The sequence below is a fragment of the Mauremys reevesii genome, linkage group 3 (assembly GCF_016161935.1).
Source record: "Mauremys reevesii isolate NIE-2019 linkage group 3, ASM1616193v1, whole genome shotgun sequence".
Classification (NCBI taxonomy): Eukaryota; Metazoa; Chordata; order Testudines; family Geoemydidae; genus Mauremys; species Mauremys reevesii.
Window position 1 is genome coordinate 124745966 of NC_052625.1, and position 540106 is coordinate 125286071.

The 540106-nt window shown below is 42.0% G+C and overlaps 4 protein-coding genes and 2 long non-coding RNA genes across 18 annotated transcripts; 2 read left to right on the forward strand and 4 right to left on the reverse strand.

Annotated features, from left to right (window-relative positions):
• Positions 1 to 17553: 17553 nt before the first annotated feature.
• Positions 17554 to 19788, reverse strand: LOC120401154 (golgin subfamily A member 3-like). The gene has a single exon (XM_039530816.1). The coding sequence runs from the start codon at positions 19786 to 19788 to the stop codon at positions 17554 to 17556; it is 2235 nt and encodes a 744-aa protein (XP_039386750.1).
• A 230134-nt stretch (positions 19789 to 249922) lies between these two features.
• Positions 249923 to 310004, reverse strand: LOC120401668. Of its 3 annotated transcripts, XR_005596629.1 has the most exons (5): positions 296544 to 296600; positions 271065 to 271286; positions 269285 to 269381; positions 260959 to 261178; positions 249923 to 249974 (listed from the first exon to the last, which is right to left on the reverse strand). It is a non-coding gene; the product is annotated as an uncharacterized LOC120401668 (long non-coding RNA). The 3 variants fall into 3 exon arrangements; XR_005596630.1 differs by lacking the exons at positions 249923 to 249974; positions 296544 to 296600 and adding an exon at positions 309924 to 310004 and having other exon boundaries at positions 260635 to 261178; XR_005596628.1 differs by lacking the exon at positions 249923 to 249974 and having other exon boundaries at positions 260635 to 261178.
• On the forward strand, positions 282113 to 439386 carry LAMA4 (laminin subunit alpha 4). Of its 7 annotated transcripts, none has more exons than XM_039531827.1 (40): positions 288036 to 288187; positions 299760 to 299952; positions 302611 to 302694; positions 336393 to 336494; positions 347988 to 348112; positions 355935 to 356015; positions 361358 to 361572; positions 367254 to 367340; positions 368923 to 369074; positions 369273 to 369383; positions 376649 to 376760; positions 383376 to 383543; positions 385165 to 385358; positions 388378 to 388494; positions 389944 to 390092; positions 392403 to 392544; positions 394394 to 394490; positions 395353 to 395469; positions 396908 to 397093; positions 398584 to 398723; positions 400615 to 400788; positions 401984 to 402126; positions 405619 to 405781; positions 407828 to 407961; positions 409390 to 409561; positions 412174 to 412305; positions 413304 to 413446; positions 418167 to 418305; positions 420444 to 420581; positions 422003 to 422136; positions 423960 to 424124; positions 425399 to 425552; positions 426783 to 426973; positions 429432 to 429621; positions 430455 to 430610; positions 432326 to 432485; positions 433659 to 433789; positions 436185 to 436278; positions 436640 to 436759; positions 438901 to 439386. In XM_039531827.1, the coding sequence occupies exons 2-40, from the start codon at positions 299824 to 299826 to the stop codon at positions 439044 to 439046; spliced, it is 5487 nt and encodes a 1828-aa protein (XP_039387761.1). In that variant the 5' UTR covers positions 288036 to 288187; positions 299760 to 299823; the 3' UTR covers positions 439047 to 439386. The 7 variants fall into 7 exon arrangements, with proteins under 7 accessions (XP_039387765.1, XP_039387761.1, XP_039387759.1 ...); XM_039531825.1 differs by lacking the exon at positions 288036 to 288187 and adding an exon at positions 297787 to 297919; XM_039531831.1 differs by lacking the exons at positions 288036 to 288187; positions 299760 to 299952 and adding an exon at positions 282113 to 282201.
• Positions 415856 to 425667, reverse strand: LOC120401669. Its single transcript, XR_005596631.1, has 4 exons — positions 425595 to 425667; positions 422424 to 422484; positions 416544 to 416690; positions 415856 to 416065 (listed from the first exon to the last, which is right to left on the reverse strand). It is a non-coding gene; the product is annotated as an uncharacterized LOC120401669 (long non-coding RNA).
• Positions 439387 to 447175: 7789 nt separating the features above from the next.
• TUBE1 (tubulin epsilon 1) lies at positions 447176 to 472667 on the forward strand. Its single transcript, XM_039530407.1, has 12 exons — positions 447176 to 447308; positions 447391 to 447464; positions 450201 to 450253; positions 454737 to 454794; positions 455443 to 455558; positions 456154 to 456275; positions 458308 to 458495; positions 460531 to 460706; positions 463253 to 463393; positions 465266 to 465406; positions 468802 to 468976; positions 471652 to 472667. The coding sequence occupies exons 1-12, from the start codon at positions 447284 to 447286 to the stop codon at positions 471808 to 471810; spliced, it is 1428 nt and encodes a 475-aa protein (XP_039386341.1). The 5' UTR covers positions 447176 to 447283; the 3' UTR covers positions 471811 to 472667.
• Positions 472668 to 472846: 179 nt separating this feature from the next.
• CCN6 (cellular communication network factor 6) lies at positions 472847 to 483256 on the reverse strand. 5 transcript variants are annotated; one of them, XR_005596217.1, is made up of 6 exons: positions 482968 to 483118; positions 479295 to 479589; positions 478588 to 478830; positions 475451 to 475514; positions 474602 to 474795; positions 474123 to 474263 (listed from the first exon to the last, which is right to left on the reverse strand). XR_005596217.1 is itself a non-coding variant. In XM_039530408.1 (5 exons), exons 1-5 carry the CDS (start codon positions 483016 to 483018, stop codon positions 473982 to 473984), a joined length of 1065 nt encoding a protein of 354 aa, XP_039386342.1. In that variant the 5' UTR covers positions 483019 to 483118; the 3' UTR covers positions 472847 to 473981. The 5 variants fall into 5 exon arrangements, 4 of the variants coding, with proteins under 4 accessions (XP_039386342.1, XP_039386345.1, XP_039386343.1 ...); XM_039530408.1 differs by lacking the exon at positions 475451 to 475514 and having other exon boundaries at positions 472847 to 474263; XM_039530411.1 differs by lacking the exon at positions 475451 to 475514 and having other exon boundaries at positions 472847 to 474263; positions 479318 to 479578; positions 482968 to 483104.
• Between the last annotated feature and the right edge of the window lie 56850 nt (positions 483257 to 540106).

Genomic DNA, 540106 nt, shown 5'->3' on the forward strand with positions numbered 1-540106 from the left:
AAAACTTGAGGTACACCACCTCATAAATTTAATAACTAAACAGTGAAATAATTTCCCCATAACCCTTAAAAAGTAAAAGCCATTAAAACCTGGCCTGCCTATAGAAAAAAACAAACAGGAAAATATGGGGGTAATTCCTCTGTTTTGCCTGCAATCAGCAAGGGTATTTGTAAAAGAAAGGAATCTTTTAAGAGACAATCAATGCCACCCTGAAAGGGGTAGAAAAATGTTATTATTGTCTTTCAGCAAATCAGAAAAAGCTAATACCAGCTACAGAACAACCTATTACAAAAACAAATGAAAGTTAAAAAAAAAATACCACAATAGCTATAAAATGTACTAAAATGCAGATATTTAGAACATAAGATGTTTTGGGTAATATAAAAAAAATTAAGGTTTTAATACATCTGTTAAAGCAAAAAAAAAGATAATTGTTTAATACTGCATCCAGTTATATTAATAGGTATGTCTCCAGTACAGTAAGACAAAATTTGTTAAGTGAAAAAATTGTTGTTAAAATTGCACACCAACAGGCTCTGCAAGCAAATATATAAAAAGTTAGCCCACTCCACAGATTGCAGCTGGAATCCTTCTGGCTACCTCAGACCTCAAGCCAGTGGGCTGGGAAGAAAGGAAAACTATTGGACACTAGAGGTTGTACCAAGTGGACTCCTCAAAAGTGGGTATGCTTATCCATTCCTGTTGCTCCAAAGCCCTGTAGTAAAAACATCTCACTAGGATCCCGTATATGGAATAAAATTAATAATAAAGCCAAAGTATTGTATAACGGGCAATGTGTGTGTTAATTATTAAAAAAGTGTTTTAAAAGAATAAAAGTGTTAGCAACCCACCAGTAAACAAATGTATATGTAATGTAAGTACTGTGTTTACCAACAATCACATTTACTATTTGCCACAACCAAAAAAGTCTCAGCTTACTATAAGCACTGATTTAGCTGAGTTCTCTATCAGTCTTGGCATTAAATGGCAAACAGTTACCAATTATCTGTGTAAAAAGGTAACATAGTTCCTAAAAACAAAAACAAACAAAACAAAACAATGTGGAAAACAGAACCATTAATATTATACATGCAAATGGGGACATGTTAAAAATTGCCACTGCAAAAAGACATAACAGCTTACCATTGGTATAACATTTTCTGGATAGTCTCCCACAACTACTGGCATATTGTTACTACCCCTAATTGTTTTTGGTTTTAAATTGTGTGTGTTTAATTCAAATGTTTAAAATGTGCTGGTAAATAAAACAAATGTATGCAAAGCTAAAGCCACAGGCCCAAATCACCTCCCAGTATTTTCTATTATGTGGACTAAATAAAAAGTGACACTGGCGATTAATAATCTTAGTGTCAAAAGGGGGATATGTAGGAGCAGGATTTTATAATGTCCCATAAGAATTAAAGTATAATTTGATTTCATCCTGCTAGCCACCCTTTTTGAATAGCAGAAAAAAATGACCCTCTGGGACTATAAGATTCTGTTTTCCCATATGCATTACAAATTGAGCCCTCTCTAACTCTTTGTTTTAAGATTTAGGTAGTAAAAGACAGGATTCTCTATTGTGTCTATGTTAAGTAAATTAAAGAAACATTGAAGGCCTGGGTCTCAATGTAAATTGTCTTGGTTATTAATTGTAAAACTTAGCAAGGTTTAATTTGCAATGCCTTTTTTGCTCGATATAAAATACTGCTGTTTGTATTCTCAATCTGTTTGTGTAAATGAGAAATAAATGCATCAGGAAAAGATAAGGTGTAAAGGTCATTGTTATAGCCAGAGTCAAGAAAAGAAGCAAAAAGACTTAAAGAGCATCAAAAAAACATCAGGCACTGCTTACTACCCAGACGGCTGTTAAACTTTCTGGCATCCGCAGCATGAATACATGCTTTGCCGTGTAAGAATGCACCACCCCCAGCAAACCAATCATCACCTCAGGACCACGCAGAGTCAGTTTTGACTCCAGAAAATAACGTAAAGGAACAGCCTGCAATACCTTACAATCTACGTTCTCGTAAGGGTTGCCAGAAGCAGACAACTACCTAAAGCAAGGCCCAAGAAAAAGCAGTAGTAAGCCTAGCGCCTGCTGCCTGGTGGACATAAAACTGTAACTACAGTTCCCTCAGTTGAGGTTGTCAGAACCAGAAGGGCCCTGCCTCCAACATGCGCCTCTGGTGGTGCCTGTTCCTCGGCTGTTGGTGTCTGAAGGTCTGGGGAGTCCACAATGACAATTCTTTTATCCAGCAGCAAGTGTGGATAGCTCAGACCCTTAATATTTCTAAATGCTGGGTCTGCAGCCACATCCCAGCCCACTCTCAAACTAATGTTCCTGTCCTGGCTATCCCACTCAATTCCCCAGACCTCACTGGAGGACCTTGTCCGTTTAATACAATATGAAACAGTAATAACACCTGGGAAAAGACTATTGCCAGTTCCTTTAACCCACTTGGGGAAGTAATACACCAGGCAAAAAAAAAAAGGCTCCTAAGGTTAAAAAAAGTAGTTAAAATAATGGCAAATAAAACTAAAAAAAGTTTAAAAGCCCTGGCCAAAAAAACAGGGGCAATGCGACAGGAGGCCCTCCAAAACCGTCAGGCATTGTACGTAGGTGCTGGTGGCCAAAGGAGGAACCTGTGCTCTCATTGAAAAACTATGTTGTGTGTTTATACCTAACAATACCAATAAGGTAATAAATCACACTAGCCACTTAGAACAAATCGCATATCTTCCCCATAAAAAACCGAGTTCTTTATGAAAGTGGCTAAGTAACCTGTTCAATTTCTCTGGCATAGAAAACTGGTTATTTCAGGAAGCCCTGACTATCTTGTTTGGAATCCTAATAATTTTTGTATGTTTTCAGTTAGTCTCCTGTTGTACCCAAAATTGCGTAAGGCATGCCACTCAGGTAACTGCCCCAGAACAGAGTGCTAATATAATAATTTTAAATATTGCTAATAAACAAAAAATAAAGAACGGTTAATATGTGAAACCCAGTAAAATTTTGGTCATGGCGTAAGCTTGACCAAAAGGAGGGATTGTAAAAGTAGAATAAATTATATTGTAAAAACAAAAATGGGTTAAAGAAATGTATGTACCTTTAAGCAAAAATAAAAAAATGTTAAAATACAGGTGCCAGGAAAAGAAACATTAGGCATAAACCATGGTGCTAATGGCAAAACATTAACAGAAGATGGGTAATAGTTAGTAAGAAAATAAAATATGCATACCTAGCCCAGGTAAACTTATCTAATTCTGCTTCCTTTGTTATCTTGTTAAGTTCTCACCCTTTTATCTGTATAAATAAAATAGTTTGTGTCTTGCATGGTGCTCACATTATCTGGGTGTCATTAGCAAAGCGCTGTGCTAATAAAACAGAGTGGTCTAACAAACTGTAAGTCCTGAGTCTAACTTTGACAGAACCATACTCAAGAGTTGCATTTAAATTACCTATCTTTGGGTTTGGTGCTGTACTTTGAGTGCATTCCAGGTAAATTAACAAAGTTCCCAGCTGGACTTCATGAATCTCTAATTCTTCTCCTTTTCAAGTTACTCAAATTCTGTGTGAGGTAGAGTTGTGGGGTTTGTTTTGTGGGGGAAGGAGGGAGGAGTGGGCTGTGTGGTGATATGATGGGGAAAACTTTTTCAGCTAGCAAGGTTATGCAACATTTTCTAAAGATAGTCAGACTCTAGTTTCATCTATTTCCATTGGAGATTCATTCTTAACTTACATGATCCACCTGTAGGATGTGTTGTCTGCAACTCTCAAACACTTTCTACTGGGTTGTATGTCTTGGAGGACTGCAACTTTTTTGCTGTTTCATAGATGAAAATATGGGCTCTAATGGGACCTGATCCAGTAAATGCTTTGAAGATTAGGACCAAGGCCTTAAACAGGCAATTCAAGATGAATGGGAGCCAGTGGAAGGATGAAGGGACAGGAGCACAGGGAGATGTGCTCACAACAGCCTACACTATGGAGGAGACAGGTAGTCACATGTTGCACCACCTGGAGCCTTTGCATGGTTTTCACATTCATCTTCAGATACAGTGAATTACAGTAATTCAGTCAGGAGCTGACAACTTCATACATGACTATGGTCAGGTCCTCATCCAGGAGGAAGGGCCACAGAGTCCTAACAAACTGAAAGAGAGTGGAATTTTTGGTCACTATGTATTGGTCATTCAAGTTCACTGATGAATCAGCCTGGACCCAGATTTGTTACACCAGTTTGACAAATTGGGGCTATATGCCTTCAGTGGAAGGAGAAGTATGGCAGTCTAGTTCTTTCGTTTTGACAGCGGTGAGTTTGAGCCATCAGGAGCTGATCTCATATTCTATTTTGATATCTCAGTGTTGGTGGTTTCCATCAGTGGAGAATGAGATAAACAGTTGGTCATCAGTGGGGCATTGTTGGCCATGGAGCCCAGGGCATCTCTCTCCCTATTCACCTCTCACCCCAGTGGTCTCGTATTTTATTTTTTTTAAATTGAGAAAAAGTGGATATAAACAAATATAAGAATTGCAATGCAGGGTCAGAACTATAGTCCATCTAGCCCAATACCCTGTCTCTGATAGTGGCCAGTGCCAAATGCTTCAGAGGGAAGGAATAATAACAGGGCAACTATTTAATGATCCATCCCATTATCCAGTACCAGGTTCTGGCAGTTGGAGGGTTAGGGGCACCCAGAACATGGGTTTGCATCTCTGACCGTCTTAGCTAATAGCTAGCCATCATGAATTTATCTAATTTTCTTTTGAAACTAGTTATATTTTTGGCCTTCACAACATCCCATGGCAACAAGTACCACTGATTGACTGTGCATTGTGTGAAGAAGTACCTCCTTTTGTTTTTTTTAAACCTGCTGTCTATTAATTTCATTGCGTGATCCCCAGTTCTTATGTTATATGAAGGGGTCAGTAACACCTCCCTATTCACTTTCTCCACCCCATTCATGATTTTATAGACCTCTAGTATATGCCTCCTGTGTCATCTCTTTTCCAAGCTGAACAGTCCCAGTCTTAAATTTCTCCTTATAAGTTCCATACCACTAATAATTTTTGTTGCACTTCTCTGCACCTTTTCTATTTCTAACATATTTATTTTTAGAGTATTCAAGGTGTGGGCATACCATGGATGTATATAGTGGCATTGTGATATTCTCTGTCTTATTATCTATCCTTTTCTAGCAACAAAGAATCCTGTGGCACCTTATAGACTAACAGACGTTCTGCAGCATGAGCTTTCGTGGGTGAATACCCACTTCTTCAGATGCAAAAGTGAATGCACTTGCATCTGAAGAAGTGGGTATTCACCCACGAAAGCTCATGCTGCAGAACGTCTGTTAGTCTATAAGGTGCCACAGGATTCTTTGTTGCTTTTACAGATCCAGACTAACACGGCTACCCCTCTGATACTATCCTTTTCTAATGGTTTCTAACAGTCTGTTAGGGGTTTTTGTTTGTTTGTTTTTGTTTTATTTTTTTATTGCCTCTGCACATTGAGCACTTGTTTTCAGGGAACTGAAGGAAGTCATTAACAAAGGAAGTCATTGACTCTGATTCTTATGTGGATTCATCCATGAGAAGCTTGTACTATCAAAGCTTAGCTAACAAGTTAGAAAGGTCAAAGACTGCTATTGGTATTCTTAAATGCTTTGAAGAGTATCTTCATTCATATCTGTTTCTTGGAGTGGGCATCCTCCATATTATTCTTTGAGAAGTCTGTGTGTGTCTTCACATGTACACACATCCCTAGAGAGGTACTTTCTTTCCTATAATGAAACTTACACAGCACTTTGTCATTCCAGGGACCCCTCCAGCACAGGTGTCTGATTCTATTAGCTTCAATTCACATTGAAGTCTTCACACAAGTCTCAGGCTTGTCCAAATTTGTTTTTTCTAGCCTTCCTTGTTGCCTTTATAGGCCAAGTCTACACTGCGCATCACTCGTGGCAGCATGTGGGGTTTTGTGTAGCTACATGCAGCAGTGAAAAGTGTCTCCACTCTGCCAGTGTGTAGCTACATGTCAGTTAAAGGCTCTGGCAGGAGGAGGCAGTGGGAAAAGGCTCCAGTAGCATGGAACTGCCGGAGGCTTTCCCTGCTGATTCTCTGCTGCCAGAGCCTTTCCCCACTGCTAGAGCCTGTCCCAGCAGTGGGGAAAGACTCCAGCAGCAGGAAGGTAGGAGGACACTACACAACCAAAAATAGCAGTGTAGACAGAGGAGGCTCTGCTTGGATGAATAGAGAGCTATGTGTGGTATATATGCACAGGGCTCTAATGTGTCTTTACTCATCTAAGAAGTGTCTCACAGTCTACATTGATATTTATACCCCTGGTAGGAGGATATGTAACATATGTACTCTGCATGCTGTTGAAAGGAGTGTGTAGTGTAGACATACTGAAACTAGTGGCTTCTTTCTTTAGTGAAGGCAGCTAATTACATGGTGAGAAGAATACAAATAAAATGAAATAACTCCTCAGATAGGCAAACTGAATAGTCACATACCCTGCTGAGTCTCTCCTTAGAAAACCGTATCTGCCCTGTCCTTAAGCAGCCTTCACACATGCACACAGACAAATAGTTGCAAAGAAGCTGGTGCTAGTCACAGGTTGGGAAAATACATAGATCAAAGAAAATTGCCACTGGCATTCAATTCATCCACCCACTGAGCTCTATGAGCAGCAGTGCTTCTTAGAAGTTCAGCTTTCCCCTACACAATCTAATGAGTTATTTGTAAAAGTGAAACTTTCATTTATTTTAGTAATGAAACTAAATATTTTACAATCAGCCCCGCAGGATTTTATGTGTAGAAAAACTGTAATATGAAGAGGTTCTGCGAGGAAACTGGTCTTAACTTTTAGGCCTGAGTCACCTGGTACGGATCAGGATTACTTTGATGCTGGCAGACCAAGTGCCAACTCATGCCAAGGTCCCCATGTCTCAATGAACCCTGACAAATATAGAACTGGAATTAGTGTTATAAGAATGTTTAGTGTTTAGACTTTATTGAATGCTTGTGAGAAGCTGCTAGTATTAATCTTACTTAGAACATCCATATCCCACTTTGTAAGGTAATATTTGAGTGACATAGTCACAGAGGATTACAATACAACCAATCACTAGACAGGAAAGAGATGTTAACTAGTGTGAAGGGATGATCTGCAACAGAAGGTTACATCCTGCCCAACAAGAAAGGTCCATTGACACCAGATGGACTATTGTGAGACAATAAAGATGACAAAAGATGTTTGTTGTTTTGCCATCCCCCAAAATATCTCCATGCAAGTGGATTCCGTCCATCAGTTGAGCTTACAGCTCAGAGCACAAGGGAGGAAGGGGATAAAAAACCTCTAACAAGAAAGAATTATATATCTATGCTGCTTGGACTTTGGGGAGCAAGGTTTACTAGGCATAAGCAAGAGATCTCCCATGGTTGGCAGGGGTTAGCGCTAAACAACATATAGAACTTGCTTACTACAAAAGCTTCTATTTTTTTAAACTTAAGATCATAACTCTTTTATGTATATACACTTGTATCTGCTTTAACCTTGTAAATAATTCTTGTTTCTTACTTAATACATTTTTAGATAGTTTATTATAGGATTGGCTTCAAGCGTTGTCTCTGGTATAAGATTTAAGGTGCAATTGACCTAGGCTCAGTGACTGATCCTTTTGGGACTGGGAGTAACCTGACTATTGCAATGATCTTTGGAGGAAGGAACCATCCATCACAAAAGTATGGTCACCTGAGGGGCGAGATAAATCAGAGCACCCGAAGGGAGTGTCTGTGACTCCCTGTTTTGACTGTTACAGTGCCGGAAGAGTTTACACTTAATAACTGGTTGGGAAATGAAAATATAGAACTCACAACCAATCTGGAGTTTGTGCCCTGAGGTTGGTACTCACGCTCTTGGGTCACTGCAGGCAGCTTTACAGTTACAAAAGATTAATAGCCTATTAATAGGCTACTGTGATATCTCCCCTTTTGGAAATCAAATCCAATGGAAACATACCACCAACCAAATACAGCAATTAATATTAATTCCTCACAGATGGAGGCATCTAGGATGGAAGTCAGGGTGGCCGACCCACGTGTTGTGCTTCTGATGTTTTTCATTGACATGCTTATAACATGCTTTCCCAACAATCTAGTAGCACTCTGAATCCCCGCAAGAAACAAAGACCCAGTGTCTTCCTTGTTTTTGTTTTAGAATTTTTACATTCCTCTTTTAGGAATAACTCAGGTGGTTGTGATTGAAGTTGGGGGAAAATGATTTTTTTTTGTTAAAAATGAAATGTTCATTAAAATAATTTTTTTCATGAGGAGGAAAAAATATTTGTCAATTGTTTGTTTATGTTTTGAAAAATCTCAAATAAATATTGACCAAAAAGAAAAACTTTACACTTTTTGAATTTTATTGTTTTGAAAATAGGAGGGAAAACACATTCTCTGTTTTTTACATTTTTCCGCTACTCATAGGGAGAGGCATTAAAAAGTGAGAGAAAGTGGAGAAAAGCTGACTTTGAAAAATTTTAATGATTGTCATCTAGCATGTTTTTGATCCTTAGATCAATCACAGACCAGGATAAAATTTGTGTTCTAACTACCCTTCATTCAGGCTAAATAGAAGAAGCAATTAAGTTCCTTTATGGAATAAAAAAGCTTGAGACAATGGAAGCCACACCCATGGCTCTAAGCTTTTATAATAGAAGTTTACAAGGCCAATCAGAAGCTAAGCCATGTGGACTGAGGTGTTTCCCTGGAGTTGATTGCAAAAGTAGGGGCTAGGGATTTGACTGTGGTGGGGGCAGTGTCAGAGGCAGAAAGGGAACAGAAAGAAAAGCCAGAAGAAAGCCACAGAAGCAGTGGTGAGCTGGGAGGAGGCTAGGAGTCAGAGGTTCTTTTGGGCACAGGACTCAGAAAGGCAGACTAGGATTTCTGGATAAAGAAACTGTCAACAATTGTTTATTGCTACTGTTTTTAGGAAAGCAGGACTTTGTGTACATACTTTGTAAATAAACAGGTTTGCACCAAAGAAATATTTGCACTGAAGAAATAATTTCTCTTCCTAATGGAAACAACCTGGCAAGGCCCCAAACTTTGGCTAACAGCTCAGGCCAAAGGGACAATGTTGTTTTTTTTTTATTACGTTTTCTACCCTCTTTCTGTTGGTAAAGGGGGTGTAACGAGTCAGGACTCACCCCTACGGCACCTCCTGCTGGTGCTTCTGGGAATTAGCTCAGTCCAGTGTTCGGCGCACCCTCTGCAGGCTGGTGATCCACCTGTCTTCAGGCCCCCGTGTCCCTCCCTGGACCTGGTGCCCTTTTACATGGGGTACTGCCCCCTAGCAGTAACCCCTTTCTCCTCCTCCTCAGGGAACCCTCACCCTCTATCCCCACCTTGCCTCAGTATTGGCTACTACCAGTCATTGTCTAGCCCCACACTCTGGGGCAGACTGCAGTATCAGCCTACTCATCACAGGCAAAGGGGTTTGGACCTGCTGCCTTGGCCTACCCTCTGCAACCCCCAGTACCAGTTGGCCCTTTGCCAGGCTGCAGCCTGGGGCTTTCTAGGCTGGAGCTCCCCAGCCTTTCCCCAGCCCTACTTCACCCTAGGTACCTTGCCTATAGCCCCTGCAGCAAGACCCTTCTTCCTTTTCAGGCAAAGGAAGACTATCTGGGCTTCTGGCTTCCCTGGCCTTTTTTATAAGGCCTGTGGCTCAGTTTGGGGCGTGGCCCCAGCTGCAACCACTTCCTCAATCAGCCCAGCCTTGAGAGCAGCCGCTCTCAAGCCCTGCCAGGCCACTTTTACACCCCTCACAGTAGGAGCAGGGTCCACCCTGCTACAGGGGGAAAATTTACAAGTGTTTTTTTTTTTTTGCCATTAAGATAAAATTAAAAAAAAATTAATCAAAAATACATACAATGTTAGAGGAAAAGAGAGAGATGTTGTGTCTATGAGAAACACTTTGTATTTTTTTAATAGTTTGGTTATGATGTCATTTTGGTGAGGATGGTATAGATGCTATCATGGCATTGCTGGCCATTTTTCTGTTTGGAATCTAACATTCTCTTCTTTTAGCAATCACAATATAATTGTAGTATTTCTTCTGTTCCAATGTCCTGCTGTATTTTGTGTATAATTCAAGATTAATTGTCTTTGACTCAAGTAGCTTGTTAGATGTCAGCAATAAGGCTTTTTCCCCTTTTACCCACAAATGTCTCAGCTGGTACATTTGCTTACATGATCAAACTATATGTGGTGGCTTTCTATGTGGTGGCTCTCCCATATACCTGCTTCTCACTGCTGTTGAGGAGTATTTTAGCCTTTAGGAAGTGATTGTAATTTACCTATCTCACCGGATGAGTATTGTATAGAGACATTCAACAGATCTTCAATATCTGAAGTCCATAGAGGTGCACTGTTAAAGTCTATTTTATCAAACCTGTGAGAGAGATATGTATATATGTCACACAAAGTGTTATCATCCAGACTGATCATATAGTTCCCAATTCAGCAAAGGACTTAAGGATGTGCCTAACTTTAACCTTAAAAGTTAGACTAATGCTTAAATACCTTAATGAACTGGGGCTATAATGAAAGAACTTTTATAATAGAAGTTTACAATAAGGTCTTAACTCTGAATTTCCTGATATTTAGACAACTAAAGCTGACCCTTAACCTTTCACTAACAGGAATGGATCATTTAATACTCTCTGGGGGTAAGAGACAGATATGCCTGTGATAAGAAAAGATGTACAAATGCTTTGTGAATTGACAGCTTCTACCCTGGAATGTGGCTGACAGAAAAATGCTTCCATATGTTGAAGAAAGGCTTCATATCTGCTTTTATTTCTTTTAATAGGTTCCAGACAACAAAACACAAGCCATGCCTCCTACCAGTGTGGCAATTAAAGTAGACATGCAACCTCTTGATATTTTTTGGACATGGTGCAGTGCCACCTCCTACCCATTACTCTAACACAACCACCACCAAGCAGGAAATGTGAGCCCTATTACCCTTTCCTGCTGATTTTATTATTACGATTCACCACATGTGAATTTACTCAGTTCTACTATTCATTTCCAGTCCTGCCATGAACTTCAATTAGCCTCAAGCATCCACACAACATAGAAAATCTCTGCTGGTAGAAACACACACAGGTTCAAACGAATAAGGCTATTTAAAGCTTCAGAGTGGATGGAGTGTATACCATTCACAATTAAATATATGCTAAACTTCAGAAGTTCAATGTTTAAAAATTAAATATAACATTACATTCAGTTAAGCAAAGTTAGATAATCTTTAAAACATACTTGAAGATTTATACATTAGGATAATGGTACATTATGTTTTTTCAACAACAAACTTTGTAAGAGTATAGGCATAGTATTATTCAGAAAGAAAAACAGACTTTATTACATTGGGTTCAGTTAACACCACGACTGAAGTATATTGACAGAATAATTATACATATGAAACATTTGTCCCTCAAGCAGAGCTCAGTTGAAGTGATGGGAACATTCCCCATTTCCACCAGCAAAGAGAAAATGAAAAATGTTTTTCTGAGATCTGACAACTGAGTAGAAAACATTGTGACTAATAAATATATGAAGGCCCACATGTGACGGGTGTTTTAGGGGGTTAATGTGAACATACTCATATTTCATCCAGAAACACCAAGGGCCTGATTCTCCTCTCAGTTACACTTGTGTAACTCCATTGACTTCAATGTCATCACTCTTCATTTTGGAGAAAGGATGGGCTTGTAGTTAAAACACCAGATTGTGACTCTCGAGATCTGGGTTCCAGGTGCCAAGCTCTGCTCTAGCCTTCTTATGTGACTTTGAGCAGGTTACTTAATTTAGCTGTGCCTCCATTTCCCCATTGGTAAAATGGGGATATTACTTCCCTGACTCACAAGTGTTTTGTTTAAAAAAGAAATAATAATAATGATTCATAATGTGAAGTGTACACGGTAGGGGCCCAGTTCTGCTATTTCATAGCTAAACATGAGCATACCTGAGTTCTGCTGAAAAGTGTTGAGTGGGTCAAGACTTGTTTAGTTGTTTGTTATTTTCCCTACTGGAGTAATAAGATATGTAATGGTTTAAGTCTGTGTTAGATGGGTGTAGCTTATGGCACATCTTTAAAGCCAAATGATAGCCATGAGGCCCATATACTGCTTTCATATTATTGTTATTCAAGGAAGTATCTGCATATTTATACTTTTTGGACCCATGTGCTGGCACCTTGAGTTCCAGGAACTTTCTAGATACTGTTCCCATTTGGTTAAAGATGGAAGAAACCTATAGGTGATCATTTAGTGTATCTACCTATCACAATAGAGGCTGTTATGTACAATACCACACATTCACTAGTGCTCTGTCCATACTGATCAGTCTACTGGTAAATGACACAACCAATGAGTATTATTATTTATTATTTTTATTTCAGTGGTTTCTAGAGACCCCAATAAGAGATCAAGGTCCCAATATACTAGATGTGGTATACACATGTAATAATAGACTGTCCCTGTCTCCAAGAGTTTACAGCTGAAGCATATGAAGGGAGAGACAATAGGTGGATATGACCAAAAAAGGGAGGAGAAGTGAAAAGGACAAGATATCTGTGAAAAGGAGAATGGTGCCTCCACCATTCTCACAGTGCAGTCCCCTTCCAGGATAATAAAGTTCCGAAACAAACAAGATTTTTTTCCACCCACTTGGGCCCCTCTTCAGCCCAGTCTCCAGGCTCAGTTCCCTGTCCCTTCAGAGTTTCTCTAATCTCTCTTCTGAGATAGAGCACTGCTTCCCTGCACTCCTTCCTCAGGAACACAGCTTGCGCTTGCCTGTCAATCCTCTATTAAACTGTGTCCCTTAGAAAGTTTATCCTGATTGTTTTGGTTTTGGGTTTGCATCTTCAATTTTTCTTTACTTAAATTAATTCCAGTGCTCCCACTTAGGACACAAGACTCCAAGACAGCCGCCATGAAAAGGGAAGGGGTTTTGGCAAGGATGGGGAAGTCAACCATGGGTGAGGTAGACAGAGAGAGAAAAAGCAATCAAGTTCTGCTGGGGGAGGAAAGAGGTCAGGATACAGGGGATTCTGCACATCCTGGGTACTATGCTGTTGTGTTCCACTAGACTCCAGCCATAACAGTGAAAAGTCTTATTTTGGGTTGATATGGCTACAAGTTCAGTGATGGGAAGACAACTAGGGCCTATATACTAATTGAGAAATAAATGGTGCCTGTGAACCCCAAACACTCTCTTGTGATTTTTAGCCTGTCACATTCTTAGAGCAAAAATACTGATCTGACATTTTTTTCCAATTTTATATATTTTGATAAATTAATTCTCAAATAAAAAATATAAAAAGGTCACTACAAAAATGACTCCTAAATTAATTATACAAATTAAACAAAGATAAGATATGTTAATATCAAATTAACCTAATTAGCAGGTTAAAATCAAATGGATTAATACTAAAAACAACACATTTTATTTAACAGTTTGGGAAGGCAGCAATCTGTTCAGCCATATAATAGGGCATGATCAGTGCCAATTGAACCTATATGTATGTATCAGCCAAAAGTCTTAACAAAAAGGGAACTAGTAAATTGCAGGCTAAAGCCAGTTGTACATTACAGTAGTTGCCCAAATGGTAGAGGCTGCTGGTCCAGATTTTTGTGATTAAATAACTATTATTCCTCCTTTTCTAATATACACAGTTGCATGAGATGTTAAAATAATAAATGTAATTTAAAAATACTCCCATCTTGTTACATTTAAATAGCAAAGATCTTCAGGTGAAATTATTTTGAGGAACCTGGCATAAGTCTGGGTTTCACTGAGATATTGTCAGACCATCTTACAGGAAAATTCAATTTTAAAACTAAATTCAAAATTGAGAAAAAATTGGAATAGGTTTAATCCATATTCCAGACACTCCACCCTGTCAGGCAAACACAACTGTTCAGAATTTACTTCCAGATTAAACAGATGTTGTTTCTTATAAATAGTCTAAATGTCACTTTATTTCCCATTTAGACAGTATTTTGTTTCTGTTGTTTCTGTTGGTATCAAACAACATTTTAACTACAAAGGTTTTTATCTTGAAAAAATCTGGTGTCTTGATACAATGTAAACCTTTCCAGTACCCCATACCATGATACTGGAATGCTGCATCCAGTTCTCGTGTGCCCATTTTAAAAAAGATGTTGAAAAACTTAAGAGGTACACAGAAGAGCCACAAAAATGATTATGGAAATGGAAACGGAAATGTTTTACAGTGATATACTAATGGAGTTTGATTTGATCAGTTTATCAAAAAGAAGATCAAGAGGTGACTTAATTAGGGAGTATAAGTATTTGCATGAGAAGCAAAGACCAGCCGCTAAAGTGCTCTTATTTTAATGGAAAAAGGTATAACAAGAACAAATGGCTTGAAGCCAGACAAAGTAGAATTATAATTAAAGTGCAAACTATTAACCATGAGCTATAGCCAAACACAAGTTATTGGGCACAAAAGAGGTAACTGGATGAAATTCTATGGTCTGTCATATACAGAAGGTCATACTAGATAATCTAATGGTCCCGTCTGGCCTTAAAAATCTATCAATCTATGAACCAATAGAACAGTCTTATAGTGACTATACATATCCTCTGGTCAACACTCCCATATCCCAAACATGGGCAAATAGGATACCATAGCTAATGGTTCTATTGCTACTGCATAATTTGGATGAGTTTGAACATTTCACCTGAGATCTTAACCTTTAGTGATTCTCCCATTACTACTAACATTGTGCTGAACTCATCAAACGTTTGGAAAGTTAGGGAAAAAATAAAGGAAGGGATCATAATTACCATCTCCTTTGCAGGAATCCAGACAACTATGTCATTAACATAACAAGAACTATATTATTGCTATTCATAAAGGCAGCTCCAAGCTGTGATGATAATATGTTCAGTATTTAGTGACACACAGATAAGCTCAAAAAAACCTTTCAGTTCTATTCTAATTTGACTGAATTAAATTATGATATTTTAATGTGAAATGTCATAAAGAATTTATCAGGTATTATTATCTCTATTAGAGATATTTTGCATTTTGTTCACAATTACAAGTAATTTTGTCTGCATAAATTTCACACCTATTTCAATAAGATATTTGGGAGTGATTATTACCCTGGCTGTTAATAACTACAACACCAATGCTAAGTGGTGATCATAACCCCCATAAATAGGGGCTGTTGGATTTAAAACAAAATGAGTCTGGACTATATATTGTAGGATTCTTTGCTGAAGCTTCTCGTGCAAGTAGATCAGTTTCTGTCAATTCTATGAACAGCTTTTATGTCGACAAGAGGAAAGCCAACATTTCTCAGGCTAAAAAGCAAACCTTAACACATTTTGAAATAAATCAGTCTTGTCAGTTTTGGGTTGGATGATAGCAGAAAAAGTTTTCTGAGTTCAGCCCTTTTTACATTCATTAAGAAAAGTCCTCCATTTTATATGATTAAATGCACTGTGTGATTAGTTCATAAGGAGATTGATTTACTTTTAGAATTAATAGATGAAATTTAGATTTGGTGTATGATTTAATCCAAGCAGGAAGTTAGCCAAACATCTATTTAACTTACTGATATTGTTGGGTTTAATTAAGACACAACAGCCAACATGAACTGAATGGGTAGACTCTTCCCCCTTAATTACTATTTATTATTATTTGTATTACCCTAGCGCACAGGATCACTAGTCATGGCCCTGGACCCCACTGTGCTAGGTGCTGTAAAGACACAAAACAAAGCCTGTCATTAGCTAGCATTCAGTGCTTCTGCACAGCAATGTTTTAACTTATACACGGTGCGAGGCTGCAGCATAATGCTACACAACGATGCAGCGGTAGAGTTTGATGAGGCTATAGCTGAATGAAGAAGAAATATTTTGTGTTTTCTGTTTTGTAAGAGAGTCAGTTCTGTAGGTGGGTAAATGTATAATTAATTTTCTTTTTGTAATTTATGTCTATAGTTCTAGAGAGTAGTGTTTTGGTAATTGTAGAAACATATAGAAATAAATACATTTCAGGACTACAGGCTTTTGGGTATGGGTCTGGGGCCTGCTCAAATGCCTATTGTAGACAATATTATTATTCCCATTAACTACGCTGGACTTTGGCCAAGCACTAACTACATTCTTTTGGTTCAAAGATTACAATTAGTTTTAAGACTGTAATACAAATTGTACATACAGACAACACTTAAAAATACAAACACTGTGTAATGCTCCCATATAGCCTCTATCCCAGCTTTGAAGAGTTGCTCCTCTCAGTTTAAAACAGTTTCTGTATCAGCTCTTCCTATTCCTCCTGTTATAGCTTTTGCCAAAAGAAACCATTTGACTTTGGGGCTATTTAAATCTTTTGTTCCAAAATAAATAAAGTATCAGGGGGTGGCCATGTTAGTCTGTATCCACAAAAACAAGGAGTCCAGTGGCACCTGAAAGATACCACAGTGTTGCATCACATCGGGATCATCATTTGTTGCATCACAGGAGCAGGAACGAAGTCTGACAACCAAACTTGATCACAAGCAGAGAACTCCTTTATTCCCCTCCAGCAGGCTCTTATATACAATTATATTAGCAACGACTAACAGGTTAATTAGCTCTACACAAGCACAGCTGTGACCTCATAGGATAATTATCATCCTACACACCTGTCTAACTTTCCCAGCACAATCAGCTCGTCCCAGAAGCCCAAACATCTCACATTCCTTTTCCCACATCTCCCCCCTATATTCAAAATCAAAAGGAAAGGGGAAAGGAAAGAAAAAAGGAAAAGAGAAGAATAAAGGTATTAACAAAACATTTCCAACTCATAACAGCATAACACTATAATCTATCACAAACCAAAATTAAAACTTTATAAAACCAACCTATGACCATGCAATCCTTAACATATCACAGATTAAGTAACTACAAATTATAACATTTATCACAAAAGACGCAACTTCCAAAACCTTTCTTAAATCCTTGACATACTTTGCTTTAGAACAATCTCCTCACTTCATTCCTTTAAAAAAGGATTTAATTTTCATATTAACAAAGGTAGCTTAAACCCCCAAAACACCAAACAAACAAAAACAAGACACAACAAACAAATGATGTAAATTCTGCAGGATTCCCCCCTCTCTGTTGCACACCAGCTTGTGCTATTAAGTATCCCTCAGATGTCAGGCAATCAAACTGACACTGAGGGTGGGGGGAGGTCCTAGACACATCAAACCACATAACAACACAACAACAATTCTGGCCAGAAAACAGACAACACGAAACATAACAAAAACACAAGACATATATACAGCCAACACAAAATTTCTTTCAGGCACAGCAAAAATCATTTCAAACAAGTAACTCATTCACGGAGGATCAAACAGGAAAAGTCCTGACAGAGCTAACAAACAGTTTTCCTCCGGGGGCTCTGGTTCCGCGGCGCCTGGGCGCGTCTCGTGAGGCTCCTCCGCATCTGCCTACCGTCGCTCCGGAAGACGCAGCCAAGGCCAGACCCACTTCGCCGGTATCCACCTGGGACCTGCATCAGTGGCAACACACGCATAACCCCTGCCCCACGTTAGCAAGTCAGCTGGTCCTTTCCATATTTGCTGCTGATAATCAAACCATTTGACCGAGGGTCGGGGGGCCGCACCCTGCTCTTCCCCAGTCATCCCGCTGACATGTTTAATCGCGGGGGGCACCTGGCTGTTTTTACCAAGATGTAACCAATTAAGCACATAAAGAGCTTTCAGCAACCGAGCGGCAGGCGTCTTATCCAAGGCGTCTGCCCGCTCACTGCAAATCCCCCCTTTCTGTCTTAAGAGGAGCGCCTTCAGAGAGGCGTGAGCACGTTCAATAATAGCTTGTAGTTTGTCTGCTTCAGCCTGAAGGGCTTGGACAAGCAGTTCTTTGGCTTGTAGCTCTTTCTTAATTTCACTTAGCTCAAGAACAGCAGCTCTATAATGACGACGGTCATGCGCTGCACCCACCCTGGCTGCTGCAACCTGCTCCCCAAGGTTATTAACTTTTGACTTTTCTCTTTCTAAGGCAGTCTGTAAGGCTTGAATAAGTTGCCTCATTTGCTGATCCTCCTCCTCTTTACGCTTTAGGACTGCTTGAACCCGAAAATTCAGCTGCACCAGGTCTGCCTCTCTCTCTGCTAGTACTGTTTCGGGGATGTTGCTGTGCTCTCGCAAAGCAGTGTTAGACTGACCAAGACCAGTGAGCTTCCCCCGTTCATGTTCCAGTTCGAGGACCAACTTCTTGTTTATTTCTTCTAAACGTTTTATCTTCCTCCTGAAACCTCTAGATTCCTGAAGCTCATCCTCAAGGTCAATCACTTTTTCCCTGTACTCCTCAAGCTCCTGGCTGGTGAGTGAAATTACTTCTTGCAGCTCTTTCTCCAACATCATCTTACTGTGGCTAACAGCCTGCAGCTCTATCTCCAAAGCTTGAATCCTTTCATGGAAAGCCTGGTTATTTCTTCCATCAGCGATTTGTGCTTTTAGGTTGCTCAGCTCCAGTTCAGAAGTTTCCTTTGCAATGAGGGCTTCCTGCAGCCGGCGTCTAAGGATGCCAACTGCGTTCTCATAGGCTTTATGTTTTGTCTTCATTTCTTTCTGTGCACTGATCAGATCTAACCCCAGACGCTTCATTTTTTGTTTCTGTTCAGTGATGGCCTTTTTGGCTTCCTCTTGCATGTGTTCTACCTGTAGTTTTAATACCTCATTCACCTCAGCAAGAGATGTTATTTGTTCTTTATCAATCTGCAAAGACTGTAGCTGTATCTCCATGTCATCCCGTTCTTTTTGCACTGACTGGAGGTGGCTTTCTAACTCCACCATCTGCTGGTGAACCTGGGACACTTCCTTCTGAAGTCTTGAGCATTCAACATCAATGGACTGCTTTTCACCTTGAAGTTTCAGTAGCTCCCGTTTTAATTCTTTCACTTCCAAATCCAGCCACTTCTTTGTAGATTTCAATTCACTAATCAGCTGGTCCTGTGAACTTGCATCTCTTCGATAAGCTTCCACCATTACCTTTTGCTGTAGGAACTGCTCCTTTACTTTTTGGGTCTGTTTCTTCAGGCTGGCAGTTTCCTGTTGCAGATTTTCCACCTGGCTCAATTGTGCCAAGATTTCTGATGCTGCCTCAGTACTTTCACCTAAGAAGTTTGCTCCTTCATCAAGTTCTTCTTTGCTTGCTTTTGCTGCCTGCAGAGCTACCTCTAGGACAATCTTCTCATTCTGCAAATATTGGATCGTGTCATCCTTGGAAATAACATCACCCTGGAATTCCTCTAACCTGGCCACCAGCTCATCATATTGAGTCTGTAGGTCATTTAGGGACTGCTCTTTGGTGTGCAATGATTCTTGGGTTAAAGTGAGCTGCTTCATGAACACTAGATGCTCTTGCTGTAAAGATTCAAACTGCAGATCTCGCTGATGCAGAATCAATTTAACCTGTTCCAGTTCTTGTTCCAGTGTTACTGCAAAATCAGCCATTTTCTGCAGTTGTTCTCTCTCATCCTCAAACTCCTCCAGTCTTCTCTGCGCGGTGAGCCAAACTGGACTCAGGGAGAGAGCCTCCTTATCGCCCTGAGCCACCGATTTCCAAAACTCACAGCCCAGCCGCTCCCAAACAGTTTTATCAAATATTATAATCAGATATTCATGCACCATCTTCTCCTCTGCTGACGCAACGGTTCCCATATTCGCTGACTATGGCCCGCAGCTTCTCCACCATTTGTTGCATCGCAGAAGAGCAGGAACAAAGTTCAGCATATAATGTGATCCCAAGCAGAGAACTCCTTTATTCCCCTCCAGCAGGCTCTTATATACAATTATATTAGCAACGACTAACAGGTTAATTAGCTCTACACAAGCACAGCTGTGACCTCATAGGATAATTATCATCCTACACACCTGTCTAACTTTCCCAGCACAATCAGCTCGTCCCAGAAGCCCAAACATCTCACATTCCTTTTCCCACACCACAGGACTCTTTGTTGTTGTTGTTTTTAAATAAATAAATAAAATGGATCAAACGTGCAGACCTGGAAAGTTTCTGGCTTTCATAAGTGTTTTATTCAATATTAAGCATGTATTATCCTTAATGTGCAATTTGTGCTAATGGTAAAATCCTGCCCTCTGCAGCACTGGAGTACAAGTAGGGCCAGGGTGGAGAAGATGGAGCAGGGAACAACTTTCTTCCACCACAAACAAATGGGGAGGGAAGGCAGAATGTCTAATCTGTGCTCAAAAGAGCCCTAGGAGATGGGCACTCTTATTATGACATTTGGCAGCCTGAAAAACATTTCCTCAAGGTCTAGTTATGAGTCTGAAAGAAAACCTGTGATGCAAATCTGGACTCTGTGTTCGCACTTGTACCTGTGTTTATAATACCCCCAACTTTGGAAAAGTTCAGATTCAGATGGGAATTTTAACCCGTCACCTGTGGGTATGTTTGGATCGTGGAGTCTGCATTACTTCCATCATGGGTGCACATTTGTATCTGGAGTTTGTTTGGAATGGCGTGTTTGGAATGGGGGGTTTAGGGGCATGTGTAGGACTCCTGCTGGCTAATGCACATGCTGTCAGCAGCAGCTTGCACCAGGCAACAATAGCAGCATTAGGCAAATTAACAAATTATAGAGGTAATAAATAATGCCCAGTAGCACATTGTGGTGTCCCACTTTGAGCCAGCTTGAGCTACAATGGCAGATGTGTGGCGTCCTACTAGCTTCACCCCCTGCATAGCTGTCACAGATAAAGGCAGAATTTTGTTCTTTGAGGGCCAATTAGTGCCATCAGTTAAACCTGTGCAACCCCACAGAAGCCAATCAGGTTGCATGAGTTCAACTGATAGCAAAATCAAGCCTGCTATGTATGCGCAGTAATGCTTTCTAATATGGCTGTAGGACAACTGAGAAAACAAACAACACAAACAAACCAATTATAATTTTTTTAGCATGGCTTAAGAGTTAATGTTGTATAACAGGTTGTTCTGGCCCCTAAGACAGTCCTTTTGCTGGTCTCTGCCAAGGATGAATTCCGAGAGTTGAGGTCTCATGGGCTACTGGGAGGAGTAGGTCTTACAGCAATGTTTACAGGAAAAGGGGGCAGGGATAGATGATCTCCATTTTGTTCAGTGCAAGGAAGGCTAGAATAGAAGCAAGACCTCTTGGGGCTTGAAAATCAAAGAAACTAGTAGATGCTCTGGGTATCTCCTGGTTGGGGGTCTGGAAAGCCTATGAAGAGGTATAAAAAAGACAGCCAGATAGCTGGGTAAGATACTTTGAGGATGAGGTGTTATACTGGCTAAGAGAGTCAAATGGAGCAAAATCCCAGGAGAGAAATTCAGGGACTGTGGCAGAGCACATGGGAGAGAAGAAGCGCAGCAGGAAGGCTTCGTGGTTGGACTTGATGTCATTTCATTGTCTAGGCTCCCAAAGGGAGGGTGCAAAATCCCAGAACAGTGAATGCACTAGTACTGCAATAACTAGCACAACAACTTAAAGGCTATTTTATGTGGTTTTAAGTCAAAGTCTTCAACCTAGTCACTTATGATTAAACTTTCAAGCTACTAAAGACATCAGCAGATGTCCACCTACAACATTTGTTTTTCTGACAAAATGGGAATTATGACAGCCTTAAATAGCCTTATTGGTTTAAACCTGGGTGTGGTTTTGCCAGTAGAGATTTTCTATGCTGTGTGGATGCTGGAGGCTAACTGAAGTTCATGGCAGGACTGGAAATGAATACTAGAACCGAGTAAATTCACATGTAGTGAATTGTAACAATAAAATCAGCAGGGAAGGGTAATAGGGCTCACATTTCTTCCTTGCTGGGAGTTGTGTTAGGGTAATGGGCAGAAGGAAACACTACAGTATGGCCAAAAAATATCAGAGGTTGCATAGCTACTTAAACTTCCACTCTGGTAGGAGGCATGGCTTGTGTTTCCCAACAGTTAACTTACTACAGCTAATATGATCTCTTGTGATAGACACTGGAATTAAATTACACTTCAGTTATTAAAAAAAGGAATTTGTCTCTGGTCGAACAAATTTGTCAGTGATTCAGGAGGATATGAAAATTATGGGCCTAATGCTGGCATCAGATTCTCATATGCTAATCTTCAAAATAATGGCCACCATTCACCATTAATTCCTTTGATAATTCTATTACAGGCATGTTTTGGTGTTGTTAGGCCCTCTCCACATCGTGCACTGACACAACACATTTCCATGCAACAGCCTGACAAATGAAGTCTGCTCTCAGGGGGGATAATGTATGAACGTTCCCTTCCACTGATAAACGTTTGTATCTCTGTGTGTTCTTTGATCTAGTATCTCCACTTGAGCACATACCAACACCTGGTCCTGGCAGGGGACTGGAGCAGAAATGATCAAAGCAGCCATGTATGATCAGTACTGAGAGCAAACAGCTTGATGATGGATACACTCTCTTATTTTCCCCTCTCAGGCTCAGAGAGTGAACTGCAGAAGACAGGATAAATCATCCAAGCCACAACAGAGGCAGGAAAGAAAAAGGACCTTAAGATGACAAATCTTTTCTCGCTCTCTCTAATTTTGCACAGGAAAAGTATAAATAGGGAGCAGATATATGAGGCTGTCACTCCATCGTGCTCATCGGTTCTTATTTAATAGATATTGGACAGAGGTGACTATAATGGTAAATATAATTTAGCCTCAATTTAATGAAAAATATACTCACACTGTTCTCAGAGGATGTCAGAATCTCTTTCAATGAGAAAGAGGCCCTCTAAGGCACAATGCTTTGGTTTACTCTTTACCCAGGTCTTGACCCTAGACTATTCAATTGTTCGTATGGATGCTATTGCTCACTATCGCACAAGTACACTTCTTCCAAAACTTCTCCTATGTTTTTCTGCCCACGGACCTCCAGTTGATTTAGTTACCAGGCCTAGGTGTGCATGTCTTCCCACTTGTATGTCCCTGTAGGGTATTTTTGAATGATTAATTGCTTTTTTATCTTTCATTTTTGTCCCTAAACTCTTAAAGTCTACACCCTACCTTGATGCAATGAAGATGCTTCTTACTGCTAATTCATTTCCATATGGATGGGCAGCAAATGGAAATTGAGTTTGTAGTGAATGTTTCATTGAGGCCACTGTGCAAGTTATAAAATAAGTGCTATACACTCTCCTCACTCCAAGCACAAAATTCCTATTGCCCATCAAACGGAAATGGTTAGGCTCAGCTACAACTGGAAGACAATGTAATAACACATTGAAACCTTGTGAGGGTTGCCCCACTTAATTGTCTTATACACTTTAGGTAAAAAAACACAAAACAACCATGTGTCCTTTATATACAAGGTAAGGGCACACTAAATGTTGTTCTTTTTTGTAAGCCTTTAGCCGGTTCTTCAAATGTGTCCTGACACTGAGGTAAACTTTCATCATATATGGATGGACGTAGGGGCAGAACTCCCATTAATAATGATTTAAGTTCCTTAATTCCCCTGCAAGCTGTGCTGAAAATGAACCCTATTGTGTCATTCCACATCAGTTATGATGATACAGTGTGTGACCTGAAGCAATATAGGTCTAATGCAAGAACTCAGTGTGAGGCTGTTTCACATTGCAAAACACTGAGGGATCGGAAAATGATTTTTAAAGCAGTTTTATTTAATGGGACACCTTCACATTTCCTTCTTAAAATTTTATATCTGCTATTCTTAAAGGTAACTCTTAGGGTTATTATAATGGAACTATTTAAGGAAACTATATTTCTATTATGTTTCCCTGTGTTTACTTTTTGCATTTGATACTGCTTTGTGCCTCATTAGTTTTGCCATTGTGTTGTTTGTACCCAGCCTTTCTGAAGCTTTTCAAGAGGGAGGATGTCTGTCAGACACAGCAACAAAGCGGAAACTGAAACTGAAAAGGCAGAAGGCAGGAGGGTGCAAAACAAGAGGGGAGGATTGGGTCTGTTCCTGTTTGGTTTGGTTGCTATCATAGCCACAAAAGCCCCTTATAGGAACAAAAAATGCCAAACAAACAAAAGAGATTTAACACACACTGTTTGAAGGATACAGAAAACTGATTTTAAAAAAAAAGTTGTTTGTTTCAAGACACTTCAGGTTGACAGTATCACTATAACTTTTTTTTAAAGAACTTGCAGCCCACCCCTCCCTCCCTTCCAGCCATAGCCACTACATTTTTCCACACACAAAATGCCATGGCCACAATATAGCTCTTGATTTCCAAAAAGTCTAGGTACTTCCTTCTGTTCCCTCTGCTTCCTCATAAGAGTGTATTTCACGTGTTCTTTTAACAAGACAGGAGAAAACCAAAATTTCACACTCAGCTTTATCCTCAGATTTGGCTTTTCTTCCATCCCAAGAAAGGTCAAAAGATGGAAGTATTTGATGGATCCAATTTTGTTTCCACGATAAAGAAACTAAAGTAAAATAGTTTTGACTGCATTGTCGATTTTCCACATGATATGCTTAGGGAAGATTATTTCTGTGGATCTGTATCAAAGCACCTTTTCCAACTGTTGGATAACTACCAAATTAAAGGACTGCACAGTTTTGCCCAATAATTTGGCATTATACTAGCATTAATATGAAGTGATGATAAAGACAGAAGCAACTAGTGCCACAGGCTTTCAGATGGAACTTTGTATTAGCATAATATACTCCCCTGCAGGAAACCTACTAATGAGAAACATTAATATTCTAATCTGGCACAGACAATTGAAATCTTAAAGGTTTTATTATACAGGTCATTTTTATTAATCTGAAGATGCATGTGAATGATCCTTCTATTAGCTTTTCATACTTGTTTATACTAGAGTCCAGCCCAAATCCACACATTTCAGGGAAGTTTGATTCTGGATCACACCCTTCTTTGTTTTATATCGGCCTCTTCTACCTGCTATCTGATTGATCAAGTTTCATTATATCTGCATATTTAAATGAGGGCAACTAATGCTTCCAGGAAATCTTGTTTGTTATGAAAATGGCACACTATAAGCAGCAGATTAAATTTTTTGTCTCAATTCTTGGATGGCAAGAAATAGTAGTTGAAAATTAACAAATCCAGGCCATCAAAGACCTTGTAACCAAAACGTCAAATCATTCTTTTTAAGGCAACTAGGTGAGATGAGGAATGCAGAATAGACCATGGAATAAACTAAGTCCACTGAGAAAAAAGAAAAGCACAGCAAGGCAAACTAACTACTCTAAACAGACCAAATGGTCATACATTAACCTGAGAGGTTGCAAATCAACCCAAAGTAAATGCCATCAAGTAATAAGAAAACAGGCAAAACATGAAAATATTATTGGCTTCTTTCCATTCCCTCTTTGCCTATCTAATAATGGCCAATGATATTAGGTATCCTGCTTCACTGATTTTAATATCACTGGTTAGTGGAACTCCTTTAGTATTCAGGTAGATGTGTTGTAGATTTCCAGAAGTGTTGTGCTGTAATTTATGAAATCTTTAATGGTCACTGGGAATAAAGTACTGCCTATCAGCTTCTGACTGACACATGCCATATCATAGCAAAAATGCTGGTGGGAGGATATTTTGATAATCATGTTCCTATTCACATGACAGTAAAGAACAGGAATGCAAGAAACAAATCAAAGCCCAAATCTTCTAAATCAGACACTAATACTACCCCATGAAAGCAGCAAAACATTGTGGAGGCTAATTGTAAAGACTGAGATTATTGTAATTGTTGAATTTGTGGGTTTTTTAAAAAGCTCGGGATTTTAAATGATCTTTGAACAATATAAATCTGATCTGAATCCACAAGATGGAAAATTCAGAGTAAACAACTAAAGCCCCAGTCCTACAAACACAACATGTTTTTAACTTTACCCATGTGAGCGATTTCAGTGACTTCAATGGGGCTGCTCGCATGTATAAAGTTAAGTATCTGCATAAATATTTGTAGGAGCGTGGTCAAAAACTCCATTTACTGACACTATCTGATTCTGTCCGGATATAGCAACACATGGCCTGCGAGGGCATGACCTTGCTCCCACTGAAGTCAGTGGTTTCCAGGAGTGCAGGATATGGCCCAAAAATCCTCTAATACTTGAGTAAAACTATCTGAGAAACTAAAGTGATTAGATCATCTGAATTGTGTCTGGTGGTTAATAAAAGAGGAAAGATGGACGGGTGGCTAAATTACTGGCTGAGGATTTAAGAGATGTATGTCTAATTCCAATGTCTTCCACAGAATTATGGTGTGGACTTCGGCAATTGCTCTGTGCATCATTTTCTCATTTGTAAAATTAGGATAATAATAATTCCTTTGTCTATTTGGACTGTAAACTCTTTGGGGGCAAGAGCTGCCCCTTTCTACATGTACAGCACCGCGGGACCCTGATCTCAATTGTGGTTTCTTGGCTAGACTAAAAATAATAACAAAACCCTCCTCAAAAGAAGCCAGCCTTTCTCCATCTACTAATTCTTGTAATAAAAATATACAGCCAGGTACATAACTGATTAGTTAGTGTAGGCTGCAATCTAACAATCAGAATTAGTAGAGCTGGTCAAAACATTTCAACCGAAACACTTTCCAACTGGAAAATGGAGTTTAATCTAAACTGAAATTTTCTATAGGTCAGGTTGATGTTAAAATCTCTGCCTGAGCCATTATGTTGCCATGTGGGAGTTGTAGTTCTGGGTCCCTCATGTCCCCATTCTCCCCCATGGTCCCTGCTCCCTGGCAAGACTATAGCTCCTATGATGCAATACAGTTTCTCCCTGTGGGTAAGCTTCTGAGATGGAAGAAGAAGGAGGAAGAAAGGTCTCCATGGCAGAGGAAGATTACTGATGACTAAAAGAACAGGAAATTTCAGCAATCTGATGAATAGCTCAAGAATATACGAGTCTTGAATACAAAACTACAGCTCATCTGCAAGTTGGTCTGGCCCTGCCTACTTTTCTGTGTATGGCAACTAGCTCTGGATGCCCCCAGGGCAGCCTCGGCTTATTAGGTTTCGGATTTCTTGTGGTTTCCAACTAGTAAACATCATTTGATGGGTTTGATTATTGTAATGGTAAAGAAAACCTATCATTTGGTCATTGTGCATTTTTAAAACACTATTGAAACAGCAGAATCAGAATTAGTGAGGCAGATGACAAAAGAAATAAGAAATATATATATTGCAAAAGAAGCAATTATAACTTTCCCTAATATGGAACTTGTCTCTGCAAAGAAAATCACTATAACATAAGGAACTGTCTCATCTGCTGTGCCATTTTAATGCTATCAAAACAAACAATGGTTTTACCTGGGGTCCCACTCACTCAGGAAATTCAGATGTTCATAATTGCAAGAGGAGTGAATGCTGTTGTGTATTGTATTGATCCCACCTAAAAGATCCCCCTTTTTAAATTTAAACTTTTCATACCTGGGAATCTCTCTTTACAGACCCACTGTGTTGTACATTGACTGAAAAAGAATCTGACTAATAAAATTCATGAGTATTGAATAAAGCCAAATTATTTCAATTGCAGATGCTCTGTCTACCGCAGTGGTTCTCAACCTGCAGACCATGGGCCGCTTGCGTGCCAGTCAGCACACAGCTGTGGCCCATGTGACATCCTCACGGCCATACAGGTAGTATATCTATTGTGCAGATGCGGCCCACATAACACATAGGGAGCTGCATATGCAGCCCACAATGGTAAATAGGTTGACAACCACTGGGCTACAGTAATGAAAAATAAAGATTTAATTATAAAACTAGGAGACAAGGGATAGCAATAGATATTCCGTGTTATGAGTAAAATAAAAATGGAAGCCTCTGAGAGTGCTTGCAATATTTTTTTTAACCACTTGATTGTTGTTAAGTATCAGAGGGGTAGCCTCTGTTAGTCTGGATCTGTAAAAAGTGACACACTTATAGACTAACAGATGTATTGGAGTATAAGCTTTCGTGGGTGAATACCTACTTCGTCAGACTGGTGGAAATTTCCAGAGGTAGGTATACATATGCCGGCAAGAATCAGTCTGGAGATAATGAGGTTAGTTCAATCAGGGAGGATGAGGCCCTCTTCTAGCAGTTGAGGTATGAACAGCAAGGGAGGAGAAACTGCTTTTGTAGTTGGCAAGCCATTCACAGTCTTTGTTTAATCCTGAGCTGATGGTGTCAAATTTGCAAATGAACTAAAGTTCAGCAGTTTCTCTTTGGAGTCTGGCCCTAAAGTTTTTTTGCTGTAGGATGGCTACCTTTAAATCTGCTATTGTGTGTACAGGGAGGTTGAAGTGTTCTCCTACAGGTTTTTGTATATTGCCATTCCTAATATCTGACTTGTGTCCATTTATCCTTTTCCGTAGGGACTGTCCAGTTTGGCCGATGTACATAGCAGAGGGGCATTGCTGGCACATAATGGCATTGTTATGAATGGGTGGAACCATTTCCAGAAAGTTCTTCTGCTTCCATGTAGTGTGGGTATCCTCTACTCTGTTAACTTGAAGATACTTTAGGTCAAATATTGCTGTTGTGCTTTAGCTGCTGTGTCCTCATGCCACTCAGGTGTTTTTTAAGAGGTCCCCATAAAGTTTCTTAATTTAGCACCATGTTGTCCAAAAGTAGCTCTGAAATCATCCTTTTTAAGTAAATAAGGTTCTTGAACTGTGCTCTATGGACTGCACAATTTTTCTTGGTGGTTCTCATAATGAAACAGCTAATAGTTTTGTGGCATTGACAGGGAAGGTGGTCCAAGAGAGGATACTTTCTTACACAGTAATTCAGAGAATTAAAAAATTGAAGAACACCTAACTGAAAACCATTCATACCTGGAAATAATGTTAGTCACAGCCTAGAGTTCCACTGTGTTATACACTGCCTGGGCAAGAAATCCACTCATTACTGTCTCATAAACTTTCTGTATCCTAATGCCACTGGTATCCTTGTTACCTGTGAGATAAGCAAAATTGTTCCCATTGAAACAATTCTGGAAGGAAATCTTATAGCTATATCAAACTTTAGGGAAAGTAGAAATACACTGTTTAAAATATTAAAGAACCAGATTTTTTTAAAATAAGGTTTTACTGAGAGGGGAAAGTTAGGTTCTACAGTGGGTGCATTTAAAAAGTTAATTATGGTTTGAAATGTAGTAAAGGTTTCAGAAAGATTCCTGTACTTAACCTGGAAAACACTTATAGCACAAGTAATATTTCTAGAATTATAATTAACTTTTTAAATGCACCAACTGTACATGGAGAAAGTCTGACTATAGTGAGGCAGGCTATCTGTCTAGAAAGAAGGAAAAACAAATTTAAAAGATTAAAGTATTTAACATATTTCAATTTATAATTTACTAGATTTTCTCTCCAAACCACTTTTTTTTTTGAGACTTCTGGACTTGATTGAGGTTTTTCTGGTTATGGCTGTAGTTCATCGTTGTGTGTGTGGAATGGGAGGATGCATAAGAGCCGAGCAGCAATCATAAAGTACAGTTTGTGCAATCACTGGGTAGTGGGTATGGATTTTTTATTTCATACATCATTCACAAATTGCTGCTCACATCCCACAAAGAAAGAACATGAAATACGTCCTTTATGCTATCATCATTGTTTTGAAAGAAATACATTGGAAACAGCTGCAATCATTTACATTTTCCTCCCATAACCTCACCAGCCTCATTGATAGCAAAACTGCATATTTACAAAGTAAAAAATAAAGAAGAAATCATATTACTTCAGTAACAAGCTACACAACCATATTATTTTCATTGATTTGACCTCTATTTAATGTTTGTTTTGTTTTGTTCTGCAGCATATATCTGTGGTATTTAATCTTTGACCATAAACTACTAGTCACAAATCTAGGTCTCCATCTCAAACAATATGAGAGAGAGAAATTTGTTGAAGAGAAAGTCTCACTCTGACTGGAACTTCATGTTCTTCTGGTTCATCAAGCAAACAAATAACTGGAGCATACTACCACCTCAGCTGCTACCATGCTAGGGTTCTATATGTTAAAAGGTCATCCCCTCCCAAAATGGCTGCCAACCTAAGGTAAAGTCAAATATCAAATCATATTATTTCAAAATATGAAGGATTTCATTTTACAGAGCTTTCTTTTCCCTCCACAGAACAAATGTCCTGAATCTGCAATTATATTCCCATGGGTAAACCTGTGCCCACAGACAGAGCCCTGACTTCAAGCATACCCCTTCAAGTCAATCGGGCTCCACACAGTTGCAAGGGTCCTCTGGCACAGGTCTGATTGCAAGAATGGAGCCATAGGGCATGATTCTCATTTACATTAAGACCACTTTCCACAACTCTGGTACTGTAAGAGCCATCAAATAGGCATAAACTATATTCACACTCACTTAAAGGCCACTTTACATCTCTAGAATAGCATAAAATGGTTGTAGTGTTAATTACAATCAGGCTCATAGGGCAGGTCCATACTCACCGCGCGGGTCGACGCGGTGAGTTCAACTTCTCGGAGTTCGAACTATCGCGTCTAATCAAGACGCGATAGTTCTAACTCTCCGTGCGCTCCGGTCGACTCCGGAACTCCACCATCGCGAACGGTGGTGGCGGAGTCGACCTTGGAGCCGCGGAGTTCGACCCCGCCGCGTCTGGATGGGTAAGTAAGTCGAACTAGGGTACTTCGAGTTCAGCTACGCTATTCGCGTAGCTGAACTTGCGTACCCTAGTTCGACCCCCGCCCTTAGTGTAGACCAGGCCATAGTTACTATAGAGTACAATAGATTGGTGACTATAATCAGATACCATAACTGTACACTTCTAAACTAAGGTGGAGGAAAGGATGTATTATCAATGATGTATTTTCTTTCTCAGTCTTACAGTCTTATTTCATACGTACAAATTGTGACTGAGAAATGTATGTACTACTTTTACTGTGCAGTTTAACTGCACATTATAGCTTTGTAGTCTTGTGTAGGGCTTTAAAAACTCAGAAAAGGTTTTGTACTGCTCTTATGTGTCAGACCATGAGGTAAATCATTTTGGTAGCAGTTCTTACAATGTAGTGTACAAGTGACAGAGCAAAGGAGTATGTGTGTCTGTGCCTTAAGAAAGGCTCCATGGTTGAGAGGTCCTGAAGGTCCTTCATGATCTAATTTATTGTTTAATTTAAAATTGTAAGGCCATCTCTGAACTGGGAAAGTTTTTAAATTCAGAGCATGGATAACAAAGTCCTCCACAAAATAGAAAGTGATGCAACTGTGGAAGCTTTGACACGCTGCTGTACCAGTACATAGTACCTCTCTTCTGGAGAGATCACTTCTCAGAAGGCAGAGACTAGTTCATTCTCCATATCCATTCAATCATAACCTCCAGTGTTGAGCTTGTCAATAAATATCTAATTAATATTGTCTGTTGTGATGATACCACTGATAGGGAGCACATTTACTGGACCACCTATTCATTTCACATAGGCCACTGAAGAACCATTGAACAGTCACAACTTTCAGTTATTGATAACCTGCTTCTGAGTCAAAACAAGTGACCAAAGGTCAAAAGACTCTGTAGCTCATGACCAATTCCCCCTAAATATCCAGTCCCTAAAATTGCATCGATTTAAGCACTGGCCTATTGTCAAGTCTTATTTATTCAAGATTTAGATAGAAAACTGAAGGTGAATGACATACCCAGCACCATGAAATGTAAAGACTGGCCCCTTATTTTAATGTTCCCACTTTGTTGAACTTCCTCATGTAGAACAGATTCAGCACTACATTTATACCTTTTGGAAGGCCTGGGAAAAGGCAGGGTTAAATCAAAATGGACTCAGCCACCCATAGTAAAACCAGCTGGGAGTTTTATATTCCAACATCTACTACAGAAAAGAAAGTTGTAAGATTGTAGTTGTTGGATTTCTTGCCTGCTACTCCACGTATAGGAGCAGTTTGCAAATAATGTAGATAAGGTACATCTCCAGTTAAAGCATGAGATCCTGGTCAATGTCAATGTTACTTCTTATGTTCCATGTCAGATGGATAGATATAATCCTTAAAGGGCAGAATGCAAAATCTTTGAATTAAAGTAACCCATGACAGGAAGTGACAATTGCTTCTTTATCCCCTACAGCAGTGCAAAAAAGACAGTGTATGTCAGTGTCACCTAATAATTCTATTTATTAAAATTACCAAGATAACTCTACCATATTTCATGTTGCATCAAATCGCAACATTGCATTTTGCCTTTTGCACAACCTAGTCTATAAATAAAATGTAAAGATATTTATACTGATTTGTTTCCATAGTGATGTAAAAGCCTCTCTTGGGTTTCCAAGGCAATGTGCAGCAGAGTAGCAAATCAGGAAAGTACAGGAGATGTTGAGCAAGTAATAGGTTTAGGAAACACCACTGTTATCCAAACAGAAATATACTGTTTATATACAGCAATCTGAAATATAGCAGGCTGTAAATTAAAATAATAATTCTCCCCTGAGTTGTAATTCCCTTTGCCATTAAATATATTTATGAAGAATAGCATCAGAAATATATTTTTCTTCATTACACTGAATCAACAATTCTCAGTTTAGTGGAACAGCAGGGGGGATGTTCAATTTTAGATTTTAAAAAATGTGGCAACTGCTTAGCATGGCTTGTACGGGCCTGATGCAAAGCCCATTGAAGTCACTTGGATTCAAGGGGCTTCCGATCAAGCCCTCAGGCTATCAGAGAATGACAACCATTATTTTGTGATCTGATATTTTTTGTCACCATACAAGAACACATGGAGTGATTTTGAAAAACCAGCCAGAACTTTTGTCCATGCCTGACCATACCTTTTTTGGAGTATTTTGTGGTTTCTACCTACCTTGTGGCGAGACCTAAAATGAGGGAACACCCTCCCACCACATATGTAGGCAAGGAAAGAGAATGTGATCATTGCACCTTGCTTCCTATTTTTGGGCTGATGGCAACCCTTCCTCAGGTCTTCTGAAGTGAAATAAGTGGCAGAGAAGATGACCACCAAATCCCTATAGCACTGTTCCCTGCTTAGTCTGGGTAACCAGAGATTAATAATAGCCCAGATCCTGGGCTGCACTGGGCAGAGCCCTGAGTGGGGAAAAGATCTGAATGGTAGAGCTGGCCAAGAATTGCTCCAGTGTCTGGCATAATCATGCACCCTTTGTAGATAACACAAACTTGGAACTAAGCCTCAGTTTGGTCCTCGTGAACCTCAAACATTTGGATGCAACCTTATCTGCATCGATTTGTTGTCAATATTCAGCTGGAAATCTCACCAGAACAGATTTACTTCAAAGATTTCAGATTTTGGTGGGGCCAAAAATACTACAGTAAGAACCTCTATGTTGTGGAACGTTAGCACTTGCAAGGAAGAAACCAGCCAGGGAGGTAAGTATTTTATTTTTAGAGGTAAATGGATGATTTTTTTTTCAGTCTAAAAAAGATTTGGTTCACCTTGGAATTTGCTTGAACCTGATAAATCAGAAGCCTCACATGGATTGCTCCACTGCTACAGCCTTTCTGCCTCTGTGCTGGGAAAGCAGCTGCTGCCTCTGGCTTCAGGTAAGCCATCATTTATTTATAAATATCTACAGGAGAGAACCAGTGCACACTCCTAGGAATTAGATATTCAGGGTTATGTTCACTTTCCTGTCTTCTGCCTTCACTTTCATGCAATCTCTACTTAGGTTAGATGTTTGCAAGTCTTCCTCCTTTGAAGTATGCAGGTTACAGTATGAGTTAGAGTATATGATGCTTCTCATCTGTACGCAGGTACTCCAGAACCCACCGTTTGAAAAAAAATGTGCTGTTGAATTACTTGATCAAATTCTTATCCATTTCATTTGCAATTTCTAAGCAAAAGCATTTCAACATATATCTAATTTTTTTGTATGAAGTATGTGTGTAAAGAAATGACAAATTTTTGAGTGCAAAAGAACATCACATTTCAGTGACCTTGGATGTCTGTCTCATTATTTTGAAAATGTGCATTCTTTACTTATACACAAAATGTGTTTGTAATTTAACAAATAAACAAGAAAAATAATCTGTCATCTTGGGAACATATATACCTATTTATATTAATTAATGAAACCAGTGGATTCTAGTGGATCTCCACTATAAACTGATAGAGAATCAGCTCAAAGTTACAGCAGGACTGAAAGAGTTTGTCAATGAATATGTATATGTTTTTCAAACAGTTGAGGATCATAAGTTAGTACAGGAGATGCTGGAAACTGCTAATTATCATAGGCAGAAACCTTGATTTATGTATGTTCAGGAGCAAAGGCTTCTGATTTTTCTCCAGGGTAGATTGGCAGTGGCCCTGGAGGTTTTTCGCCTTCCTCCGAAGCATGGGGCAGGGGTCGCTTGCTTAAGGAGTGGGTGGATTGGCTTATGTGGCCTGCATCTTGCAGGAGGTCAGACTAGATGATCATAATGGTCCCTTCTGATCTTGAATTCTATGATTCTATGATTCTATTATTATAATCCTATCAAATCCCAGTAGAAAACTATGTAATAATCTAGTTCTTATAGATGTATAGGTTTCAGAGTAGCAACCGTGTTAGTCTGTATCCGCTAAAAGAACAGGAGTACTTGTGGCACCTTAGAGACTAACAAATTTATTTGAGCATAAGCTTTCGTGGGCTACAGGCCACTTCTTTGGATGCATAGAATGGAACATATATTGAGGAGATATATATACACATACAGAGAGCATGAAAAGGTGGGAGTTGTCTTACCAACTCTGAGAGGCCAATTAAGTAAGAGAAAAAAACTTTTGAAGTGATAATCAAGATAGCCCAGTACAAGACAGTTTGATAAGAAGTGTGAGAATACTTACAAGGAGAGATAGATTCAATGTTTGTAATGGCTCAGCCATTCCCAGTCCCTATTCAAGCCTAAGTTGATTGTATCTAGTTTGCATATCAATTCCAGCTCAGCAGTTTCTCGTTGGAGTCTGTTTTGGAAGCTTTTCTGTTGCAAAATTGCCATCCGCAGGTCTGTCATTGAATGACCTCTGTATGTGTATATATATCTCCTCAATATATGTTCCATTCTATGCATCCGAAGAAGTGGGCTGTAGCCCACGAAAGCTTATGCTCAAATAAATTTGTTAGTCTCTACGGTGCCACAAGTACTCCTGTTCTTTTTATAGATGTATAGGTTGTGTACAACCACATTTTCATTCAATTCTATATAAATATATTGCAAGAAAAATAGGAGGGAAGGTTTCCATAAATGCCAATTATTAGATGGAGTCCTGTTAGCTTCTGATGTAAGTGTGTATCAAGATCAATCTATTTTCCGTTTTGGTAGAGATTGGGAATGTTCTACAGAAGCTAAACTCAATCCTGAACAGAATTCATGCAACCCTACTGAAGTCAAGGTGGAACCTTCCAGTGGGATTACTTGGCTATAACTCAGAGCAGAGTATGGTCTCTTTTTAATGTCCAGTTAGGTCAAGGTTTTTTTATTTTTTCCCCTTATTGTCTATTCACTAATTCCCTGTTTTATTTGGGAATACTTTCAGTTCTTCTGATTACCACTGCAACACTTGTCTCTACCTACCACATGTATAAGAAGCCTTATTGAGTGATATACAGTTATATTCTGTCATCAGTTTGATTTTTTTCCACAATAAAACCGTTTCTTTATGACAGTATTTCATTTAAGATTAAAGGCTCCATTGTGGCTTTTAATTACTGGTGCACGCTGTCCCATGGAACACTCCAGAAGGGATAGTGTCTTAGGATCAGGGACGGCTCCAGGCACCAGCACGCCAAGCGCGTGCTTGGGGCGGCAAGCCACTGGGGATGCTCGGCTGGTCGCTGCGAGGGCAGCAGGCAGGCTGCCTTCAGCGTCTTGCCTGCGGAGCGTCCGCTGGTCCCGCGGCTTCGGCAGACTCCTGCAGGAGGTCCTCTGAAGCCGCGGGACCAGCAGACCCTCCGCAGGCATGCCGCCAAAGGCAGCCTGCCTGCCATGCTTGGGGTGGCAAAATGCCTAGAGCCGCCCCTGCTTAGGATGGTGCTGCATGCTTCTTCCCCATGCAGGATTGACCGGTTCAAAGGTGGGTTGGGACTATGGCCCTAGCTCCTCTGTATCTCTTTTTGGGTGGCTTAAACCTGCAGCTGCTTGGTCATTGCATAAGGGATGCAAAGGAGGATGTCGTCTTCTTCCTTACCACCTCCACCTGTCTAGGGGCTTGTACACACTAGCGCTTACTTTGGCATAACTCAAGTCATTCAGGGGTGTGGAAAAGCTCCCTCCCCCAAGTGATGTAAGTTCTACCAACCTACCAACCTAAGCACCAGTGTGAACAGTGCTGTGTCAGTGGGAAAAGCTCCCCTACTGACCCACTGGGGGAGGTGGAGTAATCACGCCAATGGTGGAGCTCTCTCCCCTCAGCATAGAGTGTCTGCACTAGCAGCACTACAGAGGCACAGCTACCTCAGTACAGCTGCGCTGCTGTAGCGATTCTAGTATAGATTAGCCCTAAGAAACCAAGAGCCTTTGGTCCCAGTTCAGCAAAGTACTTAAGTACATGCTTAACTTCAAGTATAAGATTAAGTCCCACTGATATCAATGGGACTGCTCAGGTGCCTAAAGTAATTGCTTAAATGCTTTGCTGAATCTAGCTGGTGTTAAACAGATGCTCAGAGCTACACATATGCTGAGTGTTTTGTTGGCTTGGGGCTTTAAAATAGTTAAAATAGTAATGGCAAACAGCTGGAATCCTTCATGGAACAATAGCTGACCAACACACAAGACAAGTAGGTTTGTCTCCATGGCTAACATTGAGCACTGAAACTGGAAGCTTTTACACTTGGGAGGCATATGCCTGGATTGACCAGCTTTTTGGCTTTTGTGAATCAAGTCTGTTTCAAACTAATGAAAATATTCCATGTTTACAAAGGAGGTTTTGCTCTGAATGATCCTTTCCATCTAGTCACAATATCCTTCAACCTACATTTATTTTTATTTCAGTAATCAGGGTAACTAAAAGGAACTTTGAAGATAACCATTCACAGAATGAAACAAGATAAGACTCAGGTAATTATAATCTCTAAAACATTGAGAATAAATTCTAACGGATCAGCATCCTTTTAAAAATGGATTCAATATTTTACTTATTGGAGAAAAAAACTGGGAAGTGCTGAAGAAAATCGCATTTTCTTATTATATAAACTTGATGCAATGAAATAGGCCATTTCCATTTCAAACTGGTCAAGTGGCAAGGCACTGGAGTAAGAGTCAGAAGACCTGTGTTCTAATTGCAGTTCTTTCACTCAACAGCTGTTGACATTAGGCAACCCCTTAGCCCTTGTTTCGCCTCTCACCCCTTGTTTGTTTTGTCTATGTAGATTGTAAATTCTTTGGGCAGGGACTGTTTATTCACCATGTGTCCATACAGTGCCTAGCACTATGGGCTCTCATCTTGGCTGAAGCCTCAAAGTGCAACTGTCATACAAATAAATTTTCTCCCAATACGGGCTTTAACCTCTTGATCGACATGCACAGGCACATTAAAGCCAAATGTTGTCATGTGCTGTCTGCTCATGGTGATGTGGTTTCTTTGGCATATTTGGACTTACTGTATGATCATCCAGAGGTTCCTAGAAGTGTCGCTTTCTCTGAATAAAGACTGATCAGCTGTAGTGTCATGGAAATGATCACACTGATATAAAACTTTATGGCCCTTCTCTCCCATGAAAAGCTGAAGGAGCAGCTAAAACTGAGTCTCTTCTGTTTAATAGGATGGAACATTTCTTCCAAAACAAAACTTCAGAGCCACCAATTGGCATGTTAGCTCCAGTGTCTGCAACTGGTCTGTATAAACATAAGAACCTGGAAAGCAGTTGTCAAATCACCTGCACATAAGGCTCTGTTAAATTCATTGCATTCCCTTTAAAAGGATAATACACATAAGAATTGGATGATTTAGGATAGCCAGTAGATATGGAATATAGTCAATAGATACCTTTATGGTAAACATATACATTTTTCGCCAATATATTGGAAACTGTCCAGAAGTATTCTGTAATTTAGTGATATATGCATACATACAGCAAAATACCCAGACACGTTGAATTGTTCCAAAAGTACATCACATAGTTATCTGTTTCAAGATCTTTTCAAGTCAGAAAATGCCTTGTCTGAGCTCTATAAAAATATAGAACTTTCTTCAATCTAATACCTGGGGGGGTGGGGGGAAAGAGATATTCCAGAATCCTTTTAAATCCATAGATGGTAAAACCTAGCTAAACTGCAGTTCACTCATTCACATGCATTTTGGACACAACAAAATGTTAGTCTCTTCCTTTCTCAGTAAAGATTTACAAGCAGAGTTCTGTACAGAGGCATCATTGCTTCTACAAATTGGTGTATTTTACATTTACTGGTATGCTTTGCAATGTTCTAATAAACTATTCCAGTCAAAACAAATGAACCAAGTATATTTTGTGACATATTATCCTTGTTTTTGTAATTGTTTGTTTTCTTACTAATTTGCAAAATTCAATAATGTGCAGTGAATGCCTGAGGCATTAGTGCTAATTAGCAATGCATTAGTACTACTGTTTCAGCAGATATGGCTACTGGAAAATATATGAACAAAGCGTTTTTTTAATTCCCCAGTATATTAATTTTATATCAATATTTGGATATACTTCAAAAACATTTGGACTGTTACCAAGATAAGGCAGAATAAAGCTATCCATTGATCTTTGGTTCATCACCCTAATGGGGCCCTATAATAACTTTAATGCATGGAAAAATGTATTTTGGTCTGTGTAACTGCATGTATATTGGCCCTTTAAAGGTATCCGCATGCCAGGCATGAATCCAAACCCAGTGCGGCACAGAACAAAGGTATTCTAGGAGATGTAGTCTAGAGAGATAGATGGGTGATATAATGCAGGGAACATGTTGTGACTGAGATCTGATGATTGCAGAACTATATAATGCAAGTGCTTTCATCTGTTTGGGAGAGACAAAGGACACAGTAAAACCTGATCTGGGTAAACATGGGCAGTTAGGGAGTGCAATGAAATGGAAGGGAAAAGTGTCCTTTAAGACACCTGGCAGGAGGCATAGAGACAGGCAGAAGAGGAGAGAGAAGAACTCTTGGGAGGGCTAAAGCACATGAAGGCCTGGGGCAACACAGTAATGGTATATACATATATTGTTTGGTCAAGATTTTTCTCAATTCTTTTGCTGTTTAAAGGAGATATTAATATATTTGGGTATGTCTACACTACCCGCCGGATCGGCGGGTAGTGATCGGTTTATCAGGGATCGATATATCGCGTCTCATCTAGACGCGATACATTGGTCCCTGAACGCACTCCTGTCGACTCCGGAACTCCACCAGAGTGAGCGGCGGTAGCGGAGTCGACGGGGGAGCCGTGGCCATCGATCCCACACCTTGAGGATGGGAGGTAAGTCGAAATAAGATACTTCAACTTCAGCTACGCTATTCACATAGCTGAAGTTGCGTATCTCACATCGACCCCGCCCTCTAGTGTAGACCAGGCCTTTCTCTGCCTCTCTTGACTACAGTCTGAAAGGTCTTCTGTAAAGAAGTTACATTTCCCAGTCACCTTACATGTATTTTCTCATATTTTTGTTTTGGGATTGTATTATTCTCAGCTGAATCAGGATGGCCACCCTAGTGAATGCAATTTATTACATGAAACAAATCTCAAATCTAGTAAACTGTATTCTTAAAATGAAAGCAACAACTGAATAGGGTTAGTGTGACATAATTAATTTGTTCATATTTCTGAACCAGCTACTGTTAAAGCGTTTTCTCTGTTGGCAACAGTACTGCAGAACAATTTACATTCGTTTTCTTTTTTTTTCAAATGAAATGTTAAATTTAATTTACTCAGATAATTGGATGATGGAATCCCTTCTATGGACTAAAATTTAAATTGGTATTTCTGACAAGTTAAAACATTGAATTTGCAGAACCCTTGACAGCAAGAAAACTATTTAATGGGAACATTAGCACAAGTATTATAAAAGCAGGTCCATTTTCATTCTTTCCCCACAATCTCTCCCCAAATAAGTAGATCACTAATGAGATTCAATTAGCACTTGTACTGGTGCTAAGGGCATAATAATTTTAATCAGCTGTTAATTAAAGGCCTGCCTTATTGCTCTGTAACCCCAAATAACCCAGTTTTGTTCCCACACAGAAATATAATTATTTTTAAGTTTCCAAAAGGCTCCCAGGCCCATGGAGAATATTCTCACTAGTTACCCTAAGAATCACATACTGTATATTGCTGTGTATAAAAGAACAGCCAAAGAAATAAATAAGCAAATCATGAATCAGAAGGAGTTTCAGCAGGTTAGCAGCATAAAATATTGAGAAAAGTCAGTGGACCATGTTCCCCATCTAACCCTGGCCCAATCACAGGTCTATAATGTCCAGTGTTAAAAATAGCACTCACAATGATTGTGGAATATACAACAGTGACGCTTTAGTAAAGGGTAAAGATGCCTTAGTAATCCAACCCCCTGCATTTGTCCAGGGGTTGTACAAAGATGTAAGGATAGTGGCTGGTGAAGAATCCTACCCCCACATCCCACACCAGGGAGTGACTCCACAGTCACTCAGCAGAAGCTGTGGTAGCCCAATGGCTGGAGCAGCCAACTAACTCTGTACCTGAGTCTTCATTTTGTTGCACACAATTTGCTTCTTGTACACTGTGATCCATAAAGCCTGCATTAGGTGCCTTGGCTCCCGATAGAATGAATGGAGAGAATGAAATTCACACAACCAACATGCTAGACAAGGAGCTGCCTAAGCTAGGCAATGGGAAATGCTGAGAAGAGGGGTCTGTCTGAAGCCCTGCCCCCTCCTGGAGATAGGTGTTGAAGTGTGGGCTGCAGGGAAGCACCTATTTCTGCTTAACGCTCAACAACTGAGAATCCATCTCCAGGAGTCAGCCAGCTTAAGAGCCTAAACAGTTTCTTGCTGGAATGAGGTAGGAACCTGCATTGCTAAACACAAAATGGGAGGAGAAGGAGGCGCTGACTAATTTGAAACTTGAAGCCCAGAGGTTCCCATTCTCCCCACTGCCAGAGGGGAAGAAAGGATTTGAATGCTGGTCTCCCACCTGTGATTGAATGCCCTCCCTGTATTTACACCCTATACACCATTCTAATAAGCTTTGTACAAAACAGGCCTTGTGAGGCATCATTTAAAAACTAATAACTCACTGGTCAATAATTATCAAGGAAGACAAAAAGCCAGCCCTTTGAACCTGAGGGCAGACCCTGACATGAGAGTTTGGTCAGCTATATTACTGGGAACATGTGGTAAGGATTTTACCTTGATCCAAGTTTAGTTTGTTAGGGTTTAGTTACTAGAAAGTGTTGTATCTTTATTTCTCTTCTAATCATTTCTGACTTCAGGGCTTTATACTTGTACTCACTTAAAATCTCTCTCTCTCTTTGTAGTTAAATAAGCTTGTTTTATTCTTTAATCAAAACTAATCCAATGTTGTGTTTAAACTGAATTGTTTGGTAACTCCAATTAAAGTAGCAAACTGTTGTACATTGACCCCTTAGGTGGGCACAGGACCTCTAATATCCGAACTGTCCAGCAGAGGGCTGGATGGCACAGAACACAGGTTTACGGAAAATTTGGGACTGGGAGTGTGTTGGGAAGCAGGATCAAGGCTGCTGGAAGCCAGCGTATGGCTGGTGTATATCTGGCAGGCTGAAGCCAAGGTGTGACCTGCCTGCTGTCTGTGAGTGGCCCAGGTTGGGACCTACACCAGTGAAGTATTGTGAGGCACCCATGATTGCAGGACAGGTGGTGACTGTGAAGGGTTGTCACCCTTGGAGTAAAGCCTGGAAGCTGTTGGAACCACTGTGCCCTCTGGCTATTCAGCTAGGTTAGCCTCCCACACTAAGGGTGACCTGATGTCCTGTTTTTAAAGGAACAGTACCATATTTAATCCCTCCTGCGAGTATCCCAACTTTTTCTTAAAAATGGGCAAATTATCCCATATTTTCTGTCTCTCTCCCCCATCAGTACTGGCAGTCCTGCTGCTGGATGGATCCCTGCTTGTCAGATGCCCGCCGAGCAGCGGTGAATGGTCGAGTCCAGTGGCCAATGATGGGGTGGGTGTATAAGGCCAGTGGTGGGGCGAAGATGCAGCATGCAGGGTCAGCTGTTCCCCTGGGTGGTCTATCAGCGCAGCCCCCACTGCATGCCAGCTCTTGGCCAGCAGGGCCGTGCCCCCAGTCCTGTTTCTGGCCAGCGCTGCCTGCGTGCTGCGAGCTATGGTGGCTGGTGAGTGCGGGCAGGCCCCAGGCAGTGGCCAGTTACGTGTCACCTCTGCTGCCCACCCATCGGCCCTTTACATGCTCCCCCTCTCACTGTCCTCTCCCTGCTTTGCGCCTTCCCCCTCAGCTCCGCTGCTCCTCCATATCCCCCCTGGCAGGGCGTGTCCCACGCCCAGCGCTGTGAGGAGAATTAGCCCTGGTCGGAGCACTCAGCTCACCAACAGCCTAGCCGGCAGGCTCCTTCCTTCCCCCACTGCCTCTGGCTGGGCCGGCATCCTGGGGCAGCCCAAGACCCTCTGGGCAGGGGCGCTGCCCAGGAGGAGCCAAGCCCTGCATGTGCCAAAGCCCCACACAGCACTGCCACGGGGAAGCTTCTCCGCCTCTCAGCTAAGCTCTGGAGTGGCAGGAGGTGAGGGGGCAAATTCTTTCCAGCCTGTTCATGCACAAACCTACAGACTCCACAGCAGCCCCCTGGGAAGGGGCTTAGCACCATCTTCACCCCCCACCCCACCCTGGGTCCTTCTCCCAGGGAGCACATGGCTGCTCTGTCCCCTAGGCACCCTCCCCTGCTGAGCCATCTCTCTGGCCAGGTTTGCTGAAGCCCCTGCAATCAGGTTCCCTGGGCCCTGGTGCACAATGCATCCTTAGGGATTAACCCCTTCCTGCCCACGCTGTAGCCAGGGGACAGGAGGTGACTGGGTTATGTCAGTGGCCAGCAGCAGCCTGGAAGTGTTAGCTGCCTTTCAACACTGTGCAGGCAGGAAGGGACAAGCTGCTTCCAGCCACACAGGATGGGATGTGGGGAGAAGAGATGAGCTCTGTAAAGACACAGGCCAGGTCATCCCTGCCCCCACTTCTCCTCCCCTGCAGCTGGAAGCAGCCCCCATTCCTTCCCTCATGCACCGTACCGAAAGGCTGCTGCTGGCCACATTCTGGTGTGAGCCTCGGGCAGATGCGGCACCAGCTACTAGGAGAGGTAGGTTCATCTTGGGGGACCAGTCAGGCAGATAAGTGCTTTGTAGGCCTCTCTCATTGTAGGACACCCCTACACACAGCCCAGAACTGAGGCAAGACATTGTACTTCCCAGTTTTTACAGGAAAAACATTTCATTTTGAGGATAATCTGTTTCAAGGCCATACTAGACCTAGGGAGTGAGAGAAGCCAACTCCAGAGGGATGGAAACTAGAGAACCTGGAAAAATAAGAGAGTTCAACTGACAAACAGAAGAAGGATAAAAAAAAAATGGAAACTGTTGTTCGCCGCTGCCCCTTCCTGTCACGGGTATCCCAGGCTTTTCTGCAGAAGGCTGGCAAGTCACTGCTCTTTTATGCTCAGAGCTGCCCTAAAATGATGGAAGTTGGGACCAAGCCTGCTTCCCGTGCCCTGGGTACTTCAGTTGTTCACTGCCAACAAGCTGAAGAAACAACCTCATCCAATGACAAGGCCAAAAATTCCAAAGATGTGTCCCAGGAGAACATCAGTGGATCCCAGCTGCCTATTAGCCATCCACCTGCTGTTACGAGCCAGAGCACTAGTCCGAGCTCTGCCACTAAATGCCCTTTCCTGGCAGCTCAGATGAACCCTAGGAACAGTAATGTTTTCTGCAAAGCCAGCCTAGAACTCCAAGAGGATGTTCAGGAAATAAAGGCTGTAAGGAAAGAGTTTACTAAACCACCAGTGAATCCCACTGTGATAAACACCAAGACTTCTGGAGAAGAGCAGAATGGCTTGCTGAAGAAGTTCCAGGATATTATGTTAAAGCAAAAACCAGAAAGAGTGTCTCATCTGCTTCAGGATAACTTGCCAAAATCTGTTTCTACTTTCCAGTATGACCAGTTCTTTGAGAAAAAAATTGATGAGAAAAAAAAGGATCACACATATCGTGTATTCAAAACTGTGAACCGAAGGGCACAGGTCTTTCCCATGGCAGATGACTACTCTGATTCCCTTGTCAGCAAAAAAGAGGTGTCTGTATGGTGCAGCAATGATTACCTAGGGATGAGGTAGTCAGGCATGGAGGGCGGAGCACACCAGGCAGGGAGGGTTGGGTCAGTTGGTCAGTCACACACACACCCTGGTGTGAGAGAGGTGTACAAGAATGTATGTCACCTCTCCCCGTGTGTGATTGGGGGAGCTAGGGGTGTGTGTCACCTCTCCCCTTGTGAACGCTAAAGTCTTAAAGATAAGGAGGTAAATAAAAAGAATCCAACTATGCAGTATTTCTTTTTAACAGGGGCTCAGTCAACATGATGTTAATTTGAACGCTTGTACTGCATAGTTCTGATTGATTGCCATTGAACTTGCTTGAATGTGAATAATTTTACCAGGTGTCCCATATTCAGCATAGGGAAATATAGTCACCCTACCTACACTGCTCTGCTGGTGACACACAACCAGCCTCTCTGGGCCCTGTTATCACCCAACATGACAGCAAGTGGTGCCACACACCCAACAGAGTCGCCTGACTGCTGTACCTAAGCCACTCATGGACCACCAATAAAGGCACCAGTCAATTTCCCAGCTCCCCAGCCTTGCACCCCTACTGGAGTATAAACCCATAATTAAACCGTCTTGCACTGCATAGGAGTCTGTACGGTGCAAGCTCATTAAATAGTCTGCTGCTACCTCGATGCTGGCGGGGATATGTACAAGCCTTTGTTAACTGAGCTGAGATTTTCCAAACACTTCACTCAAAACCACACTGGTTAAGATAAAACATAAAACGAGTTTGTTAACTACAAAAGATAGATTTTAAGTGATAGCAAACAGATCAAAGCAGATTACCTAGCAAATAAATAAAAATGTAATCTAAGCCTAATATACTAGAGAGGATTTGAATCAGCAATATCTCACCCTGAGAAGAACATAAGAACGTCCGTACCGGGTCAGACCAAATGTCTATCTAGCCCAGTATCCTGTCTACCAACAGTGGCCAATGCCAGGTGCCCCAGAGGGAGTGGATCAGGCAATGATCAAGTGATCTCTTTCCTGCCATCTATCTCCATACTCTGACAAACAGAGGCTAGGGTCACCATTCGTTACCCATCCTGGCTAATAGCCATTAATGGACTTAACCACCATGAGTTTATCCAGTTCTCTTTTAAACTCAGGTAAGGAGTTCCACAAGTTGACTGTGCGCTGCGCGAAGAAGAACTTCCTTGTATTTGTTTTAAACCTGCTGCCTATTAATTTCATTTGGTGACCTCTAGTTCTTGTATGATACAAGCAGTCCAGCAAGCCTCCATACACAGGCTAGAAATCCCTTTAACCTGGGACCAGCACTTCCTCCAGTTCAGTCTTTGTTCCTCAGGTGTTTCCAGGTGTCGTATTGTGTGGGGAGGGAGTCCAATAGATGATGTTACTTCCCATCTTATATAGTTTCTCCACATGGTGGAAACCCCTTTATTTTAAGCCAGGTTCTCAACCCAGTTTGTGGAAAAATACAGGTACCATAATGGAGTTTTGTAGTATGTGGTTTGATCACATGCCCTTGCATGTTCCTGATGAGTCATGGCAGCCATTGTCCTTTGGCAGTCTGAAGCATCCATAGGTGAGTATAAACTCTTCCATGGTCCATTGTCTTTGCTGATGGGCCATTAGCACTGATTAGTTTCTTCATTGTTGTATCTGAAAGGTTTAGTTGTGCATGTTTCCAGCTTCACAACATCTTTCAGTAACATACACATAGCAAAACTTTATAACATCACATACAATGACAGCACATACAATCCAATAAGATATTAATGTTTAGCAGATCAAGACTTTTAGAATGATACAAGGCATACTTTGTGTCACAGAGTGTGGGGGAGTCAGGGCTCTGCACCACCCACTTCCTGTGATTCACCGTGATTCTCAGCCAGCCAGTAAAACAGAAGGCTTATTAGACGACAAGAACAAAGTCCAAAACAGAGCTTGTAGGTACAAACAACAGGACCCCTCAGTCAAGTCCATCTTGCGGGGCAGGGAGCTTAGACCCCAGCCCTTGGGCTCCCTCCGTTTCCCCAGCCAGCTCCAAACTGAAACTCTTCAGCCCTTTCTCTGGCCTTTGTCTCTTTCCCGGGCCAGGAGACCACCTGATCTCTTTGTTCTCCAACACCTTCAGTTGGCACCTTTGCCCAGGCCATCAGTTGCCAGGAGACAGGGCGTCGGCCATTTTCTGTGCAGACAGCATCACACTGGCCCTCTAAGGCTCTGCAACAATCACACACCCTTATCCTACCATGTAGATGCTTAAGAAATGCATAGGGGAAACTGAAGAACCCACACTGTATTCAGAGAAAACATTAAGAACATTCTCACTTCATCATACTTTGTACAAAACATACCATAATTATATGATAGTGGTGAATAAGGGGGTGCCAGGGTGTCACAGTGACACAATTCCTGACTGGTCTGGATTGCACCCTGGAATGTGATAATGGCATAGTCAAAACAAGATTTATACATAGCTTGCTATTTTAACTGAGATTTATACTTTAAACACTGGTGTAACAGTTTTAAGTGAGCCTCAAGTGTGATGGCTGGGAACAGTCAAAGAAAGGTTACACTTTGTTGTTTTATGTTTGTTTATTTGGAGCAAGGGAAATAGAAATAGCAAAGCATAGATATATGCACTAGTGAAGCATCTATGAAACTGGAGCTGGCCATGCTGGAGAAAGAACAGACAGACAAAGCATGAATGCCAAAAATGGCAAGCAGACATGAGAAACAAGGAGACAGAGGCAGAAGGGCAGCATCAAGAACTCGCACACCAGCTGAAAGACAAAGAAGCCCTAGAAAAGGAGAAGGAGAGACAGTATAATCAGGACATGATGACAAAACATGAACAGTTCCCACAGTCCACAGTCACTCTCTTCATACAAGAAACAGTCAGCTGGGATAAGTTGTGCCCGGCATACAAGGAAACAAACTGTTCTGAAGAATATGCTCCCACTTTTGAAATGCTGCGTGGGATTCAGAAGGTTCCAGAGGACAAGTCCCCAAACTGATTGCAAAACTCTCTGGTAAAGCTTTGCATGTATCTCTGGAATTGCCGACTGATGAGGCTTTGAACTATCCTGAATTTTTAAAAACTGTCGTGCAAAGGCTTAAAATTATCCCTGAAGTGCAGAGGTTGAAATGTAGAAATCTCAGGGAAAGTGCCAGCAAGGGTCATAGTGATTCATAGTGCCTATAAAATGTGTGAGCTAATGAGAAAATGGGCAAAGGGGAAGTGGAAGGGGGCTGAAAAGTATAACCAATTGTTTGATCTCTTTGCTCAAGAACATTTCCTAAGCATCTGTTCTGAGGAAGTCAGAGACACAATATGGGATAAATCTTTAAACTCTGTACAGGAAATTGGCTGATTCTTTTGTGCAAGCCTGAATGTCTAATGAGGGGCACAAACTGAGTGGAAAGTGGGGACTCTATTTTATCCCCAGGAAGGAGGAGGGCAGTTGGGAGCCCAGGCACTCACCTCCCCAAAATCATTTCCCTCCTAGAAATCCCCATCACAGACCTCCTGTGCAGGAAAATGGTCCAAGAATGTACTCCACTGATCGGTTCCCTAAACTAAAAGAAATTAAGCCTACAGCCCATCAATCCCTGATTAATGCAGCTCTCCTTAACACAAAACCCCAAGAGGTACCTGCAGCATCTCTGATTAATTTTATGAGGAATTTATTGAAGTCACCAAGGTGAATGGCAAAGAATGCAAAGAGTGGAAGACACTGGTGCCCAAATCTCACTGATCAGGGAAGGCATGGCCCAGAAGACTGACATGTTGCCTGGCCAGGAGGTAGAGCTTGTGGCACCAGGGGAACACAAAATTCTTGGGTCTTTGGCTAAGGTTCATTTGGAATAGGAGGGTTGAGAGAGTGATTTAACAGTGCAGATGCTGAATAGTATCCCTGTAGAAATGCTCATGGGGAATGATATTTTGCATATGACTACTGTTGTTAATGTTTTAACCTGTAGTAAAAAGAGATATTGTGCTGGGATTCCAGAGGGAAATGGTAAAGACCCAGAAACTGCTATGGGGTAGGGGAAGATCCCTCCCGCTCCACTACAGTAGAAGAAATCAGTGTGTTTCCAGGTGCAGGCCAAGACCAGCTCTTGTATGTTAAAGGAAAGAAGCCTTTGGAACTAAAGGGGAAGGAATTAACCCCTGTTACTGAAGAAGCTGTCCCAGTTGTCAACTGCCAGCATTTTGCAGATGAAGAAAGGGAAGACCCCACTCTAGAGTGCATAAGAGAATATGTCTAATGGGGATCCCTAGTCAAAGAAAATGAGGAGAGGTTTTTTTGAAGAGGCAAAGCCAGTAACTTAATATGTACAAAGGTACAGAAAAGAGTGAAAAGACCCGAGTATGGTTCAGATTAACTTCAGGGACAGTCCGTCCAAACAAAAGGCTTGGTGTTACCAACTCACTTCTGTGGCATTTCTATTCCACCCCTATTGTGACCTTCCACACTTGTGCAAAGACCTTTCATGGAGCAGGTGGGGAGTCTGACAATGTGATACACAGACTGGTTTAGTTAGTTAATATTTTTCACCTGCTGTAGTCAAAAATGAGAAAATTCTGGGCTTTTTGAAATCTGAAATAGACATTAGCAACATATTAAAAGTGGGAATATCTCTGACTCATGTCAAATTGAGATCCTTTGACCTGGGAAATGATTGCACAGAAAGTGGCCCAAGAGCTTTAAGTAATTTTGAGCCAGCACCAGGAATATCTGCTGTACTCAGTCCCGAGCTTTAGTACCTGTGCTGCTGTTTCGTATGAAAATCACTGGAACACTCTACCTCCTGGCCAGATTATTTTGAAGGACACACATTGTGAGTAGGGCAGCACCGGAGGGGTGGTCTGTTGGGCATAATTAGTACAGACAGTGGATTTGGTTGGTTAGTACTGGATAAGTATGACAGCGTAGCAGATGTTTCATTGCCTCACTTCCATGGTGCCAGAAGAGAGATCATGTGTATGCCTCCCGTATATGTCTTTCCTACTCCTCACCCTGGCTTCCCCTTTTCCAACCCTCTACCTTATCCCAGAGTCCAGACTACATGGACTGGCCTTCAGAGGGCCCATGAGGACAATGCTACAGAAGCAGCTGAGCTCCCCTCCACACAGAAAGGGAAGATCCAGTTGTGTAGTTGAGGGCAAACATGGGTAAATGGAGTTTGCCCACTTCTCATTTGGGGAATATAGAGTTAAGTTTAGGTGTGTTTACCTACTCCACTTCCTTTTTTACCACTAGGGAGAGCAGCATGCAGAGAAGGTTCCCTCCATGCCTGGATGTAGGTCACACAGTCTGATCATTTAGTGCTCTCTTCACAAGATTACAGACATGTTGGTAGTCCCCGCTGCATTCATTCTGAGTAGCAAGATACATTATCACAAGCAATTGGCTGAAACTGGCACATTTGGAAAATTAAATTTCTCCGTTAACTAGGACCTTTTCTAATCTAAAATAAACTCTTTTGGAGTAAACGGGACTACTGGCATCAGCATAGATGAAACATTGTAGTTGTGTTAATCAGAATCAGCTAGTAATCTCCTGTTTAGCTACAGTATTTCAGTTACTAACGAGACAATGGTATAATGTAGTCTAAAGGGTATTCTTTGCACAATATAAAAAACTCACACAATACAGTTTCTTAGAGAAAGAATGTGGGATGTTGATTTAAAGAACACGCACACACACACACAGCAGAATCTACTGGTAAGAATTTTTTTGTATATATGATATGGAAATAGAACTAATTCTTATGAAGGGAAACTCTTACTAGTATTAAGATTATAAAAGGATAGTCTGCAACTCTCAATAGGAATTGTGGGGGGCAAACAACTTAATTAGTTCTAAGAGAGAAAGGGACACATTTATGTGTGATTATATGATGGGGATGCTTGTGATGGTAGGGAGCAGGGCTCAGCAACCTTCAGGCTTACATCCAGTGTCTTATATTCATACTTCAGGATTTCAGCCAGTCCCCTGAAGAGGTCCCTCCCCAATGTATTCTGGGGTTTTTGTTTGTTTGTTTGTTTGGTGTGTTTTTTTCTCCTTTCTTTGCCGCATCCGGGATGGCCATGGCTGTAGATGGACATTATATGGTCGCGGAGGGCAGGGCTGTGAGGTGGCTCAAAGCATTCTCTCAGGTTCTTGGCTGGTTAGTTCTTGCTCAGGGTCTAACTGATCACCATACATGGGGAGGGGAAGGAATTTCCCCGCAGGTCAGAATGGCAGTGATCTTGGGGAGGTTTCACCTTCCTCTGCAGCATGTTGGTGCAGGTCACTTGCCAGGATTATCTGGGGTATGTCTCACTTAATCATTTGTCTGCCTTTGCAGTGGCTTCAGGCACTGGTGCCCCTTGGTCCCGCCTATTTTCTGCCTGTGGCACACAATAGTTGAGTCTCCTGTGAGCTGTAATTCTTTGGTCTAATTTCAGTTGTTGGGTTTAGTGTGTGGGTGCTGGGTGGTGTAGGTGGCCTGTGTAACACAAGTCAGACCAGATGATCTGGTGGTCCATTCTGCCCTTAGACTCTATGAAAGTAGATTCTGCAGGTTTTTTAACATTCATTGATTTTGCCTTTTATTTAAAGGTTTTCCCTGTTATGACTCTTCAGATTATTTATTCCTTTGTATATTCTTGAACGAATCAAAAGTAGAGGTGAGCAGCGGGTGACATACCGGCTGTTTATAGCATAAACAAGTGTTCAGAACTATCTGGTATCCAAAAACAACCACGGTATGGACTGGGATTTTGTCATTCACCCTAATATTAACCTAAAATCTACTAATTATACTGGAGATAGAGAGCTTATAACTCCCAATGCTTTCATGTGAGAGATGGGACCAGATTAAAACCCTGTTTATCTCTAAAATGCACAAACCCAAACCTTCTATCTGAACACTTCTGAATACAGCAGTTCAAAATCTGAATGCAAACATTAAAGTTTTGGTTGTTCATATTCAGCCCTATGAATTATATATAGAGAAATGAGTTGTGTAACCCACACACCTCCTGGGTGTGGTGTTCTGTCCCATCTAGTGGCACCGAGACCACTTAGAGAGAGTTAAATGAGTCTGCTCTACAGCCTTAGCTAACAGTCAGGTGGCTTTTAGCTCATGCGGTAGAGGCTCATGCACTAAGATCCCGAGGTCCCCAGTTCAATCTTGTCTGCTGATGACAGGGTCTGTCAGCATTACAGTTGCACACTAAATACAAACCAAGAGTCAGGGTTCTGGTCAGAGTTTAGCTCTAATTAATGTTTTTCCTGCAATACTTAGTCTTTGGATTCTGTTTCATGAAAATGTTGCCATCTCATGTAGCCTAATAATTAGTCCCCTTATTAATTTAACTGTATTAGTTTAAACAGGAGCCACAGTAATGAACTGTGGAGTATAAAATTAATAGAGTCTAGGAATGTATTATTATCATGTGAAAATGTAAAGGGGTGCAGAAATTCTGATGTATTATCACAGATAATATCACAGGTTCTTCTGAATGGTAACAATATATCTTCTAAACAATGAGATGGGCATGGGTCTCAAAAGACACGAGAAAATTAATCATGCAGCCTGAAAGTGTATCTGGAACACACATCCCAAACATCTCTGGCATGGAAGCATGCATTATGTTAGGAAAAAAAATGACAGTGTGAAGGATATATCTAAGATGTTTAACAAAAATGAAATGAGTCTTAATTAGTAAACCTTATTGTAAGTGTAGGACATAACGGTTACCAATCTTTTTATATCTCTGTGGCATGTTTGCACTGTATAGTGCTCGTTTTGATACAGTATTGTTTGTAAGGCCAAACTAATTAATCAATCAAATAAATTAGTCAAAATATTGCTAGAAAGAAAAACATCTTTAGCAAGGAAAACACTGTGAGTTCAACAGTTTTCCACCTTCATTATTTCTTAAACAAATACAAAACTACTGCACCACATCTGAAGACATATGTACTTGAAAGTCATGGATTTGTCAATGAATTCATCACAATTACAGAATGTCCTATACTACATAAGTGCCAATCAGCAATAAAAATCGGCACTCGGTAGTTCTTAAAAATTCCTTTGTCTTTCTGTGTGATGAGATTATTCACATTAAAGCCACATCAGGCTTCAATGCAAAGAAAAAATGAAAGAACATAGTTCAAGCTTGGCAGACTTCTTTAAGGATGTCTGTGCTTAGTGTTTGTCAGGGTGCATTTCCTCCCTAGTCCACAGCATAAGATTCACCCCTCAGATGGCCCCTTTGTTATGCTGTGGTGTCATAAAATGACCAATAAAGCCCAAAGCTGGCCAGTGGCTGGTGCAGGCTTTGTGCAAGGCAGTTCATGATGCACTACTAGGCCCCTGCTACAATCTCAGTTTTGGGGGCCTTTCAAGGTGAGTCCGGAGGTGGTGGTGGGAGGATCCTGTCAGAGGTAAAAGAGAGTAAGGCTGCAAAGCATAGCACTGTGGAGATTCTAGATAGTGCTGCTACCATCAGGAATCTGGGACTGGTGCTGTAACTTTGATGTCTGAGTTATGCCAGGAATCTCACTGGTCCATACAGCAGCCCATAATCAGTATGGTGCAAAGATATTGTTCTATATATAAAGTCTATGTATGGGTATATGCATGCAGGTGAGACACTAAGAGATTTTCAAAGAAGGTGCCTGCAATTTCATACATATATTTGTAAACAGTTAATTTACACACAAGTGAGGGGAGTTAAGGGTGGGGGCACAAATTTATGTTTACAAAAGACCACACCTGTGTAGCTGTTTTTAAATCAAAATGCCTGCCCTCCCTCCCCCGGGTCTGATGACAAAGCCTAAGACAAAGAAAGGGAAAGCCTTGTGTTAAAGTACACAGCGGGTTTCTTCTCCCCTGATGTTCCTGCTGGGCATCCAGATACTCCCCAGACATTTGCCGGCCAAAGTTCAAAACAAACAAGGTGGAGTTTCCCTTTGCCTAGGAGAGGCTACCAGTAGCTACAGCTCACTCCACAGTTTCTCTTGTTATGAGGGAGAGAGCTGCTTATATTCTACCCACCTACATAGCATATTTTGAGGCCAATGGAGGCCTAGGAACCACAGCAATCCTCTTGCTGCACATTCTATTTTCTTCTGGCTGAGAGAGAAGGGGAGCTTTGACTGGCCCACATATCAAGGCTCCAGACCTGGGCCCTAGCCAATTGGCAGAGGGTTCTCTCCAAAACCACAGGCTGCCATTTGCCCTCTTCCTCAGTAGTGGTTTCCTTTGTCCCACAGGTCTGTCTGCTTAAGACATAGTGGGAAGTCCATGGGTCCATACAACCTCATTCCAAGGTTTTATTAAAAGTGTGAATAACTTATCCATGTGCACATGTGTGTGACCAGTTGTTCAAAGCTGAAATTGAAAATTCAGCCCTAAAAACCGATAAACTTTTCACTACTAATTAATTGCTAGTTAATTACATTATGTCCTTTTTTAAGGATGCATTCAGTTAAGTTAGTTAATAGGTAGCAGGAATTGATAACTGAGATCTCTTGGAGAGGAAAAAATAGTGAACGTATAACTTATTTTTCAGATAAGATGACAAATGTTGTGTAATGTAAGTAGACAGGAATCACTCAACTTCTTTTCTGATACTGAAATTGTAGGATTTGATCTCAATGTACCTTTCCATAAAGTTGGTTGTTTTGTCCAACCATTAAGTTCATTACTTAAAATGTGATCTACATGGGAAATGGTTGCCTTCTTTTAAGTAATTTAATTCAGTAAATGATTTGTCTTGGAGAAATGCTCAGCAAGACAAAGAATCTTTAAATCCCAGAAAAGCGTACCTCATTGAATGTAAGCCAAGCCACTGCTTGCTTTGTTGATTTATTTAATCTGGAATGCATGATTCATGAGTAATATGCCTCTATTCAACATAAAGCCTAAATTAGTGCATCAGCTATAACTTCACTAGATAGCAAAAAAACAAGTCGTCATAAAATATTTAATGAAAAATTAAAGTGGGCTGTCATTGTGAGTCTGTGAGGACAAGCTAACTCCCTGCACTTAGAACTGGCTGTAAATTCAGAGAGCTTGCAGCAATGCTGTTCTGAACCTGAGGATCAATACTTTCATATCAGGACTATCAACCAAATCTTAGTCACATATGTCACATTATATCTCAAATTCAGCTGAGAAGTGGCAGTCGGCATATAACCCATAAGAATTCTTTTCTGCTGACAACAGCAAAAAGCTTCTACACCTAGCACTGCCCTCCACCTCCCCCACAAAAAGATTTCCCTTTTCTTTTCACAGTATTTTAAGAAAATCAAGCAACTGTTGAATAAATAATTTATCCTTTATTGAGAGAAACTGAAATCATGAAGATATATTTTCCATCCATCATGCCAATTGCACAGCGTTCCATCACTTCTTTTCAAACTATATTGTTGTCCCTTTTTGACCCAAGCAGCTAGGCAAGGTTCAGCAGTCTAAGGATGTTCTAAGCTGGGAGCAGACATTGGTGGAGTCTGGTCTTTTCTTTGATGCAATCTTGTTTATTTACTGGGAATCTATAAAGTCCTGCTTCTCTGAACGCAGGAGGAGCCAAGAACAAAAGGAGCAGTTTCTTAGCTTACAGTTCCAAACCAATTTAGCCAACAGCCCCAAAAGTTCTTGTTCTAGCTTTTTAAACTGTGCTCACTGGCTACTGCTTAGTTTTCTTGCTTTTTTTGCCTCTCTCTCTCTCTGTTCTTGTCTATTCTTAGTTTCTGTACGTTCTGCCTTCCCCGCTCCACCACACATATATATGCACAAATAAAATACAAACAATAATCAACCAACTCCCTTCAGTGACTCAGCCCAAACTCCTGACCTCGTTCAAATCTCCCTTTTGTCTTAGGTCAAAGGGGGTGGAGGGAGGCTTCCGAATAACATCCTGACAGTTATGTTAATTGAAGGGTACATTCACACCCAATCTCAAAGAGGTTGGTGATCGATGCAGTCACCAGTACCTCTCAGAATAACAGTATTTCATATAGACTTCAGTGAAAGTTGTTCCTGTATAAATCCTGTAGGAATGCAGTCCTAAGTGTGTGTTGTGTTTAAATGCCACACAGCAGGTTACTCTAATACACCTACCTCTGAAGAGATGCAGGAAGTCAGTTTCCCATCCTAATACATCTCCAAAAGCAGCACAATCTGAACTAAATATAGGTATAATAAAGAAGCGAGAAGAAAATGTAGTTTTTTTTATATATGTTTGATTAATTATATTGATGTTTCTTTTTACGGATTTTTTTTTTCAATTTTAATCTGTTTAAACTTTTACACTGCACAAAATTATGGGTTTCAAATATTTTTTCCATTTTTTTATTTGTTTTCAATTGTGGGAAATTATAGGGATCACACATAGGTGGGGGGAAGGCAGACAGTAATTATTGAATGACAGTAGACACCTAGATTCAAAAAGTTAAAGCTTCATAACCTTTAACACACAAATTGTCAACAGTGAATGTCAAAATATATGAAGTAAATATCCTCAGATCAAACGCTAATAAGTTTTCAAACAGCATTTTTCTTACTGTGCCTATCTGTAAATGTCTGTTGTTATTGATGGAAATATTTTTAAATCAGTTTGTGTGTGTACAGTGAAATCAACTCTGCTGACATTTACTGATCAAAATCTAAACCTTCCAAACCTATCTATGGTGATGTTTTGTTTCTATGACTATGATTATTTTGGGTGGACTGTAGTTTTATTTTGAAAGATGATATATAGTAATAACATTATTGATGTATAGTTATTAATTTATTTGCATTGGAATACTGCCTGTAAACCCTAGTCGTGGATCAGGGCCCCACTGAACTGGGCACTGTATAAACACCTAACAAAAAGCCATTCCCTGCCCCAAAGAGCTTACAGTATACTAGCAATGTATTACATGGCTTGGGGAATAAATCCATAGAGTCTGCTTTGTGCACAGAAAGACAAGAGTCAGTCCTCAGGACAGGGCCAAAATTAGTGGAATAAAACAAGGAAGAAAGGTTTCAGAGAAGGAAAAAGGGGAGACCAAGGGTCAGGTTGTTCCAAGGGTTGGGGGAGAAGATGGGAGGAAAGGACCTTGAGATCCTGCATGTGCCAGGCACACTATCAGTTCTTACTCTCAGGGAGGGCCAGGACTTGTCCAGGCTAGTGACTATAGTGGTGATAGCTTTCTCAAAGGTGTAAGGGAAGGACTGGAACCCAGTTGGTGCACCCTTTCAAAGAATGATACAGAAATATAATCTGGAGTACCAGAGACACTATGACTGCCTCTGATCCAGTGCATTCACTATATCTGCCCACTTCCTGCTTTCCACTACCCACTACTGGGTACTAAAGTTGAACTCATACTGATGGCCCAAAAGTGAAATCCTGGCCCCATTCAAGTCAATATCAAAATTTCCATTGACTTCAGTTCAAAGGGGCTAGGATTTCACTCCAAGTGATTAGAAATGTTTGAAACACCCACTCAGTATTTGCATGCTGTATTTGTGTGGCTGAGTGCAGTTCTTAACGTATTTGCATAGCCAAAGTTTACTGAACAAAGTGCTGACATGTTTTAAAGTGTATTTCTATTTTTAATATTGTTATATGTTGTGGCAGAGCTCTGACCTAGCTCCTGTGGGTCCTGCGCTTCTAGGCGGTTTATGCTAGCCTCAGTGGCTCACTGTGACCCTCCACGTAGCCCTTCTCTCTCTAGGGCCAGGGTTACGGTCTACTGAGCCCTTTTTATCATAGGCTGCAAGGAGGTTGGTGAGAGAACTCCCACAGTCTCTGTTCAGCCTCCTGTCCTGACAGGGACCTGACTTCCCCTTCCAGGAGCTGTTCCTGTAGTGGTGGGTTGGGGGGAACCCGGGCCCGCCCTCTACTCCGGGTTCCAGCCCAGGGACCCTAATGGTAGCAGTTGTTGGCAGCCGACCTTTCACTGCCAGAGTTGCTACATTTCCCTGGGCCACTTCCCCACAGCTCTCCTGCTTCTCCCTTCTTCACCCTTACCTTAGGGCTCCTTTAACGATGGTTTGAGGGTGTCTTCAGTAACCAGCCCTTCAGCCGCACTTCCTCTCCTCTGGCTCCCTGGCTCTCCTCTGACTGACTGGAGTGAGCCCTTTTTATAGCAGGGCCTTAATTAGAGTCAGGTGGTCACATTAACTGAATGGCCTCACCTGACTCTTTACAGGTTAATTAGAGTCAGGTGTTTCTCATTAGCCTGGAGCAGCCCTGCTCTGGTCAGTCAGGGAACAGAAAACTGTTAATCCAGTGGCCAGTATATCTGCCTTCTGCTATTCTGCTGTACCCAACTGGCCTGGGTCTATCACAATAGACACACACTTTTTTAAAAGTAGAGGAAGTCCGGCATTTCCAATTTCCTTTTCTTTCAAGTGCCAATCCTTGAATCATCAGCTGGTGGTTAGTCGTACTGGTCTGCTAACAAAATGAAAATTCTTCTTACCGGAAAATTATTCTTCTACAGCTTTAGTATTTTTAATGCTGGCAAAACAATTCTATCAACAAAGCATTTGAGCCAAGATTTTTTGTAACACTCGATGAAAAAGTGCTACAGTTTATATATTACCACTGGATACATTGTTGCCATTATTTAGAAGAAAAATTAATGCAAAAATATATTTATAAAAATGATTTATTGTTGTATTTATTTTTACTGATTGGAATCGGACATAATGTTACTCTAAGAAGAAATCAACACAAAAAATCTGCACTAGCATTACTTACAAAAACTAAACACAAGACTTTTATATTTACAGAACATTGTAATGAATGAAGATAAAATCTGCCTGCTCTGCTAACTGTGAGTGAGCAGATGGATGGCAAGCTTGGCTGAGTTATTTGATGGCCTTCTTGCATTCATTTTGGAATGCTGACTGGTGATTATACTGCCGAAAATTATGTAGGTCCAGACTGTGTTTTGTCACATAAAAACTACATAAGGACATATATCATAAATACACTATGCAGACATATCTATATGAGTTTTATAAAAAAGGTGATGAATGACATGTTATCTTCATTTTTATTGTGAGATAACATAACCACATCTGTTCTTAGTAATGTGGTCACATCTGGTCAAATTGCCACATAAGCAAAATCATATGCAATATCACACCAGCTGAGAAAACAATGCAATGTATCAGTGGACTATATTATTTTGCCCAAATACCTCTGCAGTCATACTGCCTGTAACTGCTCTTGGTGTCACAATGTTAAATTTCACAATGGTAACACACTGTGATTCTTTTATTTATGTATTTTAACCAACCATTAATTTTAGCTACTTTTCTCATTTACCTATTACAATAAAAAAAATGAGTAGGGTAGGTGTTCTGAGTGTTGTGCTAGCTACAGCTCAGAGCTATCGTTCTCTCTGTACCATCTGTTATCATCATTATCCTGGTTTTCTTCGCTGATCTTGTTTCCAGCTCATACAAAGTCATAGTAAGAGAGTGAACAGCAGCGATAACCCATTCAGTTACCAACCAGAAAAATCACTGACGTTGAACATTTCTGAAAGGTTACATGTAGCGATGCAAAATGCCTGCTCCAAAGAGATCAACTGGAAGCAATGACTAAGCTGCTACAGTCAATTGGCATCTAGAACACCTTTGACAGCATGAACCGATTTTTCCTGTTACTCATTATACTGTCATTATCACACACTCTTTTGTTGCATATTAAATGCTCATGTCAGCAACATTTATGATGAGGCATATTAGCTCTGTTCCATTTACTATTTTACATTCAGCTGTGTCCATGCAGGAGGAGTAGCCTCAAGAACTATTTAGGCAACAAATAAACTACAAAATCTCAGCCCCATGACTTGTGATAGCTACTAAACCCTCAACAATGGTGAGACAGGTGATGTGCTCTGACTGCTAGTTATCTCATGAATCCTAATCATTTGACTGTTACCTGGAGCTCCCATCGCTGTTAGTTGTAGCCACCAACATATGGTCTCTCCTTGTATATCCAGATTGTAGGCTCTTTGGGGAAGGGACTATCCGTCTATTGTAGGTTTGTACTATCTTTAGCACAATGGTTGTTGAGAGGCTTGAGAAGTTGCCACAATCCAAACAGTAATAACAACAACTAAAGATGATTAAAAAATGTTCTAGGAGATTTTTAAAAAATCTTTTCTACTGTTATTTCCAATTTGAAAATTCATCTGAATTTTTTATTGTCAAAATATTTCGACCAGTTGTATAGCTGGTCAAAACCCCCACAAAAATGTCAACAATTTGAGGAGATGGCAAGGTAGAGCTAAGCACCACCACTGCCTCACTAGCTTTCTGAGCACTCTCCTGTGTACATTAAAGAGGGAGGATGGAAAGCTAATATTCAACCTTACAGCCCTTATGTCTGAGGTGGTTTTAGAGGTGTTTCCTCAGTAATGTTATATCACACTAACTACAGTTACTTCTGCTTAGATTTAGAAGGGGGACTTAGGCTGAGTGCTGCTGTGCCAACTTCTGGGTGCCCTGCCACCAAGGGGAATTCATGACTCCATGTCAGGAAAAGATAGGCGCCTAAAAGAGGGATTCACAGATGCCAGCACACTGAGCAAGGAGCCACCTAACCTAGCCATAAGGAAATGCCGAGGAGAGGGATGTAGCCTAAGCCCTGTCCCACAAAGGGAATTAGGTGCCTAACTCTGGGCAGGATTCTTAGCCATGAATCCTATCCTGGACTTGGGCATCAAAGCCAGGTCAGTGTTTTTCCTTGAAAAACCAAGGAAGTGGTGGCCTCCTTATATCCAACAGCCCAGAGGTTAGGGCACTCATCCAACATGTGGGAGACCCAAATTCAAATCCCTCTTTTGCCAGATGTGGAATAGTAACTCAGGTCTCCCACAGGAGTTCCCTAACCTCTGGCTTATGGGAAAGTCTGTGTGGGGCTCTCTGTCTCTCCTGTTGAAGCTGTTCCACTTTGTATAACATATGTAGTCAGTGGAGCAGGGACTTTAATTTGGGTCTCCCACATTGTTCTATAGAGTCAGTCTCTAGCTTCCTGGTGCAGCAAATATTTATTTATGTGGAACTGGACCACATTTGAGCAAGTGATGCCGCCACTGAATCCAAAGTTGCTGTAGTGGACAGGGCTGCAGAGAGTATGGCAAACACCCAGGAAACCACTCACTGATTGCTTCCCTGACTCCATGCATGCCATGGGGTCTAACCAGGAGGAGATTTCCCAGGGCAGCCAAGAACTGTATAATGAGGCAGGGGTGGACAACACAGAAGAACCCTGTGCAAACGGTTATACAGAAAATGCTGTAGAAGAGAGCACAGCCAGCACCCTGGCTGAAACTGCTTCGAAGGGGAGTGGTGCCTGTAAGTATTATGTTCTGTATTACAGCACAACTGCATAGGGTGATTTAAACTACTTTCCCCTCCTAAAACAGGTTGTCCAGTAACATGTGGAGCCTAGCAATCTCTCTCCACCTGCTCAGCATTTAACTGTGCCTCCCATGCAGCATGCTGCATGTGGCATCTGGGCCGGAGACTTCCAGCATTATATTTTTATATCTCTGCAGTATTAAATCCCACAACCACCTGCTACTCTTTCTGCATCTGAACACCTCTCCATATCGAGCTGCTTTCTGCTTGCTCTCCCTCCCACTATGAACCACAATGAAATTTCCCCACCCTCCACACTCTTTCTTCAGGCTGTCAGCACTGGGATGTCAGGATGTCCTTTAAAAATGAAATGCATCACATGTAAGTCACCTTTGTTGTAGTCGCTGAAATAGAAAGATTACAAAATCATTGGAAATGGTACTTGGCTCACAGTTTCATTAGCACACTCAGGTTTTACAGGAGTTTAGTGTTCATGAGGTAAATGACCCAACTCAGGCAACAGAGACATTTCAAAATACCTATATATTTTAGAGCACTATAATGTATTTGGATACAGAATTCTATTAATGTTACAGTGCACTTTATGCTGACCTGTAGAACTCATAAAAGAGAACTGAAAGCAAAGATACTGCTCAATTTAGACACAAAGATTGAATGGCAAAGCAGCTCTCTCAGTGCTCTCCATATAACAAGTGTTTGCCTTTCACTTGTTCACCAGCTGAGGTAATGGCATGTATATCTCCCCAGTTTGCCAATTGCCTTTTTGAACAGGACCCTTCTCTGTCCTCTAGTGATTTGCCTAAGATTTTATCCTTCAATTCTAGGACAGCTTGCAGAAGTACACACACAATTATTAACCTGTCCCCAGCTCTTCCCCCTCCATCCCAGCCAGCCACCCTAAAAAGAAAAGAGACTTGAACCTCTCACTCTACAGCTCCCAAACTACATTTACAAAAATGTCAAGCATACATAAAGCTACAGAGGCCCTATAATATGGAGAATTAAGTTATAAAATGTGTTACCATGTTGAAGGGATGTGTTACCTTCAGAGTGGGAAGAGATGAGAATGACACTCCACAATTGTGGGAGAAGATACATTTTATCATTGTTGGCATGGAGACTGGGAGGAGTGGAATAATAAGTACTTGTGTTTTTTTCTGATTTCCCTTAGAACCTGTAACTGTGCAAAGTGGGGAGTTATCGCCACACGGAGGCTTTCAAATCTCAGGTGGGGGGGGGGGGAAGCTAGAGAAGATCTGTTCCCTGAAGTGTTTAATTTATCATAACAGAGGGCCTTGAAGGTGAAGTTGTGGATAAGGACTCTTTCCTGGAGCATTCTGAAAAGATCAAAATGGAGTGCATGCCCCTTGGGAGGGAGTTGTAGTAACTAAGGACCCAAGTTATGAGTTTTTACTATTAAAGAATTGTTCAACCTTTTACAAAATAGGCCTAAGAAATACAAAACCTATGATCTAACAGCTATATTTCTTCTATAATCTGCAGATGCTCAGAGTTGCTGCAGGTGCAGCTTTTTTCCCCTGTCTGTGAATAAGTAAATGAATTAAAATGAATATTAAATTAAATATTAATATTAAATTAATATCAAGCATTGATATTATATGATGTGCCAGATACAGCAGTAAAATGGGGGACTTAATGGAACCTAAAATTATAATTAAAATGTATATAAAAGGGAAGTCAACTTTAAGCAATACAGCTTTGGTCAAAATATTTTAAACTTTAATGACAAGGCTTACCTCATAGGCAATCCTGTTAGGAAAGAAAGGGATTGAGTTTCTATTGATTTCTTTTAGTTCAGTGATAAAGTAAGACTAATGTTTGGAATCAAGAATGTTTATGCTATCAAGTTAATGAAATACACCTGTGCTGAAAGAGGCAGCAGATAAAACAAATTGAAATCTCATTGTGTGTTTATAAGGCCACTCAACCACAGTGTGGAATAATCAGCAATGTAACTGTTTGATTAATAATGCACAGACTCAGCTCAGCCATACATACCAAGGTCCTGACATTGTTGTTAAAACAAGGAGAACAGAAATGGTAGATTTATGCAGCTGTTTCAGCTTGCTTGAGAACAATAGTTCTTGAAGTGACTTTGCAATGTAAGGTGGACTGTTAAAATTAGTTTAAAGAGCATCAAGGAATATGGAGGCCCTTTGTATAAATTATATGAACTTTCAACTAGACATTTCAGCAGCTAGCAGAGCATTGATGGAGAAACTGAAATATGAACATGCATAACTGCAAAGACAGCTAAGAAGTGCACTGCAAAGGGACCCACGGAAAGCAACTTGTGACAGTAAGTTGCTAACCAGAGCAAACCAACCATTGTCCAAGGTATGCCTCAAGATGGTTGTACCAACAGCTTTGACCTAACTTGTCTTACACAAGTTGGTATGAGAAGATGTGTTGCACGAAGACATTGGTAAATTCTAGTCCCAGTTTCAAGAACTCAAAAGCTGATGTCTCATTCCCTGATTGGATGGTGAGAGAGGATGACCTCCTTTTGGTAGAACTTTTTGACTCTTCAGAAGAAGTATGGGTCACCATCTGATTGAGCCGTGCCAGTACCTCAAAAAAGAAGCAAAAGTTTGACCACCTAGCAGAAAAGGGATAAAATGGCCTATTTCCTTCAATACATCACTTCATTAAAGCTGAAGACACCCAGAGGGCAGAAGACTGATGTCCTGAGCCAGCCATCTGGGAGTCCTACCAGTGATATTAAGTACCTACCTCAGAAGGCACCTTTCACTGTTTCTTTCTATTGTGCAGCAATTTGGGTTGCCTGCTAGCCCACCAGGGGAAAAAATTATAGTCATGATCATCCTTTGTGCCACCTGTGTTTGCAGTATCAGCTCCTGCTGTCAACAATAACTGACCTGAAAGTTGACAGCTGAGCAAAGATCTGGTGATAAGTAACACAGAGATTTTCTCTTGGGCGATGCCCCAAATCAATCAATTGACCACTTCCTGAAACTGGGGACCTAATTAGTAAGGAAGTGGACATGCTTGTGTATGTGTTTTAAAGATGGTCAGAGTTAGTGTGTGTGTCTTGGTTTTGTAACAGGTTTCAATCAAGATTGTTGTAAAATAGCCTTAAAACTAAACAAGTGACTGTTATTAACTAGGATTACAGAACACTGTGCCTATCATAGTTAATGGTTTTACAATGCCTTTCAAGTTGTAGGTGTATATGGGCACAAAATGAGATTGTGTGCAAGATTTTTGTTCTACACTCAAGATATACAGTCTGTCATAAATGTAGGAGTTTATTTTAGGTAGTTAGAAATGTCAGTCAGACCTTGTGGCTAATATAATTCATTGGGAATTGGATCAAAGGGGTTGACTACTATAGATGCAGACACCTTCCAGAGTTGATAACCAATTGGCACAAATTAAGCCATATTCTAAGAGATTCTTAGTCAAAAAACTAAACAAAGTCACCTTCCCAAGATAGTATTTGAGTACAAGGGTTTTCTCTATTATGATTGTGTGATTTGATTCTGAAAACTGAATGGTTATACCAACCAATTGTCTAGCATGGAGGCTACCCCTCTGATACTTGACACCATGCGAGGCACTGAATTTAGCCGCATGAAGTGGAAATCCATCAACCTAATCAAAACATTTGCACAGATACAGACAGACATCATCTTCCTCTCCAAGTGCAAACAGCTGGACATCATACCAAATGGACTGAAGGTAAAAAATCCATTGCAATCGACATATTACACTGACTATTATGAGAGATTGTGCCACACTCTCTCAAAGAAACTGAGGAACCACCTGATCAGCATCCTGTACAGCAGACAGGAGAAGATCAAGAATGAGCTCTCAAAACTGGAGACTCTCATACAAAACCAACCTTCCACACAAAATTCCACGTGGCTGGCCTTTACAAAAACGAGAAGCCATTTACAATGCACACTTTACTTCTCTACAGAGGAAAAAGGACAGTAAACTATCCGCCTCCATGCATCTGAAGAAGTGGGGTTTTTTACCCATGAAAGCTTATGCCCAAATAAATCTGTTAGTCTTTAAGGTGCCACTGGACTCCTTGTTGTTTTTGTGGATGCAGACTAACACGGCTACCCCTCTGATATTTATCTAGTTTGTGTTAGCCAAATCATAGTCCAATACCATTTTCTGCCTTCTTTTATCCTATACTATTAGTTGCTGTTGTTAAGGATAGTTAATCAAACTTTATAAAACTCAACTGAGAAATAACCTTCCTGTTGATAAAAGCATTTGGTCTGGTGGGGGGAGCAAAGAATAGGCACATATATCCCATCAATAGCCCTTAGTACAGTTTGCTAACGTGATCCGTTTCAAAGCAGTCAATAACCTCTGGCACATTGCCAAGCTTTATGACCCTGTCTTTGCCTTAAGTTCTCTTTTATGAACAGAAAGTGCACTGCAGCTTCAGGATGATCTTTGCACAGATTTGTAGGGAAATAGCCTTTGTCATTCTGAAGTTCTGCTGCTAGTGCTGGTCATCCCAATTCTGCATCACTACCCTGTCCTACTGGTTGCTAGTAGTTGGCAGAGCCCCGCAGCAATGCTCCACAGAGTAAAGCTGCTTCAGATAAATGCTCCGCATTCATCTTCCTGCTCCACCATTAGCTTAATTGCCAGAGCAGCATGAGCTGCATGAAACTGCAGAGCCAAATCCACCTGCTTGTGCAACTCAAAATGCATAATCCTCATCCTGTTCAGATTAGTGATTGTCATGATTATCACTGGGTCCTCCAAGATTCCTGACACCAGTTTGAAAATAGTGCTGACAAAATGAATAAATGCCAGATGAGGAATCATGGGAGTTTGTTATTTTGACTCCAAGTCCCAAAATTCCTCTAGTTTCTGGTATTCATCCCAGAATGTACCACATGAAAAAACATAAAGCACACAATGGAGCAGCAGAACAGTACACCATGGGATATGGGCCCAGAATGCTGAGTGATTAATTCAGACTAATGTTGAGGTGTGCAGTGATTAACAATGAAAGTGCCATAACAAAGTGGTATTGACACATTTCAGTTCACTACAGTTAAATTGCTGTATTTAGAGCGAACAAACTATATTGATATAACATGACTGTGTAGACATGGCCTCCCCTCAGAACTCACTGTATTCTGTCTGATGGGAATGACTGGATCCAGAATATACAAGTTTTTCTTTGAGAAAACTATGTAGGCACATCATTAGGCTTGGAAGTATTAGAATTTTACTGGTAAATGTCAGTAAACATCCATTTCACCCTATACGCACAAATATTATTTCCCTCAATAATAATCAGAATGTACAGATAGAGTAAGGAAATTGCTGCTTAAGAATTTAGAGTTTGATTTAAGGATATTTACTTTGTATATTATGACATGTGATTCTGACAATTAGTGTCAATTTGTGTTTTAATGGTTGTAAAGCTAAAACTTTTTGAATTTCAGAATCTACTATCATTAAGTAATTATTGTATTGTAATTATTGAATGATCCGACCCCCATAATTGCCCACAACTATGAAAATTTAAATATATAAAAATATATAAAATGCTTAAAAATAAACATTTATAATGATGATGGATAATATCAAATATAAAAATCAAATTTTGCCAGGCCTACAGATGATATAGGATGGTTTTAAGATATGAAGTTTACATTCTTTTTAACTGAGACAGGCCTGTCTAAGCCATGATTTTTAATTAATGGATTTATTATTTATAGATTACACATTGTTTCATACATTCTTGCATTTGATTCTCTACTTTGAAAACCTATGGAATCAAGTTTGCCATTAACTGGCACATTAATGTCCATGCAGATTTATATTAAAAACTACTTCAGTAAATGATTCTGCCGGTTAAGTTAACCTATGCAATTTAGGGCTGCCATTGGGAAGAGCCATTGCAGAAGCTCCTTCCTTTGTAACAGAGACAGAGGAATACTGAGAAAAGTATTTGCAAACATTCCTTAAAATAAAAGCCCGGCATTTGCTTTGACAGTGTTCATGATCTCTTCTGCTCACTTTCCATGTCCACTTTTCAAGTCCAAGAGTTAGTGTTCACAAGAATACTTGGGCCTAAAACAAAGTGTTTGAAATACTTGTACAAATAAATACTTACATGAGTATTTGCAAAGGAAGTATTTGCATGGCCATCTTGATAGCTCTTAGTGGCTTTGGGAGTCATCCCATTTGAGAGCAGATCAACAGCATGTGATTTAAGTGGCCAAACTCATTATACAACTAGCAAATTCTCAAAGTACCATAGACCAAATTTTCAAGCCTGGCTATCCAAAAATAGCTGCATCCTAAATCTACATCTACATTTCTAAATAAAAGTGACCTGACTTCAAAAGTGTTGAGCAACCACATTTTCATTCGGATTTGTGTGTGCTTCATATAGCTTATATAGCTTTTCCTGGAGTATTTTATACGTTTAGTCCCAGTTCACTCTTTCATTTCTCCTAATCATTTTTGTCATTTTTCCATGGACTCCTATTTTCTTAATATTTTTAATTTAGTAATGACATGCATGGAACCAAGCATAATATTATAAGTGTTATTTCTGCAGTCAAATGATATTCATGACATAAATACTCTGATATGATACAAAACTGAATTGTCTTTTTGCTGTCATGTTGTATTTCAAACTCATATCTAGTTAGTAGTCTACTATCTACCCATGGTCCATTTAGGCATTATTGCTTATTTCCATATATCTTCTTTCCTTTGAATCGCTGTACTTTATCCTTATTGTTTTGCATGGGCCATTGTGTCTTTTATGCACTGACAAAATGAATACCAAATTTTCATGAAAGGTTTTGAAAAATAGTGTTCCTAGAAATTTGCAGATTGTTGTTTAAGAAAGAATGGGGGTCTATATTTTTTTTTACTTTTCCTGGGTCTTGCTCTGATTTTCCAAAAAAATTACCTGTGGGCTGAGGCCAAGCAGAAAAATGTCAAGCCTAAAGTTGCACTTTTGAGAAAGTTGTAAGAACATCTGATGAGCAATTCCTAATCAAACATTCAGCAATGACTTCACATCTTCTTTCATTTGGGAATTGTCCACAAAGCAATAATGATTTTCTTAAACATACTTATTTTTCTTAATCTTTTGCTGAATAGATTTTGCAAATAATTCTTTGCCTGTAGCTTCTTTGTAAGCAATTAATTGTAACTATTTAAAATTTTGTATTAAAACCCATTGGAAGGGTACATAGGCCATGTTGTATGCTTGTTTCCTGTCGATCTTAACTCTTAAAATCACATCTGGTCTGAATATTTGAATTTGGAATTCAAAATTTTCTTTCCATGAATGTTCTTTAACATTTAGTTTAAAAATCACCATTTCAATTAATGTTTCTGCTAGTGAACTTGTTTGCTAGAACATTATTGGAAAGAAAATACGAATGGGTTGTGAGAAGAGTCAAAGTGAATTCATTTAAAAATCAGAACAAATAATAGCAGAACTCATTTTGTAGGTTTCCTCAATTATAGCTATGCATGTCTGAAAGCAGGAGATTATTATGGAAGTTCCATGGTTATCATAACTCTCCTATTCACTACTCTGTTATTGCGATGATACCATTATTTATGTGAATAACTGGACTGATAAATACTAAACTATCTTAATTGAATTCACATGAGCTTCGCAAAAGCTCACTGGAGTAAAGCAATGTCTTTAAGCATCCGACAGTGAGGGCCAGTCAACTCAGTACTGACTTAGTTATATTTTTATAGTAATAATAAATTCCAGCAGATGTTTTAATCTATTAGATAGAAGCAAATTAAACTAGTCATAAAGTATTTAATGATGGTCTGTGGTGAAGATGATTGAAAATATATCTACCTTTGGGGTACCTGTCTTAATTCAAATATGTTTGAGCCAAGTAATACTGAACACTTACTATTTCTGTTCTCTTCAAGTGAAATTTAACAGGAAGAATGAAAAAAAGGATGATACACAGCTTGAGGCTGGGTTCTTCAAGGACACATATTCCATTCATACAGTACATAGAAAGCAATGTCCATTATTCTAATAGGATGGGGATCACAAGCAGCCATGCCTTTATGTATAGTAAGGTGGCTTTAAAGAAGGAACACTGTGGACTGAAACACATGAAAGTGACTATACATAGAGCTTCAAGCTTTTGATTAAGGACTGTAGAATCAGATACAGCAGAGGGTGGTGAAATACAGAGCCATCTAAAGTGTACAAAATTTGTTTTTCACTTGTTTTGAATGATAAATATAGATGAACTATTGGATGTAAATGGAGTCATTCATACAACGATGACATTTCAAACTACTGTAGTACATAATAGGGATTACTGATACATTACAAAGACAAGGTTCTTTGTTCCTTGCCCAAGAACTGAGATTTAGGATTTTTTTCCGTTGGATTACTTATAAATTGGATATAATTGTATTATTGCAGACTTGATTAGGAGGCCCCGTTAGTTCTTTCAGAGTCCCCAAAGAAGATTCGACATTTCTGTCTGCGATTAAATACAATTCTAGCAGCAATAGGTAGCACAATTAAATTTTCTTCAAATGAAAATTTTTCTTACAACCTTTGGAAAGACTTAGGAAAATTAAATTAATGACATATTCACCTCCTAAAATTTGTTACACTGTATTATGCCACTTTACAATTCTACATAACCTCTGTATCTTAAATGTTCACTGTTATTCAAAGAAATCCCTGATGGGTGAAGCCCAGGAGGATTACTTTGACTAAACTGACAAAAGTTGGGATTTTGAGAGACAACGTGAGTGAGGTAATATCTTTTATTGGACCAACTTGTCTCTCTAATATCCTGGGACCAACACGGCTACAAGAATACATATGAAAGTTCTTAGTTCTCCTTCCCCCATTTTGTATACTGGGCCTGATCCAAGGCCCACTTGGAGTCTGTCCACTGATTTCAAAGGGGTTTGAATCAGGCCATCTCAGTAATTTCCTTCTTATTTTTCCAGCCAAGGCAACCTGATCCTTCCCCGGCCCCAGTGCAGCCTTTGTCTCTCCTAAATTATTCTTGACTCTACTGTCCTGCCACCATCATATGGATCTGGCAATAAATGTTTTCCCATATGGTACTCTTCTCTTCTCCACTGACTTGCTACTCTTGGCAAAGCTACTGTGTGGGCCTCTGCTGGACCAGATGATGCATTAAACTTGTGCCTTGGAGAGGCTGCCCTGGTCTGAAGCCCTCCAGTAGACATTTCAAACTTCTGGCTGCACTGGAAGCCTGATCCAGTTCCCATAAACGTCAGCTAAAAGACTCCCAAGGAGTTTAAGGGGAGCTGGATTGGCCCTCATTTGTAAAAGATAGGCCAGCTGCTGTTTCCATATCTGGGAGAAGGAAGTGGGAGATCAACTGAAACTGTAATGGAGTGTGCAAAATATTGCCAGAAGTAGAGGGGCTGTGTGGCGAAAGGAAGGGAAAGAGGTACTGATCCCAGTTTCAAATCATTTTGAAAGCTGGATCTCATTTCTTTTGACCTGGTTCACCCAATCCTAATTAGAATGAAAGTTATACATTTTACAGGGAAGAGAGCTTTGGAAAATGAGCATTTTAAATGATGTGCAATTGGTATTCTGTCAGAGCTAGAGTAATTTCTTTTGACAGCTACTAATTAAATTATAGGGCAAATAACCCATTGTGATACCTGTGAGAGAAGTAGGCTGGTTGGTTGCAATGAAAGACTCTGACAAAGCGGTATTATTTCAAAAAATACAAACCATAAATTTTATTCTCAGCTTGAAAAAAAGACACAAAGCTGCAATTATAATTCAGCAAAATTAGAGGTAGCGCAAATAAAAAAACCTTAATTAAAACACTCCTGGATTTTGGTTTGGATTGGAATCCAAACCTGAACTTTGTGGCTGCTTCTGATGTCTATACCAGAGTGAACCAAACTCCATTTTCTTACACCACCAATTTTATTTAATATTAGATAGGGTTGAAAAAATGGGGGTGGGTGGAAGGATGGGGGGAGGGAATGAATGAGATTGTGAAATGTTTATTTGCCAAAATCATAACCAATTCAAAAGCTGGTCTAATAATTGGGAGATGGAGGGAACTGTGAAAATATAATCAGTGTCTTGCTTGCTTGCTTTCTAGAAATTTTAATCAAACCTCTCTCTTTAATATCTAACTGTATGAACTAATGCTGCATATGCCAAACTAGGCACCAGGAATTCGTGAGCTCTGACCCTAATTCTCTCCATGGGCCTGATCCTCAGAGATCCTGAGCACCCCCATTCCTTCTGAAGTTAGTGGAACCTGTGGGTGCTCAGTATTTCTCAGGATCAGTTCCTCTGGCCCAAGGAAAACCACTTATCACCATTACCTCAGCTTTGGTTTTACTTAATTAAAAAACTGAAGATAATAATATCTACCATACCAAAATCCAGGAGTGTTTGAATTCAGGTTTTTGATGTTCTAAGAAATAATTAATGAGTTAATGTTTGTAAAGTGCTTTGAAAATGAAATGTTTCCATGCTAAATATTATATTTATCCTATTCTCTAGGGAAAATGGAAACTCGGGTAGTGATACATGCATAAAACCAGGTTGCTGCTAAACGACTGCACAGAGTGTGGCAGGTTGCTGTTTTCTCTGTGATTTCTAAGGGAGGGAATGATTATGTATGAGCTGAGGTGTGCAAATCAACATGAGTGGTTTGATTTCTACATGGACTGTTGGTGGGCATATGTCTTAAAGTTGAATAGGCAATTGTGGAAAAATCAAATAGAGGCCTGGACAAAAATGTTATTTGCCTACTACAGATAGGATTTCAGGAATAACTACTGGCATTTATAGATTAATAGATTCTAGGGCTGGAAGGGACCTCAAGAGGTCATCGAGTCCAGTCCCCTGCCCTCATGATAGGACCAAATACTGACTAGATCATCCCTGATAGACATTTATCTAACCTACTGTAGCAGGGTGGTTACCCTGCTCCTGCCCTGAAGGGGTTAAAGCCAGCCCTGGGAGAGGGCTGAGGCTGGGAAGGAAAGCCTAGGCTGAGTGAGGAAACAGTTGCAGCTGTGGCCAGGCCCCAAACAGACTCAGCTGGCCTGTATAAAGAGGCTGTGAGCCAGGAGCTCAGAACTCTGTCACCCTCTGCCTGTAGAGGGAGAAGGGCCTGGCTGCAAGGAGCTAGAGACAGAGTACCTAAGTGGAGCAGGGCTGGGAAAGGCTGAGGAGCTCAGGAGCTCCAGCCTGGAAAGCCCCAGGCTGTGGCCTAGCAGAAGGCCAAGGAGTACTAGGGGTTGCAGAGGGCAGCCTAAGGGGTAGGAAAAGGCAACAGGTCCAAACCCCTTTGCTGATGATGAGTGGCTGATACTGCAGTCTGCCCCAGTGAACCGGGGGGGGGGGACTAGATGGAGACTGGGCAGTAGCCAAAATTGAGGGAAAGTGGGGATAGTGGGTTGGGGATTCCCCAAGAGGGGAGACCCAGATTGTTGGGGTACTGCCAGGGAGCAGCACCCCAGTTAAAATAGGCACCGGGGTCCAAGGAGGGACACGGGGCCAGAGGACAGGTGGATCACCGGCCTGCAGAGGGTGCTCCTGGCTGGAAAAACAGCTAATTCCTAGGAGTCACCAGCAGGAGGCGCCACAGGGGTGAGTCCGCTCCTCTACACCTACTCTTAAATATCTCCAGAGATGGAGATTCCACAACCTCCCTAGGCAGTTTATTCCAGCGTTTAACCACCCTGACAGTTTCCTAATGTCCAACCTAAATCTCCCTTGCTGCAGTTTAAGCCCATTGCTTCTTGTTCTATCCTTAGAGGCTAAGGTGAACAAGTTTTATCCCTCCTCCTTATGACACCCTTTTAGATGCCTGAAAATTGCTATCATGTTCCCTCTCAGTCTTCTCTTTTCCAAACTAAACACACCCAATTCTTTCAGCCTTCCTTCATAGGTCATGTTCTCTAGACCTTTAATCATTCCTGTTGCTCTTCTCTGGACCCTTTCCAATTTCTCCACTTCTTTCTTGAAATGTGGTGCCCATAACTGGACACAATATTCCAGTTGAGGCCTAACCAGCGCAGAGTAGAGTGGAAGAATGACTTCTCATGTCTTGCCCACAACACAGCTGTTAATGCATCCCAGAATCACGTTTGCTTTTTTTGCAACAGCATCACACTGTTGACTCATATTTAGCTTGTGGTCCACTATAACCCCTAGATCCCTTTCTGCCATACTCCTTCCTAAACAGTCTCTTCCCATTCTGTATGTGTGAAACTGATTGTTCCTTCATAAGTGGAGCACTTTGCATTTGTCTTTATTAAACTTCATCCTGTTTACCTCAGACCATTTCTCTAATTTGTCCAGATTATTTGAGTTATGACCCTATCCTCCAAAGCAGTTGGAATCCTTCCCAGTTTGGTATCATCTGCAAACTTAATAAGTGTACTTTCTATGCCAATATCTAAGTCATTGATGAAGATATTGAACAGAGCCGGTCCCAAAACAGACCCCTGCGGAACCCCACTTGTTATACCTTTCCAGCAGGATTGGGCACCATTAATAACTACTCTCTGAGTATGGTTATCCAGCCAGTTATGCACCCACCTAATAGTAGCTCCATCTAAGTTGTATTTGCCTAGTTTATTGATAAGAATATCATGCAAAACCATATCAAATGCCTTACTAAAGTCTAGGTATACCACATTCACCACTTCTCCCTTATCCACAAGACTCATTATCCTATCAAAGAAAGCTATCAGATTGGTTTGACATGGTCTGTTCTGTTATGGAAGTTATGGAACTTTTCATTTAAAAAAATACATGTGACTCTGAGAGGTGGGAGTCATTCAGTTACTAATGGGCCAGTTCTGCAAACCTTTACTCATATGCATAGTCCCTTTCACTCCACTGGCACTACGAATGGAAGCACTACCTCTGTGAGTAAAGATTTGCAGGCAGGCATCTCTGTTTCTTGAGACCTTAACCAACAGTGTAACACTGTTGCAAAAAAAAGCAAACATCATTCTGGGATGTATTAGTAGGAGTGTTGTAAACAAGACACAAGAAGTAATTCTGCTCTACTCCACACTGATTAGGCCTCAACTGGAGTATTGTGTCCAGTTTTGGGTGCCACATTTCAGGAAAGATGTGGGCAAATTGTGAAAGTCCAGAGAAGAGCAACAAAAATGATTAAAGGTCTAGAAAACATGACCTATGAGGGAAGATTGAAAAAATTGGTTTGTTTAGTCTGGAGAAGAGAAGACTGAGAGGAGACATAACAGTTTTCAAGTACCTAAAAAGCTGTTACAAGGAGGAGGGAGAAAAAATGGTTGTTCTTAACCTCTGAGGATAGGACAAGAAGCAATGTGCTTAAATTGCAGCAGGGTGGTTTAGGTTGGACATTAGGAAAAACTTACTGTCAGGGTGATTAAGCACTGGAACAAATTGCCTAGGGATGTTATGGAATCTCCATCACTGGAGATTTTTAAGAGCAGTTTTGACAAATGCTTGTCAGGGTTGGTCTAGATAATACTTAGTGCTGCCATGAGTGCAGGGAACTGGACTAGATGACCGCTCGAGGTCCCTTCCAATCTTATGATTCTATGATTGTATGAATAGTTCCTGTTGTACTATGGCACACCAGCTTTGTTTTCCATAAGGAGTTTGGCTGCCACAATCAGCTTTATGCACTTAGAACCCTATGGTACGTTCACATTGATAGCCCCACTATTGATAATATTTCATATGACAGTTTGCTGAACTCCAAGTCTCCTTGGAGTTCTTGTGTGGAGAAGTGAAGGGGTGCCAGGAAAAGGTTGGGGTTGCTTACTTCCCACATGGAGCAAAGGGGAAATCAGGACCCTCCCTCAGAGTTATGTCTACAATGTAATCATGGGGTCTGATTACAGCTCAGGTAGATATACCCCAGCTAGCTGAACCTAGCTAGTTCGGGTATCGAAAGCAATGAAGCCATGGCAGCATGGGCTTCAGCACAAGTTATACAAGCCCATTGAGAACCCAGGGTAATTACAGCATGCAGAAGCCCGGGCTGCCACCGATTTACTATGTGGTACCTTAGCTAGATAGATTAAAGCTATCTAGGGTATGTCTAGATGAGCTGCAATCACACTCTGTGGTAACAATCAAAATTAAGTCCTTGCTTTAGCACAACTGCATGCTGCCCTTTACCCAGAACACACTGCAGAATTATATTCAAGTTCTAGCCACAATCAAATATTGATGACTCCAGTAGCCTTTACTCAAATGAGTAAGAGCTGCAGGTTCCTGGCATTGGTTTTTGATGAACACAGGATATAATTATTTTTTTAAGTTGATTTAGAAATTGTTGAACATGTGAATGCCATGTGCTATAATTCTCTCATGATCTGACCTACCATTAACCCAATCCAATATTAATGTGACTAATGGAACATAGGCTTGCTAGCAGAATTCAGGAGAAAAAAGTCATCGTGATGATGTTTATTTTGTGCTTACTGGGGATTTTTGAGTTCAGGTAAGGATTGCTGGGATTATTTTTCAGTTATCTTTGTGATATAATAAAAATTCACTGCTGGCAGGGAGGGTTGCAAATTATTACTAATTTACTTGCCTGTTCAGAAAGTTAATGATTTTTTCATGATTTTGCAAACTGGGTTGTACATAAGAATTTTAGAAAACCAGTAGTTCCAGTTGAGTATTTATTTTAATGATGCTACCCTGGCAATCAAAAAAAGTAGCTCCCAGTTGCTCAGAGAGTCATTGTCATTCAGATTACATATTCCTTAACATTGCTTTTCAGAACTGTTTTATACCAAAGGCTATATTGTATTTTATTGCTAATTAATAGAGACTCAGGGTTACTAACATATTAAGCATTTGTTTTATGTGGTAACAAGCCCATGTCAAAATGTGCAAAGCAAAATTATTATTGCAAAGGAATCTCACTGCTTTATCTCTAGCATCTATGAAGTGGTTTATAATTATATTTCTCAACTATAAAGTTATTTTTTACTATAAGCCTTAGAACATGGAATGCTGAGTGCTCACAAGATGTTGTATGCCAGCTGCCAGCTCATGTATCAAATTTCCAAGGCAGAAGAGAAGCCAGTGTGATAATCTGTACAGAAAAGCCAAAGCCCAGGATGGATTTAACACTGAACTGACAGTTTTGCTGTTTCCTCCAGGTTATCTTTGCAGTTAAATTTAAAAATTAAATGTTAGAACTCCCTACTCAACATCACACCACTCCACAGGGCTACGCACGGAGATTCTGTTTCTATGGTAACTGCTGGAGACTTCTTCACAACCTGATGTCGCCCACATACCCAATTTAATTACAATACATGTGAACCATCAAACCATTTATTTTTTCATGATATTAGCAGCAATTATAATGCAAAGAACTAATTGGAGTTGCTAGTTACTTTACCAGCCTGTTTTTCTATTTATCTAAAACAATAGAAAGAAAATCTCAAAGCCTATTAAAACACAATAGAGGGTGGAAGGAGAACACACTTTCTGGCTTTCACCAGTGGCAGATGATTAATTCTATTTTGGAGTCCTCTTCTCTATCCCTTCACTAGGCATGTACCAAACTCTTCTAGTGGTTCAGAAAGTACTTGGGCAGCTTGGGGTATGCCCAGCCACAACAGCCTGGTGTTTGCCTGCTATGAACATAGGGGCAAATGCTGCCATCTCCTCATGTGCAATGCTCTAATGCAGGGGTAGGCAACCTATGGCACACATGCCAAAGGTGGCACGTGAGCTGATTTTCAGTGGCACTCACACTGCCCAGTCTGGGGGGCTCTGCATTTTAATTTAATTTTAAATGAAGCTTCTTAAACATTTTAAAAACCTTATTTACTTTACATACAACAATAGTTTAGTTATATATTATAGACTTATAGAAAGACCCCTTCTAAAAACGTTAAAATGTATTACTGGCACGTGACACCTTAAATTAGAGTGAATAAATGAAGACTCAGCACACCTCTTCTGAAAGGTTGCCAGGGGCTCCTATGCACCACTGAGGTGGAAGGGTCGGTTGGGTCTGGAGCCAGTGGATCCATGACTATGCTTATGTCCACCTGCCATTCCTCATCACAATGTAGGAGGAGTGCAAGTGGGCAGACACTAATGTGTCCTTAGGCTGTAGCAGCAACTGCAGAGCCATACTGTCGCCACTCCTCAGCCTGTGTGAAGGTTACTGTGGGGAATTTTAAGCACTGCTTGGATTTAGTACAGGGAGCAGGACTTGCCCCTAAACAATCATTAGAACAACTTTATCGTATCACACTCACCCACACACAGTTTTTAGGAACACAAAGTGTGCACTATTAGAAACACACTGTAAAAGAAAAAAAGGAAAGAAGGGGAGTTGTCCACCATAAAAGGCAAGTTTATGCAGTAGTTAATATAGGCTCTAGCTCTCGTCTCTTTCCTTAGTATTCTCTAGAAATAGAGTTGATTGGAGCAATGTGCATTTCAGCAGCCATCACTCCCCCTGGTTGGATAATGGACCTCAGGCTAGCTCAGTGGTTTGAGCATTGGCCTGCTAAATCCAGGGCTGTGAGCTCAATCCGTGAGGGGGCCATTTAGGGATCTGGGGCAAAAATCTATCTGGGGATTGGTCCTGCTTTGAGCAGGGGGTTGGACTAGATGACCTCCTGAGGTCCTTTCCAACCCTAAGATTCTGTGACCACCCCCCATTTTACAAACACGTGTGGGCAGATACATGCATGGTGGATTATCCAATTCAGACCACAGAGAAATCATGTCCTGCCTAGAGAGGAGGATTTGTCAACTAAACTATCAATGGAACCTATAAAAAATAAGACTTTTTCAAAAATCAGCCTTTAGACATTAACTGTGGCTTCTTTGACTCCCCTCTATAATTTTATGGAAACTAATATGTAAATGTTGGAAGATTTGGATACTGCAAGAATGTTTCCATTTTCTAAAATGAATGTAAAATGTAAAATTATTTTCGCATCTTTTCCCTGCTTTAACTACTGGTATTTCTTTGCTGAACTCCTTTAGCATTGCTGAACAGACAAAAGGCATAGGTATGTAGCAACTGGCCTGGAATTTGGAGGGAGGAGCACAGTTGAAGGAGGGAAGAATTTGGAGGAGACACCAGGAAGTTAATCTATATGGTCATGGCTAGAGTGGTAGCTGCATTTGCAGCACTTCTGTAAACAGTTCTTTTAATCAGAGGATGCTCAAGACAATATGCTGCCCCAGGCAAAACTTCAGTGGCTCCCTTCCACCACCCAGAAAAGAGGTTCTCAGCCAGCGGAGGGGAGTACCCTGGACTTTTGGGTGGTGGGGCAGGGCACACCGTGTGCTTTCTGATAGCTCTGTGGTCATGGTAGAAAGGGGGAAGCAAGCAACAGATCAGAGAGCCATTCATTCAGGATTGGGCCAGCTGCCCTCCATCAAGATGGAGAGGTGGTCAGGCCAAATTTGAATGAGTGGCATTGCAACATGCTGTACAGTATTACAGTACCATTCAGGTTTGGCCCAGCCACCCCTGCTGCCCTAGGCAGCTGCCTCATGTGCCCAAAGCTAGAGCTGTGCCTATTCTTAATAAAGAGCGGGTTTAGTTCCAGAAATATAGTCTTATCACACTATTACCCAGCACATTATACTTGAAACAATATATATATAGTAGGCAGTTGTGCGAATAAGAAAAGAAGATTTCTCTAAGAACACAGCATTATGAATGAAAGCTGGTTACAATTATGCTGAAGTAAATCTGGAGTAACGGCACAGAAGTCATTGAAGTTACTCCTAATTTACAGTGGTTTTACAGAGTTCATGATGGGTGAAAATTGACTCTGATGTACAGTAGAACTTCAGAGTTATGAACACCAGAGTTAGGAACTGACCGCTCAACCACATACCTAATTTGGAACTGGAACTACGCAATCAGGCAGCAGTAGAGACAAAAAAAAGCGAATATACTACAGTACTGTGTTAAACATAAACTACTACAAAATAAAGGGTATACTTATAAAAAAGATTTGACAGGTTAAGGAAACGTTCTGTGCTTGTTTCATTTAAATTAAGATGGTTTAAAGCAGCATTTTTCTTCTGCATAATAAAGTTTCAAAGATGTATTAAGTGAATGTTCAGTTGTAAACTTTTGAAAAAACAAACATAACGTTTTGTTCAGAGTTAAGAACATTTCAGAGTTATGAACAACCTCCATTCCTGAGGTGTTCGTAATTCTGAGATTCTACTGTAAATCAGTTTTTGCTCTCATCATTTCTACCAGAAGAGAATCTGGCCCAGAGCTCTTAGAATGAATGTTTTCTTCACAAAAGAACTGCATTGCAAGTATAGATTCACCCTCACCAGTTGGTACAGTGCACTTCACTGACACAATCTGAAACTTTCATTATACTTCATATAACAGTGGGGTAAATTTAACACTCATATCAATGGAGTTACGTGAGTGTAACTGAGATCAGATGTTGGCCTTCCAGGTAACTTACACCAATATTTACAAGATACCAGAATCTGGACAAATTACATTATAACTGAATTGCAGCAGGATGAAAGTGATACCCTTCTGGTACGTAGACCCCCGGAAAGACTGATTCTCGTTTCATTTGCACTGGTTTTCTACTGACACAACTCCAGTAGCTTAAATAGTCACCAATGTACTGTAAGTGAGAGGGGAATCAAACCAATTGTGCTCACATCCACACAGATCAAAAGTATGTGGGACTGGAAGAAATTCAGGTTGTTCCTTGCAAATTGCAATGCTAATTTGTTTAACGTTAGCATCAGTCTTTTTTCTTAGGTTTATTTCTTTCATGTAGTCTAGCATCAGACTAAGGGTACATCCAGACTACCCGCTGATGCGGTGGGTAGCAATCGATTTATCGGAGATCGATATATCGCGTCTCATCTAGACGCGATATATCGATCCCCGAACGCGCTCCCTGTTGACTCCGGAACTCCACCGGAGCGAGCAGCGGTAGCGGAGTCGGCGGGGAAGCCGCGGACATCAATCCCACGTGGTGAGGACGGGAGGTAAGTCAGAATAAGATACTTCGACTTCAACTACAGTATTCCCATAGCTGAAGTTGTGTATCTTACATCAACACCCTCCCTAGTGTAGACCAGGCCTAAGATTTTGGCAGACCCTGAAAACATTTCCTTCACTGTCCAGCAGATGTACTTTTCTCCACTGATGATAAACCTGTGTTAATGGATCCATTTTTAAACAAGATTTAAATATGGTTTCACCAAGCATAGCATTGTCGACCAAGTTCTGAGGAAGATCAAATGAGTTCCATGAAGGTCTCTATATAGATCCTTTGGATGAGATCTTAAAAGCCATTGTCCAGTTTGCTCTGTGCAGCCATCACTGTTCAAAAGAGTCGGGATTTGTGCCGACCAAGCATAGCATTTTAAATTGTTTAAAATCCATGTATAGGACTGGATCACAAGGGAATATTCTTAGCTTTCACTATTCTTTAGGAGATTTCCCTTTCCTTCAGGATTGCAGCTGAAATAAGGTTTCTGCTATTGTTTCTGGAGACTCTTTGGATTTATTCTGCCATTGGAAGAGCTATGAGATCATTGCTAATTAGCAATGTGAGACCTTCAAAAGGTTCAGTGGTTTGGACAAGCATCCAAAAGTCTGGATGTTTATCAAAGTTATTCTAACCTTAGCGAGACCAAGATTTTGTGTAAGATTTCTAAAATTTCCTGGTGTCCGGTAAGCTGGAAGTATGGAAAGAACAACTTTGATGATAGCTAAAGAAGTATTTTCAAAGGATGTAAGTGCTAGAAATTGGGGAACATTTCAACAATGAGTCTTTTTATTTTTTTCAGTTAAGTTATTGGGGAAATACAGCAGTGCTGCTACCTTGCTCTGATATAGCTATCTAGCTAGCTATCGTCAGGGGTGAAAGTAACTTACAGGACTTACCGGTACTGCTGGAGTCCTGAGGAGGGGCGTGGCCTCATCCGGAAGAGGTGTGGCCTCTCAAGATTTAAAGGCCCTGGGGCACATGCTGTGGCTGGGAGCCCCAGGGCCTTTAAATCAACCAGGGGCTCCCAGCTGAAGAGGTGGCTGGGAGTGCCCCGGGGCTCAGGGGCAAGTTAAAGGGCCCGGGGCTCCAGCCGCCACGGGGAACCCCGAGCTTTGCCGGGCTGGGGCCGGGATTTAAAGGGCCCGGAGCTCCTGCCACTCCGGGGAGCCCCAAGCCCTTTAAATCCCGGCCCCAGCCCAGCCACCAGAGCCGCGGCCAGGATTTAAAGGCCTCTGGGCTGCTTGCAGCGGCAGGGAGCTCTGAGCCCTTTAAATCCCGGCCCCAGCCCAGCCACCGGAGCCACAGCTGGGATTTAGAGCCCTTTAAATCCCTGCCGCGGAAGCCGGTGAGGTCCAGCACGGCATACTGGCTCTTGCCGGTACGCCGTACTGGACCATACCGGCTTACTTTCACCTCTGGCTATCGTACCCATTACCATAGTGTCTGACCACAATTCTGTTTTCTTTTTTTACTTTATTTGTCCTGGCTTTTAGATTTATCCTCTATTTTTAAATTCAAGAACAATAGTCAAATTGTGTCCTCTGGAGCTACTGAGAGCAAAATTTGGCCCAATGAGACTAGGGGGGGAAAGTTTTAATGAACATTCCATGATACTGTCCCTTTTCTCTTTGCTGTTTGCAATAATAATCTGAGTATGGTTTTCTTCACACAAATGTTGTAGAATGGGTGCTCTTTAAACATTTGTCCATAATCACAAATGAAGAAGGCTATTCATTATTTTGTTGTTTGTTTGTTTTGTTTACTGTTTGCTACTCATCATTTTGTAACCTTTTAAAAACATGTCAGCCATCCAATCAGGAAGCAGAAACAATTCCATGTGACTTAAGTGGCAAATCACACAGCATAAATAACAAAGAAAAAAATGTCAGTGTGAAATTCAATCTGGTCACATAGACCCCGAGTATTTGGATTCTTTGCAAGTGGAATGTGGAGTAGTAAATATATCAGATAATTTATTCAATAATACTCAGCAGCTGAGACAACCATTTATAAGAAATGGAAACTAAAAAGTTAAGTTACTTTTTTCAAGATATGTCTTTTTTGTCTATTAACTTTTCATTGAACGTAAACTAGTTCAAGAATTAAACAATGAGAACTTTCATTCTCACAAACCAAAAATCAAGTAAGAAAAGGTTGTGAGATTCTCCTTAACTGGTCCAATGTTTCAAAATAACCTTTAGACACGTTGGTCCCATCCTATTGTAACTCTTCTTTTTAGTTTACTAAAATACAGAATCCAAAATTAGCCTATGAGCTATAATAATATTCAAACAGTGGTTTTAGATTATTGTTGTTGTTCTTGTTGTTATTACCAGAAATAACCAACTCTTCTTTTCAGGGGAGGCAGATCTTTGCATTTACATTTTCTTTTCTCATTCCTTCATGGTCAAAGTGAGATGATTTCATGGAATAAGGATAGAACTCTGGAGTTTTGACAGGCTGATTTCTGTGTTTATTCACAGTTGGTACTTAGGGCCAAAGTCTGCTCTTCGTTACATTCTTCAGTGGAGTTCCATGAGAAGAACTGATGGCAGATAGACAGAACTTTGTACAGATTGAAACCGAGATCTTAAGTATTGTGATGGGGGAAGGAATTGTAAAGGGTGATGGAAGGGGATATAAGTAGGACAAACGACATGAAATTAAGCAGAAGTTTTATGCTGGATTGAATAGAAATCCCGATTAGCTTCATTGTAGGGATTGAAGTCTGATACACACAGTTGAGGCTGAGGGCCAGACTGCAGCTGAACCCTCCACAAGCACATATGGGTAGCAAGGCACAAAGAGTGCAGGCTTTGTGAGCCTTACAGGGGCTAGCTACTATTACAATGTTTATAATCCCCTGAGTGCCAGGTCTGCACCTGGCTAGCTGTGCTAGCCACTCCTGTGGTATTGGGGACTGTGCCTTTAAGGGCTGAGCTTCCCGGACAGAATGTGGGCAGAGGCTGTGAAGCTGTTACTGACATTTGGAACCAGACACAGAATAAAGTAGGGTCTTCCAAGCACCTCAAGCACTGAAAGATTGTAGAATGCCATAACCCCAAGAGGGGCAGGCAGGCAGTAGGACCATACTTACCCCTGCACTAGCCAGCAGAGCTGGTCAGCCAGCAATGAGAGGAGCACATGCTGCACTCCCTCAAGGCTGAGAAATTTCCCTGTGTTCCTGGCAGCTCCAGGAGATATTCAGGGACCTTATTAAGACACAATGATATGAGCTGCTGATGGAAGAGTGAGGGTCTATCCCAGCCCTATGTAAACTCAGGAGTATAAGGCACACTTGATTACTTAATAAATGCTAGCAATATCTTAAAATCAATATTTATACTGAAAATACATGTAGATTTACAGATCTACTTTGACTTTTTATGGTTTTATTTCAGTTTTCTGTGCACATTGTTTAGAGAAAGGTAATAGCAGAGCAAGTTAAAAAAGAAGGATGGTGAGTGCTGTATACGGGTATGCCATGTACAGTGACTCTATATCTATTCTAGTGATCAAAAGAATGAAGACGTATATGAAACAGAGGACTTACACATATTGCATGAGACACTGTCTGGAGCCAGATTTGAATGTCAGGAAAATTCTGTATCAAAGCAAGGATTTTTTTTCTAAATCCAGTTCATTTCATATCACTAACTGAGCTGCATTTAGCCACAAATTCTATTTTTAGGGAAATGCTTTTATAATTGAAACTCACATCATTCCCTGTAATTTTTTGTCAAATGACTGCGTCTGTTGCAGTGAATGAGACATAATGGTATGTGTTCAGTTTTTATAGTGTGATAATGGTAGATTTCATTAATAGAAGAATTATGTTATTGGAAATAACTTCTGCAGTTAAAATGAAAAGGCGGGTAATGAGATGCTGAAAGATTTAAATCATCAACTATGTAACAGTTGCTGCCATTTATTAGGAGAGCCCTGAGGAGATGGGGAGGTAGCTGCACAGACAGCCAATACATGGAAAGAATCTTTCACACACACGTTAACCATTTCACTGCTGTTTAGGCATAATTAAGGATTGTCTATAGGGTTCAGCAAAATGCTCTAGAGAGGTGATTTGTAGAGCGCTCTAATGTGTTGGGCTTTAACTATCCTGTGTAGACCTGCTAGTATGAACGGAAAGATACCTAGTTTGCATCACACTCTAAAAGGTAACTAGTTTGTGTTAACATAGTGGACTATATTAATGTGAAATAGGTATCTTTAGAATGCGCCAGCAGGGTCTGCAAAGGGCAGTTAGAGTGCAGCAGTTAAAGCACTTTACAAATCACATCTCTGTACAACACTTTGCTGCGCCATGTAGACAAGCCCAGAATTGATTTTCCACTCACCACACACAGTATGGTGCGATCACCCTTTCTGCCCCAGCTTGGAGACACGGCTGTCCCAGGAGCAAATGGACTTGACTAAAAAGGAGTGGCACTTCATGATCCAGGGGGGCTCACGGAGCTCTGTAAAGCACCTCCTGCCTATGCTCACAAAGAGTTATCTGTTTGTGTGAGAAGTCCAGGAGTGCTGGCTGCAACTGTGCCTTTGATCAGCTGATAGGATGCCTCCTTCCACTGTCCAAGAATGTCTGCAAGTATTCACACCACTGGAGACTAGCAATGTGATTACAAAGGGTGACACCACCCCTTAGCCATAACATTAGTTTATTTCAAAACTCAGGGTGGCTGTGGCTGTTAGAGATCTGTACTAAGTACTGAGCCATAACAAATAATAATATAGAAAAGTATTTTATTAGTAATCTACTGGATTGAGCTCGGGTCTCAGAGTTGAGATAGCAAATAAAGACACAGTCCTTCTCCTTCTCCTAAGAATCGAATGAATTTAGATCATCATGCTGCTCATGAAAGCGATGGAATAGAAACAATGGAGAGAGCCTGAGTTTTCTATAGACAAACACTGTATAAGTGTTCCCAGACAGCAATGCAATTGAATTTCAGTGCTGTCCTGAAATACCCTTGTATTTCTAGTCCTGGGCCTCACTTATGCAAAAGCCACCTTTTACAACATGTATGCATCTCAGAGGTTACAATCAGCATATGTGCCATGTGATGTCCCTCCCAGCAATCTGGGATAACTGCTCATTTTTTCACCATCAGACTCATGATAAAATAAGACTATTTTGTTGGGATATAATTTGATGCTATTCCAAAGGCAGCTTTAATTTACCCCACCTCATTTCATTACCATTTTTGTATATGGTTTTCCTTGGTGAATGCACATATATTACACCTGAGGGATTATGTATGGATTTATGTAACATGGATTATACAATAGATTCTGTTTGCACTCCCAGTGCAGGTCTGAGGCTTTTAGTACATGGCTGAATGCTTGATCAAGGTGAAGGGGGTTAAGGTACTACTCAGTCTGAGTACAATTACCCTCTTCCACTCCAAAAAAATTGTGCTTCCTGGTATGCAAATAAAAGAGGCTACACTGTATTGTGCATGAGCTAAAGTTAATACAGTCTTCTACCCCCTACCTCCCTGAACCAACCATAACCCTCCCCACCGCACACACACACACACACACTTTAAACTCATACTTTTCTACTGGATTAAGAAAAAATGGGGCCATTGATTTCCATGGTGATCATCAAAGAACTGGATGGGTTTGAATGACTGAGGTTTCAGATATTCAGTGTAATGAAGCCACAAGACATGAGCCTGTTCTAGATAAAGTCTGAGATAAATGAGGTTCAGAATATGAGTATAGTGCTATACTAGATTCTCTGAACCTGATCCTGTAAGATGCTTAGTGCATCTCCTAAGGCACCAAATACCCACAAGTTCTACAGACTTCAGTGGCAGATGATGATGGTCAGCACTCCCAAGAGGTGCTCATCATCTTCCAGATCTCAAGAGCTCTGCCAATATTGCCAAACTCAGGTATTCAAAAATCATGAGGCAAGTCACCAAAAAACCAGGAGATTTTACAAAAATAGCACATGCTGAGCTCTCTTTATTTGCTCTCTGCTGTTGGAGCCTTTAGGGTTTACATTCTGAAGCTTTTCTTCACAATGATGAGGGCTAGAATCTTACTTTTTTTAAAACACAGGAAACCCGAAAGCTGAGATGCTCACGTAATCACAACACTTCAGGAGCCAGGGCTTTAAGAAAAACAACAAATATTACAAAACTCACAGAAAAGTCACAAAAGTTGGCAATGCTGCATTTATATCTCTAGAACAACCAACAACAGAGATGGCCTGACCCAGAATGTCAAATCTGAACTGCATCATACTTTAGGGAAGCTCAAATCTGCTTCGAGATCTGGCTCTGAATCTGAATTTCAGAGGTAAGGCCTATTTCTGATCATTCACGCAAATGGATTTTTGTTCACACAAATGTCTGGGGAATGGCTACCTTCACTCCTGTGCAGACAGCCTGTATATGACTTATCTATCACTTAAGCACTACTTAATAATGTTCCCTTTTTTCCATTTTCCCACTTTAGGCGTGGACTTATAATGCATAGCTGAGCTCATGTGCAGTTTTCTACCCAGGAATGAATTTCCCTCTGTGTTTTTTACTATTATTTTTCCACCATCCCATCAGTAGTAAGCAGAAATAGTACCATGTGACTTACATGACAAATCATACAACATGATTAATAAATAGCAAAACAGCCAAAGTGAAGAGATCATGAAAACCACTAGGCTGAAATATTTTCATAAAAATTATTTGATGAGCACTTGGAAATAAGAAATATATTTATAAGAATGAGGCTTGGTATGTGAATGCTGCACCAACGGAAAGAAATATCCTCGGAAAATTTATTTGCAATGAGTAGTTCAGACAGCTCTACTTTTTTGGTAGATATTATTTAATAGGCACCAGCATTCATAATTCTCTCTGTGTGTGTATTCCAGAGCACTGTCAACATTTGGTGTTTAAGATTAACTTTCGCAAATGCATTTTCTTCCTTTCGTCTCTCATTACTCTCTAGGTTCTTCCCCAGGATACATTCTTTTAGTTTTAACTCAGATTTAGATTCTGGAATACATCTGCCACTTTGATGATCTCTCAAACATAGTTAACAATCTCATCCAATGAATCTCTCTAATGTCATGTAAGATGATGCTTCAGGCCAAATTTTAAAAGGTATTTAGGCCCCCAGAGAGATTTTCAAAAGTGCCTAGGCACCTAATTTCTTTTGATTTCAATCTAATTTCTATTGAAAACTCCACTAGGAAATGACTTGCATCTTTAGGCACCTAAATTTGGCCCTTCATTCAAGCCTCCAACCTGGATAAGCAGCATGTGACGTTATTGACATGAACTGTGACCGTATAGATCATTGTTGCAACCGAGGTCCCGTAGTGGCACCATATCTTGGACAAAGGAGGTCAAGAAGGTGTCTATGAAAAGGTTGTAATTAGCTGGTTATGATTATGCTGTCTGTATGTGTGTATCAATTTTGTATTTGAAGTTATGAATATTGGCTATGTACTTGTATCTCAATGTGTTTGATTCTAAATAGCACCAGTGAAGCATTTGGCCAGCTTATTGAGAAGGGACTCTTCAGATTAAGTGCCCAATCAAGAAACACTTAACTGACAATGGACCTTGGGAGACTCCAACCCACATATGAAGAGCCTCCCTGGGGAAGTTCAAGGTAGCATGTGAGCAATGGCTGCTCTACCTGTAAAGAACTGAGTCATGCATGGGCATGTGACTTGCCCATGTGACTCTGAACTCCACCTTGTTGCTGTGATTGTCCACAGTAAGAACAAAGAGTCCTTCCACACCGCAGAGAATATAAAAGGTCCTGGAAACCCCTCCATTTCGTCTTCAGTCCTGCTTCTTACTTCTGGAGGAATGTTGCTACAAACTGAAGCTCTGAACAAAGGACTGAATGACCCATCCAAGCTGTGGATGTACTTCAGAGACTTGATTTGAACCTGCAGTTTATTCCATCACTGCTACAAGCCTGAACCAAGAACTTTGCCATTACTGTATGTAATTGATTCAATTTAACCAGTTTTAACTCTCATCTATATTTCTTTCTTTTTATAAATAAACCTTTAGATTTTAGATTCTAAAAGATTGGCAACAGCGTGATTTGTGGGTAAGATCTAACTGGTATATTGACCTGGGTCTGGGGCTTGGTCCTTTGGGTTCAAGAGAACCTTTTTCTTTTACTGGGATATTGGTTTTCATAACCATTCATCCCCATAAGGAGTGGCGCTGGTGGTGATACAAGGGAACTGGAGTATCTGAGGGAATTGCTTGTATGACTCCTGGTTAGCCAGTGGGGTAAAACTGAAGTCCTCTCTGTTTGGCTGGTTTGGTGTGCCTTAAATGTAAAGGACCCCCAGCCTTGGGCTGTGACTGCCCTGCTCTAAGCAATTTGTCCTGAATTGATACTCTCAGTTGTGTCCTGCCAGAGGTCGCTTTGTTACACAGCAGTCTGTACTTTTACAGGGTGGACTTCTTCAACATAACTCCAGTAGCAAAGAAAGCCATCCAAATTAATGCTTCCTTGCAATGAATGAGCTGAAAGGTCAAGAGAAGGAGAAGAAGAGAGACTCAAACACACCTCATTATGTCATCATTAAGGACAATAGACCTGCATTCATCCAGACCCCCAATTTTGAAGTCCATCCAAAATCGGCAAAGCATTTATGCACATGCTTAATTTAAGTAATATGTTGATTTCAATGGGACTTAGAGTAAAGTTAAGCATGTGCTTAAATACATTGCTGATTAGGGATGGACTTCAGTATGTTCTTAAATGTGTTGCTGAATTGGGACCTCCCTGTTTCTTCCCATATATTTCAGTTACTCTTCACACAGAGACTATTTGCATAGTTCCCATATCCATACCAACCTATAGTTTTGTCTCTAGACAGATACTTTTGTGTTTAATAATTATTTGTGATAAATCATGACTAAACATGTCGTTAATCTGTTCATTTTCCATACAGGGCTTAGTTGTGACTTTGACCAAATGGCTGTTCAGAGGAATAAAGGGGTAAGTGGACACTGTCATGGCCATAAGAGCAGATGGGTAGATAGTGGCAGAAAATGGGCAGAACCTTGGCTCTGCTCTCAGTGTGTCACCTATAGCAGCTGAGCCATTACAAAGGGTACTAATAATGTGCTGCTGATACGAGACAGTAGAGAATTATTACCTCTTGGACTAAGGGGGGGAATAGGGACATTTTTTTCTGAGATGCTCCTGGGGGTGTAGTGTACACCAGTGCATCATCCCTTACTATGGGCGTGATCTTATCCATTCTAGACCCTTAATTGCCACATGCATTTTAAATTATATAATTTCACTTGTTTTCAACAAAGGGGTGAAGTTCACCCTCCACCCCGCCCTTGCCCATTCAGTGGTCCTGTCTTGTGATATGAAAGCCACAAAGCCCGAACACAGACTGCATTTATTTACCATTTGTCTTGTGCACATATTCAATACAGAAATGCCATTCTGTCACAAACTGTTTTTTAAAACTATCGCCTGCGTGCAGTGATGTTGCAAGTCATCCCCTATGAGAAGAGAACACTGACATAATTAGCTGCAACATATTTGGCTACTTTGCACAGAACTTTGAAAGCAAACTTCAAAGGGTGACATTTGGGAATGCTCAGTGTTTATGAGATGCTTTTTACTGGGCGTGTTTCTGTTCTCTCAGATGTGTGGACACCAATTATTGTAATAATAAAGAAGATTCATTGGCTGGCATTGAACAATTTTTTTTCTTATTAAACCTCTGGTGTCACCTCAACTGGCTTCAATTTTACCATTAGCATGTGTCATAATGTTTGTCCTTTTCCTTTCAACACTGCTGCCCTTATTTACATGATTAATCTCAATGTTTAAAGTATTTAATTACTTTGGGAAATTACATTCTCTCACACATTAATTTCCTTTGTTACTTTACTTTTTAAGGCAAGACAATGAAGGCATTAGGTCTAGACTACCAGTGCAGTTACCAGGTACATTCAGGGCCCCCCTACTACATATACCAAATCTTCCAGTCAATAAGAACACTGGTGCAACTACAGGGCATGGAATACCCAGTCATCTGTGAGTAGGGAAATAGAAGAAACTCCACAAAACCTAATGAAGGCCCTCAAAGAAGACAGAGAGAGTTTTAACTGCTTTGTTTTTTCACACCGTTACTAACTCTTGCAATATTGTCATGACTAGTGTGATATTTGGTATTTTTTTAAAGCCTCAGTTCCTGGAAACATGTGATTACATGAGAATCTCCACTTTCTTTTTTTCTTTTTTTTTAAAATGAGTTTCTAGCCCTCTTGTTTTCAGATAAAAGTTTTAGATCAAAAACTCTCAAAGGTTCAAAAACCAGAAGGCAAATACAAAAACCTCCAAATGTATTGTTTTTAAAACCCCATGATTTTGAACCCAATCTCATGATTTTTTGGACCTGACTAATGATTTTTTTTCACAATATTGTGATAATGTAATTGTGATTCCCTCAGTTGCCTTCTTAGTAGAGATGGGTGAACCGTTTTAAATCATTTAAGAACCAAACTGAACCTCAGCCCAAAATTTGAACCGAACCCTAACTCAAACATTTTTCCTAGTTCTAAAATGTTGATATGACTTTTCTTTGCAGAACCTTCCATTTTGGTATTTGTTGATGAGATATATAAGCCCCACCTTGGTTAATGATGGGTTAATAGGAGCCTGAAGCCAGTTAGGCCACTGGGTGACCCCTGGCAGCATGTTAGTCATAACTGGTAATCAAACCCAGCTGGCAAGGAGCTGAGTCTTCATAAAGAAATAAGCACAGAACAGTGGGGGAAAAAAGCCAGGGAGGAGACCCAGGAGACATTTGTCTCCTCAATAGCTAGGAGTTTCTTCTCGTGGGCTAAAGGAGAAGAGATGCCTTGGAGACCAGAAGACAGAACCAGAGAGTCCTGAGCCAGGAGGAAGCAAAGCCCAAGAGGTAGTGATGGCAAAGCCTTAAGCAGTGCTTGGACTGAAGTTTGAGGAGCTGCAGGGATAGAGGGAAGAACCCTAGAGTTGTTCTCTTGGTAGTAAAAAGTGGAGAGACCTGTGAGGAAAAGGAAGATTCCTGTAGGGTGAGGAGGAAGTCAACAGGGAGAGGATACCTGGAAGACACAGTATGGGCATAAGGTCCAGTGACTGACACTGACACAAGGGCAGGACCTGGACCTCTGGGAATGGGGAGAAATCCTAGGAGGCACTGATCATTTTAAAAGGGTGCAGGAAGGGGCTGGGGAAAAGGCCTGAAGAAAGGCTAATGATACAAGTCCAGGGAGGCAGCCTCAAAGGCTACTCATGCTAGGGTCTGTGGATTAGAACCCAGTGTAGAGGCTGGTCCTAGATTGTCCTACCAGTGTGAAGCCCCCTGATGTTAAGATATATGGATGATTTAAAACCCTGAGAGAAGGATGTGAGGACCATGGGACTGCGAGGTTAGGCCAAAGACCAGAGGTAAGGATTGGGACTATTATTATTATTTCTGTTACCCCAGAAGGGTGGAACTAATATGTAACCTGGGTGGAGGGCCATATTGTGAGAATAGGCAGACCACAACAGGACTGGAGCTACTGTCGGAAGGAAGAGCTAGAGAGGAAAGAACTGCTATGCCTCACCCAGCCAGCGGTGAGTCCACTCTTCTCCAGCATCTTTTGCATTTCTGAGTCTGACAGCAGACAGAAACAATAGCTATCTGAGGGCTGAACTTCTCCATTCATCTTAAGTGCGTATTTAATTTTGAAACCACATGACAGTTTTAGGTTGATATGGTTAATTGTTTTACTGCTTATTGTAGCAGAAATATTGTTCTAATATGGTTGAATCAAAGAGGTTAGTTTCACATGGGAGCAAATATCACAGGCATAAGGCAGCAGATTTTAAATATTGTTATGCAGAATACATAGGGATAATAGAGAGTCAGAGCTACCTAAGCCCTAGCCTTCACTGATGCTACTATCATTGGAACTGAAACTGTGCAGATACTGAGAGTTTGGCTAAGTAAAAAGTGAATAATAATAATTTGGCTCCAACTTATTAGTGCTTTAATATGTGTTTGAGTGAACTTTTAAAAATCCTTCAAATTTTCCAAACATTTCTGCAGAAATCAGGGTGGAAGAGGAAGCATTTGGTAAGATTTCCTGCAGATTTCTAGTGGCCTTTCTTATATTAATCAGATAGCAATATTTATAACAAGAAGTGACAAATCACAGCTACAACAAAGATATGGGGTTGCATGCCATCGCACGATAGACCTTTTTCATGTTTAGTATTTAATTTGCATAAAGAAAAAATTATTTAGTGCATGAGTCTGTGCTTCTTACAGGATGGTTTTTGATGCCCTCCCATAATTGAAAAAATGCCCTATCTAAAACCCAGGGTCAGATCCTATCAAGCCATGTTGGTGGTTGTAATCCATAGTCATTCAAGTATAGTAGTTCCTCTAACAGGAGAAATTTCAAACTTTTCACATTTCAAACTAGGGGTGTGTGATTCCCATCTTGGGGAGACATACTCGCGTTAGTTCTCATTGAACTAGTGCCCTAAAAACAGACCATAGCTGCGGCAGCATAAGGTGCGGGATGGGATAGTTTCCACCAGCACATGCATAGGGTCTCTGAGATACATACTTGGGGTGGCTAGTCTACAGCATAGCTCACGTTGCCATAGCTACATTCTATTTTTAGCATGCTAGAATATCGCCTGGGTCTGGGAATTGCTCTCCCAGCTCTAAGAGTAGACATACGCGAAGACTTTGCAGGATCTGACCCTGAAGTATTATGTAGTCTTCCGAAGGTATATACACACTCCACACTGAGTAACCATGGATTAAGGAACTGCTCTGGGTTCAGCCAGCCCCGCCCTGCTACACCTGTAGGAAATGTTCCATCTGGAGGAAGAGTTAAAAGGCAGGGGAGCAGCACACTTGGTGGCAGAGCAGGGAAGAGAGCAGACCTGCGACCTGCAGCTCCAGCAAAAGAGAGCTGAGAAAAAGGCAGAATCTCTCCCCACAACAGCTTACCACTGGTCCCTCCCAGAGGGAAAGGAAGACCTGCCGCAGAAACAGTCTGAGAGGGAAGCATTCTCCTCTCCCTCTCCTATGAACTCCAAGTTTTGTTAATTCCCCTTTTCTTTGATTGGACTACCCCATCAGGGGAAAGTCCTAGGAGGGTGGCCCATACCACAGTAGGCAGTAATTGCCACCCGAGGGAGAAAGAGAACTACCATGCTACACAAAGTCACCAGGTGCCTTGTGATCTGCAGACACCCTTCACACTGCCTCGGCCAGATAGCAAGCTTGGGACAATCTCAGGGAGTGATAGGCAGTGGCCCAGGAAGGGCAGTGTTAAGCAACCCTTGACTGTCTGATAACTAGTAGCCCTTGAAGGGGCCTGGGTCAGAGCCTGGTGGCCCTATCAACAAGCCCTCTGTATTTCCTGGGCCTAAGACTACCTTACCAACCAACCACCAACCAAGGACCATCACAGGCCTAAATAAACAACAATCAGTGTGTATAATAACGATACTTGCCTTGAGACTCAGGTGACATGTGAGTCTTCATATGTGCCTCCCTTCTCAGGTTTGACTAAGACACTGCACAACAGCCAGATAACAATTGCCATGTAGAGGGGGGAAAGTAATTTAATATCATAACCAAGACATAGGCTACAGAGACATATATCCAGTGGGTGCCATTAATGACATCCACCACCCCATATACCTATAGCAAATCGCAATACCTATCTGTATTTAGAGTAGGAGACACTGCACCATCAGTAGTTGTGGTAGCATAAGACATGCAGAGTTCTGAATGACACTGATTCTACACACACAGGCACATTGGAGAAGCAGTGTTATTGATGTAACTCGACCTCTTGAAAACTGGTGATAGATGGAAAATATCAGCTCTTTCATTGAGCATTAAATAATAGTGCTCAGAGTGTAAACTTTAGTTGTTATGATGAATGTAGTCTGTTAATTGCTAAGAAATACTCATTCTAACTATTCATAATTGTTTATGACTCTGTAAGCCACTGTTTGATAATGAAGTGGCTCTTCAAGTATTAGAGTACAACTAGGTGTGCGGATAAATAGATGTTTCTCTCTCTAATAACATGCAGTATTCTACAATAATCTTGTTAACTAACAAATATCTCAATGTGTACATTATCTATACAGGTCAAGATAAGACATATTATTTTTCCTTTTGTTTCTTTGGCTTCAAACAAGCAAAGCAATGAGAGGCCTCCAAGGAGTGTTCAGCACTACTCAGGATGAAGGGTTCAAAGCCACCTTTGCACTCCCCTGAACCTGGGTGCCAGTTAAGTCCTCAAGGCAAACTAGAACAGTCTAAGGGTTGCTCTAATTTGTGCCAGCTCACTATGCTACTCACCCCTGTGACTGTTACAACAGTCGGGGATTGCTGGAGCACAGGTATTCCTCAGGAGCAGCTCCATGCCACCTAAGGATCCCTTTTGCTGGGGAGTCCTCCAGTGGCCAGCTGAGCCAACTTTAAGGCTGTGTGGCATCCCTTAGAGCATTATATTCAGCCTTACATGAACAGGTGAACCAGGTCCCAGAAATGAGTTGACAAAATAACAAAATATCTGCTACCAAAAAGAATAAAAAGGACTTGAATCCATATTGTAAAGTTTGACATTTGAGGATACAGAAATCAGAACCTAGGGATCTCTCTAGAGGCCAAATATCTGTCTGATGCCCAGAGGAAATGACTTTGAGCAGTGGATTGATTTAAAACACTTACAGATAATGTGTGCTTTGTGGCTAGCAACTTTGTATTTGTTAATGACATTCATAATTAATCTGTAATGTGAAGATCACAGATTATGTTAGTCGCAAGCTAAGTCTGGGGTACTGTTTCCAGTTTTCTATAGATTTCCTCATTGTAGAGCTGAGCTGCAGTGACCACAATCAAACAGCCACAGGCTCTTTTTGTTGATGTTGAATAATGACCAAATATTCAATATGTATCAAGAATATTATGTCTGCACAGGGTCGTCCCCTCCTTATAGTAAAACTCACAAGAGGGGCTTGAGGGGCAGGAAAATTCTGAGGATTGTCTTTTAGAGTATCCCCTACGTCACTGCATCAGGAAGATGCAATGAGAGACAGGAAACCCATGTTCCAATCCCTTCTCATCATCAAGCAGAGAGGGGAATTTCTCCAGAGTCTCCTAGCTCTCAGGAACATCTTACCACTGGGCTATAGATCACAAGGAAGGCATCCTCCCATGCCCGCCAGGCCATTTTGCATAACGTTAGGCATGCACTGCCACTGTTCTGTCAAGAAACAGACTAGGCATCTGACTCCACCAGAGGGCTCTCGATGTGGATCACAAGCAGAGATAAGTGCCTCCTTCCAACCCAGACTTAAGCATCAACTCTTTCAGAGAGGCAGGGCTTAAGATACATCCCTCTAATCAGTATCTGCTAGAGCAGTGGTTCCCAAACTTTAACCAGCTCTGAACCCCTTTCACTAAAATGACAAGTCTCATGAACCCCCTCCTAAAAATGAATATTTCCAGGGATTTTCTCCTTTACCTGAGTATAAATTATAAAAGCAGTGATCTTGGAAATATAAAATTTGTTTTTATGACATGCTTATTACACACTATTTATTATTATTTATTATTTATCATTACAGTATTTTTATTACATTATGAAAACGGCATCACTGTTCCAAGATCTCACTTTCGTAGCTTGTATCACTTTGAATAAGCCTGTTATAAGACAAGGCTTCTATGTTTCATCAAGGAGTATCAGCTGTGAAACAGCCAGGGCTGGCTCCAGGCACCAGCCCAGCAAGCAGCTGCTTGGGGCGGCCACGGGGAAGGGGCGACACGTCTGGCTCTTCGGTGGCAATTTGGCAGTGGGTCTCTCGGTCCCTCTCAGAGCGAAGGACCCGCCGCCGAATTGTCACCGAAGACTAAAGCAGCGGCAGTAGAGCTATCGCAATTGCGGCTTTTTTATTTTCTGATTGGGGTGGCAAAAACCCTGGAGCCGGCCCTGGAAACAGCATAAACATATTTAAGCCAACTCAAAGAGTTCTTCCTACACAAGCATTCAGGTCTTGAACAGTCCAGGCAAACAACGCATGTTACAACAAAGCTTAAACATGTTCTTTGTAATAATTTAAAAACAATACTAGCTGCCTATTTAATTTTAAAAACAGGAAAAATTATCCACCTCCCTTTCCATTTCTTATAAGGAGTCTTGAAGTTTAAATCTCTTCAGTGTGATAGATATGCTGGCTTTGATCTGCTTAGCTCTTGGAAGTCCAGAGGCTCCAGGTTGCTTGCCCCATGTTGCCTGGGGTCCCTAGGGACAGCTCTGTCCGCCATTAGGGAACTTTTCCCTGAGAACCCCCTGTACCATTTCGTGAACTCCCAGGGGTTCACAAACCCCAGTTTGGGAACCACTGTGCTAGAGGTTAGTGTAGGCTGCATCACAGCTAGCATGCTGACTTTTGTGGGTCCCATTCTCAGGCACCTAGCTCTCCCCATACATTGTACAGGGAGCCTTCATGCCTAATCTAGGGTTTGTAGATTGCACTGGGTGGCTGGGTGTTGCCATGCCTAAATCCTTTTGTGAATCTGGGCCTTCAGAAAATGTCTACTCATCCATTGTGTGCCCAATCCCAACCTATATAGAGCTGTCTGTGAGGTTCCGGGATGGAGGTAATGATGCTGCAAAGGTGGCTGATCTATTTTCCACAACTGTAATCTAAACCACATATGGAGGTTGGGGACATAAATCTGTCCCTCTCTTATCAAAACATACAATAGTATCAGGCATTTTGCTATGGTTACCTGACTAATCTCAGCACACAAAGGCTGGAAAAGAAGGAACTGGGCAAAAGAAGGTTGGTGCCTTGGTTATTTTGAGGAGTGGGGGCTAGTATGACTGCACCTGCTATTAGGAAATGATATCAATACAGAGGTTAATCATGAAACCATGATTAAAAGAAGAACTTTAGTAAAGAAAGATCACTAGTGAGTGGTACTGTTTGGTTCTAGATAGGCAAGAAAGGATACGAGTAACAGGGGCCATGTATGTAAAGTTAACAGAGAACACCTCTCAATTTTCATATAGGACAAGTCAGAACCATTTCAGAAATGAGTTATAATCTGGCAGTCATGCTCAGCTACACTGAAAGCTATTCAAATCTCACATGCACTGGAACCCATGGGCACATTGTGCTTCCTGAAATAAAACAGCTGGGTAAGTTGCAGGACAGTGAAATACCAAATACGTGGTGACATCCTTATCTGTGATTGGTATGATTCTATGCTAGCAAAAGAAAGCTACAGACAACTTGGATTTGACCATTGCATCAACAGGATCTGCTATGACAATAACAAATCAGATCAAGCTGTAGAGCTGTGAAGGAACCAGGATTTCAATTCTGCAGCAAATTCCATGATTTTGAAATGTGTCATTCATGATGCCTGTAGCAGGCCGGTGTGGCTCCCCTCCTCCCCGGGGGGGGTTGAGCCCCGGACACCGGAAGGGGCGGGGCTACAGAGCGATGAGCCCGCCCCTCAGAGGGTCAGGCGGCGACCCAGAAGTATAAAAGCCGGCCCTCCCAGCTCAGTCAGGGCCCAGCCACCGCGGGGAGCAGACCTGCCTGAGGGAGCTCCTGACAGGGGAGCCGTTGGAGTCCAGGGCAGTTGCCCGGACTGGCCGGAGATCCCTCTTGCTCGCTACTGGGAAGACCTGCCGGAGCTTCCCCGCGCCACATACGAAGAGGAGCCACCAGGAACTTCCCCGCTACCGTGCTGTTACCCCGAGGAACCTCCGGAGCAGAACTGGCCGGACTTCCCCAAGGAACTACTGGATCTACCCCCCAGCCCGGGCTGTGAGGAACCCAGGCAGTGGGACTTCCCAGGACCGGACGCCGTGGAACAGGTAGGCCCCGAGGGGGATATTGGAAGTGGCCCGGGGGCAGTCGACCTTAGTCAGGCTGCTGACCAGACAATACCCATGTCAGTGTGTTGCGGTCAGGATCCCCACTGACCGTCAGCGGTAACGACCGCTGCCTAGGGCCCCGGGCTGGGACACAGTGGAGTGGGTGGGCCTGTGTCCCCCCTGCCACCCCACTCACAGGTGGCAGTTATCCCCCTCACCTCACTGCTCAGCCCTGCTACAAGAGGCCTGAGCTCCCTTGTACTGTTTATTGCTCAGCCCTGCTACAAGAGGCCTGAGCTCCTTTGTACTGTTCACTGCTCAGCCCTGCTACAGGAGGCCTGAGCTCCCCTGTACTGTTTGTTGCTCAGCCCTACTACAAGAGGCCTAAGTTCCCCTTGTATGGTTTACTGCTCAGCCCTGCTGCAATAGGCCTGAGCTCCCCGGTACTGCTTCCTGCTCCGCCTTGCAGCCAAAGGCCAGAGCCCCAGTAGACTCTGACTCTGTTGTCTAGCCTTAAAGAGACAGGGCAGAGCCCACGTGAGATCAGCGGGCCGGTGTGGCTCCCCTCCTCCCCTCGGAGGGTTGAGCCCCAGACGCACCTGTTACAAGTGGCACCTGACCAGGGACGGTGATCCCTTGCTCCTGTGAGAAGGGGCCGGTAAGAGGGTGGCAGTTCGCCCCCTCTTAGCTAGGAAAATGGATATGGACCGGCTGTTCCAGCTGCTGGTGGAAAGCCAGGAGCGGCAACAAGCAGCTCAGCTCCTGCAACAGCAGCAGCAGCATGCCGCCCAGCTGGAACAGCAGCAGCAGCGAGATGCGGCCGAGCTCCAGCAGCAGCAGCAGGCAGCTCAGCTGGAGCAGCAACAGCAGCTAATACAGCAGCTGGGGAACCAGCTGCAGCACCTTTTGGGGCCCGCACCCCGCCCCGCCGACTGGCCAGCGGGGGAGGGCGCTGGGGGGTGGGCCCACGTTCGGCGGCCCCCCCTGCGCCTGACCAAGATGGGCCCAGATGACGACCCCGAGGCCTTCTTGGTCACTTTTGAACGGGTGGCCCTCGTCGCGGGGTGGGCGAGAGACCAATGGGCCACTCTGTTGGCCCCCTATTTGACCGGGACGGCCCAAGCAGCCTACCGCGGGCTGGCGACCGAAGAGGCCAGAGAATATGACCGCGTGAAAGCTGCAGTCCTGGACGTTTTGGACGTCAGCCCAGAGACGTTTAGACAGCGATTCAGGCAGCACACCTACCCTGCGGACGCCCGTCCCCAGATGGTGGCCCAGACCTTGAAGGAGGCCTGCCGCTGGTGGCTGCAGCCAGAAGTCAGGACGGCGGAGGAGGTCACCGAGCAGGTGGTCTTAGAGCAACTCGTTCATACCCTGCCGGCCAGGGGAAGGGCCTGGGTACTCCGCCACGGGCCGACGACCTTAGCTGACGCCGTCGCACTCATGGAGGGCTTCCTGGCCGCTGAAGCCTCTATAGGGCCCACCTTCCAGCCACCTATCTCAGGGCCCGAACGGCCCCGTGATGAGAGGAAGACGTCAAACCTGCCCAGCCCATGAGGCCCGGGCCACGGGCCAGACTCCCAACCGGGATCCCAGACTCCGCGCTTGGAGGGAGCTCCCCGGCTGACCACCCCGGCCTTCAACCAGGGAGCTCCCAAGGCCTGTCGAAGTCCCCCCCGAAGTACCAGAGCAGGCCTCCCTCGGAGTGGGCGCCCTGAGCTCGGTCCCTGCTTTAGATGCGGGAAAGCGGGACATATACAACGAGACTGCCCTGAAATGGACTGCAGTTTCGGGCAGGTCTACGTGGGGGACGGCTGGGCCCGACTGCCAGAAGCACCCAAGCTCACAATCCCGGTGATGGTTGAGAACCAAGCCACACGGGCCCTGATCGACTCTGGGTGTGGCCAGACACTGGTTCGCCAGACTTTGGGACCCCCGGCCGACCCCCATCTGAAGCCAATCCATTTGCAGTGCATCCACGGAGACGTCCAACCCTACCCGAGCGCCTGGGCCCGGCTAACGGTGGATGGCATCACCCGGCAGGTAGTAGTCGGCTTGGCGCCCTGCCTGCCGTATCCCGTGATTCTGGGACGAGATTGGCCCAACTTCGAGGAGGTCCTCCAGTCGACGCCGGGTTTGGCAGCCGAACCCCAGGCACCTCCGCCAGAGGCGGAGCAGGCTGGTGAGGAGGACGAAGGAGGAGACCAAGAAGCCAGTGGGCCGCTGGGAGAAACCCTCTCTGCACCCCGCTTCGACACCGACTTTTGCCACGACCAGCGCGCGGACCCTACGCTTAGCCGGGCCTACGAGCAACTCGTGGCCATTGACGGGTCCGTGGTGGATCCTCACCGGGCCACTCAGTGGCCCCATTTTGAACTACGCCGGGATCGGCTCTACTGGGTCGACCCGAGACCCTCACACCCGAGACCCACACACACAGTTGCTGGTACCCCGCTGCCATCGAAGGGCAGTGATGCAGTTGGCCCACGACGTGCCCGCCGCTGGGCATCTAGGGCATGAAAAGACCCTCGCCCGAATCCTGGGGCGGTTCTTTTGGCCCGGCATCCACCAAGATGTGAAGCGGTACTGCAACTCTTGCCCGGAGTGTCAACTGGCCGCTCCGTCCTGGGTACCCAAGGCGCCCTTGATCCCTATGCCTGCGGTCGAAACCCCCTTCGAACGGGTCGCCATGGACCTGATAGGCCCACTCCCCAGGAGCGCGGCCGGCTTCCAATATGTCCTCGTCCTCGTGGACTACGCCTCCCGCTTCTCAGAGGCTGTCCCTTTGCGAAGCATCACCACCCGGATGATTGCGGGAGAACTGGTAAAGATTTTTGCCCGAGTAGGGCTGCCCAAGGAAATCCTAATGGACCAGGGCACTAATTTTACGTCCCGGCTGCTCCAACAGGTCTGCAAGCTCCTGGGGGTGAAACAGCTCCACACGTCTGTGTACCATCTGCAAACCGATGGATTGGTGGAGCGGTTTAACTGCACCCTTAAGGACATGCTGAAAAAGTTCCCCCCGGGTGAACTGCGGCACTGGGACCAGTTCCTACCACCCCTGTTGCTGGCCATCCGGGAGGTTCCCCAAGCATCAACCAAGTTCTCCCCATTCGAACTATTGTATGGGCGAAGACCCCGCGGCCTTCTGGACTTAATGCGGGAAACGTGGGAAGAGTCGGCCTCCCCAACCCAGGGCCTCCTCCAGTATGTCCTCCAGTTACGGGAGTACCTAACTCAAGCCGGGACCTGGCCCGGGAGAATCTGAGGGCGGCTCAGGCGAGGCAGGGACAAAACTATAACCGAGAGGTGCAGGCCCGGGAATTTGCTCCCGGTGACCGGGTCCTACTGCTCCTACCTTCCAGCGAGTCAAAGCTGTTGGCCCACTGGCAGGGGCCTTATGAGGTAGTTCGGAAAGTGGGGCCGGTGACCTATGAGATTCACCAGCCCAACCGACGGAAAAAGACCCAGTTATACCATGTCAACCTGCTAAAGCCATGGTGCGACAGGGAGGGCCTGCTAATCGACCCTTGCCCGCCTGAGCCAGAACTGGGCCCGGATGCGACCCAGACGGGGGGCTTGGAAGAACCCCCGTTGGGCAACTCGCTCACAGAGGAGCAGCGTAAGCAGGCTAGGTGTCTCCTGCAGGCCTTCCGGAAAACCTTCATGGCGGTACTGGGGTACATGACCCTGGCCTGTCACACGATCCAAACTGAGCCAGGGAAAACGATACGAGAGACCACCTGGCTCTTACCGTACCGTATGCGTCAGGAGGTAGAAGAGGAGGTCCGAGCCATGTTGGCCTTGGGGGTCATCGAGCCGTCCCGCAGCGAATGGCGCAGTCCAGTGGTCCTGGTACCCAAACCGGACGGCACCCACCAATTTTGTATAGACTTCCGGCAGGTAAACGCCATCTCTCATTTTGACGCCTATCCAATGCCCAGGGTGGACAAACTCCTGGGACGCCTTGGAGAAGTGCAATTTATCACCACCCTGGATCTTAGCAAAGGATATTGGCAGATCCTGCTCGACGAGGAGGCGGTTTTCTCACCAAGGCGTCCCAGGAGTTTTCTCTTTGGACTCCCAAAGGCCTCCATGGTGCTCCAGCGACCTTCCAGCGGCTGATGGACCACCTCCTGCAGCTGCACCAGGAGTATGCAGCCGCCTACCTGGACGATGTGGTGATTTATAGCCGCCGCTGGGAGGATCACCTCAACCGGGTCGCCACGGTCCTATGAACCTTGTGGGGGGCAGGGTTGACCGCCAACCCTAAGAAATGCAGGATAGGTGGTCTCCTGCCAGGCTATCTCAGTTACACCGTGGGCGGAGGACGAATAAAACCCCTTGTGGGCAAGGTACAAGCCCTCGCGGGCTGTCCCACGCCAACGACAAAACGCCAAGTGCGGCAATTCCTGGGTCTCGCAGGGTATTATCGGCGGTTTATCCCGCAGTTCGCATCGATTGCAGCACCCCTAACTGAGCTGCTCACCAAAAATAGCCCCCGACAAGTGAGGTGGACGGCCGAGTGCAAAGCTGCCTTCAGGACACTTAAGGACCGCCTGTGCCAGGAACCGGTCTTGTATAGCCCGGACTTCAACAAGCCGTTTATCCTCCAAACGGACGCATCGGAGACAGGCATAGGGGCGGTCCTGTCCCAAGAAGTAGACGGGGGGGACCACCCGGTAATATACCTAAGCCGGAAACTATTCGCCCGCGAGCGGAATTATGCCGTGATCGAGAAGGAAGCCCTAGCGGTGAAGTGGGCCTGTGACGCCCTCCGGTTTTTTCTCCTGGGTGCCCCGTTCACCCTCGTTACGGACCATACGCCCCTCCAATGGCTAATGCGGATGAAGAGTAATAACCCCCGTATCATGCGTTGGTACCTAGCCTTGCAACCGTATGCCTTTGCCATCCAGCATCGGGCAGGTAAGGACCACGCAAATGCTGACTTTCTATCCCGCCTTGGGGAAATGGAAGGGTCTGGCCCCAAGAAGTGGGGGCCGGACTTGAGGGGGGGGGAGTGTAGCGGGCCGATGTGGCTCCCCTCCTCCCCGGGGAGGGTTGAGCCCCGGACACCGGAAGACGCGGGGCTACAGAGCGGTGAGCCCGCCCCTCAGAGGGTCAGGTGGCAACCCGGAAGTATAAAAGCCGGCCCTTCCAGCTCAGTCGGGGCCCAGCCATCGCGGGGAGCAGACCTGCCTGAGGGAGCTCCTGACGGGGGAGCCGTTGGAGTCCAGGGCACTTGCCCGGACTGGCCGGAGATACCCCTCGCTCGCTACTGGGAAGACCTGCCGGAGCTTCCCCACGCCACATACGAAGAGGAGCCACCAGGAACTTCCCCGCTACCGTGCTGTTACCCCGAGGAACCTCCGGAGCAGAATTGGCCGGACTTCCCCGAGGAACTACCGGATCTACCCCCCAGCCCGGGCTGTGAGGAACCCATGCAGTGGGACTTCCCGGGACCGGACGCCGTGGAACAGGTAGGCCCCGAGGGGGATATTGGAAGTGGCCCGGGGGCAGCCGACCTTAGTCAGGCTGCTGACCAGACAATACCCATGTCAGTGTGTTGCGGTCAGGATCCCCACTGACCGTCAGCGGTAACGACTGCTGCCTACGGCCCCGGGCCGGGACACAGTGGAGTGGGTGGGCCTGTGTCCCCCCTGCCACCCCACTTATGGGTGGCAGTTATCCCCCTCACCTTATTGCTCAGCCCTGCTACAAGAGGCCTGAGCTCCCTTGTACTGTTTACTGCTCAGCCCTGCTACAAGAGGCCTGAGCTCCCTTGTACTGTTTATTGCTCAGCCTGCTACAAGAGGCCTGAGCTCCTTTGTACTGTTCACTGCTCAGCCCTGCTACAGGAGGCCTGAGCTCCCCTGTACTGTTTGTTGCTCAGCCCTGCTACAAGAGGCCTAAGCTCCCCTTGTATGGTTTACTGCTCAGCCCTGCTGCAAGAGGCCTGAGCTCCCCGGTACTGCTTCCTGCTCCACCTTGCAGCCAAAGGCCGGAGCCCCAGTAGACTCTGACTCTGTTGTCTAGCCTTAAAGAGACAGGGCAGAGCCCACGTGAGACCAGCGGGCCGGTGTGGCTCCCCTCCTTCCCTCGGAGGGTTGAGCCCCGGACGCACCTGTTACATGCCCATGAATAGACATTGAGCCAGGAAAAGCATGTGAGAAAAGTTGTCTAGGCACTCACCTAGGATGTGAGAGACTAAAGTTCAAGTCCTTGATCTAATGATTCTTTGTTTATGCACAGTGGGACTGCTTCAACGGGGGTGGGGGGAGACATACATGGCACATATCCCAGTGGCTAGGTCACTCTCCTACAAAGTGGGAAACCCACATTCAAATCCATTTTCGACATGAGATTGGAGGGGGGTGAGGAAGAGCGTGAACTTGATGTCAGGATGAGCAGCTCATTGCTCAGGTACTGCCTAGTAATTTGAACTATTGTAATGGCATCCAGAGCATAGGATGGACATTTGTTCAACTGTGGCCCTCTTTTATAAATCTATAGAAATAAAATAAATCAATCTCACTTTCACAACCCTTTTTACTTTCCAGCTCAACTTGAAGATAAGGTAAAGGTGTTTTCATCACTGTGCAATCTCTCTGTGACCTTTGGTTATTTCATCAGAAATGATAGCAATGCAGAGGTTAAAGACAACCCAAACAAACTCCTTTGACTAATATAAGCACTATCGGCAGCCTGAAGAATTCCTGCATAAATTTTCCAAATGGTCTGTACAGCAACAGGGTCAAGAAATCGATCCCTAATGATCAAACATGTATAATCCTCTCAAAATGGCTTTGTCTTACAATGCAACTCCCTCAAACATCTGCTACTCTGGACTGGTAGAACATTCAAATCAGAACTAGAACAAGCTGGTTCAGAATGGTCCAGCAGTTTCATCCACCCATGCCTAGGTGTTCATGTGGGACATGTTCCTTGAAAACCATGGAGCATATGAATCCTAGTAGAGTCACAGAGCTGGCATTTCACAAATGACACCTAAGGTGAAAGAGAAGCAAATGCTCTTCAGTGCAGTCAACCAGGATAATTTCAAGGGGGGCCCTAAGAAACTAAAACAACACCTTCTCACACATGATATTTGAACCCTCCCCCTTGGTTTACCCACCAATCAGTTGCTCATCCTGGTTAGGGTGTTAAAAGCTCTTCTCACTCCTGCAGAGAGCCCATTATATCGTGCATTGAACATACCACCTCCACGGTGAAAGCTCAGTGCTAGACTACACTGGCAATACTTATCTTTCTTCATGCCTGGTCTAAGGGAACAGAACCCCTTCTCCAAACTTGATTGCAAAAGTCACAGACACCCCTTAATCACAATATCAATGGACCCTACTAAAATGATAGGAACTTCCCTCCATGAACAATGGGCATCCTGGAGAAAGATGTGACACTTGGGTAGCTGAACACAATGCTGAAGAAATTATCCAAATATTCTTTGTTAGAATTAGTAGGAAACTGAGGCTATCACTGGACTATCATGTTTTGGATACCAGAAAATACAAAAGAAACAAAAGCAATAAAATGGGGTTGACCAAGAGGAATGAGAATTCTAATAGCTGTATAATGGATTATAATGGCCAGAAAAATAAAGATTTCATTCACTGGAGAAAATATAGTCAAGAATGAACATGACTGAAATTTTCTAAAAGCTAAAATGGATATTAAGAGTAGGTTTAGATGAGCTATTTCAACTAATGTCAAACCCTAGCACTTGGGGATAGCATAAGAATAGGGGCTGTAGACAGAACACTTTCATGCAGAATATAAGCCTTGTTGTATGAATTAGCAATGACAGTAGCAGTAGCAACTGACACAGTCACACTTAAGTACTTTCTTAACAGCTGAGACTTTTATGAGTTATTAGTGGGTAAAATGGCTAATTAGGTAACTGGGCCAGATAAAATTATTCCCAACCCTCCTTCTGCTTTATAATGTTCATATGCTGGTCCTTTTCAGTTCTCCTTACAAAGACTCTATAAAGCAAAACAGATGTGCACTCAATCTTTAATGAGCAGTTAAAAACTTACTTTCTAGCTGTTCTTGTCTTCTGTTCAGCATTCTACAGTGACAACATTCACTTCCAGTGATGTGGGTTATTGATACTCATACTAATACATTGATTTATTAAGACACTTCAGTAATGAATATATATTTGTATTCCTGCTGGCTGTCGTACCATTTTTCCTAGGGTTGCCACCTTCTTGAAAATGTAATGCAGGAGGGTTAGGTATAATTGGCCACCAACTACTGTAATGTATGCCAAGACTATATAAAGACAAAGTTAGTTACTGGAGAAAGGAGTAACTAAAGCATTTGTACATGTGCAGGTGAAAAGGTTGTAGAAAACATTGGATGCTATAGATGATGTTTGATTTGGTGAAATTAATTTTCATATGGGCAATTGCTCTGACAACAAAATGATGCAACTGTCCCTGGAGAACATGAAACTAATTAGTGTACCTGCTTGTTCTCTTTCTTTCTGGCAAAATGATAGAGTTCAAAACAATAACTGCTGTGAAAAATATGTATGCAAATATAATGACCCTTCAAGCAAGGATGAAGGATGTGAAACTACCACATATCACATCATGGACTTGGATGAGTACAAATGCCAAAGGATTTCTCAGAAGTCAGTATCAAAAATCAGAGTACAAATTATTATTTTACCATTGTTAAACTATACTTCTGTAGCTCCTAAAGGGCCCATTGAGCAAGGGGCTATACAAACACATGAGACACCCCCTCTTCCATACAATGTAACTGGAGACAATTCACAAATATGTGAGAGAAACAAAAGGAGTGGAAGGAGAAGGAAGACAAGTTTGGTATTGCACAAGTTCATGCAATCCCTCCAAATCTTCTTAATGTTATTGTTTTATAAATAAAAATCGTGTGATGTCATGGTCTATCACAGAGTGTGGGGGCTCATATGTGAAAGGGTTAAATAGATTAGTTGGTTTAAATCTTGTGAGTCAGGTTGAAGGGGTGGGTTGGCAAGAACCTATTAGAGGTGGAGACCAGGAGCTGTAAGGCCCACGCTTTTCTCAGGAATTATTCAGTTTGGGAATTCAGCCTAGGAGAAGCCTGAAATTTGAATGTAGCTTATAGTGGATTGCTAAAAGACCAGTTAGAATTTTTATTATGATAAGCAATAAAAGCTGTAAGTGCTCAACTTTTATTTAAATACCTAAAAATGGATGTAGATGCCTGGCTTTAAGTACCCATTTGAAAATGTCAGACTATTTTGCTAAGTGAGACAACTTCCCAGCAGTGGCTATTTTTCTTCAATTATTACATCTCATTACTTTCCATATTGATTGTTGTTGTAGTTTAATACTGGGATCTAAATTGTTTTCCATGGTGTCTTAGCTACTGATAAACAAACACTCAATAGTGGTCGTTGTTACTGTGATGTAGTAATGCAGATAATAGATTTTCTCTGCATGCATTTTGAAACTTTACATTTTACTTCTTAATTACTGTCTGAATATAAGCACTACAGTAGACATTTTATTATACAAGTTCTATTAGGTACAAGTGTTATCTGCATTTGATGGTTTATACAGGTCTTTAAAATGGAGAATAATATAATGTTGCCCGAACAAATTGTGCTTTATCAAATATTTCACTTAATGCTGCAGTCACGTCTCTTGTTAGGGCTATTTCAACAATACCCCTCTTTTTAGATTGGAGTGGGAATTGTTTACTTAGTCAATTTTTATCCTGCTAGTTAATTCTGTAAATCATAGAATAGTACTTCTCTTCCCTGACTGGATGATTCTTCTATTACTTATTTAATATGTGTATTCCAATACCACTGAGATTGGGGCCTTACTGTGCTTGGCACTATACAGACATATAGTGTGAGTCAGTCCCTGCCTCAGAGTTTACAACTGATATAAATAAATCAGGCAAAGGCGGGGGAAACAGGTTTAGGGAAATGAAGTGACTTGCCTGAGGTCACTCAGCAGGTCAGTGGCAGAATCCAGGTTGCCTGATTCCCTGTCTAGCACCTGCTAGACTACACTGTCACATGACTTTCATAACTAAACAAAGTACATACTGTGAAGACACAATCTGATATTTGCTTTCAGAAAATACTCAGACTGGTTTTCGCAAGTATTCACACTAGTAAAACTTGCAAGCATGATTATTAGTTGGCAATGCAATGAAAGTGTTGACAAATTGAAATACACTTGAATTTGAATGAATATTCACAATTTTTTGTTACTGTGATTATTTACTATCCACCTGGAGATATTATCCTAGCACATCTGAGGATTACAGAAGGGGATATAGGCAGACTGCCATAGTTCAATGAGTGCAGGCCAGAACAGCATAAGCTTCTCTTGTCTGTCTGTCTCATACTCTTACAAATCTTCCCACTGTTCTAGCTGTCATTGAAACTTTACTTGTTATGTGCTTCAACAAGGTGGAACATTCTATTTCATGCAATTAGGTTTCTTCATCACCATATTTTCACTACAGGTTAGTGCTTTGAGTGTGACTGGAATTGGGTTGTGTGTTACTCTGTGCATGGGTGGAGGAGGGAAATAGGATGGTTTGTTTTTTTTTCCTGCTGTGGGGCAAAGTCCTAAAATCCTTTTTCAGATGTACTTACTTGGATTTTTCTTACTGTATGGTAATACTCATTGAATGCTCTTTTAAAAATACACTGATAAACAAATCCACCAATTATTCTAGATTAAATCAAATTTAACGATGTACTTATCCCATGCTGGCTAGTGGTCAGATGATGGAACTGTGAGTAGAAGATCTGAGATCAATATCCCTAAAAAACAGCAACTATTACTTCCTCAGATTAAGTTGAAGGTGTATACCAGGGGTCGGCAATCTTTCAATGGTGTGCCGAGTCTTCAATCATTCACTCTAATTTAAGATTTTGCGTGCCAGTAATACATTTTAACATTCTTAGAAGGTATTTTTCTATAAGTATAATATATAAATAAACTATTGTTGTATGTAAAGTAAATAAGGCTTTTAAAATGTTTAAGAAGCTTCATTTAAAATTAAATAAAATGCAGAGCCCCCCGGACCAGTGGCCAGGACCCAGTCAGTGTGAGTGCCACTGAAATTCAGCTCATGTGCCGCCTTTGGCACCCATGCCATAGGTTGCCTACCCCTGGTGTATACATACACCTGTTATGGTGTATGGATACCTATGCACCTAAGCAATAAGGAAAGGGCTAAATGCAGGCACCAGGAGGCAGAATGTTACCATTATAAAGGCTTTTCCTTTAGAAGGGTGAGGACTGGCAGGCTGGCTGCGGGGGGGCACAGTGTAAGGGCTTAGATCTAGGGAGCCAATGGTATCTCTGGCAGCTGTTCAGAACCCTCTCTGAGTGCTCAGAGTTCCTGGACAATAAACAGACCTGACAAGCCGGCCCTACAACCCTATTACCATTGAAGTTGCACTACGTTGTTTGTTATAAGGCTTTAGTTTAGATTTGGTTTTTTGCCTACATGTAACTGTTGGGGAAGTTCAGACTTAGCCTCTCAAAGGGATGTTAGTATCTCGGTAACAACCACCACAGCTGGAAGTTCCACAGTCCAAATCAAGTAGCCCCCTGATTCACTGTATCTCAAGTAGATTTAGCTAATATTTTATAGTCATAATACATATTTATTCCCAAGTCATTTTAACAATGTATATGCATTCACTACATTTGAGCTCCAGTAACCTTTGTGTTGGAGGGGAACAGGCACCTGGCATCAAAATAATTTAGGCATCCAGCTAACGCTTCTAAATAGGACTGGTCTCATTTCCGCAGGTGCTGGGCACCCACAGCTACAATTCTGGCTCTAGAATCTATTAATCTAAATATGGATTTGGGAGCTTTGCTTTGATTGCCTGGTTGCAGGCCAGCAGACCCTATTAAAGGCTATTTAAGCCCATAGGTGACAAAGCAAAGCAGTGTGAAAGAAGGCTGTCAGAGCGAGAACTTGGAGCGATTGCATATGTCCATTATACTGTAGGTGTGTGCACATCCCATGCAGCAGAGCCAGAATTTTTAGTGGTACCAATAAGGATGGCCACACATGTGCCCTGACTCCTTGTGCTCCAAGTCAAGTGTATAAAGAGTGGAGCCACCCGGTCCATCCTTTATTTCCTTCTTACCATCTGTGGTCAGTGCTTCTGCACTTTAGAGTGATGTTCTTCTGTGAACAAAAGAGTTGATAGTTAATTTAACTAATGGTACTTGTCGTTACATCCTTTGGTTGTTTTTCCTTTCTCTTTATTGATTTAATTTTTTGTCATATTTTCTTTTCTTTCAGATCTGGCAGGCCTGTCTGGCCTTCACGTAGTACCAGGGGAACCTATGACAATGTCCTCTGTCTTATGCCAATGCCCGTTAGTGACCCACACTATTGCGGTTTGAAGTGCTTTGGTGAGGGTCACGTTAGAGACAGATGTCCAGTCTGTCAGGGCTTCAAATCCAGAATGAGGATGCAAAGAGAAAAGCAGTTTAGATGTATTCTCAGAATCTGCTTGGTCAGCTTATGGGAGCTCATCAACCACTACGAGTGCTCCCCCAGCCTTGCCAGACAGAGAGACCAAGGAAGATCCCCGTCACTGAGGCCATCCTCTAGGAAGCTTAAGAGCTCAGACAACTCTTGTCATCCAAAGCCTAAGAATCTGACCAGAGATGAAGGCCACTCTGGTATCAAGGGGAGAGTGTGCCAATTGGTTTGCCATGCCAGTGTATCAGCTCACAGTGGCTCTCCCCACCCTTGACTCTGGTGCCCACACTGGGACCATGGAGAATGGCTACCTCATCAGTTATGACAGTAGATAGAATGACAGAATCATAGGACTGGAAGGGACTTCGAGAGGTCCTCTAGTCCAGTCCTCTGCACTCATGGCAGGACTAAGTATTATCTAGACCATCTCTGACAAGTGTTTGGAGATTTTTAAGAGCAGGTTAGACAATGACCGAAATAATGGTCTCTTCTGTCAGCAGAGAAAGGAATAACATGATCCAATCACTGGAAGGTGAACCTAGATGGGAAATAAGACATACATTTTAAACTGCAGAACCAGTGAGAGGTCATTCTCTTACAGCAAACCAGCTTTCTAAATGCATTACCAGCTGCATTGTTACCCTTGGCAGCAGAGCATGTAACATGCTTTTTGAAAAGCTGTCAGTGCATTCAACTAGACTGCATTCCCTGGCACTTGTGGGAAATGTCCCTATTGTGGACATGTGCATGGCAGCAATGTTGTCCTTGGTCTATGTGTTGGCCAAACACTATGCAATCACTACCGCTTCAAGGGAATATGTGAATGTAGGGAAAGCAGTCCTGCAGTCTTTCTTCCTTTGAGACTCCTAGTCCTATCTCCAATTGTAAACAGCCATCTACAATGTGATGGATACATGCGATCGCTGGAAGAAAGCACTTACCCATCTTCTTGTAACTGTTTTTTGAGATGAGTTGCACATGTCCATTTCTGGATTGCAATTTGAAGAAACTGAAGGAAGAGCTGGGTGGCTCCACGTTTTATACCCTCAGCTTGGAGCACAAGGAACCCAGGTTGCTTACAGGGCACTTGGGAAAACTGTAATAATAATAGGAGATATACCTACCTCCTAGAACTGGAAGGGACCTTGAAAAGTCATTGAGTCCAGCCCCCTGCCTTCACTAGCAGGACTTAAGTACTGATTTTTGCCCCAGATCTTTAAGTGGCCCCATCAAGGATTGAGCTTACAACCCTGGGTTTAGCAGGCCAGTGCTCAAACCAGTGGGCTATCCCTCCCTCATCTGCCCCATAGAATGCATAGACCTACAGTAAAATGGAGATATGCAACACATCTCAAAGAACAACAGTTATGAGAAGGTGAATAACTGGTTTTTTGTTTTGTTTTCCTGGGTGAGACTTGACTTCATTTGAGAAAAGGAATGTGAGAGTTGTTGGCCAGTGCAGCAGCCCATTTGGGATTGCATAATTTAGAGCAGTCATTACACTGCTCTAATTTATTTTGGGGGCTGTTTTGGCCCCAAGAGGCCCAGAATCAGGGCAGTGAAAAGGAGGCTTACAGCCACCTTCCTATAATCATCCCCTGCCCCACCCCTTATCCATGCACACTGTACTCTAAGGCATGTCTACACTTGCCATTTAAAGCAGGAAAAGTCCCTTTTTTGCACAAAAAACATGGGAGTGTCTACACTTGCCAATGACTTTTTGAAGTGAAACTCAAAAGTTTCACTGCAAAAAGAAAACCACCTCCACGAGAGGGTACAGCTCTTACTGGTGATGCTTTTGTGGTTATGTACAAGTGAAGACACATTCTTCCTGTTTATACAGCTTTTAGCCTCCGGAGGATATCCCACAGTGCATAGGTGACCACTCTGGCCATCAGCTCAGCTGCTCTGATGCCAAGTAAACAGACATTCACCCCTCCCCCTGCAAAGCCCTGGGACCTTTGAAACTCCCCTTCCTGTTTTCTTGGTAAGTGCTCACTTATCATCTGGCCAGGTGACAATGCCTGCTCCACAGAGCAAACAATCCCCTGCTTGGATGAATGCTGAGCTCCTGGAGCTTATCAGTGTTTGGGGAGAGGAGGCTGTGCAAGGACCCAGGATGCCCCACTAATTGCCCTCCCCCCTCCCCCTTCCTCCCACAAGACCCATCATCAAACTGGAGAGAGCTGCACTGTAGAATAGCTGCCCGAGAGCGCTGCTCTCATGGGGGATGGAAGTGCTACTAATGTAAACACTCTCTGATGCCTGAGGAATTGAGTACACAAACCAGCGCTTTACTTTCACTGGTTCCCTATCACTGGTGAAACTTACAGTGCAAAAACTCTGCAAGTGTAGACATACCCTAATGCATTGGGTGTAAATGCAGCACAGCTGAAAATCTGACCCAATATCTTCACATGAGAATTCATTTGTTCCTTCTGCCCCACTAGTTGCTAAAACGATACTCTGTAGAACAAGCATCTAAAGAAATTCTCAAATATGGTTATTTCAATAATCTTACAAAACAGCATATATTTTGGATGTTCAGGAGCCCATGTCATAACCACTATTAAACAGCTATCCGTTTACACTGCAACAGAGTTCCAATGTCATTCTGTGCACCCAGCACAAAGTCAAGGATACAGTGACATCCATAGTCTTCCCACACCCACATCGGATACATTTTCTCTACACGAGGGTTGTGATGTTCATTAAAGTACAATGAATACTTATAGAGTGCTCCTTGTGTTGTAATGAATATCTGGAAAGAGTCTGGGAGAGACCTGCATTCTTGCTGCACAGGGGCAGAAAGGGTGGAAGATTACACTTCTAAATTGTTGGCACTGCATCCTGTTGATAGTATATCTACTAGGAACATTGTTATAACAACACATTTTTCTCTACTCCTTTTAATTTTTTGTGGTTCAAGAGAACTGGCAGCAAAATCGGGGAGTTCCACCGCTCATATATTTGAAGCCAGTAAGAGATATGTAGTTTCCTAATGACCTTTTGTAGTTCATTAGGACAAATTAGCTTTGTATCTCACTCCTGAGACTTTTTTAAAAATCAGTGTATCTGTAGTACTATTGATTTTCAAGGCAGCTCCTTCCCAATGTAGTTACTTTAAAACTAATTCCCAGCCATTTTATTTTAGCAGTTCTCTGCAGTAACACATGAAGCTCATACATAAAGGAATTAATATGTGATTGTATTGATTGTCTCATCATTAATTACAAGATAGGGAGGAGGCAGCTGTATAATGTAGCCAGTATAAAAAGCAACAAAGAACAGTTTTTATACAACAGGAAATGCTGCTTCAAATGAAATCAGATGAAAATATCTGACACCCAATAGAAGATGGTGACAGGTTCTCAGGTACTTAATTACCCACTTCTAAAGAAAGAGTTTAGCTTATTTCAGGTTTCCAGAGGACAAACACTTGCTGGATGTAGTGAAGTTCTCTCTACTGTAGCCCAATACCGGGGAAAATGCACACACATTTTTAAAAATAGCTTATTTTCTCATATACCGTGTGTGTTTATATAAATGTGTGTGTGTGTGTGTATATATATGTTTATATATACAGCATTCATTTTTACATCTTTATCATCAATTTTTGGAAATATTACATTAAGTACATAGTTATTTATTTCAATAACAAATTTAAAACTAAGTAAGAGTGACAGTATATACAGCAAATGTATACAAAGCCATAGAGTAGTGGTAAGCCTAGATTATTATTTAATTGTGTTTATAGTGCATGGACTCAATTAATATCAGGGCCCCATCATATTAGGTGCTTTACAAACATACAGTAAGAGAATATCTAAACTGGCAAAATAGAAAAAGATGGAAGCTAATCTAGCTCTGTGTTGTATCAGATACTAGCAGAATGACTATCAGCATTTTAACAGCCAGCTCCGTACTTGTTGGCTGGCAGTTTGAGATCTTTAGAAGCTAGTATTCCAAGGAGAGTATATATTCACCATTAAGCACAGTCTTCACCTAACACAAGTACTGGAGGCCCAAAAGTGTGAAAAGCCTGCTACTATTCTGTCTTGCAGAGGATATTAAAAGTGTCTCATTGCACCCATTTGTATTCCCAAGCTTTTCAGTTTGTTCCCAGAGCTGTATCTCTCACCTGCTCTGATATGACTGTGAGCTGGAAAAGCATTCTTGGTATTTACATGTAAAGAGCGCATCTAGCATGGTAAAACACAAAACTCCTTGCAGGTATTTGTGGGCTAACTCCACAACAGGATTATATGTGGTTGGGAAACTTCCATCACCTTCTTACGACAAACAGAAGTGCTCCATCTCAGAAACTCACCTTTAACTTAAGCAGCAATATGTTTTGATGCTTAGTCATCACACTATGAAATCAGGGTATAAAAACATGATTCCATTACGTATTTTTAAAAATACTTGCAATTTCAGATATGCTATTGGATTTGCATTGGTTTTAACAAGTGCAAGTCAGACTTTGTTAAAGCAATGTGAGGAATACTTAGGACTGAAATTAAATGACTATATAGGGTCCAATTCATCCTTGATGTAAGTTCCATGACTTGAGTGAAGTTATACCAGGGATGAATATGGCCTTTGAATATTATTAGAGATGCATATTATATTTGTAATTTTAGCAACTAGGTGACTGTATCCTCCCCAAACCAAAAAGAGAAATGGGGCAGATGTGTGAAATCCAATTTCACATGGTGATTTTGATATTTTTAGTAGTTTGCTGGCTAGAAAAGCACACTAAAATTGCTGAAATACTCTGCTAGTGATACAAAACACTGGACAAGGAGTATATCTAATTGTACTTCTAGACATTTTATTTTCTTGGCTAATCTGCTCCCTGTTCAGGAAGTTAGCCATACCTACTTAGACTCCTAGCAACTGATCCCTGCTCCTATAGTCTCATTCAGCAAATACCAATGCAAGAGAAAGCGTGGAAACTTTGGCAGTTAGGTTGGCTTAAGTATTTCAATAATCCATAATACAATTATTCCCTGAGAACTGTATTTCCACATATCAGAGTGTGGTTGTGGGACGCGTTGCTCCTGTTCCTTTGCCATTTTTACTTTATTTCAGATTCATATTTTCCTGTTTTTATTCAGATTAATATAAATACTGTGTCAAAGGGATTATGTTGGTACTGTACACAGTGTATCTGCATTAACTGAAGGCTCTGCCTATGGTAAAGGTTGCCTTATGCTTTCCATTATAGGACACTAGTTTCAGTTGCTTGTGACTTGCCAAACTTCAACCATTTAGGCTAAAATTTTCCAAGCTGGTTGTCTGCCACAAGCTGACTTTATTTGGAAATTTTCAATAAAAATGGTTCAGTGACTTCTGAGAAGGAGTTTAGGGGAAAATAAATCGTTTTACACATTTAAAAAAAACTACAACCTTTTCAGTGAGAAGCTCTAGCATGGAGAAGCCCCACGCTTTGGAGCAGGGACTTGAAATTTGGCAGCGGAGTGACCTTTGTCATCCATGTGAAAAACCACCGTAATTTGGTCCAGTTATAAGCAGATGATAATGCAGATCTGGTTATTCGGAAACATTTCCAAACTTGTGTTGACTTTGCTGAATTGTCTGGATATTTTTTACTTTTATTATTTTAATTTTAGTGGAATTGCCAGTAAATCCAAAAATCCACTATTTGCTCAGCTCTCTTTTCTGTACTTAATTGTCCTATGGTTTTAATGTCTGATATCTCAGGATGAACCCTTCTCCTAGATCTAGAAGTATGAGCTGTGTATCACTTTGGAAGGTATCTACCATTTTGATAGTATAAATCTCCCATTTTCTGCACTTTTGCCTCACAAGACAGCAAACCTAAAACCTAGATGTGCATTCCTCTTCTTGTCCTCAGGCCAGTGCACTTTTGGGAGGGAAAATCACACACATATGGGAAAAGAAGAAAATATTTCTGACTTGTTTAAAAAAAAATAAGTAGCTGTTTGAAACTGCTCAGAGGTTTGACACATTACTAGTCCCAGCACATTTCGAAGGCAATAGCACGGAGAAGATTTTGTAGATAACACAATTGTTACAAACTCAAAGACATAATTAACTGATAAGACTAGAATTTTTTTGGCAATTTCTTGCTGCTATGGATGGCTGACATTTTTAGTTGTTACTCACAATTCAATTTTTTGATTGTTTTTAGGAGGAAAAATATCAGTGACTACAAGCTCAATCCTGCAAAGATTTATGCACATGCTTAATTTTATGTGCTGTGAATTGTAGTGCCAGTGGGACTATCATAGTATGCAGAGTTTAGTATGTGTGTAAAACTTTGCAGGATGTGCACTGGGAGATCTATCCCTGCCTGCAGCCCCTCTGCAGTTAGGGAAGTGAGAGTATGAAATGGTTCTGGGAAGAGGGAGTTTTTTAAATGTCTTTTGAGATGCCATTTGCTTTTTGTTGACATCTATGAGAACATTTATGTTTCTGGAAGAGGATGTAGATTTGCAAATAAATCACTACAGTTCAAATTCCACAATATAATAGTTAGTTATCTTGATCTGTAAAATGTATCTGTTCAAAGGACTCTATAGATTTGTTTAAAAAGAAACAAAACCAGAAATACTTTACAATCCCCCCAACTGCTCTTTACATATACACTTTCCTAAGTATCAATTTCATCCAAGCATGGTAAAACTGCTGCAGGATTGCCAGTCTCAAGTATTCAAAAATGATCATAATCGGGCCCCAAATCATGACTTTGGCTTCAAAATCATGAGATTTCAAAATGTTGGCTTCTTGCCATTGGGCTTTTGGGTTTTCAGCCTTTAGCATTAGCAGGGGGAGGGATAGCTCAGTGGTTTGAGTATTGGCCTGCTAAAGCCAGCATTGTGAGCCCAATCCTTAGGAGGCTATTTAGGAAGCTGGGGTAAAAAAAATAGTTGGGGATTGGTCCTGCTTTGAGCAGCAGGTTGGACTAGATGACCTGAGGTCCCTTCCAATCCTGAGATTCTATGATATTTTTTAACGATGAAGATTATAAAATTACTGAGTTAACATCACATGAGCCAGGCCTTGAAGCATGTGCTAATGGAATAAATACAGTCTGACCCTGTCACACTAAGGGAAGAAGTCTGTTTCAGAGCCAAGGGCCTATAACTGAGAACAGCCCTTAAGCAGCACTGGTAAACCAGGGAACTGTAAGTCTGAGCATATCAGCTGATCCTCACCACTGCAGTATCATATGGGGAGAGAGGCGGTTTTTCAGAAATTACTTAGTAACCACTAGAATTAGGATATTTTCCTTATAACAAGAAGATAAATCTCAAGTTCACTGCAGAAAGAGGTCTTCAGGATCTCTAAAGAGTTTTTTGCAATATGTGTTCATTTCAGTGTATTTTACATATTAGTTATTTCTGTCACAGATTAGGGTTGTCAACTCTGACTGAAGCTATTCCAGGAGATTTTTTTTTCCCAACATGACATAATGTCATTTTCTTAAAATATCCTATTAAAATATCCCGAATTGCTTTCAATAGTCCCCAGGAGATCAATGCCGATTCTAGGAAACTCCAGGTCAATCCTGGAGGGTTGGCAACCCTAATCACAGTAGCACCTAGAAGCCCCTTTCAGGATCATAGTACATCATTGTACATAATGAATGTAATGAAAAGACAATTCCCACCCCCAAAGATCTTACAATCCTATATGCCATATGTGTTTGCTGAAATAGTCCTCCATATTGCATTTTAATGTAAGATCAGTGGGATTCTAACACTAGCTTCCTTTTTAGTTAGATTTCTGTCTTAAGCTCTTTATTTAGGAATGTGCCACTCAGTGTGGCAGATGTTCTCTTGTCACAATGTATTTTGAGTCACAAATGCAAGAAAACTTTCCAACCTAGTCTCTCATGCTTTAGCAAACCAATCAAAATATATTTTTCTCTTTGGAACATATGATTCAATTAATTGTACATTGCAGTAGTTCCCCTCTTTCTTATCTTTTCCACCTCAAACTTATATAGAAAACCAGGTATGGGACATTTGAGTTTTGTGCTCATAAAAAAACCTCCAAATGAATCTGTAGTCTGAAGGAGCCAGAAATTTTTCAGGAAACATCACTTAGTTGGCTTATGCACCAGCATGTAAATGAGGCCTCTTTTCTAGTCCCTGATACTAGTAGAGTTTAAACATTCAGCTTCTTCATATGGTTTATTCCTTTTTTCAGTTGTCATGGTAACCTGAGTGCCATTCAGCCTGCAGAAGAAGTTGCCATTGCAGGTGGTTTGCAGAACCTGGATTCACACACACACACACACACACACACACACACACACTTACTTTCTTCAGAGATGGCAATAAAAATGCATAATTGTACATGTATGGTACGGGCTTCTGTAATTTGATTACTTAGACTTCAGAGAGCCCAGTTTACTATCTGAGGGCATGGCTACACTTGCGAGTTAGAGGTCATTAAAGCAGCCCAGTGTGCTCTAACTCATGACACATCCACACTGGCAAGGCACGTAGAAAGCTCTGACTCCGCAGCTAGAGCGCTCCTGGTACTCCATCTCGGCGAGCGGAATAACGTTTGATGTGCTCCCACTGGAGTGCCGCGGTGCCAGTGTGGACACCCTGGTCTGTTAATGTGATCGGACTCCAGAAGTGTCCCATAAGGCCTGTTCTAGCCACTCTGGTCATCAGTTTGAAATCTACTGCCTTGCCCTCAGGTGACCAACCCTCCCTTTAAATTCTCTGAGAATTTTGAAAATCCATTTCCTGCTTGCTCAGCCAGGTGTGGAGCACTCTCAGCACATCTTTCCAGGTGGCCATGCCTCCACACACCAGGCAATCCCCAGTATGGAGCAATGGCAAGGTGCTGGACCTCATCAGTGTTTGCGGGGAGGAAGCTGTCCAGTCCCAGCTGTGCTCCAGCTGTAGGAATTACGATACCTTTGGGCAGATATCAAGGGACATGATGGACAGGGGCCATGACTGGGACGCACTGTAGTGCAGGGTTAAAGTGAAGGAGCTGAGGAATGCCTACAACAAAGCCCGTGAGGCAAACAGCTGCTCTGCTCTGGTGCTGTCCCCGCAACCTGCCGTTTCTACAAAGAGCTGGACACGATACTTGGGGGCGACCTCACCTCCACTCTGAGTATCACTATGGACACTTCACAGCCCAGTTCAACAAGGCACGAGGAGGAGCAAAGCAGGAGCGAGGGTGCTGAGGTGGAGGGAGACACCTCGGAATCCCTAGATGCATGCAGCCAGTAGCTGTTCTCAAGCCAGGAGGAAGGTAGCGAGTTGCAGTGGCCAGTACTTGAAGAAGGACAAACACCAGAGGAGGTTCCCTGTAAGTGGCTTTTATTTTGGGAGGGAAGTTATTTGGTGCGGGCTCTTGGGGAGAGGAGGGTTAGGGCTGCATGCATGCCTAGATGCGGAATAGTGCATTGATGTGCTCTCTCACATCGCGGTAATGTGGGAGGTTTCTTGGGAGGTTGCGCAGGTTTCTTGGGAGACCCACTGTGGTCCTTGTCCCAGTCAGGCTAACATGTCCACGCCATTGTGCCATGAGGGGCGGGGGGACCATTGCTGCACACAGGCAAGCTGCATATGGGCCAGAGCAGAAGCCGCCTTGTAGGAGAAGACCCTCCATCACTTCCCAGGTCACCCTCAGCAGCGAGATATCTTCCAGGACGAACTCCTGTGGAAAATGAGGGGACAGTGTTCAGTATAGGGGCCCCCTGCAGGCTCTCTCCAAGGCACAGAAACAATCAGTCCCCTTTGCCCCTGTGCTTATTTACCATTTTGGGGCTCCCGTGGGTTATGTGCACTCGTTTTGGGATGGGCAAATTATACTATTCTGTACACTGTGCTTGCCCTCCTTAAGTACAGGGGGAATCATTGCTCTGTCTGGTGTGAACAATGCTGCCTCTGTTAAGTGTTGCATTTTGCCTTTACATATGCAATCTTGAGATCTCAGCCATCCATGTTATCACCAGCCAAGAGACTGCAAAGAATCAGGAAGAGGCCATGTAGAAGCAAAGACGACATGCTGCATGAAGTAATGCAGCAGTCACTTAACGAGAATCTAAAAGCGCAGGAGTGGAGGGACAGTGACAGGAGGATCCGCCAGCAGAATGCGGATCGCTGGCACAAAAGTGTGGTGCTCCAGCAGCAAAGCACGGATCAGCTGATAAGCATCATGGAGCACCAAGCAGACTTGATCCAGGCTCTCGTAGCTATGCAGGTGGAGCACTACTACACCCCACAACAGCCCCCCCATCCCTTGTCCCAAAAGTCTTTCCCTTGTGCCCCCATGTCACCTCTACCCCACTTTCCCCAACATCTGGGTTCTTATCACCACCAGCTGCCTCCAACACCTGTAGCTTCACCACCCAGCCCTGAAAACTACGACCCTGCACTCAACCCCCATCACCATGCAGTATAGCCATCCTGAAGTGCAGCACTCATTGGACAGCACTCCAGACAGGAAGGCTGAGTATGATAACAGGACATACGCAAATCTGTGATTGTACTGTTCCCCATCCCACTCCCTTGACCTTTCTGTTTCCCAAGCAGTTGTGTTTCTTTTCCATAAATGAATTTTCTTTTAAATACACGGACTTTTTGGCTTTGAAAACACGCTTTATTATTGCAAAAAGTAAAAGATACCTTAGCCCAGGAAAGCAACAGGCACTGCAAGTCAGCGTAGCAACCACAGATTCCTACTAACTTTGGAACCACTGCACTTCACTCCCGTGCAGGGCACCAGACATTACCGGTGGCTTTCAGCCTCAAATTACTCCCTCAAGGCATCGCTAATCCTTGCAGCCCCACGCTGGGCCCCTCTAATAGCTCTCTGGCTGTGCAAATTCAGCCTCCAGGTGTTGAACCTCGGAGGTCTATGCCTGAGTGAAGCTTTTACCCTTCCCTTCACAAATGTTATGGAGGTATATCAGCATGCAGATATAACCATGGGGATGCTGTCATCGGCCAGGTCCAGCTTCCCATACAGAGAGCGCCAGCGGCCCTTTAAACGGCCAAAAGCACATTCCACAGTCATTCTGCACCGGCTCAACCTGTTGTTGAACTGCTCCTTGCTGCTGTCCAGGCTCCCTGTGTAGGGTTTCATGAGCCACGGCATTAAAGGGTAAGCGGGGTCTCCACGGATCACAATGGGCATGTTGACTTCACCTGCAGTGATCTTCTGGTCCGGGGAAAAAAGTCCTTGCTTGCAGCTTCCTGAACAGGCCAGTGTTCCAAAAGATGCGTGTGTCATGCACCTTTCCAGGCCAGTCTGCATTAATGTCAATGACACGCCCATGGTAATCCACAAGCACCTGGAGAACCATAGAGAAATACCCCTTCTGATTAATGTACTCGGAGGCTAGGTGGGCTGGTGCCAGAATTGGAATATGCATCCCATCTATCTCCCCTCCACAGTTAGGGAACCCATTGTGCAAAGCCAGTCACAATGTCATGCACATTACCCAGAGTCACAGTTCTTCTGAACAGGATGCAATTAATGGCCCTGCAAACTTGCATCAACACAATTCCAACGGTAGACTTTCCCACTCCAAACTGATTAGCAACCAATTGGTAGCTGTCTGGAGTTGCCAACTTCCAGATTGCAATAGTCACCTGCTTCTCCACCATCAGGGCAGTTCTCAATCTTGTGTCCTTGCGCCGCAGGGTGGGGGAGAGCTCATCACACAGTCCCATGAAAGTCGCTTTTCTCATCTGAAAGTTCTGCAGCCACCACTTGTCATCCCAGACTTGCAGGACGATGTGATCCCACCACTCAGTGCTTGTTTCCAGAGGCCAAAAGTGGCATTCCACGGTAGTAAGCATGTCCGTGAATACCACAAGCAATCTCAGGTCGTATGCATTACTCGAGTCGATATCATCGTTGGAGTCCTCGCTGTCAGTTTGGATCTTAAGGAGTAACTCAACTGCCAAATGTGATATGCTGGTGAGAGTCATCAGCATATTCCTCAGCAGTTCAGGCTCCATTCCCACAGACTGAAAGGGAAGACAGAGCACACAGCACAAAAAATGTTGAAAGATGGCGCCAAATGTGGATGGAAGCAGAGGGATTGCTGGGATGCGAATCAATGCATCACGGGGCATTGGGCAGGACCCACAAGCCACAGCGCCAGAATAGGAAGAGGTGCTCCATGGGATAGCTGCCCATAATGCACTGCTCCCAATGCTGCTGCAAGAGCTGCAAATGTGGCCACGCCAGTGCACTTGCAGGTGTCAGTGTGGGCAGACTGCAGCGCTTTCCCTACTGTGCTCTCCGAAGGCTGGTTTAACTCAAAGCACTCTACATCTGCAAGTGTAGCCATGCCCTTAGAAAATAAGCATGGCTTTATTCTCATCCCCAGCAAGCCTTTTGTTTCTCTCTAACAATCAATTAAATATGGTATCAACATGAATGACAGGGCTGAAATGAATGAATCCTGATGACTGTGTACAGTGTATCATGTAGGGTGATATTCCCAGTTTGGCTGCTATTTGTACAAGGATTCTGCTGTACAATTAATAGATTTCAATCAATCTTGATCCAAGAAATTAGATTAATAAGAATATTAGCAATCAAAGATAATTTAATTTTTTTCAGTGTATTCCTCCAATTCTATACAAATCAAACATACAAGTATATATTTCTAAAAGTTCACCTCCCCAGAATCTACATTCTTATGAGATGCAAAGAAATAAAAGTGTTTCCCAGGCTCACAGTTGTCCTACTAACCCACTTTAAAAAAGGGGGTCTTAGTGTAGCGAGAACTCTGCATCTTTATCGTAGCCTAAGGCATTTATAAATACAACTTAATAAAAGGTATTCAGGTTTTTTTGGTGGTGGGTGTGGTGCAAAATATCCCCCTGCTCCAGCAGTGACATTCCTCCAATTGTGGTTCCGAGAATCCCACTGGACAATTGTGTAGGTGTGAAGGGCAGTAAGGGCAGTGCAATGGATGGGGTGTCCTTTTATAAAGAAAAGTGTAGATAAGTAAGTGAAGGATTCTCTCCATATACGGACCTGGAGTGAGTGGAATGATCTGCCCCTTAGAGTTCCCCTGGTGTTTGACGGTTTCCTTGAAGCAGAGTTGACAAACACAGATTATTCATGCTAGCTAGCACTTCTCAAATCATTAATGGATTTTATCTTCCCAACAACCTTGTGAGAGAGAGAACAATTGTTCTTATTTTACAGCTGGAGAACAGAGACAAAAGTTGGATTAAGTGATTTGCCCAGGTCTGTGGCTGAGCCAGAAACTGAAACTAGCTCTTGAGTCTCAGGGCAGTACTCTATACACTAGGTCATCCTTCCAGCCCCTTGAGTAATAGATAGTTCCTGCCCTAGAGAACTGGGTCTAAATACACAAATCAAGCAAAGGATGGGTGGGAAAACAGAGGCACAATGAGTAGTGAAGTGACAAGGTCATCAGCAGAACCAGGATAAACTCTTAATCCAGTGGCCTGGCCACTTGACAGTGCTGCCAATCAACCATGTCTTTGCATATAACATTAGTAAAGAAAGTACACTAAGGGAGTCTTCTTCCTATTCAGTTATAACCCAAAATGCTATTTCTTCTACAAAATATCCATTTTAAAACAACTAAAGTAGATGGACATTAAGCTATTCCCCAGTTAAAAAAATAAATAAACCTTACAGAAGACATTAGTTAAAAACTGCCCATGGAGGTATAGCACACTTCTCTTATTCCATATGGAAGTGAATTATGTCTGTTGTACTGTATGCTGGTAGAGCCTGAAAGAAAACTGTCCTTCAGCAAAACTTAGAAAGATGAGTAACACCATCATTATGCCTTCCTTCACTTCTGCAGATATTAAACAGAAGCTGCAACCTCTTTGTCATTTACCCTAATGGGAAGAACTGTGGAAATTGCTGCTTTTTTGTTGTTTTTTATTATTTGTATTTCAGCAGTAGAGGCTGTAGCCCCCTAGGAGTGTGATGCATGCCCTGAAGAGTTTACAATCCAAGGCTCAAATCCTGCCAAGATTTATGCACTTGTAGTCAAGTTAAGCCCATTTAGGAGTCTTTGTAGGATTGGGCCATAAGTAACAAAAGGTAACAATGAGACAATGTTGCCTAATTCAGCAAAGGGGGAGCAGGTCATCAGCTCACACAGAATTTAGTGGTACTCAGGAGCTTGCAAGATCAGGTCCATTAAATATGTGAAACACTTATCCGGAACAGCCTTCATCATTATGATTAGTCATCTTTTGTCAGCCAACAGAAGAATTTATGAAATCATAGCATACAATTTTTATGAATGGGAAATGAATACAAACCTCTATCATATGTCTCAGTCACCTCTTGGAACCACTTGTACCTCCTGTACTCACAGAAGTGCCCTTGAATTCTACCTCCCCAAGCTTGGGGCGGGGGAGAAAAAGGGGGAAGATAAAGAAAAATCCTCCTCCCTGCTGGGTTCTGCACCTAACTGTTTTGAAACCACAATGCCAGTATAAACAACTCAAATCACAGTAGCCAGAAAACGCTATCAGCCATATTGAAATGGTCACTTTTATCATTTCACCAGCGCTGGGAGAAAACTCTCCCAGCCTGTCCATACTCCACCTCCCTCTGGGTTCCAAGTAAGATAAAATAACGGACAGCGCTGGGGCTTTGACGACACTGGCGCTTTGTAGCGCCGCAATTTGCAGCACTGCAGAGGGTGTGTTTTCACACCCTGCTGCAGCGCTGCAAATTTGTAAGTGTAGCCAAGCCCTTAGGCTGTGTTATTTTCTCTTTTCATACAAAATTAACCTAAACATTAAATCCAGGCAACCTGAATTTTCGTTTGATTTGGAGCTGGATTCAGATTTTGTGGCTCTGGCCCATTTGTACTTTAGGTTATGTAAAGCCTCCGCTCAAATGCGATTGTAAGATCTGTAACTTATATCAAGTTCTGCAACCTTTTGCAGACTTTGTAAATTCAGTTATTGTTAGCATAGCCTTTAAAGTTTTGTAACATTTGCAAGCTCTGTGGCCTTTTCAAGTTACCACTTGTATGAACTTCCAAGCTTTGTAATATCCCATCCCTCAGAGAGAGCGTGAATGAGGGAGTGTGAACAAGGGAGTGTATGTGGGACTGGGCGGAGAGGAACTGCAAGGAGAGAGGAGCCCGGAGACAAGAGACAGGAGACAGGTGTGTCTGATATAATCTGCCCTGAGAAGGCAGTCATGAAGTGCTGAAAAGAAAAAAAGAACCTGGTATGCATGAAAGGAACTGGTCTGGGAATGCTTCTCTGTGATGGACACAGAAAGGAAACTCAGTGTACGTGACAGGAGCCGCCCAGATCCAAAAATAAGAGGAAGAAGGCATGCACACAAGCCCCTGTTTCTTGACCCTCTCAGCAGCCTGGGTTCGTGACCACAGACAGACACACCAGATCTACCATGCTTTGGCTTCTCGGCCTCCATGCTGTCTCCGGTAACTCTCTGCCTGTGTAAGCGTGTGGGTGCATGAGGGTATGAATGCCGTGAATGTGTGCATGTATGAATAAGCTCCATCTCTTTTCTATCTGACCTAACAGCGGCATTGTAATAAAACTAATACAAGTGTGACCCTGGGTTGTTTTTTAGGGAAACAGAGGTAATACTTTACTTATATGCTAAACTGGCATATAACTACTACAAAATAAATAAATAACTCCTACAAAAATATCAGTCTGATCTTGCAGCCCTTATTGATATCAACATGAATTTTGCCTAAATGAAGACTCCAGGGCTAGGCCCAAAATGGAATGGAATTAGGGTTCTTAATTATCTATTGTATTTTCTGGAATATTTTTACTGTGTAGCACCTCCTACGGGGGAAAAAAAAACTGAGTGAATCCAATTGTAAAAATATACAACACGATTCTTATTTACTTGTATGATTGCAAGATGACGATTGTATATTATGAAAATATAGAGTTATGGGCACTATAATGTTATATTGGCTCATGTAACGTGTTGCTGAGATAAAGCAAGAGCTCTTAGAGAAAAATGCTGATAGTGTATAGCAATCCCATAATGTGTTCAATGGTTCTGGTTTTAAGGCCCTTAGATTAGAGCTCTGGGAACATGATGGTCTTGAGCTACCTCTTCCCTTAAGTATCCAGGGGGGATTTTGCCTTATTGTATTATTGCACAGAGAACCCTTCCAGGCATACCCTTGTAATTATTTACAGTCCAAATTAATCCTTGGGAAGCTTCAGGGAAGATAGGGACAGAACAAACAATCAAGGGAAAATTATCTGAGATAGAGAAGATTCCACTTAGGACTGAGATAGGTTGGTAGTGGTCATTTTAGGGTTTTGTTCCTGCTTACCTCTGTTTCCCCGCATGCCATGAAGTCTAAGAAATGCAGCTCCAGCGGAAAGCTACATTTGGGTCAGATCTAGAGTAAGAAGACAGTTGAACCATGGATGTAAAGTCTAACTACAGCAGGAGCCTGAAAATTCTGATTCTTATGCCCTTGGTTTGGCATGCTAGAAACTGAAATGATGTCTTGGGATCTTCATTAATAGGATCTTAGCTTTTTGAATTGTAGACTGGATCAGGAAAAGCCATGAAGAATATTGGTCTTCCCATTTAGATCTGGGTGTTGTAGTGCAGCTCAGTACAGCTGTGGTATATTTCAGTTTATGTTCAGTGTTATCAGGTTGAACTTTGTTTTTACATTTTGATTAATCTTTCATTAGGTCATTGTGTGCACATAACATTTCCATTTTCCTCTCCTGTTTTGGTAATGTAAACAAACACCCTGGGCTAAATTCATCTCATGTCTAAATCCACTGATGTCAGGAAAGTAATTCATGCTTGAAATTTGACCCCATCACTCTAGTTTATTCTACCTGGGCTATTTTTATTACTACAATAGTATTTTATTATTACATGTGTTCCAGACAGGACTAGATGCTTTCCAACATAGCTGAAGACACAAGGTGTGATTCATTTTTCCAGAAGCACCCAAGTGACTTAGGAGCACAAGTTCCATTGAAAGTCAATAAATAGCTTTTCAAGTTGAAATAGATGGCACCTCCTCCACTAGTTAAATGTTGAGCTCAAGCACTGAATCTCATTTAACAGGCAACACAGACTGATGAGGATCACAGCAGTGTTTGAGCTACTCATAGTCAAGTAGCATATTCAGCAACAAGGTGAGTCTGATATTTTAATTCAAGACAATATTCAGTTATTAAAGCCTAATGTTTTCTGCAAACAGGCACAGGAAGGTGGTAGCAGAGCAAAAATGAACACAAATAATCTCATTTGCTGTCCCTGAGCAACCTACTTTTACAGCCAACCATGCAATGTGTTTCCAGTGCCCTAATTACACCATTTCACTTGTTTTATGCTTTTTAATAAAAAGAATAATAAAAAAATATTACATGACTCCAATATTTCCTTGACAACATATAGTGCTCCTTACCGTGTCTGAGCACTGGTGGTGGCTGATATATTATAAGTTACATAGGCCCTGATCCAAAGGCAATTGATATCAATGCTCGCTGCACCACTGTGACGTTACCCTGGTGTTATCTGGACTGGTGATCTGCTAGGTCACTCAAATCCTTGATTCTGGGAGCCAGCCTTACCCTCATCTGCTGTGAGAACCCCCACGCCTGGGCTGTTCACACACAGCTCTGGCATGTAAGCTGCTTGAATTGTGCAACCAAATGATACTAGCCAATATCTCTGGTCCCAGACACAACCCTAGGAACCTCCCTCTTGCAGTATCCAGTTATGCCCGCTGGACGCTGCAAGCTTATATGAGTTTGTCAATTTAACAAAGAAATTGATATGCACCAGGCTTGTTATCCCAAGGGGAGTCTGAAACACTTCAAGCCAAACACTCTGCTTCAGGTAGAATAAACAAACAAAGTTATTAACTACAAAAGATAGATTTGAAGTGATTATAAGTCAAAGCACAAGAAGTCAGATTTGGTCAAGTGAAATAAAAGCAGAACGCATTCTAAGCTTATCTTAACACTTTCAGTGCCCTTACAAACGTGGATGCTTCTCACCACAGGCTGGCTGGTTGCCCTTCAGCCATGCTCTCCCCTTTGATCAACATTTCAGTCGCTTGCTGGTGATGTCTGTAGATGGAGGTGGAAGGGAGAGGAAGAGCATGGCAAATGTCTCTCCCTTTTATCATGTTCTTTCTTCCCTCTTGGCTTTACTCCCCCCCCCCCCCCCCCGTTCAGAGTCAAGTGAGCATTACCTCATCGCAGTCCCAAACTGACCAAAGGAAGTGGGGTGACTTACTCAAGAGTCTAAAAGATCCTTTGATGCTGCCTAGACCAGGGTCCTTTGTTCCTGTGAGGTTGGGGTGGGGTTGTCCCATACATGCCCTGATGAGGTGTGAACTGGCCCTCTGCTCTTGGAGAGTTTTGTCTGGGCCTGTTTCATGGCATGAGGACACATTTTCAGCCTCATAACTATATACATGAAATTACAACCTATAACATTACTATAACAACAACAATTACTATAACAATAATGCTCAGTGCATCATGAGCCTTCCGAAGACACCTGACATGGCAAACTTTGCATCGATACCACACAATCATATTATAAGGATGAACATGGGGGTTCAGAGTGTTCCCCCAGGGCACAGAACATCACACTATTATTTTCAGTGAGCTTTGTATAAGATCTCTAATAAGAAAAACCTTTATACAACAAAGCACTAACAAGTACAAGATTTGCTGTCTGTAATTCAAGCACTCTCTGTACAAAACATGTTACAAACTGAAACCAGGAGGTTGTTTTGAGTCCCTAACTTTCAATAAAAGTAAGGGGGAGCACAGGATTCCCTCTTCTGCTTTCTCAGGGCTTGGAGATCCATGTGAGGAAGAGCATTTGAAGCTACACCCAGGGAATTCTGGTTATCCGGAGTAAAGGAAGTAAGTATGCAGCTCAGCTATCAGAGGGGTAGCCGTGTTAGTCTGGATCTGTAAAAGCAGCAAAGAGTCCTGTGGCACCTTATAAACTAACAGACGTATTGGAGCATGAGCTTTCGTGGGTGAATACCCACATGCATCTGACAAAGTGGGTATTCACCCACGAAAGCTCATGCTCCGATACGTCTGTTAGTTTATAAGGTGCCACAGGACTCTTTGCAGCTCAGCTATTGTGATTATTCTTATTTATAAATATATTATAGTGAGGCAGCAGATAATCCAACATGTTTTCTGTGACAATTTCATAGACATTACTGAAAAGTGTATAACCTGTACACTTTACACAAATAGTGAGAGGGGAGGGATGGGTAACAAAGTAATTAGTTCAGGCACAGATAGCAGCAGCAGAGTTAGACAAACCCTGAAGCCTGGTCCACAGCAAGGATGCTTTCTTAACATAGTAAATGTGTAGCCAAAGCCTTACTAAACCTGGCCTATAGTCATGGACAGCGAATCTACTGCACTGAATGTAGTGTATGAGCATATGCAAAGGCAATGGGCAGCTGGAATACTCCAAACAGCCACTTATGTTTGTAGTGCCAAAAAAAATTCTTAATTCATTTTTTAATTGAAAACTGGAATAATCATCTCCTTTTCCCTTTAAATAATAGCAAAACTAGCTGAAAAGGCACATCAAATCAGCATCACTCCAAAAGAGAACTGCACATAAATATAGTGATGGGCAAACCTTGAAAGATTATGCACCAACAGGGCAATCATCCTCTCAAAACCCCTGACTTCCATGGCAATTACATATATCCAGTCATGGCTGAGGGAGAATTCTGCTCCTGGATGATGTTTTAAGTGTAGCTGTGGTAGCACAAGCAGGTCTCCCAGAGACTCAATGCAGCAGGGGCAGCACAAAGACATTCCCTTCTGTTGCCATTAACTGACAAGGTTGTAGAGCAAACACGTGTCCCATAATTCCATGTGCACAGGCCCAGCTGCTAGGAAATTCCAGGGCACTCAGCTGAGGTGGGCTTGTTTCTTTTCTGATTGTCTTGGAGAAAGCACACACTATGCAGCCACTCCCACAGAGAAAATGAGTCAAAATAGCTTCTGCAATCCTGCCCCCACGCTACTCCAGCCACAGGGATTATGTTCAGCCAACCAGGGATCAATAAGAAAGAACATACATCTTATGCTAACACAAAGCTCCTATAAGACCCAATCCTGCAAGCACTGAGGCCCAGATTTAGACATCTAGCTTCCATTGTTAAATCTCTTTGAAGATCTGGACCTGACTACCTTTACCTCCCATTGCCCAGATCCTGCAAGCATTAATTTTGTGCGTAAATCTTTGCAGGATCAAGGTCATTTTCTTTAATGGGAGGCAAAGATGTTCAGCACCTCATAGGATAACCCATAAGAGTATAAGAAAGGCCATGCTGGGTCAGACCAAAGGTCCATCTAGCCCAGTATTCTGTCTTCCGACAGTGGCCAATGCGAGGTGACTCATAGGGAATGAACAAAACAGGTAATCATCAAGTGATCCATCTCCTGTCACCCATTCCCAGTTTCCGGCAAACAGAGGCTAGGGACACCATCCCTGCCCATCCTGGCTAACAGCCATTGATGGCCCTATCCTCCATGGACTTATCTAGTTCTTTTCTGAACCCTGTTTTTAGTCCTGGCCTTCACAACATCCTCTGGCAAGGAGTTCCACAGGTTGACTGTGCATTGTGTGAAAAAAATACTTCCTTTTGTTTGTTTTAAACCTGCTGCCTATTCATTTAGTTTGTTGACCCCTAGTTCTTGTGTTATGAGAAGGAGTAAATAACACTTCCTGTAACGATGTCAAAGGGCGGTACTCACTGCTGTGGCGCCTCCTGGTGGTCATCCAGGGAATTAGTGTTTTCAGCCTCTGGAGTGCCCTCTGCAAGTCACTGTCCTGCTGGGCCCAAGTCCTTCCTGACCCCGGTGCTCCTTTCAGCCGGGGGGCTGCCCCCTGGCAGTACGCTCACAGATCTGGGTCTCTCCTCCCTCAGGGAACCTCACTCTCTATCCTCACCTCACCTCAGATTATGGCTACTACCAGTCTCAATCTAGCCCCCGTTCACTGGGGCAGACTGCAGTGAAAATGCCACTCATCACCGGCAAGGGGGTTTGGACCTGCTGCCTCTGCCTACCCTTGGGCTGCCCCTCTGCAACCCAGTACCCTTTCCGGCCTTTAACAAGGCCTGCTGCCTGGGGGTTTCCAGGCTGGAGCTCCCCCAGCTCCTCTAGCCTTCTCCAAGCCTTGCTCCACTTTAGGTACTCTGTTCAGCTCCCCAGCAGCCAGGCCCTTCTCCCTCCGCAAGCTAGAGAAAGACTCCTCTCAGCTCCTGGCTTCACTGGCTTTTACAGGGCCAGCTGCAGTCTGATTGCGGCATGGCCCAGCTGCGACTGCTTCGCCAATCAGCGATCCTTTAGCTCGCAGTGCCAGCCCTCTTCCAGGGCTGGCTTCAAGCCCTTTCAGGGCACGAGTGGGTGACCACCCCTCTACACTTCCTTTTTTACTTTCTCAACACCAGTCATGATTTTATAAACCTCTATCATATCTACCATCTGTAATTGTCTCTTTTCCAAGCTGAAAAGTCGAGCACTTTTACAGCTTTACAGCTACAGTTTTGCAGCGCAGCGCTGGCATGTGGCAGCGCTGGCAGTCCAGCTGTGGTGTGGCCACAGCACCAGTGGCAGTGTGTGGCGCTGGTGTGTACATTTGCAGTGCATTTGGGAGTGCTGCATGGGTGCTTGGCATCAGGGGCAGCATTCAGCATGCTCAGCAGCTTTTCAAAGAGGAGGTGGGAGGGGGTGGGGGAGGGGAGAAGAGAGGAGAGAAGAGAGAGAGGAGAGTGTGTTTGTGCCAACACTGTGTGTGAAAAAAACTGGATGAAAAACACAAAATGTCTTTATCTTCTTTCTCTTAACTTAACCATACAGCCAAACAGCCTCTCTCCAACACCTCACTCTGGTGTACTGTGTGTGGTGTGGTGGTGACAGGAGAGGAGAGAGAGAGAGAGAGTGGAGTTTGGAGAGATTTTTACAAAAAAAAAAAAAACAAAATGTCTACGAAAACTTAAACCTTAATTGCAAAAAGCCTGTCTCCTCTGCCTTCTGCTCTGCAAACATTCACTCTTCACTCTCATCCTCCTTTCAGCCAGCCACACACATAGGCTCCGTTGGCCTCCTGTTTGCTGTGATTTTTTTTTGTTTTAGAGTCAACGGAGCTCCGGAGTTCCCATCGGAGTTTACAACAAAACAAAGAGAGAAAAAAACAAAACAAAGAGAGTAATTTAAAAAGCTTTCTGGGATATCTCCCTATTCCAATAAGGGCAAATAAGTGCGCTGGTGTCCTGACTTGATGAGCAGCGATGGATCACACCAGCTGCAATCCACACCCCAACTGGCCAGGGGCCAGCCCAGCGCAGGGAGTTGCAGCGCTGGATGTGCCTTGCAGGTGTGGACGGTTACTAATTGCAGTGCTGGAAAGCCTCTACCAGCGCTGCAACTTGCAAGTGTAGCAAAGCCCCCAGTCTTATTAATCTCTCCTCATTTGGCAGCCATTCCATATCCCTAATCATTTTTGTTGCCGTTTTCTGAACCTTTTCAGAACCTTTTCCAATTCTAATATATCTTTTTTGAGATGGGATGACCATATCTGCAGGCAGTATTCAACATGTGGGCGTACCTTGGATTTATATAGAGGCAATATATTATCTTATTATCTATCCCTTTCTTAATGATTCTGTTCACTTTTTTGACTGCCGCTGCATATTGAGTGAATGTTTTCAGAGAACTATCCATAATGACTCCAAGATCTCTTTCTTGAGTGGCAACAGCTAATTTAGACCCAATCATTTTATATGTATAGTTGGGATTATGTTGTCCAATGTGCATTACTTTGCATTTATCAAGATTGAATTTCATCTGCCATTTTGTTACCCAGGCATCCAGTTTTATGAGATCTTTTTGTAGTTCTTTGCCGTCTGCTTGGGACTTAACTATCTTGAGTAGTTTTGTATCATCTGCAAATTTTGCAACCTCACTGTTTACCCCTTTTTCCAGATTATTTATGAATATGCTGAATAGGACTTGCCCTAGTACAGACCCCTGGGGGACACCACTATTTACCTCTCTCCATTGTGAAAACTGACCATTTATTCCTACCCTGTTTCCTATCTTTTAACCAGTTACCAATCCATGAGAGGACCTTCCCTCTTATCCCATGACAGCTTACTTTGCTTAAGAGCCTTTGGTGAGGAACCTTGTCAAAGGCTTTCTGAAAATCCAAGTACACTATATCTACTGGATCTCCCTTGTCCACATGCTTATTGACACCCTTAAAGAATTCTAGTAGATTGGTGAGGCATGATTTCCCTTTACAAAACCATGTTGACTCTTCCCCAATAAATTATGTTCATCTATGTGTCTGACAATTTTGTTCTTTACTATAGTTTCAATTAGTTTGCTTGGTACTGAAGTCAGGATTATCAGTCTGTACTTGCCAGGATCACCTCTGGAGCCCTTTTTAAAAATTGGCATCACATTAGCTATCCAGTCATTTGGTACAGAAGTTGATTTAAATGATAGGTTACAGACTACAGTTAGTAGTTCTGCAATTTCACATTTGAGTTCCTTCAGAACTCTTGGGTGAATACCATCTGGTCCTGGTAACTTATTACTGTTTAGGTTATCAATGTGTTCCAAAACCCCCTCTAATGACACCTCAATCAGGGACAGTTCCTCAGATTTGTCACCTAAAAAGAATGGCTCAGGTTTGGGAATCTCCCTCACATCCTCAGCCATAAAGACCAATGCAAAGAATTCATTTAGTTTCTCCGCACTGGCCTTATCATCCTTGAGTGCTCCTTTAGCATCTCGATCATCCATTGGCCCTACTGGTTGTTTATCAGGCTTCCTGCTTCTCATGTACTTTAAAAAAAATTGCTATTACTTTTTATGCTCCTTTCTATTTTCCTCACTAGAATTTAACTTCCACTTTTTAAAGGATGCTTTTGTCTCTCACTGCTTCTTCTATTTCGTTGTTTAGCCATGGTGGCACTTTTTTGATTCTCTTACTATGTTTTTTTTTTATTTGGGGTATACATTTAAGTTGAGCCTCTATTATGGTGTATTTTAAAAGTTTCCATGCAGCTTTTCCATTTCACTTTTGGCGCTTTTAATTTCTGTTTAACTAACTTCCTCATTTTTGTGTAGTTCCCCTTTCTGAAATTAAATGCTACAGTGTTGGCACACTGTGGTGTTTTCCTCGCCACAGGAATGTTAAATTTAATTATATTATGGTCACTGTTACCAAGCAGTCCAGCTATATTCACCTCTTGGACCAGATCTTGTGCTCCACTTAGGACTTAATCAAGAATTGTTTCTCCTCTTGTGGGTTCCAGGACTAGCTATGCCAAGAAGCAGTCATTTAAGGTGTCAAGAAACTTTATCCCTGCATCCTGTCCTTAGGTGACATGTTCCCAGTCAATATGGGGATAGTTGAAATCACCCACTATTACTGATTTTTTTAAAAAAAAAATTAGCTTCTATAATCTCCCTGAGCATTTCACAGTCACTATCACCATCCTGGTCCAGTGGTCAGTAATATATCCCTACTGCTATATTCTTATTATTAGAGCATGGAATTACTATCCAGAGAGATTCTATGGTACAGTTTGGTTCATTTAAGATTTTTATTTCATTTGATTCATTTTGTTTCTCACTTATGTGAAAGATTTGTTTTTCTTCATTTAATCTCCTTCAAGTGAAATCACCACCTTTTCTAATGACAGGAAATAGAATTGCTGTTATGGCAGGCATCAGCAGGTGGTGCTATACTATATAGTTTTTCAAATTCTTTTTCTTGGCATGTGAGCAAGATTTGACTTCTGGGATGATATACTGTGTTGTTGTTAGTTTTGGATTATGCAAGTTTTGTGTAGCTTTAGCAAAGCAGCAGGAGAGTCTGACCTCTGCCTTAGGCTCTGATTTATCAACTCTTAAGGCAGAATTGCTCCCTAGGAGTGGCGCACTGGTAATGGGCTGAGATTCCTGAGATTGCCTGCTGTTGGGCCATCCCATCTCAGGAGTGGTGTATAGTAAGCAAGTTACAGTTAGAATTTATCCAGATAGCACATCACTGATTTCTTCTCCCTTTGGAAACTGACCTGCATGACTCTCGACATCTGTGACAGCTCAGCAGAAGGGCGAGGCTGGTGTCAGAATGGGATATTGGTGTCAGAAGGAGAGGCAACATTATTTATTTAATATTTATACTGCAGCAGCACATTAAGGGTTTAGTCTCCTCACGTTGAAATATAAGTACACACCTAAGGTAATCAGTTAGTGCATTGACACTGCCTTTTCCAGATAGTTTTCAATAGACGTTTGTGTAGAAAGAAAATATAAATGTTATTCTACTCTATTCAAATTCTTATACAGTCCTCATCACTACAGTAGCTGAACAACGTGACTAGAATGTGTCCTATGTGGTTCTTTCATTTTCTCCTCCTCTCTCAGGGGGAATATATTCAGTCATGTGTGAGCTGCCCCATAGACCTACATAGATGTATATGTATCAGAGGGGTAGCTCTGTTAGTCTCGATCTGTAAAAGCAGCAAAGAGTCATAGGGACTGGTGAGAATATGCTTCAGGTTGGCGGGTTGTCTGTGGGTGAGGACTGGCCTGCCACCCAAGGCCTGTGAAAGTGAGGGATCATTGTCCAGGATGGGTTGCAGATCCCTGATGATGCGTTGGAGAGGTTTTAGCTGGGGACTGTATGTGATGGCCAGTGGAGTTCTGTTGGTTTCTTTCTTGGGCTTGTTCTACAGTAGGATGGGTACACATCTGGCTCTGTTGGTCTGTTTCCTTATTTCCTCGTGTGGGTATCCTAGTTTTGAGAATGCTTGGTGAAGATTTTGTAGGTGTTGGTCTCTGTCTGAGGGGTTGGAGCAGATGCGGTTGTACCTCAGTGCTTGGCTGTAGACAATGGATCATGTGGTGTGTCCGAGATGGAAGCTGGAGGCATGAAGGTAGGCATAGCGGTCAGTGGTTTTTCGGTATAGGGTGGTGTTAACGTGACCGTCATCAGGAATCTACAACCCATCCTGGACAATGATCCCTCACTTTCACAGGGCTTGTGTGGCAGACCAGTCCTCGCCCACAGACAACCCACCAACCTGAAGCATATTCTCACCAGTAACTACACACCGCACCATAGTAACTCTCACTCAGGAACCAATCCATGCAACAAACCTTGATGCCAACTCTGCCCACATATCTACACCAGCGACACCATCACAGGACCTAACCAGATCAGCCACACCATCACCGGTTCATTCACCTGCACATTCACCAATGTAATATACGCCATCATATGCCAGCAATGCCCCTCCGCTATGTACATCGGCCAAACTGGATAGTCCCTACGGAAAAGGATAAATGGACACAAATCAGATATTAGGAATGGCAATATACAAAAACCTGTAGGAGAACACTTCAATCTCCCTGGACACACAATAGCAGATTTAAAGGTAGCCATCCTGCAGCAAAAAAAACTTCAGGACCAGACTTCAAAGAGAAACTGCTGAACTTCAGTTCATCTGCAAATTTGACACCATCAGCTCAGGATTAAACAAAGACTGTGAATGGCTAGCCAAGTACAAAAACAGTTTCTCCTCCCTTGGTGTTCACACCTCAGCTGCTAGAAGAGGGCCTCATCCTCCCTGATTGAACTAACCTCATTATCTCTAGCCTGATTCTTGCCTGCATATTTATACCTGCGTCTGGAAATTTCCACTACATGCATCCGACGAAGTGGGTATTCACCCACGAAAGCTCATGCTCCAATACATCTGTTAGTCTATAAGGTGCCACAGGACTCTTTGCTGCTTTTATAGATGTATATGGAAACCATATGATAGGGAGAGTAGTACATAATCCTGCAATTCGAAAGTAACTACGTACGGGGGCAGAGTAGTGGAGATTGGAGGTGAATTATAAAGGACATTCCTTAAAGTGTCTTTAATGTTTTATTTATTTAAATGTGGTTTCCTCTCAAGGAACACTTTTCTCATTATTGTAGGATTTTCATGAAAATTTCAGCTGCCCTAACTTGTTCACTCTACTGCCTGGTTTTGCCCAGATGATTTTGCAAAGCAAAAACTGAAAGTTGCATTGCCCACCATTTCATTCTGAGGCCCACCTTCCCCACATCTCAGTGCTGTTTCTCTGCCAACAGCTTCTGCCATGTGGAGAAGATGAGCACTTCAAGGCCAGGACTTTGGACCAAATTCTGCTCTCACTTACACTGCTGTAAACATGGGGTAACTTCACCGATGTCTTTATATTGGCCTGTAAAACACCTTAGTATAAGAATTAAGAATAATGGCAATAATTCCTCCAGCTGGGATATGGGGCACTGAGTCATCTTTTTTATATATTTTTACACATTCACTGCAATGCCATCCGAAAGGCTAATAGACTATATTTAATTGAGCTTCACATTCAGTGCAACTCTTCCTGAATCTGAATAAGTGTTAGTGTGTGTTGATGGACTTTTCATATGCTGCATTTGGAACATGCATGCCAAAAACTTAAACCAGCAGAAGAATTACTTTTTACGTGGAAAAAGATCACCATTAAATTTACAGTTGTAATGAAAAAATGTCAAGAGGTCAGAGGGATGCAGAAGTTCAACTAAAGCACAATACGTAAGCAATGCAGGGTCAGACCGTTAGCTAAAGGAACTTTCACATATTTTTGTTTGTAGAACAATAGATCTTTCAGAACCAAGAATCTGATGACCTCCTTTGGGGTCATTGAGAACCATAGGCCAACTGTAACAGTTAGTCCTTTTCCCTAACAGCATTTCCATATAGATCTCATGGAGACACTCAGTCTCTAGTAAATGTAGTCTAGGGAAACACAGACCTGGAACTGTCTACCACTTCATTATTAATACATCTGAATGATCTGGACCTATGACCTATCCACTGAATCTTTTTTTCCCTTCTTTTTTTTTTTACAGGCTTTGTGTGTGTGTTTGCTCTGCATGATTCCTCCTGTATTTTGTGTGCATAAAACCACCACTACAATATTTTACCTCAATGTCTTCTTTTGTTATCGGTGTCTCGGTGCCTCTTGCACCTTGTGAGAGAGCAGCAGGTGTAAATGAAAACAGCTTGTGTGTGCTCAGCATATAAATGCCTCCCACTAATGGAAAGGATGCAGTTTCATCCTGCAGAGCATAGTGAACACATCTTGTTAAACAGAAAATGAAGGTAGGAAATATCACTGTGCAGATGCAGTGGGGGGGAAAAGCACAAGTGTGTTTTCTGTATTTATAGAGACCAAGCAACAGACTAGTAGATTCAAATGCTGTACATAATTGTGTAACAAGGCAAGTGCAGGGAACAATGCATTTGAAGGACAAGGACTTCCAGAAACAGATTCACATCTACAGCACTACCAATAGAGGAAAACTAGGGAATCATTCTGTTGTCATTACAGGGTAGCCATAATGCTTAGGATTGCATATATTTGGGAGATAAATCTTTCAGTAGCACCACTGACATTGGGGTATGTCAATAATTCAATGTATTAGTTGGAGGCAAATACTGCACAATAAGGTATGGAAAAAAACTGTAATTGGGAATGCCAGAGCAAATGGGGCTCTATCTTTTGACTGAGCCTATTGTTGAACTCCAGGCGAACCTCCGACCCTTTACTTTGGAGGCACACAATAGGCTTTGATATGAGATGGTGGGAAACGGACTTAGAGACTCATTTCACATTCAGCAGCAATTCAGCAGCTTGGCTGGGACTTCTAGCAGCTTTAATGACTGCTGCAATTGATGGTTAAATCAATTTGTGATGGTGACAGCATGGCTGGCCTCTAGACTGTAACAATCCAGGATTACAACAGGCAGAAAGGGCCCAGTTATTCAGATGTGCGTGGTTTCTGCTCAGCTCTGAGTGGGAACAACAGTGGGGCAAAATCTCACAAAACGAGGCCTGGCGAGTGTACACATTCACTCCAGTTGACTACACAATGCTGCTGCTTCTTTGTAAAGTGATGAAGCGGGTTAAAAAAAAAGCATTGTTACAAATAAAAATATACAGTAGAGAACAAAAGGTCCTGATATTTAACTATATCCTTAGGGAAAGCGGCAACACAGAAAGAATTTCACCTTTGTTCCACCAGTACCAAGTGGGTGGTCCCTGGCCCCCTTCAGTCCTCCCAATCAAAAAACTCAGCAGTGACTGGATTATGATAAAGCAGGTTTGAATTTGGAAAGAGTGGCAAAGAAAGTGGGAAAATGAAAAACAGTCTGACTGCCACAATGAGAATGAAGAACTGCTCCCTCTTCTGTTTCCTAAGAAAATATGAATTTGAAATGCACACTGTGGTTCATTTTTCATTTTGTATGATTGTTATAATTTGTTTATCTGAATGGCTAGAGCAGTGGTAACAGTAACATCAGCACAACAGGGTGGTGCCTCACAATTATTTTACATATGATTTTTTTTCGTGTAAGGGATTGCATGGCAAGTGTTGACTCTTCAGTAAGATGAAAATGTACATTTGAATCACATTAATCCTTTCTGTTCCATGTATTGTATATATCTCTATATGAGATATTTGCAGCCAAAGGAGATAGGTTGTTTTAGAAGTGGAGGGAGAACGGAGAGCACATGAATATGATTACACCCCCTACATTTCTACATTTATGAATGAACAAATGGTGCAATCAGTGACCAAGAAGAATGTGATATGCTATATCTGTATTGTACTGTACACATGCCCTAGAGGTATTTGAGTACTTTGTTTTGGTCCCCGGATATTAAAAATATATTAGATGGTTTAGTGATAAATTATATTCTCCATATCTTGTTTGAAATAAATTACTCACCTCAGATAGAATTTAACAAATACATCTATAAAAATAAATGTGTGTGGATTCATTAAAAAAATCAATATACTATGGAGTCAGAGTCAAAATACTGAAACATTTATGGGTGGAAGTTGTTAATCTGAGCACTACAAATGATTTTAATCAGTAACTTGCAAATTATACAGCAATTAATTAAATTTTTCTGTTTGTAATTATCCACAATCAAAGCCATTTCTATGAATATCAAGGCAATGTTTTAAAAAGGAAGACTAAAGAAATAAAAATGCAGAGCCACAGCCCATTAAACCTAACACCTTAATTCACAATATTATTTGAAGCCTATGATTAATAAGTACTGGCATAGCCTCTGTTAAATGTCGCAGACTAAATGCTGCACAAAGAAGAATTGTTTGGCTCCTTTAAGTGCATGAATCAATTGGTTGTCATTAGTACCTGAAAAAATAGTAGCCTGTAATAAAATACTGTATCTTGAAAATGTAAACAGCGGGGTTAAAGCCTTTTAAAAAAGATCTGTCTAAATATTGAAAGAATATTACTACTTGCAGGAAAGCAGTCTGGCACTAGGTCCAAACCCTGCCAGGGGAAGGCGAGGGAAAATCGGTTGGTTTCTATGGTAACAGTGCTGGTAGGAATAGTTGTGCGAGCATACTGAACATGCATAAAGCCTTCCCAAGGGAGATCAGAAGGTTTGAAGAGAAAAAAAGATGGCAGCTTCTGGAGAAAACACAGAGGTTTTTTTGCTGAATAAGTGTGTTCACATTTGTTTGTGATGTAACCCATGACAAAGAGCTAGTTAAAAATAGCCAGACATATTTGAAAATCTATCTTTAACTAAATAGCATGTGTATATATGTATTGCCTATTTATAATACATATATATTATACATATTTATATACACACTCATCTATGCATACATCACATATATATACTTGTTTGTGGGTATTTATACATATATATCAACACACATGCCAGTATTTTGTGTATGTACAAAGCTTAACTTGAAATGCATTAAATACATGTGCGTACACAGAATATAAAATACAATGCAACACACAAACATGCCACACACACACACACGCACACACTTTTGATGTGCCCATCAAAATAGAATGAATAGCTAATAAGGAGTAGATCTGAAGCACTGTAAGTTGCAGGTGAGTTTTCTAATATGGCCAATTACAGCACTTTTATTAATGATGATAAAGGAGAGAAGAGCCAGAGCCGCCCAGAGGATTCAGGGGGTCTGGGGCAAAGCAATTTCGGGGGCCCCTTCCATAAGAAAAAGTTGCAATACTATAGAATACTATATTCTCGTGGGGGCCCCTGCAGGGCCTGGGGCAAATTGCCCCACTTGCCTCCCTCTCTGGGCGGCCCTGAGAAGAGCTGGACATTGCCTATGGTACAATCAGCAAGGTGTATACAGGCTAACGAGCGCCTGTGGGATGGAGTCTAAGCTATCAAGGTCAGTTGTCTTGAGATTGGGATTCTTCAGCAGCCTTTTATCTACATCTGTTCCAGGACACTCGGTGCATTGTTGTTTGCTATAAACTTGTCTACAAGGGGTTGGACTGGCATATTGTTACAACCTGATGGAAGATTCTGCACAGAGCAGAAAAGTCATTCTAACAAGTAAAATCCAAGGTCCAAAAAGTAAAAAATAAATAAACTCTTTAGTAAAACTCAGACTTTAAAAGGTGACTAATGGGTGGGCAAATGGTTTATGTGCAATGCATATTTGGAAAAACATGCTTCATTTTCAAAGGTTTTAGCAGACACATAAGGGGCTAAAATTTCAAAAGCTTGCTGGGGCCATGTTTTGGGCCATAATGAGACAGCGGATTTCTATTCAAAGGGGTGGCTGCTGTAGGTGGAAGTGATGTATATTCAGCCCTGCATTTAGTGTATTAGCTACTGGGCCATCCACTACAAATTAAAAGAAGCAAGATATGGATGTCTGAGAATAACGGTTGTGAGAACAGAAATGATACACAATCTCCCACATTAGAAGAGGCCCTGGGAGTAGAATGCAGATCACCTGTATTTTGGACACTTAGGTTTCATCCCTCTTTTGCTGTTACTAATAATTATTACCACTTATTTGTTCAGTACTGACAACTTGCTTGGTGTGGTACATGTATATAACAAGGCAAGGTTCCTGCCTGAAAGAACTCATAGTCTAATTTGGATGCAAACAATACACAGTACACATATAAGACACTGGATGATAATGCTAGTAGAGACTGGGTAACTTTTTTTTTAAAGCACCTAAGTATTTTAAGAGTCTAAGGACAGAATTTTCTGAAGTGCTTAAGTGAGTTAGACAGGCAGCTAGGTCTCACTGATTTTCAATTTTCAAAAGCTTCTAGATGATTTAGGAGTCTAAGTCTCTGACTTTCAATGTAACCTAGGTACCTAAATCACATAGGGTGTGATTTTCAAAAGCACCTAAGTCTCATTGAAAGTCATTGAGACTTCGGCTCCTAAATCATTTAGATGCTTTTGAAAATTCTATCCATCATCACTGAAGGCTTCCCTGAAAAAGTGTGTTTGAAGGAGGGAAATTTTAAGAACCGTCATGTAAGGATAGCCCTGCCAAGGGTCAGAAAGGAGGGAAAATTGAATCATACTAGCCCAGATCCACAAAGTTATCCAGCCTTAGGTTCCTACATCCTATTTTTAGACTCCATTGTGATTCACAAAACTCTCTATCAGCTTGCTGCCTAACCCTGTAGGAGCTTAAACTCACTCAGTGCCTACATTTTCATTGTTAAAATTTCCTATGTGCCTGAGGCCTGGTCTCACACAGTTAGGTTGACATAAGATAGCTTATGTCAACTTAATAATGTCTGTGTCTACACTACCATGTCCAGCCCACCAGAGTAACTCTCCTACCATGATAGCTTAATTACTCTACCTCCTCAAGAGGCACAGCAGTTAAATCAATGTTGTTAGGTCAATGAACAGGCAGTGTAGACAGTACATTGCTTATATTGACTTTACTGGCCTCCAGGAGGTGTCCCACAATGCTCTGCTGTGACCACTCTTGTGAACATTTTCAACTCCACTGCTCAGCAGCAAGATACACAGGAAACAGCCCCTCCACTGTTGAAGCACCAGGAGCTTTTGAATTCCCATTTCCTGTTTGTTCAGCATGGAGAGCTTGCCAGCACAGCTGATCAAGGCAACTCAACATCACAAATGCATTCCAGCTTGGAGTACACAGGAAGTGGTCAATCTCATTGGTCTGTGGGGAGAAGAGTCGGTGCAGGCACAACTCCGATCCAGCCATAGAAACATAGACATTTACGAAAAAATCACATGGGGCATACGGGACCAGGGCTACACCAAGGACATGCCCTAGTGCTGCATGAAAATAAAAGAGTTTTGACAGGCATACCAGAAGACAAGGGAAGTGAACAGTCATTCTGGTTCTGCACCACAGACACGCCACTTCTATAATGAGCTGAAGGCAAATCTCAGCAGCAACCCCACAACAACCTCCAAGAACAGCGTGGATATCTCTGAGGAGTCAGAGTCCCAGGCTACCTCGGGCAACACTGAGGACTAGGTCTTGCATGAGGATGAGGAAGATGAGAATGGGAGACAGGCGAGTGGGAGATCCATTCTCCCAAAGAGCCAGGAGCTATTTGAGACCCCAGAGCAGTCCAGCCAGTTGCAGAACAGCTTTGGGGCCGAGCATGATACCAAAGAAGGCACCTCTGGTGAGCATGCAATTCCAATTAATAGTATTGGGGTCACATGTATTTACACTCCACGTTTAATTTTTTTTTAAAGGATGAGGTACAGTGGTTGCTTCCCAGTGGCCGCACCAGCTTGGAAGAGGGATGTTTATGTACAGTTTATGTTTATGTACAGAGGGATGTACAAGGAATCCTCTATAGAGATCTCCAGGAAACTTCCCTGGAGGTAATCTGCAATCCATTGCAAAAGGTTTCTGGGGAGGGCTACCTCATTTCTTCCAGCAAGCCACCTTCCCAAGCCACTCCAGTGTTAATTCTTCTGGCATCATCGCAGCACAGAGCACAGCAACGTCAGGACCTAGTCTGTACCCAGACACTTGCAGTATCTGTTCCCTGGTCTCCTCGTTACCCTCAGGAGGGTGATATCAGTTAGGGACATCTAGAGGAGATGGTGGCAGTTTTCATTTCGATTGCTCAGACTGCAAACAATAGTGCATGTGATCCCACCCTCATTGTGCTTTACCGCTCCTTCACAGTTTCCCAGACATGCCGGTGGTTTGGATGGCAGGGGTCAGCGTTGGGCTTAGAAGCTGCAAGCCTTGGGCTATGGCTAGCAGCAGTGGAACAAGGGAAGGATGGGTTGGGGGAAGGGAAATTTGGTTGTACATTCTTGCCGCCACAAGCCACCCCCGTGCCACCTCTGCAAAGGCTTACAGTTTTGAAGGGTCAACAGTGGCCCTTGATCACCACACAATGTCCATGTTACAAGGGCAGGTGTCAGAGGCCCCCTGTCCACCTGTGCTCCCACCAAGAGTTGCCCACCCAATGCTGCAGACAGTCCAGTGCCTATGTCCCTGGGCCATACTCACCACACCTGGTACAGCAAAGAAGTTTAATTAATACCTTGTGTAAATGAAAATGTTCTGCCTTGTACTTCAGTGGAAAGAGGGGAGTGATTCTTATATACCAACTGTGCACTAGACCCTGGGTATGCAATGGCAATGATTGCTTTGTGCTTTCCATGTCTTACAGCTCATCCTCCACACCAGCAGAGAGGCAGTCCCAGATTAGAAGAAGGTGAAAGAGAACATGTCATGACAAGTTTAATGAGATTATGAATGTCTCTGGGGCAACAGACATCGAGCAGAGAGCATGGAGGACTTCTCTGCTGAAAAACTGGATATGGACATTGTGAGCAGAAGAGCAGCCCAGGAACATGAGCGTGGCAGGCAGCAGGAGATGCTGGGGATTCTGAAGGAACAAACAAACATATTGAGGTGTCTGGTTGACCTTCAGGAGAAACACCTTGAGGCTTGACTCCCTCTGTAGCCCCTGCAGAATGGCATTCCAACATCACTGTATTCTCCCTCCCCTTCACCCATATGTTCTAGGAGGCAGGGGAGGAGCTATATCCCTTCCACTCAACCCCAGGGGAAGATACTAGCAATAAAAGGTGCACATACGATGATCTTTGACAAGCAAGGCCACTGTATTTAGAAGACAAGATTGCTGTGTTTTCCCCCTCCAGATTTTATTCTAATGACTGTACAAGGTTACATTATTTTCCTGATCCTTCACTTCCAATATGTTTGTGCAATAAAAATCCAGGTCCTGAGAATGAAATAATCTTTATTATTTCACACCATGTGGGACGGAGAGGTACAGGGAAAGTGAGGTGATTGGCTGGAGACAGAAACCCAGCAGGTACAGTAAGGTTCAGAGTATGGGGAGGCACAAATCAAGAAGCAGAGCACACTACTGTGGGTCATTACTAAATTGGGTTTTCAAACCCTCTCTGAGAGACAGTGCTCCATGCTGAGCTCTTCTAATAGCGTTTGTATTTGGCTTCTCAAAATTAGCAGATACAGTAACTCCTCACTTAAAGTCGCCCCGGTTAACGTTGTTTCATTGTCACGTTGCGTATCAGTTAGGGAACACGCTCGTTTAAAGTTGTGCAATGCTCCCTTCTAATATCATTTGGCAGCTGCCTGCTTTGTCCACTGCTTGCAGGAAGAGCAGCCCGTTGCAGGTAGCTGGTTGGGGCTTGGAACCAGGGTGGATCGGCAGCCTCCCATCAGCTCCCCACTCCCTTAAGTTCCCTGTGCAGCAGCCGCCCAGCAGTCTATCAATTGCCAGCAGTTCAGCTGTCCCCACCACCACTGCCACGTGCTGGTCCTGCCCTCTGCCTTGGAGCTGCTCCTGGGAACCTCCTGCTTGCTGTGCAGGGAAGGTAGGAAGAGAAGGGCTAATGTCAGGGTGTCTCCCTCCCCCTACTCCTGCCCCCCAATTACCCCTTCTCCATAGAAAGCAGGGTGGGGACAGGACAGGGCTCAGGACGTAGAGAGCTCGCTGGCCGCAACTGCTGTCTCAACTTCCTGATTTTTTTAAAGGCAATATACTTAGAGTGGGGTCAGCGTACTTAAAGAGGCAATGCGCATCTCTCTCTCTCCCACACAGAGGGTGTGTGTCTCTGTCTGCCATGCTGTCTCCCCTCCCTCTATTCACACTGCCTTGTAGAGTGTGAGGCTACATTAACAATGTGTTAACCCTTAAGGGCTCAGCCCAGTGCTAGTTTATCATTTAGCAGCAAGGCATTCCCTGGGAAATATCCCACCCTCTTCTACCCTCTGACTTCACCACCTCAACCAAGCTTCACAAGCATCATTGTTGTGTACAGTATTAATTTGTTTGTTTAAAACTGTGTGTATATATACATAATATAGTTTTTTGCCTGGTGAAAAAAATTTCCCTGGAACCTAACCCGCCCATTTACATTAATTCTTAGGGGGGAATTGGATTCGCTTAACATCGTTTCTCTTAAAGTCGTATTTTTCAGGAACATAACTACAATGTTAAGCGGGGAGTTACTGTAGTCTATCCACCTCCATGCTCCACCCCTTTGGAAACATCTCACTTTTTCCCTCACAGACATCATGGATCACACAGCAGGCAGCAATAACAGTGGGGATATTGCTTTCACTGAGGTCTAAACTAGTGAGCAAATTGCACCAGCAACACTTTAAACAACCAAAGGCACATTTAACTACCATTCTACACTTGCTGATCATACTGTTGAACCATTCCTTGCTGTTGTCCTGGTGTCCAGTGTACAGCTTCATGAGCCATGGGAAGAAGGGGTAGCCCGGGTCTCCCAGGATCACTATTGGCATTTCAGCATTGCCAATGGTTATTTTGTATTCTGGAAAAAAAGTCCCTGCTTGCAGCTTTCTGAACAGACCTGTGTTCTTAAAGATTCAGGCATCATGCACCTTCCTAATCATCCCACGCTGATGTTGGTAAAGTGCCCCCAGGGAGCCACCAGTGCTTGCAACACCATTGAAAAGTATCCCTTTCTGTTTCTGTACTCTTTGGCAAGGTGGTCTGGTGCCAAAATAGGAATGTGCATGCCATCTATCAACCCGCTGCAGTTAGGGAACCCCACTCTGGGAAAACCATCCAGTACATCCTGCACATTGCCCCGAGTGACAGCCCTTCTTAGCAAAAGGCAACTAATGGCCCTGCATACTTGGATCACAGCAGCCCCTATGGTGGATTTACCAGCTCCAAATTGATTCCCCACTGACTGGTAGAAGCCTGGCACTGCAAGCTTCCACACAGCGATCACCACTCGCTTCTCCACTTTCAGAGAAGGTCTCATTTTAGTGTCATTGTGCTGCAGGGCTGGGGAGAGCTCCGCACAGTGCTTGGAAAGTGGCCTTGTGCATTCTAAAGTTCTGCAACCACTGATCGTCATCCCATAACTGCATTAGGATGCAATCCCACCAGTCAGTGCTTGTTTCTTGGGACCAGAAATGGTGCTCCACCGTGTTCAGCCTCTGCACAACTATCAGCAGCAATCAGGAATTGTTTTGTTCTATGGCTTCCAGCAGGGCTGCTTGAAGGACACTGACATGTTCCACACTGCAGCTCCACTCACACTCTGGAAATACTGCAGGATAAGGCACATGGTGTTTGTAATGCTCACAACAATAGTGCACAGCTGAGCGGGGTCCATGCTTCTCAGGAGATGGTGTACTTGCAGCTATGCCAGTCTTTTGAAAAAAGGCATGAAACATTATGGATTGCAGTTAAGATCAGGGGAGGTGAGAAAACTGCATCATGGGTCATTGAAGCCATGTTCCCAGTCCCCCCTGTGAAAATGTTTTGATTCCACGAGGCACTGCAAGTCCTTCCATAAATCCCCTTCAACAAGTTGCACTGTGGGATGGCTTTGCACAGTGCACTGCTCTCCACATTAACACAAGCACTGCTAGTGAGGAGTTGCTCCACTGACACAAGGAGTGTGGTGTGGACACACACTACTGACTTAATTACAATGGTGGCTGGATGTCAACTTACTTTAAGTCAACTTAAGTTTGTAGTGTAGACATGCCCTAGGTTTCTGCCTCTGGGCATGAGTACTGTTGTCTCACTCTAGCATCTGGACATTTATCTCTCTACTAAGCCCAACAGCAATCCACAAATAGGGGGGAGATAGGTATTCGTCTGCCTCTCTTTCCTGTGGAGCCTGATCCAACAGGCACGCTCAGAAGCCACCTCCCATATCAGGTCCCATTTAAAATCTTTCCGGGGGTGGTGCCCATCTTATAACTATTAGCCCAGTGGTTAGCCCACTCACCTCAGACGTGGGAGACCCAGGTTCGATTATCCTCTCAGCCTGAGGGGAGAGGATCTGAACAGGGGTCTCTGACACTTCTCAAGACAGTGCTCTAAGCACTGAGCTGTGGGATATTCTGATGTGAGTCTCTCCTGCTGAAGCTGTATCATGGTGGATAAATACTTAGGCCTGGTCTACACTGTGGGGGGGAGAGGGGAGGGGGATTGATCTAAGTTACGCAATGTCAGCTACGTGAATAACTCGTCTCCCCCGTCAACTTTGCCCGCGCCTCTTGCCGAGCTGGAGTACACGAGTCAACGGGAGAGAGCTCAGGGGTCGATTTATCATGTCTAGACTAGATTCGATAAATCGACCCCCGTTGGATCGATTTCTGCCTGCTGATCAGAATGTCCCATAGCTCTGTGGTTCGAGCACTCTCTTGAGAGGTGAGAGAATCCTTTTCTAATCTGTTCCCATGCCTTGGCAGAGCGGGGAATTGAACCTCTCTCTCCCGCATCTCAGGTGAATGCACTAGTCTCTGGGCTAAAAGTTGTAACATGGACGCCGCCACTGGCCCAGATTTTGAATGGGGTCTGATCTGGTAGGCAGTTTCTGAGTACATCTAATGGCTCAAGCCCCATAGACAAACATCTATCTTCTCCCAGTTTATCTTGTCTGAAGGGCCCAATTCAGTAAGAGTGCATTCTTAGTGACTAATTCAGTAAGAGTGCATTCTTCTTCCTATTCATGGGCGTCAAGGTGCCCCACTCAGGTTTAGCTGTTCCAGTGATTTTCTAGATGCCTAAAAGTTAGGCATTATGACACTAAGCAAGGCAATGCTTAAGTCCCTTTGTGTATCTGGGCTTCTATAATTATGTTCTACCCACAATCTTAAATTCCTTCTATTGTCCCAGAACAGATGGATGTTTTTGCTAAGATGATCACAGGTGAAATAGTTCATCACCATTAGATCTTAGTGGGAACATTCTGTTGAGATGGATGATGGCAGGTCACGCTTCTCAGATGTACTGTTTCTATCCATCTTTCTGAAAACTCACTCAAGCAGCACTGCACTGGGTCATATTGAGAATGTTTTCTCAGCAGGTCTAAACCTAGAAAACACAGTAATTTTTAAAATGAAAGTCTTATTCTGCCAAAATTGACAGTGCCAACTGCAAAGTGCAAGAATCCAATCTAGCCCTGGGTACTGCATTACTGGGATCTCCAGGCACCAATAAGGTGTAAAACTATTAAATTGCAACACTGAAAACTCTGCTAATCTTGGTAATAACTCAGAAATCTTACTAACTTGGTGGGACAGAGTGTTGTATTTCAGAACACATACATACTTACATGCTCTCAAGCCTGATCTAACTGAACCCTAATCTAAAAAACAATCATGATTCTTGTTGCTATTCTCCCTAACAAGTTCATGCCATCACAGTCCTGAAATCGAGTGAGTCATTGGTATATTCTGCATTTTACTTGTCCCAGTTTCTTATCTGATCTGCTCTTCAATCCCGAATCCCCAATGCTCCTGAGTTCATTTTGTGTATTCTCTCATGACTCCTGGATCCAGTTATCTAAAAACATGCCTCATATGCCACCTAGAATTGGAAAGTCACTGATCCATATTTTTCAAATCTGCATTGGCTTCAACCACAGCTGCTAGAGCCTAGCTTACATTCTTGAACATATATTCCCTAAGGCAAACCTGTCCTCTTAGTGGCATCCTATTAGTATATTAATTTGTGTTGCTGTGAACCTCAGCAGAAAAAAAATCTGCTCTTCAACCTTCACATCACTACACCCGCTAATGGCAGGTCCCATCCTGTGCTAAGGAAAGTTGTATGATGTAGTGTGTGGTATGCTTTGACAGTATACAATAAGCGGAAGATTTTAGAAAGCTAATGTTGTGCCAATATATCAAAAGGGTAAACAGGATGACCTGAGTAATTATAGGCCTGTCAGTCTGACATTGATTACGGGCAAGATAATGGAGTGGCTGATATGGAACCTGATTAATAAAGAATTTAAAGAGTGCAATATAATTAATGCCTATCAACATGGGTTTACAGAAAATAGATCCTGTCACACTAACTTGATACCTTTTTTGACGAGATTACAAGTTTGGTTGATAAAGGTAATATTGCTGATGAAATACATTTAGACTTCTGTAAGGCATTTGACATTTTGATTGAAAGACGAGAATGATATAAAATTAACATGGCACACATTATGGATTAAAACATTAAAAGCTAACTGATAGGTCAAAAAATTTAACTGTAAATGGGGAATCATCATCAAATGGGTGTGTTTCTAGAGGGGTTCCACAGAGATCGGGTCTTGGCCCTATGCTATTCAACATTTTATTAGTGACCTGGAAAAAAACATAAAACCTTCACTGATAAAGAATGCAGATGACACTGAAATTGGGGGAATGATAAATAATAAAGAGGACAAATCACTGATACAGAGCAATCTGGATCACTTAGTAAACTTGGCTCAAGGAAACAATATACATTTTAATACAGCTAAATCTAAGGTATATATATAGAAACAAAGAATGTAGGCTATACTTTCAGGATGAGGGGATTCTATCCTCTGAAGCAGTGACTCTGGAAAAGATTTGAGGGTGGGGAGGATAATCAGCTGAACATGAGCTCCCAGTGTGACGCTGTGGTCAAATGGGCTAATGCAAACCATAGATATATAAACAGGAGACTCTCTCAAGTAGGAGCAAAGAAGTTATTTTACCTCTGTATTTGGCACTGGTGTGACCGCTGCTGGAATACCGTGTCCAGTTCTGGTGTCCACAATTCAAGAAGATGTTGATAAATTGGACAGGGTTGAGAGAAGAGCCATGAGAATGATGAAAGGATTAGAAAACATGCTTTACAGTGATAGCCTCAAGCAGGTGCCAGGGCTCAAGCAATTAGGTGCCGGGGCTCAAGCAATTTTTTTTACCTTTATAACGGACGTGGCAAGCCCTGAGGTGCTGGGGCTATGAACGGCCAAGCTTAGAGGAGGTAGGGCTCAGCCCTGGCAAGCCCTGGCACAAATTAAGCACTGGACTCAATGATCTGAATCTATTTAGCTTAACAAAGAGAAGGTTAAGGTGACCTGATCCAAGGCTATAAGCACCTACATGGGGAACATATATTTAATAATGGGCTCTTCAGTCTAACACAGAAAGGTATGACATGATGCAATGGCTGGAAGTTGAAGCTAGACAAATTCAGACTGGAAATAAGGCATAGACTTTTATTAGAACTATTTAACCCTTGGAACAATTTATCCAGGGTGATGTTGGATTCTCCATCACTGACAATTTTAAAGTCAAGATTGGATTTTTTTTTCTAGGAATTATTTGGGCGAAGTTTTATGGCCCGTGTTACACAAGCGGTCAGATAAGGTGATCACAATGGTCTCTTCTGGCCTTGGAATCTATGAATCAAGTAGATATCACTCAAAATACATCCTTTGTATCAAGTGTGCTTGAAATCTCGTATGTAACATCTTTGCTCCTTCATTCAGCCAGTTATGTGAATAGACTGAATGACACAACTAGCTAAACAATTTAACATTTCAGCTGTACCTCTAAATTCTGTTCATTGTGTTCCCCAACCTTAGGAATACAGTTCTTGTGGCTATTGATGAGCATCACGGCAATCATCTTAGTTGGAGGAACTAGGTTTATTATAATACTTCTTTTCAGTTATGCCCCGATTCTCATTAACACTAAGGCCACTTTAAAACATTCCCACAGTATCCACATTAAGGCGGTTGGACTGACAAAATTGTCTCCAGTGACTTTCGTGTAAATGAGATTCAGGCCAACTCAGATCTGAGCTTTTTGAATGGAATCTATCTTTGAACATAGAGTGATTTAAAGTATGGCAGCAACCATCTGAAATAGTTTTATTTTATGACTCATTTTTAAATGTCATTAGTTTTAAGCATGCTTAAAGTACAAACTTCAATTGAAAGATTTTATTATCTACTACTTACATTGAGTAGCACTTACTCATGCAAGTTGTCCTATTGGTTTCAGTTAACAAATGTTACTCAATGTGAGGAAGAGTTGCAGAACCAGGCTGTGAACAGACAACAACAGAACACACAATAAATCCAGAAGGTGGAACAAATTATGTCATTACTTTTAGGTAGATTTTTAGGATTTTGTTGTTGATGATGCTCAGTTTTGTTTTGATAATGTGCTGCTAAGTAGGGCTGGGTGGGAGAGTTTTCCTGTCCTGCAAGAATTTTCAAGATTTGAAATAATTTTTTTGTCCCAAATCTGAACAAAAAGATGAAATCTCAAGAAGGTTTTGCAAACTGACCAGTCACAAAAGAAAATTGATTTGAGTCAATTGAACAGTTTTGTTTTGATAATTCTGACGTTTCATTTCAATTTCAACCTTTTTTTCTTTTTTAAACCTTTGTTTGTCTAAATTTACTAAAATTTCAGCACAAAGTCATTTCCTATCAAATCCCCACCACTTTTTCATTTTGACAATGTTGAAACAAGGATATTTTCAAAAAAATATTGTGATGGGAGATTCCTCAAAACTGAGGCTGTTTCACAAACAGTTTCATTTCAATCAATCAGACTTTTGAGCCAAAAAAAACAGTCAAAGAAATACCACCCAGCTGTACTGCTAACAGCATTTTTAGTAGCATTGTTTTTTGTGATCCTTCTAGGCTGTGTATTTCTTGTGTACCTGTAATTCATTGTACTTTCACTTTGTCTCATTCCAAAAACACTTCATATCACTCTATGGAAAGCCACCATATTCTTTCTTGCTGCCCTGTTTTTTTGGTTTTTTTTTTTAATATGACCCAATCTTAGTGCCCTTCGTTAAGTTCACTACGTGCCTCTCATAACATTCGGCATGTAGACTTTATGACCCCAGGCCAAGCCCAACAATCTAACTTTTCTTTGTCCATCAAACAAATTACATATAATTTGCCATGGCTGGCCACCTCTTTTGTTGTAGCTGATGAAGCACCAATTCACTTAGGATGCCGTTCCTCTGCATAAAGCTAGTTCTTTACACAATATCTGCAGTGTTCTGCTGTAAAGCTACAGTAAATGTTACATAGTGCCAACTTGTCAGTCAACTGAGATAATAAATATAGCTGTTGTTGTCTGAGTGCCATTAAAGACTGTGGCTCAATTATAAATGAAAGGACCACTATATACGAATGCATAGGATTTCTTGTCTGACTAATGGCATGCGAGGGCCCCCCAATCTCCCACTGAATAATGCTGTATGTTGGTATGAGGTCATAGGAGGCAAAGGTGTCTGGTCATTTTTATTGTATTTCTTCACGAATCTGTAACTGACTCCTGGGCTAGAATGGAAGCATCACAGGCCAACAGAATGTTTTGTTAAAACTGGTTAAAATGAACAAAAATTGTAGTTGAGGTCAAATAGTTTTTTTAGGCCTGTATGCAAAAAAGATTCCAAAACCATGGAGTCTCCGTGGCAAGTAATAATAAGGAGACTGGTTCCAAATTATCTATGTTGTAAGGAGAAAGTTAGCTAAGAATTTTTATTCAAGAAAAGGAGGCAAGAGGGATGATGATCTGTTCTGTATTAAATGTCAAACCAAAACCACATTTTCCTTAACACAGTCAAAGGTGAGTATTGGAATTGACCCTTGTCTAAAGTCAGTGTTACAAGGGGTAGATCCAAGTGAGCAAAGACATTGTGAACTGGCTGTGTTGAATCAGCTATTGTTCAAAAAAATAATTAATTGATCACTGCACAGAAATAACATCAGGAACATAGTTTCATTTCCACAGACTGAACACCTCCTGTTTTTCTAGTTTGGCCAGTTCTTTAAACCAAAATATAATGCATGAAATAGGTCCAGATTAAGACAATTAGCATCTTCCCAGCCACAACCAATGAAACATAATACTACCTATCCTCTGTCCTACCCATTTTTGAATGATTCAGTAACCTTAATGAATCCTGTAGCCATGGCCTATGAGATTTGAAATTTGGAATAAAACCTTTCAGACTTCTAAATGGGTGCACTATATTCAGACTCTAGCCATTGTCAATCATTACAGTAATGGCACTGCCGGTTTTACTATATCTGAGAGCCAATAGACTTGACTGGTGGTAGTTTAATACCTCAGGAATCATTATCTGGTTCAAACTCAGTGACCATCAGTTGCTGTATGATCTCCTTTAACATGAATGCAATGGCAACATACAAGATTCTTCAGCATCAGGCACAAAGCTGAGCCCATAATGTATGAGGAAGGGCTGCTGTTGCCAAATGACTTTCAACCTCATGGCTGTTAACTGTTTGGTGCACTTAATCTGTACTTGTTAAACAGCTGTGGTAAATCCTAGTTCTGAGAGAGAGACAAGTATCTAGACAATCTCAAGACTGGCTTCCATCTGGCTGCCTTATCCTGTATGTGCTGTGTGAGTATCAGGGCTTTTGGTCCCAGTAACATCTGGTTCTGGTTATATGCATCCTGCACGTTCTCACTTAATTGAGCCCACATGAGTTCACGGTGTATAAAGCTCTATGGGTGTAATGCTGGCCCCGTTGAAGTCAATGGCAAAACTATAAGTGCAAAGGAATTACTTCTAGGTCCCATAAAACTGATGCAAAATGAGTGTGGGGTTTTGATCAATTTCTGAGCTGACTGATAAACGTTAAAGCACAATGACAATACACTAACAATACTTAAAGAGATAGAGCTTCAACTAGGATAAATCAGAAAATCTTCAATGGAACCATGCTGATTTACTCCAGCTGAGTCTCTGGCCCCAGATGTCCAGTACGCTTTGTTGCCACTGTCTCATTCATATCTGCAATTTTGAACACTTCAGATACCCTCTGGCCCTCCACAAATCATTCATATATAAGAAAAAATGTCAGGATCAAGAAAGGCATTAGTGGTTGTAGCACTGAGTCCAATAGCCATAACTACCAATAAATACTATGTCAGAAATTACATAAGCACAGAGCGGACTGTTTCATTTCAGCAAACACAGCCAACCAGATGCGTATGTCTGCTCTCTTGTTCAGCCTAAATGGATGGATCAGTCTAAACACTGATATACCTAACAGAACCCCTTATGCATATGTGATCTTAAATTAGTTAATTAACTTCAAAACAGCCTTCTTGCTCCAAGCAACAAACTTCCTATTTACAACTAAAAAATAATGAAGAGGAGGAGGATTCTCAAAATAATTATTGAAATCCAGGCAAAAGACCACATGCTACCCTGACTTAAACCTTGAAATGCCACTGACTTCATAGCGATTCTAAGAGGTGAAAGGCAGGGCATAATTTGGCTCAAAAAGTTTTAGAGGGAGGTTTCTGTGTTTTGTCTTCATTTGCTTTGGGCCGGATTCTAATCCTTTTAGTATTACTTAATCTATGAGTGGTCAGATTGAAGCCAATGGATCTGATCCTCAGATAAACAAAGACTGTTTTGCACTACTCTGGCAGTGTAAAAGGATCTTCATTACATTTATGCTCACTTCCAGGCCCCTTTACACTGCCAGAGATGTATAAAGTAACCAGGGCCGGCTCTAGGTTTTTTGCCGCCCCAAGCAAAAAAAATTTTGGCTGCCCCCCAGCCCAGCCCTGGGCTCCCCCACACCTCCCTGCTGCCCCAGCCCTGGGCTCTCCCCCCCCCCGCCACCCCAGTGCTGGGCTTCCCTTCCTCCACCAGTGCCCTCCCCATCCCCTGCCGCCCCAGAGCTGGGCTCCCCCCTTCCCCCCTACCAGTGCCCCACACACACACCTCCTGCCGCCCCAGCCCTGGGCTCTCCCCCACCACCACTTGCACCCTCCTTCCGCCGCAGCCCTGGGTCACTGGTAACTCGCTCCTAGGGCAGGTCATTCAGCAGGAATTTTGGATGTGCACAAAACACAGACAGGATTGGTTCCCATGTGGTTACAGAGCTGCAGTAAAATGGAACAATTTTCAGCTTGTGTGATTGGAGGATATCTGGATGCATATTATAAGACTGTCCTCCATAAATGAGGAAAAGTTGAGGTGCCTTTATTATTCTTTTCCTCCACTCTTTCTTTCTATGGGGAATTTGCCAATGCAATATCACTGTCTTCTTTTTAAACAAACAAACAAACAAACAAACAAAAAGGCAATGGCTGTTGAAAATAGCAATTCCAGTCCTAATAAGCATTTCATAGAATCATAGAATCATAGAATCTCAGGGTTGGAAGGGACCTCAGGAGGTCATCTAGTCCAACCCCCTGCTCAAAGCAGGACCAAACCAAACTAAATCATCCCAGCCAGGGCTTTGTCAAGCCTGACCTTAAAAACCTCTAAGGAAGGAGATTCCACCACCTCCCTAGGTAACCCATTCCAGTTCTTCATCACCCTACTAGTGAAAAAGTTTTTCCTAATATCCAACCTAAACCTCCCCCTCTGCAACTTGAGACCATTACTCCTTGTTCTGTCATCTTCTACCACTGAGAACAGTCTAGATCCATCCTCTTTGGAACCCCCTTTCAGGTAGTTGAAAGCAGCTATCAAATCCCCCCTCATTCTTCTCTTCTGCAGACTAAACAATCTCAGTTCCCTCAGCCTCTCCTCATAAGTCATGTGCTCCAGCCCCCTAATCATTTTTGTTGCCCTCCGCTGGACTCTCTCCAATTTGTCCACATCCTTCTTGTAGTGTGGGGCCCAAAACTGGACATAGTACTCCAGATGAGGCCTCACCAGTGCTGAGTTGAGGGGAATGATCACATCCCTCGATCTGCTGGAAATGCCCCTACTTTCTTGCTCAATTTTATCCTACTTTTTCTACAGCAAGTTACAGTGGATCAGTATATTTGATTTGGGAGAAATGAAGTAACAGCTGCCCAAACTGAGCTTGAGCACTCCTGAATTTTGAGGTGTTCAAATCTGGAAGGCAGGTGCTGGGTGTGTGTGGGGGAGGGGAGGGGGCTGTGGCTCCGTGGGGGAGCACGGCAGCATGTATGCAGCAGCGTGTCTGGCGCTGCACGGAGCCAGACATGCTGGTCTGAGTGGCACGGTAAGGGGGCTGGGAGGGCAGTCAAGGGACAGGGAGCAGGGGGGGTTGGATGGGGCAGAGGTTCGGAGGGGCAGTCAGGGGACAGGCAGCGGTTGGATAGACATGGGAGTCCCAGGGGTTTGTCAGGGGACAGGTAGGGGGTGGGGTCCTAAGGGGGAAGTTGGGGGGGGTCTCAGGAGGGGGCAGTTGGGGGCAAGAAGCAGCGGTGCTTAGATAGGGGGTGGGGTCCCAAGGGGCAGTTAGGGGCAGGGGTCCCAGGTGGGGGCAATCAGGGGACAAGGACCAGCAGCGCTTAGATAGGGGGTGGGGTCCTGGAGGGCAGTTAGGGGCAGGGGTCCCAGGATGGGGTGATCAGGGGACAGGGAGCAGGGGGGGATTGGATGGGTTGGGATTTCTGTGGGGGGCAGTCGGAGGGAGTGAATGGTGGCAGGGTGGGGCTACCCTCCCTCCCCATGGAGTTTCCTGTTTTTTGAATGTTAAAATATGGTCTCCCTACCATTCACAGTGCAACTCTCCACTCACAGCACGCTGCCACATGAGGTCCCCCTCCTTCCTTTCCAGTTGGTAGTGGCCAAGGGAATGCTGGGAAAGGTAGTTCTTTCCCTGCTCCAGGGCTGGCTCTATAGGCAGGGAGCTAACCAAGGAACTACAGCTCCCAGAGCCCCCTGTTGGTTCTCAGCTCCCATGCTGGATCCCTGCCGCCTCTGCAAATGGGCTGCCCCAAGCAGGTGCTTGCTTTGCTGGTGACTAGAGCCACCCCTGAAAGTAACCTTAAGATAAATTAAAATCAGGCCCAATAGGACTGCTTGTAGAGTAAGGCATGACTCAACTTGTTAGGGGTATCAGAATCTGGTACTTTGTATAAAATCTAAATGTATTTAGGATGGAGCCAATCAATCTCTCTGTCAAAGGAGTTAAGAAACAAAAGCTGATTTTGTTACTTGCATTTTTTTAAATGGTTAGGTTAATTAAATAAAGGGTTTACATCATGTGTGATTATTAAAAATGTAAATTTTAATTCATAAAAAGAAACCTTAAAGTTTTCGCTTAGCCATGAGGTGACATTTAATTAACCCTTAAACCATAGCAGAGCTGGGCATAAGCTAGGGGTCCTGATGGCTAGTCCTGTGCACTAACTACTTGATCATGCTGATCATGATAGGCCTAAGATTTAGCAGTACGTAAGCAAGTACATGTTGAACTAGTCCATTATTACATCACCATTCAAATATTGCAAAAGGTTGTGGTCTTGGTTCACACCAGCCATTGAAAGATGATGGATTATATTTTAAAATGGTGAATTCTATTCATTTTTTTTTATTTTCAAAACTATTGAATATATTTGAACAGTAATGTAGTCTTTAATAAAGCACTAATTTACTTTTTTATTTGTTAATCCCTTGTGTATGATTCTTGCAAAATAGACAAAGCAAATCTTTTGTTGTGTGACTAAAAGACGAAAATGGTGATGAAGGTGAGTTTCATTCTTGCCTTGGTCTTGCCATGGGTTTGCTAAATCCTTGCTCTGTGCTCCAAGTACATAACAACATTTTGCTATTCCAGATATGCATGATGAAGTTTAAATAAAAACCCAGAAATTGATTCTCTGAAATAAAATGTATACTACTGAAACTAGCAAGCATTAAGACCTGGTATAATACAGCAGTAAATTGCATTACTCCAAAAATAGCGTAGCATTTGAAATTCCAGTAATCTCTTGTCTTAAACATTCTTGCAAATTGTGGGAGTGACACGTTGACCTCATCCGGCTCCTGAAGAGTTGGCAACTACTATACTCAGGCATTGGTCAAGTGGAAGAACAGGAATTACTTTATGGACCAGTCTGGGCAGGAAAAGGAGGGATTCCATTCTTATTTGAAGAAAAAGGCAAAGAAGCAACCTCTGAAGAAATCTGCCTAATGAACAAGATCCTGGTGCTGCTCCCCACACAGTGGGGTAGTGGTCTGGTATATGCCATATGCCTTGATTACTGCCTGTGCAACAGCTGCAGGGGTTGGTAGACAGGCTATTCGTATGCTGCCTTTCTACTCTGCTCATTTTGTGGGGAGGACCATTCCATATGAAGAATAATTTCTGTGCTATGTGAATGGAATGGAATGGAAGGAATGAAGAACAGAAAATGAAATCTGAAAACAAATAATAATAATAATGGGCCAGATCCTCTGGGGTAAATCGCTGTACTTCTGTCAAAGTCAATTGAATGATGCAGATTTACACCTGCTCAGAATCTGGCCCAATATTTTTTTAATTCTTTTACAGAATTTGATATTTCCTTCCCCTTACATTTTCCTTGTTAGGCAGTTCAAAATAATGTGATCACTTAAACTATTATTTATATTTTACCATTATTCTGCATCTACTTTTTCCCTGTTATAGTAACAAAAGATTATCAAAAAGATACTAAGTCAAGGACATAAACTTTCATATCACCACCCACCACCTCTTCAAAACCCACCTAGGTACACAGTTTGATGCTGAGGATAGCTGTAAAGTATTTCTGTCTGACAAAATTAGACTTTTTAAAAATACTCTGGTGCATTTCTTAATGGGTAAAATATAATCTACACTATAATCAGCTCTTAAATACCATATTTCAATAAATGTATCCTCAGCAAGATGTTTTGCACTCCATATAAAACAATTCAAAACACACAATAAATATATATCTGGAGAGAGGGAGAGGATACAAGAAAGATAATTAAACCCAAGGTGAAATGTGGTGGATATGATACTGAGAAAGCAATAACCATAAGACAGAGGCAGATTGGATCCATCTAGGGAAATCAAATATACCCTCTGTCTCTTTATAATGAAATGATAGGCGTCGCCAATAGCCAAGTTTAGCACTGTGTCTCATATTTTAATAAAAACCCATATGGCATGATGCTCAGCAGTTTAAGTTACTTGCAGACATGCTGCCTTTATAGAAGTGGTTTATGTACTGACTGAAAAGACTTGCATTTACAGCATCTGACAAATCACCTCCAACTCTGGAGAGTGTTTGCAGCAATTTACAATTGGTCAGTGCTTTGGTCTTATACTATTCGATTCAGTACAGCATAAACAATATCGTTTAACAAGCCATGTTTCTTATTGCTTTTCTTAAATGTGTGCCTGTTTTGCCTGTTAAACATGAAAAGTATTTTGGAAAACCTGCTGGTTAAACCAAGGTCATGCCCTGAGCCAGCACTCCCAGGTTGTGTGGCAGTGAATACGCATTACCATGAGATTACTTACCTCTCTTTTGTCTAGTAAGTTCATAGCATTCTGAGGATGAAGCCAATCAGAATTCGCGGTTCAGCAACCTGTCATCTCCAACTTCAAACTGAGATTAAATGCAGATAAAACATATAGACTTTTTAAGGAACTGGAAATGCCAAGTCATGGAATTTTGTGGTTGTATACAACTGGATTCATTTCAAACCCCATGCACATGGCTAAAATGAGATCATGTTCCCAATGGAGAAATGCTAGCCGGGAGAGAGAATACAGATTTATATTCTCTGTTGTACAGCCTGTTCATGACCACTCAGGCCCCAATCCCACATAAGCTTAGGGACTTGTGTAAGCAGCCCTGCGGAGTTGAATGTAACTACTCACATGCATGGTTACTCATGTGCATAAGGACTTGCAGGATTGAGGCCTTAGACTTAGTCTGTCTTTGAACTAAATGGATTCTGTGGCCTTCTCACTGTCAATACTCCTCTCACCAGTAATGCTGCATGGCTTTTCTCCTTCATTATGAAAACAAATATTGGACATTATTACAGTTATCAAAACCAGATGTACCGCTCTCTGTGGCACTTACTTGGATAGTGTCAAACCCTGCAACTTCAGCTTCAGTTTGGTGCTGCTATTTAATAAAAATGAGCCACAGAACCGATAGTGAAGTTTAAATCCTGGCCAAACTTTAGAAGCTGTCTTTTTTTGAGAGAGAGAGTGAGAGGTTTTTTCTGTTTCCATTTCTATGATGCTTTTATGCAGTCTCACACACAAATACCAGGAAAACAAATCCAAAGACTGTAAAGCAAAGAAAGTAATGGGCCAAGAAGAAAGGAGCCAGTCAGTATACCTGGGAGTGGAGGGCTAAATCATAGAAGCATAGGACTGGAAGGGACCTCGAGAGATCATCTAGACCAGTCTCCTGCACTCATGGCACGTCCCTAACAGGTGTTTGTACAACCTGCTCTTAAAAATCTCCAACGATGGAGATTCCTCATCCTCCCTAGGCAATTTATTCCAGTGCTTAACCACCCTGACAGTTAGGAAAGCTTTCCTAATGTCCAAACTAAAACTCCCTTGCTGCAAGTTAAGCCCATTGCTTCTTGTCCTATCCTCAGAGGTTAAAGAGAACAATTTTTCTCTCTCCTCTTTGCAACAACCTTTTATGTACTTGAAAACTGTTATCATGTTCCTCATCAGTCTTCTCTTTTCCAGACTAAACAAACCTGTTAGGGGGCTTATTCCTTCACCCTCTCACTTCCCTGGTCCTTCTCGCATGAACAGAGAGCAACAATACCCGAAGTCCAAAGGCGCAAACAATTCGATGTTTATTGGGGTGAACTTCCAGCAAGCATGATTCCAGTTTCCTTCCTTAGTGTCCCGCTTCCCAGCCCTGACACCACAGAGCCTTGCCTGTGTCCCTGTTTCTGTTCCCATCCCCTGTTCCCATTTCCCCCTTTAGCAAAACATGATCCCTATTCCCCCCCTTACTTCCTGATTGACTGCAGACTATATAGTAAAACCTGAGTTTTGCTTAGCTATACCTTAACCAATCATTTTACTGAAATTTAACTAACCAATCCTAACATATTGTAACATGGTTATTTAACCAATTATATCCCACCACCTTAATTGGTTTACACTCAACAAAATTAATTATACAGCAGACAGAAACAATCACAGAACCAGACAGAGACTATGCAAATAAACATACAAATCAATACAGAAGTGAGGATTTTACAACTACATCTATACAGACATAAGGGTTTTCCAGCTGTGTCTATTGATAAGTGAGTTCTTACCAGACAGAAAAGTATCAAACTAAATTTCCTTTTACATGTTCTAGGCTCTTTCCTTTCTCTGAAGGTGATAGATTGGATCACCTTCCTAACAGCCCCAGATTGCCTTATTTCAATGACTAGTTTGGAATGTGAGGATGTGACCATACATTTCCCAGTTTATGGCTGGCCTCTGCTGCTTAGCTGAAGAACCAGGCCTCAGACTGTCACAGTAAGAGAAGGCCATTACACAGACAGACAGTGATTTTTTTGTATTCTTTCTCTTATACCTCTATAACTAGCTAAGTGATAAGAATACACCTAAATTCTTAAAGTATAGGCCTTTGCAGACAGGCCTGAATATCTATATCCTAACAAAACCCATTTTTTTCAATCTTCCCTCATAGGTCATATTTTCTAGACCTTTAATCATTTTTGTTGCTCTTCTCTAGACTTTCTCCAATTTGCCCACATCTTTTCTGAAATGTGATGCCCAGTACTGGACACAATACTCCAGTTGAGGCCGTAACAGAGCGGAGTAGAGCAGAATTACTTCTCGTATCTTATTTACAACACTCCTGCCAATACATCTCATAATGATATTTGCTTTTTTTGCAACAGTGTTACACTATTGGCTCATATTTAGCTTGTGGTCCACTATGACCCCCAGATCCCTTTCCACAGTACTCCTTCCTAGGCAGTCATTTCCCATTTTGTATGTGTGCAACTGATTGTTTCTTCCTAAATGGAGTACTTTGCATTTGTCCTTATTGAATTTCATCTTATTTACTTCAGACCTCCCTCTGATACATACATATGGTTTCATTTACTTCACAGGAGTAAGGAAAGAAGGATGTGGCCCTTGATAAAATCAAGAGGAGACAGACGTGGAACACAAATGGCTATTGAAATTCAAGTCTTTTTTATTAAATCATTATCCATGATAATGACAATTGGAATGGATTTTTTTTAAACCCTCTTTTTATATGTCTAAATGCTGTACAGGCAGTTATCAGATAAAGGAATGGACTTTTGAACCAGACTTGTGAAGCTGATTGTTGTAAACAGAATATTGGTAAACCAGCTCTCACAAGCAGAATGCATTCAGCTCGCAGCTAACATATATTAATTAAATCATGGGGTTTGTTTGTTATTATAGATATGCATGATTAAAAAATAAATGTTATGTAACATGAATAAGAAAGTAGCTAATAGGGAATAAGTATACTACATTATACTTAGAATGTTTTATATTCATGAGGATTTATAGTTAGGTGCTGTAACCTTTGCATGACTCATGCTATGTATACTTCAAGAGAATATAGCAAGGCTTGAGAAATACATGCAATCCACCAGCCTTTGGGTATGCTATGCTTGTCTATCTGTTGCTTATACAGATCTTCTGTCTTGCAAATATGTACAGAGCCAAATAAGAGAAAATCTGTAAGGTTTATAGTATTAACCAAAATCATATACTATATTATATATAATATCACCTATGTTTTATATAACTATGAATTTTATTCATATTAATCTCTTTCAAAATCCTTTTTGATTATGTTAAACTGACTAATGAAGGGTAGATGTGAGGTATTGTAATCTCAGTGTTAGGTATAAATACGTTCCAGAAAAAAAGGAGAAGACAAATGATTTTGTTGATGCTTAGCTCTCATGCTTAGCTCTCAAAATCTCATGATTTTGTTGATGCTTAGCTCTCTTAGCTCTTAGCTCTCTGTACCAAGCTATAATTGATGCAGGATGTCTCTAAAGTTTTGCTGACTTTTGGAATGCTATGGTCAAAATAAGATAATAAACTAGTTACAATCTCTATTTTGTTTACTGGAAGGACTGTGGTAGCCTAGCAAAAAGTTTCCAAAAACATGTCAAAGACAATAGATAAGGATGATAGGTTTAAAGTAATGCAAAGAGATAGTGAGTCCCTCATCTGGGGTAAACAACCCTAGTATATATAAAGGCAAAGTGAAGCATTGGTTTTGAGACAGTTCACCAGATAGACTGATGCATCCCAAATGGGTTGGTAATGTATTGGCCTTCCTTTCTCCATTATTTTCCATTAATCTCTTAGCAATAATAATTGATTAATGAAAATGATTATTCATAGATTCATAGATTCTAGGACTGGAAGGGACCTTGAGAGGTCATCAAGTCCAGTCCCCTGCCTTCATGGCAGCAGGGGCGGCTCTAGCGTTTTGGCCGCCCCAAGCAGTCATGCGCGGGAGGCGCCCCGGAGCCGCGGGAGCAGCGGACCTCCCGCGGGCATGACTGCGGAGGGTCCGCTGGTCCCGCGTGGCTCGGCTGGACCCCCCGCGGCTGTGGACGGTTCGCGGACGCGGCGGCTCCGCTTGAGCTGCCGCAGTCATGCCTGCGGGAGGTCCAGCCGCGCCGCGGGAGGAGCGCCCCCTCCGCAGTCATGCCTGCGGCAGGTCCGGTCATCCCGGGGCTCCGGTGGACCTCCCGCAGGCATGACTGCGGCAGGTCCGCCTGCTCAGCCTGACGCCCCCTAGATTTGGCCGCCCTAGGCACCAGCTTGTTTTGCTGGTGCCTAGAGCCGCCCCTGCATGGCAGGACCAAATACTGTCTAGACCATCCCGGATAGACATTTATCTAACCTACTCTTAAATATCTCCAGAGATGGAGATTCCACAACCTCCCTAGGCAGTTTATTCCAGTGTTTAACCACCCTGACAGTTAGGAGCTTTTTCCTAATGTCCAACTTAAACCTCCCTTGCTGGAGTTTAAGTCCATTGCTTCTTGTTCTATCCTTAGAGGCTAAGGTGAACAAGTTTTCTCCCTCCTCCTTATGAAACCCTTTTAGATACCTGAAAACTGCTAGCATGTCCCCTCTCAGTCTTCTCTTTTCCAAACTAAACAAACCCAATTCTTTCAGCTTTCCTTCATAGATCATGTTCTCAAGACCTTTAATCATTCTTGTTGCTCTTCTCTGGACCCTCTCCAATTGCTCCACATCTTTCTTGAAATGCAGTGCCCAGAACTGGACATAATACTCCAGTTAAGGCCTAACTAGCACAGAGTAGAGCGGAAGAATGACTTCTTGTGTCTTGCTCACAACACACCTGTTAATGCATCCCAGAATTATGCTTGCTTCTTTTGCAACAGCATCACACTGTTGACTTATATTTAGCTTGTGGTCCACTATAACCCCTAGATCCCTTTCTGCCATACTCCTTCCTAGACAAGGGCTTAAGGGCTTGTCTACACTACCATTTAAGTTGATGAAAGTTACGTTGCTCAGGGGTGTGAAAAAACCACCCCTGAGCAACGTAAGTTGCCTCAAGTTAAAGCAGTGTCTACACTGTGCTCGACACAAGACAGTGTCCCACTGACATATCTTCCACCTCTCACATCGACGGGAGAGAGCTCTCCTGTCAACATAGCATGTCTTCACCAGATGTGCTACTGTGGTGCAGCTGCATCAATGCAGCTGTGCTCATGTAGCATGGTAGAAAAGACAAGCCCTGTGACAAGATATTTGACATATCTTGTTATTGAATGAAATTGAACCTGTAACAATAGCCAATACCTAAAGTTAAGGTTTCCCCAGTACTTTTCATTATAAAACTCTGTTTTCAATTGCTTATAACTTTGCTAAGCTTAAACCATCTGGGTTGATTTTTAAACCAATGTGTCTGCCTCAGGGTGAATTCTTTGGGAAATTTCAGCTAAAATAGTTCAGCTACTTTTCAGAACAAGATTACGGGAAAATATGTAGTCTTTCCCAAGTTAAAAAATGTCTTGCAGCCATTTCATTGAGAAGCTGTGCTCTATCACCCTCATGTTTTGGAACACAGACTATATTTTGCAAAGGGGTCACACAGGTGTCAGAGACGTGCTTTTTGCAATCCCTGTGAGAATTAAGTCCAAAATGGCCAAATAAGAAAAATCTCAGGTGGACCATGCTCAGTTGAGACTTGTTAGAGTTTGCCAGCTAAAGCATCTGAAGAGTCCATCATTACTGAAAATGCCACAGTGCAGGGCTGCAGCAGTGAAGTGGTACTTTTATGCAATTTCTCCTTCTAGGAGCTGGGGGCCACCATGGCACCATGCACAGGAACTGAAAACAGGAAGATTGTGCTCTCACTGCTCCCTTTACTGGTGCTCAGACAGTGTGAAGGGGAAGAAAGAAGCTTCCCGACTGGAATGCAGAGGGGTGTGAAGTGGGGGACAGTGGCAAGGAAGAGATACAGGGTGGGGGAAGGAGACCAGAGCTCAGGAATAAAAGAGATAGGAGCCTGGGGGAGAGGAGAAGAGCTGAGGGGAGAAAAGTACAGGAGCCATGGAGGAGGAGGAAAAGAAGGAGAATGGGCTGGAGCTGGGGACAAGGGAAGGAGCCAGACAGTGTAGGGGAGGGGAGCAGGCAGGAGGGTTGGGAGGACAGGAGCAGAAGAGTACAAGGAGAGGCTGGCAGTGGCTGGAAGTGTGGGCGGGGGACAGGATCTGGGGGATATAGTGGAACACAAATTGAATTGGCTAATATAATTCAGGGGTATGTTAATTTTTCAAATTGAAAAAGGCTAATATAATTCAGGGGTGTGTTAACAAGAGTGTTGTGTGTACAGCACAGAAGGTAATTGTCCCGTTCTCCTTGGCACTGGTGAAGCCTCACCTGGAATATTGTGTCTTCTTTCCCCCCATCTGTACATGAGGCAGCAAGATCATCTGGAAAATGAAGAGAACTCCATTAAGACTTTGGGAGGAGTTGGAGCTCACTGGAAGGCATTCCAGTTAGCATGAACTGCTGTGAAGTTTTGGGTGAGAGAAATCCTCTTGTTTTTAGTATTATTAGTATGATCGCAGCGGCCCAGGAGCCGGCCAACGGGGTGGCTAACAGGGGAGTTTGAGTGGGAGTTCCCATTGGAGGAGCCAGGTATTTTGTGTTGTGCGTCTGTCTTTGGGGTGCTTATGTCTCTCTCTGTCGGGGCAGACTGCTGAGCCCTGATTAGGGGGCGGAGCTAGGCGGAGGAGGGGGCCTATAAAAGCGGCCGCCCAGCCAGGCAGTGGCACAGCTGATCGCAGCGGCCCAGGAGCCGGCCAACGGGGCGGCTAACAGGGGAGTTTGAGTGGGAGTTCCCATTGGAGGAGCCAGGTATTTTGTGTTGTGCGTCTGTCTTTGGGGTGCTTGTGTCTCTCTCTGTCGGGGCAGACTGCTGAGCCCTGATTAGGGGGCGGAGCTAGGCGGAGGAGGGGGCCTATAAAAGTGGCCGCCCAGCCAGGCAGCGGCGCAGCTGATCGCAGCGGCCCAGGAGCCGGCCAATGGGGCGGCTAACAGGGGAGTTTGAGTGGGAGTTTACAAGGGGAGGTGGAAGGGGGCGGGCCGTGTCCCCGGTGTTCCCCAGGTAAGAACGCTGAGCAAGGCTGAGACAGCAGCAGCCATGAGCCAAGCTGTGGAGGATACACCGAGGATGAGAGCATGCAGCAGCTGCGGTATGTACATGGTTCTAGCGGGGGACCCAGAACAGTACTATCTATGCATGAAGTGCCGCCTAATAGAGCTGCTGGAGGAAAAGATCCAAGGCCTAGAGCTGCAGGTAGAAACCCTGGTAGAGCATAGAAGGGGGTTCGAGCAGCTGATGGAGCAATGGCAAGCAGTGACCGAAGGGGAATGCCCAGGAGTACAAGGGGAAGCAGGGGCTAAGGCCAGTGAGGGGGGACCGCCGGATGAGGAAGAAGGGCGGTGGAAGCATGTGACCGTGAGAAGCAGGCCGAGAAAAAGGAGAGCCAGTGAGGGAGAAATAGAGCTAAGGAACAGGTTCGAAGGTCTGGAGAATGAGGAAGGGGTAAAGCAGGTGGTAGCTGACAGTGGGAGGCCAAGGAAAAAGAGAAGAGCGGCTAGTCCGATAGAAAGAGGGGAGGAGTCCATGGAGGCAGCACCAAGTGTGGGCCAAGGGAGGATACAGGATGGCTTAACGGGAACCACAAGGAATGATAGGAATGAAAGGAGCTTGCAACCAGGGGGGACGGAGGATAGGTTAGAGGATCGCACTGTCCCCAGGCAAAGGCAGGTCTACGTGATTGGGGATTCCATACTGAGAAGGTTGGACAGGCCTGTGACCAGGGCCAATCCTGAGAACAGAAGGGTGTGCTGTCTACCAGGCGCTAAAATACGGGACGTGGACCTGAGGTTGAAAAGGATCCTAAGAGGAGCAGGTAAGAACCCTTTGATCATCCTTCATGTAGGAACGAATGACACGGCTAGATTCTCGCTAGAGAGGATCAAGGGAGACTATGCCAGGTTGGGCAAGACGCTCAAGGAAATTGAGGCTCAGGTGATCTTCAGTGGGATCCTACCTGTCCCTAGGGAAGGGCGCCAAAGGGGTGACAGGATCGTGACGATTAATAGTTGGCTGAGGGAGTGGTGTTACAAGGAGGGCTTTGGGATGTATGGGCACTGGGAGGCTTTTGGGGACAGACAACTGTTCTCACGGGATGGGCTCCACCTAAGTAGGGAAGGAAGTAGACTTCTAGGAGGGAGGCTGGCTCATCTGATTAAAAGAGCTTTAAACTAGACACTGTGGGGAGACGGTTGGGAGAGGTCCAGGTTCTCTCCACGCCAAATTTATACATTGGGAGTGAGAACAACAGGATAACAACAGATATAGCCAGAGGGGGACGGTTAGGTGTAAGGAAGGGGGGGGACAGATACTAGATCGACAGGTCATACTGGTAGTACTGTGTCCCTACCAAGTTGGGTGAAATGGGTGAGAGGAGCCAAACAGCAAAAATTAGGATGTTTGTTCACCAATGCGAGAAGCTTAGGTAACAAAATGGAGGAACTGGAGCTCCTGGTCCGGGAAATGAAACCGGATATCGTAGGAATAACCGAAACATGGTGGAACCGTAGCCATGACTGGAGTACAGGTATGGAAGGGTATGTGCTGTTTAGGAAAGACCGATGCAAAGGTAAAGGTGGGGGAGTAGCATTGTATGTCAATAATGAGGTGAAATGTAACGAAATAACTAGCAATGCAATGGATAATACGGAGTCTGTTTGGGCAATGGTCACATTGGGGAAGAAAACTACTAGAGCCTCCCCTGGGATAGTGATTGGGGTGTGCTATAGACCGCCGGGATCTAGCCTGGATATGGATAGAGAGCTCTTTAATGTTTTTAAGGAGGTAAATACTAATAGGAACTGTTTGATCATGGGGGATTTTAACTTCCTGGATATAGATTGGGAAACAAATGCTAGTAATAATAATAGGGCTCAGCTTTTCCTAGACGTGATAGCTGATGAATTCCTTCATCAAGTAGTTGCTGAACCAACGAGGGGGGATGCCATTTTAGATCTGATTTTGGTGAGTAACGAGGACCTTGTTGAGGAAATAGTTGTAGGGGACAACCTTGGCTCGAGTGATCATGAGCTAATTCGTTTAAAAATAAATGGGAGGATAATCAAAATTGCATCTGAGACTAAGGTATACAATTTCAAAAGGGCTAACTTTACTAAATTAAGGCGACTAGTTAGGGAAGTGGATTGGACTAACATATTTAGGGATCTATAGGCAGATGATGCCTGGGGTTACTTCAGGTTGAAGTTGCAGGAGTTGTCAGAGGCATGTATCCCGAGAAAGGGAAAACGGCTCGTAGGTAGCAGTTTTAGACCGAGCTGGATGAGCAAGCGTCTTAGAGGGGTGATTAAGAAAAAACAGAAAGCGTACAAGGAGTGGAAAATGGGAGGGATCAGCAAAGAAACCTACCTTATTGAGGCAGAGGGTGTAGGGAAGCAGTGAGAAAGGCAAAGAGCCGGGTGGAGATGGACCTAGCGAAGGGGATTAAAACCAATAGCAAAAGGTTTTTTAGCCATATAAATAGGAAGAAAACCAAGAAGGAAGAAGTGGGACCGCTTAAAACTTTAAACGGAGTGGAGATTAGGGATAATCTTGGAATGGCACAATATCTGAACGAATATTTTGCCTAGGTCTTTAATGAGGCTAATGAAGGGCTAAGGAATAGTGATAGAGGGACTGATGGGAATGAAGATATGGGGGTAGACATTACGGTATCTGAGGTAGAAGCCAAACTTGAACAGCTAAACGGAAGTAAATCGGGGGGCCCAGACAATCTTCATCCTAGAATATTAAGGGAATTGGCGAGTGAAATTGCAAGCCCGTTAGCAATGATTTTTAATAAATCTCTAAACTCGGGGGTTTTACCGTTTGACTGGAGATTAGCTAATATAGTTCCTATATTCAAGAAGGGGAAAAAAGGTGACCCGTGTAACTACAGGCCTGTTAGTTTAACATCTGTAGTATGCAAAGTCATGGAAAAATTTTTAAAGGAGAGAGTGATTACGGAGCATGAGGCCGATGGCAACTGGGACAAATTACAGCATGGATTTACGAAGGGTAGATCGTGCCAAACCAACCTGATCTCCTTCTTTGAGAAAGTAACAGATTTTTTAGACAAGGGAAATGCGGTGGATCTAATATATCTTGATTTCAGTAAGGCGTTTGATACGGTACCGCATGAGGAATTACTGGTTAAATTGGAAAAGATGGGGATCGAAATGAAAATCCAGAGGTGGATAAGGAGCTGGTTAAAGGGGAGACTGCAGAGGGTCGTATTGAAGGGGGAACTGTCGGGTTGGAGGGGGGTTACCAGTGGAATTCCTCAAGGTTCGGTTTTGGGTCCAATTTTATTCAATCTATTTATCACTGACCTGGGAACCAAGAGTAGGAGTGGGCTGATAAAGTTTGCGGATGACACCAAGTTGGGAGGTATTGCAAATTCGGAAAAGGATCGGGCTATCCTCCAGGGAGATTTGGATGACCTTGTAAACTGGAGTATTAGTAACAGGATGAAATTCAATAGTGAGAAGTGTAAGGTTATGCATTTAGGGATGACTAACAAGAACTTTAGTTATAAGCTGGGGACGCACCAGTTGGAAGTAACGGAGGAGGAGAAGGACCTAGGAGTCCTGGTTGATCGTAGGATGACTATGAGTAGGCAATGTGATGTGGCCGTTAAAAAAGCTAATGCGGTCTTGGGATGCATTAGGCGAGGTATTTCTAGTAGGAATAAGGAGGTGCTAGTCCCGTTATATAAGGCGTTGGTAAGACCTCATTTGGAGTATTGTGTGCAGTTTTGGTGTCCCATGTTTAAGAAGGATGAATTCAAACTTGAACGGGTACAAAGAAGGGCCACTAGAATGATCCGAGGAATGGAAAGCCTGTCGTATGAAAGGAGACTTGAGGAGCTCGGTTTGTTTTCCTTAACCAAAAGAAGGATAAGAGGAGATATGATTGCACTCTTTAAATATATCAGAGGGATAAATACCAGGGAAGGAGAGGAATTATTTCAGCTCAGTGCTAATGTGGACACGAGGACAAACGGATATAAATTGTCAGTCAGGAAATTTAGGCTTGAAATTAGATGAAGGTTTCTAACCATCAGAGGAGTGCAATTCTGGAACAGCCTACCAAAGGAAACAGTGGGGGCGAAGGACCTCCATGACTTTAAGATTAAGCTAGATAAGTTTATGGAGGGAATGGTATGATAGGATAACTGGCTTAGTCAATAGGTCAATAAAGTGCCACACTGGTAATTAGTACAATGGGTCAATGATAGGATATTGTTAGCCTTTTTCCAGAGGGTCTGGCTGGAGAGTCTTGCCCGCATGCTCGGGGTTCAGCTGACCGCCATATTTGGGGTCGGGAAGGAATTTTCCTCCAGGGTAGATTGGCAGTGGCCCTGGAGGTTTTTCGCCTTCCTCCGAAGCATGGGGCAGGGGTCGCTTGCTTAAGGAGTGGGTGGATCGGCTTATGTGGCCTGCATCTTGCAGGAGGTCAGACTAGATGATCATAATGGTCCCTTCTGATCTTGAATTCTATGATTCTGGTAAAATTTAGGATTTAGATTCCAGTTTTGCTATTTTATTTCCTTCTGTAACCAATTCTGATCTACTTGCCCAATACCACTTCATCACTTAAAATCTATCTTTCTCTAGTTGATAAATTTATTTTGAAGTTTAAATTAACCAGTGAGGTTTGTCTAAAGTGCTTGGGGGATCTGCCCAGATTACAGAGGCTGGGGCATGTCCACCACCTTTTGAAGGAGTGGCAAACTAATTAATGAGCTTGTATTGATCAATAAGTCTTGAGCAGTGTAAAACACAAATTTCTGGGGTGCAAGGCTGGGGGAATTTGCTGGAGTCTCCCTGTATGGAGTTCGCGTGTGGCACAGGAGAATATTCATATAACTTTGCTGGGTGTGTCTCTGCATGTTGATGTCTGAGTGAATGGAGCCTGGAGGTGTTTGCTGTTCACTGGCATAGTGTAAGGAGACAGCCTGGGCAGGAGAGTTAAAGGGGGTTCAGGGGTTCCACTGTCCAGATTTCCCCCAGGGCATGTCACGCTGGTTGGACAAACACCTGTCAGGAATGGTCTAGGTTTACGTGCTCCTGCTTTAACACAGAGGGCTGGACTTGATGACTTCTCAAGGTCTCTTTCAGCCCTACATATCTGTGATTCTATGATCTCCGCCCTGCTGATTATCTATGTTGGGGTGGGGTGCAGTTGTATGGCTCCACTTAACTGAATTTTTGTTTTTCCAATTAAGTTTTTTAAAATGTCAAAAATCTATATTAAAAGAATATTTACCTATCAGTTGGGAAATGTCAGAAATAATGTTGCCAATGCAATGCTAATTCAGCCATACTGTGCCTTTGTAGTAAGATAATTACATGATCATATACTATATTTTGAACAGGGCCTCTGTCTTATTCAGTGCACAAAGTGGACCATGCTCTGGGGATGAATCAGGGTTGTATAGTGAATAAAGCTGTTGGTCTAGGACCCTCATTTGTGCAGAATTTGGCAGGTGTGTAGTGAATAAGACTCTAGCTGCACAAAGCAAGAAGATGGTCTTATGATTGAGGCAGTAAAATATCACTCCAGAGAATTGGATTCAATACCTACCTCTACCATAGAGTCCCTATGTCATGCTGGATAAATCATGTAAACCAACATTTTCAAAGGAGGGCCCCTAATTCTGTATTTCTCATTTTCTGGGTTTTCAACTTGAGACCCGTAGGCTTTGATTTGCAGAAATGCTAAGCACCCACAATCTGTAACTAAAGTCAATGCAACCTGTTCCCTGGACATGCACAGTGGTATAAAATGCTAAGTGTTCTGCAAAATCAGGCCCCAGGCATTTGAAATTGGGTCCCCCAAATTAGTTGACACATGAGAATTTTGGCTTTAATCTTTGCACCTCAATTCCCCATGTGTAAAATAGGGATAATAACCCTCCTTCCCCCCGATAAGGGTGTTGTGAAGATAAATTAATTAATATTTGTAAAATACTCATATGCTACGTGACAGCACCATAGAGAAACCCATGCAGAAATTAATAATTCTACATTCTGGATTGGATGGTGCATGTTAAATAGTGCATGGGGCCACACATGGAATGATCAGAAGCAAAACAAAAAAATAATAGCTACCCATTCAGGGGGGGATCTTTTGCAAATTCAGCATTCTTTTACTGTAGCTTTTTGGAGGTGTAAGTATTTACATAGTTCCTAACTGCTTGCTAATCACTTTACAGATATAAATTAATAAAACTTTTCAGTCTAATGAACAATATGTAAAGGAACGGCAGAAGAAAACAACACATTCTCTCTCTCTCTCTCTCTCTCTCTCACACACACACACACACACACACAGATAACCTATCTATGATATGATAAAAATAAAAAAATGCAATATATAAAGTTATTTTGTTGATGTTCATATGCACATATAAGGAAAACTAATAGAATCAATTACAATATATTAGTTTTATGTTGCTTTCTTCTCCCACTACTTTGTATATTTTCATATTTACATAGTGAATAAAAGGGGGGAAAGTAAGTGTGTGTGTGTTTGTGTGCATATGTGTTTGTGTGTGTGTGTGTTTGTTTCTACAGATATAGATATATATATATATAGGAGACAATGATATAATATAATAATAATATAAAGGAAACAATTATATATATATATATATATATATATATATATAGTGTTTATACATATATATTGGGACTGGTCCACAAATGTTAACTATGTTCTCTGCCAAATTATGAACATATAAACATTTTTTTTGTTTCACTTCCATTTGTATAGAAATTATTCTTTGTGTTTTGGACAAACACAAATACAAAGAATAATTTCTATACAAATGGAAGTGAAACAAAAAAAATGTTTATATGTTCATAATTTGGCAGAGAACATAGTTAACATTTGTGGACCAGTCCCAATATATATGTATAAACACACACATATATATAATAATATATATTATCATTGTATTTGTGTTTGTCCAAATATATATATCATCATTGTCTCCTTTTTCCAATGTTAAGATTGGGTAGGACCAGCTTCTATAGGTATCTTGACTTAAGTGCCAGCTACCTTAGTTTAGACCTGATTTACAGATGGGGAAGCTCAGAAAGGCTAAATGGAAGTCTGTGACCGAGTAGGGACTTTACCATAGGTTTCCCCCATCTCCTAGGTTAGTTCCCTAACCCCAGCCATCCTTCCTTTCATATATATATACATATACACACACACACCACCTCTCATCTATACATATATACACACCACCAATATATATTAACCATTAATACAAACACTAACTACAGCCCTATAACATTTACTTTATCATTTTATTATTACTGAACCCATAAGTATTTATACTTTTTAAAGCCCCCCATTGTTTGCCTCCATGTTTCTCTACAAGTCTCAACAATTTTAACCTTTAACTCCCATCTACTAGTATATTCAGTTGCTGCCCACCTGCTAACCAACCTACTCAGTATATTGTGCTTCACTGCTCTATGCCAGGTCCATAATTTCTGTAGTAGAGAGTGAACAATCCTTAGTTTGACAGTTCCCATCTCATCCAGTAACAGTAGCAACCTATTGACGGAATAGTTTCATTTCCATTTGTCCTGACATTCCTTGGTTTCTTGAAGTTGAGATCAGACACTCCACTCAGAAACCTATTTGGAATTTTAATAGAACTTCAGAAAGGTTCGACAAAAACTGCCTGGACTTTCATAGGCAAGTTAATCCTTGAATACTTCTGACAACAGAAAATGGAGAGAACCTCTAAGACAGAGAAGAATGAGCAGTTATTTACTGAAGAAAAGTGTATTATGCATTCCCATTTCAAATACATTTTACTGTAAATTGAAATGTCCAGCTGTGGGGAGATTTGGAAGGAAGAAAAAAAATCCTCTTTTCACACAGCTTTAAAGAAAATCTGGCCTGATAGTTTACAAAGCCATAGACTGTAGTGTGATTAATCAGATGGGTACTGCATACATAATATATGGTATAAGGTCACAGCATGAAGAGGACATCAGTAATAAAATGCAGTGATTACTTTTTTAATATCACAAAAGGATACTATTTTTGCTGCAATATGTGAATGTGCCAATGAAAAAAGTGGGAAGAAAAAAATATTGTCTGGTACTGGTTGCCATGGCAGCAAGCTGAAGTTCAAGGAGAAGTGGAGAATCTGAATTCTGTGGCAGGGTAATGAATTTAGCATCTACAGGAACAGAAATGGATTTTCTGTCACAGCCTGTAAATCAACTACAGGGAACTAACATACTGCAGATATTTTGGAATGTTTTAAATCCACTTTTGATGTATGAAAAGTGTATAAAAAATTATCTCTTGGGGCCCTGTCCTCCCTCACTCCCTCTTCAAACTAGCACACTTAAAAAGATATTAATGAAGCCGGTACATGCTGCTGATAGGAAAAGTCTTTGCCAAACATGGGCCAGAAATCATGAAGCACCCTAATCTGGGGAGAATGGAAGAATAATATAACCTTTTGACTGTTCACACCGTGCCATTTTCAAAGTTGGGTGTATACCATTGCACACATATTTGCATGCATAGTATTTTTTCATGCTGATACCTGATGTGTGTAAATAAATCAAGTAGCTGTGAATACATGTGACCAGTCAGGCACTCAACTCACTATAAGAGCATGCAAAGATCCAACTGACACAAGCATACTGGTTATGTGCACGTGCAATAAAGGTGCATGCAAAGGTAAGCACACATTTGCAGGCAATTAATCCTGACCATCTGGGCCAGTAGAGTCTATTTTATAGGAAAGGGTGTTTCGTGGGATCACTCATCTCATCTGTTCCTCAGAAGAATTAAAGGTTTCTCTGAAACTTCTGACCGTGATTACTGGATGCCTGGATATAATGTGAATGGATGGATTGTGGATTCCATCGCTTCTGGGTGTTTCAAAGACCAAACAGCTGCTGGGAATTGCCTGTTCTGGATTGGTGTCTAGAAAATCCATATAAAATTGCATTGAACAAGTTCAGTACTCATCCCTGTGTGTCTGCAGTCTCTTTCTCCTGGCTATCAACCTCTGGTATTATGTGAGTTTCATAGCTTTGCCATAATACTATGCCACAGAGTTCCAGACACTACCAATGGAGAGTGAGCAAAGGGAACTTAGATGAAGGGAAATATATTGAAAAAAAGTCTCAGAACAGTCAGATCACGTTGATGCTCCACATACTCTATGTGCTATAAAAATTGCTTCCTCTGTCTCTCAGTTGCTGGAACAGAAGGGGCACAGTCTGGGTATTCACGTGTTAAGAATGAGAGGAAAAAAAATCTCCATTTGCTAAATAAAAAAGAACTATAGTATCTTTATTTGTTACTTATCTGAATATATAATGCCTGAATCTCCTTTCAGTTACACTCATGTAAAGCAGACACAACTCTATTGAAGTATGTGGAATTACAACAGTGTAAAACCAGTTTGAGTGGAGAATGAGGCCCAACATGTGGTGTAAGGCAGTAAAATAAGAAAAGAAACAATTAAGTTATTAGGAAATAGTTGCTTAACAACAGTCATCTTTTAAAGGGACACCCTCTAAAATTCACACGGGACAGCAATGTGTGTGTGTGTGTGTGTGTGTGTGTGTAATAATTGTAAATAACAGCACTGGCAGTTTGTTATTGCTTGTACTCTCAGTTGAGTAGATACCTGATTTTGCAACACCAAGATGTCTGTGCCCAGGAGTTCACTAGATTAGGCCACATTTTAACCATTGCTTCTAGCTTCTCCACTATAAATAATTACCCATCATTCATCTGATCTGGCAAGTAGAGTTCCAAGAATTGCTGCTTCTGCCTTGTAACATTGTCTTTAGGAACCAGGCATTAAATAGAGACCTTGTTATTGTGAGGGTGATTTCAATGAAGTATAATTGTACAGTCTGTCAACAAACAACAGCCGGGAAACCTCTGCTCAGACTGAAGCACTGGCATTATGTAGCCTCTGAAGGAAATGCAAAGCAAGTCAAGTAGTAAGTGGATTGTTACATCTAATTCAGTAGTTCCCAAACTTTAATAGCCTGTGAACCCCTTTCACTATAATGTCAAGTCTCGTGAACCCCCTCCTAAAAATGAATATTACCAGGAATTTTCTCCTTTACCTGAGTATAAATTATAAAAGCAGTGATCTTGGAAATATAAAATTTGTTTTTATGACATGCTTATTACCACACTATTTATTATTAATAATTATTTATCATTACAGTATTTTTATTACATTATGAAAATGGCAACACTCTTCCAAGATCTCACTTTCGTAGCTTGTATCACTTTAAATAAGCCTGTTGTAAGACAAGGCTCCTATGTTTCATCAAGGAGTATCAGATGTGAAACAGCATAAAGGTATTTAAGAAGTCAACTCAAGGAGTTCCTCCTACACAAGCATTCAGATCTTGAGCAGTCCAGGCAAACGACTCATGTTACAAAGTTTAAACTTGTTCTTCATAATAATTTTAAAAACAATACTAGATGCCTATTTAATTTTAAAAACTGCAAAAAAAATCCACCTCCCTTTCCATTTCTTATAAGGAATCTTGAAATTTAAATCTCATTGGTGTGATAAATATGCATCCTTTGATCTGCTTAACTCTTGGAAGTCCAGGGGCTCCGGGCTGCTGGCTTCATGCTGCCCGGGGACCCTAAGGACAGCTCTGTCCGCCATTAGGGATTTCCCCCCCGCAAGAACCCCCTGTACCATTTCGTAAATCCCCAGGGGTTCATGAACCCCAGTTTGGGAACCACTGGTCTAATTATTAGACCATTAAATTAGGTGAGAAAATGTCTCAACTTCGCCCCCGACCTGAAAGACAAAAGAACACAGATGTAAGAGTGGAAATTCATTGAGTCCCTATAGGAGCTCTGCTTGCCTATTGCTTTATAAACTAATGGACTACATATGTTACCATATTTTAGTAGAGTACTATATGTAGATCAGAGAATATGTACATTCCCAGCAAGACAGATGTTTTGTGCAGTCAGTGGAAAATTCAAATAAGTTGCAATTGCAAAAGTAATTAAAGTGCATTAGTTACAGTAAATACACCCACCAAAGTTAAAGCACCTAAAGGAGAAAGTGACATTTCTCTTTTATTCAAGGTGAAGACAAAATAATTTTGCAAGGATTAGATCATTAGAGGACTACCCAGCAACTGGGATTAGCAGGAAGAGGAGGAACTAATCATTAGTGTTATTTATAGCATCTGTATACGTAAAGTAAGAAAACTAAACACAAGAGAATACTGCTGACGAATGTGAGAAGAGAAGAGAGCAAAGATTGTGTACAAGTAAATGGAACAGGTAGTATGTCCTGACTTGTACCCCGTGTAACCTCATTACCTTAGATGGCCCTGTGTATGCAGCACTACTTTGAACATCGGAATCTATTTTACTGAGAGGAGCAAAGCTGAACGGCACACTGGGTTGTCCCCTACTGTTCTCAAGAGGAGATGATGGAAAATACATGGCATGTTCTTTGGTTCACATTCAGTACTTTGCAGGCGGATCACTTCTGCTGCTGTGGGTTTTTTTCCCCCCACCGGGGTCCAAGGTTGCTAAGTGCTTAACTCCCTCCTCATGCTGAGCTTTTGTCTCCCTATTTCTAAACCCACTCTTCTTGAGTCTCCCTTTTCCAATTCCAACACAATTGCTGACTTGAAAGCATGCCACTCCCTCCTCTGTGTAATTGTGAGTCAGTTTCCCTCCATGAGATAAGAGGAGGGATCCTTTAGACACTAGACACCTGGACAGCACAGGTCTCTGTGCCAACAGTTGCAGCATTTTTTGTAAAGCTTATTCTACTTAGCAACGGTTGCTAAGTAGGGTGTGGCTTCCAGTGCTGCCCAGGCAGGTTCAATTAAAATCAAATCTTGAAAGACAGGAGAACTTCCCTCCACACACACTCCAACTTCACATATTAAAATATTGTTTTGATTCCACTGTATTTACACAGTTGGTACACGGCTGGTACCAATGCACCATGTGCTATTATAAAAACATGATAAACTGATGTATTTTCTCACGTAGAAAACAATGTTGTCTTTGCTGTAATTAATTTTTGTAAATGGGTTTTATCAACCCAAAACTGCAAAAGATATACCACACTGATGCCGATATTGGAGACACTTCTGGACAACCAGCTGCTACAATATTGGAAGCCAGAAAGAGCAAAGTTCTATCCGCAGTTACACATGCCCAACCCCCATTGAATGGTGGCTGCATATGTTTAATAGCAGAACTTGGTTCAAAATCTGAGGCAACTGTAGTAACTGTCCCTTTTTAGCAAGAGATGGACCCTGCCTGTCATGTAACAAGCGAAGTTCCACAGCACCCACACATGTGGGAGATGTGTACACTCCTACTCCAGCTCCATGGCAACACCCTGCACTCAATCATGCAGGGGTAAAGAGAGAAAATGGGGCAAGTCTGATGGATCTATTGGCCATTGGACACTACAGAGCAGAGGTGCAGCTGCAGAACATGCAATTGCTATACTTGGGCTACAGTAGAGACCTCAAAGCAGCTCCATTATGACTCATAGTCCTGGTTTATATAGCACCCCTCTTCTGAAATGCATTCTTAAACCAAGCCCAGCTCTTTTCAATCAGTGTAGGCATTGGGGAGGCTCTTCCACAAATGAAGAGTCATTGGGAAGAGTAAGAGAGTCAGTGCAAGCATGAGAACGACTGTAGCCCCATGGACAGAGCATTCCCCTAGGAGGTGGAAAGCTCAGGGTCCAGCCCCTGTCTTCCAATGACTCTATAATTGTTTACCCAGAGTGTATTATCTTCAACAGGAGAGAGTGAGAAAGCCCCCATATCACATTATCCCATAGCCCAGGGGTTACAGTATTTACCTGATACCTGGCAGAGCCCTGTTCAAACCCTTCTCCTCAAGCAAGATGAACTTGAACTAGGGTCTTCCACTTCCTGGATGAGTACCTTAACCATAGGGTTAAAAGTTATGAGGTAAGTCTTCCTCCTTTTCACTAAAATGGTATAGGCACCATGGGCATCAGATATAATAAGCCAGGGGAGGCTATGCCTCCCCTAAGCCAAGCCTTGGCCCCACCCATACTCTGCCCTCTCCCCCAAGCTGAGGGCTGGTGCTGGGGCCAATGCTGAGGCCAGCTGGCAACCTGGCACTGGAGGTGACTCGTCAGCCTGGCCCTGGAGCCAGCATTGAGACCAGCTGGCGGCCCAGCACTGGGGGTGGCCCAGCAGCCTGGCTCTGGGGGTGGCCCACTGCAGTTTGCCCAGGGCTCCTCTGGCCATGGGGGGACTCAGTGCTCCAGTAGACATGGGGTGCTCAGGACTCTGGTGGATTTGGGGCGGGGCCTTGGGTGGAAGGGGCAGGGCTGTGTGGTTAGCTTCCCCTAAGGGGGGCTCATGCACCATGCATGGTAGGCACCTAATGCCAAGAGAGGGTTTGCAGTTGAGAATCCCAAGCAGAGATAGGCACATATCTCCAAGACAGGGGCAGGTTTAGCACATATCCCTGCCAGCAGCATTTCCCATTGGCTAGCTTAGGCGGCTCCCTGCCTAGCACACTGGCTTTTGTAAATGGCAGTAGGCGGCCTCTTTCTTCCTATTCATTATATAGGGAGCCTAAACCAGGCTTTGTGAATCACAGTGATCTTCTATGCACCTAACAGTTAGGCATTGTGACGCGCAGCATCGCAACACCTAATTCCATTTGCAAATACAGGACCATGTTTTAAATATTTTTGGGCGCCTAACTCCCATTGATTGAATACCTTTTAAAACCTGGTCCTAAGAATATTAAAAAAGAAATGCTAGAGACTGAAATAAGTCACATGCAATTGTAACACACCATCTTTGTGACTTAACCTGTGCTGCTGAGCCTGGAATATTGTCACTGGCCTATCTCTGCCACATGCCATTAAAAAACAAACAAACAACATGGTTGATCCTAGTATCATGACACTAACTGATCATATGTTCTCAATCTACTGGTATTATCAAAATATACTTTATTTTACTGAAAAAAGTGCAAGAGTGTAAAAACAAATATAACTTGTATAGAAGAAAAAGCCCTAAAATGATCAATATTCTGTAAAATAACATAATTTGGAGACATTCTGTGCCTGTTCACAATTTACAACTGGAAGTGCTAATGTCAGCACTGGAATACTGCCCGGATTTTCCATAAGCATCAGTGTCAAGAGTTTAGTGACACTCGTGGATTAACAACAAGCGGATTTGTGCATGAGTCAGTAAATTAGCAAAAGAGGGTGTTTATATTTACAGTTTTTGTCAGCTCTGTTGCTTGGCAGGCTTAATGAAAACAATTAGGGGTGAGCTAATCAGTTCAGAAAGAATCCAAACCAGTCCCAAACCTGCAGTAAGGGGAGATCTGTTTCCATGGAAAGAAAAGATATAGTTTCAGATCCCTACCTTCCAAATCATCCTCTCTCCAGATCCTGGAATTCCTTTAAGCCCCAATATCTGCAAGCTTGGGGAATCTTCCACTGTAAAAGCAAAAGGATATTCTTGGTGGAGACAATTTGATTAAAACACTGGACCTCTTGAATGAATGAATGAATAGCCAAGAAAAGATTAAATAAAAGAATGAGTCATATATTATCTCTTTGTTTGACAGATATTTCAGGTTTCTGTAAAGGCACACACTCCTTATACCTCACTCTGCGTTATTTTTGGAACTGATCCCTTTCTGTGTTTAGTAGTGCAGTGACCAATTAGTGGTCTCTTGAGCACAAAGAGAAAGGGAATGATAATACATTCAAGCTGGCTCATCTACAGTTTTTCTAAGTAAAGAACTGCTCAGAAATACATGTTTTAGTAATTGAATCCTGTGTTTCTAATTGTGATAGCTGCATGTTGGAAAATGCTCAGAGTCAATGGAATAGAGCACCATGGTGACAATGATGGAGGGGTAACGCAAAACCTGTTTGCTCAGCATGGAGAACAGAATGGTGTAGAGAGAGATATTGAAGTTCTGTTTGTATCCAAAGATTGCCCGTGTTTTTGGCAGTAAATCACCTAGCTACAAATACACTGTGGTCACAACTCTGTACAGAAATGAAGAATAAGCACTGTATGAAAGCATGTCCATTTACAATCAATCGGATCATTTTTGCCTTTACGCTCAGGGACATATAGGTGCTGTAGTAACTCAGTGGAACTGTACATGAGAAGGATGCTGATTACAAGAAGGAATCATTTACTTTTGTACGGAGTCTGCAGTATAAAATACAGGGGGGCAGGGTGCAAACACACCCTGGCGTGAGAGGGTAGTTCAGTCTTGCTATTTATTCAATCCTAGGTCTCTGTGCTGAGACTGCCGACAGGCGTGTCAGTTGTGGTGGTGCATATTGTGACACAGACATTGAGATGAGCAAACTTATTTCACAAAGGCTACTAAAGAGCCCCTCAGACACCAACAATGTTCAGCCACTACCACCATGGGCTGGATTGGAATCAGCAATGAAGAGATGAAAAGCTCCACACCCTCATCAATTCCTCTCTGTTTTCTTAACACCCACGTAGAAGCCTGAAAATCGAAATGTTGCCCTTTAGTGTTCTGAAAACTATGAGTTTTCCCCCATCTTTTGGATGGGGGATGAAAAGTACAGACTGAGGTGGATTTTGTTTGACATCAACTTCAGCTCACATAATGCTCCATCCTGGCAAAAATTCTTGGCACACTGGCACACTCAGTAATATTAGCATGTCCTGGAGAATGGTGTCACACAGTTAAAAGCTGCTCCAGAGATGGCAAAAGGAGCACAGGGCTGCCAGGGGTGCTGGAATAATTTGTATAGTGGGGGTGCTGGGAGCACTGAACCAAACTGTAAACACTGTATATGATGGAAACTATTTCAAGCCAGGGTGTGCGGCAGAACCCCCGCATCCCTAGTTACCACAGCTATGAGGTCTGCAACGGAGGCAGGAACACATGCTCTGAGGGGAACACAGCACTAAGTCCTGGAGTCACAGAATCTCTGCCCTGTACTCAGCCCATTTGCACTTCCCTCCTTTCCTCCAACAGTGCCTTCATGAGTCAAACTTGCACTGGCCAACTCCTTCTGCGACTTCTGAGGCCTGGTCTACACTAGGAGTTTAAATCGGTTTTAGGAGCGTAAAACCGATTTAACGCCAAAACCGTCCACACTAGGAGGCACCTTATATCGATTTTAATGGCTCTTTAAACCGGTTTCTGTACTCCTCCCTAACAAGAGGAGTAACGCTAGTATCGGTATTAACATATCGGATTAGGGTTAGTGTGGACGCTGATCGACGGTATTGGCCTCCGGGAGCTATCCCACAGTGCACCAGTGACCGCTCTGGACCGCAATCTGAACTCGGATGCAGTGGTCAGGTAAACAGGAAAAGCCCCGCGAACTTTTGAATATTTCTTGTTTGCCCAGCGTGGAGCTCCGATCAGCACGGGTGGCAATGCAGTCCGAAATCAAAATAAAAAAAGAGCTCCCGCATGGACCATGCGGATGTGATCGCTGTAAGGGCAGGCAAATCTGTTCTATCAGCGCTCCGTTACAGAAGATGAAATTCAGAATCCTTTTTTAAAAATCTCCAGACAGACGCCATAGCAGGGACTCAGCGCACTGCAGCGTGACAAGCGTAACGGAAAGCCAAAGAATCAAATGGACGCTCATGGACTGGAGGACTGAAGCTATCCCACAGTTCCTGCAGCCTCCGAAAATTATTTGCATTCTTGGCTGAGCTCCAAATGCTTCTAGGGTCAAACACAGTGTCCGCGGGTCAGGGCATAGCTTGGCAATCTACTCACCCACCCCCCAACCACCCCCAGAAGCGAAAGGTAAAACAATCCTCTGACTCTTTTACATGTCACCCTATCTTTACTGAATGCTGCAGATAGACGCGATAGTGCAGCACTCAACACCAACATCTTTGCTCCCCCCCCCCCGCCATGGGCGGCTGATGGTACAATATGATGGAAATCCATCCTCATCATCAGCATCAGCTGATCGTACAAAAAGCTGGAAATCCATCTTCATGATCAGCCTCAGCTGATGGTACAAAAGGACTGGTAACCGTCCTCGTCATCAGCCTATTGGCCCTAATTTTTTCTGGTGGATGGATGGTGCAATATGGCTGGTAACCATCCTCATCATAGCAACAGGGGGCTGAGCTCCATCAGCCCCCACCCTTCATGTGTAAAGAAAAGATTCAGTTGCCCCTGGACTAGCAGTGGGATGCTGGGCTTCTCTCCTACACACTGCTTAATGTCCTGTCTGGACTATCATAGCAGCTGGAGGCTGCCTTCCACTCATTTCTCACTAACAAGTCAGTGTGTCTTATTCCTGTATTCTTTATTAATTCATCACACAAGTGGGGGGACAATGCTACGGTAGCCAAGAAAGGCTGGGGGAAGAACGGAATCAACAGGTGGGGTTGTTACAGGAGCACCCCCTGTGAATAGCATACAGATAATAATTTCTGCAGGCTCTGACACAGAGCAGCTGTGCTCTCTGGTTCTATGATACGGTGGTTCTCTAGCACACTTGCCTATATTAGGCAGCACTGATTCTATTTTTAGAAACCAAAACGGAGGGATTGACTCAGGGAGTCATTCCCAATTTTTGCTTTTGCGCCCCTGGCTGATCGGCCAGGGGCACTTATGACAGCAGCTAATGGTACAAAACGATGGAAGGTGCAATACGGCTAGTAACCAATCTTGGCTTTTGCGCTGGCTGATTGGCCAGGGCACTAGCAGCAAATGGTACAAAAGGACTGGTAGCCATGATCATCCTCAGTTCCAATTTATGGAAGGGTTTGGATGGTGCAATATGGCTAGTAACCATCTCTGCTGTCATGCAAAAGCAAAAGCATGCTTCTGTGTAGCGCTGCTGAATCGCCTCTGTGAGCGGCATCTAGTACACATACGGTGAGAGTCACAAACGGCAAAACAAGCTCCATGATTGCCATGCTATGGCATCTGCCAGGGCAATCCAGGGGAAAAAGGCGCGAAATGCTTGTCTGCCGTTGCTTTCCCACGAAGGAGTGACTGGCGACATTTACCCAGAACCACCGCGACAATGATTTTTGCCCCATCAGGCACTGGGATCTCAACCCGGAAGTTCCAAGGGGCGGGGGAGGCTGCGGGAACTATGGGATAGCTAGGGAATAGCTACCCACAGTGCAACGCTCCAGAAATCGATGCTAGCCACGGACCATGGACGCACACCACCGATTTAATGTGCTTAGTATGGCCGCGCTCCACCCGATTTTATAAATTCTGTTTTACAAAAACGGTTTATGCAAATTCGGAATAATCCCGTAGTGTAGACGTACCCTGAGAGAGATACTGTTTTCTTGAACTCTCATCTTCATCCACTCTCTGAATATCCTTAGTAACTCTTACAATGCAGCTTCTCCTCACCTCTACATCTGGCTCCAACCTGAAATACCCAGGGAGCCCCATCACTTGGAACTGGTATGAAAGGGCTTCCATCAAACCTTAGGGAGAGGAGAACATGCCAGGGGTCAGCAGCTCTCTCTCTTCCATGCTCCAGGAGACTCTTCTGATGGAGTTTCCTCCTCTCATGCCGATGGAGGGAAGCATGGGACTTACATTTTTGTAGGTCTCACAAAAACAGCATTCACAGGTTGATTTTTTTCTTAGATCCGTGGCGCTACCAATAACTAGATATTATTAGGAACTCATAGGATATTCCATATGAAAATATAATAATATTCATATTTTGAAGTCAGATGTGGGCACCAAAATCATTGAGCATTAAGTGGCTTTATTTGTTTGTTTGCTTGCTTACTTGCTACTAATAATGAAAACAAACCTCAGCTCAGAAAAGCACTTCAAGATTTTTTTTAACAACCCCAAAAACTGTTGTGGGGAAAAGGAGGGAAAGAGATAGCAAAAGTAACACTTTTTAAAATTTTTCTCCACTGATTTTAGTAACAACAACAATATATAGAACACCTATAGAGCTTTTCATCAATAGATCTCCAAACACTTTATGAATTAGGCAAATATCACTATTCCAATCTCCAAAGAAGGTGACATTGAGGCACATAGAGTGGATGTGGCTTCCCCAGTTCTCAGTAGTTGGTCTAGGACCCAGTTGATTCCCACTCCAGTGGCCTATCCACTGTGATCATCTAAGTTAAGCGGGCATTAAGTACCGTAAAGACCTTTCTAGGCCCCTTATCAGGCCTGTGGAAATCCCCCCAAAAATCCATCCTAGATTTTATACAAGATCTAATTCATGTTGGCACAAGTCTTGGAGAGTTTTAGTTCCATACAAATTTTCAGCCAGACAGGATGTGTTCAAATAGTATTCAGAGTATTTTACGGTACTGAGTTTTACTGTATTAAAACCAGGCTCTCAGTGATCTGGGACACACAAGGAGCCTGGCAGACTTGGATGCTCTTCTTTATTTAGAAAGAAATTTATCAAGCTGCTTGCCAGATGAATATTTCACAGGTTTGCCCAGCTCAGACAAGAGTCAATTAATTGCAAGGAGGTTTTTTGGAAAGCAGAGGTCCCAGAAAAGAAGCAATGTGATACGGGTACTGCCACCTGGTGTAGCTTTTGGCCATAGAAAGTTTGTCATAGGATGTCTTCCTTTTAGGCAACACTATTGAATAACATAAGTTATTAATTGATCGTGTACCTCAAATGGCCACATTTTGACATGATAGTCTCCTTTCACATGAAACATCTACAGGATCTGAACTATCTTAAGATTTAAATTATCTGTGGATTTTGATATCATATAGTTACCACTTCAGCTATAATCATAATCTCTTATAGAAATTGAGTAGATGATAAACACCATATAGAAAGATGGAGAGGAGGCACTTTAAGGAGTGAAGTGTTGCACAGGAGGAAAACAATGACTCAGAAAGCAACAATAAGTTAAGGTGACTGTGTGGGGTGTTTTCCCCACACTTGCCCTGAAAGCGTTAATGTGGATTGAGAAGGGGGCTAATTAACCTGACAGGCCACAGCTGAGAGGAATTAGGTAGCTAATCAATCCCCTGATTCAGGGAAAGAGCCTAGCTGGGAGGAAGGAGCTAGGCTGGATGGAAATTGGAATCAGATGGGGCTGCTGGGAAAGTCTGCAGTCACTCCCTTGGAGGAGGGAGTGGTGAAACTGGGGGAGTGCCAGATGGTAAGGAAAGGTCCTTGGGAAAGGCAGTAAGGTCCAGGAGGCAACAGACATTGAATGCTGGCTAGAGGGCCCCTGAGTTGGAACCCAGAGCGCAGGGCAGGCCTAGGTTCCCCTGCCAGCCACTGATGAAGTCGTGCTATGGGGCAGTGAATGGGAAGACTTCCTAAGACTGAGGAAAGACTTTGATACCCTGAAAGGGGAAAATGTGAATAGCGACCTGGGTGGAGGTCTGAGTCATGAAAGGCAGCAGCATCTTGTGCAAACAGAGAGAGAAGGACAGAGGGATGGCATGCAACCACAGGAAGGGGCTTACACCTCGTGAAGTTAATCCCCAGGAGGAGGTGCCAATCTAGCGGTGAATAGAGCACCTGTCCCAGTGACCAATAAGGATCAAAAGGACACCACCACAACCAGGCAGATACTGAATGCAGATAAATGTTGCAAATAGTTCACTACCACCAAAGTACTGAGCCCAAAATAAAACAGATCACAAAAATTTATGAGATCATGTAAACTTATGTATCTCATATTCCTCACTTAGGAGTCTACTTTCAAAAATATTTTCTGGATTTTAGTATTCCCTCTTCATTTAGAATTAGAGATGATGGAAACAGAAAACATTTGATCTTCCAAACTGCAGCTGCACTTCCATGTTCATTTCTGTGGAGCAACAGTGACATCCGATGAAGGAAGCAATACTTTCTATGCAGAACTCACTTTCAGAAGTAACCCACAAAAACACAAGTGGACATAGATGTACATTCATAGGGCAAAGTTCAACCCTTCATAAGGAGATATAAATATAGGAATTTACATATCATAACACCCCGGAGGTCCAGCATCCTGTCTCTGACAGCAACCAATACCAGGTACTTCAGAGCAAGGTGCAAGAAACCCTGCAGTTGGCACATGTGGCATAATCTGCCTCCCATTAAGGTCTCATTCCAATCCCTACTAGTTAGCGATTGATTTAAGACTCGTTGATTAACAGAGTTGTGTCTTCTTGACAAAGACTGAATCTGGGCCATAAAGTTCAAGATATCTCCAATCTTACGGAACAGAACAGTTTGGTTTTTTTGTTATAATGGCAAATACTGACTTTGAATGGAAACAGTGATATTAGAGCTGTTCCATTGGTTGAATGAATGAACCAATAGATTCCAATTCTACCGAACCTGATTTGGTTCAGAACTCCTGAGTTTTCATGCCAGCTGGGATTGGAACCATCACAAATGTGATAGTCTCACCCTCCCGGGAAAGTTACACACCTATAGCCGCATTTTCCTAACCCTGTCTCTAGCAGCTGATCAAGGTCAGGTGTAGCAGTTTTGACTGAAGCTGCCTGCTCTCCCACCTGCAAACTAAGTGCAACATTCACAATGACTGTTAGAGAGGAGAGGCCCTGGAAAGAAAGAATGAGTGAAGACTTGAGGTACACACACACACAATTTAATTCTAAATCACTAATCTCCTTGGGTTATGAAAAGATCTATATTACCATGGATGTAACTTTTAAAATCTCATTTAGATTTAACTTCAAGCTTCTGATTTTTCTTCATTTCTCATTTGTTTTTTTGAGAACAAAAAAACAAATTTGTCAGGGGGGAGGGATAGCTCAGTGGTTTGAGCATTGGCCTGCTAAACCCAGAGTTGTGAGTTCAATCCTTGAAGGGGCCACTTAGGGATCTGGGGCAAAAATCAGTACTTGGTCCTGCCTAGGGAAGGCAGGGGGGTGGACTCAATGACCTTTCAAGGTCCCTTCCAGTTCTAGGAGATTGGTATATCTCCTATTATTTTATTTTTTCTTTTAGGGCATCCACTGTAATAAGTGTCCATGTCATTTCAGTTTTTATGGGTTCATATTTTGGGGTCACAGTTCACAATTTCATTTAGATAAAGTTATCACTTTAAGTTTATCAGAGTAATGTACACAGGCCAGCTAAACTATTGGCTAGTATAAAACAATCTTGCAAACACTTGCAAGCTACAGAAAAAGTATGAGAAATATTTCATCAGATAATGCTTGGAAAGTAAAGACCTTGGTAGCTAGCAAAGCACAGAGACTTTGGCAGTATTCAAACAATCTATTTTGTCTGTCCTCTTCCCCTGCCCCCTTGTCATATTCCTGGTTTAGTAGAATGATAGTATTAAAAAAAGTATTAAAAAATGCTGTGTGCAATTTATGTAAACTCACACTTCAAACATAGACAGAAGCAAATTTGCTGGGTGTAACATGAAAATAAAATTACATTATAAAGGATCTGGAGTGCCTGAATAATAACTCATTAAAATGAAATTGTGGAAATGGCCATATTTCATGCATTTCCTTATTTATAGAGTGTTATTAAACATGTAGAGTTATAGTTCATAAATGATTTTTCAGTCTCTTGTCAGTGTGCTCTGCATGAAAATTCTCTACAGAACTCCCACTTACATATAATGTGGTTGCATCAATGCAGTGGATTAAGTAAAAGAGATTTCCCTGATGCTAATTCTGAGTGTCTAAAGAAGTGACTTCAACATCAAGACATCAACTGAGATTAGGTCTTCACAACCAAGCCAAATCACAAACACCTTCTTTATCCTCACCACAGGACCTTCCTCCTGGTGCCTGATAACGCTTGTACTGCTTAGTCCTCCAGCAGCAGCACCCCCTCTCACTCTCAGCTCCTTGCACCTCTTGCTCCCAGCTCCTCACACACACACACTTCCTCTCCTCTGGCTCCTCCTCACCTGACTTGAGTGAGCTTCTTTTTAAACCCAGGTGCCCTGATTAGCCTGCCTTGATTGGCTGCAGGTGATCTAATCAGCCTGTCTGCCTTAATTGGTTCTAGCAGGTTCCTGATTATTCTAGTGCAGCCCCTGCTCTGGTCACTCAGGGAACAGAAAACTACTCATCCAGCGACCAGTATATTTGCCCTCTACCAGACTCCTGTACCCCACTGGTTTGGGTCTGTCACAGTGCCTCTAAGCCAAGTACCTTCCCATAGGTTTCTGGGGAGACAGAAAACATTCTGATGTTATCACAATTTCCATATATAAACACTTTTGCTGTTAGAAGAAACTAAACATAAAAATGCAGGGAGCCTTACAAACACTGAAGGCAGTAGAACCATCATAATCATTAGTTACAAGTGGTCAGGTACAAGCCTCCACAGCTGAAGTCAAAAGCATATTTTCTTTGTATTAAAGGGACTCTATCATGCCACCTTTGTACAATGAAGTGCCATATGCAGGCCGGTGTAACTGTCACAGTGTTTCTTCAATGCCTCGATGTCATATATTCATTCATAGAACAAAACCTGTTTCATAAAGAAGTAAAATTCATCTGTTAATTTTAGAATGCTGCATTTGTATTACTCCTCCATCTACGCAATCCCAACAGACATGCACCTTCAGTGCTTCCTAGTTAACTTAAAACCCCATTAAGATGAACACTTGCCATGGCTATCTCCTCAGACAATGGCATGGTAGTTTATAACCCTCTACTGCACTTACCTTGTAATCAGCAATCTGAATACTGTGACATAATGAGCTCCTTTGAGAATAGGGTTCTAAAGGATACATTCTCAGTGCAGTTGCCTAGGATTAAGGTCTACAACTTCCATAAAGAATAGAACTCTAGATCTGATTCCTAGGCAGAGCGTGCTGTAAATATTGTCCTGCAATGAAAGGGTCATCAGCTGCTATGATGAGCGCTAAATCCAGAGACTGGAATGGAGAATGCAAGCACCAGAGTGTGTTCTGTGGAGATACATGCTAAGTAGTGGCAACTGCGGAACTCACTGCTTTGCCGTCTCAGTTCCAACCTAAGCAGCACAGTGATGTGGCGGAACTACCATTAAGTGGATTCATAATTGGTTAAACAACCGCAAACAAAGAGTAACTATTAATGGAAGGATGTCAGAATGGAGGGAGGTCTCAAGTGGGGTTCCACAATGATCTGTTCTGAGTCCGGTGTTGTTTAACATCTTTATTAATGACCTCGATGTAGGAGGAAAGAGCATACTGGTCAAATTTTCAGATAATGCAAAGCTGGGGGCAGGGATGCAAACACTTTGGAGAATGCAGCTAAAATTGGAGAACTGAGCTATGGGCAAGAAAATGAAATTCAACAAAGACAAACTGAGCTACACTTAGGGAAGAAAAACCAAATACACAAATACAGAATGGGGGGAAACTGGCTTGGCAGCAGTACTGCTGAGAAGGATCTGGGAGTTGTGATGGATCACAACCTCAAAATGAGTCAGCAATGCAATGCTGTTGCAAAAAAATTAACTGCAATTGTAGGTTGCATTAACAGAGGCATAGCATGCAAGTCATGGGAAGTGATAGTACCGCTCTACTCGGTGCTGGTTAGGCCTCAGCTAGAGTGCTGCATCCAATTTTGGTCAGCAGTGTCTAGAAAGGATGTAGACAGAGAAACTGGAAAGGATCCAGAGGCAAGCGACGAAATTGATCAAAGGGATGGAATGCAAGCCATATGAGCAAAGGCTGAAGGGACTGGGTATGTTTAGCTTGGAAAAGAGGAGATTAAGTGGGGATATGCTAGCGGTCTTCAAATATTTGAAAGGCTGCAATAAAAAAGATGGAGAAAAGTTGTTCTCTTGCCGCAGAAGGCAGGACAAGAAGCAATGGGTTCAAACTACAGCACAGCAGATTTAGATTAAATCTCAGCAAAAACTTCCTAACTGTAAGAACAGTAGGACAATGGAACAGACTGCCTGGGGAGGTTGTGGAAGCTCCTTCACTGGAGGTTTTCTAAAGAAGGCTGGATAGCCATCTGTCTAGGATGGTTTAGACACAACAAATCCTGCATCTTGGCAGGGGGTTAGACTAGATTGACCCTTTCAGTCCCCTCTAACCGTATGGTTCTACGATTCTATGTAGTACTGGGTGAAGGCTGGGTTATCTGTGCAAGTAACTAGGCAATGTCCCTGTATGCCCCTGGGGTTGACAGTAGGGTTTGAACATGTGACGTACAGAACTAAAAGCATGAGCCACTACTCTTTGATCTAAAGAACTTGGTCCCCTTACTGGCAGCTGTAGCAAAGTCATCAACCTCAACCACCAACTGCTTGAGAAGAACAATGACTCAGTCTCCTAGTACGTGTTACACCTGCACACATATAGCAGCTTTTTATTGTATGGTGCATGGTATAATATAAAAAAAGGTCATATGGCTTATGCAACAGCTCTACCTGGCTTCTATTGTGAATGTTTCCCAGTTTCTCAGCACCGTCGTGGAGATTTTAAAGCTGGCCACTTCATTTTACATACCATTTTCCACCAATGGTATGTGCATATACATGAAGGGAGTTTGCCACATAGTTATGCAGCATGGCGGGATGTCCACTTTCTTGGTGAGCACAGCCACCTTCATTGTTTTTTCCTCCTGTCTGTAGTTCACACACACAACTGGTGGTGCCTGCATGCACAGAGGGTGGGATTTACTAATTTGTGCAATTTACTGCTTTTGAAAGGGTAGAAGGATGATGGCACATCTGTACATATGTTACACCTTTTGCAGCTGGAGGATACCATGTAGATGACAGAACAATTAGACCAGCAATGTATGTGACCGCTAAATTACACTGGGCACAAGAAAACAGCAGTACCAGGTGTGAAAGAGAGGTCTGCAACTGGCATATTAATGTCCCAACGGGTCTGTACCCACGACATGGACATTGCTAATCCAAAATTAGTCCATATTGAAAATCCTACATTCCTTGGTCTGGAAATGAAAATCTATTTTCTTCTGTGTCTGCTATAGTTTAAAGCTATGATACAAATTATACAACTAGTTATATGGCCTAAACCTCCTAATGTGTTTGCTCTATACGTGCTGTACAATGCTGTACAAGAGAGGGGAAATGAAAATCCAAATTAGAAAATAATCAGGCAGGTGCATTACACACATCTGGAAAGGAGACCGAATGAATTCCCCTTCAGGCAGTGCTAATGAAGTTCAAGTTCTGCCATTCACGTTTTGTTGTCTGCTATCATTAGTAGCACAGTCTTTCTGCATAGAATTACAATGTTTTAACTTCTTTTGACTTTTTACCCTGATCTTCACCTTCTTTTCCTTCTTATGGCCAACTAGAATTTAACCCCCAGAGATGAGCGAGAGAGAAAAAAGGAAGACATGAAAGCTGTTTCCAGAACTGTGCCAGTCGTGAGATTTGCAAGCATGTTTTTGGCACAATTGTGACTGACATTCACTTCTGAACAATGTTTACAGAACACGTTTTTTGCACTGTTTCAGTGTCCTGAATGGACAGCAAAGAAAACATAATAAATCTCCCTAACCGGTTGTAGCACAGTTTCTGAACATGGTTTATGATAATATTCAGGTGGATGCAAGTTCTTATGGCCATTTTTTTTAATTATGGTTCCACAAGCCTCATGTGGTCAGAGTGAGCAGGGGAGAGAAAGAGAGACTGAACTTTGTATGGATGTGCCAGCGTGTTTTCTTCCCAAAACGTACATGAATTTTTAGTGCAGTTCACCAATATGGACACAACCTACTTTGACCACTTTTAAAATATGTTAGATATAAATCTCCCTTATTTCCCACTACATAAGAAAAGTGAAAAATATCCTTCTGAACAGTATAATTCCTGAAATGTTTATATTGCAGTTGTAAAGAACTGTAGCCGCAGACACAGATGTAAAATGGCATCAGCTGGGATCAAATGTGGATGTTTATCACTAAAAACACAACCCCCTGCTACTTCAGCTTAACGAGTAACTGCATTATCTGTATAAATGGCATCTATCCATGGTGGATATACCAGAAAACCTTCTGCACAGTGTCTGAATATCAACATTTGAGTGGTTACCCAATAGTGTGTTTAGTTTGAGTAAGTCTTATCTGTATTCTAAGGGGAATATATACTGACTGTAGCTGTGAACAGATAGGAGCCTTTCCCACCTGATCTCAAACAAAGTCTACACATATAGTCCAGAATCAAAAACTCACTCCGTGCCTGGAGTTTGAGCTTGCTTTACTCATGAAGTTTAGCTCAAATATTCTTTCCAGGCTTGGTTTCTCCTAGGGTTCCTGCCTTAGGACTGCTCAGCCCACACTCTAGGTCCTCAAACTCCTTTAACCCTATCTTAGCAGGATCAACATCTGCTATTAAAAATTCACCTAATCACTCCTCTCCTGCAGTCAAAACTTCCCAGTGAGAGCACAAGATGACTGTCAATGTTTTGGGGGGAAATTTCAATTTGAAATATGGGGAGACTTGCTATTGCTTTTTTGCCTTAAACTGGGAGAGATTTTTGTATGTCTCTTAATCCTGTTCTTCAGGTCAGGGAGTAATCTTAGCTGCTTTAAAATAGATTCCAGGTAGAATTAGGTATTTCTAGACAATATTTTATTAGGCATAGGAGGGCATATATAGAGGTGAGGCAGAGTTTGAGGGCCTGACGGGGGATTTCTCCGGGGTCTAACAAGTAGACATAACAGTTCACATTTTGCATAATCTGAGTACAAAGGAACTCTCTCTAGTTTTGTGATGAATTTTAGCCTTATCAGACAGTGCAGAAGTAGTTTGCATTGGAAAAGAAAGTATGGTGGGAATCTTAACTGAAAAAGACTCTCTTCAAATCTCTCAGCCCTCAAGATTCCATGACCTCTCAGACCTCAAGATCTCTCAGTCCTTGTCTGTATTTATGCATAATTACATTGTCCAACCAAGTGCATCATACTGCTTGGTAATTCCCAGTGAGTTTAGTACAACTTACCAAGACTGAGGGCAACTCAGTCAAGAAAAAATTCAGTGCTGTCAAAGAAGGATAGTAGATTTTACAAGAAATACTCAAAGACTTTTTTAACCTATATGTTAATGGTATTTCTCAGGTTCTTGTTATGAAGGGAATATATTGTCCATACCTTTCTAAATTACCTTTTCATAGTAGTAATGAGATCAAAGATTAAATGAATTTTGGCTTAATGGCTGTGTATATTAATTGCCAAATCTATTCGACTTTTGGATTTCTCCTGATAATAAAATGCTTTATGGTTGAGTGAGTATAGACTGATTATTTTTCCTTTTGTTGTTAAGTTCACTAATGCATACAAGGAACACAGTTCTTTTTTGGAGAAATTTGAAAAGGAAACACTACTATTTCCTTTGGCAGATCTTTTTCTTTCTCTGATTTAAATTATATTCAGAGATATGTAAATTGTGTGGTTCCTGTTGTATGCCTGAAGTTAGTCCACAGGCGTGTTATAAAATAATGAAATGATGAAATAAAAGCTCTGATTACTATGCACATACATTCTTATGATGGCATGGATGGTAGAATTATGACAAGTGGAAGTTTAGACCAGATCAAATATTATCAATACAGGATTCATTTTACCATATCTGTAAATAATATTCCCATAATTCCTTTATTATAGAATAACAAATGCAAAGAAATTCAAAAACCAATTTATCCTAAGATACTGAGGACATTTTCCCAAGGTGTTGGGCTGTTATTCAAGATGTTCCCAAACCAATGGAAAAGAAAGGCATATAACTGATTGAGTAATTTGAGATTGATAAAAATAGATCTTGCATGATGAATGAACCCTGTATTACAGAGGCCCTGGTTCAACAAAGCATGTAAACACATGCTTAAGTTCATCCCTATCCAGCAAAGCACTTCAGCATGCGCTTAAAGTTACCCTTGTGCTTAAGTGCTTTGCTGAACAAGGATGGATTTAAGTCGCAATGAGCACATGCTTCCAGTAAGGCATTTGCTAAAGTGTTTGTTGAATACGAATGAGCTCATGAATTGGAGCCTGAGATCAGAGCTTTTAAGACATGTTCCCCAGGCATCCTTCCAAGATGCAAGGGATTCAGATCCATGCATGTTGAATATGAAGAAAGTGTTATCCAATAACAGTTCACAGTTCACATGATTGGAAAATCTTTAGGTACCTTTGCTCTTTTTTTATTCCATTAATAAAAATATATATGATATGGTGGCATACATTTGTGACATTTTATAAACACAGTTTGTGTTTGGTGCTTCAAAGAGTGTACAGTTTAATGCTAGAGAAGAGAACAACAGCTCTAGTACAACATATTTTAACTGACATCTACCTCCAGAAGCAAATTTTTATGTGAACTAGCCAAGCGGGACAGGAGTAAGAAGAAAGATCAGCCATTCTGACCTGCCAGCTGTAGTTATTGCTGATGGGTGACAAGAGATGTGGGAAGGTGTTACTTCTCTTTTTCTTGACTCCTGGAACACTCCTTAAATTGATTTTGCAGACTAAAATGAGTGCTACATTTCTTATGAAGAATGAAGGGGAGTTATCATATGGGATGCTGTTTGTAAAATAGCATTGCCTTAAGTTGTTATGTTGGAACTGGCATATATGTTTCTATTAACTAGATGAACCATGCAATGTTGTAGATGCTATAAATACTTCAGTTATATGTGTGTGTGTATATTTATGTTTTATATTAGTAGATAAAATATATGTGGAAATAGAACACACAAGTCAGGCTAAAGTTAACATAAAAATACTCATAAGGGGAAGTGTGATGCCACTGCTGCTTGAACTGAAAATTCAATTAATTTACCGTATTTATCGGCGTATAACACGCACAGGCGTATAACACGCACCTTCATTTTAAGGGGGAAATTTCAGGAAAAAAACTTAAATTTCAAATAAAGGACTTTGAAGCTTCTTAAGGTTCAGGGCCGGCTCCAGGCACCAGCCTACCAAGCAGGTGCTTGGGGCGGCGCCTTGGGAGGGGGCGGCGGGCGGGCCGCGCCGTTCGCGGGGAGGGGGGCTCGGGCCGGGCCGCTCGGGAGGGGGACGGGGGCTCGGGCCGGGTCGGGCCACGCCGCTCGGGAGGGGGGCAGGGGCTAGGGCCGCTCGGGGGGGAGGGGGGACGGGATCTCGGGCCGCTCGGGAGGGGGTCGGGGACTAAGGCCGCTCGGGGGCTCGGGCCGGGCCGGGCCGCGCCGCTCGGGAGGGGGGCGGGGGCTAGGGCGGTGCTCCGCGGGTTAGGGCCGCTCGGGGGGGGGGGACGGGGACGGGGTCTCGGGCCGCTCGGGAGGGGGGCGGGGGCTAAGGCGGCTCTGGCCGGGCCGCTCGGGAGGGGGGCGGGGGCTAGGGCCAGGGCCGCTCGGGGGAGGGAGGGAGGACGGGGTCTCGGGCCGCTCTGGAGGGGCGCGGGGGCTAAGGCAGCTCGGGCCGGGCCGCTCGGGAGGGGGCTAGGGCCGGGCCGCGCCGCTCGGGAGGTGGGGGCTCGCGCAGGCCGGGGCTCGGGGCTCAGGCCCCGCCGCTGGGGGGGGGGAGAGGGCGGGGGCTCGGGCCGCTGGGGGGGGGCTAGGGCCGCGCTGCTCGGGAGTGGGGCAGGGGCTAGGGCGCCGCTCCGCGCCGCTGGGGGGGGGGCGGCGCTTTTCTTTTCTGCCTGGGGCGGCAGAAATCCTAGAGCCGGCCCTGTTAAGGTTATATCGGCGTATAACACGCACACATCATTTGCCCCCTATTTTCAGGGGGAAAAAGTGCGTGTTATACGCCGATAAATACGGTAGGTCTTTTTCAAGTCATTAGACATTTATGAATGATTCCTAAGTTCTGCAAATAGATTCGTCATCATTAGTGCAATAAGTAATGACCATTAGTATGGCTGAATGTTATGTTATTCATGGTGTGTGATTGGTCACATGATATATTTTCTGATCCCAAAGGAATGACTGAAACTTTACCAGAAGAATGATGGATGACAAACAGTGAATGATAAACTACATCCTCCAGCACAACTTTATGAAACTTTTCAAACATTTTCATGAACACCTGGTCTCCCTGTCTTATCGCACAAGAGCAAGGGGATTGGATAATTATACGGATATCAAGAAAATCCAGTTATCATAATTAACTATAAGTTTTGGAAGGGTTATTAAACCTTGTGCTTCAGGGTTTAAGCCAATATTTTTAACAATTAGAGACCAATGTGGGAGGTAGATTATCCCACATCTACTGCTTGCAAGGTTCTTACACATTCCACTGGCCACTGTCAGAGCCAGGACAGTGAACTAAATGGACCTAGGGTCTAATCCAGGACGGCTATTCCTATGTTCCAGAAGTGGAACAATTCAGTCCTTTATTTGTGAATATATTTCTGATCATTTTTTCCTTATAAAACCAGTTCTAATGACAATGCAAAGGTCAGAAAACTAATAAAAGAGAGAAAATTATTCTTCACACTAGACTCCACAAGGGGTAATACTATAGTCTAAACATGGGCAATAAGTACATTTCACTCTGCTATTAGGAAAACCTTTTTGTCAGTGAAACTTCTTGACTAATGAAGTAGTTATGGCACACTCACTAGGCAGTTTTCAGGAAAGGTTACATAGGTGTGAGGATATAGTATTATAGGGCCCTTCTGAATTAATGTTAGAGGCTGGTTTAGATGATCCACGAGGTACCTTGTTCCTTCCACTTGTGTTATCAGTGATTCTATGATTAAAAATATTTCCTTTCAAAGAAAATTGGAGTGTTGAAAGTAGAGAAAAGGAAGGCCAGCTTTATAAACAGTGCAAACTGCTGAGACCAAGCCATTATTGTTCCATTATTGTCTAAGAAGCTTCCATGAGCCAGGAGATATTTATAATCTGGTATATTTCAGGATAAGCGTGTTATCTCACCGAAAACAGCATGTCTGATAGAATTCTAGTGAGACATATTAAGCAGACGTTTCATATGAATGGCTGAAATGTCAGGGGAGGTTTGTGACAAGCTGCAGTTGATATGCTCAGGCTGTTCAGGAATACACTAGAGAAAAAGACCAAACCTCTGTCTTGATTGGATCACTCCCTGCAACCAAATTAAACAAACAAAAATATGAGAACATTAATGCCAAGAATTACATGAGCATGGCTGTGTGTGTGTGTGTGTTTGCCATAACAAAATCAAGCGAGTTACTACATGGCAGTGCAGTTGCTCTCTTTAAGTTTAATTTGGTTAGGATCACATAACAAATGGTCTTTTTGGAAGGATGTAAAGGGTTTTTGGAGAGGCTTTTTTTCCTATAATACTCAAACTTCTCTTTGGGTTTTGCACATTCCATATCAGAACCCTGCTGTGAGTAAAATGACACACTATGCACAGCAGAAAAGAATCTGATCATTTCCAATAGAGTACATAGAAATATAGCCATTGTAATAAAGGGAATATTCTCTCTCTCTCTCTCTCTCTATCTCCCCTTTTCCCCTTGCTTTTGCATGACACTATTTATGTGGAGGGCTTTTGTTTTGAAAGCTATTTTTATATTCCCTCCAAGAACAGGAGTACTTGTGGCACCTTAGAGACTAACAAGTTTATTTGAGCATAAGCTTTCGTGGGCTACAGCCCACTTCATTGGATGCATAGAATGGGGTGATAGATTAGGGCACACTCCTCAGTCCCTCCCCAAGCACTTTTCAGCAGTCAGCTGAGGAAATCATGAGGTTCACAGTTGTATCAGCTGATTGAATAAAATACCCCTTCACAGATCTGTCTCTGCAACTGGGACTCCATGTATTTCACTATGCAGCAATGTAGTATTTCATTGCTGCTACTGTTGAAATAAATCGCTCATTGAGGCAGCATTTAAAGATTCCTTCTGTATATTTTTCTGTTTAGCTAAAGCACTTCAGCACCCTCAGTGGTTCAGCAGACATTGAAAAACAGCCAAGGCAGTGTGCAAAATTCTAATGTACCATGTATACCCCTGGGGGTCAAAAGCAACGGACCTAAATCAATAATGTTTCTCTGTTGGTCAGCAAAAAAGAGATGAAGACAGTGAAGCAACAGACTCCAATGGCATAGTTAAAGCAACCTTGAAGCACTAAACACAGAATACAGAGCTCAGTAATATGAGATATCAGATGCCAAAGGTGCTTCTTCATTTAGCTTCTATAGTGAATAGGAGTAACACCTCTATGATGGTTTAATGGTCTGTTAACAATCAGTTTATTGGAAACAGGCTAATGTTTTTTTTCTTCTCTGGTCTAAACAGTTCTCTCTTCTGACAAACCAGCATTTAATCTGACAGACTGTCCAGCAGTGATATGTGCTCAGCTTTGCCAGAGAGGACATAGACGCTGGGAAGGCTTTTGTCTAACAAAACTGATGGGAACATTCCACAGACTGGAGATTATAAGATTACGGGTAGTGAATTTCTTAGGTTCAAGACCACAGTCTCGTTATAATAGCTTTATCCATGCCACTCGAGGCCACTGAGTAGCTGTTTTCCTATTAAGCCTACCATACATGCACAGAACTACCTTAAACGAAAGCTGAGCCTGATAATGACAATCACAACAGTCAATGCGGTGCTGTATAGGAGAAACACAAGCTGCTGTTAATACAGAGAGGTAAGGGTTTTACAGTATGGATTTTGCAGTATGAAAGGGGATAAACTTCAACATATTATTCAGCTTCTAAGGATAAATCCTATCCCCTCCTCAATAGCTGCAGAGGGACCTAACCCAGTGGAACCAATGCAGTTACACAAGAGAGAAGAGGGCACAGGAACTGTGACCCCTTGCACCAGGAATCTCCCCCACCATGGAGTTCTGCTACATGGGAGGTCCCTACACCACAGCAAGCCAGGGATTAGGGGGCAGGGAGGGGAATAAATGAAGCATGAAAAAGAGATAAAGCCAAGCCAGTGCTACATTCAGACATTTATTCCTTCTTTCATATATGCTGTTCTCTCCCATGAAGCCCTTCCTGTAAGTAGAGTGCTCTAAATTCCTACACATGACCGTGTCCATCAGCATATGATCATAAAAACTCTGAAAAAGATCTGGGGGTCGTTATGGATAATCAGCTGTACATGAGCCCCAGTGTGATGCTGTGTACAAAAGACCTAATGCAATCCTGGGATGCATAACCAGGGAAATCTTGAGTAGGAGTAGAAAGGTTATTTTATCTCTGTGTTTTAGTCTGGTGTGACTGCTGCTGGAATACCGTGTCCAGTTCTGGTGTCCGTAATTCAAGAAGGATGTTGATAAATTGAAGAGAGGTCAGAGAAGAGCCACAGGAATGATTAAAGGATTAGAAAACCTGCCTTACAGTGATAGACTCTGAGAGCTTAATCTATTTAGTTTAACAAAGACAAGCTTAAGGGGCGACTTGATCACAGTCAAAAAGTATTTATAAGGGGAACAAATATTTAATAATGGGCTCCTCAACTGAGCAGAGAAAGGTGTAACACGATCCAGTGGCTGGAAGTTGAAGCTAGACAAATTCAGACCGGAAACATAGTGTAAATTTTTAACAGTGAGAATAATTAACCATTGAACAATTTACCAAGAGTCGTGGTGAATTCTTGAACACTGATAATTTTAAAATCAAGATTGGATGTTTTTCTAAATATATGCCCTAGGAATTATTTTGGGGAAGTTCTATGGCCCGTGTTAAATGTGAGGTCAGACTAGATGATCACAATGGTCCCTTCTGGCCTTGGAAGCCATGAATATTTAAGCACCCCCTATCGGGAAGCTCTCTATCCTAATAAGTGTGGGGGGAGGGGAATCTATCAGCCATCCTCCCCCAGCAAAGGGGAGCACACTGGATAGGGTGGATCTGACAGTCTTGAAGCTATAAAACAGCTAGGGAATCGCTTTGCTACACATCTATGGCCTGAGGAGAAGAATTCCTCCTCCCTGCCCTGTGTAGATCCCCATTGCACAGCCCTGCTGCTTAGCTCTGTATTTTTGTTCCAGAATCTGGCCCTTAGAGATATAGATGATACAAATGGAACATTGTCCCCAAATGTAAAGAACAGAAAATAAATAAATTCAATTCTTTTGTAAAATGAATGTGCAAGAGTCAACAAGACCTCAGCAAACCTATGGGAGTTCCAGGCACAGAGAGCTTGCAAGGAGGAAGTGGTTAAATTACTGGCCTAGGAGTTAGATCTGGTTTCAATTCCAAGATTAGCCACAGACTTCAGGCATGACTTTCCGATCCAATTGAACGGCACTTGGCACAGGACAAATGGGGGAAGAAGGGCAAAGCTTTCTGCAGTTCCCCAATTCCTGAAAATAATAAAAATGTGAGGTGACCATAGCACATTTTTTGCATTTTTTAAATCAATTGGAAACAGATTCCCCACTCCTTTGCCAGTAATGAGACTATTTTTCAAGTATTTATATAGGCGTAAAGTGTTCTATATTAAAATAACTCTAGAAAATCATTTCTCTGACTGAAAAGCTCTTGCTCCAAAGGTAAGCTACAAACTAACTAGTAATTTTGTTTCCTTTGTCTCTCGGTTGTTGATCAAATCCCATTTCACTGTACCCATGATTTTGATTATGATATGGGACGATGCGAGTGCAAAGGAGGATCTGTATTCTTATGAGAATAAGCTGAGCTCATTGCAAAGATAATTCATTCAGAGCAAAATCATATCTTTACCAAGAATGTAGGTGTCAGGAGAAGACCAAATCTGACCACACATGCGGCAAAAATCCACCCTGTAGATGCATTACAGGATGGCTCTGGGATGGACATAGCATCAAAGAAGTGTAGGACTGGAAGGGACCTCGAGAGGTCATCAGTCCAGTCCCCTGCACTCAAGGCAGGACTAAGTAATAACTAGACCATTCCTGACAGATGTTTGTCTAACCTGTTCTTAAAAACCTCAAGTGATAGAGATTCCACAACCTACCTAGGCAATTTGTTCCAATGCTTAACTAACCTGACAGTTAGGCCTTGTCTACACTACAAGACTATTTCAAATCAACTTAGTTCGAATTTGTGGATTCGACCTTATGAAGTCGAATTTGTGTATCCATACTAAATACACAAATTCGAATTTCTGAGTCCACATTCACGGGGCCAGCGTCGACTTTGGAAGCGGTGCACTGTGGGAAGCTATTCCACAGTTCCCGCACTCCCCGCTGCCCATTGGAATGCTGGGTAGAGCCCCCAATGCCTGCTGGGGGGAGAAATGTGTCGAGGGTGGTTTTGGGTAACTGTCGTCATTGAACCGTCAATCACAAACTCCCTCCCTCCCTCCTTGAAAGCGCCTGCGGGCAATCTGTTCGTGCACTTTTCTGGTCAGTGACAGCGCGGACGCCACAGCACTGCAAGCATGGAGCCCGCTGCGATCATCGCCGTTTTCTCCTCCTCGCACTTTATCGTCCACCTCTTCCACAGTCAGCTGCTGAGAAATTGGGCTACTTTTCAATGGTGCTGCAAGCACTGGGGGACCATAGGGGACGTTTTACAAACATCAACGTCGGGTGGCCGGGCAAGGTTCATGATGCCTGTGTTTTCAGGAACTGTGGGCTGCTCAGACGCCTGCAGGAAGGTAGTTTCTTACCGGACCACGAAATAACTGTTGTGGATGTGCAGATGCCTATAGTCATCCTTGGGGACCCAGCCTACCTGCTAATGCACTTGCTCATGAAGCCCTATACATGCGCCTGGGACAGCGACAAGGAACTCTTCAAATACCAGCGAGCAGCGTGACCTGTGACTGTTCAGTTTCTTTACAGAGAAGCTGAACCTGCCCCTGTTTCTTTACCCTGTTACTGTTGACTCTCCTCTTCGGTTACATACCCCGTTCACCCCGTTACCCCCACTTCCAGCACACGTGTAAAAATAAAATACATGTCTCATTATTACTTAACAAAGGTTTCTTTATTCATGACTTTTTGTGAAAGGCTTGAAACTGGGACGCAGGCTGTGCTGGGTAGGGTGTGCGGTGATGTAAAGACCGCCTCTAAACTCAAGGAATGACAGGCTCCTGCTCCTAGAGCGGTCCGCAGTGCCAGAATGCTTCTTTCAACGGAGCCTGCCATTCCTCTTTATGGAATTCTGTGTGCGGGCGGATATGTGACCTTGTGGTGGAGGAGGACGGATACAGATTCCTCAGCTGCGTGACTCAGCGGTCCAGGACAAGGACCGCTGTATAAGATCTGTAACCGCCCTCCCCCGCTGCAAAGTCACATCTCCCCCGCCCACACAGATCCTGGAAACCACCTCCAAAAACCGACCAGGGTGCCTACTGACTGCACCGTGTGTGTGACCCGCTGCTGATCCTGCCCCCGTGTCTGTACCCTGGGAAAGGTGACTGTCCTATGCAATTAACCACCCCCTTCCCCACGCCCCCCATTCAAACACAGTCTTCTTTGAAAAAACATAACGGAAACAGTAATTAACAGCAAAGCATTTTTATTAATTAAGTAGACAGTTAGGGGATGGGACTGGGATTGGGACTACTGTGAGTGTGGAAGCGAAGGACTTTGGCAAAGGTAGGGTATGAGAGCTTTTGGGTACTTGAGCACTGTGCTGTGGTGCAGTGACAGTATTCACGTCCCCGGCCGCCCCTCCTCCTGATTACTTTCGTTGAGGGGGGTATGGGACTTTGTGGCAGGGGAGTGCGGTTGCAGATACACTGCAGGGTTTCTCTGTCCTCCTGCGGTCCTGCAGAACATCCACAAGGCGCCTGAGCGTGTCCGTTTGCTCCCTAACTAGTCCAAGCAACGTTTCAGTCGCCTGCTTGTCTTCCTCACACCACCTCTCCTCCCGTTCGCTGTGTGAGCGCTGGCACAGAGAGACGGTCTCCCTCCACTGGCTCTGCTGGTCCGCCTCTGCTAGGTAGCAGCCCATACGTTCCTTGAACATCTTGTCCCTTGTCTTTTTCTTTCGCCGCCTAATCTTTGCCAGCCTCTGTGAGGGGGATGCTGTGGCAGGTCTGGAGACAGTGGAAGCTGTGAGATGGGAAACAGGGAGTGAATTCCTTGCAAAGATACATTTTGGCAAACAATTAACCGAGTCTAGGCTGTCTCTGTGAATTCTGGGTTGAGACCCCTGTGCCTGCTGGGGCACAAATCATTTTCGCGGTGGATTCTGGGTAAATGTCGCCAGTCATTCCTTCCTCCGGGAAAGCAACGGCAGACAATCATTTCAAGCCCGTTTTCCCAGAATTGCCCTGGCATACGCCATAGCGTGGCAACCATGGACACTGTTTTGCCTTTTGTGTATGTCACCGTATGTGTACTAGATGCCGCTGACAGAGGCGGGCCAGCAGCGCTACACAGCAGCATGCTTTTGCTTTTGCATGACAGCAGAGATGGTTACCAGCCATATTGTACCATCAACCATACCATAAATTGGTAATAAGATGGTAATAAGATGGGCATGGTTACCTGTCCTTTTGCACTGCAACATTTGCTGCTGTCATAAGTGCCCCTGGCCGAGCAGCCAAGGGCGCAAAAGCAAAAACTGGGAATGACTCCCTGAGTCAATCCCTCCTTTTTGGTATCTAAAAATAGAATCAGTCCTGCCTAGATTATGGGCAAGTGTACTAGAGAACCACTGTATCATAGAACCAGAGAGCACAGCTGCTCTGTGTCCGATCCTGCATAAATTATGAGCTGTATGCTATTCACAGGGGGTGCTCCTGCAACAACACCACCTGTTCATTCCATTCTTACCCCAGCCTTCCTGGGCTACCATACCATTGTCCCCCCACTTGTGTGATGAAGTAATAAAGAATGCAGGAATAAGACACAGTGACTTGTTTGTGAGAAATGACTGGAAGGAAGCCTCCAGCTGCAATGATAGTCCAGGCAGGACATTAAGGACTGTGGGTGAAGGAGCCCATCATCCCTCTGCTAGTCCAGGGGCAATTGAATCTTTTATTTACAATGAAGGGTGGGGGCTGATGGAGCTCAGCCCCCTGTTGCAATGATGAGGACGGTTACCAGCCATATTGTACCATCAGCCATCAAAAATTAGGGACAGGCGCCCTTGATCGACCTTACTGATACTAGTCGGCATGGTTACCAGCCCTTTTGCACTGCCCCATGTGCCAAGAGGCTGATGATGACGATGGGTATCAGTCTTATTGTACCATCAGCCACCCATGGCAGGGGGGGGGAGCAAGGATGTTGGTGTTGAGTGCTGCACCATCGCGTCTATCTGCAGCATTCAGTAAAGATAGGGTGACATGTAAAAGACTCAACAGAGGATTGTTTTCACTTCTGGTGGTGGGTGTGGTGTGTGCGCAAATTGCCGAACTATGCCCTGACCCACCGCAGACACTGTGTTTGACCCTAGAAGCATTTGGAGCTCATCCAAGAATGCAAATACTTTTCGGAGACAGCAGGAACTGTGGGATACCTTGCGTCCTCATTCCCCCCTCCCTCCATGAGCGTCCATTATATTCTTTGGCTTTCCGTTACGCTCGTCACGCAGCTGCGTGCTGAGTCTGTGCTATGCCGTGTGTCCGTAGATTTTTTAAAAATACTTTGGACCAGGCGTAACATTACAGTAATTACCCTAATTAGATGCAGGAGTCTCCGAGCGAGATCACCCTGAGGAGGGTCACTGAAGGAGATAGAGAGCGCATGCTGCGTGAAAGCTCGCACGAACCAGGGCCCGATGCAGCCGTGCTCGGGGAGGCAGTGCTCCCTGAGTACCTCATGAAAGCCTGGCGCGGAAAACTGTGCTACCACGGAGCACCCAATAAGGCAGCTCTCCCCAGGAACCTCCTGCGGAGGCTTTTCGATTACCTCCAGGAGAGCTTCGTGGAGATCTCCCAGGAGGATTTCTGTTCTATCCCCATATATAGAGAGACCTCCTTTTCACATACTTCAGATTCCTGTTATATTAAGAATAAAAGTTTACATGTTTAAAGCACTTACCGACTGCTCCTTCCCCTGATTCAGGGTCCGGGTTAACGGCCGGGGAGGGTTGGTAGGGGATCTCCGTGACGGTGATGAAGAGATCCTGGCTGTCGGGGAAACCAGCGTTGTAAGCGCTGTCGCCTGCCTCGTCCTCCACAAACCCTTCCTCATCTTCCCCGTCTGTGAACATCGCCGAGGAACTGTCCGTCGACACTGTCCCATCGTCAGAGTCCATGGTCACTGGTGGGGCAGTGGTGGCAGGCTCCGTAGCGTCCGTTTGCCGCTTTGATTTTTTGGTAGCCTTGTCTGGGGTCCTTGATTTTCAAGCGGCGCTGCATTGCATCCCGCCTGTATCCTCTGTCTCTCATGGCTTTGGAGACCTTCTCGTAGGTCTTCGCATTCCCTGTTTTGGAGCGCAGCTCCGAAAGCACAGACTCCTCGCCCCACACACCGATCAGATCCAAGAGTTCCCAGTCAGTCTATGCTGGGTCCCTCTTTCTATTCAGAGATTACATGAACTCCTCTGCTGGAGAGCTCTGCAGCGTTGCAGGTGCTGCGGAGCTCGCACCGATGTCCAGCCAGGACGTCAGATTCAAAGTGCCCAGACAGGAAAATGAATTCAAATTTTCCCGGGTCATTTCCTGTGTGGCTGGTCAGAGAATCAAAGCTCGGACTGCTGTCCAGAGCGTCAACAGAGTGGTGCACTGTGGGATAGCTCCCGGAGCTACTAAGTTCGATTAGCATCCACACCTAGCCTAATTCGAGCTAGCCATGTCGAATTTAGCGTTACTCCACCTGCCAGGGTGGAGTACCAAATTCGAACTAAAGAGCCCTCTAGTTCGAATTAAATGGCTTCCTGGTGTGGACGGTTGAGCGGTTAGTTCGAATTAACGCTGCTAAATTCGAATTAAAGTCCTAGTGTAGACCAGGCCTTAGAAAGTTTTTCCTAATATCCAACCTAAACTGCCCTTGCTGCAATTTAAGCCCAAGGCTTCTTGTTCTATCCTCAGTGGTTAACAAGAACAATTTTTCACCCTCCTCCTTATAATAATCTTTTATGTACTTGAAAACTGTTATCATGTCCCCTCTCGGTCTTCTCTTCTTCAGACCAAACAAACCCATTTTTCTGAATCTTCCCTCATAGGTCATGTTTTCTACATACTTAATCATTTTTGTTGCTTTCTTCAGGACTTTCTCCAGTTCGTCCACATTTTTCCTGAAATGTGGCACCCAGAACTGGATACAATACTCCAGTTGAGGCCTTATCAGCTCAGAGTAGAGCGAAAGAATGACTCCTTGTGTCTTGCTTACAACACTCCTGCTAATACATCCCAGAATAACGTTTGCTTTTTTTGCAACAGTGTTACACTGTTGACACATGATTAGCTTATAATCAGGGGTGAAAATAATTTAAGGGATTTACCGGTATGCAGGGCCCTTTAAATCACCACCACTACCCCAGGGCTCTGGCGGCAATTTAAAAGAGGCTGTGGCTCTGGCTGTGGTAGCAGTGGCCAAGAGACCCAGGCCCTTTAAATCACTAGCGGAGCCCCATGGTAGCAGTAGCTGAGGCGGCAGTTAAGTAATTTAACGACTTAAAGGTCCTGGAGCTCCCAGCTGCCACCTCTACCCTAGGCCTCTGGCAGCAGGACGCTGGCGGCGATTTAAAGGGCTAGGGGCTCCAGCTGCTGCTGGGAGACCAGGGTCCTTTTAAATTGCCCACCTGGGGAAACTGCCCTCTACTGGTATGGTCGGCTGTGTACTGGCTCTTGCCAGTATGCCATACCGGCTTATTTTCCCCTCTGCTTGTAATCCACTACAACTCCAGATTCCGTTCCGCAGCACTCTTTCCTAGGCAGTTATTTCCCATTTTGCATGTGTACATCTTGTTGTTCCTTCCTAAGTGGAATACTTTGCAAGTTTCCTTGTTGAACTGAGAAGCTCTGTCAGATAGATTTTGCTGCTGCTCTGAAAAGAAGCAGCGTGACCCACAATTAACACATGTTGCTGACTGTAGCATATACTCTACTGGGTGGTTAGAGATGACCCCTAACCAGCAAATTATGCCCCATTTGGTATAAGCTGCACAGGCCAGTACAACAGCTGAGCACTCGTCCAAGTACTCTCTGGAACACTGGGGAAGACCTTCCAACTGCTGTTTGTATTGTAATGAAAAAGCTCCCCTACACCATCTTTTCCCCTTCTCCCCCACATCACCTGTGCAGCCTAGGGCAGGATTTTACCCTCAAGCTCTAGAGTGACAAGAAAACTTGTTTCTAGCAATGGGATATTTCAGGGGTTTTCACCTTTTCTTATATTGTAGTCTGGAGTGCATTGAAATAAGGAGTTTGTCTCATGGCCCACCTCCCCTTCCATTCCCTGTTATCGCCTACTTCTTCCCCTTCCATTCTCAATCACACAGAGCAATTTCCCTTCCATTTGCAACTGTGTTGACCATCTCCTTTCCCATAAGTGATCAAATAACATCTCTCTGGTAACGACAGCAATTACTTACACAGAAAAGTAACATTAGGAAAATATTAATGTATTTTAACTTATAATTGAGCAGCTGGAAACAATGAAGGGAGCCCGAACTGTGCTTGCAGCTAACAGCAAGTGCTCCACAGAGCACAGTTTAGAAACCATTGGAATATTTCCGCCAGCCAAGGGGCTGCCCTGGAAAAGATTACAATCCCTGACTTTCTAAACAGAGAGCAGTTCTAGTTGGTGCCAAAGGAAAAAGAAAAATAAGGAATAAGCACATAGGAAGAAGCTGACTAAAATTACATTCATGGCCTAAATCTGAACCAAACATCTAGGGAACAAGCAAAAGATGTACTGACAATGGAGCCAAAGGGACAGCAAATCAGATCTGGAAAGGCTGGATCATTCTATTATGTTCAAAAAGTTGGAATTCTTATCTACTGTACTCAAAAAAGTGTTTTGTTTAATTTTGATTTTTAGAAGCATGACATGCGAATAACTTACATAGGATTCCTATAAACAACAACAAAAAAGTGTTTGGGTTTGTAAATTTACAACTAGTAGAACTGGAACTAAAATGTACTAAAACCATCCTACCAGAGACACCTTATAAATACTACCAGTGTTAAAAGCTGGAGACAGAAATGAGAGGAGAGCATGTATTCGATGCTAAGTATTCGAAATAGCAAAATACATCCCTATCCAATTAAAAACCTGGCTTATGTCTCTTTTTGGACATAGAACTATCTATGTTATAAAGCATTATATGCCTATGGATGTGAAATTTAGAAGGGTTCTAATTTTCATTCCTTTGTTTAGGCTGACATCAAAGTGGTAGCCAAGAACGGAAAAGATGATTTTGGTGAATTACTATTTTCTTCACCTTATCTTTTTTTTTTTTTTTTACAAAAAAGAGATTGCAAAATACTCAGATCCCATAACAGTAATGTTGACCAGATGTTTTTCACAGACCCTCAGTAAGACAAAAATGCTCTTTAATGGACACATATGCCCGTACTGAGCAACTCACAGTACCTGCAAAATTAAATGCATTTTTGTGAGATTTTAACATCAGCTAATCATCAATCTATCTATAAATGTGTCATCACTCATAATTGCTGCTACACTGCCAGTGTTGATGGATAATATATGCAGGCAATACTGTTCTGCTGATTGTTGCAAGAAGTAAAGGAGAAAGTGATTTCCTACAAGCATCAGTGCTTTCATTCCCCCAATGATAGATTGCCTGCATTTCTTAACGGTATTTGTGTTTACAACAAGGAGTTGGCATCTTAGATCACAAAATGGATCTGAGATATAGCCTTAGCTTTGTTTGGGTTCTTTTAAGAAGCACAATTTGTCATCCATACAGGGACATACTAAATAGCTGAGCCTACACACTTCAGGATACAGTTTATTTTGAACAGAAGGGCATGGTTCACATCCACAAGCTTCTTAGTTTTTTCTGGGGAGAGTTGAACTGTCCACACTGGATTCCTGTGGAGCTTTTAAGATCATTACAGATGGACCCATCTACCCCAACTAGCCACCCACTGTGCCCACAAGTGGCTCTGTCCTTCCCACTCCTCCCTACCTGAAAAACCATGATCCCCTATATGGGTATCTTCCACTTCCCCCAGACTGGACCCATCCTCTGGCCATGTAGATTTTATTACAAGGTCTGCATTAGGGGCCATGCTGACTTAGGGGACCTGATTCTTGTGACGTGAAAACCCTCTCACACCATTTTGGCAGAATAAAGTAAGTGAAATTGCCACCCTCCCCCACCGAGAATATCCCCTGTGCAAAGGCCTGCCCGTGTTGTGTAGAGCCAGTTTCGTGAATGCCTCTGAGCTTCGTTCTGTCAGGGGTGGCCAAACTGGAGCTTGCACACCACATGTGGCTCTTTTACCATTAAAGTGAGGCTTGTGGAGCCCTCCCCATGCCTCCACCCACCATTCTCCACCTACCAGATGGTGGGGCGGGGGGTTCTCGGGACCTCTGCCTTGCAGCAGGGTGGTGGGGTAGGGGCCTCTGCCCAGCAGGGGGGGGGGTGTCTTTGGGCTTCAGCCCTGTGGGGCACACCTGCCGGGGCTCAGGACTTCAGCAGGAGCAGGACTAAAGCCCTGAGCCCTGTCAGGCACCCCGGCTCTCGAACTTCTGAAGATTGTTGATGTAGCTTGGAGGGTGAGTAAGTTTGGCCACCCCTGTTCTATGTATTTCCTGCTTCTTGGAGGTTTCAGTTTTCAGCTGCCAACTTCCACGTTCTGGAAAGGCATGGGGCACTGCTAAGCAACCTTAACGCTGCAGTAATGACGTTTCTGGGTAGCAAATTCAATGACTTACAGCAAAGCACATTATATAAAAAGCAATCTAAATAAATAATAAGATTTTTTTTTCATTTGGGGTGTCGTATTTTTGAAAAATTGAAACAGTTCAGGAATTCCCAAAGTGCCTATGGCTTTTTTCTTTTCTTTTTCTTTTTTTTAAAATAAATAGTTTTTCAAGTTTTGGGGCTGAAGCCACTTGGTTTCATCAGCTCCTAGCAGTCACACACAAAAAAATCAAAACATTTATTTTTGACACTCATAAATGTCAAAGCAAACATACACTGATTGTTCATTTATCATACAGAGGTAGGACAAACATATGATTGGAAGCAGAATGACTTGCAATAATTTCTGAATCTGTTTCATATTTTTACACTCCAGTGTAGTCTGTATTTTGCAATTTACATTTGCTATGCTAGGGTGGAATTTATTAAGGTAAATTAGGGGCAAGACAGGGATTCATATTTCAGATTTTTATCCCATTCTCCCATGTGAACGCAGAAAATAAATGTCTCCTTGATGCTGATTATTCCCACCACCACTGTCTGCAGTTTCACTGCTTTCCCAATCCAGCTGAGAAAATATTTTACTGTTAAACATCTGGTTAAGGAATGTTGGGAGTCCAGAAAGGTCTGGTGCATCCTCTGAAGTGGACTTATTTAAGTCGCGTAACATGGAGTTTTAAACTATTCCAAGGGACTGAAAAATATCTAGCAAAAACTCACCAGACACCATCCAAGATCCTCTCAGTGTGTTGCCCTGGCATATGTAGATGCAACTGAGACTATGAACATATCGTGGGCATAAAAATGCATCTCCTGCAGAAAAACTCTGAGGAAAAATAAAGCAGAGCTAGGAAGGCACTGGAAAAAAAAGAGCTGTGGAAAATGTCAAAAGACATATGGCTTTTGTCCAGTTTGCAGTTTTACTCTTGTAAAGATTTTGCTGAGAAACTAATAGGTTAACCATTTCGGTTGTTGCTAGACACAAGAGAGAGAACAGAGAAACACCAAATCTTCCAATCACTGCAACTCAAATTGTGCTTAATTTAAAAAAAAAAAGTAATAGAAAATGGGGAATTTGAGAAAACAATGTGCTTGGTACTTATTTCATTCATTCAAGTCTTGGGTGCAACCCACCAAATGCTCACTCACATGATTAGCACCCTAGTCAGCAAGGTACTTAAGCATGGGCTGAACTTGAACATTTGAGTAAGTCTCATAGGGTCCCGTGGCACTCTTCACATTGGTAAAGTTAGGCACGTCCTTCAGGACCTGGCTGAGCCTTAGCCCTTCTGTGAGTTGTCATACTGAACCGAACAGGACTGCTCATGTGACTGAGGGTTTTCAGTCTTTCCTCAGACACAGCGACCCTTCAAAAGCAATCTTAAATTGTGGCACAGAGGAACTATCACAAAGAAGTTGCCCAGACTAAAGCTAAGTCATTGCAATATCTGTTTTCAATCAATTCATACATTATTTAGAACAAAGTTTGTCTATTCAATGTCTTTTTTGAGGGTTTTGTTTTGGTGGTCCATTTTTATATAGTAATGGAGAATGCTGAACCCTTCACCCCCACACTAGGAAAGTCCCCATATTTTGGCAAGACAAGGCCAACTACAGCCCCAGTATGATAACAGTAGTAACCTTTTTGCCTTGGGAGCTGTTTGACTGGGTTAGTTTATAAACTCGATTGGGCAGTGTACTTGTCTTTGGTGTGGTTCATACCGTACTCTTTAGATAATAATTCGAGATTACCCCCACCCCTTGAAAAACCAAATCCAAATTTTGCAGCTGAAACCCAACTACATTACAGATCATTTCCATTTTTGTTGCTGGAACACACAGGATGTGTTGTTGTTTAACCACTGATGTGACAAAGCATCATAGGGATGGCTAGTAAATCCATTTCCTGTTTTATTTCTAACTCCAACTCCTGAATCCAATTTTCCCTGGTGAAACCCAGCGCTCGGCACATGTGTATACATTTTTTCACTATGCATCATGTTCAATGAATGGACATTCTTCTAGCCCAGTGGATTTACAGCACGATATATGATCTATTGATGAAACATTGCCAGAAACAGCAAAACTCAACAACCTGCCACGCTGGAATTCCCACCAAGGGAAGCATAGAAAGTGTTAATACTATGAGGATGGGTTATCATCTACTTTTAACATATGTTTTTCCTTTCCTTAAGTAGGTCATTGCCTCAGCTAAATAAATGCCTTTACTGTTTATTACTCTTGGGTATCAGCTCGTGGTAGGGTGTACAAAACCCACACTGAGCCAGGGCAGGAAGAGGTTAATGGTCTGTCTTAGAGGAAAGGACTTATATTGGCCCTTTCCCACAACACTTGCCAGGGCTGACAAATCTGGAGGAAGGCGGCTGCAGTTACAACCTCTTACAGCAAACAGCACGGAGGAACAGGGACTAACAGGCAAGATGAGAGATGCTTCAGAAGGAAAGCAGAGATCTTTCTGGTTTATATAGGTTATATATAGGGTCCTACCAAATTTGTGGCCATGAAAAACGCATCACAGACTGTAAAATCTGGTCTTTTGTGTGCTTTTACCCTATACTATACAGATTTCAGGGGGGAGACCAGCATTTCTCAAATTGGGGTCCTGACCCAATATGGAGTTACAGGGAGGTCACAAGGTCATTTAGAGGGGTCACGGTATTGCCACCCTTACTTCTGCACTGCCATCACACACACACACTACTTCTTTTTGGGTCAGGACCCTACAATTACAACACCACAACATTTCAGATTTAAATAGCTGACATCATGAAATTTATGATTTTTAAAATCCTATGGCCGTGAAATTGACCAACATGGACTGTGAATTTATTAGGGCCCTAGTTATATAGAAAATACTCAAAGATATACACCCCAACTATATTACCTAATATGCCTGTGTAGTAGTATCTTGGTGGTACAATAATGGTAACATTGATCTGTAATCATTTATATAGTTTACTCTTTGTTACTGGACCTTAGAATTTTTTTAGCTCATTCAATAGAAGGCTTTTTAAATTGTCTCTAGGGAATTTTCTCTTGTGAGGAATCTCTAGCACTGTATATGGCAAATCTCTTCCTTCAGGCAGTTTATTTCATTGTCAGACATTTATTAATATGGAGCCTGATTCTGCACCAATTTAAGTAATTGAAACCACTGCCACTATCTCAATGAGAGCATACAAGTGCTTAGGTCCAGGCCCAGACACTCAAAGATATTTAGGTACCTAACTCCCATTGGGACATATGTGCCTAAATTCCTTTGAGGATCTGGGCTTTAGTGCTTTGCTTAGCACCTTGCAAGATGGAGTCCTTAATGGGTCTGTTTATATATAGTTATAGATATAGATATTTCACGGTGGAGTGGAGGGAGTCTCAGGAGAAATTATTTGCTTATTATTGCCTTCTCAAGAAAATGCTCCATTACACAGGATTCATACCATACATATTATGAACCAGACATTCACTGAACTTCAGTAAACGTTGAGTAAGAAAACATTCTTAAAGGAGAGCAAAAACCATAAGACAAGAGTAACACCCAGCCCTTGCAAACAGTTTGCTATACCGTATTTTTTCAAAGACTAAAGGAAATGAAAGAAGGTCCTTTTTATTCCGGGAGATTATAGTCCTGCTTCTCATGGTCAAATGTGAGATGACTGGCTCTAAGAAAACATCTGAAACTCATCTGAGCTTGTAATGAAAAAAAAATCAGATGGATTCATTTATGCACTAAAGAGCAGGAGAACTACACTCTGGGTAAAGGTTACAGGTTTGGATTAGTCTGAACTTGAAACTATCAGTTTTCACATGGCAAATATTCCCTTTTGAAAATTAAGGTTTTTGTTTTTATTCCAATTTATTATTTCAAATCAATTTAGTTCTGGTGAAAGGTGCTAGATTGACAACAGTGAAAACTGAAATTCTATGTTTATAAGCAGTCTGGGAAGCTGGACTGCAATAGTGCCCTAATAGTTCAATGTAAAACTGAGTTGTTTTGACTGATTCTTTGGGGGATACCCTGACTGTCTATTCAGCCCTTGGCTTCTTGGGTTGTGTCTACACTGCCACTTTCAGCGCTAAAAATTTAGTCATTCGGGGGTGTGAAAAAACACACCCCTGAGAGACAAAAGTTTTAGCACTGAAAAGCACAAGTATCAACAACACTTTATCGCTGGGATCCACACTCCTGGTAATAAAGCTACCGCCCCTCGTTCGGGGTGTGACTACACTGCCCCCGTCACAGCGCTGCCGCAGCCATGCTGTAACGTGGGTACTGGTGCGGCCGCGCTGTAATATGGGCAGTGTAGACATACCCTTGGAGACTTAGAGGTGCTAGTTAGAAAGTGCCTATTTGTAAAGATTTATCTGAGAAGTCACACTCGATGAAGGAGAAATACCAGCCTTTCTTCCAAGGAACACAATTTTTATAGCAAAACCCAAACATTTGCCTCAAGTAATAATCCATTGCTCTTTCCTATTACTTTCCGTTTAATGGAAATTAGTGACAACAGCCTACTGAGGCAAACCCGCTCCACCCTTTAGCAACTCCCTTGTGAACAAGAGTGTGTGTTTTTGTTGCTGCTGCTGTTATTGTTTCCTCACCAGTTGCATCGGTAGTGACAAAATATCCCTGCAGCTTTAATTGGCATCTGTCTCCATTAAAGTCCAACAATGTAGCACTCAAAAGCAGACCCATCTGTATTAACTAATTTAACACACATGCAAAATACTTTATGGGAATGAATGAATTCTAGAAGTATGGATGATCTTATTCACTTTCATTCTAAGCCTCTATGTTCAGCTGCCTAAACCTTCTGAAGAAATTACTCTTCAGTATGAAAACTCCTATTTTTACAGGCTTCTCTGAGAAGTCAGATTTTGAAAAAGTGAAAGAGAGCTCAGATAACTTAAAAATGATTTCTAATTAAAGTACCCTGGAGCTGCTGTCTTTTGGACTATTGCCTCTAACATGAGAAAACATTATTTTCAAACAAATGAAGATGAGCTATAGAAAAGCTTGGGATAGGCAAGGGAAGAAAACACATTTCTGTGCCGTTTTTAGAGTGTTCACTGCTCAGGTGCCCCTTCTTTTTCTTCATAATAACACAGGACAGAAGACTAGAACTTCTATTACATGCAACCCTGTCGTATAAACCAGTTCACAAACTTATCGAGCTCCATCTTAAAATTAGTTAGGTTGTTTGCCCCCAGGACTCCTGCTGGGAGGCTGTTCCAGAACCTCACTCCTCTGATGGTTAGAACCCTTCCTTTAACTTCCAGCCTAAATTATTCATGGCCAGTTTATACCGATTTCTCCTGGTGCCAATGTTGTTCCTTAGCTTAAATAGCTCTTCTCCTTCCCTCATGTTTAACCATCTTCCTCCCCACCAACTCCAATGTATTTATAGAGTGAAATCATATGTTCTCTCAGCCTCCATTTTGCTAGGCTAAATAAGCCAAGTTCTTTCAGGCTGTGTCTAAACTACGAGCTAAAGGTGTGATTACCCTGCTCATGTACACATACTCACACGAACTAGCATGAGTATAAATAACAGTGTAGACACATTAGCCTGGGGAGTGGCAGCAGAGTCATGCCTGATTGAGCCATGCTGAGTACATACCCACTGTCCAGGCAGATTTATACTCATCAGGGCTCAGCCATGCCTCCAGTACTGCTACCCATGCTACACTGCTATTTATACTCATGCTGACTCAGTGAGAGTTAGCTCATAGTGTACACATGGCCTTGGGCTCTGCCCAGCTCCACACACTTCACACTGTTGTAATGATATTTCTTGAAAAGGTGTCATGGAATATATCATTGGAAAACGAATAACTCTCTTATCGTTACTATTCTTGAACGCTGTATGTATGATGAACCTACAAAGAATTATACAGATGTGCTGGATATGTGTAACTCAAATGTGTTTAAACCAGGCATGTCAGGGAAAGCTGATGAACAGATTTTTTCGGACAAAGGAAAGGGGCAAGCCCCCTAAGCCAAGTGTGTCACCAAACAGGGGCTATGCATTTGTATTGGAGATTTCAGAACGACCATTTGCATTGTAAAAATCATAAGCAGGGGAGAAGCCAACGTGGCATCTACATCAGACAGCGCGGCCTCTACACCCAGCCAAGAAAACGACCTTTATCTGGGGCTACACTTCAGAAGAATACATTTCAAAGGATCACTGGACTATAAAGAGAAGGGGAGAGAACACCTAAGATATCCTTATCTGAGGAGACGAAGAAACCCAGCGCTTTCGGTTCTGCGTGTTGGATCCTGGCTAAGGACTGGGCAGCATGCTGGAAAAAAGACTGTGGTGAGAAAACAACTTTGAACAAAAGACGCGAGTTTGCTTTAGTCTGAGAAGTGTATTTTTACTTTAGTTTGTAAGCATTTCTATCCCAATTCCTTCTACTTGGTATCACTTACACATCTGTTCTTTGTTAATAAACTTACTCTTGTTTTATTACCCAGCCATCTCAGATCAGTGGTTCACAGTGAAGAGTGAAATCCTCAATCAAATTAACAAGCTGGTGCTGTGTATAGTCTTTTAAAGGAGAAGAGAACTTGATAAGATTTTGAGTGTTCCAACAAGAAGGACTGGACACTGCTGGGAAGAGGTTTTCAGGGAAACGTGGGGCTGCAAGGGCTGTTGGTGTCACCCTGCAAGAAACAGCCAGGCTGATGTAAGCCAGGGTGAGGCTATTGTGCTGTGAGCAGGCTGCTAGTATCAGGGCCCTGAGCCAAAGCTCAAAGGCAGAGTTATGGGACAAGTGGGGAGGACCCACCTCCTTGCTAGTCTGGACTGAACCCCAAAGCATCATACTTCTGCCTTGTACAGCTGGAAGGACTGTGTGCACTAGAATTCAGTTGTGTAAACACATTTGTTTCCTCCCTCCGTGATAACAGAACCACCCAAGGCAAGTAGCTGATCCAAAAATGAGATCAATTTTGATCACACACTATTTTGATGACTGGGAACCAGTGCTCTGGGGACATGCAGGGCCACACCTTTTAGCACGGGGTTTCTATGCTAAATTAATGTTTTCTACTTAGGATTTTTTTTTTAAACTTAGAACAATATTCTTCCCTCTGTTTCCCACCCCAAAACAAACCTTTCAGTTTAAACTCAGGCTGAGAAAAGCACAAACCCAAAAAGTTCTAGAGGCTTTTATGTTTAAAAAATGTGTCTTATGAGTTATGACCCACACCGCTGTATCTACACATCTCAGAGACAGTAATGAATATATCCTCAACTCTTTTATGAGGTACGGAAACATCGTCCCCACTTTTACAGACCAGGAACCAAACCAGAAAGAATGTAAATGATTTTCCCACAGTGTTCAGGACATCTGTGGCAGAGCGGAAAAATGAAACCTGCTACATCCCCATCCAGCACCATCCACAAAATACCTCCCTCCTACCATTCTTTAATATATACAAAACAACAAGAGTGAGAATAACTCGCCTTGCAGTTCTGGTTTCCCAGAGATATCACCTGGCAGGATTTTCACTCCTGAATCTTAACCCTTTACTATAAGATTGGCAGGACTCCTTCCCTTTTAAGGTTTTATGAACCTTGAGTAGAGGTAGTGTGTTCTGTAAAGACACAGGAGAGACGATCGTGCATACAGAATTATAAAATATACTTCTGGTGAGATAAGAATTTAGCACATTACTCCAAAGCCTTTTACTCCCTGACACCACTGCTGCCATGCTAGCTGGGCTACAATTTTGGGAAGAGTTTGTATTTGTTTATAAACTGCACTTGTCTAGGGCCTAGGAGAGTAGCACTGTATGAATAAAAATAAATCGATGTATTTAAAAACTCAGTACAGCATTAACATAGAGTTTACACACTGCTGTGGTTATATTCTAATTTTTCTTAGTTTTCCTAACTTTTACTGTTGTCACCTGCCTCCCCATCTCCACTAATGATGTCAACCTTTAGCACCCTTTATCCACTTATCCTGATAATACAAGTAGCTTTGTATTTTTCCTTCATGTCACCTTTTATACATGGTATACACTTCCCAAACAGGCCTGTAAAGCCACTTCACCTCTCTCGTCAAGACCCACTTCTGCCATAGTGGCAATGAGAAACTGCACCTGAGAATGGCTAGGTACTATAGATGGCCAATGGGGACTTCTGGGGTGAAATCCTGCCCCTTTGAAATCAATGTTAAAACATTCATTGACTTCAGGAGGGCCAGAATTTCACCCAGGATATTTCTCTTAATTGGTCTATGTAAAGAAGTGTTCTTCTTACTGTTTTCTTTGTCCTTTCTCCTGCACTTTGATTGTTTGATGCACCCATTTCTGGAATATTGTCTTAAGACTAGATCCTGCTAATGGATCTACTAGGATGAATGCCTGGACCTGCATGGAGCCCTGTTGGAATCAGGAATGTACCCAGACAGATGCATTTGCAGGATCTAATCCTTAGACTGTAAGCTCTTCAGAACAGGAACCATCTTTCAGTGGGTGTTTGTACTTCGCCTACCGCAAGAGGTGCCAATTCTGAATGGGTATCTTGGCACCATACTAATACAAATAACTAATAATAATGATTATAAATAATAGAACCCACCATAAAACACAACACATTCCATTAATTCCAGATATTGAACAAACAGACATCACAGAGTTATTTTTAACAGTAGAAAAACACCACAGTTGTTACAGTGAGTGACCTAAACATTTTCCATGTGCTCTCCAGTGATGAAAATGCTCCAAGGGCTACAGTGGGTTTACTCCCTCCACTGCAGTGAACAGGATTTGGCCTCAAAGTTGTAAAACAGACTTAGAGTGACAGCTCATTTCTGTATTTGCTTTCAGTCTTAATGGAAGCTAAATGCGACTTTAATGAGATCACAGTGGGGCAGGTCCATCGGGACTGGTGTGCAGACATTGAGTATTGCTTACCCGTCAGATTATTTGGCTTTAGACATCTAAGTTACCCATCCTACATGATATAGATCAACACTGAATAGGTGCTATGCATGTATTCCCACAATGGAAGAACTCTAGCTTTTAAAATCAAGGCGGGGGGGAAGGGGCTGACACGTACACATCCCTCTACTAAGCATTTCATACTGCTGTTATGCTGCGCTACCCTATTGCATCTGGAGGCTGAAATAAGCTAGCTTGAGATGTTGGTTTTTCAGCTCTTGGGCATGATGTAATAGGCGAAATTAAGCCGTTACCACTAGAAGGTCAAGGCATTTTCAGTGAAATATCAAGAGAGCAGAGGACTGCCACAGGAAAGGGACAATCTCTCTGAAAACTGTCAGAATGGAACATGAGAATAGATACAAAGCTGGAGTCTGCACCGACAGTGCACTGATGCAGAGTAATTTGCTGTGGATCCCTTTTGAAAGGGCTCCTAAATAATATCATGTTTGAGACTAACAAATGACCCAATTATCAAAAACAAGGCTTTAGGAAACCATCTGGCTCAGTTTAGTGATGCTGTGGAGTATGAGCCTGTGTGTGTAACAAATTAACTGCCTTTTACTGAGCTGCTGAAAAGCTGCATGGCACCGACTCTCCACATCACCACACTCACAGCTAAGCTCCTGTCTCAGTTTCACAATCACAACAGCCTTTAGGCTCACCTTGCATAGGTGGGTACTGCCACCCTCAAATTTGGCAATGGCAGAATCTGCCCCTATGTGTCACAGCTGCTCAACATTGCACTTGCAGTGTCCATCCTCTCACTTATACATCTTGACAAGATAAGGCCTATGACAGGACTGGAAAAGGTTCAAAAGGCCCTAAAGCTAATGAAGGAGTTTCAAGTCTGGAACACACAGACTTACTAGTCACTGATGTGACTGCTTGCCCTCAGCCTTGCTCCATTGTCTGTCCCTGTTTGCCTGATGAAGTTATGTAGATACGAGCTCTTCCCACCTGATGTGGCAAATGCACAATATAGGAACTGTGCTGCAAAGAGGGTGGGATGGAGGGATTTTCTCAGTTCGGGTTGATTCCCATTCCTGAATGGTAACTTTCTTCTCTCTTGTTTCCTGGATATCCCCCTTATCCCCTTCCAATCCAGAGTGACTTCCCACTGTGTTATACTGAAACAGTCTTTTGTCTTTATTCATAGCCAGGGTGATCTCCTGCCTGCTATAATGTTCCTTTTCACCTCTAAGTGGTTTTGATCATTTGCAATTATCTTTGATGGTTTTCCATTGACTGTTCTGGAATGGGACAAGTGAACACAACAGAACCTTACATTACCTGACCAGCTGACTAAGGAGGGGTGACAGCTCCCTCTTACTTGAATGGGCCATCACTGAGGCCTGGCCTACACTAAAAAGTTATGTTCACCCAGCTTGTCACTCAGGGGTGTGAAAAATCCTTAGAGGTGTAGTTAAATCAACCTAACCCCAGTGTAGACAGCACTAGGCAAACAGAAGAATTCTCCCGTCGACCTGGCTACTGCCTCCCAGGGAGGTGGATTTACTACACCTAGGGGAAAACCCCTCCTGTCAGCATAGTGTCTACACTGAAGCACTACAGTGTCACAGCTGCAACAGTGCCACTGTAGCATTTCAGGCATAGAAAAGCCCTAAAACACATTACCTCCTGGTGACTAATTTCTACTCCAAGCCTATAAAACATACTTTCAACATAAAAATATTATTCCCTATTACCTATACATATATCTTGCAATGATTATGAATCTTGACAAATTATGAGCTTTCTGTCAATACTTTACATGTTACCCTTATGGATAAATACCCTGTAAGACATGTGTTTGGTGTAGTGAGTTTGTGAGGTCTAAGCTGAGAGCTGTTTGCAAAGAACAGGGGACCATTTGCAAACGGGGTCTCTATGTCCGAAGAAGCTGGGAGCATGCTTCCCAGTGCATGTAGACAGACAAGAGTTAGCTCAGCTCAAGCTAACATGCTAAAAATAGCAGTGTGGCCATGGGGACATGAGTGGCAGTTTCGGCTAGTAATGGGTACTCATGGGTACACATGCAGGTGGCTAGTCCAAGCCACTACCCACCTGCTATGGGCACACTGCTCTTTTTAGTGCACTAGCTCAAGCAACACTAGCATGTGTCTACCCGTGCTGGGAAGCACACTTGCAGTTGCTGTGTAAATGTACCCTCAGGGTGGATTCCCTACTGTCTGTGCTTAATTGGAGCCTTAGATTTTAAGTTGCTCCCAGTAGTTTTAAGTGGGAACTTGATTACTCTCTCTTTATCCCTCACCCTAGTATCTGTTGCCTCAGACACGCCAACCTCTCTTGGATCCTGGACTAGTCCCAGATGAGATGACATAAAAGTGAGCTAGCAAAAGGAGAACTTTGCATTCCTTCTAGGACCCTGCACAGGAGCCATCCTTTTATATGCTGTCCCATCAGAGTAATACTTAGCACTGGGGACACCATTCTTGTTGATGCCTTATTCATCTATTTGCTATTGGATGACTTCCATGAGGGCATTCCCCATACTTGTAGCAGGTCTTGAGCCTGTTCCTGAGTGAATCCTGTGGGCAGAGCAGAGGGGACCAGGGCTGCTGGAATTAGGGCGTGGGGGGAGCCCTGGTGCAGAATCCAACCATATGGCAGCAGCAAGGACGGGGTAGTGGCAGAGCCAAAACTGAGTGAGTATCATTGAGACCTGGTGCACGAGGGTACCGCCGTCATGACAGCAAAAACAAATAAACTTTTAAAAGAGATGTCTGCCACTAGGCAGAGTCCTAGAAACTGCCACTGTGTTACTTGATAACATAGTTTCTCTGCTATAACTCAAAAACTCTGATCAAGGGTCAACTGCACCTTTGCCAGCCAATGACCAGTTGCACCTGTATGACTGGTCTTTTCAGCTAAGAAATTCCCTTAATAGGCAGAGTTTGCCTTTGCAATCCATGAAGCCTGGACCTTTGGGCTTCCTGTAACTCTGAATCAGAGTGGTAGTGTTTTACATCCACTTAGCACTGGGGCAAGGCAGCAGAGAATCACACCTGGGGTAGTCATAGGGTGCCGAGTGAATATCTTCTGCAATTTAAGTTGAAGACATCTGGAGTGCTTGTGTTTTACTTACTTTTAATGGAGCTAATGCACATAACAACAGTATGGTTACACTTAAATTATTCTGTCCATTAGCAGCAGCATCTACAACTCTATCATCACTCTTAAATTCCCTCATGAACCAAATATTGATGCACAGATAACAAGAACTTCAAGTGCTGGCCCAGAAATAGTAAGTTCTCTTTGTATCCTTCTTTTTCTTTCTGTACTTCATTTTGATTTCCTTTGAAATTTCCAGCTAATCTTCCTGCCTCTCCCTGAAAGGAATATCAAGTTACAAAAACCAGAAGATGATCTCTACAACTGCATTACAGACACATCCAATACTGTGCACACACTGTTAGCAACAGCATCAGCAGAACACTGCTTTATCTGCCTGATTCATTAGCAGTGAGAGCTCGACAATATCAATCTCTCTTTTTAAAAAAAAATGGTCTGTGAAGCCTATCAAATTGCTACTACAGCCAATGCAGCATATTTTTTATTTGTAATAACAGCGCAGGTTAAAAATACATACATAGCCATAGTGATGCATTCTAGTAAATTAAGTTCACCATAGCATACATTGAGATTTGGAATGCTTCTATGAATAAATCTATATACCTGTCTCCACAACTTAGCTGCCTTTTTAAAAATGAAAACATGAGTTAATGATCTTTTCCACGAAGCTCTGCACATGCCATTCCCAGCACTCAATTTGGTGGGGCGGGGAAGGCAGGAGAGCACCCTTTTCTTATAGAGGGATGTGGTCACTAGTTTATGTATCTTTTGGAAAACTTCAAATTGAAACAATGAAATGTTTCATATACATTCAAAGGGGGAGCATCTGTGAATTGTCCTGGAGAGCCAAGTGCTGAGGATACCAAACTGGGAAGTTTGCTTCTGTTTAGATCTGTTTAGAAAGTTCCAATTAAGATACAATCTTTTCCAAAGGGGGCACAGAGGGGGGCAAAATCTGGGATTGTGGTTTGGCCCCATTGCAATGTTTGGATCAGGATCTAAATTTCCACCAAGTTCAAAGGCATCTGGCTCCCAGGTTTTGGTTTGGGCTCGTGTCTGTTTATTATACATTTCTATTCGCTACATTTGTATTCATAAGTTACACTTTGATCTGAATGCCATGAAAACCACACATAATAATAGCAAAGGCATTCTGCCATGTTAAGAATGATGGTTTAGTTAACTTGTCATTGCGATTTGATCGCGACTGCAGACTTCAGCACAAATACGTCTTTGGTAAAATTAAAGGAATGCGGATTGATTCACCCCTATGTGAGTAGGGGAAGCTTCTTTCACAGGAGAGTAGAAGAGAGTAACCCTTCCCTGAAGAGTCAACTGGCAATATCAGCTTCACTGAATCAAGCGTGTCTCCGGTGCCCTGAATGTTGGGGCTCCCAAATGATTCCCAAGTGTTGATACTTGACATGCTTCATCCCCTCTCCATGCAGGCTGCCTGCAGCTCAGCTTCTGCCAGTGAAAACCTAGAAGTGAATCAAGCCTTTAGCCCATAACAACAATGACGCTTTGGTGTTCCACACTGTGCATATATGCAGTTACTCCTGCCATGACATCTCTGTCAAATCAGCACAGTTCTCCAGTTACAATGATCTGTAATAGCTCTTCACCCTCAGAAAACTCAGACGTCTTTCAAGGTTTACACCTCACTAGTTACTAAGGATTAAAATACTTATTAGCAGGAGCATGACAACAATCGGAGCAGCTCAATTAAAGGGAAAAGGACTGCACAGTCTGAACTAGAGGCTTTCTCAGGGGGTAGGAATGGCAATTTGGGATATTTTTCTGTAATTATGAAGAATAATTCACTGCCTTCAACCAAACCAGTTCAGGGTAATTTTAGCAGTAGTATGACTTCTTAAATTCGTTTTTGTGGTTGCTTTCACTAACGAAAGATTGAGATGGATTGTCAGCTGGTCGCGTGCTATAAGCAGTTCAGGCACTGCTGTTGTATTAAATAATCCTAGGAGACATGGCTACAGAGGAGCTCAGGTCTGCTCCCTGCGCCTGTCATGCTCTTCTCCCCATTGTAGTACCTACTGCAACACTGTGAGCCTGAGACAAAATCAGCTGCATAGAACTGAGGCTCTATGGGGGACACACAGAGCCACAGCCACACACCATATAACCTAGCCGAGACCTCCGGTACTTCTCAAAATTTCCAGTCACCTCTTCAAAGTGTGGTGGCCTAGCAGGTTCAAATTTTCTACTCCACACGCTAGTCCCTTTAGACTGTAGTGTAATCCAACCTTAAGGAATTCTTACTTTTCTGTTACTTTAGTTTCTAAGAAGGGCTCAGTTGTGCTGTTTTTTAGGATCAGTCCTGCAGGGGAACTCTGGGAGAATTGTATCTTGAGAAAATAGAATCTTCACAGAATTCCTCAGTATGCAAGGGAAGCACTGCTACTACTGCACTCCTTTGGGGGTGCCATTCTGTACACACCACTAGCTCTGCTGGTGAGTGCCTCATGTATGGGCAAGGAGTGCAAGGATTGCAGTTGTGCCTGGCTGCCACAAAGAGTCTGAAAACGGAGTGGAGTGTGGGGGGGTGAGGGTGATGCATCTTGTTCCCTATCTGCCCCTGCCATCCTACCTTGTATACCGATGGGACACTTGGACACCATCTGGTCCTATTTTTGGGTGCTCAACTTGAGACACATTAAAGGGGCCTGATTGTCAGGGGATGGGTGGTCAGCACTTTCTAAAAAGTGAGGCACCTTTAAGACATCTCAAGTTGGCCACTCAAAAACTGAAGCACCCAAAATAAATAGTCATTTTTGGACTATGGGTACTTCCCAGAATTTCCTTCATCAGGTCTCAAGGAGAGAGAATAGGTGCAAGTAGTTCTTTGGCTGAAACAAACATTAAGAAAGCATCCTTTAAAGAGGCACTGCTAAGTTTACAATTCTATTTTGATTAAAAATTTCACTTACCAGTCTTGATCACTAGAGCTGAATGAAATTCATAATGAATAACTTGTTTGACAAATTTTGCTTCTCTTTCTCTTCAGGTGGCATCTCTGAACAATCATTATTTTCTTAGATATATTCATTAGTTCAAATTATTTACTCTGTGGCTTGCTACCTGATGCCCTATATTAACAATCTGAACTGCTCTGTTAAGATTGTCCAAAAAGTATTATTTCTATTTGCTGGTTCCATTAACAGAATTTTTATAATTATGTTTCTGAAATGAAGACTTTCAAAAAGCAAATTTAAAATCCACTTTCCACAACAATTTGAGCTTGTGAACTTAAAAATTGTTTTCCATGATCATTCATATTAGTAAAATTCAGTCCTACAAATGTTTGAAGGAAGCAAACACAAAAAGAATGAGAACATGGCCATAGAAAATTCCTATTTAAATTCAAACAAATATTCATGGAAATGTTTTTGTGTTGTTCACTCAATCCTATTTATTTTGTATTATTTTAAGAATTTTTTTTAAAAAAGGCTAGTTTAATTTTAATCATTAATGGTGCTTGTTTATTTTATTTTTTTGGCTTCAACAATGAAACTAATTTCACTGTCTGGTGTTCATGTGCTAGCATACAATTGCAGTGTTTGTGCTGCAAATGCTGGAGGGAAAACTTTAAATTCAACCCCAAAATTGCATTTATTGGAATTAATAAAAAAAAATCATGACAACATTTCTATTGACCATAGGTTTGGGCCTAAATTGAGGTGATATTGTATTTTTTAACAGAGACGGATTGTGTTAATTCTCAGTTATGTATGTCTTGGAGGTTTCCTATTGTTCTGAGCCTGCTGTTGAATATATTTTATTGGAAAAAAAGAAGTTTGGCACGCCAACAAAGAACTGCTAAGGCAAAACAAATACTTCACTTATAAAACAACATCGCTATTGATTCTTCTTTGTCTTGGCTTGTTGTTACTTACGGTCCTGTGTTCAGGCCCAACAACCTATATACATTTGATATACTTATAAAAAGTAAGACAATAGGTTTTTCTTGTTATTTGATTTTTTTGCTTCACATTAAATGATCAATGACAACCTCTTCCCTGCTCTATGTGTATCTGAGGCAATAACCAATCACACCCTGCCTCTCAGTTCCATGATCTAGAAACCAGGAATAAGGCTTGTAAAATCAGACACTGAAGAGCAACATCAGGAACTGCTTCCCAAAGGCAATAATAAATGATTTGGTAAGGCCATAAGATTAAAGCGGTTTTGAAATAAAGAAATGATTAATTTTTTAAAGCAAAATTTCCAACTGTTACTTTATCCATCATTTCTGGCCATTCAAGTGTCCCTAAAAATGCTTTCCTGACCTTAACTGTGAGTGTCAGTGCAGTATTAGGTGTTCTAGATCCCCAATTCCCATAGCAACAAATGAGAATTTGCATGGTGAAAACCCATGAGAACAAGGTTTGTGGGTATGCCTCTAGGAAGGAATAATGAAAATTCTGACTGCAATGTCAAGGCTGGGTGAGTGAGTATGATAGGCTAGTCATGATTCATCACCAAATGAATAGCTCAAGGCCTTTGAACAAATCAACCCAATTACTATGAGTATTTGTGCATCACGCACAGCTGTGCAAACCCTTCCAGTTTGTGTTGCAAAAGCAGTTCACAAATTTTGTCAGATCCTATTCACATAAATTCACTGGCCCTGAAGTTTGGAAAGTTTCACAGTACTATACCACAAAACAAGTTTCCCCGGGTTGAATCTTGTTGCAAAACTATAGGTGAGGCTTTTGGCTGATGGCTATTTGCACTAGTTGATTAGCTCACCTCAAAGATAAGCAGGGTTTAGTCTCAGTGCTGATGCAACTACAGAATTCTACTCAGGGAGACGTCTTCCATCCAACATAGGGCATTAATAATTCTGATTCAAGATATCATACATTATTAAGGAGGCAGTTCTCAATAACGGAGGGATTTAAATATGATGATAAATAATGTACTAGGCATCTGCCTGCTAGAGTCAGACACAGGGACTAGAAGAAAATAAATTGTTCTGACTTCTCCAGCTGAGTCAGAAAGTTCAAATAAGATGCTCCCTCTCTGTCTGAGAAACTGGCTTAAATCCACTGGCTGGGCCAGTCAGGGACACAACATAAATACCATGTGTCTTACCCCAGCAAGCTAGGCTTGAACTTGAACTATACTTTAAACAGGAAACTGATAACATTCATTAATAATCCAGAAAGAGCAAGGGTTCACAACAGGGCTTCTACAGATCCAAACAAACTCTGATCACACCTCTGTTGCTTTCTGATGCAATTAAGACTTTAGCCAAGGCTGATTTCAAGTGTGTGTGTGTGTGTGTGTGTGTGTGGGCGGGGGGGGGGGGTAAATGCTGATGCAATTGTTGACCTTAGTTCAGCAAGGTACTTAACTATGTACTCAATTTTAAGCATGTGAGTAGTCTCCTTATATTCAGTGAAACTATCTAGGGGGCTTGGCTACACTTACAAATTTGCAGCGCTGCAGCAGGGTATGAAAACACACCCTCTGCAGCGCTGCAAATTGCGGCGCTACAAAGCGCCAGTGTAGTCAAAGCCCCAGCGCTGGGAGCCGCGCTCCCAGCGCTGTCCGTTATTCCCCACAGGGAGCTGGAGTACGGACAGCGCTGGGAGAGTTTTCTCCCAGCGCTGGCGCTTTGACTACACTTAGCGCTTCAAAGCGCTGCCGCGGCAGCGCTTTGAAATGCAAGTGTAGCCAAAGTGTATAAGTTAGGCATGTGCTTAGCTACGTTGCTGTATCAGGGCCCTAGTCTCAAGGTTCCATCTCTTCTTTACTTTTTTCTTCTTCTTTCTTTCTTTTTCTTTTTTAATGTATAAACAAACTCCCCTTTGGGAAAAAGCAACAGCCTTCACATGGTGCTTCTGTTAAGTGTTGGTGTTTTTCATGCTCTGTATTTTGTGCAAATTCACTAACATACCGATTGACCACTGGACGTCAAATTACCAACCTACCAGTGAAAGTAGCAACGATTATACTATACTCCCTTTTGAATATTGTCAGTCTTCATTTTGCTTGGCTTTTCACCTTTTGAATAAGTCTGAAAGATGAAATATGCTGTTTCTTACGAATTGGGCCTATGACTTTTTTCATTCTTGTAATGGGGTATACTGGCCCTTTAAGGAAAAGACCTATCTAATGGGGCTGGGAATGGGATCCAGGCTACCCCTGTTACAAACAGTTTCAATCAAACAAAGACCCTGGGGACAGCAGTGGTTTGAGCATTGACCTGCTAAAGCCAGGGCTGTGAGTTCAATCCTTAAGGGGCCATTTAGGGAACTAGGACAAAAATCTGTCTGGGGAGTGGTTCTGCTTTGAGCAGGGGGTTGGACTAGATGACCTCCTGAGGTCCCTTCCAACCCTAATATTCTAAGACCAAGTCTCAGGGAGTTTCCTTTAAGGACCTGGGGCTAGGAGCCTTGTAGTATAGGGTGGGGCAAAGCTCCCCTCTCTCCCAATCAATCAATAATCCAACCAACCAACCAAGAAAAAAAAGGGGGGTGGGGGGAGGGCAGAGAAAGAGCACTAAAAGCTCCCTCCCCTCTCTCTGAGAGGATAACGCATTAGTAGGGGGAGGACTGCTTGTCTCTCCTAGCACTGGGGAGAAAGGATTGAGATGTTGAGACCTATCCTCCAGGTTGTGGTGGAAGAGTGGAAGGCTACACCCTAGCAAAGATGCCTGGGAGGAAAATACTTTTTTTTTATCAAAGATTTGTATTTCTTTGTTTGAGGTAATTTTATCTTGAAAAACCTTTTACAGCAAGCCCAAATGGAGCTAGACCAAGGAAATTTAAATGGTCTCTGTGGTGTAAAGAACACTGTATTTAAATTGCAAGCTATTGCTTTAAGTGTCAGGGGTTTCCTAGCCTTGCTTGCAGGTTAGGGTGCTCAGTAGGGAAGTGTGTGATCTGGGTCTTCAGCACCTGATACCAAGTGGAAGTAATACTGTGTTGAGTGTCTTCCACTTACATCATGCACAAGCAGGCAGAGAGCTGAACATAGTTCTCAATGGTTAGTGAATAAAGCATGATTCGTACCTGGTCTATCTAGGTGTCACATTGAATAGAACTCTCTCATATTGTGACCATCTTACAAAGACAGTGACTAAGGTCAAAACCTGCTCGGAAAACTGACCAGAATGGCATGGGATGCCAATGCCCAAACATTACGCTCTTCAGCCTTGGCACTCTGTTATTCAGCAGTGGAGTATTGAGCTCCAGTATGGGCTCGCTCATCTCACACAAAGATGATCGATGTTCAACTAAATTCCACCAGGCACACTTAAATCTACTCCTCTACCATGGTTACCAGTTCTCTGCAATATTGCTCCACCCAGTGTTTGCAGAGAGGAAAGCATAGAAAAGGTCATGACAAAATTGCATCATGTGACACATCTATAATTAATTAAAGACTTGTTTAATCTATCACATAGTCGTCTGCCCTCATGGTGCCCATCATGGATAAATTTACCGGATGAGGGATTTACAGTAGAGGATGCATGGTGAGCTTCATGTATAGTGGTAAAAGATCAATTTTTGTTCCCACCAGTGAGACCCCCACTGACGGTCCCAGTTATGAGGATGTTTTGCGTGTTGTAGATACCTGTTCAGTAGAAAGTAGAATTGAGACATTAGATGGCAAACTGTCATTAGACTATAATTTTTGGGACCTCTTAAAGTCTGGTTTGAGATGAGTGGCATATTTTTGGGGGTAGTGGTAAAGCAGTTAATTGGCCAGTTCGCCAGCTGACTCTGCCTTTCACTTGGCTTTTCCTGAGAAAATATTTTATAAATGTGGAAAGTAAATGTGTACCCTGGAGTCATGTTCTCACCAACTTGCTGCTCTTCCAACATACTTTTTTTTTCTCTCAGTCCACTCTGAATGGTTATCTCCTGTTCCCTGCTTTGTCAATACCCAATACTTGCTAAACAAGTTGTCAGCACCAATACAGAAAAAGAATTACAAAGTGGAAGTGGAAGGAGTTGTAGATTCTAGAATGGTGAAAGTGTTTTATCTCTAATAGAGGAAAAACAGTCATGAACAACTTGTTTTTACCAGCAACTAACCAGATAAACTTGCTGTTAACTTTTTCTGAAAATGAAAATACAACTTTAAAATCCTACCATAAAACAAGGGTGAGTGAAATAGTGTGGATAAATTAGATACTCACCTGAAACTTTGCAAAAAAATTACATGTACTGGAACCTATTTTGTTCAAAACAGTTCTATAACCTTTTACACATGCACTTTCATTTTTGGTTGCATACTTCTGTAGGCCCTAATGTCAGCTACCTGCAGGACGTATAATTGTGGAAACGGCACAAGAGTATTTCAAGTCCAGCAAAACTCACAGTATTTCAAGTCCAGCAAAAACCAAGTGTTAAAAATCTCACAACAAAAAAATCAAAATTTCCAGCCCCAATAAAGCTCAGATATGTTTCAGGTAAGAAAACGCTGAGACTTATCCATCATTATTTCATATAGTTTGAAAATGGAATGACATTTTTGCAAAAAGTTTGCCCCATTTTATCATTTACCAAAACATTTAGTAAAAATTATGAATGTCAAAAAATATTTAACTAATTCCTATAAGACTTCAACAGTATTTTGGAGTTCTGCACATTCTAAATCTTATGATCCATACATTGATGGTTAGCTACAAATGTGTAGCACCATTATACCTTGAAGGAATAATTGCCTGGCCTGAGGGAGAACTTCAGCTCAGTTCCTCTTCCCCATTACGTGGGTTTTCAAGGGAAGGGTTATTAGAGTGGCTATTCAAGAGAGCCTTTCTTTAGGAAGGCAGACTTGTGCAGACAGCACACTAGGCCCAAGTTGAATCCTGAGCTTGGAAATTTTTTTAATGTCAATTTAATTCTGAAGTCATCTTAAAGGTCCCAATTCAGAAAAACATTTAAGTGTATGTTTAAGTTCATCCCTGTTCAAGATGGCACTGAAGCATATGCTTAACTTTAAATATGCGATTAAGGGGTACAATTTTAAAAGTACCCAAGTCCCATTTTCAAAAGTGATTTAGGCTTTATGAGCTTTCAGAGTTTAAGTTCTACATTCTACCAATGTACAGGTGCATTCGGAATAACTAATCTTACAACACTCTTACTGCAAAGTGAACTCAAATACTGCAGTGTTGGATTGAGCCCTGCACAGAAAGTTTATTAGCGTTTTATTTAAAGTGAAAAAGTAATATTTCATTCAATCTCATATGAAGCATTTGTAACATGTCTAAAAGGAATAATTGCACTGTCAGTTTAACAGAAAATAAAATATCTTGTTTTAATATATTCACTAAGAGCTTCTTCAAGCTTTCTCTATAAAAATGTTAATTTTAAACTAAATATTAAATTAGTGTCCCCAGCATCTGGAGTAGATTTGAAAGCCAGCTTTCAAAATATAATTCCCTGATATATTCAATTTTTGTGGGTTTAAGATGCAATATATAATTCCACATCCGCTTCCATAAAATGTTACTTTTCATTACAAAAGAAAGTATTAGAGTTTATAACTCCCCCACTGAATGATTTTAGATCAGTGGTTTTCAAACTTTTTTTCTGGCAACTCAGTTGAAGGAAATTGTTGATGCCTCCCCCCCCCTCAACTAAGTGTGGAGCCGGTGCTCGGGGCAGGGGCAGCACACAGAGCCCCATGGGCCCCCCTGCCTAGGAGCCGGACCTGCCGCTGGCCACTTCTGGGACACAGCAGGATGTCAGTAGCTTGCTTTAGCCAAGCAGTACTGCCTATGGGACTTTTAATGGCCCGGTCGGCAGTTCTGACCAGAACCGCTGAGACTCAATACCTTACATTACGTGACCCAGTACTGTATCACGACCTGCAGTTTGAAAACCACTGTTTTAGATGAACAATTCTGTCCATGTAAGAGGATATATGGTATATATTGACAGAAAATAATGGAAAGGAAAAAATTGGAAAGTCCTTTTCTTCATTAACTGAAATGTACATGATCACTTGAAAAAACTTCTGCTTGTAGCATGATAATTTGTCTGTAACCTCTGAAAATGTCCTGAAATGCAAACACCACCATTTTTATTGCAATTTCACTGTGTTTATTGGCTTTTGGATATTTTGTAACATCATTAATATGAGTAAAGCCAAGCAAATTGCTCATTTTCCCCTCATTCACTAATACAGAAACACTTTTTGAACAAAGTCTGAAGAAGAAACAGTACACTGTGGCACGTGTGGACCATGATGGGTATCTCAGTACACCACAAGGCAATGTTAAATTTGCAAGCAGGTTTGTAGTGAGGCTGAAAGGAGGTGAATCAATGTCCTGGTATTTTATTGTTTTGAAATAGAACACTAGTGGTCTGCCACTTCTAGTCATGCCAATGGTGTTACATCACTGAAAATGGTCAGTCCACATCTCTTTTAATCAGCACTTCTGGTTCTGCCTAAAGCATGTAGCCAGAGCAGGGACTCTACTGTGGATCTAAAGAACACTTCCTGTTCTACCTAACACTCTCATTGCCACCCTAGTCTCCATTCTGCCTATGTACTTCAAGAAGAAGAGGAACCAGAATGAAAGACACTCAGAACATACATTCCTAAACCACAGTAAGTAGGGTAAGGTTAGCCTTTTCCCTGCAAATGGTCCAGAAAAAATATGCTCTTCGATAGCTATGCGAAGCACTATGAGGAGAAAAGTTCTGGCTGCTGCTTCCAAGTGGATGTTAAAAAAGAGCCCACATTCTTCAAGCCCATCCTCAGAAAATGGGGAAGATGTCAGCTAAATAGAATCTTGTACTTTGGAACTATAACAGTAAAGGAAGTTAACCACTGAAACAACCTACTGAGGGATGTGGTGCATTCTCCAACATTTAATCTTTAAGATAAGATTGGGTGTCTTTTCTAAAGGATATGCTCCAGCGCAACCACAAGTAACTGGGCATAATGCAGGAATTATTGGGTAAAATTCAATGGTCTGTGATATACTGAGGGTCAGACTACTTGATCAGAAAGGTCTCTTCCGGCCTTAAGTATGAATTTATGAGCACATGCCAAGATATTATGGAGAGTCTTCATCCTGAACAGACTGAGATGTTGTGGTTTTTAAAGGGCACATTCACTTTTAAATTAGTTGACGTTTTTTGTTATGTTTTTAGCAGCTTTGCTTTCTACCTTTCTCTCTTTTTTTTTTTTTACTCTCCAGAGATATTGTGGAGAGCTACAGACAGAAGAGGGAGATGATCCATTTCATCAAGAAGAGTGACAGAGATGGAAAAGATGCCTAGAGAGTTCAGAGCTGCAGAAAAAAGAAATCCAGCTTATTCCATAAATTTCCTCCCTAGAAGACACCTCTGTTAAAATGTAGAATTGAAGCAGTGAAATATCAGGAAAAGGGTAATGAAATATAGTCAACGTCATAAATACAGGGATGTAAAAATCTTGGCAGTATATCATTGTAAAACAAAGTTCATATCCTGTTAGTGTGTCTGTTATGCCTAAATATGTTACAAATTCTGATTTGCGAAATACACAACTTGGAACTGATTTTTAGGAGTAGGATGGGCCTTTACTGACTGTCTTTGGTAAATAAGGTTCTCACTTAGAAATAATGCAAAACAAGGTAGCTGGTGCAATGTGCAAATATTTAGTCAATGACTGAAATCACATGATGGATGTAAATGTAATAAAATGCAATCCTCCAATGTTATGTTATTTCCTGTAGACAAAGCCATGAAAAGATAGATATTTGGAAAGCACTAATTAATCTTTTAACCAAGCAGAGCAAATAGAACTTCCTCCATTTTTTCCCCCTTAAGGGAAACATGTAGGACAACAGAACTGAATTTTTCAGAAAAGTCAAGTATTGATAGAAATGATCATTATATTCTTTGGTCAGCAGTGAAAGTACAGCAATCAGAAGTAAGGTTTATGCTTTTTAAAGGCACAGTTTTGATTTTGATCTTTCAAATTTTGACCAAAAAAGGGCTGAATTTGACACATTGTTTGCTGCGAATAGTTTTTGCAGCTACAATTTTGAAGCTCATATTGAACTCAAGGTATTCTTATAGTGGGAAAGGGATATCTGCAGCTGCTGCTGTGCTTTGATTTCTGTCCAACAATTAACTTAGGGCATAAAGCAATCACTGAGGTAGGTTAAGTAGAAACTTACCCTGTGGGGCAGCTTATTTTATAATCATCCACTACTGGGTTTGTTGCACCTTCCTCTAAAGCATATTAGGTTTTATGTGTTACTCATGTAACCCAGTATGTCATGGCCAATGAGCTGATCCAAGGTCCATTTGAAGTCAGTAGACTCCTGTTAACTTCAATGGATCAGGCTCTGTAGGTTAAACTTAAAATGCTTCTGAATGAAGACATTTGTTGGTAATACTTTTATATAAAATATTTCTAATGTCACTTGCCTGTCTTCTTAACCCAGACTCCCTTAAAGCATATTCTTGAGGATATTAATGAAATAGATAGTACAAAGCAGCATTATCCACTATATTTTATATCAGCAGGTTGTCTGTGGCACTTTTAGTTTAAAATGGCTAGGATTGGCTATCTGATATGCAACACTATTGATTTAATAATAAAATAATAATAATTTGGAGACATACCAATCTCCTAAAAGTGGAAGGGACCTTGAAAGGTCATCAAGTCCAGCCCCCTGCCTTCACTAGCAGGACCAAGTACTGATTTTTGCCCCAGATCTCTAAGTGGCCTCCTCAAGGATTGAACTCACAATCCTGGGTTTAACAGGCCAATGAGCAAACCACTGAGCTATCCCTCCACCCTGTAATAGATGTGTGGGTGACCTTTCTAACAACTTACTATGGCTATCAGGTACCCTGTGAGGCCTGCCAATTTTTTCTGAAATTCTGACTTCAGGGGAATAAGTTTAAAATCTGTTCCTGGAAGTGAGAGGAGAACCAAAGAGCTCAAGAGGTCTTAGAAAAGTTGAAAATAAAAAGGTTAGTTTTCTTCTAGGCACTTCAGTACAGACTAATGAAGAAATAATTGCAACTGATTTTTTGAGAACCTGTTTAAAATAAAGCTCATGTATGTTTTTATTTTTGAGGTGTAAAGTTGTCAGGATGGATCTTTTTAATTTCTGTGTTGAGAGCCAAAAGGAAGCTTTAGGTTGCTGCTTCTGTGTGCAAAGGTTTTATTCTCTTGTTTTGTTGCTGTAATACCTTTTTTTAATAGAGGAAAAAGATTCAAGAGTGTCCCCATGGACACATTGAGAAATGGGGAAAGATGTTGGAGGGAAAATAGCTCTGATCCTAAGCCAAAAAAGGCCTGAGAGGATAGGAAGGAGTTCTCTTTATATTGGATGTGATTTACCATGGAACAAATCTTTTGCCTTCTACCATGGCTGGGTCTCTTGCACCAGTGGCACTAGGAGATCCCATAACCATCAGGGCAATAGAGCCCACAGACACACATTGCGGAGTGACTGTGGAACCATTACTACAGCTCCACTTTGCCAGTCATCGGCAAGTTTGAGGATGATTGTCTTCCATAAAATGATAGCCAGTTATCGCTGGTGGATCCGCAGGTGGCTAATGAGACTGATCCAGGATCCACAGATCTTGTCACAATTGGGGCAGACATTTCCCAATGGAAAGGGTGGATCTGGATTGTTGAGTCGAGCTGCAGCACATTCTCTCTTCCTTTCCCATTTTTCCATTTCCTGTTGTCTCTGTTGACTCTCAAATCCTGGGATCCTTGCCACAAGATCCTTTTCTGTTTTGGTTGTTCGAGACTTTGGGTTTCCCATGAGTTTATGTCAATATTGCACTTCTTCATATTGGCTTTGTGGGTGTCTTTCAAGTGTTTTTTTTTGCCTGCCTCAGTTGTCAGAACATAACCTGCTTTGGGAGTTGATTTTCTGGCATTCGAAGAACATGACCAGCCCAATAGAGTTAGTGGTAGATGATCATAGCTTCAGTGTGAAGGTTTCGGTTTGGGACGGAACACTGATGCTGGTGCATCGGTCATCCCACTTGATTTGGAAGATCTTGTGGAAGCACTGTTGATGGCATCGTTCAAGAACTTTGAGGTGTCTACTGTACATGACCCAGGTTTCGGCACCATACAAGTGAGCAGGGATAACAATGGCCTGGCACATGAGAAGCTTGGTTTGATTCTTGATGTCAGAATCTTCGAAGACATGTTTTCTGAGGTGTCCTAAAACTGCACTGGCGCATTGAAGGTGATGTTGAATTTCATCATCAACATCAGTTTTCTACAACAGATATCTGCTGTCTCCAGGGTCACTTAATTTATCTGAATTATGGGAGCAGGATCCTGATGATTCGGAGCCTGTTGGTAGAGTACTTTAGTTGAGCATGAGGCTGAGTTGGCTGTAGGCCTCAGAGAAAGTGTCAACTATTTTTTGAAGATCTTCTTCCAAGTGGGCACACAGGGAACAGTCATCCACATATTGGAGTTCAATGACTGATTTAGTGATAGTCTTTGTCTTGTATCGGAGGCAAATGAGGGTGAAGAGCTTGACATCCATTCTGTATTGGATATCAAGTCCAGAGGGGAGCTTGTCAGTGATGAGAAGAAGGATGACAGCAAGGAAGATGGAGAAAAGAGTTGGAGTGATGACACAGCCTTGCTTAACTCTTGTCTTAACTAGGAAGGGGTCCATTTCAGATCCACTGCTGATGACCCTCACAGACATGTTGTCATGGAGGAAAAGGACAGCAACAAATTCTACCAGGCATCCAAATCTAAGGAAAATTCTGCACAGACACTCACAATTGATGGAGTTGAATACTTTTGTGAGGTCGATGAATGCCATGTACAGAGATTGATGTTGCTTGCGGCACTTTTCCTGAAGTTGGCTGGCAGTGAAGATCATGTCAGTGGTACCTTGAGATGGTCAGAATCCACACGGCAATTTTGGAAGGATTTCCCCACCCAAGGGGAGCAGCCAGTTGAGGAGAATTCTGGCAAGAATCTTTCCGGAGGTGGACAACAGGGAAATTCCTCAATAGTTTCCATAATCCAATTTGTCTGCTTTCTTGAAGATGGTCACAATCATGACATCCCTAAAATCAGCTGGGATTTCTTCTTAATTCCAAATCTTGAGGATTAAGACATGAAGCTGGTGAGCCAGTACTTCTCCTTTTTTGAAGATTTTGGTGGGGATTCCATCAGGTCTAGATGCCTTATTGTTCTTCATCTGTTTAATGACGGTCTTTATCTCAGCAAATGGTGGTTGGGTTCTGAGGTCATTCTTGATAGGCTGTTTAGGGATTAAGTCAAAGATGCTTTCATCAACACTGGAGTCACAAATCAGGAGATCTCCAAAGTATTCCTTCCATTGTGCATTGATCAGTTCGTTGTCCCTGAGGAGGTTGGCTCCATCCCTGGATCTGAGGATCCCTACGGTGCTGGGACCATCAAGGGTTTTGGTGGTATCGATGAATTTGTGTGTCGTAGATGTCGGCGAGTTGTAGGATCTCCTTCACTTTGTTCTCCCTCACTTGTTCTTCGTGTCCTGGGTTTTCCTTTGAACCTCAGCTTTGAGATGATGGTGGATATATTGCTTCTGTTTGGAATTGATGTGATTCTGCCAAGCACAGAAGGCCTTGCGCTTCAGATCAATCAGGTCTTGGACTTCCTGATCATTCTTGTCAAACAGACTTTGCCAGTAAGATCTACAGAGCATGTATCCCCCAGTGACATGGAGAAAATAGGGTTGGCCAATGTATCCACATAGTCACAGATCCACCAGATCCTCTGAGTCCTGCAGTGACTATTGATCTGTACTCAAGTGGTATACATCCCCTGTACAAGCTTCATGAATTCACACACACTCACACACAGACACACACAAATCTCTCAGGTTTACTGCATTCTGCAGGCTGTCCCACAGTTTAGTTATCCATTGCACTTCAAAGGTGGGGTGGGGGGGTTACTTTCAATAAGAGAAACTTTATATGGAGTAAAATTAGGGCAAAAAATGAGCTCCAGAAGTCTGTGAATTGTGGTAGTCAAAGCTCCCAATTGTAATTCTAAAATAATTAAGGGCAGATTATGAATGCACAACATTATAGCAGCACAACAATGGACATGAGGAGTCTTCCACCTCATTTTAGTCTCCCACAGAAGGGCTTGGCACAATTGCAGTTCCTGGTCTCACTGGCTCTTTCCTAATATCTCTTGTGAGGGACAGAAAGGAAGTGGCGACAGGTTTTCTCAACCCCTCACCACCCAGAAGAGCTGGTTGGTTACCCAGTGGTAGGTGTGCTAAGGGATGGTCCACCAGACATCTTCCCCTGGGAACTCCCTGCCAATATTTCATCTGTCATTTTGCAATTCTGTAAACAACCCCTGTCTTAGCCAGTGGCTAAAAATCCCAACTGAGTCCATACTCCTCCTATCATTAGAGTTCTCTATATGCCATCCTCCTGATACTCCTACATAGCAATTAAAAATAGCTACTGACTGCTCTTAGAAATACACCAGCTAACCTTTCCTTTTAATATAATCTTTGACTTTCATTTTGAATTACCTATTCTTTCCTACTATCTTAAATTGATTACTCTGATAAAACCTGATAAGCAAGAGTGAATATCTGACTTAGCCCATATGTAATAAGCCATGGATTTAATTATTTCCAACATTTTGAGTATCTGACCCTTCCATGATACATTTACATTTCCCTGTGACATATTCTTATGAAATGTCACCGTTTTCAGCATCTTATCACATTGTGAGAGTCATTGTCTTAATGAGGACTGGGATTGCTCAAGCATTGCAGGTCTCAGGTAATGATGCACTATCACACAAAATCATTATTCTTATTTTATCTGAAATTCCATGGCAACAAGTTTTTAAATGCCAACAGCAAAAAGGTTGACTAATGCAATTTGTCATTTAAAACCTTTCTAACACTGAGTGAGTGCAGGGCTGCCCAGAGGCTTCAGGGGGCCTGGGGCAAAGCAATTTCAGGGGCCCCTTCCATAAAAAAAGTTGCAATACTATAGAATACTATATTCTTGTGGGGGGCCCTGCAGGACCCGGGGCCTGGGGCAAATTGCCCCACTTGCCCCCACTCTGGGCGGCCCTGAGCAAGTGTGGAGTACTTGGGACGGGGGGGTTATTCTCAGCTCAGCACACTGGACTGCAGCAGCCCCTTCATCAGATTGAGGGGATGAGGCATCTCAGAGCCCTACTCTCTGAGCTGAGAAGGTAACACCGGAGCTTGCTTAATGCAGCCATTCTCAATTTAAGGCAAAAGTACATCAGAGTAAATTGAAGGCAGAAGTTCCAAAACAAGCTCTTCTATTGCTGAATACTTGCCTGTTAGATATAGGGATGCCACAGTGCACACTTTTAATTGCAGACTCGTGAGCAACTTATACTGCAGTGAAATCTGAGCCCAACACAAACTGTGAATGTCTCTGTATTAAGTTTACATTTCTAACTTTGCGATTATTTTCTCCTTTAATTTTAATGTCCACTGTGCTTCCAGTGTACCGCTAGCTAAGCTTGTCAAAAGATTTTCATTAAAACATTTTTTCAGCAGAAAAATTGCTTTTCAGCTAAACCAAAATTATTGTGAAAAGTTCTCATTTTCATTTTAAAACATTTTTCATTGACAACAGGGTTCAACTGTACTATAGAATACTATATTCTTGTGGGGGGCCCTGCAGGACCCGGGGCCTGGGGCAAATTGCCCCACTTGCCCCCCCCCCACCACTCTGGGTGGCCCTGAGCAAGTGTGGAGTGCTTGGGACGGGGGGGTTATTCTCAGCTCAGCACACTGGACTGCAGTAGCCCCTTCATCAGATTGAGGGGATGAGGCATCTCAGAGCCCTACTCACTGAGCTGAGAAGGTAACACCGGAGCTTGCTTAATGCAGCCATTCTCAATTTAAGGCAAAAGTACATCAGAGTAAAGTGAAGGCAGAAGTTCCAAAACAAGCTCTTCTATTGCTGAATACTTGCCTGTTAGATATAGGGATGCCACAGTGCACACTTTTAATTGCAGACTCGTGAGCAACTTATACTGCAGTGAAATCTGAGCCCAACACAAACTGTGAATGTCTCTGTATTAAGTTTACATTTCTAACTTTGCGATTATTTTCTCCTTTAATTTTAATGTCCACTGTGCTTCCAGTGTACCGCTAGCTAAGCTTGTCAAAAGATTTTCATTAAAACATTTTTTCAGCAGAAAAATTGCTTTTCAGCTAAACCAAAATTATTGTGAAAAGTTCTCATTTTCATTTTAAAACATTTTTCATTGAAACTTTTCACGTAGAAAAAATTATTTTCTGATGAACTCTAGATGCTAGTGATACAGTGCAGAACAGGTCCTTGAATGTTCATCCTTAAAAAAAAATATCATTAAAACATTTAATTAACTTTAAATTTATTCCACAGCTGTCCATTTAGGAATAAATGAATGCATTAAAAATAGTGATGAGGAGATTAAAAAATCTCTCATGTACTGTTTCATGTAAGGTATATTGAATATACTGGCAAGGTATTTTAGCCCACTGGAATGTACTAGTCTGAAGTGCCCTTTCTCTGTTTACTATGAAAATTAGAGCCAGAGGAGACAATTATAAAAAAATCCTTCACCCTAGGGCTAAGAATCAAAGACACCTTTGTCTAACTTGAACTGTGTGACACTAGTTCAAGCTTGTTTCATTGTTTCAAAGCACTGTACAATTTACTGTTCATTAGTTGTTTTTAATGTGTATGAATTTTTCAGCAGCATTCTCCTAATGCCTGTTTTGAATGAAGGTGATTGTGGGAGAAACATCTGTTCCATTTTGGCCACCTTTGCTTAAGAGAGATATAGCTGAGACTGGAAAAACTCCAGACACACATGACAAATATAGTTGATAAAGTTGGGATTATTTAGTCCGGAGAGGAAAGGAGTTAGAGCTGACCTCATTGGGATTTATAAAGTGAATGGTAAAGGCCTTAAAGTCTGACACCCTTTTCCCTTATATGGGTGCTCAAAAGTACAATGAACCTACCATGATTCTGCTGGGCTTTGGAAAGAGCATGCAATTAAAATGGAGTGCAAGGAGGCCCACCATGGAGCAGTGTCTTGCAGCAGTAGGGAGGGAGGTTGGGCAGGCTGGCAGAGGGTAGGGCTGTGATGAGACTCCCTTCTGCATCTCAGTAGGTCTCCTATTCACAGCCCCTTTACCTGATATTTGAGCAGAAATAGAGGATACTGTGAATCTGGCAGACATCATTATGCAGTTACATAATTGGAGATTAAGGGCACATTCTTGGAAATGGATGGTTTGTAAATGTTTGAAATTGCATATTGTTACCAGTTCTAGCAAGCTTTGAACTTTGTAATCAGGGGCGGCTCTAGGCATTTTGCCGCCCCAAGCACGGCAGGCAGGCTGCCAGGTCCGCCTGCGGGAGGTCCGCCAAAGCCGCGGGACCAGCGGACACTCCACAGGCAAGCCGCCGAAGGCAGCCTGCCTGCTGCCCTCGCGGTGACCGGCAGAGCGCCCCCAGTGGCTTACCGCCCCAAGCACACGCTTGGCGTGCTGATGCCTGGAGCCGCCCCTGTTTGTAATTAAAGAGACTTCAGATCAGCCAGCTTGACTGATTTTTATTAAATAATTGTTAGTTCATAACACAGGGAACCCCCTTTGCAGCCTGATAACTAACGCATTGCACTGTTCTCTGGTTTTGGTTCTGTGTTCAGCTGAGAGTTCAACAATCTTATATGGGACTTGTTTACAGTTTTATCCTCAGTATTTCCTCTTTTTCACAGACAGATAATATTTTTAGCAAATTTTCCAATACATTTCTCACTACACAGACATCTTTTATTTACTCATATCTTTCTGTAACTCTATTAAATTTCACTAACAAGTGTTTGCTGCCTGTTGTTTAGTACATTGCTTAAAATAATATTTCTTGCTTATCAATCATGGTCAATGTTTTCTGATCTTCTCTGATAATTCTTGGAAAACTTTTTTCCCCTTTCATATCATGCGTCCCAAAACACTCAGAGAGTTTGTCTCATAGGCAAGCTATCAAAGTCTGGTTCATAGGTCATCTATCATCTATCTATATATAAAGCATTGTGTAGTAAATATTGGAATTCACTACTGCAGGAGTTCATTGAAACAATAATGTGTGACTGGATTTTGAAGATAATTGGATAGCTTTATTTACACCGAGGCAAGCCAAAAACAATATAAGTAGGGCCAGTTGACATTTTTTGGCAACATTTTTTCAATATAAAATTGCTTTCTGAGTGATACACAAAGTACCATTCAAACCTTTCAGATTTTTTTTAAATTACTCACCAATTCAAGAAAGATTGAGCTATAACTAACTGGTAAGCCTATCTTGGAAAGAAGAATATCCTAGTTTCCATCAATTTGAACATAACTGTCTATGTTGGTACAGTATGTGGTACCATATTAATGATTTTACAAGACACACTGGGAAGAACAGGATTTAATTACAAGAAGAACCACTCACAAACTTGATCTAGCTTGCAAGATTTGTAGAACTTCAACCTCCACAAGATTTGTGCATGCCTAGGTTCTACACAGCTCAGTGCTTGAGATGGGCCACTGATGGGAATTATGTCATGCTGGAAACTAAACTGATTCCCACATGAAGAGCAGCTCCCGTTATAAGCTAAAGAAATATTCAGACTGCTTGTCCTCTCTTAGGCCTGAAGTAAATTAACAATGCTGTTTTTAGTGCTGGTTGTGTTGTATTTGAGGTCCATGTTAGAATTGTAAGCTCTTACAGTAAGGGCTGGGGGATGGGGGCAGTGTTCCTGGTCCTGCTTGCAGGCTAGGCACTCTGCAGCAACATGTATGCACCAGCAGAGTCATTCTGGAAAGAGCTAGCTTAAAGAGAGGTGGAGTGAGTTGGGACTGCCTTAGGGAGCACCCCATTGTTTTTGGGTTCTTGTGTGTTATTGTTCTGAATTCTAAGACATAAAGTAGTGTTACGCTGCCAACTTCCAGCAAGAGGATGTTTTATCTAACTTCTCTGTGTGTATGCTGTGTACATAACATGGCTACTTATCAAAAGATAGCAGGAGGAGCTTGAGGATGGTGCAAAAAGAGAAAAAAAAGAAGCAGGATAGGTTACTTCACTCCTAAAAGGGTATGTTTGGAGCACCAGTGGTAGATACTCCTTTCTTTAAGGGGAGTGAGAAACACTGAAGAGGCAGCTAGTTGGTTCCCAGGCTGGTGAAATAGCTTTGAGTCTCTCCCACTTCCTACAGAGCACAGTAGTGACTTCTTGTGAGATCTTTGCTCTTTGGTGGGGAGAGGGACCTTGTTATGAAGAACAAAGAGACAAAGGCCGAAACAAGGGATGGGGAGTGAAAATGAGACAGGATAGACAAAGTAAGGTGGAGAATGGAGTGAGGGAGAAGAAATGGATGGTGATTGGCATGAGTAAGATGGAGAACTGGTGTGAAGAAGAGGAAAAGAATGCTGTGAGGTCAGGGAAGGAGAAGAAATGAGGAGGGTTGGAGAATGGAAGGCAGGGCAAGGAAACAGGAGTGTTGAGGGGTGGGAAGAAGAAATTAATAGAGGAAAATACTTTCAAGGGAAACAAAGGTGGAAAAACTGAAAATCAGGGGAAAAGGGAGAGTGAGGGGAAAACAAAGGGTCAGAGAAAAATAAAAATGAGATAAAAATTAACATTGAGAGACAAAAGAGAAAAAGAGCAGGGAACAAGGAGCAAGGGAAAGCAAGGTAAAACCAAAAAGCTCAAATTCAGTGGAAGCAAATTTTCTATTATATATTGAAAAGTTGACAGTTATTAGCTATTCTTGGCAAACAAGGGGACCAGAAAAGAGGGGTGGGGTCAATCCTGGGGTTGGGTGCAAACACTGCAGCCACTGGGGTCAGATCAGGGTCAGGTAGAATTTAACAATACTCTTTTCCCCCAGTTTAAGCACAGACACAGCTGCCAACAGAAAGTGCAAAACTCCTGAGAGTTTTAAGACAATGAAATACTGTGTCTTTGAGAATGGATTTTATCCCTTAGTGCTTCCTTATAGCCTGCTGCTTTCAGTATTTGTCTCTTTTCATGCACTGAGTTGAGATCTCTCAAATGAAAAGGCTTATGTTTTCATTGCGTGGAATTTGGCATCTAGAATCTAGAGACGATAAAGACCAGCAAAGTCAATGGTCTTCAATTCCAGTGCAGGACTGATCCTTTGTGTATTTTTACTAATGTTTTGTCCAGGCTAGTCTTAAATGTGCCAAGCATGGGACTTTGAATAATTCCTTGGAAAACATTGTGCCACAGGCTAATAGATCTATTATTATGGCTTTATAGCTAACCAGTAAAGAAGGGAACTTCACATTTTATTTAGTTTGTACCTAGAGTGACTGCTTGTCAAGGTAACTAATTTAAGCTTAGAGCACAGCCCATTAATGAACAATGAGCAGCATGTGTTCTACACATCTTACGTGGGTCATTTTCAACTGCACCTCTGCCACTCAGCATGCCAAGAACATTGGGGAAATTGCATTTATAGTGCACTCCATTTTCAAGGAATATCAAAGCATTCTGTTGTGTTTTCAGTGGTACAACTTCAAGAGAACACCACTGCAGTGCAGCAACTGACATGAAGGGCAGTCAGCAAAGCAAACCAACCCCATGTGAACAAAATGTATACCCTGGAAAGACATGAGACTGTGCAGGAAAATCCTTGTGCAAACCAAGCTAACATGAAGAAAATTTTGGACCACCTCTATGCCTCAGCTGCAGTGACCCGTCTTTGCGTGCCTCCTTGCAGGATTCAACGATTTTCCTCATGCTATGAGAAGATGCTCAGTTTCACAGCAGTATCAGCCCAAAGCCTTTTCACCAGTCTGCCCTACTTCAAATTTTCAGATCTGGTTTTAAAGCAGCACACTCTATTAGCAGAATAATGCCTGACCCTTTGGAGGCTCACAAACTATGTCGGGTGCATTCAACTAGGTCATAAGAAGTCAGACCTTGCTGAAAGCTGAGAAATCTGTGTTAGGTGCACTTGTGACTTTTTGAAGGTTTTTTGTTGATTTCTCTTCCTTTTCTTTTTAAAGACATGGGGAATAGTGTTAATTTTTCTACTCCTGAAAGCTTGTGACAGTGGCAACCATGTTGATGCAAGTGTTTCTGAGAGATCACTATACTGCTCTGCACTTGTTCTCTTCAGTCCCTCAATGAACCTGGCCTTTTGATAATCGGGTTATTCTCTGAGCCAGGCAGGTTTTTGTACTGCCTTATTGGTTAAAAGATTGCGCCTTTTTCCCCCCACTTAGGACATGTTAGAGCACTCTACAGCTCACACCCCATAGTGGAAACTGCAGTGCTGTATTAGGATAAAGTAGGAAAAATGATAAAACAACATAAAAATACACATTGTGCTTGTGTGTAAAATGTGTAAAACACATTTAGTAATTAGCTATAGTTGGCACTAGGACCCTTTTTACTGAGGTGGGCCAGTGGTGGGGTTTTGATGGTAGGGAAGGTGGCCTGTGCAGGTTTTCCTTCCCTCTGGAGGAGAATCTTTTCATATTATTGTCATTTTTGAAAAAACATCTCTGACTTCAAGAAGCTGCCTAAGTGAACTATTCTGAGCTATTAGTATAGTGATGGAGAGCATGAATAAAATCAGTTTCCATAGCTCCTAATACAAAACAGTACCTCCTAGGTGCTAGTTCATTCAATGGGTCCGCTGAGACAAATAATCACCTCTATTACCAGACTCTACTCGTTGATTCCTACAAGTAGATTGTGTGTTTGCTTAAAATATATAGTGCCTTTTTTGAAAGGTCGCAGCTGTAGCTGTGTGGCTTTTCTTACTTTGTTTTCATCTGATGATGCTGACTATGCCTTAGATTATGGGAACCAACTGCCGTTTTCCCTTGTTTGTCATTCTAAGCAGAGCTTTTGGTGAATATAAATATGAATGGAAAGTAGAGCTGTGAATAATTAGAGACCATTATGTCCCACTAATGGGTTTCTCTTTTTTATAGCAAAGACGCATATTGTGCAGGGCTGGTAAGTTCAGTGAAGAGTTTTGATCTTTTATGAATAAGAGAGCAAAGAAGAGAGTCACAACTCCTTCTCAAAAATCTTAAAACTGATGACAGCTTTACTCCAATTTGCATTGCCTACTTCCATTCTCTTCTGTTTGCAGATGTGCTCAGCCTGACATTCTAATGATACCTCCTCCTATCAGTTTTAGTTTTGAACAATTTTCTGAAATAATAGTATTGGAAAATACCTTGGGTGGAAATATTTTTGGCTTACTATTTGTACAAGTACAGTGGTCACCATAAAAAAAAAATTACCACCTTCACAGACTGGTGTTTGAAAATAGCTTTGTAGTAACACTGGGTAAATAGTGACTATTTAATGGTGACTGTATTGTTTTAGCATACATGTGTTGAAATCAACCTAACAGTACAGCCACTGGCTGCAGGTATGGGGTATAGAAAAAATTACCTGTATATTGTTAGCCAATACATATGTTAGACACGGTATTAGTATAAATGTTGGGAAGTTATGTTAACTGAATGTATTATTCTCTCCCCACAATTCTGTTCTCCCACGTTAAGTATCTTATAATATCTTGAATGAGCAGAAGTAAGCTTTGGCTTAAACAGATAGGGAAACTGTCAGGACATATGAGTGTTTTACCATAGCAACAGCAGGGAGTTACTCTCACAGGCCAGTAGTGGAATATTCCACTGAAAGAGGACAATATATATCATCTCCCCTGGTACAAGCCTAGGAGATGCCTTCATACCCCATGGTACCTTGAATGCACGTGTTCAGAACAAAGAGAAAAGGGTACAGCATGATACCACAAAAACAAGGAAGAAAGCTGATTGATTACATCAAGTTTCAAATGACACACACAGTACCTTTTTACTTGTAAACAGGATGGGTATAGAAAGAATAGCTTTAGGAGTGTAACTTTGGGAGCTTTTTTGTAAGGTGGATTTAACAGCACTGTATGAGACAGCTTCTTGAAACAGGCTCAATACAATTCCACTCTTTCTGTATTACACTATTATTAAATTTGAGCAATAAACCAGACCGATATTGCTAATTTGGTGCATTGAATATAGTTTATAACCAAAATGTGCTCAAGCCATTGAGTATACAATATATAACAGTGAACTATGCCAACAGGGAACATATGTAGAAGGATTCTGTGATATTGTCTCTAGATGTCCTCCATAATTGCCTACTTCTGATAAAAAAAAATTATCTCATGATAATTATTGTTTTCCTTAAAGCCCCAGCTCCTGGAGTCCAATGGACTTGTGATGATTTCAGCCTTCATTCTTAAAGAAAAATGAAGTTCCTAGCCCTCATGGCTGTGGAGAAAGGTTCAAAATGTGACCCCAGTGCACCATAAAAGCTGAAAAAACAGAAGACAAATAAAAAAGATCAAATTATGTAATATCACGATTTTAAAACCAATCTCATCTTTTTGGTGAGTCTGACTCATGATTTTTGAACATTTGGGATTGGCAATACTGCACTGCCCTACCATGATACCTATCTTTACTATTCCCCCCACTTTTAAACCATGCCAAGTTAGTGGCAGACAGGAAGAGAGATTGGACTTTAACTCTACACATCTATTGTAGGGAGACAGAATCTTTAAAGAAATTACCCTTAATTGTGAGGTCTCTGAGTGTTTTGAGGGGTTGTTGCATTAGTAGTAGTGGTGGTATCACCACAGGACTAGAGTTTTCTTTCCCATGAATTCTGGAGATCTCTGTGCTTCAGATCTCACACTACCTGTCTCCTCTGCCAGCTTCCCAGTCCCCATCTTCTGAATGGAAGATCAGTAAGAAACTGTGAAGGAAACTCTGGAGTTTCCTGGTGACTGTCACCCTGGTATCGGTGTGTTTGCAGAATGGTATGAAGCAGTGCTGTAAAAATGCACTGAACATGGACTGCAAATTGAGACCAGTTGGAAATGGAAGCTAGTCTGCCTATTAATTAGCTTCATGCTGTTCACAGGCTGCTGACAAGTTTCCAGGTGAATTTCAAGATGTGTTTAACCAACAGCTTGTTGTTTCCCAAGTGACTTAATCTATCTCATTGCCCATGAGATGCTGCCACCACTGGATGCATGTGAGTTGGACTCTCTATGGTTTAAATGAGATGGAGCTGATGGCAGACTTAAAGGGTCTTAAACCAAGAACATTTTGGAATTTGCTTCCTTGGTTTGCCAGGATATATAAACCTAAGTCCTTTGGGGAAGAGATCGATTATTGGGCTTATGAACTGGTTTATATGTGGCTGACTTGGAAGTTTTATGGGTGATTGATTTTGTACCAGATATTTCAAATGTTGAAGCATCAAAAGTGTGAGATCAATATAACATTTAAATAAATATATAATACTATTGGCATAAATGGAAAAAAATATTGATTTGCTAACTGCCTTTAGTTGCAAGCTTTGAATGTATTAAGTCAATTAATATTATTTGACAGGATGATTTACATTTGTTCATGCTGTTTTAAATGTAAAACAAAATAGTGATAACAAAAATATCCCATGAACGCTGTATGTTGAAAACCTAATTCCATAATCTTCTGCATAGAGCAGTGTGGAGAATCTGAATGCTCTGTTTCTCACTGGTTCTATATTGGTTAAATTAGTGCCAGTTTACTTTGCTGATTCAGAATTGCTTAACCACTAAACAAGAATTATGTCTGAAGTTGTTCTGTTTCATAGAAGTCTCTCCTTTTTTATTTCCCTCTAAGTGGATCAGAAAAAACACTGAGTATATCCACTGATGGTAATCTCGCTGTCTTCTGTCAGTTACTGCTGGGAATAAAAATGTCTGAAAAATAGGTAATTTATGTTATATACTGCCATCTACTGTGTCTCCTGCCAAACTGCAGCCTGGAATGCAAGCCTAGAAAACCTGGAACTTGTTATTTAATTTAAACTGTAATAATCAATGAATATTGTTCCCATTCTGCTTTACAGGGGTTTAACAGGCTATTGAAAATAAATTCATGTGAATAACCAAACAAATACAAATGAGACAAATGCACGCAATTAAATTTCCTGATTCCCATGATGTGAAATTAAACAAGATGCCTACATTCTCTTTTCATTATGACTTGTATGTAATGGTTTTAGATATGCACACTATCATTTTAATAAGCACCAGAATGAACCTGTGTATAAAAATAAGATCATATATGGATTCCCTGATTATTTAGCCCTTTGGAGCAATTGACAGTGGCTCCAAAAATGTAAGTCTTTAAAAGATTTGACAGGCACATTTTTACTTAAATTTCAGCCCACAGTCTACCCCGGCAACAACCATGTATGACAGACAGTATGATGGATACTAGTTTCACTCTGATGCCATTTGATGTGCTAGTAGTGTATTACCGAATGAGGAAAAACAGGGTGGTAGCTGAAGTGTACTAGATGTTCTTTATAAACACAGGACTTTTTTTTTTCCCACACACATTTTTCCCTTCCATACACATCAGCCTTTGGAAAAAGTTTCTGTATTCATCCTGTTCCTCTTCTGATATTTTGAGCTTTTCTTTAGATGAGAAGGCTTTTGAACAATGAACAAGGGAGATGGAGTGTTTACTGTAATGAGGTGAGTCCCTGATCAGGGACGGCTCTAGCTGTTTTGCCGCCCCAAGCATGGCAGGCAGGCAGGCTGCCTTCAGCGGCATGCCTGCAGCAGGTCCACCAGTCCCGCGGCTTCAGCGTACCCGCCGCCGAATTGCCACCAAATCTGCGGCACTGGCGGACTTCCCACAGGCGCGTTGCCGAAAGCTGCCTCACTGCCGCCATCGCAGGGATCAGTAGTGTGCCCCCCACGGCTTGCCACCCCAGGCACGCGCTTGGAGCGCTGGTGCCTGGAGCCACCGCTGTCCCTGACTCCACTTCACACTCCACCTGATTCAGCCAGGCTTCAAGCCTTGTGTTTAGGGATCTCATTGCTGCTGTTTACATGTGAAAGTTGATACAGAGAAAGGTTAGAGTTGGATACTCACATAATCACCAACACAGAGTCAGGATGAACTGACTACCCCATCACATGTTTCTCTTGTGGAATCATGCCCTCCACTGAAATTTGTAATAAGCCTTCGTTATATCATTTCCCTAAATGTTGGCAAGTTTGCTAGACCTTTGCCATAGAGTACACTGGCAAAACATTGTAAATGGCTTTTTTTCTTTCTGAATAGAATTCTTAAGGTCTTCTTCAGGAAACAATGGCTCCCATGACTGTTCCAATATCATCCATGGCATTCATTCTGAATGAAAACCTCCTCCTTGGTAGTGGCTGCCCGAGGCCATTTCAAGTGAGTAGCTGAGAAATATTGTGGCGGGGGGGTGGGGAGGAAAGGGGAGGAAGCTATATAAATAGAGAGAGAATATTCTCATCCCCACTTGGAGCCCAATTCTTTCCAGAGATATGTGGGAGATTTGCACTGCTGGATCTGAAGGCAGAAATGGGCCCTTTCTCGTTAACAAAGATCATAACCTAAAATTATGTGATGTCATAATACTTCATAACCTGTAAAAAAAATACTGACCATCAGTTCAAATAACTTTTTCCCTAAGGACTTTTAAATCTATTGAAAGAAGCTACACCCATGCAAACACTTTTAGAGCAGTACAGTTGTGTTCTCACTGGAGACATGGACTGATTTCTGTAATTGGTGCAAACACAGTGTGTAGACACTGCCCTACTTGGTGGGAAAGAAAATTATTTTTTTCTATAGACAGCTAAATAATATATGTTCTAAATCCACTGGTTAGGGTTAGTGAGAAAGCGAAGATCAATAGGATTAGGATAGGACGTTGAATGTGTTCTACATTTGTTCTAGTGTATTCATAATAAGAAATCTATTGTATAAATCAACTTGTCTTGTCATTATTTTAGTGCAATGTTTACTAGATATTTCTGGACTTACTCCTGCTCATACATTCACATTCATAGATTTTAAGACCAGAAGGGACCATTACTATAAGAATTCTGACTTTGTCATGACTGGGACATGGGCAGTCAGAGCTAATGGTCAGAGTGAGAGTCAGGCTGGCTCAGGTACCAGAAGGCCAGAGGGCAAACCAAGAGTCAGGCATCAGGAGACAAGCAGAGTCAGGAGCCAGAGTCTGGGGTTTCTCACTCTCAGGGCCTGAAGCAGAGGCAGGCAGGCAGGCAGTTTGTACTGTTGCTCAGACAGCTCCCCATCATGGCTGCCTGGCTTAAGTGCTAGTACCAGCCAATCAGTGGGCTAGAGGACCTGCCACTCAGGTCCTGCTGGACAGTACTTCCTGCTAAGCCCAGCCTCACAATGTTCTTCCATGGGAGCATAGCCTAAGCCTCCTGTGGTGATGTGGAGGCATTAGTGGTCCAGAACCCCCCTTATCCCAGGTTCTAGCCCTGCAGGTTCATACATCATTCCCCCTCTCCTTCATGGTGGTGCCAGTTCAGCTTGTTGGGGTGAGCCCTGAGCAATTTCTCCAGCAGGTCAGGGGTGTGAAGATGGGAGGCTGACTACCAAATGTGCCCTTCAGGGCCATAACCGTCCCAGTCCACCAGATAGTACAGGCAGCCATGTGTCTGTTGGGAATTGAGGATGGCATGAACTTCAGATTCCTCATGACCCTGGATTCTGACTGGATGAGTCGGTCATGTGGTTTGGCCAGGAAAGGGATTCTCCTTGTAGAGCTTCAGAAGGAAAAACTGGGTGTATTTTGAGAAGCAGGAGTTAGATGATAACAGAATTAATCTGTTAGCATATCGGAAAGCATCCCAGGAACTGGAGGTCCAATTTGTGGGAGGGTAGCCTGGTCTGGAGGTGTTTGGCTGTGAACCGTATCTTCTGGCCTACCTTAAACACTGGGTCTTCTTCTCGCCGATGATCCACATGTCTCTTGTAGGCCTTCTTCACCTCTTCTAGGTGATTCTTGAGTTATTCCTGAATAAAATGCATCCGTTGAACCCAGCCAGTGGTAGCAGCATTCCGAAGGCTGCTGGTAATGCCAGGTGGAAATGGGGATGGAACCAGTAATAAGTGAAGAAGGGGCTCCAACCAGTAAAGGCATGTTTGGCATTGTTGTAAGAAAAATCTGTATAGAGCAGGAGTATGGCCCAGTTGTCTTGGTGATAATTTACCAAGCACCTCAAATATTGCTCCAGTACTAGGTTCACCCATCTGTTTGGGGAAGGTATGCACTGGAGATGAATATCTGGACATCCAGTAGTCTAAACCCTTTATGCCAGAGTGAGACGTGAAATGTGGGCCTTGGTCAGAATCTATGTGGTCTGGGAGTCTGTGGATCCAGACCACATTGTGCAGTAGGAGTTGGGCAGTAATCTTGGCCAAGGGCGAATGGTTGCAAGGGATGAAGTGGGCCATCTTGGTCAGTGGTCCACAACCATTAAGACTATGTTGTGGCCATCAGATGTTGGAAATTCCAGGATAAAGTCTAGGCTGATGGCAGACCAAGGTCTCCAGGTGTACTAAGGTGCCAAAGGATCAGGTTTGGGATGTCTTGTTGTGTGCGCAGCACTCAAGTCCATGTATGCTTTGGATTTTGGCCTCTATGCGGGATCATCAGAAAAAATAGACAACTATACAGGAAGTCTTCCAGTGGCCAAAGTGACCCACCAAGGGAGCATCATGGCATGGCCATAGAACCCCCAATTGGGGGCACATGTGTGCTTGTCTGAGTACATTACCCCTTCCTGCATGGAACAGTACATCTTAGCCCTCAATGGCAGAAGCTGTGTCCCTTGAGCAAGTGGGCCTGTTTTCAAGGTGGACAGGAGGAGGGATCGCATGTCTCACTGAATTGTGGCATTGGCAAAATTACCAGGCTTGAGGAGGTAGGGGGGCTTGGAAGTCGGTTCTCTGCATTGGCTTCCCCATTTTGCATTCCAGGGTGGTAGGTAATCATGAACTCGAACCGAGAAAGAATAAGGCCCACCTTAGCTGCCTCTGTTCAATGCTCAGGCCTTGCAGAGGTAGTCAGGGTTCTTATGGTTAGTGAAGCCCTGAACTGAGGGCCAAGCCCCCTCAAAGCGGTGACACCATTCTTCAAAGGCAGGTTTTATGGTGAGCAGCAACTTGTCCAGAATTTCATAGTTCTTCTCAGTGGGGGGTAAATTTCTGGGAACAGAATGCACATGGATGCAGAACTGATTGAGGTCCAAGTTGCTGCAAGAATAGCACCCCTAGGGCCACATTGAACACATCTGTTTCCATTATAAACAGATGAGAAAGGTCAGGATGTGCCAGGATCAGGGCTGTGGTAGCCTATATCTGTTCGAAAGCAATCTGGGCTTCAGGAAACCAAGAAATCACACAGCTTTGCAGAGCGGGGAGATCAGGGGAGTTAACTGAGAGATTAATTGGTGATGAATTTCATATAAAAAAATGAAAAGCCCAGGAAGTGCTGAAGTTCCCAGAGGATCCAGGGTGCTGTCCAGTTATGGATGGCTTCCACCTTCTGTAGATCCTTCTGGATTGCCTCCAGGGAGATGATGTCCCCCCAAAAATTAATGGTAGCATAGTCAAAGGTGCATTTTTCCAATCTGGCATACAATCCTTGTTTCTATAGTTTCCCCAGGACAGAGTGGACATAGTGGGAGTACTGTTCTGGATTCTCAAAAAAATATCAGTGCAGTAAAAGCTGTGTTATCCGGCATTTTACCAAACGGAAAGCTCTAGAAACTGGTATTTCTGATATCAATTAAAAGTCCGGTTGACAAGGGGCCAGCGGGCTCCCTACCTAGCTCTGCATGGCCCCCAGAAGCGGCAACATGTCCCTGCTGCTCCTAGGTGGAGGAACGACCCTGGGGGCTCCGTGTGCTGCTCCCATCCTACCCTACCCCAAGCACTGGCTCTGCAACTCCCATTGGCCAGGAATGGGAGCTGTGGGGACAGCGCCCGTGGGTGGAGATAGCATATAGAGCCACGCAATTTCTATGTCCTTTATGGGAGGGAGCTTTTCCATTGACCTCAAAGTGCATTGAATCATGACCTAAATAATTTTGTCCCCTATATATTCATGGAACAGTAGGTGAATGTTAAATTTGGTTAAAAAGGCAGGAATGTGAATTAAGGATGAGGTGATGCTTATTCAGAAGGAGTCGCCACTGCCTGTTCCAATAATTTGTTATGACCTCCTGAGCAGAACTGAAAAAACAAATAAATCCCTTTGTTTCCATGGCAACCACTGAATACAATGCATGTTAAATAGTGCATTATCCCCTAATTGGTTTCAAGGAGACTTTTCCAGGAATAAGATACTACTCACCAGGAGTAAAATGTCAGATCTGGTCCTATATATGGTGGTGTTCTCCCCCATTCTCCAAGTTCTCATCACAATAAAAGGGCATGGGTTTTGTTTCACTTGTTGTTGCTGTTGTTTTATTTTTTTGTTTTTTATTTTATTTTCATCATTGTCTTTGGAAGCTTGAAACAAATCAGTTTCTTATATCCAATTTATTTCCCTATCTTGTGTGTACACAATTCTTTGTTGTTATAGAGTTTCCCCTTAGGTGGCATTGGTGGGGTTATATATAATAGCAAATATTTCTTTTGGTGAAAGGGAGGAAAGAACACATGGGAAAATTTAAATTAACTTCATTAAAATATCTGAAACTAGTGGCTGGTCAGTGTTAGGACCGTGATAACCTTGACACCCTCTCTTTAATTCTCTTGCAGGAGTTCTCCAGAAGTATTGCTGATACTACTCCATCACCTCCATTTGCAAAATCTCTTATGTAAAAGGTTTTATGTTATAGATGTGTGGGGTCAATACTAAAGGATCTGGTTATGGGATAAAATAACAAACTGGCTAGAAGGCTGGACCGCTAACTATGACAACTGGCAGCATATGCTGTTTGAAAAAAGCTTGTAATAGGGTACCACAGAGGTTACTTTTTGGCCCTATCATTTATAATACATGTAAAAGAGTTGGATGAGAATTTCAAGTGTAACAATCATTGTTACATAAGTAAGAGACATAGAAAGTAAGAAAAATGCCTTCAGATTCGAAGAGATAGGAATAAGACTTACTGTGAGATGTTCACTATTAAGATCCAAAAAAAAAGGTTAATGTCACATAGTGCCTGCAAATCCACCTTGTATATCCTCACGTCATTCAGAGCACAAATGAACCCTTTAGGATTATGATGAAGAGCAAATTTCAGGAAATGTGGAATCTTGCAACAAACAAAGCTCCCAGTTGGATTTCCATAGGCAGTACAGAAAGACCTGCTGACACAGTTCAACATTCAGGGCTGAAATGTGAAGCTGTGAAAGGATGGGAGTTCATAGAGTTGTCAAATGGCCTTGTTCACAATACCCAGTATGTGGGCATGTAGCCTGGCTATGTATCTCGGTGAAGTAAAAGACTGCCAAGTCACATAGGGCACGTGCAATTATTTTCAACTTATGAATCAAGTCTTGTGTGTACAAAACAAACCGAGCACATGCCTTCTGAATAGCCTCTCTATTAGCATTGTTAATTATTTTTAAATTCTGCATTTATTGTGATGTATACTGTAGAGCAATTGAAGTTATGAAGCTACTGTCAGAGAGAGGGGAAAGTCAAAGTACCCAAGAAAAATCCAGATGATGTTTGCAAATAGAATTTTTAAAATATAATGTGGAATGTTGTTGATTGATTGTCAAGCATCAATAGCAACCAGCATTGTAGAAGAAGCAAAGAAAGACATCATCCTTACCCCAAGAAGCTGAAACACAGAGCAAAATTATGCAATGAAAATATACTGGGAAACCCAGAAGATGATGCTTGCCACCAGAGCATAGTTGTAAAAACTAATTGTAAAATTAATTTCTTGTAGCAAATTTAATACATCTTCAAAGCAAGGTGAGAAACCCTTTCCACCCTTCGCCCCCAGGCTGGAGAGCCCAAGCTGCAGCCTGAGCCATAACGCCAAAGCAACATCTATTCACCTATTTTTAGCACGCTGGCACAAGCTGTGCTAGCACAAGTCTGTCAACCCAGGCTGAGAGGCTCGCTCCCAGACACAGTGACATGTGCATTCTCCATGAACAACTGAGACTTCTTGGCAGGATTCTGCCTTCTGAGATGCAGTCCCTCTCAGAACTCCTCAAGCGGTGGGCCAGTTGAGTACTATCCACAGTGCAGGCCAATGATCACCAGGCACAACTGGGCCCACAGGTCAGATTCACCTGTGGTTTATCGTAGGCATCGGTAAACCACTTTGAATTATAATAAGACTTTAGCCCTTTCTAAAGCCAAAACTTTTTGCAAGCCAACCATGTTTGGTTAATGTTTTGTTTTCTATTACTTTTCAGTTTTGTATGCTTCTACACCAAAAATCAAAATTCCAACATACTGCAAGAAAAGCTGTTCCTGTGGTATCGCACGTCTGAACAGAGTCAGACTATTCCTAAAATATCTTAACATGACCTTTGCACATGAGATTTACAGCAGACTCAAGGGATTGTGATAAATATCAAGACACATAGGTGCTTATCTGAACTAAACAGTCTGACCCCTTGAGTATCAACCAGTTTGTTACCCGATGAAGGATTTATGAAGAGTTTTGAAAGCTCTTCTTTGCCTGATTCTCAATTCCCTTACATATAAAATGAGTTGGGACAGACTGCATGGGGCATTCTTAGTTCCTATGGCTCAGAACAAAATCTACATCCTGCCTAGAATCTCTCTACCATTCCTTCATCTCCTCCCCAAAAAATCAGATCGCTCTATAAAGTTCAATGGTTACCATGAATCAAACAGTCATTTCCTTCCCCATGTAAACAATGTTCAACTTTAATTGCTTTTTAACCTGTCAGTGCCAGTTCTCAGGGGAAACTATCCATTTTGCACTTTGTTTTTTCATGGTTTGGGGAGAACAGATCAAGGATTTGCCAGTTTCTAGAACAGGAGTTTCATTTTTTTTTTTTTTAGGTTGCAGAGTAAGAAATAGAGGGGGTTTTGTGTATGTCAGTGTAAGTGTGGGTGTGTGAATAAGTTCCACTACAGCTAGTTGGCTGGCTGTAGGCCCAGAGGAGAAGCATTCCTCTACACTGCATTACATCATATCATTAGCTAGAGAGTAGAGAGCGCTTTTGCCATTTACTGCCTGTAGGCTTTCATTGTATCTCTTCAGTCTGCACGAGTATAGTTATAAAAGTTGCCTATGTGTGTTATTTGAGTCAGTGTATCCACATGGCTGTCTGGGGGCTGAACAACTTGGGAAAAATAAGTAACCCTAGGTCACTCCTGAAGTGTGGACATCAGACTAGATAAATAGGACGCTCCTGTTGAAAAGCATGGGCCTGAGTCTCAGCCTGACCTCAACCCTGTCTCTTTTTTTATGCTGGTGTACACACATGTGTAGCAACCAGATTGCTCCCACATACTAGGCAGTTAAGATGGTTGAATATCACTTGCTCACATGAATAACTGTGAGTGCAAAGCTGCCACAATGATGTGTTGTGTAACAGACTGGCTTGCCAGTGGGCTGGAGATCCTGGGGCTAAGCAGCCCTGATTATGAGATGAGCCTCACCGAAGGGGAAACAGGTGATCTAATATAAAAGAGAGCAGGATACTGCAAGGGTGTGTCTGGTGATGTGAATGAAAAAGCCCCCCACCCCACCCTGCAAGCTCCAGCCACAAAATATATCAGGTAGCTTCAGGTAGAGCTGACTGACAAAGAAAGAGCACTTGATGTGGTTGAAAAAACAGAGCTAAATTTGAACTAGTGAATTGTGATTTGAGGACCTTAGAGTGTGGACCCATTGAGGATTTTTTGGATTATTTTGTGATTAAGTACTCTGGGATTTGTGTGAACTTTAAACCAGCCCCAGAAAGGAGTACTATGAGCTACAACAGAGACTATATGTAGTGCTTAAAGGGGCCTGTAAGAGGGAGATAATAGGGGGGAAAGTGCCTGTAAAGTGACCTCTGGCCAGGAGGGGGCACTGAGTAAACAGCCACACCCACACTGCTCACTGTGGTAATGAACTGCATGCACCTTCAAAGAGGCTGGGAGTTTAATATCCAACCCTGTAAGTGAAACATGAACATTGATGTTGTTGACAACTTCATGAAAATGTGAAGTACAACAGCTTAACCTTTGTCTGCCCTTTGCAGCTCTGTAACTTTCATGCAGTGAAAATTGCTTTGCGTGAATGTTAATGTCCTTTTGTCACTGGGCCCTTTAGGAAGTCGTGGGCCCAGCCCCACCCGTGCCTCACTCAGCTCTCCATGTGGGGAAAGTCGCTGCAGTCACGTGACAGACAGGTCATTTGGTTAAATGAGTCCCAGGCCTAAATGAGTCTGGGCCGTTGTCTCTTTCTCGTGACTATCCATAAGTCCTTGTGTAATGCTCACCTGTCACTTACTCTCAGTTTTCAGTTTCTTTTTCCTTTAATGATGCATTTGTAAAAAGGCAACTCTAGGCACAGTCACAACTTTGGCTTACAATGAAGAAACATGGAGAAAGGTCTGTAAGCTGCTGCTAGCAATACACAGATGACTTTCAACATCTTCTTTACAGCTGATATAAGCAGCCCCATCTCCCATCTTTCTAATTGTGGGGCTGAAGCTGCACCTAGACAAACAAAAGTGGTGTCAGTAGGAAGAAGAAAGCGCTTTGAAGAATTAATCTCTTCCATAACATTCACTATCAAACGCATTTACCCACAGATTAAGTCAGCTCACAGTCTGAGTGTCTAGTTGCACTTGGGCACTCAAAGATGGTGACAAAAAACCCATTTTCATCTGTTTTTAGCAAGAAGCATGAATCTTACACTATCAGAACCTTCAGGCTCTCTTAATGGAACTCTTCATACCTAGAAATGAAACCACACATCCTGGAGATATCTCAACTGCTACAAAACTCAGCATCCAGTCTGCTAAATAGCACGAGTCACCATGAGCACATCATGCTGGTTCTCTGCCTCTGCACTAGCTCCCCATTGAATCCAGAGTCCTATTCAAGTGTCTTGATAGTCAAAGCTCTCCTCTATTGTTGTCTCTATCTACCTGAGAGATCACGTCTCTTTCCATGACCATGCCTTCCCATGACCTCTGAATTCCGGTAGAACCATGAAACATGTGAGTGCAGAATAAGAATTTCCACAGCAGTTGGACCTACGGTATGGAACTCATGCCCTCATTGGATAAAAATGGCCACACACATCAGTGCATTCAGAACTAAAAGCCAACCTCATTTCTTCACTGTAGCTTCTCCTCCGCATAAGTTTCATTCATGCATACAAAGATTCTAACTATTCAAGTATTTATCTTCCCAGGAAAGGAAGGAAGAGAAATTGTTTTGTCACTACTCTTATTGTTTTGAAGGCTCTCATGCTATGGTGATAAGGGCCATATAAATACTCAAACTAATGGTGCCTGATAGTGCCTTGCACTTATCTTCAGTCATCCACTTACAATAAGTGTTTATATTCATGTGTGACTTTAACAAAAGGCTTGATTAAGATCACATAGAATATCTTTCTTTTGGTATATTTCTAAAGAAATCAAGACTTTGTTGTGAAGTTGCAAAACCTTAAGGAAGCTACAACATTTTCAATTAAGATGATATTAAAGAAAAAACATGTTGTGATTGATACTAAATCCTTAACCATTCAGGCTCCAATCCAGAAAAACACTTACGCATGGGCCCATGCTTGAGTGCTTTTCTGGATCGAGACCATAGTTAACTGTTCCCATGTGAGTAATCCATTTGAGATCATTGGGATTATTAATGTGAATAAGGGCTGTTCACATGAGTTAGGACTTGCAGGAATGGGCCAGCAGATATGTACACAGGCACTGATTTTGGATTAAGTGGGAGGGTGAAAAGGCTGACACTCACTGCAGTTAGATTTCAGAAAAGTGTAAACTGATAATAATCCCAAGGTATCCCAGATGGCTTCTGTTTAATATGATGTACTACAGCAATTTGAAAAGCTTCTGTAAGTATATCACTTTCAAGGACCATATTGTGTGACTTGCTTCACTGAGAAATTAAAACTATTAGATCATTCTAACTTCTCTCCAAAAGCTTTTTTTTTTCTAAAATCACATCCACTAAACATCACTCACTATTAAGTTACATGAGATTTTGAGAGCAAGCAGGAGCCATAGAAGGGAAGTGTTGTATTAATGTAGATTTTGGATCCAGTGCCGCACAGAAATGAACAGAACTACACATTTCCAGAAAACCAGAAAATTTATCTTTGAAAACGAGTTTTGTTCAGAGGTGAACATTTGTCAAAAAGGTACTAAATCTACACAAAAGACATTCGGAACTCAATTAAAGAAACCAGATGTGTATTAAAGAGTTTTCTAGCAGGAGTTTTAAAACTTGGTGAACGTGACAAAACCCATGCTTTTGGGGATCAGTACTTTCCTATTAGCAACACATGGAAGTTTAAAACTTCATGCTTCAGTGTTTAAGTCAATCTCTAACTATGAAGGGGTTAGAGGGCAGATTATTTCATATCTGCCTACTGTGGGGTTTCTTGCATGTTCCTCTGAAGCATCCGGTCACTGTCAGAAACAGGACATTGGATTAGATGGGTCATGGGTCTGATCCACTGTGGAAATTCCCATGTCAAAATCCATAGGGAAAACAATGAGAAGTCACACTTCAGTCAGTGTGTGAGAATCTTGGAATATTCTCAACAATACAGGACTTGTAGTGCTGGCCACTACCAGAAGAGTATAGTGATGTATTTGTATTCTTTGCTTCCACTGAGTATTTTAATATGGTTACTATAAGGAAAGATGAAGAAATAAACCTTAATTCAGTTTTAAAATAGTATTAGCAAACATTATATGAAATACTTTCTTTTATTCAAGTACTTACATGTATTGATATAATAAGTTATAAAGATGCAGAAAAGTGACACACAAAGTTATGTTCAAGTAACTTTAAAGAATAAGAGTTGTGCTGTGTGCCTGGTGATGTCAATAGCAAAACTACTGTTAATTTTGATGGCAATAGAATCAGGACCTATTTAAAATAAGGAGTTGTATGAGATTAGAGTGTAAGTACTTTGGAGCAGAAACTGTGTACAGAGCCTCACACCATGGGGCTGTTCAGGACTGGTATCTGCTTTTATTATGATTATGAAGTGTCTAACTCCACCAGAGAGGTCCTATGGGGCCATCTGCCTGTCCCAAGTCAGAACAATAGAGTTAACAGAGACTTTCGATCACCCTTACCTTCAGGTTGATAGCAAAAAATGGGGCTATACCTGGAACCAGCTAGGCGAATGGCCCAGGATAGAAGACTATGGAGATCTGTTGTTCATGAATGAATGAATGAATGATGAAGTGTCTAGCATCATAAGGCATCTATAAACGGGGGAATAAGGACAACCTGGGGAATTACAAAACAGTTAGCTTAATTTAAGTACCCAGAAAGATAATAGAGCAAATAATTAAGCAATCAATTTGCGGACACTTAGAAGATAATAAGGTGATAAGTAACAGTCATCATGGATTTGTCAAGAACAAATCATGTCAAACCAAGCTAATAGCTTTCTTTGACAGAGTAACAAGCCTTGTGGATGTGGGGAAGCAGTAGACATGGTATATCTTGACTTTAGTAAGGCTTTTGATACTGTCTCACATGACTTTCTCATCAACAAACTAGGGAAATACAACCTATATGGAGCTACTATAAGGTGGGTGCATAATTGGTTGAAAACCATTCCCAGAGAGTAGTTATCAGTGGTTCACAGTCCAGCTGGAAGGGCATAATGAGTGGGGTCCCACAGGGATCAGTTCTGGGTCTGATTCTTGTTCAATATATTCATCAATGATTTAGATAATGGCATAGAGAGTACACTTGTAAAGTTTGCGGATGATACCAAGCTGGGAGGGGTTGCCAGTGCTTTGGAGGATAGGATTAAAATTCAAAATGATCTGGACAAACTGGAGAAATGGTATGAAGTAAATAGGATGAAATTCAATAAGGACAAATGCAAAGTACTCCACTTAGGAAGGAACAATCAGTTTCACACATACAAAATTGGAAATGACTGCCTAGGAAGTAGTACTGCGGAAAGGGGTCTGGGTGTAATAGTGGATCACAAGCTAAATATGGATCATTGCAAAAAAAGCAAACATCATTCTGGGATTTATTAATAGGAATGTTGTAAGAAAGACATAAGAAGTAATTCTTCTGCTCTACTCTGTGCTGATTAGGCCTCAACTGGAGTATTGTGTGTAGTTCTGGGCACTACATTTCAGGAAAGATGTGGACAAACCGGAGAAAGTCCAGAGAAGAGCAACAAAAATGATTAAAGGTCTAGAAAACATGACCTATGAGGGAAGATTAAAAACATTGGGTTTGTTTAGTTTGGAGAAGTGAGGACTCAGAGGGGACATAACAGTTTTAAAGTACATAAAAGGTTCTTACAAGGAGGAGCAAGAAAAATTGTTCTCTTAACCTCTGAGGATAAGACAAGAAGCAATGGGCTTATATTGCAGCAAGGCAGTTTAGGTTGTATAGTGGGGAAAACTTCCTAACTGCCAGGGTGTTTAAGCACTGGAATAAATTGCCTAGGGAAGTTGTGGAATCTTCATCACTGAAGACTTTTAAGAGCAGGTTAGACAAACACCTGTCAGGGATGATCTAGAGCAGGGGTGGGCAAACTACGGCCCAGGGCCACAACTGGCCCTTCAGACATTTTAATCCAGCCCTTGAACTCTTGCCGGGGAGCGGGGTCCGGGTTTGCCTAGTATATGAAAAGCTGCAGAGCAGAGGCAGTTCAGTTCCTTGCTGGAGCTGTAGGAGTATGGATGGTTGATGGAGCTACAGAACCTAAGACAGGGGCAGCACTAACAGAAGCTGGGGAGAATGAGAAGGAGTCCTGAGCTGGTTACTGGGACTCCATTAGGACAAGGTCCTGAGGTAAGGGTGAAGATGGCATGGGGCTGCGGCCCAGGGAATTAGAGAAGCTGTGCAATGTAGTTAAAGGGACACAGCAGATGGCTGTTCTCTGCAGGGTCTCTGGGCTGGGACCTGGAGTAGTGGCTGGGCCTGGATACTGCCACTGGGAGAAGTGACTTGGACATTGAGGCACCCCAGGGGGGAACTGAACTATAGTGGTCTAGCTGGAGAGCCGTAGACAGGAAGCCCAAGAGGGCGAAGACATTATCTCCGGGGAGGGAGCCCTGGGGCACTGCTCTATCTCAGAACAGGGACAATCTGAGAGAGCAGGCACATGCACTTGGTGAAGGGGGTGCTCATGAGTGCACCTCAGTACAGTGTGTGTGTGTGTGTGTGTTTGGATTGTTATGCTCTGATGCATCCCAGAATAGCACAATATCATCCTGGATTAGAATTCACAGTGAATTGCTGTTATTAAACTTCCCATGTGGCTCATACACAAACCAAAGTTTAACTCATTAGCAAACACTTAAGATGATAAAACTCAATTTGCAAGTAAGGGAGCATGACTCAGTTCTGGCTGGTTACAACCCGAAGCTCCAGCATCACTTGTCCGTGAAACTGTTTTCATCGCATACCCTCATCCCATTCCCCAAAATGTTCACACTCTGGACTTTGTGCAACCAAAATTAAATAATGTCTTCTGGAATTACCTTAAAGATTATGGGTGTAAATTCATGTAATTATCCCATGGTAGTTTAGCATCAGCTGGTCAGCTATAAGTAGGGTTGCCAAGAGTCCCTTATTACAAGGAACATCCCTTATTTTTTTAATCTCTGTACAACAAGATCGGGAGTTTCTGAGTGCTGCAAAAAGCAGCAAGAAATACCCCTGGCGAATGTAGGTGAGTGATTATTATTATATATATATTATTATTATTAATAATAACATTGGGAGGAGAGGTGGGGCTGGGCTGCTAAGAAAACAGTCCCTTATTGCTGAAATACAATGTTGGCAACCCTGTAAAGTATTTCAGAGTGCTCGGAATTGACCCAGCCCAAAGACCACTGCTACTGTGAAGAAGAAAACAGAAGTCTTGTTGCTGCATCCTTGCATCATAAATATCATAATGTGCATAAATATCACACTGACAAAGGATAGCCAGGACTGTGAAATTAAAATCTGTATTTGTGCCACAAACATTGAAAGTGCCACTTTTAAACATAAAATAAAAGGTTTCTTATTGAAGCTGTCAGCTTGACCACCCTGGAGAATGAAGGCTTCTTTTTGTTCACAGAACAAGTACATTGTGCACAAGGTTCCCCATCCTGTCCTGCCATTGTACCTCAGTGATCTGGAGGCAAGACCTTTTAAGGCTGAAAGAGCATCTCAGGATTCATGCTCAGTCACACAGGCATTATCAACCTGGGCTGGATTCAAAGTGACAACCTTGATGTGAAAGACTTCATAACTCATTACCAATTCCCTGAGCTAGTCAGCACCTTCTGAGAAACACATTTTATAGATGTCATAAAGAAACCAAACAATACTGTATCCGGATCATATGTTAGGTCTGTGGCAGATGTGCTTTTGTAAGTTTAAAGTTCAATATGGCTACACAGGAAGACAGAGAGAAGGAACTTACAAATTCAAACCCCCCAGTAGCTACTTTGAGCTGCACAATACTAATTATCATCAAAGTAATCTGACCTATTAAAATGAAATCTTTAATCAGATGTTTCAGAAATATTGTAATGTATAGTTATTTAAAGTCTTAAATAATACATGATCGATCTAAAAACAAGGTTGATTAATTTACTTGCAGTTTTACATAAAGTAAAAATTGTTTTAAATTATTAGTTTGCACTCCTAGTTGATCATTTACTCTAATTAGGTATGTTAATATTTATTGATGGCTTGGCTATTCTTATTTTGCATCTTGATTAGGAAATATGAGTGTTCTTATGCCCCTTTTTCCACTTAGCGCTAACTGGGACTATCTCCACTTTCTAGCCCTCTGTACAGCTGGACCAATTCTGTGTCTCACATAGATTCTATGTCAGCGGAGGGAGTTCAGTTTAAGTAATAACCCCTCTCCAGTTAAGTCCTGCACAGAAAAACTTTGTTAACACTATCAATGATTCTGACAAGGAAATGAAGAAAAAAATGTGCTGCTTCTACCCCATAAAATATGGGATGGGGGAGGAGAGGAATCAGTGCTTGTCAAATGGATAGGCTAAAAATCAAGAAGGTAATATTGTTAAGAATAACTTATTTATAAACTACACTAATTCAAAGATTATGGAGTGGTAACATGACCTGGTGGATAGGTACTGGACTAAGAGTCACGAGACCTAGTTAGTATTGCAGGCAATTTACATTCACCTCGGAAAATTCTAATTAATTCTGATCGTACCCGGATGGCTTCTTGCCCTTAATGGAAACCCTCAAGCAAGTGTCAAGTGGTCACTGAACATACATTATGCTACCCCAACCTCACCCCAAAACCTCCTACTGAATCATCTAGTTAGGATTTTCGTAGATCTTCAGTGTGTACCATATAGTAATATATGCTCAGGCAGGACCCGCAGGCAATTGCTACTGCTGACAGCACCTGAGGTAATATGTGACCTATTGTTTCCAAAGCAGCATGATAGAGTTCTTTGCTTTTATTAAATTCTAAGGCTATAGGACAACATCCACTTCTAAAGAAGGGCTTTCATTGCTACCCCTCAGGGAGATTTTTGATCACACTAATATAGTGAGAGATATTTCAAGGGGAGGGGAAAGAATACTTGACAAGCTTCAAATGTGAGCTGATGTGCCCACCTGACAGCTCACAGGTCCCTGGAAGATATGTAACCTTGAACCAAGGATAAAGGATGGTGATAAAATAATGCCTAGATTGAATTTCATTCTGTTTCTCTCCTCCCTCAGCAGCCTATCACTCATCCCTTCAGCAAGACCAATGACTTGTTTTAGCTTGTCTTTTCAAAGTGCTTTTTCATATAGCTGAGGGGATGCTGTGGAAGCTTTATTAATGGTATGGCTTGTCTGAAAGTGCCTATACGGATCATATATCACTTGGTGTAGCCTCCAATGAACTAATATGCAAGGCACACATGCTCCATTAAGTTCTAGCAGAGAGGAAAAGTATTAGCCTCTGACATTCTACAGCAATCAGTACTCACGCTGAACTTACACCCTCTTGTTCAAAATGAGGGGTGGCTTGGCAGCTCAGGGGAGAAAACATTACCAGATATAATATACATGTAACCCTTGTGGGTTGCAGGGATTTATTCTGACTTATTTCCCAGCCCACCACAAATTGCAAGATAGATATGTTGAAATTTGGTTATATTAAGGCAGTGGTCCCCAACCTTTTCGTCTGGCAGGTGCCAGACGAAGGACCATGGTGGTGGTGGAGCATCCACCGAAATGCCGCCAAATTTCAGCGGCATTTCGGCGGCGACACATCTCGTTGACGCTGTTTGTCGGCGGCAAGCAGCGTCATCGAGAGGCGTCGCCGCCAAAATGCCGCAGAAATTCGGCTGCATTTCGGCGGATGGTCCACCGCCCGCCAGGACGTGGGCGCATTTAGATGGGGACCCCTGTATTAAGGAGAGCACTGTAAGTACCTCAAACCCTACATATTGGGTTGTTAAAAAAGGAAGGGTATATGAATAGAAATCCTGTCTGAGGAGCAGAGGCTGGGGAATAAAGACAGGTACAACAGGGTAGTCTTTTTCTGAACATTTCTGATTGCAATAGTACTGCTTTCCTCTGCACCAGAGGTAGATTACATACCTTCTAATCCACAGAGAATGCAGATGCAGTACAGCAGATGGAAAGAGCATTAGAAAGAAATGGCAAAACCTTATCTTTGTTTTCAACCTTAGCAGACCTAAAAGCAAAAAAAAAATTGTACACTACTTAGCAATTATTTTTAGTGCTAATCGGATAGGATAAAGCCCTGGAAATCTTGGCAGTCTTCATATCTACCAAACACAGTTTAGGCAGCATAAATAAACTATGGATAAAGAATTCTAGCCATGACCATATCTGGAAGCTTTGTAGTTGAAATTAAACCTCACTATAATATAGAAATTAAAACTTGCCAGATGTTACAGGTCTTTGATATAGTTCAACAGCGGTAAGATTATGGGTTTATTAACTATGCCAGCTGGTATTGTGAGATTTATGATTTTTTATGTGATACTTAATGTGTACCTATAAAGACACAAGGAACATAAAAGCATGTGAAACCCTAACAAAAAAAAATCATAAAATCACATCAATCAAATGTAAATGTTGTAATAAATTAAATGAACACCAGAGGTCTCTATTCAACTCCCTGCAGCACCTCAAGGATGAAGCAATGCAGCAAATGACTTTTTCTAAAAGCTTTTCTGAATTTCTAAACATTTTAGAATGACACCATCTGTAATTAAATCCTCCTATTTTGTTGGAATAACATGCTATCGTTGTACAATAGTCTGCAACCCACTGCCACAGCAAAGGAGATTGAGCTGGGAGTTACTGATATAAATGAGAAAGGGCTGCTGCCAGTCCTTTTCTGGCCCCGATTCAGGAACATGCTTAAACCCATCCCTATTCAGGAAAACACTTAAATTTAAGCACGTGCTTAAATCCAACTGACTTCAATGTAAGCAAGGGGCTAAGTGCTGTCCTGGATAGGGTTGAATTCCCTAGTGGAGGGGCCTGTGGCTTAGGAATTCGCTCACTCACTTGGTCCAAAATAGCCAAAATCTTAAGACTTTGGGGCACATTATGCATCTTATCTCCTCCTTCCCCCCCACCCCAGACATTTGAAAATGGTGTGTGGGGGAATATAAATGGGGAACAGTTGGGAGATGAAATTTTTAGATTACCTTATTTACAGGGTGGTAGACTATATCTGAATTGTACTGCTGCACTTAAAAAATATATCACTGATAATACCATAAGTTATGTTAGGTGAGCTAAAAGTGTATACAAGTGCCCTGTTCAGCCTTTGTGTATATAGATATATAAATAAATCCAATACATTTTAAAAAATAAATATATATCCTCTGTACATTGAGTGTTCACGTTGTTTATTGCACTGGTTTTTTTTTAAAGAAACATATTTTTAAAGAACCGGTAGTTAAATTACTACCATAACATAAGCAATAACATGTGATAATGAATTACTAGAAGCATCAGAGGGGCTGGTAGCATTGCCTGTTAAGGTTTCCTGACATTTCCTGTTAAAGGAACCCATTTTCAGTTGTATGACAGAGTGAATGGGAAGAAAAGAAAAAACTGACACCAATGCGTCTTTTGGGAGTATGTTAATAATGATCAATTAGCTAAATGGTACTCTCCTCAGTGCCTATCATAGATTCTTGTTAACAAGTTTCCTTTGGCACAATTCATATTGTGGGGTCAGTGTCCCCACATCCTAACTGAGGCACATGTTGTTCAAAACAATCATGCTTTGTGTCAGGTTCCATGTATATTTCTTTTATGGTATCTTTACCGATATCTGATTCTGACACTGCATTTAATATTTAATATATTGGCTATTCGCCATTCAGTAAGTTACCTGTAAGACAATGTCTTCAAGGAACATCTGGATGTACTCATCTACTGATGTATCACTCAGAAACACAAATCTGGAAGGCACCGCACATAGCTTATTGTTCTGCTAAGGGATATCAGTACATGTGTAGATGTAATGTTTATGACATCACAATTCCTGTGTGTGTCCGCATTGGCCTGAGAAGTTAGCCACTAGTGTCTCCTGATGCCCAATGGTAAGGATAACCTGTAATATGGAGGGACAGTACCAAGTAGTAAGTAATTATAAGAAATTTACACATGAAGACCTCATTCGTAATGTCACTGCTCCAAATTTGTTTTACTCTTCATGTAAGTAGCTTATGGGTCATGCTATAGTGCCTATTCCAGTTTTTCAAAATGAATCCATGATTCCAAGTAAGCCCCAATCAGGATAAAGTTGAAAAATACATACCAGTTTTTAGCGTACATATTGATCCACTAACCTTCATTTTTAAAACATTATTAAGTCAAAAAGACACTCCCATTATTCAGATTACCAATGACATTCATAAAGCAGAAGAAGCCTTGAGTGACCTTCTGCATGATGTTGATCTGAAAATATTAATGCTTCATACTTGGATAGAAGATTCATTTAAAGCTTTGCTTGTGTTACAGTGAGTATTAGTTTTAATTGTACTGCCATTTAAGCAGTTTGCTAACACACTATAAATCTCACATGAATGTTCTTACCTCTCTTTCCTATCTCCAATTAAAAAAATGTGTTACCTTTATAATAATCACAGTGCCAAATGGGGAACTGTTCACCAAAACATATGTTACACACACCACATTAAGAGGTATTTTCCATATGGCATTAATATATTAAATATAGGTGTTGGGAAGTTATGTTAACTGAGTATTATGCTCTTCCCACAATTCTGTACACCCATATATCCCATAATACTCTGCAAATACTAGATACCTGTCAAATACTAGATACATAAACATTCTGCCCTGGTTAAAAAAAAAAAAAAACAGGCAATTGATTTGGAATGGGGTATCCAACATAGAGATAAGGAAAGGTACTCCCTGGTACTAAAAAAGAAAAAGAAAAAGCTGACTGGTAACTTTAGTCTTGGGTAACATGCATAGTGCTTTTAACTTGTTAACAGCTCTAATATAAATATGATAGTTTTGCGGGGTGAATTTCGGCACAAACCTTCTATGTAATGTGAACTGCATGCTGCAAGACACCGGCTCCATATGTATATCTTCTTTCTATATTGTACTACTTAGTCTTTAGACAATAAATTGTCTAAGCTTGGTTATTTGATCTCAAACTTTTTAAATAGCAAACTGCAAGTGCAGTCAAATGTCAATTGATTTTTTTTAGCAAGTTCCACTTAAGAGGATGAAGATAACATAGTTGTGACTGCTGCAATTCTATCAGCTTTTGGGGCAAAACAGACGCTGCATAGTCAAGGGAAATGGTGCAAGGAGGATGTAAAAGCTTATTTCAAAAACTGAAAGAGATGCGTAGCTACTGTCTGTTAGCACAGCATGACAGGGGAGCTGACCTTAGTGAAAATAGTTAGCAGTGCTATTACCACATTACTGTGATATAGCCACTCTGAATAGTACAATGCACTATCCAGAGCCCGCTCCAGGGATCAGCATTCCAAGCAGGTGCTTGGGGCGGCAATCTGCAAGGAGCGGCAGTCTGTGTGCTTTTGCCCCCAAGCAGCACGCCGAATTGCCGCCGCGGATGGCGGGGGCAGTCCGTGCGCCGTTAAGGCGGCACGCGCATTTCCGCCGTGGAGGCAATTCAGCAGCAGCTTCTATGTTCAGTTGTCCGCGGCAGCACAGCTTCTGTCTTCTGGCTGAAGACAGAAGCTGCTGCCGAATTGCCGCCACTGCGGAAACACCCGAGCCACCCTAACGGCACACGGACGGCCCCCGCCGTCCGCAGCGGCAATTCGGCGCGCTGCGTGGGGCAGCGAAAACAGTAGAGCTGGCCTTGGCACTGTCACTCTTTTGTGACTTAAATGGTGCTTATTAACCTCATTCTCATGAAATGGAAGGGTTAAAGAACCTGATATATAAGCAGATAAGGTTAGAGAAGTAGATGTACATATAGTAAAACCTTCCAAGAGCGACCCCTTATGGGAGATAGCAAAAGTGGTTACTTGTAAGATGTGGTCTCTCTTCAAAGTTTTGCACACCAGAGAGAGGTGATGTTCCATGCCCTCTGCACATAGTTGCTTGTGACAGGTGGTCTCTCTTCAGAGGTGGTCTCTAAGGTAGATTTTACTATATTCTCCTATCTAACTAGGATAACCCTAGAAACTTATTCCAGCCCATAATCAGTGCAAGATGATTCCCAAAGCCATACTTATTGGTGCATAGTCCAGTCTAGGTAAATGTTTCAAGTAATGAAGTGACTGATTATCTTTATGCTGCTTGGACTCTGGAGGACAAGATGTTTCTAGGCATAAGCAAGAGATCCCCAAGTGGTTAGCCTGTGTTAGCCCTAAAGGACATATAGAGTTTGCTGATTATAGACACTTTGGGTATGTCTTCACTACCTGCCAGATCAGCAAGTAGCGATTGATCCAGTGGGGAATCGATTTATTGTGTGTAGTCTAGACACGATAACTCGACCCCCCGGGCACTCTCCCGTCGACTCCTATACTCCAGCGCCGTGAGAGGCACAAGCAGAGTCAATGGGGAAGTGGCAGCAGTTGACTCACCACGGTGAAGACACCATGGTAAGTTGATCTAAGTACATCAACTTCAGCTATGTTATTCACGTAGCTGAAGCTGCATAACTTAGATCAATCCCGCCCCCACCCAGTGTAGACCAGGACTTCTATTACCTTTTGAAATTTAAGATTTGTGTGTATATATGTTTACCTGCTTTAACCTTGTAAATAACTCTCTGGTTTCCTTTTCCTATTTAATAAATCTTGGTATAGTTTATTACAGGATTGGCTACAAGAATTGTTTTTGGTATGAGATCTAGGGGGTCGCTGACCTAGATAAGTGACTGGTCCTTTGGGACTTGGCGTAACCTGTATAGTGTTGTGATTCTTGGTGTGAAGGACCAGCTATGACAAAGGTACAAACACCTGGGTGGCAAGACAAATTAGAGTACTCAAGTCTGTGATTCCATGTTATGGCTGGTATAGTGCCTGAGGAATTTACACTTGATAATTGGTTGGTGAAAGCTAAGCATAGAACTCATAACCAATTTGGGGTTTGTGTCCTGGTTCCTAACAGTCTGCTATGAAGTTGGTATTCATGCTCTTGAGTCACTGCAGGCAGCATTACAATTACATGTACTTCATTCTTTTTATCCATTGACTTTGTCCGTCTGTTATTAAAAGCTATTGAGTTTATCAGGTAACACTTGTTCTTCATAACTCTAATATTTAATATCCATGGTCTGGTATCCTATTTTTTTACTAGTTATTATATTTTTCTTCTTTTTTACTAGACACATGAGTTGGTTACTGCCAGGGTCACTTATTTTGCTTTATTTTTGAACATTGGTATTAAATTTGCATTTCTAAAATCTTCGCACAACGAGTTCAATATGCTTTTTCAACAGATTGGCAATAATTTAATAAGTTGATGATTAGCTAATTCCCTTACCAAACTGTGATCCCAATCCTGAAAATATACATATAATTCACTTTACTCATGTGAGTAGTCCCATCTTAGCCAATTACTACTGCTTGCATGAAATTAAGCACGTGCATATGTGGTTGCAGGATCAGGGCCTGTGATGTATGTAAGCCAGTGGTTCTCAAACTTTTTTTTTCACTGACCACTTGCAAATTGCTGAGGGTCTCAGCGGACCACTTAATGATCTTTCCAAATGTTGTTTGTACTGTTAGCTAATTATTGTAAAGCGTTTGGAAAAAAGTGCTTTATAAAAAAAACTTAATAATAATTAATGTTTATTGTTCTACAAATAAAAGCACAGAACTCATATTTTAATATCAGTAGTCTTACCTTTCTAATGTGATGGATGTGCCCTCTCTCCCCCATCGCGGCAGCACCCAAACTGGGGCTGTGAAGAAGGGGGGTCTCTCCCTCTCTCCCTCACTGCAGCAGCCCCAGAGTTGAGGCTAGGAAAGAGGGCCATCTCTCCCCAGCAACCGCAGGTCTGGAGCTGGGGAAAGTCGCCTCTTTCTCTGGCTGCCGCAGCCCTGCACATCCCAAATTCCTCCCACCCCCTCTTCTTAGCCCACTGCCCCCTCCCACCTACCCCCTACCCCCCCAAGGCCACCACCTTACCTCACATGTGCATCTTCTCCAGGGTCCAGGCACCTAATTAGGTGGGTGGCCCTTCATTCTCTCGTTTGTGGCCACCCAGGTGTGCCCCTTGGAGGGAACCATCCGCGGACCACCTGAATAGTGGAGCTCATGGACCACTGGTAGTCCACGGACCACAGTTTGAGAACCTCTAATGTAAGGTGATACTTCTCAGTCCTGACCTGAAATATCCTAGACAATCATACCAGATTTTGTGGTAGCTTTCTGATGTGGACAAATAGAATAATGATATCGCTTTATCAGTATTTTAAAGTAGGTATTTATGAAAGAGAGGGCCTGTTCATTAATCCATTTTACTACTTTCTATCTATGCCATCACACAGTTGATGAAGAAATAAAGGAAGGCTATATGATCTTGTATTTAATTGGATATATATAGAGGAGTGGCATGTAAAGAGTTAAACTGTTACATAACTTGTAGAGTATATTTTAGTGACATCCTAAATATATGGTATTTATAGTGTATTTGTTCCTGGGGAGTCAGGTGAATTAGAGTTGTACACACACTACTCTTCAGGATGGGAGTTATGTTGAACTGGCATTCTGAAATGTCAGCTTCATTCATTCATTCTCTAATCCAAGTAAAATTATTTGGCACATCTTAAATACAAATGCCTTTACTGAATAAACAAATTTAACAAAGGAGTAGTAATACTAGACTTCCCCTCCACTGAAGTGAATCTAACTTCTTCAATTTTTTTTCTTATTGCTGTGTCCTCTTTACTAAACTAATGTGGCTATGTTTTGTTTATTAAAATGTCTCTTTCAAAGTTTCTCAGACTTTGAAGTTCTCATCTGACAGCATGTAAATGCAATACTACAGTATAAAAATTCTGTCTGAGTTTAGCTGAAACACTTCAAACTCCAAACAAACAGAATACAGAATGAAAATATGGAAATAATTTCATTCTATCAATGTTTTATAAGGCTTCAAGATATGATATGATTTTCTAGTGAGACACTAAAGGTAGTTCACATGCAGTAAATAAACTTGTATTCCATACTTCGTATAACTAACATACAGTTCCAATTTACATAGTTACAATCACCCACGTTGAGTTAATTATCCTTGTATTGACTTGTGACTGTTTCAGGTGGGCATCCATAACTTACTTTTTTCAAAGCATTGTGTATATGAATTGAATAATTATATATTATGATCTTGGACTTAAAATGCCAAATTTTGAGACTCTACACATGACCTACTCTAAATGTGAGGTTTTCTAGAAATCTCTAAGGCCTGTCCAATTGAGTACAGTTGTGCAAAACTCCACTTAATCCTTTGAGAATAGCCCTGTGTTTGGATGTGGATTTGGATTTGGGTTTGGGTTTGGGTTTGTGGCGGCAGACAGCTCTGTGCCTTCATGTTCCGCCATTTTATCCAGTTTCCACATTATCTCCCCTCTGTGGTGAACAGGTGGATAAAGATGTGTAGAATCTTCTTTTTTTTCACTGCTTCAAAGATTACTCTTGTCATTCCATAGCCTCCTCAATAGAAGGTGATGCAGGAAATACAGCTGACTCCTAACTCTTCAGAAATCAAGTCATTAGATCTTAAAGAACCTTCCTGCTCTTCAGCCAAGGCTACTTCCAAACATTGCTCCCATGCTTCTGGATCTACTACTTTATCTTGTCTAGTGACTTAAAACAAGAGGGGTCCATCTAATATAACACTGTTGTGTAGCTGGTAAAACAGAATTACTCATGAATAGGGCCCTTCCAAATACACGGCCATGAAAAATGCATCACAGACTGTGAAATCTGGTCTCCACTCTGAAAATCTGGTCTTTTGTGTACTTTTACCCTATACAAAATAGATTTCACAGGGGAGACAAGTGTTTCTCAAACTGAGGATCCCAACCCAAAAGACAGTTGCAGGGGGGTTGCAAGGTTATTGTGTGTGTGGGGGGGGGGGGTAATGGTATTGCCACCCTTACTTCTGCACTGCCTTCAGAGCTGGGTGGCTGGAGAGCGGTGGCTGCTGGCCAGGTGTCCAGCTCTGGAGACAGCAGTATAGAAGGGTGGCAATACCATACCTTGCCATCCTTACTTCTGTGCTGCTGCTGGCAGTGATCCTGCCTTCCAAGCTGGGCTTCCAGCTAGCAGCTGCTGCTCTCCGGCCACCCAGCTCTGAAGGCAGCACCACCGCCAACAGCAGCACAGAAGTAAAGGTCACAGCACTGCAACCCCTCTTACAATAACCTTGTGACCACACACACACACACACACACACACACACACACACACAACCCCTTTTTGTGTCAGGACCCCTACATTTTACAACATCATGAAATTTCAGATTTAAATAGCTGAAATCATGAAATTTATTATTTTTAAAATCCTATGATTGTGAAATTGACCAAAATGCACCGTGAATTTGGTAGGGCTCTATTCATGAAGCAGAGAATCAGATTTAGGGGTTTATTTGCCACATCACACAGATAAACATGAACATTTAACTACCTCAAGTAAGCAGCGATTCTAACCATTTCTGTAGCCATAATTCACCAAGCAAAGAGTCAAAACATTATTAAAAGAAAATACTTCCTCGACTTTTAGACCTTATGAGTAAAGGCCTGGTAAAAGAAACATCATGCTCTGAAGGTTTGCTGGGCTGCAAGAGCCAGAATCTGCTGAGGAAAGGAGGCCCACAAGACCCTCCCCTGCAAGTGCCCTGTCTCTGATCCTCAACAGTGCAAACAGAGGGGCTATCAATAGAAGTTCATCAACTGACATTGCCTCTTTTCCTGTGCACAGAAATGACAGCAGTCTCTAAAGTAAATATTTCTAAGGCTTTATAGATTAAAACCAACAGTATGTTTAAAGTCAGGTTCTTTCCTAAGTAACTTTTCTTCACATTAATAATCTCAAAATGTGTGATTTAAAAGAACGGAAGACAGCTGGGACAGCCTGGGAAACCATAGAAGAATATGTATCATGTTAAGTAGTCATGTTAAATAGTTAGAAAACAAGACCACTATTTTCTCTAGTAATTCCACCTTTTAAAAAAAATTGTTGGGGCTGATGCTTGTGCAAAACTGAATTAAATCAATGAGTCGCAATCTAAGCCTGCACAGCTGCATAGCCTTCCTGTGGTTTCAAATATTTCTATAATCTTGGGTGGAGTGCAGGATGCCATGTGCTCCTATAACTTTGGGAACAGCTGAACAGAAAAAAAAATTAATTACACTTCCCAAAGAGAAATAAACATATCTGCATTCACATGATTAACTAATCTTATATTCTTGACCACACAGCAATCAAAATACAAACTAGAAACCAAAAATATTGGATTTTTGTCATGGTTGGAGGGTGTCTTTAGTGTTTCCTGGGTAGGAATAAAAAAATTCTCTGCACTCATACTAAAGAAAGTTAGTCTAGTTTTGGAGTATATTTTGGCTTTCCCTTTGTGTAAATGAGAGAGATTTAAAATTAAGTAAACTAAAGTTTAAAATTAAACATCTAGATCAGTTCTAAAAAGTCCAAAAGGCCAATATTGGTCAACATGGGTGAAAAAAGATGGAATATGTTAAGGCCAGGGGAATGCGAAGTGGTCTTCAATCAGTTCGGATACAAGGAATTATTCACAAATGGCCTTAGTAAATAGCAATACCAAAATACCCTTGCTATCCTTGTAGCTTCTCTAGTATTTCTTAAAATTCCTCCAAATCATTTTCATGAAATTCTCACACTTAATATCAGTGTATATTACTATATTAAGATCAACCAAAGCAAATGGCTCTTTTCCTAATACCTCTTACACAGATGTAGTGTATTGGGTCACTATTACTATGGAAGACAAGTTTACATTCTTGATAACCACAACAAACTTGAGCTGTGAATAATCTCTCTCTGAACTTGGAATCAGCTGTCAATTTTCTAATGGCTTGATACTACTCCCATTGAAGTCAATGTCAAAACACCCGTTGTCTAAATGCCTATATTCATCCCTATTAAACAATTTTTTTTAGTGACTCAAACTTTCTTGGAGGTCTCGCTCTCAGGCAGGCCTTGGCATATGTTACACTCCAATCTGCTGTAGAAGGATTGGATTAGCCCATGGTCTGTATCTGTGTGGAACTCAGTTGCTCTTTTTGCACATGCTCGATACTAGCCTTGTCACTGTCAGACACTCATCTGCTCTTAGACATTTCTCAATAAAGTTAACTCTTTACTCTAAAATAGCCTACAGGTGAAGAAGTAAGCATTTCCTCCCATACAATAGTAAGTAAATGAGCCATTCTCATTGAATAACTTCTCTGTGAGGCAGCCAATGCTTTCTGCTGACTTCACTCTCATACAGCTAAGACAAACTCAGACCTTTTGTGAGAACAGCCATCTAGTGGCCATCAGCCAAGTCAAAGCAGAGAGGACTTTATATCTTTGTTTTGAAAAGTATCCAGTCCCCTGGTGATTTCTGCAGTTTTCATCAACCTCCAATTTTCCTTTACCCCCAAGACATACAAGCCAAAATGGGTAATGAATTTGATGTCAAACTCATTGCCTTAAAGGCAGTTTCCATTGAGCAGCTCTTCTGGCAATAAAATGTTTTCTTTTACTTCAATATCTATTCCTGTATCTTCCTCACTTACAACTTTCTTTTCTAAAACAATTCTCTCCTAAATGCTAGTAAAAGATCTGCCATGTTTTGTTTTTCTAGAGATTTCCATTTTTAAATTTCTTGAGCAAAACTGCCACCTTCATTGATGGTCTCTCTCGCCTTTAACACTCAATCAAATAGCAGAAGCTACAAGAAAGAAGTGAGTTGTGAAGTCATGGTATGGAATAATCAGCTGCGCTAGCCAATGCAAACCAGAGTTCTATAATCCAAACAAAAGCCATTTCAATTTGTCCTCCATGCATCCCTGTAATGGGGTATATAGACCCCACACAGTAGCAGCCACAAAAGAGTTAATATATGGCTAATAGATGGTGCAATTACTTCTCCAATTGTGACTCAGTGATTAGTTGGCAATAGTTGGGATAAAAGGCTATCGCTTAGACAGAGAAAGGTGGCTGCCAGAGTGACTGGGAGTTGCCTCTAAAACTTCCCAGCAATGGACTAGGAGAAACCTTTCCAAGGAGTCAGGCTTCCAAGGGGAGAGCCACTGAGTATAGCTCAATGAACAACACCTGCAAGAAGGCAAGAGATAGGAAGCAGCCCAGAAAAGCAGCCAACGATCTTAAGATGCAGTTCTGAGCTGTTTAAACACAGAGTTCCTGAGCTGGAACCTGTAGGAGAGGGTAGGCCTGGGTTCCTCTCCCACTCCCTCAGGAGGGGAGGGGCAAGCACTTGAGTGCAAGGGAGCAAGCAAGGACTATTAAGATCAGGTTGGAGCTGGAGACCTAATCTAAGGTCATTAGATCTTTGGTTCTGTTTAAATGTCTTTGGTTACCCCAGAATAGGCAAGACAATGAGTGAGCCGACCAAACAAGCAGGCTAGTCACAAGGGCACAATTGCCTTGGTTTTGAAGAATTGCCCCAGGCAGCAAATACCAGACCCAGAAGCCATGTTCTAGACGTGCACTGACTAGAGAGTGAGGCCGCAGCAGTCTCCTCTTGTAGTGGTGGCAGCAGCCTTCTGACACAAACTAAGCTAAATAAAACACATCTTCTGCTCCTAGCAGTGCCCAGAGAACAAAACAATGATAGCTTAATTTCTAGGCCAACCTAGTACCAGAAAATTGCTCTCTGCCACTCCTTATTTTAGATACAAGTGGCTCTCTGTCACTCTCCGCAATTCTAGATGCAAGTCTAGGTAATGGTACCATATGTCTGTGAGATACTATTACTGAACGATCATATCCTATAGCTAATGCTGTATTACAATATAATTTGGCATAATTGATATTTTCTTAGTTTAAATACATTTTTTTTTCATTCCCTTCCCTTTTAACATTCTGGAGTTAAATGAGTAGGTTTACTATGTTTTTTACAGTAAGGTGAAGTCAGAACATAGTACTATTCAATTGGGATTATGTGTTACAGAAGAATGGACTATTATGGTGGGGTTAGTTCACAGTAACTCAAGCCAATGTGCATTGAAAATGCCTGTGTACACATGACACAAACCCTTAAAGTGCACTAACTCCCACTTTGCTGTGAATTCTGTACTCCACTTTCAAAGTGGAGTACATTTACTGTGAATTGAGTTAGCGAGGACTATTGTTAATGTGCACGCAATAGTTCTGTGCATTACACTGGCCATTCTCCAACTGCTGTCCCACACTGTTGTGTGGGCATCCATGACCAACCTGTCTGTTTAACTCTGCGACTTCCACTATTCTGGGGTCCAGTTGACCAGATAACCCCTTCCCCACTTAAAAACTGGCATAAGCCTCTTGCAGCCACCTGGAGCCATGGTAACATTCTTGATCTCCTCACTATCTGGGGAGAAAGCAATGATCAGCAAACTCTTGTGACCAGTCACAATAAGAAACCTCTTGAGAACATTGCTAAGCACATAGCTGAGAAGGATCATGGATGGGAAGCTGATCAGTGCCATATAAAGAGCTTAGGAACGTGGAAAAAAAACAGGGATGCCTGAAACAAATTAGGCAGTGCCTATGGGACCTGTCCATTTTACAAGGAGCTGGACAGAATTTTTTTGCCCACGTGCACCACAGAACCTAATGGCCTTGTGGACAGTGTAACTCCTCCCTCTGCAGAGGAGACTGAGGCCTCTGAGGATGACCACAATTCATTAAAGGAAAGTGATTTCTGTCCGTACAGCCAGGATCACTTCTGAATTCAAGAACCTGAGAGTGGCTGTGTAGGAAGCCAGCTCAGTCCCAGCCTGGGACACAGGAGGAAGACCTTCTTAAGGGGTCATCAGCATGTAAGTATCTATCTTTACAATTGATATTTATTACACTGTACAGGTATGCTAACTTCTGTACCGGGCACCCAATGGCTGCTGTCATTTTGGGCAGATGTGAGCTTGCATCCTTTCTGAGCCACCAGGCCCATGCCCCTCACTCAACCAGTTCTTGTTTGTCCCCCTTTATTCTATCCTCTGAAACACATTTTCAAAATGGCAGTGGGGCTGGGTAATCTGCTTCTAAGTCATGCTGAAGCCCTGACCATCAACTGTTTACAAACCCATGCCATGGAGGGCACATACCCATCTACTAATTTCCTTTCCCTTCCTGCATATCTCCTGCCTGGCAAACACCACCACTCTAACCCCATTCACATTGCTCATATCATGTGTCTTTGTAGGATTGGAGTCTAAGGTACTACTCAAGGTGACTAATGGTATCAGAGACTGTTGAAAGAACAGACTACTTCTGTTCTTGCTAGGCTTTGCTGAAACTCCTTTCACTTCAGGGAGCTATGGTGGCAAACTAACACTCTTCTGCTTAATTTTGTGAATTATGACCAACCTGTAAACATATGAAGTGCTGCCATGTTTTGCAAATTTGCTATCACTCGATGCTGAAATTTCATATGCCTGCAAATTGTACAAATGTCACTTGCATTTTACAAAATGTTACTTACCCACAGCACTTGAGGAATAAACCAAGTCTATATTGCATTACCAAGAAGCAAATGTAAGAATGCTTGACAGGTAGAAAGTTGAGCCTATTGTTAATTATGTAAAAACAGACTAGCTTCACTGTTACCTCTTTGTCCTTTTGCTGGTTCCTTTTCTGGTTTTTTTTTTTGTCACAAATCTAGATTGCAGACTCTCTGGAGCAGGTACTGATTTTTCTGCTTGCAGAGGCGATGTGTGTGGGGCATGCAGTGTCATGTGCCTCCCAAGAGTTTTTTTAGTTGTCCCCGCAACCCAGACATGATGGGTGGCCTGCTGAGGTAAGTCAGGGAGTGGAGGTAGGGCTGCTTCTCTGAGCCCTGCTCTGCAGGGCTGCCTGAGCGCCTGTCATCGCCAGCCTGAGTCTCCTGTCATCACCGCTCACCCCCTGGATGTTCCTGCTTTCTCTTCAAGGGGTACCTCCCACAGTTTGAAAATTTCTGTGGGGCAGTCACATGCCCCCTCAGAACCTTTAAATGTGCGCCCCTCCCCTCCCCCATCAACAGTGTCTGCTTGTTTTTAAAGTGGCTAGCACAATAGGACCTCTAGACACTACTGCACTGAACAACTATCACCATTGTCCTCCAAAGTGATGGCACCATTTGGTAACACATAGGCTACAATTTAAATGCTTCTCTTTGGGCATAACCAATGACTATCTCTTCTACTAGTCCTGAGAGATCCAGAAATGGCAGGCAGACTTCAGCGCTCACTGCAAAGCACCTGCATACACTGCAAGAGGTAAATAAGTGAACCCACTCATCAACTGCTAGTGAATGGATTTTCACAGTAAAGACTACCTTTGTTTAAGAGAGAGAAATATAGCTATTGCCTCTGTTGGCCCTGTTTGGAAGGGGGAGGAAAGGGACCCATTTACTGTAGCTGCTGTTACACCTCCCTGCCATTGCCACACCTGTCCCTATTGCTCCTGCCTCCGCTATGACTACAGAAATATCAGTCCCTTGCTGTGCTCTAGTACTTCTGCTTCTTTAAAAACAAAGGGCACATATGGGTTTTGATCACAGCGGGGATCTCCCCTTCCCTGTGTTTTTGTGTGAGTTGCTGCTTCCTAGGCACCACCATCATCCAACCTATTTTCCTGTGACCCCATGGCTGGGTCTCCACAGGAGCTGGGCTCTATGTGGGATTAAAAAGCAGGTCTGTGGGTGAGGGAGAGGGAGGGAATAGGCTGGAAGTCTGCTCTTTCCCCCACCCCCAATCTTCACCTGGGCTTCTTCTGCATGGAGTCACAGTGCTCTACTGGGAGACATAGGGGGGGTTGAAGGATGAGCTCAGTGTAGCTTGAAAGCTTGTCTCTCTCACCAACAGACATTGGTCTAATATAAAATATTACCCCGTCCCTGTAGCACTGGCCAGATGCAGCCCTGATTGGCTTCATTAGAACTGTGCTGAGGGGTCCTCAAGCTAAGGCAGAGGCACAAGGCTTCTGTGTGGCGAGTCCTTGCCTCCTGGCATTCATGGGGCTTGATGATGGAATGTTGGCCTGTTTTCTGGGGAAGGGACAATACCTCCCATCCTGGAATTATTAAAGGGAAATTCATGGAGTTTTCTATTTACCGTAAGTACTTATATGGACTCCATCACTGTAGTATCTGAGCACCTCATACTGTTTAATGTATTTATCCTCACACCACCTGTATGAGGTAGGGACTAACTATTCTCTCCATTACCCATGGGAAACTGATGCACATAGAGACTAATTGACTTGCCAAAAATCACACAGAAAGTCTGTAGCAGAGTCCTGGGCTTGGGCACTAACCACTCAATCATTATTCTCCTCTAGTCCCCTTAATCCCCTCCCATATATTTTTCTCAAGCAGGATTGACCTAGGTCTTCATGGAAAAAGAGTGGTTAGTGTTGGGGGGGAAGTAACATTTCTCTCTGCCTCTTGTTTTTCCTCTGTATTATTTTCTTCCATCATCCTTCTTTGATTTCCCACCGGAAAGAATAAAACAGCTAACATCCTCTCATCTCCTCCTTCCAAATCCCCATAAGGGAAAGTAAATGAACAGACAAACTACAGCTGGTGATGTTCACATACCATAATATGCAATAGCAACTCTAAGCAAACAATAAAAACCTTACGAGACCAAGTGCCCACACTGTGTGAGTCACAACATTCTCTCAGTCCCCTGCAGCTTTGATCCCATGTGGTGTGTGGAACTGGGAAGCACAACATACTATATCTCATTTATAAACTATTGATGCAATAAGTACCCTTTTGTAGGCTTAATAAGAAACTACAAAATGAAGGGAAAACATGAATAATAGCAAATTTCGTAATAGCATCCCGCAGAGCTTGTCTTCCATGATGCTTGCATTAGTTCTCCTTGTGACTGAACACTGCTGCTGATTATTTTATTATTAATATTATGGTAACACTTAGAGGTTCCAACCAAAATCAGGGGCTCATAGTGCTAGGCAATGTACATGGAGGGTATATCTACACTGCAGTGTAAGCCAAGGGTTTGAACTCAGGCTCATGCCTAACCCCCCGTCTGTCTACATACAAATTGTACAAACCTAAAGCTTGGACCCAGTGTCCTAGAATTCCAGGGGGTGGAGAATGTGAGCTTGAGTCAAGCTGGGACCCAGTATTCAAGTCCTATTGCTTTTCAGTGAAGACACAGCCCCACTGGATTTGTGATCTGGGAGTCTGTCAAAAGTATTCCACAGTCCAATGGGCTGATTTTCTTTGTCCTATGGACAGTCAAGTTTTCCCACATTGCACCATAAACAAGGAGCCAGAGCAGCCACATTTTGGGAGGGTTCCAGGCAGTCTGGGATATGGGGGGTTAGGATCAGGGCCTGCATAACACAATGTAGGTGCTGGAGCCCCAGATTAGGACCCCGGATTCAAGAATTCCTAACCTGGGGTTACAGATGAGTGGAGATGCTCAAGACCTAAATTAACAAACTCATGATCTGCTAACTTGAGTTCTACTAACCCTGGGCTTACATTGCAGTGTAGACATATCTATACATAGTAAGAATAAGTCCCTGCCTTGGAGAGCTTACAGTCTCAGTAGACATGACTGACAAAGTAAGTAGTTTGTAACTTTCCCAAGGTCACACAGGAAGTCTGTGACAAAGCCAGGATCTGATCTCAGATTGCTTGAGTCCCACACTGAATTAACCACAAGGTCATCCTTCCAACCTGGTATGACTCAGACTGGGGAACATTGTGGACTATTTGGCTAGAGCCTCTGGATGAGAGTAGCCTGATACATAGCCAAGTTTTCACACATCCTAGCACCAATTCAGCAATTTGTTCTAGCATGCTAATTGCCCTGTATGCTGGGGTGAAGTATAAGCTAAAAAATATCTGGGACTAAGCCACCAGTTCCCAGAATTAGGACTGAGCCTACAAACAAGGTGATGAGGAGAGGATTAAATAGACAAAGGTCTATGATGTAGGGGAGATGTATAAGTATAATTCGTGCCTGTATGCATGGTACATGTCACACTACTTGATACTTGCAGATTGATGTCTGGCAGGCTTCGTACCAAGATTTTATTGTATATCATTATTGATTTTTATGACCTGCATGCTCTGCTAGAAGTCATCAGCTGATAGGTATTCTTGGCCAAAGAGGAAAAAGTAAACCAAAATGAAAAGAGGATGCCTGCCACCCTCAAAACTACATCCATGAATGTGGGACTGCTACACTGGAGGCAGCTCCAGGATAAGGCATGACCACTCTGTGACACTCTGTACCTTGGAGGAACACCCTGCACCCCCATGTTCATCCTTATAATATGATTGTGTGGTATTCAATGCAAAGTTTGTCATGTCGGGTGTCTTCAGAATGCTCATGATGCACTGAGCATTGTTATAGTAATGTTATAGGTTGTAATTTCATGTATATAGTTATGAGGCTGAAAATGTGTCCTAATGGCTTAAAACAAGCCCAGGCAAAACTCTCCAGGAGCAGAGCGGCAGTTCACACCTCCTCAGGGCATGTATGAAACAAACCCAGCCCTGCCTCACAGGAACAAAGGACACCGGTTTAGGCACCAACAAAGGATCTGTTGGACTTTTGAGTGGGTTACCCCCTTCCCTTGGTCAGTTTGGGACTATGATGAGGTAATGCTCACCTGACTCTGAAGGGGGGGAAGCCACGAGGGAAGAAAGAATATGATAAAAGGGAGAGACTTTGCCATGCTCTCTCTCTCTTCCACCTCCCTCTACAGACAACACCACTAAGCGACTGAAGCATTGATCAAAGGGGAGAGCCTGGCTGAAGGGCAACCAGCCAGCCTGTGGTGAGAAGCATCTAAGTCTGTAAGGGCACTGACAGTGTTAAAATCAGCTTAGAATGCATTTTTCTTTTATTACATTTAACTAAATCTGACTTGTTGTGCTTTGACTTATAATCACTTAAAATCTATCTTTTGTGGTTAATAAATGTGTTTATTCTACCTGAAGCAGTGTGTTTGGTTTGAAGCATGTCAGAGACTCCTCTTGGGATAAAAAGCCTGGTACATATCAATTTCTTTGTTAAATTGACGAACTCATATAAGCTTGCACAAGCCAAGCAGTGGCTGGTCAAGAGTGCTCACTCATGTAGCCGGGAGCAGCTTACATGCTACAGCAGGGATCAGCAACCTTTGGCACGCGACTTGTTAGGGAAATCCACTGGCAAGCCAGGACGCTTTCTTTACTTGCAGCATCCGCAGGTTCAGCCGATCACGGCTCCCACTGGCCGTGGTTCGCCGTTCCAGGCCACTGGGGGCTGGGAAGCGGCGTGGGCTGAGGGATGTGCTGAAATCACTAGTTTGGCAAAGTTCAATTATAAATTCCAGTACAAAACATCACCATCACCATTTTAAAATAGCAATAGCTCCAATGTTGCTGACTGATTTTTTAGTCTTATAGCTTCTCAGAAGCTTTTTTCATTCCCACTGCAGATGTTTAAGGTTGGTTTATACAGAGATAACTACATACCGTCAAAGCTAAATATCTTTTAATCTCTTTCAGGGAAAATAGGCATTCTTTCAATGAGTGTACTGTGTCACCGTGTCAAGCATATGCTACTGCTGAGGGAATTCTGTGCCACTACGCACACATTGAATTCATCTCCTGTGAAGACTTTTTTTCTCCTCAGAAAATACATTCTGCCAGAGAGGTGCTACAGTTGTGCCTTTTACCCACCAGGGGTTACTGTGGCAACAGCAGTTCCCAGACAGGAGCAGCCCCAGCTGTGGATAGGGAAGAGAAGAAGCTGCCTTCCTCATAGCACCCTGCCTGTGGGGCCAGGTCAGGAGGTACGGGATACGAGGCTGGGGGACGGACAGCGTGAGGCATGTGGGGCTACTGGGGTGTCACAGATTGGGATTCAGAAGGGCTAGTGGGTGGGAGAGACTGGGGCAGGGGCTGAATGGGAGTGGGGGGGCAGGGGCTGAATGGGAGTGGGGGGGCAGGGACACGTGGGGACAGGGAGGAGGGGTGGCTGAGTGGGGGTACAGGGACACTTGGGGACAAGAGAAGGGGAGTGCAGGGCCACATGGGTGAGGAGTGGCTGAGTGGGGGTGCAGGACCACCTGGGGATGGGGCAGATGTGCCTGAGTGAATGAGAGAAGCTAGGGGTCAGCCAGGTTCTGCATGGGGGAGGCTCCATAGCAATCCTTCCTTCCTCCCCACCCCCACAAAAAACCTGTTCCATACTTTTCCCACCCATACCCAACAACCCACCAAGTTCACACCCAGGTTCTTTCCCCGCAATTACTTCCCTCTCCCTCAGCTCCTTCGTTACCCCTAAACCTACCGACCGCTATGCCTCCCTTCATGCCTCCAGCTTCCATCCTGGGCACACCACACGATCCATTGTCTACAGCCAAGCACTGAGGTACAACCGCATCTGCTCTAACCCCTCAGACAGAGACCAACACCTACAAAATCTCCACCAAGCATTCTCAAAACTACAGTACCCACACGAGGAAATAAGGAAACAGATCAACAGAGCCAGATGTGTACCCAGAAGCCTCCTACTACAAGACAAACCCAAGAAAGAAACCAACAGGACTCCACTGGCCATCACATACAGTCCCCAGCTAAAACCCCTCCAACGCATCATCAGGGATCTACAACCCATTCTGGACAATGATCCCACACTTTCACAAGCCTTGGGTTGCAGGCCAGTCCTCACCCACAGACAGCCTGCCAACCTGAAGCATATTCTCACCAGTAACTGCACACCGCACCATAGTAACTCTAGCTCAGGAACCAATCCATGCAACAAACCTCGATGCCAACTCTGCCCACATATCTACACCAGCGACACCATCACAGGACCTAACCAGATCAGCCACACCATCACCGGTTCATTCACCTGCACGTCCACCAATGTAATATACGCCATCATATGCCAGCAATGCCCCTCTGCTATGTACATCGGCCAAACTGGACAGTCTCTAAGGAAAAGGATAAATGGACACAAATCAGATATTAGGAATGGCAATATACAAAAACCGCTGTAGGAGAACACTTCAGCCTCCCTGGCCACACAATAGCAGATCTTAAGGTGGCCATCCTGCAGCAAAAAAACTTCAGGACCAGACTTCAAAGAGAAACTGCTGAGCTTCAAGTATCAGAGGGGTAGCCGTGTTAGTCTGGTTCTGTAGAAGCAGCAAAGAATCCTGTGGCACCTTATAGACTAACAGACGTTTTGCAGCATGAGCTTTCGTGGGTGAATACCCACTTCTTCGGATGCAAGCATACAGGATTCTTTGCTGCTGAGCTTCAGTTCATCTGCAAATTTGACACCACCAGCTCAGGATTAAACAAAGACTGTGAATGGCTTGCCAACTACAAAACCAGTTTCTCCTCCCTTGGTTTTCACACCTCAATTGCTAGAACAGGACCTCATCCTCCCTGATTGAACTAACCTCGTTATCTCTAGCTTGCTTCTTGCTTGCATATATATACCTGCCCCTGGAAATTTCCACTACATGCATCTGACAAAGTGGATATTCACCCACGAAAGCTTATGCTCCAAAACGTCTGTTAGTCTATAAGGTGCCACAGGACTCTTTGCTGCTTCATTACCCCTGCCTCCCCAAAGCATGTGCACTGCTTCTGAGGGGCAGGGAAATACATTTCTGTATTATAGTTTACATGAATGACTGAAAGTTCAGTATTAATATATCTAGGAAGGAATCTATTTGTCAAAAAACATTTCCTGAATCTTTTTTGTTGTCTGTGTTGTTATAGACATACTTGCTGAAAGGTATTTTGAAATAAATTACCAAAATAATTGAAACTGGTGTGATTATATTGTGTTATTTTGACAAATAAAATATGCAGAATTTTAGAATATTGTGCACAGAATTTTTAATTTTTTGGTGGAGCATTCCCCCTGAAATAATTTGCCAGCTGGATCTGCCAGAGAATCTGTAATGTACAGTATATGAACAGATGTCATTCTGCTGAGTATGTCAGCTGCTAGGAGGTGAGGGTGTGTGAAAGTGAGAGATAATATTTTTGGTTGGTAGAACAGAGAGACAGATGTTACTCCGATATGAGTGAATAAAGATTTTATAAATTATTATTTATATAGCACCAAAAAGTGTATCAGACAGTCACATAAGAGCAGGTCCTTGCAACAAGGAGCTTGCCATCTAAATGAATCACTCCAAAGAAGAGCTATCCAAAACTGAGTTGTAAGAATAGGGCATACATGACTGTTCATCTCCAGACATTCCTGTCCCATCTCCAAGAAGCTTCAGGGATGAATGGAAATTATCTCAGATGGCCCCTTTACAGCCTAAGACCTCATCTACAGAGTCCCAAAGACTCAACCAAAATAACACCTTTTCACAAAGACCATGGAAAGATTCTGCCCAAAAGCTGAATGTTACAGAAAGTTGGGTATGTAAAAGAAGAGGTCACAATGGAAATCATTTTGCAGCATTAACTCTGGACCTTTCTAACAATGAAAGCAGTACACAGCTACTGAGGCAAAATAATATCTATACTCGGTCCCACACCCTACTTTTTTACATGAACAGAAGAGGTATCTTCTCACACACACTCAGAAGAAATGCTCAAACCTGTTTCATCAAATTGTAAAAAGCATTCAGTTTGTCTTGCTATAAAACATCAGTCCAATATTCAAATGTCCTATAAAATAGCTGTAGAATTGTTGGGTCCCAAAGCCCACAAAAATTGCTGTCATTCCATGCCTGTGTACAAAATAAATAGCTAAGGAAATGCTTCTCAGATGCGTTCTGCATTTCACTCTAATTACTGTGGAGCATTTCTCTGTCAATATCAATCTTTGCCCATTAGAGGCAGAAAGGGCCAGATTGGAATTAACACACTGCCTGTACTGAGGATGGTGCAAAACTGCAGCATACGGAGTTCATGAATGATTGTGCCTTAGGATGCACAATCTCCTGGCATTCAGGGGATCTCTGTGATTGGCTCAGCATGTTTCCCTTCCCCCTCCAAACAGTGAGGACAGCAGCTACATTGATTTGGGCTGTAATAGTGCAAGGTGGGGGGCAATCTCTGTATTCTATGTGCAGAGAGTGTGATTGTGGCTGGTCCCCACCCTGCAGTAGTAACAAAGGGATGTCTCTCAGGGCTAGTCTACAATGGCAATGTTAAAGTGCTGCCAGGGCGTATCTACCAGCTACTGTCTATACTGCACTGTCTATACTGGTGCTTTAACAGCGCTGAAACTTGCTACACTCAGGGGCGTGTTTTTCTGAGCGAGAAAGTTGCAGCGCTGTAAAGTGCCAGTGTAGACAAGCCCTCAGTCTCCAGACAATGATCAAGATACTCAGCTGGTGTAAATCAGCATAGCTCCACTGACTTCAGTGAAGCTATGCCGATTCCCACCAGTAGTTTTGTATATGTTTCATTATGCTTGGTTTTAAGCTGAATGCATGGCAGCCTGGGTTTCATGAAACACCTACTTTCTCTAGGTTCCTCTGATACCCTGGTTACTATAGCAGAGAGAAACAACAAAAGGTAGTAACAATGAGACTATCACTGCAGTAAAAATGGGTCTAGATTCCAGGGCTTGACATGTTACCCTTTAAAATGCCTGACCAAAAAGATAGGAAAACGTTTCAGTGATTATGGCAAGTGGAGAATTCAGGTCTTGAAAGAGACATTGTCCTTACAGACATGTGAAATTACTTTCAAGTACACATTACATCCAGGGTTTCTCTCTCTCTCACACACACACACACACACACACACACACACACACACCCTCCATTCAACAGGAATTAATCAGTAGTGCTGGTGAAAGAAAGTGAGCTCATTTGGGTGGAGGGAAGAAAAGATATAATCCCACACCCAGACATACTGTAAGTCTAATATACTGTATAAGAAAAACAGCTGCCAACTACTCTGAGCCTGAACAAACTGCCGTGTCTCATTCTGGGCTGGCTTCTGGAATGGATTAACACAGGGGTGGAAACCCAGAGTGTGCAATCTGAGTGAAGCCAGTAACAGTCCTTTGCAAAGTCTGTTCTTATTTTTTTTTCTACAATCACAATTTTTTGCCTTTAGTCTGATTTTTCTTTAGCTCTCAATAACGAGCAGCTACTATCTCACAACTCTGGCTCTTCCTCTTTTCCATTTGCACTGCCATTTCCAAAGGATTTCCAAAGGTCAGGGTTATATGCATTTGTCTTGAGCATGCAAGAGTTTTCTACTCAAATAAAAATAAATGCACACATCTGATCAATGGGCCTGATCTTCAGGGGCGGCTCTAGGCATTTTGCCACCCCAAGCACGGCAAGCCGGCTGCCTTCGGTGACTTGCCTGCAGAGGATCCGCTGGTCCCGCGGGACCAGCAGACCCTCTGCAGGCAAGCCGCCGAAGGCAGCCAGCCTGCCACCCTCGCAGCACCGGCAGAGCGCCCCCCGCGGCTTGCCGCCCCAAGCACGCGCTTGGCGTGCTGGGGCCTGGAGCCGCCCCGCTGATCTTGCCTGCAATGACATAAATGACAAAACTCCTATTAGAGAGACAAGGTCAACTCCCATTAACTTCCTTGGAAATGGGATCAGAACCGATACCTATTTTGTTGCCCTATAATCTCCTTGTACATCTTTAAATGTTCTAGGGGAGCTTTAAAAAAATACATTAAGAAAGAAATAGAAGCACAGGGACCATAAAAAAAGAACAATAGTGAATATTTGGGCCTTTCCTTCATGTATGGTATTGTAGCCCATTGTACTGATATGGAACCTTGTCACACAAGTAGACATTTGAGTTGGAAGGTTATTGAAGACCAAATGTTTCACAGTGTATCACAGTTATGCTAAATCCTAGTGTGCTGATGTACTGTACTATGAAATTTAAGAGAAAGGTCTTCAAAAATTTTTTTGTCTTACCAAGTGTCATATTGTGGTTTAGACTGCAGTGGTAAGTATATGTGGACAGTTCTAGAGATTTAAAGGCCTCTCCCAACATTGTTTATTATGCTTGTTTGCTTTTCTTTCTTACTGCATGTAAGGTATATTTATTTGTTTCTGGTTTTAATCCAAGTTGCACTTGTGTTCTGCGAGCATAAGTTTATGCACACACACATAAGTAAACTAAGGAAATGTATTCTAGACAAAGATACTAAAAGGTGGATGCACAACTGGTTGAAAAAACTGTACTCAGACAGTAGTTATCAATGGCTCGCTGTCAAATTGGGAGGACGTATCTAATGGGGTCCTGCAGGGTTCTGTCCTAGGTCCAATACTAGTCAATATTTTTACTAATGACTTGGAAGATGGAGTGGATGGTATGCTTATAAAATGTGTGGATGATACCAACCTGGCAGGGGTCACTAGCACTTTAGAGGACAGGATTAGAATTCAGAATTTTTTTCCAGGATGGTCAGCTCCTCCTTCCTACCTGAGCAGTGATGAGTGCTTTTCATTTATCATAACATTCATGAAACTTGTTTTGAGTGGCTAAGGCCCAGTTCTTAGCTCCTTCTGTGAACACTTTCAGCTGAAGTGGAAGTTAATTGCAATGGGTCAGAATGGTAAAACCCTACTCATACTGGTGATGATTAATGTCATTAAAGATCTATATTTGATAGTGCCTAAAAGCTACCAGGTTGGGCTGCATTGTACTAGGTGATGTGCAAACATATAGCAAATCACAGTCCTGTCCCAAAGAGCTCAGTCTAAGAGATTAAGTTCGTGTCTGATATATTGGAAAAGGATGAGCCAATGAAAAGACTTAAAGAGTACTCCTGGGGGAATTCTGTGCCAAAAAAAATAAAAAATTCTGTGCATGATATTCCAAAATTCTACATATTTTGTCAAAATAACATAATATAATCACACCAGTTTCAATTATTTGGGTAACTTATTTCAAAATACCTGTCAGAAGTAAACAAAGACAACAACAAAGATTCAGGAGATATTTTTTGACAAATAGATTCCTTACCAGGCATATTAATACAGAACTGTGAGTAATAATTCATTTAAACTACAATACAGAAATCTATTTCCCCCGCCCCTCAGAAGCAGTGCAAAGGCTTAGGGGAGTCAGGGGTAATGGAGGAGCTGAGGGAGAAGGAAGTAATTGCTGGAAAGAAGCCTGGGTGTGAACTTGGAGGGTTGTTGGGTATAGGTGGGAAAGTATGGAACAAGTTTTTTTGGGGGGGAAGAATTGCTAGGGAGCCTCCCCCATGCAGACACTGGCTGACCCCTAGCTTCTTTCATTCAGTCAGGCACATCTGCCCCTGACCTCATGTGTCCTTTCACCTCTCTGTCCCCATATCTTTCAGCACCTCCACTCAGACACCTCTCCTCCCACCACCCTATGTGTCCCTGTACCCCCACTCAGCCACTCTATCTCCCCCCTCCCCATGTGTCCCTGTACTCCTGTCCCCCTGACCCCATGTGTCCCTGCACACCCATTTTCATTCAGCCCCTGTCCCTTTCTTTCCTCCCCACTATGCCTTCTGAACCCCAGTCTGTGACCCCCACCAGCCCCATGTGTCCCACGCTGTCCATCTCCCCCATCCCGTGCCTCACAGTCAGGATGCTATGAGGAAGGCAACCTTTTCTCTTCCCTATCCACAACTGGGGCTACTCCCACCCGGGAGAGGCTGCTCTCTATTCTGGCACCACAGCAGCCCCTAATGGGTGAAAGACGAAACTGCAGCACCTCTATGGTAGAATGTATTTTCTGTAAAGGAAAAAAATTCTTCGCAGAAGTTGAATTCTGCACATGCACAGCAGCACAGCATTCCCCAGGAATAAAAGACAGGGTGACATAATCAGATAAATGAGCCAAGTGGTGATCTTATCAGCCATGTTTTGAATATATCTGAGGGAGGCAAGATGGCAGGTAGACAAAATTTTTGTCAGTGTGGGCAGAGAAGAAAGGTCAGATCTTGGAGATGTTGTGCAGGAGGAAGCAGCAAGATGTAGATACTTCTCAGATGTACAGGTCTAAGGAGAGAGCCAAGTGAGGGATACAGCCAAGATTACAGGTGTAAGTGACAGGAGGATGCTTGTGTTGTCCAGCATGGTAGAGAAGGAGGGGAAGGAGGGTGAGAAGAGAAGGGTTTAGGGAAAGGATCTGAAGCTTGGTTTTGACTATTGTAAGTTTCAGTTGATGGCCTGACATCCACAAGATGTCAGAAAGATCAAGATTTTAGTTTGGATGAAAGGAGATGAATCGTCAGCATAGATGGCAGTCAAAGACATGTTTGCAGTATAATCACCCAGAGATGGAGTGTGAAGGGAAAAGAGAAGGATGCTGAGGACAGAGTCCTGAGGACCCTCACCAAAAGAGAAAGAAGAAAAAGAGGAAAACCCACTGAATGAGACAATGAAGCAGTGATCTGAGAGGTAAGAGGGTGGAGTCTCAAAAGCCCAGCAATTACAGGATTTCAAGAAGAGAAGAAGTATGGTCAACACTGTTAAAGATAGCTGACAAGTCAAGAAGGGTGAGGCTGGAGTATCAGCCCTGAAATTTGGCCAGAAAGAGATTAGAGACCTTGATGACAACCTTGATGACAAGTAGGAGTATCTGCTTACCAATATCAGGAGGAGTTCCCAAGTTGAGAATATGCAACAACGGGCCTGTCATAGGTCTCTCCCACACTTGGAGCTGTTGGGTTCCAAAATGGGGACCTGCATGGACTCCTCTAAACTAAAATCCTAGTTTAGATCTGATAAAAGCTGCCACCACCCAATAATGTACGTGTATTGGGACACAGTCCTTCCCCAAAATCCTTGGGGATCCCAAGAGCCCCAAATCCATGGAGTTCTTACACCTAGGAGAAGTAAACCATTCCCCCCTGCTTCCTCCCCCCTCCCTTTTCCTAGGAGAGATACTGGGATTCAACTACAGAGGAATGCCTTCCTCCTACCTCCTCCCCTTTCCCTGAGAATTCACCCAAGGAAAGATCAACCAAGTCCTTAACAGAAAAGATTTATTAAAGAATAAAAAAAAGTAAACTATCTCTGTAATACTAAGATGGAACAATACACAGGGTCTAAACTTATCAATCTCTGGAGAGAATTCCCCCTCCCTTCTTTCTCAGTAAAAGCAATAACAGTACAGAATTAAAGAAATTCTATAGCAAAACACAGAATTGCAAATACAGAAATAAAAGTATAAGAATACTAGTTCCTTGCAAATACTCACTAGCTTGAATAGAAGAATTTATTGCAGAAACCTGGGAGGACTTGATTAAGATGTCTGGACTCCCTTAACTCCCAAGAGAGAGACTCTAAAAAAAAAAAAGAACACAAAAAAACTTCCCTCCACAGGGATTTGAAAATATCTTGTCCCTGATTGGTCCTCTGGTCAGGTGTTCACAGGTACTGCTTGTTAACCCTTTACAGGTAGAAAAAAACCTTAACCCTTAACTAACTGTTTATGACAGGGCCCATAGTATTTTTTTTAAAGTCTTTCTGCAAAACCAGCAAAAAGGGCACATTTCTCTCATTTAACTTTATAGGATTTACAGAACAACTAATCCTTTCATGCAAATCCAATGCTAATAAGAGAGTCTTTCCAATGCAATCTAGTGTGATGGCTGCTATGGATACTGCAAATGTGCCACCACAGAATCTGCTGTGAACACTCAGCTATTACACAGAAAAAATTGTAAAAGTCCACAGTGTGATCGAAATCAAGCATTCCACTTACCCTAACAAGCTCTGGAGTGTAGAAACTCCACAGTAAAAGACTATCACAGCAGGAAAGGATATAAATCCATCCCCAGTCATTTTGTGCTTGTCAACTAGGTAACAACGAATGTAGAAAATAGGACTAGAAAGAAAACGTTTGCAGCTCTAGGTAAGAATAATCCTTAATGATGAGGTGTGAGAAAATTTCTATAGCTAACAGTAATTTACTGAATTTGGAAACTAGTGGTAACCACTAAAAAAAAAGGAGCTGATTGTGTTAGAAACCACAGTGGGATTTGAGTCAAGATTTTAAGAGGGTTTATTGTTGTCACAGCACTGTGAGTTTTGACATGACACCATTTTCAACCATTAAATTGGTGGCAAGCAAGAATGTATTAACTGCTCTGGCTCATGCAGCATGTGCTGGAGTTAATACAGTGAGACTCGCTGGTGTACGCGTCATTTGGATCCCCCATTTGCCCCAGAACACAAGGCAATGCTATAAACCCCCAGTATGTATCATAGCTACAGCATGCATCCATTTACCAAGGCTTACAACAGTAGATGAATTTTTGACAATATACTTCAAAACAGTCTACTGTTTTAAAAACTTTAATATGCATGCAGTTAAGCCACTCATCTTAACTGGTGAACTGATTTTTTCAGTAAATAATTTTTTGTCAAGCTATTGGTCCTTGCAGCATCTCTTTTTTCCTCCCAAGCTTTAGGTTGAAATTTGTGCCTCACTCCACAGAGTTTGTGTGGAGACTGAATGGGGGAGCTGGGGATGGAATCCACCACTCAACCTATGAGCAAACAATGGGGCTGCTATTCCAGCCACTGAGCTCAACTCTGTCATGGGGCCAGAAGAGTGACTCAATAATTAAGGTGAGAAAACACTTTCTGTTCAAAGCTCAGTTTTTGATAGATTCCCCCACCTTAACATTTCCCTCAAAAGCTCTGTTGAAATTTCCTATGCTTAGTCCTAGGTCAGAGGGGATGTTTTTTTTGTTGTTGTTGTTGTTGTTTTTTTACATTGAGTCCTACAAGCTATTTCAGAGTTTCTCTTCAGAAAGATTAGGCAATAGGCCCCATTCATCTTCCCAGTGTAGGGTATGTCTACCCTACAGATTAAGGCTAGCATATCCATACTACTTTAAGGCAGTTCAGCAGTTTTCAAACTGTGGGTCAGGACCCCAAAGTGGCAATGGGGCTCGGGCTTTGGCTTTGCCTCACCCCGCCTGAGGCTCACGTGGGCTCAGGCTTCAGGGCCGCCAGGATCATGTAGTAATTTTTGTTCTCAGAAGGGGGTCATGATGCAATGAAGTTTGAGAACCCCTGATTCTAGCTAGTGTGGGTAACAGTAATAGAGAAGTCATGGAGGCATGGACTTTTGCATTCTTGAGAGGCTTGTACTGGCAGAGGTCGCCCATGCCACCATGTCTTCACTGTTCATTACCCACACTAGCTAAAGTAAAGCTAGCATGGGTCTGGCTACCCATGATACAATCACACCTTGTTGAATGTACCCACCACATATGCACCCCATGTGGTCCAATAAAGCCTGGATGCAAAATCTATCCTTTAAACTTAACATGTCAAGACTCACTTTGACGTGACTACCAATTTCCTCCTCCCCACAATTTCTCAAAGATATATGCTTAGGTTAGTCAAAACAGCATTTAGGGTTTGAGCCAAAGTCTACTGAAATAAATAGAAAAATCCCCTTGGATATCTAAAACAACCCTCAAACTCTCTAAACATCAGGTATCTAAGAGTCAGATTTTCCAAAGGATGCCGAATCTGAAAGAATATAGGGGGGGCAGGAAAGAGGCACAATCTGGCCTCAGAGCAACAGCTTGTAATTTTTAGCACCAGTAAACCATGAATTGGCATCTAAGGAGGGTAGTTGTCTTAGTCAAGAGATTCTTACAGAGATTTCATTATGTTTGCTATTTAAAATCATTCCATTTGAGCCCTACACTTTGCTATTGCTTAGAAAATTAGCTCCCAAGGCTACCTAGTTAAGTTCAGGGATCTCATTAAAAGTGAAATAGCTTTTCAACTTCAGATAATATTTGCCTAAGATGCGAGAGAAGGTAATTGTGTCAAAAATGGCTACCTGCAGTTGTATACATGGCTTGTATACTTATTGCAGGTGCCTAGCAGGGATATTCTATTCTATTCAGGATATTATACTGTGCCCATCCTCATGGTATTGAAGGCATTCAGATACCTAACATGTTAATAAAGAAGATGGACAGAGCAGCACAGATTCTAGCACAGCTGTGAAAGTGAACATGTAACAGTTGAAGACTGGCTTAATCTGGAGCTACCTAACTGCATTGCTAACAGCTTGCTAAGGAGAGGGTTACAGCGGCATGTCTGTTCATGCAGTTCAAAATCTAAATCAACCAATGTTCAGTATATACACAGTTAGATGGCTCTTCTATTTCTGTGCATTCACCCTGCTATAGCTATCTGCTGGTGCGGTGTAGTTTAGTGCCTGCTCCCTGGTGCTGCTACTGATGCCTCCTCATCTCTGATCACTCTATTTTAACTAAAGACGCAATTACCCACTTAGTGTAATGTGTGCATGTGTTACTCCATGTGTTAAAAATGAACTGCTGATGTATGTAAGGATGCATTTGTAATAAAACTTCCCCTACTGCCAGGTCTCTCAGTAGCTGGAATCCCAAGGGCATTATTCTTTTTCTTCAATTCCAAGCAAACCCAGGTAACACTTATGCAGTTCGTTAGACAGTGAGATGTACTGTGGAGCAGCTTAACAGATGAATTTTGTAGCTGTTGTTGTCAGCATTTCCTGTCAGCAAGATGTGGGCCAGCTGCTCAGCCAGCCCTGCTGCCACCAGACAAGCAAAATCACCCTCAACCAGTACGGTGCCTTCTGTCAAATGCAGGTGCTGTAATTTTATATTGATTTTTAATGTTTACAAACATGCAAAGTAAAAAAATTGTATCCACCACCTGCGAAAGTGACTTTCAATCACCTCTGCTGTTAAGACAGGCTGTAAAAATTCTACAGATCAGTGTGAGACTGAGACTGTTTTACAGAATTAATGGTCCTAGTTTCAGACAATTATTTTCAGCTCATTATGAAAAATGAAAAGCATTTCATTAAGGTGCAAACTAAGGTACTGTTACATTCATTTGTAGTTGACATTAAATATCAACAATAAAAGGAAAATAATAAATAATAAACATAATTTAAAAAACTAATTAACTCGCTTAGTTCACTGCCTTTTTTGCTTAGAAAGCTTCCATTATTCTGATAGCTTTGATTAAGCCCTTTAGAAAAGGCCCGGAAAACTCCAGCTGTCTATCATAATCTATGAGCTCAACTAATTTCATCATACTAGCCTGTGACCTTCATCAGGTAAACAAAACTGTATGAGCATTCATTTGGTGCCTACTGACTTGACAGTAACAAATTAAGCTGTCAGAAATAGAAATGTCATAGCATAGTCCAAATATACTCCTTTGCTTTGCTTACTGGGCCTTTCAGGGGAAGCAGTCTGAGTTTTCAAGACCAATAAGCTAAGACAGAATGAGTTCACAGTCCTCTCCACATATGCAAATACAAAACAATACTAAAAAGAATATCAAAGGGTTCAAAGCACAAGAAAATTCAGTTCAGATTCCATGTTGATGGACATAAGAATCTAGATGCATAGAAATGTATGAGACAGATATGCTGCCCCATGTCCCTGGTATTCCATACTGAAAGGCTTATGGTCCACTGTAACAAAGGCACTTCAAAAGAACATTTCTGTTTTCCACTGCAGCATAGCAGCTAATGCACTTTAGACCAGATCTTCCGTACTTCTAAATGCTGCTTTAATCACTGCTGTCACAAAGCAGCATTAAACTTGCCTCAGCTGATGATTCTTCCTAACTAAGGGAGTTCTACAGTAGCCTGTCCTACACTGCCACTTCTCCCAGCCATGATTCATGAAGGGACATTGGGACAAATGGGGCATAGTCAGCGCATCCTTGCATCAAGCAATCCCTGACTTCCAAAATATCCTTGGATGCCATGGGCAGGTGGCATGACATAGGCTATTCTACTGATGGTCTGATGCACTATGGCAATTCCTATGTTACTACTGAACAGCCTTTCAAATGTAGTGACTTTCAATCACAACTGACATGGATCAGGTGTTTCAGATGAGAGACCAAGTAGCAAATGGCTCTGTATCTCATTTCCAATTCTCCCAGAACAATGCTTTTAACACAAAAGACACCATCAACCACATTATTCTTGCTATTTCCTACCCCATTACACACTTGAAGCAGAGACCTTGAAAAATCTCACCCAATAAGCAACTTTCCCTTTTTATTTTCAGTAATAAAAAAGCATGACATGTTCACCAGGCTCATGAGGCCAGGGTATGTTTAATTGAACTCAAAGAGTTTTACAGGGGGAATAAATTAGAGCAACACAATATAACAAGAAAGAAAAAAAAGCCATTGCAAGATTAGTTGAAGGCAGTCCAGGATAAGCCAGATGGGTCTGATGCCAGTAATTAACGATACAAAGGATGAGAGATGTCAAAGCTGAAGCATGGGGATGTGGGAAATGCATGTACACGTTCTTGCTTGGTTCCTCACTGCTTTATCGGCACAAATACCCCTACTATTGATCTCCCTTTCAGGGGGGAGAGTGCTCTTTATAGCACCCAACTGGATCGTTCTAAGTCACTAGTCCCAGGATCTGCCTCACTGAACTCAAATCCAATGGTGAGGAGGAGAATGCAAATGGATGAAAAGGAGAGAGATGATAATGGAGAAAAATGAGAAGGAATGACATTGTTTCCTAATTGCATCTTGGGATCTATTCTATAGCCCATCTTAGGTTTAGCTGAGGAGATCATAAGTCTTGTACTGCCCTCATAAAACACAGCATTCTTAAAAAAATCTTATTTCATCACAACACAGCTTTAATTCAAAACCATGGATTGACGTCAGGGTTTTATGTATAATTTCTGTTACTTTGATTTCAGCATCTACATGTTTTGTTGTTTTTTTGCAGGGATACCATTAAATGGGAAATATTGCCAATCAATATACTTAACAGAATTTTTTTTAGTAAAGTACTTCTAATTGCAATTTCTTTAATGGCATATGTGCAGTTAATTCAATAGAGAAAGTATACAACATGGTTAACTTAGAGTAACATTATATATGTAGATTGATGAGCCTGAAAAGCAAGTCTATTTGTATCATTAATGTGAACATATGTAAATGTCATATTCCTTTTTGCAAAAGGGTAGGCTTAGCGTTCAGTGACTTTGAGATTTATTTATTTTAGGTCAGAGTTAAAGCTGTTGTATTGTGGTGAAATACATTTCTTTATGCTTCATAAGAATAATTTGTTTATTGTAGGAGTAGTTCTAAGAGTGGTGATATCTTTATTTAATTCCGTGCCTTTCTAGATTCAGGGGCCAAGATTTTCAAAAGTGATTAGTTAGGCCTCAGTTTTTGGGTAGCCAGCTTGAGACACCTTAAAGGGGCCCCTGTTTTCAGAAAATCCTGAGCACCCATCTTTTTCCTTACAGGATTTTGATTTGGTGAAGGATGACAATACCTTGCTCTTATATAGCATTTTGACTCGGTGGCTCTCAAAGCATTTTATGAAGGAGGTAAGTGTCATTATCTGCATTTTACAAATGGCAAAATGATGTGATAAGTAACTATGTTGCTTTCACTTAGCAGCCTTTACTAGATTTGGAAATGGAGTTTTCTGATTTTTTGGAAATGCCCCAGATGTTTTACATTATTATATGCAGTAGTTGCCTAGAGGCCTCACTCAAGGCCCCACTTTGCTAGGCATTATGCATGCATATAATAAATGATAGTCCCTGACAAAGGCCTTTATAATATAAGCAGCTTCCATGTTTTCTCTAGTGTAGGTAAATGAAGACAGAGGGGTTTAATTGTCAATAAATGAGCTGGCTAGGTTATTTAAATAAAAGGACCGATCAGCACTAAGCATGGGGGGCTCTGCAGGAGCTACTCTTCATTCAGTGCACCTATGCCAAGACCATCGCATTCTCTGTGTAATTAAGACTACAATCCTGCAAACACTTAAGCATTTAACTCTCTAGGACCACTCGTGCTGAAAGTTACTCACATGGATGTTTGCAGGATCAAGGCCCAAATTAGCTAGGCATGCAAGTACAACACAACATACCGTCACACTCCTCCTCTCTCACTCTCTTTTCTACAATGCCCATCACCATAGTATCTAAGCACTTCCCAGGAAAATTAAGGGCTGTTAGCCACCCTGTCTCGCAAGCAAAATACAAGGGACTAAACTGTGTGCTGCACCTCTCAGGAGACACAGCACAGAAGATGCTGTTCAGGTGGGAGGAAGACAAAGCTGCTAAGCTGGACCCAAGCAAACAATGTGTGTTTCAATACAGCCAGATACCAATCTGTACATTCAGGAAGAGAGAATGTAAGCCAAACTTAAATATGGGGGGACTGTATCCTGGGAAGCAGCAACTCTGAAAAAGATTTGGGGATGGGGAGGTGGATCGCCAACTGAACATAAGCTCCCAGTGTGACACTGTGGCCAAAAGCACTAATGTGAACCTTGGATGTATAAACAGGGGAATCTTGAGTATGGATAAGAATTTTACCTCTGATTTGGCACTGGTATGACCACCACTGGAATGTTGTGTCCAGTTCCGGTGCCCACAATTCAAGAAGGAGGTTGATAAATTGGAAAGAGTTCAGAGAAAGCCACAAGAACAATTAAAGGCTTAGAAAACATGCCTTATAGTGACAGACTCAAGTAGCATAATCTCTTATTATTATCAAAGAGAAGATTAAGGGGTGACTTGTTCAGTTTATAAGTACCTACATGGGAAAGAGAAATGTTATCAAGGGCTTTTCAATCTAGCAGACAAAATTATAGCAATCCAATGGCTGGAAGCTGAAGCTAGACACATACAGATTAGAAATAAGGTACAAATTTGTAACAGTCAGGGTAATTAACCATTGGAACAATTTACCACGGAGGTGGATTCTCCATTATCTGACAACTTTTAAATCAAGATTGCATGATTTCCTAAAAGTTCAAATAGGAATTTATTCAAGGAAGTTCTATGGAGCGTGTTATCACCATAATTGATGAGTCTATGAAAGGTAGCTTAAAACCACCTTTACGATGCCTGGATTCTGCCTGCTCTTGGGGGGGAGCTATCTTCCCCCATGGCTGCTGCACAACTGAGAACAGCTGTAGTGCTTTGTGCTGCAACCACTCTCACTTCCTATTGTTGGAAAAATCATAGTGCTAATGGTTATGTTGCTTGTCCAAAATGTGTTGGAAAGCTTACAGAACTCATTAGACTGAAGACAGTCTCACCACCCCCCTACCCCTTATATATTATACATTATACATTATGGTTTATGGTTCCCTGCAGGTATTAGAATCTGGAAATTTGAATGCGCGTGAATCCCATCTAAACAATGCCCATTAAAAATAACCTTAATCTAGATCTAGATAGGATCATATATCTCATTTTTTTAATCCAAGAAAAAATGCTGACAGTGTGAGCAATTTGTCTAGAAAACGGTTAATTTAAAACAAAAAACCTCAGAGAGAAAAAGAGAAAAAGAGTTTTTTTTTTTATGCTCAAGCAAAAAAGCAGTACAAAGTTACAGAACTGAGATTACATTTACAAAGCTTAACTGTTTTGTGTTGATCCAACAGTCTGACTTTTGTGTGATGATGCGTGTGTGTTGTGTGTGGAGTGACACTGGAGAAGCCACAGGTAGCTGACCTGGACTAGAATTCTGAAAGAGACACAGTCTGGATATATATGGGGCATGGGTATATATCTTCTTTGATGTGATGTGGGCATTCCCCCAACTTGTTTTTGTTATTTTTTTAATTTTTTTTGAAAATTTTTTTTTTATATATGGTGTATTTTCTCTATCCCTCACGTCCTGCAGTGTGTCAGTTTGATCCTGACCTGAGGCATAAATTAGTAACAGAACAAATTTTTGTTTCAGTTGCAATGAGAAATGGGAAAACCCTGTAATTTTTACACCATCTATTTGTTTTACCTTGTTTGTTGTTTTTTGTTTTTTTTTGGTTGTTATGTGTTATATGTTGAGGATTGCATATAATTAATATGCCCATCATTCTCAGCTGCAAGTCTGAGAACTGGAGAAGGGTTTAGCATTCCTCCTCTCACCACCTGGACCCAGGAAGGGTGGCAGGTGAAAGGATCCCCCCCCAGCACACAGGGGACTGGGCAAAGAGTAGGAGGAGAAAAAGCCTGGCTAAAGCAAGTACCAGTCCTTCAGGGACTTGTTAAAATAACCATTTTCAGGAGGATATTTGGAATGATGAATTTGAATTGGCTGGTGTGTTGAAAAAGCAAAGCATATATAATAAAAAAAAAAGTGATGAAGGAGAGTGGAAGAGTAAGTTAGAGGAAGAGTGGAAGGAAGGAGTAGAAGGAATAGTAAAATGAAAAAGAAAAAAGTTAAAGTGTTTTTTAAAATGTTTTTTAAATAAATTCAGCAAAAAGAAATTATTAGAATGCAATCATTTGGCTATGAACAATTTTGTTGAATTAGCTGAAGAATGTATACAGTGCTATAAAAAAAAAAAAATTATTAGGCTCTAAGGCACTATAAGTGGTGATTTTTTTTTTTTCAGTAAAAAAGGAGAGTTAAAAGTAAAAAGCAAGCCAGAAAGCATCTGTATTAATGCAAATTATCTAACTGATAAGGTAAAAGCCACTGAAACCTGGGCTGCCTATAAAACATATACAAGAAAATATGGGCAGATAATCAAAAAAAACTAATGCCAGCTAAACAGCACACATACCATGATGATTTACTGGCAGTAAAATTAAATTTGTGTGTCTGTTGTTTGGTGTGTCTGTCTCAAGTGTGGGGCCATTGTGTTTAATTTTTTTCATGGGATGGTTGGTTTGAAATAAAGCAGAAGGGAATTGATTGAAATGAGATATTTGTTTTTGTCTTAAAAAAATACAAAGTGTTTGGATACAGAAAAAAAATGATCTATTAAAGTCTAATATATTTTTTTAGTAAGAGAGAGAAGAACTACATTTGGCAATCTTTTAATTGAAAATTGTTGTTAAAATTTGCATACTAAGTCTTTACAATCTGCAAAGACACTAATGCAATGTGTTCCATTACAGTGATGTGCTGATAATCTCTCCCCTGTAGAATGCTAAACTACAATTGTTTTGCTTCCTAATTGATTTTAAATGACATTGTCTTTATCCAGTTTTCAGATCACTTTTACCTGGTGTTAAATACACAGACTGACTGAGGCATTGCAGTGGGGATCTAGTATGTTTAGAAATCCAGGATTTCCTGAATGACCAGCTGATGCCCATTGGAGTAATCTTGAGCACCAGACACATCTACATCCATCTGATCTGTGGTCATGGAAACATATTCGACTTTCTGATGAAAAGTGTGTGTACATTTACAGCTCCTTCCAAGCATATGGACTTGTAAATGAACAAGGACTCTTTTTTTGTCATGCATTCATTTCCTGTTGGGGGTGACTAGCTTAAAAGAGCAGTTGTAAATATTTCTGCAGAGCTTCATGCTTTTTGGGGTTTGAGTATATTCAAAGGGGGAGTTGTTGGAAAAATCATAGTGCTAATGAAGCCTCACATGTGCATCCAAAGTAGTACAACAAGGTCAACGGATGTATCATTGTGTCCCTTTCAGAATGACAATGTATCCTCAACAGCTGTTGTGTCTCTGTAGCCCCCACAAAATGATATATGTATCCTGCGTACCCAATTATCCACAGGGTCTATAGGTCAACCAAATGATCTGGCCATGGTGGTGTGTCTCTCTTTCTGGCACTGAGGAGGAACACCTCAGCAGCTGACATCAATAAAGGGTGTGGTACTCGTCTTCCTGTCTCCGTGCCTCCTCTATGTGCCTGCAAAAGTCCCCAAATCCCAAAAGCACTTGAAATTACCCACATCTTTATTGAAAGCTCCCTTAGTTGATAATACTTAAAGTAATTTACAAGGGGAGGCAAGAATCTGCTTTCAGGTTGAAGTCTGATAAGTCAATTTCAGTCTGAGGTGAATTAGGACAGCTGTGTTATAAACCACTGAAGAACAGGGTGTATAATGGTGTGACATACAGGGGTACAGTTCAGACCAATGGGGGACTGTGGCACTCCTGCTCTGCAACCTTTGGTGCCTTACAATGCCTTGCTGAATTAACTCCCACCTGGGCCACTCACTAACAGTCTTCCAGAATGCAAGCCGTACTGTGAGTGTCTGTGTGTATCTGCAGCCTGCCAACTACACCCTGGCTTTCACCAGCCTTGCTTATACTGCAGAGTGACCCCAACATACTCTCAGTCCTGGCTCGTCCCCCAGCAATGTATATCCTGTACTGCACCCCTCTCCTGAACAATACAAATATATTAAGTCCGATATTCCTTTATGGAACCCAGTATGTCACAAATGGATTCAGCACTGACACTTAAGTTAGGGGGTGCACAGTGATATAATTATATCTGGACTTTGTCCAAAAATCTTGGAAAGGTTACTTAGTCTGATGTAGTCCTCATGAGATTATAGTCAGAAAATAAGAGGTCAGCTGTGGATGTGCTTTCATACACTGAAAGCCTTGTTTCTAAGGCCTCACAAAGCGTCTCTTGAAAAGGAAAACAAGATTCTCTTTGTAAATAAAAGTTCATGCATTTGAGTAATGAAGTCATTTTCCAAAACTGCAGTGAATGATATTCTTTTGCACAGGCAGACATGAAAATGGGAGGTGAGGCTCAGGAAAAAGGGTGGGGGGGGTTTCAATTAAGCATATTAGATTGTATGTTTCAATAAGACCTATATCTTCCATTCTCTCACACAAACATGAAATTTTGATCAACAGAAAAGCCACCTACCCCTATTAACACTTGGGACATTCTGAATCTTGATCCCCCTGCCCCTGCCCACGCCCATGCTCCCCCTCCTAAATAGGGGCCTCTAAAGTTTTTAATAAATCTGACACCTTTCTGCCTTTTGCTGAATAAACTAGAGGTGCTAAAAAAATAATCATCAGAGTTGATTCTTATTCTGGAGCAGCCAGATTATGTCCAGCCTGGGGGGGTTGGGAGGGGGAGTAAAGGTCTGACCTCAGTTTCTGAATGGCAAAGTTTGAGTGGGAGGATCCCAAATCTAAAGGTAAAAAGGAATGATGTGAACGTATGAAGGAAGCCAGAGCCCTGAATACAGACTTAGTCTGTATCCTGACAAAGTGGAGATAAGGTGGCTGGGGAGCTAGTGGTGCTTTCCTGGAATACAATCTGTGTTTGACACTCTCTGTTTAAGCACTGCCCATCTGCATGTTATTCAGCTGAAGCCTCTAGGGAAAAAGAGGAGCCACAGGCACAGACTGCGAGCGAGGGAGGAAGCAAAAGAGCTTTTCTTTTTTAAATAAGGATCTGGTTAGACTGCCTTGAAGTGCCACATCTGGAAACTGAAAGCTGAGAGAAAGTTAAAATATCTGAGGCACTACTAAACGAAGCGGGGTGGGGGCTGATTGCAGAAGTGGGTAAACAATTACTAAGAAGCTAGAAGACCACTGCTGGATGTAAGGGGAGGAAATGGCTTTGATCTCAGCCTGGCCCTTTGTTTTTCCTATATTATTCTTGGGATGTTTCTTCTCCAGCGCTGCCTCAAGCGAGGGCAGCGTTTTTCATTTTGACATTGAAGGTAGCTCAGCGGTCAGCAATCAAGAATCCGCTGTTATCAGAGGGCAGCAGCAGTCAGTTGCTACTGGAAGTTGGGGGCCTTTTGCTGAGGTACAGTAACTCCATTCTATCTCTAGAGTCTGAGCTTTCTCCTTTCATGTGCTTGTGGTGAAATTCCCATCTGGATAAAGTTAGTTTAATCATTTGAACCTTCAAGTGATACTGTAGGGTTTTGTGGGGGGATTTTGGACATTGCATTTCAGGCTAAAAGAGACATTTCAGACTTCAAAATAGACACATGCCCTGCCTGCTTTGAATAAACAGCTGTACTATAAAGCAGTACTAGCTTAGCATGTCTCTGACTTTCCTGCCAGCATAACTAAATAGGCCTGTCCAAACAGAGTTATTTTACAAGGGTTAATTGTCACAACAATAGTCACCAGATCTTTAAATTCACTTGGATTTCCAGAAAGAGTTTGCCAAAAAAAAAAATCTACCATATTACAGAAGTTTTGCTTTTGTCTCTTACATAAAATCCAGCTCTGGAAATGGAGGTTCCTTTTATGGTTAGAGTAAAGTTAATAAATCAAAGAGTATTTAGGAAACTGCCTGCAGAGAAAACACCTGCATAGATTTTTAAACATTACAGAAAGTTTGATAGTAGGACTAATGACAGAAGAAATCAGGATGATCCTAAAGTTACTTTGTTGTGGTAAGTTTTCTTGCAATCTGCTTCTTGAAGTTACTTTAGACTTCTGATTTCAGTAAGGCTGCATCTGAGCTGAACTATTTAAAAAAAAACTAAGAAAAAAATAAATGACTTCAAGGCACGCTAGAGACAGATCAATGTCTCATGTGTGGGAGATACAAAGTAGGAGGCAAATTAAGTCACCTAAGGTCATGGGAAGGGGATGAATAATTACTCTAGCATAACATCAGAAAATGAGAGAGAACATGAAAAAGGCGAGATGAGCACAGCTGTGTTGATATCACACTTATGACACTGATATCTTATGTCATGAAACTAAATGTTTTTACCATGCTTTGATTACTAATGATAATAACCATGAAAGTAAATGTACAGCATCCTGGAAAAATATCTTCTGTGACAATAGGGCTTCAGTATAAGGCCAAATTTGATTACACAAACCTCACCCACATTACTGTGCTTCCAAACAGCTGAGGAATCTCAGGAAAGGCCTGTCCACTCCACTACTTCTCTGGGGCGAAACGTGACCTACGTGAGAAAGTTTTGAACCTAGAGTTTGCCCAGCTTAATATGTAGGCAGTGGGGAGCTCGCCTGGGCTTGGATACATTCCATAATTAGGGAAGTACATCTCTTCTCCACAGCTTGGAATTAGCCACTGGGAAACAGTATCTCCACCTGTTGCTTACAAAATGGAAAGTCCCTGAATGAATGCTTGATTTAAGAGACAAATGGGTTTTGTAACTGAGTTTCACAGGATAACGGGCATAAGCTTTTAACAGATAAAACTCCTAGCCTTTCTGGGTATAATCACACTGAATGACTCCACAAAGCCAGACTGCGTGTGCTTCGTTTAACCTATTGGACTTTACACCAGGAAAGTGCTGAATGATAGTTTGCACACGGCTTAGGAAAGACACTCTCCCCCACCCCTATTCATTGGAAAGGTGTCATTTGTTCTATTTTATTTTATCTTTTAAATAGTTAATATTTGCACTAAGGGCCTGATCCATTGAAGCCAACGGGAGTCTTTCCACTCACTTCTGTGGACGCTAGATCTGTCCCTAAGCACTGAATCCTACTGCCTGCTCCAATGGTGCAGAGGGCCCTACTTGCAGAACCACTGAGGCTCCATTGTGAGGAATGGCAGCTGGGTTTCAGCCCCTACATTATAGAGGTACATGCCCTGTGTCCTTCAGAGCCCAGCTGCATGGCAACTCCATGTGTGGCCATGTACAGACATTCTTTAGGGGCAGGGCAGGTAGATCTGCTGCTGCATGGATCCACTGCCCAGTGACCCCTGTGTTAGATTTGGTTGCTAGGGCTTGGAAGACTACTCCAGTCCTGAGAATAGAGTAGAGGTCATAGAGCAGCTTTCTTTCTCTCTGTAGCCTGAGTGGGGAAGACTCCTCCCTCAAGCCCTTACTGATTTCCCGAGCACCAGCCCAACTATTCAGGTTGGGCCTTGGGAACAGGATTTCTCCCTAAATGTGCATTTTAAAACTAGCCATTTTGTGAGCCTGAGTTCTTTATCCACAGATTAGTGTGAACCGCAGTAGAGACTCCCTTACACAGCCCTGCTTGAATCTACTCCTTAGTCTAAACATTGGCTCAGGCCTATAACTCCCCCAAGCAGACAGAGGCTGTTAGTCATGCTGAACAGTGCTGAATTATATAGCGGGTGGGTTTGTGAGGTAGAGTTATAGAACCACAGAATCTTTGTACGTAATGCATCCTGGTAGACTATGGTGCCATTGAAGGCCTGTACTTAACCGCAAAGCAAACAAACCACAATATAGCCAGAATGTAGGCCTAAACCACAACGAATTCATGACATTTCATCATGTGGTGTTAATACTATGCAGAGTTTGCCCTGCGAACCATTCTTATTTAGATAATGCACTGGCAAATATGAAGGATTAGAAACACAGTGGGTGAGAACGTCTAAAAATACATACTTTTTTGGCTGGGTTTACGTTGCTGTGTTCTTAAATTCTGCTGAGATTGCGATACTATGAACCGATTGAATAATTGAAGGGAAGCAGAAGAAAGCCTGAGGTACAAGGGAATACACTGGTCAATATTCTTTAGCCGTTTAATTTTCTCCTTTTCCTGGTTTGGTAACCTAAAAACTAATGGTGAATGGAAGAACTGGCTTTAGAAAAATTCAGAACCAGCTGGAATTTTAGCCTTCCTGTGTATCTGATTTGAACCCAAAGGCCTTTATGCTTGATACAACACTATTAAATACCTGAATGTCATGTGAGAGTACTGAATCCCAGTAACTGGACAGACCCTCGAAGACTGGTACCCATATATCTTTATACTCTGCTGTCCTTTTACAATAAACTCCCCAATTATGCACCCTTCCTAGCCCCATGCAACACATACAACTTCCCAGGAAGAGGACTGGAACTTTGTTCAGGTCATTCAGAGAGCTCCGGTTAATCCAGGTAGCATGGGTAATGCTAGCAGTGAAGATACAGTGCTGTGAGCTGCAGTGTGGGCTAACCACTCCAGTACAAGCTTCATGGGAAGCATGGGTAAATACTTGGGTTGCCAGCCCATGCTGAAACTCATGCTGTTGCCTCTTCACTGCTATTGTTACCCACATTAGCTACATTAAAGTTAGTCTGGGTATGCTTATCCATGCTTCAATTGCACCTTAATTTGCAGTGTAGCCATACCCTAGGAGTCTAGTATGCTGGTCAGTGTTCTTCATACCAAATGGTCTTTCCCTCCTACACATGACTTTCCATCCATTTCCTACATCCTTTCTTTCTCTGTAGTTCAGATGCTTCTATAGTGTTGCTCCCCGCTGGCATGGCTAGCTCTGCCATTAGTCCTTCCATAGTACAGGACCCAGGGTGTCTTCTTGAAGAATGCAATATCTTCTTGGAAGGGTTTGATTTGGACAAGTACTGGGTCATGGACTATGAATCAGTGGGTCCTTTGGAAGTAATAAGAGAAGTGGGCTAGATTTGCAAGCACTACGGATGGGAGATTTCCTTCCAAAGTTGGGGCTAGGGAAGAATTTAACAAAAGGAATCCAGGTGAGAGAGAGGAGCAAAATCAGTAGGGAGAATTTGTATTAGGAAAGTAAACATGAGTATAAGTAGGGTCGCTGGGATTCTGTTTCTGAGACTGAGCCTAGAAATTGCTGTTCATAGGCAGGTTAGGAAGATAGGCATGAAAAACACACTAAAAAGCATCACCTTCCAAGAATTTTAGATTCCCTAGCTCATGAATGAGGTGAGGGGAAAAGTGTCCCAATCCAGGAAGGGGGAGATGTATGGAGAGAGAGCAGTTTGCACTGGCCCAAATTAATCCTTTGTGTAACTATGCTGAAGTTAATGGATTTGCCAAATATAAAAAGTTTAAAATATTTTATTGGAAAGGTTCTGCTTAGAGAAAGGATCCAAGGACTCAAACCTCAAAATCAGCAGCCAATTTTTGAACACATGAGTGTTTGAGAATGATTGGGGCTATGGTTTGGACAGTTACAAAAGTACGACACCTTTTGCAAAAGTCAGACCTTGGTCTAGATTCAAATTTCACACACTGATTTTGGGGTGTCCAGGTCTGGGGGCATTGTGTGGACTCATCTCTATTCTAGCAACAACCCAGACAAGATGAAGAATCAAGATTAAGTTCTGTGAAGAGGTAGTTAGTTACCAACATGTAATAAACATATTTTAAAAATAAATAGAATATGTGTTAGAATTTGAACTGCAGACTGCAGCATCTAGTGATATTTTGGATGCTTCATTTTGGGGTACCCAATTAAAGAGGCCTGATTTTTTTATAAAGTGATGACCAAAAATAGCTGGACCCCTCTGAAAATCAGGCCCCTTTATCAGGCATCTGAATCAAGCATCTGAATTTAGCTATTCAAAAACTGGAGTACTCAAAAATCACTAGTAACTTGAAAATGTAGGCTTCAAAGTAACCATAATCAAAAGTGCCATTCCCAGCAATAAAAATTGGAATGGAAAGACTTAGGGACTGTTTTGGTGAAAACACAGTTTGATCCCTGCTTTTGGTATGCATCCATTTGAAACAGACCAAAAAGGTTTTTAACCTGACAAAGATCTTTATATTTTTTTGACTAGTGGGAGCTGCATCTCACTGTGCAAAAAGCAGATCTTGTAATGAGTTTCATTTCAGACCCTCAAGGGTTATGTTAGGTTAACTACCATAATGGGTAATTTGGATTTTTTGCTGCTGTGTGTTCCTGGTGTAACAGGGTTATGTTCTGAGAAAAGTCCATTAATGATGAGGATGTTTAACTGCAGATGTTTGCATTTCCAACTTAAGTTTCTCATCAAAGTTTTAATGAAAATCAGCTGCAGGAGTTAAGCAGCCAGCCCCAGATCCCTTAAATCATGGAAAGCTGAAGCAAATGGAATTAGAGGACTGAGTGGACAGTGGGAAAAGTTGTGTGTTTCAAGTTTAGTGAAGAAGATGAGAGTCTGTGCTTAAAATGTAACCAGCAAAATAATATGAGCTAAACTTTACTGCAGCTAACCAAATGTTGGGAAAGTACCAGCAAAATGCTCTGACTTATTCAGGGGTGCATAAACAATAAAAGGAGTTTTATGTCCACTCTTATTCATGGGCATGGGAAAGACTAGAAGGAATTAAAGGTCCAGTTTTATTAATGGGCATGGGAAGCAATACAAGGATCAGCATGTCAGGGAGAGTAATATAACCTGATTTTCAATGGTGCCAAGCAACCACAGCTGCCATCATTCTAACTGGAATTTTTGTTGCTCAACAGCTTTAAAAATATGACCAATACCTTTAATCTGAGAGATTTGTGACAAATATGCCTAAATATTGATGGGAGAGGTGGGCTCAAATTGTATTCTGGATCCAGATTTTAAACGCTTTAAAGTTTAGGCACATTCCAATCTGGGTTTTAATTAAGATTGATTGCAAAATTTGGATCAGGATCCCAGTTCATTTATAAACACTACTCAAATTCAGGAGTGTTTGGATCTGGCATTCTGATTCTAATGGAAGCTGCAACCTTATCAATCCACCAGCTTTATACTCCTCTCTTCGTGATGCCTCATTCTTTGTCAACAAAAAACCACCAAAAATTATCCTAGCATTCTGAATGCACAGTATATATTGAGCCATTTGAATTGTTTTCTGATAAAAGAATGCACTAAATTTGATCTGTTTGTTGTTCATGTTTGCTTGAAATATCCAAGTAATTCTTTAGATGTTTCTTTTCTCAAAACAAATGCAGCAGGGCTCTGTTTTTCTGAAAACAAACAAAACAGTAGTGCCAGAAGCCCAGCACTCATCCCAAATCTGACCTTTACAACAAACAGTGGAGGAAAATACATTTAGGTATGGAAGCAGATTTCAATTCCCAGCTTACAATGTGTTATACCCAACAGTAATTAAGCATTATTTGTGAGGGCTTGTTGCAAAGCCTCTGGAAGTCAGTGGGAAGACTCTGATTGGCCCCTAAATGATGAAGAACACTTTCACTGGGTTCTTTTAACATAACAAAATGTTAGTTCCAAATGTGTTTCTATAATTAATCAACAAATTAAATCTACTGTAACAAACTCTATCAAAACCAACAATTTTAGCTAAGATTTTTAAGCTGTGAACTACGCTTAACTCCTACACCCTTGCACTAATTAGCCAAGGATGGCCTTTCTGCTGGTATTCCCCATAGATATCAGATGGGAGGGGTGTCAAGTAGACCCAGCAAGTGAGTGTGTGGTGGAGCAGCAGCTCCTAGACAAAAGGGAAGGGTGACCCATTGGGTGGAATGTCAGATGGGGAGGACCCAGTGGATTGGGAGGCAGGAAGCTAAAAAGAGGACTAGCTGGGAGGTTGAAGGGGAGAGGGTATGAATGGACAGATGGAAAGCTAGATGTTGCATCATTAACTCAGTATTTCTAAATACTGAGAAGCCAAAAGATGTGAGGTATTTTTTTTTGTTTTAAATGAGATTGACCTTTTCTTTATGCATTAACAATGATCATTCTTAGCTAAAGTGTCTGGATTGTCTTTGCCATTTTGGTTGAGTCAGCCTATTACAAACCTTGGTTCCATGCCATAGTATGCTTATTCTCCCCCTACTATGATTCCTATCACTTTTAGTAGAGGTTCAAGGGGATAGGAGTGGGGAGGAGCAGGAAAATTTCTCTTGCCTGATTTTGCTGTGAGCCAGTCATGACTGGTTAGGGCTGGTCAAACCACAGGTTAAGTCATGACTAGAGCAGGGGCAAAGCTTTTTTCAGTCGATGATGCTTTTTTGTGGAACTCCTCCCAGGGCCCATACAATACCATCTAGTTGCCCACTCAGAGAGAACCATTCATTCATGGATCTCCCCCATTCCATGCAGAAGAGGAACTCTGTCACCTCCTCAGCACCATGTATACCCTCCTCCAGATCCACTGTAAACCTCACTATAGAGTCTGGGGTTGCTCAGGAACAAGCAGGCTCGGAGGAGCATGACGCATCTTCCCCTTCTGTACCACATAGATTCCCTGGAAAAGATAATACAGCCTGGGACTTATAGAGTCTGGGGGAGTCCTTGGGGGCACAGATCCATCAGAACCATGCTGCCAGGGAGGTGGGAGAAAGGGAAGGCGAAGTCACAGGGGCTTCATGCAGTGGACCTGGCCTCCTGCAGATCCCATAGAATCTACTAGGTTTGGGGTGGGCTACTTGGTCTTTACACAAAGGAAAACCCCCATCCTCTAGTGGAATAATGAGGGAAGGGGTCTCTGTGGGGGCTCCATATGTCCCCTAAATTCCCTTTGCTAATCACTTTCAGAGCATGCCTCAAGTCCACGATGGTTTATTCTTGATTTCTATGGGCACCTTCCTTTATTTTGTTTATTTTTCAGGGGAAGGAAAACAGGTTAGTTGAGGGGCTGTTTGTTTACTTTTGAACCTGATATTCCCTTTCACCCTTTCTTTGAGCCAGTGAGGAACTGATTACATCTCTAGTGGGGTAGCCTGCATACTAGAATTTTTGACTGTGTGTGTCTTTCAATGTTTTGCATTGTGGCTTCCATCTGGTGCTTACAGGCCTTGCGATAGCTATCTTATCTATTGGTTAAATAATAAAGCGACTCTAAATAAAATTTCAGTCACCTTCAGTCACCTTCCTTGGGTTTTACCTTCTTGTTATCCAGTGTTCTCATGGTAAATACAATAATACCTGCAGTAAATGCCTCTTGGGCATATTAGCCTTTGAATATATATATATATATATTGCTTCGGTGGTCCTGGACATCTGGAAATGTGTGGGTTGTAAGCATGTAGTTGATAACTGTAGTTTTAGGTCTAGCTTGTCCCATGGACTAACGTGAAAAAATTTGACTCAGTTATTCATTTCTTTTTTAAGAGAATGACACAAAATTATTTACATCTTTCCTGTATTTTATTCAAGGGAACAAAATGGATATTTGTTAAGAGAGGTATCTGGACCATCTGCTTTGCCAAACTTAGCAGTATTTCTGTTTGCCACAGTGCATATATAATACAACAAGTTTTATACTTACTAGCTGTAGAAAAAATAAATTTGTGCAGAGGCTAGGTATTAAATTATCTTTAGCTAGCTTGCAGCCAGCTAAAACATTTTAGCTCTTCGCCTTTGTGGGAAAGAATGCCTTTTAAGTTAAGGCTTTGTGTTTCCCACTTTATATGGTAAAAATGACTGTGCACTTTTATGAAGAATGCCTAGCCAAGAACTGTTTATATTGGAACCAACCCCATCTCTAAATCAGCCTCTGTTACTGAATGGTATTTTGTTTTCCATATGGATTGAGGAAGGGTAACAGTCTGGAAACATCTGCAACGGATGAGGTTTTCAAAATTAAATACAATTATTTGACCAGAACGATAGATAATTTTGTTGCTTTAAATCAGACCATTTTACTTTGTATTATCATTTCCCTCTACAGCACTTACAATTATTCTGGTACCATTACGACAGAGATATGCACAGGCAGACCTTTCTCAAGGGTTTACAGAGTCCTCCATGCTTTTTGTAATTCCATGCTTACTAACTTGAAAATATCAAATAAACAAACAGATTATATATAGATAGATGTAGATAGATATATGATTTTTATCACAAGACAATATTTTCAATAAATTAGAATGTAAAATGTTTTGGAAAATTGAGATGTGAAAGCATAGCTGAAAGGAAATAGCAGCTGAGCCCACTAATTTAAACGTTGTTAAGAAAGCAGGATTCATGCTTCATGGTATGATGAAATAAGTTATGAAATGCATTTGAAAACAAAGTTGTCGGTTACATTGGCAGCCATCTTAAGAAGTGGCATTATTTGCTCCATTAGCATAATAGTACCCAATTCTCAAAAGCCCCAGTATGACTGTGCAATTTCCACAGTAGCTAGAAGCTGAACCTACTAGTCAATAGCTGATACAGAAGGTGGTAAGCAGAGGAGGCACCAGCTAGATCCTAGCTACTGAGAAAGGTAAGGGTGCCGCTGGACTTCTTATCGTGGTCCTGTCCCTGGATATTGTGCAGGGCTTCCATCGTTCTAGCTACCCAAGGTACTTGTGTGGCCCCTGTTGTTTTAGTATCTGAGCACTTCAAAATCTTTATTTATCCTCACAATGTCACATGAGGTAAGGAAGTGCTATTGTTCCCATTTTATGAATAAGGAGCTGAAGCCCAGAGGCCCAGATCCACAAAGGGACTTAGATACTTTAGTCATAGTTTTAGGCCCCATTGCAATCCACAAAACTCCCACTCAGCTACCAGCTAACCCTATAAGCACCTAAACGTGCTTAGCACCTACATAGTTGCAGCAAAAATTCCCTCTGTGCCTATGGTTCTGCCTCTGGACATGTGCACTGCTGCCTCTCTCTAGGCATGCAAGAAACTATCTCCAGGCTAAACCCCAGAGTGATTCATGAATGTAAGTGCCACCTAAGTCGCATGTGGGTCCTGAGCCAGTAGGCATTCTCAGATGCCACTTAACTCCACAAAGCCACTGGGGAGTGGGCAGAACAACATTCTCCCTTATAACCTTTAGCCCAGTGCTCAGGGTACAGACCTGAGATGCAAGAGATTCCCAGCTCAAGTCCTGCTGAGGAGAAGGGATTTGAACGGGGATCTGCCCCTTCTCAAGTGAGTGCCCCCCCACCAAAACCTACTGCTGTTTGGTGTGGATTTAGACAGCCTCTGAGCACACCTACTGGCTCAAGCCCCGCTTGTGAACTAGGTAGCCAAACACTTATCTACCCTAGTTCATGAAGCATGGGACTAGAACCCAGGTCTGCAGAGCCTGGGACAGCTGACATTGCCCCCAGGAAGGCAGGCAGAGAGTTGGCAGTCATGCTCAGAGTTGAGAGAAAGGAGTAGGAAGAAGCCTAGGGAAAACAGCAGCAAGGGTGAGACTGCATGGACCTTAGCTACTGATTGTCAGATCCCTTGGCTGGCACCCAATGTAGAGGGTGGGCCTGGGTCTACCAGCCACTGGGGAAGTGTTACAGATGGAGCAGTGGACTTTGAAGACTGCCAGAGGCAGTTTGTTTGACAGACTTGGATACCATGAAAGGCGGGAAACTATAGTGACCTGACCAAAGGGCCAAACTACAAAAAGAAGCTACTACAGCTTGTAGAGCATGAGAGAGGGCACAGAGTGAGAGAATGGGACCAGAGGCTGAGAAACCGTAAGAGAGGCACCAAACCTGTGGTGAGCTAATCCCCAGATGTGCCACAAGGAGGTGCCATGGCAGTGAATGGAGAAAACCCCATGTCTGTTTTATTCATGTGTGAATAGCCCTACTCCCTCCCAGCCTCTGCTGGGACTCATAACTCTATTAAGTAACAGAGAAATTGAGATAGTTATTGTCTTTTCCCCACTTCCTCATAGGATCCTGAATAGAAGCATTAAAACTGATCATAGTCTTGTTAACTTTACTCTTGGCAATCTCTGAGCAGCAGTGACATTATCTGTCTAGTGCCTCAGGCAGACTGAGTTTTCTGCACAAACATAAGGGCTAGAAATTTACTTTAACACCCCCCCCCAAAAAAAGAAAGCTTAAACTCTGCAGAGCATGATGAGTTGGGGCCCTTTATGTGATACAAAAAGCTTCCCATTTGGCAATGGTAGGTAGGCAATGGAGCTCTCAAACACCTATGTTATGGTTATGAGCACTCTCCTGCATTGGAATCAATAATAAAACTTCCATTGACTTCAGTGGGTCCAAGGATCAGTCCCACTACTTAAAGTAGAATGAAGGCTTTGGTTGAGGTGGTTTTTCATTGTCTCTGATTGAGGGATTTTACATTGCTGGAGTCAATGAAAGTGTGCCTTTATTTGTGAACTTTCAGATTGCTGAGCTAAGCAAAAGAGTTGCAGTTTACTTTTAATGAATCTTCAGTATAGATTCTTAGCATTATTTTCACAGAGATAAAACAACCTCATCTCTCCAATACTGTAGAAGGATGAATGCTGTGGGTTTGTGTTTAACCTTTCAAATGGACACTTAATACTGCTCAAGTGGAAACCCAATATTGGCGATCTTTGCTTGAGTGCCACAGCAAATTAATTAGGGGGACCTTCAATTTCCATTTGTGTACCTTAGATTAGAATTCAGTTTAAAAAAAAACTGTGCCGTGACAGTGCTTTTTCTTTAGCAAGATGAATATTTAGCTGGCAAAAAACGTGAGTTTACCTCTGCAAATTAAGTAACATGCAATATGTATGTAATTTGCTATTTATGTAATTAGTGTAATTGCTTTAGTTTACAGTCTAATTAAATGTCATTTGAATTGATACCTGCCAAGATAAAGGAATAAGAAAAGATAACTAGTCTTGTGGACAAAAAACACTACAAACTTTTTGTTTGCTCCTAATTTGCAGCATAAATGGAGCAGAGAAAAAGATCAAAATGCAGGGAGACTGTAATGTAATGAGATACAGTATATAGGGAGGGTTTTTTTTTAAATAAAAAGTACCATCAATAATGGTTTGGACACTAAAATCTGGGAAATGTGTCATTCCCAGAAATGTTTACATTTTTTAAAATAAACCAATTCACACATAATACATTTATATATTATTTCAGTTCACCAACATTTACCAAAATGAAGGCTAAAACAAAGTGGCTTTTTATCACACTGACTACTCTCTAACAGCTGTACTGTCTTATTACCAAGGCTACTTAACTGTCTAGCTATGATGTCAATACAGAATTAATTTCTTCAGTAATCATAGTTAGAATGTGACCTTTCTAGTTCAAAGAATGGGCTACTGTAGAGCAGAGGTAATGAAGGCTTATAGAAATTGTAAATAGAGCCTAGAGGAAATGGGGAAGCAAGCTTGATTGTTTTTAATTCACCAGGTTTGTAAGGCTTGGAAACTCAAATTAATTTAGCTGAAGCCAACGAAGAAGAAATGAAAACACTGAGAGCAAGTGTCTACTCTTGGTCACAGTGGTGTAAATATGAAGTAACACTGCCGTGCAGATTCTGGCCCTTCGCATTGCTTTTTGCAGTTATTTTGATGTTATATTGTAGCCAACACGCTGAGATGTTGCTGGCTTTCTAAGGGAATGTCTACACTGAAAAAAAATGCATCATCAAGTCTCAGAGACCAGGTCAACTAATTGGGGCTTGCATTATGGAGCTAAAAATAGCAGTGTAAATGTTCCTGCTTGGACTGGAGTCTGGGCTTTGAGAGTAGGGAAGGGAGGGACATCTCAGAGCCCAGGCTCCATCCCGCATGGAAACATCTATATTGCCATATTTTGCCTAGTAGCACAAGCCCGACGAGCCCGAATTAGTTGACTTGGGCTCAGAGACTCATTGCCATGGGTGGCTTTTTTGAGTTTAGATATACCCTCAGGATCTAATATTGCAGTACCCAGGGAGGGAAAACTCCCATGGAAGTTTCATTTTACTGGGACTGCAAAATCAGGTCCAGAGGGAGCCTGAAAATACTACTACACCTCTACCCCGATATAATGCCACCTGATATAACACAAATTCGGACATAATGCGGTAAAGCAGCGCTCAGGGGGGAGGGGGCTGCTCACTGCGGTGGATCAAAGCAAGTTCGATATAACACGGTTTCACCTATAACGCGGTAAGATTTTTTGGCTCCTGAGGACAGTGTTGTATCGGGGCAGAGGTGTACTTTCTAACTTGGATCCCATTAATTTCTTCTTTAACTGAAATTATACTTTAAATTAAACGCAGTCTGAAAATCAATAAAAGAGCCATCAAAGTGAAGGAAGGAGATCTTAAAAACTGGTTAGAGCTGCAATGTCTCATTGAAACATCCGTCACAAAATCCTTCATCCTAGAGACCAGGGCTGGGACGAGGCATGTGCTGAAGAAGGTAGGCAGGTAAGCAGAAAGGGTGTCTGCACAACACTTGTTCTGAGAGGCATAAGTGGGGGACAGATTATTATTCTTCATTTAAAATTCCCAGTCCTCGTTTGTTTTATCAAGGGAAAAAATAAGTTTTTTAAAATGTTGTATTGAACTAAAATAAAATACAAAATGTCTGATACTTCAACTGAAGTTCACGGCTACCTGCTCTCTTCATTGATTTCTGTGTAGAATGAGTTTGTCCATATCCTAATTTCCCTCACTTCCTAGACCATGGCTGCCTATGCAATGAAGAAAGCAGAATTTGGTCCAAAACATTCAAAAAAAGAAAAACCCCAATCCCATTCCCATGTTTTCAAGTGAAATACTTAAGACCAAAATGTTAAGTGTTTGCTTAATTCTTTCTCTCTATATTTTCCTTAACTAAACCTGAGCTAGATTCATAGGCCTGTCAAGCTTGGATAACAAAAAGGTTGGCGGTCACTCTTAAAAGACCCTCAATTTCTATAGTCCAGTTTATTCCTTAGACAGTATGAAGAGAAGGGAATTTTGAAATAAGGTGGAGCAAGGTCAAGCAATGCTGTGTAAATGAGCAAAAGAATCTTAAAGTTGATCTGCTATTCTAACTGAAAGCCAGTGAGGTGTTTTCAGCGTTGGATTAAGCTGATTCGAGGTCCTGGATCTGGTGAACAGTTTAGCTGCCAAGTTTTGTACTAGCTGTAGACATTGGAAAGAACTAATCAGAACTGTGATTACTACTGAATTAAAGAAGTCCCAGATGGAAAGTTATGATATCATGGATTAAAGTCTTGGTATTGGGACAGGACATTGGTTACATAGAAAAAGGGGAACTAATCTTGTGAGCATTCTTTGTGGAGGACTCCCACTGGAGCCAATGGAAGTTTTGCTAGAAGAGCGCTTGCAGGCTTGAGTCCATAGAATGTACGAGACTGGATCAAAGATGAGAGATTGTTCATTCAGGGGAATAGAAAACTCCATATAATATATATGCCAATTCTACATACTGCATAACAGTGGGAAAATTCCTCACTGGCGCCTAAATGTGATCTGTATCTTGAAGGGTGAGATATTCCAGAGATAGTAAAGAGCTATGGGCATAAAACTATAATAACTAATACCTACCTCTTATATACTCAATGCTTTGATCTCAAAGTGCCTTACCAAGAAGGTCAATATTATTTTCCACACTTTATCGATGGGGAAATTGAGGCACAGAGAGGTGAAGTGACTTGCCCAAGGTCACCCAGGAGACAAGTAGCAGAGCCAAGAATAGAACCAGATCTCCTGAGTCAGTTTAGTGCTCTAGCCACTAGGCCACACTACCTCAACAAAGTGTGTGCGTAGTTTATACAAAGCACAAAGGATGACTTGGGGCTGAAGATATAACCAATGGGCCAATTTCTGCAGTCCTTAATATTTGCTTGATTAAGGATAAAATAATTTGACCCATTTTAGTTATTAAATATTTAGCACTCAGAGTATGGTAGATACTTGAGCCATAAAAATTATTGTCTTAATCCCCCCCAAAACTTACAAAGTAAGGCCTCAAACCTGCAAACAGTAATGCATTTTATTAACATGATAAATCCCACTAAACTCAATGGGACTACCTGCATACATAAAATTATTCATCTCACCATATTTATACATACAAAACGGAGCCCTAGATGAGGACCTGACCCAACATGGTAAGGCAAACAGATGGGAGTATGTAGGGAGAGTATGGTACAATTTACAGGTACAAGTTAATGAGTTTAATCAATTATTGAGTGAGTATCTTGAAACTGCTTGTTATGTTAATTTTAAAATTAATACGATTTGTTTTTGTGCAGGGAATTAATGGGATAGAGATGAAGGGAATGTCATGAAATGGATGAGTTAGTAGGACCAAAGTGAAAAGGAAAGAGCAGAGAGAACAGTAGGATGGATGGAGAGGAATCCAGTGAGCAAGGAGAGTGATGTTGCAGCAGCAGGACTGTGGAAGTTGGAGAGGGGCAGTAGGAGATCAACAACCAATGAGCATAACGTCCAAACACCAGTAAAGCAGGACAGCCATTAATAGAAACAACCCAGGAGAAATACAGAGGCCTCCCCTGAAGTGGGCCAATCAGCAACCATTTCATCTTGTCGGCATTTAGTTTAAGAAAGTTAAATGATATTCAAGCCCAGTCATCAACGAGAGAGACATGTAATACAGACAGGACCGAAAGGTAGCCTATAAATATAAACTAGCTTGAGTGCCACAAATAGAACCCTGAGGAAATACAGATTCACTTAATGGCTCACCATACGTAAATGGACCTGTCATAACAAACTGCCTATAACAACACTTACTCCACAACATTACCATTATTCCCTCACTTAGTCACTAAGCTTTTGGGGAAATCTAGGACTGAATTGATCCCTAGTCTATTATTGAAGTTTCTCTCTTTCTTTAGCAAACTTAAAGTCATTCTAACTTTTGGAAAATTAGACCTAGAAGACACGATGCACAAATAAATTAAATTAGCTGCAATTGATATCACAAGTGCACAGACTAGATAATGAAAGATTAGCAGACATCATATCACAAGGAAAATTAATGAACCCAGCAAAACACAACAGCAGTTATCATGTGCTTATATGTAAAGTGTGTGAGGACTCATTCTATACATAGTTTAACTCCAAAAGAACAAAATGGAGACACACTTCTTAGACAAGTTTGAACCCAAGTCAGACACATCACACAGATTTGATATCCATGATGATCAGATCCTTTACCCTCCCTGGACCAGACTTAGACCTAATGTAATCATGGAAAGTGTCCATTTTTGGCAAAATGGAGTGGTGCCACCTGTCTTGGGAGCATGGGCGGCACAAAAAATTTAAACACAGTCATTTGTGATCTCAATGGTTCCAAGTTTTGAGGGTGTTACACTTAGCCTCAAGCCTGTCTCCCAACTGATGGTTGTTGTACACTCATAATCGCTACAAGTCTGGTGTTAGTTGACTGAGGAAATAGCATTCTTAGGTATTATGTGAAAAGTCTAATGCTCGTACATGTAATAGTAGTGAGAGGTGAGTGAGCAAAGCTCTTCAAGGATGAGGTGGGTAACACTTGATGCAGGGTTCAGTGATTTATCAGCTCCTAGTTCTACTTCTTGACAATGTTTGCAAGCCAGTCTTGCACAGTCACCTAGCATAGCCCCAAATAGCCCAGAGACCAAAGAGACAACACCTGCTGACACACACCTGAATAGGTTACTAAGACTCCTGTTAAAATGTCTGCTTACCTCCATGTCCGCTGTTCTCTAGGGCAGTGGTTCTCAAACTGTGGGTTGAGACTCCAAAGTGGGTTGCAACTCCATTTTAATGGGGTTGCCAGGGCTGGCTTAAACTTGCTGGGGCCAGGGGCCAGAGCCAAAGCCCGAGCCCCACTGCCTGGGGCCAAAGCCTGAGGGTTTCAGTCATGGTTTCAGTCAGGTTACAGGCACCCTGCTGGGGCTGAAGCCCTTGGGCTTTGGCCTTGGCCTCTTGGGCTTTAGCTTTGCCCCTCCGCCCCAGGACTGGAGCTTTGGCTCAGGCTTCGGTCCCCCATCCTGGGGTCATGTAGTAATTTTTGTTGTCAGAAGGGGGTTGTGGTTAAATGAAGTTTGAGACCCCCTGCTTTAGGAATAGCCAAAAATTGCATTATCTTACTCTCCACTCATCTAGTTCATTCCAGAAAAGATTTGTTAATTTATTAATCAGTCCCTCAGCCACAGTGCGCTTTTGATGTAAAAGATGTCTAGAATAATGTGTGTGTGCTTCTAAATCTATGCTGTACTCTGTGCCCTGCTCAGTATGGTGCAGTGCTCAAGACTTTCACACATGCAATTAATGTAGTTTACTAGGAACAAACCATAGCATGCATTAAAAATATAATAAATCTCCATTTTACAGTTTGGTAAACTGAATCACCTATGGAAAGCTACATTCTGACTGTCTCTGCAGGGGCACTTTAGAATGGAAACACTGTCCAGAGAGCCTTTTTGCCTACTTTTCCTAGCCAGCGTGTGCAAGAAGAACCAGGCAAATGCGGTTGCTCAAGATGGGAGACTAAGAGCATGGGAGATGGGCTAGCATGTCCAGTAGTGTTTCTTGGACCAAGAGCGAGCTACCAGCTAGTTGCAATTATAGTAAGGGCTCTGCATACCTGCTAGTGCCCAAAACCTACTCCGCTCCTGCGCGCACACACACACACTCCTACCTTTGAAGTGGCCGTTTCTTCCGTTCCCCCCCCCCCAGCCCTCATGAAGGCAGAATGGCTTTGAGCACCATACGTCAGACATTACAACTACACCCCCCAAAACCAGAATTTCACCTAAATGATTCAGTAACTTGCCCAAAGTCACACAGCAAGTGCTGTAGCTACACTTAGGACTGCTGAAACCTTGTCCCCTGTTCTATTCACTTGCCACTCTTGCAGCTTGTGTCTGAGCTAGAAACCAGTTGAACACGATGTGTTCTCTACATCTGTCAGATTTTATTTTTCAGCACCGAGTAAGGGCGTCTCATTCAGGTCACAGGACGTAGGAGGTCAGAACTGTGGGGCATAGTGTTATTACAGCTCCTGCTGTTTGCAGAATGTTTCCCATCAGTCCTGAGAAGAACTAAATCTGTGTGCTTGTGAAAAAAATATGTCTTTGAACTGGGCAAACTGCTGGGGAATTTGAAAGGGCTGTTACTTCACTCACAGGGAGCAGGAAAATGGGTGTCCATGAGTCTGTGACCAGGAGCCTACACTGTCAAATCTATGTTTGAAAGTTGTAGGATGCTACTTATACCACCAAACAGGAGTTAGGATGTGTGGGGAGGGGAGGGCATAGCCTGTATTCTCTCCTTGGTTGAGAGAAATTAACAGACTGAGGGTCCCCTATCTGTCTGATGTTAAAGTGAATGCTTTGTTAGTTAATACTTTCCTACTGTGACAAGCTGAATGTTTTGTGCCCACCAGATGTCCAAGGGTAGATTGCTAGGATGCCGTGTTAGATGAGGACAACCCAGCACTTCATTTATTCACTCAAAAAAAAAAGGCAGCATAGCTCAAAAGGGTTATTCCAGTTTGATAAAATATACCTTACTAGAACAGGAACAAAATGATGGTCTTCTAGGTTAAAGCAAAGACCTGGGAGCCAGCAGGCTGTACTGGGAGTTGGGGTCTGTTCCCCACTTGACCATGGATTTGCTGTGTGACCATCTCTGGAGACATTTACACTGTAATCAGCACCACTTTACAGTGAGCAAGCCTTTCAAACATTCTGGCTGCGATTCTCGCACTGCAGGGTACTAAGCCAATGAGGGTTACTCCATGGGAGAAATAAGCCCTATGTACCTCAGTCTCTCCATCTGTAAAATTGGGACAATGTCCCTATTCTCACAGGCGCCTTTGGGGCTTAATTCATTGTAGATTGCAAAGAGCTTTGAGGAGCTCAGATGAAAGTGCAAAGTATTACGACTAGTTGCTTAGTATGACTTTATTCACTAATCTGCATGTAAATGTTCCACTTAACTTGAGCTGATTTACTTGTAACAGTGAGATGATTTTCGAAATAGCAAAGGTGCAGGAAGCATTTTTTAACTCTTCCTGAGATTTCTAGTTTTAGACAAAGTTCAGTTACTGGCTAATATTTGCCAAAAAAATCCCTAAACCTTGGCTGGGGAGGATTTATTTCCATAGTCAGAGATATTCAAGCATGCTGCAGGGAAAGCAATATTTGCTAAGTGTAGTATAGTTTGTTTGAAAACCTAGCCACACATGTCACAATGGGGAGTTGCTGGGGTTTGAAAACATCTGAAAAACTGGATCACGTTTAATGAGAGCTAGAAATCTAGCTTTTTTGAAAATATGGCTCTATCTCCTTTGAAGTAACTTGCTTAGTTTAAAATAAGCATCCAGTGAATTGTAGGGAATTTCTGACTGTCTTTCTCAGCACTAAAGAAAACGTAGATGCCAGGTGGCACCTCTGTCACAGCAGGTTATGTACAGAGTGTAAATGATAGCCTGACAGATCCCTAGTCCAAAGTCGTCCTCACAAAAAAACAGGACACTGTAGAATGAAAAATCCTGCTTTTGGGACAGAGGTCAGCTTATTTATCTTTAGAGAGCCAAAGCAAAGTAAACCATAATCAAAAGGGCCTCAGATCTTTGGGCTGCTAACTCCAAACAAGGCTCACAACAAAAACAAACAAAGCAAAAGTACATATGTTTTTTGAAAACCTCTTCAGGGAGTGGAGAGTGCCCTCTGCACAACATCACACTGGTTGATCTAGTCTGACCTCCTCTGTAAAACAGATCATATTATTTCATCTAGTTACTCCTGTACTGGGCACAATGGCACGTGTGTGATGAAAGCATATCTTCCAGAAAGACAGCCAGTTTTGATAGGGAGTCATCAGGAGATGGAGAATCCACCACCTGCTTTGGTAGTTTGTTCCAGTGGTTAATCAGCCTCATTGTTAAAAAACAAAACAAAACAAACCTGTGCCTTTCTAATTTGAATTTGCCTGGCTCTAACTTCCAGCCATTAGTTCTTATGATGCCACTCTCCACTAGATTATGCTCTAGATGCTCCTTAGAAATTAGGAACAGCTGCTCTGCCTTCTTCCCTTGAGCCCCTGAATGAGCTCCTCTGGGTTCTAACATCCCACCTCTCAACTAGAAGCCCTTTTCTTAGGGATGGGAGTGGGGAAACATTTTGGGGTCCTGCAGATGCTGTACCACCCATCATACAGATGGTCAGATAATGAAGATGAAAATACAAATAATCAAATAATCAAATATGCATCAAAAATCTATATATAAGGGCATATTTGTTACTTGGGGCTATATTATCTCCTCAATGCATGCAAACTTCCCACTGTAAGTAATAGGAGTCACACATGCACCAAGTTCTTTACAGTTTTATACTCCATTTCTAGGACTGCTCAAAATATGGAAGCACTGATAAATCTGCACCTTGCAGAAATTTACATTTCTGCTGCCAGTGGTCTGCAATTCTTCATGTGATTTGATTTTTGCAAGCATTTTTGGAGAGGTATAGTCCTGTGCTCATGCTGAAGATTCTTGAGAAAATAATAATGATCAATAATGATTTTCAGAGCCCAAAAGCGTGCTAAGAATGTCACAGAAACAAGATTCAGTATCTGCCCTGAACAGCTCAAAATTTACATTCAGATATTAGACAGCAAGATCCTGGCTTGCCCTGTGCACTATGTAGGAGAATAAGAGGGTAAGGTAACTCTTCCCTCTCTGCACAAGCTATCCATACTGCAAGTCACAGCATGAGGTGAGAGCAGCCTCCATGAGGCCACTGCTCACCTTCCCAGTCAGGGAGCAGGCTGGCAACAGGCAGACCTTGGGCACCCCAACAACAGTGGAGCTGGCACTGAGAGAAAAGGAATCTATGCCTGGTATGAAGCTGGCACAGTTTACTTCTCAACTGGAGCAAAGGGAGAAGCAGGGACCAAACTGTGACCTTTGGTGTTACAATGCAGTCCCTACTCTGCTCCTGGGTAGTGCAGCTACAGGCTGCCTCTTACTCAGGGCCAGTGCTTAATTTCTGCCAAGAATTGCTGGGGGTGAGCCTCAATATCTGTAGGCTTGGCAGTTCATAGCCCTGACACCTCGCCGCTTGCCGCGTCAGTTATGAAAGTAAAAAAATCTCTATTTTTTGCTCTGAAATGTGTTTTACTTAAAATTCTCAGCACAGTTGTATCCATCAGGGCCATAATCAGGGTGGGACAAGCAGGGCAGCCACCCAGGGCACAAAGCCGGGGTATGTGTGGAAAAATGGGGGGATGAAAAAAACAGTAGATGGTAGAGCTCTGCAGTGGGACTGGGATCCCATGGGTCCCATTACCATGCCAGGCCACCCACTCTGGCAGCAGCACTGCCTTCAGAGCTGAGTGGCCAGAGAGCAGTGGCTGCTGGCCGGACATCCAGCTCTGAAGGCAGCGCCGCCACGAGCAGCAATGCAGAAGTAAGGATGGCCTGATAAAGCTCTAACCCCTACCAGCTTTTTTTCGTTCACCCTATTTTTCTGGCCCCTCCCCCCGGCTTTGTTCCCTTGGTGGCTGCCCCGCTGTCCCCACTGTCCCTGCCCTGGTTACAGCCCTAGTAAAATATGTGTTTCTAAACATCTAACACTAGTATGTACAGTAGGCTACTCTTTCAAAAAAACACTGTACCACTGAATGTACGGCAGTATTATTGTCTTTGGTAACTGCACATTCAAAGTCATAACAAGTTTAAAATTTAATAGTAAATCATTGCTTGAGCCCCAGTGTCTCTCTCATTACAAGTTAAGAACTGCTCAGGGCCCGTTGTGAATGGACATTCCCACCCAGAGAGAGGATCATAGACCAACAAAGCAGGGGAAGAAGAGAAGCAATAAAAGGGGTCACCAAATAACACTGTGTGGTTACTCACTAAGGAATGTAGACATCTTGATATTTCTTTCCAAAACAAAGCTAACATATTAAGGAATAATTCTGATATGATTTAAAATTTGTGTTTATTGCAAGAAACTGAAGTGTCTATGCATTTTGCCTACAAAACATTTGTAACAAAATCACCACGCCATACAGAACTGTGATATTTAGGACCCAGGACAGAATTTTTTTTTATAGTCTCATATATATTTAAGATGCTTGCGACCAAATAAAGCCCTAGTTTTAATGAACTCAAAAGCTGTTCTTCCATATATGACACGGTAATTAAAGTGATCCTTAGATTGCACTTGGAAGTAAGAATCTAGTAGATAATTCTCTAGAGCCTAATCTTCAGTCTGATGCCTGAACACCCATGCTGTATGCTGAGTAGCTTCTTCAGGGCTGGGAGGAAGAAATCCTTCAGCCCTACTTCCAAGCTGCAAAGTGGCAGCAGGATTGTTTGACAGGTACTCCTCAGTCTAAGAGCTACATACAACCCAGCACTGACTAGGCAGCTGGCAGGCTGTGACCTTAGCTCACTATTCTATTTGTTGCATCCTCTGTCGTGGCTCATCTTTTATTTGGATTGTAAGCTTTTTGGAGATATAACCTTCTTTTTCTTCTGTGTTTGTACAGCACCAAGCACAAGGAGGCCCTGATCCATGATTGAGGCCCCTATGCACTACCTGAATACAAATAATAAATAGAAAGAGCTAATAGTAAGAGGCACTATCTGCCTCTATATGACTCTCTGTTGACAAGAGGGACCTGCTTCAGGGAGATATACTAAAAACCAGCTCAGGAAAATGCCACCTGATCACAGACTTACCTAGAACACTCTGAGCAATTACCTACATCTCTCTCCCACTTTAAAGAAACAAATTAGAAGAGGCATGTTCACAGCAAACCTCTGTACCATGCCATGACATCACTACTGCTACTGAGGCTTCAGAAAAGGGAATGTGGCCCTGATTCTGCTCTCAGTTACACAGGTATAGATCAGAGTAACTGCATGGATTTCAGTGTAGTTACATGAGTGCAAGTGAGAACAGAACCACGCCTTATGTCTCTACATTCTCTTCTATCCCCAACCAAATCCCACACCCACACCAACAAAAACAGTGGGAACAGGGGGATACGCCAAAGCAGGGGAAAGGCAGTAACTCCAATGCCACTGTCAGCATATTCTATAGCAATCTACAGCAGGAAGAGCTAATATTGCAGCATTACAGCTGGTTTTGAGAAATGTCATAATAAAAACCAGATGCAAAAATTAATGTAAAATACACAAACAGGGTTTACAGATTTTAAAGGACTTAGTAAGAGAGGTATATTGGATTGGATTTTTCAGCTTGTACTTGGAAAAAAATATTGTCCCTTGGGCTAAAGAAATCCCCTCCAGTAGCCAATAATGCATAATCCTGAAGATATAATGGGTTATACAGACCCAACATTCTGGCCCACCAACTGTTTCCAAAGTTCATAAAAGGGCCAGTGGGTGGAAATGTTGCTCACCCACTTCTCACATCACTCATGGAGTATACTTAACATTTTTCAGGGAGGCCAAATTGATTTTGTTCCAAACCTGTTTATGCCCTCTCTGCAATTATTTTATGCACCCACAAACATTAGCCCAATTGGATCACTCAGTTAGCAGAACATTCTGACATGTCTTTTTATAAACATGATGTTGGCTGTATGCACTGGAGTATATAAGGTATTGTTCCATTGTCACCGGTGGAGGAGGGAGCAGTAAAAATATAATAGTAATTAATACTTGGAGAATGCTTGATAAATTGCCAGTATCCAAGGGCCAGGGCTGGTTCTAGGTTTTTTGCTGCCCCAAGCAAAAGTCAGTGGGACTTAGGCTCCTAAGTCATTTAAGTACCGTATTTATCGGCGTATAACACGCACTTTTTTCCCCTGAAAATAGGGGGCAAATGATGTGTGCGTGTTATACGCCGATATAACCTTAACAGGGCCGGCTCTAGGATTTCTGCCGCCCCAGGCAGAAAAGAAAAGCGCCGCCCCAGCGGCGCGGAGCGCGCCTAGCCCCTGCCCCACTCCCGAGCAGCGGCCCTAGCCCCAGCGGCCCGAGCCCCCGCCTCTCCCAGCGGCGGGGCCTGAGCCCCGAGCCCGGCCTGCGCGAGCCCCACCTCCCGAGCGGCGCGGCCCGGCCCTAGCCCCTCCCGAGCGGCCCGGCCCGAGCTGCCTTAGCCCCGCGCCTCCAGAGCGGCCCGAGACCCCGCCTCCCTCCCTCCCGAGCGGCCCTGGCCCTAGCCCCGCCTCCCGAGCGGCCCGGCCAGAGCCGCTTTAGCCCCGCCTCCCGAGCGGCCCGAGACCCCGTCCCGTCCCCGAGCGGCCCTAACCCGCGGCACCGCCTAGCCCCGCCTCCCGAGCGCGCGCCCGGCCCGGCCCGAGCCCCCGAGCCTTAGTCCCCGACCCTCCCCGAGCGGCCCGAGATCCCGTCCCCCTCCCGAGCGGCCCTAGCCCCTGCCCCTCCCGAGCGGCGTGGCCCGACCCGGCCCGAGCCCCGTCCCTCCCGAGCGGCCCGGCCCGAGCCCCTCCTCGCGAACGGCGCGGCCCGCCCGCCGCCTCTCCCAAGGCGCCGCCCCAAGCACCTGCTTGGTAGGCTGGTGCCTGGTGCCGGCCCTGAACCTTAAGAAGCTTCAAAGTCCTTTATTTGAAATTTAAGTTTTTTTCCTGAAATTTCCCCCTTAAAATGAAGGTGCGTGTTATACGCCTGTGCGTGTTATACGCCGATAAATACGGGGGTACATTTGAAAATGTAACCCTTTGTGTATCACTGTCATCTGCGGGATTGATTCAGAACAGCTGAACTGTCTTTCATAGGCCCTATTCGCTATTCAGTTCCCTTTAGTTTAATGGAAGGTGACTATACTTTTGGAATAGGAGAAGATTGGTTCTATCACCTCTCTAGCTTCACATTTCTGAGTGACCAGAGTGCACACTGCAGCAGAGTGGCAATTTAGGGGGCTAGGTATTTCTTGCAATATTGTAGGGTAGTCATTTACAGCATGATGTGCACTTAATCTATGTCCTATTGTTTCATAAATTTGTTTTATTTTTACTATAAACCAAGTCAGTGCTGTGTTTAATGAAACAGTGTATTTACCCGAGTTAAGTTAACAAGCTGGGATGTGCTTTTGTGTCTTAGAGGAACAAATTAACCATATTATTTCTCTGAACTGTCCAGAAGAGGGCTGGACATTGCAGAAGACATGGTTTGGGGGGAATTCAGGACTGGGAGTCTGTTGGTGTACTTTGCTAGTTGTAACCAAGGCTGGTGGAAGCCAGAGTGGGGCTGTGGGCCTGTAGACAGGCTGCTGGGATCAGAACTGCTGAACCAGAGCTGTTTAGGACACAGGGTGTGACCTGCATGCTTGTTGGCTGGTTCTGAGCATCCCAGGCTGGGAGTTACTGCAATAAAGAACTGTGAGGCATCCAGGGTTGCAGGGCAAGTGGCAACACAACCCCTTACTGGTCTGGATTGCCCCAAAGTTCTTGTCACAGACAGGCACTAATTTATCAGTTAAGACCTCCCACCAACTGAATGACATTAGAGAACATAACATGCCTTAGATCTATATGGGAGGAGAGAACTACTGCCAAGAAAGACTTTGTAATAAGAATCTGTTTTCAATTTGGAAACTAATTGTCTGCTTTCCATGGTGTGTGGTTCAATCATCCAGCTGAAATTCTTAGTCTATCGTGAGCCAATTCTGGAAATCCATGTTAGGTTTCATCTGCTGAGAGAAGCAATACAAATGTCTAGTATTTATGATACCCCTATGTAGCCATAGTATGAAGGATTCCCCCCACCCCCATAGCTATTAAATTAACAGTGCGTATAAAAATTGTAAAGGCAGCTAAGTTTTCCATTTATGTTCATCTCGGCCAAAGAACCAGCTCCAGTACTAAATCATAAATGACATATAGAAGTTGCAAGGCATCGGAGAGCCAACCCCATGATATCTTCAATGAAAATTGGGCACACTCCTGACTATGAAAATCACCTCAGGGCTAGACCTTCTAAATTTATGCCAAACAATGGAAGAATAAAATATATTCAGGGGAATTTTTTTTAATAATCTTCCTTTCTACCATACTCAACAGTTAATATATCCTATCCCTGGATGGCTAGTGAATATTGTTGAATCTTCTTCTCTAAGTTTCTCTTAACAAAGGGATGCAAACCAGCTAATAGGACTGCTCAGCCATAATCAAGTAAAGTGGTTCAGCATCACAAATGAACTATTTATATGCATTTGTCTTTTTAAGCAAATAACAGATTTCTGGGTTTTGAGGATGTGGACATTTTATGATTAACTATGTTTACCATTAATATTGGTATATTATCTGTAAATTAAAAGTGTAATTGACCTACACATAAGCCATATAGGCTTTTGTACTGGCATGTAATCCTGTTCTGGGAGTACACTGTTACATAAGAGAACAGGAGAAAGGCACTGCAGCACTTGATGATGTCAGCACTGCCTAAGTCCAGGACACAGGCAAGAATTGTAGACAAATTAGCAAGTCCTTCAGGTCTATCCATTCCTCAGGTGGAAAAAGAGGATTTGTCATTCCAGAGAGATGCCAGTCCATCTGAACTACCATATTTACAGTAATCCCTCAGGTTGGGGAAGAGAAGGTCTTTTACATATCCTTATATAAGTGACTCTCTGAAAAATTCCTTTACATTTAGGCCAAATATCCTATTCCTGTTTATATACAAGTATATGTGGTATGTAGCACAGCTTTCAGCTAATCAGAAAGCCAGCACTAGACCCTTTAAGATCCATGCTGGAAATGTTATAGGGGCTCTAGGGGCCCCTGCATCCACTACACACCACTGAGGTAGTAGGTCTTCACAACAGTCTCACCTAGGACATTGTTGTAGGTAAGCAAAGGGAAGGGCCACAGGATCCACAGTCGCACAACCCCAATGGCCGTAACACCACACACAAATGGTGCAGAGGGACTCTTTGCCACAAGGATTAACAGGGTCCCTACTGAGGCCTCAGCCCCTGAGTCAAGGTTGGCTTTCTATTGTGACCACCCCACTCAAAGCCCCTGTGCACCTTGTAGTCTTATTTATGTCATTTTAGAATTTTTTGTTATTAGTATTTATTTTACTGATTATCTAATTTTATTGCTATAATTAATATTTAAAACATGTTGCTATACTAGACTATTTCTTTTCTATGAAATTATGTTATATGTATTAATGTCCAATTTCAATAAACATACTTGTCAAAATAATCCTATATAGGTGTATCCCAGTTATGGTCACACATTCAAGGGTTTACAGGAAAGTCAGCATACAAATTGTACAAAAGCACATTTAATTTCTTCACATCTCTTTTGACTTTAACATAGAATCTCTTTATGGCACATCCAGAACCATGTTGTCATTTCAGGAATTACTTTCTGGAATGACCATATAGTATAGCTTGCGCATGCTGTCATCTCCATCGATAGATATTGGCGTGAGTAGCTGAATACCATACAACCCACGCTCCATGATTGTCAGTTAGCTCTTGTTCAGAGGAACTTTAATATTCATAGATATATTTCTGTCTTCTCTATAGGCCTGATCCAAACCCTAATGAAGCCAATAGACAGATTCCCACTGACTTCAATGGACTTTTGGATCAGGCCCTGTATGTGTGAAATGAGACACCTCCTCTCCTTCAAAACATTCCTCAAAAACACCTATTTTTATAAAGCCTTAGAGTCAATCATTCTCTGTCAGCTTATCTTCTGCATTTGCACCTCACATTTACCATAAGAATCTGCAAGTTTCTCATCACATGGCCACCTGGGGAAACAGGAATGGATGTTGTCATTTTAATGAGAGAACAAGAAAGAAAGACTAAAGGAGAAGGAGGTAAAACCCTATCTGAGTTCAGCAGAGTGTGTGTGGTCTATTCTGATGGGGTTCTGTCATGTTCTCTGAGGAAACCTGACTGTTGCAATACTTGCCTGTCTCTGAATATTAGCCAAACCTGAACTTAAAATGCATATATGTAGAAAATACTTTATTTTGATTTTTTTCATTGCAGAAATGCCAAGAAGGATTTTATCAAACTGCTTCAGGAGATTGTTCCCGTTGTAACTGTAATGGTAATGCAAACAAGTGCCTTGATGGATCTGGAATCTGTGTGGTAAGTCATGTGTGCCATCCTCACCCTCTCTACTGGTCCCCCATTTCATGGATGCCTTCCATTTCACCATAAACATGAATTATATTTTGATTGACAAGATAAAACCTTAGCAGAGTCTCCTCTCGATCTTGGATAAGTCACCACCTGGATGAAAGCTACTGCAGGTTGTAGTGTTGGTAAATCAAAAGCTGAGACTCTTATCACCAATAGTCCTAGATCCCAATATACCAGCATAGTGTTATACTGCATTACCAGAGGTGCTTTCTTCTGAATTACATTTAAAAGGTCATGATCACCTGTCATAATTAAAGATCTCCAGGTGCTAGGATCGTTAACCACAACGTCCTGACCAAATTTCACTGAAGGTTTTTACATTCTACCAACCCAAATTATCTCTGTAGTTTCCAAACACAAAATATTCTGACTTCCTGCCCTAAACTGATGTGAAGCATTTGGGTGAGCCACTAAAGAGTTGTCACATTTCATCTCAAAGGTTAAGTGATTCCTAGAGAGAAAATTTTAATCAGTTTATCAACACAGAAAGGGCTTTGGGATCCATTTTGAGAAAAGCATATCAATGTAAGCTCATTTCAACTCTCCCTTTCACTGTACTGTGTTGTATATCATACAAACAGCTTATGGTTGTATGTGACCTCCGAGTATGTATGTACATGCGTTATCTATAGCAGCTCTACCTAACAATTCACAGCAGCTAGCTTCCTGCTGCTGACTAACGATGATAGGAGCTTGAAATAATACATTGAGGAAAGAACGTGCTTGAATTCCAGTGTAACACTGTAGCCTGCCATATGCTCTGTCTCACTCATTATCGGCTTATATGGAAGACTGGGGTTAGTATTAGTAGTGTATCACTTTAGGAACAAAAGCCAAAGCAGCAAAACTGCCATCATTTAACAGACAATCAAAGCAGTAAATATTATAGGAAATTAAAATAGTAAAACTACCAAATACCAACAGAACAGGAGAAGACTTTATATTGTACTGTATTAAAACAATATAGCAAACATCTACTAGTTAGTGTAGGGGCTTGTAATCAGGATTTCTGGGTTTTATTCCTGGCTCTGCCACTGACTTACTGTGCTACTTTTGGCAATTCACTTAACCCCTCTGTGCCTCAATGTATCTCTCTGTAAAATGGGAAAATAATACCAACTTTCTTCGCTGGGGTGTTGTGAGCCTTAATTTATGTTTGGAAAGTGCTTTGAGATCCACCACTAAAAGATGCTACTGTATATAAATGCAGCTTTTATCGAGTTGGCAGGTTTTACAGTTATATACTGTGACATTCAAGAGGACATGTTTCTTACCATTAATAAGCTAGTGGGAAGAGGATCTTTACAGCATGTTCAGTACCTAGGTAGGATAACTTATTCTGTCTTTGCCCTCAGTTGTATGTTCAGGATTGGAATTACTCACCAGCCCAGCTTGCTAAGGAGTGGGTGGATCGGCTTATGTGGCCTGCATCTTGCAGGAGGTCAGACTAGATGATCATAATGGTCCCTTCTGATCTTGAATTCTATGATTCTATGATTCTATGACTCAAGCTATCCCACAGTTCCTGCAGTCTCCTAAAAGTATTTGCATTCTTGGCTGAGCTCCAAATGCTTCTAGGGTCAAACACAGTGTCCGCGGTGGGTCAGGGCATAGCTCGGCAATTTACGCACCCCCCCACCCACCCCCAGAAGTGAAAGGGAAAACAATCCTCTCTTGACTCTTTAACATGTCACCCTATCTTTACCGAATGCTGCAGATAGACCCGATGCTGCAGCACTCAACACCAACATCCTTGCTCCCCCACGCCATGGGTGGCTGATGGTGCAATACGACTGGTACCCGTTCTCATCATCAGCCTATTGGCACATGGGGCAGTGCAAAAGGACTGGTAACCATGCAGACTAGCATCGGTGAGGTCTATCAAGGGTGCCAGGCCCTAATTTTTCCTGGTAGATGGTACAGTATGGCTGATAACCATCGTCATCATAGCAACAGGGGGCTGAGCTCTGTCAGCCCCCCCCTTCATGTGTAAAAAAAAGATTCAGTTGCCCCTGGACTAGCAGAGGGATGCTGGGCTCCTCTGCTCCACACGCCTTACTGTCCTGTCTGGACTATCATAGCAGCTGGAGGCTGCCTTCCACTCATTTCTCACTAACAAGTCAGTGTGCCTTATTCCTGCATTCTTTATTACTTCATCACACAAGTGGGGGGACAATGCTACAGTAGCCCAGGAAGGCTGGGGGAAGAATGGAATGAACAGGTGGGGTTGTTGCAGGAGCACCCCCTGTGAATAGCATACAGCTCATAATTTCTGCAGGATCTGACACAGAGCAGCTGTGCTCTCTGATACAGTGGTTCTCTAGTACACTTGCCCATATTCTGGGCAGGACTGATTCTATTTTTAGATACCAAAAAGGAGGGATTGACTCTGGGAGTCATTCCCAATTTTGGCTTTTGCGCCCCTGGCTAAGAGCAGCCAGGGGCACTTATGACAGCAGCAAATGGTGCAAAACGACTGGTAGCCATGCTCATCTTTTTACCAATTTATGGATTGGTAGATGGTGCAGTATGGCTGGTAACCATCTCTGCTGTCATGCAAAAGCAAAAGCATGCTGCTGAGTAGCGCTGCTGAATCGCCTCTGTCAGCGGCATCTAGTACACATACGGTGACAGTCACAAAAGGCAAAACAGGCTCCATGATTGCCATGCTATGGCATCTGCCAGGGCAATCCAGGGAAAAAAGGCGCGAAATGCTTGTCTGCCGTTGCTTTCCCAGAGGAAGGAGTGACTGACGACATTTACCCAGAACCACCCGCGACAATGATTTTTGCCCCATCAGGCACTGGGATCTCAACCCGGAAATTCCAAGGGGCGGGGGAGGCTGCGGGAACTATGGGATAGCTATGGAATAGCTACCCACAGTGCAACGCTCCAGAAGTCGATGCTAGCCTCGGACCGTGGACGCACACCACCGATTTAATGTGTTTAGTGTGGCCGCGCGCACTCAATTTTATACAATCTGTTTTACAAAACCAGTTTATGCAAATTCGGAATAGTCCCGTAGTGTAGACGTACCCTCTGTGAATACATTTGGGCCTTTATTATTGTTCTTGTTCACCCATTTATAACCAGGTAAGGGAGCCGCTGCTCCAGCTAGCTTCCTGCTTCAAAGAAGTGATAGCAGGAGGGTGGTTTTAGGTTTTATTAATGATGGCTTCTAAGGGTATGGCTACACTTGAGAGTTGCAGCGCTGGTAGAGGCTTTCCAGCGCTGCAATTAGTAACTGTCCACACCTACAGGGCACATCCAGCGCTGCAACTCCCTGGCTGCAGCGCTGGCTGTACACCTGGGTCTGCTTGGGGTAACCGTATAACGATTGCAGTGCTGGTGCTACAGCGCTGCTCGTAAAGTGTGGCCACACACCAGCACTGTTATTGGCCTCCAGGGTATTAGGAGATATCCCAGAATGCTTTTAACTAAATTACTCTCTTTGTTTTGTTATGCTGCCTCTCTTTGTTTTGTTGTGAACTCGGGGCTCCGGAAGCTGCTTATCTAAAAACAAACACAGCTCCTGTTTGCTGTGATCAATCTGTAACTGACTGTGAACAATCAAATGAGATAACCCACTACCTTGCTGTGAATGAGGCAGGCAGGGGGATGAGTGTTTGCTTGAGGATAGAAACAGTGGGGGCAGGGGGGAGAAAGGGAGTCCGTTGGAGCAGCTGCTTATCTGGTCTGCAGGCTGTTTGCAGTTAAGAGTAAGGGGTCGGGAAAATTTTCTGATTCTGCAAGGCAGGGAGCTGATACACAGTGTCGGCTCCAAAAATCCACTCTCTCTCTCTCCCCTGGTCCCTGTCACACTCCACCCCACCCCCCTTTTTTGAAAAGCACATTGCTGCCACTTGAACGCTGGGATGGCTACCCATAATGCATCACTCCCAACAGCGCTGCAAATGTGGCCACACACCAGCACTTTCCCTACACAGCTGTACGACCAGCGCTGTAACTCCCAGCGCTGCAACTCTCAAGTGTAGCCAAAGTGCACAGTACAATCACAATGGGTCACTGATGTGACTAAGTTTACCCAGATGAATGTCTGAAATGTAACTAAAATCCAGCAAAGTAGCAAAAAGTTTTTAAATTTGTCATCAACTCTCAAAAAAGAATTCTTCAAATAATTGTAAAAATGTAGAAAAGTACAAAGTTTGGGAGTTTTGTGCTTCAAATGATGAAAGACAACCTAGAAATGATGTTGTCATGTAGCTACATAATCTCAGAACATAATTATTTGTTTTCTAGGGGAGATAATAACTAATGTCCAAAAACAGAATAATTGGTCTGGGCTATTGTGAAAATGGGGGGGGGGAAGCTGCACAGAAAAGGATGAATTATAAGGACCAAGTTCAATAAAAATGCTTTAAGAGTTCCATACCATGCAAATCTCAAAAATCAATTTGTTGACAGTGGTCTCCAGTGCATAGAAACCAAATGGAATTTGTATTGACTTCAGCTCTGAATTTGAAATCAATTAAAATTAAAACCTTATTAATGATGCCCCAAAGTGCAATGTTAATATTTTTAATTTCTACAGACATGACAATGTTATTTTAAGGTTCTATTTTTAAATCTCCTTCAACCTTATTTATAAAGTATAAATCAATCCTGTGGAGTTTCTAAAAGCGAACTGAATGTACACAGTCAATAAATCAGCAAACTCATTAGGTATCCAAGGACAAGGAATAATTGCTTATAGAACATTCCTTTTATATATGTTACTGTAAAACTGGTGCATAGATCAATCATTTGATCCTTTAATTAAAACTGGACAGTTGCTCAATCTATTTCTAATATAGAAACACACCCAATTAGAAGAAAAGAAAGCAGTCAGCATTGTCTAAACTGCATTTATGATATATGACAGTATAGATATCACAATAATGCTTCATCTCAAAAAAGTAATTTGTCAGCTGTGTCACCCGCATTGGTAATATGTCTGCACAAGAGCAGAGAGAGAGACACCCACTCTCAGTACTGATTTTAGGATATTGCCCTCAACAAATGTCAAAGGCTTCTTGTTTGTGACCTCCTTGGTTCTGACTGAGAGAGGAGACCAGTTTACAGCAGTGCTTTGTACCTTTGTTTTGGTTTACATGTACATATCAGTTGCTACATGTATGAATTTACAGTAGTTGACAATGGCGGGACAGGGTGCAGCTGCAGACAGAGTGAAATTTATTTCACCAGAATAAAGCTCAAGTAATTGGGCCTTATTGCAGATTAAATTGCACGGGATTTGGGGGAGTGACTCTCTCCTTCACCAGCACCCTTTAACCTGAAGCTGACCTAGTCAGAAGAAACTCCTCCATTGTAAACTGAGACTGGAATTTGCAAAAGCAGATAGTAAAATGAAAGAATCCTATCCATTCTTCAAATTCCTTTATATTTGATCATGAATTTCTGATGGTTATGGAAGGTCATCTGCTCTGAAATTTTCTGAGTAGCAAATATATCAGAAACAGTCAACCTGCAGCTTGTCAGAAGCAATTTGCTCTTGGTTTAGTATGTGAGTGGATCAGGCTTCTCCCACAATGCTGAAACACAGTAGTGCAACACTGGAGAGAAGAGGCCAGCCAGTGCTGCCTGTAGAGCAGTTTGACAATGACTTCAGCAGAGTAGAGCAGCGGTGGGAGAATTAAGAAGTGGCAAGGAGGAGGCAAGTGGAGAAAAGGTGTTTCTGAAGTGAGTTGCGAGTGACCTTTCTGAGGATATATTTAGTAATGGAGAGTATACGTTAGTCTAGGTTAGCTCCTTACACAGAGATCATATCAGGCTACGTGGTGCAAAAAGAGCAGAGTCTGGAAATAAAGCTTTGTAGGGGTGCTGATTTGTTGCTAGATATATTACAACACTTTGTTTTTTTCTAGGTGATGTACATTGGATCTACATGCATTTGAGGTGTCTGGTGATTAGGGCAGAAAGCATTTAGAGGAACTAGAAAAACAAAATGATCACGGGATGGGAAGCTAGAGTTACTAAGATCCATTTGTCTCTCTTATGGATTCTTTAACAATAGAGCATGTTGTCGTTTGGATGATTTGTACATTTAAATGTTTGGGTTTACAGCTGACTGGAAAGGTTGGAAGGGATTTGGCAGCTCTGCCTTTGAGGATAATATGTTCCACATGGTAGCCAAGGCAGATCTGGAGAGTAGCCAATAGATCTCCATCCATCCATCAAGTAATAAAGGAAAGCAACAGGGAATTGGCACAGTTCTGCAGCTTAATAGATACTTCTGGCTTAAAGAATAACCTTGCATCTTACAACTGATCTTTTTCCTTCTGCACAGATGGATTTCATCTGTCCAACAGTGAGGGAGACAAAGGCAATACATATCTAGGAGAGGGCTTGGTGGAGTGCCTATGGCTCTTTTGATTGCAGGAATAGACCAGTCAGACATGGTCCTTCATCTGATATGGGATGAAGGATCGTCATACACTCAGATCTTTGTGTGTGTCACTTTTTCCCCCCTTATACAGAGGCACAGGAGTGCAGTTCTCAAACATGCGGCCCATAGAGAGTCTGCTCCTCACGGTGAAGGAGCAATAGCATGTTTGTGGCTGGCCACAGCAATGCTTCCTGTTAATTAAGTCTCACAATTTTTAAGCCACTCTCATGACATTTTGGGCCTGACCCCTGGTTTTTGAATGCTTGGGACTGGCAATATTCCCTATCCTCATTGTAGGTGGACACAAACACACCAAAATCTTGGGGAAGTTTGGATCTGGATCCAAATATTTTAGCATAGCCCTTTCCTCACTTCCGCCATGTTATTTATTTGTTCCCATGCCATTTTTCTGTGTTCATAATTGCTACCAGCGTGTCTCTTAGCAAGCAAAATCATTCCTATTACACTCTGTTGAAAATGTTCTTTTAAATTGAGACATCATTATCTGAATTCCTAGTGGCTTGATGCAACTTTCAAATTTTATTGATAACATACTCTTGGTCCTACTGAAATCAGGGGATTTTCTAACATAGGAAAATACACTCAGGCCACTTTGTTGTTGATTAAATGGTGCATGAATAATTACATACTGTAGAGGGTGTAATTTCATTTAGAAGCCTTTAGAACCAGGACTTCTGTTATATTTTTCCCCATAATCTTTAAGGGTTGACTTTGGTTTTGTAAAAGTGAAAGATTGTATTAATTTGGCAAAATGCAAAATGTTTGTCTTAGAATTTTAACTTACGGTATTAAAAAAAAAATTAACACCAGTGCTTTAAAAAACTTAATTGCAGTGCATTTATCCATGTAACTTTTCAGCCTTTGTATTCCATGAACTGCACCTGTAAGCCTCTAAGGTCTCTGTCTGCAGAGACAGGCAGCAATTTTGCTTTTAGTTCAGTGCACACTGTCTAGAAGAGTCTCATGGAAAATGTACTTTTCTCTTTCTGGTTTTGCATTTATTTTCTTAATCAAAACTGAAAGCCATCTGTTTGCTCCTTCTGTATGAAAAAAACAAATTAAACACCAATATCAATAGACATGTTTCAATGTTTTTTTTAAAACTTCATTTGAAAGAGAAGTTGGGATTGAAGAGGTTGTAATCAAATACCCCACTGAAGAATTTGTGACCAAACCAGTGCTGGGATACAGCTCTGTATGCATGCAAAGATGTGTGTGCTTATGCACTGGCACCAGGAGTGCTCTTCTCCTCTATGCTTAAAGTGCATTACTACTGTGAAAAGTGACTTCATAAAAGTGCCATCATGGAGCTACATGTTTATTGGCCCTCACAGTTATTTCTCTGTCTGATGTGCTCAGTTTAAAAGAGAGAAGATGTATTTTCTAACTGTAAACGCAGCTTGAGCTGTGAGAGTCAGTTATGTTCACCAGTTTCACCTTTCCCTTCAATGGTTTCACAGGTGTAACTTAGTCAACAATTCTGCAGAAGACATACAGGATCTGCATTGATTCTGCAGTGCTATAGAAGCCAAAGACTGTCTTTTTTGCCACTAAAGTAAAAAATATGACCCTGAATACACAAAAGGGTTCAGATCTGTAGAACAAGGCCATGCTATTTTTACATAGTCACTTTTCAGAGTAGAGCCACACTTCAGATGTCCCAAGCACTCAACTGATGGGTTTATTAGAGGAGAGAGTGTGCTAACAATCTCCCTTGTGGTAGAAGAGGAACACTGCAGATATGCATATTAACACTGAGTCGGCTGCTTTCTTTCTGTGCTCATCACTGTAGCATCTGAGCACCTGGAAAACATCAATGAATATATCCTCACGCTACCCGTATGATGTATGGACAATTGAGGCAGAGGGAGGTTAAGTGTCTTGCTGAGAGTAAAACAGGAAGTCTGTGGCAAAGCCAAGAATTTAATTTAGACCTGATTCCTAGTCTGGTGCCTTAACCACAAGGCCATTCTTCCTCTTTGATTGGAGAATAGACTTTGATTTCCCACTCTCTCATCCCTCTCCTCCAGTCAATCAAAAACACTTCTTCAGGGAATATTGCCAAATTCCACTACTTCTTTAAATTGCACTAGCCTTAAGATCTTCCACTTGCACCCCATATTTCAGCTGTTTCCTCATTTCCTCTTATACCCATTCCTGCTTCCTCTGGTATAACTAAGCTTTTCTCCTCCCCCTCCATGCCATCCCTTATGCTTACAATAACCTTCCATTTAATGTACACCAAGCTCTCTCCTACTCTCCTCTCCAAACACCACTTGTGAAAAGCCTTCCTGTAAAATTATTGTGTCAAGTATCAGAGGGGTAGCCGTGTTAGTTAGTCTGTTAGTCTATAAGGTGCCACAGGATTCTTTGTTGCTTTTGTAAAATTATTGAGTATTCCACTCTATAATGTGAAATGCACTGCACTGCACTCGTTGGTGTATGTATGTGTATGTATATATATATATATATATATATATATATATATATATAAGATCTTCAGGAAAAGTGGTGGTGGTAGGATTTAGGGCGGGGGGTTCTGTTAGTTTATTATTCATTTTGGTGGGGTTGTTTGTTTTTTGCTTACCATGTTTTACCTGTTGTAAAACTCCATGGTGGAATTATAGCTCTGCACAAATAAATAATGATAATTGCTGCACATTGGAATACTTGGGCTACATATCACTAACTGTGGCTAAAACACGTGCAGCAACTAACTCAGACCATCTCCACCCAGAATCTACAATTATCTGGACTGGTCTTATCAGAACCTGCATCTGCCTGAAGATCAAAGGAAGGAAGACTAAATGGTCAGCCAAATATGCAGTGTATTTGTAACATTCACACAAGTGGGTGGCCTCTCTCTAATGTATAAACAGTAGTTGTCAGAGGAGGCTGGTGACATCTGGATGTGGGTAAATGAAAATGACCTATCAGTGTCCTCATAATCAGTTTATGGCAACAAGTAAAGGTTCATTGTACTGTATCTGAGACAAAGCCTGGCTGAGAATGTCTAATCTGAGATACTGATACTATTTTTTTGTATTAGACATTTTCTGTCCTTTCATTCCTCTTTTCACAGTCTCCTGGACAAAGAGTGCGGTAAGGTATGAGTTCAAGATGACCTTTCAAATCTACTGCATTGGGTGGGTTCAGAATTAGATAGAATAAGGTCATCCACCCTGAATTTGGTGCTTGTGAAAAACCAGTGTTGATTGCTCAGGCTAAATCCAATAGTACACCATAGTATATTTGGTGCTATTTCACAAGCACCAAATATACTGCCAACATACTGCTTGGCAGGCACTGCACAAGCTTCCTCTTGCAGCTCTGCTAATGCACCTGAAACCTGACCTACAACTTCCCTGTTATTCCAGAGATTGCCAGTCACTAACTGCACAGTTATTTTGTGATGTGATTGAATACCTACTGGAGAATATGCTGAGGAGCCAAGATAATTTCTTTTAACACATGCCAACTTTGAACATTGTTCTCTAGAGGAACAAAGCTATTACACTAACCCAATACACAAAGTAGTTTTTTTCCATACAGTATATGTCATGGAGTTGATTCTTCACTGCCTTGCACTTTGTATTGTCATTTACATCTGAATGAAATCAGTGCAAAGTGGATGTAAAACACTACCAATGGTGTACATAGAAATCGGATCTGGGAGCATTTAACACACATCACAAAAATCACCAGGTACAAGGCAGTGGAGAATTGCACCCATCTTCTTTAGGGTATCCCTTTTAAAATAACTCAACTGTAGAGCATGTTTCTCTGGAAAAAAACACTCTCATTATAACTTCCGGGTACCACCCCGAAATGGAAATGGTATGTTGTAGTTAAAGCATAAGACGCAGGGCCTGGATTCATTAACTCTGTTGTTGTCTCTATGGCATTCACTACCTTGCAATGTGTTCATAGGAAATTCACGTAACCTTTCTGTGCCTCAGTTTGCCCATCTGTAAAATTAGTAATATAATAATACTGACCCTGCCTCACAGGGGTGTGGTAGGGCAGGATTAAAATTGTTGTAAAGTGCTTCGAGATCTTTTAATAAAAGCAGTATACAAGTGCATAGTATTATAATCATAATAAAATAGTTTGGGGTAAATCCTCAGCTACTGTAAGTTGTATTGATTTCAGTTGATCCATGATAACTTACACTGGCTGAGGTATAGCGTATAATGTGTTGTGCAGGGTGAAATTACTTCCTGTAAGTGTTGCACAATGGAGATGAAATCACTTCTTGAGAAGATGAGTGAGTTTTTGCTCCATTATTTTGTATTCCATAGAAATGCCACCAGAAAAATAATCTTGAAATTCATGAACTATTTTTTTCGTATCTTAGAAAGAAAGAATATGGCAGTCTCCTTTAAAGGGCAATGTGTAGGGATCAATCTGAATATGTAAATAACTGTTAACATTCAGGCATATTTCATTTCAGGGAAAAAATCAAAACCACCAGCCTATTAATTACCAATAACCTGCAATTTTCCCTGATACTCACTTTCAGTCATCAAGTCCAAAGAATAATCCCTTTCTCTCTCAACAAGCAGGCATCTGTACTGGAATCTATTGGTAATTATATATACACCAGTGGACAAATTGTACCTTGTTTTGGTGCCAGGCAAGTTCAGCATTCCTTCTAATGCCTTCAGCTTAGACAGACCTGTTCACTACCTGTGAATTCTAGCAACATTTCTGATGATATATAATGCAGAGTTTGTGCTCAGGAGCCTGCACATGTGAATGCTATAGTGATAGCTTTATCCTGTATGCCACTTTGTCAGCACTCCCAGGCAGACCAGTGAATTGTTCCAAATGTTTTCATTTGTAATACGCTGCCACTTACAAACACTTTTCATTTAATCCCTCAGTACCTTGAAGGGTTCAGGCCTGGCACCAGTCCTTGTTCTGCTTGGCAGAGTACTTGCCAAAGTCATCTACTAGGCCTGAATTAAGTAGCACCTTCCTTTAACATTTGTCACTCTTTTTTATTGAAGGACTGCCAGAGAAACACCACTGGAAAGCACTGTGAAAAATGTCTGGATGGTTACTTTGGGGACATCGTCAGAGGAGTGCCCACATTCTGCCAGCCCTGCCCTTGCCCATTGCCATTAGTTGCCAAGTATGTAAAACACTTTGTTTTATTTTATTTGTGCTGAACCTTACACTTTCTGTTCTGCATTCATCTTTCAGAGCCAGGCACAATAAATCTTATTAGACTGGGGATCAGCGAAAGACTGATGCACCTTCAAGCGTAGAAAACAAAGAACATTTTCACTTGTTTACACTTATCACCAAATGAAAAGGTGAAAAAAGGGAAAATAACATTTAAAGTCATAGAGTTTAAGGCCAGAAGGGACCATTCGATCATCTCGTCTGACCTCCTGTATATCACAGGCCACCAACATTAAACCCAGCAACTGGAATTTTATTTAAAAGGTGTGAATATTTTTTTCAGTCTCTTCCATTGATTGCTGCATACAGAAATGGGAGAAAATATTTGAACAACTTAGGGCTCTTTCTCTTTTAAATAAGAAAGGTTGTCAGCAGTGTGCTAACTTTTAATAAGCTGAAAGCCAAAGCCAAAGCCATACCTCTTTATACGTAAAATTCCCCATGACATCTGGAAAGCAGAAACTGATCAGGGAAAACCCTAGCACAGTGGTCCCCAAACTGTGGGGCGTGCCGAAGAACATTTGGGGGGGATGCACGGCAGGGCATGGGCCAACCACCCAGCCCAGCTCTGCCCCCAGATGCAGCTCTACTCCACCCCCCAGCCTCAGCCCCAGCCCCAGCCCCACTCCACCCTCCTACTCTGCCCGCAGCCCAGCTCTGCTCTCAGTCCCTCTCCGCCCCCAGGCGAGCTCCACCTCTAGCCCCACCTCCTTCCCCATCCCCAATGCTGCCTTCAACTCCAGCTCCTCTGCTGAGCCACCTGAGCAGTAATGCAGGAGGGGGGCGCAGACAGATCCCATTGCTGGTAAGTTGGGGGGCATGACAGGAAAAGTGTGGGCACCACTGCCCTAACATAACACAGGCCCAAGCAAATGGTAGCTTGGCCTGGTTAATGTAAGCACAGCATCTGATATTTAAATTAATGCATCCAACTTCAGTAGTGGTGCAAGAGGCAGACAGTAACTGTAATTTCAACTAATGCATAGCCTGCTTTTGGATATGAATTTCTGAAGCCTGACAGAAAATACAGGTCCAGGCCAATAAGAGGACATTTACAGCAGTCATTATTCCCTGTGGTTTCAGAGATACCAATTAACGAGAAGATGTGGCTTTCTGTTAGAGAGCTTTAATAGCACATCAAAGTCATAGCAGAAGAAATCAGCATTCCATTACTTATCACTGTATTCCATCTGAATGGATATCTATGCATATCCCATTACACTGACAGGATGATGTACCTCTAAATATTTCACTGTCGGTCGAAGACCTTTTTAGTGAGCCAGCTATTTTCTCTTTGTTTCCCATTCCACTTTCAACCAGAAGGTTTTAGTCCTTTTCTACACTGAATTTCTTTCCCTTTATTTCATGGTACTTCTTACGGTTGCTATAGGACTGCTCTTTAGCACAACCTCAAAGTGAGAAATTTGCATTTTGTTCAGCTGCTCAGAGGCACGGGCTCAAAATCACAGCTGGGCCCAAGCTCACAGTCCCTCAAAACACTTCCTGACTTTCAGAAGAGCTATATGCACATGAGGACTGCAAGATGAAGAATAGCTATGACTAAAAAAACTACATCCCTGATTGGATTAGAGAGAATGCCCAAGAGAGTGAGGAGAAAGGATGTCCAATTTTTCTTCACAATTGACTGAGCACCTGCATTTTACTATATTTATGCAAGGCTAGCCAGGTGAATGAGTTCACATGGGAAGTGTATTATTTATTCATGTTTCAGTATCTGAGACAATAGCAAGAACACATAAGTAGAAACAGAACGGTCCAACAGCTCCTTTGTTCAATAAATGAATTTTTTTTTCATATGGCTGTTTGCCACACAACAGCCATTTCAGCTTGCAAGCACAGTTTCCTTTTTTGGAGGACATGATAGCATCCTTATCCTTTTGCATATGTTTTGTCTGTGACACCATAAAATAGAGATGTATTAAAGTTGTGCTGAGAGAACATGGAAATACAAGGCTGACCCCCAGCTGAAGTAAATCAGTGTAACTCTATCGGCTTCACTGAAGCTATACTGATTTATATTAGCTGAAGATCTGGCCCAATCTCCCCCAACTGCCCTTCTTTACTCAGGAGTCCCTTATTTCAAACTTAAATTTATCTCCATTCCATATAAATTTGGTGCTTTAATTTCATTGCTGTAAATTATATTTATGTCAGAAATACAGAAACATGAAACAGAGGTTAACAGAAACATTATTTATGCTAAGGGGATGAATCTTGGCATTTAAGGGCTTGTTTACATGGCGAGTTACTGCACAGCAAGTGAATTTACAGTGCACCAGCTTATCATGGAATAACACCCACATAGACATTGCTGAAGTGCAGTGATAGTCCCAGAATGCAGCTTGGCATATTACACTTTCAAGCAGCAGAATGCTAAGCCCTACTCCAGGATGTTCACTGCACATCCACGTAGCAAGGATCCACATAGCAAGTTACTACATGGCAAGCTAGAGTAGATTCACATCTTGACTTGGTGAGCAGTAACTCATTGTGTAGACAAGCCCTACGTTTCTGCCTGAGTAACTGTCTTGTGTCTTTCATTTGGGCTCTTTGGGTGAAACTCTGTCCCTATTAAAATCAATGACAAAACTCCTGTTGACTTCAATGGAGCCAGGATTTCAATGGAGCTGTAAGTATCCTCCCATTTTGGTGTGGTCTTGCTACTAAAGTTTATGAACCTCAGAATTACTAATAGCTGTAAGAGGTGGTCCTGCTTCCACTGAACTCAATGGGAGTGTTAGCTCTGACTTCAGTGGGAGCAGGAGCAAGCCCATGTACTATAATAATCTGTTTTTGCTTTTACCTGTAACATTATTTCCACATCATATATGACAAGGACTTACTAATAAATAATACCAAATTAAATCTGAAGTTTTTTAAGTGCACTATAACCCCTAAATCTACTTTAAACCTAAGCTACAAAACTAAAAGAGTTGTTTTTCTTAGTGTGAGTGATTACAGTGTTACAGAAGTACTTAAATTGCTCTGAAACTTTACTCTCAGAATTGTTATGCTTATACCCTATGATCTTGACAGTTATTAGTAGGGCTGGCCACTAAACAAGAATTCTCTTTCACAAAATGAAGTTTCATCAGTTATTTTCAATCCAATTTTGAATGAAATGGAGACCTTTCAAAAATTAAAAAAAAGAGAGAGAGAAAGACCCACCTCAGAAGAATAACTAATAGCCCAGTGGTTAGGAAGCTCACCTGAGCTGTGGAAAACCCACGTTCAGGTCCTTTCTCCACATCAGGCAAAGTAGGGACTTGAACCTCCCGAATGGGGGCCCTTATCACCAGGATATTTGGGTCTTTCTCTGAAACTCCATCTTGGACCCGAGAAACTATTTTCCATTGAAACCAATATGTTCCCATGAAATGTTTTTTTCGTTTCAACAAATTTACATTTTCCGATGAAAAAGACTTTAATCAGAAAATTAACATTATTAGTGATTCTATATTTCCACTCAAATAAGCCATATACTTAGTAAATAAGCAGTGACTATACTGTTAGAAAAGGAATCTCTGCCAGTCTTACATCAAAATGTCTGTTTAAATGCTTTCTGTATGTCCTGGAATGTTATATCTCACATTTGGCTCCTGTTACTTTTTATTGTGTAGGGGCTAATTGGCCTTTGTTCCCCGTTATACTAGCGTATTACATTTTTCCTAATTGGCTGCACACCTTCCTTTCAGCTGCAGCTTTATTGTTCATTGTTCCATTAGCTTTTCCAAAAGGATTATATCTGAATCTAAATTTCCTTTTTTAGGGAGTGAAGAACAATCACATCTAGTTTAAAGACACTAACCTAAAATTGCTGCCTGTTGTTGGTGATGAAAATCTTATTGTCTTGCCATACCAGTCCCCACTACCTTGACTCCTCTCCTATTTCAGACCACTAGAGTGAATGAAGCCCAGAACACAAAGTAATAATATCATAGCCCATTTTGCAACATACTGGTGTTTAAATCCTGATTGCCTATAATGGGCAAGGACTGTCTGGATCAGGGGTCAGCAACCTTTCAGAAGTGGTGTGCCGAATCTTCATTTATTCACTCTAATTTAAGGTTTCACATGCCAGTAATGCATTTTAACGTTTTTAGAAGGTCTTTTTCTATAAGTCTATAATATAAAACTAAACTATTATTGTATGTAAAGTAAATAAGGCTTTTAAAATGTTTAAGAAGCTTCATTTAAAATTAAATTAAAATGCAGAGCGCCCTGGACTGGTCGCCAGGACCCAGGCAGTGTGAGTGCCACTGAAAATCAGCTTGCGTGCTGCCTTTGGCACCCGTGCCATAGGTTGCCTACCCCTCGTGTGGATAAATACAGGGGCGGCCCCAGGCCCCAGCACGCCAAGCGCGTGCTTGGGGCGGCAAGCCGCGGGGGACGCTCTGCTGGCTCCGCGAGGGCGGCAGGCAGGCTGCCCTCGGCGGCTTGCCTGCGGAGGGTCCGCTGGTCCTGCGGCTTCAGTGGACCTCCCGCAGGCGCGCCGAAGCAGCGGGACCAGCAGACCCTCTGCAGGCAAACCGCCGGAGGCGGCCTGCCTGCCATGCTTGGGGCAGCAAAATCCCTAGAGCCGCCCCTGGATAAATAGCACCTAACACACAGGGGTCCTGACCTTAGGTGAGACCTCTAGAACAGGGGAGGGCAAACTACAGCCCACGGGCAGGATCTGGCCCATTAGGGCTTTCAGTCCGGCCCGCAGGATTGCCAACCCCGGGTGGCTAAGCCAGACTCCCTGCCCGCCCTGTCCCCGCACTGCTCCCAGAAGCAGCCAGCACCACATCCCCGCAGCCCCTGGAGGATGGGAGTGGGGCAGAGGGCTCCATGCTCTGCCCTCGCCTGCAGGCACTGCCTCCCATAATTCCCATTGGCTGGGAGCGGGAAATTGCAACCAACGGGAGCTTCATGGGTGGTACCCACAGAGGAGAGCAGCACGCGGTGGAGCCACCTGCCCCACCCCACCCCCAGGAGCCACTGACGGACATGCTGGCCACTTCTGGGAGCGGCGCTGGGCCAGGGCAGGCAGGGAGCCTGCCTTAGCCCCGCTGCGCACTGCTGCCACCCCAGAGCCACTCAAGGTAAGCAGCACCGTACCCCAAACCCCTCCTGCACCCTGCACCCCAACCCCATGCCCTGAGCCCCTAACCTCCTGCCCTGAGTCTCCTGCTGCACCCCTCCTGAACCCCAACCCCCTTACCTGAGACCCCTCTCGCACCCCACACCCCTCCTGCACCCCAATCCCTTGCCCTGAGCCCCTTCCTGCACACCGCACCCCCCTCACACCCCACACTCCCTCCCACACCCCAACCCCCTGCCCCAGCCCTATAATCATGGCCCTGCATACAATTTCTCCACCCAGATGTGGCCCTCAGGCCAAAAAGTTTGCCCATCCCTGCTCTAAACGCTACTGGTATGCAAACAATAAATAATAATTATTATGTTTATGGTGTAATCTTCAGGGTCAAACAAAAGGGTTCAGAGAGAAATATCCTTTTTTTCTTTTTTATCATTCACCTTTATTCTTACTCTATTTACAGTAAGACAAGAAGGTGCCTCCACCATGAAGCTACCAAGGCTTTAAAGAGAAAATATACAGACGATATTGCTTACTACTCCATTTTTCAACAGAAGTTTTATCTCTAAAAATAACATGACGAATGGATTCATAGCAGTCAAACAGACAGACCAACTCTGCATCCAAATCTCTAAACTGACATCATTAGATTCACTGTTGTTCTTGGGATTCATTTGTAGGGCTTTAGTTTTTTGTCTGGCCAGAGTATCTTTATATCTGCTATCCTGGGAACTTTTGTAATAGTTCCCATTAAGTGAAATGACATATTTTTGGAAAAATTGGATGGAGGCTTCTCCTGACTCTAGCAGATGTTACTTAATTTTAAACCTCAGGAAATGTTATGATCTTTTAAAAAAAAACTAAAGAAATATAAAGACCCCGGAAGACTTTGGTCATACTTCATAACTTAAATCCACAAAGTAATAACTTCAAATGTTTTAAGGAATTAGCCTGTATACAGGAAGAGAGGAAACTGCCAAAGTATTGTAATTTTCTTGCCATGTTCACATCAAAATGTTACAGAAGATAATTTGGGAATTTCATCAAGAAAGTCTCATTTTAAATTCTGTCTAATTGTATAAATGTCTCCAAACAGATCATTGACTTTACTCTGGAAAACATTAGCTTAGAAATACTGATTGGAACAGAAACAATGAAGGAACTATTTATATACTTTGTCTGTTGCTTGTTCCTAGGACAAGTACATGGACCAGATTCTCGTCCCCTGTTCTGGCCCCTTTGTATAGCCTGAGCTACACAACGGGGATGGAATCTGCCCACAGATGCCCAGCTGAGAATTTCACTGTGCTAGGGAGCTCTCAACTGGCATAAAGCTGTCAGAGCCAGTTCCTACATAAACCACTCACTGACCCAGGCAAAGGCAGTGTGTTGGGAAAAGTATGCGTTGTGGTGCTCTGCTCTCTCTACCAGTTCTCAGCTGGCACATAGTACTTTTGGGACAATAGCCAACTAAGATAAATTAGAATAAGATTAGGCAAAGAACCAAGGAGCATGTAGTTAAAGAAACATGGAACTGTAACTGGTTCCCTGACAACCTTCCTGCTCCCTGGCCATGCTGAATGGGTGTCAATGCAGAAGAGAATCTGGCCCCATATTTTCTAAACTAAGTAAGAATGTCTTTAAAATTGTGTGCTCTTTTTTTGTCTGTAACTGTATCTAAGACACATCACCCTGATTTAATTGTGTAGGGTTTGGTACTTTTCCTGTCTTTACTAACCAAGTTGTGGTCATTTTTAGGGGCCAACCCACATTTCAAAGAATTTTTGTTTCCGTATTATAATGTGGTTATTTGTTTATTTTAAGAAACTGAAACTTGATCCTGAAAATTAAAGACCACAAGGGGTAAAGGAAGCCATGATGTTAGAATAACATGCTGTTAAAAATCCCAGCACAGAACTCCCACCACAAGCAGCCCTAACTGGCACCCTGGCTGGCAGTCTCAGCAGAGGCCAAGGGTTGAACGGATTTGTAGACTAATCTGCCTTTTCTCTCCTAGAGATGGTAGAGTAGATCCCTGGCTGGTGCAAATCATCATAGCTCCATTGACTTCAATGGAAATCAATTGAACTATTCCAATTTACACCACCTGAGGATCTACTCTGATTCCTATAGGATGCCTTTGAGACATTCTGTGGGGATTGTGTGAGGAAACTTGCACTGCCACTGCCTGTACTGTACCTTTCCTGTGGTTAAATATAAGATTTTAGTTCCCAAAGAACTTGAGCCAACATATTTCAAAAGCAACCTTCTGTTTAAACATTCTGAAATAAAATAGAAGTTCACAGGAAATATAAGATTAACTATATACTCTCTTCAGCTATACAGCGAATGCAAGTTCCTTATTTATAATATATGTATAGAAGCATGTAAGTGTGTCTGAGCTAGGCTGCAAGAAGGAAGTCAGTATCTTTTTACAATTTATATAGTGTGATAGGCATGCATGGTTTTTATAGGTGAAAATAAAAAGACCAGGTGTAGTGTACATTCAGCTCCTATTGACTTCAGTGGGAACTGAGGGCACTCAGCACTAAGTAGGATCAGCCCAAAGGTCATATAAATAACAAATGTTCACAATATACAGAATGTGTGCATAGGCTATTAATAAGTATTGGATACCCTGATTGATATTTTTTATATGCAATTCTAGTTTTGCCGTTTCCTGTCAGAGAAAAAGTGGGGTAGTGCGCTGTGTCTGTAAAGAAAACTATGCAGGACCCAACTGTGAAAGGTAAGTAGACTAGCAGTATGGATGACTGGTCAAGTTTGCCAATGTTTCAAAGCCTTTAAGACTGTTTCACACACTGGGGAGAATTTTTCTGTGCTTGACATTCAGTGGATTATATTATGTCTGTCTGCCTAAGGGCCTGATCTTGCACTGAAACCAACAGAAGTTTGCCACTGACTTCAACAGGTGCTGGAGAAAGACCTGCATTTTGTATATTTTGTCTAGTTATTGCATTTTATCTTCATGAAACCAGTTTCTTCAAAGGAACAGAATTGTAGTGTGTTGGATACAGCTAACAGCTGAATTTAAAATTAGCAATATACTTCCTATAACCCCTTTCCTAGAAAAAAATATGGTAGTTCTACCAATGAATTTTTTCAAGACCAGAGAGGAAATCATAATATTTGATCAAATTATTAACAAGCAGCTATATATTTATTATTTAAATTTGGAATGCATTTCAAATGATGCATCTCAGTAAAAAGTGAACTGAGCAACCCTGATCCAGCTTTGCTTTTCAGATTGTCTATATGTCCTCAAAAGATTTCTGCTACTACATATCAAGAATGACAATGTATACAAACAAACAGAGCTATATAGTACAACACAATTTAAATCTTGTGAAGTACCAGCTTCCAATACCGTTATTCATGATGAAAGTGTGGCATCAATACGTGACGTTCCATTGAAGTCAATGGAGACCCCTTTACGCTCCCACTTGCATAATGTCATTGAGGATATAAGATAAAGTTGCTCTCATTTACAAAGGGGCTGAGTAGCACAGGATATGGGAGCCTCATCTGGTTCTGGTTCTCCACCCCATCCTTTGTACCCAATAAAATAGCTGGTGTTGTAGAGAATTCAGTTGATTAACTCCAGTGGAAGATTGTGTGCAACCAGTGCATAACTGGACTATGAATGAGGGGGGAAATGGATGCCAAATATCCAAAGGAGAGAGTTGTGTGTAAAGAGCAAGGAAACAACTGTGATTTGTCACAAAGTAAAAGCTACAGTTACCTCCTAAATAAAATAACTTGTTATAAATGCAAGTCACTCAAAGTGTCCATATGCTACCTTTTGGACCTTTAAAGTGGCCAAAGTTACAATTTTACAAGTAAAGCTATTGCAGATGGAGAGCATAAAAATGAAATAAACTTGTTTCCAGTCTGGCTATATCCTGTTATTCTTCTGGAATGTCATATATGCAAACATAGGACAATATAGATTTCTCACTGGTTATTAAAATATCACACTAGACTACAAATGAATGAAGTTCTCTGAAAAGGGTAACAGACATTTTTCTATTCAGAGTGGCAGAAAAGTATAATGTCAACTTACTTTATCTGGTATCTAATAGCCGCTGGCCAGCTTTTTGTGTACCAGAGGAAAAAGATAAGAGCAGGCAAAGGAGAAGAAAGGAAGAAGAAAGCAGTTAGCCCAAGTCAGTGAGGGCAAGTTGATTAAGTGATTAGTAATGGGGTATGGATCTTTTCTCTTCTAGGTTGTTAGTTCCAGTCCAACCAATGTCGGCAGTGATGAAAAGTCTTTACCTTCTGATGGCTATATATGGGGCCTAGATGAAATGAGGTGGTGGTCACCATCCTGTTCCTAGAGGACACGCTCACTGAGCACTAGCTAGTATTCTTCATTGGTAATCTCAGTTGTCAGACTAGTGATTCAGTTGGAGTGGAGAATGACTCTCTCTTTTTCCCAGGGGAGAGAGCAGGAATAAAAATTTGAAACTTTTAGAGGGGAATGTTCTGTGCCCTGGCCATGGCCCCAGGACCAGAGGAGCTCGCTCTCCCCCCTGTGGCCCCAGGTCTGGAGGAGCTCACTCACTCACTCTCCCCAAAGCCTGGGGGCCAGAAGAGCTGTCAGCACCTGCTGTGGCCCCAGGGCCAGAGGAGTTCTGTGCCCCCACCAATTATTGGGGGACCCCGTGCCTCTGCTTCCCCCCCTACTTGTGCATGCCCCTACTCTCTCCCATAGGAGATCCTTTATATTGGTGAGGGGATACATGTCCAGGGCAGTGCTGGGCTGTTTGGACTCTACCACATGTGCAGACTTGGAAGACCAATAAAGGTTGCAAATCTGGCACTTTTAAATTACCACAAGATCACATGTAAATGTTACTTTAGGCCCATGTCATGCCTGCCCCTGACATGGTGTACAGTGGGGGCAGAGCACACTGATCCCTGCCTACTTTTCTGCTCCCTGGGGACTGCCCAGCACCTCAAAAGGGCTGAGGTGGAATCAGGCCCCTCTATACAGGCCTAAGGAATGTGACTGGCACTTCAGGGTAGTAAGTGGCAGGACGTCAAAGGATGTAACAGCATGTGTGCTCTTGCAGCGCACTGGGAGGCAAGCTGCCTCATTTCCTCTGGCTTCTGTGTGAGAGGTTTTCTTGTTCTGCTTGGAAAGCTTGGCACAGAACTGCCTGACTTATTCTTCAGTTAGTTGCCAACATGTAAGGTTGGGAAACCATGGAGGCTTTTGCTAGGAATTGTGAAAATGACCTCTCAATCCCCAAGTGTAAAGTTGTGAGCGAGTGAAATCTTTTTGTTCATTGCTTTAAAAAATGAGGCATTATGGCAGTAACAAATGAAATCCAGTTTTTGTTATTTTCTAATTATTACAAGATTCTCTATGGAAAAAGTGCTTTGGCGTACATGGTGGACGGAGAGGAAAGGTTCCATTGGCACGGTTAGTAGAGGAAAGTTAACATCTTCCCTGCCAATAATCACAGGAAATAAAAATGCCTGGAGTTAAAAGAGAGAATTTGTTAACTTCATTATTTCAACAATGAGACATTGAAAAATCACATGGGAATGAAAATATTTTTATTTAGCAATGAAGAGTCATTTATCGGGACATGACAGGAATGGAGAAGATCTTTTCTGTGGAGCTTTTCTTGGGCATAAAGTAAGGAGATGGAGCAGTGTATTTCTGTCCAAGTTTCCTTGCTTTTCTCATTCAGTGCCAGCCATTCAGAGGAGTTGGATGCAATCCAAGTCTATATTATGTGACATGGGGAAGTGAAAGTGACACATGTGCATTTTCAGCTCTGAAAGTTTCTGTCTGTTTTAAACAGCAACTCCAGCTGATAAGCTATGGCTAATAGAAGTGAGGCAGACAGTCATAAAAAACAGCAGTTACCTCCATGCCAACAAACACATCAGTGGGAATGAAACTGCATGTGCATGGCCTTACACATTTCTGTCATGTACAAAGCTGCACTTCAACTGAATGGTGTATTTCAGAGGAGAAAAACTGAGCACCTCATCTTCATTATAAGGAATGGCCTGTGGCAATGATATACAAAGTCTTTTACCTGGAGGCCATTAATTTAAATCTAGCTCGTATTAGCAGTGCCCAAATGTTATTTCTATTGGCATTTTGTTCGATGGCCAATATGAAATGATTTGGTAGTCACACAACAGTTACTAGTAGATGGGTAGTCACACAACACTTACTAGCACATGAAAAACCTCTAATTAGATTATTTTTTTAAAAGGAAAAAATGTGAAAATACAAAAAAATTCAACCAGTTCTACTGATGGTCAAAAAATCAGAGGAATTTTTTCCTGTTTATATTTCAAACTTCATAATGTTGTTGACATTTGAAAAATATTGACTAGCTCCACTAGCTGGTACTAGCTGAGGGTGTGAAAAGCATTTAAAAGACTTTCAGCATGACTAGATAGCAGCATTCCTATCTTTACCAATGGAATGCCTGTGCTCCACTAGCAACATTGAACTGAGAGGGGAATACCATGGCAAAATTCCCTCAGGAAACAGTTACTGCCACTCTTTGATGCAGAGAAGTGGCACAGGTAACATACTGTCCCTAACTCCCTAACAATTTCTTTTCACTCCAAACTTGGGCCTATGTGTATAAGAGACTATGGGCCTAATTCTGCCCTCACACCAGTGTAAATTAGAAGTATCTTCATGGAAAACAGTGGAGCTACACTGATAATAATGATGACAGAAGAATCAGGATGTATATCATTACAACTGAGGGTAGGTCTACACTTACCTTCCGGGTCGACACGGTGAGTTTGACTTCTCAGAGTTCGAACTATCGCGTCTGATCTAGACGCGATAGTTCGAACTCCGGAAGTGCTGCGGTCGACTCCGGTACTCCACCACTGCAAACGGCGGTGGCGGAGTCGACGGGGGAGCCACGGAGTTCGACCCCGCCGCGTCTGGAAGGGTGAGTAGGTCGAACTAGGGTACCTCGAATTCAGCTATGCTTTTCACGTAGCTGAATTTGCGTACCCTAGTTCGACCCCCCTTCTTAATGTAGACCAGGCCTGAGTTCAGATCGCAGCTATGGTGACACATAACCATGGAGCATGGCTTTATTATTTATCTCTGGGTCACCAAAATGACAGACCATTTTTCTTACTATCAGGTTATCTTGGTAGTTCGTGCACATGGACATGCACTTTACTGACAACGGCAATTAATTCAAGCAGCCAAATAGTTTAAAGTCTGTTTGAATTATATGGAAATACTTTTCAATGTATGTATGATTTTATTCTGGGAGTTTAGGGTGTGAGTATAGTCAAAGCACTGATGAGGAAGCTCAAGGGAATCAGAACTCCTTTCTTCTTTCACAAAAAAACCCCAAACAAACAAATGTAGAGAGAGGCCAAAATCAGAACCATCTGCCCAAATCTCCAACGTTTGTAGCATACTGATAAAATGAAATGTGGATTTGACTAACATCTTGTTTAGGTTTTATCAAAATCTGACTGAGGTTTTGCAAAACTCCAGTTGCCCCATCATAGAGATTGGCAAACACCAAACCATTTTGCAGAGATCCTTTCTACTATGAACTTAGATAAAAGAGATAAAATGGTCTCTGAATCTGGTCTTCTCTGGTTTGTTTTTGCAACATGAAAGCTGACATCCTCTGTCCGTCTCCCAGATAATACAAGATAGTTTATGAAGTCCGAAGCTGTTAGTGAATAAAATAAACACCAGAATTGCTGAGTGACCTGCCAAGATAGTTTTGTGATGCATTCAAAAAGCACTGTGTAGCAAACATTTTCACTGCTAAAGGAACAGACACAAAAATATATGGACTGAAGTAATCAAGAACTAGAAGTGTTCTGGATGCAGTACTTGTTCCTCAATGCCACAGAGCTATAAATCCCTAGATAGATTTAGATTTAGATTAGATTACAAAACAACATCTGTCATAATTTAAGTTTTGTTCACTAGCACTTGAAAAATGTCACCATCAATTCCTGGCGACCCAATAAGGACAGAAAAATGATACTGCAGAGGGGAATGTGATCATTATTAATAATCTTTGGACATGGATTTGTTCTCAGGTGTGCTCCAGGTTACTATGGAAATCCCTTGCTGATAGGAAGCATCTGTAAAAAATGTGACTGCAGTGGAAACTCAGATCCTAACCTAATCTTCGAGGATTGTGATGAAGTGACAGGCCAGTGCCGCAATTGCTTGCGCAATACCACAGGATTCAAGTGTGAACAATGTGCTCCTGGCTATTATGGAGATGCCAGAATTGCTAAAAACTGTACAGGTATTGTATTGTGTTAGTAATAGATGCTATTGTGTACTTAAAGTATAGTATAATACAGATATAGTGCTTCACTCTTGTTCCATTCCCCATTTCATCCACTAAAAAGATCAGCAGTTCTCTAATAACACTGGTCATTAAAATGTCATTATTAGGCTTCAGAGTTAAATGCCCAATAAGATTAATGAGTGTCTAGGTAATTTACACCTGTTGAAACATTGATTCGAGCTCTTTGTACACTTAGAAAGACAATTCAATATTCATTACATTCTGATCACGTTTAGAAGGTTTTCTTTACAACCAGGAAGCTAGAAATTTATTAATTTTTTTAATAATAGTTTAGATTTTTCAGAATCTGAATAGGCCGTGTAGGCTACATGTATGTATCAAGAAATGGACTGGTGCTTGAGACCTCTGCTGTCACATATATAGCTAGACACGCTCACACATCTTTCTACGGTACACATGTATACTGTGAAAATACAGATTACCACATATCAGTAAACTAGAGCGCATGTCTCACTGTAGTTTTTGGCAGTATACTACTGTCTTAACTATAGTTATTTTGACCTGAGCAGCTAGTCAAAATTCAGGGCCTTCTAGGTTGTTAAAGTTGGGAATAGAAATTGATGGTTGATTCTGGTATTTTCTTTGACTCAATCTTGTTTATTTACAAGGAATGCACAAAGTCCTGCTTCTCCCAATGCAGGAGGAAGCAAAAAACCAAAAGGAGTGGTTTCTTAGCATACAGGCTCAAGCTGACTCAGAATTTCTCTCTAGGCTTCTCCAAGGTCAAACCATGATTACGGGCTGCAGTTTAGCTTTCTTGTTGTGCCTGAATCTCTCTCAGTTTCTTGTCTGCATCCCTGCTTATCTTGTCCCCACCCACCCACCTGGTCAGAAACTGCCCAGAGGAACCTTCTTTACACTTAGAATTAGCTTCTGACTAGACTCCACTGATTCCTTATTTTAGATGTCGCCCCTTAACTGTCTCTTACAGCTATCTTAAATGAAGGTTGCACTCTCATCCATCAACAAGATTTAAACTCAACCAATAACAAGGTTTAACCCAACTCACAACAGTATAAACTCACTGCTGCTAAATACATTTCATTTATACTAGACAAGTAACTCCGTATGTATGCAATGTACCATTTGTTGTGCACCACGCAAAAATCCCAAGTCCAATATTGACCTTACATTTCTTCTCTGCTTAGCAGAGGCTGGGAGTCTCATGGAAGTGACCCTCTCAGTCCATTGGAAAGTGGCCAACTAGTTACTACACTAATTCTGAACAATGTCTGTAATACCAGCCAGTGTGAGAAGCAATACAGACAGTGGTCTTGGAATAGGCTATGTTATGCAGCTAGTTATGCACATGGCTAGCTTATGTAAACACCATGTTGTTCTTACTTTTACTCTCATCTTCCCTTTCCCATGTCTTCCTATTGTTAGTTAAATTCACCTGTTGTGTCTTGTTTAAAATTAGCTTGTAAATCATGCCTTTGTATATGTCTATCCTCCACCCTGCACAATGGGGCCACATAAAATTGATACCATAGTCATTAAAGATCCAGTAGCAGTTTCCGTGAGAATAGGATTCTTCTTAGTGGCCTGGCTACATTCCAACTCAATCTACCTAGATTTCCCCTGACTGATAATTTATTCTTCACTGTCCACTCTAAACACTATTGTGTAACCTTGTTGGTTCAAGAGAAGCTACAGTGTTTCCATACTTCAGATGAATGCAGTTTCAGTGGTGGGTAAAATAGTTAGCACTGGCCACAAGAGGATGGTGATTTTTTGGGAAAAATTGTCCCGAATTTGGATGACAAGTAAAAAAAAAATCAAAATTTTGTGAGAGAAAAAATTCTGAAAAATCCATTTCAAGAAAACCAAAACAGAATTTTGCAACTAGCTCCCAACTTCCCTACTCCCTGAGCAGTTGCCTCCTGGGGTTGCTCATTCCCCCCTTCTCCAAGCAGCAGCCTTCCCATGCTGCTCAGGGAGCCAGGAGACTAAGGGCTGGCAGGAAACCAAGCAAGCAGGCCTGGTTTCCATCCAAAGTTCTAATGGAATTAACACATTCCTGAAGAACATTTCGGTTGTGTAAAATCAGTGTTTTCCAACACAAAAGTGTTCCATCGGAAAATTTTTGACCAGCTCTAAAAATGACCACTATGCATGGAGGGTGAAATTCACCCCTCTGTCAAAAGGTCACAACATTTAAACATTTAAATTGTTAAAATAGGGCTTAAATGTTATTTCAATGATGCACAGATCTTGTGCTACTCTTCTGCACATAAATGATTTAAATGCAGAGTCTGTCCACTGTCAATCAGTTAGGCTTTCCACCAATGGCTCACCCTGCAAGAACAGCTTTTCTTGCAGTATTTCAGTCCTCATTAAAACCAGGAAAAAAATTAAGAATGGTGCATCATTTTGCCCAAATCTCAAGAAAAATTCAGATTTGAACAAAGTTTGGGTCAATTCTTATTTGAGCTGAATCTGTTTATTTATTCTTGGTTGCAAAAGTTCATCTTACAGCTGACTCTCTTGAATAAATCCTGATTTTGGAATGTTCATTTTGGAGAGATTCACAGCTCTAATTTTATCTTAACTGCTGCTAAAAATTTTAACGTGGCATATTTCACTAACAGGAGTATACTGCCTGAACAGAAACACTGTACAAACATTTAGACAAGCAATCCATAAATGGCTTATATGCCACATATAAACTCTACTTAAATTAATCTGAAAATGACTGCTTGAGATCAAAACATTCATATTATATTCCTTGGAGTTCTCAAGGTGGTTTAGATTTTTACTTGCAAGTTCAGTTAATGCTTTGGGGAGAAATATTGCCCATGAAATAATAAATATAACTTACTTGAAATGCAAAAAGATGAGAGCAAGAGTAGGCAATTGAATAAACTCGGAGCATACATGCATGACTTACATAAAACACTACAAAGGGTGCATCGAACAGAAAAATACAGAGAAGAGAAATATGCAGAAAACCGCAAAAGACAAAATGGGTGAATTAGTAAGGAGAGAGAACAGCAACATGCTATATCTATGCAAGAGAGTGTTTTTGACATAAGAGCAAAAGCAAAAAGAAAAGTCTGTAGTAGTTTAAAAAATTTTCATCTGCTTTTCAACACATTCATTAGCCATGTATCATATCCACTGCAAGACAGTAAACAAATTGCCTTCAGAGATTGTTAATTTTAGAAGCTTTCTGCAATAATAAGACATAAGAGCACAGAAAGGTTTAATGCTCCATTAACATTGCAACATTTACTAAACAACTGGATGAAAAGTGACAGATCAGCATTGCTTTTGAAATCAGTTTGTTACAATCCTTTGAGTCACAAATTAAAGTTAACGGGTTAAAAGAAGATGCCAATTTGGTTTTGGGTCCCTAATCTACACTCTACACTACACCTGGTAGGGCTAAGTAATTTTTTGAATTGTCTGGATCCTGTGATAGAAGTAGAGAAGACATTGCTTCTTTAGAGATCATTATTTTGTTACAGAAAAGGTAGACCTTCAGCCTGGACTTCTCTAACCCTAATTCTGGAAGTATAAAGTCCAACTAATATAGATCCAGTAGCTGGCAGAAACAGAGATCATATAGGTTAAAGAAAATCTCACAATGTATGCAGCCCCCTAACAGTTACAGCTGAGAACAGAATAGGCCAAATTCTAATCTCACACTAGTACAAAAGCAGAATAACCCCACTGTTAATGAAGTTACTTGGAATGACCCTGCTTTAAGTGAAATCAAAACATGCTCCATCATAAAATCATAGAACTGGAAGGGACCTGAAGAGGTCATCTAGTCCAGTCCCCTGCACTCAAGGCAGGACTAAGTATTATCTAGACCATCCCTGACAGGCGTTTGTCCAACCTGCTCTTAAAAATCTCCAATGATAGATATTCCACCACCGCCTTAGGCAATTTATTCCAGTGCTTAACCACTCTGACAGTTGGGAAGTTTTTCCTAATGTCTAACCTAAACTGCCCTTGCTGCAATTTAAGCCCATTGCTTCTGTCCTGTCCTCAGAGGTTAAAGAGAACAATTTTTCTTGCTCCTCCTTGTAAGAACCTTTTACGCACTTGAAAACTCTCTATGCCATTATCTAAATCACTGCTGAAGATATTGAACAGAACCGGACCCAGAGCCAATCCCTGCAGGACCCCACTCTTTAATTTAACTTTAATTATGCCCGTCCGGCATGACTGTGAACCACTGATTACTCTCTGGGAACGATTTTCCAACCAGTTATGCACCCACCTTATAGTAGCTCCATCTAGGTTGTATTTCCCCAGTTTGTTTATGAGAAGATCATGCGAGACAGTATCAAAAGCCTTACTGAAGTCAAGATATACCACATCTACCACTTCCCCACTATCCACAAGGCTTGTTACCCTGTCAGAGAAATCTATCAGGTTGGTTTGACATGATTTGTTCTTGACAAATCCATGCTGACTGTTACTTATCACCTCATTGTCTTCTAGGTGTTTTCAAATTGATTGCTTAATTATTTGCTCCATTATCTTTCCGGGTACAGAAGTTAAGCTAACTGGTCTGTAATTCCCCAGGTTGTCCTTATTTCCTTTTTTTATGGATGGGCACTATATTTGCCCTCTTCCAGTCTTCTGGAATGTCTCCCATCTTCCATGACTTTTCAAAGATAATTGGTAATGGCTCAGATATCTTCTCAGTCAGCTCCTTGAGTATTCTAGGATGCATTTCATCAAGCCCTGGTGATTTGAAGACATCTAACTTGTCTAAGTAATTTTTGACTTGTTCTTTCCCTATTTTAGACTCTGATCCTACCTCATTTTCACTGGCATTCACTATTTTAGATGTCCAATCGCCACCAACCTTCTTGGTGAAAACCGAAAAAAAGAAGTCATTAAGCACTTCTGCCATTTGCACATTTTCTTGTTATTATCTTTCATTGAGTAACGGGCCTACTCTGTCCTTGGTCTTCCTCTTGCTTCTAATACATTTGTAGAATGTTTTCTTGTTTCCTTTTATGTCCCTAGATAGTTTGATCTTGTTTTATGCCTTGGCTTTTCTAATTTGTCCCTACATACTTGTGTTACTTGTTTATATTCATCCTTTGTAATTTGACCGACTTTCCACTTTTTGTAGGACTCTTTTTTGAGTTTTAGAACATTGAAGATCTTCTGGTTAAGCCAGGGTGGTCTCTTGCCATACTTCCTATCTTTCCTACGCAGTGGGATAGTTTGCTCTTGTTCCCTTAATAATGTCTCTTTGAAAAAGTGCCATCCACATCATGTTTAGTGCCAATCATATACTACAAAACTTTTCCTCAAAACTTCTTGAATAGTCACAGTAGGATGTAAATATGAGGACTATTTAAATCACAGAAGGCCATGTACGGCCTACAGTGAAATAGAAGTACAACTAGGCCCTCGCAGGGTCCTAGAGCCTGGGGCCCAAGCCAAAATGTCTACTCCACAATTAAACAGCCCCTGAGCCCGAGCCCCACAAACCCAAGTCACTGGGCATGGGCCAGCTATGGATTTTTAATTTCAGTGTAGACATACCCTGAGCACTATTGTAATACAAACAGTAATTTAGTAAGTGCAGGAGTAGGGGGTGGCACACTTTGAAAATGATTCTAAAAATCTCCTTTTTTCCACAGAGTGCAATTGCAGAGGAGGACCCTGTGACAGTCGAACTGGAGAATGTCTAGGAGATGGCCCTACAGGCACCGATTGCCCAACAATCAGTAAGAATAACAGCAAGGCATCCAATAAAAACAATGGAATACCCTTACTGTATTTAGTAGCCTGTAAATACATATTAAGGTTTCATCCTGCAAGATACTGAGCACTCTGGCCAGGATCCAACAAAACACTTAAGCCTGTACTTAGCTTTAAGTGTGTGTAGTGTCCAGTGCTTAAAGTTAAACACAGGCTTAATTGTTTTGCTGGACTGGGGGAGATTGCTCAGTGCCTTACTAGCCCTTAGAGAGAGACCCTGAAGCACTATGAATGACTTAGAAGGCTGATTCTGTGGGCCCTCAGGCACAATGTCTTCTACTCAGGGCAGTACCTAAAAATAAGTTTGCCCAGTTCCTCAGAGGGAGTTAGGTACTTAACTTTCTTTCCAATCAATGGGAGTTAGGTGCCTAAATACCTTTGAGCATATGGGCCTCTGGCCCTAAAAGTTATCATCTAAAAACACAGGAAATGCAAAACTTTTGGTTCCAGCAACAATATTTCCTCAGCTGCCTTGAACATCAATTCCTATGTATGTCAGTATATAATCGTCTCCATTGCAAAACCAGTATTTAGCAAGAGATACCATAATGAAGTTTCTGAGATATTGCAGGTATCTCCTATTCAAAATGCAGAGGGAACACTCTGGTGTCTCCAGTACCACAGTGTTGTCACTGTGGTTAAATGCTGACCTTGTTAATGGCAGTATAACCTTTTTTTGTTGTAAACAGAATGTGCAACACAGCTGAGAGAAAGTTGCTGTTGGAACCTTTGTTTTATATTTCCTAGCTTTGTGATTTTTAGCAATGTAACACCAATGTTTCATTCATCAAAGGTTCTTGGCATTTAGTAATGGTATACATTTAATTAGAAAGTTTACAGTATTACTTAGAACCAGCGTTCTGCATAGGGTGACCAGATAGTAAGTGTGAAAAATTGGGACAGGGGGTGGGTGTTAATAAGGGACTATATAAGAAAAATATCAAATATCAGAACTGTCCCTATAAAATCGGGACATCTGGTCACCCTAGTTCTGCATGGCCATGGGTAGCCCTCTCGTTAACCATAATTCAGATATACTAGCACTGTGCCTTTTAAGAATTGACTTCCTAACTGAACTGTCAATTGAGTTCAGCTTCTGCAGATGACTGCCAGTCACTGAACAAAAAATATATTCTGCTATAACTGCAAATATTAATAAATGCATGTTTCTGTGTTATAACAATTGTGTGAACTCACTTTTTGGCCCTGATTTCTTGTTCTGTGAGTCACAAGCATGCTGAGTCCCTAAGGCATAGCCAGGAAATGCTTCTTATTACCCCTCCCACTGGTTACCAAGCAGCCTTGACAGGCTCCCAAACTAGTTCCATCTGGCTGTCCTCAGGTGGAAGTGTGGTGGTTAAACTGTGGGACCTTGAAAGTGGGTGGATTAAAATGAAGAAAAATGGGTTTCCTAAGGGCTCCATTAATAACTAAGAAGAATCCCCTGTGGTGTGAAGGGCACAAAGTAAACTTTAAGAAGAAGAGTGTTTTCCATTTAACTGAAACTGAAGTTAAAAGAAAAATGACCATATCTTATTTTATTGTCAGGTTGTGATAAATGCATTTGGGATTTGACTGATGACATCCGATTAGCAATTCTCTCTATTGATGAAAGCAAATCAATTTTGCTGAGCATTTCCAGTGGTGTTGCTGCTCACAGACACTTGAATGAACTCAACTCCACTGTTTCCTTCCTCAAGGTACAGATTGCCCTATTTGGATGGGCTTCATTTTTTAGTTTAGTATTAACCTACAAATTAATGCTCCATCCATAAGCATTTCAAACCCTGTTCAGCATAGTTGAATTCCTGTGCTGCCCATACCATACTCATTATAGAGAAATTTGTTTTCAGCTATATTGAATTAACACTATTTTTTAAAAATCTCTTTTCATACAGATGAAACTGTCAGCAAAAGAAAATCATTCTGTACTTAGGAAGATCAACATCGATAATGCTGAGACTGAAAGGGCCAGTCTCCTCTTAGAAATAGAGACACTTGAAGAACAGGTTTGTCTGCAATTCCCATTATGAACTCATGATGGAGTAGGTGAACCAATGTGAGCCTACGATTTGTCCCATTATGGCAAAAGGGTTTCAAGAAAGGACCTTTAAAGGGCCTTAGTAGATTATTTTATTTTTGAAACAAAGAAGGATGCTTCTAGGAACTGGAAATGGAAATAATCTCTCCAGTCTGTCTTCCTGAAAACACAGGATATAGGGCCTGATCTGAAACTCACTGAAGTTAATAGGCGTCATTCCACTGGCTTCAGAAAACTTTCCATCTGGCTCATTGTCCTCCACATATTGCCCATAGTCCCTCACAGAGGCCACATTTACTAAACTGGCACCACTTTTGATGCTGAACTTCCATTTCAAATTCTGTTTTATAATTGAGCAAAGTAATCAAGATGAAAGTAATTCCGGTGTACTTTCTGAATGTTTGAACTGTATATATTTTACATAGATGCTCTCATAAAATTTAAATTAGCACTGATTAGATACTTCAAATCATGTTTCAAAACTGCCAGTTAAAAATGGCTTCTCAGGTACCTGCTGAGAAAGGCACCTGATCAGCACTCAAGATATGTTTTGACACAATTATAATCATACATATTTTATCAATGTTCAGTTGCAAGACCATAAAATTAGTGTTACATTCCATCACTTCAAGGGGCACACTTACTGCAGCCTAACAGAGTGCTAACATGAAATCTCCTAAGAGAACAGCTGGGGCTCAAAATACTTTCTCTTTTTTAAAAATAGTGATTAACAGATATCCTTCATAATTTGAGTGATATCAAGTCAGTGATCAGCATATTTTCACTGAGAGCAGAATACAATTAGAGTTCATGGCACAGTTCCAGAGTCTGTGCTTCACTTCTTAATTCTTCTGTCAGGCAAGTAAAATATTACGCTTAAGACTAAAACTCAAGCACAGAAGTAAGCAGGGAACAACACAGAGACAGGAAGAAAGAGAGTGAGTAAGGAGGTGGGAGATCAGTGTTTACTTAATGGAAGGACCCTACAGTATTAAACTTACTGTTATTTGTGTTCCTCTGCACTTTGCAAAAGGACCAGCTGATTCAACCAATTCACCTTCACCTATTACTGTGAAACCACTCAGTGAGTCTAAATATCCCCCTCTGTGGTTTGAAAGTAGCTTGATTGAGGCTTTAGGTTTTGTTGGCATCTTTAGTGTATCTGGATAATAGGATTTCCCATCATCTTCATTGGTACTGGGATTTGTTTTGAGGTCACTGGATTTCAGCATCCCCTGTGTCTTTAAGTGATTTAATTTACTTGTGGGCTTTCTCCATTGGGGCCTCTCCTTTGTGAGGAGTCTCCTACATCAGAACTTGTGATTGCTAGTGAAGGGAGAAGATCAAGTTCCTGGACTCTCACAGTAGAGATAGCTGCATAGTAATTCCTCCATATACATCATTTTTCTGCTCTTTTCAAAGCACTAAAAAGGAAATCAGGATAGGAGCCTTTGTTAGTTTTAATGGGTTTTGCAAGTGTGTACTATGTCTTCCATTCAAAGTTTTGCAAGTGTACTTCATGATGTCTAAGTGATGGCTGGGTTTCTGGTTTTAACCATCAAACAGAACAGAACCACAAAATGTATGTGAGGTTTTATTACAATAAATGTGATTTATAATGACTTAATATGATGCAATTCTGTTAAACTAGCTTAAAGGCTCTGTCCTGCAGAATTTTGCTGGGAATTTGGAGAATATAATATAACTCCTGTATATTACTTTGGAAATCCTACCCAAAGTCTGCATGAAGTCAGTGGGATTAGTGGGTTCAGCAACAGCATCCTTAGTTTACAGTGTAATACTGATTGATCTTAGAGGAAATGCTGCTTCCCTTCTGAAAGAGATCACTGCTCTTCTCATTCTGATTACAGTCTCAGCTTGTACCATTGTAATTCTTAGTGTATGCAAATATAAAACCATAACTTGCTAAGAAGAATGTGGGGGTTATTAAAGAAGGAAAAATATTTAAATGCAAATGTTTATGTATAAACATGAATGGTTATTGCCTTAAAATAAACAACAATTAGCAGCAAAATAAAACAAAACAGCAGAAACCCTGAAGATAATAAATCTGTATAGTGACTCATATAGTGTTCTTCCTTCCAAGGAAAAGTAAATAATATGTAAAAAATTAAAACTCTTACTATGAACCCAACTATTTATTTCATTCAGGTAAAAATACCTTCCTGTTCTATTTCCCAGGATTGCTCTTGTTTCTGCCCCCATTGAAGCCAGGCTCCATCCCATTTTCTAAACTGATACCCATTTTTTCTTTCCAAGCTTATTTTCAGCCTTCTATCTGGTTTAAAGCGCCACCTGGTGCTCTCACAACTGAAAATACCTATTTGCTGGCTAAGGGCTTGGCTACACTTACAAGTTGCAGCGCTGGTGGAGGCTTTCCAGCGCTGCAAGTGCAGCGCTGGTGACACCAGCGCTGCTCGTGGACACTCACCAGCGCTTTACCTGTCCTCCAGGGAATAAGGAGCTATCCCAGAATTCCTGTTCAGCCACTCTGCACATCAGTTTGCACTCTACTGCTCTTGCCTCAGGTGACCTTTAAATGCCCGGGAAATTTAAAAATCTCCTTCCTGTTTGCTGCAGCCAGGTGTGGAGTGCAATCAGTTAATCAGTTACAGGTTACAGGTAACCATGCAGCATGGAGCACAGGTGAATTGCAGGACCTCATCAGTGTTTGGGGTGAGGCGTCTGTTCGATATCTTTGAGCAGATAGCAAGGGACATGCTGGATACTTGGAGATGGACAACAACTGCCAATCCCAGGGTAACGATGGACACTTCTGAGCAGGCTGGGGACAGGAGGAGGAGGAGGCTGCGGGGAGAGAACCGCGAGTGAAGCTCCTGGGATGGGAGATTCCTGGAGGCATGCAGCCAGGAGCTCTTCTCAAGCCAGGAGCGCAGCAACAGCCAGCAGTTGCAGAAGGACAAGCAGAGGCGGCTTTTATTTTCTGGGTGGAAATGTTTCTGGAGAAGGGGGGGGTATGATGATGCATGGCAGCGCGCTAGATGTGGAATAGCCCGTTGATGTGGTCTATCTAATCTGCTTCAGTTATCTCAGCAATTTATAGGCAGAGCCACTGTGTCCCTTGTCCCAGGCGCCACTCTTCGGCCGGGGACCATTTCTGAACACAGGCACGCCGCATAGGGTCGCTGTTCCAAACATCTTCCAGGATTAAGTCCTGTGAAAAATGTTGGGAGACTCTTTAGTGAAGAGATAGGAGATAAGATCACCCCTGCATCTGCATCTTCACTTCTCACTCAAGCCCCTCTTCTCCAAGTAAACACTCCTCACTCACCATTTCGTGGCTTCTGCTGTATTTTCCTTTTGGGATAAAGAATGCAAGTGAGAACTTGCAAGTGAGAACTCCCTCAGTGTAACAATTCATGTCTGGAGATAGTGGATACAATGCTGCCCGTGTTAAATGTTGTCATTTCTGTGTGTACAGTGACCTTGACTGGACTGCCCAGATGTTCAACATCACAGAGGCTTCAAAATTTGAGAAAAAATCCCCGAAAGAGCAAAGAGGACATGCTGAAAACTGTTCTTCAGCACTCTGCTACAGAGAGAAAAGAATTGAAGGAGTGGCGAGAAAGAAAGCAGGACGAGAAATGCAGTGGCCAAGAGGAACATCCTGAGTCTATAGAGTCACTCGTTGCCATGCAAGCAGAGCACTACCGTGCTACTCCCCCACCCGCCCCGTCCTTTGTGCCTTGTGCCCCAATGTCAGCTCAAACCACCTTTCCCCAGCATCCAGGCTCTTACCACCACCAGCTGCCTCCAACACCTGTACGTTCCCCAACCAGCCCTGATACCTACCACCACCCTTACCCTCTGCATTCAACCCCCATCACCATGCAGTATATGCACCCTGAAGTGCAGGATTCATTAAACAGCAATCCAGATATGGCATATGCAAACTTGTGACTGTACAGTTCACCAACCCACACCCTTGCCCTCTTGTGTTAATGAAATGTTGTGTGTCTGTCTGTCTGTCAAGGAAGTTTTTTTCTTTTCAATAAAACAATTCTTGGCTTTGAAAACAGTCTTTATTATAGCAGATAGTGAAAGATACCTTAGCCCGGTAAAGAAAGAGGCACTGCAAATCATATTATTATTATGGATAATAGAATAACAGTGTAAGCAGTGCAATTCACTCCCATGCAAGGCAGCAAACATTACTGTTGGCTTTCAGCCTCAAATTCTTCCCTCAAGGCATCCCTAATCCTTGAAGCCCTGTGCTGGGCCTCTCTATTAGCCCTGCTCTCTGGCTGTGCATATTCAGCCTCCAGGACTTGAACCTCGGTGGTCCATGCCTCACTGAATGTTTCACCCTTCCCTTCACAAATATTATGGAGGGTACAGCAAGCGCTTATAATGCTTTCCCCAAGTCTAGCTTCCCATACAAACATCTCCAGCGAGCCTTGCACACTCCACAGTCATTCTGCCTCAGCCTGTAGTTGAACCGGTCCTTGCTCCTGTCAAGCTTCCTGTATAGGGTTTCATGAGCCAAGGCGGATCACAGTGGGCATTGACATCCCCTACTGTGATCTTCCTGTCTGGGAAAAAGTCCCTGCCTGCATCTTCCTGAACAGGCCACTGTTCGCATCATGCACCTTTCCAGGCCAGCCTGTAGGATCCACAAGTAATGTCAATGCGCCGCGGTGATCCACAAGCGCCTGGAGAACCATAGAGAAATACCTTTACGATTAACGTACTCTGATGCCAGGTGGGGCAGAATAGGAATAAAACCCATTTGTGCAAAGCCATCCACAATGTCCTGCGCCGCCGTCGTCAGTCTTCTTCTTAGCAGGATGATTAATTGCCTTGCAAAACTTGCATCAAAACGATTCCCACGGTCGATTTTCCCACACCAAACTGGTTCCCCGACGACCGGTAGCTGTCTGGATTTGCCATCTTCCAGATTGCAATAGCCACCCTTTTCCACCGTCAGGGCAGCTCTCAATCTTGTGTCCTCTCAGCACACAGTCCCATGAAAGTGGCTTGTTCTGCAGCCACTGCTCGTCATCCCAGACTTCCATGACGATGTGATCCCACCACTCAGTGCTTGTTCAGACAAATCCATATTGATATCATCGCCGGACTCCTCACTGTCACTTTGGAGCTGAAGGAATAGCTCGACTGCCAAACATGTTGTGCTGGTGACACTCATCAGCAGAGTCCTCAGCAGATCGGGCTCCATTTGCCACAGAAATCGCGATTTACAGAGAGTAACAGAAAGACACTCGGAATGAATGCTGGGATGTGAAGGAATGACCACGCACACTTCCTTCCCCTTCCCACAATACTCAGCACCAAAATGGGACGAGGTGCTCTGTGGGATAGCTGCCCACAATGCACCTCTCAATACAGCGCTGGCCCTTACACAGCTGCATGAGCAGCGCTGTAACTCCCAGCGCTGCAACTTGTAAGTGTAGCCAAGCCCTCAGTTAGTACTAGCCACAGCTGATCAAACAAAGCAGCTAGAGTTATGGAATAGGGTAATAACAATTATTAATAACTACAGGACAGAGAAATGAAAGTTGTTGTTTTTTTTCAACCAAATGCATCATTTACCGAGGAAAACCGATTTCTCAGGAGCTACAGGTCTTCAAAAATATTGGGAGGGGGATTCAAAGTCCAAACCTGAACCCAGATCCTAATTTTCTTGTGAGAATTATTTCTATTACAAGCCAAAGCATACCTCTGAATCTAAGCACTTTGATACCATGATCATGAGATGTTGATTGGCATACAAGACCTAGCAGCAATGGACAACATAGCAATAGGCTTGTTTTTTTTATTCTCCATCCTGAGATCTCCCTAAGGAAATTAAATCTAAGGACAACTGAAGTCAATAAGTTTCTTAGGAACCATGATGATTATGCAACAGTAAATCTTAATATCCCCTCTGCCCTCAATCTTAAACCAATGCTTCTCAGTTTTGAGGACCCCAAGAAGTTGTGATGGTGACAGGAGAGTGTTATTTAGAGGGCAGTCCAAATGTAACAGATGACTGTGGCTCTGCTTCTGCCTGAGCTTATTGGCTACCCACTGGCTGTCTGAGTTTTAGAGGAAGGGACTCATAGAAAATTAGAGTTGGAAGAGACCTCAGGAGATCATCTAGTCCAACCCCCTGCTCAAAGCAGGACCAACCTCAACTAAATCTTCCCAGCCAGGGCTTTGTCAAGCTGGGCCATAAAAACCTTTAAGGATGGAGATTCCATCACTTCCCTAGGTAACCCATTCCAGTGCTTTACCACTCTCCTAGTGAAATATATTTTGTAATATCCAATCTATTCTCCCCAACTGCAACTTGAGACCACTGCTCATTGTTCTGTCATCTGCCACCACTGAGAACAGCCTAGCTCCATCCTCTTTGGAACCCCGCTTCGGGTAGTTGAGGGCTGCTATCAAATCCCCCTCATTCTTTTCTTCTGTAGACTAAATAAGCTCAGTTCCCTCAGCCTCTCCTCATAAGTCATGTGCTCCAGCCCCCTAATCATTTTTGTTGCCCTCCGCTGGACTCTCTCCAATTTGTCCTCATCCTTTCTGTGGTGGAGGCCCCAAAACTGGACGCAATACTCCAGATGTGGCCTCACCAGTGACGAATAGAGGGGAATAATCACTTACCTCGATCTGCTGGCAATGCTCCTATTAATGCAGCCCAATATGCTGTTAGCCTTCTTGGCAACAAGGGTGCACTGTTGACTCATACCCAGCTTCTTGTCCACTGGAGGAGAGGCTGAGAGGATTGGGAGTCCTCCCACAAACAAAATCTCTCTATAGGAGAGACAGATTCCCAAAACTGGCCTTGAGTCTCACATTAGTCTTTTGTCCATACACTTACATTATTTGGGAAACAAACATCTGACAAAATCAGGCAGCGTTGATGGGTGCCTAGGAACAAGCAGCTTGAGACTCAGCAGAATAATTTATGGGAGTCTTACAAACATCCATAATTTATGACAATTTGATTGCAGCAGATGATGGAGAAATATGGACTAGATATTAATCTCTTATTCTTCAATTCTCAAAATACCAAAAAGGCAGCCCTTCATGTCAAGCACCTTTTTACATATAATTTTATAGGCTGAATGGGCCTACACAACACTTTCATCGGGAAGAGACAAAAATTATGTTTGTACTGCACATTCGCACACATGCATGTGGATTTTAAAAAATTACTAATCTTATGCTCGCATGGTTTATTCAAAGGGAAATCAAGCATCAAGCAAAGGCCTACTGGTACAGAAGGAAACCATGGCGACCATTAACCATGCTACTCAACTTGTGCAGCAACTCGGCAACATAAAAGACAACATCCAAGGTAAACAGAATTTTTCTGGTTCAGCTTAATGTCAAGAATATATCAATAAAATCTCCACTGGAGAAATGTCACGGGAGTAGCGCTATGAAACCATCAGACATAGAGTTTTAACAGCATATGAAGCCAGGATGAAAATTTGTCTTTCTCAACAAGCTATTGTGACCAGTGTGTCAGGTATCCTCCATTATAGAGTGCTGCACTTCTTTTCTCTCTCTCCTGACATCTTCCTCAGAAAGTTAAATCTCAGGTCAAGTACATATGAAATCAATTATTTTGTGAAACATAAAAATATTATACAGGCTGTAGTTTGTTTGTATGTATGTATGTTTGGTTGGTTTTGGTTTTTTTAATCTCGATAGAGTGGATGCCCACATATTATAGTGACTGAGGCTATATAACTAGCTAGGTAGACAGAGACAAACTAAAGCTTTCACATGTAGACCCATTACAGAGAATTGTAGTTCTTTATCATGGCAGCACTAAAGTAGAATTTATCTGTCCCTAGAATCAATTTTGATTTTAAAAGTAACTTTCTACAAAGTTTCTATATGGAAAGATCGTTGTGATTTTTAGAAGAATTGTGTCAATAAAATAACAAGATATTTAAAACCCAGGGTGAAATCCCAGCCCCACTGGCAGTGGGAGTTTTGTCATTAACCTCAATGAAGCCAGGATTTCACCTCATTTTATAAATCTATTTTTTTTCATCCTGATTTTTCTTTGCTTCCAATTTGGGGAGACAGCATAGTCTAATAGATTGAATATGAAACTGGACATCCTAAATTCGAATCCCACCTCTGCCACTGACTTAGTGTGTAGTCTTTGATTAGTCATTTAACTTTATTGGCCAGACTCTTTGTTCTGTTAGGGAAACTATGCAATTTTCTTTCAGTGCAAATCTGCCACAAAGGTGGCAGATATAGCCAGTGGAGGAATTCACCCTGGCAAGGAGAGCCCTTGGATGACCTAGAAACACCACAATGGCTGCTACACCCTTGCCTACACTCTCACAGCCTAGTGTAGGAAGTGTAACCAGAGCATTATTGCAATACAGTAATCCTTGGTTACCATGACAGCTCTTGGAAGCCACTGGCAGCCAGTGCAGATTCTGCTGTAAACTCCATCAGGAGACAGTCCTAGCTCTGAGCCAGCTGGGGACTGGGAAGCCACAAAGGTGGCTTGAAACCATCTTTGATGCCTTCCTCTCTGGTCTTGTGTTGACCTCAGCTTGACCAAAGCAGAAAATCTGGCTTATTTTTTGTCTATTTCTTTGTTTTCAAAATAGTGTTAAGACAGAGAGTCTGGTGGCTCTCATGCCCACAAGTAGGGTGACCAGATGTCCCGATTTTATAGGGACAGTCCCAATTTTGGGGTCTTTTTCTTATATAGGCTCCTATTACCCCTCCTCACCATCACAGTTTTTCACATTTGCTGTCTGGTCACCCTACCCACAAGTTGTATTTCCTCACAAAATAACAGTTGTGGATTAACCACTGGGGGAGCGGGACCCATGCCCAGGGGCCTCGGCCAACTGGGGAGCCCTGGAAAAATGGGCCCTCCTGCACCCTGACCTACTCCACCCATCCAGCGCTCCTGCCTGGGAACAGGGGAAGCCCCCACGCCCGACCCCATTTACCTGGTAGGAGCACTGAGTGGGGGGGGGGTGGAAGGGGACTGCAGGCAGAAGGGCTGGGGAGGGGCACCCCACTTACTCTGGCCCAGGGCCCCACAAAAGGGTAATCCACCACTGCAAAAGAAATAATTGCTTGGAGGACTTGAACCAGAGGGGTAACTGAAACTAGATCCAACCAGCCAAGGTCGCATGTGAAAAGTGGCATCTATGCTAAGTTTTTAAGCCTTTGAAAGACAGGTGTAAAGGATCTCTGTATCTTCATGGTCCATCTCTTAGAGAAAGTAGAGAGTCCAAATCCTTTTATGTGTGTACATAGCTGGAGAAAAGTGTTTTGGAAAACAGGGGTTATCCACCCTGGCTCCAAGTGGGCTTGATAAAGAGGTTGGGTAAGGGAGAAAGACTCATCTCTAAACATCAGCACAATGCTGGCAAGCAGACCAGAGTGGTCAGAGACAGAGGATTACTTTCAGCTCTTTGCTTTTCTTTTTCTTCTCTGTAATTAAGTGGAGAATGCCTCATCTAGTTTAGCTGATGAGAAATGTAAATCTAGATTCTATTAAACAAAGTTTCTTTTAGTTTAACTCCATTTTCTCTCATTTTTGAATAAATCTTAGTTTTGTTAAGATTCCTGTCATATGAGTAATTTCATGCAGGCATCTCCAAAGGGAAAAGAATACTGTAACCTCTAACCTCAGTCAAGGGGACAGGCAGAGGTTTCCACTCCAAGCCAATTGTCATCAGGCTGTGGAGTTTTCAATTTAGTTTGGATACAGATATTGCATTTCTGCAAAGGAACTTGGATTTTGTCTCTCTTTCTCCTTTCTTCCAAAGAAAACATTGCCTTTAGTGAATGAAAGTACAGTTTTGTAAACTGACTGTCTACTGCAAAGTGTCATAAACTGTTACTGTGATACTGTTTCACGTCAGGCAAAGAATAGAACAAGCTTAAGGTCTCCCAAAGCTAGCAGAGTGCAACAAGGAGACTCTTCATATTAAAATGTTGTGACAAGCTGTCACCTACTGTCTTGGAGTCCAACTCATCTGTGAACTGACTGTCTAGAGATGCAGATAACACTTCTAAAATCTATCTTTGTGTATTACTATTGCAATAACAGCATTCTCACCAGCAACATATATACCAAAATATACACACTTTACAACTAGCAAATAGGCCATTTTATACCTTCCCAGATGAAGAAATAACTTTTTGATTTAGGGACTAAGAGACTGTTTGCATTTTCAAGAGTTTTTATTGTCAGTAATAGGGACAAGTGACAACAAAGAGTCCTGTGGCACCTTATAGACTAACAGACGTTTTGGAGCATGAGCTTTCGTGGGTGAATACCCACTTCGTTGGATGCATGTAGTGGAAATTTCCAGGGGCAGGTATATATATGCAAGCAAGAAACAGGCTAGAGATAACGAGGTTAGTTCAATCAGGGAGGATGAGGCCCTCTTCTAGCAGCTGAGGTGTGAAAACCAAGGGAGGAGAAACTGGTTTTGTAGTTGGCTAGCCATTCACAGTCTTTGTTTAATCCTGAGCTGATGGTGTCAAATTTGCAGATGAACTGAAGCTCAGCAGTTTCTCTTTGAAGTCTGGTCCTGAAGTTTTTTTGCGGCAGGATAGCCACCTTAAAATCTGCTATTGTGTGGCGTCTGTTAGTCTATAAGGTGCCACAGGACTCTTTGCTGCTTTTACAGATCCAGACTAACACAGCTACCCCTCTGATAAGTGACAACAGTGAGCATCTTCCCAAACACAACTGCACTGAAGAAAGATACTCCAGTCAGAGATTATTATCTCTATTCCAGAATATTGATAGCACCTTCCTATCACATGGACACATAAAACTGAGATTAAACCAACTGCAGCTCCTCCTTTTGTATCTACAAGAAGCAATAAAAAACAAATGAAATATACTTGAAAGCTTCCCTGTTCCCTGTGCCATAAAGACCCAAGCTCTATCTTACAGCACATTTACATTACTCAAGCATTGACAGACCAAAAAGGAAAAGTGCATGTGATACCAATATGAAAACACTGATTTAACCTGACCTTTGACCATCCCCTTTCCAGTCAGGGTTGGTATAGATCAATACTTGGGGGGGGGACATTTATGCAAAATTTATGTGCTATAGAAAGTGGTTTAGATGATGCAATAGAGGACACTCTTCCCTCCATACCAGTACTGAATGGGTGCCTGAAATTTTAAGGGGTATTATAAAGTAAGAAGTGTCCTTCTTCACTTGAGACCTAAAACTGAGATCCTAACCAGTTGTGGATTTTAGAAGTTCCATGGAACCTTTTGAAAAGAAGTGGTGTTAAGTACAACTTCATTGTCCTATCCAAACACCAACTACATGGGTTTGCCAACTACTATTTCAATTACTTGGGTAGTTACTTTGGGTAGTGAGCTTTAATCCTTTTCATTTATTGCCCTATTATGTAGTACTCGTGCGCACTGTTGAACAACTACTGGGCTTCACTCTAGAGGACTCAAGGCTTAATGTGGGCCCAAAGAAGTGTCATGCCCATAATCCCTGCATTCCTTCCTACCCTGCCTATCTTGTCATGTCTCTCCATATGTCTTAGAAACCTAATACCTGTCACCTTTCATCCTTTTCCTTCTGTCTCTTTTTCCATTTCTCTTTTTTCTCCTTTTGCTGTCTCTCCCATCTGTCCTTTTCTTTCTCTCCTTTCTTTCTTGTATTTTTATCCTCTTCTCTTATATGCCTTCCTTTTTTCTCTGCCTCCATGGACCATTTGTTATTCCCCCTCTCTGTCAGAGATAGGATGCCTGGTGCCGTGCTTGGTATGTACTTATGTCAGGGACTTGGCAAGGGGTGAACTGACACGTGTAAACATTCTGGTCGATTGCTCAGAATCATTTGTGCTATGTACACCCAAATGGTTCTAACATATTAAGGGGAGTTGTGGTAGAAGTTTGTGGATTGCTAAAAATAGTTTAGCAGGAAAGAAAAACAAATATGTATTAATATGTAGGCACTAGGAAACATTTGTGACAATCTGATAAACATACTGTGAAACATGTTGCAAATAGACTAAGAGTATGTCTACACTATGAAATTAGGTCCAATTTATAGAAGTCGATTTTTTAGAAATAGATTTTATACAGTCGATTGTGTGTGTCCCCACTTAAGACCATTAAGACCATTAACTCATCGGAGTACGTCCACAGTACTGAGGCTAGCATCAACTTCTGGAGCGTTGCACTGTGGGTAGCTATCGCACAGTACCCGCAGACTCCGCCGCCCATTGGAATTCTGGGTTGAGATCCCAATGCCTGATGGGTCAAAAACAGAGTCGCGAGTGGTTCTGGGTACGTGTCGTCAGCCCCCATGAAAGCAACGACAAACAATCATTTCTCGCCTTTTTTTCCTGGGTTACCCATGCATACGCCATACCACAGCAAGCATGGAGCCTGCCCAGCTCACCATCACTGTACATCTCCTGGGTGCTGGCAGACGTGGTACTGCATTGCTACACAGTAGCAGCTCATTGCCTTTTGGCAGCAGATGGTGCATTACAATTGGTAGCCATCGTCGTCTCCTGGGTGCTCTTTTAGCCGACCTCGGTGAGGTCTGTCAGGGGTGCCTGGACATAAATTTGACCCGGCAAGGTCGATTTCAGCGCTAATCCTCTCGTTGGGGGAGGAGTACATAGGTGCTCCTGGCAGACCTCGGTGAGGTCTGTCAGGGGTGCCTGGACATAAATGGGAGTGACTCCAGGTCATTCTCTTTTTAAGTTTCCTCTCCTGGAGATTCAGTCCTGCCTGCAGTCATACTGCACCAGAGACTACGATGGCTAGCAGTCGTACTGCACCATCTGCTGCCAGCCTAAGATATATAAGAGAGATGGAGTGGATCAAAACAAGAAAGAGACCAGATTTGTTTTGTATTCATTTGTATTCATTTCTCCCCCCTCCCTCCCTCCATGAAATCAACGGCCGACAATTGTTTCAGTGAGGTTTGCCAGGGGCACCTTGAAAAGTTTAATGGAGATTCAGTCCTGCCTGGAATAGTGGGGGGAGGGATAGCTCAGTGGTTTGAGCATTGGCCTGCTAAACCCAGGGTTTTAAATTCAATCCTTGAGGAGGCCATTCTGTGTGACAGTTGTGTGTCTTTCTCCTTGATGCAAACCCACCCTCTTTGTTGATTTTAATTCCCTTGAAGCCATGTCGTCAGTCAACCCTCCCTCAGCACTGCTGTGGGTCCCTGTAATAGCCTCTGTCCTGCATGCCCTTGGAGATTTTTTTCAAATGTTTGGGCATTTCATCTTTTGGAACGGAGTTCTGATAGCATGGATTCGTCTCCCCTTATAGCAATCAGATCCCATACCTCCCGTTCGGTCCATGCTGGAGCTCTTTTGCAATTCTGGGACTCCATCATGGTCACCTCTGCTGATGAGATCTGTACTCACCTGCAGATTGCCACACTGGCCAAACAGGAAATGAGATTCAAAAGTTCGTGGGACTTTTCCTATCTACCTGGCCAGTGCATCTGAGTTGAGAGCACTGTCCAGAGCAGTCACAATGGAGCACTCTGGGATAGCTCCTGGAGGCCAGTACTGTCGAATTGCAACCACACTACCCCAAATTTGACCCAGCAAGGTCATTTTCAGTGCTAATCCCCTCGTTGGGGGAGGAGTACAGAAATTGATTTTAAGAGCCCTCTAAGTTGAAAAAAACAGCTTCGTTGTGTGGATGGGTGCAGGGTTAAATCGATGTAACCCTGCTAAATTCGACCTAAACTCGTAGTGTAGACCAGGGCTAACTCATCAGACATTGTTTCTGAAGTTAGTGGACAGAACTATCAGTGTCAGCTTTACTCTGTGTCATACCCATTTCACCTACCATCAACCTGAACTGGATTCAAACCAGGGCCCTATGGACGAAAGGGTTCCAAAAAAGTTCACTTCACTGTAACTATGTTGGAGGGACATTCTGTTTCTTTGTCCTCAGAAATTAGCAGCAAGATGAAATACTATGGAATCCAGCATGAGCTGAGCACTGAAGATATCATTCAGAAACTGAACTTGGCAGAGGAGATGCTGAGGGAAATCCGGCATCGCAAGCCTTTCACCAATCAGAGGCTGCTTGCAGATGATGAGGCTGATGCTGCACAAGAGCGTGAGTTTTAGGTCTCCATCTATTTGTGTGTTTATTCTAGTGGAAAGGCACAGTATAGCAACAATGTTCCAGTAGTAATCAGCCCATGGTAACCAGTGATGTTGAACCTATGTGAAGAATCTGCTCATAGATGCTGACTGTAGTGGCTGGCCAGCTGGACTACTCATGGCTTAAGAAAACACATGCTATTATGGCAAGCATATGAAATCTGTGAAACCATTAAAGGTCTTCATCTAGAGTTTGCAGTAGATTAAGTAATCACTGCTTGAACAAGGGGTTAAAGGTGATTGTGCCATGCCACCATGACTCTTTCCCAAGATTGCTGATTGCAAAAGGAAAAACATGAAAAAATGGGAAAGGTTAGAGTTATCTGTCAGAATGAGGACTATGTAGACTTACAGGACCTTATTCACCACTATAAATATATCTAGACTACAGCTGGAGGTATAATTTACAGCACAGGTAGATGTACACACACTACCTTTGGTCATGCAAGCATGCTAAAAATAGCCACCATGATGTGGGTAGGGGCAAGGGCCAACCAACTGAGTACAATCCCATCCGAGAATATAGGTATGTACTAGGGTGGCTAACCCGTGGGGTGGCTCTAGAAATTTCGCCGCCCCAAGCAGGGCAGCATGCCGTGGGGGGTGCTCTGCCGGTCGCCGAGAGGGCGGCAGGCGTCTCCGGTGGACCTCCCGCAGGCGTGCCTGCGGAGGGTCCACTGGTCCTGCGGCTTTGGTTGACCACCGGAGCCACGGGACTAGTGGACCCTCCGTAGGCATGCCTGCGGGAGGTCCACCGGAGCTGCCTGCCACCCTCCCGGCGACCGGCAGAGCGCCCCCCGCGGCATGCCGCCCCAAGCACGCGCTTGGCGTGCTGGGGTCTGGAGCCGGCCCTGCTAACCCGTGCCACCACCCATGTCGCCAGTGCTACACTTTTATTTTTAGTATACTAGTTTGATCAAATCCAGTGTAAATACATCTTGAAATTATACCTCCAGCTGCAGTGTAGACACATCCTGTGTGCCTCCAGACTTAGGCCAGGGTAACGCCACTGATTTCCGTGGGGTTCACCAGCATAAAACTTGAGTCACACTGTAGTGAATCAGAGCCACAGTTAGCTCACTATTATTTCCAACCTGGCCTAGGTAATTTTGGGAATATTGTACCTTGAAGGGTAAGACAATAAGTACTCTTTCATCCAGAGAATAAAAGTATGGACTAGTTAGCTGAGACTGTAAACAAACGAAAAACAATCCTGCCCATTTCTATAATAATTCATTGTAATTTGAAATTTTTATAAGGAAGTTAAAATGAGACAAGGGGTTTTTTTTCCCATTCAGAAGAATAATTAGAAATAAAGTCTAGCTAAGTGTCATAGGTCAGTACCCACGTTCCCTGCGAGCAAATATGTTTTTACTGACTCCCTGATTAAGAACAGCCACTCAGGTCATAAAGTTGGTCTGATGCTGGTATATGTAATCTCCATCAGAAAGAGCATACCCTGATCTTGATCTTTTTGGAAAGTCACATGTAGCTAGATTGGTAACTCATGCTGTGAAGGGAAAGAACAAAAGAATTTAGAAAGATTAATCAATAACCTCTGACTCTTCTCTCAGTACTAAGGCAGGTTGAGGAGTGGCAGCTGAGGTATAATGACACCAGATCTCTGTTTCCCATCGTATTGGACCAGCTCAATGACTATAACATGAAGCTGTCAGACTTACAGGAGGCTCTGGACCAGGCTCGTGACTATGTCAGGCAAACGGAGGATACAAATCAAGAAAATACTGCCAAACTCCAAGATAATGAGGTACTGTGCAGCAGCATGTATATTGTAAGTGTGTCTATGAGCAACACATTTTCACTGATAAGGACATTTTAAATGTTGGATTCTAAAAATGTGTAGCTACAGAAATGACAGTGTAGAAACTTTCCTCTGTGTGAGTTTCTGTATTGTCAAGTATCAGAGGGGTAGCCGTGTTAGTCTGGATCTGTAAAAGCAACAAAGAATCCTGTGGCACCTTATAGACTAACACAGCATGAAATGGGTGAATACCCACTTCTTCAGATGCAAGAGTTGCATCTGAAGTTCACCAATTCTGCTTCTGCTGCTCTGTTGCTGTTTATCTATAGTCCACAGGATTCTTTGTTGCTTTTCTGTATTGTGGTTTTATGTTATCATCACCAGAGGGATTGCTGTCTAATGGCTAACACACAGAAATGGGAGTCAGGACTCCTGGATTCTGTTCCCAGCTCTGCAGTTGATAAAGTGTGTCACCTTATGAAGACCCTAACTTCATAGCCCTGGCCCATGGGCCACAGTGAAATATGTAATGGTGCATTCTGCCACATGGATTTGGCACTCTTAGTCTAGATGTAAGCTACATAAGTGCTAATAAAAGTTAGCTGCTATCCAGAGCTACAGAAGATGAAGACATGGTCTCTGCCCCAGGGAGCTAACCAAGACACAGGTTTGACAGCTCAAACATATCTGAGATACATTGCAATAAACCCATGGCAAGGATTTCATGGCTCAGCCTTCTCTGCACAACGTGACTACTCTTAATTTAATGGGGGTAATCAGGATACAATTCAGATCTTCCTGTTTCAGAAGAACAAAGCCACCTCACTATAACTAAAGGAGAATTTCCTTTAAGTATTATAAGCATAGGTCCTATAAGAAAATGAAGCAGTTTTTGTTCCATTCAGCAGAAGGAAGTGGTGTGTTCACATACACACACACACACACTCAGATGAAGATCCACGTTTCAAGCAGTCAGGGTTTAATTATTTTAAATACATTCTATACATAGTAAATTATTTAAAGAGGGATTTGAATAAAGAGAGTGAGGCTGTTTGGCGCATGCATCGAAGAGGTGCAAAGAACAGTGTTGAAGTAGGATGCAAATAAAGTATTCAGGAATGGTGCCTTGAGAGTCAGGATGAGAGTCTTGGTGTCGCCAGCATTCATGATTTTATCACGAGCGTGATGGCTTTGGCCCATTTTGGGGTAACTCACACAGTCTCCTGATAAAACACAGGCAGCTCAGGAATTTGCGAAAGCTGTCTGTAGTTTCAGAGTTTGCCCACTAGAGGCATATGTGCTGCAGGCCATCGTAGCTGCTGTCTGCAGTAGCGGGGTGGCCCTGTGCCCAACAGCACCACAGAGTAGCTGCTGTCTGCAGTAGCGGGGTGGCCCTGTGCCCAACAGCACCACAGAGCAGGCCCAGGGCTGCTGGCCCCTTCTAGTTTTGGTGGCAGCAGCTGCCTCAAACACCCATTCTTCGCGCGTGCACACACACACACACACACACACACACACAGAGGAAGGGGGAAATTGGAAGTAAAAGCCCAAGAAAAGCCCCCTCTCCTGCAAGCTAGAGACAGGAGACCGCTGTCAGTGGAGAGCCAGGAAATAGCAAGGCCTCTGGGCAGTGGGAGGCAGGGAAGGCACTTGGCAGGGAGCAGCCACACAAGGGAGCTGTTGCCAACAGATTTGTGTGTCCAGTTTGTATGTTTTAAGGTTGAATTTTCACCCTTTAATTGTCACGTGTATTGGGGTGGACAGAGGAGTTCAAAAACCAGACAGCAACTAAAAAACATGATTTGTTGTGGGGGTTTTTTTTTTCTTTAAACCTCATGATTTTTAGGCCAGTCGCATGTGCTTTTTAAAATATATATATATTCCAACTCATGGTTTTTGAACTCTTGGGGTTGGCAATATTGGTAACTTGAACTTGATGTGGAAGGTAAATAAAAACAACAACATAGATGATCAAAGAGAGGAACAACATGGTCACAGGAACCAGATTTTAAATCACAGCAATTGCTATTAAATAAAATGGGCAAGATAAGATACAGGAATTCCCAAAAAGAGAAGGTTTCTTGGTAAAAAGGAGATTTCTAAGGCCAGTCCAAGGGTGTTAGCTGTAGGGATGCATTGGAACTGGTGGACCTGAGAGATGTTGTAAGAAAAAGAAGCACCAGATACATGTACTTGTTTTAAACAAACATCCAGGAGAACAGCACAGTGAATCAGATAATTATTTTATTCTTCCTTTCTGACTTTCAATATCGCTAAATAGTATGTAGCTAAGAACTCAGTGTTTTCTTTTAATAATTAAATATAAAATCAGGCATTCGTTTTTGTGAATTGCTCTATAAGAAGCTTAGGATTTTCATGTACAGAGTCTTCTTTGTTCCTCTCTTCCTTTGTTTTATAATTACTGTGTAGAAGCAGATCTGCAGCTTATCTCATATTTATGAAGTGAAGGCTGAAGTATGTTGGATGTGGTTATAATTGTTCTTTGCTTTTAACCATTGTTTGAGTTTCATTACTTTCCACTAAGGCAGATGCTTGTCCAAAGAGAACATTCACATTAGTTTTATTATTGTTATGGAAAACAGATCTCTAATTTGTACGTACTAAAAAATCTTCCAGTCCAAACTATTCTACATGCCACTGTGAAAAGTCCATATTTAATTTGTCTTTGTACTGCAAGAGCACTGTTCTGGTGGTGTAGTAAGGGTGGTTCATTCCAATAATTGCTCAAACTGCAATGTACAATGAAATTTATTTTTGTAAATAAAGGCCTAGTCCTCCATGAGGACAAGCCAAACTGAAAATGTCATATTATAATATGCAACTTGAGAAGTGTGAGCAAAACTTGGTCTTAGCTTTTTTCCCATTTAATTAATGATATCTGTTTGTTTGTTTATTTTACCAATACAACTGTAGTGTTCATATTAACAACATACCAGAGAACATTAACACTGCATTTTACCAATGCCCAAAACATTTCTGAATATGGATTTATTTTTTTCTGCAGAAGCAACAAGAGAAGGTGAAGGAGCAAACTGATGATGTGAACAGTACTCTGCTAAGTGCCATAAATACTTTAGTTGAGCCACAACAATTCAGCACAGAATTAAGTGATGTGATAAAGGTAGGTGCCTGATTGTATGACCTGTTTAAATGCCATGCCTTTTTTTTTAACAAGTCACATATTCAAAATATCAAACTTTGAGAACACTTTCTATATAGCATTGCTGAAGTACTGACAAATATTCCAATAAAACCTAATCATTTCTGCCACAGTCAAAATATTTGTAATTAAATTTTACTGCCATAGAAAATTGATGTTATTTTAAAAGCACCTTATTAGGGATATATTTTAGTTAAGCCTTTTGTCATGCATTTCTCAGTTACTTCACAATGGATGCCCTGCCAATAGGCCAGAAGATGCACTGAGCAGAGAACTGTTCTGTCTGTTAAAGAAAAAGCCCCACACAAACACCTTTGTCCATTTCAGGCAGAAGGCAGGAACAGGTTAAAGACCCTGAATCTCAACTTAGAGATAAGCAGTTGTTGGAGTTTGATTTTTATACATCCAATCTACAAATCCTCTTAAAAGTCAATTACTCTGTGGAGCAGTGGAGTGAAGAAGTGAAGATTAATGTTTCATGGTGTAAAATAGGTTGAGCCTTTTTGTTTCAACGCTGAAAATAGACGAGGGTGGTTGGAAAATGCCAATTATTTTTGTGAGAAGAGGTTTTTTTAATATTTTCGGGGGGAGGGGGTTGTCTTTTTTATGAAAACCTGAAGCAAACTAAGAAAAGGTTTCTGATAACCAAACACTGAAGAACTTTACCCAAAAAAATTCAGTTTCCATTTTTTATAGAAATGGAAACTTTTGACCAAATTTTTGGTGGAAATTTTTCATTCTGGTTATTTATTTTATTTTATTTTTAACAAAAAAAATTGAAACAGAAATTTTTCATTTTGGTTGAAAAGTCACTTTTCATTGATAAACTGGTTTAACGAAAAGAACCCCACACAACAACACCACAGCAAAATAGGTTACAAGACAAGGTTACAGTCTGCTGGGAGTGCAAAGGTTCCATATGTATGGGGAGGTGGACAGTGCCACAGAGGTGGATGAGCCCACCCCACCCCTCATTCTGTGCTGTGGATCCAGATGGGGTGAGCCCTTCAAATGCAGATCAGTGGCGTATGATCTGTCACTTTTATCCCACCTATTAAGCCTCGATTTCAGATGATTTCAGCTAATCGCTGTGGCACTAATATCAGCAAAGGTAATGGAAGATACGACCATCTCTCAAAGGTGTTCATGTTCCATGTATCTATCCATTGTTCCTCTGTTTATGATATTTTGGATTATTTTTCTCACTCTTCACACTCCTCCCTTTTAGTCACCTTGACCCCATCTGTATTTTGCCTCCTTTTCGACTTCCCTCTTTTTCATCTGTTAAAATATATCATAGTTAAAATATATGTTACCTAACATACCAAAAAAAACCTGTACAGTTAAGAGTAAAGAGGATATTTTTGTTACTATTTTCAGATTCTTTCTATCCTTCCATATTTTGTTTAGAATGTGTCGGGGTTCTATGCGGAAATAGATGGCGCTAAAAAGGAATTGCAAGAACAACTAGCCAATTTGTCTCGATTTGATGATGATTTGGTGCAGCAGGCTATGGAATATGCACAGGAGCTTCAAAGACTTGCTGACCAGTTGGACCGGTAAATTTTAACTAGAGCAGACTGTACTGTGCTGATTTTAAGGGCTGCTAGTCACACAGATAGATTGGTAAACAGACAAGCAAAAAGATAGTGGCATTATATATATACTGATTATAGAGACATATTAAACAAATCACTGTAAAGTCAGATGTGCCAGGTATTATATCACAGTCTGAGAAAGTCTTTTAACTAGAGCTGCTCAATATTTTGTTTAATATGTTAAAAAAAAATTATGTCAAAAATATTTGTTTTAATTCCCTTTGGTTTTTTATTCACACATTTTTCAATCATTTCTTTATCATCCCAAAGTAACAGAGGCATAGATGAAGTAGATAGCTGAGAAATAATATGATACTGGCAAATGTAAATGGGGATTGCAAAAATAGCTCATAAGAATAAAATGGTTCATGTGAGTAAGATGGTTCACATAAAAAATTGCCTTACAGCTACAGTCAGAGGTAGGGTCTGCTGTAGTTTTGACTCAAACTGAGTGTACTATACCTATAGTAATTTAAATACCTAATGGATGGTGTCAAGGTGAATTGGTCCAGTTGCATACATTAAAGGTGACCCAAGCCTTTTTGTTCTATTGAGAGATGATAAATACTTAGATTTAAACCAATATATACAAAAGTGACTTCTAGACAGATTGGAATTATGGATTTATTTACAACTGTGATTATGTGTGAAAAAATTACTGTTGTAAGTGATTACTTGCAGAAAACACGTTCACCAAATTCTGCTTTCAGTATCATTGAGTAAAGGTATTCATGTGCATAAATGTTTGCAGTATCAACCCTTAGCTGTTTATCAAGTATCTAATTTAAATACATTTTAACAATTGTTCCTTAATATACCTAAGTCCCAGATAGGAGTTGAAAATAGAGAGAAAAATTACACAGGAAGCCAGTGGTTTCCTATACAATGCATACATAAAACCATACAATGCAGGAACTTAAAATTACATAGTCAATTACAAGGGTCGGCAATCTTTCAGAAGTGGTGTGCCAAGTCTTCATTTATTCACTCTAATTTAAGGTTTTGCGTGCCAGTAATACATTTTAATGTTTTTAGAAGGTATCTTTCTATAAGTCTATAATATATAACTAAACTATTGTTTTATGTAAAGTAAAAAAGTCTTTTAAAATGTTTAAGAAGCTTAATTTAAAATTAAATTAAAATGCAGAGTCCCCTGGACCAGTGGCCAGGACCCGGGCAGTGTGAGTGCCACTGAAAATCAGCTTGCGTGCCACCTTCGGCATACGTGCCATACGTTGCCTACCCCGGTCTATAATTTTACATAAACTGGAACAGACCCCCACAAAAAACTAGTATGTTAGGTATGAGAGATACTAATTAATGGTATTGCAGTTATTTAAAAGAGAGTGCCCCCACGACAGGATGAAATGGATAGCTAGCACTTTATTGAGTACATGACATCAGGAATTTAATACAAAGCAAATGGAAACCTTTATGGATCGTACTGATGGAAATGTGACACTTTTACATCTGTTGGAAAGATTATCCTATAGTGAAAGTTTAATCCCTTAAAACATTTATTCTGTCTTCAAATCATGCCTTCTGGTTTTGTTGTTTTTTATTTGCTTGTCTTTATTTTGTTTAGTATAATTTCATTTTGGTCTTTGGACACATTTAGCAAGACATTTCAGAAATCTTATGAGAGAGTCCAGTCTGGAGATGCAATAAGGCCCTGATCTGTCAATCATTTACCTATATGATTAATTTGATTACTGAGAGTAGTCCCATTGAAATCATGTGTTTGCAGGATTAGGCCCTAAATCTGGAAAGTTAGGATAAAGTGTTTTTTAATTCCTCTCTGAACCAAACATAAGCTCTGAATTTTCATGGGTTTGTTCATCATTAAATGTAAAAACCTATTGAAAGTTGTTAATAGATGAAGGATTGTGGTCATAAATTGATGTGTTAGATATACCTAGTAGCTAGCTTAATTATTATACGGAACTGGAATATGTAAACTACACCTAAATGGTAATCTTCATAAAAGCACTCAGTGCTGGCCTATCTCTGCTCTCATTGGAGTCAATGGTAAAATTCCCATTGACCTCAGTGGGAACAGAGTTAGGCTATTGCTGAGTGTTTTTGAAAGTTCCAGTCAAATGGCTTAATTCTATCTTCACACATGTGCAAACCCACGGAAATCAGATGGGAGTCAATGGGCATGTATGGAAGTGAGAGTAGTATTTACACCAAAGTTCCTGTGTCTCATAATTTTACAAGTAAGAGATGTAAACAATTTTTTTCTTTTTTTCCTTTCTGTCCTTCTAACAGGAATTTACACAGTGTTGATACAAATGGGTTGGTACAAAAGGCATTAAATGCCTCAAATGTCTATGAAAATATTGCTAGTTATATTGAGGAAGCTAATGAAACTGCATTACTGGCATTAAACACAACACACAGACTCAGTGATGTAAGTAGTTTTCATAATGTTCATGTCTGCTTTGCACTGAATCAGGATCCCAGCATGATGGTATAAGACTTTGGGCTCTTGGGTATAAAGTAAAACCAAGCTCTTCATCATTTGTCAATTAACATTTTTGCAAGAATGGGGGCTTCATCCCTGTTGTCTGATCAAATTCCAAACTGGTTAATTACTTCTGCTACCCCAAATTTCCCCTGTAGTTTCAAAAGTACACAGAGGTATTCTTCACTTCCTGTCCTAAACTGTTGTGTAGTGTTGCTGTGTGCTGTTAAACGGCTGCCATGTTTTGCCCCCAGAGAGGCTGCATCTCAGGAGTGGTTGAAGTGATAGATCAGAAGTGATGCAGAAGGTGGTGGTGATGATTAGACTCTGACCCCAATTTGGCAAAGCTGTCTAAGCATATGCTTGATGTGAGCATATACATAGTGCCAACCCTTACAAGCAAAGCTCTTAAGCATAAAATATGTCCCATTGACTTCAAGGGTAAAGTGCTTTGCTGAATCTGCCCCTATTGCCCTAGCATTGATTCCCATACAGTCACTTAAACACTCTTAAACTATCATTTACTTGCTCTACTGATGTGAAAAGGAATCTAAGTTGGTATAACTTGCATGCCAAAGAGCCAGAAGAAAGCATATGTTTAAGTAGTGTTCACCATACTTTATAACTTACATCCACTTACATATCACTACTGAATTTGGCCCAAATAGTTTGTAAGCTCTTTGGGATTCTGTGTGCTGTAAAGCAGTACTTAAGTTTAAGACATTATTAAATATAGGTTATAGTGTACTGCAAGTAGAATAACTTTTAATGTGCAAGTTTTACACTGGATTGGCCCCTTGAGCCATCCAGTACATGATTTCATTGTGAAGCCCATGAGCCTCACTTGGCCTATCTAGAAAAACTGCACAAAAGAACAACTTAGCTGAAAATTAGATTTGACATCTGAGCTGCCATTCATGTTTGTGCCATATTTGAATTCAGACTGTCTAACACTGTTGTTATTATTTTACAGCATTGTAAGTATGCACAGTGCTTTACAAAACATATAGGAGGACTTTGTTCCTGCCCTGCAGAGCTTACAAATTCATCCTTCAATACACTAGGCTGACCACCTATGTCTCATCCAAGGGACTCCATCCTCTGGGCAGTGAGTCACTGAGGAGAGATTGCCACGGGTGTCATGGCTCGGGGAGCCTAATTTTGGAGAAGGAGTAAGCAATTCATGAAGCAGATCCCCAAACCCTGCATATAAGAGCAAGCAACCATTCTCTTATCTTGGAAGATTCACCCTCTCGGTCTCGCTCCTTTTTGGCCCAATTTTGCACCCATTGAAGCCAATGAGACTTTTGCCATTGACTTCAGTGAAAGCAAGTTCCAGAATCAAAAAGCATCTTATGCATCTTCTATTTATACCACAGCTTGCTCCATTCTTTCTCCCTGCCAGGGTATGATCTCCCTAGTGGGGAACTGATAATTGGTACTTCTTCCTTCTCAGGGATAGTGTCTTGCAATCTGAATAGCATGACGATTGGTTAGGCCACATCTTAGTTGCCTAATATAGATGATATCTGTGCTATACTGCAGATTTATTATTCAGTTTGCCTGTCTGGAGGAAATACATTCCTTTAAACTTCAGTTGCAACTTGTAGAAAATTTGCATTTGAGACTTTTTTCTCATCCAGTCACCTACTTTTTACTTTAACAGAGAAAATGGAACAGCAGCAATTTTGTAGTTTGTGCCTGTGTGAAATATTATGTCATCTAAAAGCAGACACAATAAAGAGAGATGTTTCGTCAAGCAGATTCTGACCCTTTTTTTTAAATGAATTTGTAGGCTGTAGTTGGAATTGATTCTCAGATCATTTACCATAAAGATGAAAGTGAAAGGCTCCTCAATCAAGCCAAGGAACTACAAGAGACAGCAGATGCCAGTAAATATACATCCTTCCTATTGGTTTCACTACTTTGCCGGTAATACGATAGCTCTGTATATGAAAAGAGATTTCAAAAGCACATCATTAAGGAGGAAATGCTTCTGCAACGGAATAACATATTGATCAAAGTTAGAATCCAATGTGTTAGAAAAGGAAAATGTATAATTTGAATAGCTAGTGTCGTGCCAAGCTGCTGAGAGTTTTCTGTTATTTACAGTGGGCACATTTACAGGTGTATTAAAAGATTATGGGTCTGATCCTGCAAACATTTATGCATTTAAGTAACTTCACTCATCTGACTAGTCTCACGGAGGTCAACACATTCATTTACTCACATGCATAAGTGAATGCAGTTTTGGACCCTACAAATCTAGTTAGGAATAAGATAAGATTTAAAAGATTCTGGCATTTTCTTCATTGAAAATAATGGAACTTCTATAAAAACAATGGAAATTAATGTTTTTATTTTTAAAGTCCTCGTGCTTTCCATAACAACTCTCCTTGAAGTTTGTGACTGTAATATATTAGCACCTGTCCCAGGTAGTTACTGGCTATCAAAGCTCTTTTTGAGAGTTGATCTTTAATTAAGACAGGGAAGCAGCTTCCAGATTCTCCCGAGAAGACTCTTCCAGGAGAATGTTGAGCATCAGCTGGAAGATTGCTTAGCAATTTAGATCACCTGAAGCCAACATCACTAGAATGCATAATATTAAAGTTAGTCACGGTAAACACTACAGTAACTAGTGTTTGTTAAATGCACAGCAGTATATTTGTGCAGCATAGTAACACTAAAGACAAGATTTTTAAGTGCTCTTTGAAATCATAGAGTTCAATTGTTTCTTCTGTTCTGTCCTCACAGGTAATGATTTGACTGTTGCGGACACTAGTCGTCGTATTGCTGGGACAATTGCCAGAAAGGATGCTCTGAAAAGCCGCTTGATGAAAGCCAGGAAACAAATTCAATCGATAGAGCAAGGTTGTAAGATAAATACGTCGACTTTATCTTTACTATCTGACTATGACATTTATAGTAAAGATCCCCACTCTGGTTAGCTCAAGCAGCATTTGGCTGAATCTTTAAAAATAAGATTTCACAAACAAGTCTGCCTTTAACCCATTCAAAATGTAGAAAAGATTCGTGGAACTTCCCGATGAAGGCAGAAAATGAAGATAACCTGCATTAAAACACACTGTCTCTCTGATGTGCACGTTCTTAGCCACGGGGCACATAATATACACATAACTACTCCGAATGACATCTCATTAGTCATCAAAGTCTTGTCACATGAGTCATTTAGGCAAAGCCAGAAACTGTTCACATGGCAAAGCTGAGCACTTTTTGTCTCCCCAAATTGCAATTATGATGATATAATATAAAAGTTACAGGGTGACACATTTTAGTTCTTTCTCTTTTGTTCATTATTTTTAAAGGAAAATAATGTGAAGACCTTCCCCAGTAGCAATGACAATGCAACAGCTCATTCTATGGTGCTTTCCATAGCATGATGAGATAACGTATCCTATCATCTGAAGCTGCATTGACTTGTCTTGGCCTCCAGTTTACTGAAGGCTGCCGTCCATCATGTTATTCTTGACTTTATTACAGACTGGATACTCCATAAATTTGTAGACCTATTGCACTAATAATCAAAATTTAATTCAAGTGGATATTGTACTTGGCAGATTGAATACTTCGGTGGGCTGCCACAGGCAATTTATGATTAGCTAGGTGTTCCCTTAATTCTTGAAATAAATAGAGGTCATGAGCATCCATTAAGCATTTCCAGCTGTTCTTTACCATGTCCTGAGGGCCATGTATGTCCCAAGTGGAGCTGGGTAACAATTTTTCATCAAAACATTTTTCAGTGAAAAATGGCTTTTTGACTAAAAGAATGTTGTCGTGTGAAAATTGTGGTTTAGTTGATTATTTCAGGGTTCTTGTTTTAAAAAAACTGAAAGAGAATGTCAGTGATCAAAAACTTTTCAGTTTTTGTTTTTCTACAATAACCTGAAAATGTTCACCAAAAAAATTCAACAAAAAATTTCATATTCTTTGACAATGTCACAGAAAATAAAATATGTTTTTAATCCATTCTAGTCCCAGGGCCTTGGATATACTAGCCATTACAAATCAAGCTCACTGAAAAGTTTAAAATGTAATAGTCTAACAATCAGCCAAGGGCAGTTGATACATCTTAATCACTAATATAACAACAAACAAGGGAAGGTTTTCAAATTCTCTATGTAATTTGAAAAAATAATAAAATAAGGGTTTTTTTACCTCTGTGTGAGGAAAGCTCCAGCACTGCTGAATTTAAACTCTCATTAATCTTATTTTCATTTTCTGATGCATTAGTCAGAAGTAGGCTACTTTAATAGTATTTATTACTGCTTGTTCTCTATTCATATTACAGGTGATATTAGACAGCATTTGGACCAATCTAAACTCATTACTCAAGAGGCTGTCAATACTACCATGGCAGTAACCCAGACTACTACCCCAATGGCTAAGAGTCTGAAGAACTGGTCCCAGAACCTTCAGAACTTTAAACATGATGCAGTTGCTTATGACAGTGCTGTGGACTCAGCTGGAGATGCAGGTATACTAACTGTAACATGGCACTGAGACCCAGTGTTACTTGGTGTTACTATAGCAGGTATTCATTGCAAGCACTATACTGTAAATGTAGGTTGACAAGTGTCACCACTGAATATGGTATGAGTTGCTTTCCCTGTCACCTCACAGCATATTATATTACTATTTGCTCTAACTACTGGATAACACGTGCTTGAAAAATGACCCAATTTTTTTTGAGACTCATTGAAAGTCAACAGGGTGTTAGGCTCCCAAAGGCCTAAATCACTTTTGAAAATGGAACTTAGGCCCTTTTGAAAATTTTACCGCTTGTTACATACATGTTACCAATTATTATTTTGGTGGTGACAATAGTGGTGGTGGTTTATTGTTGTTGTAGCAATTGTAATAGAGATCAACCACAAACAGGGCCCCATTGTGCTAGGCACTATAGCCATAGAGAAGAATGGTCCCTGCCCTGAAGAGATTACAGTCTAAATAAATAAGCAAAACAAAGGATGGGGAAAGGGATATAACATACATACAGAGTGATCATTGGGATGGATTGTAAGTATCATGTTAGTTTCCTAGTTTTGGGAGGGTTTGTAGCAGGCTGTTAGGAAGGGAAGGGATCAACTAAACAGAAAGACAGAAGAAGAAATAAAGAGGGACCATAAAAGAGAGGGAGGTAAAAGGGACAAGGAAAAGGAAAGAGAGAGAGCAGATGGAGTGAGGCTGAGGTCAAGAGGCTGGAGGGGAAGGGAGATAGAAGAAACAGCCAATTAGCACAGAGAATATCCAGAGTAAAACTCCAGAAAGCAGTCTCATGATGTCATTGGTGTCCAACTGTGTCTACTGCAGTTGCTTCTGTGTCAGTTGCCAGCAGAGACTTTGACTGGCTCTGCCCAGGAGTTTTTTCACAGACTTCCTGTGGGATTCTGGGCAAATCACTTAGGCCCAGATCATCAAAGGTATTTAGGTGCCTAACTCCTATTGAAATCAATGGAAGCTAGGTGCCTCAATACCTTTGAGGATCTGGGCCTTTCTCGCTCTATGTTTCAGTTTTCCTATCTGGGAAATGGGCATAGTACTCATCTAACTCACAGGTATGTTGTGAGGTTAAATCCATTGATGCTTGTAAAGCACTTTGAGATGTTCCGAAAGAAGGTGTTACATGAGTGCAAAGCTGCTGTTGTTATTCATATTGGAGTAGCACCTGGAGGCGCTAAAAAATCTTATAGTACTCAGCACTGATCCTGCATGCTGTTGCATACAGGCAGATACCTGCACCTACACAGAGCAATGGTGAAGTGAATGGGGCTCTGTACAGGTGCAGAGGTCCACTCACATGGAGCAGTTTGCAGTATCAGGACCTTTGCTTAAGAGAGGAAGCAACAGGTGGGTGATGCAAACAAATACTACTGACAGGGAAGGGAATGCAAATTGAATTCCACTGGTACAAAAACAGTGTTATGCAGTGGGGAATTGGGCTTTTAGTTTCCTTTCTAATTGCAGTGAAGAATCTGACAGAGGTCATCCCTCAGCTCCTGGATAAACTGCGTACAGTAGACCAAAAGTTGCCAGCAAACAACATTTCTGCCAGCATTCAACGGATCAGGGAGCTAATTGCTCAGACTAGGAGTGTAGCAAGCAAGGTAAAACACTTGGATCAGACATTCAGTTATGAGTGATAATGATCAAAGGCATCTTACTAACAACTCTATTTCCCTGGGCTAGATTCCAGGTCTGAACCTTGATGTTATGTTATCTCTCTCTAACAACTGGATGAGCACAGTACACTAGTAGCAATTAAAATCTTTACAGTTGATACAGGCAAATAATTAACATGGTATTCATGGCAGAATATCATAAATATGATGGTAATGTTAATTAGCCAATTTGATAATGGTGGTCACTGCAGCAGAATCATTTAAAGCTAAAATGGGTTTTACTATTAGTTTATTATTCAATTGCTAACATTAATTACAAGCAGCAGCAACTGTGATCTTTTCAGTAACAATCTTTGTGAGTTCACAATATTTCTTGTTGTTAAAAAAGGCCTTTTTCACGTAAGAAAATCTATACTATACTAACACCATGGTGACATTAATTGCAACAGCAAAAGTGTAAAGATTTTTCTGGCAAACACTTTATAACAACAGTTGCTGAAAATGATATGTTCAGTTGCATTTGGATGAATTCTGAGAAGTCAATATAAGAATGCATCTGTACAGTGTTGGAATATTCTGGCTGTAATGGTGTACCAGGTTTTTGTGACACCCTGCTGGAAGCATCACTGCTCTGCTTCACCCTGCCCCAGGAAACAGTTATCTAAGTGGAAAAGAGCAGTGAGTATTAGACCAGCCGTTAGACCAGGACCAGCCATTTGGGGAACCATTGAGATCTGGTCCTCCAGCAGTTAAAAGGGCTGGACACCAGCAACAGCCAATCAAGGCACAGCTCCAAAAAAGGAGCTGCCTGCTAGCAAAGCAATTCCTGGCAGTGAAGTGAGAAGGGACTCTCCCTAGGCCACAGCCAAAGGAACCAGGCCAGGCCAGGGCCCATTTCTGACCACAATCAAGGAAACGTGCGCACAAGGAACCCTGTTGGTTTAATTCTGGAGAAGGAATTAAGCCTCAGAAGGATAAGAAACCATTTGATTTATCATTGGCCCTGAAGGGCAAGGAACTTCTATTTGAGTTTGTTGTACCCCAGAAAGGGGTTTGAACTGTGTGACCTGGCCACAGGACCAAGCCACAAAAAACCCACAGAGTCTGACTGATAGCCTGCAGGGGGTGCAGGGAGCTGAAGAAGATGACAGTACTGTACCCAGACACTAGGGGGGCACTCAAAGAAGTAAGTACAACCCACCATAAACATGGTACTAGAAGTGGGATGCGAGACCCCCTCAGTTCCCTCAGTCAAGAACTATAATATTTGACTTTTTCCTTAAATATGTTTTAGTTTTAAAACATACAGTTCTTCAAAATGTAAAAACATTGCTTTAAATATGTTTAAAGATATCTTAAAAAGAATACTCTTGGCCTGACTAACCTCTCATTTATACCACATTTACACTAGTATAACTCTATTGACTTCAGTGGGGTAACTCCTGATTTAAACCAGAGAAAGCGAGAGGAGAATTAGGTCTAGTTCTGAAGCAAAGAAATAAATGATTGGGAAAGAATTTTTTAAAATATGCAAGAAGTTTGTTGTGTATAGAATAATATTATAGCCCTGATTCAACAAGACACTGAAGCATGTGCTTAAGTCCCATTGAAGCCCAGTTAAAGTTAATTATGTGTATTGTTGAATAGGGGCTTCAATGAAAGTAAGGACAAAACTGACACCATTTCATTAATATGTTTCCCTTTATCTTTTTACAGTGTGTTTCATTGATTTGGGTTGTTAAGAACATACAATCAATGCTAATTCCATGCTTGTCATTATTAGTCAAGGAAGCCGTTGAGGGAGTATGTTTGCAAATTTCCCCATAGCAGAGTCTCAGAACAGAACGTCTCTAACTTCGTATGTTTGCCACTTCAGGTTCAAGTCTCTATGAAGTTTGAAGGCCGATCAGCTGTAGAAGTTAATCCAAAAACGAGCCTAGATGACTTAAAGGTTTTTACCTCCATGAGCTTGTATATGAAACTTCAGAAAGACCACCCACAGCTGGCAGCATCTCCAAATAGATTTGTTCTGTACCTTGGAAACAAAAACGTAAGAGAATAATCTAATTAATTTTATTCTGAAAAAAAAAAAGACAGAAGTGAAAATAAGTATGTGGATTTTTCAGCAACATTTCTCTATTTCCTACCATCAGGGATTTCCACAGTAATATTTTACTGATGCTGGTCATTGGTTAGTACGGTTACCAGATGTCCCAATTTTATAGGGACAGTCCCAATTTTTGGATCTTTTTCTTATATAGGCTCCTATTACCCCCAACCTTCGTCCCGATTTTTCACATTTGCTGTCTGGTCACCCTATTGGTTAGTGACATGCAGTGAACTATCCTTGCAATTTTTCCTTCTCTCCAATAAAATATTCTATCCACGTAGCAAATTGCATTGCCTGGTGTACTGAGATACAGAGACTGGCTGTAAACTACACTTGCCATCCACACTCAACTGGTATTGAACTGCTCTGAAGCAATTACTTCTGTCTGCCAGGCTTTTGTGGGTCACAGGTAATCAACACAATACTGCTGACAATGTAGATTTCAAGTCTGGCAGTTCAAAGGTCTTAGAGATAAGAGTGCTTCTTTGCCTGTGGCCTGTGCTACTGCTACTAAATACCCTCCTCATCTCTACTTTTGAACACTTTCAGAAAGGGCTTGCACTCTCGTTATCAAAAAGTGTTGTGAAGCAACTGTGTTAAATTTTTACTGTTAAAGAAAAATAAAAAAGACACATCTCACAAACTATGTGCAATCTGGGCCAACTGCTAGTTTGGAAAGGTGAAGTCAAGGGCTTTTCTCTTTAATCTTTTTTTTAAAGGAATTTCTGTGTACAGTGCATGCAAATTAAGAAATTCCCTGCTGAGAGCAGATCTGATTATGTACATCATATCTATGCCCTTGGACAAGCCTTTGTTGCCACTTCTTATATTGATACTGCCTAGTAAACAATAGGCCCATGCAAGAGCATGTGATAGATTTCAGTCAGAAAATGTCTTAGAAATATTTAACCTGGCAATTACTTCATCCAAAATGGATTTGAAACCATACTTTTAGGAACAGTTTTGTCCCATGCAGTACCACCTACTGAAACAATATAATTAGTGGAAGGTGTGCTTTAGTTTATTAGCTGTACATAAATATTCCCTTTTGTCTAAAACTGTCTAACATTTATTAGCTTTTTTGGATTACGAGTGAATCAAGTAGTCCTGACATCCCAACTCATTGGTGTTTTAGGCAAAAGATTATATAGGTCTTGCGATCAAGAATGACAACCTGGTGTATATTTATAATCTGGGAGGTCGAGATGTGGAGATACCACTGGACTCCAAGCCAGTCAGCTCTTGGCCTGCTTACTTCAGTATCGTCAAAGTTGAGAGGTAAAGTATTTATGTGGAGCTGCTCTATTTCTTATGTGATCAGTTTGGTTTGAGAATTTCACAAGTGACCAAGTAAAACTCACCAGTTAACTATCTAAGCCGTTGTCTACATTGCCACTTTACAGCACTGCAACTTTCGCTCCCAGCACTGGTAGCTACTTCCCTCATGGAGGTGAGTTTTTTATAGCTCTTCCAGCGCTGGTGCCACGACTACACAGACACGTTAAAACGTTGCCGCAGCAGTGCTTTAATGTTGCTAGTGAAGACATGCCCTAACATTATCTTATGGGATGATGACAAGGCTGATTAGCTAGGTCTTTAGCAAACTGATGAGATAGCCAGCGCTGCCAATCTTGTTCAGAATTCCATGGGAATAGGGATCCCTTGAAAAACTACAATATCATGAGTTAAGAACCCTTTTTTGATTATTTTCACTCCTATATGGCATGTGTCACATTTGATGTTCTAAACACAGTAAAGGCAGGGCAGAGTTTTTAAAACAATTGCAGGAGAAAAAAGACGATGCTCACCTCAGGCTAACAGTGACTTTAAAAAGACTTTCTTTCTTTGGTTGAACAAAAAGGCTGTCTGGAAATATATATATATTAGGGCTGTCAAGCAATTAAAAAAATAATTGTGTGATTAATTGTGCTATTAAACAATAATAGAATACCATTTATTTAAATATTTTTCTACATTTTCAAATATATTGATTTCAGTTACAACACAGAATACAAAGTGTACAGTGCTCACTTTATATTTATTTTTATTATAAATATTTGCACTGTAAAAAAACAAAAGAAATAGTATTTTTCAATTTACCTAATACAAGTTCTGTAGTGCAATCTCTTTATCATGAAAGTTGAACTTACAAATATAAAATTATGTACAAAAACAACCTGCATTCAAAAAATAAAACAATGTAAAATTTTAGAGCCTCCAAGTCCACTCAGTCTTACTTCTTGTTCAGCCAATGGCTAAGACAAACAAGTTTGTTTACATTTATGGGAGATAATGCTGCCCACTTCTTTATTACAATGTCACCTGAAAGTGAGAACAAGTGTTCTCACGGCACTGTTGTAGCCAGCGTCACAAAATATTTACATGCCAAATGCACTAAAAACTCCACCAGAGAGGTCCTTTGGGGCCATCTGCCTGTCCCAAGTGGGGCTAGCAACTCCACCCCGTAAAAATCAGCTTGCTACAGAAACGCCAACAATAGAGTTAACAGAGACTTTTAGCCTGGAAAAAGAAGGGTCTTCAACTCGAAGACGCATGATGCTGGGTGGTGAAAGCCGCGAGGAAGCCACTAAGCCGATCACCCTTCTTACAACCAGGAGGATTACCATCGGCACATGGAACGTGAGGACCATGTACGAGTCAGGAAAGACGGCGCAGGTTGCAGCAGAGATGAGGAGCAACAACCTGACCCTACTAGGCATTAGCGAGCATTAATAGCTGCCTCAGAAGGATTCTCCAGATCCGCTGGCCAGACACCATCAGTAACATCCACCTCTTGGAGAGGACCCGTCAACTCCCAGCAGAGGAGGAAATTAGAAAGAGAAGGTGGGGCTGGATAGGACATACACTACGCAAGCAGCCAACCAACATCACCAGACAGGCACTGCGGTGGAACCCCCAAGGCAAGCGGAAAAGAGGCCGCCCAAGAAATACCTGGCGACGCGACCTTCAGGTTGATAGCAAAAAAATGGGCTATACCTGGAACCAGCTAGAGCGAATGGCCCAGGATAGAAGACTCTGGAGATCTGTGGTTGGCGGCCCATACCCCGGTTGGGGTGACGGGCATGAATGATGATGAAATGCACTAAAGATTCATATGTCCCTTGATGCTACAACCACCATTCCAGAAGACATGTGTCCATGCTGATGACGGGTTCTGCTCAATAACAATCCAAAGCAGTGCAGACCAACGCATATTCATTTTCATCATCTGCGTCAAATGCCACTAGCAGAAGGCTGATTTTCTTTTTTGGTGGTTTGGGTTCTGTGGTTTCTGCATCAGAGTGTTGCTCTCTTTAGACTTCTGAAAGCATGCTCCACACCTCATCCCTCTCAGATTTTGGAAGGCACTTCAGATTCTTAAACCTTGGGTTGAGTGCTGTAGCTATCTTTAGAAATTTAACATTGGTATCTTCTTTGCATTCATTTGCATGTCAAATTTGCAGTGAAAGTGTTCTTAAAATGAACAACGTGTGCAGGGTCATCATCCAAGACTGCTATAACATTAAATATATGGCAAAATGCAGGTAAAACAGAGCAGGAGACATACAATTCTCCCCCAAGGAGTTCAGTCACAAATTTAGTTAACGCATTATTTTTTTTAATGAGCGTCATCAGCATGGAAGCATGTCCTGTGGAACAATGGCCAAACCATGAAGAGGCATATGAATCTTTCACCCATCTGGCACGTAAATATCTTGCAACACAACCTACAACAGTGCCATGCAAATGCCTGATCTCACTTTCAGGTGACATTGTAAGTAAGAAGTGGGCAGCATTATCTCCCATAAACGTAAACAAACTTTTTTCTCTTAGCGATTGGCTGAACAAAAAGTAGGACTGAGTGGACTTGTAGGCTCTAAAGTTTTACATTGTTTTATTTTGAGTGCAGTTATGTAACAAAAAATACATTTGTAAGTTGCATTTTCATGATAAAGAGATTGCACTACAGTACTTGTATGAGGTGAACTGAAAAATACTATGTCTTTCATCATTTTTACAGTGGAAATATTTGTAATAAAAATATAAAGTGAGCACTGTACACTTTGTATTCTGTGTTGTAATTGAAACAGATATATTTGAAAATGTAGAAAAACCAAAAATATTTAATAAATTTCAATTTGTATTCTATTGTTTAACAGTGCGATTAATCATGATTAATTTTTTTTATTAATTGTGTGTGTTAACTGAGATTAATCGACAGCTCTTATAAATATAGATATAGATATATATACATACATACACACACACACACACTTTTTTTTTAGGAAAGGTGAAAAAAAGCTAGAAAACAGAAATGTCTCCTCTATAGTTAACGTCTTTTCTCCATTTCTTCCTGATCCTACACCTGACCCAAATATTTGTCCCAAGAGCTCCAGAAAAAACAGTTGGGCCTGAATCTATTCTCCACCATTTTTCCACTAGTGAAACTTCAAGGGAGCTATTCATTGGCACAAGCCTAAGAGTCTAATCCTGCTTCTATTGCAGTCAGTAGAAATTCCACTGACTCCAAGAGGGCAGGCTCAAGTAGTAAGTGGAAGGAGAATCCATTCCAATCTCTGTAATTTCTCTCTTTGGCCCCAGCCAGAACACCAGATGGGTAGATGGGTGATGCTTTTCTGGTGGGGAAAATACTTACATTAAACTACCAAAAAAACTTTGTTTAAATTATCTTGTCCTATTTCTTATATCTAACCATCAAGCTAAAGGTATGACTATGCAGCCCTCTTTTTCTCCAAATTCCTTCAACAGGGTGGGAAAGCATGGCAAAATATTTCTAACTGTGCCAAGCCCTAGCAGCACAGCTGAAGAAAAATTCATCAAAAAAGGAGAGGTCCCTGGTGCTGACTCCCTTTTGGATTTGGAGCCCAGAAATACCGTCTTCTATGTTGGTGGAGTGCCTTCAAATTTTAAGGTCGATTGAATAACTCTTCTGTATATATTGAAACTTAAATAAATCAAACCCATGCTGGGACTTCCTTTACAAACTTGTCATTAATGGGAAGGTTTGGTTACTGGAAACATCCGTATTAAGTCACAAACCACATTACGATTCTTCAACAAGTTCCCTGGAATCTGCAGCACTGACCAAGGCTAATGCTACCATTTACACAGAATGTCCTCCAGTGAGAAGCTGATCAGATTGATCTTGGCTACAGTAAAATGTTTTTGATATGTAATTAAAGAAAAAATGCATAGTTCTTGTTCTAGATGGACACGTAGCAGCCCAACTGAACAATATGTGCTTTCTGCTATACTCTGTCAACACTGGGTGCCAAGTTTGGCATAGAAACTTCCCTGTATGATGGCTGTTTGATGGCCTATTTGAAATATGATAGTGGCCTCAAGGTAGGCACCCAATAGAATTCATGGTGCAGACATCCATATGTTCCTAATATTAGCCATAAATGGTTTGCTACTTCTGTGAAAATTAGTTGGAAAAAACATTTTCTAAACATCAGACTCTTAAAGATTTTAATCAGTAAATATCTATTCAAGGATGTAAATCTGTGCACCAGCGATCGCTCAGCAGAATTACTAAATCCTAATGAGGACCTGATATGACTGTGGAAAAAGCCAACTGATATGTCAATTAATTCTGGTTGTAACAGGCAGATAATGTGCTGAAGAAACATTTGCTGCTGCTTTGCCTATTCTACAGTGTAGAGCTTTTTTAATATTGGAAGACTGCTGCATTAATTCTGCCAACTTTACTTTCATTTTGTTTTTACATCACTTGATTTTTTTCCTTTCACTAACAAGGCAATTTAGGTTCAATTTGCAGTGATCATTGTTGAGTTACTTAAAATAATCTCTGCTGAACTTTAGCTACTGGCAAAGATAAATTCTATGAATATGAGAGAATCTCCTAGAGTTCACATGCTCTTTTTTTCCTTTCTTGTGGTATGAAATGGCCTTTAAACCACAATGAGACATAAATGAAATGAATACAAAATATTGGGGGATATTTCCATTTAGATTGTTATGAAATGTTGTTCTTTGGATATCAGAGAGACAAGGTGGGTGATATAATATCTTTTATTGGACCAACTTATGTTGGTGAAAGAGACAAGCTTTCAAGTTACACAGAGCTCTTCTTCAGGTCTTTGGATAATAAATTGTGTAATCTGACTAAAATAGATCTAGGATTAGTCATAAAATCATTACAGTATCACATAGCACCAAGATCCAGTCTACCCTAAAATCGAACTCCTTCGTCTTTTGCCCCTTGTCTTTAAAAATTGTGGTGGAAGTTCTCATTTGTAGTAGTCCTGTCTAAGCATTTGTTCTCTTCAGCAGTTATTCATTACTCCTTTGTAGAACACAGCATAACTGCCTGTCCCCATGCTTGGACACACCACTTCCCATATCTGACTCACTTGCTTTCAGAGAGGTGTTATGGGGACCCTTGAAATGGAATTGTGTTAACTACTATGCTAAAACAATTTGTCCACCTTCCACCTTAGCTGTGACTGACACTCTGAGTAGGTTTCCCAGACCTGAAGAAGAGCTCTGTGTAAGCTGGAAAGCTTGTCTCTCTCACCAACAGATGTTGGTCCAATAAAAGATTATACCTCAGCCATCTTGTCTCTAAAGTTTTGTCTACACTAGCACTTTTGTTGACTTTTCTCGGTCGGGGTGTGAAAAAACACACCCTGACATAAGTTTCACTGTCAAAAGTGCTGGTGTGGACAGTGCCGGTGTGGACAGTGAGGACAACAGCTACCGCTGTTCATTGGGGATGGTTTAATTATGCCGGCATGAGAGCACTATCCCACCAGCATAGAGATAGCTACACAGGAGACCATACAGCTGTGCTGCTGTAAGGTCTAGTGTATACATAGCCTAACGCTAAGAGCTTCAAAACAAAATTGATCTCAGGAACAAATGAATTTGGCATCCCTGAATAAAATACATGTGCTGACTTTACTCTTTTGCCTGTGTTTCCTTCTCTGCACAGCTCCCTCCCAGTTTGAACCTACCTGGCTTCATTGGCTGCTTGGAACTGGCCACCCTGAATGATGATATAATCAGTTTATACAATTTCAAGCACATCTACAATATGAACACCACCGCATCGCCACCTTGTGCCAGGTAGAGAAAAATTCAACTGTCAGAATGAAGTCCTTTGATAGCTCGCAGTGTTTGCAGAACTGAATGGCTACTTTATTTCCTTCCTTTTAGAGAAGAATCTCAGGATAATATTAACTTGACCTTTCCTGAATAAATCTCACTACTTTAAACTGTGGTTCAGACCAACTGGCTTAATCTGTCCTACAATTGTACATTTTCTTTGTTATTTTCCATCTCGACAAATTGTCCCAAATGGCTTATTCACTCTGCTGACACAGAACCATTAGTGCCATATGCTCCTGAACTATTCCACTTAAAGGGAAACTGTACAATTCATTTACCATAAATATTTATGGGAAGTTTCTTCATTCAGTAGTCAGGAACTATAGTTTTGTGTTGCATTTTGATGTATATTTATATGATCAGAGAGGAAGAAACTCTAGTATTGTTGGATATAAATGCAGGTTTTAATAAATCTGAAGAGAGCAACTAGAGTATAGGATTTTTTTCCCAAATCTCTCTTACAGATAGAAGGTACTTTGAGTGAAAAGCCCTATTCACCATATCTCTATAACAGTGTATGAAGGGTACATTCCTTGCATAATTGAGGACCCAATCCATCATCCGTTAAAGTACATGTTGGATTCCCATTGAATTCTACGGGAGTTGGATAAGCCTTAAAAAGAATACCTCCGCCTATAATCAGGAAGGTTTGTGGCCCTGACACCTGTCCAATAATGAGCCTCCAAACTTTCCAGTTTCCGATATATAACTATAAAAAACTGGGCATGTTTAGTCTTGAGAAAAGAAAACTGAGGGGTGGAACCCCAGAACACCCATGAGAAGGGCTGTTATAAAGAGGACAGTGATCAATTGTTCTTCAGGTCCACTGAAGGCAGGACAAGTAGTAATTGGCTTAATCTGCAGCAAGGATGTTTTAGGTTAGATATTAGGAAAAACTTCCTAACTACAAAGTTAGTTAAGCTCTGGAATAGGTTTCCAAGGGAGGTTGTGGAATTCCGATCCCTGGAAATTTTTAAGAAGAGGTTACACAAACATTTTTCAGGGATAGTCAAGATTTGTTTGGTCCTGTATCAGTGCAAGGGCTGGGTAAGATGACCTCTCAATGCCCCTTCCGTGCCTACATATCTATGACTCTGTACCACAAAACCAACACATGACCTTATGATAAGGGAGACTATCAAAGCCCTAAATAATTTTTCAGGGAAAATTCTGACAGCAGTGTAAAAAAAAAAAAAAAGGTAAGAAGCCTAAAGTCTTCGTCCCTCCCAGGGATAAATAAAAGTTCAAGATGACTATTCCAAGAAAGTGTTGTAAACTCTGACACCCAAATGTTAACTCCCTGGATCTTCAGTGCAGGATCATAATACTAAGAATGCTCTGAGGTGGTCTCTAATTCTTGCTTGCGTCTGTTCTTTTCCATGCTAGAAATAAGCTGGCCTTCACTCAGAGCCGAGCTGTGAGCTATTTCTTTGATGGCTCTGGCTATGGTTTGGTGAGGAACATTGAGAGAAGAGGAAAGTTCAGCCAGGTGACTCGTTTTGACATAGAAGTTCGAACACCAACAGACAATGGGCTTATTCTCCTGATGGTTAATGGAGTGAGTATAAAATTCTGTTCTCACACTGTCCCCTGTTTCTCTTCTGCCTATTCTGCACAGTTACTATGCAATACCCCAAATGTTGATGATTTATATTTCATTTTAGAAGAGAAAGTTCCCTTCTGCACACATATCATGAGGAACCTGAAGTACTTGATACAAAGCCCCTTGTTTTCTCTGATTTACTCTCACTGGCCCTAATTCTGCTCCCACAGTGGCATAATGAGCACTTCAGTGGCATTACAGTAACATGAAACTGCTTAAAGTGAGAAGATAATCAGGCCCAGTATTTTTACTTTTATTTAAACGTGAATGCACTGTCCGTGCTATCAGATGTTACTATATAGTAGTTGACATGAAGTTCTATACATTTGTCTCCTGGTAGATAGATGGCTGAACTCTATTATACAGTGCAATAGGCAAGGTGGGCGGGGTAATATCTTTCATTGAACCAGTACAGTTAGTTACTGTTGTAACTTGGAATTAGAGACTATTGGAAACCAAAACGGTAGAACCAAGCACCCCCAAATTTTCAGAAGTATAAGATTGTCCCCTACCTCTATAATGGTCTGAACAAAAAAACTCTTATCCAAACATCTTCAAGCTTTACAATATTTTGAATATAAACTCAGACTTGTGTCTTGAGGCACCTCTTCCTCAAACTTGCAAGCCCAGTCTGGGTTAAAATAATTTAGTAAAGCAAAAGAAAATAATTTATTGTGTAGATATGGCACTAAAATATCAAGAAAGTAGAACAGTTCACCTGCCTGAACAGAACCATAATGGCTAACAGAGACCTCAAGAAAGAAGTGACATCAAGGATAGAAAGGCATCCACAGCATTTACTAAACCCAACATCATATGGAAATCAAAGAAACACAGCACCAGAACAAAATAAATGCATTTTAATTCAAACAACATTTCAGAGCTAATATATGGCTGTGAATGCTGGAGATCTACCAAAATGTTAGTTAGAAAAGTAGATGCTTTACAAAATAAGTGCCTACAAAACATTCTGGGTATTGGTTGGAAAGACTTTGTCACCAATGAAGAGGTCTGAGAAATCACCAACCAGCAACTCGTTTCCACTAGAATCAGAAGGAAGTGCTGGACCTATTTGGGACATGTATTCTGGATGCCAACACACAGACTCCCACGAAGCTGTCAAGTGGAAACCAGACAGTGTGAGGAAACAAGGGCACCCAAGAGAAACCCTAAGAAGAACTCTTAGCCGGGAGGGTAAAACAGGTTATCTCAACACGATAGAACAGTTGCAAGCAGCAGCAAATGACAGAAAGAAATGGAAGATTCCACCCTGTGTGCCAATATTGGCTCAGAAGGATGTAAAAATGTATGTTGATACAGTATGTGCACAGACTTCACTGCAATGAATTAATTCCATTCTAATTAAAATGCTTACTTGGCAGTGTTTGCCGTCAGGGATACTTAGAGAGGAGATTTCTGCAGTGCAGATTGCTCTACAGCATCTGAAACCACCAGTAACCTCAGCTCTGCTTTAAGCAGCAGTTGCTACACAAAAACTCTTCTGTAGTAGACCAGTAATTGGTTTCTTCTGAGCAGAAATTCCCAAAATTGTGTCTGAATTGTACTGTATATACTTTGTAATTGTGAACTCTGTGATAGAAACTATAGTCGTGATGGACATTTTTGGTTGGATTGTACAAAACCAGCTACCACTGTTGTGTTCTATGTGGACAACTTATAAATATGCAAAAATAAGTAATTATTTTTACTTTATTTACAAGTTTAGCTGTTTCCTTTTGTAGTGTTTTTTAAGGTTTAATGTTCTTAATGTTAGAAAAATATAAAAATAAACATCTGGCCAGATCCCCAACTGCTGTAAATTGGTCCACTGTACTCCCTTACATTTATATATGGTTTATCAATCTAATTCTATGCCACAGAACTTGAAATCAAGCATGACCTGATTTCCTAGTCCTCCTGTGTCCTGCTGTTTCTATCTCCCTTAAGTGCTCCCCATTTTTTCCCCTGAAAAATTTACTACCTTAATGATTTCTCTGAGTGCTGCTCTGCTTCCAAAGTTTTGTATGCAGTGTTGGTGTCGCTGTGTTGATCCCAGGACATTAGGGAGACAGGGTGAGTGAGGTAATATCTTTTACTGGATCAACTTCTGTTGGTAAGAGAAACAAGCTTTCAAGTTTACTCTATATAAAAAGCTCGAAAGCTTGTCTCTCTCACCACAGAAGTTGGTCCAGTAAAAGATATTACCTCACCCACCTTGTCACTATAAAGTTTTGGTTATCCAGCCATAGAATAGAATCCATAGCATGTGGCATAGGTGACCAATGACACAGCCTGAAAACCTAATTTGGGATACTGAATAAGTATATGTTTCAAACAGTTGTTCACCAAAATTACAAATCAATACTATTTATCAAACAATTTATAAATTTAAAAAATGCAGGAAAATTATGAAAATTTTGCAAATAAGTAAAAGGCCATTTTCAGTGAATAAATTGTTCATAATAACTAGTTCAACCATCTCTAATCATCTAATATGTCCATCTCTATATTGCTTGCATAAGAATCAGGTCTATATACTTTCCTTTAATGCTGTTTGTTTTGTACAGAGTATGTTTTTCAGTCTAGTGATGCAGAATGGATTCCTGTATCTGCGCTATGACTTTGGCTTCAGCACTACCCCTGTGCTTCTTGAAGATTCAATGAAGAAGGCTCAGATAAATGATGCAAAATTCCATGAGGTAAAACTGATGTGAAAGTATTTTTATTTAGGTAGCCACACCAAGAATAATAAAGCATAATGCTAGGTTGCTCCTCTTATAATTAAAGAACCAAAAAATGATGGGTCAGATTTTATATAATACCAAATGTGTCTGTTTTGCTATGAAGTGGCAAGGAACAGTGGGCAGAAAAAAGATACTAATACTAAAAAGTATTAAAAGTCAGAATAAAACTATATATCCAGAGGAAAGCACTTCATAAATATTGTTTTCTACAACCACAAAGATGTGTGTCACTATTTTAATTCAATCAGTTTTAGCAACTATTGTATTACAAAGTGTTGAACTCCCATTTCGGTAAAAAAGGAATTACTCAAATGAAATTCAGAATTGATGTTGGAACTATAGACACTTATTTAGGCAGTTCAGCAACTCAAAAACTGACAGTCTACCTGCATTAGGGGTACCAGAGAATTTGCTTCAAGCCATCATAGCAGTGACAATGACAGTAATAAATCTGAACTGTAACGGCATTATTCTTCTCTCAGTTACGTGATGCAAATTAGGAGTCTGATTACTGATATCAGTGGAGTTACAGTGGTATTTAACTTGTGTGTCAGCAGAACTAAGCCCTAAGTTTCAACAATAAAAGCAGATTTAAAGACATATATCCAAATTCTCTATTCAAGTCAATGGAAGTGCTCCATTTACACCAGTATAGAATTTGGCCTGTGATAATTTTTTACAAGCAAATGAAAGAAGGATTTGGTTTGTTTTTGGCCATTAGAAAAATGGTTATATTGAAATGAGCTCACTACTAGTCATTCTTGTCAGCTTCCCACTGATTCACAAGCCTCTTTTTGACTAATTAGAATAATTGTTAAATTTTAAAAATACAATGGACAATAATTACAGACTCCCTTTTATTAAAAATGCCAATTTGGCAAACCCAGCATGATAACTTCTAAAAGACAATATTCTTGGATATTTGGAGTTGAACTGTTCATTTCTCCTTTCAGATTTCTGTTATATATCACAATTCTAAGAAGATGATCTTGGTGGTGGACAGACGACATATAAAAAGTGTGGAAAATGAAAAGAAAGCAATGCCATTCACTGATATCTACATAGGAGGAGCTCCTTCCGAGATCTTGAAGTCCAGGTTTGTTGACAGCCCAGGTTCCATCAGTACTCATCTGATTGTTGCACAATGGTTTGCAAGAAGGTGTGTTTTACCAACTTTGCTCCTTCATGAAAAACAGCTTCTAAGGCTCCATTTTAATTTTTCTCAGAGCTCTAGGTATAAAGTACTTGGTATTTGTACATTGATTCAAGATGGCTGGCACTCTGCTGCTGGCTGAAATTAGTCATGTGATCCAGAAGAGTCTCAGCAGAGGATAACAGAAACTGCAGTACAGTTGGGACAAAAATAAATGTTTAAAGAGTGTATGAAAACAAATATATATATACACACACACACACACACAGGAAAAGCTAACCCTCCTTCATTTCAACAAGCGTTCTTCTTTGAGCGAAATGCCTTTTGCTTATGAACACAGATATCATATCTCACTGTCAATCATATTTTTAGATAAAGGGATTTTTTCCACTATAAACCTTAGTTCAAATCAGTCTCTATTTATCTGTGGTCTCAAATGTAGCTGTCCTTGTATCGATGTGCAAAGGTGTGAGGGGAGATCCCAGGGAGCCTCCTCTTTCCCCGGAAGCCATTGGACAAAGGCCAAGCATAGTCCTATTAGGGAGTACAGGTCCTACTTCCTAAAATGAGCCAGAGTAGGACCATGAACACTCTGCTCCTATTTCAGCAGCAGAAGGAAGATTTGGTTAGATGCATAAAGTATGGTACACTTTGTATACTGTGTTGTAATTGAAATCAATACATTTGAAAATGTAGAAAAAAATCCACAAATATTTATCATAAATTTAAATTTGTATTCTATTATAGTTTAACAGTGTGATTAAAATTGAAATTAATCGCGACTAATTTTTTTAATCTAGTTAATTTGTTTTGTGTTAATCATTTGAGTTAACTGTGATTAATTGACAGTCCTAAAAATTAGATATTCATACAGAGAATGAAAACATCCACAGTTACATTATATAAGATAAAAATACAATGGACCAGATTCTGAGGTGGTGTAAATTGATGTAGCTCCATTGAAGTCAGTTGAGCTACACTGATTTACAACAGCTGAGAATCTGGCCCAATAAATATAAACCATCATAATTCAAGGAATAAACCGATCACTGTGACAAAGGGCTAGGAAGAAACTCTCTGTAGGCAGGTAACTCCATAATTTCCCACTATGGGGATTCTGACACCTTCCACTACTAGCCACTCTCAGAGGCAGGATAGTAGACTAGATAGAACACTGCTCTGATTGCTATGGAAATTACTATTGTGATAAAGTTCCTCCTCTGCCTTGGTGGGTCCTGCACTTATTGGTGGATTTTGCTAGCCTCAGAAATCTTCCTGTGTTGGATCAGGAGTTGGGAGGTTTTGGGGGGAACCCAGGCCTGCCCTCTACCCCAGGTTCCAGCCCAGGGCCCTGTGGACTGCAGCTGTCTAGAGTGCCTTCTGGAACAGCTACACGACAGCTACAATTCCCTGGGCTACTTCCCTATGGCCTCCTCCCAACACCTTCTTTGTCCTCACCACAGGACCTTCCTCCTGATGTCTGTTAACACTTGTACTCTTCAGTCCTCCAGCAGCACATCCTCTCACTCCCAGCTCCTTACGCACACCTCACTAATGGAGTGAGATCCTTTTTATACCAGGTGTCCTGATTAGCCTTAATTAATTTTAGTAACTTCCCAATTGGCTACAGGTGTCCTAGTTAGCCTGCCTGCCTTAATTAGTTCTAGAAAGTTCCTGAGTGTTCTGGAATAGTCCCTGTTATCTTACCCAGGGAAAAGGGACCTGCTTAACCTGGAGTTAATGTATCTACCTTTGACCACTCTCTTGTAGCCATCTGGCCTGACCCTGTCACACTATGTTTCTGCAAAATATTAGCCAACCATTCTAGCCAATATATGAATTCAATCTTTATCTTCCATTGACATCTACTTGATTTTCCTGGGGAGATTTACATTTTACTGAATTTGTTACTATGCAACTAGCTAATAGACTTAGGGAAGTAATTTGACTTTCTTCCAAGTCAGTATATTTTCACTCACTCCAGCAGCCTTTTCCTCTGTCAGTTATCTTGTCTTCAAATGAATGCAATTGGAACCACATTCATATATTTTATTCTCACACCATTCTTTTTTCAGCTAGGGATATTTAATTAGACAAGTAGCTATTTGAAGTAACAAATCAAAGGGACTACTCACATGAGTAAGGGTCAGCCCCTTAACCTATTTATTAGGATGTGATCCAACTCCCACAGAAGACAATGGGAGTTTTCCCCTGACTTCAGTGGAGATTAGGTCAGGCACTTTGTGCTTATTATTTAGAAAGTACAAATAATTTCCCCCTAATTCACTGAGGGTTTGAGTCCCATCAGTTACACTCACCTGGTTTGGCCGGCCTGTCGAAGCCGTTGCCCGGGGTGTGGCCGCTGCGCATGCTGCAGCTACTTGGAGCCACAGGTGAGAGCTGAGTGACAGGTGGACAGACTACCCCCGAACGGGTACGACATCAGCTCCGGCAGACTGGGCGAAAGAGATCACTAAGATCCAACAGTCAAGAAGGTGGTTCTGCAACGCTTTGTGGAAAGCGAAGGGCTTGACGAGGCATGAAAGACGTCAAGGCCATCCACTGCAACCAAAGAAGTTACCAGTCATGATGATTTTTCGTACCATTGGTGTCTGGCTTCTAAGGTCGAGAGAGTGGGATTGCTCCTGTGCAACAGCTCTACCACTTAAAAAGCTTTCACGCACAGGTCCTGTGCAAATCATCAAACATCATCATCATACCACCCAAGTCCTGCGGCGATGGGGGAGGGGCAAAGCGATAGGTGGAGGTTACCACTGGGAGTCGTAGTCCCAATCCTGCACGCAGGCGGCCTGTGGACAGGTGGTCGGCCAGCTCTGTACTTGGGGCAGCAGAGTTGCCCGGCAGCATCCCAGGCATCTGAGCAGCCCTCTTCAGGACAGCACTGCTCACCCTAGTAAGGAAGAGGCCTAGAAAAGGTGGCCTAAAAATTGCCTGCCCTACAACAACTGGCCAGCAAGCCGCGGCTGGCAGTTCAACCCAATCTGTGGTGAAAGCAAAAGAAAAATTTGAGAGAACTTACCATTGGTGTATGGAATGTTCGTACCCTCATGGATCGAGAAGCTGTTGCAAGACCTGAGAGAAGGACAGCTCTCATTGCTCGAGAACTAGTCCTCTACAACATCGATATAGCGGCATTAAGTGACACAAGATTGCCTGGGGAAGGTTTCTAAAACAAAGAAGAGCATCAGCAGCGCACAATCCACTGACTTGCATCCAACGAAGTGGGTATTCACCCACGAAAGCTCATGCTGCAAAACGTCTGTTAGTCTATAAGGTGCCACAGGATTCTTTGCTGCTTTTACAGATCCAGACTAACACGGCTACCCCTCTGATACTTGAATCCACTGACTGTGAACTTCCCATGCACCATCTGCAGCAAAATGTGCACCTCTAGAATTGGCTTGTATAGCCATCAGAGGGAACACCATGAGACCAACAATAGATGATCTGCACAGCTTTGTCATCAACGAATTCGATGGACTACCAAGACAAATAATTTCTGATAATCATCCAGACTTGAGCTAGGCTGAACCTCCATATCATTTAAGGTTTATTAGCACAGTCAGTCTTTAGTTTACCTGGTGGAAGCTGATGGAGGTAATTCTGAAATAGCACCATTATGTGCCAGTAACTGAGTATCTTCTAACATCTTTATGCAAATACCAACTGAAGTTCTGCCTTTATCCACAAATAAAGAGAGGAACAATGGTAAGGTGATTAAGGCATTAGCCTGGGACTAAAGAGATCCTGTTTCATTTCTTGGCTCCATCACAAACTTTCTATGTATCAGAGGGGTAGAAGTGAATACCCACTTCTTGCATCCGAAGAAGTGGGTATTCACCCACGAAAGCTCATGCTGCAAAACTTTCTATGGTACCTTCAGCAAGTCACCTCACCTTTTTGTGTGCCCCAGCTACACATCTGTCAAATGGGGATGATAATGCTTTTCTACATACATTCAATGATGTATGGTGCTCTGATACTATTATGATGAGCACAACAGAAAAATGTGTGAGAAAGAGTAGTCAGTACAGATTGCTGTGCCAGCAATCTCAAACCTGACATGAAAAGGATTACTGAAGGCTATATTCTGCTCTCATTTACTACCTTGAAACCATTTAATTAAAGACTCATGGGTGTAAGTGAGATCAGAATTTGGTCCCAAATCCATTACCTCTGTTAGTATTATTTGTTTTGCCAGTTGAATCCTGTCTGTTTCCTGAGAGGAAAATGGAATTGCCTATTGGAGCAGTTCATAGAGGAAAAACTGAAACATAACTTTCATAGATTTGTTCATAAGGTAAAAATCAAAACCTGTATTTTTTCTTTCTTAAAAATAGAAATCATACCACATCTTTTAATTTCAATTGTTATTTTAAACTTCTCAAGATTTCTGCACATGATTTCTTCAGCATACTCACCAATTTCCCTCTTTAACATTTATAAGTGTTGATGTATTTTGACCTTTCAGGATATAAAACATGGGGAAATATTTGCTATACATAAAGAGCTCAGATTGGGATTGACTGGGGCAAGAGGTCTGTGTTTTTCAAGTTTTCTAAATGCTTCGTACTAAAGGGGAAAAGTACTTTTGTGAGGATTAGGGTTAGCTAATTGCAGTCTGTTTGACATTGTTTTCCAGCAATCTTAGCCCACACCTCACAGTAAATACTGGCTTTAAGGGCTGCATGAAGGGCTTCCAGTTTCAAAAGAAGGATTTCAACTTGTTAGAGGAGCCAGGAACTCTGGGAATCAGTTATGGCTGTCCAGAAGAGTCACTTGTAAGTATAGCACCAGGCATGGGGCCATGGCAAACTCTTGGCTGTGGATCTGACCGTCAACTTGACATTAATTCCAAATAATGGGAAGGAAAAATCTGCAACCCAGGAACTATATTTAACTAACTGATTTTGATTTTTTAATTGCATACTGAAATGATTCCCGACTTTTATGCTGAATTGCAGTACAAAATAGTCATGTTTTCTCTGATATTTAAAAGTTGTGATGTCAGGATTCAGTCTGTACTATGTAATGTGCTGTATTCTGAGGGCAGATAGTTCCTCTTTACTCCATTTTTGTTTTGTGAAGTAAAGAGAATATTCTTAGAAAGGGAGTACTTGATTGCAGAGGAGTAGAGAAAGCAAATGTGAAAAAGAATAACATCTATGGTACTACTTCCCCAGGAGTATTGACAGATGGGCAAATATTTCTAGGCTGATCCTGTACGTGGAGAAAAATCAAAGGGCACTGTGAATAAAGAGGCTTTCCCTCTCTGTGGCTTTTCTTCTTATTGTTGGATTGTTTCAGTAAGCAGAGTGGCAACCAAGTTTGGAATGTATGATGCCACATGGCAGTCATTTCAACTTGTGCATTAGAACCAATCAGATCAGACAAAAATGTCAAAGTATTTTCTGTCCAGAAAACCATTCAGGGGTCCACATGAAAACTCCAAAGAAGAAAAAATTGTCCTTGGAACCTCTGGGCCAGTTCTGCCCTTGCTTTCACCAATACAACTACAACCCCATCAAACTTAATGAGATAGCATTGGTACAAATGACCCTCCATCTTGCATCATTCTGTTCAATATAAGAGAAACCTGGTATATCTAGATAATTTACATGGCCTTGATTCTGCAAGTGGACATCTGAACCAATGCAGAGCCCCACTGAAATCAGCAGGACTTTGTGCTAGAGCAGAAATCTGTGTTTGTGGAACTCATTACAGAATTAGGGTGGGTATCACCTTAAGCAGGGGGAACCTATAGCTTTGTTACATACTCTTGTCAGTATTTATTTTCATATTTTCACTGAGAAACATTGATACAGAGTCCTTATGGGCCAGGGAATGTAGTCAAGGGGGGAAATCCCTGTGTTTGTTCAGGGATTCATTCAATTTAGGACCTTCACTTCCCCTGAGTTCAACTGGCTTTGAATGAGGCCCTTAGTCTCTGAAGAAATAGAGAACAATTTGACTTACATAGTTAAAAATCTAAGAGACTGTTCAGAACCAATAGGAAAGGGATAGATACTAAGACAGTAAATATCATAATGATTCTATATAAATCCATGGAACGGCCACACTTGTAATACTGTATGCAGTTCTTGTTGCCCCATCTCAAAAAAGATATATTAGAATTGGAAAAGTTACAGACGAGGGTAACAAAAATGACTAAGATATGGAACAGCTTCTGTATGAAGAGAGATTAAAAAGACAGACTTTTCAGCTTGGAAAAGAGATGACTAAGGGACAATCTAATAAAGGTCTATAGAATAATGAATGGCATAGAGAAAGTGAATAAGGAAGTTTTATTTACTCTTTCAAACAACAGACGGGGTTGATTTCACACCATGAACTTAACAGGCAGCAGGTTTAAAACAAATAAAAAGGAAGTACTTCTTCAAACAACGCACAGTCAACTTGTGTAACTTGTGGCCAGGGGATGTTGTGAAAGGCAAAACTATAATGGGGTTCAAAAAAAATTAGCTAAGTTCATGGAGGATAGGTCCTTCAATGGCTATTAGCCAAGGTGGTCAGGGATGCAACCCCAAGCTCTGAGTGTCCCTAGCCTCTGGCTGCCAGAAGCCAGGAGTGGATGACAGGGGATGGATTACCTAATGATTGCCTGTTCTGTTCATTCTCTCTGAATCACCTGGCATTGTCTACTATTGGAAGACAGGATACTGGGCTAGATGGACCATTGGTCTGACCCAGTATGGCTGTTCTTATGTTCTTACTTTCTTAATGTTTTCACAACATACCACTCCATTTAGATCAGTTTAAACCTAGGGGACAAGTCTGAATTTTTCATATGAAAATTGGTCCAGCTGAATCTGAAGAAAAAGGGAGGCTTCTATTACTATTGTTTATTATTGTAAAAATACTTCCTATAGCATTGTGATTTTGTTGACTTGGCATGCAGATGTCCCGCAGAGCATATTTCAATGGAGAAAGCTACATTTCCTCCAGCCAAAAAATGTCACTCTTTGATGAGTTTGAAGGCGGCTTCAACTTCCGAACTTTGCAGCCCAATGGGCTGCTATTCCATTATGCTGAAGGAGTGAGTATGCTTTTTTTTTTTAATGTACTGGCACTATGGAGAATTTCATGATCATTTCCTGCTTCATTTCTTAAAAACAAAAAATAATCCACAATTTAGAAATACCTCTTGGTGGACTAAATTTCATATTCTACACCCAGTCGACCAAATCCTTCAGTCTTTATTTGGGCAAAATCCCATTGACATCAAAGGGATTTTTGTCTAACTAAAGATTACAGGATTTGACCCTATGCATATAACTGTACTCAACACAGTGTGTATAGTACAAATGTAGCTTGTGTCTCATTCTGTGTTTGTGCTACATCTAGCACAATAGGGCTGCAATCCTGATTTGAGCACCTAGGTCCTACCACAATATAAATAATAGTAATAATAATGGCAATATTCCCTTCCCAGGGAAATACACATGGAAAGGAAGCTGAAGTAGAGAACTCCTTGAGTTTAAATTGGTGGGGCAACAGTCTGACCCCTCCTCAGCTGACACAAATTGGCCAAAAAGTTGGCTTCATCCCCAGCTGGTGTAGACTCCCCTATCCCATCCCCCACTGTAGGATGCCTGTGTGGTGAGAAGGAGCAGTGCTGGAAAGGCCCCTTGCAGCCATGAGCAGCCGAGCTGCTCTAACTGCTCCCCTCTGCCGTGAAGGAAGCATGGGGCTTAAACTCGCCTACAAGTGGATAAATGAGCATAAGTAGTTCCAAGAAAGAGTCCCCTGCAGTCAACCAGGCTAACCAACACTTTCTTACCCATCACTTCTGATTTTGGCACAAAGGATTAAGACCCTAATCTTGTGAGATGCCAAGTATCCTCTTCTCCAATAGGAGTTCAGATACTTAGCTTCTCCCAAGATCAGACTGTATGATCCTTAAAAACAAATAGTATGGATGCCTGTTTCAGTGGAATAGATACATTATCCCTGCTGTTTGGGGCTGCAGTCCCAAATGCCTCACTCCTAGAGTAAATTATATCTCTAGACAATTGTGAATTAAGAAACGGGTTTAAGCAAAGTTCATATTTGCAGTCTGATTGGGGGGAAAGGAACATAAATATGCTGGGCTGACCATAGTGGCTAGCCTGAAGTATCAGCTATTCCATAGTACTGTAAAAGAGAAACCCAGAATCACAAATTGAACGTAAACACCATAAATTGCTGAACTGATGGAGCCTGTACCATAGATAAGGGGGAAATAATCAGGTACCAGACCTCAGAGCATTGTGGTTTAAAGGACGACATTAATATAAAAAGAAATCTCACTTCTCACTTGCCCTGCTCTGCACACAGTTAAAACCCAAGGGGAAATGGCAATAATATACATATCTGACAAGCAAAAGGGGAAAATAAATATTACAGGAAAACTCACATGACTTTTAAAGCTTACTGTATTATACCTGCTCCTGAAACAAGTTTTTCTGTGTGTTTCAGCCAGATATGTTCTCCATTTCTATGAATGATGGTGCTGTGGTTTTAAATGCTATGGGAACTGAAGTTCAGTCAAAAGAGACACGCTACAATGATGGCAAAACCCATTTTATCATTACCTCTGTCTCACAAGAAAGGTACAGCTGATCAATATCTTTGATTCTACTACATATAGTATATGATATGTAGCTCTTTATAATGTCTTTTAATGTTATTTTTGCAAAGCAGAGATTTTAAAGCCCCTACTTTAGGAGCTTTTCTCACAGCATGCCCTATTTCAAGAGATCATCACTTGTTTAGTTAAAAAAACACAAGCCCAAAATCCAAATGGCTGAATCATGGCCTGGAGATAGAAGGGTCTTTTCACTAACATTTTGAAAAAAATATTCTTGTAAATTTTTGTATTGACTTTTTTTGTACTCACCTGTAAAAGTGCCTTAAAAAAACTAACGTGATTAATTCTTCAGAAGGGCTGATTGCTTTGCCTAGTTAAAACAAAGTAAAAACTTAAATTAACCAAGGTATCTTTACTCAAAAAAGTCATTATATGGCTATATGGGGAAACACGTTAATATTTTTAGCATTGACAAAAACATACTAAATTCCTGACGGCAGCAGTGAGTGAGTCAACACATCCACTTTTTATAAATCTTGAAACATTTTCCTTGAAGGTTTTATTTCATCATTGTACTTTAAATCAAAAAAAATATTTTGTAATTTGAAAGCCAAATTATCCAAAAGTCTTCCTCCTGGTCTTCATATGTGCATATGCAACTCTGCGAGAGGAAATCATTCCACACATACTTTCTGTGCTCTCGCCTGCAAAGTTTCCGTGCATTAAATGGAGGTTTTCATGTGTGATCTCTGTAATTTATTATGGCATTTAAGAAAAATTGTTCTCAAAATTACATGTGTGCACAGGTCACATTTTGAAACTTTAGCCCTGAAATTGTAATCATGAGGACTGACATACTGCAATGAGCATTTTGACCTCAGGATCTGTCATACCAGATCAGAACCTAGGTCTGTTTGATCCAGTATTCTTCTTTTGATATTGACCAATATCTACAATTGGCAGAATTTGATTTTTTTTATAATTTTGACATACTATCAATGTTTATTTTACGCACTTTTTTATTTTTATCAATTTAAATGTTCACAGTTTTGGAAAATTATGGAGGGTCAGACTATGGTGGGATCAGACAACAATTATTTAATGATAATCAACACTGAGATTCAAAAAGTTAAAGTTTTATAACCGCTGAAACACAAACTGTCAACATCACATGTCAAAATATACAAAGTAAAAAGCCTTAAACCAAATTCTAATAAGTTCTCAAGCAGCCTTCTTCTTACTTTGTCTATATGTAAATTGCAATTATTATAGATGAACATTTTTAGTCGGTTTGTCTGTGCATGGTGAAATCAACGCTTTTTAACATTTACCAATAAATATCTAACCCTTTCAATCCTGAATCAGATGCTCCAAATATAGGCAGTCTGTCATTAAAAAGTTGAAATCTTTCCTGACTTCTGCTGCAATTAGTTTACATGCTGCAGAATGAGATTTGATTACCCTTAAGCAATACAATATCATCTTAAACACCAAAATGATATGATGTCTGTATGGTATCTCACTTTCCCATATAGTGGTCCATCCTTTCACTAGTGATCAATTAGTTTATTTAGTCTTAGCCATAGTGTACTGTGGCTTTCTGAATATCAGGAGTATCTCAAAGACCTCACTGGAGCTTTTGGTCATAGGACTCCAAGCTACCACACTGGCTAATCCCACTGCCATTTATTGCATAGCTGGAAGGAAATAGGTTGTCTTCTGATATTGCCATTCAGATGCTGAGTTCAGCATTATGGGAACACTAGCACATATAACACACTGTGTAATAACTCTGAATAAACGCGTTCAAAATCAGTTTGTGAAAAGGAAAATTTCTCTTTGCAGATATGAGCTAATAGTAGATGACAAAAAACATAGCAAAAAGAATCCATCTAGAGACAAAACAGAGCAAAAGCCTGCAAGTGCCAAGAAGTTCTACTTTGGTGGCTCTCCCATCAGTACTCAATATGCCAATTTCACTGGGTGTATAAGCAATGCCTACTTCATCAGGTATGTAACATCCACAACAGTACACATCAAACAGTCTGTGTCTGACAACAGAGAAAATAAATACCAATGAGAACTGATTATTTTCACAGTGAAATATTTTACCTTATTTTGTGGGGTTACCCAATGTATACAAATGCCTTTTTCTTTAATTTACTATGAAATGCCTCAGAACTGCCCTTGTACATTAAAAAACTGTTGAAGTGGAAATGACTATTGAGGTAACTCAGCCATTACCATACCTGCTATTCCTTTGGTGCAATGTATAATTTGCAGAATAATTTACATTTGTATAATGTAATTTACAGCTCTACCTTTGTAATAAAAGGATATGACCATGGCTCACAAAGCCTCAGAATTGGGAGTATGGGGTCTTGTTGAAATGGTTAGGCTTTGTGGATCTAGATCATTTTGCAAAATGTTCCTATTTAGATTTTTGTTCTGAAATGTATTGCTGGTTAATGGTGCCGGATTGAGAGTCCTGCAAACTGAAATCCTTTGTTTATGAATAGCACAGATATAAGACAGGCAGAAGCTGTGCAAGCTGCACATATTGTCTGACCACTGTGCTAGCCTCGAAGGACCATCTGTGTGTGGGTGAGAGGGTTGTTCATCCCCTCTGCTGAGACTGCCAAGAAGGATACCAACTAATGCCAGCTGGGAGAGTGTTTTGTGGTGTGTGTGCCCACCCACTAGTAACTATGAACTTAAATGTAGTCAGATTTATTTTCCAAAAATCAGATTATCAAGATGGTGATTCATACAGGGAACTTGGACTGACGTGTATATCAGTTAGAACAAGATTGCCTCTTGCCCTGCACTAGCCACCCACCACAGGTCACAGTCCAAGGAGGGGACAGAACAGAACAGCTCCTCCTCCTCCTGCACTGGTAGGAAAAGGTAGAACTTTAGCTCCATTTCCCCCGTGCATGTCAGCCAGCTCACCTGGGAAATGTGTGGAGCATAATTGGTCCTTCGCAGATTGCTTCCCCAATGTGGGTCAGCACAGCTATGCACTCCCCTTATTCTGGGCAAAATGTTACATATACAATGAGCCCAACTTTTTTCCCATGATTTGAAGTCACAGACCTCTCTAAAATTTCACTTGTAATAAGAAAATCTCTGTGGTGTCCTGGTGATAACAAGTGGAAAAAATTATATATTTTATACTAGCTTAATTTGGATATTTTAATTATTTTTCAATTCTGTTTTTAAAAAGCTATTTTTGCTACACCTCAGTCAGCTATTCTTAACATTATCCCCTCTTTGAAACACAGGTTGGATCGAGAGGTTGAAGTGGAAGATTTCCAGCGGTACCCTGAGAAGGTCCAAACTTCTCTTTATGGATGCCCTGTTGACTCCCCTCCAGTTGCCCTTCTCCATAAGAAAGGAAAGAACTCTTCAAAAGCCAAAGGAAGCCATAATAAAAAAGTTAGCACTAACTGACTTGTGACTATTCTGAAACCAATTTACAGTTTGCCGAAGTCCACATATACTGCCTCATGATCCTAGGGTGGTTGTGGTTGTTGTGGTTCCAAGACACATCTGAAAAATAAGAGAGGATGGGACTTAGCCCCTTTGAATATTTCATAATTTCAAACAGATGATCTCATTTTGCAGATTCCAAGATTCATCGAAGACTTTTTTCATTATAGTTTCACCCATTTTTAAAGGAAACTTTTAAAATGCTCTACCAGATACTGACACTTTTACCTGCTAATGAAAATGACTTCTTTATGCCTAGCCCAATGGTTTATCTGGGGAAAGGAGATATACCAAAAGATGTAGTAAAAGTCAGAGAGCATCACAGTATTATAGTAGTTATAGATGGGAAGGAACATATCAAATCCAACCCTCTGCAAGTTCTCCCAACAAGAACTTAGATACTAAATTGATACTACAGTTGATCTCTTAGCCAAAGGATCAAAAAGGTGTCAGCTGTATAATTTGCTAGTTTTTGTTTGGGGTTGTTAGCGTGTTTGGGTTTTTTTGTTTGTTTGTTTGATTTTATAACAAATATAAAAGGACAATCCACTGTAAATTTTCTACTGCTGGACATTTACAGGGCTGCATTTGCCTCAGCTTCAGGGAACAGTCACATCATTCTTTCCTAGTTAGTAGAATTGGAAAACAAAATTTCTGAGGTCTCCTAAAAAGTGTGATAGAAAGTTCCCTCTCCTGTTTCCTCTTTTAGTCTTAAGGCAGTGAAGGCAGTGAGCTAATTTTTGCTCTCAGCTACATCCATGCAATTCCACCTAGTATAGTTAACTTGCATCGAGGTAAATGAGTGTTAACCTTAATCCAGTATTCTGAGATTGAGGTCCTATGCTATGCTGAATTGCAGCAGAGCTCACATCCTTAAAAGGGGGGAAGACTGCCACAAGGGGCTCAGGCTGGCAAATTCATAAGAACTGAATTGCCATTATATGTTGGCTAAGCAGTTAAAAATTCTGTGTTTCTCTGCATCCGTGGTGGGCCTGGAGCTGAAAATTGAATACAATAGAATTATTTGGGAACAGATATATTGATTAGATTTGGAACAACTCTAGATATTTTTATAAGCAATGCAAAATATTACTTGCCAGTTGGTAAACAGTATTGTCTCTGCTCATCATGCACACCCACTTTAAACACTTGTTTAATGGCTTTCTTTGTATGAAGGTGGGAAGAGAAAAAGAAAGAACCTCAAAGGCAACTGGCCTCAAAAATTTAGATCAAGAAATGAGTGTGCAAAGAGACCCTGACTGCCAGTTGTCCAAGAACCCCACGGCAATTGAACATGCAAACCAGTTTGGAGGAATAGCAAACAGCCGGCAAGAGTTTGACCACATACCAAAGAATTTCAGTGACAGGTAAAGCATCATATAGTGACCTGAGAAATAAAAACCATTTACTCTCAGAGAAAAGAGCCACGGAAACAAACAAACAAAGAACTTGGAACTAACAAGATGTACTTGCTGCCATTACCTTGGTTATTGTGCTTATATCCTGTATCCCTTTCATGGGCTCTTCATCTGTTTTGTGTCTTGAGAAATTGTGCCTCCCTAACTGCTTGTATGGCACCTATTGCAATTTGGATGCTAGTGCAATAATAATATATTAAACCTCCGAGCAAGCCAACTGCATCCCTCCGATATCACAATGCGAAAAGACTTAGGCCAAAGCCTGCAGTCCTGACTCAATCAATACTCAGCAAAAATGCCCATTTACTTCTACAGGAGCCTAGCCTGAGTCAGAAATGCAGGATTTGACTCAATATTAATACTATTACAATATCATCTATTTACATAATGCACTCCCTCCAAAAGCACATGTCCAACCACAGGCTATATCACAGTCTCTCTCTGCACACATAAGCAATAATGACATTAGGGAGAATTGCATGGCCTGAAATGAACGTATTTATATAACAATCGCTTCCCCAGCCACTGAAGTACAGTCACCTCTTGGGTGGAACATGGCAGCTGTCTAGCAGCACTGCATGGTGGATTAGCACATGAAGCAAAGGATACCATGTCCTATTCAAACAGTAGTGGAATTGTAGGTAATGAAGGTAATTCCCTGTATAGTGTTAGTTCAGTCTACATGGCAAGGATATTTAATGCTCATACTCTCACAGAAAATGCTATATGATAGTCCAGGGGTTGGCAACCTTTCAGAAGTGGTGTGCCGAGTCTTCATTTATTCACTCTAATTTAAGGTTTCGCATGCCAGTAATACATTTTAACATTTTTAGAAGGTCTCTTTCTATAAGTCTATAATATATAACTAAACTATTGTTGTATATAAAGTAAATAAGGTTTTTAAAATGTTTAAGAAGCTTAATTTAAAATTAAATTAAAATGCAGAGCTCCCCAGACCAGTGGCCAGAACCCGGTCAGTGTGAGTGCCAATGAAAATCAGCTTGCGTGCCGCCTTCGGCACATGTGCCATAGGGTGCCTACCCCTGTGATAGTCTATGACCACAAGAGATCAGGATCTTGGTTTAATGTTTATGCAAAAACCATCAGATTCAACAACACAGTGGCCCCTAAACATACTGGGGCACTGGTTCAGAGGGAAGAATGGCATTTACTGAATCACAATGAAACCACTGAATTTGTTTTACTTCAGTATTTTACAAACAACTATTGCAACCTTGATGTTGAAGTTCAAAATATAGTACATGTGAGACAGACAATAACAAAAGGGAACCCAAATTCTATTCCTCCCTAATTCTGCATTTGTTTATGTATTTATAAAAAATTAACATGGAAGTCATAGGTTTCATGATTTTAATGTTGATTAAAAATACCCATGACTTTGACATTTTAAAATATATCCTTGTGGTCGAGTGTATATGATATTAAGCATTTCAACAAATCTGACAGAAAATCCTGAGTGGTGCCAAGCTAACCCTTGGACTAAATGAGAAGTGCGAGAGAACGGGAACTCAGCACTACCAGTGCTGTAACCCAAAGGACCGGACTAGTGAACACTCAGGTCTCCACTATACTAACTCTCCCAGCCTTGCCATATTGGGAGCCCTAGTGTAGATGACATTTTAAGCATTGTGGCAATTAGACCTTCTATTTTAATACTGTGGGGATGTGGCAGGCATGGTCCATTCTGGCTTCTTTCCAACCAAACAATTTGGAGACTTTCTTCAGGTGAAACACACAGTGATTTATTTATGAAATTCATATCCATGACCTTTGCAGATTGTACAGCAGCTTTACGAATATCCTGCTGGGACTCTAAGGCTTCTACCCCAAGCAGAAGAGAGACCTCTTGTGGCCTTGGCTCTATCAGCCTATAGCTCTTCCCCTTTCTTGCCCCCTTTTCATACTTTCTTCCTGTGCCTTGGTCCCTGCTGAGTTAATGAGGTAACTAGCTTGTAACTGTCTCCCGCCTAGCCTCAATCTATCAATTTGGCACAGTTCCCCATATTCAGGTGTGTGTGGGGCAACTGATTGAAGCTGCAGGGATCAGAGTGCTGGATTAGCTGCTGTAGCCCACCACTCTGTCACAGCATGTAAGAAATGCGTATATACTTCTTTGGGATTGATCTGTATTGATTTTATTCACTTCCCTAGGATTTGGTTTTGGTTTTCAAAAGACGAGTTCTTTGTGAGATGGATTTTCCTCTGCTTGGTATCAGCTCTGCTTTCTATTCAAACAACCATATAGAATGTACATCTAAAACATAATTTGCATAAACAAGGAATACATTCTCTGGCATAAGGGGACAGATCTCAATTCTCCATTCTCTGCATGGTGACTTCAATCACATCTGCTCTGTTACTAAAATGACATGTTTTTATTTGACAGATCACAGTTCTCCATTAGTTTGAAAACTCACTCATCCCATGGAATGATCTTTTATGCATCTGATCAAGAGGAAAACAACTTCATCACCCTTTTTGTTGCCCATGGCCGGCTGATTTTTATGTTTAATGTTGGTCATCAGAAGCTAAGGATTAAAAGCCAAGAGAAGTACAATGATGGGCTTTGGCACAATGTAAGTTGAAGAAAGTGATTGATGTTATGATGATGATATGATATGATGATACAAGCATCAGGAAACCATAGTGGAGAATCTTCTTATCTGACCATTCATTTCCATGGGGATGTCAGTCTTTGTCCATAACCACATACACTTGCCTACATGCTGAGAAATTTCTGCTAACGTTTTAAAATCCACCTGTAGATCTGAGTATTTTGCCAAGTCATTAACTGGGGGCTAAGGAGTTTAGTCAGTTACAGTAATCTACCAAGTGGAAGAGGCAGAGGTGATCAGAACAGTGAGGCCAAGCAAGGTTTGGAAAGGCTTAGAACTGGGAGAGAAGGCTGTGTGATCTGAAGCAGTATTGAGACAAAGGAGCTGGGAGGGCAGTGAGGGCACCTTAAATGTGAAGAATATATGTAATATAAGATATATATGTATGTGTAAATATATTCTTTGCACTGTTGTAGCCACGCTGGTCCTGGAATATTAGAGAGACAAGGTGGGTGAGGTCCAAAAAAAGATATTACCTCACTCGCCTTGTCTCTGTAAATATCTTGGGTATATACAATGTTCTATTTTGTTTAACAAAATGTTAAGACAAAAGTTTCATTGCCAGCCTTTTATATGTGGGAGCAGACGGTTGTCCAACAGAGAAGATTAACAGTTTAAATACAGCTAGAGTGCAGCCAGCGTGTAAATTTTGAATCAGACAATGTTCTCTAATACCCTGCTGCTATCTCATGTTCTCATCTTCTTCTGCTATACAGTTATGTTTCCTCAGCAGTTTCATTATCATCCGCTTCAATAGTTAAAATTGTCGCTGAATACATTTTCTCCCTTTCAAGGTGATATTTGTTCGGGAAAAAAATACTGGTCGTTTGATAATCGATGGTCTCCGAGTATTGGAAGAAAGTCTTCCTTCTGTTGATAATACATGGCAAGTCAGTGAACCGCTTTATATAGGGGGTGTGGCTCCAGGAAAAGCTGTAAAAAATATCCAGGTAAAATAGACACATATTATATCTGAAATTACTAATGTACATTTTGGCCTCGATCCTCAGGTGTGGCTGAAGACCACACAGCACAAATTGGGGGCAGGGGTAAAAGGTGGGTTTAAGCCACCACTGTGTTCCTGGATCCTGGGCTAGTGATGTACTGGGCTGGATCCGTAGCAAAACCTAAAACAGCCAGGTGATCATTACGGCAGTCAAGGATCACCGAGCACCACAGAAGTAGCAGTCACACCCCTTTCCTCTGGTCATGCCCATTATGCAGGCTGAATGGAAAAGATGGCATAGGAATCATTCTGCCAGCTCTGCATCACTGGAAGAGCCCTCTAAAATGGGACGATCTCTCTCACATGGCTATTTAAACTGATTTTAGGGCTGCTTTGAATCTGCAGAGTGGTTCAAAGATGCTTCTCCACAGACAAGGATTAGGACTTATTTGTTTTCCTTCTAAAGAAGTTACCCAGCAAAACTACACTACTTGATAGTAGAGTTACACCAGGGAGGTGCTGCTAACATTTTAACAAGGGGCTCCCACAAAAATTATTCCCATTTGCCTATGACAAACTCTACGTACAATACAAAGAAAGTGTGTGCTTCCAGGGGTGAGGGAATAGGGAAATTTTGTTTTGCCATCTATTCAAATCTGCTTCCTCATAAACAAAAAAAAAAGGAACAGACAGTGCAATCTGGCAAAAATGCATCACCCCAGCCGATTCAGTGGCAAAAGAACCAAATGTGCTGCAATACCCTCAGAACTCTTTTCAGCATGTAATTGATTATAACCAGATTATTTGTCTGTTTTGTCTAATCTAATCTAATCTCTATGGCCCCCATCACCATTGTATCTGAGAACCTCCTTAACACTCTAAAAACTAAAGATATCAATAACACGCCCTCCTTCACTTTCTTCCTTCTCAAATGGTAATAAAATAGCTTGGCTTTGAGGATTTTTGTATTTGTTTCTTTTAGTAATTTGGGTAGGAGGGTGTGTGGTGGATGTGTAGGTGGGTGTAGACCTTACTACGGGAAAGCTAAGACAAAGACATTCATGGTGTTGATTGTTAGTCACAGCAATAAAGAATAATGGCCTGCGATAGAAATGTAAATTATGAAGGTTTTAAGCAGGCAGTGATTTTCACTTGTGTTGTCTCCGATACCTGAGAGCTTTACATAGCTACATGAAGGCCAAGAGTCTGCCCTACATATTGGAGACACATTGGAGGGTGCTGAAGAGCAAAAACTTGACAACGCAAAACCCAAAGCAACAAGGATTCCTCCTGGGGAATCCTTGGGTGCACATACCAAGGTAGTAGCTCTGCCACACATGGAGAGTGTAGCCCTGTCCTCACCCAGAGGCAAGAGGGTGCAGCTGGAGCCCTGCTGCTGTGCTCCATCTATTCTTTGTTTTCCAAAGCTCAGAGAAAGCCATGAGAGCACAAGTTAGCGCTTATCTGAGATTGGTCTGACTGACACCAGGGGACAGGCGGGACCCAGAGTAAGAGGAGCACAAAGGTAGTTTAAAGTCCCTTCCCATACCTCCACCCGTCCTTGTTCCCTGCCTAGTGCAGAAATGGTGCATCAGAGGAACAGAGGCCTACAATTCATAAACAAGCCCAGCTGGAGCTCTGAATCAAAAGGGAAAGACAAAAGACTTACTTTCCTTCCAGGAGCATTTTACTTAATAATCACTCACTTTGTTTCCTCAGATTAACTCGGTCTACAGTTTTAATGGTTGTCTCAGCAATTTACAGCTCAACGGAAGATCAATCACTTCTGCTTCTCAGACATTCAGTGTGACTCCTTGCTTTGAAGGCCCATCAGAATCAGGAACATACTTTTCATCAGAAGGAGGATATGTAATTCTTGGTAATGTGCAACTGAACAAATTTATCCAATAATAAGACTTCACATATGGATGAGAGAGTTGGGTATCTATCTAGCTGCAGAATTTTTTTAATTTAATCATCACTGTGCAGGGAGTCATGAGACATCAGTTCAACAACATGATATATCCTTTACCTAATGCTGGTGTGGAGAATGTCAGTATGTAAAAAATTATATTTTACAAGTTAACTAGTGTCAAATTTCTTTTCACTATGAGGAAGTGTAAATTCTTAGACTCATTGGAGTCAATGGAGCTAAAACAATCCACACCAGCTGAGGATCTCCTCCTGAATAATACTTAAGTCAAAAGGCATATGAAAAGATTTCCTGTATGTCATGAAGTGGGTTAGCAGTATGTATAACTAAATCGTTTAAGTTATTTAAGACTGTGGAACAGTATTCTGTTCTGGGGAGTGTCTTATGGACAAATTGTGCCAATAGGCACTAGGCAAGCAGAGGATGAAGCTGGGCCACAACACCGCAAGAGAATAGCAGGAGGGATTACTGGCTGTTTCTGATCTGCTCCACGGCCTGCCTCAGGCTTGGAGGACAGGGTTAGTGCTACTGAATCCTGCAGTCTCTACTCAGGCAAAACTCCCACTGCCTGAGGCTATGTCTACGCTGCAGCCTACGTTGGCAAAATGTATGTCACTCAAGAGTCTGAATATTCCACTCCCTTGAGCAACATAAGTTACACCGACATAAGCACTCGTTTGCACTGTGCTATGTCGGTGGGAGAGCTTCGTGGAGGTGGGTTTTTATGCAAAGGGGAGAGCTCTCTCCCATCGGAATAGAGCATCTTCACCAGACGCACTGCAGAGGTACAGTTGTATCAGTACAGCTATGCTGCTGCAGCATTGTACGCATAGACATGGCCTGAGTTAGAACTGCAGAATTTCATGCCAAGTCAGTTTCACACGAGGAGGCTGCATGAGGTGAGGCTTATGCCTTGGGGGCAAAATTGCCTAGAACAGCTCCATTTTCTGCTTTCCCTTTTGCTGTCAAAAAGTATCTTCAAGACTAAAATATCTGTGACAATATTAAAACCAGAAGTCAGCGTTAGAACTGTATGCTGCAATGTAGTAGATGTCCAGTTTCACAATTAATCTGGGTATAGAAATAACGTTGTGTGACTGCTCACTTTTCTCCCCTCAGATGAATCCTTCAGTTTAGGCCTGAAATTTGAAGTTGTTTTTGAAATACGCCCCCGAAGCAGTTCGGGAATCCTAATGCATGGTCACAGTGTGAATGGGGAGTACCTGAATATGCACATGAAACAAGGACAGGTATGAGGAAGGTCACATTTTCTTAACTGTTATGCCTCATTCCCTCTACAGTGTACTTGGATACAGTGCTATATGCAGCTTTTGTCTAACAAATTTACTATTCCTTGAATCTTCTTTCTCTCCTAAATATATTACTCCATTAAACAAGAAGAGGTTAAGCACAACCCAGATACTTCTATTAATGTACATAAATATTTATCAGCCAATATCAAATCAACTTACTTTATTGGCAACAACAATTAATATTTAATGTACAAATGAAAGGGAAGAGGAACACTGACACTCTTTCATCTGCGTATTAAAAATGTATAACAGTTACAAGGAAGGAGACTTGATTTCATTTTCTTGGTGAGTTAATACATTTTTATTTACTGCATTTTAAAAGAGATATCTGAGTTGTGCTCATCTTTTTTTAGCAGACACGTTGAAGGGGTGCTCCCACGACTCTTGGGCTGATAATCAGAGCCCCACCCCCACTCTGGGTTCTGGAAAACTATAAATTGAAAACAGTGGGCTTGAGATTAAGTCTCTTAACAGTTGTTGCTATTATTGCTTGTTGTTTGTATTACAGTAACACCTGGAGACCCCAACCAAAACTGGGTTGTATAGTGCTAAATGCAATATATTCACATAATAAGAGAGGCTCTCAGACAGACAAATGTTTGGAGAAATAAAGAATAATTTCTCCCACTTTTAAGATGGAAAACTGAGGCATGGAGGATAGAGCTGTAACAAGTTTTGATATTTATAAATTAACAGGGGACATTAACCTCTGAGCCTTTTGCAGCTGCATATGATGTCGCTGTCATGGCACTGTTAACATATGAATCTATACATGACTGGTCCAGTGTGATCTTCACTATGCATATAATATAGATTAGAGTCACAGATGAGATGAGGTAGGGAAAGGCATAGGTGACCCTCACCAAAATGGTCCTGCAGTTACCCCCTTAGCGAATGGCTATATTCTTCTGATGTGATTTTCTTTAAGCACATAATCAATGCTCTCTCTTTATTGAAAATTGCTTTCTGTTTCATTTATTGACAGACACTTCTACAGGAGATAAACCAGAATGGCCAGCCCTTTTCGCTTACTTTTAAACCATCGCCCATCTTAGTTCACCACCATCAGCTCACCTGATCACTTTATTAGGCCAGTAGACCCCTTCCCCAAGCCTTTTGAATTTGATTTTGCTAGTGATGCCCATAAACTTGGCCAAGGCCTAGGAGAAGCAAAAAGAGGATGAGGCTTATTGCAGTTTCTTATGTTGGTACCCTCCAGAGAAAAATAAAAATGTTCCCTAATTATCACTGGCATTTCCTCGACAATGAAAGTTGAGTGATTTCTTTTAATTTTCAGTGGACAACCTGTGAATATTATATGTGTACATCTACACTGCAATGGAGGTGTAATTTCCAGCTCAGGTAGACATACATACGCTAGCTTTGATTGAGCTAGTGCACTAAAAATAGCAGTGTGACCACAGCTGCTCAGGCTAGCTGCCCACATGCAGTCCCATCCAAGAACTTAGGTATGTACTCAGGAAGTTGGCCTGAGCCACTGCCCATGCCACCGTGGCTATACTGTTATTTTAGTGTACTAGATCGATCAAAGCTAGCGCATGTACGTCTACCTGAGCTGCAAATACACCTCCAGTTGCAGTGTAGATATATCCTAAGGGCCAATTTCTTGACCTTTGCACAGCTCAAGTAAATGGGCTGCATGTGCATGAGTTGTGAGTCCTCCGAAGGAATCTTGCACTCTGCCACAGACAGAGCTGCTCCACAACTGCTAATGCAATCTTTATGGAGAAAGATGGTCTTGCAATTAAGGCACTGGACTCAGAAGAATTGGGTTCAGTTCCTAGCTCTGCCACAGATGTCCTTTGTGATCTTAGACAGTTCGCTTAAGCTCTCTATGCCTCGATTCCCTATCTATACAACGGAAAGAACAGTACTTCTTTTCTCCTACCCTTTGTCTGTCTTCTCTGTTTAGATTGTAGGCTCTTCAGGGCAGGGACTATCGCTTACTAAGTGTTTGTGTAGTAGTAAGCACTAAGTAATACAAAAATAATAAGGCAGCAGTTCTGGAAATCTGAGTGAAATTGGTTGAGGTATATTCTTTTTTCACAGAGGGTAAAAAACAAAACAAAAATCTTTCCCTGTGTTCAGAACACAAATGTTGCAAAAACTGCTGAAATTAGAAGCTTGAAATGTGGTTCATTTTAAAGATCTCTTAAGAATTAGTGTAAAGGAAATTGGTTCAATCACTTTTAAAGTTATAAATGTTTAAGCATTAGTGCAACAACAGGTGAAAAAAATGGGGGGGAGGGGAGTGATGGGCAGGGAATAAAAAAAAGATTTTACAGTATGAATTACATTGTTTTTTCCCCAGGTTATAGTGAAACTGAATAACGGAATCAGAGACTTTTCAACCTCAGTTACACCAAAACAAAGTCTCTGTGATGGCATGTGGCACAGAATTGCAGGTGAGTAAATCTCAGATCTTACCACTGTGAAGGGTGGTGGAACCTGATCCTCCCTCCATGGTTGTCCATTCTCATGGGCCAGAGCAGAGGGAATAGGGATCATGCCTTCAACTCCTCACCAGCATTTGGGATGAAAGGTCTCCAAAGCAAATTGGCATGGAAGAAGCAGTCCATGCCCAAGGACAGTAGCGCGTCCTGGGCCTGCACTCTACAAGCCAAGGGAGGCTTACACAAGGGCCATAGACAATCTAGCCCATACTGTACAGCAGATCAAATAGACATCTTCAGATGCCATACAAAGCATAAATGATATATTTTATCATTAGAGCTCTTTTTGACAAGATTTTGCTTTGCATTCTAGTTATTAGAGCCTCTAATGTGGTGCAGCTGGATGTGGACTCTGAGGTAAACCATGTAGTAGGACCTCTAAATCCAAAAGCAGTTGACCAGAGGGAGCCTGTGTTTGTTGGAGGTGTGCCAGGTAAGACTTGTCAGCATTGTTATAACTTCCAAATGCCAACACAGTTTAAAACAGAAATGTTTAGTTTTCTTCTAGATAGTGAAAATCACCCTTCCTCTGTGCTCTCTGTTTTCCTCACGTAATCCCAAATTTTGAAGATCTGACCTAATGGTAAAATTTGACGGCTTAGGAAGAGGTGAAAGAACAGTTTTCCACCAGAAAATGTTGATTTGATGGAATCTAAACATTCCAGACAGCTGGGGAGATAGTTGGGGAACCACCTGGGCATCTGGAGAGCTGGCTTGCTGGCCCCATAAAAAAAAATTGCAGTTCCAATTTTTTGGTTCCAATTTGGAATGAACTTTGGGGGGGGGGGGGTGAGGGGAAGAGGGGATGTGGAATTTTCTATGGCACAGAAATTCCAGTTCCTGCATAGCTTTAGTCTCCAGGTCTTGCGTTGCTAGGCTCCTTCCAAGCAACAACTCCCTTGAACATTGAATATACAACATGAAAATTCTTATTCTGTCCATTTCCAATGCACAGATGTCTGTTAATGTGACTTTGTGACTCAGTCCATCTGTGTAATATGGGCCATGATTACTATATTTACTTTCATTATTCAGTACTCTGTTGTGCTTTCATATGCAAACTGTAGTCATCAGGATGTGATTTGACTTTTAAATCGCTTTCTGTAAAATCTGTATTTCTCTTTGGTAACATGTAGCATTATTTCTCTGTGCCATGAATGTCACTCAAGAATAGCATTAACAATACAATTATATTATTATATTCCTTATCTTAGATTAGCAGTTTAAGAGTGTGAGGCTCTCATTCATCCCACACTATGAGTCGGAAGGGAACCACAGCTTTGTGCACAAGCTTGCTCACTCTTTAATTCTAAACTGGAATTTTCGTAGAACTTCTAAACAATCATGACAAAAACTACCCTGATATGTAATATAATGTGGTAATTGTGAATGCTGTTTTGGCCTGTGATAACAGAACTTTATAATTCTGCATTAGCTATAAAATACTAAAGAGACATTACATATTGACTCCATGATATTATTATCATCTTGGAACAGAAGTATCCAATAACGAACTTCACTTCACAACAAACAAAGCATAAAACTGAATGTAGATATAGTACTGTAAAGAGATAACACATTTACCCTTATGTGTCTGTTTTGTTTGGTTATATTTAGTTATATCACATGAAATTACAAAATTAGACTCAGCTCTACAAAGGGACTTAGACACCCATTGCCCAAATTTAAGACCCTAAACCGCAGTACTAGGCAGCCTGATTAGCTCTCAAGAATCACTTTTCTTGCAGTTGCTAGAGCTGATCAGAAAACTTCCATCCAAACAAATTTTGATTTAAAATTTTGATTAAAAATGAGGGGAATATTTTTCCACTTTCTGACCAGCAGTAATAATCATGCTACTAAATCAGGCAGTTTCACAAACCATGATTGATTGATAGCCCTATACAAAACTATACGGTAGAATTAGACTTATTCCAGTTTTCTTGTTGTATTGACTACACCCAAGATATATCATAGAGTGCCATGGTGAATACAACACTGCACTGGGACTCAGAATACCTGGTGTCTAGTCACCATTCTGCCAGTGGCCATTTGGGCGAGTTGCCTCACCTATCTAGATCTCAGTTTCCCCATCCATAAAATGGGGCTAATGATGCTAACCTCTTTGGTAATCTGCTTTGAGATCTACTGGTGGAAAGAGCTATAAAAAAAGGTAAGTATTGTTATTAATACTGTTTTACTGATTTGGGGTCTCTTTTAAAATCTATCTGCAAAATAAAAATATTTGAGATTGCCTGTATGTACCAGAGAGCCAGATTTGGTCCCTTGGAATTTTGCTAAAACTTGAGCTGGTCTTACTGAAAACCCTGGTTTTGGTAAAAGAAGTTTTTTCAGAAATGATTTTGATTTTTTTTTTAATTTCAGTAAAAAATATCCTGAACCATGTTTCAAGAAACAAAAAATGGGTCAATTTCAAACCTGCAATACAGAAACAACTTCAAAATGTTTTTAAAATCATTTCCCCAGTTTTCAGCCAGCTTTATTTAAAATTGTTGTAAATGGTACTTCTGTCATCATTGCTTCTAATTCTCCTTTTTCCTTTGGTTCTTCCAGAGTCCCTTCTAACGTCCAGCCTGACCACACGCAACTCCTTCACTGGCTGCATTCGTAACTTTGTGATTGATGGAAAGCCAGTGAGTTTCAGTAAAGCAGCTCTGGTCAGTGGTGCTGTGAGCATCAACACATGTCCAACAGCCTGATACCGCACAGCAGCAACACTGCAAACTTCTTTACAGCACTGAAGGAAAAAAACAAGCAAAAGAAACCATGTTCTATTCCATTACTGCTGCTGGGGGAAAATGAAAATATATCATCCATGGTCTTTATATGATAAAGCAGTTATGCTTAGGGTCACTCATTTGAAATTTCTATGTGTGCAAACAAAAGACATGAAGAATAAACAGAGATGTTATTTCTACAATGCTCTTAATAAACCACAAGAACAAGTTTCACAGTTCTTACAGTATCTTTGTAGCAAGCCCTATCACGCTGTCAATTAAATTGCTGATGGATTACAGAATAAAGGCAAATTATTTTAAATATGTTGCTTTCCAGAGAGACCTTAAATCATTTCATTCCATAACATACAAATGCCCTGGGTCACCAACTTTGGTTTAACTTGAAAAGAATTGCTAATATGCATTAAAGAATAAAGCTAGATAATAGACTTACTGTGTAAACCATTGTGTGCAAGATTGTTTTACATGGAGCTCATTTATTCTTTGCTCAGCTAAAATGGGAGTATGCTGACCATGGAATTTTTGGAAACAATAAAAAAATTAGAACCCATTTCTTTCCACTTCCAGATTAATTTGTGGAACCCTTTTGTAGTGATTTTCCCATCTGACACCATGTAATAATTTGAATCCTAGCATGAGGTAAAGCAGGACTTACTGTTTTAATATACATAATAGTTTTACATACACTAAACAATTTTAGGACAAACTGACTCACATAGGAAGCAGAGTGTGGGTGCACGTGTGTGTGTAAGGACTGATTGAAATTTTCAAAATTTAAAGTTTTTTATTACATATTTCATCTAAATTTTAATATATCCAATATACACATATAAATATACAAAGATCCAGGACCTGATTATAGTGGTATAACAAGTAATTTCACTGACTTCAGCAGAATTACTCCTGATCTACACTTGTGTAAACCAGAGAAGAAGCAATCCCAAAGCATCTGGAGAAACACCATCACACAAGTGTAATTATCACCCCTTGTGAGATCATTGGTGTGTGTGGTATGCCAACCTTTCTCTGACACAGTACTTGGTAGCACATCCAGTGGGCCACTACTCAGAGGCAAGAAGGAAAAGTACCGCAGTTGCTGGTCCTAGTGTAATCTAGTGCATCATGGACAGGGCTGGTGCAACCATTTAGGCGACCTAGGCGGTCGCCTAGGGCGCTGGCATTTGGGGGGGCGCCATTTTCTTCAGCAGCGACCACAGCGGCTGGATCTTTGGCCAGCTCGGTCGCCGCCGGCATTTAGGCGGAGGGTGCTGGGGCAGGGGAGCACAGGGAGGGCCGCCTGCAGCAAGTGAGGCCCTCCCTGTGCTCCCCTGCAGGCGGTGCGGCACGCAGGAGAACTCCCCGCCCCAGCTCACTCCTGCCCCACCTCCTCCCCGAGCACGCCGTGGCCGCTTCACTTCTCCCGCCTCCCAGGCTTGCAGCCTAAGCTGCCGCAAGCCTGGGAGGCGGGAGAAGTGAAGCAGCCACGGCGTGCTCGGGAAGGAGGTGAGGCAGGGGCGAGCTGCTTCACTTCTCCCACCTCCCAGGCTTCCGGCGCCAATCAGCTTAGGCGCCACAAGCCTGGGAGGCGGGAGAAGTGAAGTAGTGATGGTGTGCTCAGGGTGCTCGTGCCCGTGCACGGAGCAGGGGTGAGCTGGGAGGGGGCTGCCTCAGGGCAGAGGGTGGGGGTGGGAGCTGCCGCAAGGGTGGCGCCTCAGGGCAGAGGGGGGCAGCTGCCATGGGGGGGCGCCTCAGGGTGGGGCACGGGGGTGGGGAGGGCGCAAGGTGGAAGTTTCGCCTAGGGCGTGAAACATCCTTGCATCGACCCTGCTTCCAGGCAGGTATAGCCAAGAATAACAGATGCTTGCATCTCCTAGGCATATACCAACTATTGTTTACTAAATGTTGGTAAAAGACAGGTGTTACATATTCATTACTGTGTATTTTATTTGTATGCAGACACCCAGAATGTTCTTCCAACTCACTTCTGTTCCAAAGAAGTGTTTGAGCTCTGGGAATAAACAAAACTTGCCCTGGGTGTGTAGTGGGGCTTTTCTTTCAGTGTGTTTTGTAGGAAAGAATGATGATTGCTTCCCCTGCTTAGTCAGATCTTGCTACCTGAAGTTCATTCATAAATCAAAAACCACAGTTCAATTAGAATTCACAAAAATGTTAATATTCAATTTACTCCACCTTAATTTATCAGAAGCTAACTGAGCGGAGAGGGGCTGATCCTACTCCTGTTGAAGTATATAGGACCAGGAGCTTCCCCCCTCACACCTGTCTTGGGGAGGAATTCCCCATGAAACTCGCTTCTCAGTCTTCTACCCCATCAGGAGGTACAGGATTTACCTTCTCCAAAGACCTGCAGGACCACCTGCATGAAAGGCCTTGTACCTCCACACTAATACTGATACCCAGCAGCCCCTCTGGCTTCCTGGCCATGTCTGCCCAAAGGAAGGGGGCCTGCAAAGAAAAAATACTGGAACCCCAGATGGTATTGTCTATTCCAAGGAATCTTTACATAGCTGAGGTGGAGGAGAAATTTGTTCCCCTGGCATTCCCAGTTTCTGCCACCATCCCCAATATGGACCCTCAACCTTTCCAAGAACTATTTCATCTGGGTCAAATGATGCCTGTATCTGTTTCCAAGCCAGGTTCACACCCTTCTGCATTAACATTCCAAGATAATGGTGTCTGTCTCATAAAAGGGACTTTCTCAGGACAGAAGCCTGTCCAGATTTCAGTTTGCTCCTTGGTCGTTCACAGTATGAAAGGTTGCAGCTACAGACTGGAAAATCCTTCACCCAAACCAATTCCAGTGTTATTATGGAGTCTTTACTCTAGCTCAATTACATTAAAGACAGGAGACAATCTCTTTGGGAAGACTATATTTATTCTCTGCCACCATCAAGACTGACATACTGCATAGGCTGCTCCAAAATAAGGTACAAGCCAGGGCATTACTTCAGAAAAATTGAAGGGGGGCAGGGGGAGTTGTGTCAGTATATAGAACATTTTATATGATTATAGTATATCCTGAAAAGTCTGGAAGGGAGAGTGTCATATACTTCTGTTCCAGATATGGACTGGTCACAGAGCTTGCTTATACACACCAGATGTGTTGATCATAAGATCCTTTAATGCTCTGCCAAGTATGGCTTCAGGCTATCTTAAATGAGGTATTTTCCATTCCATTACAGAGCGGGCAAAAAGTGGAAGACATAATGGAGCAAATAGAACTATGAAAAGTCAGGAAAGCGGGGGGAGCAACTGCCCGCCTTGCCCCATAGCAAATGACATGCATGGGTTCAAGGACATAGCAACCCTACTAAACAGGTGGTCCTATATTTCTCATGTTGGGCCCCTGAACAGTCCTAGACCAGTACTAATGCAAACTCAGCTGTCTTGGCCAGCTTCTCTAGAAATTGTGAGAACTTTGAAGGAATTCTTGTAAGTGTTTTTCTGGGACTCTTAAGTGCTCAGAGTAATATCTGCAAGGAACTGTAACACTCTTGTACAGCATATTTGATTTGCAGGCAGAGGAGTCAGCATATGTGTTCATCTGTGATTGACATCTCTCTGCCCAAGGGACAATGTTTGAAGATACTGAGCAGTCTTCCATCCTCCTAAGAGGTCACGGTAGTGGACAACATCCTGAAAAAGGCCTGGTCTACACTAGGCGTTTAAACCAGTTTTAGGAGCATAAAACCGATTTAACGCCACACCCGTCCACACTGAGAGGCCCTTTATATCGGTATAAAGGGCTCTTTAAACCGGTTTCTGTACTCCTCCCTAACGAGAGGAGTAGCGCTAGTATCGGAATTACCATATCGGATTAGGGTTAGTGTGGCCGCAGATCGACGGTATTGGCCTCCGGGCGGTATCCCACAGTGCACCACTGACCACTCTGGACAGCAATCTGAACTCGGATGCAGTGGCCAGGTAGACAGGAAAAGCCCCGCGAACTTTTGAATATTTCCTGTTTGCCTAGCGTGGAGCTCAGATCAGCACGTGTGGCGATGCAGTTAAAAATCAAAATAAAGAAAGAGCTCCCGCATGGACCATGCGGATGTGATCGCTGTAAGGGCAGGCAAATCTGTTCTATCACCGCTCCGTTACAGAAGACGAAATTCAAAATCATTTTTAAAAAATCTCCAGACAGACGCCATAGCAGGGGCTCAGCGCACTGCTGCGTGACAAACGTAACGGAAAGCCAAAGAATCAAATGGACGCTCATGGACTGGAGGACTCAAGCTATCCCACAGTTCCTGCAGTCTCCGAAAAGTATTTGCATTCTTGGCTGAGCTCCAAATGCTTCTAGAGTCAAACACAGTGTCCGCGGGGGGTCAGGGCATAGCTCAGCAATTTACGCACCCCCCCCCACCCACCCCCAGAAGTGAAAGGGAAAACAATCCTCTCTTGACTCTTTAACATGTCACCCTATCTTTACTGAATGCTGCAGATAGACCCGATGCTGCAGCACTCAACACCAACATCCTTGCTCCCCCTGCCATGGGTGGCTGATGGTGCAATATGACTGGTATCCATCCTCATCATCAGCCTATTGGCACATGGGGCAGTGCAAAAGGACTGGTAACCAGGCAGACTAGCATCGGTGAGGTCTATCAAGGGTACCTGGCCCTAATTTTTCCTGGTAGATGGTGCAGTATGGCTGATAACCATTGTCGTCATAGCAACAGGGGACTGAGCTCTGTCAGCCCCCACCCTTCATGTGTAAAAAAAAAGATTCAATTGCCCCTGGACTAGCAGAGGGATGCTGGGCTCCTCTCCTCCACACTCCTTACTGTCCTGTCTGGACTATCATAGCAGCTGGAGGCTGCCTTCCACTCATTTCTCACTAACAAGTCAGTGTGTCTTATTCCTGCATTCTTTATTACTTCATCACACAAGTGGGGGGACAATGCTACAGTAGCCCAGGAAGGCTGGGGGAAGAACGGAATCAACAGGTGGGGTTGTTGCAGGAGCACCCCCTGTGAATAGCATACAGCTCATAATTTCTGCAGGATCTGACACAGAGCAGCTGTGCTCTCTGGTTCTATGATACAGTGGTTCTCTAGTACACTTGCCCATATTCTAGGCAGGACTGATTCTATTTTTAGATACCAAAAAGGAGGGATTGACTCTGGGAGTCATTCCCAATTTTGGCTTTTGCACCCCTGGCTAAGAGCAGCCAGGGGCACTTATGACAGCAGCAAATGGTGCAAAACGACTGGTAGCCATGCTCATCCCCACCCACCCCCAGAAGTGAAAGGGAAAACAATCCTCTCTTGACTCTTTTACATGTCACCCTCTCTTTACTGAATGCTGCAGATAGACACGATGCTGCAGCACTCAACACCAACATCCTTGCTCCCCCACCCCCATGGGTGGCTGATGATGCAGTATGACTGATACCCATCGTCATCATCAGCCTATTGGCACATGGGGCAGTGCAAAAGGACTGGTAACCATGCCGACTAGCATCCGTTAGGTCGATCAAGGGTGCCTGTCCCTAATTTTTTCTGGTAGATGGTGCAATATGGCTGGTAACCGTCTTCATCATAGCAAGAGGGGGCTGAGCTCCATCAGCCCCCACCCTTCATGTGTAAAGAAAAGATTCAGTTGCCCCTGGACTAGCAGTGGGGGATGCTGGCCTTCTCTCCTACACACTGCTTAATGTCCTGTCTGGACTATCATAGCAGCTGGAGGCTGCCTTCCACTCATTTCTCACTAACAAGTCACTGTGTCATCACACAAGTGGGGGGACAATGCTATGGTAGCCCAGGAAGGCTGGGGGTAGAATGGAATCAACAGGTGGGGTTGTTGCAGGAGCACCCCCTGTGAATAGCATACAGCTCATAATTTCTGCTGGATCTGACACAGAGCAGCTGTGCTCTCTGGTTCTATGATACAGTGGTTCTCTAGTACACTTGCCCAAATTCTAGACAGGACTGATTCTATTTTTAGATACCAAAAAGGAGAGATTGACTCAGGGAGCAGCCAGGGGCACTTATGACAGCAACAAATGGTGCAGTGCAAAAGGACTGGTAGCCACGATCATCTTATTACCAATTTATGGTATTGGTAGATGGTGCAATATGGCTGGTAACCATCTCTGCTATCATGCAAAAGCATACTGCTGTGTAGCGCTGCTGAATCGCCTCTGTCAGCGGCGTCTAGTACACATACGGTGACAGTCACAAAAGGCAAAACAGGCTCCATGATTGCCATGCTATGGCATCTGCCAGGGCAATCCAGGGAAAAAAGGCACGAAATGCTTGTCTGCCGTTGCTTTCCCAGCGGAAGAAGTGACTGACGACATTTACCCAGAACCACCCGCGACAATGATTTTTGCCCCATCAGGCACTGGGATCTCAACCCGGAAATTCCAAGGGGCGGGGGAGGCTGCGGGAACTATGGGATAGCTACGGAATAGCTACCCACAGTGCAACGCTCCAGAAATCGACGCTAGCCTCGGACCGTGGACACACACCACCGATTTAATGTGTTTAGTGTGGCCGCGCACACTCGATTTTATACAATCTGTTTTGCTAAACCGGTTTATGTAAATTCGGAATAATCCCGTAGTGTAGACGTACCCAAAGATAAGGAAAGATAAAGAAGTTAAAGGAGTGGTAGTAATTCTTCTGAAAGCAAATGACCCCAATAAAATATCCGCTTTGTAAAGTGAACAAAGTCCTGAGGCAAAGCTAATCGCAGGCTCTGAATTCCAACATATCTCCCTACAGCAGCATGTAGTCTAAGTAGTTAAAAGTGATAGTGATAAGAAATTAGTTAAATTTCTGAAAGTGTAGTGCATGTCTTTGAGTTACAAACTGTATTTTTCTTTTATCTAATGTATCTCTAGGATTCAAGTGTACTCACTATAAAAAAAAAATGAAGCTAGGATATAGTGGCCTGTCAGCTCATTTATATCTTAGTAGGGTGATCAGCCAGCAAGTGTGAAAAATCTGGACGGGGGGTAATAGGAGCCTATATAAGAAAAAGACACAAAAATCAGGACTGTCCCTATAAAATCGGGACATCTGGTCACCCTATATCTTAGCAACAGAATAATTCGCTCCTGGAATCCAAAAAATTTTTGTTCAGAAGGCTCAGTATCATATAGTATTACCCCATCAGCAGTTTAAGAGGTACAGTATTAAGAAAATATAGAGGATGAAAACAGAATTAGACTGCTAGATGGTTAAACACTGATGACCTTACACAGTCCATAGCTTGTCCAAAGTGAAGGACTATTTTTAAAAAATCCAAAAACAAATAAAAAATCACAATATATATTTTTTTTAAATCTCATGATTTTGGGGATAATCTCATTATTGCAGGGGCAGAGAGGGGGCTAAGGCTGACTCATGATTTTGGGGTTGCCAATACCGTATTCGAGCCAAGTCTCGTTGTGACATCTGGTGGTGTGTTACTCGCCATTAAACAAGTTTGGAATGAGTATTTGCATATTACAATGTTTGTAGGACAATGGCTGAGCCCATAATTTTTAATTTTAGTGGCAACATGTACTGAAGAGCTACTTAATCTCTAGAGGCTGGAAACTGGCTATAAACCCTACCCCTACTTTAGCAATAATCAGCGTACAGCACTGGTGTGGTTAAGCTTTAATTTTTTTACTGAAAGCTTCAATCCCGTAGAGGTAGCCATGCTCCTTCCACACCATGCTCTGTGCTCCCCACTCTGACTCCTGCTGATCGTGTCCTTTTTTCTGGATTCAGTGGCACGTGCCACTGAAGAGGCATCACCAGGGGGTCACAGGGCAGCCACATCTCAACAACCAACCCTAGGGAGGCAGGAGGGCTGCAAGCAAAGGGCCTGCGCTGCCCTTGGCCATATCAGGCTCCAACCTCCCTTTGCCCGTCGGCAGCTGCCTCCGCTCTGAGCGTTCCAGCACGGAACGTTCCATCTGCGGGAGAAGAGGGGAGCAAACCAGTGGGCGGGGAGAGGTGTCGCGCATGCGCTCGCCCTCGCCGGGGACATGAGAGCGGATGGTACCTTCCACGCCGAGCCTGGCAGTTGGAAGGGCTTGCGTGAGCCTCACCCGCACAGCGTCGGGCACGCGAGGGGCGGGGCTTTCCGAAGCCTGGTTCGGAGTAGGCGGGGCCAGCCCCTCGCCGGTTGGAGGAGGTGGAGCCGCAGCTGCTGCCCGCGCGCCCCTAGTAACGGCCACCATGACCCAGTCGGTGGTGGTGCAGGGTAAGTCGGTGTGAGTGCCCCTCCCTCCCCCATCCTCCTCCCGCCCCAGCCCCGCTGACCCGTCTCTCTCCCCGCTCTGCAGTGGGCCAGTGCGGGAACCAGATCGGCTGCCGCTTCTGGGACCTGGCGCTGAGGGAACACGCCGCCGTCAACAAGGTAACGGCCCCCGGGAGCGGCCCTGGCACCGCCTCCCCCCCCCCCCCCCGCAGCTGCCGGGCCGCGGGCGGTGCAGCGTCAGCTCCCCGCGGGAGCGGCGACCGGGTTCCTCCTGAGCGCGCGCAGAGCCCGGGCCCCCACCCCGAGCGCGGCTTCCCGGCCGGTGCCGCCCCCATCGGAGGTCGCCGCTGAGGTCCCGTTAGTCCCCGGCGGCAGCTCCGCGCGGTGTTTCCCCAGCGTCTGGCTCCGCCTGCGGGGTCCGGGGCAGCCTGAGGACTGGGGGCTACTGGGCTGGACGGCGGGGGACGCGCTGACCTGTGCAGCGCAGCCCTTGGGGATCTGAAATCTCACGGGGGTGACCTGAGCAGTTCCTCGCCCAGCCCCGCCGGTGGGGCCGCCCCTCGCGCCGCCTTCCCAGTCCGCGGGGGAAATTAGCGGCTTCGAAATGCCCCAGGAACTCCGCCGCCGCCTCCCGAAAAAACTTCCTTTGGGACGGAAACCCCCAGTGCATGAAACAAAGTCGCTCCCGGGACCCAGCCAGCAGCGGAGTGAAACTGACATGCTCAGCAGTCACATGTGTCTTGTCAGTTTCCTTCCAGGCCCAGCCAGGAGCCGTCCTTTTTGGTTTTTCCTGATGAGAAACAGACATGTTTTGATAAACTGAAAATTTCTCTTGAAAAAAATTAGTTTTGTGAAAAGGGCATTTTTCATCTGAATGATTTTCTGACAAACTTTCAGCTCCAACCAGGACTGAGCAGTTAGTACTGCTATTCCTTTTCCACCTACTATGTAATTGTTTCCCATAAGGAGCCTTTCATGATGCAGCTGATTATCCTACATTGTCCTGCTATGGGTTTCTTCCACTTTCCTCTGAAGTATCTGATGCTGGCTGCTGTTGCAGACAGGATACTGGACTAGATGTACCTTGGTTTTCCCAATCTGATCCAGTATGGCAGTTACTATGTTCCCTTCTCAGTCCTCCTCCTTCTGGTGGCCTTCCATCACAATCAGTTTTGCCAGTGCTGGGCACATAAGGTCTGCTCTGTAGCCCAGGCAAGATCTTCCATGGTGCATGGTTCCTCCAAGAGCTGACAGACATGGTTTATATTTCACTGCAGTCACATGTATCTGGGTCATTGAAATAACCCCACTGCCACATCCTGGCTTTTGACCTGCCAACTCTTGTTCTGAGATTTAAACCAATCCTTCTCTGTGCCTGTGGGAATGCGTTTGCCAGTTTTAGTCCTGCTAAAGCCTATGTGCTCCCTGTGCAAGTCTTTTTAAGTCCTGCAAACTATTTTTACTACTACAGTTCTGCTTGTGCAAATACACTCATCTCCAGCCCATGTGACTCTGACAGATCTAGTCACTGCCAAAGAGTGTGCGTATTTTCTCAGTATTGTACTAATATTGATTTGCAGTATGAGGCCTATTGATTTTTTGGCATTACAAATAGTACAGTCTATGAAGGTATGTGAGCATTGCTCTAGAAAGTGATTTAGTTATCAAAACACATGTAGACCTTGAACAAAAAATCAGGGCTTTGGAGCTGTGCTCTGGCTCCACTCCAGCTCCAGGCAAAAACCTGCAGCTCCACTGCTCCAGAGCTGCTTCGCGCTCCAGCTCTGGGCTCCGCTCCAAAGCCCTGCAAAAAATAAGTGTTTAGTTCTTTGGCAGTCAGATGTGATCACAAGGCAACAGCAGTGATTTTTCTAGAAAAAAGCTGAGAATATACATCAATAAAGAACACTTAGGGCCCAATTCTCTGTTGTTCCACAGCCAAATTTTGTGGCTTCAGCAGCTTAAAGGGGCAGCAACAGGCCCAGGGGAATCCCCCACTTCAGGGGGCTTGCCCAATTGACATAGAATCAGTGAAACATCTCTACACCACTCTCCTTCCAAGTCCCTGTGTAGTGTGTGTATTTGGAACACTGCTGTGGACCAACTATTCTCTACTTTTCATAGTCAACAGCAAATAGAGTGTATATCAGAGCAACCGTGGGGTTTCTCTAACTTATCCAAGTAGGCCCCCGGCAGGATCAAAAATACAAGGAGTATAAAGTTGCACTAAAGTCACAATTGGTCCCTTCGCCATTCCTATATTCAGCACAGGGACAGAGTAACAGATAAATGGGCCCAGTAATTAGCATGCTGAGGACCCCTGAATGGAAATGTGTCCAATTTGCAAGAAGTATATAGACATTGTTTAAAGAAAAATTTCAATGTGTTAATAAAGATAATGGTGGACAGTCTTTTTGGCTACCTTGCTTCAAAGCAGCGAGTACTGGTTCCAGTTGTGACAAGATATTGGACTAGATGGAATACTCATCTGATTCATTATGGCAAATCCTGTGATTCTAGTATACAGCAACACGCTTTCATTTTCAGCCCACTGTTTAGTGGGCAGCTGTACAGTAGACATGGATCAGCTATAATACCATAACAAATGCATGTAAAACAGCAAAGCCAGTTCTATGAAAAAAACAATACATTTATTAATTAGCAATAGAATACAAAAATCTTCAAAAACACAACATTAAAGAAAATATAATATTGGTTGTGATTTGTTAAATCTTGCATTGAATAAAATTTCTTATTGAATGAATTGTTTACTTTCATAATTACAAATTCTGTGTATATTTTTAACTAAATACTGTTGTACATTGTTAGCCAGAAATAGCATTGAGAATCTCTAAAATTGCACACTTAACTTGTGCAACGTTTCTGTTTTTTTAGAAAGGAATTTATGATGAAGCATTAAGCAGCTTCTTTAGAAATGTGGATACCAGGTAAGCTTTGCTGTATGAAGAGACCTATTTGAAATGTATCAGAGTAATTGATTTCAGTAGGTCAGCCATCCCTATCTGCTATTGCCCTGAATAAACTACAGTTTTATCTGTGTTTCAGGTCAAACTACTAATTGTGCTAAAAAGAGATCCTAACATCTTGTACTTTCATACATTGTGTCTATTCTCCTCTTTGATATAGATCTTTGCTATTCTAATTCTATGAAAGTGTTCTCCTCCTCCTTCACCCCTTCTCCCACCCACCAAAAAAAACCAGTCAGTTAATAACTGCACATTAACCTTCCTTTAAAATAAAATGTATTCTGTTTCAGCCACTCTGTCATATTTAAATGCCAGGCTTTATAATTATGATTTTTCGTGTTGATTGGGGATCTTGCAAGAGGAATTCATTTAAGAAGCACAATCTGTGCAGGCCTTGACAAACTTACCTAACCTGTTCTAGCATGAACACTAGGATCCATAGCTAGAATTTAAAGAAAGACAAACCCACCTATCCCACCATACTGGTACCCCTGCTACTCCTCCCTGCTTACACATGTGCATCTAAGCCACATCCTCTGTAACTTAATTAAAGGAATAAAGCAGTTGTACTGCTTACCGTGCATGGTATTTAGCTGTAACACTATTAAGCAGCTTTCTATCTAATATGATGGTGAATCAGTAGCTGCAAGATAGTTAAGATGGGGTTACAAAGTTCAATTTTAATAGTGGCTTTAAACCTTTATTTTGTAAAGACTTCATTGAAATGGCAAAAAACAAAACACAGACAATACATTTTGAGTACTGTTTACATTTTGGATTGACTCACTTAGATTCCTTGCAAAAAGGTCACATTCCTTGCTGCTTTGGTCACGTGCTTTGGCCACATTGTTCTCCTCATATGCTGATTCCTTGAATACCAGTTATACATCAATATGTTTGTCCATAGACTGCTTTATAACTTTTTTTTTATAGCTATAACAGAAAATGTTTGTTATGGTGAACCTATGAGATTTTAGTTTGATGGCATTTGTGCTTCAGCAGATTTGTCATCACCCACTCAGGAAGGGAGGGGAAGGGAGAGAGTGTGTACCTCATCAAATCATAGATTAGGGTTGGAAGAGACCTCAGGAGGTCATCTAGTCCAGCCCCCTGCTCAAAGCAGGACCAACCCCAACTAAATCATCCCAGCAAGGGCTTTGTCAAGCTGGGCCTTAAAAACCTCTAAGGATGGAGGATTACCACCACCTCCTAGGTAACCCATTACAGTGCTTCACCACCCTCCTTGTGAAATAGTGTTTCGTAATATCAAACCTAGACCTCCCCTACTGCAACTTGACACCATTGCTCCTTGTTCTGTCATCTGCCACCACTGAGGACAGCTTAGCTCCATCCTCTTTGGAATCCCCCTTCAGGTAGTTGAAGGCTTCTATTAAATTCCCCCTCATTCTTCTCTTCTGCAGACTAAATAAGCCCAGTTCCTTCAGCATCTCCTTGTAAGTCATGCTCCCCAGCCTCCTAATAATTTTCATTGCCCTCCGCGAGACTCTGTTCAATTTTTCCACATCCTTTCTGTAGTGGGGGGCCCAAAACTGGATGCAACACTCCAGATGTGGCCTCACCAGTGCTGAATAGAGGGGAATAATCACTTCCCTCGATCTGCTGGCAATGCTCCTACTAATGCCAATATGCCATTAGCCTTCTTGGCAACGAGGGCACATTGTTGACTCATATCCAGCTTCTCGTCCACTGTAATCCCCAGCTCTTTTTCTGCAGAACTGCTGCTTAGCCAGTCGATTTCCAGCCTGTCGCAGTGCCTGGGATTCTTCCATCCTAAGTGCAGGACTTTGCACTTGTCCTTGTTGAACCTTATCAAATTTCTTTTGGCCCAATCCTCCCATTTGTCTAGGTCACTCTGGACCCTATACCTACTCTCCAGCGTATCTACCTCTCCCCCCCAGCTTAGTGTCATCCACAAACTTGCTGAGATGAATCCATCCCATCATCCAGATCATCAATGAAGATGTTGAACAAAACTGGCGCCAGGACTGACCGCTGGGGTACTCCGCTTGATACCAGCTGCCAACTAGACATCAAACCATTGATCGCTACCTGTTTAGCCCAACGATCTAGCCAGCTTTCTAGCCACATAGTCGGTTCATCCAATCCATACTACTTTAACTTGCTGGCAAGAATACTGTGGGAGACCGTATCAAAAGCTTTGCAAAAGTCAAGATATATCACATCCACTGCTTTCCCCATATCCAGAGCCAGTTATCTTATCATAGAAGGCAATCAGGTTGGTCAGGCATGACTTGCCCTTGGTGAATCCATGTTGACTGTTTCTGATCACCTTCCTGTCCTCCAAATTCTTCAAATTGGATTCCTTGAGGACCTGCTTCATGATTTTTCCAGGGACTGAGGTGAGGCTGACCGGTCTGTAGTTCCCCAGATTCTCCTTCCCCTTTTTAAAGATGGGCACTACATTTGCCTTTTTCCAATCATCCACCTCTCCCAATTACCACAAGTTTTCAAACATAATGGCCAATGGTTCTGCAATCACATGAGCCAACTCCCTTAGCACCCTCGGCTGCATTGCATGCAGCCCCATAGACTTGTGCATGTCCAGCTTTTCTAAATAGTCCTTAAGCTGTTCTTTCACCACTGAGGGCTGCTCGCCTCTTCCCCATACTGTGCTACCCAGTGCAGCAGTCTGGGAGCCGACCTTGTCTGTGAAGACCGAGGCAAAAAAAGCATTGAGTACTTCAGTTTTTTCCACATCATCTGTCACTAGGTTGCCTCCCCCATTCAGTAAGGGTCCCACACTTTCCCTGACCACCAGCTTGTTGCTAACATACCTGTAGAAACCCTTCTTGTTACCCTTCACATCCCTTGCTAGCTGCAACTCCAATTGTGCTTTGGCCTTCCTGATTACATCCCTACATGCTCAAGCAATATTTTTTTACTCCTCCCTAGTCATCTGTCCAAGTTTCCACTTGTAAGCTTCCTTTTTGTATTTAAGCTCACCAAAGATTTCACTGTTAAGCCAAACTGGTCGCCTGCTATATTTGCTATTCTTTCTGCACACCGGGATGATTTGTTCCTGGGCCCATAATAAGGCTGCTTTTTTTGTAAATACAGCCAGCTCTGCTGGACTCCTTTCCCCTTCATATCAGCCTCACAAGGGATCCTGCCCATCAGTTCCCTGAGGGAGTCAAAATCTGCTTTTCTAAAGTCCAGGGTTCATATTTTGCAGCTCTCCTTTCTTCCGGATCCTGAACTCGACCAACTCATGGTTACTGCTGCCCAGGTTGCCACCCATTTCTACCTCCCCTACCAGTTCTTCTCTGTTTGTGAGCAGCAGGTCAAAAGAAGCACAGCCTATAGTTCATTCCTCCTGCAGTTGCACCAGGAAATTGTCCCCAACACTCTCCAAAAACTTCCTGGATTATCTGTGTATTGCTCTCCCAGCAGATGTCAGGGTGATTGAAGTCCCCCATTAAGAACCAGGACCTGTGATCTGGAAACTTCTGTGAGTTGTCCAAAGAAAGCCTCGTCTACCTCATCCTCCTGGTCTGGTGGTATATAGCAGATGACCACCGCGACATCACCCTTGTTGCTCTCGCCTCTAAACTTATCCCACAGACTCTCAATAGGATTTTCTCCAGTTTCATGCTGCAGCTCTGAGCAATCATACTGCTCTCTTGTATGCAGTGCAACTCCTCCACCTTTTTCTCCCCCGCCTGTCCTTCCTGAACAGTTTATACCCATCCATGATAGTGCTCCAGACATGTGAGTTACCCCACCGAGTCTCTGTTATTCCAATCACATCATAGTAGACTAAGGGGAAATTTCTGAACTGAAGAAAAAGGAGAGTAACCTCTGAGTGCTATTTAAATTCCCATACACTTCATTACCTTTATTATTAACTAGATTATGAAACACAGAAGATCGTGAAGAGCTGCTAAACACTCCCCTGCCCATTTTTTTTAAAATAAGTTAGGTGAGAGCTTATGCAAGGTCACTGCAGGCACAGGACCCAGGTTTTTATTTTAACAGCCCCGAATATTACACACTGCACCATATTGCATTTCAGAGTGATTAAACAAGTCTAGTTGTCCTTTGCCTAACCATTATATACTACGCTCCTCTCAGAGCCAGGGCTAGAATCCAGCTACTTTGCCAGCGATGAGTAGGGGGATGTTCCTGATGGTAATATTTCATGCTGACCACCTTAGCGTCACTTGAAGTTGTCCTTAAGATATCAGTGGGATGGGATCCTGTAAAGACTTTATTTTAGGGAATTTCCATTAGGACTTTGCAAGTAGAGTGTGTGGTGTATATGTGTGTGTGAGGGGCAGCGTTATTGTTTTGCATTGGGTCAAACCTGTGGACAGGAGAGATTAATGAGAAGGAAATAATTTTAATAATACTGTATCACTTCCATAATGGAGCCGATGTTATAAAACATTTCTCCCTTTTCCAGAAATGGTGGTGATGGTGCTGATATTCACAAAGGAAAAATCTTCTCTTTAAAAGCACGAGTAAGACAATTTATAAGGATAATTTTGTATACATTGCATACTTGTGACTGACTGTAAAGAGCTCATGGTTTAAACTTCCTGTGTTTACCTTTTGTCTTAAATGCACAACTTCAGACATGCTTCTCAAACTAAAACTGAAATTTCTTAGTTCCTCAGGTTAGTGTAACAGTATTATAGTCCGCTTTGCGGGCAGACTTCAGTAATAATTTGAAATGTATAATTTAGGAAAATGTGTAGATCACACATATAGTTGGCATTTGTTTGGAGGGGGCAGTAAAAGGTTTTATTTGAGCCACTTAGTTAACATAAGTTTTTGAGAGGAAACATCTTTGAAAATCGGTGCCAATATTTTTTGTTACTAAGTATTCAGCATGTTATGCATTTAACCCTTGAAACTTTGAACAGCATAAACAAAAGTTGCAATAACTGAAATAATGCTTCATTAAATTTTGTCTTCTGACGAGATGATCAAGGTGAATTTTTCTAGAGTCGGCTTCTCAGTCATAGTGTATCTTTTAAAATAAGATATTTATGCCTGAAACTTTAAAGGAACAAGATACCTTTTATCTCACAAGTGCTCGTATCCCTTTTGTGTAACAATTTCAAAGAGTGGCATACTGACTGAATTAAAATTTTTCTTTCTCTAAGGCTCTCTTGATTGACATGGAGGAGGGTGTAGTGAATGAAATTCTGCAGGGGCCATTGAGAGATGTGTTTGATAGCAAGCAGCTCATCACAGATGTTTCTGGTTCAGGGAACAACTGGTGAGAATAAACTCTTCTTTGCAAAGCAATTTTAGCTACTAATAGATGGCAGTTGAAAAGGGAAATGATAACAATGTCTTTCTAGAGGATTCTATTGCACCGGGGGGGAACTGAGCCACATTAACAGTAAATCTTAGAGTTGCTGTCACCTTGAGGAGAACCTTGAAAAGCATTTTATTTATGAATCATTCTGCTGATATATCATTTCTTCTGTGTTTCTCTTCCCTCGCTGTTATTTGTTACTTGACCTACTTGCATAAACAAAGGATCATTTGTCTTAGGCATTCTCCTGTTCCAGCGGCTCATTCTTCACTGAAGGTCATGATCTAGTTTGGGACATTATGCAACTTGCATGGAGTGAGGAGTGAATTACAGGAGCAGATGAACTTCTGACTTCTAAGTGACACAGATCCTGACTTTTTGTCACAAAAAAGGGAGGAGAAACTCCGAATAAAGTAGATAACCGAACAAATTTCCAGTTTTTCTCTGAGGTGTTAGCACATCTCTAATAATACTGTGTGTACAGACAAGAATAGGAAGAATTAGAGTACAAAGCTGGACATTTAAATTTTCTTCTTCTTTCCCATATTTGCAGGGCTGTAGGTCATAAACTGTATGGCTATCAGTACCGGGAACACATTGTGGAAAAGCTGAGGAGGACTGCAGAACACTGCGACTGTCTGCAGTGTTTTTTTGTAATTCATTCAATGGGAGGTGGTAAGCGTTTTTTCATGGTTAGCATGTCTGCAAATGCCACAAGAGAAAAAGGAACTATATTTTAAAAAAATTTAACTTTAATAATATAAGACACTGGTAACATGGTAAGGATTTTTTTAAATTAACAAAGACCCTTTAAGTCAAGTTAATAGTAGTAATATTACCATAGTGACTAGGGCTCCTTTTTGTTAGGCACTGTATACACAGAACAAAAAAACAGTCCCTGCCCCCAAAGAGCATACAATCCAAGTATAAGATCAGAGACAACAGATGCATACAGACAGACAAGTGGGAGGGAGGAGCACAAGGAGACAATACTGGTCAGCATGATATGCAAAAAGTCTAAGTAGATCAGTGCCTAATGATTTTCAAGGTTTTTTTATAGGCATCACAGAAAAGCAGAGTTTTAAGGAAGGTTTTGAAGGAGGATAATGAGGTAGCTTATATTTTTTGTTTCCATCTGTGGTTTTCTGTTCTCCCTTGGGGTGTTTTGACCATGATTGTCAGAACATCCTGCTCCCACAGTGCTTTCTTCTAACTTTTTTACCTATTATTATCAACATAAATAAAGTGTTCTCTTAGTACCATTTTGTAAATGTATCCAAGGGTAACCTTGTGCAATGACAACTTTGGTGTTAGCATAATGGCACCAAACTTGAACAACTTCAGTGCTGTTACATTAAGAGAAGATAGTTTAAATGGATAGGATCTGAAAACTGAATATGAAAATAGTCCCCTGTTTTCCATGTATCTTTGTGCTGTGTCTTCAGTGTAATATGCTTAGTTTGAGAGAACCTGCTTATTATTACTCTCAGCATTGCAGAAAAGCAGTTATATTCTCCTCATCCTCCAGCCTCATAATTAAAATTGTCAGCTGTTAGGATTCCAGAATATTAGCTGTCCAAGGCAGAAAATACACAGTTTAATTTTCAGCTCTCTGATTTGAACTTAATGTTGACAGTAAAGAAAGGGGGGGGGAAATCATGTTCTGACTTGAAAACCGACCAAACTTAATAAGGAAGTCACTGAAGGAAAAATAAATTTGAACACCAAAAAGTACCACTTGCAGTCATCTCACTGACTATAATTACACTCAAACATACAAACTGTATTATGCAAAACTCATTATGGAGATACCCTGCCTTTTCCCAGGATGATATATCTACACACAAAAGCTGAAGATGCCCATTTACCTGCATTATTGTGCTATTTGAATCTGTATTTTAGGCTTAAGTAGAGATGCACGCTGATCAGATACAATATTTGAGTGTTCTAAAAAGATTCCGAAACCACATTTTTTATAAATATCCATTCTTATGTTTTTAACAAAGTTAGCTAGACAGTAGATATAACTTGCTAAGAAGAGCCATGTCCCATCACAAGAAATGTTCCAGAGTAGACTGGATGTAACACTTAAGGTATTTCATAAAAGCTTAGTACAAGAGTTGGTCTAGAATTTTTCAACTAAAAGTTTTTCAGTCAGAAAACACCAATTCATCAAAACAAACTTTTTACAGAAAAGGGTCATTTTTCATAGATTCCAAGGCCAGAAGGGACCTAGATCATCAAGTCTGACCTCCAATATAACACAGGCCATAAAAGTTCCCCAAAATAATTCCTACAGCAGATTTTAGAAAAACGTCCAGTCTTGATTTTAAAAGTGTCAGTGATCGAAAACTGACCAGGATCCCTGCTAAATTGGCACATTTCCCATTTCAAAATATTTTTGGAAAAAAAGTTTAGAAATTGATTCAACATTTCTTCAGTTGACCCAAAAAAAATTGTTTTCAGATTTTTTTGTTCATGAAAATGTTCAAGATTTCAAATTCTTATCCCAGTTCAGGATGGAAAAACCTTTTCCTGTCCAGCTCTACTAACTCCCACTGTGATCACTGAGTGCTGAGCACTTATGAAAATCTGGTCGGTAATGTACAAAGAAATCCTGCGTTTCAGAGGGGATTTAAATAATTCAGGATATTGTTTTAAGCATTCTCTCTTTTTTAATTGTAACTATTCTCTTAATTATTCTTAGGGACAGGATCTGGTCTTGGTACTTTTGTACTAAATGTGCTTGAAGATGAGTTCCCGGAAGTATATAGATTTGTTACTTCAGTTTACCCTTCTGGGGAGGATGATGTCATTACTTCTCCATATAATAGTGTTCTGGCTATGAAGGAACTTAATGAGCATGCGGACTGTGTGCTGCCAATTGAAAATGAAGTAAGAGAGAGTATTAATATTCTCGTCAATTTCTCTTGTTGTGTACATTACAGAGGAAGTGTTTCTTCCTTCTCTGTATTGATGAACAAGAAAATGTTATCCTGAAACTTATTTTCGAAAAGAACCAAAGTGGCTTGGGCTCTTAAGTTCCTTAAGTCACTTTTGAAAATGAGACTTAGGGTTAGGGTTGCCAACTTTCCAATTTAGGAAAACTGGACAGTCTGCTCCTTCCTCCTCCCCCTGAGGCCCAGCCCTTTGCTCCACCCTCTCCCCCAAGGTCCTGCCTCCACTCACTCCTCCCCCTCCCCTACCCTGCACCCAGCCTAGGGACTGCCGCACTCTGCCCACCCCACCAGTTACCTGCGGTGGGCGCTCTTTCCATAAGCCATTCACTCAAGTCACAACTTGGAGCTGAGGATAGAACCCAAGATTCCTGAGTTCCTGCCCCTCCCTGCTCTAACCCAATAGCCCCCACTCCCCTCCCAGAGCCAGGGAGAGAACCCAGGAGTCCTGACTCCCAGCTGCCCCCAGCAGTTCCTCCAGGCCACCAACACTGAGGCAAGGGACGGTTCCAAACACGCCCTGGTGTCCCCTGCCTGTCTGGGTCCATGGAACTGGGAGCAGGTGGTTGGTCGCTTCCATCTGGGGAACTTGCCTCATAGTTTGTAGCCTTCCCCACCCCCGCAGCAGCAGTAACCCACTTACCCTGGCTGGCTCCAGAAAACTTGCACGGAAATATTGGTTCTGGGGTCTTCCCACTTTTCTTGAAGGGTTTATCGAGCCTCTGCTCCTGGTTCCTCTGCACCCCACACCCAGGGGCTCTTGGGGCCCTGGCTCCCAGGCTACCTTAGCTGTGGCTGGGGCAGGCTGGCTGCAACATGCCAGAGCCTGTCAACTTCTGCCGCCCGGAGAGTGCGGGGAACCAAGTTCCCAGGGAGTAGCGCTGGAGGCAGCCGGGCTCCTACCTGGGCAGTGATCATGCTGTTCATGGAGCGGGGATGGGCAGCCTGACCTGTTGGAAAGTGGCCCAGTGCAGTGTGCCAAGCCCAGGCCCCTCTGCAGCCGGAAGGGAGGCAAGCTCTCCAAACAGACCCTCTCCTGACATCCGAGCCCCGCAGGTAGCAGGCTGCCCCCTTCCTTCCCGCAGCCTCTCCGTCGTGCTTGAAGCTTGCCCTCCTCCCCTCACCCAATCAGCTCACAGCACCAGTGCGAACCAGTGGGCGCTCCTCAGCCCTGGGCCGGCCCCCTCCTCAGTCAGAGCTGTGAGAGGCCTCCTGTAGCCGAGGCTGAGGCTCTCCATCAGCAGCTGAACAGCTGTTGATCTTCCCACCCTCTCGACAGGGAGGCTTATCACGTTTACTCTAGTAATCAGACTTTTAGTGCTGACCGGACACCTTTTCGACCAGACTTTCCAGTCAGAAACCGGACACCTGGCAACCCTACTTAGGGTCCTAAGTTACTTTGGGGTTTTTTTTGAAAATTGTATCCTTATTTAAAAATTGCCCAGTACTTTTTCCCTTTCCTTACAGGGAATTTTATTCCTATGTCTGCTTTAAAGTAAACAGTAAATGATTGCAAAAACCCTTGTTTTTAAGATCCTTATTCTCAATATATGGCTATTGGTTTATAAACAAAATTGTTCCCCATGCAAAAGTGATTTTTTTTAATTTGAAAAAAATCTTTTGTGCTGTCTTTTGAATTGTATTGAATATGAGAACAAATATCTTATTTAGAAAATACAGGTTTTTCTGTATTTGAATAAAAATTAAACTTGTGTTTGAATTAAGCTTCATATTTTCTTGACACATTTGAAGAAAAGCAGTTCAAAAATACATTAGTCAGTTGTGAATGACCAAACAGTGAAGCAGACGTCAAAGGCACAAACTGTTAATTTGAGCTACTGTGCTTAAATTTTTGTTCTTAGATTTTAAGTTTTTACTGAAACAAACAGGGACACTGAATGTGAACGCTCTGTGCACAGGAGTACCTGGAAGCTTTTGTTTATAATAATTATTTCATTTGTTTTCTCTCCAAGTCTTTATTTTCTATAGTTAGTAAAATTCATCAGATGACCAGTTCTGGAAAGCTAGGATCAACTGTGAAACAAAACAGCTTGTTAACCTCAAGTGCAGGCAGTATCAAAACTGAACAGGAGAAGCCATTTGATGCTATGAACAATATTGTGGCCAACTTGCTGCTGAACCTGACAAGGTAATCTTACTGAGTATTCCACTATGCAAGTAATGCTGCGAGAGATAGTATGCAGAATGGATGTACTGCACTTCAGAAAATATTGATCCATTCTCAGTATGGTATTAGTCAGCTGTTGTAATTGAGTTAATAAGCACTGTTCAAGTCTTGTAACAGCAATCTAAAGAACCGACTTCAGGGGGTAATTTGGCAAAGTGGCTTACATTTTAGCATGAGGAAACTACTGTAGAAACCCTAAAAGGGATATTGAATGAAATCCTGTCCCATTGAAGTCAATGGCAAAACGCTCATAGACTTCAATGACACCCCACTGACTTCAGGATTTCTCCTACTGAATCTGTGGTACAGATGAAGTAAGAGGTCATCTGAATTCTTAGGATTGATACTCTTCTAACTTGCTAGCCTAGCTTTGTAAACCTATCATGAAAACTTGCCCTTGGCAAAAGAAACTTTTTTTTTTTTTTTAATCCATGGTTTGCCCTAAAGATCTAGTTTTGGGTGGGTTTTTGTTTTGTTTTTGTGTTTGTTTTTTTAAATGATTTACTCACCCATTGGAGGAAGTGATTACTCACCACAGGCAAGTAGAATTTTTTTAAGATATTCAGGTCTTGGACCCTTATGCTGTGTGTCAAATAGGTGTTAAATAAATTTAAAAGTGAGAAGTTATTCATGAGTGATTTTTCAAAAGACAAACTGAAGTACATTCAAATATAAGAAAATATTTATGCAGCAGAAATGCGATTTCACCTTTATTAAAAATAGGAACCTAATATTACAAGACAGGGTATAAACAAATATTACTCATGTAGTGATACACCACTTCTTGAATATACCTGCTACCCCCCAAACACTAGTTGTTTAATATACAAAACTAGTCACTATAAGAACTCCCATTGAAGTTAATTGAGACTAATGGTTTAAGAGTACTGCTCCACTTTTTGTAACAGGTTGGTTCAAAAGATGTGTGAATTTATGCAAAATCATTATTAAAATACATTTGGTTACTAAAACTGATGTCTAATTGATTACTTCTCACTTTTTTTTTTTTTAAACCCATCAAAACTTTTTGTCTAGTGTTTCCAGGTTTCTTAACTCTTTCATCCTATGAGCATTCCATGTCTCTGGTCCTCCATCTCCCACCACCTGCTGCTACCCTGTGAACATTTGTTTAGGATTGCGACATCAGAATTAGCATCCTCTCTACCACTTTTTCTCCTTTTTTTTTTCTCCTTTTTTGGCTGCTGTTATCAGTGCAGTACACGCAGTGAGACGGAGGCATAACTCCTCTACTCTTCTCTCCATTCTTGTTGTCCTCAGTTTATTTGCATAATGCAGTTCTTTTGGTTGAAATGAATTGGTGGGAAGATTCTTGCACATATATAGATATTGATTGCCTGTAGCTTTATACAGTCACACATTGTTAAACTGAGATGTTAAGACTTGTTCCTGCTAACCAATTCTCTTTATTCCAGTTAATGACCATAGCTAACCTGGTAATCCCCTGTTGTGTTTAGTAGTATAGCAGCCCTTACTCCCTAATCCCTATTTCCAATTATTTGAAATGATCTGCAGTAGTAACCCTGAAATGTCTAGTCAGGGGTCGGCAACCTTTCAGAAGTGGTGTGCCGAGTCTTCATTTATTCACTCCAATTTAAGGTTTTGTGTGCCAGTAATACATTTTAACGTTTTTAGAAGGTCTCTTTCTATAAGTCTATAATATATAACTAAACTATTGTTGTATGTAAAGTAAATAAGGTTTTTAAAATGTTTAAGAAGTTTCATTTAAAATTAAATTAAAATGCAGAGCCCCCTGGACCGGTGGCCAGGACCCGGGCAGTGTGAGTGCCTCTGAAAATCAGCTCGCGTGCCGCCTTTGGCACGCGTGCCAGAGGTTGCCTACCCCTGGCTAGTTACGAAGGGAGTTATCACACCTCAGGCTTATCTTCAGCCAAAAACCACATCTCTGTAGAGCAGTACCTTAACCAGTAAACAGTGGGTGCTTAGTTTTAATGTTCAGTGCTTTTTTTAAGAGAAATTAAGACTATTGGTACAAATGTATGAAAAACCAGTAACTCTCATGATAGTGATTGATTCACCAATTCTGAAGTTGGTAAAATGACATTATACTTCTTGAGAGAGACAAGTTGGGTGAGGTAATATCTTTTATTAGACCAACTTCTGTTGGTGAAAAAGACAAGCTTTCAAGCTCCACAAAGGTCGTCTTCAAGTCTTGGAAAGGTAATCAGAGAGTCGCCGCTAAGTACAAGATGAAACAGATTGCCTTGTGGTGCTCGAAAGCTGGTCTCTTGCACCAACAGAAGTTGGTCCAATAAAAAAAATCACCTCACCCACCTTGTGTCTTTTATATTGTGGGACCATCATGGCTTCAACAACACTGCAAGCATTATATTTCATCTCCATGATGTTCTCTGTTATAGGGAACAACTGGAAAAAAAATATGGATATAACAGTAACAAATCCAGCTGCTACATAATTTTTTGTAAGTAAATGATTTTGTTTTTATAATAGTACTATTAAACTTTTAGCTCTGCCAGGTTTGAAGGTTCCCTTAATATGGATCTTAATGAAATCAGCATGAATTTGGTTCCCTTTCCTCGACTTCATTACCTGGTTTCCAGCTTGACTCCTCTGTATACATTGGCTGATGTTAATGTACCTTCTAGACGGTAGGTGAAACAGACTGTTATGGAGTAATGGAGGCTACGCTATAGCTGAGGTCTGGTTTAAGCCCTATTTTTATCTCCTGTAACTTCCACAAAAGAAAACTGTATATTCTGTATCTAACCCGAGGATAAAAGTTTCTTTGGAAGCCTGTGGAAAAAATAAAAGAAATTTAAAAGCACTGTGGTATTTCCAAAATTTCCCTGATATTCACTTTGAAAATGTTCTTAATGGTGTTTTATTTAAGCTCAATCTCCACAATGGCTTGGTTTACAAACTCAGAATATGTTTTGTTAGCCTTTCGGAGAAGTGCCTTTTTAGTGGGTTCTTTGGAAATCAGTGAAGGAACTGCAAAGACATATATTATTAAGAGCTTGGTGATAGGGTATTTCTACCTCCCACCAAGAAATTAAATCCCACCATTAGAGCAGTGATAGACGGTGGTGCAGTGCTGGTGGAGGGTCCCTGTACAGGTAAATGGGAGGGTGGAAGATGCAGTGAGGATATTCCAGGATGGGGAATGGAGCAGGATGCAGGGGACTGGGAGATGTACCTACTGTTGGTAGGGAATGGGGGACACATGGAGGGTAGCATTATGTTCTCAGCTCTTTAATAGAGAGATTCTGGGTAAGGTAAGTGGAAGAGGACACATAGTGGGGACAGATTATTTACAGTGGACCTGGGGCACATGGAAGAGCGGCTTAAAGGAGTATACAGGGACTGAAAGAAGGCATGAAGGGGACTTGTGAAGGTGGAGTCTTTTATCTACATTAAAAACTTCACATGCTCAACTTTCCAGGCATAAAGCTTTAAACTTTCTTTCCACCCTCTACTACTCGATATTATGCCCAAGTATAATTGTACCTCTCTTCCCAAGACTCCACTCCTTTATGAACTTTCCAGATCCTACAGTAGAGGAGCTTTACATCTTTGGGCCCCATAAGATCATTCAACCATGGCTCTCCTTCCACAGATTACATAAACCAGTCCAATTTGAACTTTTGGGAAAATTTCCTTTTTTTGAAAAAAAAATTTTTTTTTAAAGTGCCAAACAACTCTTTTTAAGAAGTAAAGTTGAAAGTGTGGTTCAGTGGGTTCCCCCACACACACATACTATATATTTTTTAAAGGCATAGAATTTTTGTAAAATAAGGTAATGAACCTTTAACACACACAAGTCTGGTAACAAGGATGGTCCATGTAAAGGGACACTTAATTTGAAATCTAGTTAATTCTAAAAAAAATCAATTTGAAATACTTTCAGTTTCGTCTGCCAATACCTATGGCTTTACATTCACAATTTCCTTTTCTCTTAATTTTTTCCCTCTTCCCTTTTACTGGGTGAAAGGGCCACAGAAAAGGGAATCTGACAGTACACAGAATGTTTTCAAATGTATAAAGCAAACAAACTGGAAAGAGCAAAGAGGAGAGAAAAAAATCCCTATTCTCTAAATCTAAGGAAGTCTAGTCTGTTGTAACTTGAACCATCTTTTACCCCACTGAGCTTCAGGTTACATCAACTCTCTGGTACATTCATCACAAGTCTGGGACACTATGGGTAAACTCAACACAAGTTACTGGCATGTAACTTACTCCCCCTTATCCACTATTTCTGAACTTGGTATAATTTATATGGTAAGGTGCTCAAAGAAAAGAGTGCCAAGAAAAGCAAATGTGTGGTCATAAGAGGATGTAGGTTGAAATAGGCCACCCAGCTTGTACTATTGTTTGAATATTTTTTGACTGTCTAATTTATCCTTTAAAATAACAAGGAAGTGGATGAATTTCAGTTGCTCTTAAATTACAAGCTATAGGATTAGTGAAGAACTTCAACATGCTTAATAAAAGTAGATAACTGCCTTTTTTTCTTAATTTAGGTTGGATCAAATGTTTTCAGATGCTTTCAGCAAAGACCACCAGTTGATTCAAGCAGACCCAAAGCATAGCTTGTACCTTGCCTGTGCACTTCTGGTTCGAGGAAATGTACAGGTTTCAGACCTTCGCAGAAACATTGAAAGGTTTGATCTATTCATATGGCTTGTTTGTGCACAATTACTTATTACAGAAGCTGTTGTCAGATGCTCACAGATGCTCCCTATTCATACAAAAAGCTTAAATAATTTCAGCAAAAAAAAAAAAAGTTTAGTTATAGGCACTTGAGAGAGGAAATGTTACTGACCAACAGAAAATGAGTGAGAGAGCTTGAAAATACTATTCTGTGCTTCCTAATGACATAATTTGTTAATAAGCTTTGTAAGTAGTGAACCTTTCTAAGCATCATGGGACCTTTTCCAAGCCAAATCCGTTTGTGGTTATGATCAGGTGATTACCAAATAATTTTCTGCATACCATCAAAAAACCCCACCATTCTTATCATATACCTGTCAGAAAGATGTTTGCTGAGAGAATGGTTCAGTTCATCTCCCAGTTTTTGCCCTCAAGCCTCACTCAGCCCCAGGGGAAGCTAAATTTCATACGCTTGATGTAATAAGGGCATTGTTATATTACCTTAACATGACACAATCATTCAGAAGCACACCTAGTGATCTTTGATGATAGGCTTGGAAGGATTCATTTTTTATTGATAAACGTAGGTAAGCATTGATTTCACCATACATGAAAAATATTTCCACTAGTAATTATTAGGGCTGTCAAACGATTAAAAAAGTAATTGCGATTAATTGTGAGATAAAAATATTAATTGTGATTAATCACTGTTTTAATTGCCCTGTTAATAATAGACTACTAATAGAAATTTATTATAAATATTTTGAATGTTTTTCTACATTTTCAAATATATTCATTTCAATTACAACACAGAATACAAAATGTACAGTGCTTAATTTATATTATTTTTCATTACAAATATTTGCACTGTAAAAAGATTTTGAAAAAGTATTTTTCAATTCCCTCATACAAGTACTGTAGTTCAATCTCTTTATCATGAAAGTGCAACTTACAAATGTAGATTTTATTTTATTTAATTTTAGTTACGTAACTTCACTCAAAAATAAGTGTAAAACTTTAGAGCCTACAAGTCCACTCATTCCTACTTCTTGTTCAGCCAATCGCTAAGACAAACAAATTTGTTTACATTTACAGAAGATAATGCTGCCCACTTCTTAGTTACAGTGTCACCTGAAAGTGAGAACAGGCGTTCGCATGGCACTTTGGTAGCCGGCATTGCACAGTATTTATGTGCCAGATATGCTAAACATTCGTATGCCCCTTCATGCTTCAGCCACCATTCCAGAGGACATGCTTCCATGCTGATGACGGGTTCTGCTCAATAATGATCCAAAGCAGAGCAGACCAACACATGTTCATTTTCATCATCTGAGTCAGATGCCACCAACAGAGGTTAATTTTTCTTTTTTGGTGGTTCGGGTTCTGTAGTTTCTGCATCATAGGGTCGCTCTTTTAAGACTTCTGACAGCATGTTCCACATCTTATCCCTCTCAGATTTTGGAAGGCACCCCAAATTCTTAAAACTTGGGTTGAGTGCTGTAGAAATCTCACATTGGTACCTTCTTTGTGTTTTGTCAAATCTGCAGTGAAAGCATTCTTAAAACAAATGTGCTGGGTCATCATCTGAGACTGATATAACATGAAATATATGGCAGAATGCAGGTGTAAAACAGCAGGAGACATACAACTGTCCCCCAAGGAGTTCAGTCACAAATTTAATTAACGCATTCTTTTTTTAACGAGCATCATCAGCATGGAAGCATGTCCTCTGGAATGGTGGCCGAAGCATGAAGGGGCATTTTCAAATATATTTGAAAATGTAGGAAAAAGTCCACAAATATTTATAATACATTTCAATTGATGGTCTATTGTTTAACAGTGTGATTAAATACTGATGAATCACCATTAATTTTTTTAATCGTGATTAATTTTTTTGAGTTAATCGTGTGAGTTAACTGTGATTAATTGACAGCCCTAGTAATAATAATAAATTTACAGGTAGTCAAAGTAAAAAATGATGCTTGAAAACTTCTTAGAGTTTTAATTAAGGATATTTATATTGTATATTTTGACATGTGATATTGACAATTTGGGTTTTAACAGTTATAAAGCTTTAATTTTTTTTGAATTTTGTCGGCTACTGTCATTAAATCTGAACCCCACCATAATTTACAACTGTGTGATTAAAAATTAAAAAATGATTCAAACCCATAATTTTGTACAACTGTGATAATTTAAATCACAAATTAAAAAATGCTTGAAAATAAATATCAATATCTGTCAAAATTATTTTAAAAAACATTGAATTCTGCCAACCCTACCTGAGAAGGTTAAAGTTCAGGCCGTATCCTCGCAGGTTATCAAAATGGATCTTCAGCTATATAAAAACATGGTACAAGCTATCCAAGCTGGAACCCGCTAGCTACATTAGAACTCATTCTGCTAGAGTTCAGTCAGCCTCTGCTACCGGATTGAGGAATGTCCCTTACTGAAAATATGTAAGGCAGCCTCCAGGAGCTCAGTCAACTCATTCACAAGTCACTATTCATTGTAGAGGCTTCCAGATCAGATGCCCATTTTAGTAGGGCTGTCCTGTAGTCATTTTTAAAATAGGACTTCAGTACCCATCTCCAAGGAAGCAGACAGTCACCAAGAGTGAAATCTGTGTGTACAGTCACTGAAGGAAGAATGGTTACTAACCTTACAGCAACTGTGGTTCTTCGAGATGTGTTATCCACATGGTCTCCAGGACTCGTCCTCCTTCCCTTCTACTACAGAGTCCTCCTCTGGGATTTGTTATTGACAAAAGAACTGAAATATGCTTGGGCCTGCTCTGCCCTTTATGACCTCGGGTGCTGAGGTGTGAAGACATCTAAGGCACCGGTGGGCAGCCGCAAGACAATGGACAAAGGAATCCAGTCTGTAATGTGCACCAAGAGTGGAATCCATATGGACAACACATCTTGAAGAACCACAGTTACTGGGAGATAAGTCCTTTCTCCCAGCACCAGCAAATCACCTATATGATCTGTCAACAAACTTAAGAATATGCTGTCTATGGCATCTATTGTATTACACTATGTCTGACTAGTTTTGGCTGCTGCTAGGCTTCCCCTTTTTTATGGGAAACAAACTGAGCAAAGTATCTTTATGATACCGGTCCCTTGAAGGTAGCTTTATTTTTAATACTGAAATATAAAATAAACTAACAAATTATTATTAAAATTAGCATTCTCCTGTGGTTTTTAAGCTTTAATTAAGCTGCTAATTTAAAAGAGTTATGCCAAATGCTAATTAGAATGGCTTTTTTCTTCCTGAAATTTTATATGCAGGTGCCCTTGAGATTGCTTGTTTTAGCAAAGTAAACAGAACTGTTAACACGGTGCTATGTACTGTACCTCTTTGCTTGCTTGCTTATTTTAAGCTATGAATTTATGTATTGCAGGTTGAAGCCTTCCCTTCATTTTGTCTCATGGAATCAAGAAGGCTGGAAAACTGGCCTATGTTCAGTACCTCCTGTGGGCCATTCTCACTCACTGTTGGCATTAGCAAACAACACTTGTGTGAAACCGACCTTTACAGAGCTCAAAGACAGATTCATGAAGCTCTACAAGAAAAAGGTACAGTGAAAAGCAGCATAACGTCCAATGTACTTTAAAGTAGCAGTAGTCTCTTCTATCATTTTATTTTTCGAGATGCGGAGGAGAAAAGCAAATTTCAGTGCAAGCTGCAACAAAGAAGATATTGCTTTAATATACATACAATAGACTTTGCACTCCGAATGCAAAGCAGTGTTGTGGACCTACCTTTTCTGATAACAATGCATTTTTTTTTTTTATTAGTATTCCTGTACCACCAGAATGAGTGTCTTGATAACCCATCCTGTGTCTGAATTGCACCCCACCAAGATAGCTGGGAGCATGCTACAAAAGTGAACCTAAAAACACTTCAATTATGCCTGTTTGTTTGCAAGGGCAAAGGAACTGGAAAAGCTGCAGCTTTGTCAAAGCGAAAGATAGAAATGTTAACTAAGTTATTGCTCATAGGTTTTTTTAATGTTTGTCATAAGTCCTGTGCTATTGATCATCAAAATTGTTAAAGAAAAACCTTTAAGTTTTTAACACCAGTACTCTAACTCACTGTATCAAACTTGTAAAATCCAGTGAAGCTGTCTTGTAACACGGACTGAGACTTCAGTTTTGTCATGAAAGTTGTGGCTGTGGCAAACATACAGCCTTAGCTAAAATAAGGGTGGTGTTTAAGTTAACAACTAAAACTAAGTTGGGCAGATAACCCAAGAAAAGACTGAAAGGAAAAGAACCGTATATTGAGTTAACAGGATATCCTAAAGCAGTGGTTCTCAACCTCTCCAGACAACTGTGGCCCTTTCTGGTATCTCTGCCTCTGCAGTCCTGCATGGTATGGTTTTTAAAAAAAGAAACATTTAAAAAAAGATGTTACTTCTGTCAAAGATGCCAAAATAGCTGTGTATTCCTGTCCTTTTGATGGCATGATAACTGAAACTAAGAGCACGATACTGATAATAAATGCTGACGAACTTAGGAATTTCAGCAAGGGAGAAGAAAATCTAATGGATCTGGAGTCTGATTTGTCTTGCACACCTCACTTTAAAACTACTTGCTTATAAAATCAGACCTAAAAATACAAGTGTGTCTCAGTGCTCTGTTACTGAAAAAATGCTTACTTTCTCATATTTACCACATGATTTCCAACTGATTTATTTTATATAGAGAGCAGTATAAACAAGTCAGTCTGTATGAAATTTTAGTTTTTGCTGACTTCACTAGTGCTTTTTATGTAGCCTGTTGTAAAACTAGCAAATATCTAGATGAGTTGATGCACCCTTTGGAAGACTTGTACACTCCAGGGGTACGTGTACCCCAGTTGAGAACCACTGTTCTAAAACACCTTTGGAAGTTCAAAGTTTTTAAAGGAATCCTAAAAAGTGGGAAGATGAACCTTAGAGCTGTTGATGCTTCCTATGTGGACTGAAGGAGGTTTTCTGTTAATATAAATGATCCACCTCCCAATCCCCAGGCATTTACACTGGGGGGTTAAATCAACTGAACAGTGGCCCTCGGGGTTTGAATTTTTCACATACTTGAGCCAGATAGCTAGGTTGTAGTTAGCTACATTTTAAGTGTAGTCCTGGCTAAACACTAATGTCAGTGAATTCCAGACACTACAGCCCACTACAACAAAGCCACAATTGTCTGCCAGCCTGCTTTGATGGGCCCTCTAAAGATGGGTGGCAGATAAACATAAGCACTGAACTTCTAGCCTGGCAGGGGGAGTCATTGTGCCCTCCCAATCCTGGGCTTCTCCAAGGGCCAGAGAGGCCCTCAGCATAATGTAGGCTTTCAATATAAAGGGCTTGGTCAGAAGCCCTACACTGTGCCATAGTGCAGACTATCGGGGGGTGAATTGCAAAGTGTACCAAAGTGTTGCACACTAACTGCCCCATATGGATGCTGCTGGCCAAACTAGTTTGTGTTCTCTAACTGTTAGGACTATGTTCACGTGAACTAGGTACTTTTTAAGTTCATGCCAGCAGCATCCACACAGGGCAGTTAGTGTGCAACTCTTTGGTATGTTCTGCAATTCACACCCCCAATAGTCTGCACTGCAGTGCAGTGTAGACGTAGCCTAAGATTCTGAACTATGTATTGGTGAATCCTTTCAACAAGTTCTACACAAAGGAACAAGCCTCCTTAATGATCTTTATTTAGAGTAAGACAGGATGCAGGATGAGGATGTGACTGATCTGGCTGGCAGTATTGTTCAAGATCCCCTCCCAACTCACCCAAAGATTAATTAGATCAACCTAGCAACGTCATTCAGGGCTGTGAAAAAATTCATGCCCCGAGCGCTGTCACAAGGTTGACCTAACCCCCAGTGCAGATGCAGCTAGGTCAACGGAAGAATTCTTCCATCAACCTAGCTACTACCTCTCAGACAGGTGGATTAACATCAATGGAAAAAACCCCTTCCATTAATGTGGGAAAAGTCTACAGCAACGCAGCTCTGGCACTGTAGTTGTGTCGCTGTAGCAGCTGTAGTGTGGGCATGCCCCAGAGTATTGCAGCAGGAAGTTGCTAAGTAGCTTTTCAGCAAAGGATATAGTGAATCTAGACCATCTTTCAGTCTATTTATGATAGTGCTTGTTGTCCCCTTTCAAGGTAGGCTAAACAATAATGTATATTGAGCTAGATGAATCTAATCTAACTCCTTGTGCACAGAAAAGGATATAGTTAATCTGTGTATATTCTTATAGGCTCACCTTCACCATTACTTGCACGTTGATGGGATGGAGCAAAGCTGTTTCTCCGAAGCCATATCATCGTTGTCAGATCTAATAGAGGAGTATAACCAGCTAGATGCCACTAAAAGTGCGCCTAGAACATATCCCTCAAGACTGAAGATAGCTATGTAACAGAGGAAGAATTGCTATTATTTGCAGAACAGCAAACTGCCTAAGCTAACTGGATGGGTTGTGAAAGAAGCTAGGACTAATCATTCCACAGGGATTCTGCTACTGTCCCTCTCCCGGCTGGCTGGGAGTGTTGTATCAAGTGCTCAGACTGTGGAAAAGGGACCAACATATATCGCACACTAGCAGAGTAAGTAGTGATCACGTCTGCCAGGAGGAGAGAAGGGAGGAATTGTAACAGCCCAAAATGGAGTTGGTGAACTCCTTGGACCAACTTGCACTAATTGATCCCTGCTTTGGAGCAAAGAGTCCCCTTGGTATAAGATACACGAGGGAAGGGAAATCCTACATTTCCTTTTTTGAGATGAAAGGAGGCATCTAGTGAGTCGTTTCTGAAGTTCCTAATATCCTAGAAAATTTATTTCCAAAATGATGGTCTAAGTGATGTGTGTCACTATTCACACCTTAGAGTGTTGCTTCGTCATTGTATTTAGATGTAATTGAACTAAAATTTTCCAATTTGATATCAGAACTGGCAATATGAAGAATAATTTGACAAAACAGATGCATCAAGTACAATACTAATATATTGTATAATAATGATTCACCTTTTGTGAACTCTAGGTTGCACTAATGTTGGTTTATATACTGATGAGGATAAGAGACTAGCATAGTATGCTGCCTCTTTATCTAATAACTGTGATCATATGTACTTATGATATGGATTGTTTGGAGAATGAAGATTATATTATTAAAAGAACCTAATTAAAATAGAAGCATATTTTAAATATATAATTAGAGTAAAGAGATTTTTGTATTATGATCAGACTATATTTATAAACAGTTGTCTTAATAACAACTCCTGTATTTTTGCAGAATAAAATATGTGGATATTCAGAATTTGTCTGCCAAGCCTGACTCTTTGGTCTTAAAAACTGCGTTGAGCAACTACAAATGGACCCATAAAATTACTTTTTTTTTTAAATTACAAGTTTCTTTCAAGAGAGCTCCGGTGGCAGTATGACGAGACACAATAGTATTAGTTCTAATTTTTAATGTATGAGGCCAGAAATACACAAGACAAATATTTGTTGAGCCAATTCTTATTAGGAAGAAAGCATTTTGAAAGTCACTCCGGTGAAACAACTTACCTATAGAACACTACAAATGTACTTGGCACTTTATGACAAAAGACATAGGATAAAATCCTATCCCCATTGAAGTCACTGGGAGTTTTGCCAGGACTTCACCCATGGTCCCTACTCCAAGGAGCTTGCAGTCTAGGTTAAATAAGAAACAAAATATCATGAAGAGGGAAGAGAAATGAAGGCAGGCCAGCATAAGATCATGAGGTTACTTTTCATTGTATAAGTAGTGTTTGTTCCTTTTATAAGTTTGTTTTTGTCAGCATGTCATGAGTGGGGAAAAATAATGAAAAGGCAAATTGTATACATTTAAAATTAAAATCTAGAAAAATAGTTCATTGGGAATGAAGTGAACTAACCTATGTCTTGACAAATACGTTTTTGTTTGTACCTACGCAAATATGTTTTTTATTCGCTGCATTTGGAGAAATGTAAAATATAAGAATTGGTGCACAACTGAATCTGAGCTTAAAATTCATTTGTAGTTGAATGCTACAATATGTAATTTTTTTTCTAACTCACAAAAGATCAATCTTTTTTTTTTTCTAATGCTGTGTCAGTGTAGCTGTAAGAATATCTATCTTGTGGATCAAGAATGATAGATCATTACAGCAAAAAAAGTTAGTAGAAAAAGGAATCTTAAGTTACTTGGATGTTTAATTTAAACCTACATGTTTGTTGAGGATGAGGGAAGACACCTATTTCTAGGAGTTTTTTGTCAAAAATGGAGCAAATTCACCCCTGCATTCCTGTGGATTTTTTTAAATTACAAAAGTTTTCCCTCCATGGCTGTCCCTATGTTAGCTAGACATTCCTCAAATGTATACTTGCGTTTCAAACAATTTAATTCTTACGTTTTTTGAGTATCTTGTTTTACGTACATAGATGTTGTTCTTAAACCCTGTTCTCAGGGTATTTAACAGAAGAATGTCAACAAGTTTGGTTTCAGTGGAAGGGTCTTCTCTTTAGCTAACTCTTCAAACTGAGCATGCTGCCATCTTGATGATACACTGCTGTCCATGGTGTAAGTTATAATAACTTGAGTCCTGAAAATATATCTCCTGGATCACTACAAATCCTCTGACAAACACAAGATGTGATCCACATCATCTTCCACTTAAAGGAGCCTTCTTTGGGGCAGTCAAACTGTACAATGATCATTTTGGATTTGTTAGGTATGCAACATCTCTTGTCCAGACACACACCACAGAAAGTAGGTTTGTAGCTTTGTGTGCTTGAGCATCCCGAAAAGGCTAGCTTCTCTGCTTTGGGAAGCTGGAATGTTGGCTGACATGTTTTTCCTTTTGGAATCTTAAATGTAAAACAAAGCAAAGCTTGAAACTTCACATGAAAAAAGCCAACAGAACAAACAACAAAGGTTGTTATGCATTTAAATAGCAGTAGCATTTGAAACACTACCTACTTTTTTTTTAAGCTGTCTTACTTTTATTTGTATCAGTTAGAAACTGAGATTTATTTTTTAAAGTAATAAAACAGTAGGCTACCAGTAATGATCCTCAGATTTGTGGCTTTCTTTAAAAGTATACTTCTGTAGTTCACTGCTACATGATAAAGACAAGATCAATCTTGTATTTCAGGAAGGCTCACATATCAGAGATAATGGAAAGCCATTTTGCACTACAATTTACCTTTATAGTCTTCAATATATTGGTCTGACAAGGTTGAATGAAACATAACCTCTCTTCTTTTCTCATTTCACATTTACTGTTTTCATTGGTCACTCTGTTGGATATACCTATGCCACAGGTTCTGGAACAAGGTGTCCAAGAAGTTGCCTGTACTAAGCACTTCTCCTTCAAAACAAGTGGTAGACTTCTGTAACCTGAGAGACAGAGCAATGTATTATACATGTTGCAACACAGCAAGATAGAGACAGAACTTTTAAAAATAGCCTAAAGTAGCTTTAATTGAAAAAGTGATTTAGCATTTGATTTCTGTTCATGTGGTTTCTCTCGTTAGACCTAAAAGGCTAAGGCTGAGATGTGCAAAGCTGCCTAAGAAATTTGGATACCAATTTCCATTAAAATCGGAATTTGACATCCAAATCCTTGAGATGGCTTTGAAAATCTCAGCATGACTGTTTGTATGTTCTATGACCCTCCAGATTAATGTTATGGGAACCCAAAATCCCTTCTGAAGAACTGTTATAAAACATCCGGAGTAGCGAAGAACACATTTTAAAAACTTCTTAGACTGCAGACCAAGGGCAGCTGTGAAAAGTTATATGAACATATGTAAATAAATCTTTTGATATGTAAATTTTCTTTTTTTATGTCAGGAGCGATTTTTTTTCAGTCATTTCTAAATATCTAATGCAATAAATCTAATCCTCTACCTAATAGGAGTGCAAATAGGTAAAGGTATAAAATAAGATTTAAAATCACTGTGGCAAATCTTGATGAAATACTCAAGAAGGGCTCACGGGGTTTGAAATCTGCACATGTAGTTAAGAAGGTAGGGCAGAATTATGAGGGTACCTGGAAGGTAGACAGCAGGTTAAAGATCTCAGTGCAGGAAGCAGATTAAAAGCCTGGCACAGATCTGCAATAAATAAAGGGAGGTTACATAATTGCTCATATGTAGTACATTTTCTACGTATGATATAGATACTGTCTTCGTTTAGGAATTAGCTAAACAGAAAATGCTTAAGGAAAGCAGGAAAACTGAAAGAACAGTAAAAGCAATAAAATTAAGCTTAGCATTTGCTACCAGCATTAACAGAAAGGAGAAAAGAATTAAAACAGTCTTAGAGCTAACAAGCCACTGCATGATTTCATGCAAACTATGCACAAATTGAATTTAAACCACAGATTATTACATTGTGTTAAGGAGAGAACATAATTTTTTAAACAAATGTTCAGGTTTTCTCTGTGAAAGGGAAAAAGCATTTCTCCTACCAAGGATTCCTACTCTGTTTTGGTTTTGTCCCTTCCATCTTCCTCACTTTCCATGTTGTCTGCCTGTTCTTTGGGTCATGCCTCAATCTTAATTGGTATTGTAAAATGCCATGTACATCTCTGGTGCTTCAGACGTAATAAATAAGGCCTCCACATAGTACAGACCTTCCATTTATTCAGGCTAAGTGGTACTTCTCTTCCAAGAGCTCTTACTTCCAGGTTCAAGTCTGGCGGAAGGTGTTTCTGTTCAGTTTAAAGTAACTGAAGATATTCAACCTAGTGCTGGGGCACTGTTTTGTATCACTTTCCCTCCCTGTCAGCCCAGGACGTAAAGAAACAAGATGTAGGATTATAGCTACTCCTGGGGGGAGTCTGAGCCACTGCAAAATGCAGAATTTTTCAGAAATTAATGTTGTGTGTGCAGAATTTCCTTTTTTCCCCCACAGAAATGGGCTGCAGAGATGTTGGCCTCCATTAGGGGCCATTGGACCTGGCAGAGCCTGGGAGGATTTTGAACTGGAGGATTCCCAGCAGCTGCAGTTCCCAGCATGTCCTGAAGGAAGGAGTTGGCATGAAGGAAACTCTATGCAAGCCCAGGACCTAGCATCAGACTGTTCCTCCCTCTGGATCCCTAGGCTCTAGGAGGGTAGGGGATGTGAGTATCTGGGCTGGGGGGCCCGCAGCTGGCCTTTGTGGGGGAGGGGTGTGACTGTCTGGCCCCCCTGGCTGGGCTGTAGGTGGGAAGGGGGCAGAGAAACAACTGGGTTGTGACAGGGGTTTCTTTAACACTCTGTTCCTGGGAGAATTTGTGTGTGTCTGTATTGTTACAGACTTAATTGCTGAAAGGTATTTTGAAATAAATTACCAAAGTAATTGAAACGGGGGTGTTTATATAGTATTATTTTGACAAAATTTGCAAAATTTTAATATATTGTGTGCACAGAATTCCCCCAGGAGTAGATTATAGCCCAGGTCCTCATATGGTAGTGCTGAGGGTTAACTATAAATTTAATTCCAGAAGTTAATTTTTGAGTCCGTCACTCTGCAGTGTTTCATTATTGGCTTAGGGTCTATAAAAATCATGGTTTGAAATCTAAGATGGATAGGCATGTGACCCACAAAGTTCATTTTTTAAATTAAAGGAAATTTTTATTTAGATTTAAATATCTGCCAGGAGTTTGTAACCCAAAAATTATAACATCATGGTACTACATGAAAACCAGAAAGTAAAACTGGACATGTAAACAAACCTGACTTTGCATTCAACTGGAATCAAAGGCAGAAAAGTTCCATTTAAGGCCTGGGTCCTGAAATGGAATCCCTAGTGCACTGAGCCCTGTAGAACAGAGTGGTCTCTATCCAGGAAGGCTCTGACAAATGGGGAAAATTCTTCCATGGATGTGCCAGCAAAGGGTTAAAAGCAATTTCTGGGTCCATTTAGACCTGCCAACTCTCTATGGGTTTTCAGACCTTTCTACAGGACTGGGTGAAAAAAACTTGTCTATGGGGGGAAATGCTGCTCTAATTGGCTGCCTTTCCCCATCACCTGTGTCTTGGGAAAAGACAGTCGATCAGCAGTGTTGTATGAGCTGAATAACTGCATAGACCCTCGGCATGTATAGCAACCAGTGATCCTTCCCTTCCCCTGCAAACATGGGGCTGGAATGTTCAGCCCTGTGAACTAAAAGCCAACTGGGAAACAGTTGCTTTGCAGTTGTTCTCATTGTGTTCCACAGTTTATCCAAATTCCTGAATTCATGGCAAGGGCTGGAGTTGCTCTTCACTCTCAGTAAAAATGATTGAAAATGCACCTTAAAATTTCTGTCTTATTAACATGCTGGGAAGAAGCAACATCTTGTCTTGCAGGTATATATAATTATAATTCCAGTTTATTAATACATTTTAATTGGTTTAAATGATTTGGTATCAGATATTCCAGATGGCTCCGTTTCTCCTTGGTTAGATTAACATCATTCTCTAAAAGTGTGCAATTCGTTCATTTGAACTCAGTTGCTTTTCTGAGTTCCTTTCTACTGTGTATGGTTTTAGTCCCAGTTTTGGATAAATTCTGTAAAAAAGGAATTGCTATCCTTCATGTCTCGTCAAATTGATCATTTAGATGTAGGATAAGGTTCCATTTTTTAGGCTAGCTTGCATAAGTACTCGAACTTCTTGGGAGCTTGTCCAACCTGAATTCCAGATTTTGGGATGTTAACCACCAGCATGTGTGTATAAATTTGTTATAGCCTGGGCTGGCTCACTCGTTTGCATGCTCTTGCCTATATATCTGCAATACTTGAATCTGGCTTGTTCTTGAGCCTCGGGCTACCCTGTTTTATTTTATTCTCCTTCTCATCCTAGAAGCAGAGGACAAATGATTTAACTTGGAAATGGCCATTATAATTTGAACCTGATAATATTGCGAGTAGTTTAGAAACCAGAAAATTATAAATTGCTCCATATTCTTATAGACTGAATCCAAGATAGAGAAGGAAGTTGGGTTTTTTTTTCCCCCCTTGCAATGACTGAGATTTTGTCAATAACCAACCAGGCTGTCTGAGCCAAAATCTAGAATCCTCCATTTTCTATTGATAAGAAGGATCTACAAGATGTCGGTAAATAGAATATCAAATCATTTGTTCTTTTTTTTTAAAATAAATCTGTAGTTTAAAAATTTACCATGTACGAAAATAGTTTACCATGCTAGTCATGCACACCTGGCATTAATCTGTAGTCTGTTGATTGTAGCTGTTTCTGTTGTCCAGGGCCACAGTTGGAATGTCCAGATGTTTTTCTGCCCTTGACCATGACACACTGACTTGCTGCTGCCTTTGAGGTGAATACAGGCGTACATCCAATTGCACCACTAACACAGAGACACTTATAAAGTGGGGTGGGCTGGAAGGCCTGGCCATTGACATAATACACTCCATTGAGCTCACATCCTACTGCTATCATATCTGAAAATGGCAAAGAGCAAAATTACTAACACAGCTACAAGCTGTAAAATGCAGTTAATGGATACCAAATGGTAAGGCGAGATCATCCAATTACCTGCATTGATGACGTTCTGCAGATGTAAGAGGAGAGTTCTGCCCTTTCCCACCCAAACACAACTTTTATCTGTGAGAAATTATACTTACTGGCTGCTTTGTTTCAACCCAGTCACAAATGCTTCCATAAGTAAGAGTGGCTACACCTAATGGACCACTTTGACTGATGTGTAAAATGGCGCAACAGTGACACCCTTAAAAATACTTATTTATACAGCAGTAAATGAGTGAGTGTACGCTGGTGTAATTTACAGGCAAGGAACTGTGCAGCCCAAACTAAAAGATTTTTTTCGTTTGAGTCAGGCTATAAAGAGCCATGCTTATCACCCCTGGAAGTTTCAAGAATAGGATGTGAAAGAGTAATAACTTACATGCACATACTCCTGTTTCATACCTAGGCCTGTCTGCAGAGTAATCACAGTAAAGTCCTTTGTGAGGGTCACAGGTCTCTGCTTCATTACAGGTCTCTCCAGCCTGCTTGGCACAGATTTTACAACATCCGCAACCATCCTTTACCAGGCTCACTCCCGGGGTGCAGGTTGGCACATGGGGGCATTTGCATGGCCAGTGACAAAACTCTTTACGCTGATGTATCTCACTGGCTTCTGCAGATTTTTCCCCAGGCTTCACTTCTAGTTGTCCGTTGCCTTGTGCCCTGCAGAAAAACTTACATATGGTCGGACTTTTGAGGGCTGGGTTACTTTAAGCATGGGTAGTATACCATAAACTTTAGTAAGGATGAAAGAAGTGAGTTTCATAAAGCCATTAAAGCTTTTGTAAAAATTCACAAGATGAAAAAGTGAGATACGCTGGGGCAGTACATGAGAAACAAAGGACCAAATTCACCACTAACTTAGCACATTTGGAGTGTTACACCAACAATGTATCTGAAGAAGTGGGTATTCACCCACGAAAGCTCATGCTGCAGAATGTCTGTTAGTCTATAAGGTGCCACAGGATTCTTTGTTGCTTTTACACCAACAATGAATCTGACCTTCCGTTTATTTCAAAGAAAATTAATCTGTCTCTTCTTTCAACAAAATAAAACTTTTAGTGTAGTTAGTCAGGATAAAGTTTTAAATTTGGTGTTGTAGGGTTTCACACTGTTGATAAAGTTATACCAAATGTACTCAGTCCTAATCTATAGACTGTATCTGTCAGCCCTATAAATTGACTCTGATATCTGGAAGTCAAGTGATGTTCTTTCTGCCACTTACATTGGTGCAAGTATTTGAAAATTTGGCACTTACAGCTTACTTGACAATTGGGTTGTTGGTGTGTGAAGGAACAGAAGGCAGGTCACTTTGCCATTGTTGTGTTGGCTTTGTTGTGCTAGTGGCAGGAAAAATGTGTTGTAGGGTGCTGATCCTGCAAATCGATACACATGTGAGCAGTTCCACTGAGTTTCACGAATTTGTTCACGTGCATAAATTTACTCACATGAGTGTTTGCGGGATCCAGGGCTTAAGCAGGAAAGAGATCTTAACAGACTGGCGGCAGCACTGAGATGGCAAGGTGGTAGTCTGAGTGACCTAAAGCAAAAGTCCTGTGTGTCTCATGATTCTGCGTCTACAGAATTCTCCACACAGTCCAGCTCCTGCTTCAGAATTTAAGTCTTCACTTTAAAGGAAAACTGGTTCTAGCCCATGACTAAATAGTGATCCTTCCAGAAATGAGCCATGAGTGGTGTTTTCTGAAGTCTACAGTGAGCCTGAAACAGTATTTCTGAGAGCGGTATATTGCTTCTGTTTATTTCAATGGCATATTAATGCTAAAACATGATGACAATTTAAATGTCAACCATAACTATTTCATTGGTCTTAAATAAAAACCTAGACCTTGATGTGCTTATTTAGCAGTGGCGAATAGATTGATAGAGCAGCTAGTAGTTCCCATGGTCTAATGGGTTTGAGAACAAGGAGTACTAGCAGCTCCACCAGTGTAGCTTAAAGAAACCTCCAACCTTGCCCATTAAGATCCAGGGAAAGAGAAGATACAGGCATTCCCCACTGACAAAACCTCAGCTACCACATAGGTGCCAAAAACCTGATCCATCTTCCTCATTTTTCTGGGTACCTAAGGACATAGCTAAATGCTATCAGCTTCTCTCTCTTTCTCCAAACAAATTGTGCTGTGCAGTACTGTCCAGTCAGTAAAAACAACCGTTGGCAGTCTAGGGAAGACTATTGTACTAGTTATATTATTCATTTTCCTATTTAATTCAATACAAATTCCCATATTTAAACTGGAAGTTGCTGCAGAACTCTGCTTTGCATGCCACAACAACCAGCCACATAACTGAATTCCAGTTCACCACAGGGAGTAGGGGATCTTCCTAATGGGGTTTTTCCCCTCTGATTTTCATATTTATAGTAATTTTTGTAGCTATGATCATCATTTTTCAAACATTCCACCAAACCTATAAAGTTTTACTGGGTTCCAACATCTAGCTTCCATGGTCACTTGACTAGAACTGTTTTTTAAGATACACATCTGTTCACAAAATCAACCACTATGGGAGCTGAAATATTATGCCATATCTCAAACAGGCTCTACAATGTACCAGGCACAGTTTAATAAATGGTGTTTTTAATCATTCCATTATTTATTTTCATTCGTTCTCCACACAAACATAGTACAGTAATACTATGATAAATCACTAGCTCTTATAACTGATTTTTTAAAGGAACAGCTTTGTTAACCTTAACCAGCCATAAAATTAGCTTAGTCTGTACTTCTGGTGCCAGTTATTAAAGCTTTTTAAAGTTTCTGTCTCTGGAAGAAGGTTGTGAGGTAAACAGGTGCTCTTAAACATTTATCAGTATAAGTGACTGGATGGTTACTTTAGGAAACTCCCATCAGCACAGCTCAACATTTGCTGAAATATTTTTCCCAAAAATATTATCTATCTTGTTAAAATTTGGCTAGGGTCTGAACTACACACCGTGGTATTGTCTGTGTGACTAAAATCAGGTATCTCTTATTTCAAAATGGATCTGTGTTCTCTTAACAGAATTCCTTCATATGCTGTGGTTCAGCAATTACTTACATTAATGCCGTTATTAAAGCTTTTGTATTATAAGTCAAAATGTGCTTTGAACCTGCAGAGCTCTACCTAAACAAAAACAAAACAAAATAAAGGAAGAGAGGGCAACTCAGAGGTGTGACTCTTCACAGCAAGAAAAACAAATCATGAGAAAACATCCTGGGGTACGGTTAACTCTGCTGACACTGAATAACACTGTTTACTTGAAAAAATCTTCAACATTCTATCAAGTGAGGATAAAAATTTAAAGTCTGCTTGTAAAGTTGACAAACCAAATATTTTATGATTCTTCCTTCCCTAGCCTACTGTAACAATTGTGTCCACATCACACAAACCCGCGGCACATGTTTTGCCAGTCCTATGGGCAGATTCAAAAAGGGAGACCATTGTGTGGAAATCTCTTGATGCATGGTTGGTTGGTTGGTTGGTTTTTAAGTTTAAGCAAATTATGTATGAGGTAAATAAATTAATACCAACGTATAATTGTTATGAGAACTGTCCATGTGGAGATTTAACTTCATTATTAGAAAAAGAAAAGAACACATTTGCAAGTTTTTTTTTTAATGGAATTGGCCTTTGAAACTGGAGTAGATAGAGCAGAATTTCTCTGTTGTTAAAACAGTTTAATAACATCAGAGCTCCTTGCTAATTTGCAAAACTAGGTTATGGAGGCCTAGAGCCAGATCAGTGCATGTACCTGGAATTTGAATAAGGGAAAGATGTTTACTTGCATTGTGTCAGACAAGAATTTGCACTCAGACAGAGAGAGAGAGTTGAAGTCACTGAGAATTTAATTTTTTTTAGCAATGAACAGAAGTGAGAGGAAAATCTCAAAATTGTGTCTGTGCAATGAATAACCTGCAAATAAAATTGTACACGGTGGTAAAAAATGGCTTCCTATTCTGTACACAGCATTTGCTTGAGTGAATTTTATTTTTTCATGAAGCAAATAAAAGTTGTAACCGCTCGAGAGAGAAAGATATTTTGAGAAAACTTACCTGTTGCATATAAATGATGGTGAAGAGAGTGAGAATGAGGAGCCACTGCATGTTCCTGTCGAGTCAGAAGTGAAGCTGAGAGACAGAGAACAGGCTGAGCAGTGTCAGAGTGAGCACTGTGCACAAAGCTCTCCCTTGTCTCCTCTGCAAATCCTTCTTTCCTCAACACATGCAAGAACACCCACACATTCATACTTGAAATCCTTCACTTCGTACATAACCAGTTTCGTGCTCAGACTTTCAACTGATCTTTCATTTTCTTGAGCCACTTTCCAGGATATGTTTTAACACCCTGTTCCGCGACAGAAAGCTGTTCCTGCAGATTTCACGGTCTTAACTGAGGTCAGGTTGGGCAAACTTCTGATTGGTGAAGTTAACTGCTGGGAGTGTGGAGGATTTTTTTAGCTTGTATTTAAATCCTTATTGCATGGACGTTATGATCATTTTAAAAGGACTGAGCCCCAGTAATATATTTTACAGCCTCTTTCCCTGGTTTGTGTATCGATCTAGGGCTGGGAGTTAGGTGTCTGGGTGTCTAGAGGGAGGCAGCAGTGCCTGTGCTCAGAGGCAGAAACATAGATGCATAGGGAACTTTCACTGCAAAAACTTAGGCACTGAGTGACTTTAGGCACCTACAGGGTTAGGTGGAATCCAAGCAGGTGTTTTGTGGATCGCAGTGGTGCCTCAAAATGGGACTTAGCCACCTACATGTCAGGGACTATGGCTCTTGAATGCTGATGCACAGGGCTCCCAGGAACTAGTAAGTTCTAACCTGCCACTCGGTGACCTGTTTAACAGTTGTCAGATTAGAAGCAGAATGCTGACAGAGGACTCCTATCCTGGGATCCGATGGGCTGAACACTGTGGGGTCCTGATTGCTTCCCAGCTTCTATTTAAACCAAGCACAGGGACAGGAAGTTATCCACGCAGCTGGGTTTCCCATGCTTAGAACTGCTTCTCCTGCAATACTTGCAGCTACTGTTGAACCCCTGGTAGCCTGACCCTGTCTGCCTCCTGATACCTGAGTCCTGTCTTGGACTCTGACCTCTTGGTATCTGCCCTGGCCTGACTCCTGCTCTGACCATTAGTTCAGACTGCCCACATCCTAGTTGTGACACTAAGTACCCTTTGTGGAGCTCACCCTGACTGCCTAAAATTCTGTAGGACCTGGTCAATACTCAAAAAGTTCTGCTGGATAATACTGTTGATTAGGAGTTTGAGTTGTTATGAAATTTTTATATTGGAAAAAAGTACTGTAGTGTAGATGCAGTTATACTAGCAACACATCCTTTTGCTGGTACAGTTTATTTTGTTTGGAGAACTGGTAAAAGCTATGTCAACAAAATAATTGTTTTGCGGCTATAAGCTGGGTTTCCACTAGGGGGCCTGCTGGTATAGCTATACCGGAAATCCTTTCAAGTGTAGACAAGGATGGACCATTACACAAAGTAAAACTATTTCTCCATGATTATTCCCGCCCTCTCCTCCCCCACAGTTCCTCACATCTTCTTGTCAATTGCTGGAAATGGGCCATTTTCATTACCCCTACAAACAGTTCTTTTTCTCTCCTGCTGATAATAGCTCACCTTAACTGATCACTCTCCTTATAATGTGTATGGTAACACTCATTGTTTCATGTTCTGTCTGTATTTTCCACTGCATGCATCCGATGAAGTGGGCTGTAGCCCACGAAAGCTTATGCTCAAATAAATTTGTTAGTCTCTAAGGTGCCACAAGTACTCCTGTTCTTTTTGCGGATACAGACTAACACGGCTGCTACTCTGAAAAAAGAAATTCTGTTTCATAATCTGACTGAAATCCTCAATGGTTGGTTCTTGGTCGACTCATCCTTCCTCTGCCTGTTCCTTCTGGCCAGCTACCACCATGCCAAGCTAACTACATTATTATAATATGTGTTATCACCAGACAGGTGCATAAGTAACTGTCTTACTGGCAATTAGCTCAGCTGTGCTCAGGACCAATCTTAGTTTTGTGGTAAGCTAAACAAAACTAGATTTTAATAGCGTAGTTGAGAACAGAGACGGGAGAGTTTTCTAAAAGAGGATTTTGTTTAGAAAAATGAAAACTTGAGGCTTTCACTTCAAAGGCAGTGTAGAGACACGATTGTATCGTGTCCTTATTTACATTAGAGAGAAGAGAAGTTACTATTAAGACACAAGCATAAACACGAGCCTAGAACTGTCTCATATGGGTAATTACATAGGCAGCTAAACATCAGCAAGTGAGGGCTTTTTAAGCTGAAAGGGCATAGAAATGAGGAGTGAGATTTTTTTTTTTCCTGTGAAGGCCAAAAGGCAGAGCACACTTGGAACTTGGAGCCCCATGTGGCTTTTTGTTTTGAGTGCCTCTAGGGCTGGCACTGGCTTTGAGGAGCTTGAGTTCTACCAATAGACACATTTCAATTTCGGAGGCAAGATCCATGGCACAAGAAAATTGTAATGTAGAAAGCCAAATCATATTCATTTGATTAGGTTGCCATGGCTTGTCAAGCAGTATCACGCGTAACTATCATTTGACCGTGGATGGCAGTACTTAGAAACAGGTTTGCAGTTCTGTTTCTAATTGAACAGTGTTGGGTTTTTTTCAACCTTTTTTCATGTGCAGTCCCCTAACAAATTTTGAATTGAGGTGTGGACTCCTTTGGAAATCTTAGACATAGTTTGCAGACCCACAAGGGTCCATGGACCACAGGTTGAAAACAATAACCTTTTGCGGATCCTTTAGACATAGTCTGCAGACCCCCAGGAGGGAAACCACTGTAATAGAAAAACTAGGGCTGTCAATTAATTGTAGTTAACTCACGTGATTAACTCAAAAAAATTAATCACAATTAAAAAAAATAATTGTGATTAATCGCACTTATAACAATAGAATACCAATTGAAATTTATTAAATATTTTTGGATGTTTTTCTACATTTTCAATATTGATTTCAAATACAACACAGAATACAAAGTGTACAGTGCTCAATTTATATTATGATTTTTTATTACAAATATATGCACTGTAAAAATGATAAACAATGGAAATGGTGCAATCTCTTTATCATGAAAGTGTAACTTACAAATGCAGATTTATTTATTTATTTTTGGTTACATAACTGCACTCAAAAACAAAACAATATAAAACTTTAGAGCCTACAAGTCCTCTTAGTCCTACTTCTTATTCTGCCAATCACTAAGACAAATACGTTTGTTTACATTGATGGGAGATACTGCTGCCTGCTTCTTATTTACAATGTCACCTGAAAGTGAGAACAGGCATTCGCATGGCACTGTTGTAGCTGGTGTTGCAAGGTGTGCTAAACATTCATATGCCCCTCGTGCTTCGGCCACCATTCCAGAGGACATGCTTCCATGATGATGATGCTGGTTAAAAAAGTAATGCATCAATTAAATTTGTGACTATACTCCTTGGGGGAGAATTGTATGTCTCCTGCTCTGTTTTACCCACATTCTGCATATTTCATGTTATAGCAGTCTCGGATAATGACCCAGCATATGTTTGTTTTAGGAACACTTTCACAGCAGATTTGACAAAACGCAAAGAAGGTACCAATGTGAGATTCCTAAAGATAGCTATAGCACTTGACCCAAGGTTTAAGATTCTGAAGGGCCATCCAAAATCTGAGAGGGACGAAGTGTGGCACATGCTTTGAGATGTCTTAAAAGAGCAACACTCTGATGTGGAAACTACAGAACCCAAATCACCAAAAAAGAAAATCAACCTTCTGCTGGTGGCATCTGACTCAGATGATGAAAATGAACATGCGTCAGTCCACACTGCTTTGAATTATCAAGCAGAACCCATCATCAGCACGGAAGCATGTCCTCTGGAATGGTGGTTGAAGCATGAAGGGACATATGAATCTTTAGCACATCTGGCACGTAAATAGCTTGCAATACCAGCTACAACGGTGCCATGTGAATGTCTATTCTCACTTTCAGGTGACATTGTAAACAAGAAGCAGGCAGGATTACCTCCTGCAAATTGTAACCAACCTTGTTTGTCTGAGTGATTGGCTGATCAAGAAGTAGAACTGAGTGGACTTGTAGGCTCTAAAGTTTTGCATTGTTTTATTTTTGAATGCAGGTTTTTTTGTACATAATTCTATATTTGTAAGTTCAACTTTCATGGTAAAGAAATTGCACTACTGTTCTTGTATGTGGTGAATTGAAAAATACAATTTTTTTTACAGTGCAAATATTTGTAATGAAAAATAAATATAAAGTGAGAACTGTATAGTTTGTATTCTGTGTTGTAACTGCAATTAATATATTTGAAAATGTAGTAAACATCCAAAAATATTTAAAACAAATGGTATTCTATTGTTTAACAGCATGATGAATCGCAAGTAATTTTTTTAATCACTTTTACATTTTTTAATCACTTGACAGCCCTAACAAAAACCTAGCCCCAAATTCACCTGTAGAACATGAGATCCTCTACAGTACAGGAAGACAGACCTGGAGCATAGGATACATCCTTTGCCAATAAGGAAAAATAAACAGTAGCAGATAATAACTAAATGTACAGCTTTGGATTTGTTTTGGGCTTGGGGCAGGGAGAGACTTGTCCCCATAAAAGTGACATTTTCAACAATGTCAACAGTTTTTAGCACATGATGTTTCAGGGCCTTCCTTGGATTGTGCAAAAAGTGGGCGATGTGGATACTTTTTCTGTATTTTCCAGAAACGATTAAGGGCACTATAACCAAAATGTTGCATCTAGTGCTAAACATGGTTTTTCCCTCAGGACATTACCATATTCTCACTGAAGCTGTAAGGATGCTGGATTTGCTCCCCCTTCTTTAATCTGCCTACCTTGGAGGCCCTGCATCGCAACTAACATTCTTCTGGCTGATGAAGACTGGACTCAGTCAATGCCCTGGCATGACATTAGAGACTATGCTTCTATATTACTGACAATTTTTACATCAAGACTAGTTGTGTTTTTTCCTAAAAGAGATGCACTAGGAAGTTCTAGAGACTGTGTTGTCCAGTAAATCAGACTAGATGATCACAATGATCCCTTCTGACCTTGGAATCTATTAATCTAGGTATTTGGTCTTTCCATAAGACCATGTTCTCTCATGATCATTATTGGTCCTGTGGAATTTTACACAAGTGTTAAGGTTGTTAATGCCTGTGTTCTGACAGCACTGTAGTTTGCGTGCTTGCATTCTCGTTGCCTAACGCTCCTGTGAAGATTCAATTAGATACGGCATTCTTCATTTCCTGAACTAAAATTGTTCTGTTGTGTAGGCTGGTGCCATTATAATTCTATTTCAGAGGGCGTGTATTTTGGTGGTGTATGAAGTGATCGCCACATATAGCTTGTTATTCTGAAAAGCATGTTCCTTTCTGTAAGATGTGCAATGTAAATCTGTTAAGTCATAATAAATAGAGGTGGAAAAGTCCTCTTAGATCACAGAGTCCCATAAATACAGGTATCTAGTGATAGTAAACTAATTTTATTAACGTTCATGTTTAAAATTAAATATACAGAAGTTAAGAGGGAAGGTACTGTACATCTGGGGTCAGGCTTCAGTTATGAAGGATTACAGCTATCGCTTACAAGGATCACAAGATACATACATATCACATAACCAGCATAGACCCAGATTGGGGTGCAGGAGTTTTTAAAACGTCAGTGGATAAGTGGGCTGGGGTATGCCACCCATGGAATGTATTAAGAGTCCAAGTCAGTATCCATGTAGCAAATAAGTACATGGGTGGGGTACGTCCCTTGGTTCGTCAGGGAAGGAAGTGGGTTATTTCCCTGGGCGGCGGTCTCGGTTACTCGACCTGGTACTAACAGTGTCCCGTGATGTGTTCCATATAGAACCTGATCTTAGCCAAATGCCAAGATATTTTTTACTGAAATTTGTTAATTACAATTTCTTATAGCTGATGTATTTCAGAAATATAGGCCAATGGTTTCAGCCTTGGATATCTGAAGGTTATAGATTTAGGTGCCTATTTAATATCAGATCAGCCAAAATAAGTGATCTTATATTAAGAAGTGCTGATACTTCAGTGAGAGCAATAGGTACTCATCTTCTCTGAAAATCAGACCACTTATTTAAGTGCCTGAATTTGGGTTTGGGGGCACAATTTTTGGCACCCATGTATGAAAGTTTTGACCACAGTTTCTTCTTTCTTTGTATGCTGGTGTGAACGAAAAAGAAGCTACCTTTTTCTCTGAGTTAAATCAACTGTGTATATCTTTTCACTCACAAAAATAAATAGGTGAATAAATAAATGCACATTAAGCAATTTTAGCTTATTGCACTTGGCTCTCCTCTGGAATTTTCCTGCACACTGTTTACTAACTCTGGCTTTGCAAAGACACCACCCTGCTCATGACAGTCACGCTTCAAAGGCGTTTAGATATTTTCTAAAGAAACACAGCCAGCATTAATGACAACTTTACTATATTTGCAAATTTCACCCTTAGATAAATTAGCACCAAGAGCAGATTAATTCCTGGCCAGAATAGAACATCTTGAATTCTGTTGTCACTACTCAGATGAGCACTGCAGATTCTGCTTAACATTTCCAACCTCAACGTATGTGGTATCATGGCATGATATCCTTTTTGAAGAATCCCATCATATGCCACAATTTCATCTTGAAGTTCTTATGTTTAAAGGTGCCTCAGATTTTCCTAATGGCCATCCATCAATAAATATTCTCTCAAGTTCTTGTAAGGTTGGGTCATTTTGTTTCTCTTTTGAGCATTTAAAATTTTGTTTCAGAAATGGGTAGTACCTGAATCCTCATTCCTTCCAATTTCTTTTCTTGTAGCTCCTTGCTTTCATTTTTAATAGGCACTTTTGAAAGCATGTCTATACAAGAAGCTCCTTCCCAGGAGTTAAATCCTGGCTCTACTGAAGTCAATAGGAATATTGCCATTGATTTCTTTGTGGTTGGAATTTCACCCCTGACCTTTATCACCTTGAATCAACTCTTTTGCAATGACAAAATCATTTTCTGACATCTAGGTGGTGCTTTGCACAATTGCTTCCATAATAGAGTTTCCAGCTGCTTATGGTCTGTTTATACTGCAACTGATTTCTGCCTATAAACTAATTTACGAAACTACTCCCAACCAAAACTAGTTGCTAACATTTCTCTTTCAATCTAAGCAGATTCTTTTTTGTTTTAACCAAAGTATTAGAAGCATATACTTCTAGTTGATCATGCGAAAAGATGGATTCCAGGCTATGTGAGCACATATTGACTGAAAGCTTAGGCTCTTAACCTCAAAATAGTTCAGCACTGGTGCTTCTGTCATAACTTGGTTTACATTTCCAAATAGGGTGACCAGATGTCCCGATTTTATAGGGACAGCCCTGATATTTGGGTTTTTTTCTTATATAGGCGCCTATTAGCCCCCACGCTCTGTCCTGATTTTTCATACAAGCTATCTGGTCACCCTATTTCCAAAAGCTGGTTTTTTTACCAATCATTTTGTACTTCTCATCCAGCAGCACACTCCAAGAGAAGTGCAGAGAACAACTCCAGCCATTGTTTATGGCACTTATTGATTCCATCACTCGTGAAGCATTATAGAAGGTGATGTCTCAGTTTGGTTGTCCATTGAAGTTCATTCGCATTCTCAGGCTACTTCATGATGGGATGACTGCCACTGTCCTCTGTAATGGACTGGAGACAGACACCTTCGCTATCCATGTTAAGCAAGGCTGTGTTATTGCCCCAACCCTTCTTGCCGTGATCTTGATTCTTATTCGTGACTGTCTTTCTTCTGAAATTGGGATTTAGTATCGCATGGACAGCCAGCTCTACAACCTGCGGCATCTTCATTCTAAAATTAAGGTCACCAGCACTGTTATTTACCGACGTTCAGTATGCTGGCAACTGTGCTATTCTCGTGCACACTAAGGCTGACTTGCAATCTGCTCTGGATCTTTTCTCAGGCATCTATCTTAGCTCAGCATTGGGAAGACTAAGGTGCTCTACCAGCCTGCCCACCACAAGTTGCCCCTCTTCTCCCACAAACTGTCATCAGTGGTGAACTCCTGGAAAATGTTGAGCATTTCCCTTACCTTGGTACTACCTCTCCCAGACAGCACAATCTTGATGTGGAGATCAAACATATGTAACTTTTCTGCCAGGTGGAGTCAGCACCAACAAGGGCCAGGTTCATCAATACAACACAGAACCGGCTCCAGCTCCCACCCAGTAACATGGGAAAATTACACACCACCCTGGGCACCTTTGAGAGGCAATACTGCCCCACTAACAAACACAGAGTCCAAGTGTAGAAAAGAAACTTTTAATAAAAGGAGAGAAGTAACTCAGAGTTAATCTGGGAAAACACTGCAAACAGAGTTCATAAACATAAACCTTTTCCCCTCAGGTTCTTAAGTCCAGCAACCCAAAAGTCCCTTTCACATGCCCGACCCTTCTCTGCATCCCAGTCACAGTTGCTGTCCTTGGTCAGTGCAGACCCAGAGTTCAGAGGTGCATCTGCAGAGTTCATCTCCCACCCTGGGTGGGGGTAAAGAGGCATTTTACTCACTCTGCTGGACACTTACTGGCCACCTGTTCACTGCTCTCATTGCGCCTCTCCAGCGCTGCCCTGCTGGCTGCTCGTCACACCTCTCTACAAGAACCACTCTCGCCATGCCCCTCCACCAGCCACTCAGCTGGCTGCTCGTTGTGCCTCTCTACGGCTGCCCTGGTGCCTGCTCGTCATACCTCTCTGCCACCACCCTGCTGGCTGCTCATCACGCCTCTTCGCTGCCACCCTGCTGGCCACTCATTTGCCAGCTGACTGTCTGCTGTCACCTCTACACATCAGTCTCTCAGTGATTTTCAGCTCTTTTGCAGGCTGGGCAGAAACACTGCCCCATCTCAAGTGATTTCAGCTCTTAGCAGGCCATAAACACAGTCCTACCAGAACTGGTTTCAGCTCTGATTGAGCAATTAAAATAACAAAAGAGGTTCCTAATGAAGCCTATGTAGCTCTATTCTTTGGGGAGGGGGGAAAGAGAATAGGTTAAGCCAGTCTAGCAAGGACTCAGGCGGGGGGGGGGGGGTAGCCTCCTAACTAGGACTCCTATCCCCACCCCTCTTACTTTCACGGGGCTCTGACATTCGAGCACCAGCTTAATGAGGTTCTTTCAACTGAGGGTGCCCCCTATCATTTGGGACAGGTTAAGCACAGTCCTGCTTTCCTATATTCCTACAATAATTACAACATTGGTAACCATATTTCACTACCCCTGCATTCAGTACTAAGGTAATTTTGTACCCAACACCAGCCAAAGTTGATCCCTTGAAATAGCTGTAAATGATGAAAATGCAGACAGAGCAGGAGCAAACTGTATTTACATAAACACACCCATAGTCTCTTCTCCTCCAAGCTAGCTGTCACCGAAGCATTCATTCAGACCCTGCTTACACATAGGATCCATTGTGCCAGCGCATCCTTCAGAATGTTGCTCCATTGTGTCTTTTTTGACAGAGATCTGCGGGTGGAAACTAAGATCCTGGTCTACAATACAGTAGTCATCGCCACTCTCCTTTATGAGCATGAGACATGGGTGACATACCACAGCCATCTTAACCATCTGGAGTGGTACCAACAGTGCTGCCTTAGGAAGATTCTCTGTATCAGATAGGAAGACCATCACATCAATGCCAGCGTTCTCTCTGCAGCTAACATCACCAGTGTGGAGGTGAAGATTATGAAACATCAACTTTACTGGGCTGGCCATTGTGTGTGGATGGCTGATACTCATCTTCCGAAGCAAGTCCTCTTTTCTCAACGTAGCCATGGTAAGAGGACCTGTAGGGGACAGAAGAAATGCTACAAGGACACCTGAAAGTATATCTTAAGAAGGGAGGCATTGACCCCACGAATTGAGAAGAGCTGACCGGCAATAGACTGCAATGGCATCACATCATACATCAAGCCTCAGCCCGGTTTGAAGAGAATCGTCTTGCTCAAGAGGCTGAGAAATGGCAGAGGAGGAAGTAAAGGGTACAGCCTCCCGGCCAGCAGCTGTGATCTCTCCAAGCAACCACCTGTCACATGTGGAAAAACCTGTATAACACGGATTGGACTCCTTAGCCATCTTAAGTCTCATCATTGACTTTTCCCCTGGCAGACATGCTCATATCAAGGGCTAGCTGACAATGATGGATGGAGAACTTAATTGTAACGCAATAGGGATGAATTTGCATAAATGTGTTAACAGCCCTTTATCTCTCTAATGCCTCTTATTGGTATTATTTGTATTGCTTGTATTGGCGTAGCACCCAGGAGGCCCACTCATGGACCAGGACCCCATTGTGCGAGGTACTGAACAAACAACAACAAAACTGTCCCCAGGGTCTTCCTTTTTGAATAATTGCCTCTGTCATTCTTGAATTTGGTCAAACTCCTTTGTTATTGAGTCTGTATCATATCTAATTCAACCCAATCTGACATTTGCTCTTATTCAATTTAAGGGTCTTTTCTTTGCCTCCCTGCAGAACATTACGCAGTCTCTTACAGAACAGAATGCAAAAGATAGTCCTAAAAAATGCAGCTGTGATGCACTTTAGCTTTGCCATGTAGGTTCATTTTGTGCCCTATTATATGAAACAAGCTTAGCTTTTGATTTTAGCATTGGCTGATCACTAATAATTTGATATACGCCTGCTGTAATTACACTGTGCCCCATCCTAGTTGTCTGGGGCAAATTTTGTACTGTACCTTCTGAGAAGCACAGCACAGAAAATGCACCCCAGAAAGAGAGGAAGCAAAACTAAGAATAATAATAATAATAAAAAAGCCTAGGGGACCAATAGGCTTGGAAGAAAAGGGTTACATCAGTAAGATGACCTAGAGTGTACTTGTTCTGGTTTATTCTGCACACATCACCATGTTCCTGCTTATTCTTTTTTAAGAGCACTGTGTGCAGAGTAAATCTGGAGTAACAAGCTGCGGAGCAGCTTTTCTCATCACTCACCCTGAAAAGACTTTTTTGTATGAACTAACCAGTCACTGACTCAACCAGCTTTCTCATGCAGCCATGAGTTAGTGAGGCTTGAGGGGTGTACAGTAAACTGCTCTCAGTTGAGAGGAATGTTTTAGTATGGCAGCTAATCATGCACTTTAGGAGACATGTGAAGCTTCTACACAGGCTCATATAAATCTCAAAAGGTTTCCATTATTAATTATAAAAGGAAATAGCAATGCAGCTTCCAAAACCCCCATGCTATTTACACGTTTAGTTTGTGCGCCAGCTAAAAACATTCCTGCTGGAAATTAAAACAAGACTACAGCCAATTCTTGAACCAAACCTTCCTTAGGCAGGGAGGAAATAGAAAAAGGGTTGTATTTTTTTCCAACTCAGAAATAAACCATCAGTTCTGGTATCTTTTCATGTCTAGCATGTATTTTATTAACCTTTTTAAAAAGTACCCACCTAAATATTCTATCTTCAGATTATTTTGGCACCATGTAACTTTGAAAGGAAACCTCAACTCTTCAACATATAGAGGAAATTTTCAATTTTTTTTTTTTAAATGAAGAGGCTCATTAACTCTTGATACGCAGGCTAGGCTGTTTCCTTGGGCTTGTGGCAAGCAGGGGTGAAAGTTACTTAAGGGACTTACCGGTTCACAGGGTGACTGGGGTTCTGAGCAAGGTGGGGAGGCGGCTCTGGGCCCCTGGAAGGGTCAGGGCCTCTGGCGGAAGATGTGGGGCTGGGGGGCCAGACTCCCCCAGCCAGCCCTTCAGCACTGCCCAGTCCATGCCACCCAGGGCTCTGACGGTGATTTAAAGGGCCCGGGGCTCCTGGTCACCGCCGCCACTAGCACTGCCTCCGGGCTTCCAGACACCACTACCGCTACCTGGGGATTCTGGCAGCAATTTAAAGGGCCTGGGGCTCCCGGCCGCCACCACCACTATCACAGCAGTGACCAGAGCCCTGGGCCCTCTAAATCGCTGCCGGAGCCCTGGGGTTGCAGCAGTGGCTGGGAACCCAGGGGCTCCCTTGGCAATTTAAAGGGCCTGGGGCTCCAGCCACTGGCGTGGTAGTGGTAGTGGCATCCAGGAGCCCTGAGCCCTTTAAATCACTGCTGGAGCCCCATGGTAGCAGTAGTGGCGGCAGCAGCTGGGAGTCTTGGGGCTCTGGCGGTAATTTAAAGGGCCTGGGGCTCTGGCTGCTGCGAGGAGCCCCGGGCCCTTTTAAATTGCCAGGCCCCGGGGAAGCTGCTCCTTTTGACCCCCCTCATCAGCGGGCCTGCCAGTATGGTTGGCTGTGTACCAGCTCTTACCAGTACGCCATACTGGACCGGACCAGCTTACTTTCACCTCTGGTGGCAAGGGAATGTTATCATAGGGAGAAGGGCAAGTGTACTGTGCTGGGCAGAGGAGCTGGGAAAGGACTGCTGGGTTGAGCCAATCCCAACCCATTTTCCTACAGCTTGAGGCTGCCCTCTCTACTGCTGCCCTATCGGAGAAAACTGCTCTCTGCTGCCAGTTTCAAAGGATGAGCCCTTATGATTCTAAAAATTGAAGCGCTATTAAAAGGAAAACTTCTTGTTGTATCTGATGGAAAATTGTGTGGCCATCATTTCACTTCATAAGAATCTCTGTGCTTGTGTGTGTCTCTCTGAACACTTCCAAGTGAAACTTAGCCAAAACTACCAAATTTTGTCTGCTTTCTTGTTTGTACCCTATGAATGATCTGTTGGACTGATGATCATCTCATCTGACATCTGACAATACTTAACATCACTGTTTAAGCAATCACAAACTCAACATCTCAGAAAAACAGTAAGGTGGTGAAGCTGTAGAGAAAAGAAAAACCCAGCAAAAGGAAGAGAAGCAGAAGAGCAGCACAACTAGCTCTTAGAGCCTGCAAACAAGAGAAAATGCTGAAAAGGAGAGGAAAATGCTGAAGGACTTCTTAGCACTCTTCTGCACAAAACTCTCTCCAGGACTCAGGTTCTTGGACCCAGGAGATGGAAACAACAGGACTGAAACAAGGGAAACCTTTTTGAAAAAGCGAACCTTACATCTGCTTCAAAGCACACGACGCTGCCATCTCATCAGAATCAGAGAAATCATCAACTGCAAGCAAATGCAGCACGAGGACTGCAAGCTTCATGAGCAGGAAGAGCAAAGGTGCATGTTGGCAGGAAAGTGCCAGATGAAGCCAAGATGAAATGAGATGCTGCATGCAGAGCGATATGCGCAACAGCCTGCCCACGCCCTCTCCCTCCGGTCCTTCCCCTTACCAGACTCTCTATTACTGGATTTAGATGGTGTAACTCTCATTACTGAGAAGATTGATTCATTACTCTCTGCTCCCCACCATCCATTTTCCATATCCCGATCCAATATCTGCCCCCCAGATTGATTCCAGGCGCCCCAGATCACCCCCACCACCATCACCCCCATCCACCCCACCCACAGAGGCAAGGCCACCAGCCCAGCAGCAGGCTCAGAGTGGGCAGCCCCATGCATCTGATCCAGTCAGGTGCAGAAGTTTATGGAACTGGTGGCAGAGTCAAGTGTCTCAGTCCTTTTTCAGTTTGGGTGTATCCAAGAAATGGAAAAGATCCCTCAGAATTGAAGAAATCAGGAAAGAAAGAAAAGAAAAAAAAAAGGAAAAAGAATCAAAACAATCATTGCGATATCATTGCTTGAAAGGCTTTCTGATCTTGGCAAGCCTGATTGACTGACTGACTGATGACCCCTGACAACAGTCAACGAAGACAGACACGAGTCGGCTTTCGGTGCGGCGTGGCACGATGGCTCGTGACTGTGGAGACAGCACAGAAGTGAAAAGACAGCAAGTGTCGAGAATGATGATGCATGTGGATGGATCTAACACTAAGTTCACTGACTGTTTACTGTTGTCAAAGTGTCAGTCGGATCATGTCAATCATCATCATGTCTGGCCTGATCATCCTGATCCTCATGAGCGTCAATTCCTGACGCGGCGATGGTGGGCGATTCCTTTCTGGCAGCACAGAGAAGCTTTCACAGGCGGCCGCGCCACAAGGTGTGGCAAAGGGTGTGTGTTGGTACCGCATTCTGTTTTCAGCATGATCAGCCCTCGCCAGCAGTCCAGGGAGTTCACACTTCTGTCTTCCTGCCTGAGAACCAGAACTTCAACCTGCGAAAACTCCAGGCTGCGAAACTGCTGTCTGCTGACCAAGAGAGACTCTGAGACCTCCCTTTTTGTTTTTGCTTGCTCAGCGATTGAGGGAAATGCAAGCCAAAGGACAAATTCGCAGCAGCAAATGCAGCAGCGCGCTTTCCTTATCAACTTAAGCCAATAAAAAACCAGTGATGCACCAGCAGCCCAGCCCAGCCCAACCCAGCCCACCATCACAGTGGGGGCAACAGGCAGCAGTGGACCACCAATGCACATACCTTGGCAGCACCAGCACAAAGCACTGACTGCAGAGCGCAGGACACATGCAGAATCGCCAAGGCAAGCTCTGCATTTGGCGGACTGCTGACCTGCGTGGGATACAAAGTTGAAAGCCTTGCAAAGTCTACCAAAGTACCAAAGCTAACTACTAACATAGTATGCAGTGAGACAGTGACTGGTATGACAGAGACGGACTGAGGGCATGAAGACCACTTCCACCGCACTTCACTCCAGACTTTCTCCTGGATTTTCGGTGGCAGGTGCAGGTGCCAGAGTGCCAGACCACCCAGTCCTTTCCAGGCCAGGCCTCAGTTTTTTTCACAGCCCAAAAGCGCCAGACAGGCCATGTGGGGCCCATGTGCCACCCACCGACCCCCGCATCCCCCTTCTAGCTCTTCTGGTCTGCTGTGTCTCAAGAAGCGACAGAAAGGGGGAACATACAAAGATACGCTGAAAAAAGAAAGCCTCTCCCCTCCTGGATATCACCCACCACCTCCCCTGACCACACACAAGACCGATCGATCGACATCGCTGCTCATCCATCCATCAAGCAGACTGACATCTGAAAGAAGGATAACCTAGAGAAGAAGAAGAAAGCAGCCAGCCAGAGCAGAGCTGCAAATGTTGTGGTGGTGGTATACATACATGCCTGCCGACATGCAGGCAGAACATTCGTTGGCGTTGGCCTTACCCCCCCATTTTGCGGACGCACCGTGGACAGCTCACAACCTGATAGATGTTAAGGTCTTCTTCGAAAACGATGGACGAACATCATCACCCTATGAAAACCACTATAGTTAGTGAAGAACCAATACATTTAGCTCACAGGCTGGTAGCATGCATAGGTGGCTTCTTCAGACACTTTGGGAGATCTAGTGGACTTGGTATAATATGGAGTGTGATTTGCCGGGATGACAAATTCTTAGCTGGGGGAGGATGTCAGCAAGGTCTGAAAGAGCTCCCCTTCCTCCCCCACCCCATTACCCCCGAACATCTAGTGATGAGCTAGATGGGTTGGAACTTCAGGAACAGGTCTATTTGCATTAACACACCTACTCAGCCTAGGAATTTAGCAGAGGGAACTGCTTTGCCAAAATGATCAATTTTGGCTGATTTTGGGTTACAAATCACCATACAATCCTCACTCTGAAAGCTAGAACCATGCTGGAGAGGACCCTAAATGATGACATCCACTGCCAGTACATGGAAAACCTGAAGCGGAAGCCAGACCAGGGCAAGGTGTTCGAGGTGACGTGCAAGTGGGATGCCAGCAACCACTTCCTCCCCAGGGACAGCATCACCCGATTTGCCGAGTGGAGGTTTATCCACAGGGCCTGGCTCAACTGCATTCCATTGAACGGAGCTGTCAGCCACAGGAATGTAGGGACAAGCAATGTAGGAAGTGTGGCTATGCCAATGAGACACTACCCCACGTCCTGTGTAGCTGCAAGCCCCATTCCAGAGCCTGGCAGCTGCAACACAACGCCATCCAAGATTGCCTGGCCAGAGCCATCCCGCCACCCATAAAGAAGGTTGCCATGAACTCCACCATCCCCGGAACCAACAGCCAACTGCAACCAGACATTGTCATTACCAACGAGGACCGGAAGAAGATCATCCTGGTAGACGTCACAGTGTCCTTCGAGAACAGGACCCTGGCCTTCCATGATGCCCAAGCTCAAAAGGTGGAGAAATACGACCCTCTGGCCAAAACCTTGAGAGCTAGGAGTTATCAGGTTCAGACACACACGCTGATCATCGAAGCCTTGGGCACATGGGACCCCAGTAACGAGCGAGTGCCAAGAGAATGCTCAGCACTATGCTAGGCTGATGCAGCAATTCATGGTGTCGGATGCTATCAGGTGGTCAAGGGATATCTACATAGAACACATCACCAGACATCAACAGTACCAGGAGGGATGAGCTGGTGTGTCAATGAGAAGCGCAGTCAGAAAAGTAACTGAAATACTTTCCTCGTGGATTGTATTTTCTAAATGGATCACCAACCTAATTCTCAATTACTGAGGGACAATCTTCACTCAGTGATATATTTTGCTTTCCACAACCAAATCTCTGTACAACTTTTTATGCGTGATGTACCTGAATACTTGGATGCTAATATCTAAACTGTATTCTTAAATTTATTCACCTAAATTTGGGTTATTGCTGATTATGTACTATACGCAGGGCTGGCTCCAGGCACCAGTGTAGGAAGCAAGTGCTCGGGGTGGCCAATTCAAAGGGGCGGCACTCCGTCTGGTATCAGGGCGGCACTTCGGGGTCTTTGGCGGCAATTCAGCAGCAGGTCCCTCATTCCCTCTCTTCTTCTTTGAGCTGCCGCCGAATTGCCGCCGAAGAGGAAGAGAGGGAGGACCCGCCACCAAAATGCCGCCGAAGAAGCGGCGTGATTGAGCTGCCGCCGAAGTGCTGCCGCTGGTTTTTGTTTGTTTGTTTTTGCCGCTTGGGGCGGCAGAAAAGCTGGAGCCGGCCCTGACTGTATGTATCAGATGACTTTTAAAAACAACTTTGTATTTGTGGATAATCTAAGCACTATACCCACATGTACAGACACTCTTTTCTTAACCTTTGTATTATATACTTTTCTAACATTAGCTTGAATGCAGAGGTAATGAAATGTTATTATCCTGATTGAGTAAAGGGCCCTGATTGAAGGGGTGCCCTGTGATGCTGACAGACAGGGTGCCAGCTCATGTCAGAGCCCCAGGCCAATTCACTTGTGTATTAGTATATAGATCAAAGTGATTGAATGTATAAGAGTGTATCTGGTGTGTAAACTTTATGAAAAGTAGTGAGATAGTACTTGCATTGTTTTCACTTATCTGTATCCCATTAAAATGTAATAGCAAACATTTTCATTGTATATACCACTGTAAGTAAATAACCCATCAAACGAGAAAGAAGCCTTGTGGAATGCAAATGAAGAACTTTAACAGAAAAGTGCTAATTAAAAAAAAAAATGGGCATTGTGTGTGATGATCAGAGGTCCAAGACTCAAAATGCATTCCTAACTCTCTGTCATCAAAGGAAAAGCCCACATGGCTAATGACACTGTCAGCTTGTTTTCTGCCGCAAGAAGCTATAAATATGGATTCAAGGAAAGATCCTCTGTCTCTGTACTGATTGGACTCTTACAGGAAAGGTACCAGATGCAAAGCCAAGATCCCCAGAGGCAATCTGGGTACCCTGAAAAGATTTTTGGGAGACAAGCAGTATATTACATCACAGCCAGCATTTGGAATTACAAACTGTGACTCACCTGTGCATATATTTTACCCGCTTTAACCTCTCAATAACTCATTTCCTTTTCTTACCTAATAAACCTTTAGTTAGTGCACTATAGAATTGGCTACCAGCATTGTCTCTGGTGTAAGATCGAGAGTACCAATTGATCTGGGGTAAGTGACTGGTCTCTTGGGATTGGGAGCAATCTGATGTGTTGTAGTTTTTGTCACTGTGGTGGGGTGGCTGCCCCACACAGGGAGAAGAAGGGGTAGAAAGCAGCACCAGGGAGACTGCACAGAACCCACTAATCAGGAAAGGGCTTATTGAGCCCATCAATAGGGGGAAGTCTTGCTGGAGCAGCCAATCAGGGCTGGCGAGGGCCATATATAAAGGGCTGCTCATCAGAACAGAGGGGAGTCTCTCCCTGGAAGGCAAGGGAGGAGGACTGGCTGCCTGAAGAAGTGTCATAGATAGAGTAGTGTTGGCCAGGGGCAGCAGAGTGTGAGGGTGAGCTACTGGCTGACCACTGCCAGGTGGGGCCTTGCTACAAGGGCTGAGAAGGTGCTAGGGCTATGGGGGCCCAAGGGAAATAGGCAGCAGATTAGAGGAGGGCAGTAGGTGGCTGCAGACTATAGGGTCCCTGGGTCAGGACCCAGAGTATTGGGTGGGCCTGGGTCCCCTGCCCTCGGCACCCCACTTGCCAATGAGGAGAGTGGCTGGTATCCAGATTGCAGTTTACCCCTGAGGCAAGGGGCTGGACCTTGGACTGCAGTTGGCTGCTGCCCCTGCCCTGGAAGCGGGCGGGGGAGAAAGTAGAGTGGGGCACAGCTGGAAGGCTGTGCCCAGAAGAGGACGCTGAGGTCTGGGGAGTAATGTGGTCCCTAGAGTGGAGACATGGCAGTGACAACCAGGGCTGCCCAGAGGATTCCGGGGTCTGGGGTCTTCGGCAGCGGGGGGCCCTTCCGTTCCAGGACCCGCCGCCGAAGTGCCCCGAAGACCCGCGGCGGGAGCCCCCCCCGCCGCCAAAGCGGGACCCGCCGCCGAAGCGCAGCCCGGTCTTCGGTGGTAATTCGGCGGAGGGGGGGTCCGCCGCGGGTCTTCGGGGCACTTCGGCGGCGGGTCCCGGAAGGGAAGGGCCCCCCGCCGCCGAATTACCGCCGAAGACCAAGCTGAACTCGGCGGCGGGTCCCGCTCCGTCTTCGGCAGTAATTCGCCGGCGGGGGGTCCTTCCGCCCCGGAACGGAAGGATCCCCCGCCGGCGAAGACCGGGAGCAGAAGCTCCTGCGCCCGGCCCTGCAAGAGTTTTCCGGGCCCCCCGGAGCGAGTGAGGGACACCGCTCCAGAGGCCCCGAAAAACTCTGGTGGGGGCCCCTGTGGGGCTCGGGGCCTGGGGCAAATTGCCCCTCTTGCCCCCCCCTCTGGGCGACCCTGGTGACGACAGGCGCAATACCACCAGCTGAAGGTGGACTGGAAGGGCTCGGAGCTAATTCCCAGGGTGGCCAGCAGGAGGTGCTGCAGTGGTGAGTCATGTCCTGTTACAGTCACCTTTTATCACAAAGTCCAGTTTGCTTGGATGATGAGATAGATTGGAGCATCTGTGACTCCATGGTGAGACTGTTACAGTGATCCAGGAGTTCACATTTGTCACTGGCTTGGTGAAATATTATAGAACACACCATGAGTTTGGGGTGTCTGCCCTGTTCTGACAGTCTGCCCTGAGGTAGGCACTCTCAGTCATGAGCCATTCCAGACTGCATGACATACCCCTCAACTGAACCTTACTCACTAAGCTGGAAGTAGGGATGCCAAATCCCAGTGCAGGGGACTGGTGTTGCTTCATAGAAGATGAAGGTTGGAAGGGACCTCAGGAGGTCATCTAGTCCAACCCCCTGCTCAAAGCAGGACCAACCCCAACTAAATCATCCCAGCCAGGGCTTTGTCAAGCTTGACCTTAGAAACCTCTAAGGAAGGAGATTCCATCACCTCCCTAGGTAACCCATTACAGTGCTTCACCACCCTCCTAATGAAACAGTGTTTCTTAATATCCAATCTAGACCTCCCCCACTACAACTTGAGACCGATACTCCTTGTTCTGTCATCTGCCACCACTGAACAGCCGAGCTCCATCCTCTTTGGAACCCCCCCCCTTCAGGTAGTTGAAGGCTGCTATCAAATCCTGCCTCACTCTTCTTTTCTGCAGACTAAATAAGCCCAGGGCACATTGTTGACTCATATCCAGTTTCTTGTCCACTGTAATCCCCAGGTTATTTTCTGCAGAACTGCTGCTTAGCCAGTTGGGTCCCAGCCTGTAGCAGTGCATGGGATTCTTCCATCCTAAGTGCAGGACTCTGCACTTGTCCTTGTTGAACCTCATCAGATTTCTTTTGGCCCAATCCTCTAATTTCTTTAGGTCCCTCTGTATCCTATCCTTACCCTCCAGCGTATCTACCACTCCTCCCAGTTTAGTGTCATCTGCAAACTTGCTGAGAGTCCAGTCCACGCCATCCTCCAGATCATTAATGAAGATACTGAACAAAACAGGCCCCAGGACTGACCCTTGGGGGCACTCCGCTTGAAACCAGCTGCCAACTAGATATCAAGCCATTGATCACTACCCATTGAGCCCGATGATCTAGCCAGCTTTCTATCCACCTTATAGTCCATTCATCCAGCCCATACTTCTTTAACTTGCTGGCAAGAAAACTGTGGGAGACTGTATCAAAAGCTTTGCTAAAGTCAAAGTATATCACGTCCACCACTTTTCCCATATCCACAGAGCCAGTTATCTCATCATAGAGGGCAATCAGGTTGGTCAGGCATGACTTGCCCTTGGTGAATCCATGTTGACTGTTCCTGATTACCTTCCTCTCCTCCAAGTGCTTCAAAATGGATTCCTTGAGGACCTGCTTCATTTTTCTGGGGACTGAGGTGAGGCTGACTGGCCTGTAGTTCCCCGGATTCTCCTTCTTCCCTTTTTTAAAGATGGGCACTAGATTTGCCTTTTTCCAATCATCCGAGACCTCCCTCAATCACCAAGAGTTTTCAAAGATAATGCTTCTTAGTGGTGTGGGCTATATCTAAGGAGTCCTAGAGACCATTTTACCCTTTCCTTCTCTACTGTTTAAAGACAGCTAATTAGACTCACTGATTACTAGAGCTGAAATCACTGATATCCAGGTCTAGGTGCTAAGCCTTTGACCAGGTCTAGGACAGCATTTCAGGGAGAGACTGCACAAACACTGAGGTTCCCCGCTACCTGCTAAGATCATGGAGAGCTAGGTGAAGTGGTGGGACCTCATGATGTGGCATCTCAGAGGGTGCAGTAGAGGCAGGTGGCAGCAGAAGCAATAGGGCAATGTAACACTCTGTGGCAGCAGGCAGTGACGCAGAGTGAATGGAGGCACCTGTTAGCCAGTTGCAGTGGAGGAGTGGCGTGTTAAAGGAACATTTGTCTGTCAGAATTCCTCGCACAAGGTGAGAAACTGTGGCAAAGGACACTGCCTAACATAACCTGGGGTGGGTGTTTTGCTCATGGTCATATGCTTTTGAATCATGGCTGTGATATTTTCCCAAAATTAATGCTGGGTTCCTCTTCCCTTTTAACAAAAGTTTTCTTTGCTATACACAGACTCAGCACTTGCAAGTGGGGAAGTATTGCCTCCTAGAGGCAACCAGGGGTGGTGGTAAATTTTCCCAGGTTACTGTGGTGGGAGGGGGGTCAGGCTGGTTCTCTTTTGTATTAAGAGGAACCTAGATATTGAACCCAGTCCTTGTTGCTGCCAGATCCACCTAGCAGAAGGGTTACAGAAGCAAGCAGGAAAGAAAAAAAAATTTAAAGAAAGAAAAGCCTTTGAGGCTTTCTTTATACAAAAGAACAAGCCCAATTTTTAAAATCTCCTTTGCAGATCCCCTTGAATGCATGTTTTAGAAAGTCTTTATCTTGTATTAGGCACAGTCCTGCCATCTATTGGCATTTAAAAAATTCCTATCCCTGATATAAGGAAAAGGCAGAGGGAATCTGACAAGCTGTTTGTCCTTCAATCAAGTGTTTGTTTTAAAATAACTATGGAGTTTGCGTAAGCATCAGCTAACTTGACATTTACCTCAAACTTTGTTAAATTAACATACAGTTCATCCAAAGGCATTTAACCTGGGATAGTTCCACTGATTGTTGAGCATTTAAGAGCATTAGGAAAAGATGCCCTGACATGCATTTTATTGTGCATAAATCTTCTCTTGGCATGAGCAGCCCACTATTGCAGCTTACTGTAGTACTACATAATTTTCACAATACCCCCCAGCTTAGTGGTGTAATTCTGAAAAGTCTTTGAGAGCTACTTCCCGCCTCTCTTTCCAGGAGGTGCAGAACAGTGGAGGCTAGATAACACCGTGAATCAATGCACTACTCCAGGGGTTGGCATCCTTTCGGAAGTGGTGTGCCGAGTCTTCATTTATTCACTCTAATTTAAGGTTTCATGTGCCAGTAATATATTTGAACATTTTTAGAAGGTCTCTTTCTATAAGTCTATAATATATAACTAAACTATTGTTGTTGTATGTAAAATAAATAAGGCTTTTAAAATGTTTAAGAAGCTTCATTTAAAATTAAATTAAAATGCAGAGCCCCTGGACCGGTGGCCGGGACCCGGGCAGTGTGAGTGCCACTGAAACTCAGCTTGCGTGCCGCCTTCGGCACGCAAGCCATAGGTTGCCTACCCCTGCACTACTCCTTCATCCTTCATCTTGATCTGTGCCAAATTTTTCCTTCAGACACACAAGTGCAATGTCTCCTGCTGGCAAGAAGAGTCCATGCTCACATATCTGAGGCAGGAATTTGGCTATGTGTTGTTATGAACTTCATAAGGTGACACTATGATCCCTATCAACCCCCTTCCCACTGCACAGCCCCTTCCTCTTGGCCAGGCAGGAGGAAGGACCATGATCCAGGACATGACTAGGCTCTTTTGGGAAGCATCAGGGCATAGCTAGCCAAGAACTGCTGGGAAAATAGTTGCAGAGAGAAACCCCCAGGAACTGTGGATAAAGCCATGTGCAGAACAGGGTGTGACTGCTGGATGCGGGTCTGTGTGGAACTTATGAGAGAGCAGCAGTGGCTGGGCAGAGAGCCAGAGCAGATGGGCTCCAATGAGTGAGATGCTGCTAAACTTTCTATTGTAGACCAGGTTTATGTTGATGTAAGTAGATTTGCATCAACCTAGTTGTGCATGTGTCTACACTAACATTTTGTCTCCTACCAATGTAAGCACTCAGCAACATAACACTGCCTACCTGAGCGACCGTCAGCCTACTTACGGTGAGGCAGCGTGAGTATAGACATTTCATTACATGTGTTGACCCTACCAGTGCTCCAGCACCTTTCCCTACTGTTCCCCTCTCCCTGCATCAGTGGCCACTTCAGTCACAATCTTGATCTCCGCTGCCCCAGGGTCACAGAGACTAGAAGCTCCCCTGCCACCCACTTCAAGTCCCTGTGTATTTTTAAATGTCTTTTCCTGATGTGCTCATAAGGTGGGCAACCTAGCAGCCCACCTTTGTTTGTTCCAACTAACCAGACCAGCTGTATACACACAGAGCTACTAGACACACTCCTGTCTGGAGCCAGCAAGAAATCCTGGATCTACTCAGCCTGGGGGGAGAAGAAGCCACTCCCCAAAACAATTGAGTAAAAGAAAACAATACAGATGCTTGTCAGAAAGACTGGATGCTAAGTGTATTGGGGGGCAGCTTTAGCCTCAGAAATACGTAGAACTATTGAACTGTCAGATTCTAACCTGGGGTGCTGGAACAATTTGTACAGTGAGGGTGCTAAGAGCCATTGAACCAAACTGTAAACCCTGGATATAATGGAAACCACTTCAAACCAGGGGGTGCAGTAGCACCCCCAGTTCCAGCACCTATGTTCTAACCCCAAACTATTCTGAATGCACTTATTCAGTCTGCTCTGAACAGAAGGAAACAAATATTGAGTTCTTTCAAGGTGATTTACAGTTAAAGAGAACTGAAAAATAGCCCCTCAAATACTCTAATAAACCTGGAATGTTAGAAATGAAGATGATAAATTCACAGTGGGGCACTTGTTCACTTTCCTATTACAACTCTCATTACTGTGAGAAAACGTAGAAAAATTTCCTCTGTGAAAAACCCCAGGGAGCTAAAGGAAGCTGCTGCCGATAAAGCCATGTGTATTCTGTGCTGTCTCAGAAATGCCAGAATCACATATCTAGTTTACACTTGAAAGACTTTTCCATCCCAAAACAGTTTCCTCCTCAACAATAGTCTTGAATAATCTCTTGCTGGATTCTCAATAAGATAATCAAGAGGCAGGGAAATCTCATTCTTCCCCCATGTTCTCAAATGTGCAAGCTCTGATTTCACATGTGTGTAATCCAAGGCAAGACTGCGCTAAAAGATAGGCCTCTGCCTAAGGAGCAGCTTGTGCAATAAAGGTACCGAGCATGTACCATATAGTGACAGCTGCAGAACTTTGCCACCAGCAGTGTGCACCGAATGCAATGATTAACAAAGAGCACCATAGAGTATTTTGGCTAGTCAGCCTTGTGGGATTTCGTTGTGCCAAGAACACACCTGCCATCGTCTCTTGCACCCCTGGCTGAACAGGATTTGGACCAGATGGGCGAGATTTGCATTGAATTATAAAGTTTTTCATTGTATTGAATAGAGAAGTTATTAAAGACAACTGGGTTCAGATTTTTAGAGACCTGGCCTGGGCCAAATCCTGTCCCCAGATACACACTGACTTCCATGAAAGCTGTGAAAATACATCTGAGAGCCAACTGATTCATAGGCCCTACACTAACCTTGTTCCCTGAGGTGAATTTCACTCGTATAGAATGTACATGTTAGCATGTCTCTCTCTACAGTGGTAATATGAGGGTAGATTTGGTTAGGCTGAGGACTGATGAATTTCTTAGCCTTTTTCCTAAAGCTCAGGGCCTGCATTTTCAAATGTGACTGGTGATTTTAGGTGTCCAATGGAGACTCCTTTCCAAGGGCGTGATTTAAAGCAAGTGTTTCACACCCACCCTCTAAAAATCAAGTTGAGTACCCAAAATCACTAGTCGCTTGAAAATGTAGGCCCATGTGCAATGGTGCCAGAACCAGAGGGGCCAGGGGGCCATGCCCCGGACCCTCATTTTTTAATATGGGCATAGTTTAAGGGGCAAGGGGTGGCATTGCCTCTCCCCAATCTGCAAGCCTCAGGCAGGCGTTATGCTCCCCCACCACAAAGCACAGCTGTTGCCTGTGTAGTTGGTGAGAGAAGAGTTTGCTGTAAGATCAACAATTTCTCTCACCAACAGAAGTTGGTCCAATAAATAATAGTACCTCCTGCACTTTGTTTCTCTTACTGTTTATACTCCGCTATCTAGCCCTTTTTAGAAAGAAAAACCCCAAATCTACTCAATTTGAGGTGGTGACTCCTGTGGCAGTGAAGTCCACAGGACTATCTTGTGTGAAGTAGTCTCTTTTATTCAGAACTCAGCAGCTGCTAATTTTATTGCGGGACTCCATGTTCCCCCCAAGGGAAAGCACAGTCAGCTGTAGCATAAAATGTAATGCAACACACACCATAACACTTTAGAACTGCTGTGTTTTCTCTTCAAAGAAAGACTTTATTTTCTCAGAGGGCCTTGTGGCTTTTTTTCTAGAACACCTCAGTCATTTTGAGTAAGTCAGCAAGCTGAATGCTTGAAGGCTTGCCACAGATGACTCAGACAAACTTCATTTAAGGTGTCAAAGCCACAAAGCATTTATTAGGGAAAAAAACTAGTAAACTAGCAAAGGGCTGCTATAGGGTCTCCACAGGTGCCACCCCAGATCATAACTTCTGCACCTCCAAATAAGCTGGAATCTTGGTTCTCTCTAAGCATTTCCTAGGAGCTCTATGCAGAAGTGAACCACAAAGCACACTACAGGCTGCTGCTTCCATGGGGCTTATAGAGCAAACTTGTTGCCTTATGGCCTCAGTTCCAGGGAGCTGCTGATTGCCACCTTAGAGTGGCTCTAAATTGGCACCAGCTGGACTGGGTTGGGTCTAATAGCAGCACTTGTCAAGGAGCAGTTGAGTGCTTCAGAATCACAGCAGGGAGATAAAGTTACTACCATTTATTTTCCAGGTTCTCAAATAGGGAAGAAGAGGGAAAAAGGTCTGGCTTTTGTGTGTGGTATGGACTGTTTACCTTAAAATGGAGCCCCCCCAGGTTCTTGGGGTGGGGATGGCAGAATGGAACTCCTTTCCTTTCATGAGTTCTTCTCTCAGGGACCTTTAAGCACAAACAAATAACTAGCCCTGGCAAACAGCTGTGTTTGTTGCCATGCACCGTTGCCTGCTAGCCCTCCCATTAGCACCTTTTAGGAAGATAGAAGAGAAATACCCACTACTATTGATTTAGCAAGGTAAGCCACTCTGTCAGGCAGGCTTTCAAATAACTTCTAAAAAGGACTTGTGAAAACTGTCAGGTCTGGCTCTGTAAGGATCCACCATGAAGCATTGCAATGCCTAACTTTTAGGCACCTAGGACAACACCATGATCCACAAAGTCTGACTTAGGTGCCTAGGCTCCTATATGATAAATGGGGAGAGAGGAGTCTTAGAATGGAGTCCACAAAGCCAGCATGGTAAGCAGAGGGTCACTTAAGACAGCCAGTGGGAGATGCTAAGGAAAGGGGGTATCCAAGGTCTCTGTCTCAGTGAGAGGGGCAGGGCTTAAATCCTGGCTGCAGGGAGGATCCTATCTCTGCTTATGATCTATAAACCTCCAGGAAGACAGGCATTCCTTTGCCTAACTTGCTTGTGGGGCCTGGTCCTGTAAGCATGTTCAGTGCCTAACTCCACACTAAACAGCTGTGGGAAGGAAGGAGGAGACCCTCCCTTATAATCTTTAGGCCAGTGATTAGGGTACTCACCTGGGCTATGGGAGATCCCCAGTTCAAGTCCCCCCTCTACCTGCAAAAGAATTTGAACAGGGAACTGTGACCTCTCAAGTGAGTGCTCTAACCAGTGGGCTATAGAGTCATTCTTGCCTAATTATTTAATTAAAGTGGAACAACTTCAACAGGAGAGCTTGAGGGAGCCCAACATCAGACTATCCTGTAGTCCCATGGCCCAGATACCTACAGTGAGGCAGAAGTATGCATACCCAAGGCAGAAACTTAGGCACCTAGGACACTTTTACTGCAAAAAATTATGCATTGCGTGAGTTTAGGCCTACAGGGTGAAGTGGCAGTTGAGCAGGAGTTTTGTGGTTTGCAGTGGAGCTTAAACAGGATTTAGGCAACTTGCATAAGGATCCACATAAGGAGTGGGATAGAAAATAAAACTGAAAATAGGCCATTTATACAAATTGATAGTGCATCCTTGCCCTGAACAATCTGTTCCATTTTGGTCCCCACATTGGAAAATGATACCACAGAAATAGACGTAGTTCAGAGATGGAGGATGAAAATTATTAGAGGCATAGAAAGAGTACTGTGGGAGAAGAGATTGAAATGCTGAGCCTGTTTAGTTTAGAGCTTGAAGATGCGTAAGAAGTACCTGATTATAAAGATATTTAAAAATAACTATTGGTATGGGCAGGGCCGGCTCCAGACCCCAGCGTGCCAAGCGCGCGCTTGGGGCGGCATGCCGCGGGGGGTGCTCTGCCTGTCGCCGGGAGGGCAGCAGGCGGCTCAGGTGGACCTCCCACAGGCGTGCCTGCGGAGGGTCCGCTGGTCCCCCGGCTCGGGTGGACCTCCCAGGTGTGTTGTGAGGCATAAACACATTAAAGATTGTGAGATGCTCAGATCCTGTGGTAATTGGGGAACCATATGAATACCTTGGAGAGATGGAAACCAAGCTAACTGAAAGGGGTAAGGAACAACCATCCCCTGTAGTGGGTTACTCCATAATAAGGTTTCTTGTTCCTTCTACTGATGTTTGGACTTACATAGATAACAGGTCTCATCCAGTTTGGCAATGCCTGTGTTTGCAGAGCACATTGAGAAATTCACATTAAAGGCAGCATAAAAATGCAAAGTATGTTGTTTTAGGGTGGCAGTAGCCATTGGATTCTGTTAGGGATTTGAGTGGAGGAGCTATGAGAATGCTGCATGAGGTCATGAATCAATCTCCCATGTGGCTAAGGAATTTCATAGTAAATCACCTGTAAAGAACCTGTCCCATAGTAACAAACAGAGTGAAGAACTGACATAACTTCCATTAATTTGAATCAATATTGCCAATCCAAAGTGTTCAAAAATCATGAGTCAGGCCTCAAAATATCATGAGATTGTCTTAAATCATGAGATTTTTAAAATCAGAAAGTTTGGTTCTTTCTTCTGGTTTCTGAGACTTTCGGGTGCACTGGGCTCATGTTTTCAGGCTTTTCTCTGCAGCCATGAGGGCTAGAAACTTACTTTGTTTCTAATGTGAAAAAGATATTCATGTAATCACTTGATTCCAGAAGTTGAGGCTTCAAGAAAAATACCAAATATCACAAGATTCAGGATAATATTTTGAGACTTGACAACACTGTTGAACTGTCATATAAAATCTATGACTATGCTGGGAGGAGGACAGTTTTGTAAGCACCAAAGTAGCTCTATTTGCTCTTTAAGAAAACTTCTAACAAAATATATCCCCCTAATCTCTCTGCATTAGCTGGCTGCATGCAGACTGAGCATTAGCTGGCTGAGACAGCATTAAGAAATACATAGCTTGATATATATGGCAATGTGACATTATGTGGCACCTAATTAGAAAAGTTTGACTCCCATTTTCAATACTGGAGAGGAAAGATTCAGGATAATATTTTGGAAGAAATGGAGAGGAAAGATTCAGGATAATACTTTGGAAGAAATGGAGAGTGGAGCAAATACTAAATTGCTGCCTGCATTTGCAAAGCACTTTAGCTCATTAATAAATTGTACAACAGGACAAACTGAAATGGAAACAAAATGTGCATAGAAAAAAATGGAGCAGCTATAATAGAGAAAATGAGAGGAGGGGACTTCTACTCAAAAAATGCAATATAGAAAGTTTTGTGAAATGTTTCAAATTGAAATAGCATGTTGTGTTCTATTAATCTGGTTTAAGTAGTAATAAAAATACATAGCCCAGTTGGTTGGGATTTGCCTCAGTGAGAACTGCCAGGCAGTGAAGAGTTAATGCTGACTGTGAATGGGAATGATGCAGGCTAAAAAAAGACGCTTTAGTAATCCTCAGAAATGAGAGGTCAGTCAGATACCTTAAATGAAAATATTTCAGTATTTATGAACAGCCATTTTGAGCAACCTAACAGATGCATTCTTGTATTTGAAAGTTATGGTGGTCTTGCTTTTATCATTTTTAGGCTTTTCACATAGGTGCAGCCCCTGTTACCAAGGCAAAGCACATCCATCATAATGCCATTGTATTATCTGAGGCCTTAATTCTGCAAGCTGCTCTGTGTTTGTCAACATTTATATCAATGTGTAGCCCATTAAAGCAAATAGTGGTTAATGGCACTAGTATAAGGATCCACCCATGTGGAGCAGCTGGAATTGATCCTGAAATGCCAGATTCCACTTCCACTCACCAGTGGGTATACAGGTGAAGTCTATTAGTAAATCCACTCATTAATCCAGTAGAAATAATTATTTTGCTTGTATTCCTATTGAAATTAAAGAAGTAAAAAGCTGCAAGATATTTTTCTTCACAGTAGCACACACTGTTTCCCCAAGGCTAAACCTCTTCTCTCTCTGAACTACTGTGTCTGTCTCATGTGTGATTACAGCTTGAGTGAAATTCTGTCTCTCTCTCTTTCACCTCCCAGAGTGCCGTTATATATATTTTTGGCACCTACCCCTGTAGTGAATTCCTGTGCCATCCTTCAAAAATCTTTCCCTCTTTTGCAAGTTAAATTCCTTCCAATTTATTTAACTGCCCTCCATCTTACATAGTAGAACTACTCAAATACTATTTATCGAACAAAATTAACTGAATAATTTATTTACTAATTTTTTTAGTTAGAGCTGTGGAAAAATCCCAATTTGTGTACAGCAAGTTTTATGTGAAAAAACACAGGATTCCACAAAATGTCTTGGTGATGTGTTTTTGTTTCCCCAGCAACTACTTCTGGTAAGCCAAAAAGCAAAATTTTGCACCTCCAGCATGCCATCATGAACATATTTTCTGACTCCCAAATAGAAAGGTATGTAAGTCCCAGATTGTGTAGGCTCAAACCCCATTAAACTACAAACACAACTGATCTAGAGAAGCTGAAGCTTACTTTCCCTGTCTCCCCATTGCCTTGTATTTTTAGAGGTTCTCAACTCCCAAGTGCAGCAACCTGCCAGGAAAGGGTCTGCCAAAGTATCTGCAGCTTTCTATAGCCACAGCTGACGCCATTATTTTAACTTTAACATTAGTAATGCTGAGAGATAATCACAGCCCTGGAGACTGCAGGGTATTGTATGCCTCCAAATCCACACCTAGCAGATCATCAGCCAAAAAGGTTCTCAGATTTTTTGGCATTTCCTAGTATAAATTCACTTGATTGTACACTGACAGGCTTGCTGGTAAGAAATTTTTATGTGACACTGAAAAATGACAAAGCTACTTGTAAGACTCCATCACCAGAAGAAGTGAAGAATATAGCACATGCATTATATAAAAATATGCTGAAATTGATCCAGAAATGAATATTGTTGTTAAGAAGCAGCAGCTGCTCCTTACCAGCCCAGGGCTGGCATGTGGGAAACATGGATCCACTTCTCTCTCATAAAGAAGATGAAGAAGGCAAGATGAAATAAACAAACAGTGCTATATAACTCATATTCGTTCAGTGAGTTCTCATTGTTCACTGGCATTGTTATAACCTTACAGTATCAAACACCCGTGACTTGCAACTGTCACCTGTTACTGAAACCAGAGTCAATGGGGGCCCAAGGATGCACTGCACATGTGAAAGACATTTCAAGTTGAGAGATCTTATTTATTCCTATGGGAATTCAGTTCGGATTATCAGAAAATCCAACTGTTTCAACTGTTAGTTCTCTTGTCATTGTCCATGTAAGCAGAGAACAGGGAGTTTTCATGACACATGTCTATGATATGCTGCAACTAGATGTTAATGGTGAACAGCAATATCTGGAGAGAGAGCTAGCCTTACTAAGAATATACAGTCACACTTTATATTGAGTCTACCTATAAAGAGTTTATTAAAGGGTTAAAAATGATTAATAGATGTTATTGGCATGTTACGGACATAAGGAGAATGGGTTGTTGATGGTTAGAAGCACAAGAAGATGCGGCACTATAAATGGTTATAATCGATGGTCGCAGCAACCTATTGGCCTGCTGGATTCTATAAAAATCCATAACAATTGATTAGCCACTTACTAAAACATCTATTAATCATTTATAAACTAAAAATATAAAGTGTGACCCATTATACATTAGCTCAGGGTTGCCACTAGTGAAACAATGCCCTGAAAAAGCAAGAACTTGATTCTGAAAAATAAGCAATTGAAGATAATTATCTAGGGACTAATCCTGCAGAAACTTGGGTACCTGAGCATCTTTACTCCATGTAAGAAGGCACATTGACTTCAGTCAGAATATTTAACTTTATGCCCATAATCACATGCTTAAGTCTCTACAGGATTAGACTCTGCATCTATTTATTGAGGCTACCGTAGTTTATTTTAATGTAGTGAGCTGAATTCTGCATTCCTTTACAACCATGCAATCCCCCTGAAATGTGAAGGTAGAATACAGTCCTGTCTCTCTCTAGTATTTCCTGGCACTGGTGGATGGGCATTAACATGAAAGCAGTCAAAAAGGGGAGGTGAATACATTTCAATATTAAATATAAATAACTAATTGTGTAGAACATCTTCCCTTCACATATAGATCAGATCTACTGGAAGCTGAGGGGATCTGCTGGAGCTCCAAACACCCATGCCTACAATTCCCTTGATTTCAGCTAGGCAATACTGTAGCTTTCAATGTAATAATAAGACATCTCTTTTAGCTTGGAAACTCTACACTTTTTTCTTTGTTAGTGACATTCCACATGCCGTTTTTGATCAATGGGCAGCCATTTTTCATGTGCACAATGACAACAAGGAATGTGTCATTGAAACAAAGAAAAGGAAAGCCTACAGTTCAAGCTATAATAGTGGCACACATTGCATAAGTCTATGCTGCAATCAGAGGTGTGACTGCAACACATGTAGACATACCTGAGCTAGCTTTGATCTAGCTAGCTCCAATAACAATAGCACTGAAGCCATGGCAGTATGGGATAGCTGTTTGAATTCATATCCAGCCCATGCTTCCGCAGCTTCACTGTTATTGTTATTCAAGATACCTGAGCTATCTTTGATCTAGTGATGTCCAAATATTCTGTAGTCAGACTTCTTATTGCATGCACCATACATACATACACCGAGAGAAGAATACTCAATATAAGACCCCATAACAACTGTAATCCCAATTGTAGTCATGTATTTTAGTAGTGGTCAGTTTAAGCTGAGCACTTGTGAGCCTCAGTGTTTTGAATCTTTTAAAACTAGGCTAGACAAATCAAGAGAGCATATACTGTAAAGAACCATCCAGCATTGATGGGAGAATGGACTAAATGACCTATGATGTCTGTTTTGTCTCTAATGTCCATGATTCAGGCAGCCCCCTACTCTACATATCATGCATTACACAAAAAGCATCTCTTTTACTGTCAGTTTAGAAAAAAACCTATTGTTGACAATATATTCAGTCAACCCTCAGATGTCCCAATTTTATAGGGACAGTCCTAATATTTGGGTCTTTTTCTTATATAGGCTCCTTTTACCCCACATTCTCTGTCCTGATTTTTCACATTTGCTGTCTGGTCACCCTAGTGTTGTGTAAGATTCACGTGTGTTAGATGTTGTTTCAGAAGCGAAGGAATGTGTTTGTTTTTTTTATTATGAATTGAAGATCTTCTTTCCACTTTTGAAAGAAGCAGCAGCTTCCCTTACAGCAGCCAAATCACAATGATCCAGTAAGATTGTGCTACTTGGGTGTATAAATATCTTATGAACAGAAAGATCAGTATATACCTGGTTAAAGCAGCAATGGTGGCTATTAAGAACATGAGTGGCCCTACTGGGTCAGACCAAAAGTCCATCTAGCCCAGTATCCTGTCTTCCAACAGTGGCCAGTGCCAAGTGCCCCAGAGGGAATGAACGGAACAGGTAATCCAGTGATCCATCCCCTGTTGCTCATTCCCAGCTTCTGGCAAACAGAGGCTGGGGACACCATTCCTGCACATCCTGGCTAATAGCCGTTGATGGACCTATCCTCCATGAATTTATCTAGTTCTTTTTTGAACCCTGCTATGGTCTTGGCCTTCACAACATCCTCTGGCAAGGATAGGGTGACCAGACAGCAAATGTGAAAAATCGGGATGGGGGTGAGTAGTAATAGGAAATGGACCCAAAATAGTAGATTTTTCTTCCATACGTCTATCACCAGTCTGTAGAGATGTGTGTAAATCCAGAGGGAATGCAATCTTTGTTAATGTAACTGTAGCAGCTCCAGAAGAGAGATACACTGAATATTTATACATGTCTGAAGTTGGCATACATAATTATAGGTCTTTATAGAGTTCTCTGAGAGATTTATACAAAACTAGATTATCCAGTAGCAAATAAAAATTTGGGGATTTTGTTTATCTAACCCCAGATTTATTAGGAACTGGGGAAACTTTTGGGAAAGGGGGAGCCTATACAGGAAGGATGGGCTTCACCTAAGCCAAAATGGAACCAGACTGCTGGTACTTAACATTAAAAAGGTTGTAGAGCTGACAGGTGCGGAGGAGCACATGGTTTGGACATCCCTTACGGGGACAGGGGATCTATTAATAGAGAATCTCTATGTCCTAGTGAGGACGAGAGGATGGAAAATTATAAAATATAGGCAGGGTCTGATCAGAAACAGTCAAATAAAAAAGAGTCCCATTCAATTACATCATGTAATGGCATAATCCCATTGCGGAGAAACTAATTGAATTCTTTGCATCGGTCTTCACTGCTTCCATTTGTTACTGGATAATTTAAAAAAATATATGATCTTTCAGTAAACTCTATAAACACTTTGTAATTGATTATCCCTACTCCAGCAATATATAAATATATACTGGATTAAACCCGTTGGTGCTGCTGCAACTTCAGAATCACAGTAATTGCATTAAATTGTTTGTTCCTGAAGACTGATGGTGCTGTTCGCAAAACTGCACTTTCACTGCTCATTTGGTAGCCAGCAGTTCTTAGCAACTCAGCTTAGAGTCATATTTGCGTTTCCCTGATTCTGGGACTGGCCAAAAACCAGTATGGCCCCCTGCCTAAATTTGGGTAGGTATTATTTACATTAAGTTGTTTGTAGTCCCAAATGGGCATTCTAGTAGCTGATAACAGTTTGAGAACAGTGGCACCCCTGGGACGTGTGGGTGTCACCTACAGTGGGGGTTGTAAAGGAGAGACGTAAGAGTGTAGAGCTGTTATGCCACCTTTATGTTACCCAAGGAATTCCTTGACACCAATGGTATTCCTTAGCAACCAGCTCTTCAGACCCTTTTCACTGATGAAGCTATAACAACATAACAGAGGAGCTAGTCCCAAAGCTTTAAACACCTACCCTCATTACAGCTAATGTGATAATGTTTCAGTTCTTTTAAAATGTCCGCTTCCTTAGTTGTTGCCAATCTCATCTCAGGTCCTCAGATACCAGGGAGGGGCTCAGATACTGCAGTGGTGGGTGAGGTACAAGAATCTAAATAAAATGATCTCTAGGCTTGACTATCCTCTCACCCCAGTTTTACTTTGGTGTATCTCCATTGACTTCAATCGAGTTACTCATGACTTCTGACAATGTAAGGAGGAGGAGGAGAATGAAGTCTTCTGTTTCCATGGAAATAGCAACCCAAAGCTGAGCATGATAATGTTTGCTTGTCAGTTTCAGCCGTAGTCTGCCTGCTGAGAACAGTAAGCGCTGTTTTACAAACAGCAGCTGCAGCCTTTGCCAACAAGCTCTCAACATCCATAGCATCAGGAACTTAACTATTCATGCTAGTCCCTATTAATAAAGGACCAATATGACCAGCCTTCTAATCAGTATTATAAAATTTAAGATTAATATAAAAAATCAGTAACATTTTTGTTTTTCTTATATGTTTCTTTTAAATTTGAGGCTCCAACATGCAATGAATTGCTGTGAACATCTGTAGTGCAATGGCTACTCCTTGGAGCCCTCTGTGGGAGGATCATTCCCTTTTGAACAACCAAAGCAATTTCTGAAGCTACCTACAGTGGCCACCAATGCCTCTCTTCTACTGACTCCCAACTGGTGAAATCACAACAGGCAATGCTCTGTTCTTCCACTCTGCATAGGGGAGAGGGAAGCAGCCAATTCCCCATAACCAGTAACACTCATTTTCTGTGCGTCCACGCCCCTGCCCTGCAGATAAATTCATTTTAAAGCAATGGGATTTTGTTAGGTGATTCTCTAATAAGGAGAGAAGGACGAAGGAGTGCTAGTTCGGAATGCAGGTTTTGGGTTCCAGCGACCCAAAAGGTACATAAAACTGATGCTTTGTCATATGTCTTATTTGCAGTTGGTGGGAGTATTCTGAAGCTGATGCTTTCCAGTTGACGTGTTCAGAGACAGTCTGATAATTTGTTTTACTATGCAAATGTACTGCCTCAATTAGCCTCCTTACTAAACAGCTTTGACATTGCCACCTTTTATGAAAAGTTCATCCTTTCACTGTATTTCATTCTAACGATGACTGTCAGGATATAGACTCAAAGAGGACACGTTACCCAGCCTTAGGACATGAGTTGTCTTAATATGCTATTTGATAAGATCAACAGTTAGTGTGAAATCTGTTAATATCTCCAGTTTACAGAGAGTTAAGTGTTTTTATACAGCAACAAAACCATTCTCAAGAGATGTGTGGTCTCCAACTCCAGGCCCCTTTGTTAACTTCAAGATATAAGAGAGAAAAAAATATGCAGCATTAGAGACTAGCAAATCTTGTCTAATAGCTTTGTGATAGTTTCTGGCAAGTGAAGATATCTACCAACCTTTCCACCAAATTAAAAATTTCTTGGATGCTACAAACAAACTGCCTTTTTATTTTGTTGAGACAACCACCTACCTGAACGCTCCTGCTCACTGGCAGATGGCTGATTAGATACACTAATATGAAGACTTCTCTCTCTCTCTCTCTCTCTCTCTCTCCCCTCCCCTTTTCTCTGATGTTCTTTCATCTGAATCAACTTTATAGTCATCCATAATCCTTCTTGCTTTTACTCTTCAAGGAAGACTATAGAAAGGAAAAGCCGGGAGTCTGTGGCAGAGATACTTAATGCAACTTACATTTCATGAGCTGGAAAAAAAGCCCATTTGATTAGATTACTTATTCAAAGGCTTGTAATAGAAACACAGAGAAATGAATAGCGAATCTTAGCCATGTATAGTTATTAGGAAAATAACTTGGCAGTCTGAATTCCTTTCTATTTAGTTAATTGTTGCATTTGCAAAAAGAACAACACTCATGAAGTGGAACAAGCAAGCTGTTTTCAGGTGTTAAGGATAACTGGCAAACTCGCAAGTCATGAAGCAAAGCACCATTATGTTTTGCACCAACTCTGTTTCTGCATTTATTCCTCATTGATCACTATAGTATCAACAAGAAGTGTAATACTAATAACTCCTGCCAAACCATCCCCCCAAGCTCATGCTGCTTACTGATAAGCAGACTTTCTTTTTAATTTCTTTTTACAGTCAACAGTTCTTATCCTATCTAAAAACACATTTAGTGACAAAGTTTCCAAGAATGTTAGTAGCATCTCTTAAATCTTAAATCGGTATAACGCTGCTAAATTCGGTTTAAACGCGTAGTGTAGACCAGGCCTTTGTGTCTTTCCCACCAAATAACACATCATCATATATTATGTGTATATACATGAATGTTTATTTATTTTTATGCAGCAGAAGGTTACACCCATCCATATTTGGGGTTCTGCCTTTGCTATCTGGCTTCAGTAGGTGCAGAAAACCATACATGGCACAAGGATTAGCCAGACATTTGAGCTTCCTGCAGCGTGGCAAGTATCTTATGTTTGCAGCTGAAGAAATAAGAGTTTCTCTGAATATCTTTAAAAAGAAACAAAGAATGAACTTGTTACTCTGTCCTCAAATGTTTCCCCAGAAAGCAGTTGGGGCTTTGGGGCCAGGCCCAGAGTGAGGATTTACAGGGCCAAGGATGAAATTTAAAAGCAGGTTCCTACTCCCCAATTCCATTTTCTAATGGTCTCTTCCCCTGTCCCCCTCCCACAAACACACACACTATTTTCTCCCAGCTCCTTAAACTCACATGCTGCCCATTTCCACTTCTATCCTCACTTTATTTGGAGCAAGGGCTGTCCTTTACTGTGGATTTGCACTTCTCTGCTGTGCTCAGCAACCAACAGGATTGAGCTCTTCATTCCTTCTTTGGCAGGGCAGGGAAAAAGCAACAAATAAAAGTCCTTAACACAATGAACAAGCCACCCCTACATAACATGCCAGAGAGAAGGGGGGGCTGTGAGAATATTGCCATGTAAGGCCCATTTTGTGCTATCTTTAAATTGTTGTAGAGTGTTTAGATAAAACTTGGAGAGATACAGTGGAATAGTATTGCAATTGAAGAAAATTCAGCAGATATAGTATACACCTCTACCCCGATATAACACTGTCCTCGGGAGCCAAAAAAGTGTTACCGTGTTATAGGTGAAACCACATTATATCAAAGTTGCTTTGCTCCGCCGGAGCGCGCAACCCCGCCTCCCTGGAGCGCTGCTTTACTGCGTTGTATCCAAATTTGTGTTATATCGGGTCGCGTTATATTGGGGTAGAGGTGTGGCTTGAAAGAGACATTTGACTGAAATATCAAATAGCAACAGCAACTCTTAATGGTTCAGTGTCAAGTTGAGTGGAGGTAATAAGCAAGGCCCAGAGGGAATGTAGAAGGAGCTACAGGTCTTCCCTCTGTGAGTAATTTTAATTCCTGGAGTTCAGGGTATACTGGTACAGTTTGGGGATGAAAGAAAACTGAGTGATCACAAGATGCTTTAAAGGCCAGACTTAAAATACAATGTGATGTTGATAAATTGCAGAAATGAGGTGCAGTCAATAAAATGAGATTTTTTTAAAAAAGATGTGAAATGAGTCCTATCTAAAGGAAAAATCAAATGCATGAATATAGAATGCAGGGATATTGCTTCAATACCACAACCTGGCATAGAACTATAGCGGATGATAACCAGAATCAGAGTCATCCGTGTAGCACTGTCACACCCAGGGACAAGTGCTATAAGGGTTTTATGAATCAGAATATTAGTAAAATGTAAAACAAGCAGGGTTTTTTTCTATGTTAGGCTGCCCTGGTTAGACCTTAATCTCAATTCATTTTGGGGCACCATGAATAATTCAAAAAACACAGAAAAATGGAGGAAGTTCAGAGGAGAGCAAGAAAAATGATAAAATGTTTGGAAAATAAGACCTGTGAGACAAGATTAATAAAATTGAGAAAGTTGAGTCTGGCTGTAAAAGAAGTCCCATGGGAGATGTACATACTGAATCTGTAAAAGGATATTACAAATATTACCTGGATTATTATTCTAGCTAGTCATCAAGGATGGAATGAGAAGTAGTAAACTAAGGCTGTAAAGGAGAAAATATGGGTAAAATGATGGGACAAATTTTCAAGAGCAGCAAAAACTGCCAAGTGAAGTTGTGGAATTGCCATCACTGGAGTTATTGATGCTAGAGTGAAACACCCATTTAGCAGGGATGATATGTGGGACAATCAGTCCAAGTATTGCCAACCTCAAGAGATCAAAAATCAGGTGTGAGACTCTGAAAAATCAAATTATGTTTTTTACTCTGTCTTGATGTTTTAACTCCCCTCGCTTCCTCTTCCCATGGGTGTGATAATTTCAGATTAAAAAGTCAACCTTTAATGCTCACAAAAATCTCCCTGGATGCTCAGATGGGGACTTACTTACCCTTTCCTCACCCCTCAGATGGGAGAACTGCCTCCGTTTCCTATCATTGTCTTGACCCAGCAGCAACAGTTATCTACCTCCAGCTGCCCTGGGATTTCTCTGCTGGGGACTCAGCAGCACCACTACCCTGCCTTCCACTGCCCCAGGACCAGAGGCAGATTAAGGTCTCCTGGGACCCTGGGGTGAAGCGGGGGCAGGGGGAGGCGCACCAGAACTGCTGCCCCGCCCCCATTCTACCCCTTCTGTCTGTGGCCCTGCCCATTGCCCCACCTCATCTGCCCCTTCTGCTGCACCCCCCCATGTTTTGCCCAGGGCCCTGCCCCATTCTGCCTCTTCCCCTGTGGCCTCACCCCCCACTTACTTCTTTCTGCCCCCATCCACTGCGGCCCTGAGACCAGAGAAGTTCTGTGCCCCTGCCACGACCCCGGGGCTGCTGCAGAGATTTTTCTGGTGGCCCACAATGGTCGTGGCCCCTGGGCATGGGCCCATGCAGTAATCTGCCCCTGCCCAGGACCTTCTCTCAGTGCTAGGGCCATACACACAGGGTAGGGCTAAGTGGCAGGGCAGGTCTGTGTCCTCAGCCCCCAGGCTCTCGCACAGAGGTCTGTCCATGTGCCCAGCCCTGAAAAAAGCAGGAATGGAGAAACTGCTCACGTTATCACAACAGCTCCTCCTGCAGGCAGCAAAATCCCACAACTGTGAGTTTATGAAAGTTGGCAATGCTGCCTTCCCCTGGCTGCTTGAAGGGGACTTTCCTAACCAACCCCTACCCTCAGGCTGGGGGAGCTGCCATGCTATCCCCTCCCCCATCTCCCACCTGCATCACTGTCCTCAGTCTCCCTCCTACCACCAACATTTTACTGCACCCCAATTCCTGCAAGCTCTAAATCTCCCTCCTGCTCCCCCTCACTCTTCGCAGGCAGAAAATGCTTCACCATGTAGAAATCCCACAGAAGTTAATGCCATTTGTGTGTACAGTGGGCATGAAGGATTGAACCCTTGGAAACTGAGCTGGTGGCAATGGAAGCCCCATGGGCTCAATGATCAGAGGCACAGAACTCAGGGTGACGATATGTAGATGCCTGCACATGCCACGCTTAACTGCCTATGGTTTTGTATCTTCTAGGGACCAGCAACAGTTAGGAGGTTTGTTGGGTGGGGAGGGGAGGGGGCAGTATTGTGTTTTGTTTTTCTTCAAGCCTTTTGCTGTTTAGTCTCTATAACTAACTGAACCTTCTGTGTTACAAATCCATGTGTGTGTATAACCTTGAGAGATAGAGCATACTGCAGGCAGGGCAACAGATCCACCAGTATATGTACGTATTTCAAATGTGTAGCTATCTCACTGCACAAAAGAGTCTTCAGCTATCCCAAGATAATCAGAGGACTGTATATACAGCATGTTTCACATAACTGCAGGAGATGTCCTAGAATCCCAAAAGGATTCACTCTCACATCTGCAAAACAATAAATCTTTTATTTTATTTTACTTTATTTTGAAGATTTCAGCTACAAAACGAACCAGAGAACTCAATAACACTGCACTGAAGGACAATGGCCTGAAATTGTAGAAACTGTCACAGTATTATGTTAGGATGCAGGGAGTCCAACACATTCCACAGTAAAAAGAGATCTTACATTCAAAGGTTACATTCAAAGCAGTTGAAATGGCAAAACAAAGTAGCATGTAATTAGGTACACAGTCTGTATTAAAGACCCTGTTATTAAAAGGCTGCAAATGTGGTAATCAAAAGGATTTAAAATAGACATTTCTGGTTAAATGGCACAGTTTCTTTGCCTGTTTGTTTTTGCAGACAGAGAGGCAGTATCATAAGGCTAAATGTATGATGATATAACTGTCTCCACGGTAACAAACTATTGTCATAAACACTGAGTCTTACGATTTCACATTTGGATTAAGAAAAGAGAGAATTGGGCTAGCGAGGGAGGAAGGCTTTTATTTCAATGAGTGTTAGGGGAATACAGAAAATTACAGGCAGTGAAAATTGCTTTCTGTTTAAATGTTCTTTTTTAAGTTTACCCAGTGTGAAAGTCTCTTTTTAAGAGATATCATTTGGGTAATGATGCCTCTCCTATTTGATTGCTCAGAAGGCTAATGATGAAGCTCATCTATTTTTGGAACAGTACAGCAACGTTAATACTAGATGTTTTCCAGCAAGAAGCAGATTACATTGAATTGTGTCTTCTTCACACACCCAACCATCCTAGTCTGCTCCTCCGGGAATTCTCATTAATTCACTATCCAGAAACCAATTTATAGGTGGGGTTTGCATATTTACTATCATGTATAACCTTGTCGGCCACCACTTCAACTTCTGACTGCATATATTAGCATTCCTTTTATAGGCTTTCATTGATTATGTTTAAACAACAGTAGCTACTGAACTGAAATACCTATTGACATGAACTAACAAAACATAATCACGGCAGGTTATGCCTCAATATTTTAAAAAAATCTTTGAGGAGTTTTCTAAACCTGCTACAGATTTATTTACAGCTAATTCAGGATCTTTGGTCACCTACAGTGCTGGAATTGGAAAATTCAATCCGCTCTGCGGGAAGGGGTATTTTGTTGTGGTGGTTTGTTTTGTTGCAGGAGCTCAGTGTGATTCAATGGAATTCACTCTGGTGGGAAGGAAATACCCTGCAGGTCAAGTACAAGTTACGGCTATATGGATTCTTGTCTTCATTAAATGGATCACTGTCACTCTTAGGGTTTTGTAGCAGTGCCAATGCCCTAATATCTGAGTGCCTCCTATGCATGAAGGAAAACAGCTTCTTGTGAAACATCCAGCATTGGCCATCATCAGAGACAGGGTACTGAACTAGAAATGGATCATTAGTTTCTTCCTGCAGGAGAATTCCTGTGGTGGAAATGCATTCACCTGTACATGGTAACACATTTAATTAGTTCATTTCATTCCAAGGAATCCTAATACACTTTACATACTAGACACAAGACACTTCACCCTCCTCTGAAATGCAGCTTAGGTTTGGTTTTCTAACACAGATGTATTAATTTCTATGTAATCCAGATCCAGTGTCAAAAATAAAATAATAATGCTGATTGGCTGCCATATTAGCCATTAATTTCCTCACAGAACCAACTCAAAGTAAAAAATACAATTGTTTGCAACATGAGGTTTGGGCTATTCCAGGTTCAGGATGTGGATCTGGCATTCCCTGGTGTTACTGTTGCATTACTGATTGTCAAGGTGCCAGGAAACTCTCTTTTCTTTCAATAAAGTCCAAAATAAACAAAAAGGCCACTTTGAACAGCCTCAGCCTTTCCAGAAGGTAAAAAATGCCCTATATTGGTAAGCACCGAATGTCAAGCATACACCTAAGATCTGTACACTAGAGGTCACAATTATAATAAAAACACATGCTAAAAGGCAAGGCAAGCTCTGTTACATACCTCATTTTGAACCATGAATTAAAATTAAATTTACTTAATTACACGTAACATACATTTGAATAAGGGATAATCAGGTCAGGGGCGGCTCTAGGTATTTTGCCGCCCCAAGCACGGCAGGCAGGCTGCCTTCGGCGGCTTGCCTGCGAGAGGTCCCCAGTCCCGCGGATTCAGTGGCACGCCTGCGGGAGGTCCACCAAAGCCGCGGGACCAGCGGACCCTCCGCAGGCATGCCACCGAAGGCAACCTGCCTGCCGCCCTCACAGCGACCAGCAGAGCGCCCCCTGTGGCTTGCCGCCCCAGGCACGAGTTTGGCCTGGTGCTGGTGCCTGGAGCTGCCCCTGAATCGGGTACAGAATCATGGAAATGTAGGACTGGAAGGGACCTTGAGGGCAGCTAGTCCAGCCCCCCATGTAGAGGGAGGACCAAGTATACCTAGGCCAGCGCTAGCAGGTGTTTGTCTAACTTGCTTTTATAAACCTCCAATGATAGGGACACCACAAATGTTCTTTAGGTTGTTCTTTCCCTATTCTGGCTTGTGTCCCCTTGTTGTTAATATTAATTATGTTAAGTATCTGGTCACCATTAACCTTTTTAGTAAAGACTAAAACAAAATAGGCATTAAACACCTCAGCCTTCTTGAGGTCATGTGTTATTAGCTCTCCTTCCTCACTAAGTAATGGGCCTACTCTTGCTTTCATCTTTCTCTTGCTCTAGTGTATTTAAAGAATCTCTTCTTATTGCCTTTTATGTCCCTTGCTAGTGTACCTCATTTTGTGCCTTAACCTGTCTAATTCTGTCCCTACATGTTTGCACTATTTTTTTATTCATCCATAGCAATTTGTCCATGTTCCACTATTTGTAGAATTTATTTTTCATTTTTAGGTCATTGAAGAGCTCCTGATGGAGCCACATAGGATGAATAGTAAGATGCCAATCTTTTCTTTGTATCTGATAGTTTGCTGTTGTACCTTTAATATTGTCTCTGAGAAACTGCCAGCTCTCCTGAACTCCTTTTTCCCTTAGATTTTCTTCTCATGTGTATCCCATAAAGCTAGCTTTAGCATTTTATTTTATTCAACAGTACAGTAACTCCTCACTTAAGGTCCTCCCGCTTAACGTTGTTTTGCTGCTCAATTAGGGAACATACTCATTTAAATTTGTGCAATGCTCCCTTATAACATCATCTGGCTTCCTGCTCTGTCCACTGCTTGTAAGATTCTGTGGAAGAGCAGCAACTTTACAAGGGAGTATTGCACAAGTTCCTCTTCTCCGCCTCCTCCCCCTCCCTCCCAGCGCTTCCCCACTTAGGACTTTCTGGGAGGGATGGGGAGGAGTGGAGACGCAGCTCTTGGCAGCCTCTCTTCCCCCTCCCTCCCAGAAAGTCCTAAGCGTGAAGCACTGGGAGGGAGGGGGACGAGTGGGGAAGTGCTGTGTCTCCGCTCCTGCCCCTCCCTCCCAGAAAGTCCTAAGTGCCACCAAACAGCTGTTTGGTGGTGCTTAGGACTTTCGGGGTGGGGGAGGAGCAGGAATGTGGCGTGCTCTGGAGAGGAGGTGGAGTGGGGGTGGGAAGAAATGGGCCTGGAGTGGAGTGGGGATGAGAAGAGGTGGGTCTGGAGCAGCCCCAGCAAAGTCGGCGCCTGTTCTTCTCCGGGGAACTGCTGCTGTGAAAGTGCTTCCTAGCATCCTTGCCTGCAGCGTGCTGTGACCGTGTAAGGTAAGCCAGGGGCACTTCCCAACCACAGTACAGTAAGCCAGGGGCACTTCCCAACCACTTCCCAACCAAAGTATAATGCCTTTTGTCTGCTCAAAATTTTTTTCCTTGGAACCTAACCCCCCACATTTACATTAAATCTTATGGGAAATTTGGATTCGTTTAACATTGTTTCACTTAAAGTTGCATTTTTCAGGAATATAACTGCAACGTTAATTGAGGAGTTACTGTAATGCAGGGAATCCACAGGCCTGTGTCCTGTAAGACATTGGCTTCAGCAGTTAGCATAAGGCTTGAGGTCAATGAACTTTGGCACAGATAAATGGCCTAATGGTCACCCCTAAGTTTTGGGGAGCCAAAAGTAGAGTATTTGAGGGGGAATTTTGTCCATAATGATACCAGCCAATCAAAGGAACATGAGCTAACACCAGCTTTTGGATATTTTAGGATGGGAACATCTGCAGATGTCTGACCACAAGAGTGTCATGGCAACTAACTGATGTATATGATAATAAGTTGAGATCATTAATATACTAACCTATAGAAAAAGAGCACCCAAACATTAGAAGGGCGAGGAAATACAAATAAGGAAGAGGAGAGAAACCCCTACTGAATATGCATTAGACATAGTGGCATTAGACAGTGTAACATATTATATTATAAAAGTTGTATCCCAGTCTTGTGTGCGGGAGAAGAGAGAGATGTAGCCCTTGGGAGGTGCCAGGATAATGGCTACTGATGATGGTGATGAGGAAGACAATGGTTAACATTTCAGGTTGTTCTGCAAGGGATGGTGTGAGTATATGGATGTGCAGATGTACATTCTGTATTCTCTCTATTTATCTTGCTGGGTTAGAGTGTTTTTAACTTTGCTAAATGTATTAATAAACTATTACAAATACAGAAGGGTTCCGAAAGTGTGAGTGTTGCAACTGTGCTCATCGGGGTTCCCAACTAAACAATATTTTTTATAATACTGGGCCTGATCTTGAGACAAGAAACTATCAAACCTCAGAGTGATAATTGGGAATTCTTAAGTAATCAATATAATTAATATACGATTCATAGAATGGGCTACACATGGGCTCTTGCCTACCAGTTCTGAGTTTGTTGAAGTCTGCTTTTTTGAAGTCCATTGTTCATGTTCTGCTGCTCTCACTCCTTCCTTAAATCTACCGTTTCATGATCTTTCATCCAAATTGCCTTCAACTTTCAGATTCACAACCAATGTCTCCATGTTAGTCAGAATCAAATCTAAAATGGCTGCCAAACTGATTACTTCCTCCACCTTCTGAAACAATAAGTTGTCTCCAACACATTCCTAGAACTTATTGGACATTGTGTGTTTAGCTATATTACTTTTACAACAGATATCTGGATAGTTAAAGTCCTCCAGATCTTGTGTTTTGGATATTTCTGTTGTTTGCCACAGAAATGCTTCATCCACTTCCTTCTCCTGATTTGGTTGTCTCTAGTATATCCCTACCATGATGTCAGCCACAGACTTTCAGATGTCCTCCCTCTTACCTCTTTCTGGACTGCAGAACAAGGGTATACATTCTTGATGTACAATGCATTACCTTCTCCCTTCCCCCACCCCCGGCCTTCCTGAACAAGCTATACCCCTCTATAACAATATTCCAGTCATGAAATTTATCCCACCAAGTCTCTATGATGCCAATTAAGTCATAACTGAGCTTGTGTACTAAGACTTCCAGTTCTTCTTGTTTATTCTCCATGCTCCTTGCATTTGTGTATATACATCTAAGATGCTGAGCAGATTTCCCCACTCTTTTCCCTCTTGTTGCTCCAACCACCCTATTGTAATTTTCCATTCCCACCCCACAACATTTAGCCCTCTGTTAAGGTCACCCTTTTTGATACCTACGTGTGGGCTTTTGACACCTGCCTCCTTTGAACTTAGTTTAAAACCCTCCTCACTAGGTTGGCAAGTCAGTGTCCAAAATGCTCTTCCCCTTCCTGATCAGGTGGACCCCATCTCTCCCCATCACCTTCCTGGAATAGCATCCCATGGTTGAGAAAGCCAAAGCCTTCCCATCAACACCATCTGTGCAGCAGAAAATCAAGTGCTCTTAAGATGCTTGGAGAGCTGGTGGGGAGGAAGTTTTTTAAATTATCTCTTTACTTCTATTGGGGGGAGGGATAGCTCAGTGGTTTGAGCATTGGCCTACTAAACCCAGAGTTGTGAGCTTAATCCTTGAGAAGGCCATTTAGAGATCTGGGGCAAAAATCTGTCTGGGGATTGGTCCTGCTTTGAGCAGGGAGACTAGATGACCTCCTGAGGTCCCTTCTAATCCTGATATTCTATGAATTGGTCTGAAAATGACTGACCAGTTTTTTTGTTGTCAGTGTATTGCTCAGATTTGTAATATTTTCATTCTCTTTTTTTTTGTTTGGGGGCGGGGAGCAGTGAGTAAGCCTCCATAATGATAGACACGGCCCAGCCCCTATTGATTAAATGCCAGAATTTAGAGCCAAATACTACCTTCAGCCCATATGCAACTCCAGAGAAGTTCTGCTGCAAATCAAGGGTAGTTAAAGGACCTCAGTCCTTTCTCTGTGAGTGTAGTATGCATGAAGAAGTAAAGTTAAAAGACAAAAGAGCAGTTTAAATGTTAATTGCATCAAATGTATCCAAAACTGGTGAATCTCACTATATAGTATGCTCACCCAATCTACTATAACCCTGACTTACTGAGCACCAATTAATCAAAGTTTCTTATTAACCAAAGCTCAATTACTGGTATGTACGGCAGGGGTGGGCAAACTTTTTGGCCCAAAGGGCACATCTGGGTATGGAAATTGTATGATGGGCCATGAATGCTCACAAAATTGGGGGTTGGGGTGGAGGAGGGGGTCAGGGCTCTGGCTGGGGGTGCAGGCTCTGGGGTGGGGCCAGAAATGAGGAGTTTATGGAGCAGAAGGGGGCTCCAGGCTAGGGCAGTGGGTTCGGGTGCAGGGAGGGGGGTGAGGGCTCTGCCTGGGGGTGTGGGCTCTGGGGTGGGGCTGGGTATGAGGGGTTAGGGGGTTGCTCCGGGCTGGGACCGAGGGGTTCAGAGAGCAGGAGGGGAATCAGGGCTGGGGCAGGAGGTTGGGGTGCAGGGGGGTGGGGTCAGAGGTGCAGACTCCAGGAGGCACTTACCTCAAGCAGCTCCTGGAAGCAGCGGTATGTCCCCTCTCCAGCTCCTACGTGGAGGCGTGGGCAGGCGGCTCTGCGCACTGCCCCGTCCCTGCAGCCTTGGTTCCCAGCCAATGGGAGCTGCAGGGGTGGCACTTGGGGCAGAAGAAGTATGCCGAGTGCCCTGGCTACCCCTACATGTAGGAGCCAGAGGGGGGACATGCTGCTGTTTCCGGGAGCCAAGCAGAGCCATGGCACTCCAGAGCGGGGCAAGGCCCCGCTCCCACTCCCTGGCTGGAGTGCCAGAGCAGGGCAAGCCCCGGACTCTGTTCCCCAGCGGGAGCTCAAGGGCCAGATTAAAACATCTGAAGGGCCAGATGTGGCCCCTGGGCCATAGTTTGCCCACACCTGTTGTACGGTGTCCTCTTCAAACAATTTGTGTTTCAGATTTTCCAGCCCAGAATGAAGACACAACAGCCAACCTGGGTAGGAAAACCAACCTTAAAATAACAGTGCTCTGGGGCCCCAAACTGTGGAGCACAGTGAAAAGTCTGCAGCTCTGTATTTTCTTTTATTATCAAGTTTGCAATCAAAGTTACAGAGCAATGAATAACTTGTGAGGGAGGTTGCAGTCAGGAAGCTGATATACCAGAGCCCTGCACAGATAATGTCACAGCCGTCCTGAATAGAAGCTGCTTCTCATTCAACTTGCCCAGTGGTTTCCTAGGCCTCTCTGACTTCTTTTCTTTTCTTTTCTTTTTTTAATATATTTGTTAGTTAGACTCCGTGCCTGTATATCTAGTGAGGCACCCTGCACTTGTGCATATACTATGCTGCTGTGCCTCTTCCTTCCCGCAATGTCATGATGAGGCAGGGACAAAGTGTCAACCTGACTTTCCAGTCTCCTGTATTGTGTAAGTTTGTGTCACAATATTATAATGTTATTTACACATAATTTTCCCCTCTGAGTAGATTATTTATTTTACTTCTGACTCAGCAGCGTAAGCGGTCCAGGGCCCACTTTCTGATGATTCATGACATGTTTCCTGTTTTGTTTCCTTTGTAGCTTCATGATTTCTGATGTTTTTGCATATCTTAGTGTGACACATCCTGCCCAGGGATTCTTAACAGAGTTATCAACAATGTATTTTGTCCGCTCCGTCTCCTTTCCATCTCCTTTTCACATCCTTGCTACGTGTTGTCATTTTATTCTTTTCTCTGCATTTTCACAGTTTTGTTCTTTCAATGGGTCAAATGGCACAGAAGGAAGGAAAGTGAAATGGCAAACGTTTTGCCATTAGGCTGCTCTACCAGCAGAGTACACATCTTGGAATCCTAGAAGTTGGACGTGGAAAGACCCATCATGTCATCTGGCTCCTCTATACCAAGCAGGGCCTATTTCTTCCAGTATATTTTCTAGTGTTTCGTCCAGAATAGATTTAATGTCTCAAGTAAAGGAAATGCTACCACTTCACAGACTATCCCACAGCCTAAATGCTCATTGCCAGGAAGATTTTCCAGGATATTCAGCCTAAATTATTCATTGGTTACTGCAGGGGGTCTCAAACTTCATTGCACCACGACCCCCTCGGACAACAAAAAATACTACATGACCCCAGGAGGAGGAACTGAAGCCGGAACCTGCCTGAGCTCCACTGCACTGGATGAAGGGGCCAAAGCCAAAGTCTGAGTCCCACCGCCCCCGGGGGAGGGAGGCAAAGCCGAAGCCCCAAGGCTTCAGCCCCAGGGAGACGGCTTGTAACCTGAGCCCTGCCACCCAGGGCTGAAGCCCTCGGGCTTGAGCCCCAGGCAGTGGGGCTTGGGCTTGAGCCCCAGACCCCAGCAAGTCTAAACCAGCCCTGGCGACCCCATTAAAATGGGGTCACGACCCACTTTGGGGTCCTGACCCACAGTTTGAGAACTGCTGGGTTAATGTAATCCCATTACTCCTCTATATTTTCCCTCCCCGACTCCCATATGTACCACCCTGAAGAATTCTTCTACGTCTCCAGTGTCAATACCATGAAAAGATTTTAAATTATTTCGTCACACCTTTCTCCATCCCTCTGTACCCTCATGATCTCTTAGTCCTTATGTATGCAGCTGAAAAATTCACTGGAATTTTTGCAGCTATTTCGTGTTACAATTTATGTCTAGTATATCCCATGTCTGTTATTGCTCGGAGGTCTTTTTCAGTCTGACTGCTTCCCAGGCTTTTCCCTTGCACTGGAGAAATGTTAAGAGATGATATTCCCTCAGAAGTACTCCTTTGGACTGTTTCCAAACTGAATTTCATTTTGATGGACTTCTCCCACTTTCCTCACTCTGTTCTGCCCATGGGAGATGTCAAGCTGCAGAAGTGATTGCAGTATATTTCCAGTCTAATGATAATTTACATATAAGTAGCTCCTTTTCTCCCAAGTATGTCATGTAATACGTACCTGCAGTGCCGCTGAGGTACAGGAGAACCTGAAGTGAAGGGTGACAGTTAATACTTGCACAGATGTTGCACAAAGTAACAAGGGGGCACAGACCATGATGAACAGGCACTTTACACAGACAAGACCATTTCATATTATACCATGGCTAGTATGTTGACAATAATTGTGTAATTTTTTTTCCAACAAGCACCTTTGTGCTCTCATCTCTTATTCTTGGAAAGAGCTCCTTGGAAACCTCTGCAAAGCTCCCTCATTGAACTCCTTCAAATCCTTCCTTACAACATTCCTCTGCCACAAACCACTGAGCAGCCATCAGGCAGCTGCTGTGCTGGGACCACTGGCAGGGCCGGCTCCAGTGTTTTTGCCACCCCAAGTGGCAGAAAAAAAACCACCCGTGACATTTTGGCAGCAGCTCTACCGCCGACGCTTCATTCTTCGGCGGCAATTCGGCAGCAGGTCCTTCCCTCCGAGAGGGACTGAGGGGCCCACTGCCAAATTGCTGCCGAAGAGCCAGACATGCCGCCCCTTTCCCCTTGCTGTGCTGGTGCCTGGAGCCAGCCCTGACCACTGGTTATCCCCCTGTTCATAGCAATCTTATTGTTACCACATGCTTCCCCTCATCTGTCTGCCTGCAACCACCTGTGGTCTTTTGTCTCATACTTGGATTGTAAGCTCTGTGAGGCACAGACCATGTTTTGTAATGTTTGTACAGCACCGAGCACTGGGGCCCTAATCCCTAAATGGGGCTTTTAGATGCTACTGCAGTACCAATAACTAATAATAACCATGGGCAAAGTCACTATGGCCTTAGGATTTCTAGCCAGAGGATCCCTCTAGACTGTAAATTCTCCTGGGAAGAGGTGTCTTATATTTTTGTAAAGCACTATTCACACTGAAGGAACTGTATATAATAGTGAATAAATGGAGACACCACTAAGATGTGGTGTACCTTGCTGATGTTGTGTGTTAATGAACCATGACTGGGCATTCCTGAACTCAGCCACACTCCTATATTTGGTAGGTGTACACCTGTGCTTAGCTCTAAACTGAGCATGTACACACATCCCTAGCACTTTCTCCATAGCTGTAAAGTTGTGCGCACAAACCGTCTTTAGTATGTTTCCCTATTCCTACTCTCTATGGCTGAGTCCTAGGGATTCTGAGATTTGAGTCCATATTTTGCATGTGTGTGCCATCCAGCCATTCACTGAAATACTGGCTCCTGAGCATTATGCAAAGTAGACAAGACCTTGGTTTTTAAGATGCCATCCAGAATAATATAATAGTTGGGGGAAATACATCCGGGAGCAGCTAATTGCAGAGTAGATTTCCTTAGCAAACATAAGCAGATGAGGGAGTGTGATACCATCATTTTCTTCTCTAGAACATAGTGACTCATTCCACTAAGGAGCATATTGAAAGAGTCAAATAAGGTTAAAAGACAGAAAGGTTTATTTCCTAGTTGGCCATATTATTTTTAAATTCCATGTAGTCCTCTTGCTGTGTACATCTCTCCCATGTACGTTAGTGGGAGTTAAACATGTTCATCAAGAGACAATAATGTATGTTGACTTGTTGAGTTTACCCTGCCCACAACTGTTTCTTCCAAGACCCATGAAGAATCACTGTGCTTCCTTAACATTTAATAAAGGGATTTCAATCTAGCAGAGAAAAGTACAACATGATCCAATGGTTGGAAGTTGAAGTTAGACATATTCAGACTGGAAATAGGTGTAAATTTTTAACAGTGAGAGCAATTAGCCAATGGAACAACTCACCAAGGGCTGTGGTGGATTCTCAGGGAATTTTCTCAAGGGGGCATTTCCTCCCACTTTAAATCCCCTAAATGCCACCAGAATAGTATCTAGCACAGTAACTTGCTCCAAAGAGGTTGGTGTTGGAGCTAGGATTAATACTCCAGGAGTTACACCACAGTAACTCATTCCAAAGTGGTTGGATGTGAATATGTAACTGTGAAAGTGTATTTTCTCTGCACTGTGCCTTCACATTTGTAAGGAGTCTGCTATCTGTAGGGACAGCTGCCATTTTATGAGGCAGAGTCGATGCACCATGTTAGAAAGGAGACTCAAACTGTGCTCTCTCATGGAGACTTTATTTCTGGTTTGTTTTGGTTTTTTTCCCCCTTACTCTAAAATAAAGTTATTTTGAGTGTAATTACATGGTTGCTTTTTGTGTATGGAAAAACAGAAGCACTAACCTTGCTGTCTCAGTTTTGACATCTGCAAAAGGGGATTGTAATGCTTACCCGCCTCCAAGGGCTGTGGTGAGAATTATTAGTTACTCTTTGTAAAGTGTTCTGAACATAGTGATCCGTAATAGCTGAGTTCAGGATTGCTATTTAATCATTGTGCAATACTCATACCTTTCGTATGGTTTGTATAGTCTTGATGAAAAAATAAATGAAAAAGTAAATTTAAAAAAAATGTGCTTGGCTTTTAAAAGAAGGAATTTAAGAGAGCATCTGCCATTAACTGCTGGCCTTTTGGGAACAGATTTGATTCTGTCTAAGGCTTTTGGCAGCTATGTGAATGACCACATTTCCCATATGTGATGGTGTCCTCCCCGTCTATAAACTAAGACTCTGGCATAAAGGGCGTAGGATTTATAACGACAGTAAGAGGTGAACGGTGTCAGTTATTCCCCAATGCACGTGTAACATGGAGAGTGTAAAACAGGGGAGTGTACTATTTCACAGTTAATTATTATGCCCAAACTGACTCCATGCTGACAGTCTATTGCATCAATTTATGGATGTGCTTGGCAGGAGCTCGTAGTTTTGATGTCTGTTATCAATATTCACATGAGTTCAAAGTCTCTACTGCACAAATGCTCAATAACTTTTGAGCAACTCTTCTTGAGTTAGAGTCAGAGTGTTAGCGAACACAGGAGAGCTAGACACGAGCTCCTGTTCTAGCAACTGGGGAGTTATGCCAGAAGGAGGGAGCTTGGGAGTGGGAGAAGGTTAAATAGTATAAATCCCCTTAATAGTCAATTCATGGCTCAGTTTGGTTGCCATAGAGGCTCAGGAACCATCATGAAAGCAAATATTCTTGTTTTTATTTTTCATTCACTCTGATGCTAGTTTTTAGTGTATGTACAACACTAAGTTATTGACATTACAAAGTTATGCTTGAGTTATAAATCATTCCAATGATGTTTTGGACAGGAACGTTATATCTTCAATAAAGTCAGTCATTCTTTCAGTTATACTTAGGAATCAAATTAAGAAGTTGTCATAGGTCTCACCCCCACTTAGAGCTGTTGGGTTCCAAAATGGGGACCTGCATGGATTCCTCTAAACTAAAATCCTAGTTTAGGTCTGGTTCTCGCTGCCACCAGTCAGGTTAAAGTGTCTGACACACTGCCTGTCCCCCAAGCTTCCCCTGGGGAACCCAGATTCAAACCCCTTGAATCTCACCAGAGAGAGAGAAACAGCCAGTTCCCCTCCCCCCCCCTTCCCTCTCTCCAGCCTGCTCCGGAGAGAGAGATACCTTGATTCAAACTCCTTGAATCTCTACACACAGGGAAGCAGCCCACTTCCCCCCTCCCTCTCTCCTAGCCACTCTGGAGAGATACACACCGATTCAACTCTATGAATCACCCTCAGGAGGAACTCACTCTTCTCCCCTCCCCTTCCCTTGAATCTCCACAAGAGAAGGCATTAACCAAGTCCAAAGAAAAGAATTTATTAAAAGAACAAAAAAAGAAAGTATACCATCTCTGTCATACCAGGATGCAAAAATACAGGGTCTAACTTATCAATCTCTGGAGAGAATCCCCCCTCCTTTCTTTCTCAGTAAAAGCAAAGTAACAGCAAACAGAAATAAAGAATTTCCTTCAGCAAACACACAATTGCAAATGTAGAAATCAAATTATAAGACTAATCCACCTTCTAATTAATACTCACTATTGGATAGTAGGAACTACTCCAGGAGAACTTGGAGACATGACTGGCCTCTCTTAGATCCAAAGAGAGCACACAGAGCCAACAAGGAACACAGACAAAGGCTTCCCTCCACAGAGATTTGAAATTATCCTGTCCCTTGATTGGTCCTCTGGTCAGGTGTTTCTCAGGTTACTGAGCTTGTTAACCCTTTCCAGGTAAAAGAGACCTTAACCCTGATCTGTTTATTTATGACAGAAGTAATACTATCATTCTTATAAGCAAACTATGGAAATGTGGTCTACATGAAATTACTAAAAGGTGAGTGCATAACTGGTTGAAATAATGTACTCCAAGAGTAGTTATCAACAGTTTGCTGTCAAATTTACTTGATCCTGCATCAGCACAGGGAGCTAGACTAGATAATTTCTTGTGGTCCCTGCCAACCCTACATTTATGATGTTCTTTCTATGACTTCATGCTTAACCACAAATTAACACAGGAAGTCTTAATTCTTAACATAACACCTTGACAAAGGCTACAGTAATTATGTCTTACCAGAAGTGCAGCTTACAGTTTCCCTTACACAGCTGATCTACAGTACCTCCTCTTGACGAGGTACAGAAACTTATGTTTAATCAATGAATAGCAGCGTGTTTTGGTTTCCCATTGACAGTAGTGTAAAAAATGGCAGGCTGGCCTGTCTGGGATAAAGAGAATCGCAGACTCTTTCCTGTAGCTACTGAGAAGCATGCAGGCAGCAGGGGGAGCTGCAGTATGGCATCTGAGTCCAGTCCACAAAAGGGAGAACTGCTGCATTTCACTTTAAAAATAAATCTGTTAAAACTGTAGTTCTGTGTCATCTGAGAATTAACATGCACAGGATTCTGTCAGCATTGTTCAGAAAAATATGGAGAGATTAGAATGAGATGAAGCCTAATAGTTAGCCCCTATACACTGCACCACAATTTTCAGCATTAGCCTGTCAGCTGTTTTAGTAGTAATGTGGTTACAAGTAATGATCTTCAGTTTTCAGGAATAAAGAGCGGAGGAACCCTTGCTCTGGAGACTGTATGAATCATATTTTCCATATTCACTTGTGTCTGTGCAATTTCTTTATTGAGGGCATAATGCATTAGCCTCTGAGTTGCTGAGAAGTAGCATGCTGTTGCACGCTTCATGCTGATTTGAATCTGCATATTACCAGAAACCAGTGACAGCCGGATGTCTCAACAATTTTATATCTCATATACTAGTGGTTCTCAAACTTTTGTATTGGTGACCCCTTTCAAATAGCAAGCTTCTGAGTGTGACCCCCCCCTTATAAATTAGAAACACTTTTTAATATATTTAACACCATTATAAATGCTGGATGCAAAGTGGGGTTTGGGGTGGAGGCTGACAGCCCCCATGTAATAACCTTGTGACCCCCTGAGGGGTCCGGACCCCCAGTTTGAGAACCCCTGTCATATACCCATTAGGGGTGTTGCCACCTTGTTCTTTGTTTTCCTTTTATTTGTCAGGCTTCCTTTGAAAACATGCAAAGCCTCTCAGTCCATACCAAACAAGAGATTAACTCCATTTCAGTTGTCCCCCTTCCCCTTGCCCAGGCAAAGAGTGGCTGCTGGGGAGAAAGAAAAGGGAGAATTCCTTTGGGAAGATGGCAGGCCTCTACAACCAGCACGGAACCCCAGTCTTGGGGAGTTTTCTGCCTACTTGGTTTTTGCTTTCATTAAAATTATTATGATTTCCTGTTATAAATGTTATTCCTTAAGGAAAAGAATCGTGCTGATTGTAATAGTGTTGTGTCATTTTATCATTCTGACCCACTTGGGTATTGGGGTTGGAAATGGATGAGCATGTACATTGTATGTGTCATTATTTATTTATTTAATCTCATACAAGGCAAAGAATATGGATCTGGGTGTGAATGAATATCATCATCTAACCGGGCTCAATACAGTCAGTGTTTAACCTCTGCATATGCTGTTTATGGTCTCTGCTTTGATTTTTTTTTTGTCTTATTTGTCATGTTCCTCATTCTGGCTGTGCAGTCTACAACAAATTTCCTGATCATTTCTTTGTTTACCAGCCTGTCGACCATGTTTATGGGTGCAACCTTCACCTTCAAAATGTATGCCCTGATTTTTGCATCTGTAAAATGAATTATGGGTGCAAATCTAAGTGTTTTCATCTCTAATTATATGATTTGGCCCTTCAGTCAGGTAATTAGTGATGCAAGTATTCAGACTTCTACACACATTGTAACTGCTGGTGCAAACCTGCAGATGCAAAGTTACATATGTGTCCTTATCACTGGAAATTTCTGATTTCTGAGCACTGAACTGTGCAACCTTAATGTTCTTTCAACACAGTGTTCTATGGACTATGTATATAGAAAGCATGTGGAGGTGATGGGTGAAAAATTGTGGAATCATGTCATAAATTCAGTTATCATATTCCCCTCTGAACACCTTACCTGTTCTCTGAGCTATGCAAAGGGGCAGGGAAGAATCTGGACCCCTGTCTAGTTTATCTGATCCCCTTGATTCAGGGCTCTCTCTAGTTCAAACCTAGAGGGATTAATGATAGTGATTTTATAAAATGCCTATCCAAGAACAGGTAAGCTAGCACCAGCAAACTTCTTATACCCACTGATGGTGGCACTTGTGACAGATTTAGGCAAACTAGAAGATCCTAGAGTGGCCTGTCCACGTTCTGTTACCTTTGTGACATTTTAACATTGTTCCTGCTGCACTTTGCGAACAGAGCTAGAATGCAAGTTTTTTCACCCACATAGGCTGGTTCATAAAATCTTTTTTACAACAAGTCTATTATAAAATGCACACCAAACACTCATTGTTCTTGCACCAATGTATGCATGCACATGTGAGTAAATATAACACAAATGTTATATGACTTGTATGTGTGTAATGGTGTGGGATACAGATTTAGTTTTCATTGCCAAGACTTTGGGATGACTGATTTCTCATGAGGCATGAGGCAATTCTCAGATATCATAAGTCTTCAAAATAAGTACAATAAAACCTCTAGAGCATCCCACACCATCATGTATTTTATTTACACTGCTTCTTTTTAAGTCAGGCTTTTTTTTTCTTTCATCTTTTAAGTTCTTTTATGGTTTTTCCCTACTTGTTGAAATACATTAGTTACTATGGAAACAGATCTGTCTATACAGAGCTTGGTGACAATAGCGTGAATTAGTATAATGCTTTCCAGGAACCTAAATATCTACCTGATCGTTATGTCTGAACAGTCTGGGGAGCTTAGACCCTGCAGCATCTTGCATGTGGCAGCTGGGAGTGAGGGAAGGCTATCATAAGAAAAACAAAAGCACTGAAGGTCCCATGACTTACCCAGTGACAGACCCTCTGACTTTCTCAGTGGGAAATAAATCACCAGAAGATTTGCAGTGCAAACCATTAGATTGTGATGCATTCCCAGAAACGGCGCTGTATTAAGGGAGCATAGCAAAGTTACTGGAGGGGTTCACTTTCACTAGCCTCTCATGATTAGCTTTAATACAAATAAATAATAGTAATAATACTGTCGCACCTGAGGCCCCAATCAAGGAACTGGGCCTCATTACTCTACACGCTGTACCAACAAGTAACAAAAGGAGGTCCCTGTCTGCAGGAGCTCACAGTCTTGGTATATGACAAGATGTGAACAGTGAATGAAACAGCCAAATGGTGTGTGGGTAGAGTGGGAGGACTGT

Coding starts and splice junctions, on each gene's coding strand:
- LOC120401154 (XM_039530816.1), bottom strand. CDS start 19,788: ATGGGAACCGTTGCGTCAGCAGAGGAGAAGATGGTGCATGAATATCTG.
- LAMA4 (XM_039531827.1), top strand. CDS start 299,824: ATGAATTTTGTAGCTGTTGTTGTCAGCATTTCCTGTCAGCAAGATGTG. Junction 361,573..367,253: donor AATTGCTAAAAACTGTACAG/GTATTGTATTGT, acceptor TTTTTTCCACAG/AGTGCAATTGCAGAGGAGGA. Junction 422,137..423,959: donor ACCTCTGTCTCACAAGAAAG/GTACAGCTGATC, acceptor TTCTCTTTGCAG/ATATGAGCTAATAGTAGATG.
- TUBE1 (XM_039530407.1), top strand. CDS start 447,284: ATGACCCAGTCGGTGGTGGTGCAGG. Junction 458,496..460,530: donor TGCTGCCAATTGAAAATGAA/GTAAGAGAGAGT, acceptor TTTCTCTCCAAG/TCTTTATTTTCTATAGTTAG. Junction 468,977..471,651: donor TGAAGCTCTACAAGAAAAAG/GTACAGTGAAAA, acceptor ATATTCTTATAG/GCTCACCTTCACCATTACTT.
- CCN6 (XM_039530408.1), bottom strand. CDS start 483,018: ATGCAGTGGCTCCTCATTCTCACTCTCTTCACCATCATTTATATGCAA. Junction 478,831..479,294: donor TGAAACAGGAGTATGTGCAT/GTAAGTTATTAC, acceptor TGCCATTTTCAG/ATATGATAGCAGTAGGATGT. Junction 474,264..474,601: donor ATATATTGAAGACTATAAAG/GTAAATTGTAGT, acceptor TTTACATTTAAG/ATTCCAAAAGGAAAAACATG.